Genomic DNA, 547,158 nt, shown 5'->3' on the forward strand with positions numbered 1-547,158 from the left:
ATATATATATATATATATAATATAAGAACAATGTAGCGCTAATCATCAGTAAAAAGTTCTCAGAAAGATTAAAAAGTCCATGTAAAGTCCCAATATGATCAGATGAAAAATGTAGCGAATCCGTGATACCACCACCAGACACCCAGTTCACACTGACCCTTACCACATAACGATGATCCCCATGACAGAGATCCCAAATGCCAAAAATAGACTCAGTAGGACTCAATATGTATCCTGGATAATATGCGTCCTTCTCTGGAAGTCTCAGGTCAGTAGTCACAGGTATGTAGGGAATGAAGCACAAGGCAGTATCATAGCGCAGACCATTTATTAACCAGATCAAAATAATAGATTAAAAACACTTACAAGGATCCAATCATAACGAGCATGTAAAGCAGTCCAAATTGTTTCCAAGCATGTTCCGCCACGGCATTCCACCAAAATGATGGCCGCCACGTCTCCTCACTGTGGGCGAGCGTGTCCACTGTGACCGCCCGACGTACGTTTCGTTACACTGAACGTCTTCAAGGGGCGCGGTCCGGCAGTCGTCACTGGGGAGAGAGCGGATATGGACGGTGACCCGGGTCACCGTCCATATCCGCTCTCTCCCCATTGGTATTTAGAGCTGTGACGACTGCCGGACCGCGCCCCTTGAAGACGTTCAGTGTAACGAAACGTACGTCGGGCGGTCACAGTGGACACGCTCGCCCACAGTGAGGAGACGTGGCGGCCATCATTTTGGTGGAATGCCGTGGCGGAACATGCTTGGAAACAATTTGGACTGCTTTACATGCTCGTTATGATTGGATCCTTGTAAGTGTTTTTAATCTATTATTTTGATCTGGTTAATAAATGGTCTGCGCTATGATACTGCCTTGTGCTTCATTCCCTACATACCTGTGACTACTGACCTGAGACTTCCAGAGAAGGACGCATATTATCCAGGATACATATTGAGTCCTACTGAGTCTATTTTTGGCATTTGGGATCTCTGTCATGGGGATCATCGTTATGTGGTAAGGGTCAGTGTGAACTGGGTGTCTGGTGGTGGTATCACGGATTCGCTACATTTTTCATCTGATCATATTGGGACTTTACATGGACTTTTTAATCTTTCTGAGAACTTTTTACTGATGATTAGCGCTACATTGTTCTTATATTGCTTTTAGATCTGTTTTTTATTCCAGATTCTGTGTAGCAGCTTTTCTATTTGGATTTTATTACCAACTTCTGAAGTTTGTATGTTTGAAGCTTTGAATTTCAGTTAGCGCAGCAATTTTCTTTATTATATATATATATATATATGACTCTATGGTTCTCCAATATATACCATAAAAATAAATGAATTCATAAATAAATAAACATGAAATAAAGATGTCTACAATATGTGAAAATCCAATAAATAGATATGATCATTATATAAATGAATACGTGAAAGTAACAGTGAAAGTTCAAAGTGACTGTAAATATTACAAATGGTGTTATATTGCAAAAGTGTCCATTACGAATACGATCTTCAGAGGGAACCTCAATGCCCTACTGATCCCAAGACTGGATTCTTCTGCAGGTAAGTCTTCTATTACACCCGCCTCTCTGACCATAATTTGCTAATTTTTCACAAAATTGTCCCTGGTAGATGTGTGGCGGGTATTACACCATTCTGAGAGGGATTACACATACTTCTCCCCGGCTCACACAACATATAGTCCAATCGACTACATGTTGGTCTCCAAATCCCATTAAGACTCCAACCCCCTTGCGTCCATTGGTATGCAACTTTGGTGGGGTCATGCCTCAGTACACCTAACCCTGGGCCACATTACATCCCTCGCCAAGGGATTCTCTTGGCAGCTGAATGATATTTTTTTGTTTGACTCAGTTTGCTCTCAAGCCATTTCACAAGCCATTCAAGACTTTATTAGTAACCATGCCCAAGATCAAACCAATCCCTAACCGAATGGGAAACCCTGAAATGTGTCCTTGGGGGGATGTGTTTTTTTTTTCGACATGGCTCCCGGCTTTAAAGAGAACGAGCGATTGATATTAAACATCTTTTGTACAAATTGCCACATTAGAGGCCACCAATAAAGGTCCCTTGATCCCCCAACATTGGTGGAATTGTCTAATGCTTGCCGAGATCTTTTGCGTTTGTTCGCAGATCGTTCCTTGATAGCTAGAGACAGAGGGCAATACATTCACCATACTCAAGCCAATATATGTGGAAAGCACCTTGCCCAAGTTCTTCACCATAGACAATCTTGTTCATCGATTCCTTATATCCTTTCTCCCTCAAACACCAAACAGTACGCTAATTCGGAAATACCTGGGGAATTCCGAACATATTATTCCTCTTTATGTAACTTATTAACCCCAATAGCCTCCCCTACCTCTTCCTCTGCCACTGCGAAAGCACATACCTACATTAACAAAACAGCACTACCCACTATCCCGATCACCGATGTGGAGGAACTGAATTCCCCTCTAATAGATGCTGGGTTCTTGCAGGTCATCAAAGGTCTTAAAAACGGTAAGATCCCTGGCCCTGATGGGTTCTCCTCATGTTTTTATAAGACCTTTGCACCCCTATTGGCCCCACTGCTATCCAAAGCATTCAAAACCATTGACTATTCTCAATTACCAGCTCTTCTTCTTTTACAGGCTCAGATAGCGGTTATCCTTAAACCGGGGAAAGATTCCTCTATTTGTAGTAATTATAGGCCAATCTTTCTGTTGAACATTGATTTAAAATTATTCTCCAAAATTATTGCGAACTGTGTCTCCGCCTTGCTGCCCTCTATTATTCATCGAGACCAAGTGAGCTTTGTCCCTGGTCGGGAGGCCAGAGACAACATAACCAAAACACTCCATCTCATAGCATATGCTCATCGTAACCATACTCCAACCTGCCTTCTTTCCTGTGACCTTTGACTGGTTCAGTTGGTCGTTTCTTCATCAGGCACTTATCCAAATATGCTTGGGCCCCAGAATGCTTTCACATGTCCCTATACTCGGTCTCTACTGCCAGAGTAATGGAAAGTGGCATTCGTTCAGAAAAATTCCCTATAACAAACAGTACTCGACAAAGTTGCCCTTTTGTCGCCCCTACTCTTCACCATTGTTATTGAACACCTAGCCCAAGCCTTTTAGGTCCAACCCCTCCATTAATGGTATACAAAGCCCATCAGCGCACTGCAAATTATCGATTTACATGGAAGATCTTCTTCATTATGTCACTCAACCACCAGTATCCCATCTATTCTAGCAGAAATACATAGGTTTAGTCTGTTTAGCAACTTTAAGCTCAACCTTACAAAAACAGAAGCCCTAAACATGTCTTTACCGCACAGTTCTCTCACCACTCTTCAATCAAACTTTCAATTTTGCTGGCAATCCAAAGCCATTACCTACTTGGGTACCTCCATCCCAGCAGGTTTACAAGACCTATATGCTCTCAACTATAGCCCACTTCTCACGGAAATTAGAAGGTCGTTCGAATCGTGGCAGGAAATTAGTGCTTCCTGTTTCGGCCAAATTAACGTACTAAAGATGGATATACTCCCCAAACTGCTTTACTTATTTCAGGCTATACCAATCTCACTTCCCTCATCCTTTTTCTGCTCTCTTCACTCCCTGGCGAATCAATTTACCTGGTTGCAATTGCCACCCCAGATAACAACATAAACTTCTCTGTTAACCTAAATCAGAGGGTGGGACAGGTCTACCAGATTTAGAAACAATAGCTGAGGCATGATATATATCTCGACTGCTGGAATGGTTCATTCATCCCATTCATCTACTTATAGTGGAGAAAGATATGTCCCTCATAGACCTTTGAGCATTGTCTTGGGGCCACAGTGCCTCATTTAAATCCTTGGCTACTCTCTTCCCTCTGACAGTGGCAGCGCTCCAATCTGATACCGTAGGAAACAGGGTTTTTCACTCTCCTCCGACCCGGGGCCCGCTGACTGAATTTTGGGTAATACGATAGATCCTTTTTTGGCCTAAAGCCTGTTCTTATGTGTATGCATCTCTTAGAACCTTTCTAGCCTACCCGGTTCCCTTTTCTTCTTCATTAAATTGGCTAACAAAACTTCATCTATCTGCCAATTGTAAGCGTTACATACCTCGGGTTCAATTTACAGATCTCTATCAGATTTCGAGAGCATGTGTATCCTTCCAGAGGTGCCCTGCCACACTATATCAGCGATCTACCAATCAATATTGGCTCACACCCACAGTAAATTGCCTACATTCACCAAATTGTGGTCCAGGGGGCCGGGACTGAAGTTCCTCCTGAAGATTGGTATACTGCATTTCTATTTACCCATAAATCATCTATCTTAGATTATGCTCAGGAGAAAAACTATAAACTCCTATCCAGGTGGTATCGTGATCCTGTCACTATCAACTGGATATTTCCAATGGCCATGGACAGATGTCACACAGAGAGAGGAACGTACCTGCATATCTGGTGGGAGTGTAAGCAAATTCACCCTTTTTGGTTACAGATCTTCCAAATTTATACAGTGATTTTTGATGAGCCCCTTACCCCTTCCCCATCCATAGCTCTGCTCTCTATATTTGAAGACACAGTTATATCCCAGAAATCTAGTCTGCTTAGATTCTTTCTCTCCGCAGTTAGACAGTTAATCTTTAGATACTGGAAGAATACAGTCCCCCCCCATCCTTATCTCTATGGGTGACCAAAATAAATGACATATTGCTTATGGAGGAGATGCGGGCTAAGGAGCTTGATGGATGGGGAAAAATGTATTAAATTCTGAAGCATTTGGATGCACTATTCCTCATCGGAGAAATTGAGCAAAAGATTAGGTCAGTAAACCTTTACTTTACCTTCTAAAAGTCAAGAATTCATCTCTACCCCCCTTTCTTTCTTTTTTTCCATCTTTTACCTCCTCATCTTTATCTATACTCTCTACTCTTCTCTTTTCCATTAATGTTATTGTGAATTGGTCTATTACAGGTCTCCTGACCCTGTACTAAATTCTTATGCTCTGGTCGGTGCCATAAAAGACACCTTTGTTCTTGGTTTTTGCAATCATTTTTAATAATCTCAAGGTTGTCTTTTGATGGCCCTTGACTGCGCATAAACAAACAAACTGTTCCTTGTTCAGGATATAGACCCCTTTTATTGTGCATTTTTCATTTCGCAATTTACCTAATGTTATACTGATAATTTCCATGTGTATTTGTGCTCATTCTGTTTGAGCGCTTGTTTGTGTATTCATCTGCAATTTTGTTAATAAAACTATATTCAACCTTAAAATGCAAATTAATTTATAACTTTTTTGAAATTTGTTTTTCTGGATTTTTTTGTTGTTGTTCTGTCTCTCACTGTTAAAATAAACCTAACATTACAATTATAGACTGATTATTTTTTTGTCAGTGGTTAAACATACAAAATCAGCAGGCGATCAAATACCTTTTTCCCTCACTGTATTACGAAATTATTAATTTATAGCGGAAGCATGTATGAGTAAATTGGATTTAACTGTTAATAAAATCAATTAAAATCTACAATGAAAAATAGACAAATAGAAGAAGAAAATAAAAGAAAAAGAACAAAGAATGAAAACAGAAATAAAATAAAACAAATAAAACAAAATTCTTTATATTACAATAATGTGTAAGTTCAAAAAGGTGAACTAACATCATACAACCTCCCCACCCTCTCCATTCCCACTGCACTTACTTTTATAGATAATTAGCTTTCACTGCCTTGTAGCTAGTGCAAGTGCAGGGGTCCAGGGTTTCTAGAACCACATTCTTCTTCTAGGATAGATCAGAGTGATTCTGTTCAGTTACATTCTGGCACGTGACCAGAATTGTTCTGATCTGTTCCCATCCTAAAGAAAAAAGGAAAAGATGGCTATGGCTTTCAAATCCCTGGACTGCTGCACCAGCTGCATGGGCAGAGAAAGCTAATTATCCACAGAGGAAAGTGCATCTGGGATTGTGGGGAGGGTGAACAATGTTAGTTCACCTTTTTATTTTTTGTGAAAAAGGTGAACTTGCACATTTAATAGACAACAATTAAAAGCTGACAGGGGTTTTAGAAGTAGCCTGTTTCCCTGTTGAAGATTTTCCCTGAATTCCTGTCCGGCAAAACCTTGTACTAGAACAAAAAGTGAGGTTAAATTTCAGTAAAAACTGACAGGGGTTGCAACCCTTCTCAAAGACTTACAAAAAAAAGCATGACTAGAGATACTGTACATACATTGTAAGCAAGTTTACTTTCCAAGTAAACTATTTATTTAGATTCCTTTGTCACCTCTCTGTGCCTAGTCTTGCACTGGACTCTGAATCAGAAGCATCAGTTCCTCTTAGTTTCTTAATTTTTTTTTACTTCACAGTTATTTTCTCATCAAAGAGAGAGACCAAGTCAAGCACAGCCTAAACATACTAAATAGTGCTGACCTTATCTCTAGTTCTAACCACCTCTCTTATTACAGAAATATGCCCCCTGCCTTGTGATGGAAATTGGCTCAGGAAGAACAGAAGTGTCAGTGTTGATAGCCTGACTGCAGCTTCTATGTTGTGTAATATGGCGGTGCCCAATGAGGAAATAACTAGATCTCAAAGAACAGACTTAAGCATTTTTTTCCACAGATTATGCACTGAGGAGTAGTTTATAAGCTGAATAATTCAAATTTGTTGGTGGTTTTTATAACCTTTGGCAAAGGAAATGGTTACTTTAAAGTGGCTGTAAACCCCAGACACACCTCAGTGGATTTGTTTCATCTCTGTGTATCACCTAATGCTCACTGTGGCTGAGCTCCAGAGATGCAGTCAGGAGATGGGAGAAAGTTGTAGAAAGTCAACCATCACTGCAGCCCTCCACCAGTCGGGGCTTTATGGCAGAGTGGCCCGACGGAAGCCTCTCCTCAGTGTAAGACACATGAAAGCCCGCATGGAGTTTGCTAAAAAAAACCTGAAGGACTCCAAGATGGTGAGAAATAAGATTCTCTGGTCTGATGAGACCAAAATAGAACTTTTTGGCCTTAATTTTAAGCGGTATATGTGGAGAAAACCAGGCACTGCTCATCACCTGTCCAATACAGTCCCAACAGTGAAGCATGGTGGTGGCAGCATCATGCTGTGGGGGTGTTTTTCAGCTGCAGGGACAGGACGACTGGTTGCAATTGAGGGAAAGATGAATGCGGCCAAGTATTATTATTATTATTATTATACAGGATTTATATAGCGCCAACAGTTTGCGCAGCGCTTAACAAAATGAGGGCAGACATTACAGTTACACTACAATTTGGAACAAAAGGAATCAGAGGGCCCTGCTCGTTAGAGCTTACAATCTAAAAGGGAGGGTCAATTGATACAAAAGGCAATAGCTGTGGGGGATGCGCTGATGGAGCAAGAGAAACAGCGTTATTAGTTAGTAGCCGGGTAGGCTTCTTTAAAGAGAAGGGTTTTCAGGGATCGTCTAAAGATGGATAGATTAGGGGACAGTCGGACAGATTGGGGTAGAGAGTTCCAAAGAATGGGAGAAGCTCTGGAGAAATCCTGGAGGCGAGCATGGGAAGAGGTGACAAGGGAGCTAGAGAGCAGGAGGTCTTGGGAGGACCGAAGAGAGCGGCTAGGTTGATATTTTGAGATCAGGTTAGTGATGTAGCTGGGGGCAGAGTTGTGGATGGCTTTGTAAACTGTTGTTAGCACTTTGAATTTTATTCGTTGGGTGAGTGGAAGCCAATGAAGGGATTGGCAGAGAGGGTTGGAGGACACTGAACGGTTGGTAAGGTGGATAAGTCTTGCAGCTGCATTCATTATGGATTGAAGGGGGGATAATCTATGTAAGGGTAATCCAATGAGGAGGGAGTTGCAATAGTCGAGGCGAGAGATAACCAGGGCGTGAATTAAGAGCTTGGTGGTGTCATTGGTTAAAAAGGGCCGTATTCTAGCGATGTTGCGGAGGTTAAGGCGGCATGATTTGGACAGGGATTGGATGTGAGCCTGAAAGGACAGTGCAGAGTCCAGGGTTACCCCTAGCACCCTGGCATGTGTGGAAGGACTAATAGTTATTCCATTGATCTTGACAGAGAATTCTGGGGAAGGGGCACGTAGAGGAGGAAATATTATGAGCTCGGTTTTAGATAGATTCAGTTTGAGGAAGTGGTGAGACATCCAGGCTGATATGTCTGTTAGTAGATCAGTGATGCGGGAGGAGACTGATGGGGTGAGCTGAGGGGTAGAGAGGTAGATTTGGGTGTCATCAGCATAGAAATGGTAGTGGAAGCCATGGGAGGCTATTAGCTGACCCATAGATTGAGAATAGTAGTGGTCCAAGGACAGAACCTTGGGAGACCCCAACAGTAAGAGGAGTTGCAGAGGAGTAAGTGGAATTGTAAGTGACACTGAAGGTGCGGTGAGATAGGTAAGATTCGAACCAGTGGAGAGCACAGTCACGGAGACCGAGCAAACTGAGTTTTTTGAGAAGGAGGGGGTGGTCAACAGTATCAAAGGCAGCCGAGAGGTCTAAGAGTAAGAGTATCGAGTAGTGACCATTGGTTTTTGCTGTTAGTAAGTCATTTGTAAGTTTTAGGAGAGAAGTTTCTGTGGAGTGTTGCCGGCGAAATCCAGACTGAAGGGGATCAAGGAGGTTATTCTCAATGAGGTGCTTGCTCAGGCGGTTGTAGACTAAACGTTCAAGGAGCTTGGAAGCAAAAGGGAGTAAGGAGATGGGTCTTAAGTTATTAAGATTGGAGGGGTCTAGCAAGGCTTTCTTTGGTATGGGAGTTACTAGCGCATGTTTTAGAGAGCTGGGGAAGATCCCAGTGGAGAGGGAGAGGTTGAAGATATGAGTTAAAGAGTGTAGGATAGAGTCAGAGGGTGACCGTAGTATTTGAGAAGGAACAGGGTCCAGGGGGCAGGAAGTTAGGTGGGCATTAGAAAAATTTTTAGTAACTTCCTCTACAGTAGTTGGGTTAAACAAGGGAAGTATTGATTGTGCAGGAGGACAAGGTGTGTAAGGTGAGGGAGATATCTTTAGTGTAAAAATCTCTTCACGAATTGTATCGATCTTATTTTTGAAGTGATTGGCAATCTCTTGGGCAGTGAGTAAGTTAGTGGGTGGAGGCAATGGAGGACGAAGTAGAGCGTTGAAGGTAGAAAAGAGTTGACGGGGACTGTGTGAGAGGGTGTTAATGAGAGTGATAAAGTAGGTCTGTTTGGCAGTGTGGAGGCAGGAACTGTATTTTTGGAGGGCAGATTTATATTGACTGAAATCTTGCTGTGACTTAGTCTTACGCCACAGACGCTCAAGAGCACGACTACGTTTTTTGAGGCTTCTGGTATTGTCTGTCTGCCAGGGTTGAAGCGGTCGGGGCCTGATTCTGTGTGTAGTGAGGGAGGCCAAAGCATCCAGGGTAGATGACAGTGAACTGTTGTAGACAGAAGTGGCCATGTTGGGGCAGGAGAGGGATGAGATTGTGTTGAAGAGACCATCTGTAGCAGAAAAAAGAAGTGAAGGGTTCAGATGGCGAAGGTTTCTACGGGTAATTGTTCAGTAGTTGGAAGGTAAGGAGGAGGACAAGGAGAGACTGAAACTAATGAGGTGGTGATCAGAGAGAGGGAATGGAATGTTGGAGAGGTTGTGAGGGGTGCATAGGTAGGAGAACATGAGGTCAAGGCTGTTGCCATTAGAGTGAGTAGAAGCATGTGTCCATTGTTTTAGGTCAAAAGAGGAGGTTAAGCTCAAAAGTTTAGAAGTAGCAGGAGTGTTAAGATTAACAGGGATGTTGAAGTCTCCAAGAATGGTTGTGGGAATTTCAGAAGAGAGAAAGTAGGGTAGCCAGGCAGAGAAGTCATCAAGGAAGCCTGATACCGGTCCAGGAGGCCGATAGATCACAGCAATTCTCAACGAAACTGGAGAAAATAGACGAATACAGTGAGCTTCAAATGAGGAGAGAGACAGAGAAGGCGGTGGATGAAGAACCTGAAAAGTGCTTTGAGGGGAAAGCAGAATTCCAACCCCACCTCCTCTCCGTCCACTAGGCCTGGGAGAGTGAGTCCACAGGAGGCCACCATGGGAGAGGGCAGCAGGAGAAGGAGAGTCAGAGTCTTGAAGCCAGGTCTCAGTAATTGCAAGCAGGTTGAAGGAGTTTGTGATAAATAGGTCATGGACAGAGGTGAGTTTGTTGCAAACAGAGCGGGCATTCCAGAGGGCGCAGGAGAAGGGGAGGTTGGCTTGAGGCAGAAGAGGAATAGAAACCAGATTGTGTGGATTTCGGCTGGTGTCAGAGGATAGGGGGTGATGGGTATGTCTGCCAAAGGTAAATGATGGGGGTCCAGGATTTGGGGAAATATCTCCAGAGGTTAGGAGAAGCAAAAGGTGAAGATAGGAGTGAGGGTGATATATACAAGCTGTGGGGCGGAGATGAGGGGTGAAGGAGAGAAAGTTTTAGGAGAGAGGATGCAATCATGAGAAGGAGAATTAGGGATTGCATAATACAGGGTGGTGAGATTGAGATGTAAACTGAATGTGAGATGGAAAAGCAGTATAGAGTCTCAGATCACCTGTAGTCTGTCTGTTGGCTTGCAGTTGTATGCTTTGTGCATTCGCTGAAGTGCTGAGCAGAAGTGTAATACTTAATCCAATATTAATACTTTATCCAAGATAATAGTTGCCAATGCAATCCCAGCCTGTGCAACCCCCTGCCTGTGCATCCCCTAGAAAGGGCTTACATTTATACTGAGTTGGGTGGAGGTATTGCCAATTAATCAATTAGGATTGCATAGGAGGGACACATGGCTGACAGAATAAACTTCTCACACCAAAAACAGACTACAAGGAACAGCAAGAGGGCAGAATGGCAGAGTAATAAAGAAAAGGACAGCTCATAATTTGGGTAGAGACAAGAGAAAGCAAAACAAACATCAGTGTTCAATGGACAGAGGTAAAAGATTTTGAAAGCAGCATAAGAAAGCAGCATATGTTTACCATTAAGCAAATTACAGAAATGATTCTGTTTCAGTTAAAGGTGGATTTTGAAAGCAGCATAAGAAAGCAGCATATGTTTACCATTAAGCAAATTACAGAAATGATTCTGTTTCAGTTAAAGGTGGATTTTGAAAGCAACATAAGAAAGCAGCATATGTTTACCTGTGGAGGGATAGAGAAGAGCTTTTTAGAAAGTGCTGAGCAGAAGTGTAATACTTAATCCAATATTAATACTTTATCCAAGATAATAGTTGCCAATGCAATCCCAGCCTGTGCAACCCCCTGCCAACCTTCTCCAGAGTGCTCTGGACCTCAGACTGGGCCGAAGGTTTACCTTCCAACAAGACAATGACCCTAAGCACACAGCTAAAATAATGAAGGAGTGGCTTCACAAAAACTCTGTGACTGTTCTTGAATGGCCCAGCCAGAGCCCTGACTTAAACCCAATTGAGCATCTCTGGAGAGACCTAAAAATGGCTGTCCACCAACGTTTACCATCCAACCTGACAGAACTGGAGAGGATTTGCAAGGAGGAATGGCAGAGGATCCCCAAATCCAGGTGTGAAAGACTTGTTGCATCTTTCCCAAAAAGACTCCTGGCTGTATTAGATCAAAAGGGGGCTTCTACTAAATACTGAGCAAAGGGTCTGAATACTTAGGACCATGTGATATTTCAGTTTCTCTTTTTTAATAAATCTGCAACAATGTCAACAATTCTGTGTTTTTCTGTCAGTAAGGGGTGCTATGTGTACATTCATGAGGAAGAAGAATGAACCTAAATGATTTTAGCAAATGGCTGCAATATAACAAAGAGTGAAAAATTTAAGGGGGTCTGAATACTTTCCATACCCACTGTACAATGTCAGCAAGTAAACACAGACAAGTACCGTATTGTCAGATTTGTGATGTTATTCATTGTATTTTATATATTCATAGCCAAGTTCAGTATTCCATAGAACAAACCATGGTAGGTATGAAAATGCATCCTGGTAGCCTGAAGCATTTCATGAACAATCATTCACTTCCTCAGGGGTTGATGTGATACATACCTTAAATCTGTTAAAAAAGAAATCACTCCCCCAATACCAAAGAAACTTTGGGAATTTCTAATCGCAAAGACCCGCTCTAATATTAAAGGTATCACCATGTGCTATAAATTTTACAATTATCAACCTCCACTTCGCAAGTCCCCCACTATCCTTAAGTGGGAGGACGAGCTAGGCCAGTCCTTCCCTGTTGCTCAGTGGAGGAGAGCATTCCAGATCAGTCGCTCATCCTCGGCGTGTGTGGACCACTGGGACAACTCCCAGAAACTGTTTCATAGATATTACATGACACCTGCCAGGCTCCATGCTATGGATAAGAAATGCTCTCCCCTCTGCTGGAGGGAGTGCCAAGAGACAGGAAACATTTTACATGTGTTCTGGAGCTGCCCGATGGTCCAACCACTTTGGAAGGAAGTTTTTGCTTGGGCTTCTCAATTGCTGGGATCGCCTTGCGAACCCTCCCTGGCTTTAGCCTTGCTGGGGCTGGGTCTGGATTCCCTTTCCCCTGCCCCCCGGAAGGTGATGGCTCATATACTGTTTGCCACGAGAATCGCGATTGCTGCTAAGTGGAGAACTACTGATCCTCCGCTCTTAATAGCTATCAAACACAGAGTAGCCAACCAATATGAAATGGAAAGAATGCTCGCTTTCAAACTTAGGGCTGCTACATTCCAAAAACAGTGGCAATCCTGGATTGCTCAATCCCCTGACCTGATGTAAACTTAAACTTACTCTTCTTGCAATATCCCCATCTGCATGCTATATTGCTCTGGTGGCAAACCAAACCCCCCCCCCCTCCCCTCCCCTCCCTTTTATCCTTTCCCTCCTTTACCCCAATCCATATTTCTGGTCTGTTATTCTTTCCTTATCACTGCTCCTAATTAGCACCCTGTATGACTCAAATTAGGGAGCCATGCATAGGTAGTGGTGACACCTGTGTTATAAGGATTTCCTTAGGTGGTGGCGGCACCATCACAGTTTGCACCTAATTGGGGTGAGGGTCCGGATACCACATAATTTGCACTAATCCCTTCTTTGAGCCAAGTCTTGGGCGCGTGCACGACATATGTTTTATACTTTTATAATGGTTTGTGCAAGAATATCTTATTTGATAGTCTGTATGGTTTTCGGCCTGTTCTATGATGGACATGTAAGTGCACAGTTAATTTTCATATGCCTTTTGTTATTGTTCATATATTCTATTTCTTCAATAAAAATTTATTTTCCAAAAAAATAAATAAATAAATAAATCACATGTTCATGTTCTATTGGCTGCTGCTGGTAATATATATCCCAGGAGGTGTGGGCCTGGGATCCACGAGAGCCTAGCAGGACAAACAGGGCCATACGCAAGCACAAACAAACATAGTGTGGCTTCCACGGTGATGGCATAGTGTTTGCATTGTAAAGCAATACTCTGGCAAGGGGTTGCATGTATCATCATCACCGATCATCGTGGAGCCAAACAAATGTTATAGCATCTACAAACTTTATTTATTAATTTATTATTTTACTAGTAATGGAGGCGATCAGTGACTTATAGTGGGACTGCAATATTGTAGCGAACAAATCGGACACCTAACTGACACCTTTGACACTTTTTTGGGAACCATTGATACTAATACAGTGATCAGTGCTAAAAATATGCACTGTCACTGTACGAATGACATTGTTTGGTGACAGGGTCTCCTAAAAAGATACCTTGTGAGAATGGTCCTTTAAATACTGATGCAACCAAGTAACCACCCTGCATGAGTTGTAAGCCACCCCTAGTTTTAAAGATTAAAGGCAAAAAGTTATGCATGGGGCAAATGTAGCAATTCTATTTGTAGCCCTGTTTCAAAAATTGATAAAGCAACGATTCTGATGTAACATAGGTAACATAACATTGTTAACTCAAACAACATGTGCAAAAAGAAAAGATATATTTATGTGACAATTAGCTCTGAAATGAAGTCATCTCTAACTGACTACACATTAATGAAAAAATCATGAAGCCCCAAACAGGGTTGATTACCAGGCCTGTGTATCAATGTAATAGCCATCAGCATGGGTTTGCTTTCTATTTTAAGCAAACAATACAAAACTGAGGATTGCTAGCCAATGAAGAAAACCTAAATGAACCCTCTTTGTAACACGTAAATTAAATAACAATTTTCTTAATTTGCTAATATACATGGAATCCTCGCCACCAGTAAAGCATTGCATGCCATGCTATTTTAATTTATAAGATCGCAGCACCAGGGGATATGTAGCTATTATATGGCTTTTTACTGTGTATACCCAAAAAATATAAAAGATATTATTTAGTCTCTGATCTATACCAAATTGTTTGTAGAGACATCAAATAAATGTATTTGTTGCTTTATGCGCTTCAAAATTACTGAAAATCTCTGGACTAATTTCAGCCTTCTACAAAGCTTTAGTATAGTCACATATTAGCTTATACCTTAAACTTTTCTTGGGAACTTTGGATGTCTTCCTTTAATACTTCTTTTTCAGTCATAAGCATGTGGTGTCCAAAGGTGTTATTTAAATGATGATGTTGTTACACATTCCTTTGTAATGGCAAAGTCATATGAAGCTGGTTGCAGTGATTAAATTGAGCGAACACTCACACGTCTCCACACCGCCTAATCACAGAGTGCTGCAAGAGTGTATTTGCTTGCTTTCTTCTAACCAACACACACTGATCCATCAGTATTTTGCAGGTGTATATGTAATTAAACTCCCTGGCAGTACAAATAATCCAGGCTCATATTATTAATATACCTCTCCTGCACAGCTATGTGCTTTCGTAAACCTTCTAGCTATTAAAAGACTAAGTAGATTTTTTGATTGTAAAAAGAAAATATTACCACTGATGATATTATAAAATGATGATATTATAAAAGGCGAGTAATGATTTAGACTTGGAATTTGATCAGAATAAAAAGAAGGAACTTAAGATATAGGTATTTTACTGTTAATAGGAATATGGTTTAAGATGGCACACATGTGTGCAGCAGTACTGTATCACTAATAGGTTTTGAAACAGTATTTTTGCACCTACCTGTACCACCAGAGGGTAAAATGTAAAATATCTAAGTGTTTTGCTGGGACAGATTAAAGCAATAGGGCCCATAACATTCTTCCTCTTCTCCATGATTTAGCACCACAGAGCATGAAAGCTTGAATCTTGTACATGTAGACTCTGATTTCCTGTGCTGTTTCATTTAAATGTGCTCACAATTTATCAAATTAAACCCTTTTTTTCTAGCAGACATAGGGGTTGATTTAGTAAAGGCAAATCCACTGTGCACTGCAAGTGCACTTGGAAGTGCAGTCGCTGTAGATCTGAGGGGGACATGCAAGGAATATAAAAACAGTATTTTTGCTTGCACATGATTGGATGATAGAAATCAGCAGAGCTTCCCCTCATTTCAGATCTTGCCCTCAGATCTACAGCGACTGCACTTCCAAGTGCACTTGCAGTGCACATGTAGTGCAACGTGGATTTGCCTTTAGTATGTAAACCCCTATGTTAGATGTAAGATCTCATTTAGTACAATAATGTTAGATCTATGTTAGATGTAAGATCTCATTTAGTACTCTTATGTTAGATCTATGTTAGATGTAAGATCTCATTTCAGTTATCTTATGTTAGATCTATGTTGGATGTAAGATCTCATTTCAGTTATCTTATGTTAGATCTATGTTAGATGTAAGATCTCATTTCAGTTATCTTATGTTAGATTTATGTTAGATGTAAGATCTCATTTAGTACTCTTATGTTTGATCTATGTTAGATGTAAGATCTCATTAGGATCTATGTTACTTGGAAAAAACAGTGACAAATAAGTTACCAATGGACTAATATTTGCATGTTGTGTAATATCTGTTCTAATAATTAAGTTCATTTCATGAGAAGTGATATACTGACAATACACACACTTGCACCCATTTGTATTAAAAACTACTGTGGCTATTGATAACAGAGGACACACTAAAGCTGTAATAATAAATAATATAAAGATAATAAAGTTAACATTTTGAAGTAAAAAAACAATATAACAATATATGTGTAGTGGAAAAAACATTATCAGTGTTTGCAGCCGAGGGTATATAGATATACCATTTGGGTTTGTGTGTGTTTCTTTAAATATGTTTTTTACTTAGAGCACTTTTCATAAGGGATTTACGCTGATTGTTCATCTGATATATCAGTAATATGAAATGCTGGGGTAACAAACACTTTAAAGCAACAAATGAGCACTTGGACCTTCTTGAATGAATCACTTATCATATCTGCACTCATCCTATCTACTCACCAATGATTATAAAACATAAGATGGTCTTACATTTGCAGCATTCTGTTTAGGAAAAAGACTATCGGCCACATTAAAATATTATGGTCAATAGCCCATTGTTTCCCTAAAATATTGATGCTCCCAATTAACTTAACCAAACATGCTTGCACAATGTAATTTTTGGGGCAGGAAAATATTTAGGGGTCAGATACTTACCTAATATGAACCTCTGCTAAATGTCTATGGTCTGTACCACAAGTGTTTTTGTGCACTGCAATACATTTTGTTCTGTGCTGCATTCAGCATTCAGAAGGCAAGCTTGGGAGGATCTGATAAAACCTGTGACAATCACACTCTTCCATAGAAGAAATATGGAAGCAGCCTAGGGAGGACTGGGCTGGGGTAGGACAATATAACTAAGATTTGTTTATTTATTTAATACTAAAGATATATAACTAAGATTTGTTTATTTAGTTAATACGAAATAAACAAATAAATAAATTCATTATATAAAAGTGCCCTGTGTCTGTGAATCAGTACATATATAACAAATGTAGTATATGAAAAGTGCTCTGTGCCTGTAAGCAAATCAATTCCAACACTAAGACCCCGTTCACACTGGGGCGACCTGTCAGGCGACCTGGTCGCCTGACAGGTCGCCTGACAGGTCGCCGTAGATCGCCTGCCATAGAGAAGCTGTGGACCCGTTCTAATAGGAGTGACACAAGTCGCTCCGACTTAGAAAAAGGGTCCGGAGCTTCTTTGGGGCGACCTGGAGCGACCTGCATTGACTTCAATGTTATGAAGTCCGTCCCGGCCTCTCCTGTGAGGTCGCCCCGGCAAGTCGGATTGCCCCAGTGTGAACGGGGTCTCATAGCTCATAAGTGCAATATAATAAGGCCCATAAAGATAAAAGTCTGTTGTGCTTTAAATGCTTCAGATTTCATGACATTTAGTGAGCTGGGTGAAAACACTTCATGTTCCCCTCCTTTGTCTCCAAACTCACCAGATCATGATGACACAAGCACTTTGTGTAATACAGCCCTCCTTTGCTGTCCCTGCTGCTCTCATTTAGAGTAGATAGATATTCCTTGGTAATACTCTGTCATGCGCGCATGTAAGGTGAGATAAAAATCCAGGCAGCCTTCCATAGCATGATACCATTTTATTTGGATTTGGACAATGCTGATGCTCGCATTACACAAGCTACAAATGCATGAAATGGTATTTTCAGCAAATTATATTGATCTGCGTTCCATTAACTGGAAGTAGGTAAGCGGAGGTGACACAAGCAAGCCCCACCCATCACGTTTCGTCACACTGACATCAATCATATTGCTAAATGAGGAGAGCCACAAAGGACATTGGTCCTGGAAGAGTTCCCTGCATGCATGTTTTAGGTCAGTTATTCTCTAGGTAGTAAAGACAAGATTAGGATGACATCAACATTTCCTACCACTTTAAAAACAAGACAGGAAGGACAACTTCCATAACTGTATCATTAAATGTTTATTTTAAGAACGGTGAAATGCCACCTTTAAAGATTTTCTTTTTAAAGAGGTTAATAGAATCCACCTTTTCTCCAAACTGCTCTGCTGTTGCTGCACATAACAAAGATATTAATTTACACCTTTAAGTGATTGAAAAGGTTTTTTTTTTTTTGTTTTTTTCTTAAAAATAACAAACATGTTATACTTACCTGCTGTGTGCAAGGATTTTTCACAGAGCAGCCCCGATCCTCCTTTTATTGGGTGCCCCGGCGGCACTCCTGGTGGTTCCTCTTCATTGGGTGCCCCCACGGAAAGCCGCTTTCCAACATGGGGGCACCCATGCGGGCACGCTCAGGAGTCCCGCTGCCGCATCCATCGACACAGACAGCACCACTTGGCCTCGCCCCTGCTCCCGTGTCACTGGATTTGATTGACAGCAGTGGGAGCCAATGGCTCCCGCTGCTATCAATCTATCCAATCAGGATCCGAGACAGTGGCTGGAGCTGGGCGCGTGCTCATCGCTGGAACAAATGGGTTCAGGTAAGCAAAAGGGGGGCTGAAGCACAGAATACATAGAATGCATTTAGGTGAAAAACCATGAGACTTTACAACTCCATTCTATGCATTAAGATAAAACACCTTCTGTGTATGGCAGCTTCCCCAGGACCCCCTAATACTTGACCTGAATCCCTCTCTGTCCAGCGATGTCCTCGAGTTTCTCAGCCGTCTGGGGCCATGGTGCCATTGGCTTCCATCAATCAAAGTCAGTTAGCCAATAAGGAGAGAGGGGGATGAGGCCTAACTACAGCTTCGTGTCTGAATGGAGCTGCAACTCGGCTTGGGTGCCCCCATAGCAAATTGCTTGCTGGCAGTCGACAGGAGGGAGGGGCCAGGAGCAGCGAAAAGGGACCTGAGAAAGGGAGGATTGGGGCTGCCCTGTGCAAAACCAACTGCACAGAGATTGTAAGTATAACAAGTTTGTTATTTTTTTTTATTATTATAAAGAGAGACTTTACAGTTATTTTAGGTTGCAGTGATCAACAAGGTAAACATCTCATAACGTGAGAAAATATACACAACATGTATCTTTTACATTATACCTTTATATTAAATTTACATTTAAAATTACATTTTACTTTTAGATATAAAGATAAAAATTACAGTAACAAAGGACTTTTGCGTGATCCAGATGTATTAAAAACCACAATTCATTTAAAATAAGCACATATTGAACACTGCCCAGGTTCCATACACACAATGCAATTAAAATCATTATTGATTAGGTCATAGAATGGCCAATCACAGAGAAAACAAAACAAAGCCTTTTTTCCCCAGTGGGTCTCCTTTAATCAGCTATAGTGGTTTGTACTGGACTGTTTTAATGGTTGTATTGTTATGTAAGATCATTTGATCTCTATAAAGGACAGATACATGTTTTTTCGGTGTCCAATCAGCACTTTTCATTCTTGGCTGCCTTTGTCATAGCCTGAACCTCTGGAAATAGAATACAAGCTGAAAATCTCTTACAGGTTAGATTTTTCTTTAACAACACACATCAAGAGACTGGAGTTTTCATAAGCTCAGTCAGCAGCAATCCGATCTACACAGAGAACTCTTTTATAGTCTTTGAAAGGTGTCACACTCTATGACACACTGTAAAGCTGTATAGGCTTATTGGTGATTTTATAATATGGAATAAATAAGCTGCTACTCTGAAGCAGTTAAAAGGAAAAGAAAACTAGTCCCAGTAGGTCTTTGTTCATTCATTCTTTTCTATCTGAGTATGTCTGTATAGTGATTAATTCTCTGCTTCATTGGTTATCTTTTTGGCTTTTCTTGCTGAGCATATATATTCAACTCTAGCTAAAGTACCAGCATTGAGCATTTACTCTGGAAGCTTCATGGAAAGTTTGACAGGCTATTCAGACTATTTATCATTAGAAAGAGATTCTGATTTGTAGTTAAATTGCTATTATTTAACACCTTTCCTCACCTGCCCTGTAGGAGCATAAAAGGGGACTTCATGGCTTGTTCCAGGCTCTGTTTAAAGCACATGAAGCTGAGCTGTCAGAATCTATTTATATGTTTCACTGAACCATATCGACAATTTGTAAGGTACTGCTTAACCTATCCACTTCCACAACGTAAAACTGCAGGTACACTTCTTGTAGAGCTTGCTGAACCCTGGGAATGTGGCTTAACTCAATTAAATACTGTACGTTTGCAATGGGCGACTACCATTCTAAATCTAACTGCTAGGAGGAATAGGAGGGTCCACCAGCTAGGACCACTTGTTTTCTTCCAGTATTGTAATAATGAACAAATGGTGTCTTTAGCCCTCCTTTAGGCTTCATGCACACTGGGCATTTTTCCTGCTACTTTTAAGACCGTCAGGCATTTTAAATGCCTCTCCATGTTATTCTATGTGTCAATGCACACATAGGCTTTTAGGAGCTGTAAGTGGCATAGGCATTTTCAATCTGCAAAAAAAAAACCCAGGGCCAACGCGTTTTAGAGCAGCAGCAATACAGCTGTACAAATGCCTGATGCGGGTAAATGCGGCTAAACGCGTGTTAACTGTGTATTCTGCGTTAAGCCGCGTCAATCGTTTTTAAGCTGTAGTAATTTGATTTGTTAGTGAAAAATAGAAGAGAGCAGAGAAACGCTGCTAAACACTAATGCGGCTAAACGCGCATCAACACCAATTCAAAAACGCTTCTAAAAGAGCGTGTTTACAGCCGCTTTTTTCTGGTGTCAGCACTTGCTTTGCAGCTTGTATTTTTTAATGTCCTGTGTGCAGGAGGCCTTATATGTAAAGTAAAAATATAACTGAATATAAAAGGCCTTGCTGCAGTATATCTAAAGACAGAGCAGCCTCCTGGAAAAACGAATAATCTAATAACATGTTCAGATTTCTAGTTCAACACCTCCAAAAATATTTTGCCATTCAATAAAGTTCATTTTTTTAACCAATTTTAGAGAATCTTAGCTGTCTGTATACTGAAATTAAAGAATAATTGAAATATAAATAAATTACAATGTGGCATGAGTAGCAATTCTACAGTACATGTCATATCATTTATATAAACTTTTGTTTTAAGGGTCCAGGGTGGCAAGACTATTAGGTTTGGCCTGCTAAAAATTGCATGTGAAAAACCTGCTCAAATTGAAATCTAATTGCAGAATTACTGCCAACTTCTTCCCGTTATGCTTGTGCTTAAAACTGAGCTGCATACAGCATGTCCCTTTTTTACCTACTGGCAAAGCAGTATGTTCCATTTGGTTTGCTTTAGGATTGACTGCTAATTTTTAGCACAACAGAAGATGGGCAGCAACTGTGCATACCATTGAATTTTCCTATTTGGTAGACAATTACAACTTCATTCTGTAAAACAAAGCAACCGTTGTAAAACTTAAAGGAAGTAGCTCAATAGATGAAGTGTATCGACCATTAAAAACACAAAGAATAACAATAATAAAATATCAACCTGGAGTGTATTGAGCCTACATAGAACTAGCTCTGTTGTTAAGCTAAATAAATTACAGACATGCAAAATTTGAGTGATTGTTATTTAGGAAGTTAGATGGAAAGGCATAATTATAATATGTGCTTGTAACTATACCACTTTTTTAGTAGCCATTCAAATAATAAATTTATGGCAAGATTTGTCAGAAAATTGGGAGAAAATGAGCATATTGTCAATGGGGTTACAACTATAAACAAAAGGACATGCATTTTAAGAGTAAGTGGTAAAATGTTCATTCTGTTATTCATAAGTGCTCACACATCTACAGAAGTAGGGAAAGGAAGATTAAAAAAAATCTTTAATGCACAGAAATAAATAAAAATAAAAAAAATAAAAAAATAAGCAAAGAATGAGTAAAAGGTGATTTTATGAACTGCTGGGAAAAGTGCATAACAACTTATCAAAGTATGATTTTTAAATACTAATAGGTGAGCTGAAGGCTAAAATTGAAAACAAGAAAGTATAGACAACTGCAGTAGGAACCTTTAGTCCCAGATGTTAAAAACACTAATGGAGCAAGACTTTGCAGAAAGAAAACGTTCTATGCCCCAGTCAGTTTCCCTGTCACCCCCACACTCCTTTTCCCATACTCTACTGTCTAGCATTACATTGCTACTTTACTCTGGGCACTCAAACCATCTCTCTCCTACCCACTCTGCCCCCCTCTACCCAGACACTCCTACTTTGGCATCCTCTCCTCTTTCTCTCACTTTTCTACTCTTCCCTAATACCCCCTCCCCCCAACACACACACACAACCTCACCAACACCAAGCTTACTTTTGCCTATTTGAACAGCTGCTTACATTGCTTTAGAATTCTCTAAGAAAAATTCACCCTTACCTGTATTGCTGGGAATTTTTCTATGTGTTGTTTTCTTACCCACTTACTTTTCCTCCCCAGGTGAACCCAACTGCCATAACTGTCTTTGATAATCTACAAGTCTTGTGATGGTTTTCTCTCTACACTTTATTATTGCGTAAACTGTTACATTACTTTAAACATTTGTAAAACTCAATAAAATGTATGAAAAAGAAAAGCAGTACATTTATTGAGCATAAAAGTATACATAAAGCAAAATGGATATCAACTGATACTAAAACCCAATACCAAGTAGATCACTGTGTAATTGTAGAAAGCATAACAGATGTAATGGATATTGAAAACAGTGTTTCTCAATCTTTTTTCAGATGTCCTTTAAAAGTATTTTTAGTCTTGAGGCACTCCCGTCTAAGGGCTCATTCACACATGAGGCTGGGGGAAGGTAAAACCACATGACTGAGCTGGGTTTTTACCCCCCACCAATTGCTCTACCTTTAGCCGCAGAGGCAACAGCTGGGGTCATGCTGCAGCCATGGCAGGAATTATACAGTACCTCCTATCATGTTTTCTGAGCACTACCGTCCACTGAAAATGACCCATTCCGGTGAATGAGGCCAGGCTGCATTTAGAGGTTAAAACAGACAGTGAGTTTTTGACATATTGGTGATATATTGCCTCCTTACCACTTGCAATCTGCAATTCTCCTCCCTTGTGCTGAAAAGAATCACCTGTGTCAGTCTCAGCAACATCGCTGAAATGTGTCACTTGAATTTTAAAAAAAAATCAGTATGCAGTGTGTAAAGCTCAGATGGGGGGACAATTTGTATAAAATACTTTGCAATTCTATAACACCCCCAGACTCAGTGGTAGAGCAGTTTAAAGGTTTGAGTAAAGCCATCAGCTGAATGACATTGTTTGAAATAGGCATCTGTTTTTTGACCACTTCTGGACCGGAAGGTTTTACCCCCTTAATGATCACGCCATTTTTTGCGATACGGTGCTGTGTTATTTTAACTGACAATCGAGCAGTCGTGCGGCACTTTACCCAAGTAAAATTGATGTCCTTTTTCCCACAAATAGAGCTTTCTTTTGGTGGTATTTGATCACCTCTGCGATTTTTATTTTTTTGCGCTATAAAAAAAAGCACGACAATTCTGAAAAAAAAAACAATATTTTTTACTTTCTGCTACAAAATATTCCCAGAAAAATTTAGAAATCTATTTTTTTCATAATTTTGGGTCAATATGTTTTTTTCTACATATTTTTGGTAAAACAAAATCCCAATAAGTGTATATTGATTGGTTTGCGCAAAAGTTATCGCGTCTACAAACTAGGGGAAAAATCTATGTCATTTTTATTTCTTTTATTTTTTTTACTAGTAATGACGACGATTAGCGATTTTTAGACTGACATTTTTGACACTATTGGGGGGACCAGTGACATTACTACAGTGCTAAACATATGCACTGTTACTGTACCAATGACACTGTCAGGGAAGGGGTTAACAGCAGGGGCAATCAAAGGGTTAAATGTGTCCCTAGGGGGTGCTTTCTAACTGTGTGGGGGATGGGCTTGCTGGATGAACACAGAGACCTGTGTTCCTAAATATGAGGAACACAGGATCCCTGTGTTCATTACTGACAGAACAGCGGTCTGCCGTGTTTACATCCGCAGACCGCCGTTCTGTCTCAAGGGTGACTGGTGGACATCGCAGCCCCTGGACCCACTGATTGGCTCCCCCTGTGGCAAATCAGTGCGTGCGTGCGCACTCCTCCAGCAGCACGCGCCCCCCCCCTCCCCCACCAGCTGTCCCGTGAAACAAGGTACAGGTACGTGGTTTTGCGGGACAGAGCGGACCTGCCACAGTATAAGTACACCGGCTGGTCAGCAAGTTGTTAATCACATGTCATCACTTGCACCATGAACTGGTGAACAACTGACAAATCATTTACTCTAGAAAGATGTACTCTTGTTTAGTAGCCAATGACATTCTGTCTGATGATTTGAGGTTTGCACTATTACTTTTGGTCAGTGCATCAGTGTAGCCAATGACATTCTGTCTGATAATTTGAGGTTTGAACTATTACTTTTGGTCAGTGCATCAGTGAAACCAACAGGTTCAGCCTGATAAAATAGCCCTTTAAGCTGTTGGCAGCATGTCATGAAACATCCAGGTAAACTAGGGGAATTGCTTTGAAGCCTTTCATTAAACTGGGTGAAATCTGGCAGAACTGCTTGAAGAAATAGGAAGTTTTACTGATATTTTCATTTTGATTTTAATGATAGGATCCTGTAGTTTGACCATGTTCACAGTTCTGCATCATCGCTTGATTTAAACTTACCTAACCGGCAGTGTTAATTTTGGCAGCAAATTTCGATTTAGTTTTAGTCATAGTCTTTTGACTAAAATGCCATTTTAGTTTTAGTCGTATTTTAGTCTTTTGACTAAAACGCTATTTTAGTTTTAGTCTTATTTTAGTCATCTGAATTGTTTTAGTTTTAGTCATATTTTAGTCGACTAAAATCTCCAGTACATTTTTGTTGTCTAAAATCTCCAGTACATTTTAGTCAACTATAAATCAAATGGGTTTAGGTATATTATAATGCATTATTTAAACATGTCTCTAGAATTTCCAAACGAATTATACAAATGTACCCCTGGAGTAAAAAATTTATTACTATGTTATTATTGATGGTATTAAGGTTTAAACATGCACTACAGACACAGGTTTAGCCATTGTGATATATAATGTCTTTATAAATAAAGCCGAGTTTCATAAACAAACAAAAATATTGCCTTTTGACAAACAGAAGTTCAACTTTAAAATACAAAAAAAAACCTAACAAACTGTAAACTCTATTGGCTGTAATCCCATTGCACATAACACCTGAACACAGTACCAACATTAATATTAAGGAAAAATATAAGCAAAGGCTTTTTCCAATTTTTTTTCTCTTTCAGCAGCTTAGTAGATTCCCCTTACTTATGCTTATGTGGTAGTGCAATACATTTTTAAACTTTAATGTGCAATTATTACAGTCTCTGGATGGAATTGTGTTGCCGATTTAGCAATGACCAGCAGAGTAGTGTTAATTATTGTCAATTTTCAATTTAGTTTTAGTCATAGTGTTTTGACTAAAATGTAATTTTAGTTTTAGTCATATTTTAGTCTTATGACTAAAATGCCATTTTAGTTTTAGTCGTATTTTAGTCATCTCAATTATTTTAGTTTTAGTCGTATTTTAGTCGACTAAAATAGTGTTAATTTAGTCAACGAAAATATTTTAGTCGACAAAAATAACAAGGCTAACAGGGCATCATATTGGTTCAGAATGTGTTTGACATAGCCAAGCATAGAAAGCTACCTGACAGAACAAAGCTGTAGAATCCTCAGACAATCTGCAACTATGAATACCTGAAATTCACAACTGTAAACATGCATAGTGGTTATGTATGTCTCTCCAAAACTGCTCAAGAGCTTTAGGCATAGTTATACAGGACAGCAATATGACAGGTACAGTGGATGTAAAAAAAAGAAAGACTGCTCTGATTTAAAGTAGGATAGCACTGAGTTTCTTCAACCATCCGGTACACTTATACCATCTGTACCAAGAGCCATAACATCTTTTAGTGGGATACTGTCTTCTAGAAAACATTGTTTATTCTAGTAAAAATAGTATCAGCAGTAGCCTCAATGAGATTAATGAAGCAGTCAAACTGGTACTGGGTTTTACCAGCATCTTCATCAAGGTAAATGATAACTATGGTTAATTTGTGCTTGTTGATGTGTCTATAGTTTCATAACCAAGTAATGAAAATTGGCACAACATCTCTTTTTTCACACTTGGCAATGTTGTTTTTTATTAGCATGGGCCCTTTGGTGGGCTTAAAGGTTAAGTATTTTACTATTTTTTAGTCTGGAAACCAGTCAGAGATGTTAATGGTAATATCAACTAACAAAACAAACATAGTGGCAAATGTTTTGTGTGCAAGAAAACAAACTATTATAACTCTGTTTTAGAGGCTTATGTGTGCCTTAACAGTGCTGGACCTGGTAGTTTTTTTTTTTTTTTTTAGCAAAGTTAATAAATTATCTTGTCTAGCTTTAGTAATGGAATTGTTACTTGGAACTTGGGACATGACTACAGACATTGTGAACACCACCTTGTGCTATGCTGATCAATGTTTTGCACCACATTCACTTGTTGCTGTGAGTCAGTATCTGCTGTTAACCTGTATTTGAACTGTATATAAGTTAGCCATGAGCCTGAAAAAGGAGCCTAAGTTTGCAATTTTCTTTTTTATTTATTTATTTTTTTTGCAGGAGGTGGTGCCACTTCTATTTCTAAAGAGGAACTCCAGACAATGCAATCTATGGCTAACACAAGCCCTAAATGTGTTCTGTAAAGTCTACTTAATCTATATCTCATTACCACCAGTCCTTTAAAATGTTTTCCACTTCAGTAGGAAATCTATGGCCAACATTAGGCCCTTTACATTTGACCCACTTCTGGGTGTAATCCACAGCCAACACCAGCTCCTTTAAAATGTATCTACGTCTTGGTGTAACCTACAGCTAACAATAGCCTCTTTTGGAGTCTCCTAATTACAGGTTCAACATACAATGTGTAAGTGTCTCCTACTTACTGCTGGAGTGTACCTTATGACTAGTATGCTTTGGGTTAAAGCTATGACTATCCTCACCCTGGGTGGGTCCAGAAAATACCCTGAAATGTCTTAAAGCTGAACTCCAGAATACCTGCAAAATTTCACCTTTGCAGCTGTTCAGTGTGCATATGAGAAAGCTTCTTGTTGCTAAAGGAAAAAGAACCCAGTAAGGTAGAAATTTACCTTTAAACAAGCTGTGATGCCATTGCTCCTGCATCTTTTAAACAGTGATACCTGGGGCATAAAGGAGGAATCGGAGAGACAGGTATGTCACCTCCACTTTCAGAACAGTAGAGCAAAGAACAATTGCCATCAATGCATGGGAATAGCTTCTGTGAATGGGTAGGTTTACAGTGTAAGGTCATGGTGGGTGTGACAAACCAGAACTCTCCTCACCTGTCTCTAAATAGCGTAAAGAGAGTAGGCAGGTCAGACTGGGAGTTTGATGTCAAGGTCCCACGCACTAGCTCAAGCAGCAGTGTGATGACATCCTGCTTGCTCTTACACAGGACTACTGCGGGGAAGCTAGGACCGGTGGCCAGAGGAATAGAAGGGATCTTTGCCACCAGTCTTGTAAAAAAGGAAATCAGGATGACAGAGCAGGATTGAGCACTGATTCAAAGGAGGATTTAGAAGAGGCAGAACACTTGTATGAAAAGAGCTAAAGATTTGAGATATTGTAAGGATGTAAGGTAAGAAAAGGCCTTTTATATTACTTATATTACTTAAAAATGTCCTGCCTGGAGTTCAGCTTTAACAATATTCAAGTTATGGTTTGTTTAATATGATCCAAAGCAACAGAGTTAGACTTTTATGACAAATAAACCCCCCAAAATTTTTCATAAATGTGAAGAAGGCAGATTTCATTCAGTTGGACATCCCATCCCCCTTCTGTCTCCACTGTCCGGCACTGTCCCTGCAGACATGTCTGGCTTGCTTCCCTACTCCAAGGTTCCAGCCATCTCCAGCAGTCCCTGGGGCAGTCCCTTCTTTCCACAGGACAAAGTGACTGATTGTCCCCATGGACAGAGTGATTGCCCCACTGGCAGAGTGAGTGACTCTCCCCATGGCCAGAGAGAATGACTGCCACCATGGACAAATTGACTGACTGCCCTCAAGTCAAGCAGCCCCCCTCATAAATGACTCCTGAACTGGTCTTATGCCTTGCTCCGAGGCTCAGAGACAGCCCCCCTCACCACATATTCAGCCAGCAGCCTGCCTATGTGGCTGAGCAGCTTGTTCTCTGGTCCTGAGCAGCAGAGGCAGCACTACAGCAGGAATGGCTGAGGCACTGTTTTTTTGTAGCATGGTTGGAAGGCTAGAAAAGTTCTAGTATCTACCAGGGGAGAGGGCAGGTGACCACAGAGGCCATGCAATGTGGTCTGGATTACCATGGAGTGCAGGGTGCAGCACAGGAGGATGGTGAATTTTCCTTCCTCTTTCAGAGTGGAATGGCAGCTCATTGAAATAGGTAGGTATTTATTATTTAAAGGTATGGTATTTATTCAAACGCTCAACATGCACCATGAAGTCACTGCACACCTACCCTGCCACCCAAGCTCAGCTGATTGGTAATCAGGCCAGCTCTGGAACTGCACCTTTGGAATACAGCGTTGGCAAGAACCCAAACGTTTTTACTGACCCTGTTTCTTGTCCACTGACAATTACTGACAGTAGAAACTGTCCATAATTTCATATGCAGTTGGTAACCCTGCCTTTCCCTCCATTTCAGTACTGCAGCCTCCGTCAGTTTTATCAGCATTCATCAGTTTAAGCAATGTTGGATACCCGCGTCCCTCACTGCGCACCACATTTTCTTTCTTCGACCTCTACATCACTGCTGTGTCTACTAGGGACATAAAAGCCTAGTGAAACCACAAACAGAAAATGTGGAGGATGAATAAGAAATTGAGGGAAGGTGAAAAAATTAAAAAGCAAAGTAATAAATTCTAGATGAAAAAATTATTGGATATCAAACAGTATGAAGAAAGGAAGGTATCTTTGATATTGGATGTAAAAAGGCAAAAGAAAAAATAATAAGGCCAGGTCACAAGTGTTAGAAAAATAGGGACAATTATAGATGAATTTACTGAAAAGAGATGAACGGTCAACAGAATTTGCAGGAGGAAGAAAATTGAAACATACAGAGAATTACTCCAGAGAACAGACACGCTGTATGAAAAAAAGAGAAGGTGAAATTTGTTCAAAGAGATTAGTATAGTAAAAATGGTTCAACCCAAAAATGATGATGTGTAGAGACTAAAATGAAAAACTTACTGGAGATGAAGAAGCAATATTAGAATGCTAGTATAAATCCTTTTAAAATCTATTAAACAAACATAGGCGTCTAAGAGGCAAAAAAATTAGAATTTTTTTTTTGTGGTCCAGAAACAGATTTGGAAGTTCCATTGTATTAAAAAGCTAAACTTGCCATCACATAGCTGAAAAGGAAAAGGAATACAGTTCTATTCAAATGCTATAGGTTTAATATTGATAAAACCCAGAGGAGCTGACAAACAATGGAGATGTTAATGGATATGTATTATATACAGTACATGAGCAATTAACCCAGATACTGTACTGCAGAAGAAACAATTACTAAAATAAAAAAATTGAGAATAATGTGCCCTAACCTGAAGACATTTAATAATTCTATGTAAGAATATTCCTTGTAAGTGTCATAAAAAGTATAAGGCATCATGCACACAGGACATTTTGCAAACTCTCCTAGAAGACTTTCCATCTGGCAGCAGCATTTGCATTGGCCAGAATAATATTTTATTATTCGAAGAACATTACAAACATTTAAAAGCATATTGTCGTCCATGGCTTTCAACAATAGAAATACATAGAAAAACAACGCTGGGACAATAGGAACTAAAATCCTTTCATATAATATCATAGGTATTTTTTTACCCTCTGTGCAATGGTTTTACACAGTGAGGCCTTGAACCTCTTCTTCTGCAGGTCCTTTAACGAACCTTTGGCTCCTTCGCTTCTCTAAGGGCCCCGATAGCAAGCCACTCGTGCGGACTCAATCCAGAGCCAGGATGTGTGTGGCTGTAGATACACAAAGCCTGGCTCAGCCCCGCTCCCTCTTCATATGATTTAACTAACAGCAGCAGGAGCTAATAAATCCAGCTGCAGCCTATGAGAAAGGGAAAAAGAGCTGCTGCAGATGGGACAGCCCAAAATTAAGTGAAGACTCAGGTACAGTAAGTGTTTAAGAAGGGGACTGGGGGGTGGGCTTCTATTGAAAGGTTTTTTTTACCTTAAGTTTGAGAATGCATTAAAGTTGTTGTAACTTTAAAGAAAAGAAAAAAAAAAAGATCCTGTCCCTTTAAAGCGCAATATACGGCCTAGTGCTTGTGCAGTGTCATTTGTCCCATTCTATGTTGTAAAATACCTGGTTAATCTTGCCTGTTCTTGTGACTCCCTAATCCATGAAACCGTGGTCAGTTTAAGTACCTCCGTCATCTCGTAGTCTCCCCCTCCATCCCTGCCTGTAAGCTAGTGAGGCAGTGTTGTGAGAGCCGATCTGCTCTCTGCCCCTCTCCTCCTGCTGTTATTCTATATAAAGTCAATGTGCATAATTACCAGAGTCCCCTTTGTTATAGCCAGCTATATTGCACAGGCCGCTCCAGATGACGTCAAAGTGACGAAACGTGAAGGGCCGAGTCTAGCGGCCTTGCGTAACTTCCGGTTCCTGTCTGTGGAATGCACCACGAACCTGGACTTCCTACATTGCCTGTATCTGTGACTGAATGTCTTTTCTGATTATGTAACATAATTTGCTGTTTGCACGAAATGTATTTGCACTCAGGTAATTTGGTACACAATCACTTTTATTTTTTTAATTGCACTTGCACTTGCCATTTTAAAGCATGGATAACACTAATATTGGATGTATACTGGCTATATTTATGAACACACTGCATAGGTACTGTAATATAAGCACTGTTTTGCATATGCACCGTTTCACAATTTCCATACATTTTCTTAATCTTTTTACATTATTTTTTTAATTGAATTCTATAACACGCATAGGGTCACATTTTTAAATAGGGAACCATATACTATTTATATAAGGTGATATTTTGCACATATTTAATATATTTAATTAGACTGAAAAGCAGCACCAACACCCACTTTCATTCAGCCCACTCCTTCCAGATGCCACCTAGGTGGTTAGTTGTAGTGGGGGCAGCAGTAATACATTTACACTAACCACAGATCCATACCGCGGAATTAAATATATATATTTATTTTTTATAATACACAGTGTATGCGTTTTTTTTAAATAATGCAGCTCAATACTTTATTTCACAGTACCACAGTGCGGTCACGTGACCTCCTGCCACTCTCCTACTCTCCTCCCGGCTGTCTTCAGAGGGAAATCTCAGCCCCTCCCGTGGCAGTGCTCAGGTCAGGGAAGGAGAGCTGTGAGAGGTTGCGGGACCGGGCAGCGGCACTGTGAAACAGGTTATTTAGCAGCATCAATAAAAAAACACAGTACACTGTCCAATATAACTGGCTATAACAGAGGGGATTCTGGTAAATACTACCTTTAGAACCACTTTAAATATAACAAGGCAGGGCTTGGGCAAAACAAGGATGAGGCTTGTATTTTTGTTTTAGGCTAAAATTACAACTTAAAGAGATTGTAAAGGCAGATGTTTTTTTTTTTTTATCTTAATGCATTCTATGCATTAAGATAAAAAAACCTTTTGTGTGCGGCAGCCCCCCTAATACTTACCTGAGCCCATCTTTATCCAGCGATGTTGCAGGAGTGTCTAAGCTGCCTGGGACTCCCTGCCTCTTTGGCTGAGACAGCAGCCAGGCGTGATTGGTTCATGTTGCTGTCAATAAAAATCATTTAGCCATTTAGGAGAGAGAGGGGGCAGGGCTGGGTCCGGGCTCTGTGTCTAAATGGACACAGGCAGCTGTGGCTCGGCTCAGGTGCCCCCATAGCAAGCTGCTTGCTTTGGGGGCACTCAACAGGAGGGAGGGGACAGGAGAGCTGAAGAGGAACCCAAGAAGAGGAGGATTTGGGCTGCTCTGTGCAAAACCAACTGCACAGAGGAGGTAAGTATAACATGTTTGTTATTTAAAAAAAAAAAAATAGACTTTATGATTTTAAGATCATCTCTCTGGCAATTCTCCCATTGTAGACATTTAAAAGGCAGTCCTCTTAGCTAACATCTCTAGAGGCACAAGCTAGGCACTTTTAGGTGTATACATCATTTGATCTAACTCTCTCAATAATTAGAAGGTATTAGCTCTCTCAATTTCAGGGTGCAGTCCATGCACACACTAAGCATTACTATTATGTGTAATAAATACCTTTTTATGCTGAAGTACCCTAGGCTCATTTAATACTAATATACACTCTTTTGGCCTGCCGAGCTAAGGCAGTGGGCAGTATGAAAGCACAACAACTGCTTATCAATGCCAGTGTAGGCTTCAGGATTTAAAGTCAAAAGGCTCCTTTGTGACATATTTTTATACCTCAATATCACACCCTCTAGTCTAATTTCAGGGGATGACTATGGCTAATTAAAGTCATGCTGTGTGTAGGCATGGTGTTCTATAGTTCCAAAGCAGGAGCATGTATAGAAGGATGACAATACTATTACAGCTCTGGCAGCCTTTGCTTCGCATTGTCACCTCATTACAGGAAGCGCACATGAACATAAGAAACCAGCTGATTGATGAGTATTTTCTAAAGCCTTACTGGCAGAAATTTAAAGTGGAAGTAAACTCTCCCTGAGCAATTTCCCCCCATTTAAATATTGAAAACATGCTCTACAAATCGCTGTCTCTAGATCTCTTCTAACCTGGTTAGTTTACTTGCTATCCATCTCTGTCCACTTCTTTGACATCACCCACACATGCGCATAATGTCCTCTGTTCACTATTCAGTATTATGCCTTGGTATTGCACCCCGTGTCACTTACAACGTTACAGGAGGTGTAAACATTGTGCCAAGCATGGGACAGGTTGCTGGACAGGGTTGCCATAGTAACACGGATCGAAAAAGGAGGCTTGGCTAAAAGAAAATCACTGGGTGTGTGCGAGAATATGGCAGGAAGACACAGAAAAGACGGAAGCCGACACCGCTGCTGTATAAGAAGACAGTACCCAACATGGCCCTCGCTTCAACCGGGAAGCAAGAAAATAAGAAACACACAGAATAACAGTAAGAAGCATGCACAGGGATCAATAATTGAGCAAAATGTAATGGAAAGCTTTATCATACTGGCTGCACTGAGAAGGAGCACACAAGGGGTAGAGTTTACTTCCTCTTTAAAAAAAATATTCTATTACCATATTTAACTGTCTCAGAGGAAGATAGTTATATAAACTTAGTATTGCAGTTTACCTACACTTTAATTATACAGTGACATGTTGGGTAAAACTATGATTGGAATTTTTGTTCTGTTTTGGCATTTTGTTGAATTAACCTGTGATGCCTTATCATAGTGGAAAAGCTTTAACATCAGCCCAGGTTAAATCTTAGTTGTGCTGTCTGTCCCACTGCACCAGGAACAGTTTGGTGCCACAGTGAGCAGAATACTGAAAATCCCTTGTACGTCAGATGTTATCCTAACACTTTCTATCTAACTCCTGTACAGTTACTATAGAAACATTTTATTTAAATATATAGCCATTGTTATTAGATTTCAGTATGATAGTGGTCTTGATTCCACAAAGTTTTTTTCATGTAAACATGTTTCAGATATTATATTTTTTTCTATATGCAGAAATATAACCTATTGCACTAGCTATCTGAAATGTCATACAGTATACTTACAAAGTTCATGTTAATATATGTTAATATGTTATGTCAAATGTCTAAACCTTCTTAAAATGTAGTTAGCCATGCATTTTAACATCCTAAGCATACAGTGCCTTGCGAAAGTATTCGGCCCCCTTGAACTTTTCGACCTTTTGCCACATTTCAGGCTTCAAACATAAAGATATAAAACTGTAATTTTTTTGTGAAGAATCAACAACAAGTGGGACAGAATCATGAAGTGGAACAAAATGTATTGGATATTTCAAACTTTGTTAACAAATAAAAAGCTGAAAAATTGGGCGTGCAAAATTATTTAGCCCCTTTACTTTCAGTGCAGCAAACTCTCTCCAGAAGTTCAGTGAGGATCTCTGAATGATCCAATGTTGACCCAAATGACTAATGATGATAAATAGAGTCCACCTGTGTGTAATCAAGTCTCCGTATGAATGCACCTGCACTGTGATAGTCTCAGAGGACCATTTAAAGCGCAGAGAGCATCATGAAGAACAAGGATCACACCAGGCAGGTCAGAGATGCTGTTGTGGAAAAGTTTAAAGCTGGATTTGGATACAAAAAGATTTCCCAAGTTTTAAACATGCCAAGGAGCACTGTGCAAGCGATAATATTAAAATGGAAGGAGTATCAGACCACACAGACCATCACACCATCCCCACTGTCAAACACGGTGGTGGCAGCATCATGGTTTGGGCCTGCTTTTCTTCAGCGGGGACAGAAAAGATGGTTAAAATTGATGGGAAGATGGATGGAGCCAAATACAGGACCATTCTGGAAGAAAACCTCATGGAGTCTGCAAAAGACCTGAGACTGGGACGGAGATTTGTCTTCCAACAATGGACAATGATCCAAAACATAAAGCAAAATCTACAATGGAATGGTTCACAAATAAACATATCCAGGTGTTAGAATGGCCAAGTCAAAGTCCAGACCTGAATCCAATCGAGAATCTGTGGAAAGAACTGAAAACTGCTGTTCACAAACGCTCTCCATCAAACCTCACTGAACTCAAGCTGTTTTGCAAGGAGGAATGGGCAAAAATTTCAGTCTCTCGATGTGCAAAACTGATAGAGACATACCCCAAGCAACTTACAGCTGTAATCGCAGCAAAAGGTGGCGCTAAAAAGTATTAACTTAAAGGGCTGAATAATTTTGCACGCCCATTTATTTAGTTTTTTATTTTTTTAAAAAGTTTGAAATATCCAATAAATTTCGTTCCACTTCATGATTGTGTCCCACTTGTTGTTGATTCTTCACAAAAAAATTACAGTTTTATATCTTTGTTTGATGCCTGAAATGTGGCAAAAGGTTGAAAAGTTCAAGGGGGCCAAATACATTCGCAAGGCACTGTATATATCTGAATGTGTGTGTGTATATATATATATATATATATATATATATATATATATATATATATATATATATTTATATATATACACACTTTATTACTAAAAGTATTGGGCCGCCTGCCTTTACACGCACATGAACTTTAATGACATCCGAGTCTTAGTCCGTAGGGTTCAATATTGAGTTGGCCCACCCTCTATAACAGCTTCAACTCTTCTGGGAAGGCTGTCCACAAGGTTCAGGAGTGTGTCTATGGTAATGTTTGACCATTCTTCCAGAAACACATTTGTGAGGTAAGGCACTACTATGGCTCGCAGTCTACACTCTAATTGGGTTCTTGTGATCCAGCCTCTTTCTCGAAGGGACGTATGTCCAATCTTGCACACATGGGGATACCCTGATTGGGTTCCACCACTACGCAATTTTTCTTCTGCAATTCACTATTATGTGCAAGGTGGTTGTTTCAATATTGTGAGTATGATAGTATTGTACTATATTTTGTATAGACTATGCTACTATTGATACATTATTACACATTTGTTATTGATATATTAGTGTATGTTTACTCATAGTAAATATTTATGTTCCAGAAAGTAATTAGTACCCTTTGAAAACTATCTCTGAGGAAGGACTCGACAAATTTTAGTCCGAAACATGTTAGATGATTCAAGATATCTACTAAATACAGCCCGTCAATGCTATTCTCCAGGTGGCGGTACAATTTGGCATACATTTGTGTATGATGTCTAATGGGTACTCCTTGTAGGTTTATCATTGTATTTGTGCTTGTGTTTTTCATTTATATCTTTAAATGTCCGTTCAATAAAATTATGTTGTTTTATACTTGTACCATAATGGTCTTTTGCCTATAGTTCATGAGGGGTATCAGCACAATTTTCTGTGCTCAAATTTTGCATGTACACAGTGAGATCCTTCTGATCTCACTGAAAAAATCTCTTTTGATTGACAATTGCATCAGTCAGTCAGAGCAATAAACCTACAGACATTTTGCAGAAGGATTGTATGAAAATATGAACAAAAGCATATTCCTCTATAGTGTGTACTCAATCCAGGACACATTTCTGTCTGCTGCTTTGTTCCTCTGTTATCAGCATGAATCATTTCTTTTTTCCTGACACCAAGAGAAAAAAGTTGATAAGGAAGGGGGCTCTAACTGATTGACAGGATCTGTTCCCATGTGCTGTGTGAAGAGGGAGTGTGTCCATTAATCTCACAGAGGTCTCTTCACTGAGCTTTAAAGAGTGTTGTTTCAGCTCTCCATCCCCTTTTTCTGATTGCTCAGACAAGCTTTATAAATTCTGCACTTTGAAAGAATGAGAAGACTCCAGGAAAACAGGTACAACTGTTGTAGGAGGATTTATTTTATCTCTGTATCACCTGGGGCCACTCACTTTACTTGGTATATGGTAAGATTTACAACCACTTTTGGTGATCATTGTTAAATGGGGCAGCAGTATAGTTATATCTTTCCACCTTGTTGTCTCTCACTGGAAACTCATTTGGTATCACTGAGAAAAAATATGTATTTATGTTATCATATTTTGAGATGTAGTGTAATATTTAAAAAAACTATTTTTTAGTTTCATTTTTCTAATATGATTGCTTTATTTCTCTTTTTAATAACATTCCTTGTATTTCATTGACTTCAATTTTTATAAGCTTTTTTGATTTTTAATAGACTGGAATGTTTTTCTTTTACAACGTATGTAAAACGTTATTATTCAGTCACATCAGTTTCCTTTTACTTCTACTAAGGGAATGTACAGTAATGCCAACAGAATGTATAAAACTACTTGTTTTCGTATTACACTTTTTCTATCTAAAAGACTTGTGCTATTCATAGTTGTTTATATTTTGCTTTTCTACAAAACCTAGCTTTTATATTCTCTTGTTTAAAGGTTTCTTGAATACCAATTTAAATTGTATTACATTAGTTATGGTTAACCAAATAGTCCCAAACTTTCACATTTATATAAATTGTCCATAACTGGACAGTTCGCCTAGGCGATATCATTGACCAAATGTAGTAAATGCTTGGTTAGTTAACTGAGGGGTAATTGGCAGCATCACATCCCTTCGCTTATAAACCAAAGAGTATTGATAAATTATTTTATAGGGGACTTATGGGGTGCAACTTTCAGCTAGCAACACTGTATATTTAGATTATATAAAAATCAAATTAATTGACTAATATTCATTAAAATCATTCATTATTATATATTACAGACTTTTGTATTCCTGCATCTGAATTAATGCACATTAAAGACAAAAGTAAAGCATCTTGTGATTAGCCCTTCTACTTTAAGTTTCTTAATAAAGAACATACACTATAATGTCAAAAATATTGGGACACCTTCCTTTACACACACATGGACTTTAATGGCATTCCAGTCTTAGTCCATAGGGTTCAATATTGAGTTGGCCCACCCTTTGCAGCTATAACAGCTTCAACTCTTCTGGGAAGGCTGTCCACGAAGTTTAGAAGTGTCTCTATGGGAATGTTTGATCATTCTTCCAGAAGCGCATTTGTGAGGTCAGGCATTGATGTTGGACAAGAAGCTCGCAGTCACCGCTCTAATTTATCCCAAAGGTGTTCTGTTGGGTTGAGGTCAGGACTTCAGGCCAATCAAGTTCATCCACCCCAAACTCACTCATCCATGTCTTTATGGACCTTGCTTTGTGAACTGGTGAGCAGGCATTTTGGAACAGGAAGAGGTCATCCCCAATCTGTTTCCACAAAGTTGGGAGCATGAAATTGTCCAAATTGTCTTGGTATGCTGATGCTTAAGAGTTCACTTCACTGTAACTAAGGGGCCAAGCCCAACCCCTGAAAAACAACCCCACACCATAATTCACTCCCTCCACCAATTGATTTGGACAAATGTTCCTGTCTGCATCTGGAAGATCAGTGTAAGCTGCACTCAATGTGGAAGCTGAGCAGGAGAGCCGTCTTGGGCATGTCCCCCTGGCGGCTGTGTAAAGAAGGCAGTCTACTGCACAGATTATTTTTATTACAAAGATCAAGAAATTACAATTTCTGTTTATTACATGTCATTGAAAATGACAAATTGTTTGTGAAATGATTCCAAGACTTCACAAATTGAATTAACAATTGAGTAGTACCTGACCAGAAAATCAAAATGTCATTGACGTAATCAAAGCCAACCCTGCATGTGGCAAGATACGCTAATGCTTCCTCAAAAACAAGTAGTCAATACTGTGAACTGAACCCATGACCTCTGCTGCTTTTGGGAGTAGATTTTCTTGCTCAATCATTTGAGATAATGGACAGCTCCTTGCCTAGAATCATTGGGAAATTATACTTTCTATCTTATACCATATTCAGTGTAGCTCAATCAATATAAGTTGAATTTGAAAAAAACATAAAATGAACAATGATAAACAAAGTCCCAATATGTACAATCCACCACTGTGTAATTCAAGTGACAGTTCAAATTAGAAAATATAAAAATAATGTGATCCAGTGAATTCGGTGAACACCACCTCTGACTAAATTGCCTGCTCACCTCCAAATGAAGACCCCACTACAGAGTCACATTGACCATAAGGATTGTCCCACAGGATGCCACCAGGGTACTCCTCCTCTAGGTGTCTGCAAGCTTTGCTCACCTCCTCCTAGGGTCTCAATCAATGATATGCAGCCATAAAGGTTATAAAAGAAAACCATAGTGCTCTCTGCTTCGAATATTTATTGTAAAAACGTAACATAGGGATTAAAAATGCTCACAAAAGTGTATACGAACCATGTATGTTATCAGCACATGTTGCTGATACAAACAAAGGAGATCCAAAAGTAACGGCTCATCCGTCATTCACCTAACACCAGAATTTTCAGGGTGTTCACTGGGTGTTTACCCCGACAAAGAGCGCAGTATAAGCTGGTTGTTAAGGAGCAGGGCCAGTAAGCCGCTCACTGCGTCCTTACCAACTGATGAGTCATTTGCTGTCAATGGGTTTCCCCACTAACAGCTAAAAAAAGCAACAAAAAAAAAAAGCAATGGTTTAAAAAAAATAAAAAATCCCCTTAACCACTTCTGAGGATTTACCCCCTTAACCACTTTACCGCTGAGTACCGGAGTACTACTGCGGCAAAGTGGCACGATCCCGTCTGGTCACGTAGACCTACGTCGGCGCGTTCTCGGCTCCCAGAGCGCGCTCCCACGCGCTGCGGGTGCCGATTCTGATCGGATTCGGTAGGGAACCGATCAATCACCAGATACTGACCAATGATTTTTGGTCAGTGTCTGGCGATTGGTCCCAACCAATGGCAATCTGTCCCCTGTCTGTGTAATGTAAACACAGGCAGGGGAAGTGATGTCACTGTCCCTTCTGGAGCCATTTCGGTTCCAGGAGAAGACAGAGACACAGCAAAGACGTGAGTTTCCACCAACACTACACTGACACACCTCACATAGGCACATTTAACCCCTTCATCACCTCTGATCACCCCCTGATCACCCCCAAAACCCCTCACAGTGAACACTATATACAGTGGTATACAGATATTTTACTGATCACTGTATAAGTGTCACTTGTGAGCGTAGTTTGCGCCTGCGTTAGGCCCAAATAGGGTTAGGGTACCCGCCACCTATCCCCTAATAAAGTTTTAACCCCTTATTAATTTTCTTGTAAAAAAAAAAATATTTTTTCATGTAAACAAAAAGTCACAGAAAAGGCTTGGTTTTCAAGTGGTTAGAAGAGTGGGTGATGTGTTGCTAAAATTGAGCATAAAATATCAGGACTGTTCAAACACCCCCCAAATGACCCCTTTTTGGAAAGTAGACACCCAAAGCTATTTGCTGAGAGGCATATTGAGTCCATGGAGTATTTTACATTTTGCCCTAAGTTTCAGGAAAATGACCATTTGTTTTTTTTTTGCTTTTTTTTTTTACACAAAGTTGTCAGTAAATGATATAATGCTCACACATGCCATGGGTATATGTGAAATGACACCCCAAAATACATTCTGCTGCTTCTCCTGAGTACAGGGATACCCCATGTGTGAGACTTTTTGGCAGTCTAGCCGCGTACAGGACCCGGAAAACAAATCCGCACCTTCTGGCTTTCTAAGGGCGTAAATTGTTGATCTCACTCCTTACTACCTATCACACTTTTGAAGGCCGTGAAATGCCAAGATAGCACAACCCCCCCCCCCAAATGACCCAATTTTGCAAAGTAGACACTCCAAGCTATTAGCTGAGAGGCATGATGAGTCCATGGCATAGTTTATATTTTGCCACAAAATTCGGGAAAATTATAATTTTTTTTTTTTTTTGTTTTTTTACACAAAGTTGTCGGTAAATGATATAATGCTCACACATGCCATGGGTATATGTGAAATGACACCCCAAAATACATTCTGCTGCTTCTCCTGAGTACAGGGATACCCCATGTGTGAGACTTTTTGGCAGTCTAGCCGCGTACAGGACCCGGAAAACCACTCCCCACCTTCAGGCTTTCTAAGGGCGTAAATTGTTGATCTCACTCCTTACTACCTATCACACTTTTGAAGGCCATGAAATGCCAAGATGGCATATTTTAGTCGAAAAATATCGAAAAATATCCAGTACATTTTAGTGGACTGAAATCCCATACATTTTAGTCAGCTACAAATCGAATAGGTTTAGGTAAATTGTAATGCATTATTTAAACATTTCTCTAGAATTTGCAAACTAATTATATACCCCTGGAGTAAAAAAATCTAATAATATGTTATGGTTTATGGTATTAACATTTGTACATGCACTACAGACACAGATTTAAGCCCCGTTCACACTAAGGCGACCTGTGAGGCGACCTGGTCGCCTCACAGGTCCCCGCAGGTCGCCTTCCATAGGGAAGCTGCGGACCCGTTCTAATAGGAGCGACACAAGTCGCTCTGACTTAGAAAAAGGGTACGGAGCTTCTTTGGGGCGACCAGGAGGCGACCGCCATAGACTTCAATGTTATGAAGTCCGTGGCGGCCGCTCCGAGGAGGTCGCCCCTGGAAGTAGCGTCGCCTGCATGTGAACGGGGACTTAGCCATTGTGATATATAATGTCTTTACAAATAAAAACAAGTTCATAAACAAACAAAATATTGTTTTTTGACAAACAGAAGTGCAACTTTAACCACTTAAGCCCCGGAGGATTTGGCTGCTAAAGGACCAGGGGTTTTTTTGCGATTTTTTACTGCGTGATTTTAATGGAAAATTGCGCGGTCGTGCGACGCTGTACCTATACGAATTTGACGTCCTTTTTTTCCCACAAACAGAGCTTTCTTTTGGTGGTATTTGATCACCTGTGCGATTTTTTGATCACGCGCTATAAACAAAAAAAGAGCGTAAATTTTGCAAAAATAACAATATTTTTCACATTTTTTTATATGAAATTCCCCAAAAAAAAAATGTAAAAATCAAAATTTTTTAACATTTTTCAGCCAATTTGTTTTATGCTACCTATGTTTGGTAAAAAAAATCGCAAAAAGCGTATTTTGATTGGTTTGCGCAAAAGTTATCGTGTTTACTAACAAAGGGAAAGATTTTTGTCATTTTTGGTGTTTTTTTTTTAACGCGTAATGGCGGCGATCTGCGATTTTTTTTCGGTACTGCGACATTGCGGCAGACAGATCGGACCCTTGACTGACATTTTTGACACTTTTGGGGGTACCAGTGACATTACTGCAGTAATCAGTGCTATACATATGCACTGTTACTGCAAAAATGACACTGGCAGGGAAGGGGTTAACTTTATTGGACAGGGAGGTGTGTCCTAGGGGCATGATTCTAACTGTGCAGGGACATTCCTATTGGTGTAAAAGCAAAGATCAACCGTTCTACATAGTAGAACGGACAGATCTTCACTTTTACACAGGGAGAACTGACAGGCAGCTTGTTTACACAAGCCGCTCTGTCTTTCTCCCTTCACAGGAGCGATCGCAGTGTGACTGGCGGACATCGAGTCCGCCGGTCACACGCACTGACTTGTCTGTGAACGAGCCGCGGCGGGCGCGCGCCTCGGCGGGCGCGCGCCCGCCCGCAATAGGCTCGCAAGTCAGTGACAGGCGAGTGACGTACCGATACGTCACTCTGCCTGGCCGGGGCTGACCGCCGCAGTATATAGTCGTGCGGCGGTCGGCAACCGGTTAAAATAAAAAAAATAAAAACCTCCTGTAAACTCTATTGGCTGTAATGTCATTGCCCATATTACCTGAATATAATACAAACATTAATTATTAAGTAAAAAGTAAAAGAAAATCCTTTATCCTATTTTTTTATTTTTCAGCAGTTTAGTAGATGCCCCTTACTTATGCCTATGCGGTAGTGCAATACATGTTTAAACTTTAATGTGCTATTATTACAGGCTCTGGATGGAATTGTGTTGCCGATTTAGAAATGGCCAGCAGAGCACTGTTAATTTTTATGTCATTTTCAATTTAGTTTTAGCCATAGTCTTTTGACTAAAATGTAATATTAGTTTTAGTCGTATTTTAGTCTTATGACTTTAATGCCATTTTAGTTTTAGTCATATTTTAGTCATCTGAATTGTTTTAGTTTTAGTCGGATTTTAGTAGACTAAAATAGAGTTAATTTAGTCAACGAAAATATTTTAGTCAACAAAATTAACACTGCTGACAATTGTGCGGTCGTGCAATGCTGTACCCTAATAAAATTGATGTCCTTTTTTTCTCACAAATAGAGCTTTCTTTTGGTGGTATTTGATCACCTCTGCAATTTTTATTTTTTGCTCTATAAACAAAAAAATGGCGACAATTCTGAAAAATATATATATATTTTTTCTACTTTCTGCTATATAACATTCCCAATAAAAAACATTAAAAATCAAATTTTTTCATAATTTTAGGCCAATATGTATTCTGCCACATATTTTTGGTAAAATAAAATCCCAAAGGGTGTATATTGATTGGTTTGCACAAAAGTTATCACCCCTACAAACTAGGGGAAAGATGTAATTTGTATTTGTTTTTATTTTTTTACTAGTAATGGCGTTGATCAGTGATTTTTAGCGGGACTGCGACATTGCGGCGGACAGATTGGACACCTAACTGACATTTTTTACATTTTTGGGGGGACCAGTGACATTACTACAGTAATCAGTGCTAAAAACATGCACTTTTACTGTAAAGTCACTGTCAGGGAAGGGGTTAACACCAGGGGTCGATCAAAGGGTTAAATGTTTCCCTAGGGGGTGCTTTCTAACTGTGTGGGGGAGGGCTGCATGAACACAGATACCTGTGTACCTAAATAAGAGGAACACAGGATTCCTGTGTTCATAACTGACAGAACAGCGGTCTGCCATGTTTACAACAGCAGAGCGCCGTTCTGTCTCCACAGGGAGCGATTACGGGTGCCGGTGGCAATCGTCTCCACCGATCAGCTTCCCCTGTGGTGAATGGGCTAGCGGTCCCATGAAGCAACGTGTAGGTATGGCGGCTGACTGGTCAAGCAGTTAAATATAGTGCCCCCATAATGTTCCTGTAAAGTGGCGCATCTATAGCATGCATTAACCACTTAAGCCCCGGAGGATTTGGCTGCTAAACGACCAGGGGGTATTTTGCGATTCGGCACTGCGTGACTTTAGCGGACAATTGCGCGGTCGTGCGACGCTGTACCTAAACGAATTTGGCGTCCTTTTTTTCCCACAAACAGAGCTTTCTTTTGGCTGTATTTGATCACCTGTGCGATTTTTTGATCACGCGCTATAAACAAAAAAAGAGCGTCAATTTTGCAAAAATAGCAATATTTTTCCCTTTTTTTTATATGAAATTCCCCCCCAAAAAAATGTAAAAAAAAAAAGATTTTTTTTGCGGTACTGCGACATTGGGGCGGACAGATCGGACCCTTGACTGACATTTTTGACACTTTTGGGGTTACCAGTGACATTTCTACAGTAATCAGTGCTATATATATGCACTGTTACTGTAAAAATACACTGGTAGTGAAGGGGTTAACTTTATTTGAGAGGGAGGGGCTGTGTGTGTCCCTAGGGGCGTGATTCTTACTGTGATTGGCTGTGGCTTCAGCTGTATGCAGAGTGATCAACGGATCTACATAGTAGATCCATATGATCAGCTCTCATACAGAGGGGAGAATGACAGGCAGCTTGTTTACACAAGCTGCCTGACTTTCTCCCTCTCCCCCGCCGATCGCAGAGTGGCCGGCGGACATCGGGTCCGCCGGTCACACGCGCAGGGAGGTCCGTGACCACGCGGGAGCGGGAGCGCGCCTCCCGCGGCGCGCGCTCGCTCCCTAGACCCTCACAAACTAGTGACGTAGCCCTACGTCACTTTGCCTGTGAGGGGCTGACCGCCGACGTAGATCGGCGTGCGGCGGTCGGCAAGTGGTTAAACATGCTACAGCAAAAATGAAATTTCTAAAGAAAAAAAATGAGTCAAATCACATTTAAAATGACTCGGGGTTACAATTGCCGGCTATTACAAATTTAAAGAAAAAAATGGCGCATGGTTCCTCTCCGAGGCCATACTAGGCCCTTCGGGTCTGGTATTGGTTTTAAGTGGAACCCCATGCCAAAGTTTAAAAAAAATAGCGTGGGGTCCCCCCATGTTGATGGGGACAAGGGCCTCTTGTCTTTTACCAAAAAAAAACACGAGAGTTTTTAACAAGTCCTTTATTTAAAAAAAAATTTAAAATAGAGTCCCCAATGTAAATCCATCATCAATCATGCCACCTGCCACACCTGCTGACCCAGAAAAAGCAAAAAAAAAAAAAGCTCCACTCTCATTGACGCTTCCCGCACTCTGCCTATTTGCAGTTTAACATTTCTTATATAGGGAATGGGTAGGGCCACACTTGTGATGTCACCAGGTGATCCCACCCCTTGTGATTGTACAGACTAGTGCATGCTGGGTCAGTGACATCACAATGGGCGGGTCCATCAGGTGACATCACCGGTGTGGCCCCGCTCATTCCCTGTGCAAGAACTGTCTAACCGCAAATAGGCAGACTGCAGGAAGTATTCAACGAGAGCAGAGCTTTTTTTTTTTCGGGTCGGTGGATGGCATGATTGATGATGGATTTACATCAGCAGACACTATTTTTTTATTTTTGAATAAAGTACTTGTCAAAAACTATCTCATGTGATTATTTTTTTTGTACACTTTTGTGGTGACTGGGTTCACATAGAGGGTGGTGGGATCTGACCTACCAGGCTGTGTGCCCGGATAAGGGCCTAGTATCTTTATTTTTTAATAGCCGGGAATCTGCAATTGTAATAGTAAAGTCATAGTAAATGTGATTTGACTCGCTTTTTTTTCTTTAGAAATGTCATTTTTGCTGCAAGATTTATACATTCTACAGATGCGCCACTTTACAGGCACAGTAAGGGGATCCCCCAGGGAACTATATTTAAAGGAATTTCTTATTTTTATTGTTGCACTTTAGGCATCATTAAAATCACTGCTCCTTAAAAAACAGTTGTTTTTACAATTTTTTTTAATTGATTCATGTACCCCCAGAGCAGTACCCAGACCCCCATACCACTTTTATGGGTAAGTACTTGCATATAAGCCTTAAAAAAAATAGATTTTTCCTTTTTGGCTCCCATAGACTTCAATGGGGTTCGCCGTTCGGTTCAGCTCATCCCTATTGGCAATTAAGGAAGCTTTTTCCGAATAGAGACATCTGCTGGAGGGGGCTAATCATCATGTAACTGTTCTCACCAATCAAAAAAATTCTATAGCATTCTTTATGCCAATAAATTGTCTTCTAGGCAAGTATGTTTTTTTTCCAGGTTCCGTTTTATTATTTTATAATTTTGATAACAACCTGGGTCAAGGAATGGTAAGGCTGATTCCTTATCACGGATGTTGTCTGGACCTTCCCGAAAAAAGCAAATCCGAATGCCTGATACTGCCTCAAAAGAACTTACTAGGGGCCACAAGTTCTAAAACTCTTCCCAAAGAGGGGTATAATAATTAACCAGATTCTCAATCATCCTCCTAAGGACATTAACCTTGCCTATAAGAATGGCTTTTGGATTCAAGGGTATTGTCCTGTATGTATGCACCCAAATCTGCTCGGATTGAAGCCCTCAGGTTGGTTCATGACTCCAAACTTGTTGGACATTTTGGGGTTTGTAAGACAAAAGAGCTTTTATCATGTTCCTTTTGGTGGCCTGGTTATAATAAATTTGTCAAGAGCTATGTGGCCCTGTGTTTGACCTGTGCTTGCAATAACACACCCCAATCTTCTCCTTTAGGGTTTCTCCAGCCACTCCCTATTCCATCAATATCATGGAGGTAATTTTCTTTGGACTTTGTGGTCGATTTACCTCTCTCAAAAGAAATGGCCACCATCTTGGTAGTTGTAGACTGTCTTACTAAGATGGCACATTTAAAACCAGTTAAGGGGGTACCCACTGCTGAACAAACTGTGAAACTAATGGTTCAGGAAGTCTTCAAATAAATGGATTCCTTGATGAGTGTAGTTTGCTGAGCAAAAGCTTTCCAGAATTTTAAAACAGAGACAATTTCTCTTAGATGTTACAATTAGTCTGTGCTCTGCTTTTCATCCCCGGTCTAATGGTCAGACCAAGAGAACCAATTAAACTCTGGAGCAGTACTTTCGATATTTTGTCAGTTATCCTCAGGATGACTGGGTGGATCATCTTCCTAGGGCAGAATTCGCTTATAACAGAAATGGTTGTTTTTATGCTATTAAGGGTATATGGTGTATGTCCTATATGTTCATGCAGAATTTATATTTGTGGAAATAAAAATATATATTTATACACAAGATGTACATTTTTATCTCATGTTGGTCAGAAAAACAAAGGTTCCCTTTATTGTTTGTAGGAAATTTTGGGCTGGTTCCTCCAGGGTTTTTTTTTTTTAGCAGCAAGTAAGTTATACAACCAAATAAACTGTCAAAAATGTTGTTTTATTAAACAACTGTTAGAAAAGTGTTTTTCACACAGGATTTAAAAATATAAGCTCTGGTTACAAAATGTAAAATACAATCCAGCCAACATAACAATGATATAAGGTTAGGCAAGTGTACACAATCAATACAATAGTCCTGCCAAACTTGTACTCTGGTGCGTTTTGACCCAATACAGTCGTGGTCTTCTTCAGGGAGATTGTAATATCTATAAAAGACATCAAGATTTTAGTGTTGCAACATATCACCATGTGTAACTTGTCCATATGGACACAGCAGGTATATTTACCGCTAGTGGATGAAAGAAAATCTTGTGACCAGAGGTTTTGGATCTACTGTATATTATTCCCCGAGCTGTCTCTGTAGCCCCCAAGGCAGAGTCCAAGGAAGGGCTGACTTACAAGAAGCCACACTCTGGGCATCCTAAGAGTAGGAAAGAGGGGCACCTGTAGTGTAATTCCCCAAAAGGAAAACATGGATTAATGCAAAGGTAGGTTTTTTGTCAAAGTGGCATGAAGAATGCAAAGAGGGCAGCCAAAACCTATCATGATGAGTAGAAAACTGCTGATATTGGAAAAAAAGTAACTATTAGGTTTTTTTTGTTTTGTTTTTTTCTTCAAGTCATTGTTATGTTGAATGGATTATGTTTTAAATCCTATAACCAGAGCCCATATTTTTAAATCCTGTATGAATAAAAACGAATAAAACAACATTTTGTACAATTTATTTGGTTACATAACTTACTTGCGGCTAAAAAATAACCCTTGGGGAACCAGCCCAAACTTTCTGCTATTCATTTGGGGTGTGCAGCCCCTCCTTTTCAATGTGTTTTTCTATATTTCCTTTTTTTGTTTGTACTTGTAGCACCCTACAGGTAGGTGCTAGGTAAATGTATAGTGGCCTTGTCTGCCTAACAGCAGGGCCATAATTTCTGTAGTAAGGTGTCATGAGTTCCAGATGTGTTGAGCTGAAGGGGAAGTCTCCCCACTGGCTTCTGTGAGAGGCTTCTCATAGGGCAGTGGAGGAAGCCCAATCAGGAGACACATACAGGCTTGTAGCTACCCCAGAAGGCAGATTATGCTGCAAGGAATTCTGGGAGTGGGTATACGTTTGGGGGAGCATGTGACGCAGGTGTCTTTGGTGGGAGCAGAGTCCTAGGAGGAAGAGAATGGCTGTCTCCCCTCCTGTCTGAGGAAGCGGATGTCTCGGGGTGTCGCCTGAGAATCCAGAGAGTGCTGAGTGAGCTGAGGAGGATCCGGTGTGCCGAGAACCAGAAGAAAGCGAGAGGGGTTCAGTCCTAGGAAAGCCTACACAGGTCGTGAGTACTGAGGATTGCCCCTTGGGGTCTGCCTGAAGTGTTAGAGGAGAGAACTCCGGAGAGGGTTCTGGGATCCAGTGCCAGCTAGCGGTAAAGGGGGTGCCTAGGTTGAGGACCCTGAAGTTACAGAGGGGGTACATAGTTAGTGGACCCTGAAGAGTAACAAGTGTAAAGGGGGCACCTGTGGTAGGGCCCTGAATTGTACAAAGTGTTGGTTGAGAATTGCATTCATACAGGAACCTTTAGCAGTTTACTACAAGCCAGTGCAAGGCTGGGGAGTAAAGTCAGGGACTCTGCAAGTCAAACAGTGTCAGAAGCTCTATATCCTGCAGTCCTGGGTCTTCTGGACTTAAAGTCGGGGATCTGGCACGTCAGCTGGTGTCAGGACAGCGTTGGCAGACATTTTCTGGAGAAAGTCCCAAGTGTACACAGTTGAAGCCTACAAGGAGTTTCCCACTCATTCCCTTCCCCCATCCCCTTTTCTACAATAAAACTACAAAACAAAGATGCCGGAGTTGTCTATGTCTCAGTGCTCACACCCAGGGCCTCAGCCCACATGGGCTGGAGAGGTAAATGGTACCGATGGCAGACCCACATCAGGTAACAGGCCTGGAAAACCTGCTACATACTGCTACAAACATTTCCTTCTTTCCTCATGCCTATTATATAGGTAGTGTTTTTTTTAGCCATCCCAGATAGCTTGGGAAGCCAAAACATTGTTTGAGATTTCATTGCACAGGCAGGAAGTTGCAAGGACACTGGAATTCTAGAAATACTAACAGGCATTTTTCTGTATTTGCAGAAATAATACTTAGCCAGAAAAAAGAAAACAAATGCAGCCACCACTACAAGGGATTAGTATGTTGCAATATATGAAATATTTGTTCTTGGGTTTAGAACAAACATTTAGTATAAATTGTATACAAACATTTTAAAATAAACACATTTCTTGTCCAGAGTTGGGAAGTGGTATAATAAATAAGACAATTCTGAGGCCATTTGATAATTAGTGTTGGCCAAACTCAGGTAACTTTTTCTAAGTGCAATTTTCCAAATACATTATAAATTAAATCCTTAGAGTAATATATGTCTATTTATTTTATTTAATGCACTTTTTACTGCAGATCTCCGATTGTACCATTACACTAAATGGCCAAGAACAGTTCTGCCTGTTTTGACAATTACAGCTTTGCTTAATAATTTGGCAATGCACAGAATTTATATGTTCCCCAAACTAAAATAGAAAAGGCTATCAATCCAAAGAGTACATCAATATTTATTGTAAGCTTTTAACATTGCTCCATATAATTTTATTCACTTTCACCGTAAAAGCACTCAGAGCTTCTGATTACTTCATAATCTACATAAACAAATGTTTTTCTCTTGTAAAGCCAACCAAGAATTGACTTCTGTTTGATGGCCCTTGTAAGGATGTTATATAGCCTTCCTGTAATTAAATTAAATTCATGAAACTGTTGCCTTGTAAATGGTATGCAGTTATGGCAAGTTCATTGCACAAACTTGCCCAAAGGAAAAATAATGTATATTCATGAAGGACAACATATGTTAAACTTAGTAGTTATGAACATGTTAACCACAGCTACACAATAAAGACGTTCACATAGCCATATTTATAAGCATTCTTTGAGCAATATTCTCCAGGCAAAGAAAATAATTGAAAAGCTGCATTCACAACCTTATTACATACAATAGCACTATGCTGAATAAGCGTAACCAGTAAAATGAACAATACATGCATTACTTGGTCAATATTAGGTCTGTGTGTAACACTTATAGTTAGCTTTATTTAATGGAACGAACCATTATTGGTTAAGAAGAGTGGAGCTTAGGAAATAAGAAGGGTAGGATAATACATCATGCTCCTCTGAAGTGGGCTAGTAATATAAATACGTCAATATTTTATGTCATGTGCCAAACAAGATCCAAAAAGCAAAAACAAGCAAAAAGTGGGGGAAAAAATTAACCAGCTAATAAGAGGGTGATGGCTGGATGAAGTCACTAAGGATTTAGATAAAATAGGAATCATCATGAGATGTGGCCAATGAGAAAAAATACAGGAAGCATAATTTACAATAACTCACTCCTTCAATGATGAAATACATAGGATGATCCTCAGCCAACCCTAAAGATGTACACAGAATAAAAAATGATAATACATAAGAGTGATTGAAGACCTCAGTACAAAACCTTCAATCGTGGGAGAAAAAGTCTTGGATTTTCCTTGTTGATAGACTAAAGTCTAGACTAGTAATGACTTCAAGAATACTGTATGTAACAGAAGTCACAGATATTCATGCCCATGCAAAACTCGTGCCTAAGTACCAGCCTACAAAATTAGGTTAGTTGGATAATGCATTCAAACCAGTATGCTATCTGATGTGCATGCTTCTATTAATATTAAGCCATTAATCTCACCTAGCAAATGTATATATTTGCAATCACTGAATTTTTGGTTTTAGCAAAGTAATTGGCTAAAAATATACCAGCCTGCTGCAGCACTCTACAGGATACTACACACGAGATGCAGAGATCAACAGGAATGTCAATATACTCAATTCCTTTGTAATTCCTGTGAATACTATTGACAGCAAAAGCCTGGTCACAGTAAATCTGGGATTTACAATGCTGTATAACCACAGTGCTGTGCACAATTCTGTGCATTTTTCTTGAAGCGGACACCTCTGTTAGCATTCTACCAAAGCAAGTGGTTTTTAAAAGGCAACAGTGTTTAAAAAACAAGAAAGCCCCACCCTTTTTTTTAAATCCTCCACATAATCATCAGATGCTGGGGTGGGGGCTTATTGTTTCTTTTTACAGGTGAACCTAACCTTTACAGTATGGAAGGTCCGTATAGGAAGTAGTAACTCTACCTTTGTTACTTTTTGGTGTTTTCTTATAAATGTTGTATAGTATATAACTTGTGTTAAAGCATACAATGCTTAAGCTCCAAAGTCTGAATCATTTTTAGCCCCCCTGACTAATTTAAACAAACAAAAAATAAACACACATTGGGTAAAAATAATACTTACCCTGGCTTCTGGTCCTTTCACCGGGAGAGGGTGCCCTAAGTTGGTCTGCTCATGGGATGCTAAGGATCCCAATTCTTATTAGAACACTCTCCTGCACTGTTCAAGAGTACATTCTCACGGAGTTTGGGACTCTCAACTTTCTAGGACATTATTGGTAGGTCCAGTGATGTTGCCCTCTTCTAGAAAAGCCTGTTGTTTTTTTTTTTTTTTTATATTCTTAGATTAAAATGAACACCTTTTTATTTATTGGGATGGAGGGTTAGAAAATAGGCAGATCTTGCCAGATCCAATTTTAAAGCGGAATCCTTTTTCTGTTGAGAAAAAAAACATTCCCTTCTGGGTAATCTATGTACATTACAAGGATTTTAACAAACTTTGCTGCAGATCCCTACCTTTTGTTATTCTAAAGAAATCTCTCTGTGCTTGTCTGTGTCGGTGTGGGAGTGGCTTCTTAATTATTAACCAGCTGTGCACCCGCAGGGCTCTAATGAGGAAAGCTGCTGGGCCTGAATCCCTTTAGACATGATTTCCTTTTGGAAGTATCTCACCAAAAATGACAGTTGCAGGGAATTCCTGAAATCTGACTTGTATCTTAGGGCAGACTTCTGGGAAAATTGGTAAGCCAATCATAGAAGCAGGAAATGATGTTTCTGGGGGGCGTTCTGTACACATTCTGTGTACATAACACCTCCAGGTAGCCATATTATATTGCATTTTCAGAAAATGCTGCAGATTGAAAAGGAAAGGTCATTTTTAATAACATTCAATTACTTGTGTCACAATTGTATACGCCATATTATTTTTTTATTTATTTGCTATTTTTTTCCCCACGAAAGTGGAGCTATCCTTTAAGTATTGATGTGAGTATCTTCTTACAATTTAATTTGTACACAGAAAATGCAAACACTTGGTAGAGATTGCCAAAGACTAGTGATCTACTGATATAGTTTTTTTTAATGCCGATACTGATACCGATATTTTGGTCATCGGATATCGGTATCGGCCAATATCGGCCGATATTTTCGGACATGTAAAAAAAAATGTATTTTTATTTTTCTAAAGGTACTCCTTGTGGAGGGATCTGGGGGTCTAAAAGACCCCAAACCCCTCCTCGGCACTGAAAAGCATTCAAAACGCCAGGATTGGCTGTTTTGAATGTTGTCAGTTTTTTTAATTTGGCGCCAAGTACCCGGAAGTGATGTCATGACATCACTTCCGGGTTTTTTACATAGAGATCCGGGTCTTCTCTTTGGCGGCGACGGCGGTGGAGGTAGGATGCCCTCCCACTCCTTGTAACGACAGCCGAGCGGCTTCTCAGCCGCATCGGTTGTCATTACCAGTCAGCCGGCAGTCGGGTATGGACTCCGGTACCGGGGTGATGCCTCTAGCTGCAGGCATCACCCCAGTACATGCACTTTCCCTAAATATTGGCAATATCGGTAACCTCAGGGGCCGATTCCGCTATATCGGGGAAAGTGCATAGCGGCCCCCGATATATCGGTGTTACTGATAATCGGTCGATCTCTACCAAAGACAGCTCTTGATTATTAAATACCGGCTCCAGGTTGGCATAAAACAACATTTAGTCTATATGTTGTATAAATTAATTAAAGTCATTCTAAATACAACTAGTATCAGAACTCAGTACTCTCTTGATTTTGATCGTTCAGTCTGATAGGTGTGGGTGGATCCTTGATGAAATCATATTGCTTGACTGCAGTTGATATCAGTAAAGTCATTAGCCAGGCTGAGCTTTCTTTCAGGGGTACCTGGTTTAAAGGGATTGCAGAAACAAAATGACAGCTTTATCTTGGAGATAGGCTCTAAACTGATCACTGTACAGAATCATTTATTAAACGACATAATAAAAAAAATGAAAGACTTAAAAAGAAAAAATTAGCATAACTGTTAACATTGGGTTTGAACTCCATCTAGAATGATGTGACCCAATTCACTGTGTCATTGAGAAGGGCTCGAGTGCCCCTGCGGTGTAGTTCCTTAACACTTTCCAAGCACAAGGGAAAGGCTTCTCAGCAAAAGATAATAGTCATATACCTTTTCACAACCAGTATATAAAGAAAAAAACATCCACAGTGCATAATATATAATACTCTCAAAAATTAATTGTTAATCCTATAATACAGTAATCAAAATTAATGAATATAGTCATACAAAAGAGTCCAAATATCAGTCAAAAATCCATATAACAAAACCAAATAATTCTGAATGTGCAAAGAAACTGTCCAAAGTGTAAGTGCTCGCCTCCACCAGTGTGCTCTGGCTGCTCACTTCATATTTTGACCCCTGTTTCACGAATGGGTCAAAATGAACGGTTCCCCTCTGGGGATAATCAAGAGATCTGCCTGGCATGCTGCTGGTGCACTGCTTCTCTGTATCTCCCACTCTTCCCTGTTAACTCATTGAGCCTCGGATCAAACTCGGGGGTGTCGGGTATAAGATGGAACAAACTTGCAAGATCTAGTGCTCTCCATTTAAAATGTTGTTGCTCCAAATAAAACAAAGGATAAAAGACTCACAAACAAAGCACTTAAGCAGTGCGAGCTTTCCAGATATCAAACAATTCTCATATAACGAGATAGCCACTGGATGATGTTGACAGATAGACTCCTCACTTATATGCATTATGTCAATAGGAGTGACTTCTTCAGTAGGGGTGTAGTTATGATGTCTCACCGCTCTATATATAGGCTCTTCTGCTGGTTACTTAGCAACCACTATGCCTCCTTCCCAGATTCGTTTTATTTTGGAAGCCTAGTTAGCAATTAAAAGTGAGTGTCCCCGTGTTTTTCTTTGGGTGACCGCCCTTATCCTTCTGGAGTTGGCCTGGGGGCAAGAGGCTGATGAGTCCTCTGTTGGCATTCTTTCGGGAAGGAGGCATAAGGGTTGTTAAATAACCAGCATGAGAGCCAATATAAAGAGCGGTAAGATGTCATAGCTCCACCCCTAATGAAGAAGTCACGCCTATTGAAGTAGGGGTGGAGCTATGATGTCTTACCTCTCTTTATATAGGCTCTCCTGCTGATTACTTAGTACTTAGCAACCCTATGCCTTCTTCCCAAAAAAATGCCAACAGACGGCTCATCAGCCTCTCACCCCCCCCCCCCCCCCCCACGGCCAACGGCCAACTCCGGAAGGATAAGGGTGGTCACCCAAAGAAAAACACGAGGACACTCGCCTTTTAATTGCTAACTAGGCTTCCAAAATAGTACTAACCCTAGAAGGAGGCATAGGGGTTGCTAAGTACCCAGCGGGAGAGCCTATATAAAGAGTTGTGAGACGTCATAGCTCCACCCCTACTGAAAAAGTCACTCCTATTGACGTAACATGTATAGGGGCGGAGCCTATCTGTCAACGTCATCCCACTGCCATCTCATTATATGAGAAATGTTTGATATCTGGAAAGCTCTGTTTGTGAGTAGTTTATCCTTTGTTCTATTTGGAGCAATACAATTTTAAACAGAGGGCACTAGATCTTGCAATTTTGTTCCTCCTTATACCCGACACACCTGATTGTGATCCGAGGCTCAGTGAGCTAACAGGGAGGAGTGGGAGATACAGAGGAGCAGTGCCCCAGCAACATGCCAGGCAGATCTCTTGATTATCCCCAGCGGGGAAACTGCTGATTTTGACCTACTCGTGAGCACTACACTTTGGAAAGTTTATTTGCATGTTTTGGTGGAGCAGTACGTTCAGAATTATTTTGTTTTAATATATGGATTTTTGACTGATATTTGGATACTTTTGTATGATATATTCGATCATTTTGCTCACTGTATTATAGGATTAACAATTCATTTTTGAGAGCATTATACATTATGCACTGTGAATGTTTTTTCCTTATACTGTTTACTGGTAGCACAGCACTGATTTTGATTTGTTAATTATATTACATGAAGTGAAAACACTTTTTCAGTGTCAGCATATCTATAATTTATATTTGTAACACATTTTCACTATGTTCAGATTTTTTTTATTGGATTGTGCTGATTGTGGATTGGTTATAGATATACCTTTGCACACTCAATGCTCAGTCTTTAGGCTCTTGTTGAGATCAGTCTGAGATGCTTCTGAGGTAATTTACAGTTTATTAAAAGAGAAGTATGTGTTTCTTTTTCAGGTTCATTCTATTGCTAGTAAGCTGCTAGTACATAAAAATCGTTCCAGCCCTCTGAGAAGTGCAACTTTTCTGTTAAAATACAGGTAATTACCTGTGGGAGGTGCTACAGTCTGCCTTTGCTTCACACCCCAACAATCTTGTCAGGATAGCCTTCTTTTGTTTGAATCATGTCAGCTCCAGGCTGTCTGAGTGCTCCTGAGGCTTCACACAGTAGCTGCTGCACCCTTCTCCTCCCACAGCCCACAGCTCTGACCAGGTTCTCTTATAGACAGCCTATATCTGAACACTGTGTAGCAGGATGCTATGCTGCACAGCTGTTCTTATATAGGAGCTTCACAGGTGCTGCAAAGACGTTCTAGTCTGGGAACTTCACAGGTTAGAATTGCAGCTTAGCAGGCAGCTACACAGTGTGAAGATAGAGGCTGATTGTTAGATAATTTGACCCCAGGGGCGCATGCGCTGAGCCGGCAGAGACAAACATGTCCCACTGAAGCTCCATATCTTCTGGGGCTATACGGACAAACAAGGCACCCACACGGCACCATAACTTGCCCCAGCTGCATTACTTACCTTCCCTGAATCACTCTAAGCACATGATGGTGTAGAATGCTGAAGAATAAAATAAAAAACACTAAGGACGGTATGGCAAGGGCTAAACCTAAAATGTGCCTCCTTCTCCTCACACAGGCTCTTCTTGTGCTTCCAAGCAGGCACAGATACTCCATGTAGATGGTGAATCCTACTCAGATTACATGCTACTACACAAGTTGAACAGGCTGACTCTTTACATCCCAATATTCCAGGCAATTTGAAAAGATGCTGCAGAAAGCCTTGAGGCAGACATATGACCATGTTACTGGAAGCCTAACTAGAGAGAACCATGAGCTTGGCCAGCGCACTACTGACCTAGAAAACAGAATAAATTACAAGAAATAAACATACAATCTTATGTTTGCAAATTGGAGAATCTCAATGAAAAGAACCTCACCCTACAAGCATATTTAGAGGACTCACTCTAATCTCTGTATTACAAGACAATTGTTTACCTTCAGTCTACTATGACTGCTTTATTCTCAGAATTGCAGCCATCAATCCCTGTTGAATGTCTAGAGTTTGATAGGATTCACAGAGCTTTAACACCACACAAGCTAGAAGGACCGAATCACGATATTATCACAAAATGTAATTTGTTTTTCGCACTAAAGAGCAACTTTTAGCTGCTGCACTGGGAAAGGAGTCTCCCACTTTTTAAGGTCATTCCTACCATATTTTTGCTGATCTCCCCCCAATTACAGTTGCTAAATGACGTACACTAAACTAAACTATTTCAAGTTCTTCAGGACATCAGATACCTTATCAATAGGAATTCGGGTTTTCTGTATGTTTTATCTATCAAAGTACCAAATACACCTGCCGATTATCAGATGATTTGCAAAGCACTCTACAGGACTTACACCTCATGGAATAGCCATTGGCTTTCTATGGTCCGCATTGTTGCACTGTATCCAGTTCTTTGTGAGAATCCCCCACCACCAAGGGTGACTGAGGCTCACAAGGTTACTCTAAGCGAGGTTGCTTTACTTCTCCTGATAAGGATCCTGCAGATACTATGGACTGATTTTTTTATACTTTTTTGTCTGAAGTATTTACTCCATGAACGTTCTGACTTTCTTTGACCACTCAGTAACTACTGGTATCACTACCCCGTTTGTCCTTAATTAGACTGATGCATATGTTATTAGGGCTTGATATTAGCATGTACCTCACTTAACTCAGGCTTCTTATATTTTGTAAGAAACACAACAAATGGATGGGAATGTAAGCGCTCCCCATGAAAAATGCAAGTGCGCACAGGAGTCACAAATAAAATGTCACAATGATAAAATGTCTTGTTTAATATAAAACTTGACATAAATGCTGGTTAACAGGATATGTCCAATGGATAGGCAGTACCTGTGGTGGAAGTCAGGGAGACAGGTGGAACATTCTCTTCTGTCCTAGGGCCTTAGTTTCTCACCCAATGTAAGGGCAAACAAATTTCACATTTTCAAAGATCTCAATCGGTTTATCCGTAATTTGACAGCCAACCGCATTACATCCAGCCCAATACAGTCGTCACCCCACCTACAGGTCCTCCTGACAGCATCCCCTCCCCCAACATAGGTCCTCTCAGCGATACCCTTGATCCTGCATGTTTACAGGATCTTTGGGACCTCTGGGAAGAGGGCCACATAGACAGTCAGCCCCTTGAGGCGTGCTTTGATCTCCCGGTCGCACATACTTCCTTTCGTCCACGGTCCACTTTTTACCCCTCTCAGTCAAGAGGCCCTTTCTTGGAAGCTTATTATCACGTCGTCTACAAAGAACTCATTGACATGTGTGATACCACCACCACACAGAGGTCCAATTTGTCACCTTCTGAGCAGAGTGCTCTTACAGCACTCAAACAGAATGGTGACATCGTAAATAAGCAGGCCGATAAGGGCGGCAGTATTGTGGTTCAAGACCGGGTGTCTTACATTAATGAGTCCTTACAATTACTGTCTGACACTGACACTTACATTGTTCTTTCTCATGACCCCCTTCCTGAGTTTCAGTGGGCCCTTAGGGAGCTGGTACAGGCGGCGGTCAGGGCTGAGGTGCTCACCAAGAGAGAGGGCCAATTTCTCCTACCTCCGGAATGCAGCACTCCTTATTTCTACCATCTCCCCAAGGTCCATAAATCCATGGTAGACCCCCCAGGGACACCCATTGTGGCTGGCACTGATATTTTTATCAGTGGCCTCTCCGAGTACATCGATTGTTTTTTACAACCTATCGTACAACAGCTTCCTTCTTATATTTGGGACTCGGGCCATGTGTTGGATATACTCCAACAATACCCTTGGGACAACCGGTACCAGTGGGCCTCCTTGGATGTGTGCTCGCTATACACATCAATTCCACATGATGTGGACATTCGTGCTCTCAACCATTTTCTTACCAGGGATGGACAATTGAACTCTCGTCAGGCATCCTTCCTGGCGGAAGGTACGAAATTCTGCCTAGAACACAATTATTTTTCCTTCCTCGACAAGATCTATCTGCAAACCAGAGGTACTGCTATGGGAGCGAGTTTCGCACCTTGCTATGCCAACCTCACCATGGTTTTTTGGGAGGAATTTAACATCTGGCACAACAACCCCTTTTTCAAGCACATAGTCTATTATGGGAGATATGTAGATGACGTGATTGTCATTTGGGATAGCGACATAGAAACTTTTCAGGCTTTTGTTGCCCATTGCAATACCAATGACTTGGGCTTGACCTTCACACACGTCATTGACCCTGTACGTCTGTTTTTTCTGATCTAGAGCTCACTCATGCCGATGGTGCCATTGTGACTTTAAATCATTCCAAGCCGGTGGCTGGCAACTCCTACTTACACACTGGGAGCTGCCACCGCCCTTCTTGGAAGAAGAACATCCCTAAGGGCCAGTTCCTGAGGCTCCGCAGGAACTGTACCCGAAAGGATGATTAGGTTGCCCAAGGTCAACTCATTAGGGCCAAGTTTTTGGAAAAAGGCTACCCTGAGGATCTTGTACAATCAGCTTTCCTTTCCTGTATGGACTTACCTCCCACTAGTGGCTCTGAGACTAGCTCTCCAAGGGATTCGGTTACCCATCAAGCCAGATTCTTCACTGGTTTCAACAACAATTTCAAACAAATTACTCACATCATCAAAAAACATTGGCCGATTGGGTCCCCATCTTCCTAAAGCCCCTCAGGTCGTGTATTGGAGGGCTCGCACCCTCAAGAACAACATTGCTCCCAGCAAATTAAATAGGCCCACAGATGAGAGAACCATGGACATCAGGTCTTATTTCAATGATAGAGTAGGCATATTCCAATGCAATAAGAGGAGCTGCTTAACTTGCCAGTTCATTTCTCATGGCCGCAGTTCCTTTTGTGACACACTAGGTAATTGTTTCTCCATCAGACAGTTCATCACATGTTCCATACAGTTTGTGGTATACGTACGCGGGTAGGTGAACATCGCAGGGCCATCATTCAAGGGTTGGCAACCAAAAATGGAAAGCTTCCCCACAGTGTCCCCCCCTCATTTCGCCACCCATCATAATGGAAATGTGCGAGATTTGAAGGTTTGGGCCATTGAATCCATTCCTAAAGGCACCCTAACCAACAACTAGCGTTTCTTCTTGCTTTGCAAGAGAGAGAGACATTCTGGATTTATAAACTCAATACGCTCTCTCCTCACAGGTTGAATGAGGAATTGGATTTATATTCTGTGATATAAAGGTGCCATGCCCCTTTTCCCTCTTTTCCCTTCCCCCCCCCCAACCCCCCTTGGGTCTTGTACCATCCTCTACATCAATTCCAATTTAATTTAATTTATTCATTTTTCATTCATTTATTTATTTATTTATTTTCATCCATTTATTATCATTTTTTTCATTCATCTGTTCATTTATTCATTTTTTACTTTATTTTTAATTTTTTTTTTCATATATTTTTCTCATTGTTTTTTCTTTTTACACATATTTTTCATCATTATTTCATTTTATTTCACTTGTTCATTGTCCCGTTATTTATTATTTATAATTTTTTATCGCATTTCTGTTTTTTTTGTATATATATATGTATATTTTTCATATATATATTCATTATTTACCATGCATTTATGTACATTTTGTTGGTATATTTGTGGATATGTTTGTGTTTATGTCGGCGGCAGCTGTTTGAAGGGAGACCCGGGGGGGGGGGTGGCAACATCTCTCCTCTCCCTCCTCCTTCCTCCTCCATTTAAATCCCCTTGCATAATGCCACTGGAGATCTGATGAAGGGCTTGTCCCGAAATATGTAATCTCCATTTCCACTCCCTCCCCCCCTTGTGGCGTTCAATTTTAATCCCACAATCATCCCCTCACTTCTTGGATATGTCCGTTGTTGGTGTGTGCACACTAAGCACTGTGGAGCTGCCTTTACCATCCTTCTGACAGCTTGGAACGGACTCCTGTGAGCCGATTGTTGCCAGTTGATGACATCATCCGCCAGGGCTGCTCGAGACCGCTGAGGCGAGGAGACGCCGGCTTGTTGCGGTCCTGCGGCCGGCTCTTTCCACAGGGAGATGTGCCTCTTCCCACCACCCTCAGGCTACGGATCTCCCTCTCCTCCACTTCTCATGTGTGGTTGCTCCCTGGGCTGTCTCCACAATCTGTGAGATCTGAGAGATGTTTCCACCTGTCTCCCTGACTTCCACCACAGTTACTGCCTATCCATTGAACATATCCTGTTAACCAGCATTTATGCCAAGTTTTATATTAAACGAGACATTTTATCATTGTGACATTTTATTTGTGACTCCTGTGCCCACTTGCATTTGTCATGGGGAGCGCTTACATTCCCATCCATTTGTTGTGTTTCTGTAATTTTCTCAGCTGGATCTGAGCATGGGACATCTGCACCCCTGACATGGACTAACTGGCACCTTACACATGGCCGTCCATCCCATTCAGCTTGATACCACTGGTGTTTGGGTTTTCTGATTATCCAGTTTACAGCGCCAGGGTCTTCTTGTGTGTTTTTTCTTATATTTTGTGCCATTTTTTTTTTTCATGTGTTTCTTAACATATCTATATCAGCTATATGCTATTTTTAGTTTTTACTTTTTTTTGGCACTCACCACGAGTGGCTAATACATTTTTAACAAATTTATTTAAACCATGAGGCTTTACTTCTTCCTGGATTTAGATGTGGAGGCTCTCAGTGATGAAAGGACTCTTAGGAATCTGCTTCTGGCACTTCTCCTTTGCTTCCTTTGTTCTCTTAGCAAGCAGCTTGGCATACTCTGATGCTTCCTCCTTATTCTTCTGAGTGTGCTGCTCCTTCAGGGCAATACGTCTGAGCTTGTGTTGAAGAACCATACATGTTACAAGATGCTGGATTGTGGGTGCTTTAGTCCTGGTCGTCGTCCCTTCCTTAACAAGAGGCTTTCTAACCACATATTGGGACAGATCATCATCTTTGGACATGTTGAAGAGCTTGTGAATTCTGCTTGCCCTTTTAGGACCCAAACAAAGTGGAACAGTGTTGTCTGTGAGGCCAGGGATGTCCTTCTCACCTTTCCTGACAATCACCAAGTTCAAGTTGGCATCTACAAAACAGCCACGCACAGACTTGCATTTGCGTTTGCCAGTCATCCTGGGGCAGTAACAGGGGTGACCCTTGCTCAACAGCAGAGGAACACGCCCATGGGTGAGAACACCCTGTTTCATGGAGAAACCTTGCTTATCACTACCACCACTGATGCGATCAACATACCCCTTTCATTCTTCACCCAAAGGATCAGCTGAAAGTTCTGTGGCCATGCGTTTCTTATAAAAAGTACACAGCTTAAATTCATTATCAACTTCAATCAGCTTCTGGCAGCCAGTGGCTGGGAAAGAGATATTAAGCTTCATGTCTGCCTATTTCAGGTCCCCTGCTGGAAAGAGCATGGCTGGTACAAGCTGCATGTATTTTAAGTAGGGATGATCGAACGGTTCGGGTCCACCATCGGTTCGGCCCGAACATTGGGTGTTCGAGGTTCGGCCGAATTTAGAACTTTTTGCCCAAAAAGTTCGGAATTCGGCAACCAGAACCGCCCAAAATGCAATGCTTCAGGAAATGGGCTTTAAAAGCCCGTGATTGGACCAGAACCATTAGCAAAAGCCAATTGAGGGGGCAGGAGAATGCTAGGAATGTGATTGGAGTGACTAGGGGGTCCCTAGACCAATCATTAGTGAATACGCCCCCCAGTATATAAGATCGCCCCCGCCATATTCTCAGCATTGTTATACTGTACATGGAAGAGAGTGGAAGCAGTTCTGTTAATTTTACTTTAAAAGTGTCATTTAGCTATTTTTAGTGTGAGGAAAGGGATATCTAGTGTAGTTAGAGTGCTCCTTTACACTTAAGTTAGCTTCAAAAATTTAGTTTCTGTAGGGAAAGTGTTAAGTGTCAGGGGACCGTAGTGTAGTGTAGGGTTAACTGACAGTGACTGCTATGGCAGGGTGACAAAACCCTTCCATAGCAGGGTGACCGTTATAGAGAAATGATCATTTCTCTGCTTCGGGACAGGCATGTGGCTTCTCACCAGCAAGCATTTTTTAATGCTGCAGGGGCTGCCACTGCCAGTGCTTTTTTGAGGACATGTTTGATGTCAGACATGACATCTGAATATGTGTATAGGGGGAATATATAGACATATATGTCTGAATATATACCCCTAGACATATATAGGTGTGATAGTAGCAGAAATAAATGCTTGCGCTAATGAAATCATTTACAGTAATATATTTCTGCTACTATCACACCTATATATGTCTAGGGGTATATATTCAGACATATATGCCTATATATACCCCCTATACACATGTTCAGATGTTTTGCCTGCCTCAAAAGAACCCCAAAAAATGCCAAAAAAAACGCTAGCGTCAAAAAAAAAAAATGCCCAGGTGTGTTTTTGCTGGCATTTTTTGGGGGGTTTTGGAGGCAGGCAAAACATCAGAACTTGTGCACAGTACCACTATACACAAGTTCAGATGTTTTTCCTGACTGCAAAGAACCCAAAAAAATGCCTGCTATTAAACCGGCAAGGTGTTACAGCAGAGAAGCCATATTCCTGTGCTTAAAGTTTTCTAATACAAACAATCTTTTTTTTTTATGGTTCTGGACATGCTACAGAGCTGAAACTTCACAGATACACCTTTTAGACCCCCCAGACACAAAATCACACAAAAAAAAGTTCTTAAAAATTGTCATTTTTGATAAAAAAGCCAATTATTGAAAAATTTAAAAAAAAAAAAAAAAAAGAGATTTTTTGATTTTTACTTTGGATTTAGTATCTGGGGGGTCTAAAAAGTGTACATGTGAAGTTTCAGCTCTGTAGCATGTCCAGAACCCCCCAAAAATTAGCATTTTCTTATAATTTTTATTAGAACAGGAATACGGCTTCTCTACGGCGCTTTTTCTTGCATTTATCGGGCATTTTTGGAGGCAGGCATGACTTTTTTTTGGATTTAGTGTCTGGGGGGTCTAAAAAGTGTACCTGTGAAGTTTCAGCTCTGTAGCATGTCCAGAACCAGAAAAAAGATAATTTTTCAGTAGAGCAGGGATGGTGGGACCCCTCTTTTACACTTATATGATCTTTTTTTGGGGTTCTGGACATGCTACAGAGCTGAAACTTCACAGGTACACCTTTTAGACCCCCCAGACACAAAATCACACAAAAAAAGTTCTTAAAAATTGTCATTTTTGAGAAAAAAGCCAATTATTGAAAAATTTAAAAAAAAAAAAAAAAAAAAAAGAGATTTTTTTGATTCTTACTTTGGATTTAGTATCTGGGGGGTCTAAAAAGTGTACATGTGAAGTTTCAGCTCTGTAGCATGTCCAGAACCATAAAAAAAAGATCGTTTGTATTAGAAAACTTTAAGCACAGGAATATGGCTTCTCTGCTGTAACACCTTGCCGGTTTAATAGCAGGCATTTTTTTGGGTTCTTTGCAGTCAGGAAAAACATCTGAACTTGTGTATAGTAGTACTGTGCACAAGTTCTGATGTTTTGCCTGCCTCCAAAATTCCCCAAAAAATGCCAGCAAAAACACACCTGGGCATTTTTTTTTTTGACGCTAGCGTTTTTTTTGGCATTTTTTGGGGTTCTTTTGAGGCAGGCAAAACATCTGAACTTGTGTATAGTGGTACTGTGCACAAGTTCTGATGTTTTGCCTGCCTCCAAAACCCCCCAAAAAATGCCAGCAAAAACACACCTGGGCATTTTTTTTTTTGACGCTAGCGTTTTTTTGGCATTTTTTGGGGTTCTTTTGAGGCAGGCAAAACATCTGAACATGTGTATAGGGTGTATATATAGGCATATATGTCTGAATATATACCCCTAGACATATATAGGTGTGATAGTAGCAGAAATATATTACTGTAAATGATTTCATTAGCGCAAGCATTTATTTCTGCTACTATCACACCTATATATGTCTAGGGGTATATATTCAGACATATATGTCTATATATCCCCCCTATACACATGTTCAGATGTTTTGCCTGCCTCAAAAGAACCCCAAAAAATGCCAAAAAAACGCTAGCGTCAAAAAAAAAAATGCCCAGGTGTGTTTTTGCTGGCATTTTTTGGAGGGTTTTGGAGGCAGGCAAAACATCAGAACTTGTGCACAGTACCACTATACACAAGTTCAGATGTTTTTCCTGACTGCAAAGAACCCAAAAAAATGCCTGCTATTAAACCGGCAAGGTGTTACAGCAGAGAAGCCATATTCCTGTGCTTAGAGTTTTCTAATACAAACGATCTTTTTTTTTTCTGGTTCTGGACATGCTACAGACCTGAAACTTCACATGTACACATTTTAGACCCCCCAGATACTAAATCCAAAGTAAAAATCAAAAAAATCTCTTTTTTTTTTTTTTTTAATTTTTCAATAATTGGCTTTTTTATCAAAAATGACAATTTTTAAGAACTTTTTTTTGTGTGATTTTGTGTCTGGGGGGTCTAAAAGGTGTACCTGTGAAGTTTCAGCTCTGTAGCATGTCCAGAACCAGAAAAAAAGATCATATAGGTGTTAAAGTTAAAGGAGGGTCCCGACCCACATCCCTGTTCTACTGAAAAATTATCTTTTTTTTTTCATGGTTCTGGACATGCTACAGAGCTGAAACTTCACATGCACACATTTTAGACCCCCCAGATACTAAATTCAAAGTAAAAATCAAAAAAATCTCTTTTTTTTTTTTTTTTTTTTTAATTTTTCAATAATTGGCTTTTTTTATCAAAAATGACAATTTTTAAGAACTTTTTTTTGTGTGATTAATAGTTAATGGGGCATGACCCAGAACCCTAGGCACTTTTTAGGGGCATTTATTGGGTTTTAGGGCTTAAAAATGGTGTTTTTTGATTACAGAAGTTCGGGTCCCATTGATTTCAATGGGGTTCTGAAATCCGGGCCGAACTTTCGTGAAGTTCGGGTGTTCTGGTCGAACCGAACTTTTCAAAAGTTCGATCATCCCTAATTTTAAGCCCATGGCCTTGCACTTCTCTGTTCATGTCACCCTTCTTTAATGCTACTATCGGGAGTTTACATTCATTCCACAATATAGATACACAAGATTCTTTAACTAGTTCTGTACATTTTCGTAGTTATTTTAAGAAATTATTTTCAGTGTAGAATTACCAATTGTTTCCAGTTACTCTACCTGTTAACTACTAGGACTACTCATCTGGTTCACGAATGCAGAACCCATGTTAAAATATATTATACCCCTACTTATGGTGCCCCCCCTCTCTTTTTCCCCCCTTATTCATTGCATCCTTTAGCCGATCTTGGGTACCTAAGTACTCTTCTTTTTATATATATCATGTTTGGCCATTGTAGCCTTGGGAGCTTTTTACTGCTCCCCCCACCTTTCTATCCTCGGATATTCCTCCTTTTTTCGTTTAATTGGAGGGCCTCCACGAGTAGTTACTTGGTCTCTGGGTCTGTGTTTTACATGTTGATGTTTAATGTTGATTACTTTCATGACTCTTGCTTCTGCCCTTTCCTTCACAACTCTCTCTTTACTCCTATTGGTCCCTGCCCTTCCCCGGGGTATGTGTGGCTCCACACATCTCTTGAATGCAATTTGTGATCATATCTCTTTTCTGACCTATCTGATCTTATGGCCCCCTTAAATGTACTCACTTTAAATGTACAAGGTCTTAATATACCGCAAACATTTACCAAAGCTTTTCGCTCCTTGGCATCTACAAAGGTGCACGTTGCGTGTCTCCAAGAGACTAATTTTACTAGAATGATGACTCCTAAATATTTACGGCTTCAGCGAAGACCAAACAACAAGGAGTACTGGTAGCATTTAATCACACAACACCTTTTTCCCTCCTGACAGAGATCAAAGACCCTCAAGGTTGATACCTCATACTTACAGGATTTTTACTAGATTCTCCAGTTGCAGTTGAATCCTACTATGCCTCAAACAAAATTTCAACCTCTTTTCTTTCCCACATATCACAGATGGTCGAAACTCATAAAATGGGCACACTTTTAATCTGTGGAGATTCAATTCAAGTCCTTTACCTATTTCTGGACAAATCCTCAGTTCCCATTGCCTCTAGTCCCCGGAATCGTACATTCCAACAGTTACTCCAGCAATAATCCTTATTAGGGTCTTGGCGAGAAACTAACCCTGCAAAACATTAATTCAGCTTTTACTCTCATCCTCATAAATTATTCTTTTAAAATAGATCATAATCTTTTCACAACAGTCATGACCCCATAACTTCTATTTTCATCTATTATTCCTTTTACATGGACTGACCATTGTGCGGCACCACTTTCACTTCTTTAACCACTTCCCGACCGCGGTATAGTAAAATGACAGCGGATCAGTGCGGCTCTGGTTCTGGGACGACATCATATGAGGTTGCCCAGTTTACCCCCAATCGCGTGTTCCTGGGACACTGCGTGACCCGACCTCTGCAAAGAGCCATGGCCATGGCTCTTTACCCATGTGATCGGCTGTGTCCAATCGCAGCCGGTCACATGTAAACAAGGAAGGGCTGTTTATTGGCTTCCCTCGCCTCACATCGACAGAGTGTGAGGGGAGAAGAGCCGATCAGCGGCATCTCTTTACAGGGAAGCCATTTGAAGGTAATCAGGGCACTGATCATCAGTGTCCTGATTACAATGCAGCCCCAGCAGTGCACATCAGTAACACCAGTCTGTGGCCATCAGTGATACCAGTCTGTGCCCATCAGGGAGGCCAATCTGTGCCCATCAGTTATGTCAATCATTGCTGCCTTTCAGTGCCCATCACTGCCTGCCCATCAGTGCTGTCCATTAGTGGCGCCTATCACTGCCCATTAGTGCCGCCTATTAGTGCCCATCAGTGCAGCTATCAGTGTCTTCAGTGCCCCATATCAGTGCTGCCTATCAGTGTTTATCAGTGCTGCATATCAGTGCCACCTTTTAATGTCCATCAGTTGCATATTAGTGCCTCCTCATCAGTGCAACCCCAGCAGTGCCGCCTCATCTGTGCCACCTCATCAGTACCCATTAGTGCAGCCTCATCAGTGAAGGCGAAAAATTACTTATTTACAACATTTTCTGACAGACTCTGTTGATAAAATGCTATGTAAATGTAGACACACATGCTACCTTAAAACTGATAAACCTGACACACTTCTAGCCAGCACCCCCAAAAAAATTAGATCCTTCACACCTTCCAAAAGCACCTTGCTTCCCTACGTAAAATATGTCCGATACAAATCGAACCTGTTTGATATCTGCAGAGGCACGCTGTCCCCACTCCAATTTGCCCTACTTATCATACATCTTGCCCAATCAATCAGCTCTGTCCCTTCAATTAAATGAATTGAACTAGATCAACATAAACTATGTATATTTTCTGATGACATTTTATTCTTTATGTCCTCCCCCAATATAACCTAACCGTCTTAAGAAGCTTAATCACTTTGCCCACGATTCTGGTCTTACCATCAACCCCCATGGCATTAAATATATCTCTACCACCCTCTGCTGTGCAGCAAGCACAGGCATCCCTTCCTTTCTCGTGTTCCTCTACCCGCCTTCCCTACCTAGGTATCACTGTTGTGCCTAACCTTTACGCTGCCAATTTTCCCTCTATCTTATGTCAAATAATTAATTTATTAACTCAGTGGTCTTCTCTTCCCTTATCCTGGATAGGTAAAATTACCGTTATTAAGTTTGCTATATTTCCTAAAATCATTTAACTTTTTTGGGTCCTGCCCATTTCTGTTCCAGCATACTTTTTAAGAATATTGCAACGTAAGGTGACAGCTTTTGTTTGGGGCTCTTTAAAAACCCTGTTTACCTAAACATACCCTTTTCCATCCTAGGCTCAAAGGTGGCCTCGGATTTCTAATTTTTTCCACCTATTACCACGTGGCTCATCTTGCACAAATGCCAAAATATCATGCAAACCATGAAGTTCTACTCTGGGTGTCACTGGAATCTATAGATCACGACCCATTATCCATAACTAATCTCCTACGGTTGCATTCCTTGGATTGTAAAAGATGCACAAATCCAGTTACTATCCTGCCTGGACCTCCCCTATATCTTTTAGAGCATGGTCCACCTCCAACTTGACTCAACTAAATTACTTGACATCAACTTCTTCCTTTAAAGTGTTTCCTGAATTATGTAAATGTCATGGACTTCCTAATTCAGAACTATTCCAGTATCGCCAGATAAAAAACTTTTTTACACCTTTTATCCAAGGTGGAGTTGGATTTGACAGATTGTCACGCTTTGAAGATTTATGCAAATAAGATCCTGATGCAAAAGGACTTGTTTCGATTCTCTATGCCCAACTCATTACTAAACCTAACACTGGTCCACCCTCGTACGTAGCTAAATGGAAACAGCTGACTGGAACGAGATTTGGCATACAACAAAATCATCTTTGCAAAATTTGGTTGCTTTAGAGACAAACTATAAAGTGCTCACCCGCTGATACTTGGTTTCTGCCAGGATTTCGAAATTTGCCCCCAATTACTCCTCATCCTGCTTTCGAGGTTGTACTGATCTTGGATTACCTCTTCATACTTGGTGGGAATGTCTGGTATTTAAAAACTTTTGGAAGGATATATTTCTCATGACTTGGACACTGTTTGAAGTGTTTATCTCTCCTAAATCTTTGATTGCACTTTTAAACTTGAAACCTGCTAATCTTTCCTGTTGCCAATTTAAACTCTCATTACAGGTCACTACAGCCGCAAAACAAACAATCGTCAAAGCCTGCAAATCCCCAACTCTGCTATTAGCTGAAACCAAACAGAGAATCAATCAAGCTATGATTCATGGCAAAATAGAGGCCATCACTAACGATAAAACATGCAACTTTGAGAAAATATGGCACCCTTGGGTGACACACTAGTTGCCTTCTGATTTTGATGAATCTTTATTAATTCCTTAATAACCTTTCTTTACACACTCACACTTTATTTCCATATCCTGCGATTGGAGCCTCACATTGCCCAGGGGTTCCTCTTCTTTTTCCTCTCCCCTTTCTCCCTTTTTTCCCCCTATTCTTTACTTTCTTTCTATTTCCCTTTCTGTTATCCATCCCCTGTGTTCTCTTCCTCTTTTCCTTCTCTCTTTTCTTTTGGTTTAGGTAGCATAACTTATATTTATACCCTTTGGCTTTACAACATTACTATCATAAGCTCCAATATGTTATGCTTATAGATAATACTGTAATACTTTCTTTAGGTTTATATTCCTGATATTCTCTGCTAATTGACAATTTGAGGCTTGGTTTATTTTTTTCATGTCCACACCAGGTATTAACCACTTAACGACCGGCGCACGACGATCTACGTCGGCACTCAGCCCCGGCCAGGCAAACTGACGTAGGCCTACGTCAGCACTTTTTGCCGGCCCTGTGCGCGCTCCCGCGCCCCGCCGCCTCCGCCGATGACTCGATTGGGTTCAGAACCGATCAGTCATCAGGTCCAGGCCAATCATTTTTGGTCTGGACCTGTTGATCGGTCCTGCCCAATCAGATCATCCTCTAAGCCTGTGAAATGTAAACACAGGCTTAGAGGAGATGTGCCCTCCCCCCACAACGGTCTTTTTGGATCCAGCGTGAGAGGAGAGCACATCTTACTGTGAGTATTGCACCAAGCACACCCACACACAGTTAGATAGGCACATTTCACCCCCGATCGCCCCCCCAATTAACCCCTACAGCACCTGACACAACACACACTATATACAGCATATAGCATATACCTATATACCTGTATAAGTGTGATTTGTGAACAGGTGTAGCCCTTGCGACCCCCCCTTTTCCACTCAAATTACCCCCCACCCCCCCCTAATAAAGATTTAACCCACTGATCCCCCCTGAACCCCCCCTGATCACCGCCATTAACCCCTACACCCTCTGTCACATCAGCACTAATACAAACGCAATATACGGTGTTATTGTATTTTTGTATTAGTGTCATTGTGATCAGAATTAGCGCAGGCGACTAAGTTTCTGTCCCAAGAAGGTTTAGGGTCCCCGCCACCCGACCAATAAAGATTTAAGCCCCTGACCCCCCCCTGATCACCCCTACACCCCCTGCCATAACACACACCGTATACAGTATATAGCCTTTTGCTATATACCCGTATAAGTGTGATTTGTGGTCAGGTCTAGCGCTTGCGACCCCCCCTTTTCCACTTGAATTACCCGCCACCCCCCCCTAATAAAGATTTGAGCCCCTGATCCCCCCTGATCCCCTCCTGATCACCGCTAGTTAACCCCTACACCCTCTGTCACATCAGCACTAATACAAACGTAATATACTGTGTTTTTGTATTTTTGTATTAGTGTGATTGTGATCAGAATTAGCGCAGGCGACTAAGTTTGTGTCCCAAGCAGGTTTAGGGTCCCCCCCACCCGCCCAATAAAGATTTAATCCCCTGATCCCCCCCTGATCACCCCTACACCCCCTGCCACAACGCACACTGTATACAGTATATAGCATTTTCTATATACCCGTATAAGTGTGACTTGTGACCAGGTTTAGCGCTTGCCACCGTTCCTTTTATCCTTAGGATACCCGCCAGCCCCTTCCAATAAAGATTTAAACCCCTGATCCCCCCCTGATCACATCCCGTTAACCCCTACACCCTCTGTCACATTAGCACTAATACACACATAATATACTGTTTTTACTGTATTTTGTATTGGTGTCATTGTGACTTGAGGTTGTGCTAGCTAGCTAGTTTCTTTCCCAAAGGAGGTTTAGGGTCCCCGCCACCCCCCCCAGATCCCCAGCGCATAGTTTAGAAATAACCCCTTGATTGCCACACACACACGCACGCACGCACGCACATACACTTCCATTTCTAGTATAGTGTTTGAACAGATCAATATCTGATCTGATCAGAACTATACTAGCGCCCCCATAGTTTAGGGTTCCCAAAACGCAGTGTTTGCACGATCAGCACTGATTCCTGCCAGCACCTGCGTTTAACCCTTTCACCCAGGTAAGTGTAGTAATCAACAGATTACTGTCACTTACAAAAAAACACAAGACACAAAACCGCTGTGTTAGCAGAGTCAGGCCTGATCCCTGCTAGCATTAGCAGTTTTTTTGGTAGCGCTTGAAATAATCTTCGACAACCAGGTGCTTTTATTACCTGTGAGTCGCATCACTGTACGGGTAAATTTAGTTACCAAAATGTCTAAACGTTCGTACAGTGATGAAGCTATTTACAGTATAATGACCATGTCAGGTGAGAGCGATGGGGAAGCCTCACCGGCAGAATCAGGGTCAGTATACGAACCAAATGACAGCAGCGGCTCCCTGACAGATAGCTCCGACGACAGATGGGTCCCTGTTAGACCCAGGCGTACCCGACCCCATTCTGGTGTTGTTGAGATGCAGGAATCGCAGGGTGCTCGTATGGAGCAGAGTGTGGGTACTAGTGCCGCTCATCCTTCTGGCGACCTGGCAAGCGCCAGCGGCCTAGTACACCCTGGACCTAGTACAACCAGCACTGCAGTAAGACCTGGTGACGTGGCGAGTCCCCTAAGTGCAGTTGAAGCTGGTGCGGTGGCTAGCACAAGTAGTGGCCCGCAGCCACCGCGTATTCGAAGACAGGCCCGTAGAGCCCATAGTGCCCTCCCTGATGCGCTGGCATTTCCTAATTGCCAACCCACTGATACTACAGCGCCAGTACTTCCCCCATTCACCGCCCAACCTGGAATCCACGTGGAGACAGCTGGTTTTACGCCCCTGAACTTTTTTGAGCTGTTCTTCACGGAAGATCTTTTCAGATCTATTGTGGATCAATCAAATTTATATGCTCAACAATTTATCGCCGCCAACCCAAATTCGCCCCTTGCCAGACAATTCGGCTGGAAACCTTTAACGGTTTCCGAATTTAAGATCTTTCTGGGCCTTTCCCTCCACATGGGCATAACTAAACAGAGTGAATTGCGGCTATATTGGTCCACTAGCCCACTTCACCATATGCGCATGTACTCTGCCTCCATGTCCAGGGCGAGATATGAGCAAATTCTGCGATTTATGCATTTCAGCGACAATGAAATCTGTCGTCCTCGGGGAGACCCTGCATACGATCGGCTCCACAAAATTCGGCCCCTCATAGACCACTTCAATCAGCGGTTTGCAGCCTTGTTTACCCCCGAACAAGTTGTCTGCGTTGACGAGTCCCTGATTAAATTTACTGGCCGCCTTGCTATGAAACAGTACCTCCCCAGCAAGCGTGCCAGATACGGGGTCAAACTGTATAAATTGTGTGACAGGGCCACAGGCTATACAGTTAGTTTCCGGGTCTATGAGGGAAAAGATAGCTGTGTGGAGCCCCCCAACTGCCCAGACTACATAGGGAGCAGCGGTAAGATCGTTTGGGACTTGGTGTCACCCTTATCCGGAAAGGGGTACCATTTGTACGTGGACAACTTTTATACAAGCGTGCCACTATTTAGTCACCTGCTCGAATTACAAATTGGCGCATGTGGCACCGTGCGACCTAATCGCCGGGGCTTCCCCCAACGGCTTGTAGATTCCCGTCTTAGTCGGGGGGCGAGAGCCTGCTTGAAAACGGACAAATTGCTTGCGGTGAAGTGGAAGGATACACGGGATGTTTATGTTCTGTCCTCCCTTCACGCAGACACGACAATCCAAATCACTACGGCAACTGGCGTTGTGGAGAAACCCCTCTGTGTCCACGAATATAACCTTAACATGGGAGGGGTGGACCTTAACGACCAGATTTTGGCGCCGTATTTAGTTGCCCGTAAAGCCAGACGCTGGTACAAAAAAGTGTCTGTTTATTTATTCCAATTGGCGATGCTGAACGCCTTTGTCCTATACAAGGCGTCAGGACGAACTGGATCTTTCCGGGAATTCCAGGAAGAGATCATCCTTGCCTACCTGTACCCAGGAGGCATGCCTGCCCAACTTCCCCTTCCAGATGCAGTGAGCCGGCTGCATGAGAGGCATTTTCCTTATGCCCTCCCGAGTACCCCTACCCAAAGATGGCCCCAAAGAAGATGTCGTGTCTGTCGCAGGCGCGGATTTAGGCGTGACACCCGTTATTATTGTCCCAAATGTCCTGACCAACCTGGTCTCTGCATCGGGGAATGTTTTGAGCGCTACCATACACTAGTGGAGTATTAGTGTAGGGTACAGCACGACACAGTGTAGGGCACACAAACACAGGGTCTCGAAGGATGTTGGATGTCCATCGACATTTTGAGAGACCCAAGCTGGAAGAGAAGATCGCAGAAGATCGCAGTCCCAAATCAAGACATGAAGAAACAGTTAGAAAGAAAAATAAAAGGATCCAAAAACTGTTGTTGTGTCAGTCATTTTATATGTCCTTCTACTCTTCTTACTGTACATTTAAATGTCCTTTGTTTGTTTTTTCATTCTTTTGTGACCTGTTTCTCCTGCAGGTAATTGTCGGCTACCACGCATTGATTTTATATATTCTGACACAAACAGCGTTTGCGCTCAGCATATATGGATACCTTTGCTGATAGCAGCTGTGGTGATTTTCTGATTTCAGCACTGCAGTTAAAATCCTATTTTGGTATACGTGGATAGCGCCGTGTATACCCATCATTAAATTCAGTGGGTGGTTGTTTGGGCGGTTAATGATGAGAATCCAAAAACTTTTGTTGTTGTCAGTCATTTTATATGTCCTACTCTTCCTAATGTACTTTTTTTTAATGTACTTTGTTTTTTCATTCTTTTGTGACCTGTTTCTCTTGCAGGTACTTGTCGGCTACCACGCATTGATTTTATATATTCTGACACAAACAGTGTTTGCGCTCAGCATATATGGATACCTTTGCTGATAGCAGCTGTGGTGATTTTCTGATTTCAGCACTGCAGTTAAAATCCTATTTTGGTATACGTGGATAGTGCCGTGTATACCCATCATTAAATTCAGTGGGTGGTTGTTTGGGCGGTTAATGATGAGTAATACTACGCATTATTCCTGTGCTGATTTCTGATAGGTTCTCTTTTTTTCCGTTCAGCCCACAGGCTGCATGAAAAAAAAAAAACCTATATGCCAAACAAGGACTAGCAATGTACTGGTACGTTGCTGGACTTTGAGTGGTTATACCAGGATGATGCCTGCAGATTTAGGCATCATCTTGGTATCGTTTTTTACAGCCAGCGGTCGGCTTACATGTAAAAGCAATCCTAGCAGGTAATTGGCCGCTAGACTGCTTTTACATGCAGTGGGAGGGGCCTCCCCCCCCCCACCGCCGCCTTCCGCAGCCTTCCGTGGTTTTTCTCGGGCTCTCCTGTCCCACCGGTTAACCCGAGAGTGCAGCCGGTGGTTCAGTTATCTAACCATAGAGCTAATTGAAGATTAGAATGGCTCCAATCATCTCTATGGCCTAAGATGCCGGAGGCTACGAGCATTTCATGACTTCTTTTTCGCCAGAAATAAACAGGGCCATTGGGAAATTGGGAAAGTATTTTATCACACCAATTTTGGCGTGGTCAGAAGCATTAAGGTCAGAGGAGAGATCTAGAGTATAAAAGACCCCAATTTTTAAAAAAAAGAGTACCTGTCACTACCGATTGCTATCATAGGGGATATCTAAATTCACTGTGATAGCAATAAAAATGATTTAAAAAAAAAAAATTAAAGGAAAGGTGTCAAAATAACATAAAAGAGCAAAAAAAAAAAAAAAAATCGAGCTCCGCCCCCTTTCCCCCGTGCTTGCGCGCAATGGCACACGCAAGCGTTGGTCTAGTGTCATATGTAAACCGCAATTTCAGCATGCATGTGAGGTATCGCCGCGATCGCCAGATCGAGTGCAGTAATTCTTGCAGTAGACCTCCTCTGTAAGTCTAAAGTGGTAACCTGTAGAGACTTTTAAAGGTTTTTAAAAATGTACGTACATTTTTGCCGCTGCGCAGGTGTGCGCAATTTTTAAAGCATGTCATGTCAGGTGTCTATGAACTCGGCATAAGATCATCTTTTAAATTTTACCAAACAAATTGGAATTATATAGTGTATTTGTGCAATAAATTTAAAAAAAATGTATTTTTTTCGCAAAAATTGCGTTTGGAAAATCTGTGCGCAAATACCGTGTGACAAAAAAAATTGCAACATCCACCATTTTATTCTATAGGGCCTCTGCTTTAAAGAAATATATAATGTTTGGGGGTTCAAAGTAATTTTCTAGTAAAAAAAAAATATTTTTTCATGTAAACAAAAAGGCACAGAAAAGGCTTGGTTTTCAAGTGGTTAGAAGAGTGGGTGATGTGTGGCTAAGATTGAGCGTAAAATGCCGGGACTGTTCAAACACCCCCCAAATGACCCCTTTTTGAAAAGTAGACACCCAAAGCTATTTGCTGAGAGGCATGGTGAGTCCATGGAATATTTTATATTTTGCTACAAGTGTCGGGAAAATTATTATTTCTTTTTTTTTTGTTGTTTTTTTACAGAAAGTTGTCACTAAATGATATATTGCTCACACATGCCATGTGTATATGTGAAATGACACCCCAAAATACATTCTGCTGCTTATCCTGAGTACAGGGATACCCCATGTGTGAAACTTTTTTTGCAGTCTAGCCGAGTACAGGTCCCCGAAAACCAGTCCCCACTTTCAGGCTTTCCAAAGGCGTAAATTGTTGATTTCACTCCTGACTACCTATCACAGTTTCGGAGGCCCTAAAATTCCAAGATAGCACAAAACCCCCCCAAATGACCCCATTTTGGAAAGTAGACACCCCAAGCTGTTTGCTGAGAGGCATGGTGAGTCCATGGAATATTTTATATTTTGCCACAAGTTCCGGGAAATATATATATATATATATATATTTTTTTTTTTACACAAAGCTGTCAGTAAATGATATATTGCTCACACATGCCATGGGTATATGTGAAATGACACCCCAAAATACATTCTGCTGCTTCTCCTGAGTACAGGGATACCCCATGTGTGAGACTTTTTTGCAGTCTAGCCGAGTACAGGACCCCGAAATCCAACCTCCACTTTCAGGCTTTCCAAGGGCGTAAATTGTTGATTTCACTCCTGACTACCTATCACAGTTTCGGAGGCCCTAAAATTCTAAGATAGCACAAAACCCCCCCAAATGACCCCATTTTGGAAAGTAGACACCCCAAGCTGTTTGCTGAGAGGCATGGTGAGTCCATGGAATATTTTATATTTTACCACAAGTTCCGGGAAATATATATATATATATATATATATTTTTTTTTTTTACACAAAGCTGTCAGTAAATGATATATTGCTCACACATGCCACGGGTATATGTGAAATGACACCCCAAAATACATTCTGCTGCTTCTCCTGAGTACAGGGATACCCCATGTGTGAGACTTTTTTGCAGTCTAGCCGAGTACAGGACCCCGAAATCCAACCTCCACTTTCAGGCTTTCCAAGGGCGTAAATTGTTGATTTCACTCCTGACTACCTATCACAGTTTCGGAGGCCCTAAAATTCTAAGATAGCACAAAACCCCCCCAAATGACCCCATTTTGGAAAGTAGACACCCCAAGCTGTTTGCTGAGAGGCATGGTGAGTCCATGGAATATTTTATATTTTACCACAAGTTCCGGGAAATATATATATATATATATATATATATATTTTTTACACAAAGCTGTCAGTAAATGATATATTGCTCACACATGCCACGGGTATATGTGAAATGACACCCCAAAATACATTCTGCTGCTTCTCCTGAGTACAGGGATACCCCATGTGTGAGACTTTTTTGCAGTCTAGCCGAGTACAGGACCCCGAAAACCAACCTCCACTTTCAGGCTTTCCAAGGGCGTAAATTGTTGATTTCACTCCTGACTACCTATCACAGTTTCGGAGGCCCTAAAATTCCAAGATAGCACAAAACCCCCCCAAATGACCCCATTTTGGAAAGTAGACACCCTGAGCTATTTGCAGAGAGGCATGTTGAGTGTTTTGCAGATCTCACTTTTTGTCACAAAGTTTTGGAAATTGAAAAAAGAGGAAAAAAAATGCATTTTCCTGTTTTTTCTTCATTTTCCCAAAAAAATGAGAGCTGCAAAATACTCACCATGCCTCTCAGCAAATAGATTGGAGTGTCTACTTTGCAAAATGGGGTCATTTGGGGGGGTTTTGTGCCATCTTGGCCTTTTATGGACTTCAAAAGTGTGATAGGTAGTAAGGAGTGAGATCAACAATTTACGCCCTTAGAAAGCCAGAAGGTGCAGATTGGTTTTCCGGGTCCTGTACGCGGCTAGACTGCAAAAAAGTCTCACACATGGGGTATCCTTGTACTCAGGAGAAGCAGCAGAATGTATTTTGGGGTGTCATTTCACATATACCCATGGCATGTGTGAGCAATATATCATTTACTGACAACTTTGTGTAAAAAAAAAAAAAAAATATATATATATATATATTTCCCGGAACTTGTGGCAAAATATAAAATATTCCATGGACTCACCATGCCTCTCAGCAAATAGCTTGGGGTGTCTACTTTGCAAAATGGGGTCATTTGGGGGGGTTTTGTGCTATTTTGGAATTTTAGGGCCTCCGAAACTGCGACAGGTAGTGCAGAGGTGACATGAACAATTTACGCCATTAGAAAACCTGAGAGTGTTGATTGGTTTTCGCGGTCCTGTACACAGCTAGGCTCCCAAAAAGTCTCACACATGGGGCATCCCCATACTCAGGAGAAGTGGCAGAATGTATTTTGGGGTGTCATTCCACATATACCCATGTCATGTGTGAGAAATTTATCTTTTAGTGACAACGTTGTGTAAAAAAAAAAAATTAAAAAAAAAATTGTAATTTTCCCGAAACTTGTGGCAAAATATAAAATATTCCATGGACTCACCATGCCTCTCAGCAAACAGCTTGGGGTGTCTACTTTCCAAAATGGGGTCATTTGGGGGGGTTTTGTGGTATCTTGACATTTCAGGGCCTCCAAAACCGTTATAGGTAGTGAGAAAATGCAATGAAAAATGTACGCCCTTTGAAATTCTGATGGTGGTGATTTGTTTTCCGGCTCCCGTACACAGCTACGCTCCCAAAAAGTCTCACATATGTGGTATCCCTGTACTCAGGAGAAGCAGCAGAATATATTTTGGGGTGTAATTACACATATACCCATGGCATGTGTGAGCAATATATCATTTCAATGACAACTTTGTGTAAAAAAAAAAAAAAAAATTATTTTTGTCATTTTTCAAACACCTGTGACAAAAAAATAAAATATTCAATGAGCTCAACATGCCCCTCAGAACATTCCTTAGGATGTCTACTTTCCAAAAAGTGGTAGTTTGGGGGGGGTTTTGTACTGCCCCGCCATTTTAGCACTTCATGAAATGAGATAGGCAGTCAGAAATTAAAGCTTCGTAAATTTCAGTATTTACACCATAGTTTGTAGACGCTATAACTTTTGCGCGAACCAATAAAAATACGCTCATTGATTTTTTTTTTGTCAAAGACATGTAGCTAAATATATTTTGGCCAAAAAAAATGACATAAATTGAGTATATTGGATATTTTTTAAAAGACAAAGTTGAAAATGTCATTTTTTTGCAAAATTTTCGCTCTTTTTTTATTAATATCGCAAAAAATAAAAAGCGCAGAGGTGATCAAATACCACCAAAAGAAAGCTCTGTTTGTGGGAAAAAAAGGACGTAAATTTCGTTTAGGTACTGCATTGCATGACCGCGCAATTATCAGTTAAAGTCACGAAGTGCCAAGTTGAAAAAAGGGGTCTGGACCTTTAGCAGCCAAATCCTCCGGGGCTTAAGTGGTTAAGAATATTATTCGGAATTATATTTTGAGTTACTAGACCTGGGATCAGGTCATATACAGTATCTCACATTTTTGTAAATATTTTACAAAATATCGACAGATTGCAGGAAAGAAATTTGCTTGATTTCCCATCAACACAGACAGTGTGCACGGGAGAATTCATCCTGCCACAGCCATTTTCTTCTCTCAGCAGGGAAGCTGTATATGCCGGGAGAAGGCAGTGAATATTGCTAGCAGCTATACCAGTTGCTACCGATAATCGCAAGTAAAACCTGACAGGATGGTTGTACCCAAGCTAAACTAATGGAGATTCAACTGTCTATGGCTTTCATAACTCAAGCCAATATAAAAATATAAAGAAAAAAACCTCAATTTAATCTGACATTCAAAAAGTAAATTTATTCTGATACATTTAACCTAATATTCTAGTTATACTCATGTGCCATGCTATCTTAAAGGATGAAGAGGTACATTGGTAAGATTAAAAGAGTAGGAGGCCTCAATAGAGGTGTCCTCAGTATGCTGAAATTCACTAGTGGCCGATAGGTGGATCAATATATTTGTACCCAATGTCCTGGAATTCTCCAGAAGCAAAAAGAAGGCTCAGTACAGCTGTCCTCGAGATTCAGCACTCATAAAACTGTGGCTTAGTATCAGTGTCCCCAGTATTCTGAAATTTACCAGTAGTAGACACATGACTTAGTATAGGTGTCCCTAGCATGCTGACATTTACCATGTGCAGAAAGGTGGTTCAGTATAGATGCTAAAGTTCACTTCTCATAGCAATTATCTAGTAGCAAAAAGATAATGGGCTATGCTATGAAGTCTGCAGGGCTAAAACCCACAAAAAGTTTTGTGCTGAAATATATCTCAGAAAGAGTGTGTGAATCACAAGAGTAACTGTACTACTTTAGATAACTTTGTTATGTAGATCAATCTCTAAGTTGTTATGTAAATTTTCAATCTCTCACGACTCTTGCATTTCTGCAAGAGACATGAGAGGTAGTTGCCATATAAATGGCCACTTCAGAGTAAAGTATTTTTAGTTTTTTTTTTTTTTACATAAGCAGTACAGTAAAAGAGGTCAGCATGATCTAAATAAGTGTGTTTCAAAGTATTAAAAACCTTGATTTCATACAGTCCATATCTGTACATTACACAGGCTTCCTATTTTGCAGTATTTCACACTGATTGTGATTCACAGCTCTTTCCCACTATGCAAGTCTATGAGCCTGTCAATAAAAGTAATGCACTCCGTATGTGGCTGATATCTAATCTGAACAGTTGGAAAATAGGGAGGTTGCACTAAGAAACGAGCTTCCTCTTATGGCTAATCAAAAAATATCTCTTTTTAAAGCTGAATGCAGAGGCAACATGCAGAAGTTATGTCAAATTATATTAAAGCACAGGTCTGAAAGAAACACACAAAGGACAAAACAATTCAATAACAATGTACAAAGCTTAAACATATAGTTAAAATGTTTAGAACTCTTTAGCATGTATTGTGTCAGAGCAATATGGATAAAAAATATTTCTTTAACTTTTAAATTTGTCACAATTCTTAGGTCCTCTTTAAGTGAATACAAACATGAGTTTTTTTTTTCTGCCCCCGTCTCATTAGTGGGATATCCCTTTTCCCTGGGACACAATAAAACGTTTCTGGAAATCTCTTACCCAAATCTCAGAGTAAATTGCCACCACTGTCATTCAAACAGGTGTCCCCCTTCAGATGATCACCCCCTTTAACTTTAATTTAACAACTGTTTAAATTTGGATTTCTCATAGCTGAAAATGGTTACTGGGACAAACAGAGAGTGCAGGGACACAGACATCAGTAAAATAATTCAAAATAATAAACAGTTAAACCTGTTAAACAGTTAAATGTTGGACAGTAGAAGAAAATACGTTGAAACAAAACAAGAGCTCACTAAGGATTAATGGAACTTCCATAGCAAGGAAAGTCACTAGGGCATCTTTATGTTCCCATATTACTTTACTAGCTGTACTAAACATTCTGCAAGAGATACTGTAATGTCTTGCTGAACATTCAGCCACTATTAATGTGTTGCCAGGCTCGTTACCATAAAGAGCAGAGAGGCCCAGGTGACTTGTCTCTTTCAAAAAGAGAAATTAAGCCAGAGTCTAGTGCAATGCTGTTTATGCTGGAACATTTAGCACAGCTAACTCTGGTGTTAGGTAAATTATTGAATTAGACCTAAACTAGCTGTACTGTACATGGCTTAATTTTCTCTTGTTCAGCTGATGATAGAAAATCAATTGATTCTCCCGTCTATGTTAGACAGCATGGATGGAGGAATCTCCACTGCCACCTGTTGTAATCAGCAGCCCAGCATTCATGGCTGCCTGATAACAGCCTGAATAGCTGCAATCACTGTTCGTCCAATCATTTTCCACCCAGCTCAGTAAATTTTTAAATTAAAGTGGAGTTCCACCCACATCGTGCACTCTTCATCATGCAGCACTACTATGCATCCTTATAATGAATTGACATTTTTTTTCAGTTCACTTACCATATTTAGGCATTTATCTAATTAAACGTCCTCCTTTAGTGGCCGCGGTGCTGTACGTCATTTCTGGATTTGCATTGGCTCCTGGGAGATGTGTGCCATCAATCCCAGGAGGCAATGGGCATCGCCGGCTAGTAGGATCGTGTTATTTCCAAACCGGAAATGATGCCATGCAAGGAGGCTCTCACCGCCATTTTTAAAAAGGGTAAATAGGCTGTTGTTGCCATTGTAGCATAGCGTCTTTTGCAGAGCGCTCGGCGGTGTCAGAGGTGGCTGGAGCAGAGCAGAGCAGCATTATATTTTACAATTTGCTGGCGGTAAGCAATGCATCTCAGTTTTGTTTACAGAGCATGGGGGACAGCACATCATGCACTAATGATTTTCCTGTGCATTCAACTCCTATTCTTGGCACTGCGTTTTTGGCACTGTGATGGGCACAATGTGATGGGGGCACTGTGATGGGCGCAATGTGATGGGGATACTGTGATGGGGCACTGTGATGGGCGCAATGTGATAGGTGCACTGTGATGGGCATAATGTGATTGGGGCATTGTGATGGACACAATGTGATGGGCACAATGTGATGGGCGCAATGTGATGGGGGGACTGTGATGGGCGCACTGTGATGGGGGCACTGTGATGGGCACACTGTCATAGGGGCACTGGGTTGGGCGCACTGTGATGGGGCACTGAGATGGAAGGACTGTGATTGGCACAATGTGATGGGGGCACAATGTGATGGGGCAATGTGATGGAGGCACTGTGATGGACGCACTGTGATGGGTGCCCTGTGATGGGGGCACTGTGATGGGTGCAATGTGTTGGGAACACTGTGATGGGTGCACTGTGATGAAGGAACTGTGATGAAGGAGCTGTGATGGGGGCACTGTGATGGGAGCACTGTGATTGTCACAGTGTGATGGGGGAAATGTGATGGGCACAATGTGATGGGGCACAGTGATTGGCACAATACACACACACACATATACATATATATGTGTGCGTTTTTATATATATGTGATGGGAGCACTGTTATTGGCACAATGTGATGGGGCACTGTGATGGGGGCAAAATGTAATGTGGGCAATATCATGGGGGCACTGTGGTGGGCACACTGTGATAGGGGCACTGTGATTGGCGCAGTGTGGTGGGCGCACTGTGATGGGGCAGTGTGATAGGCACAGTGTGATGGGCGCACTGTGATGGGGGCACTGTGATGGGTGCAATGCATTGGGGGCACTGTGATGGGAGCACTTTGATTGGCACAAAAAAAAAAAAATATATATATATATATATATATATATATATATATATATATATATATATATATATATATACTGTATATGTACTGAACAAAATTTAAAAATGCAACACTTGTTTTTGTCCCCATTTTTTATGAGCTGAACTCAAAGAGCTAAGACTTTTTCTGTGTACACAAAAGGTCTATTTCTCTCAAATATTGTTTACAAATCTGTCTAAATCTGTGTTAGAGAGCACTTCTCCTTTGCCAAGGTAATCCATCCACCTCACAGGTTTGCCATATCAAGATGCTGATTAGACAGCATGATTATTTCACAGGTGTGCCTTATGCTGGCCACAATAAAGGCCACTCTAAAATGTGCAGTTTTACTGTATTGGGGAAGCTCGGGGGAGTCCAAAAACAGTCAGTATTTGGTGTGACCACCATTTGCCTCACACAGTGCAACACATCTCCTTCACATAGAGTTGATCAGGTTGTTCATTGTGGCCTGTGGAATGTTGGTCCACTCCTCTTCAATGCTTGTGTGAAGTTGCTGGTTATTGGCAGGACCTGGGACACGCTGTTGTATACGCCGATCCAGAGCATCCCAAACATGCTAAATGGGTGACATGTCCGGTGAGTATGCTGTCCATGCAAGAACTGGGATGTTTTCAGCTTCCAGGAATTGTGTACAGATCCTTGCAACATGGGGCTGTGCATTATCATGCTGCAACGTGAGGTGATGGTCGTGGATGAATGGCACAACAATGGGCCCCAGGATCTCGTCACGGTATCTCTGTGCATTCAAAATGCCATCAATAAAATGCACCGGTGTTCTTTGTCCATAACATACGCCTGCCCATACCATACCCCACCGGCACAATGGACCACTCAAACCACAATGTTGACATACGCAAATCGCTCCCCCACATGACGCCATACACACTGTCTGCCATCTGCTCTGTACAGTGAAAACGGGGATTCATCCGTAAAGGGAAAAAAGCTCTCCAAAATTTCAGACGCCATTGAATGTGAGCATTTGCCCGCTCAAATTGGTTACGATGACAAACTGCAGTCAGGTCGGGACCTCGATGAGGACGACGAGCATGCAGATGAGATTCCCTGAGACGGTTTCTGACAGTTTGTGCAGAAATTCTTTGGTTATGCAAACTGATTGTTGTAGCAGCTGTCAGGGTGGCTGGTCTCGGACGATCTTGGAGGTGAAGATGATGGATGTGGAGGTCTTGGACTGGTGTGGTTACACGTGGTCTGCGGTTGTGTGGCTGGTTGGATTTTCTGCCAAATTCTCTGAAACGCCTTTGGATACGGCTTATGGTAGAGAAATGAAAATTCAATTCACAGGCAACAGCTCTAGTGGACATTCCTGCAGGCAGCATGCCAATTGCACGCTCCCTCAAAACTTGCGACATTTGTGGCATTGTGCTGTGGGATAAAACTGCACATTTTATAGTGGCCTTTTATTGTGGCCAGTCTAAGGCACACCTGTGCATTAATCATGATGTCTAATCAGCATCTTGATATGCCACACCTGTGAGTTGGATGGATTATCTCGGCAAAGAAGAAGTGCTCACCAACACAGATTTAGACAGATTTGTGAACAATCAATATTTGAGAGAAATAGGCCTTTTGTGTACATAGAAAAAGTCTTAGATCTTTGAGTTCAGCTCATGAAAAATGGGGGCAAAAACAAAAGTATATATATATATATATATATATATATATATATATATATATATATATATACAGAAGCAAGGGATAATAATTAAAATTATAAATAAAGTTTTAAAAAAACAAATTAAAAATCACATTATGTGATTTCCTGTGTTTTGCATTATTTTAGAAAAGCTCTTACCTAAATCAGTGGCGTTTTGCATGTGTTGGTTTCCACTAGTAGGCAACTGCTCTTTTACTTCCTGGTTCCTGGAGGGGGAGAAGAGGTTTCCATGGCAAAAGGACAGCAACTTCCTCCGACGCTGCCATCGCTATGGAAACCTGACTGACAAGCTATTGTGCCGTTCGCAATGAACCGCGCATTACCCCACCGGATAGCCAGCATGCACGGAATACAGGAAGAGGGACACAGCGGCATCAGATGCCCACACTGGAGATGGCCACTGTGTGCAAGAGCTACACAAAGTAAGAAAAGGATGCTGCAAAAATACAATACTGGGGATAGTTTACAGCATAACCTTATTACACTGCATGAGGCATGACTATTCTAGGGGTATTTTTATTGTAAAATATACATTTCGGCCGGAACGCCGCTTTAACTTATGTCTTGCAATGCCACATGCAGTTTGAATTTTGGCAGATTCAACAGGAACTGGCTGAAATTTGAGCCAGATTTCTTTTCAGTTGGAGAACAGGTAACAACAAAGTAAGAACAATATTCTGAATGTGCAGCCTTCTTTTCTAAGAAAAATAAAAGTACATGGTGTGGGCCTTTAGAGTTATAGGACTAACTTGCAGCCTGCATTCCCAAGAGTGCTGGATTTAATCTATACACTGGCCTGAGAACCATTTGCCAACCCCTATATATACTGCTACAGGGTGGCCGCTGGGTGCAGGATCATGTATATATACATGATCATAGGTGTGCACAGCCTATTGCATTAGTGTGTGCATCCCAAAGCTCAAACACACGTCCCTTTCTCGGCAGCCTTAGCTATACAGGACAGGGAATGAATCGGGAGTGTTCTGTGCTGAGCAGCTTTCTGTTCATTCACAAACTGAAACATACTAAACACAGATTACTATGCTTCAGTTATGAATGAACACAGTGAGTGAGTTCATTTAGAAAAGTAAGATGTTGATAAATGACATATTTACTAGACCCTTCCCCCCACTGTCTATCTATAAGCAACACAGTGCCATGTCACAAAAAAATGGCCTTGTCATGAAGGGGGGTAAATCTTCTGGAGCTGAAATAGATAACCTCAAGACAGGGGTGCATCATTGCGCAGACTGTCCAGCTTGTTAGTAAATGTATGTGCAGGTGGTGTCTGATGCTTCACTCATATATGGTGAAGAGGAAAGTATGAAATAACTGTATGCCATCCTAGACCTAGCATTCCAACTGCTTGGTCATTTAACTCCAAAGCCCTTTTTTGGTGTGCGCCCTGTCCCCTTAACTTCCTTAAAAGTAAAGGCAACTAATCCCATAGACAGTTATGAAGATACCCCACTGGCAGATTTCTCCTCACTTCTTGTGGTGACAACAGCAATAGTTTGGATTGTACATTACTTTCTGTCACAATGACAGTAGCTCCCGAACAAACAGGGAATGCTGAATCTCCCCAGCTGGGACATATCAATCACTAAAATCCTGACTTGGTTCTCACCATTCCCCACTTTATCCAATACTAAACATTTAACTAAACAACTAAATCCTTATTTTTTTTGACTGCCAGCTTCCATAATAGATAAATGTATATAATAATAATGGGGACCTTTCACCACTCTCTGAACCTTACTGCTGTAGGCCCATGTCTACGTGGGCCTTCCACAAACCTTGTTCTGCTCTCCATTATAGCATATTGATCATCACTACGTTTAAGCTAATAAAAACTGTGGTTTAATGATCTTCATTTGTTTTTTTTTTTCCAAGGACACTGAGAAGGGAATCATACATATGCCTTTAAAGTGCAAACCTAAGGTACATAGTATTATATTTTGACCATTAAGCCAAAAAACACTATATTCTGTTTTGTTTAGTTCCTTAACATCAAATAGATACACAGTGCCTCTTATTGACTAGAAAACCAATTATTAGAAAAAGGAGAGACTAGTATGTCCTCGAGATCTAAAGGGAAATGCAAGTCCCAACACTGCATAATATATTGTGTTTTCCTTCACACACCTCAGTGAAAAGACAGGTTTTAATTACTATAAATTGCTGTTCTGGGTTTGCTCTTGTTTGTTACCAGTTACAAGCTATGCAGTCATATGTTACGTTGTGTAAAATGCAAGCTCTGCTCCTCTGGTTTCATTAGACTTTACTTCTTTCCAGGACATGAATGACTGAGCACTGTATCCTTCAATTTCTCCACATTTGAGCTGTGGATCCCCAAGCAACACCTCAGCCACTCAAATTCACCATCCACTTTTGTGCTTCAATATTCAAAAGGAAAATCAAATTTCTTTTTAGCACAAAATAGAAGGAGTAAGTTACAGCTTTTGAGAGCTAGTGCAGTATACGTTTCTATTTTCTCACTGAGCTCAAGGCATCTTGGGATTTTTCACAGCATTCAAAATTGTTCAAGTGGAAAAGAAAAAAAAATTCAAACCAGTCACCAGATCCAAAATTAGCATTTTATTCAGAACGTGGGGGTCAGAGGTGCATCATTTATATTCTGGTACACAATACAGAGGCAAAGTCGTTGTCAAAGTCCCTCCAGTTTAAAAGCTGCCTGTCCCCTCAAACATGTATTAGTAGTGCCACCAATGCCAGTTTGCCCCTATCGGTTTTGTTTTTGGTACAAATTATGTAAAACATTTGTGCTAAGAACTCTTGTTTTCTCCCTCCCAAACCAATAAGTAACTGGAAAAAAATAAACTGGTGTACTGAATCTACAGTTTTCTTTAATGTAATTGTGTTTGTCACCTGTTTTTTGTAAATACTTTATCCATAAAGAAAAAAAAAAGATATAAACATGCAAAAACCTGAATCCATAGTCCAAATAATACATACACATGTTTCGAAGCTTGAAAACTTCTTTATAGACTATGTTGAAAAAACATTATGTACACATATCATTTTTACAGTGAAGTGAAAAAATACCCAAAACAAAAAAGTGTACATTGATTAAGACCAAAATGTGCCTATCTTGTGAAAAGAAAAAAAATCAATTCTGCTACAAAAGAAAAAAAAAAAAGAATTCTCATTTTTGCTAGAAATTGGTGATATGACAACTCCCTTTTCCTGAAACCGACTGCAAAAAAATCCAAGACTCTTAATGGGAAAAGAAGCCTAAGAGCTAAAATAATGCACTATACATGTCAATCACATGGTTTTCTCTGCAGCTAATAGAGTTATTCTAATGAAATTTGTTCTCTATTTCAGATTTTTATATAAGCAATGCAATGTATCAAAAGAAAAAAAAAAAGAAGGAAAACAAAGGCGTGATGAAGGAAATCCTTGTTTACTTATGCCAGCCCACCCACAACATACCTTGTCTTTTCACCCTTTCAGAAATCAGTACCATTAAAGCGTTGAACATAAAACTAAATCCGATCTGAAAAAGGTACAAAAAGGCACATAAAATCCCAGTGCTTCTGTACTGTAAAATTCAAGTGTAACTGAGCTCAATCAATTTTTTTTTCCAAACAGTATTGGATGACTGATATTCCCACTGAGCCCAAATTGGTTTGCAGCCTATGCCAAAGCCTTCAAACAAGCACTTGTGCTAGTAGACTACAAAGTTAAAGCCAAGCTTCTTTACACTTTTTGGGAATATCAGTTCAAATGTTTGTTCTTGTCCACAAAAATGAAAGTTCAATCCAAAGTTCAGTCATCTCCGCCGCCATACATATCGGCTAGTTTCTTGAAGCGAGGGCCCCAGTCGTTTAGGTAATCATAATCTTGTTCACCGCCACTACTTGATGAGTTCAGGGAGCTTAGAGATCCAGCAGTGGAGCCGCTACCTTCGTAATCAAAAACTAAGAGGGAGTCATAAGGTGGAGCAGTGGGATCATTGTCTGCAGCTTTCAGGCCCTGTAAAAATACAAAATGCACCTTTTAGGAAAGTGATAATTTTTCTGTCCTAAGAAGTAATTTTCAATCATCGTCATATGAATTTATTGAAAAAAAAATTTAATATACAAAAATGAATATCACATGTGTATAGCAAACTCACAATATATGAATAGGAATAATGTGTGTCTGGGGGAAAATTAAAATGTAGCATTTACATGTTTCAATTATTTAAACAAAATGCTGGAAATGGGTACCATTTGAGATGACCAAACAACCTCTAATGAAATTAACAAGGGACAGCAAGCTAGCCAGTTGGGATCACAGAGCTGTCTTTACACCACTCTACCGGGTAACAATGCATAAAATATATGTATCTTCACAATATAGCTATTAAAGCTCAACTCCAGGCAGATATAAAAAGCAACCGAATTTAGTTTTGTATTCAATAATACAAAGTTACAAATTTACTTTAAATGCAATTGATGTAAGTACCCAAATTTGACCTGGCTTTAGCCCCCTGAAATTCTTTACACAACAGACTAACAGAATTTAGACTAAGGAGCAGCACAAGGACCCAATCAGTTATGCTTATGAGGTAAGACGGGAATTGCTGGCAGAAGGAGAGAGCAGAGTGACAGAGAGATGAGTTAAACAGATTGCTGCCTCCATTTCCACTTTCCAGTCAAAGGCTGGAGGAGGGATTAGACCTGTAAGTGCTGCTTAACTGCAGCAGAGAAAAAAAACTGATGTCCTGCCCTACCAGGCAGGACTGTGTTGTATGACAGAACTGTGAATAACTCAAAACTAGATTCATAGAAATAGAAATCATTTGACATGTAAAACATCTCCTACATACAGTTAGAAATGGTATGGGGTATGGGACTTTCGAGGTGCTTGAACACGTAATAACAAATTATTTTAATACAAATATAAACATTTATTTATCAAAAAATATATGTATAAAAACATTTTGTACATCCATGTATTAACCGATTCTCAATATATGGAAGTGATTTTTCCAACCAGTTTCCCCATTTTGGCTTCTTCAGGGAACCGCATGAAGATTTTTACTACTGGATAAACAAAGATACAATGAAAATCAAATATAATGCTCTCAAGCACTTTTTCACAAGTCATAGTAGTCATAGTATATATATTGGTGCAGTGTATAGGCATTTCAAATACAAAAAACGACACCAATCGGTCATGCAAAGGTTCCTATAGTAGCTCCATACCTGTTGATTATACAGGGTACTGAGGCTAAAAAAAATCAGAGTAATGGTAGAAGTGAGTCTGTCACCCAGGGTCACGCACTTCAGTGTATATACTATGAATTGTGAAAAAGTGCTTGAGAGCATTATATTTGATTTTCATTGTATCTTTGTTTATCCAGTAGTAAAAATCTTCACACATTTCACTGAAGAAGCCGAAACGGCGAAACTGGTTAGAAACAAAAGCACAGTGAATGATATCACTTCCATATATTGAGAATTGGTTAATACATGGATGTACAAAATGTTGTTATACATATTTTTTTTTAATACATAAATGTTTATATTTTCATTAAAATAATACCTTGAAAAGTCCCATACCCAATACCATTTTAAACTACAGACTACCTGGGATGTTGGTGCTAGTTATGTTTGCTTGATTTGGTCCTGTCCACAAAACCCACAATCTCCTACATACAGTATGCATTTTATCTATGTATTTTGCTGTTTGCATGGAGTTCAGCCTTATACAACTGTTTATAAAAATTGTTTTTAGGCATGGCAAAAGAACGCCTCAAGCTGAAAAAAAAAAAAAAATCTTTGGGAATTTTCTTAAAATTATACATTCCAATACATTGGTGCTCTCTGAAGGTGAAGACTACTACTTATCAGATGATTCCAAAGGAGAGATAAAATATTAAATATTTATTACATAAATATTTAATTATGGAACATATGACTTAATGATCACAGTATTTGCAATGAAAGAATATTATTCCCAATTTCAGGGAAATTGGAGCCAATGTTAAGTTTAGAGACAGTGAAAAGGAACAAATTTAGAAGGATGAATCTTTAAATAAAGAGTTTTGCATGCACCAGAATAGCACAGCTGTCAACCAAGATATAATTTATAAGTGGATTACAATGTTGGTAGAATTTAGTGAGAAAGGGATGCATTTTAGAGATATTTTACAGTGGAACGGGTGTGAACTTTGTAAGCCACTGAATCTAATGACTTAAAGGAAAAGCAGAATTCAACATGATTTTCCCTGGAGGATGATGTGTTGACACTAATAGGGAAAGACATGGACAGCATACAGATTGGATGATATGTGCTAATTAGGTATTTGTAAAATAACTAACATTTTGAAGTATCAGTGAATTATTTTAAAATTGATCGATGAAAAAGTCACTGAAACCTCTAAGCTAACAAAGGTGGGCTTCACTAGTATGGCTGTGCAAAAGGAAATGATGATAATCAAATTAAAATAATACATTTTCAGCTTTTCTTAGCGTATTACATTATATTTCTTTACATACATTTTTATTGGATGCTAAGGGTGCTTGCCCTTCTTTGCAACTTTATTTTGAGCAGCTTTGTAGAGCCTTAAAGAATAAAACCTTTTAAGTCAACTTGTAAGAAATGTTAACAAGTGGAGGTCCAGTCAAACATGTTTAATTTTAGACATTGTGGGGCAGATTTGCCTTTATATCTGTCTGTGTCCCAATTAGGGATATTACTTAGTTAAGTGATCAGTGGGACAGGAAATGTGGTAAAATATCTCTGAGCTGAGGAAAAAATCCCTTATCTTGGAATAAAGATAGTAATAAAATAATGGAAAAGGGTTAGAACCTCTCTTGCTTATTAGCAATATCATGCAATGAACCTGTAGTGCCACTCAAAGTATTCTAATAATAAACAGGTCCAGTGTCTCACAGTATTGACTGGGTTCAGGCTGTCTAATGCTCAATCCAGGAAGCAATGGAGCATGTAGGAACAGAAAGATGCCACACATCACTAGCTCATAAGGTGTAGAGAAATGTTAAAGGCCTCAGCCTGTGACTCCTCCTAAGCCTACACTCTCTTGGGTATTAATTATTTTCTGTGTGCCAAATGGAGAGAATCAGATAGTTGTAGCTACTAGGACACCAATCATAAATCATGACGTGGTGCTTGCAACTTTCTGCCTCTTTTATATACAGGTCCTTCTAAAAAAATTAGCATATTGTGATAAAGTTCATTATTTTCTGTAATGTACTGATAAACATTAGACTTTCATATATTTTAGATTCATTACACACAACTGAAGTAGTGCAAGCCTTTTATTGTTTTAATATTGATGATTTTGGCATACAGCTCATGAAAAACCAAAATTCCTATCTCAAAAAATTAGCATATCATGAAAAGGTTCTCTAAACGAGCTATTAACCTAATTATCTGAATCAACTAATTAACTCTAAACACCTGCAAAAGATTCCTGAGGCTTTTAAAAACTCCCAGCCTGGTTCATTACTCAAAACCGCAATCATGGGTAAGACTGCTGTCCAGAAGGCCATCATTGACACCCTCAAGCAAGAGGGTAAGACACAAAGAAATTTCTGAACGAATAGGCTGTTCCCAGAGTGCTGTATCAAGGCACCTCAGTGGGAAGTCTGTGGGAAGGAAAAAGTGTGGCAGAAAACGCTGCACGAGAAGAGGTGACCGGACCCTGAGGAAGATTGTGGAGAAGGACCGATTCCAGACCTTGGGGGACCTGCGGAAGCAGTGGACTGAGTCTGGAGTAAAAACATCTAGAGCCACCGTGTACAGGCGTCTGCAGGAAATGGGCTACAGGTGCCGCATTCCCCAGGTCAAGCCACTTTTGAACCAGAAACAGCGGCAGAAGCGCCTGACCTGGGCTACAGAGAAGCAGCACTGGACTGTTGCTCAGTGGTCTAAAGTACTTTTTTCGGATGAAAGCAAATTTTGCATGTCATTCGGAAATCAAGGTGCCAGAGTCTGGAGGAAGACTGGGGAGAGGGAAATGCCAAAATGCCTGAAGTCCAGTGTCAAGTACCCACAGTCAGTGATGGTCTGGGGTGCCATGTCAGCTGCTGGTGTTGGTCCACTGTGTTTTATCAAGGGCTGGGTCAATGCAGCTAGCTATCAGGAGATTTTGGAGCACTTCATGCTTCCATCTGCTGAAAAGCTTTATGGAGATGAAGATTTCATTTTTCAGCACGACCTGGCACCTGCTCACAGTGCCAAAACCACTGGTAAATGGTTTACTGACCATGGTATTACTGTGCTCAATTGGCCTGCCAACTCTCCTGACCTGAACCCCATTGAGAATCTGTGGGATGTTGTGAAGAGAAAGTTGAGAGACGCAAACCCAACACTCTGGATGAGCTCAAGGCCGCTATCGAAGCATCCTGGGCCTCCATAACACCTCAGCAGTGCCACAGGCTGATTGCCTCCATGCCACGCCGCATTGAAGCAGTCATTTCTGAAAAAGGATTACCAACCAAGTATTGAGTGCATAACTGAACATAATTATTTGAAGGTTGACTTTTTTTGTATTAAAAACACTTTTTTTTTATTGGTCGGATGAAATATGCTAATTTTTTGAGATAGGAATTTTGGTTTTTCATGAGCTGTATGCAAAAATCATCAATATTAAAACAATAAAAGGCTTGCACTACTTCAGTTGTGTGTAATGAATCTAAAATATATAAAAGTCTAATGTTTATCAGTACATTACAGAAAATAATGAACTTTATCACAATATGCTAATTTTTTGAGAAGGACCTGTACATTGGTGCCATCTACTGTATTGTTTGATCACTACAGCACCCACACTTTATGACCCATAGGTGTTTGGAGTTCACCTGGCTACAAACAAGGGCCAGATGGGGAGTACAGACAGCAATAAAATCCTGAAAGAGGTTCTAACTTTCCACCTTTGTCTAAAGATATGAAAATATATAAATTTCACGTAATGCACCTCTAGGGCCATCATACAGATTGACCCAAAAAGTGAAAGGTCAAGTCATGAATTTGTGGACCTGTGACTAAAGCTAAATTAAAACAACAGTACCTGTAAATTTAAAGATAACAATATGGAAGAAAATTCATGCTTAAAAAATACTCTTTTGTTAATCACCACACTATTGAATGCCTAGATCAATTTCATTAGAAGGCGAGATCATGTCATACATATGAGGCCTAACTCTGCTGTGTGAAGGATCTCTACTTGAACACATACCATGATCATGACATAATACAGCTGTGGAAATATGATTGAGTTTTTCTGAAAATATAATATTTGTATAGGAAAGTTTATTTATCCCTGACTATTTAAAGGAAAACAATACACACATACGTCTGGGAAGACATGCATGCACATATACAACTTATATGCCTTGTGTGATTGCTAAATAAATCTAGAATATAAACATTTGTGGAGTCTTTGAAACAATATGTTTTGGTGCAGTTACTGCTATGATGCTTATTGTGCAGCTCTATATGCCCTTTCAATGTTTTTTTTTTCATGATCATGGTATGTGTTCAAGTAGACATCCTTCACACGGCAGAGTTAGGCCTCATAAGTATGACATGATCTCGCCTTCTAATGAAATTGATCTAGGCATTCAATAGTGTGGTGATTAACAAAATAGTATTTTTTTAAGCATGAATTTTCTTCCATATTGTTGTTATCTTTACATTTACAGGTATTGTTGTTTTAATTTAGCTTTAGTCACAGGTCCACAAATTCATGACTTGACCTTTCCCTTTTTGGGTCAATCTGTATGATGGCCCTAGAGGTACATTAAGTGAAATGTATATATTTTCATATCTTTAGACAAAGGTGGAAAGTTAGAACCTCTTTCAGGATTTTATTGCTGTCTGTACTCCCGTTGAGGTGATTTCCTGTATGTTCCAATGGAGATAAAGGGAATTCTCCCCCATCTGGCCCTTATTTGTAGCCAGGTGAACTCCAAACACCGATGGGTCATAAAGGGTGGGTGCTGTAGTGATCAAACAATACAGTAGATGGCACCAACGTATATAAAAGAGGCAGAAAGTTGCAAGCACCACGTCATGATTTATGATTGGTGTCCTAGTAGCTACAACTGTCTGATTCTCTCCATTTGGGACACAGAAAATAATTAATACCCAAGAGAGTGTAGGCTTAGGAGGAGTCACAGGCTGAGGCCTTTAACATTTCTCTTCACCTTATGAGCTAGTGATGTGTGGCATCTTTCTGTTCCTACATGCTCCATTGCTTCCTGGATTGAGCATTAGACAGCCCGAACACAGTCAATACTGTGAGACACTGGACCTGTTTATTATTAGAATACATTGAGTGGCACTACAGGTTCATTGCATGATATTGCTAATACGCAAGAGAGGTTCTAACCCTTTTCAATTATTTTATTACTATCTTTATTCCACAATCACACAAGGCATATAAATTGTATGTGTGCATGCATGTCTTCCCAGACGTATGTGTGTATTGTTTTCCTTTAAATAGTCAGGGATAAATAAACTTTCCTATACAAATATCATATTTTCAGAAAAACTCATATTTCCACAGCTGTATTATGTCATGATCATGGTATGTGTTCAAGTAGAGATCCTTCACACAGCAGAGTTAGGCCTCATATGTATGACATGATCTCGCCTTCTAATGAAATTGATCTAGGCATTCAATAGTGTGGTGATTAACAAAAGAGTAATTGTGAATGTTGCTTTTGCGGCACAATGTCACAATCATTCCTGCATTCTGTATTTGCAGCATTGTGCTCTTCAGTTAATTTCACACTAGGGAAGCATAAACTGATATCAAATCCAAATTCTGTTGGTTACAATAGGTGCCTTATATTTTCCCAATTTATTAGAAATGCCCAGTAGTAAAAATATTTAAATATTTCATCCCAACCAAATTGGTTATGGGTGAAATCATTCACTGGCTTCTTTGTTCACTTGAGTGTACATTGCAATGGCATAGAAATCTTCCTACCATATTTTCCAGCTCTGTTGCTGCCCATGATGGAGTTTTGTATGTCACCACCAACCTTGGGCTGTTACCATTTCTCCTTAAGCATTCTGTACAGCATAAATAATAGGCAATTCTAACAGGGATAGTGGAACAACTTCGATAGCAGGTTTGGAGAACTGGGTACTCATCCCTGGAGTCCCAGAGATTTAAGAAGCTCGTTAGTGGTTTAAGGGATGTTGTTAAAGTGGTTGTAAAGTCAGAAGTTTTTTTTTTATCTTAACGACTTGCCGACCGCCGCACTACTATTTACTGCGGCAGTCAGCCCCTACTGGGGAAAACGGTGTAGGGCTACGTCGCTCGCCCACGAGCCTCTAGGGGGTGAGCGTGCGCCGCCGGAGCCGCACCCCCTTCATTCACTAACATCCCCGTGCGAGTGACCGGCATTTTTACAGTAACAGTGCATATGTATAGCACTGATTACTGTAGTAATGTCACTGGTACCCCCAAAAGTGTCATAAATGTCAGTCAAGGGTCCGATCTGTACGCCGCAATGTCGCAGTCCCGCAAAAATAAATGCAGATCGCCGCCATTACTAGTAAAAAAAAAAAAACAATAAAAATGACATAAATCTTTCCAGTAGTTAGTTAACGCAATAACTTTTGTGCAAACCAATCAAAATACGCTTATTGTTTTTAACAAACATATGTAGCAGAAAACAAATTGGCCTAAAATGTTAAAAAAAAATCATTTTTACATTTTTTTGGGGGGAATTTCATATAAAAAAAAGTGAAAAATATTGTTATTTTTTCAAAATTGTCGATTTTTTTGTTTATAGCGCAAAAAGTAAAAATCGCACAGGTGATCAAATACCACCAAAAGAAAGCTCTGTTTGTGGGAAAAAAAGGACGTCAATTTAATTTGGGTACAGCGTCACACAACCACGTAATTGTCTATTAAACTCACGCAGTGCCGAATCGCAAAATAGGCCCTGGTCTTTGAGCAGCCAAATCCTCCGGGGCTTAAGTGGTTAATGCATTCTATGCATTAGGATAAAAAGCCTTCTGTGTGGAGCAGCCCCCCTCAGCCCCCCTAATAATTACCTGAGGTCCCTCTCTGTCCAGCGTTGTCCACAAGTGTCTCAGCCATCCGAGTTTCTCCCTCCTGATTGGCTGAGATACTGCAGCGATGTCAATTAAAGTAAGCTAGCGAATCAGGAGAGAGAGCGGGGGCATGGCCGGGTGGGGGCTCTGTGTCTGAATGGACTCAGGGAGCTGTGACTGGGCTCAGGTACCCCCATAGCAAGCTGCTTGCTGTATGGGCACTGAACAGGAGGGAGGGGCCAGGATCACAGAAGAGTGATACAAGAATAGGAGGATCCAGGCTGCTCTGTGCAAATCCACTACAACAGAGCAGGTAAGGATAACATGTTTATTATTTTTATAGGCAAAAAAATTAGACTTTACAATCACTTTAAGCTGCCTTTGTTTGTGTCAGAACTGTTATATGGGAAGGCAAAAGCAGCTTAGAGCATAGTCAAAGGCAGGTGGGAAGGAGGTTAAATGCAGATCAAATGCTCCTATAAGTGAATTTTTTAAAGTTCTCAGAATTGTCTCAAACTGATGCCAAAAGGAAGGTGCATTTGCTCATTGACAAAAGCCAAAACCTTTAAGTGACTTCAGATTGTTCGAAACTATGGGGTAAAAATATGGGGCAGACTAACCTTTTACTACAAATGACTGACAATAAATTATTCATTTTAAAAATCATTGTTGCAAGTGTTTGAGATTGAAAGGGTTTTATCAACGGAATACTGCAATATTGCAGTGAACGAAACATTAAAAAATAAAGCAAGGAAGACATGTTTTTCACTATTATCATGTGCTCTGTCTACTTTGGAATAACTTGAAAGCCAACTCACTGACTGTTAAAAAGCTTCACAAGACAAGTGTATAAAGCACTTACATAATTGATTTAATTTGGCTGCTCTATACACTAATCCTATTTGAAACAACTCTTGGTAATTATGAAGGTATTGAATTTCAACCATTCTCACCAACTGAAAGGGGGATACGTGAGGGAAATAAAAATTAACTATTATTAAATTTGGTTTATAAATAAATTTAACAGACAATGCAGAGCTGGTAGACTATTATTTGCAAGCCAAAATGAATTCCTCAAGTGGATAGTGTAGCCAGTTTGTCTGAGAGAAACAAATGTATAGTACATTTACAATAATTATAGATTTAATGCTCCTTATAAAGACTGTGCTATACTTTGTAAAACTCTTGTCAGCAGAGCAAGGTTGGAAACATGCCCCCCACCCTCCCATTTAATTCCGGAAGGGTAAAATATTAACAGAAAAGCAGCATGAGTTCCTACGTCTGGATCTATGGTGCCTTTAAACTCAAGAGTCTCAGGCACTTTGACAGTTAAATGGTTTACACTGGTAGCAAAACGTACACAGGTATCTGAAATGTACCTTTCTCAATTTACCTCTACAGGTAGTTTATTACCTAAAGATAATGCAACAGACATGGTTACTTCTTAAAGTCTTACTCCAGACCATTTTATTATTATTATTATTTTTTTTACAGTGGGGAAGGGTTTAAATATCCTCTGTCAGGTTTTTATTTTGTTAATGTCTGTGCCACTAATGTAGAAATATCCACTTATTCTCTGTACCAGTGATAGGGCATCACAGGAATCATAGTTAGGAACAAGGCAAGTTATTTTTAGTAGGGAAAGGATTAGAAAGAACCTCTGCCTTTATTTTTTTCCATCAATGCTTGCCTGTCCTTGTGATGCCCATTTCCTGCATTTCATGTTTTGGTGTCAAAATCGCAGAACGTTAGGGCAGATCTCCCTAGTGGGCTCACAGATAGCAATACAAGGTTGACAGAGGTTCTAACTCTAACCAAAACTCAAGACACAAGTCCATCTGGTTCAACTAATGAAAAACAAAAAACAGTAAAGAAAACATAACCATACAATCCCATATACACAATCCTATACCCACAGTTGATCCAGAGGAAGGTAAAAAAACCCCAGCAAAGCATGATCCAATTTGCTACAGCAGGGGAAAAAAATTCCTTCCTGATCCCCTGAGATGCAATCGGATATTCCCTGGATCAACTTTTCCTATAAATATTAGTACCCAGTAATATTATGTACACAATGGATCAACTTTTCCTATAAATATTAGTACCCAGTAATATTATGTACACCCTGGATCAACTTGTCCTATAAATATTAGTACCCAGTAATATTATGTCCACCCAGGAAAGAATCCAGGCTTTTTTTAAAGCAATCTAGTGAGCTAGCCAGAACCATCTCTGGAGGGAGACTATTCCACATTTTCACAGCTCTTACTGTGAAGAAACCTTTCCGTATTCAGAGACAAATTCTCTTTTCCTCTAGACGTAAAGAGTGTCCCCTTGTCCTCTGTGATGACATTAAATTGAATAACTCAATATGCTGACTTTTGTATAGCAATGCAGTACTGCTCAAATGCATGACAACATTTGATCTACTCTGCCTGCAAAGCAAGCAAATCTAAATAGAGTCCAGCTGTGTCAAAAGCACAGGTCAGAACTGCCATCTACACTGTACCATTGAAAAAAAAAGGGAATCTGATAACTAGCATTGGGGTGTGTTTCAAACAGAGGAAAACACAAGTCCTTATTGTTGCATTAAACCCAAAGCAAACATTTATTATGTTGCAGGTTATCAATTCTCAGATGTGATAGGCTCCATGCACACTGGCTTAACAATCGCTGCTAGTACAGGAGTTTTGTGTTCTGCCTGTAGAAGCAGCTCAATGTTATCCTATGTTTCCATGCACATATCATAAACAGCATTGAGGACGGGATCAGTAGTTCGTTATCAGTTTTTGCAGATGACACAAAATTGGCCATGGCAATAACTGCACAGCATGAAGCAGATATCCTACAGAATGACCTGGACAAAATTACGGAGTGGGCAACGACATGGCAAATGAGGTTTAACGTGGAGAAGTGTAAGGTTTTGCACTTGGGGACTAAAAACATAAAAACACAATACACGTTAGGAGGGGAACCCTTGGGGGAATCAAAAATGGAGAAAGATCTGGGAGTCTTGGTTGATGATAGATTAGGCAACAGCATGCAATGTCAAGCGGCAGCTGCCAAAGCCAGCAGATTATTAGCATGCATAGAGAAAGGGATGTATTCCAGAGATAAGACTATAATCCTTCCACTTTATAAAACTCTGGTCCGACCGGATCTGGAGTATTCTGTACAGTTCTGGTCGCCAGTCCTCAGGAGGGATGTGTTGGAGCTGGAGAGAGTCCAGAGAAGGGCAACTAAACTGATTAGGGGGTTGGAGGACCTTAACTATGAAGAGCGGCTGCAATCGCTCAATTTATTCTCCCTGGAGAAGAGACGTCTGAGGGGGGACATGATAGCAATTTATAAATATCTTAATGGGGATCTCAGCTTAGAAAAAAAGCTGTTCATTCGAAGGAATTGCATGAGGACTCGAGGACATACAATGCGATTAGAGGAGAAGCGTTTTAACCTCAGGCAACGATGAGGGTTCTTTACTGTTAGGGCTACAAGATTGTGGAATTGTCTACCACAAGAGGTGGTTTCTGCGGGTAGTATGGTGGCTTTCAAAAGACTCTTAGACTTACATCTCAAGGATCAGGACATTAAGGGCTATGTTAGATGATTACAGCCACACACACCTACACAGATTGAACTGGATGGACTATTGTCTTTATTCAACCTCACCTACTATGTAACCATGTAACATTAGGACGATTACAAGCATATTTTAAGCTCAACGAGGCAGGGAAAAAAACCTTATGCTTTGCGTTTCTGATTGGAGTTTTCTGGCAGGAAAAATGCAAAACTCTCCTAAACTCCTCTAAACTCTGTACAAAAAAAGGCTCTATAGAGGAGAACTGTAGTTTTTTTGTAAGCCCAGTGTATTGGAGCCTTAGGCTTTCTTTCTTATTTTTCTTATTTTTTTCCTGGTGATCTATCCAGTAAGTCTGTTGTTTTTCAACAGAACAAGCTGTTCTGCAGATGTAACAGTTACAGCCCTGGGGCCCAACCTGCTGTCCTTTGATATATGTTGCACAGCCACTGGACCGTAGCAGTTTCTAGTGAAAACATTAGTCAGGGTAATAACATTGATCTCATTAGCCTCATGTAACATGTTCCCAGTTTCATATTGTCTTCTGCAGTATGTCCCCAGCCAAAAATGTAGCATGCCCACACACTCTGACCCTTATTTCCTCTATTAGGTCTGAAGTTTCTGACAATACATATATTAAACATTAACTGTAGTCCTTTGGTGATGTCAGGGGCCACATTTGAGGCCTCCTTTAGTTGACAACCATAAGTAGGAGGGCTGGGACAAACCATTTACCACTGACAGGGGTGCTTACAATGGTCATCTTCTATTTGTTTATGTAAAATATTTATCCTAAAAGAAAACAACTGTTGCTGCAACTGCTTAAAAAGTGTTAGATAGAGTTCAGCTTCAATTGGTTAATGTATATAAATCTACTACTACATCTAACACTCCCCTCCCCCAGACTGACAATGTTGCTGTCCAAAGATGTCTCTCTTGCTCTTTTATCCAGAGTGGGGAGTCTAATACAGGAGATGTGTTACTGGCTAGATCCCCAGGTGAAAACAAAGGGAAAAAGCAGCCACCACATCTAATGATTGGTAAGCAGGGATGAGCTGGGGCATGTTTGAGTTTGTACGTGCCTGATCCTGCCAGGAAGCCGACACTGCACTCCGCTAATCACAGGCACTGAGACATTTCCGATCCGCAGCTGCACAGATCGGGAAATGTCTCACTGCCTGTGATTAGTGGTGGGATTGGGCACGTAGCAACTCAAACACGCCTGAGCTTATCTCTATTGGTAAGCTAGAATACATTGCATTTTGGTTTGGGGTTTATTGCTGCTTTAAGAGGAAGTTTCATACAGGTATCATGTCATATCCTAACTGGCAGCCTAGCAAATATCTGGCAGCCATTTGCTAGAACACCTGAAAAGCCTGAGCAGTTAACTGGGCTGGAGACATTTATATCTGTTTGGCAGTTTTGGTTTTGTATATTGATAAAGTAAAAAAAAATGACCCATAAACAATTAAAAATATAAAGTGGAACTTTATTCAAAAATTACGCCTTGCTAGATTACTTCAGGATGGCCCCTTTCGCAGGTATTGCTATGTAAAGCTTTAAAAACCAAAGGTCTATACTGTTTAAAATCAAGTAATACACTTTCTCCCCCTGCTCTGCACATGCTCAGTTTCTCTCCATTTTTAGGCACTTTTAGGCACTGCTGAATTTGTAGAGGTTGATCTGCTGCCTTGAAGCAGAATTAACCCTTTCGCTGCCAGGTCCTTACGTCGTACGGACCTGACAGCGGGGGGTGTTACACACAAGCTGGTGGCTGCAGCCACCAGGATTGTGTGTGAAACTTACAGGCAGACTCGTGAAAGCATCCGGGCAGCAGCGCTGCGCCAAACTGTTCTCATACACCCCAGGTATCAGTGCCCCCCTGTGCGTGCGCCCCGCCATGCTTACCGGGCTCAGCTTGCCCATCTGCGGGCCCTGGACTGACCAGGCGGGTGATGGAAGCTGCGGTGGAAGGAGAAGAGCAAACACACATCTGCTCTCCTCCCCTTCTTGCTGTGACCCGGAAAGCGACACCTGTGACGTCACTTCCGGGTCAGCATCTAGGTGTCCCCGGCTAGGTCAGCAGGGAAGTTAATGTTTGGCGATCTCATTGCCAAACATTAAGTTGAGTCCAAAGGAGGAATGCAGGGTCTTTTAAAGATCAATAAAGAAACATTTTTTCCCCCTGTGCGATAAAAAAAAAAGTTGAGTAAAAAAAATGTTTTTTTGCAAAAAAGTTAAGTTACACCCATACACACAAAATCCCCCAAAAAAATTCTAAAGGCCCCTAATCTCCACATATACCCACGTGCAGACGTAAACACATTTGCGTTGGGGGTGCCTACACATGAAAACGATTGTGATACACATGTTACATATGCCGCGCACGCCGGAGTGAGAGAAATAATTCTAGCACAAGACCTCTTTCGTGACTCTAAACTGATACCTATAGGGGGCTTTTGAAGCATGGCCTATAGAAAATATAGGGTACCTCTTCTTTTATGTTTTACCAAGAATGAGGGTAATTTATTGCATTTTGCATCTTTTAGACCTCTGAGGTAATATTGTGTGACATAACAAATAGGAACTACCACTATTTGATACTCTAGGGTGTCTGTTTTCAGAAAATATATAACCTTTGGGGGTTTTACCTCATCTTCAGGGCTAAATTGATTTTTTTAAACATGTGTGCAAAAAATGCAAACAAGGCTCTGGCAGCAAAAAGGTTAAACCGCCTATTCTTTACAGCCAAGGAAGCTGCTTCTGTTTGATCTGCAACTGCCATGGTCCTGCACATGTGATCAGTTATGATACCAGCCATTTGCTGGTTTGACAGTTTGGTTGAGGACTCAGCAAATGTGACAGTTAGCAATAATGGCATTCCAGGGATGTAACTGCTTTTTAAACTGTTAAATCAATGGATTTAGTTCTGCTTTATTATTTACTGCTGTTCAGGGGCTCTGGGCCTCAGCAAAATAGCAGCCTGCAGAAAGAAGAAACAGGAGCAATGCTGGAGGCAATTTACAGCACACACTAATTTTGGTAGCATAATTGTCAATGTGGAATGTATTTTCCTTGCTAAAGAACGTTATTTTTTACTACTGAGCTTATTCTTTTGAAACAAATGTGAAACCTATACCAAGAATTTTGAACAAGCTCCACATAAGCAATGAACTAAACATTCTCCTTTGAAAAAAGAACACCTGGTAATAGCCAAAACCTTTTATTTATTTGTATTGTAGTACTGTACTGATATCGTTGGCACTAATTTTTCTATCATATAAATATGATAATATAATCTTGGGTGAAAATATGAAAAAAAAATAAAAATAAAATAATGAAGAATTGCAAGTGTGTAAAAATAGGCAGTCCTATGTTCAAACAGACTTGCAACAAAGCCGCCTGCTCTGAATGGGGATTTTGATCAGGTCTTGAACTATCTTCAACTATGCTATAAAAACTTGCCAAGCTGGTGAACTGTGACAGATGTGATTTGAAATTGCCTGACAGTATATTAGTTGAGGTTGAGCTGGATGGTAAAGGGAGGTCAGGTAGGTGTTGCAGCAATATTCAGGGCACAGAAACATCAGAACTGAGAGGTTAACAAACAACAAAGAATCTAAAGGATAAGCTAGAGATGAAGTTAGACAAGCCTAGGTCAGTAAGTTCACACAGATTATTAGTCAGGACCTAGATGAAAGTCAAATGTCAAACCCAGAGAAAATGAATATAAGCAAACAGAGATAGAATGAGAGAAACAAAAGGATAAAGGAAAAATCTTAAATAGAACTCTTAACATTACTTGCATTCTGGAAATTTAGTCTAGTTACATTATTTTAAAATAAACTTTGCACTATCTACTCATTTTTGTTATACTCTGGTGTAAAAAAGTTGGCCACACCTAATTTAGGTTTACATCCTGCAAACTTTTCACTATTCTTACTTGTGTTGAACTATATAGCCTCATGCACACTACTGCTTCAAAATGTTCAAACTCTTGATAGATTCCTGGGAGGATAGAAGAATAGTGTATGCCCAGGCATTGTCACGTATGTGGATATGCTCTAGGGTTTCTAATCAGGGATTATATGATAAAGATACATTTTTTTTTATCCATTTGTTTTTCCACATTAAGCCCACTTTAAATCAAACATCACCAGGATGCCATAACCTATGACAGCATAATAGATATTGGGATTGATCTACTAAAGGCAAATAGACTGTTCACTTTGCAAGGGAAGTTACACGGTGTATGGAAAACATAGTGTATGTCAGGGGTGTCCAAACTATGACCCTCCAGCTGTTCAGGAACTACAATTCCCATGAGGTATTTTAAATCTCTGACATTCACAAACAAAACTAGGCATGATGGGAATTGTAGTTCCTGAACAGCTGAAAGGCCATAGTTTGGACATAGCTGGTGTATGTGGTGAAATATCACTTTGAAAAGAATGATCAATCAAATGCAAAGAAGATAAAAAAAACTATAATTTTTGCTTGCACATGATTGGATGATGGAATTTAGCAGAGCTTTGCCGTATATACTAAGCTCTGGGGAAAATTATCTTGTAAAGTGCAACAGCCTTTTTGCCTTTAGTAAATCAACCCTGTTGCAAGCTGTGCAAACCCCAAAGTCAAACTTCAGACTTAGGATAGCACAGCAACGAATAAAAAAAATGACCCTAGTAAATATCAAACCAATAATAACACATTCTTTAGCAAATATGTTAAAAAGCATAATCAGAACCAAAAGGCAAAATTCCTAAAGTGCAAACTAATTATGTGTAAAGTCCAATAATGTAAGCGATTGGTACAAAGTCTATTAATATGAGGGTAAATATATAAAATTCAAACAGTCCTAGCTCCCCTACCTCCCAACACGTTGTGTTTTTCCCATGAGTACCCAGTTGGTGGTAAACTCCTTCAACCACTTACAGTAAACTAATAAGATGTACAGACAAATCTCTGGTAAATATACCTTGATATACACACTTATGTTAATGTACATTTCCCTGATTAATATGGACTACATTAATTTTTGACATTATGGTTCTGACTGTACACATCAGTGATCATCAGTATATTTGATATATTATGTTATTATAAATTTTATGTTTACAAGTATCATTTTTTAAATTATTGTTGTCAATTTTTTCATATTTGTTTATAGGTCCAGTGGGGATTAGAACTGTCTTTAAAATTTTTACATATTATAAATGAGTTTGATATTTGCACAACAGCTAAGGTAGGATTAAAATTTGTGATAGCACAGAACTAACAACAGCTCAAGACCTTAATGTAAAGATTTCAGCACTTCAAAAATGGCAGCTTTATGCCCCTTCCTGTCCAGACCATTTTATTCATGTTTCAAATGCATATGTTAGGATGACTTCTTGTCAAATATTACTAAAAGAAATTCCTTCATGACTACTACATATACTCTACTTCCACTCATATCATTTTGCATTTTTAGTCTTTTTATTTGCTTTTTTTTTTTTTTTGCAACAGAGCTTTAATTTATTTAACCACTTGCCGACCGCCGCACGACTATCTACGGCGGCGGTCAGCCCCTCACAGGCAAAGTGACGTAGGTCTACGTCGCTCGCCTGTGAGGGTTTAGGGAGCGAGCGCGCGCCGCCGGAGGCGCGCTCCCGCTCCCGCGTGGTCACGGACCCCCCCGCGCGTGTGACCGGCGGACCCGATCGCCGCCGGCCACTCTGCGATTGGCGGGGGAGAGGGAGAAAGTCAGGCAGCTTGTGTAAACAAGCTGCCTGTCATTCTCCTCTCTGTATGAGAGATGATCACATGGATCTACTATGTAGATCCATTGATCACTCTGCATACAGTTGAAGCCACAGCCAATCACAGTTAGAATCACGCCCCTAGGGACACACACAGCCCCTCCCTCTCAAATAAAGTTAACCCCTTCACTACCAGTGTATTTTTACAGTAACAGTGCATATGTATAGCACTGATTACTGTAGAAATGTCACTGGTAACCCCAAAAGTGTCAAAAATGTCAGTCAAGGGTCCGATCTGTCCGCCGCAATGTCGCAGTACCGCAAAAAAAATCGCAGATCGCCGCCATTACGCGTTAAAAAAAAAAACAACAAAAATGACAAAAATCTTTCCCTTTGTTAGTAAACGCAATAACTTTTGCGCAAACCAATCAAAATACGCTTTTTGCGATTTTTTTTACCAAACATAGGTAGCATAAAACAAATTGGCCGAAAATATTAAAAAATTTTGATTTTTACATTTTTTTTGGGGGGAATTTCATATAAAAAAAAGGGAAAAATATTGCTATTTTTGCAAAATTGACGCTCTTTTTTTGTTTATAGCGCGTGATCAAAAAATCGCACAGGTGATCAAATACCGCCAAAAGAAAGCTCTGTTTGTGGGAAAAAAAGGACGCCAAATTCGTTTAGGTACAGCGTCGCACGACCGCGCAATTGTCCGTTAAAGTCACGCAGTGCCGAATCGCAAAATAGCCTCTGGTCGTTTAGCAGCCAAATCCTCCGGGGCTTAAGTTAAAGATTCATATAAAAACACATTGTTTTTTTTTTTTTTTGGGGTGTCATTTAAGAAGTAATAGGGAAAAGTAAAAAAAATATTCCCTGTCGTGAGATACTTTTACAAAAATGAGACACCTCATATATAAAGATTCCCTTTTCAGCTTAGAAGAACTTGGTATGAACCAGATATTTATTTTTCACCTGCTGGTGGCGCTGTGCCCCACTGACCAACAGCATGTGTTTCTAGAAGCCAGCATGTGACTCCCCACAGCTTTTACATATCTCTCATTAGTCCCCACCTGCTATTGACTGTTAAAATGACACTAAACTCTAGATAAAAAAAACAAAATCTATTGAAGTATGTATTCTTAACTTAGAAAAGTACCTTTTATTGAATCTCTCAGTATACTTCTATATTCCAAAGTCCTTCTTTTTTTTTTTTTTTTTTTTGCTGCTGTGATCCAATTTCTTATGCATGCAGAAACACAGCCACCCTCTCTTACATACTCCAGAGATGGGCTAGGGACTTTAGGCTATGGGATTTGCAGGGTGCATAGAGCAGTGCATAAGACTGCAACTAACATGCACTGCTTTTCCAAACAAATGGAAGTGAGGGGAAAAAAAAAGGAGAGTTGCTCATGATGGATGTTAAAAGAGACAGAAAAACAAAGTAAGAAGTACTTTCATGAAACATGGTTACATGCCATTAGGTAGTGAATGCGTATAAATTATTTTTGGAGATATGATTGTTGTTTAGAATCATGTTAAAGGCTTCATATTACCCACTCTTTAGCATTCAATTTCCTTAGCATTAGGTCTGTTGACTTGGCTATTTAGTATTGAGGTCTAAGTGGCTCATGCCCAAACCTTCCCATTCCTGATAGTTCTTAGCTCTGTATTTTGTCCTGCTAGTTGTTCTCTGTTTCTTGTGCTGCCTTGCTAATACCTTTTATATATAGTAGTATATAGTTTGATTTTGCATTTGGTATTGTTTTTTTTATTTGCTCCAGTTTGTCTACATGTGTGTTATTGTTATGTTTCTCATTCTATTATATGAGTAATCTTGCTCTCTATTAGTTTATGCATTGTTTGCTACAGTTCCCTTTTTGCAAAATGTTGCTGAACTTTCTGATGTGTATGTGGTTGATTTACTAAAACTGAAGAGTGCAAAATCTGGTTAAACTGTGCATGGTAGTCAATCAGATTCTAACTTTAGCTTGTTCAATTAAGCTTTGACAAAAAAAAAACAAAACTGGAAGCTGATTGGTTTCTTTGCAGAGCTGCACCCGATTTTGCACTCTCCAGTTTCAGTAAATCGACCCCTATGTTCCTAATTTTCATGTTACTGCATGCAGACTGGTTTAGCTCAATTTAAAATGCTTACGTGGGTTATTAATTAAATTCCAACTTTGTCACTTAAAAAAAAAAAAACCTTTCATCACTCATCAGTAGATTACCTACTAGGACTGCATTTTGTGACTTGAAACTCATGTTTTAATACTATTAACTATGTTTGGTACTCAGTAATGCACACGCTTATTATCATGTTGATTGTGCATCTTATGTGTTTTATTTGTGTATGATCACTTTTTCTTTTTTAATAATTATATATTAAACAAAATAAATAAATAAAGGTACAAACAGGTAGAAAGTTCTGACATATGGTGGCGTTAGGCCATTCTGAATGGGCAAAGATGTGGCCTATCACTATGATGGGCTGCCTCACTGGCCAATAGGAATGCAAAGGAGAAGAAGGGATCAAGGGTGCAAGTTCTGCCACAGCAAGATTGTGTCAGAACTTTGCTGGCTCAAAATAACTCTGCAGTCAGGTACACAGCAATAGATGTATGTTGCTGTAGTTATGTGCAGGCATTTTTTTTATGTATGCTTTTTATACCTAGTTAAAGTTTTATTTTTTCAAGTGACAGAATCTTTTTAAATATATACTGTATGTGAATACTACTTGTAGTTTATTTATACAGGCCTAGATTTGCTGTAGACTGGCTAAAAAGTGTTCATTAAATTCAAATATATCAGATTCTGTCAAAACATGTAAAATTTAGTAGGAGGAACTCAAAGCTGAACTCACCTCATTAATGAAGTCTCCAATATCACCAGGATGTGGAGCAGCAGACCGAACCGGGTACTGAGGCTCTGCGTGAATGGGTCTTTCATCCATGCGCCGTATTCCCACAGGTTTTATTGCGTCTGGTTCTAATGTGTCAGGCTGTTGCAGCTGGCTTAAATCATAATCCTTCAAAATAAAAAAGGGTTGTATTAATATGACAAGTGTGAAATAACAAAACAAAATACCAATGCCCATGCTCTGCTTGAATTACAGAAAACATAAATACTTTTCTAATGAAGCAATTATACACAATTATATCAGGCTTTTATGGAAATTTTACAATATGCTATAATCAGGCTTTTAGTGGATGTTCTGCGATTTTGTTATGAACAACTCACAAATTTGGTATAATGGAATTACTGAAATGCAGTGTTCACGAAGGGTGTCATTTTAGGCGATAAAACACCTTGGAAGTTTCTGCAGCAATCAACACCTCAAGAGAAAGAAAGTTAACTAATTTAGTATGTGTTAAATGAAAAGCCGTATTCATAGTTTTCTTATAAGCTATAGCATTTACTTTTAAACTTGAAAGTGGGCATCTACAGTGAACTAGAGCATGCTTAAGCTGTCATCAGCTTTACTTTAATTAAAATTGGTTTTGATTTAAATGTTACCTCATCCTATTTGTATGAAAATTGCAAGACATATTGCCCATATCTAAAAGGTGCTTTTGTGTAACAACACAAAGCTGTTTATTTGTGCAGTAACTGGTTGTAACAGTTGCTTTCAACAGAGACACTGGAGGAGACTTACTAAAACTGGTGCACACAGAATCTGGTGCTGCCGTGCATAGTAACCAATCAGCTTCTAGGTTTCAACCCTCATTCACACTAAGCACGGCTTTGAAATCGTGCGAGTTCATCTAAACTCACATGATTTCAAAGCCATATTTCGGGCCCAATTTGGGGGGGGGGGGGGGGCATGAAAGACACCTGTGCGAGTTTTTGCATAGATGTCTATTGAAATTGTCCTTAAAGTTGGCAAAAGTAATGAAGGAACTACTTTTGGAAATCAGTGCGGCGTCGCAAAGTCGGCATCACACCGATTGGGACGCTCCTATTGCCAACAATAGACTCCGACTTGACCTGTCAAATGGCATGTCAAATCCCACCGATTTTTAAAATAACAAATATGTTATACTTACCTCCCCTATGCAGTTGGTTTTGCACAGAGCAGCCTGGATCCTCCTCTTCTCAGTCCCCTCTTTGGCCCTCCTGGCCCCTCCCTCCCGTTGAGTTCCCTCAAAGCAAGCAGCTTGCTATGGGGGCACCCGAGCCGAGTCACAGCTCCCTGTGTCCATTCAGACACAGAGCCGTGCCCCACCCCCTCTCTCTCCTGATTGGCTGAATGATTTTGAAAGACAACAGCAGTAGCCAATCGCACCGCGCTACTGTCTCAGCCAATGAGGAGGGGAGTCCCAGGCAGCTTAGACACTCTTGCAACATCACCAGATAAAGATGGGCTCAGGTAAGTATTAGGGGGGGTGAAGGGGGCTGCTGCACACAGATTTTTTTATCTTAATGCATAAAAATGCATTAATGTAAAAAAAAAAAACCTTCTGCCTTTACAATCCCTTTAATTGAACAACCCAAAGTCAGAAGCTGATCAGTTACTATGCAAACTTACAAAACCAAAGATAATATTTGTGCGCTTGCAAAAAATAAACTATAAACCTTAGTTACAAAAAATGAAGTAAAACAAAAACAATAAAAATTCAATTAGATCGAAAAGACAGCAGCATCTAAATCACCAATCCAAGCAGGATGTGTAACAAGCTCCAACCAAACAATAAACAGTGTGCTATCCCTGTGCTAGGTATGTTAATAAAACACATAAGAGACACAATAAAAGTGCATCAAACATATGATGAACTCATCCTAAATTGACATATCTGTGCAATTAAAGTCCATAAAAATGTACAAACACTGCAAAAATAAAAATAAAATCTTATAACAAATATACTGAATATTTAATATTTAAGGTGCAAAAGGGTGCTCAGATTTTCTAAATTTCAATAGTCCCAATTTCTATGCCTTGAAGGAATGGTGATAATGTGCACCACTGAAGAAAGAGTGCTCCCAAAAGGAATCACCACAAGCGATTAAATGAGTTCCTTACCAGCTGCTTTGATCCCACAAGAAGACCATCAGACGCTTTGCTGCACAGCAGCCATATATACCATGATTTTCTAAGCCAAGATAGACTCCATCGAGGCTCCATGAGGCTCATATCCCCAGATGACACTGGTTACGGAGAGATGCGCACATTGGGAAGGGCCTCACACGTGATGTTATTCCCCAAGTTGCCCTGACTGGTTGGACCTGCTGGTTGTTTGTAACCAATGCTATGTAATTCCTTCAAAGATGTAAATGTGAGTTTATCGTTTTATTAAAATGTTGGTAAAAAAAATATACTATGTGGATTTTCCTCTGTACTTTAACTTCCTCTGTGGGATATATCTTTGCTCAGGACATCGTGGAAGCTTTGGATGCAAGATCCTGGTATATATGGCTGCTATGCAGCAAGACATCTGATGGTCTTCTTGTGGGATCAGAGCAGCTGGTAAGAAGCTCATTTAATCGCTTGTGGTCATTCCTTTTGGGAGCACTCTTTCTTCGGTGGTGCACATTGATATTATTACTTCACAGAAAATAAAGAGGGAAGTTTAGAATATCTGAGCACCTTTTTGCACCATATATATATATATATATATAGATATATATATATATATATATATATATATATATATATATATATCTATATATATATATATATATACACAGTCAGATGTGCTTTAACTGCAGACTTTCAGCTTTAATTTGAGGGTATTAACATCCAAATCAGGTGAACAGTGTAGGAATTACAATGGGTTGTATATGTGCCTCCCACTTTTTAAGGGACCAAAAGTAATGGGACAGATTAACAATCATAAATCAAACTTTCACTTTTTAATACTTGGTTACAAATCCTTTGCAGTCAATTACAGCCTGAAGTCTGGAATGCATAGACATCACCAGATGCTGGGTTTCATCCCTGGTGATGCTCTGCCAGGCCTCTACTGCAACTGTCTTCAGTTCCTGCTTGTTCTTGGGGCATTTTCCCTTCAGTTTTGTCTTCAGCAAGTGAAATGCATGCTCAATCGGATTCAGGTCAGGTGATTGACTTGCCCATTGCATAAAATTTCACTTCTTTCCCTTAAAAAACTCTTTGGTTGCTTTCACAGTATGCTTTGGGTCATTGTCCATCTAAACTGTGAAGCGCCGTCCAATGAGTTCTGAAGCATTTGGCTGAATATGAGCAGATAATATTGCCCGAAACACATCAGAATTCATCCTGCTGCTTTTGTCAGCAGTCACATCATCAATAAATGCAAGAGAACCAGTTCCATTGGCAGCCATACATGCCCACGCCATGACACTACCACCATCATGCTTCACTGATAAGGTGATATGCTTTGGATCATGAGCAGTTTCTTTCCTTTTCCATACTCTTCTCTGTGAAGACTTTTTTAGATGTTGTTTGGCAAACTCTAATCTGGCCTTCCTGTTTTTGAGGCTCACCAATGGTTTACATCTTGTGGTGAACCCTCTGTATTCACTGGTGAAGTCTTCTCTTGATTGTTGACTTTGACACACATACACCTACCTCCTGGAGAGTGTTGATCTGGCCAACTGTTGTGAAGGGTGTTTTCTTAACCAGGGAAAGAATTCTTCAGTCATCCACCACAGTTAATATCCGTGGTCTTCCGGGTCTTTTGGTGTTGCTGAGCTCACCGGTGCATTCTTTCTTTTTAAGGATGTTCCGAACAGTTGATTTGGCCACACCTAATGTTTTTGCTATCTCTCTGATGGGTTTGTTTTGTTTTTTCAGCCTAATGATGGCTTGCTTCACTGATAGTGACAGCTCTTTGGATCTCATATTGAGAGTTGACAGCAACAGATTCTAAATGAAAATAGCACACTTGAAATGAGCTCCAGACCTTTTATCTGCTCCTTGTAAATGGGAAAATGAAGGAATAACACACACCTGGCCATGGAACAACTGAGCAGCCAATTGTCCCATTACTTTTGGTCCCTTAAAAAGTGGGAGGCACATATACAAACTGTTGTAATTCCTACACCGTTCCCCTGATTTGGATGTAAATACCATCAAATTAAAGCTGGAAGTCTGCAGTTAAAGCACATCTTGTTTGTTTCATTTCAAATCCATTGTGGTGGTGTATAGAGCCAAAAAGATTAGAATTGTGTCGATGTCCCAATATTTATGGACCTGACTGTATATATATATATATATTTGTTATAATTTATTTTTCCCACAGCATTTGCATATTTTATATGGACTTTAATTGCACAGAAACAGTATCTCACAAAAGTGCGTATACCCCTCACACTTTTGTAAATATTTTATTATATCTTTTCATGTGGCAACTCTGAAAAAATGATAATTTGTTACAATGTAAAGTAGTTGGTGAAAAGCTTGCAAAATTGCTGTCCCCTCAAAATAACTAAACTCATAACCATGAACGTCTAAACTGCTGGCAACAAAAGTGAGTACACCCCTAAGTGAAAATGTGAACATTGGGCCCAAAGTGTCAATATTTTGTGTGGCCACCATTATTTTCCAGCACTGCTCTAACCCTCTTGGGCATGGAGTTCACCAGAGCTTCACAGGTTGCCACTGGAGTCCTCTTCCACTCCTCCATGACGACATCACGGAGCTGGTGGATGTTAGAGACCTTGCCCTCCTCCATCTTCCGTTTGAGGATGCCCCGCAGATACTCAATAGGGCTAGGTCTGGAGACATGCTTGGCTGGTTCATCACCTTTACCCTCATCTTCTTTCACAAGGCAGTGGTCATCTTGGAGGTGTATTTGGGGTCGTTATCATTTTGGAATACTGCCCTACGGCTAAGGTGCAGTCTCTGAAGGGAGGGGATCATGCTCTACTTCAGTTTTACCTTTAATTACACTTTAAGCATTAAAAAAAGGCAAATTGCATTTCTTTACCTGATCTTCCTCTCCTCCACCTTCTTCATCATACTTTAATATGTTATCTCTGACATCATCCTCTGGGTCAATAAGGAGCTGTTTGACTTGCCTCTCCTTGTCTCGGCGTTTCATCCATACCACAAACATTAATACTAGCACTGAAAAATGAAAAATAAAAAAATTATAACGAGTGAAATACAAAATTGCCTGTACATAAAATAACTGCTGATTGCAGTATGTGACTAAGGCACCAGCAGATTCATTAGATTTTCAAGAAGACTAATAGTAATAAGATATTTGGCTTGCACCCATAATGGAATTTTCACCCAATTGTCTCCAAATCTTGCGCTAAACATATCTGATTTCTCTTGCAGACAAATTAAGTCAGGCAATTAGTTTAACTAAGGCCTTTAAATATTAATATGCTTCAACTAGAACAAGTAAATCAATTTGCTTTCAACATCGGTTGTACCAACTGTAAAACAAATCTGTAGAACACAAACAAAAGTCAAGAGACTGTATATCAACTGTGCTGTGGATGTTTTACACAACTAAATGTAACATGATTGTGTGGAGTTAAAGGTGTTTTTCCAATACACTCATATCCCTCACCTGTGGCAAATAAGTACATATCAAACTGGAAGTACAATTGCTGTCTTTTACAGAGTGCTCCCATAAAATTATTTCTACATTAAAAATAGGCCAGTGTCAAAATGCTACCATCAGTGGGGTTGATTTACTAAAGGCAAACAGGCTGTTCAATTGCAAGGGAAGTTGCACTTTGCTAGATAATTTCCCCCAGTTCTTAGTAAATGTGGTGACATTTCACTTTGCAAACAACACCCAATCTTGTGCAAGAAAAATAAAAAAGCAGCATTTTTGCTTGCTCATGATTGGATAATGAAAGTCAGCAGGGCTTCACCTCATTCACTAAGGTCCGGAGGAAACCCTTTGCAAAATGAACAGCCTATTTGTCTTAAGTAAATCAATTGCAATGTCTCTTGTTAGTGCATCCTTATCTGGTCTGTACAGGGTATGTAATACACTGTTTTGTAAAAGTCTGCAATGATTTCATTTAAGAAAACCTTAATTGGCAAATGGTTGCTTTTTTGTTTCTGCTCCTGAGATAGAGCTTAACAATTCATCAGATATACATGGAATTAGCCTTAGCAGTAAAGGGGAACCCATACTGCTACTGTTGTGTAATGACTTGCTACTGTTTTCTAAACATATGTCATTATTTTATAAGGCCTTTAGAATAGCTGTTAGAATACATACAGAACAATAGTATAAATTTATATACAAATACCAATTTAAGATGATATCCTTTTGCAAGAAAAATAAGTTATTTCCAAAATTAAACCTATTGGTAATGTGTAAGGCCCCTTTCACACATGTAGACCAGTTGTCTATTTTTCATCTATCGATGGCTGGAAAAAAGATCAATGCATATCTATGGAAAAACGAATGTAAATGGATAACTATCTCTTTACTTCCATTTCTGTAAACAACCCATGTTTGGAACAGATCAAGGCCTTATTTTATTTCCATTAAAAAAAAATATTGGATGAAAATCGGATCTAAATGGACAAACAGTCAGTTTTTGCATGAAAATTGGCTCTGGGACTCAAGTGGTTAAGGATTCTAGCTGGTAGATGTAAAAAACTGATTCGCATTTTACTGAATTTTTTCACACCCAATATCTCACACCTGGATAACATGGAATGATATTGGATCCTAAGGAATCAAATGTTCTATATATTGTTTATTAATCTTACTGCGTGCCAAATCAATATTATATTTTAAAAAATTAAATTTTGTCATTGGTAGATCGATTGATGTGCAAAAGATAAACTAACAAGTGCATGAAAACACCACAGAGATCTGCAACAAAATTGCAATCTACTGTATGTTCTGAAAATTACAGCATGCATTTTATTTAATTTAATTATGAAATATTTATTGTCCATGAATCCCTACTCTCTTCCTAGTTCCCCTACTTTGCTGGAGAAATCTCTAGCTAACCTTGTATGCAAACAGCATGCAAAAGAAGGTTTAATGTAAATAGAAAATGTATTCTCAGAATAAAATATTAAACAAAGCTCACTTGGTTTGTTGAGTCACAGAACTAAAACAATGCTTTTCCCATAACACATGACAAGCATTAAGAAGATGCCGGATCCATCACCACCTACACAGTAATCTATGGGGTACTAGGGTAAAATGTAGCATTTTATAATTACTTATGTGGTTTGCAGATGGTTGCTTAATCTTCAAGCTTTGCTATGTTTGTCTGTGTGGGAGCTGTAGCAGCAATGTTCATTTCTTTTTTGAGGTGTATGGTAAACGTCATTATAGTGTTGGAAATATGCAACTGAACATTACTCTGACAAAATTTTAGACAGGGCTTGTTCAGACCAGATGTGGTGGGGCTAAGTACAGCCCCAATGCATAGACAAGACAAAATGCCTTGTTTCATTTGCTGTTGGCTCACACCACAGAAACAAGTGTAGTATTCTTTTTTAGCACAGCGATTAGTGATGTGAACCGCCACGTCACAGCCCTGCTGCAGTCAATAGAATTGCATTAAAATTGCAATTTCATAAAGTTCTGTGAAAAAAAAGGAAACATAATGAAAGACTGGGATTGGTGTATTGGCACTGTGTCTCACAGCGCACACCAGCAGGTGTGTGTCCAGTGCAGCTCGCTGTTGTGAACAAGGTCTAACAGTAAGCACAAATCAGAGTTTTTCAAGCAGGCCTCTAGAATACCTAAATTAATTCCAAAATACCATTATTTATTAATCTTGAGAGGATGAGTTTGACTACATCAACATTACTATTTTGAGGCTGAGAAAACTTTTTAAGGGAAAAAAATGAGAGAAGCTTAAATCATTTTCAAAATAATAAATGATCCAGCCCAGCACTACCAGTAGTAGAACTCTACTAATTACTGAAAAGAAGAGAAAGTATATTTCTGAACTTAGGGCATGAACATATTATTGTATGTATGTGAGTATTGAGAAAGCACTCCCTTATCTTCTCTTCTGGGTTCCAACGCTGCCCACTCCTCCTCTTCTCTGAGTGCCCCCTCAGCAAGCTGTGTGCTGGGGGGGGCACCAGTGTGGGTGTGCTCCCGAGCCAGGCCATGTGCATCCATAGACACACGCAGTGCAGCTTGGCCACGCCTCTGATCCCTCCTCACAGGATCTGACTGACAGCAGTAGGAGCCAATGGCAGAAGAGGTAGAGAGAGCAGCACTGCTGCAGACAGGCACAGCATTGAATTGAGAGAGAACCCAGGAGGTAGGTGTTGGGGGAGGACAAATAGTGGGACATTTTTTACCTTAATGCAGGGAATGCATAAAAAATGTTTTGACCTAAAGTGATTGTAAAGGCAGAAGGTTTTTTTTATCTTAATGCATTCTTTGCATTGACCGGCTCTAGCTGCAGGCAATATCGGTAACCTCAGGGGCCGTTTCCGATATATCGGAAAAAGTGCATATCGGCCCCCGATATATCGGCATTGCCGATAATCGGTCGATCCCTAGTTATAATAACCCCTGTAACTTTTTTTTTTTTGCCATCTATGTCCCATTGGGGGGATTTACCTTCACCTCTTGCCCCATAGCCAAAACAGAAAGTGAGAGTAAATCCCTGCAGATTAAGGGAATCCCGTGGGCTCTCCCACTTAATGAGAATTAGTATTCCCATTGGAAGATTTCCCCTCTATTACTGTTTTTGGGGACAATCCAAAATTTGGGATTTCCTTTTACTTTCACTTTAAGTGATAATGGTAAACAGAAAAAATAGAGAGAGCAAATCTCCCTAATGGGGCAGAGGTAGCAATAGTAAGCTAATAGGTGTAGGAGGCTCAGGGCTGTTACAAGAAGGCTGTTGACAGATATCACTGGTCACATCCTACATTTCATGTGGGTGACAACGTTTGGTCGTCTACAAAAAATTTGAAGGTTCATGTTTCACCTGCTAAACTGGGCCAAAAATTTGTAGGAACTTTTCGGATTTCTGCTCAAATTAATCTGGCCACCATTTCAATCTTTTTAGTTAGTAATTTAGTTATACCTAATGATTCATTAAGGAATGCATTTATTTAGGCCCTTTGTATGTATCTGGAGTTTAGCTTTAACCTGTGAAAAACCTAGGTGTCAAAGGTTCAGCATCTCAGAAAACTTACATGTTCACTATTTTATAATGCATTTTTTTTCTTTTAAATGCTAGGATTTTAACTTTAGTAACTATAGTAAAAAAGGAGGATAAGTGCTTGAATTTTTAAAAATAGTTAGGTAATCAGTGTTCTTAATATAAAATGCAGTATGCTTTCTCTTTTACAATGTATTATAAAGAAATCTTACGAACAAACCAAAAAGAAAGAATAGAAAAAGGCCCGGTCTAGCCTCAACTTACATGACACCAAATTAATATTTATGATTTATACTACACTGCTCACCACATGAGGCCAGGCATTGTCGTGTACCAGGAGGAACCCAGGACCCACTGCACCAGTGTATGGTCTGACAATGGGTCCAAATATTTCATCCCAATACCACAGTGTTCCATTGTCAGGGTCATTGTCTAGCCTGTAGAGGTCTGTGCGTCCCTCCATGGATATGCCTCCCCAGACCATCACTGATCCACCACCAAATGGGTCATGCTGAACAATGTTACAGGCAGCATAACTTTCTCCATGGCTTCTTCAGACCTCCCATGTGCTCAGGGTGAACCTGCACTCATCTGTGAAAAGCATAGAGCACCAGTAGTGGACCTGCCAATTCTAGTGTTCAATGGCAAATGACAGTCGAGCTCCACAGTGCCAGGCAGTGAGCACAAGGCCCACTAGAGGACATTGGGCCATCAGGCCACTCTCATGAAGTCTGTTTTTGATTGTTTTGTCAGAGACATTCACACCAGTGGCCTGCTGGAGGTGATTTTGTAGGGCTCTGGCAGTGCTCATCCTGTTCCTCCTTGCATAAAGGAGCAGATACTGGTCCTGCTGATGAGCTAAGGACCTTCTTTGGCCCTGTTCAGCTCTCCTAGCTGCCTGTCTCCTAGAATCTCCTCTATGCACTTAAGACTGTGGTGGGAGACGCAGCAAATCTTCTGGCAATGGCATGTATTGATGTGCCATCCTGGAGGAGTTGGAATTCCTGTGCAACCTCTATAGGGTCCAGGTATCGCCTCATACTACCAGTAGTGACACTATCCCTATCCAAATGTAAAACTAGTGAAAAACAGTCAGAAAAGATGAGTAGGGAAAAAAATTCAGAGGCCTCCACCTGTAAAATCATTCTGTTTTGGAGGTTGTCTCGTTGTTGCCCATCTAGTGCTCTGTTGTTAATTTAATTAACACCAAAGCAGATGAAACTGATTAACAACCTCCTCTGCTACTTAACTGACCAGATCAATATCCCAGGAGTTTAATTGACTTGATGCTATACTCTGAATAAGAAGTGTCCCCTTAGGTTTTTTAAGCAGTGTATCTGACTTGTTGGAGGAAAACTTTATTAAGAAAATACTTAAGCAGATAAGACCTTATGACCCCAGATATTTCTAATTTGTACTGTAATGCATGTGCAATGTGTTTAAAGCCTCTAGCACCACTGATCCTATGTCAGACAGGGTCTGCAAACTGAAGCTTGGGTCAGCTTAAGGCTAGCCATCATTCTCTATGAGCTAGCCTGAGGCAGACCTACCTGACACTCATTACAGGATCAGCAGTGCTAGAGGCTGTAAACGCTCTGCACTTATCTTTCAAAACAACTGAGGAATTGTTGTGGTTGGAAGGTACCTTTTTATATGTTTACAGGGCAGACACAGAAAGCCTGGCACTGCCTAGTTTTTTTCTTAAACACACATGTGGGGGGTTATTTACTAAAACTGCATCATGCAAAAACTAGTGCAGCTCTGCATAAAAACCAATCAGTAACCCAGGTTTTATTGTCAAAGCTGAATTGAACAGGCTGAAGTTAGAAGCTGATTGGCTACTATGCACAGCTGCACCAGTTTCAAGTTTTGGGAGATCCCTTGCACAGTCATAATTTAAGGAACCCAGAAGAGTTCTCACATTGCACTGTGCTCGCTTTTACCTATCAGACAGTTAATTTTTTATGTTCAATTTAGTAACTACTTTTCTAATTGAATGTCGGTTTAAATAGTATCAGATTACAACTTACTATTCTGTAACTTCCATGTTTTTATATTATATTTATCCCACTGTATTTGACATTTTATCAAGCACCAGTAAGTATATTGTATTTGTTAACTACCGCTGAGACATTGCTTTAAAATGTACTGCAGTTCTCTATCCCAACTCTATTTTAAAATTGCACCTGGTTACAGTGAGTGCATTAAATCTCTGCAAGTTTAGGGCTGAAACTGCGGCCTGCGGTCCACTGCTAACCCTTGGAGCTCCTAGGTTTCTACATTGTGGTTACAAGTTGAGTCCCATCATATGTAACATCATAGGGGTTCCAATTGTGATCTCCTGTGGCCTCCTGCCTAGCACCACTAGGGTCGTAAGTTTGAATCCCAACCACCGTACTACCTGCCTGGAATTTGCATGTTCTCCCTGTGCCTGTGTGGGTTTCCTCCGGGTACTCCAGTTTCCTCCCACACTCCAAAGACATGCTGGTAAGTTAATTAGCTTCTGTCTAAATTGGCCCCAGTATGTGTATGTATAAATGTGAGTTAGGGACCTTAGATTGTAAACTCCTTGAGGGCAGAAACTGATGTCAATGTACAGTATAGTGTATATATGTGTGTGTACATGTGTAAAGTGTGGCGTAAATTGAAAGCGCTATATAAGTACCTGTAATAAAATAAATAAAAAATAAAAACACACACAAATACTCTCTCCCAATTAAACTTCAGATCTCAATGAAGACACTGGTCACCTTAAGCATAAGGCCTCATGCATACAGGACATTTTACCAACTTTCCTAGAAGCCTTTCCTCCTGGCAGCAGTGTTTTCACAGAAAAATACGCTTGATGCTTGTAAAAGCGTGTAACACCTTTAAACATGTTTGCAGCAATCAAGCACTTGGGCTTTAATTCATTTTATTGACCAGAATAATCATTTATTTTGGTCTTTAAAATGAATTAACGCTCAAGTGCTAAACACATATTTAGACACAATAAGACTCGTTTAGAAGCGCCAAGTAATTTCTCTGCTGCTCCTGGATGCACTGGCCATGAGGTTTTTTTTTCCTGCCTCTAAATGCCCCTGCCTCTAACTCCTTTAAAATCCTATAAGTGCATTGGAAACATAGGCTAACATGCAGAGCATTTGGAGGCAGGGAAACAACACACAAGATGCCCCTAGGAGCAGTTGAAAATAATGTACAGAGTGTATAAGGCCTTAGGGTGATTGGCAAGGCCTGAAAGATATTCTTCATTATTTTTGTGATTGCATATCCAATAGCCAATTTCCTTTTTTTGTCTTAGTGCTACACTGACAAACTATGCAAAATATGTTTACCTGTGTGTCATAAGGAAACATTGAAGGCTCATTCCCACCACTGCTACTTTCTCAATGCGAGCCCAATGCAGTAAAACGCCCAAATGCATTGTGTTCAATAGACTCAGTTCATACCAATGTTAAAGAGCTAATGTATTATCAATGCAATCAATGCATTAAAAAATGAACCTCAATGTAAAGGAATATTCAAAAAACATGTCATTGCACATGAACTCAAGTGTATTTAATGTGTCAACGCATGCTAAATGCAAGGGAAGTGGCGTGAATCCAAAAAAAAAAAAAAAAAGTTATAATAAAATCACACTTTTATGATGAAGATCTGGGGCTTATCTAATTCTCACTGTTTCTTGTTAATTAAAACTTAGTATTTAAAAAATAAATAATAATATGTTGCAAAGAGTAGATATTCCATATGTATTTGGTGTAAAGTACACACAAACACACTCCACACACACAGACTGTATTATTATTCTCCCAGTGAGCTTTCACATAGCCTTCAATACTCCATTTAGTAGCTAGTTTATTTTTTTTCTGTAGATTTTAAATGTTGCTGGATTATAACTAATCTCTTTCAAATAGTGCCCCTCAGAAATCTTTTGCTGCTATCCAATAGGAAGTGTACTTACTGAGCAAAATGATGATACACAGTAGAATTGCAATGATTGCTCCTGTTCCAAGGCCAGGTCCAATAATCGGGGCAACTCCACTACAATACCCATTCATGTCACAAGCACAGACTTTCACACGCAAGTACGAAGTGTTTGACATGGAAGGATTTCCTGAATCTGTGATCTGTATGGGGATGTTATAGATGCCATCGTCAAGAGATCCAATTTTCAGACTGAGCTGTGCATGGTCACCTGGTCGTAAAAAAAAAAATGTTGATATTAACTGCTAATACATTCGATTAAATAAAAATACCCTTTCACCTATATCAAAGACCAGCTAGTGGAGTTGATCAACTATTTAGATATACCAAGGAGCAAGTATCTGTTCACCTAAAGCTTAACCTGTGGCAAGCTGAGAACATTCATGTTCTCTATCTGCTGTAACTTAAAGCTGGCCATGCATGGATTGAAATTCAGTCATTAGGAATATCAATCCATGTATGGGCAAGGTGGTTGTACTGAAGTCGATCTACTGATCGACTTCTGTACAACCGCCCTGTCAGATTTTCTAAAGGCTGCAACGATGATCGGTGTATTTTGACGGTGGGGAAGTCTATCCACTGTCAGAACAAAAAGCTCAGAGGGAGGATGGGGGGAAACGGGTCATTTTATTTCATTCAACATACTGGTTGAACAACAACAATGAAAAACTGACTAATGCATGGACTGCTTAAAGCCGTGTGGGGTTTTAATTTAAACCAAATGTACAAAGTTGTGTAGATCAAAGTTTGCTTTGCATTGCTGTGACCCACATTTTTATAAATGTAGCCTGTCTTACTTGGTCCTATTCCATCTGCTCATTTTATTTTGCTGGTGTCAATGGGTACCCATCACAAGTGTAGAGCATGCATTCAATGCATTCAATAGGTTTTTAAGGTGTTTCTACCACAATGATCTTGTGGAAAGTGATGTGCCTTTATAAGTAACACCCAAAGGTCAAAGGCATCAAGCTAAAATGCATCAAATGTGCAACAAATATATATATCTTATATAAAACTTGTGCTTTGCCCCCTCCCCCCTCCATCCACCAGCAGCACATACTTACCTTTCCTTCACTCCCCCACTGCTCTATTCAGCTGCTAGAGGCAAAGAAAGTTCTTCTGGTTATATTTAATTTGCTCCATTGAGTGCAATGGGCCAATCACCAAACAGCCGTGCTGTCAAAGGGGTTTCATGCACAGCCTAGCTTACATAGGATAACTTTTCCTGCACCAGATAGCTGATTGAGGCAGTGGGAGGGACAAATGTATGTGCTGCAGGGGAAGGTTGTATTAAAGGAAACCTGTTATTTTACCCTGCATGAGTAAAGCACAAGTTACCTTACAACACAATCCAAGGTTGGCTTTAAAAAGAAACAGGTTACTTCTTTATATGAATTCCCTTCATCATTGCTCTTAGAAAACAGATGCAAAGAAACTATCCTCCCACTTCTGTAAATAGCATGAACAATAGCAAATACTGAAAATGTTATATTAGAAAGCTAAAGCACATAAAAGATATTGTGTAACTGTTCTTTTGTAAATAAATATATAAAACAAAACTTTTATACTAGCTATAATATTCCCCTGTAAAAAGCAGGAGTACATTTTTATATAAACCTAAGCAAATATTTTGTGGATAACAAAACCAACTAAAAAAAGCATTGCAAATAATATCTATTGCCAAAATGCTTACAATAGCAAGGTATTTTTTTTCCAGCATTGCTTACAGTTTTTACATAAAAAAATAACAATGACAGGTAACAATGCAATCAACAATATTATAGTTTGCAGCATTAAACAATCTGTGAGAAGAAGTGCAATTGTAGCAGCAGGCTTTATTTGTCTAAATTAATAAAACGAGTCTAATAGACAAAGCTTGAGCACAAAGCGCTTTCCTGATTAGTAGCATTTACCTACGATTTGACGTAGGAAGAATCGTACAACAGTTTTTTTTTTATTCATACTACTGCAGGGGACCTTCACTTATTAAAGTTAGCAGGTGTATGCTTTTTTTTTTTTTTTTTTTTTTTTTGCAACGTTATGGTACTAAAGTATTCTCAGAAATCATATTGTACCTACTGAAAGTTATTGTGTCCCTAAAATATTGCAAATGAGTGGATACAAAGTGACAAAAAAATATTAACAGTAGGAAATGAGAAAATAAAATGATTCACTTGTCCTGATTCATTTGACCTGTTAATCGAGCATTTCTCCACCAGTCAAGTAGAATTTGATTTACCACTAACACCAGTCTTGTTATTATGAGACGTAATAGTTGAACATATTATTATATGCTGATGGCTTTGTTTTTAATGTGTTTTTTCTTTGGTGTCCTGTATAATCCTTTGTCCATGTAGGAGTGGTCATTTTTTTTGGGCCACTCTCTACCTAATTGTATTATGTAATTAATAAAGGTTGTATTTTTCTTTTATATTTTGAGTCATGCATCTCATTATGTGCCTTTGAAAGTCCTTTTCCTCCCTCCAGGGTATGTTTGGTTGTATTTCAACCTACATTTTCCCTTTTTTCTTCTGATTCACTTGTATAGTGCCAGTAACTTGTAGAAGCAGTGAAAGTTACTCAGAAAAACCCCATTTGCTCACCAATGTACCCATAACCATTGGATGCTTTAACGCAACATTTGGCAATAGAAACAAGAAGAAAAATTTCTGCAGCATCTTCTAATAAAACAAATGTGCATTGTTGAGAGTTAAAGGTGTGAAGCCAACTTTAATAGAGCCAGCTTCAGTTTGAGCCTTGGCAGAATACACTGAAGGCAATAACCCAGTTGCTTACATCTGGGACATAAAATTGCAATGTAATAGGGAATACTGACATACTGGAAGATTCCTCTGAATTTGCTACTTATTTTAGCTTGAGTACAACCTACTGTTTAAAGTGCATCTGCAGCCAAAATTTATTTTTACTATGACGCAATTATAAAAGCCAATTAAGGTATATAGTAGATGATTCCTTCTTCATTTATGATAACATGAAACAATAATAACCTTTGTTTTTTTAACATGTCAAAGTACACAATGTCAGATGACCCTATGTCTTCAAAGGTACATGCTATATTTTTAATAAATTATTAAAGAAGAATATTCGAATACAGTTAAAACACTCAATGTTAAATGAATGCAACCTTTTATAAAATTAATTTATTTGAAGGGGTGGATTGGGAAAGGATTTATATCTTTGACCATAAGTCAGGCTGGCCGATAACAGACACAACCTGTAGGTGTCAGATCTGAAAAAGAAGCTGTAAGAAGAAACAATGATTAAGGCGAGTTGAACCATGCTTACCATTAAGTCGAGTTATTGTCCAGTTTTTTTTAATGTCCATTGGGCTATATGGGAGCTCAAAGATGAAAGGTCCTGCGTTGGGATTGATGTCAGCATCTATTGCTGTAATATTAATGGCATTTGGATCTGGTCGTTGACAAATTTCCACCTCTTTTGGGAAAACATGTGGGGCATTGTCGTTTATGTCCAGCAAATAGATTTGTAGAGTGCCCGTGCCACTCATTGGGGGAACGCCTATTTAAAATATAATCCACACAGTTATAAATATACACACTACACTACAGCATTTTTATTGTCAATATTTCTATGGAGCTCAGTCCATTTTTCGCAAGACATCTTGAGTGCTTTAAATTTGTTGATCCTTAAAAATATACAACATTAATGTAGGGTCTGTAGTGTTGATTACATTTCTGTACTGTTCAGAATACCTAAAATCTCTTGAAGGAGTGTTGCCCCACTAACACTGACATGAAGTATAAGGTCAACCACTCAAGAAATGACATGCAAAAGTTCACAACTATACCAAGACTGACGTGGGATTCTAAAAACAAACTTGCTCTGTCATTTTCTAAAATTAATTTTGCACCAAGCCCTACCAGTCTTTCCTCAAAACAGTTATGTGCTCTAGGGTCCTTGCATCTATTATGCTGGGTATGAGTTATCTTCAAATTTTTACACTAACAGAAGACTTACATATTTTTAGAGAACATCAGTTTCTAATTAGTGACTAAATTATGTATAGGCCTAAATGCAATGTTCAACAATAATGCAATCTCATGGCACTTCATAAAACTTTTCCCATGATCTTGATGGCTAATGAACTTATGGTAGTAAAAACAGCAAAGTGATTGCATGGTATCCTTTTGGGAAATATACTATACATAGAATAAAACAGAAGTAACATATTATGAAATGAATTTGTTGTCTGCAATAAGCCATTCCGATTTAATTACTCTAAGAAAACAAGAGCAAGCATCTGATTGGCAGGTAAACAGAAACACCTTCACTTATCGTGAGCTTTTATAACTGAGGTCCCAAATGTAAAATATATAGATTTGTTTTAGACTCAAGCATGTGTTTATGCAATCTACATCCACTTAACCAAACTTGTAATAACAATTTTACATTATGAAACAAAAAATACAATATATTTATATATTTTGATAATGAATACAAAGAATATAGTTTATTCTGTAGTATATAAATCATTATGAAATACAGAGGAAAAAATAAGAGAAATATTTCAAAACCAAAGATCTCATTAGAGAGATAACCTGGAGAATTTTTTTCAAAACTGGAGCAGAATCTGGACCAGTTGTATATGGCAACCAATCCAATTCTATCTTTAATTTTCAAAGTTTAACTAAGCAAGATGAAGATAGAACATGATTGGTTGTAATACATGGCTGTTTCAGCTTTGATAAATTCCCCCAATCATACCTTAATAGAAATTGTTTATAATATACATATAAGTATGTTTACATGTCATACTTTAATTTTCATAAAAGGAAGCAAACAGCTAAAATGCCATTTTGATTAGTACTTATTGCAAACACAAAATCAGATTTATTGTGTTTCACAAATATGGAATGTAGGCAACATTTACAGTTTTAAACATATTCAACCTAAATATATTCTAATATGGTGTACACAAAAAAAGTGTTTCGGTTGACTTACCGCTATCAGTTGCAAGAAAAGTTGCATTGTACATATTGTTTTTTACATACATGGATTCCCTATCCAAAACAGCAATTGTTGTTATCTGTCCATTCATAGGGTCAATTTTAAGCCAGTTTCCAGGGTCTGATAGTTTTGCATATCTAAGAATAAAAATATTGGCTATGATTAGTAGACATTACTTCTAATACTTTTTAATAGATTCTTATTCCTGCTGATGCAAAGCAAAATGCAATGAAGAAAATTGTTTGTATTAGGCAGAAAACTAGAATTGTATTTGAAGTAACCCAATGGCATTATTTTATGCAATAAACTCTTGTAGCTGACATTAAATATCACCAGCGCTATTCTTTAAAATTCACAGCAGCCAATTGTTTCAAAGTAGCTTTACAATGTTAATGTAGGATTGCACTGTGGTCTAAACAAATTATCAGAACATTTCACAACAGTCTAACATACTGTATAAAGAACATGGTCAAGAATATTTTTTGTTTTTACTTTTTAAATTCATGTGCATTTACTGTATGTTAAAGGCACTGTATACTGCTTTCCTGTAAACAAAAGGGGAAACTATTGGCCAAATGGTAAAGGCAACTGATTTTTGTGAAATTCCACTAAAATCCCAAATATTAGACAACAGGCATCTAATGTCTATATATATATAAAAAAAAAATCATGACTGAAAGGTAATCTCAGAAAAGCTTCAAAAAACATTCACATTTCTTGAAGAGAAGTAAAAAAATGCAAGGAGGTAATTTGTACAAAAAAAAAAAACAAAAACATAAAAACTCCCAATCAATCTTTTTTTCTATATGCACTACTTGCACCACATGCAAAGAGGTATGCTCTTGGTCCATTTTGACATGTGCACGGTGCTGAGAGTGCTGGCTGGGGCCAGGATAATATAACCTCAGTACACAAGCAAGACAGGTACAGCATTAGTAGCAGCCCAATGGTGGAAGAGAGAAGATAGTGGAACAGAAGAATAATCCAAAAAGAGGGTAGCAACAGTGACCAAGTGACAGGGGAGGAGGATGGCCTGTCATAGCTAGAGAAGGTTACATTAAGATGTAAGTTTGCCATAATGTAAGACTTCTCATGCATATTTGCACATTGTGGCAAGTTCTCCTGGGTCCCCAAACAACTTTAGTTCAATTTTAGCATCTCTACAATGCTGCTATGCCTACAGAGTCATCACAGCTCTCAACAGAATCATTATGTGTGACATAATGAAGGAGCTGGTACCCAGAATACCCCCCAAATATGAGATAAAATACCCTAACAGGTGATTTAGGTACCTACAAAAGAGGAAAAGGAAGAGGAGTTCCACTATTTCAGGCATATGTGCAATACATATAGTTGTGTCCTATTAAAACATGGACTCCTCTGCTGTGGCCCTCTCTGATCAGTTTTAGCTTTTATTTTTACTGGATCTAGTGTTTTCCTGATTTCATAGTTTAGCGCTGCTACTGTCCTTTTAGACTACTTAAATGACCAGTAAAAGCACACACTCTGGATAAGGGAGTTGCAGCTGATGAAGCTCAGTTATGAAGTCAGGGAAAGTAAGAGCTCAATAACAAAATTAAAAGATAAGTAAGGCAAGAGCTTTTTGCTTTGCTCTGTGCACTTGTGCTCTCCTGTGACCCAGAATCACTTGACAGTGGGCTAACATCTTCTGACTGCTGACTTCGCAGAGCCACTACAGGCTCTGGAAGAAACCAAACCACATTGTTGGGATCCACTCAGTTGTCTAATTGCCAGCTTGCCTTGGCTTTCAGGAAATGTATGAGAACTGAAGCCAACTGTGCCTTCCCCCTCTCCGTGCCAGGGCTCCAGTGAGAATTAGAGGGGCAGAGCAGTAAGTGGTGACTGACAGTCACTGCTCTCTGCTCCAGGAAGACTGAGATATGAGTGATCAACAGTCATATGGTCACCCAGTTCTCAGTCTTAGAGCTGGCAGGAGACAGCTTCAGCATTGAACTGATGCTGCAGCATGGAGGTTTATATGTATGCTTGTTTTTTTTTTATTTTCACATCCCCACACTTCTCCTTTAAACTAATTTAGAGAGTGGCACACAATATACTTTTCTGCATAATACAAGTAACAAAAAGTATCCTCGCTGTTAATTCCTAAATACAATGTTTACTTTTGAAAGTTTAAAATGTAGTACATGCTCTGATAGGAGCTCACCATCCAGAAATACTGGAGAAAAACAGAACTAGGTGCAATTAAGTAGGACAATATAATTATCTGTGCATTGATGTGTGTGAATCCCACTTTATCAATGACTTTAATTTGAGTAAAAAGACAAAACAAACAAACTAAAACAAAATGACAAAATATCAATATTAAGTCAATGCATATTGGCTTGAGAAAATGTGTGGAGCCAACGATGACCTTCTGAAGTGGAAACCAAATTATCTAATACCAGAAGTTTTAAGAGAAAAGAAACTTGGAGTTTACCTAATTGTCTGCTGTAAGTAACGGTCTGGATCTTGAGCGTTAAAAGTTACAAGAACATTTCCTGGAAGCAGACCTTCTTCCTGACGCACAAGCTTAGGGTTTGCGGTAAAGTAGGGACTCTCATTGACATCAATGATAGTAATGGAGACAGTGGCTGTTGACTGAGGAGGGTGATGAATGCCCTTAATTAAAGGCACTTGGTTTTCTGCAGCTACTGTCAAAACAAACATCCTGTTGGTTTCAAAGTCAATTGGCTAAATTAAAAAAATGAGAAAAGAAATGTAGGTTAGAAAGTATAACTGATTTATAAGAACAGTATATAACTATCTATACAATTTTCAGCTTAAAGTAAATGTAAACCCTGCCTTTTCATTTAAAAATGATGCATGCTTCACATTTATGTGACCTTTCTGGGCTTTTTTTTTATTTTAGCAGCTGAGGCTGTTGTAAAGAGAAAGTGCAGTGCATCCTCACTGCCAGTGACATCGTTAAACATAGAAGGATTTCCCATGCTTGTGTTAATTTCTACTGGAGGTGAAAGGGGCGGCTGACTTGTGTTTTTTACTACAGGGAGACTAAATGCATGCTGTTCGTCAGGCCCGTGCCCTGTAGCCCCACAAAAAAAAGACATAGATGCTAGAATAAAAACTTTACTACTGTATTGAAAGCCAGTGGCTCAGCATTGTCACCCTGAAACAGGAAGCCCACAGGACTTCACTAATAGGATCTTCTGTACACTACACATCATTACCATTCTAAGCCAAACTGTCCATCTATTATGTTCGGTGGGAAAAGGTATAAATATTGAACATATGTCTAGTCAAACAAAGCTCTGGCAAATAGTTTAAAATTACCAATTCTTAAAAAATATGTTAAGTCTATTAGAGTAACTGTGAACTGAACTGCTTACATCAAACATTCATGTAAAGAGGAAATATAACAAAAATACAGTTTCTACTAAAAATGACTGGATTTAAAGAAGCAAGTACAGAATAATTATTATATACTTTTCTGAACTGCTTTATAGCTTATTACAACCTTTGGGTCTGCAGTAATTACAAAACCAGGTAAAACTTGTATTCACACAATAGGTGGACAATTAAGAGCAATGTAAAAAGTATGCATGAATATTTTTTATCATTTCATAATTCACAGTATCTTTGAAGTTTGATCATTTTCCATTTGGTTAACACAAATATCACCAGAGCTTCTTTTACATATAAACCTTGCCTGCCTTAGTGGCAGGTAATTATTACCAAGCACTCTCTCTATTTTTTTTATTTTTATTTAAATATTCCATGAATAAACCTAAATACTAGAATGTTTTTTAAATTCCAACTTACTTTGACAACAGTCACCAAACCATCATTACTGTTTGGATCTGTCCTAATGGTAAAACGTCCTGTGGCATCACCACTGACAATTTTGTATACTGTGTTCCAAGCAGTGGTGTGTGGCTGGTCCTTGTCCGTTACTGTAAGGTTTGCTACTACAACATCAATTCGGTTTTCAGGCACTTCTCCATAAAACTGAAAAAGGAAGAAAAAAAACGTACTTTACAGAAAATGCTGAACAGCTTCTGCAATATTTACATATTCATGTAATCAAAACATAAACTAAAAAAATGGCTTGTGATTATCATTAGAAGAGGTATTAATTGACTGTCATTGCATGGCATTGTCATGGGCTCTTATCTTCTTGGAACAGTGCACTGTCTCAGAACTAATGCCTTACTTATCTCATTCAGCAGGGCCTTGACTTGCAGGTAATGCTTGGTGGTGAGAAGATTATTATGTGTAATAATATGAAGTGAACAGACAGACTTAGCATCACAAATGTTTAAATAAGTCATGAAATGAGCCACCATTCCAAAGCATTTAATGCTTTTCATAGAACACAAATATCTAAGGCAGCAGGAGATGAAAGGGACAGCAGTGCATTGCAATGCATTGAAAACAAAATGAAGGCCATTACAGCTCATTCCTTTATAAACTAATGTAATTACATGCAAGGAAACATTATCTTGTCATCCTATGCAGTTCAGATCTCCAAGCTACAAAGAATTGAGGTCTAACAATATTTACATTCATAGCAGAGGTATGAAAGAATAGAAAAGACAAATCACTGGCTTTTCAAACAATAATGTAAAAAGTTTAGAACAATGAAAGATGATGTTCTTTTGACATTGTCTAGAGTAGAATAGCCAACCTCAACCATTTCTGTTTGTGCTGGCTTAGATTTCAGCTGTGCTGTTAAGCACTGACATACCAGCTGGCAGAACAACATGGATAGCTGCCCATACCTGCTGTATTCTATAATATAGAAATGGCAAATGAGATGGGAAGGATATTGTTTATGCACTGTTTAGCAGTGACAAACAGAGACAAATATCACACTTGCAACCACTGTTGCACTCCCAGCTTCAAATCACTGGGGTAAATCATTTTTTAGTAAACCAAAAAATAAGTTGCACGAAAAGTGTCACCAAATATTAACAAAGAATAATTTTTCAGTGACAGCTGCACTCACAAAATGTCCACATAAACATTATACATATTAATAATAATGAAAAACATGATGTGCTATCAAAATAAAGTGCATAAATTCAATCAAAAATTCATATATATCAAAAACTGTAAGTGCCGGTTCACACTTGTGCGATGCGGGAACGCTGCGAATATGCAGCGTGATCCCGTATCGCATCCGCACATCTGGCAGTTCACACTGCCATATGCGATACGCAGGGGGTCAATTAAATGTTAACGACACCAGTTTGATCGCATATCGCTGTGCGATCTGACAGTTCGCACAGAATCGGATCGCACAAGTGTGAACCACTGTGCGATACGATTCTGAGGCGGCTCAAAAAATGCCTCCTGTGCGAGTTTGCTGCGGATGCGCTGCGAATTCAGTCATACAAAGTGTGTGGCTGAATTTGCATCCGCACAGGAGATCGCATGTAATGCACAAATGTGAACCGGCTCTAAATAAGAATGCGTTAGAAAACATTCATAAATAATCCAGTGCACACCACGGCAATATGGTTTTTTTCAGCCTTTGACGGTGGCCAGCAGTACATACTCCAGGCCAGGCTCCAATAGTATGGGCACAGTTTATTCCTTTATGGGAAATAGTGTTGAGCCTCTAGTGCAGGGATTCCCAAACTACAGTTCTGCAGTTGTTCAGGAACTACAATTCACATCATGCATGTGAAAGTCAGAGTTTTACAATGCCTCATGGGATGTGTAGTTCTGCAACAGCTGCAGGGCTGTAGTTTGGGAATCCCTGCTCTAGTGTATACCACAGCAACGTGGCCACCGTCTTTTTTTTTCATTTTATTTCATTTTGAATGGTGGCGTGCAATATACACTCTCTAGAGATAAAAGTCAGTAGAAGCTACAGCGGTGACTTTATTGCACCTGCTGGGGTGTCTGCATGTGATTACTCCTCCCTTCTTGTAAGTAGTTTTAACCTTCATTTAAAAGCCTGATTTTCAATTACCACACTATGAGTTCCACCTTTGTCTCTCCTTTTTGTTGAGCCCACTGTTGAACATCCTGTTCATATGGAAACCCATCCTGGAATCTTGGCTCCTGATATCCATCCATCCCATGGGGATACTGGGATAAAGTGCAACCAGACCCCATCTTGGGGTCAGAGTAGCTGGCAAGTTGAACTTAGCCTTCAAATTTCCCTCACACATGATTTAGCATTTAAGTTGAACACAGGTTTAGTGTATTTCCTTTTGCAAAGTAAAAATTCACTCTGTTAGAGGAAGTAAACCCTCCTCTACAACTTGTACCTATAGGTAAGCCTATATTAAGGCTTACCTATAGGTACTGTAAATATCTCCTAAACATGCACCGTTTAGGAGATATTTACTTTGCATGCAGCCAGTGACATCACTGGCACATGTGCTCTGAAGGAACGGCCGCTCGTGCCATTCCTTCAGAGCCCCATGCCGTTACTGTCTGCTCCCGCGCGCATGCGCGGGAATGACGTCATCGCGGCTCCAGCCAATTAGATGGCCGGATGCCGCAAACCCGGAAGAAGGGCAACAGAACATGTCGCCCATGGACAGGTAAGCGGTCGGCACTGCAGGGGCTTCGTTCTTAGGTAAGTATTTCACAATGAGCTAGTATGCGATGCATACTAGCTCATTATGTGTTTTTCTTTCAGGCGTTTAAAAAAAAAAAAAATCGGAGGTTTACAACCTCTTTAAGTAAGCAGCCTCTACTCATTTAGTAAATCAACCCAATGTCTCTGAAATATAATGATGCCAGATCCCCAATGAGGCAAAGCAAGAGTGCTAGCCACATTGTACAATAAGGTCTACAATTTACAACCCTAACAATCAACATGTTCTGCAGAAACAAGGAGATATCACAAAGGAGAAACACAGTAAGCACCTTAAATTTAATAAATCACTGAACTCTGTTGTGTTTAATATATCAATAAACTAAATTAGACCTTTCAATAAAACAACACCTTTACATATTATGTAGCTTTAATGGCCACATTTTTCAAACAAATGTTGATGAGAATTAGTTTGCAATGACTGATATATTGCTGAAAAGACACCAAAGGGCTGTGTCTGATGGGTAGCTTTTAAGTAGATGCTCAGACACTATTGTTGAGCAATTATTGATGAGGCTGCATGAGACAGCAGTTGGAATGTCACTGTATGCCCATCCCCCCAGCCCCATCTCTGCGTGCAATTTTTATTAATTTTTTTACAGTATTCAAAATGGCCTTTTCAGTAACTTGACAAGTCTGCACAAACAAATTCCTGACAAGTTGTCAGATGCAGTAATAGGATTATTTTATCTACCAACCCTGTACCTTTTAGGCTACATGTACATGGATGTATTGAGACACAGAAATATGCATAAATTAAAATCTTGTCATTTTTCTGTGCTTAGGGAGCTGAGAATAGAAGTAAATGGCTGTGCTGTATTCGGGTAAACATGCACAACAGAAACTACCCAAAATGACCCTGATCAAAAGTTTACATACCCCAGTTCTTAATACAGTGTATTGCCTCCTTTAACATCAATGACAGCTTGAATTCATTTGTGGTATTTGTGGATGAGGCTCTTTATCTTCTCAGATAGTAAAGCTGCCTATTCTTCCTGGCAAAAAGCCTCCAGTTCCTGTAAATTATTGGGCTGTCTTGCATGAACTGCACGTTTGAGATCTCCCCAGAGTGGCTCAATGATATTGAGGTCAGGAGACTGAGATGACCACTCCAGAACCTTCACTTTATTCTGCTGTAGCCAATGACAGGTCCACTTGGCCTTGTGTTTAGGATCATTGTCATGTTGGAATGTCCAAGTACGTCCCATGCACAGCTTCCGGGCTGATGAATCCAAATTTTCCTCCAGTATTTTTTGATACCATACTGCATTCATCTTGCCATCAATTCTGACCAAATTTCATGTGCCTTTGTAGCTCACACATCCTCAAAACATCAGCAATCCACCTCCGTGTTTCACAGTAGGAATGGTGTACCTTTCATCATAGGCCTTGTTGACTCCTCTCCAAATGTAGCATTTATGGTTGTGGCCAAAAAGCTAAATTTTGGTCTCATCACTCCAAATAACTTTGTGCCAGAAGGTTTGAGGTTTGTCTCTGTGCTGTTTGGCGTATTGTAAGCCGGATACTTTGTGGCATTTGTGTAGTAATGGCTTTCTTCTGGCGACTCGACCATGCAGCCCATCTTATTGTGCATCTTGAAACAGCCACACTACATGTTTTCAGAGAGTCCTGTATTTCACCTGAGGTTATTTGTGGGTTTTTCTTTGCATCCCGAACAATTTTCCTGGCAGTTGCGGCTGAAATTGTAGTTGGTCTAACTGACCGTGGTTTAGTTTCAAGGGAACCATTCATTTTCCACTTCTTGATTAGAGTTTGAACACTGCTGATTGACATTCTCAATTTCTTGGATATCTTTTTATATCCCTTTCCTGTTTTATACAGTTCCACTACCTTTTCCCGCAGATCCTTTGACAATTTGTTTGCTTTCCCCATGACTCAGAATCCAGAAATGTCAGTGCAGCACTGGATGAAAGATGCAAGGGTCTGTCAGGAGTCCAGAAACTCATTGACCTTTTATACACACACAGTAATTACAAGCAAACAGATCACAGGTGAGGATGGTTACCTTTAATAGCCATTCAAACCCCTTTATGTCAACTTGTGTGCATGTTATCAGGCCAAAATCACTAGGGTATGTAAACTTTTGATCAGGGCCATTTTGTAGTTTCTGTTGTCATTATGATTTAAAAGAGTAAACACAGTTGATTGATAATAAATGGCTTCAGCCAACCATGAGTTAAAGACATTTTTTTTGTTATGATTCATATTCTCGGAAAAATGGCCAAGAAATCATAAATTCTGCCAGGGTATGTAAACTTATTAGCACAACTGTATAGTATATGTGTGTGTGTGTGAGCTATTTGGATTTGAACACACACATCTACCCACTTCTAGTGGCTATGTCTTAGCTTTTCCGCTAGTGAACAAGGTGAAGCTCTGCTGGCTTATCATCCAATCATGTTCAGACAAAACTGGGTTTTTTTTTGTTTTTTATTTCTTTGCGTGTGATTGGCTATACTTATAGAAACTTAGTTTGTGTTACATTCACTAAGCTAAGCAAAAATTAATTTGCAAAGTAAACAGCTTATTTGCCTTTAGTTTATCAACCCCAGTCTTTCAAGATCTGCCTAAAGTCATCACCAGTCTGCTGCAGAGAAGAGTCCTCAGTCTTCTCCATCTCCATGATCATTTTGCTCATTGTAGTGTTCTGGCAAGTCACAGTCTAAAGCTGGTCATACATGGATTGAAATTTGGCTGGCTGAATTTCGATCCATGTATGGCCGTTTCAGTTCACGAGATATCAATCTGTCGCAGTTTTTTTTTTTTTTTTTCTCTCAGCTGGGTGGCTGAATTAAACTGGCCAGTATCCTCATCCAAAAAGAAGGTGATATCTGAACAAAGATGGTAACAATCTTCTGGAGAAAAATAAAATAAAAGCATTTTTGAGGAAGGGAGTACTGTAATCTCTTTCAGAGCAATCAGTACCTGTAAGACTTACATATTGTGTGGAATGGATGAAAATTTAATGAAGACGATTTGATGCTAGGTCTGCTTTAAAAACAATGGCATAATTATGTGTTTAAAAAGAGAGAGTTTTGCCAAGTCTAGCACATTCCTGAAATATATTTTAGCAAATTTGACTGGTTCACTCTGCCAATATGAATAATAACTTTTTTTATGTACGATTTAACATATGCATGCAAATTGTTAACTGTATCCATAAACAGAGATGTGATTTTATTTATTTATCTTTCTTTATTCAGGGTCCATTCACACCAGGTGCAGTGGGACTGTGTTAAGTGGCTATTCCAGCGCAGTCCCACCGCACCCACACAAAAAGACAAAGCAAAATGCCTTATCTCTGGTTTCAAAGTTCACACCATTTTGTTGTGGTAGTGTGTGGCTGGTGTGTGCTGAAAGTACTGTGTACCGCATTGTCGCTGTGCAGGACCAGCCGGATTACACCGCACACCAGTTGCTGCATTTCAATGCAGTGGCTGGTGTGAATGAGACCTTAGTGTTTAGCCACCATATTTAAATGAAAGCCAATTTGAAGCAATATATATAAAAAAAAAATCTGATGAAAGCCACAATTCTGGTTCATTGGGTGACTCATTAAAAGTCCAATGAAGAAAACTGACATCAGTAAATGTTTATTGCAAACATCTCTTCATATACAGGGATTTTAATGGTACCACAGAAGCATCAAGATGTGTAATCTCCCCTGGGCAGGCATGGAGGCAGCCAACAAAGATCTCCCAACAGAATGCTAATTTAAGATCTGCAAGGTTACATGGTAATCGAAAGGGGAGAGGGGGAAAAAGTTAGGTTAAAAATTAGAAAAGCAAAAAATGTCTATAGGCTGCACCTACCATCCGATGAGGCAGGCATGCCGAAGACTAAAAACATAGCTCATCAAGAAAGCAAAGAACAATGACATAGAAGGCAGGAAAATAACATAAAATAAGCAACACACCATTTTGAAGAGAAATACTATGAGATCAGCATTAGCCAATCCAGTTTAGTATTGCTCTTTATCATAATAATCAGCCATACACATTAAATGTTCTTTATTCAGTTGTTCTTTTCCTCAATGCCTTCATGGCCTGACACCCTTAGCTTATTCTAGCATATTGGGATGATTCATGAAAATTGGAATCCTTGTCCATAGTGACCACTGAGAAGTCTTATTTATTTTTTATAAAATTAAAGGTGAAACCTTAATAGTTTTCACTTTTTGCCACATTGCCACAGTGTACCATTAAATCAATACGCAGATAATGAGTCTTTAGAATAACTCCCTCAACTAAACCAATGGCCATCCTTACATCCTTACCACCCAGGAACCATACATTTACATAGTCCTCATCGTTTAATATATAATTTATTATAAAACAAGACAAAAACATGAATTCTGTTTCTTTTTTATTTATGCCATTCAGACACAAATTTTCTAGTTTAATACAATTCATATGCCTTGAGAATGAGCAATTTCCTTTAATAGCTCTGTACTTTGTCACAAAGAAAATATTCTGTTTATTCTTAAAGTACTGCATTGAATAAGGAAAAGGGATGAAACTTTCAAGCTGAAAGGAAAAGATGCTGGTATGTGTCAAAAACCAGACAGATCTACAGGTTTAAAATTCTAAACACATGCAAGTGAGGTAAATAGAGAAGAGGATGATTATTGTGTATAGCAGTGGTGCAGTGCAAGAAAGAGCTTCCAAGGGGAAAGAAGAAACACGTTTGTCATGTAATGAATAAATCATTACAAATGTTCGAATCTGAAACAAAGGCATAATAAGGCTTGACCGAGAATAAGCACAGGCTTAAATGCCTATAGTTATTTAATGATTATATATATATATATATATATATATATATATAGAAACCTCAGCTGCCTTTAATGAGCTGGCTTCTTTAACAAGTTATAAAATTACTGTAAGCGATTTTGAGCACTTCCGATGATTCGAAGTGCATTCACCTCTTAATAAACCTGTAAAAGTAATGCCTACTAGTGAAAAGGTTAAAGGATGAGATGTTATAGATGCAAAATACTTAGTATGCAAACTACTGTTAAAATTGCATAAATTCTGATTACAAATTTGATTTAAAAATCACATTTGAAATTTTACACCTATAAAATCTCATCCTTTACATTTTCACTAGTAGTCTTTGATCAAAAGGGATGATGGTGCCAATTAGATATTTCCATGTTCCACAATACCTAACTACATTACTCTAAAAGTAATGTTTATTGTTCTCAATGAGTACCCTAAGTATGATTCCTACTTAGGGCCAGTTATCTGCTTTGCAAAATAAAGTTATATTTCAATTTTTTACCCATTTTCAGAACAAAAATGCTTGTTTAGTTGCATGACATGTAATTTTATAGATAGCCTTGGGGAGATAAGTTGCTGCCAATCCCGTGAGCATGTGATTGTTACTGTCATTTCCAACTAGAGGTAGCCTTGTCTATGGGCACCCATACAAAAGAGTGGAACAATAGACAAAACAATTGTATTATTACAATGCATAGCTGAATATTTTTACAATACTCATTTCATGATAAAAATTATTTAGATAAGAGATTTTTTTCTAATGGAATGCAACATTATACACTAAAATTACAGCTAGTGGCCATTTGTAGAACTGAAGCATTTTTAAGAAACAAGATAACACAGGTATTACATTTGAAGCCTATCTGCATGCTGTACTGAGGCCATTCAAATCTTTTTGCATCTGTTAAAGTTAATGCAATGTCACAAGTCTGTGTCTAAGATATGACAGCTTTATAAGGATAATATTAATCCTCCTGGTACTCAATAAGTTGAAACTTAAAAGCAGATTTTGTTGCAAACTCTGAAATCAGCAGCTTAGAGGTTTAAACAGGGTGACCCTTAAAAAGACCAGCTGTGGATGGATTTGACTGGGAGAGTAAAGCAAGAGTGAAAAAAAAAATAATAATGTCAGAAAGAGCAGGCAGAATCAAGCCCATCTCCTTCTGTTTAGCTGTCTCGGAGATCAGACAGATTAGATGTGGTTTATTGATTGAGGGCTTCTTATTTTATTAAAGACGAAAAGCAAGCCTCAATGTCTGTTATAGTGTGTACAACATTAGTTATGACTGCACTTATTATAGTCAAAATAGGAGAGTGCTAACAAATGGGGAGACATTCAGATACTATCTCCTAATTCAATTCACTCAGATGGAGGAGACACCTTCCAAAAAGGATTTCATAGATTTCTATTGTAAATGACATTCACATGTGTAAGGGGCTATCTCTTCAAAAGTATATTTCATTTGGTAATCAATACACTCCAAAGAATTTCTTCAGACAAATTATCCTAAAGTGCAAAATCAGATGAAAAATAACACGCATATTCAAAGCACCCTTTCGCTGCCAGAGCCACTTTGGCGTTTTTTGCACACATGTTTAAAAATCATTTTAGGCCTGAAGATTATATAAGACCCCCAAAACATTATAGATTTTTTTTAAAGCACAATGGAGAATAAAATAGTGCTACTTCCAATATTTTATGTCACACAATATTAACACAACAGTTTAGGAAATGTAAAATTTCTATAAAAAATACACTAAAGTTATTTTAGGGCACACAAATGCAATAAATTACACAACTTCTTGTTAAAATAAAAATTAAAAATATGATGTTGTGCTGAGTAAAAAGATATCCAACATGTCAAAACCTAAAATTGTGTGCGGCTGTGAAGTGTTGACAAATTTAAGCACCCTATATTTTACATTGGCACATTTTTAAAGCCCCTATAGGTCATCAGTTTGAAGTTCACCGTATATAATGTGCCTGGAATTATTGATCTCACTCCGGCATTCAGCGGAAATATGTAACACGTGTAGTGCAATCAGAGTTTTAGCTGTCTTTGTTCCACTTAAAGTAGATCTAACCCCAACGTCGAAATTTCAGCTTTAAATTATTAATATCATTCCAAAATGTTTTACAATATTTTTTTAAATATTAAGCTTTCATTAGGCCAGCTGCACATAGATGAAATTATTTACTGATGTTTATATTCAGGATCTTGTTGACAGAAAGATCCAGAATAAAATATTCCCCATAAAGACCTGGCTTAATGTGCACAAAGGTGTATAAATGTTCATATAAAGGTTGGGGAAATCTACCCAATAGTGGCATTGATGTTTATGATAAATTTTCTAACTCTTTTCCAGTCTTTCCAAAACTAGAAAATAGAGTTGGCTAAAGTCGGGCTTTAACTTAATATAGTTAACATTTAATCCAGAAACTCATACCAGTATCTAGATATTGTTGATGCACTTGGAGTCTAAAGCCAGCCATAGATGGGGAGATTTTCTTTCCTGCAACCCATGGAATGAAAATAATTTCCTGCAACTCGATTCCCCCCTCAACACAGTCACTGTTGATGGGGGAATGATACCCATAGAACGATTGTGTTCTCCCAAGAGTGGGGTGCCAGGAGCCATGCCTGATTGGAGAACAGCAGTTATAGCTACTGGCAATAATAACAGGAAAATCCGACAAGCTGATTGTACCCAAGCTGATCGATCAATAATAAAACTGGGTACAATCATCCCACCCATAAATGGTTTGAATCTCGGTTGGTCCCTGAGATTTAAAATCTATGGATGGGTTTACAGTTAAAATCCTTAAATCCCAAAGACTGTAAACCTACACCCTTATTACTATATGTATAGTCTCACCATAGATATTTAAACCATAAGTAAATAACATTTAGTTTGCTCTGTACATCATAAACAGTTGTGTTAAAAAAATACTTATGTTCACATTTTGATGGCTGTATGTCATTTCTTAGGGAGCATTTCCTGGTGGTTACTGCAGTAGATCATGCCTGTATAAAACAGACACTTGCAGTCACCATCAGAAGCCTGTATGACAGGAAGCATGCCTGGAAGTGCCTGAGAAAGAACCTTAAAGAACCTTAAAGGCATGATCACCCAGTATTACTTTATTTGAAGGTAATACTGTGAAAACAACTTTTGAAATGACAAATGAATGCTTGTATGAGATATTAGTGATTGGATTTAGATCTATTTTAAGTCAAACCTGAAGCCTCTGATTAATTGTGTGACTTGGGAATTCAATTATTATCTGAATTGAGGGGATGGTAACAAAATATATTAATATATTAAAAACTCTGGTCTTTTTCTTAAGACTAATGTGATGTCCCTATTGCGATCTTCAAAGAGTTAGTGTAAGCAGTCTTTGAAAGTTGTTTGGATGGTTCCCAGATATGCTTATTAGGCATAAAATGGATTTCCTGTGCAATTACTTCCTATACGTTTACTTATTTTTTTCACTTTTATTGTGCTTTGGGAAACAAAGCAATGGTCAGATACATAGGACATCAAAGACAGTTTTAGAGATCATTCATACTACAATGCCTGTGACAAACTGTACTAAGGCTGAATAAAGCCCCATGGTGCCGTCTTTAGGGAGAACTATTAGTGCTACAGTTGCTGGGAAACACAGCATGCTTCGACTTCCTAATGGCTGCTAATAATGGGCAAAGCATAGGAGGCAATAACTCTTCTGTTACTTATGACGCCCACAGCTCTCAAAGTTTTAGAAATAATGCCTTAGCCATCCTTGATTTTTTTTATCTCTTCAGGATTCCCTTCTGTACAAATCTTCAGAGATAACACTGACACCATTAGGAGAGCTATGTCCTTTTTTACTTACAGGTGTAAACAAGCTGACCCTGAAATGTTTTATGGTTCAAAAAGACCAGTGACAGAATCATATCGACCATAAGCAAGAGCTTAATAATTTCTTGAAACCAGTTTAGTATTGGGTCTATAATTCTTTTTTAGGCTTTAAAAAGACAGCAGGATTCAAAATGAGCCAAACAATTTTCAACGTGGTGAGTCTGGCTTGTTAATGTCATACACTCTGGTACATGTATTCCTCCTATTACTATGTTTTTTTTTTTCTTTGCTGTCACTTAGGGGTCCATGAAAAACCATGAATCCCTCATGATTTTACTCCTAAAAATATCAACCAGTTGGGTCTAGTGGTTTCCAGAAGCTGTCAAACTAATTAAATGCAGAACAACAAACAGCAGCAGATCAGAATGTATAATATTAACTAGACTGGATTTTTTTCAGTCTGTACTGTTCTGTAAAAGAAGCAGCCAAGGATATCATGGCTGCATACATAAAGAGTAGTTATGAGCCGAATGCGCAAGGGTTTGGATTCGGATTAAGTTCACAAACCTAACAAAAGTTTGGGTTGCAAATCTGAATTATACTGAAGGCAATAGGAGCGAAATGTTAAAAGGCAGTAATGGTCATTTTCTAGCCATTTTCTAGCCTAATAAGCAAAGGATTGTCAAACCAGTGTAATGGGAGGCTGGGCACAGAACATGTACAAAAGCAAAAAACGTTGTTAAAACATCCTTTTGGCAGAGAGCAGCAATTTTAATAATGCTTAAAGGGCAAAATTAAAAGTGGTAAATTCCTTTAAATAACATACCTGGAGGATGCCTTTAACATGCCTGTGAAGTGGTACATCTGTATGCAGGTACACGATTTGCTACAGCAAAATTGTAGTTGTGCTGTAGCTTACAAACAATAAAAATACTATTTAATCTGACTGTAAACGATAGTTCCCATCAGCTTTGTTCTGTTTGCAAACCAAGCAGTGGCGATCCCTTCATCTATACCAGACCCTTTTCCTTGATGTGGGTCTGGAATGGATGCCCAGGGGCACTCCCCCACAAGAATGCATCCTAGTAAGCCAGGAAATGGGGAAAGGACTAATATGTCCCCACCCTGAGCTATACCAGGCCATATGTCCTCAGCACTGGAAGGGTACCTTGTCGGTGGGGGGGGCGTCTCCCTGTGGAGAGGACAAGGGTTGCTTCTACACAACCATACAACCCTGACCCAGTGGTTGTGAGAGTCTGTGGGCAGGGGGCTTATCAGATTCTGTAATCCCTATTTCAAAATAAAGGGGCACCCAAATACCACTCCCTTCCCACACCAATGAGTAAGGGGTAAATAGCACATTCACAGAAAAAAAAATGAAAAGAGTAAATTAAGACAAACACTTTTTTGATAAGTCTATTTCATTTTTTACAAAATGTAAAAATCCCACAAAATCTTCAACAATGTAAATCCACTCTCAATCATGCCATCAGGTGATGCAGATCCACATTAATCATAATAAATTATGCCCAGCAAACCACCAGGAGAGAAACCCCTTTGGCCACCAATTTGATCCACTTCCTACAATTGAATGTTAAGCTAAATGTGAACAAAGGAGCAAGGCAAGCCTGTGACATCATTAACTAAACATACACACATCACTGGATTACAATTAAAAATATGTGTGAATTCTGGGTGAAGGGTATTTATATCTTGAGTGAGAATAATTATGGATTGACCCCTCACAGTCATGCTTAGCAAATAAATATTCAAAATGTTTAATTCTGTGAAAAAAAACCCAAGATAAATTGAAAGGTAACTCATGTTTACAATAGTAATGCAATAAACGAGTACAGCCTTGACTAGAGAGCCAATTCAAAAGTATCAGAAAACCTGCAGAAATCCCATGTGCAAATGGGTGTCCACATAAATGACAAACAAGTATTAGGAATGTTAGTCTAGCATAAGACTTCAAGTGCACCATATCATATATCTGCTGCTAACTCCAAGTGCATTATAGGCCTTGGCCAGGTAACAGAAAACGAAGGCACTTATACTTCATACTTCATCCTACACTCTCCGTATTTCTCTCAGTATATTTTTAAGGACAGTGATTTCATTCTCCTTGTGTTTGTCAAATTAATAGAGTTGTTTAGCATGTCTGCTGGATATACATTAAGGCAGCAAAGATGTGCTGACTCTGTTATGGCGAAGATCAACTCTGCAGTGCATCAGATGAGCCTTCTAAGTACAGCTTGAGAGTAGCTGAATGCACTGACACAAATCCAACAAGAGTCTCTCTTCTTCTGCTTCTCATTTTCCTAACAGAGCTGAGACAAGAATCAAGAAGGACAGCAAGCTCACGGCATAGCACCAGGCATATCAGTTTAATCATTTAACAAGATAAGAGTGCAACTAGCATAGATGGAAAAATATCTTTTAAAAACTGCCCTGTTTAGTCTGCAGTAGCTATGTTTTTGAAATCATGTGGCAGCCTTCTCATCTATTATTCAAAGTACGAAAATAAAGCTGAACATGTAAAAAAAAAAAACTTGAAGAGGATGCTCTTAAAATGGATTTGTAACAAAATGGCTGTTTTGTTTTATTTACAAGTGATCCTCCTCTGCCATGTGGCTTGTATTTGATTGTCACTACTTATAAATGCAGTATATGAATTATACAAGCTGACTGAATAGTCTTTATGTAAACTTTAAAGTCAAGTAAGCATGCTTCTGCCGTATTGGCCTCATATCTGTATTTCTCGGATACTTATAATCCATACTTACAGTCATTGACGTGAACTCGGGAGGGTTGTCATTGACATCTGTCACAGTAATGACAGCAGTTGCTGTGTTTGAGAGACCATATGTTGGGTTTCCTTCCATGTCTGTGGCTTGAATTATTAATGTATATCGCTGCACTTTCTAGAAGACATAAAACTGCATCAGTATTTGTTTAAAGACCTTGACGGCATTTCAAATGAGCAGTACAATATTATATGAATTGTATATTATTTACATGCTGAGCTGTAGCACTAACCACCAGAACTATCAACCTTTTCTTTATGTTTAATGAATGCATCATTGTAACATGTAGTAGGCATTATTTTTTTTCAGGAGATCACTGCTAGAATAGAGCTTTATTAGCCTGTATTTAAAGGGTCAGTACACCTAAAATCAATATTTTGTTTTTGTCACGTTGGAGAGTTAAACCACCTGATATTTTCTTAGAACTCTACTGTTGAGATCACTTTGCTTAAGTTCCTTAACCTGCATACCTCACGTGGTTATTGTAAGGGGGTTCCCATCTTCATGTAGGTTTTTGTGAGTTACTGAATGGGCAACAGGAGCTGCTGAAACACAAAGTTGTGTGGGAAACTCCCCATGTGAACAGGGACCGTATCAGGTAAATTTTACTGCTATAGTATCCAAAACATGTAAGAATCCAAGGCTCCACTTATAACTAAAGCGATACTTTTGTGGCCTCGCCCCCTTTATTGAAATAATAACAACAATAATAATGATAATAATTTATTTTGTAGTGATATGTACACCACTATAACATAATTAATGTGACATTACGTAAATATTGCTTTTTACATCAGCTTTAGCATAAGGCTTGCCAAACCAAAAGAACTAGAAGTGAACCAGTATAACTGTATGGATGGCTGCTTCATCTACCCTCAAACTAAATGCTTGCAGTTTAAGTGTATACTACTTTTATGTTAAATCATCTTTTTTTAATAAAACAAATTATCTAATCCCTTGCTAAAGTTCTAAGATGAATGTAAAACTTGTGAATGGATGTGGTATTCCAGACAAGGACAACTTGTATTGTAGTGCATTATCTCTTTACCTGAAAACATTATTAAGCTAAAGCAAAATAGTTCATACCATTTTCTAGAAAAACATTATGCATATCCTTTTTACGTAAAAAAAAAACAAATACACTTTAGTAAACAATAAGCTACAGATTGGCGAGTCTGTTCTAGACCAATGAAACTTGATTTTGGACTGGTTACTTTTGATGTATGCATATACTCTTTATACTATGATAAAAAGTGAAAAGCTATATGATACTTCATATTTTGTAACTATCCTTAGAATGAATATGTTAACACTGTTGCAATTAATCATTCCTAACCTTTACAATACAAACAGAATACAGGACATATACCTAATTTAAATTTTATTACTTAAATATTCATACACGAGAAAAACACACACCGTTCAAAATGTCAACATTTGACTTTAAAATCATTTTGCTCTTCTAACACTAATTACCCAGTTTCTTGTAATTATATAGTATTCCTTAATTTGCTTTTCACATGAACTATTAAGCTATACATAAACATAAACTGACGGTCTCGGTTGCAGCCCATTCCAGTAGCACAGAACAATTATCCTTAAATCTAGGGGTAAAGAAACACTGCACCAGACACCCGACCAACCTTTGGGAACTAGAGAATGGATACATATTTTTAGCTGATTGTTCCCCAATGATAAGGAATCACTGGAGGTGTCTGCTTATGCAATAGAATCTGAAAGTGCATTTGTGAGTCACAGGCAGGCACACAAAAAAATATGGAAGCTCTTCTGGTACTTGGTTTACAACAACTTGTCCAACTGCTAATATCTATAGACAGCTTAGATAATTTGTTTTGATAAATGCCAATAATAATGTTTAAGTTGATTATGCGCCATGGCATTACACCCTATCCTAGTGTATCAATCTTACTAGCAGGTCATTGAAATAAAAATCCGCAGCAAAATGAGAGTTTGCAATATAGGCAAAGCCTAAAGCAACAAGTAATGATAAGAAACAATATGAGGATTCTGCTACCCACAAATAAGTGTCAAACTTTGTTTGTGTTAAAAAGTAAACTGCGGAAAAAACCTATACAATGAATAGGCTTAAATGAGAAACAAGTGTTCTCCTTTGGGCTGACAACATAATTTAATGATACAATTTCTCCCAAAAAACCTTGGTTGAAAAATATACTATAGCTTGTCCAAAAAAATACTAAATAAATACAAAAATGTAAAAGCATTTTAACATGTAGTGTTCGCATTTGGATCATGTTGTTGTGCAAGCAACAGAAAGGCCATCAACCTGCTGTTGTTCATATACCTTTGGGAAAAAACAGTCATTGTTTCTAGCTGAGGAGCTGGAAAGCTCATAGCTGCCTGGAGGAAGTGATGTAACAGTTTTCACCAGCAGGTGGCACTGGTGAAATCTGATTTAGGGATTTAGGCTATATGGGAAAGGAAGTAGGCTCCTGATCTAGTTCTAAATTCTGATTCGAAATCTGAACAAAAAAAAAAAAAAAAAAGGAGAGACAACGAAAGTACCTTTAAAAAATGTATCATTTTGCATATAAATACATACTTTAAATTTAGTAAAAATATTGATTTTCTGTCACATGAAAATGTAATTCAAATATTTAATTTCAGTTTAGCAGATAAACCTGTATTTTCACTTCCCTTCCCTATAATCCCTTTTAAAGGTCAGTATGAATAAATGCCTTGGGCTTTATTCTATAGCTTTTTAGGTTCATCTACAGTATATCACTGTTGTCCAACTAGGCAACCTACAAGAAAAAGGTTGTTAGTCTACAAGGTTGTTTTATTTTACTTTTTGTGAGATTATTCTCTGAATGTCTTTCTTAAAGGAAAGACATTGAGGGAATTCGGTAATGTGAAACATGTAATTTTTAAAAAGTTTTTTAAATAAACCAAAAGCAAGTTAAAGGAGTTGTAAAGTCAGAGTTTTTTTTATCTTAATGCATTCTGTTTGCAGCAACCACCCCCCCCCCCAGCACCCCCTAATACTTGCCCCATTTCTGTCCACAATTCCCTCGGCCATCCAGGACTCTCTCTCCAGCCACTGGCTCCTGTGGCTGTCATTCAAAGTCATTTAGCCAATCAAGAGAGAGAGGGGGCGGGGCAGAACTGCAGTTCCGTGTCTGAACGGACACACAGAGCTGCAGCTCGGCTCAGGTGCCCCCATAGCAAGCTGCTTGCTGCTGGAGCACTCGACAGGAGGGAGGAGCTTGGGGCAGTGAAGAGGGACCCAAGAAGAGGAGGGTCCAGGTTGCCCTGTACACAGAGGAGGTAAGTATAACATGTTTGTTATTAAAAAAAAAAATGAGACTTTACAATCACTTTAAGCTGTATCTCACTGCACGCAATCGTTCGTTAGTCTTTTTTTTCATGTCTGCACTAAAACAACAGGGAAACTTTATTCTTGTTACTGAAGAAAAACAAAACCAGTTTGATCCCTTTCAGTTCTTCTAATGTAACCTCCTTGTATATTGCTACAAAGTTAGAATACCTTAAATGGAATTTCAGTAAGGTTAAAAATCCCCTGTAAAATTGCACAATACCAGGTTATTGCTTATTCTCTTCCTGTATTTACACATAGTCCCTGCACATTATGCAGCACTTTGCAAAGAGCATCAGCAGACCCACTTGCATATAAAGAACTGTTTCATATCATCTAGTTTTGGAAGCCTTGCCTGTTGGCTTTTTCTATGCCTGAATTGAAGGCCTGGCTTTGACTGAAATACATTTTGCCTGCTTTTCAAACTAGTTCTTATGCTAGATATTTAAATGCATTTTCTATCAGTGAGCAAAACAGTTCAAAGTATACCTATGCCATGTAAAACAACAGGTTTACTTTTTGCCCATGTCGGCAGCACATAGATACCATGCCTTTGCTCTCCCCCAACTCTGTTTAGCCACTGGGAAGAAAGCCCTGAGTAAGCTTGAATTCATGACTAGGAGGAGCTTTACCAGGGCTGAGGAATCTCTCCCCATCCTCATTTAACAGAGCTAGTCCAAGCATCAGTCACCAATTCTGTCATATGGGAAATAGGTGAGTAAAGCCTCGTACACACGCGTCAAAATTCGTCCGGGAATTTTCATCCGACGACTTATCAGCCGATTTTCGGCTTGTTAGTATGATGCTTTCGACAACCGACTCCGACTTTTCGGCCGAAAAAAATCTGGTGTGCAGGCTATAAAATGTTTGTCCTCCGTCAAAACACGTCCGATGTTCGTGCAGTCAGTACAGATTTCGACAGGGAAAAATCTTATGAGCAAGACTGGGCATGCTCAGAGAAGAAAGAACACAAAGAAAGCAAACCAACACATGACATCACTTCTGAAGTAGAATTTTGTCATGCGGGAAAATTCGTGTGCAGTCTAGGCACATTCCAACCAACAAAACACCACTCTGGACAAAAGATGGACGACCGGTCGGCGGAAATTTGTTGCGTGTGTACTAGGCTTTAGTCTTATCCTCCCCAGGACCTGGAAATGGGGAAAAAGTAAGTTAAAGGGCAGCAACTCTCAGACTACAGGCGGTCCTTGGATTACAAACATCCGACTTACAAATGACTCCTACTTACAAACCGAGGGGTACAACAGGAAGTGAGAGGAAATCTACCCATAGGAAGTGAAATTTACTCTTGTAAGTTATCATCGGAAAAAGGTGTCTCCACTGAAGCTTTATCACCAATCCTTGTTTCCTTAACAATCCAAAATTTTCAAAATCCAATTGTCATAGGGACAGAAAGTGAGGTGAAATCTTTTGAACAGGGGCACAGACAGCAAAACAAACATTACAGGGGTGTTAACATTTCCCTATGCTATCTAAAACATAAAAATTATTTTTTTGGCAGGAGCTACAAAAACATTTTACCTGTTCTGACTTACAAACAAATTCAACTTAAGAACAAACCTACAGACCCTATCTTGTTTGTAACCCGGGGACCGCCTGTATAGTGGACTTCTCAGCTCTGTGCACAGCTTCAAGATGTGTTCGGTCATTTCAGGTCTGTGCTCAGACAAGTAAGGAAGCAAATTTTAGTCTTTCAGCAGAAAGTCTGTTGCTGGGAGTCTTCTCCCACTCTAAAGCTTACTATTCACTGTCCGCATCTTATCCAGTTCCTGATGAACTGGCTGAAATTTGCCTAATCTCTCTTGCTCTGTCTGCCCCCTCCCACTAAACATTTTTGAATGAAAAAATCAAAAGAGCCGGACAGAAAATTGTCAGCTAAACAGTGGCTGCATCCAATTAGATGCAGCCGCTGGTTGGACACTCTGACACCTAATGCTGGCGGCTGTCAGGATACAATAGGCGAGAAGGGAGATTTGCCACAGAGGCTAAATGAAAAAAAAAAAAACAGTGTATAGCTAGCTTTACAATACATAAATTAAACAAATGACTTACCTCTCTATCAAGTCCTGCTGCCAACGTGATAATATCTCCAGTTTCATTGTTGATTGTAAACATGTTAGATGAAGGAGTATCTGGAGTCTGAGATAAGATTTTATATCTCAGCATACCGTTTGGTTGTTTTTCGTCATCACCATCAATGGCTGTAAGAGTCATTACATAGGAACCTAGAACATAATAAAAACACAAATAATTTGAATTACAAAGCAATCTATGTAATCAAATTAGTTAAGTTCAAAGTCAAACTACTAATTATTTGGCAATTTTTCAAAACATTTACTTTCTTTTAAAATAATTTTACAATCTGTTAAGAAATTGTTGATAAAGGATTGACTGTGGGGTCATTTTGCAGTCTCACCTACTTTCCTACTTTTGTTAGTGAAATTCCTTGTTGGAGGAAAATTATGAGTCCCTTGACAGAAGTTCTTTCACTAAGAACATTGTGGATTGTGGACCATCACAACTTGTCTGAGCTTGCTGTACTCCTGTTATGATTATTCCCTTTTGCTAAGTAATAGGAGTAATTGTTTCCTTTGCTAAGTAATCGGGGCTCCATTGCGTACTGAGTTAGTTCCAGCCAGTGGTCCAGCACAAACACCTAAAATGTTTTGTTTTTTTTTGGGGGGGGGGGTCCTTGGTTTGAGGGCTTTCTGCATTCTCTCTGGACCCTAAATAAACATATATCATATGGTTTAGGCAGTGCCTGCCACTAGGCAGGTCTGGCCGATGTGTTTCAAAGAATTACTTAAAAGCATTTCTGAGGCAGCCACCGCTTCTCCACCTTTCCGTAACCTGGGAACCTGAGGCACATTGGCAATAAATGGGGATCCTGCCACTCCCTGGAAAGGTGGCAAAAATGAGTTTCTGCTCTGGGTTGGCAGCATGGGATCTGACACTTTCCTCTTGTATCAGGGATCAAAAAGAGTATCTAGTCACTGTAATGGCCCCTCTCTGCTAATGCTCGAATCCTGGGGTCTTTGCCCATGCACTGCAGCAAGAATGAGCCCAATTTCAACAAACTGCTTGCAGCAGAGGATCCCAAGTCCAAAGTGTCTTGGAGGACAAAGGTGTCCTCAATTACCTCTCCTGCTTACAACTCCTGGGGATTGGGAGAGGTGAAATGTACCCCTGGAAGCCTGCCCATATCCTCCTCCTCACTCTGGACCCAAACCCTTCTCTGCCTGTTGCTGCCTCACAGGGATAGAGTCAGTTGTGAGAGGATCTCACATGACCTGAGACAAATGAATTTTCTTTATCCATCCTGCTGTTGTACCTTCAGTGTCTGGTTCATTACATCACACAGCGTGTGCTGCAGCAGTAACACCAGAAGGGGCATCTCGCTAATCCCCACCTTCAAGGTTCAAGGCTCACCATTCTGGTTACCTCTTCCAATGGGGTGACAAGATAATACATGCATACCGAATCTGGAGTCACCAACATTGAGTTTCTATTGTGTGTATGCAGCACATATCAGGCAGTTGAATGATACCTTGTGTAAATTTCAGCCATTGGGGAACACTCCCTGGCTATGACTGCCTACAGTGGCTAAACAATCTTTAACTGGTAGCTAAGAACCTCTGCACTGCCAAGTTGAGTACTTGTGCACAGGTGTCAACTTTCCCTACCACAGGGTAGACAGCAGGTTGGTGCTGTTGTCACACATGACATTTGTTGCACAAGTTGGGGTTAGCCATCTCCCAGCTTGCCTCTGAAGAGCTGACAGAATATGTGGCCTAGTGTGGCTCGTGTACCCCAGGCATTCTAGCTGCAAAACTGAATTTCAGAATTTTGCCGGGGACATTGCATAGACTTATGGGCGCTTGGGAGGAACTGGTGGCTCTGACGAGTCACCAGAAGAGGCCATTGAGGTGGACTGGGTAGGGGTCACTAAACTGCTACCATCGCCAAGGTGTAGCATTTTGTTACATCCTGCATCCATTCCAGCTGCCAGCAAACTTACTCAGTGCAGCATACAAGAGATGTAATGTTCCTATCCATGCTTGCTGGACCACGTGTCTGTAGTCACATGTTCACATGTTGATTGGGGGGGGGGGTAGGGATAGCCTTCTAGGAAACAAATGGGAATTCAGGTATCTGACATTGTGGTGCAAAACAGGCCACAAAGTCACAGAAGGGGGAAGACTCCACCAGCTGCAATGAGAGCAGTTGTAAAGCCAGCAATTTTCGTCAAGTTTACATTAAGGTAGTTGGGCCACAGTATTTTCTTCTGCTTTCACAGTTAGGAAAAAGAGGCTTGTCTAGTCAGGAATGATTCTAGAAATGGTGGGGTGGTGTTTGTTTGGAGACTTATATTCAAGCTTCTACTTGGTAAGGTTTAAGCTTACACTTTGCTCTACTCTTTGTGGTTCTAAGCTAAACCTCTTTCCCCTTGATATGCCATAGGGTAAGCCTCTTAAACTCCTTGTCAGACTTCCATCCCCATTGCTTGAGTCTGCAGATGTTACAGCAGATGTAGATGGAGATTTTTTTTGGGGGGGGGGGGGGGGATATGGAAAAGGAGGATTGAGAAGGAGTGCGGGCCTTTTGCTGCTAACCGGCATAATGTATGTGTTGTTCCAACTGACCTTTGTGGTGAAGAATCAGATGTCTCCTTGTGCATGTGATACCCAAATGACTGGTACATTTACCATGAATGATATGCTGCAAGCAAAGAAGCACAGGCTGCAAACCACTATGGTGCAGTTGGCAGCAGATGTTTTAAAAAAGACTGCTGAACTTTGTGGAGTGGCCTAAGGAATAGCAGTGACCTGGATTGGTGGTGCAGTGCCAGCTGGTGGAATAGGGCAGCTGCTCATTCTACTTTAATCCAATCTGCCCCTGGATGGAATCCTGTCTTGGTGTTGTTGCGCCTCTCTCTACTTTCCTCCTCTAAAATCTCTGGTACCAAGGTATGGTCTGTCAACATTCCCACCTCATTGTTAATGCCAACTTTACTGTAAGCTGTAAGAACATCAATGTCAATTGCTGCTCCCTGCCTGTGGTCACCTCTCTCTTTGCTACTAGTGCTTTTTTCTTCAACAATCTGATAAAACCTTCCCCTGCATCAAGGGACTATGCTATGCCTAAAAAATTAAATCCTCAATGCCAGTTTGCAGAGCAATGGCAGGATTGGCTGTAGAGGAGGAGGAAGGAGAGGGGATGAAGAAGAGCATGAGGAAGGCATTGTTATCTGTTATCATATCATTCCTAATGCCAGAAAGAAAAGACAGATGTAACCTGCTTTTTAAAGATGCAATGACCACTTTGCCATACAGTGATCTGCTGACCCTGCAAAAAAATGAAAAGACCCTAGCGAAATTATATTTAAATATATGTAATAGGCCTCACTAAAAAAATCAAAACACTAAACTACAATCCTACACCCCAAACCTCAACCCTAAAACACTAAACCTTTAAACTATCCTCTGTGAACAGAGATGAGTAGGGAATATAATGTGTGTGCCTGAGGTACAGAGCCTAAGGAGTGCCTGGTCTTTGCCAAAACACCCTGCAAGGGGTTTCGCTACAGGACAGCTACCAGGTGACAACCCTAAAGCAAACACTTGCAAGCTACATCTGACCACTTGCAGAGAAGCACTGGGTTGTAGAATCTAGGAAAGCACAGGAATGCTTGACAAATGAAGTGGCTGGAGTACAAGGGTATCTACAAGCACTGAGGTGTTTCAACTACATGGAAGAAGGAGTGCAGAAGTCTCTTGCAGCTCGGGGGTGTTGGAGTCACAGGAAGCAAAAGTTCAAAGGTCTCTAGGAAGGCTGGGCTACTGGAACGCAGTGGAGTACAAGGATGAGAGAGCCTCCTTGAACACGGGGATGCTGTACTCACTGTAACACAGACAGGATTAAATGATTAAAGAGCATGCGGGTGCACAGGGGTTCCAGTGGATGTTAGGAGACTACACACTAGAAACACACAGGAATCATAAAGGATGTACGTTTGCTGGTGGTGACTGGACTGGACAGTAACACACTGGAGTAAGAATGCTAGATAGGGTTGAAGTGCACAGGGAAAACATTGAAACAAGTATAGTGGATGCCGCTGGAGTGCACAGAGAACACAACAGAGCAGAAATGCAGGCTAAAGTGCTCTGGAGGTACAGGGATATAGGGTTCACTGGAGTCAGTGGGGATACAGGACAGCAAAGGATAAATAGAGTTTATGGGGGTTTATGAATGCAGGGATATCTATAGCTTGGATTAACTAGGAAGCACAGGGACACACAGAGGCTTAGGATCACTTGGAGACTCAGAATCACTTGGTAACTTGAAAACATATGGAAACTCATGGACGCTTAGGGTCACGAGGAAACTCAGGTTCACCAGAACAGGAGCCTGTGGCTAAGAACTCAACCTATTGCTCAGGCAACCACTCTGTCAAAATATCTACCCTATGGGGCACCAGTCAGTGCCCCTAATCAACGCCACCAACTCACAGTGTCCCTTATCACTGCCACCCACTCACAGTGTCCCTAATTAATGCAGGTACCTTGCCAGTCATATTGTCCCTGATCACCATCACACCAGTGCAGTGTTACCTCTACATGCTGCCTGTACTAACCCTGGCCTGTTTATTGACCGTATTCCTGCCTTTCAATTCAACTTATCATTGGTAGTAAAACACGGGGCCTGGAACATAAGAAGACAGCAATAGAGAATTGAGCTGAAATGTTTCAACAGCGTTGGTCAATGCATGATGCTCACAGGTGACATTTTTGAAAGTGATAGTACTAGCTGATAACATGAATGTGCATACATACAGTGGAAGGGGTGCAACAAAACGAGCCTATCTAAATTGTAATGGATATTTTAAATAAGTGAAGCATCTAGGATTTCTGTTGTTCGTCACAATATAAATAAAGCTATACTTTGAGATTCTACTGACAGTTGCTGCTTTATATTGCTGGGCAATGTCCTGATGAATCTAAATCACTGTCCTTGATAAATAGAACTGGGTATGCATTTAAAATTATGCAAGTACCGGCTAGGCTTAAATATGGCAGTTTTTATTTTCCATATTTCTGTACTATATCCACCATATAAGCCTAGGGAATCCTGGCTTCAGGATAGCAGAGACATGTCATTTCATTCATTCCATTCAACTAGTTTAACTGGTTGATCTGTGCCAGATGCCTATGTGTCAACTACAAATATGAAGGCTCTACAGAGTGAGCATGAGCATATTTAACTATGTTGCCTACGGCTACTGATATTACAGCACAGCCCTTGTTATAAGCATCAGGACAGGAATATATATTGTGTATATACAGAAAAATCCACACACTTATTTTCTAGATGCTGTCATTAATAGGATACCTTAAAAAAGTTTCAGTGCTTTGGGATTACATTTATTTCAAATATTACCCTAGGGAATCAATGGAAGCTTCTAATTTTTAGCTTTAATTTATTTTTTAGAGAAAGTGCAAAAGCTACAATAGCAGACTATAATAGCTCAGAGATTTACAATAAAAAACAAAAATATTCACAGTTAAAATTCAACACACACTGTATGTTAAATGGGAGATAAATACACATAACATCATTTAGAAATAAAAATGTAGCAAATTAAATTTCTTTAAAGCTGAATTCCAGAAATTCAGCCACATTGTAAAAAGTGCAGGCACACTATGTTGGTCCAAGGAGGTGCATGACATTGTCTGAACGTATCTCTATTATTTATATCTGACAGAATTATAGCTCTGCTGGAGCATACACGGACACAAGGTGCTGTGAGAGAGAGGCACACAGAGCAGCTATGCCCCTTCTAACCCTCTGCTGCCCATTAAGAGAATCATTTGTATTTTTGAATGAGTTCACATAATACCAAGGCTTCTGTGATTGGGCAGGAGGTGGGGAGGGGCAGGTATTGCAGCTGCACTGACTCTAATGTTGAAGCTGCTTAGATCTAAAGCATCAGCGTCGGGCTTCTGGAAATACAGCAATAGCAGTCTTCAAAGAGTGAAATAACATTTTCAGATGTAATTAATAGGTATAAGCCCTGGAGATGGCATGCACCTCATTAGACTTAGCTCATAGTGTACCTTCACTTTTTTTATAAAGGAGCTGAATTCCTGGAATTCAGTTTTAATGCACTTTACGAGACATGAATGGTTGCATCTATACTTTGAGTCCCATTTATAAATAACTTTTATGGCCCAGCCATGGCTACACTATTGTTATGAAAAAAAAATCCTTCAGCACCTTTATGAAGTGCAGCAGTGTGCTTAACAAATATGCTTTTCACATCACTTGTTTCAGGATTCTTACAAAAGCAAAGCACCATTCATTCTAGTGAATAAAGTGCTGGAAGAAACTTGTCACATGATATTGACATGTCATTTCATAGGGCTCCACTCATATCCCAGAACTTTTTTGTTTTTATGTAGAAAATGCACTTCAAAAACACCAAAGACTATGAACTAACCAAACCAAACCCAAAAAGTGGGTACAGTGTGGAGTATTTACTGCAATGGCCTGTAGAGAGTTATAGTATGTTATGTGGAAGCTATCAATAGCAATCTGTTAATTTTTATTATATACAATATTTAATAATTGTTTTAGTATGTAAGATGTGCAGAAAAGCAATGTGGAATGTATGATATGGGGAGGTATGTGAAGAAAAGGATTGCAGAGGGTACGATGGTGACTAGTACGTGCAAGAGAGGAGTAAGAAGTGTATAATGGTAGGGAGTATGTGCAGGGGCGGACTGACCATTAGGGCACTCGGGCACTGCCCGAGGGCCCGGGGCTAGTAGGGGGCCCCATGAAAGGCTCCTGGCACCTACCTTCCAAAGCATCTGTGATGATCCCGGAGCCCAGTGCCAGAACAAGTTCCAGCACTGAGCTCCGGTAACTGGCCTGACAGAGACACACTAGCGTGGGCACTCAGGGCACATTCCCTGCATCTCTTTGAGGGTGCCTGGGCTCCCTCACGCAGCGATCGTCCCTCTGCAGCAGCTGACACTTACATCTGTCCCCCGCCCCAACTGATGCCTGCACAGTACACACAGAGCTCACCAAGGATCCTCCTCCACGGCTCTGAAGTACACAGACAGGAGGAGGAGGAGTAGCCGGGGAGGAGGGACATTAACTTCAAGAGCTGCACTGATTATCTGAGGTATGTACTGTACATAGTTTATGGATACGGAAGGGGGATAGATAACAAGGATGCACATATGGAGAAGTGATGGGGGCAGGGGCATATGCTAGGGGGATGCTTTTGGAGGGGGGAATGACTTGTGCTAGAAGGTGAGGAGGTGGTGTGAGGGGATTTCAACTCTGACCTCTCCCCTCCAAATGCACCCACCAGCACATGTTCTCTTACCGCCCCTTCTCCCCAAATCAAAGAGGTGCAGATTGCCACTCATCCCAGGACCCCCTCTCTCCTCATCCCAGGACCCCCTATCTCCTCATCCCAGGACCCCCTCTCTCCTCATCCCAGGACCCCCTCTCTCCTCATCCCAGGACCCCCTCTCTCCTCATCCCAGGACCCCCTCTCTCCTCATCCCAGGACCCCTCTCTCCTCATCCCAGGACCCCCTCTCTCCTCATCCCAGGACCCCTCTCTCCTCATCCCAGGACCCCCTCTCTCCTCATCCCAGGACCCCCTCTCTCCTCATCCCAGGACCCCCTCTCTCCTCATCCCAGGACCCCCTCTCTCCTCATCCCAGGACCCCTCTCTCCTCATCCCAGGACCCCCTCTCTCCTCATCCCAGGACCCCCTCTCTCCTCATCCCAGGACCCCTCTCTCCTCATCCCAGGACCCCTCTCTCCTCATCCCATGACCCCCTATCTCCTCATCCCAGGACCCCTCTCTCCTCATCCCAGGACCCCCCCTCTCCTCATCCCAGGACCCCCTCTCTCCTCATCCCAGGACCCCCTCTCTCCTCATCCCAGGACCCCTCTCTCCTCATCCCAGGACCCCCTCTCTCCTCATCCCAGGACCCCTCTCTCCTCATCCCAGGACCCCCTCTCTCCTCATCCCAGGACCCCTCTCTCCTCATCCCAGGACCCCCCCTCTCCTCATCCCAGGACCCCCTCTCTCCTCATCCCAGGACCCCCTCTCTCCTCATCCCAGGACCCCCCCTCTCCTCATCCCAGGACCCCCTCTCTCCTCATCCCAGGACCCCCTCTCTCCTCATCCCAGGACCCCTCTCTCCTCATCCCAGGACCCCTCTCTCCTCATCCCAGGACCCCCTATCTCCTCATCCCAGGACCCCTCTCTCCTCATCCCAGGACCCCCCCTCTCCTCATCCCAGGACCCCCTCTCTCCTCATCCCAGGACCCCCTCTCTCCTCATCCCAGGACCCCTCTCTCCTCATCCCAGGACCCCCTCTCTCCTCATCCCAGGACCCCTCTCTCCTCATCCCAGGACCCCCCCTCTCCTCATCCCAGGACCCCCTCTCTCCTCATCCCAGGACCCCTCTCTCCTCATCCCAGGACCCCCCCTCTCCTCATCCCAGGACCCCCTCTCTCCTCATCCCAGGACCCCTCTCTCCTCATCCCAGGACCCCCCCTCTCCTCATCCCAGGACCCCTCTCTCCTCATCCCAGGACCCCTCTCTCCTCATCCCAGGACCCCCTCTCTCCTCATCCCAGGGCCCCCTCTCTCCTCATCCCAGGACCCCCTCTCTCCTCATCCCAGGACCCGTATCTCCTCATCCCAGGACCCCTATCTCCTCATCCCAGGACCCCTCTCTCCTCATCCCAGGACCCCCTCTCTCCTCATCCCAGGACCCCCTCTATCCTCATCCCAGGACCCCTCTCTCCTCATCCCAGGACCCCCACTCTCCTCATCCCAGGACCCCTCTCTGCTGTCATCCTAGGACCCCCTCTTTCCTCATCCCAGGACCCCCTCTCTCCTCATCCCAGGGCCCCCTCTCTGCTCTCATTCCATGGCCCCCTCTCTGCTCTCATGCCATGGCCCCCTCTCTGCTCACATCCCAGGACCCCCTCTCCGCTCTCATCCCAGGACCCCCTCTCTGCTCTCATCCCAGGACCCCCCTCTCTGCTCTCATCCCAGGACCCCCCCTCTCTGCTCTCATCCCAGGACCCCCTCTCTGCTCTCACCCCATGGCCCCCTCTCTGCTCTCATCCCAGGACCCCCTCTCTGCTCTCATCCCAGGACCCCCTCTCTGCTCTCATCCCAGGACCCCCTCTCTGCTCTCATCCCAGGACCCCCTCTCTGCTCTCATCCCAGGGGTCTCTCTCTGTTCTCATCCCAGGGGTCTCTCTCAGCTCTCATCCCAGGGCCCCCTCGATGCTCTCATCCCAGGACCCCCTCTCTGCTCTCATCCCAGGGGTCTCTCTCAGCTCTCATCCCAAGGCCCCCTCTCTGCTCTCATCCCAGGGGTCTCTCTCAGCTCTCATTCCAGTGTCCCCTCTCTGCTCTCATCTCAGGACCCCCCCTCTGTTCTCATCTCAGGACCCCCTCTCTGTTCTCATCTCAGGACCCCCTCTCTGTTCTCATCTCAGGACCCCCTCTCTGCTCTCATCTCAGGACCCCCTCTCTGCTCTCATCTCAGGACCCCCTCTCTGCTCTCATCCCAGGGGTCTCTCTCTGCTCTCATCCCAGGACCCCCTCTCTGCTCTCATCCCATGGCCCCCTCTCTGCTCTCATCCCAGGACCCCCTCTCTGCTCTCATCCCAGGACCCCCCCTCTCTGCTCTCATCCCTGCACCCCCCTCTCTGCTCTCATCCCAGGACCCCCTCTCTGCTCTCATCCCAGGGGTCTCTCTCTGCTCTCATCCCAGGGGGTCTCTCTCTGCTCTCATCCCAGGACCCCCTCTCTGCTCTCATCCCAGGGGTCTCTCTCAGCTCTCATCCCAAGGCCCCTCTCTGCTCGCTCTCATCCCAGGGGTCTCTCTCAGCTCTCATTCCAGTGTCCCCTCTCTGCTCTCATCTCAGGACCCCCTCTCTGCTCTCATCTCAGGAACCCCTCTCTGCTCTCATCCCTGGACCCCCTCTCTGCTCTCATCGCAGGGGTCTCTCTCAGCTCTCATTCCAGTGCCCCTCTCTGCTCTCATCTCAGGACCCCCTCTCTGTTCTCATCTCAGGACCCCCTCTCTGTTCTCATCTCAGGACCCCCTCTCTGCTCTCCTCTCAGGACCCCCTCTCTGCTCTCATCTCAGGACCCCCTCTCTGCTCTCATCCCTGGACCCCCTCTCTGCTCTCCTCTCAGGACCCCCTCTCTGCTCTCATCTCAGGACCCCCTCTCTGCTCTCATCCCTGGACCCCCTCTCTGCTCTCATATTAGGACCCTCTCTCTGTTCTCATTCCAGGACCCTCTCTGCTCTCATCCCTGGGGCCCCTCTCTGTCCTTATCCCAGGGGTCCCTCTCTGTTCTTATCCCAGGGGCTACTCTCTGTCATTATTCCAAGGGTCACTCTCTGTCTTTATCTCAGGGGTCCCTCTCTGTCCTCTTTCAAGGGGTCCCCTAAACACCAACTGGGATAGGTTGTTCAGGACAGCAAGGGCCTGTTTAAATTTGCAGTTTGGGGGCAGGAAAACCTCAGAATTGAGCCCTGTATTTACTCACCCCCACCACACCCCCTTTAACTGCAAGGGCCAGGGGTGTACACATGTTGCATCCGCATCAGGAATTATATGTCCTGTCACGCTTGGCAGATGTAGCACCTGCCAAGCATAACTCATTCAAGTGAATGGGGCTGCATTGCAAAGGCTGTGCAACCTTGTGCAGTACAGCAAAAAAAAAAAGGGTTAAAGTAGGCAATGAGAAGGCGTTGTATTGCCTCCTCATCACCTGCTTCAACTCCTTGAATCACACACTAGCATGCTGAAACTATGTGCATTGCACATGGTTGCAGGGTGTTTGCTGAGTGGGCCTCATTCACTTGAATGGGTCACGATAACCCACCAAAAGCAACAGGGGGTTTAACTCCTGCTGCAACATGTGTACTCATGGACATGGACACAGGGGGGCCCCATGATCTCATATTGCCCGGGGGCCCCATAGGTTATCAGTCCGCCCCTGAGTATGTGTAAGTGATGAACTGCAGAGGTGTGTCGGTGGACAGTAGAGTGGAGTGGACTGCTGAAGGGCCAGACAAGCAATGTGTTAGCAGTGCAGAGTATAAGTCAGGATGCAGTATGTAAAGGAGAAGAGTGTGGAGGGTATGACAGTGGCAGTATGCACAGGAATGCAGAGGGTATGATGGTAGGCAATATGTACAGGAGATAAGTGTGGAGGGTATGATAGCAAATAGTTTTGAATGCTGAGGATATCACAGTAGTCAGTATGTGTAGGAGGAGATTGATGAAGGGCATGAGAGCAGACAGTATGTGCAGGAAAGGAGCAGACGGTATTAGCAAGAGAAGTGTATGCTGGAGAGGCATATAGAGCATTTTACAGCCAGTGTTATATAAAGAAGAGTAGTGCATGGGGTTAAGTTGTAGGGTAATGTGTGCAAGAGAGGAGCAAGGACCATATACCATCAGCAAATATACACAGGAAAGGATGTGAGTGATACAGTGTAGGCCAGAGTGTGATATGTTGTTAGCTGGGGTTTTTGTTAGGGGTGGTTGGTTAGGTGACTGGGAAATCAGACATAATGAGACAGTTGGTATGGCAGCTGGGGAGGGATTCCAATCAGCATGGATTAATGAATAAAATTATGCACTCACATTAGTAAGCATATATTCATGCCCATAAAGCAAGGTTCCAGTGTGGAGAAGTGTACATCATCCGGTCATGGACATCCGTCCTACTGGAGCCGAAAACCTATTCACCTTGGCCGGCTTGTATGGCAAGGTTAGAACCAGGAAGTAGGCTCGGTGTATTTGCTTGACAGCGAGGCTTGGTGGATAGTCACACCTGGATGATGTCATCTGCATGCGATGCGTTTTCGAGCGTGCTTGCTGCCTGGGGGAGGGCAGCCGCGCTCCTCCTTCACGGCAAATATAATAGCAAGTGACACGGTGTACATTTAAATAATGAAATGGGAGGAGAGATGCAAATGAACCAACGAAGGGGAATATATCTAATCAGTAGTCTATACAAATGGGCTAATAATGAAATGGGAGGAGAGATGCAAATGAAGGGGAATATATCTAATCAGTAATCTATACAAATGGGCAAATAATCATTATGTCAATTATATCAAAAGTCACAATATAATATTGTTAGATTAAAATTCAACTTTAAAAGAGTAATTCACCAATATTTATATATATAAAATATGTTTGGTAGTATTAAATAATAAAAAAATGTAAAAATGGGTGTATCACAATAACTATATTAAGATATACCAACTGGCTGTGTGTGGCTGACCACCACTATCAACCGGTGGGTATTGTTTATAAAATTACTAAATAATAATAAAAATAAAAAAAATAAAAAAATATATATAAAAAAACAAAAAATAAATATAAGTAAATATGAAAATAAGAAATAGAAAAAATATGAGAAAAAAATATATAAAAATATATATTTTTTTATATAAAAATACAAAAATATATAAAAAATTAGAAGATATATGTATATAGAAGAAACATATACATATATGTGTATGTATTTTAAATGAGAGATATTGCTAATGGATGTCGGAGATTGATAAATATATTCATAAATAAAGATAATAATGGTAAACAAAAATTAATAGATTCATTATAAATAGGATTAAAATAATGTGGCAATCCACTCCTGTATATCAATATGCATCCATATAGGCATGTGAATCTATATACAGTCACGTATGTCTGAAACAAATATAGCCTGTAGGTATTCATAATATGGTGGCAATCCCGATACCCTCATTGAGGCCACCAGGCGAAAGAGAATCCAGAGAGTAAATCCAATATATCTCCCTGGCACATAGTTTCTTATAACGTTCAGCTGCTGTAAGGGTTTTTGTTATCTGTTCAATAACCCATACAGTTAGACCTATAGTAGATCCCTGGTGAGCCTCAGCAAAGTGTCGAGGAACACTCCGTCTTTGCCAAGTTCTATAGAACGTCTATGTTCTCCAAAACATTGGCGAATTGGACGAATGGTGCGGCCCACATAGACCAGCCCACACAGACAGGACAGGCCATATATAACAAAATCTGATGAGCAGTTAAAAAATTCACCCAGAGGAAAACTTTTACCTTTTGTTTGAAAGGAGATTTGGCCGTGTTTGACAAACAAACACATTTTGCATAAAGGCTTACAACATTGGAACATTCCTTTAAGGGGAATGAGAATCGGTACAGAAGTAGTCAGAGTGATAGATTTGATTTTACTAGGGGCCACTCTATTTTTCAAATTTAAGGCCTTTCGATAACTCACCCTGGGTCTTTCCTGTATTATGGTTTTAAGATTAGGGTCTTCCCGTAAGATGTTCCAGTGTCTGGCCAGAATTTTTTACATTTTTTTACCAAACATATTTTATATATATATAAATATTGGTGAATTACTCTTTTAAAGTTGAATTTTAATCTAGCAATATTATACTGTGACTTTTGATATAATTGACATAATGATTATTAGCCCATTTGTATAGATTACTGATTAGACATATTCCCCTTCATTTGCATCTCTCCTCCCATTTCATTATTAGCCCATTTGTATAGACTACTGATTAGATATATTCCCCTTCGTTGGTTCATTTGCATCTCTCCTCCCATTTCATTATTTAAATGTACACCGTGTCACTTGCTATTATACTTGCCGTGAAGAAGGAGCCCGGCTGCCCTCCCATAAGCAGCAAGCACGCTCGGAAACGCGTCGCATGCAGATGACATTATCCAGGTTCGACTATCCACCAAGCCTCGCTGTCAAGCAAATACACCGAGCCTACTTCCTGGATCTAACCTTGCCGTCCACGGCAAAAAGGTTTTCGGCTCCAGTAGGATGGATGTCCATGGCCGGATGATGTACACTTCTCCACACTGGAACCTTGTTTTATGGGCATGAATATATGCTTACTAATGTGAGTGCCTAATTTTATTCATTAAACCTGTTGCATAAAGTCTACACTTAGAGGCGCCTCTGTTTGTCTTTGCATTGTGAAGTAGTTGGGTAAGAATATTTACTCTGTGAGTAGGGAATTCATGTGCATTGTGAGCAAGATGTGAGCATGCATGCTGTGCATGGAGGCGAGGTCGGATGTGAGGTGCCAAGAAGGAATGTGTGTGTTATGAGTTTTGGTAACGACACAGTGTGTTCATGCATATGGAAAGTGTAGGATAAAGAGGAGCTGTATGTAGGGGATACACAGAGACATGTGGGAAGGGATATTAGGATGGGAATGTGCTGTGAGCATTGTTTAGAGTGGGAGGGGATTAGGAGGACCATTAGGATATGTGCAATACATCTGCAATAAGGGGAAGAGTTGAGGGGAAGAGAGATGTGTCAAGGATATACTGTGAGGGGGAGGGTGATTGCTAACAGGGAGAGTTGTATCATTGATTCTCTGATCGCCTTGTGGAGGGTACCGATGGGGACGAAGGTGTGTTGCTAATCTGCCTTGGCAAAGGGGAGAGATGTGAGCTGAGAGGGTACCGCTGTTCAGTCTCATGGCTCCACTATCCTAAAACCTCAGCCTTTCCTGCTCACACAATGCTGGGAGGTGGGTGCAGGATTTCCAAGAGCCAGTCAGAGTACAGAAGGGAGTAAAGGAGCTCAGCAAGCTTTATTCCCAGTGCTGAAGCTTCCAAGATACAGTTTACACAGCAAAACCAATTCCAGGCTCCCCTGCATTCCCATCCCAGTGCTGCTCCTCCCAGACTCCTTCAGAGCCAGATACTTGTCTGGGAGCTACATAATTGAGTTGGAAGTGTAAGAAAGCCTAGAGTCAGGTTTTCTTTGTATATGTCAGGAGTGGTGGCACCAGGAGTCAGGGTTGGTGTGTGTGTGTGTGAAGGATCAGCTTTTTGACACGGTAAGACATTGGGCCTCACTGCTGCTCGAAAGTGATGAGTTAGTAGATGATTGAGGAGGAGGGGTAAAGTTCTGCTTTAAATAATATATTATTAGGATATTAGTTGGATATTGGTTGTCTTAAAAGTAATGCATATTATTTTTTGCATATACATTTTTATCTATTTCTTATGTTCAGAACAAAAGAAAAAGGTTTCATTTTTATTTCTATACATTATTACATATAATAAATATATTTGCCATTTCCAGCCAGCAGGCTGTGCACATGAGTTAACTAATCACCAAAGGGTTTTACTGCTATTTTGTGACTAGCTTGAGTTATAATCCTATAGCAGTATATCAGATTACACATACATTTAAGTGATTCCAAGGAGGGATACGCTGCCCACCTCAATCTTAGTAAAATACAGTCACACTTCTCTGACCCTCTTTTCTCTAGTAGTGTAAGGTTTGTCTTTTAACTCCCACTTCACAGTTACTGTATGAATGCACTCTAATAGTTAGTGTGGGATTTGATCATTTCTAACAAGTCAGCATGAGGCACACTATAATAATAATAATAAAAAAGAGGATCTTTGCAAATGAATGATAACTGAATAGAGAGAAGTAGTGATCTGCACATTTTAGATTCCCCAGATCTGTAAAGAAACACAAAATCCAGAGTACAGACAATCTTTACTTTTATGGCTCTTTGCAGATGCAGATCATACATACCTGCATTAAAATGTTTTACACAATGTAAAACAAAATCTGCATTTTGCTGATCAAACATAAAATAGACTTTTTTTTTTTAACATAGCAATTTCTGCGATAAAATAGAAAGATCTCTTAAGGGAACTGTGCTTTGTACTTGCAGGGCAAATCAACAGATTCATTTAACAAATGCTTTTTAATTTTCTTTCTCTTTCCTGCGGCTCTGTTGGGTTCCGGGAGTGAAATTATGTACCCAGTACTTCAGAGAATTGGAGAGCATCCTCACTACCTTTTCTAACTTGATGCAACACTAAGCGAACAATCAGGACCTACATTGTGAGGGTGATAAGAAGGTAATTTGCCCAGTGTAAGCTCTGACTAGATTGACTTTGAGCTGAACAAGACTTCTTCTTGATGAACATATGCGAAAACACAGTAGCAGGTAAGTGAAAGGAAGGTATGCATATGAAGCTGGGGATAAGGGTTGGCAGTGAAATTAACAGGTTGCTTTAAACCCCCACAAACGAGAGAGGAGAGGTGGCGTTAACCACCCTTCTCCCTCAAGACAAAACACCCTTCCACTAACAGGGAAAACTCCCGTGTACACTATGTGACTAAGGTCACCCCTCAATGTACTGGCCTAAGTGGGGAGGTAATCCAGGACATAGACAGCAACGAGAGAGGGAAGAAAAATTTAAAAAATGAAAGAAAAACAAGAAAAGACCCCAAAAAAAACCAAAAAAAACACCGCCCTCCCGAGCCCCCTCCCACCTCACCGGCAAAGATCAAAAACTTAACAATCCTCAATCAAAGACAAAAAAAAAACACAAACCTAGACTCTAGCCCTCAGTCCCCCAATCCTCGTTAAACCAAGTATCCCCCCACCCTTCAATGAACAGGAGGGATAAGTCCCTCTCTCCATGGTTGCCTATCGATCCTCAAAAAGCGATGCCTATTACCACCCACTCACATATTCCCTCTCGTCAAACCTAAAATCTCTCTCCTGCAGTCAAAACCCACTTCCCCCCCTCACCCACCTATCAACCAGGCCCTATACACTACACCTACCGAACCCTAATCAGGGGCCTATAACCACAAAATGGGTGAGGAGCCTTAGCGGCTAGACAAAAACATGAGAAGAAAGGAAAAAAAAAAAAGAAAACACAAGGAGTTACTACCTCCGAGGCTCTGAAGAAGAGGCGCTGCCTCGAAATGCGTAAGCCTGTACAGCATCGGGGGACGATCGAATCCCGATTTCGATGCTGAGGATTTTATACTTTGTTTGATGTGCCTTTTATCAAGAACTCGTTTGTGAGTATTTTTAATTTAGTATTTTAACCACTTAAGCCCCAGCCCTATTTCGGACACTTTTTGTTCACAAGTTAAAACCAGTATTTTTTCCTAGAAACCCCCAAACATTATATATATATTTTTTAGCAAAGACTCTGGAGAATAAAATGTCGGTCATTGCAATATTTTTTGTCACGCTGTATTTGCGCAGCGGTCTTTAAAAACGCAATTTTTTTGGAAAAATTTTGAAAAATCACATTTCACTGCATTTAAAAAATACTAAACAGTAAAGTTAGCCCATTTTTTTTGTATATTGTGAAAGATGATGTCACGCCGAGTAAATAGATACCCAACATGTTATGGTTTAAAATTGCGCCCCCTGTGGGATGGCGACAAACTATGGTCAATAGAGATCTCAATCGGCGACGCTTTAAATTTATTGCACACGCTCTGGCGATCGCGGCGATACCTCACAAGTGTGGTTTGAACAGCGATTTCATTCGCGGCTCGACTTCCGTATACATTTTTTTTTGTGCGCGAGCTAACAGTGACAGCGGCGGCTACGTTTTTTTTTTCCTATTTATTTTATTTTTTTTTAACTTTATTACAGGTTTTTAAAAAAAAAAAAATCTGATCACTTTTATTGCTGTCACAAGCAATGTAAACATCCCTTGTGACACCAATATGTAGTGACAGGTACTCTTTATGGCGGGATCGAGGGTCTAAAAGACCCTAGACCCCTCCATTACACTTCCATGTATGCAAAACGCCGAAAACGGCATTTTTGAATACAGATGTTTTTTAAATTTGCCGCTTTTTGCAGCACAGTAACCCGGAAGTGATGTCATGGATGCCGCCTCCGTGTTACGTCATCGGAGACCCGATCGAAGCCGTTTCCGGCATTGATCGGGACTCCATCCAAAGTCACGGAAGGTGGCGGGAGGGGGGGGGAACGTCCCCTCCCGCTCACCCGGGTAACGATCGAGCGGCTCCCGAGCCGCATCAGTCGTTACGGACGGAAAGCCGACCGTTGACACTAAACCACTGTACCGGGATGATGCCTCTAGCTAGAGGCATCATCCCGGTATAACCCCTGCAAAGTTTACCGACGTACCTACGTCGATATGCGGTAAGTGGTTAATAAACCTGTTTTGAGGATAATGCACTAGGCCGGTGCGCCCTTGTGTTTGTTTGTCGTTTCGTCCTTTATCTTTGTCATGTTTACTGTGATCATCGAAAGTAAAAGAAAATCTAAAATGTTGGGTTGACAGGAGAACTGTAATAAACAAGAAATCTTCCAATGGGGAAATTAGTTCTGGTGTCCCTGGTGACAACCAGGGAATTACTCACTTCTTGTTTTGGCTATAGAACAGGAAGTGAAGGGAAATGTCCTCAATGGACACAGATAGCAAAAACAACAACAAAAACAGGGATATGACCTTCCCTTACTGCATCCAAAATAAGAAGAAATATTTGGCTTGTTCTACTTGAATGGTAAACTGTGGTAGGCTGTGTCACCCAGTGGTTTCTTTGTAAAATAGGGTGAGATTTCACTGGCATGTGGGCCCCTCTTTGTAATGTTTGCACTATCTCAAATGCCTTCATAAAATAAATACATAAAATTCCAATGGGGAGAGAGATACCTCTTTTTATAGGTTGCAACAGTTTTGGTAAACTGGAGACTCAATTGCATATATACTTGAACACCCTAAGACTTTCTTTATATCTCAGAGACTCAGATGGTAAACACTCCAGCATATTCCACTGGAGACTAATTCAGACATGTGCATTGTGGTAGCGTGCTGTAAAATGTACAACTGCAGAAGTGGGCAAAATAAATGGGCAGCTATACTGCAGCACACCCTAATTTATGATGATACGCAGCTTTACTGCATGTGTGATAACAAAACACATAGTTTGATTGGGCCTTGAGAGATAAGACTTCACTAATTAGGAAATAGGAAAACTTGTTTTTTTTCTGTGAATTCTGTGGGTTGAAATGCAACATAAGCAATAAACAATTTTCAATTACTTGTAAAATAGGACAGAGAAAAGGTTTTACCTGGTTTTGATCCCTCAGAAATGCTCCCATTCCAGATCTGGTGCAGAAATTCTGGTCGGTTGTCATTCATATCTATTACATTGATGACAATGTCTATGGGATTTTCCACCTGGTTTCCATTTACATCCACTGCGTGTGCCCTCAGCTGCGAAAATAATTTTATATGGCAGTGTTCAGTAGAAGTATGAGAGAGAAGATTAGGTTTCGCGCACAGCTCAGTCCCTGTGATACACTGCTATAGCTTGTCCCAGATGACTTATTTGGAAATATCAGTGAATCTGCTGTCAATTCAAGCAGAGTAACTACAGAACTGGATAATAGATGCTCTGAGCAACTCTACCCTTTTATGCAGAGATTCAGCTTCATTGTCTTCTTGTGATGTCTGATATAGCTATAGTTATTTTTAAAATGAAGAAAGCAAGATATTTGGGGAAATCTTAAATCTCTTGGCTATAGACAATCCAGCTTCATGTTCTTCACAATAAATTGCCTGTTCAGGAAAACTGGATAGGTAAAACTCGTCACAACACTTGAAAGTGACAGAAATTGGTTCTGATTCTTGCAGGCAGTCCCCAAAAATTAAAGAGCCAATCCTTTTGTTACAAAGACATTCTTTAGTCAATCAAGTAATAGCTAAGCCTGTCTCACAAAGGCAATGACCAGAACCACTCAAACAAACTGCATTCACTACAAGGTACAGGGGGACATACTGGCCAGCCTGGCCAGAAGAAGGAATCCATTAGCAGGGTAAAAAAAAAATGTGCTTGGTGCTCTGGATGGAGGATGGTTTTCTTTCTATTTCAGATCATTTGAGCCTTGCTGATTAGGGATTAGATCTCAGTTAGGATGCCTAAAGTATACCTGTCAGTTGCTAATTAGAATGGCTAATCTGGCTACACCTACAGCTACCTGCACATATATTCATACATCTATAGGAGAGCCCTAAGAGCATCAAGTCCCGTGGCCCTTTATGGTGAAGTTGAAAGCTGACTCCTACCTACTTCTGCCTTTCCTTTTGATTTCAAAGGTCCTAAGGCATTTGTGTAGAAGTTAGAAACTATTAGAACACCTCCAACAGCCTATATTTTATTCATGCAACTAATTTAGGAGAACCAAAAGGTGTACTTGAATTGTGAAAGGCTTGCGCCCTGAGGTTTAGTCAACAATGGTAACATCAGCAGAATTAATGCCAGCAATGTTGATGATGCCAGTGAGGAACAGCTGGAGTAAATGAAGTAGTGAATGGTTAGATATGGCAGGAAGCACTGGCATAGGCACTGCATTAACAAATTAATTTCCATTGAAGCAATAAAAGATATGTTTTTGGTTTGCAATGGGAAAAAGGCAACATGCACAGTATTTGTGTGTATTTATTTTACATATGTGTGCTTTCTGACCTAAGATGTATTAGCACAGTCTCATCCAATCGTCAAACCAGGGGGCTGCCGCCGAGTAAGTAAGGAACAGCTAAATGACTCTTTTCAACCGATGTTGGCTATTGGACACTACAATAATTTCCTAATAAAACACATTTATCTGCTGGGCCAATTTTGTTCTTTAACAGCATCCAGACTGCCCCACGCACATATACTGTGGCAGGGCGGTCCTTCAGCGTAAAATCACGTACCTCTACATCTTTTTTTTCTGGGTCTGGGGCGCACATGTGTCCCGTGGGTGACCCGTTCCCGCTGTGATTGGACACAGCCGGAGCCAATCAGCCGGTCCTGCAGACCCAATGTTCCTAGTATCTGGGGAACGTTCCTGGGAGAGACGGAATGGCGGTCTGCCTATGTAAACAAGGCGGACCTCCATTCTGTCAGAGGGGAAGTTGGAGATCCTGTGTTTCTGCTAAGCAGGAACACGGATCTCTGTTTTGCCCCAGTCAAAGCTTCCCCCACACAGTTAGCAAGCACTCCCAGGGAACACATTTAACCCTTTGATCACCCCTGATGTTAACCTCTTCCCTGCCAGTGTCATTAATACAGTGACAGTGTCACTTAATATCACAGTTCAGGTAAAAATCTATGATCGCTGCCATTACTAGTAGAAAAAAAAAATTCCATAAATCTATCCTATAGTTTGTAAACTCTATAACTTTTGCGCAAACCAATCAATATAAACTTATTGGTATTTTTTTTAACAAAAACATGTAGCAGAATGCAAATTGGCCTAAATTGATAAAGAAATTAGATTTTTAAATTTTTTTTATTGGGTATGTTTTATACAGAAAGTAAAAAACATTGTTTTCTTTTTTTTCAAAATTGTCGGTCTTTTTTGTTTATAGCGCAAAAAATAAAAACGCAGAGGTAAAAAAATACCACCAAAAAAAAAGCTCCATTTGTGGAAAAAGGAAATCATTTTTTTTTGGGTACAGTATTGCACGACCGCACAATTGTCAGTTAAAGTAACGCAGTGCTGTATCGCAAAAAATAGCCTGGTCATGAAGGGGGGTAAACTTTCCGGAGCTGAAGTGGTTAATATAACAAAAAAGGGTAGCAATTTTTGGGGCAGACATACAGGGGTGACAAGTTGTACTTCCTGAAGAAGCTATACACTTTTAAATTTTTCCTTGGGCAGTTTTTTTTTTTGTCAAAACTGATTTTTAAGTGTATTTTTTATTCAGTTTGTGTCTGTAGTTAACTTCAATATATAAGAGCTGTTTTTCTGGGCATTACAGTTTTTTTCTAGTTTATGCCTGCCAATTTTTATTATTTGTACTAGCAGTTTGTTGGGCACATCAGGACAGTTTTGTAATCTGTGGTTGGGGTCAGCACTGAACACATGTCTGCATCCCCCTCCACCACCTATTAAGCTTGCTCATCCATGATCCTGGAAATTCCTGTAAGCGTGAGCACTACAAAAACCACAAAGAGATGCAAATACTACATTTATGTGCTTTTTCTTTAGGGTTGACAACAGCGTAAAGTAACTAAGAAGCAATAGAGCAGGGTGATAACTATGTCAAATGTGATCCCTAGAGGATGCCTCCTAAGAAATATTCTCTTCTGCATGCATTCTTATGCGTTTACAAACCACCAAGCATTGCTGAAGTTGTGAGGTTTTAACACTGATTTACAAAAGCAAGCATCCGATGGTCTCGGTTCAAAGCTAAATCTTGTCTTATGTACATATTAATTTTAATGGCAAGCTATGCAAATAAACCATAACAGATACTGGTAGTTCCTTTCCTTACATGAAAAATGGCAATCTGTTCCCGATCCAAAGGCTTTGTTACAGACAGCTGACCAGATATAGGACTGATAATGAACACGCCAATGGGAGGTTGATCAGCTCCTGGACCTGTCACGCTATATCTTAGAGAAAGGCTCTTATCCCGGTCAGATCTGATCTGTATGTTAAAAGTAAAAGAGATTTACAATCAGTAAAAAATAAAGCAGAATAAATTCCTCAAATGCAAAAGCATGCAAACAGCACAGTGAAAAATACTTGATCAATTTCACATATCAGAGATGGTTTTCCTATAAAATAGTTAGGATATTTGCCCTATGGCAAGCAGTTATATTTTGATAGCCTCAAACCCAACTCATGACCCAAGTGAAATACTATTTCTATATTTGCTTATCAATGCAGAAAAAGGGAAACATGCTGCCGTTACTGATTATTCTGCATTTGACTGTTGGTATTATTGTACTATCGTTAGTATTGATTAACTGAAAATCATTAGGGACCATCTTTGAGGCACAGTGAACTTTTTACAAGATAATGCTGAACCCGCAAGCATAGAAGATCTTTTTTGATAAGAGGCTTGCAAGCTCCCGACAAGTACAATTCAGACAATACAGTACTTTGGCAGGTTCTAATTTATTTCTCATGCATATTATCTTCTTCATATAAATCTGTGAGTAAAAACGTTAAAATATGTTTTGACTTTTTCAAATAATGGTCACAAAGACTAAAGGCAAAATGTATTATTATTATTTTTTATTTTTTTGGATAAGGGAAGATCAAAACCCCAGTTTTTTTCCTATTTTCTATCCCATTGGGGAGATTTCCCAGCCACAACAAGAAATGAGGGGAAATCCCAGGTAGTCATTGATTCCATAGGAAGATTTCCCTTCTATTTCTATTCTGGGGACCGAATTTGGGATTTTCTTTGCCTTCCACTTTTGGTGATAACAGTCACCAGGACAAATAGAGAGGATGACCCTCCCAGCAGGGACTCAGACTGCAATAAGACCCTGGCGTGTTCTAATCCTTCTCCACTCGATCTAAAACTAAGAAAAAATGTTTTGCCTTCAGTTAGTCTTTAATTTAAGAAAAGTCCCAAAATGAATAATACATGCTGTTTTGTGAGGTTTCAGAGTGCTGTGGAAATTCCTAAAAATATAAATAATTTTAATACTTACTCGTACTAATTCCTGTGGAAAGGTCCCCCTTGAGTTCTCTGGCACATTAATTGGTGGGATGACCCAATCCCTCTTCTGTCTTTGTAGAAAGCCATTGTGCTTACGTTGTGGAGGAAACCGAATTTCTGTGACGTTGTAAAAACCCTTCAAAATACAAAATGAAAATTAAAAACAGGCCCACGTTTTAGATACTTTACATATCTATCTGCCTCACTGAGTTACTTTCAAAACAAAACTGCAATAAACAATTACCCTATTTCAAGAAGGGCACACACTGTGCAGCACAATATTTAAGAATTAATTAATTACTCATTTTTATCTGATAAAAATAACTGTGAGAAAAGCAATTAAAATACATGTAACTATTTTGCAAAAACTTGTCTGTAGAATATTTTAAATGAATCATCACTAAGAAATCATAGTAGATGCCTATGAGAAAAGAAGAAATAAAAACAATAGAATAAATCAGCTAGAATATGACACTGATACAATATAATACAAACACAGGCTTTGTGTTCCACAGTTGGCCAGGACAACAGATTGCAATTCAAACTGTTCCTCCTTTTTTTTTTTGTCACTTTTATTTTCCTCAGTGGAAACTAATACAGAAGCTAGACTTTCCATTTTCTCAAATCATAATCTACATAACATGCATTTTCTTGAAAAGCGTATCTACTGATCACCTTCCTTCCAGTTCTGCCTAAAGTAGTTCTAAAGCCTAAACATTTTTTTTATCTTAATACATTCATTGCATTAAGGTAAAAAAATGTTAAGGCATTAGCATCACCACTAAACTCCCCTTATACTTACCTGAACCTTCATTCGATCCAGCGATGTGCATGTCTGCAGCTCTTCTCTCCCCTCACGTCCAGGTCTCGCTTTCTATGCTGGGGCTCCCAGCGCTGTCAATCCAAGCCAGAGAAGAGGGAGCGGGGCCGAGTCCTGCTGTCTGTGTCAATGGATGCAGCAGCAGGGCTTGGGTGTGAGCATGCACAAGTGCCCCCATGGGAAGCGGCTTCCCATGGGGGCACTAGACAGAGAGAAGGGGCCAGGAATGCTGGCAGGGACCTAAGAAGAGGAGGTTTGAGGCCACTCAAAAGAGCATAGACACATTTGTTATTATTATTTTTTTTTTCCAGACTGACTTTAATTGCATGGCAACCTGCTTAGCCCCTTTAGCCCCGTACACACGTACCGATTGTCGGCCGAACGATCGGCCGTCTTTTGTCCGGTGCTGTTTTGTTGGTTGAAAAGTGCTCATGACTGCACACAAATTTTGTCGGGCAACAACAACCAACTGCAGAGGTGATGTCATGTTCTGGTCTACTTTTCGTGTGTTTTTTCTTCACTGAGCATGCCCAGTCTTGATCATCACATTTTTGTCGGCTGAAATCTGTACTGACTGACGAACAATCGGCCGTTCTTTGTTGGTCAACAAAAATTTTAAAGCTTGCACACCAGATTTTGTTCAGCCGAAAAGTTGCAGTCGGTTGTCAGAAGCATCATACTAACAAGCCGACAATCGGCCGATCGGACATTGGCCGAATATTTACAGCCGACAATCGGTACGTGTGTACGGGCCTTTACACTAGCTATGATCTGCCTACATTGCACAGAGAAGCACAGAGACCCAGAGATGATACCACTGGATCTAAAATAAGGTATGTAATAAAAATAGAACGTTTTTATAAAAATAAAAAATAAATATTAGCAGATGAATGATGGGGCAAAGCAACAACTAAAGAAGGCAAAGATAGTGGGTAAACCCTCCCCTCCCCTCCCCCCCTTTAAAATAATGAAATTGTGTTGTTTTTTAGCCTAATAAACATTTCAATAATAAGTCTAATCAGCATCTTGATATGCCACACCTGTGAGGTTGATGGATTATCTCGGCAAAGGAGAAGTGCTCACTAACACAGATTTAGACAGATTTGCAAACAATATTTGAGAGAATTAGGTCTTTTGTGTACAAAAAAGTCTTAGATCTTTGAGTTCAGCTCATGAAAAATGGAGGCAAAAACAAAAGTGTTGTGTTTATCATTTTGATCAGTGTATAATAATACATAAGTTATATGAATAATATGCAGTGTTGAAAAACTATGAGTGCATAATCCTTATATGCTCAGCTGCATTGTCTATACATCTCTTTGAAAAACACATTGGAGACTTAAGAGTGAAAAAAAACTAAGATTTTGATAAGCGTGTCAGAGGTGGGGGTGAGGAAGGGCAAGTGAGACCGAAGTGTAGAGGGCAATGCAGAGGGATCAATACACTGACTGTCCAGGGAATATCATGATAACTGTGGGTGGATAGGGAGGAACGAGGCTGTGAGCACAGAATAAAATATAGAGTAATATAATGGGAAAATTGTACACAGTGTACAGCATTGAGGAATATCTGTATATTCGTGCACTCACTTTAAATTACTATATATTGAGTTAAAAAAAAAAAAAACTTGCTAATATATGTAAGCATAGTATAAATAATGCAGCGCTAATTCTAAATAAATGTACCAAAATTAATTGGACAAAGCAGTCCTTTAGTGTCCACTTCAAACTGAAGAAAATGTGGGAAACCGCAGACCCAGAGAACCGCCACCAAGCACTCTGATTACACTGCCTCTTACCAGATAAGAGTGACCTCGATTACAGAGATTCAATACAGCCAGATGTACAGGGATATATAGCGATCCTCCTTCCAAAGATCCAGGGATCACAGATTTAACCGATAGAAAAATATGAAAATAGAAAGCGGGGACACTCTCATAGCGCAGACTGTATAAGCTTTTATTGGCACACAAGGTTAAGAACACTTACAATTGAGTAGAGTAAAACGAGCATCTAGGCTGGTAGTAAGCGTTCCTCTCCGAGTACCATACTGTGTTCCAAGAGTAACCAAAAAGATGGCCGCCACGTCTCCTCCCCGTAACGGCGTGCGTCACCATGAGCGCCACCCGAAGAGTTTCGTCATCGGAAGACGTTGTCTAGGGGTGTGGTCTCAAGGTACGTTACGCTCTCCGCTCCTCCGGACAGCGCAGCTTCATCGATGCGTAAAGTACCTTGAGACTACACCCCCTAGACGACGTCTTTTGATGATGAAACGCGCCAGGTGGCGCTCATGGTGACGCACACCATTACGGGGAGGAGACGTGGCGGCCATCTTTTTGGTCATTCTCGGAACACAGCATGGTACTCGGAGAGGAACGCTTACTACCAGCCTAGATGCTCGTTTTACTCTACTCAATTGTAAGTGTTCTTAACCTTGTGTGCCAATAAAAAACTTATACTGTCTGCGCTACGAGAGTGTCCCCGCTTTCTATTTTCATATTTTTCTATCGGTTGAATCTGTGAGCCCTGGATCTTTGGAAGGAGGATCGCTATATATCCCTGTACCCTGTACATCTGGCTGTATTGGATCTCTGTAATGGAGGTCACTCTTATCTGGTAAGAGGCGGTGTAATCAGAGTGCTTGGTGGCGGTTCTCCGGGTCTGCGGTTTCCCACATTTTCTTCAGTTTGAAGTGCACACTAAAGGACTGCTTTGTCCAATTTATTTTGGGACATTTATTTAGAATTAGCGCCGCATTATTTACAGTACACTATTCTTTTTTGGTTCTGCTACTATTCCGGATTTGTGTGGCTGCTTTTTCACTTTTAGATTTGTATGTCATTTTATTCTGAGTGTTTTTAGCGCAGCAATACTGTGATTTAATATATGTAAGCAGTTATGGTTTTAGCTGAATGATTTCAGATCATAATCACTAATGTAATGCAAAGTAAAACAAATATACTATAATAAAAAAGATAGTTACACACGATACCTCAAAACCAAATTCTTCTTTTCTTAGGCTTTTTCCCTCCCTGTTTTCACCTGGTGATATGGCCAGTAACACACCTCCTTTATTACAGTGCCACCACGGATGAAGGTGCACATGGGGCAGTTTTGGAGAGAGGCACTGTGGGTGGGGGGAGGGGAGTGTTTAGGTGATCCCTGAAAACTCATCTCTTTAGGGAAGCCTATTCCACCTCCAACTAACAACTGAACTTTTGACATTTCTTTCAGCCCATCCCTCACAGTTATTACTTTTTGTACCATTAGCCCCACCCTATTAGATTGTAAGCTCTTTTGAACAGAGTCCTCCTAACCCTCTTATATTTTATTGTAACTGTAACTGTATTGTCCCCCTTTATATTTTAAAGCCCTGCGTAAACTGTTGACACTATATAAACCCTGAATAATTATAATATGTGCTAGCAGATTTAGATACACTAACAAATTGAAGCCAAACTCCAGCTTATACTTTAAAGCAGTTACAGCAAACTATTTTTTTTCTTTTCAGATAAAGGTTTTATAAAAATAAATAAAAACTGATCATTGTAAGCATCCCTGCTAGTGTTAGAGCCGGTTCACACTACCACGACCAGAAAGTCGCCCCGTGACTTGAAGAGACTTGTTTAGAGACTTGGAAGAGACTTGTGCACTACTTTGAAGAGACAGGCGACTTTGTCTGTGGGGAATGCCTGGCTAATCTCTTTCTTCTTCCTGGAAAGTCTGATAACAAGTCGTGTCAATTAAGATAAGGAGGCGACTCCCATTGAAGTATATGGGACAGTCGGATCACAGGTCGCCTCAAAGTAGTACAGGACCCTTTTCTTAAGTCGGAGCGACTTCAGTAGTGCCAATTAAGATGGCACTGATTGATTAACATTGCTTTTGTTATGTCAAGCGACCTGGGGCTACACAAGTCGTGCTAGTGTGAATGGGCTCTTAAATGGTTTGTCTCGTCTTCGTAACTGATACATTCTGCAGGAGAACTGGGTCTTTTAAAAAACAACAGACTTACTGGCTGAATTACCAGGTAAAAACATAAGAAAGAAAGCCTAAAAAAGATAATAAATGCAGCAATTACATCTAAGAAATGATAGGCTACAATAAAATAAATGTTTGCTTTTGGGTTTATTACCACTTTAAGGCTGGCCATGCATGTTCAATTCTCTTGTACAATTTTCCTTTAGATTTACCTTAAGCTATATAGTGCAAGGGCCTGCCTAATCAGATACAATTGAAAGTTGTTTAGTTTTGACCTCATATTATAAGGTTTTTGGTAAATCTAAAGGAAAATTGTACAAGAAAACTGTTTGGATAAGGGCTGAACAAATCCTAGAAACCAGGTATCCCATCAGTGATTTAAATAAAACGATGTACAGCTTAATTTCTCATGTATCTGTCTTAGCATTTATGCTCTGGTAAAGGGCAGAAACAGTCAAAAGGAGATTTGTTACCCATCTTGTTGCTTTTGGGTTCTTAAAAGTTCAATTCACACTTCTGTGTTGACGTACAATGCAGGTGTTCTAATCCCTCTCCACTCCAATCAAAAATTGTTAAATTAGCAGGTATTTTGAGATTTTAGGGTGAATGGATGTTTTCCCAATTATTTGTTCTTTAAACAGTTGTAAACATTTTTTAGCTTGTAGGCCTCATGCACACTGGACGTGTTTCCAGCGGCTGTTTTTGGCATCAGATGTTCTTTCTGCAGCCAGTAAACTCCCCAGTATGTTATCCTATGTGTCCATGCACACATAGGCTGTTTTTAGGAGTTTTTGGCAGGGAGTTTTCTGGCTGGAAAAAAAGACCCCCAGAACTAGTAGGTTTTAAGAGGCGTTTTTCAGCTGTAAAAACGCTCTAACTCTGATAAAAGCTGAAAATCGCCAAAAAATGCTGAAAAATGCGGCTATCTGGCATTTATCAACGTTTTTGAACCATAAGCTTTTGTGGGAGTATAGTTTTGCTATAAAAAGCTGAAAAACGCTACAGCTGAAAAAAGCTAAAAACAGCTGAAAAACTCCTTCTACAGCTCCAGCTTTCTACTGACGCTTTGATAACGCATGAGGCTGTAATTGTGCAGTACTTTAAATGCTTATTTTATTGATAACACGTCTTGAAAATTACTGCCAGGAAATAAGGATTTACCCACAGCCAATATCTGACACTTATTCCTGTCTGATCACATTTGTACACAGAATTGGACCATATATTCTGCAGAATTTTCATCAAATCATTTGAGAAATCAGCCCATGCATGTCAGCCCCAGCATATTCAGAGAAAACACACTACTTTGCACAAGCCTCCCCTGTCTGATTGTTGAATAAATGAACACTTCTGTAGGATTTATATTACTACTTATTATCATATCTGCCACTATCCAGGCAGATAGTTTTTACTCAGACTTGGGCATGCTGAAATGTCATGCAAGTTCCAAAGACACATTTAATATGTACTGGTAAAGAATGTCTCAAATATTTATGACCCTATTAAATCCCACAGTATTAATTCTGTAATTATTTTAAACCTATGTCAGGCAAGATGGATGCTTTGGATGACCCACTTTGCACACTTGCCATTAATCTTCTCTAGGTGTCGAAACTCCTTTTTGGTTCTACTCCCTAATTCTGCGTCACACACTGCTTTTTTTATTTCAGACGTGTGTCTCCTACAAAAATTTCCATTCAAGGATGGAATGCGTAAAAGGGAGAGCCATCTAGGTTTTACTCCTGTAAATGACTAAGGCTAGCCATACATGTTCAATTTTCTTGTACAATTTTCTGTTAGATTTACCACAAACCATATAATATGAGGTCAAAGCTAAACAACACATTCACTTGTATCCAGTTAGGCAGGCCTTTGTACTAACCGTTAAAGGTAAATTTCAAGAAAACTTTACAGAAAATTGTAAGAAAATTGTATAATGTATGGCCAGCCTAAGCAGCAAAAGGGATTTCCCATATTTCCTTTGTAAAAAGATTTTCTTTAATACTGAAGACAAATTCAGGTGTGGAAGTATGTATGTAAATGGGACAGTGATTTAGGACATCATTAAGGATATTTTTTTTAAAGGGAGCTCCATTTATAACAAACTCAAAATGCTGATCAGTTCTATGTGAGCTTTTTTAATCTGTTGTTTAACCACTTGCACACCGTAGGCCGTCATATGATGTCTTGGAGTTTAAGTAGAGATATCTGAATGATGCAGGCAGCTGAAGGCATCATTCAGGTATCTTTTTTTTTCAGCCAGCGATTTCCTGCAATGTAAAAGGCAATCATAGCAGCTGTTTAGCCAATTGATTGCTTTTACAGGTGGGGGGAGGGGGGTGCCCTCCAGAGCTCCTCTGGTCTCTCCTGTGCAATCCAGTACCCGGAGAATGAAAGCGCCAGAGGCGGTGGTTTACCATAGAGCTGGCTATGAACCAGATTTTCCCTGGCCATCTCTATGACCCTTGGAGGCCTAAAGCGATGTCATGACGTCACTTCTGGCACCGACAGATGCAAACATTGCTGTTTTTTTGCTGGAATACCGGAGATGTTTTTCTTTTTATCTCTCTTCTTTGATCTCTGACATGTTAGCCATCGATTTTAACATCATAACATCATCTTTCACAATATACAAAAAATTGGGATAAATATTGTGTTTCGTTTAATTCATGAAAGCGTTTGAAAAACGACTGCACAAATACCATGTGGCATACAAAAATGGCAATGACTGCCATTTTATTCCGTAGGGTCTCTGCTAAAAAATAATCTAAATGCTCCTTTTTGATAGTCTAAACTGGTCTCAGATCCAGTTACTATGTGATAAAAGAGCCTCGTGAATTTAAAAATAATATTTTACCTTCTCTGAGTCAGCCAAATCAGTGGGCAGGGCTAGACACGATCAGCTGCTAATTGACAATCTATGGGCTTAAACAAATCTGAAAAGACAATGCTGATAGCCATACCCCCTGTAACATTTTCCCTGCTTACATAATGCAAGCGGAACCCAGACTTTAGACGAAACAGCGCTACTTTTATACCCCTTTTATACCCTATCACAGGAAGCTTATCACAGTTTGCGGTGGACTTCACTGGCATGATCTACAGGTATCTGTAAGACTTTGCGGTGGGACTAAGGGAAAAAGGTAAGTGCAAATGCACTAACAATTGAATGCTGCAGCACATTTTTTTTTTTTTTTTACATGAGAGACCATAGTTCTACTTTAATTTTAATTCACACTAATATTGCTGAAAATAACTATTATTGTGGAAAATAATGATCTTTATAGCTTAGTAAATAAAACCTTATGTCTAAAAAATATTAAGGTTAACCAGCTCTACTCTAGTCCAGACCAATTCTGACATTCCTCTACTACATGTAAAAAAAAATAAAAAAATAAAAAAAAAAAAATATATATATATATATATATATATATATATATATATGTATATGTATATAGATATATTCTAGAGACTAAAATAGAGTTCATGCATAGTCTATAGATGCAATGATAAGAGTGAGTCCAAACGTGATAGGTGGTAGACAAAGTTGAATTAATGGCTTGATACTGGATAAAGACCCGTCAGTGCCTTCACCACACCTCATGTGCTCCTCTCCCCTTTGAATAAGAGCTCTTACTTGCGCTAGGTAGGACAGGGAGTACTGGTCTCCAGGTCTATGGATGGAGAGGATCAGCTCCAGTTTATAGAAGGTTTTATATTCTCCTTTTATATATGACGCTGGATGTTTTCCATACAATATTGTATTAAGGCATAGCTTTGTCCATAACCTGGTGAGTTCTCTATTCAAAGGGGAGATGAGCACATGAGGTGTGGTGAAGGCACTGACGGGTTTTTATCTAGTATCAAGCCATTGATTCAACTTTGTCTACCACCTATCACGTTTGGACACTTATCATTTCATCCATGGACTATGCATGAACTCTATTTTATTATTATTCATTTTTCTTTTGAGTTGCTCCTCAGCGCTGCCTGAGCTGTTTTGGTGATTACATTAACCCAGCATTGTGTTTTATATGTTTATAAATGGTAGCAGCTAGACATCTATGGTTTTAACTATTGTTGTTAATACTCTGATTATTTAGTTATTTTCATTTGATTATTTAATTCTTCTGATATTGTTCTAAACCTTGGCGCTGGGCTGGTTTTACTTTTTGTGTTGCCTTTATTTTATATATATAAACAATATATATATATATATATATATATATATATATATATATATATATATATATATACTGTATACAGGTATATAATTTTTTTTTTGTTGAGCAAAGTCCCTAGAGAATAAAACGGTGGGTTGTGCATATTTTTATGTCTCACAATATTTGCATAGCAGTTTTTCAAATATACATTTTTTGAAAAAACACACTTTACTGAATTTCATTGCACAAAAAGTAATAATAATATTCCAACCCTTTGGTAAAATATAAAAGAAGGATGATGTTAGTAAATAGATACCAAACATGGCCTCCAATTAGATGAAACTGAGATCGCTTTGACCTAATGTTTTCACAAGGATGTATTGGCTTGTTTACATAAAGCTGAAACCGGTACAGACCTTGTCAATTCCAATTTCTGACATAACAAAGTTGAAGGAACAACATCAGTTCCTCTCACTGTGTGCCCAGAACCAGATCCTGATGGTCGCATTCTTACAGGGCTTCCCGTTTGGACAGGGGGGCCTGGTAAAGTTGGCGGCAGAAGGGACTCTCTGTAAAAGTAATTCAGTGGCTGTATAGCCGCTCTGATTACTTTTCCTAGAAAGAGAATTGCCGTCTCTAAAAAAATGATACAGAGATCATGACTGTAGCTGCAGTCATGATCCCCATAAGACAACTTCAACCTTAGACTGTTTAGAAATGGCCCAAGGATGGGAAGTGGTTAAAGTGGTTGTAAAGCCTTAAGGTTGTTCACCCTAATGCATTCTACGCATAAAGGTGAGAAACCTTTTGTCCTGCAGCTCCCCCCCCAGACCCCCCCCCCTTTTTTTCACCTGAGCCCGATCTGATCCAGTGATGTGCATGAGCGCAGCTGCTTCAGCTGCTGTCGTTCTCATTGGAAGGATTTATAGATGTCAATGGACACAACAGTGGGACTCAGGAGTGAGCCCGCATGGGTGCCCCCATGGAAAGCGGCTTTCCGTTGGGGCCCCCGATGAAGAGGAGACCTGGAGCGACAGTGGGGGACCCCAGAAGAAAAGGGTACAGGCTGTTCTGTGCAAAAACACTTTAAAAAATGTTATGTTTGATATTTAAAAAAAAAAAAATGTATGACATATAAGGGTTGAGTTACTAAAACTGGAGCGTGCAAAATTTGGTGCAGCTGTGCATGGTAGACAATCAGCTTCTAACTTCAGCTTGTTCAAAAAACCTGGAAGTTGATTGGTTTCTATGAAGAGCTGCAACTGATTTTGCACTCTCCAGTTTTAGTAAATTAACTCCCTAGTTTTCTGAAGTATTTTTACTATAAACAATTTTCCTTTTTTTCACTGTTTTACTTTTGGTCTATTCAGTTTTGCACCTCAGTACAGCTAATCTATAGCAAAAGCTTTATTTGGATTCGTTTTTTACTACTCCATTAGGGAGATTTCCCCTCCCTTATTGCCTGATGACAAGAGCTTTACCAAACAGAAAATAAGGTAAACTCGCAACACAGCAAGGAATAAAAAGATGACATATGTTCTAGCCCTGCCCGGCTGTACAAAGAAAATCATTTTATTTTTATCTGTATTGCTGTTGGAGATTTCTTCTCACTTCCTTTCTGTTGAAAAAAAAAAAAAAAAAAGAAAACCCCAAAATTAACATGACAGGGGTTCTAATCTTTGCTCAATCTATCCAAAAGAAAAAAAAAAGTTTGGGCTGGATATACATTTTACTTGATCTTATTACCCCTCCATTCTTCTTTTCCAAACATGATGTTGCTTATCTGAATATCACTATTTACTTTAGACATCAAACCAATATGTGACTTTTTTTCTTAACCTGACTGCTTATTTAAAATCTAACTCCACTTTTTAAAGGAACAAAGAATTTATATATTTTATGTGCTGTAATTTAGTACTAATAAAAAAAAGAACATTCTAGTTCAATTTTCTACTAGATACAATTTTCTAAAATTGTCAAAAGAAAAAAAAAGAATAAGAAAACCTGGTTTCCTTGTATGGGGCCGTCTGTGCACTCATGTTGAATGCCTGCAGAAATGTTATTTTCTGCTCATGTGATCAGCTCACTGCTGTTCCCCAGCAGGTTTTCTTCTATTACAACACAGGGCCAGCAAGTACGGCCAAGTGTTTCTCACAGTATCAGTTTGTCATTGATTTGTACAGGCTTTCTGTCTGCAACTAAATGAAAACATCTGCCCGTACCTGCCAGGTGAATGGCATGATCACCTCCCCTCCAATCACAGAACGTTCAGACATTTTGTGAATGGATGAAGTTGGGCACACGCTTTCACTGTATGCAGTGTACTAGAGTGGGGAGTCTCATTTTCAAAGTTGCAAGGTCGGCACTTACAGCGGTGTCAGAATGAAGTTAGAGTTTTTCCTTAAAATAGTTGTAAACCCTTACATATACCCAGTGAAGTGACCGGCCTCAGGTGATACACAGAGACGGAACAAATCCTCCAACATAAGTTGTACCTGTTTATTTGCGGTCTTCTCTTCTCTACATCTGTTCAAAGTGCAAAAGTTATAAAGCTTTGTCTGAGCTGTCAGAAAAAAGGGGGGGGGGGGCGGAGATCTAAAATTACACTTTGCAAAGCTCTGTAAGGTGAACTCTGAGAGCTGATTGGAAGGAAGGGAAACACCCCCTTTTTACAGCACACAGGAACAGAACTAAGACTGTCAATCACAGGCTGTGCCCTGTCTATCACTATTTTTCTCTAGGTGTCAGGAAACTTGTCAGAAGTGATTCATGCTGGTAGCAGAGGAACAAAACAGCAGACAGAATTTACGCTTTGTGCTCTGGTTTGAGACAAAGACACACTATAGATGGATATGCTTTATTTATATTTCATATCTGAGGTTTACAACCACTTTAATGCAGCAGCATCCACTAATGGGACACACTTTACTAGTGGTAATGTGTTTTTACATAGTAAATGTGCAAATATTGTTTTCTCCTGGAGTTCAGCTTTAAGCTTGCTTTCAACTAAAAGATGACAGTAATCAGAGAAATTCCATTTTTATCCAATTAAAATACAGTAAATTCATGTTTAACTTCTCATATTCACAGAGCTGTGGGGCTGCTTAAAATGGAATCAATAAACAGCTTCTATATTGATTAATAGACAAATGCAATTTACATTTAAAATTAGCATTTACCACATTCTACAGATATACATTAATAATTTATTTTCAAGAGAGAAAAAAGACAAATATGTTTGTAAATGAAGATTTATACTGTATTCACGAGTATAAAAGGATCTACTTGGATGAGATAAAATTGCATTAGAAACAACAATGCTCTAACATTATCTAGCTAATTTACCTAATGTATTACATTAACAAGCATCTCAACAGAAAATATACAGTTCAGTAAAATACTCTGTGATTACTACTCATCAGTAAAGCTGGCCATAGATGGAGTGAAATTTGGCTTGTTCAGCAGGGACCGGCGAAATTTTAATCCATCTGTGGCTGTCTCCATTAGTAAGAAGTTGATCAAAGTAGAACCTTTGCAAATAAAAATATATGTATTTTTATTTTTCTTGCACATAATTAGGCATTTAATCTTGCACTTTATTCATTAGGATATATGAATATTCAATTAATTAAGAAAATATTTTCCACTCCTTTAATAAATCAACCACAGCATGTTGTGGTTATAATAATAACCCTCTCTGCCCCATATTTAATAAATGGTTACTGATGTGAAAGGTGGATGCCATACTGTAGCCTACCTGTTGTGGGTCTTGTGCATGTTGAGGTCTCAGGGTGATATTCACAGCAGCGTGCCAAAACTGTCTGGTTTCCTCATCATGGCCATACACTATGAACTCTCTCTGATCTGGTGAAATGTCAAAAGTTCTTGCAGCAAATATTACCCCATCGTCATCGATCCGAAAATCTGTAGGGTTACTGGTCTCATAATGTATCTGTCTTTGTTCACCACAATCTGTAAACCTCACTGGAGAAACAAAAACAAGAAAAAAAAAATAAGTACTGAAGGCACTAAAACTAGAAAAACGAAAATACCTAATAAATGGTGGGGTAAAGGTAATATACTCTGCTGAAATATAAAAGTTACAATCTGCTCAAAGATGATCGGCTTAAAGATGACATGTTTGTAAAAAGAATCATTGCCTTGGAAAACACATTTAGAACAACAAATGGATTTAAAGATTGTCAACTAAGTATGTAAACCATTATACATTGGGGACCAAGAGCCACATGCACGCCTCTGTGCTGAAAGTTTGAAGCTTTGACTCTTTGGGGTTTATTTACTAAAGCTAGAGAGTGCAAAATCAAGCTCACTTCTGCATAGAAACCAATCAGCTTCCTGGTTTTACTGCCAAAGCTTAATTGAACAAGCTGAGGTTAGACGCTGATTGGTTTCTAGAAGTGAGCCTGATTCTGCACTATCCAGCTCTAGTAAATAAACCCCTTTTCTCTTTGGGTTAAAGGGGGGGAAGTACCGTGCTTCAAGATAGTGTGTAATACAAAAGTGACTCAGTACGTTAAAATAAATAAATAAATAAATAGTTGATAATATTAATTCATAATGTGTTGATTAAGTATAATAATAAAGTATTACCTATATGAACTTAAATGTGCTAATAGTCTGTCTGTGTGCAATCATATAAAATCATATGTCTATATCTTCATATAAATATCTTCTATAGATTATAAAGCATACATCAAATATTCACAAAAAATTGCTTATAGTGATTGAATATATAAAAAAATGACAAAGGTGCTTAAGGTGCATCAATATATAAATAAATAAAGTGATATAACGTGCTAATAAAGTGCTCAGGGTGTAATTGGTGGTCTCTATTACACTGAATTGCTCGCTATATTGCAATGGTTACAAAAATTGCCCAAATGCATATCATTTGCGATTTAGATGTAAAAAAGTGCTCAAATGTCCCAAAATAAATTAATAATAGCGTGAGTCTTCCTCCTCTGTATATTACAGTGACTTCTTCCACTTATATACTGTGCATACGGGTGCTCTTCGGTGTTGGTCACCTCTAGGTGTGCTAAATGCTCACCTCCATGCCCCAGATCATACGCCTTAAAGGTCTACCAGGGGGTCCTCTCCCTTCTCCTCTCCTCCTCTGGATCACTCTACTGGATACTGGGGGTAGTGGTATAATCCTCCTTAATATTCCTCCTTACAGGGATCCACATATATACTCTCTGGTAGTGTCACGGATCTCCAAATAAGGGGGCCGATATAGTATAGTATTGCCTGTGACGGGACTCACCGTCACTGGAATTTAAAGACGGATAAGTCATGGGGCTAATGGAGTCTTGCCTCTAGCCTAGAAGCTAAACCTTTATTCCTGTAAACTGTAAGGTACAGGAAGTCCACTCCTTATATGGGCATCCAGGAACTGGTAGAGACAGCATGGCTGCTAATCATTGAAGTGCTTTTGTCTAAAATAGGGTCTGAGACACCTTTTCCATTCACCTATTGTAAACTGTGCTAATGAGCCCACCTGTCTGTCTGCTTTAAGAGAAAGTTATAGGAATGTTGATTAGATGCTAAGGGGGAGGGGGGATTGTCTCACATTGTATATTTTGTAGACTGTATGAGAGTGTAAAACTCTGTTACTATTGGATGGTGAATATTATGTTCAGTCTTCAACAAGGTCCATCTGGGTGGTAACTTTGTGGGTGAAAACTGTATATAAGTCTTGTTCAATTAACCGGTTGCCGACCGCCGCACGACTATATACTGCGGCGGTCAGCCCCGGCCAGGCAGAGTGACGTATCGGTACGTCACTCGCCTGTCACTGACTAGCGAGCCTATCGCGGGCGGGCGCGCGCCCGCCGAGGCGCGCGCCCGCCGCGGCTCGTTCACAGGCAAGTCAGTGCGTGTGACCGGCGGACTCGATGTCCGCCAGTCACACTGCGATCGCTCCTGTGAAGGGAGAAAGACAGAGCAGCTTGTGTAAACAAGCTGCCTGTCAGTTCTCCCTGTGTAAAAGTGAAGATCTGACCGTTCTACTATGTAGAACGGTTGATCTTTGCTTTTACACCAATAGGAATGTCCCTACACAGTAGAAAGCACGCCCCTAGGACACACTTAACCCCTCCCTGTCCAATAAAGTTAACCCCTTCCCTGCCAGTGTCATTTTTGCAGTAACAGTGCATATGTATAGCACTGATTACTGCAGTAATGTCACTGGTAACCCCAAAAGTGTCAAAAATGTCAGTCAAGGGTCCGATCTGTCCGCCGCAATGTCGCAGTACTGAAAAAAAAATCGCAGATCGCCGCCATTACGCGTTAAAAAAAAAAACACCAAAAATGACAAAAATCTTTCTCTTTGTTAGTAAACGCGATAACTTTTGCGCAAACCAATCAAAATACGCTTTTTGCGATTTTTTTTACCAAACATAGGTAGCATAAAACAAATTGGCCGAAAAATGTTAAAAAATTTTGATTTTTACTTTTTTTTTGGGGAATTTCATATAAAAAAATGTGAAAAATATTGTTATTTTTGCAAAATTTACGCTCTTTTTTTGTTTATAGCGCGTGATCAAAAAATCGCACAGGTGATCAAATACCACCAAAAGAAAGCTCTGTTTGTGGGAAAAAAAGGACGTCAAATTCGTTTAGGTACAGCGTCGCACGACCGCGCAATTGTCCGTTAAAGTCACGCAGTAAAAAATCGCAAAAAAACCCCTGGTCCTTTAGCAGCCAAATCCTCCGGGGCTTAAGTGGTTAAAGTTGTGCTGAGTTCATTCAACCTCAATCTAGAGTTCTGTCTCTTATTGGGGGATATGCTGCAAGGGATTGCTATGGACCTCCATACTCCCTTAGAGAATCACTGAGCTCTTTTAAGAGCTTGTGTAGAGCTTGTTCTGCTGCACTCTCTGGGGAAAGAGAGGTTCACCCACAGGAACCTGGAGCCTTGTCGTAGGTCCAGGGTGGGTAGGAGATTGCGAGACCCTAACCAAGCTGCGGCGGTTTGTGGAATCTGAAGTGGTTACAGTGTCTGGTGGAGTGCTTGGAGTCCTCGGAAAGCACTAGGAGCATCTTTCAACGGAGGCACCCGGTCCGGGGTGCCCTGTTCCGTTACATTGCCAAACAATTTATTGCAACAAAAAAAACAAAATGTATCCACTCACATTTAAATCAAGCTATAACCGCATATGTGCGCCGCGGGACTAGTCCTTCCCGTCCTCCACTACATCACTTTCGGTGTGCTGCCCTATGCGTTACGTCACAAGCTCACGTTATCCCCTGAAGAAGACACTATCTTGAAGCGCGGTACTTCCCCCCCCCCCCTTTAAACCACATCAGACACTGTGTAGTTAACAGCAATAGTACCAGCAGCATCAAGGTTACATATATTTATTCACCCAGAGGACAGCGCGAGAATCACACCCCCTATATACCCTTTTCTCTTTGACTAAAGCCTAGTAAACACGGGCCGATTGTCGTATATGGCAGCCGGTTCGACAGAAGCTGTCAAATTCTGTCGAATGCTCATGCCTAAAAAAGGCCTGCTGACCAGCTACCTAAGAGTGCTCTCAGTCAATGGCTGAGAGCGCTGACTGGAGTGTTCTGGTCCCCCTGTCAGAACCCAATAGCTCAGCAGAAGAGATCGCTGTACTAACAACAAATTGTTAGTACAGCAACTCCGATCAGAGCTGTCAGTGGTGTGTACTAGGCTTTAGCAGAATCTGCCATTAAAAAAAAATGCATGATCAATTGTATTTAAATGATTACCACAGGCATTGAAATATAAATATATAGTTATTTTGCAATTGGCAAATAAAACAATACAAAACATTTAAATTAGCTGGCTGCCACAGAGCATTTATATACAATTTATTGGTATATAATAATCTAAAAAAATGCCATCATGTCCCGTGGCACTGTACTAATATATTACAAATGTTCTGCAGATTATAAAACAATATATATATATATATATATATATATATATATATATATATATGTAGATTTATTATGAAAAAAAAAAAAACAACTGCAAAGTTCACAATCTGATCTTTTCTATTTACCTGAACAATGGAGATCTCGAGTAGGAGTCTAGGGTAAAGGAACCATTGGAGGCAACCCTAACTGGACCGTCACAAAACTGAACTCAGATCAGATTCTGACCAGTGGCATAACTATAGCCCATGAGGCTGCTATGTGGCCTGGGAGTGGGCCCCACTACAAAAATTGTTAGGACATATTAAACATATAACCAGATTAAAATCTAAACATATAAAATATTCGTGTGTATAACACAGATCCAGTACTGTATCATTAGGGGATTCAAAGGTTTCAGCAGGTGAGAACCATCATGCCCCCTGAAATTTCGAGAGCTGACATCAGATGCACAGAAGAAATCTGTGGGATCATGATGTCGATAGTCACATCTTTCACTTGCTTTTCCCTTCTACTCATTTATAAATAGAATTATTGTCTTTAGAGCTTATTTTCATCCCTGCCAGCACTTTCAAATTACCTCTGTATACCCAAAACAGTCTTTCTAATGCTGTATAAAATAGCAATCTCCTTAGCTAAAAACTGATAAAACAGCTGAAGTTTGTAGTTCTGCAAAAAACCCACCTAGGTAGGCCATAGATGGTGCAAATCTCTTTCCTGCAACCACCAATTCCTCCATCAGCACAGACAGTGCTAACAGGTCAATCCCTCCTCCCAAGCAATTGTCTTCTCCCGTCAGGGGCGGGCGGGCGGGCAGGGGAATCTGCCCCTGCCGTGAAAAGGCTTATTATCGCTAACGCCTATAGATTCTGGCAGGGCATGCTGGTTATACCCAAGTTGATCGATCAAACTTGGTAGATTCAGCCTGCCCATTAATGGTTCGAATCTCAGTCAGTTCAGCTGGAATCGGCTGAGATTCGAACCTTGTATGGTTGGTCTTAGTGGGTACAGTTTGTACTAAGGTAGGAGAGTAATTGTTCACAGGAGCGCTAACATTTCTATAATCAGAAGAGATTAATAAGTACACAACATAATTAATTTTGTCTGAACTGGTCTAAACATGAAAGTATAGTCATATATTAATATAAACTATTCCAGGTACTTACAAATAATAACTCCTTATTGTACATCATTTTAAACCCCCCCCCCCTACTGTGATATACTATTTTGGACTGTCATTAAAGCCCTGTACACATGGGTCCGGCAGCATCAGCTGGTTTCTATTGGACTGGCTGATGCCACCCCACATTCGGCCCATGTGTACGCTCCTTAAATGACATTCGATCCATGTGTACTGCAGAAGGGGCATGACCGAAAAAGGTCTGCTGACTGTCTCCCGGTCAACGCTCTCAGCCAATTGAAGTGTGTACTAGGCTTAAATGTATACTAATAATAGCAGGTAGAGGGGAAGCCTTCCCAGCACTCAGTACCCTGGTGCAATTACTTTTCTATACAATAATTTTATTGGTTTTCAAGTGACGTACAATAAACAGTTATCATTTTAAGTGTTTGAAAAATGTTACATTGATACATGGCTGAACTGTCTTGTTAAGACCTGTTTATTTACTGATGTGCCTTATGTAAAGTTCCAAAATGAATTGTGTTGAGTTGAATAGGGATGGCAGTGCACCAGGTTTGTGTATTAGATCAAAACCCAATTTTTTTTACATTATTAAAGTAAAATAGATTCCTACATTGAACCCTAATATAAATTTTATGGAATATGGCATGTCAGCATGCCATGCAAAGATCTAGCCTTGCTTTGAGCAGAGTGCCTTGGTCATTTCTAGCACCTGGCCATCACTTTAGGTTGCTTCTAATGACATGCCATACATGCAGGGATTGCTTTGGCAATAACTGTAGCTACGAGAGAAAGGTACATGAAGCTATTGCAATACATAGTAATGCACAATGTTATTAGTTGGCTGTGCACATACTGAAAATAGATTTAACCTAAACTGTTCCCTATAAAATATTCAAAACGTTTTCCAATTGTTGTCTCAAATATATCATACCCTGGAAGGTAAAATACACTCTGATGAGTATTTAAGAGATTCTAAAACTTTAATATATAAATGTGTCCTTTAGAAATGCTGAAGTTTGCAGTATTAAAGAATTTCAGCTGATCTCTCATAGGAAATAGACGTTTTAATGGAATTAGGAACAGTTGTGGAGAGAGCAATAGTATTATCAACACACAAAATGACTTCAATATAAACAACTCTGGCTTGTTTATGACCAAAGGGACACTTACCCGAATGGCCTCCTTCAAAATATTACCACTACTTATCATTTAGTACATAACGCACAAGCTATTGTGTATTTCGGGCAATCCCTTGCAGAAAATAATTGAGAAAAGAACCATTTCAGAGAAACAAGTGTTCCACTCATATAAGGAGCCTTAGTGACTGTCTTTATTTTATGCGGCAGAGGAAAAAAAATCTGTATCCAGTACAATGTACGATACATCCTCATAAGGAAACATTAAAATAGAAGAGACAGTTTAAAGTGTCACACTGCAGTTAGTGACTTCCATTCCATTAACAATGTGACCTTACATGATGACCCCATTTGTCAAGGGCATGTTTTGAAATTCAGCAGCTGGGTAAGGAAACATATGGAATACTATGAATTAACCTTTAATGCCTAAAGCCAGAAGGGATATGCAAGTCTCTTTCAAATGTTACATGCTGCACAAGATGAAATACTGAAACAGATAAACTTCCTGGCCCATAGTCATTAAAAACAGATCCTGAAATCCCTTGCTGCAAGGGAAGTATTTCAAAATATTTTATAAGTGTTTGCTGACTATTATGATTCCAGACCATGCATCTTTATCAGTACAAACCCACTAGTTTATATATTTAAACATTAGCAAAATACTGAAACAATCGTCTTTTTTCTATTGGTTGCCAGGGAAGCCGAGCTTCAGGCCAGAAATGAGCAGCTTGTGGCAAAAAAATAAATACAATACGTAATACAAAAGATTACTTCTACAGTGAATGTTTTAATGTAATATATTATGATACAGCGGATACTGGAAATTGGGAAAGTCAAATTTGGAAATGGAACCTTTTTCAAAGGCTGCAGCTGTGCATACTGAATGTTCTCTTAATACTGGCCATACACATAAGGATAAGAAGATGGCCTGGCATTTTCATGTTATTATACAGTACCTTAAAGGATAAGTCCACCCTAACACTAAAATCCCTATATCTATAGACCTCCAGGATCTAACACTAATCTATCTAGCTCCCTAAAGAATAAATCACTATATATACCTTTTTTTAAGCTGATCCAACCCGATCCCACGCTGAGCTGTGGAGGGGGGTGCAGAGGACACATCCGACAATGGAAGCCCCATAATAAGTCTTTGGGTGATGTCACTTTCCATTCATTTCATAGCCGTTGTTGGCTGTGTCCTCTGCAGAGCTTCCCCCGCTGGAGATCGGGTCGGATCAGCTTCAAAAAAGGTGTGTATACAGATTTCTTCTTGATAGGGATAGATAGGTTAGAGTTAGATCGAGAAGGTCTATAGATGCAGGGATTTTAGTTTTAGGGTGGACTCATCCTTTAAGCTTCCAAGTTAAACATTTGTAAGAGCCGGTTCACATTAGCGCGACACGACTCCTTACTACTTCGGGGGCGACTTGTGCATTACATTGCACAGGGACTTCACATAATGGAAGTCTATGCAAGTCGCTCCGAGGTCGCCCCGAAATAGTACAGGACCCTTTTTCTAAGTCGGAGCGACTTATGTCGCTCCTATTAGAACGGGTCCTGTAGCGGTCAATGGACCGCGAGGGAGCGCGACTTGTCAGGCTGACAAGTCGCCTGACAAGTCACGCTAATGTGAACCGGCTCTAAGACAAGAGTGACTTGCTAGGCCTGGGCAGACTAGACAGTGTAACTGTATATCAGGTCTAATTCTTATTGCTAGTTGTAGTAAGGAAAGCCTGGAGATAGAAGCTGAGAGGTCGTTCGGGGCAAAGTAGCAATGTTGTTTTAATGCCTGGTCCTGAATATACTAACCTTTCCTTTGTTTTCCTGCAACAACTTACAGGCTATTCTTGGTGTTATGAAGCATGTGACTTCCCTTCTTCTCATGTGACACCACTGATACATGGCCTGGCTCTGTTACAAAACATGTGAGGGTACACACTTCTTAACCCTCTTTTGAGTCCCAAATCCCTTTAAGAATATAATGAAAGCTATGGACCCCCCTTCCCAGAAATATTCACATTAGCACAAATTTGCATGCAATGAATATATGTACTATATTTTATAGAAATTTGATTGCCTCATACATATATGACATACACAAAGTTTAAATGAAGTAAACAGCCTTAACAAAAAATTTGCTCCTTTTCATGCAAAAAGTAATTGCCACTAATTATAAAAATGAAATACAATCATCTTGTGCAAATGAAATAAACCGATTTTAATCCTGCTCAAATTTGCTACTATTACTACTGCTAGAAAATGAGAACAAGCATTTGCTAATATGGAGTGGCACAAGATGGCAGTTGTGCAGAGAACTATGATACAAATTTAAATTGTAAAAATGGGCCAACAACAAGTCAGGAGACACTTAGTGGTTGGCACTATAGGCAGTGGTAGGGTGCGATTCCTTTAATTTCTTTTATTGGGACAACATTGGCTGGGACAATGGGGAAAGCTGTATAATGAATGTAAATGGTATTTTTTTAAATCTTTACTCCCCTAACCCCCTGAAATTCATCCGTGGACCACTTAGGGGGCTATAGACCCCAGGTTAACTCACAGCTAACACAATTCTTGATTTCCTTGTTCCTGATACCACTCAAACTGTGTGCCCACACTAAGGAAACACTGCTGTACAATATCTCCAATATCCCTAAAACATGCAAGCACTAATTATTATAGGATAGTAGAGGTGAACTCCAAAAAATTATTTTGGTAAACAAGGGGCAAGTGATTAGGCAGTAGCCCTGAATACATAAATTTGTATAAACTCCTTTTAAAATATATTTCAAGTTCACCAACCCCATGCTTGAAGCACACACAATTATTCCTTGTTCTAGGACTAATAAAAATTAAAAGTGCAACAGCAAAACTGAATGGTTTTTAACAATAAAGACTATTATGACAGAGTGCCACTTCTTCTATCAATGTAATATTTTCCTTTATACAATAACCTTCATATAGAGATGTTTGATGGCCTTGCTTATTTTGCTGCCATACTAGCTAAATTACTGCCTGTATTGTCTTCCGTTATTAAATGTTCTATGTGTCATCTAAAGAAAAAGTTCAACATTATAGATTAAAATAATAGAAATGGATAATGAAAAACAGCTCACTCAGTCGGGGCTGCATTTATCTGAAGATTGCTGTCAGAACAAAGGAAATATAGTGTAAAGAAATATGGTAGAATTCTGTGCATTGTCCAAAGTTAAAGGTAGGTGGCAAATTGCTGTGTGTGAGGTTTAGTTACTGCCCTCAAATAGTTTATTTCACAACTAGGTTAAAAAGTAGCTTCAAGTAACAGTGATAAGATATCAAGAAACAGTTCAGAATATGTAATTTTGTAACAGAGAGCTAAACAAATTTTTATTATTCCTTAGGCCCCTTTCACACGGGGCAGGTCAGTTTTCAAGGACTTTGCTTGCTCAGTGTGGATGGCTCTGTTAATCCCCGCTGAGCAGGCGGATGACAGGTCCGTTTCCGCTCACTGTGCAGTGACAAAACTGTCAGAGTCCCACTCTCCTTTATGGGGAGATCAGATGAAAACAGACAGCTTGCCTATTTTCATCCATTCTCATCCGATCCGACCCGCTGGACAGATGGTGAACATATTGCCATCCATCTATTTTCAGCGGATCGTGTTGGATCAGATGCCAGGCAGGTGTCAGCGGACACATGTCTGCTGACATCCGCCTCCCCAATAGTAGAATGGGTGGCCCAATAAGGTCTGCCTGTCGGTTTTCAGGTGGACCTGATCAGGCCACCCATTCTACCCTATGGGGAGGCGGATGTCAGCAGTCAGCAGACCCACAGGTCTGTTTGAAAAACCAACAGGGGGACCTAATCTTATCATGTGAATAGGACCTAAAACTTTTTGGTGTCCATTGGTCAGTCATATTTTAATTGTGAGCTGAAATGGCAAAGTTATAATATATAACAAGTTGGAAATGTTTATGAAATAATAGTTAGAAGTAACCAGCGGAAGGTGCACATGCCCCAATCCTTGCCTGACTATCACAAATCAACCTTTTTGAAAGTGGGAGCATTGCTTATATGGATTAAACACTGCTACTCAAATTGCCCCTTAAGAAAAAAACAAAATGAAATCCTAAAGTAAAACTTTAGGCAATTTTTTTTTCATTTTGGATAGACCAATGGAGGGTTAAAAACCCCTGTCAGATTTTTTTTTGCCATCTGTGTCATATTGTGGTGATCGCCCTTCACTTCCTGTCCCATAGCCAAACAGGAAGTGAGAGGAAATCCCTGGAAATTAAGGGAATCCCTTGGGGACCTTGAATTCACCAGAACTAGTGTTCCCATTGAACGTTTTCCCATCTATTACTTTTCTGGGGGCAACCCAAAATTTGGGATTTTCTTCAACTTTCACTTTCAATGATAATGGTAAACAGGACAAATGGAGAGGGTGACTCTCCCTAACGGGGGCAAAGACAGCAATAAAAACTGGCCGGTGTTCTAATCCCTCTAAAGCTAAAAAAAAAAAAAGTTTTGCCTTTAGTTATACTTTAAATAAAGAGGATTATTGTGAAAGAAATACACATAATACGCAAAATCTATTTCCCCACATTAGCAGCTATTTTTGAATAATAGAAACATTATAAATGATAGATATATACGGCTTTTTAAGCTCACGCATGCACACACACACACACCTTTAAGGCATACTTTTAAAATTATTTGTGAATCGAATTGCTCTTTCATATAAATTGTATTCCATGTTTACTGGATATTCTCGGATGCAAGGTTCTATAATTTAAAAAATGCTACTACTAATATAAACTCTCAAAGGTTTCTGAGAGTACATCAGTCTTTCAGCACCTATGAAAACCTGTACAAAAATCTTTGCACCTTAGTAACCCTACAGAAAGAGAAAAAAAAAAAAAAAACCCACAAAGCCTTGTCTTCTTTTCTTTTTTTTTTTAATAATCCTATTTCCCTTTCTGTAGGTTAAGTAGTGCTGATCACAAGAGATCACATGACCTCTTCCATTCAGCACTATCATATATATCATATACAGTACTGTATTCTCTTTAACTTACATGATGCTTTAAGTGCTTTAAGTGCAAAGGGAATTTTTTGCAAATTATCAGAAACCTCTTAATGGCCACTAATGCTCCAAAACGTTTCCAGATAAAGTCTCAAATTACTAATTAAAATAATTGTGTTGATATGTAATTTGGACTTCATTTTAAAGTTTTGATTTCCACAATTTCTGTGTGTCTAAATGTGTCATGCATTTTACTATTATTTGTCATATGGCAAACTCAAGAATGGACCTCAAATAGTATTATACAATGTCTTTTTCAGTTTGTCAGCAATATATTTTTTGATGAACTACTGCCCTACATGTATAAAGCATTTTTTTTCCGCAGTTTTTCACAAACAACCCACATGGGGTAATCAAGTTTCAGGACTAACTAAACATGTACCCCAGATGTTTTCATATTTACCCTTGTATTGCAACGACCGCCATTTTATTCTCCAGAGTCTTTGCTAAAAATATATATATATATATATATGTATATATATATATATATATATATATATATATATATACACACACATATGATGTTTGGGGGTTCTAAGTAATTTTCTAGTATAAAATACTGATTTTAACTTGTAAACAACATGTGTCAGAAATAGGCTTGGTCCTTAACCACTTGCCGACTGCCTAACGCCGATCTACGTCGGCAGTCAGCCCCTCACAGGCAAAGTGACGTAGGGCTACGTCACTAGCTTGTGAGGGTCTAGGGAGCGAGCGTGCGCCCCCGGAGGCGCGCTCCCGCTCCCGCGTGGTCACGGACCCCCCCGCGCGTGTGACCGGCGGACCCGATGTCCGCCGGTCACTCGGCGATCGGCGGGGGAGAGGGAGAATGTCAGGCAGCTTGTGTAAACAAGCCACCTGTCATTCTCCTTGCTGTTAGGATACTGATCACTCGGATCTAGTATGTAGATCCGTTGATCAGTGTCCATACAGCTCAAGCCCCAGCCAATCACAGTAGAAAGCACGCCCCTAGGGATACACACAGCCCCTCCCTCCCAAATAAAGTTAACCCCTTCACTACCAGTGTATTTTTACAGTAACAGTGCATATATATATAGCACTGATTACTGTAGAAATGTCACTGGTAACCCCAAAAGTGTCAAAAATGTCAGTCAAGGGTCCGATCTGTCCGCCCCAATGTCGCAGTACCGCAAAAAAAATCGCAGATCGCCGCCATTACACGTTAAAAAAAAAAACAACAAAAATGACAGAAATCTTTCCCTTTGTTAGTAAACGCAATATGGGTAATCAGTACAGTTTTAAAAAAAAATTGTTTTTGAAAATACGTCTGTGAGAACGCCTAGTGGAAGGTGAAACGCGTCAACGCAATTTCCGGCTACAAGCCCTTTGCAACGTCACTTCCGGTAGCGGTGGAACGCACGCCAGAGCCAAGCCAGCCCTGCTGCGCACCGTCATCCCAGGGATCTACCGAACCTTTTCGTACAGTGCCTGTTTTTATCGCATAAAATGTGAGTTTTTTTACTTTGAGATCAATAAATTTACTGTAGAAATATTACGCTATTGGGATTCCTTCTTTCCTTTCCATATGGTGATCATCCGTTGAGAATACATAGGGGATCCTGTATTGGCCACCATCCCAATTCATAGCACCATTACCCAGACTATATGCCGGACTCTGCCTGTGAGACCCTTATGCTATATGGTCTGAGGGTCCACGTTGTCCGGTAAGTGGAATTACCTAGGGGAGAGGAGTGAATCACTATATCATCGCACCATTGCAGCATGCATTTGATTTCCAGCACTTGAGCACCTTTCTGGGTTGTTTCTTCATTAAACAACTTTCACTGGCTACTTGCTGAATATTGCATTTTGGGACTATCTTTTTTGGACTATTTATTATATATTGTTTATTCTTTCTATTTATGAATTTCACAATATTAGGTGTTGAATTGCACTATTAGATTATGTATATGTTTTGAGAATTTATTTATTTATATGTATATTTGATTAATTTTATATACATATACACATATCAAATTAATATTATTTTTGCATCATCGGCACACTGAGCACTTTAGAAGTATATTACACCAAATCTGCGCTGTTTTCCTTTTGCACTATCATAATACAATACATTACATCATTTCCGAATTTCCATTCTGTCGTACGAGAATTTTTGAAACTTCAATAACCTCTTAATTTTCAATATAAAAACTAGCATGCAAAAAGACAGACAATCATTCATCTGATAATCTCATTGGGTGTACCAGGCTTTACCCTCACGTATGTCCTGATTTGCACCAGAAAATGTCACTAGAACAGGAGGTGGTGGAAATTTCACAATGAGAACACAGGGCTTGATTTACTAAAATTGGAGAGTGCAAAATCTGGTGCGGCTCTGCATGGTAGCCAATCAGCTTCTAACTTCAGCTGTTCAATTAAAGGATAAGTTCACCTTTTTAAAAAAAAAAAATGCACATCTTTTTTTGCAGGTAAAAAAAATCAGCATTTATTATCTTTTTAATTGGGATCCTGGAAAGCATTGCACCTACGATCAGCAGATTGTGGGTGCTATGCAGGGCTCTTGCAGGCTGTGTGTTAGCTGTTTAACTGTACATCGTACGGCCAAGCAGTTACACATTATCGGGAAGCATCAATGAAATACCACAGTGCTCAACAGCGCTGTGGAAGTTCATTGAAAACTACAAGCTGACATCCGCAAAGGCTGCCAGATCTTGTCGTTTTCAATTCACAGAACTCTGGGAATGAGTGATGCCCGGCTGTGGTCTCTGCAGATTTTGATAGAGAAGATCCCCCACCACCTGTGACATTGGGAAGCCAGGGAGGTGCTAGGAAGTAGGTCGGGGTTGGGGTACCGCTAGGAAGATCGCTGGATCCTGGTAGATGTTTTACTTACCTTTTCCCCCGGGATCCAGCGAAGAATGCGGGCGGTATGCGGCGGCGGAGCTTCCTCCCGATCGTCTGCGAGCCCCGGCTTCCGTCTCCGGCGACGTGACGTTCGCCGGGGGGTGGAACCGGTGGCAAATTCAAATGTAAAACACACCAAACACACTGATACCATTCAAAATAAAAAAAAAAATCATATTACATTGCCCCCCAGTGCCCTTTCCTGCAGTTTTACTGTACTTTTTATGTAAATATATATATATATATATATATATATATACGTAATTCTTGTGAATGAGCAGCCCAAACCAACTGTATGCATTATATATATATATATATATATATATATATATATATATATATATATACGTATATATATATATATATATATATATATATATATATGTATACATAATATATGTATACATACATATATATATATATATATATATAATGTATACAGTTTGTTTGGGCTGCTCATTCACAAGAATTACATGCAAAATAATGGTACCGCTTTCAGCACCTAAAATCCAAAAGAATCATACCGCGAGGGAGGTTAAGCTTTGACAAAAAAAAAAAAACTGGAAACTGATTGGTTTCTATTCAGAGCTGCACCAGATTTTGCACTCTCCAGTTTTAGTAAAACTTTTAGTAAATCAACCCCACTCTGCTCTGAAAGGTAAATGTTACCTTCATTTAGGAGAAGTATGCTCATCATTCCTGTCATGTCTCCAACACAGAAATCTAGATTAAATCTCCTGAACAGAAGCAACAAAATGATGACATGGATGTGCTAGTCATTCTCCTCTCTATTAAGAAAAGGTTTTGGCTGGCATTCTATCATAAATAATAATTTATGAGTACAGTTGAAGAGGATTTGAGATGAGTTTTCACTTGCTGTAATGCATTGTTTTTTTTTTTTACCGAATTATGTAACTATGTCCTAGTTACCATTAGGTGTATACAAGAACTGGCATTCTAAAACCACTTCATACTTTATAAAAGACTCTCCACAATTTTAATTGAGAACTGGATCTGCCCCATTTATTGAACTACATTTTGCTCTTTATATCATGTTCCATTGTGCATAATCATTGCCATATTCTACCAGGATATTTTATCAGAGCTAGAAAGTACACTTAAGCTATTATGGTACCTTACTACTCTTTCCATAGTTACATTTAGTTAAATCATGTAACTGCTATATGTGTAAAAAAAACTTTAAGAAACAATAACAAAACACATAAAAAAGGACCAAATAATTACAAAAGCTGAAAACTAAAGATAAAATGCAAAGTGGAAACTATTAGCAAAAAATACAACACGCTACAATATTTTACAAAGAGTGTGCTTTTTATTTGCTTCCTGGAATGTTTCCCTTCAGAATCCTTAGACAACAGTTCATTAAGCTTGGAATACATAAAGCCCGTTAGGCATAATGTAGAACTAAAGAAGCAGCTTAGACCAGAAATGCCAGCAGCTAATGAAGTGGAGAAATGCGACAATGAAACTGTTCAGCTTTAAAGCAAAGATGTGAGGAACATACACGGAACCTATTTTAAAAAAGTCAATTTAGTAAAACAAAGTAATAAAGTGTCAAACCATTTTTATCAGCAATTCAAAAAAATCTGCATGTCATGATTTCAAACGTCCAGTTTCATAGCAGACTTTCCTGAAAAAAACTGAAGGCTTTTTGCCATTCGGCCTTGCATGCATTCTAATAAGTCCAAAAAACGAGGGCTGCTCACTGCTTCATTGGTATTCTCCCTCTAGGCTAAAGCACAATATGAAATTCAATGAAAACTCTCTTTCATTTGACAGCACCCGGCTAAAAATGCATCAAATTGCCGGTGCCCTGGCAAAATTATGCTCTTTGTGCAGGGAATGGCCATTAACAAATTACACAGAAGTCTAACTATCCATAATTAAATTACTCTGACAGAGTACAGGTTGTGCAGCAACCACAGCTTGCCCATTCTCCCAAAGCATGTTGGAGATTGATGTTTTAACCCCTTGCGTGCCAGTGAATGACATTATGATCCTTTTGAGGAAACACGAGGACATGTATTTATTATGGCATGGTATCAGTGTATAGGATAATAATACGAATTTAAGAATGCAAAGCGTTAAAAGATTTATTAAACTTGGCTACTGGGGTTTTTTTGTTATTTGGAGTGGATGCTATTGCTCAATAGAGTGTAAATAATACAGAATCTGCAAATCTTCATATTAGGTTTTGAAATGTAAATTATACAGTTTTCTGAATATGACTGGTCCTCTAACTCAGTGCATGTTGATGTATTTGCACATAGAGAACACAATATCGTAGCTTGCTACCGAATCATACATAGATGGTTAATGTGTATGGTTACATTTTTTTGGTAGAGCATGTTAGACATTCAAATAATGCTGCTATTGTGTCTTCAGTTGTCATAAGGTGTACAGAGGAACATTCGTACCTGTCAACATTTAAATGACAGTAAAAAAGAAGAAGGAAACTGTGCCCAGCTTGCTAAACAATAAATGCACACGTTCCAAGCAAAGTGGAATTTCAATAAAACTCATATACCATGTTGTAGGTGCAAAAAAGGCAACATAAGTTTGTATTTATGAAGTGGAAACCTGTTCAAAAGAAGCAGCACTTAAAATCATGTACACATGCTGACCATGGCCCCAGTGGGCTTGGCACCTCATGCGTACTGTGACACTCCAAGAAAAGTATACTGTGGCTTTTTTTCTGGTGTTTTACACATTACACATTTTATGTGGTTTTGTTCCTACATGATGCATGCATAAAAAATCCCCAAAAGGGATCAGATATACCCAAAAAAATCAAGAAAATTACATTTTTATGTTTGGTATGCCTCATTCTAACTTAAGTACTTTCAGACACTGGAGCGTACATGTACTTAGTAAACCACACTTGTGTAACCTAACCCAAGTAAAAACCAAGTTGGGCTTATGTTAAAAGTCATTAAAGAGGGAATACTATTTATAGGCTTGATATGAAGATGATCACAAAAAGGAGCATTTAAAAGTCTCTAAAATTATTAAAATAAAAGCAACCTGACACATAAATGCTTGCTACTGGTTAGTGACACATTGGGGTTGATTTACCAAAGGCAAAAAGACTGTGCACTTTTGAAAGTGCAGTTGCACTCAGCAAGTGTAGTTGCTCCAGAGCTTAGTACATTAGGTAAAGCTTCACTTTAGAAAGAATACCCAATTGCATGCAAGGAAGATAAAAGAAAACAGCACATGATTGGATGATGGAAGCCAGCAGAGCTCTCCCTCATTTACTAAGCTCTGGAGCAACTGCTCTTTCAGAAGTGCACATTAAATTTGATTTTAGTAATTCAACCCCTATAACTAGGGAAGAAAGGATAAGGATAGAGCTGGAGCATGCACATTTAATTCAAAAACCTACAACTTTTATCCTGATATGTTCTTATTAAAACACTGTGCACCCCAGTGCTGTGTATGAGTCTTTTTAAAATAGGCATTGAGATTCTAATTGTTGCCGCATGTGACCCTAAATATTACAACAGAAACATTATAGAAACACTATGCAAGTAATAAAATGAATAATATAACTTTGTTAGGAAATAAATTATGCATTATAGATAAGAATATATATATATATATATTACTGGATTACTGTAGATATCCTGCCTATAGTACCAATCCAAAAAGAAATAGCCAGAATTACAGTGTAATATTTCTGCACACATATAAAACAGAGAAAATATGCACTGAGAAGTCATAAAGAATTCTGGCATGTGCATTGGTTTGTGTTTATGATTTCATTTATTTTGGAATGATAAATGCGCATAGCCAAGAAGTGCCTATACATCTGCTCTTATTTACCACCTGCTCAAAGCAAGTTCAAATTCTACATGTTTTTCTCACATAAAAAGACTAGATGCACAAAAACTATATAAAAGGTAACTATAATAATAGGAACGTGAGTATATTTGTATAATATTAATGGCTGATATTATGGTTAGTGGACTTCAAATTATGTTATTGACTTTGGGAATTAGTGCGGTTGTTTTGTGCATATGAAAAAAGTGAGCATGACCAATTAAGGATTCTTTGGGATTCAAAAAATGGTGAGCTGGACATGCATTTTCAACACCCTGAAGGACCACCATAGTTGCCAAATCTGAAAGAGTGGAATGAGTTGTAATAAAACATTTCATGCATGCTGGGCTTTTTGATACCTAGCACTGATCCAAATGGTGCTGCAATATTACAGCCTGCAAAATAAGAGACCTGGATGCTCTTTGTCATTCAGAATTCATGTGAACTTACAAAAATGTTTTTCACACTAAACAAAACAATCTAGAATATGGAAGCCATGAAAATAATAGTATATAGTTACTACTCTGGTCCAAACTGATCCAAACAGTTCTTACATGGTCCTACTTGTTTTGGACTCCCATGGCTAATAAGTGGCGTAGGTATGGATCCTTGACTATCCTCCCCATTAATTTTTCAATACAGGTGGCATTGAAAATGTGTTCATTCATGGCAGCTACTGCATGATTGTTTGCCTTTGTCTTCTACAACTGTTACACCTGTGTTTTAAATGCTGCGGGTGTCAATACCTGCCCAAGCAGTCCACATCTCAAGGAATTGACTAACAGCATGGATGACCAAAACTGTTCCCATCTCTTGACTAAATTAATTTCCTATTTTGTATGGATTGTCCTGAGTACTAGGAGCACTGACTTTACTGAGTGGATCATAATGGATGCAGAATGCAGCTCTTAGCTAGTGTGGCACATGCTGATCAGTTGTTACTTCCAGTGAGATATTCCTCTGTGAATAGACTTTGTATGATGATTTTGTGGTGCATACAGGAGAGTCACCCAAATAAAAGAGACTAAGGTTAAACCAGTGACAGATAAACTGATACCTAAGATAAGACTGGTAACCGGAAAGAGTAAAAATAGGGAAGAAAAGGAGGAGAGAACTCTACTTAGCCTGAATGGTGCACTCTAAATTTATGTTCAGTGCCCCTTAAATGAACAATGAAAAGAATGAGTATTCTGATGACTGGTCCTTGAGATACCCTGAAGCTTTAATAGGGTCTGGCCTCTGAAATGTCCTGTGAATCAGCCCACTGGTAGCCAAGAATATGTCTTGGGAAACCTGTGTACATAGTTTTAGGATTCATCAACAACAAAGCAATGAAAGAATGCAATGACTTAAGCTCTTCTGTGCCAACTTAACAAAGTGCTGATTAATTAGACGTTACAAAAGGTAATTGGATTACAGTCTTAGGTAGATAATGTGGTAGTGTTCTGTTCACACTGCCTGATGCCACTTTCCACAATACAATAATACTTTTGTGTGGAGACTAGGGAAATCCCAACACAAAGGTGATTATTTACCAGCACACCTGAAAACTAAAGGGCATATTCATACAGTTGCAAATGATCATTTTATCGAATATTCCTAGTATATTTGCATACTTTAAGCCTTCATGCTTTGTCTTCTATCATATGCGGTTGTTGTTTTGTACTAAATTTGTAAAGCACAATCACCTCATGAACATCCACTGCACCAAGGCCCATATGCTAGTACATCTGGACTTGCCATTCCTCACTGAAAAACCCAAGTCATTATAATACTGCAAATGTTACACTCTATGTTTGTCACTCATTTTGACAAATGATGGCAGATAGCTGATTTTATGAAAAATTTGCATGTTGTATCCTATGATTCACCCATTGAATCCTTCTATCCTAAGGAGAACTTTCTGTGCTTGCTCATTTCTCCGTGCTTCCAATCACACGTTTATCGCACTTTGGCTGCACTGCACATTATAATATTAAGACTAAAATGCTTATTTGCATTTGCCCTCTGTTCCTTGCAATGCATGTTTATAATTTCCCCAGATGTATGGGGTGAACCGTATCAGATACTGCTATGTGATTTTCTAGTTAATAACACAAGGTTAATAAACACGATTTATATACATAAATACTTGTACATACTGTATGGAAGCAAACAGAAGAAGCTGCATGTTAGCTCCAGGATGCTTTGAACCCCTAAACAGAGCTGAGGACTAAACCCCAAATGACAGCACTGGGTACCCAAGTGGTCAATCGCTTAACACTAGAGATGTCACATGGGTGGATGAAAAGGAGGATGAGAACTGAGCCACATTTTATCTCACACCCAAACGTGCTGGGTAGGTCGCTTAAAGTGATTGTAAATGATTACCTTGTAAAACAACCAATTCAGTTTAAAATAGAAAGGAAAGGCAAAACATTTATGTATAAATACAGACATAAAGGTATAAAAATTGTTTCCCTTATTTATAAGTGATCACATTCCCTCTGTTCTCAGCTGCATAAGAGCTGGGGGGAGGAGAACCAAAAGTTTTCCAGTGAATGGCTGTGCAGGGAGGGGGAGTCAGGATAAGTCTGAACATTGGAGAAGATAAGGCTGAGTTCCCAGCATAGCTAGAGAACTGACCATGGTGTATTCTCCTGCTAAGTGTGGTCGGTTTTTAATAGGAAAGCAAAGGGACTGACAGGAACACCAGGGATTCCACACAAAGGAAGCAATAGAAGGAGAACCGGATACTTTCTCATGCAAGTACGTGGTACAGCAGGCTCATATCAGGAATATGAAATGTTGGGTTTTCATAATCTTTAACTTTCCCTGCTAATGGAACCCTGCTTACCAACTTAAAGATACCCTGTCACCAACCTAAAAAGTAGGTAAAAGCACAAACATCAAGTATTTTAAATGCTTACATGCAGTGTTTTTTTTTTTTTTTATCTTATAAAGATGTGTTACTTACTTGCAATGTGCTTTTGAATTTGCTAGAAAAATTGGCTAGCAATTCTCAAGTACAGGCCCTACCTCTTTGCATGTCATAGCCCTATCCTCTTCAGAGAGTGTCTAATCAATCTCAGTGCTGACCCAGCTCCTGCACCCCTCCATCACCTCTCTACAAAACCTTTTTATGGAGCTACTGGGGGGGGGGGCGGCATAGGAGAATACTATAGAGCAGTGATGGTGAACCTCGGCACCCCAGATGTTTTGAAACTGCATTTCCCATGATGCTCATGCACTCTGCAGTGTAGTTGAGCATCATGGGTAATGTAGTTCCATAACATCTGGGGTGCCAAGGTTCACCATCACTGCTATAGAGGGTCATTCAAGTGACAGCTCTGAGTCTGTTGAGGCTGTTGACATTGCATCCAAAATGGGGGCTCCATGCAGCAGTCTCAAAGCTTTTCAATGTCTATGCAAGGGAGGTCTTTACAGCTACATAATATGGATAAATGCACATGTAATATTAGGGGAAGATTTTCATTGAAATACTTGATTTGGCTACAGGGTCCCTTTTACTAGCCATACTATCAAATCTCTACTAATCCACTTATTATCCCCTGCTTTCAAAACTGCAGGGGAATGAAGGTCAAAGCACTGGTTCACTAGAAATATACTTTTTCCTACTACTATAATATGAAATTATACTGTAAACTGCATATTAAGTTATATCCAACAAAATCTATTTATCTATCTGTCTGTCTGTCTGTCTGTCTGTCTGTCTGTCTGTCTGTCTGTCTATCTATCTATCTATCTATCTATCTATCTATCTATCTATCTATCTATCTATCTATCTATCTATCTATCTATCTATCTATCTATCTATCTATCTATCTATCCATCCATCTATCTATCTATCTATCTATCTATCTATCTATCTATCTATCTATCTATCTGACTGTCTACCTGTAAAAAGAAAAAGTATAAATTGTAACAAGGCGCAGAGAAAAAACTGTCACTTGCTAAACTGTATAATAAATGTGCCTATTTGTGAACTAGCGAGGCAGTGTGCAGCAGTTGTTGAATTTTGATAAATTGCTTCGTATTTTTTTTCAATGACTTTTTCTATATTTTATTGAGTGGAATCATGTAACTGACCTTGGCAATTTAGAAAAATAGTTTATAAGCCAAAAAACTAAAAGCAACATTTCTAGAGTGATGTGTGGCTGTAATCACCCCCTCAACGCATAGAGTTTTATAGAATGTGTATATATATATTTTATACCAATTTGATTATATATTGTTTAAAGCATCAGAAAAGTCAATGCCTGGCTGTGTGTCTACAGAAGAGGCTGGTAAGGAAGAAGCCAGTGAGGAATAGAAATGATGATATGTCTTATTCAGTAAATTATGTAGAAACTATATAGCTGGCAATTACTATGTTTAAATCATATCTGTTGTACTTCTCCTTTCTTTACTATATACACAGACCTAATGCATATCATTTCCAATGTCTACATGTGCTGCTTTTAAATGAATACTTTACTATACTTGTAGCATGCATAATGTACATGTAATATGGGTTCTAGTTTGCTGAAGTCAAGCTAATGTTTCAGTGAGAGTGCCTTACTGGTGAAATGCTAACCACTTTCTTGAGCTTTTCTGTGCATACGCTATATTACCAAAAGTATTGGGACACCTGCCTTTACATGCACGTGAACTTTATTGGCATCCCAGTCTTAGCCCGTAGGGTTCAATATTAAGTTGGCCCACCCTTTGCAGCTATAACAGCTGCAACTCTTCTGGGATGGCTGTCCACAAGGTTTAGGAGAGTGTCTATGGGAATGTTTGACCATTCTACCAAAAGCATATTTGTGAGGTCAGGTACTCATATGGACGAGAAGGCCTAGCTTGCAGTCTCCGCTCTAATTTATCCCAAAGCTATTCTATCGGGTTGAGGTCAGGACTCTGTGCAGGGCAGTCAAGTTCCTCCACCCCAAACTCGTTCATCCATGTCTTTATGGACCTTGCTTGTTTGAACAGGATGGGGCCATCCCCAAACTGTTCCCACAAATTTGGGTGCATGAAATTGTCCAAAATGTCACTGGAGTCCTGACCTCAACCCCATAGAACACCTTTGTGATGAGTTAGAGCACAGACTGAGAGCCAGACCTTCTTGTCCACATCAGTGCCTGACCTCACAAATGTGCTTCTGGAAGAATGGTCAAACATTCCCATAGACACACCCCTAAACCTTGTGGACAGACTTCCCAGAAGAGTTGAAGCTGTTATAGCTGCAAAGGGTGGGCCGACTCAATATCAAACCCTATGAACTAAGACTGGGATACCATTAAAGTTCATGTGTTTGTAAAGGCGGGCGTCCCAATACTTTTGACAATATAGTGTAAGTGTTAATGCTGGTATCGGAAAACGTGGATAAGCTTAGTATAGGATGACATTTTCTTCTTAAAGTGCCCCTTCCTCCCTTTTAATAAATATAAACAATAATGAAATGAATATAGAAAACATCATTCCTATTGCTACTTGACTGATTATTGTTTATGTTCCCAAATTCAAGTGCTCTATCCACCTCACACCAAATGGCCCATGTCACAATTTTAAAGTCAACATCATCTGTGGTCGGCTCCTTCTTCCTAGCTCCCTGGGCTGACCCATCGATGATTTTCTGCATCATCTGTTTTGCAAAACCTTGGGAAATAGCGCATTTTTTTTTTTTTTCTATTTCTCAAGATCTCACTGATTAACTACAAGAACTCCCTGGAAGACAGTGGTGAGCTAACCTTCTCAGCAAGCCCCTGCGAGGCACTGGCTATATCAACAGTGCTCTAGGAGAAGCAGAGGTGTGGATAATGAAACCTTTCATATATTATGCATTCTCCAATAGGTATTTAATGTGTTTGCTGTTAAGAATGTAGAGCTGCATGCAAATGTGCTTTTAATGTTTTTGGGGGGTGGTCTGCTTTAAGGAGAACAATTTATCATGTGAAAGACTGCTTTTTCTGAATAATATTGTTTATTGAAAAAAATATAACAATTGTAAAAAATCATACCCTGTGAAAAAAAAAACAAAATAAATGCTTCTTTCTTTAATATATACAAATCCCAGCTCCAGCCAAAATGTGTTTTTTAGTTTTTGATAAAGTACATAATTACATAGTTTGTGAGGTTGAAAAAAGACATCAGTCCATCCAGTTCAACCTATGATGTGTGTGTGTTTGCTGTTAACCGTACATTGTATACCCCTGTATGTTGTGGTCTTTAAGGTGCCCATCTTATAGTTTTTTTTAAACTATCGATGCTCCCTGCTGATACCACTGCTTGTGGAAGAGAATTCCACATCCTTACTGCTCTGAAAGTGAAGAACCCCTTACGTATTTTAAGGTTAAACCGTTTTTCCTCTAGTTTTAGTGAGTGGCCGCGTGTCTTGTATTCCCTTTCTCTGAAAAGTTTGTTCCTAGGGTCGCCAGTACAGTATTTGTACATTGATATCATATCCCCTCTCAAGCGTCTCTTCTCCAAAGAATAAGTTCGTAGTGATGAGTAGGGTTAGGATCTAAGTTAATTTTACCCCCCCCCGCGTGCCCCGTGTCTCGGCCTAGCCTACTCTCAAGCTTCACTAGGACACTTTTATGCATCTTCGTTTTTTTATTACTGGATATTAGAGTAAGGTAGGCCTGCTACACCAGAGACATGAGACTGACATCCATATAAGCTAGCTTACGAACTTAATAAATCAGGTCCTGGATATTTGTACTACTAAACAGGTCTATAATGCTACACTAGCCGCTGCCATCAAGGAGTTAAATGTATGTTGAGTTACGTGTGCACACTGCCACATTGGTAGCAAATATAGGGAAATGGACTACATCTGGATTACAACATATCTTGTTTTCGCTAAATGGAATAATGCCAAAATGTTATCCATGCTACCCATCTTTTGAATACCTAAAATCACACCTAATATATTAAATGATAAATAAATACAATGTTTCTTGAAAGTAGTTTTAAGAAACAGTGTTGGGATGCTGCTATCTGATTCTGTATTTCCTGCTATTATGGGGGGTTTGGATATATTTTTAAGTCTCAAAATAATCAAATGGTTTGGCGACTAGTTTTGATGTCCATTAAAAACTGTCACTAGTGAGAGGTCACCAGGTATATAGACCTATAGCTTGCCAGCTGGTATAGTGGTACAAGTAGGAATTTTCTTAACAGTAGAAATCCAGCAGGTAAAGTTTTTTTTTTCATTTGAATTGCAATTCAAATAAAATTGCAATTTGAATTGCAATTCATTTTTCCTTTCCAAAAACAAAGCAAAATACTTGGACATCGGCTTTGGCTACAGTTGTATGTGTACAGGAAAAGATAAAATGTCAAGAAATTTTAAATATTAAATATATACTTAAATATTTTTGCAGTAAAAAAAAAATTATTTCAGCAACTAAAGTTAGCAATGAAGCCAAATTGTATACATCATTTGAAAAAGCTTTTAAAAAATGCCTTTGCTGCCATTCCCACCCTTCTTGGACCTGGCTGTTATTATTTAGTACAATCACTGACCTAACTCCAGGGCACAATACTGGTTCAAGTAAACTTACTAAAGGAGTAAAGAATGTTCACTAAGCTTAGTAAATATGGTAAAGTTGTAAAAAAAAAAAAAAGATCTTTGTTGGCACATGAACCTTATACACTAAGCTGTTCACATCAACTTTGCAAAGGTACAATTCTTGACTCCCTTGGTAAATCAGCTCTACTAAGCACTGAAGCTGGATGATCACTATAAAAGGTAACTCACATTTTCAGATGGAAGTTAGGAATGGAATTCCTTTTATAATGAGTTCCCTTTAAAACAACAGCTGGTATAGTCAAATCTTGTCATTACACAAGTATTAAAAACCAGTTCTGCTGCCCAACAAATAAAAAATATTATCATTATTTTGTTCAATCTCATTTAGAAACCACTGACTGTTAGCTGTTCAAGTTAAAAAAAAAAAAAAAAAATATCATAATTTGCCTGTGGGTAAAGAAACAAGAGATGTTAAGCACAATGTTCTGTATCGAAATGGAGGTCATTAAAATGTTGCTTGAAACTATAATTAGCTGAGGCCAAAACAACTCATAATGGTAACATAACTTAAAATGAGCATGTTTCTAGAGATAGAACAGCACGCATACCATACGCAGGATTCTACACTAAAATCTATGATCCCAAAAACCTGCACAGAATGTCATGTCATGGTGCAGTGTTTAATTAAACCATTTCACTTAGTCATGCAGAAACTCCTAGTAATAATAAAAGGAAATAAAGTTAATCTTGTACCTTTTTATTTGTTTCATTATTTAAAATTATTGTTTTTATTTTATTTTTATTATTCCCACTCACCTATTAGGGAACTTCCATTTTATGCGGAAACCAATAATAAGACTAATGGACAATTTTACTTGAAATGCAATTTGTTACCTAATAACCCCCACACCACACAACTCTAGAACGTGGAATAATTGGACCCCATTGCCTATTCTCCATGAGCAACAATATAAAATGGATGTGTTATCTGGTGTTCAGAAAAATAGCCATTTGGCTTCAATGTCATGAGTGAGCGTGAGTGTTGTTAGAGTCTAGCACCTGCCCCATGTCTTCTGCTTACTTAAGTTACTTTTGGTAATGTGGTAACTTTGTGGAAATGCTAGGGAATCAATTCCCTAAAAATGCAAAAGTCCTTTTCCTCCTCCATCGGGTGGACATAATCAAAGAAAATCAGAAGGATCTCTTTGTAAAATGCTTTTCTTAATAAACATGCATGTTAAGGTCTATAGAGACAGAAAGGCTACCTTTGGAGACCCCCACTGCCAGGATTCCAAGATAACAAAGCCAGTGCTAAGCACTACCTACACTAGGTTTAATTGGAAAATACTCAGCTTACCATATCTGGATGGTGGCTCCCTTATTTTTTTACGCTTGCTAGATTTATTTTTCTTAGGACTTTATATCCTAATAATAACTAAGGAATAATGCTTCTGTTATATATTTTTGCATTTTGCTATTTTCAGCTTTTTGTCTGTCATATGACCTGAAGAAATAGCTTTACAGATCTGAAAGCTTGCATTTTTCTATATATTTTTAGTTAGTCATTAAAAGGAATTACTTGGATAATACTACTTTGCTCCTCTGTCTTTTCTTAACATCACTGTTTGTATGCTGGCATACGGAAGAAAGAGAAGCACAATGCAGACACTTCCAGCACTGACTAAGGATGCCATACATGGAGCAAATTTCTTTCCTGCAACCGAAAGATATCCGTATGATTCTGCATCAACACAGACAGTGCTGACAGGGAAATCCCTCCTACCGGGCCACTGTCTTCTCCAGGCTAGGGACGGGGACGCTGTCCCCGCTGGGAGAAGACAGTGATAATCGCAAGCAAATCTGGCAGCCTGGTTGTACCCAAGTTGATTGATCGACCAACTTGGTACATTCAGCCTGCCCGTTAATGGTTAGAATCTTTGCCGGTTCCTACTGAACCGGCCGAGATCCGAACCGTGTATGGCCAGCCTTAACAAGGCAGAAACAATGTTTATACAATGTTTCCCACCCTGTCTGGTTACCTCTCCCTCCAAGCAACCCAAGCTGTTATGCGACTGATATCAAATCATCTCCCAATCCGGCAAGTTAGTATGATTGTCTTCTAATGGCAATAGGCAACCTAGATGTCTGTAATAAATTTAACTGTCTGGTCACTAGCAATGATTATATTCAAATAATCACAGAACATACGATACAGACAATGATGTAATCAATTCAGTTGGTGGATACAGGGCAGTGCAAACAGTTCTCATAAAGAGCGCCCTATACTGTACCTTTAAAAACTAAAAATGTCATTGGCAACTGTAGATAAAGTTAGCCATTTACAAACGTACAGTATCCCCCACTAGCACAAAGGATACTTCACTATAAAATAAATAAGACTACGGGGATAATTTACAAATGAAATAGATTGTTCACCTAACAAAATTAGTTTTCATTTACGAAAATGAATGCTTACTTTCAAAAATGAACACTCACTTAGCCTAGTGAATAAGGTGTGCAGTCCAATTATGCAATTACGTGCCAGATACATTTCTTGTTTTTTTTATTTTCTTTCCACATCACTGGGCATTCAGCATGAGGTTTTAGCTTATTTACTAGACTAAGTGAGCATTCACTTTGCTAAGTGAATAGTCACAATTTCTTACGCAAATCTTCTCTAACTTATGACATTAATTATTTAAAGCTGAACTTCAGACAGATATAAAGACACACATTAAGGCTGGCCATAGACAGAGCAATTTTCTTTCCTGCAACTATGGAAAGTTGCTTGATTCTCCTATTGGGGGAAGAATCCCTCCCTCTGAGCCATCCTGTTGTGTTATTGTTAGGGCCTAAAACGCAAGCTGGTTGTACCCAAGTTGATTGTTCGATCAACTTGGGGACAGTTAGCCTGCCCATTTATGGTTCAAATCTTAGCCGGCTCCTGTTGAACTGACAGAGATTCTATGGCCGGCTTAATACAGCTCTGTATTTAACAATTCATTTTTCCTTTTTTTTTTTTATATCAGCCAGTCAAACACCACCTTGCTGGAGGAAAACCAATAAAATAAGCCAATCAGTTGTGGGCATGTGGAGAAGCGTGCTAACAAGAGGAGAGGGCAAAGAGATGAGCTAATCAGTGGGTCCTTTAGCGAGTATGACTTTGCCATGTCTATATGGCTCTTTGGCACGGTTTGGGAATTTTTTCAGGGTCTATTTTTTCATTTTAATTTTTCTACTTATGGCTTCTTTTCAGCAACCTTTTAATAGTTTATACATTTGCGTTTTTAGCGCATATACATGATTCTGCTATGCTTCTATTTTGCTTCTAGTATATTACTGTTTTTTTGTATATTTCTAGATCACATTCCTCATGAATACAACTCCTGAAGAAGCGGGCACCCCACGAAACATGTAGATTGTGAGATTGGAACTATATTGACTGAGGCCTTCCTTGTAAGGGAGGAAACCTCATCTATCATCCAATCTGTATTAGAGGAAGTTAGGTTTAGTTAGAACCATGTTATGCCTTTTTGGACTATTAATGTATTTGGTTTTTTCCTTAAATTTTTGTTTTCTCCCCATTTTTATGGGTGAGTTTTTAATCTGTACTGTTGCAATAAATATTTATAATTTTAAACAAAAGTACTGTGTAGTTCATACTGTACCATGAAATTCCTAACTGCCTCAATCCAATGTTCTGTCTTGTATTTAACTATTTTAAATGTATTTCATATGTGCATATAGCTGTTTGCCTAGAATTTAAAGCGTAACTCCACTTTTGTTGAGAAAAAAACATTCCCCTCTGGGTGATCTATGTACATTACAAGGATTGTAAAAAACTTTTTTCCAGATTCCTACCTTTTGTTATTCTTTATCTGTCAGCTGTGGCAGCTGCAGGGATCAAATGAGGAAATTTGCTGGGCCTGCATCGCTTTAGACGCATTCCTATTGTGAGTATCTCACCAAAAATGACATTTTTGTTGCAGGGGATGCCAGAAATCTGACTTGTAACTTAGGCAGACTTCTGGGAAAATTGGTGAGCCAATCACACAAGCAGGAAATGATGTTTCTGGGGTGTGGTCAGTACACATTCTGTGTACAGAACAGCTCCGGGTAACCATATTGCACGGCATTTCAAGAAAATTACAACAGCTGCAGATTGAAAAGGAAAGGTCATTTTTAATAACATTCAATCACAATATGATTTGTGTCCCAATTGTATACACTTTATTGTTTTTTCTTTATTTACTATTTTTTTGCCCCACGAAAGTGGAGTTACTCTTTAAGTCTAACTGCTCCACTTTACAATATCAAGTTTGTAGAAATATGTGTACTTACATACTGCACATTTCTGTTAGTTAGGGAAAGGGGCATGATGGAGAAAAATAAAATGTAACATACAGTCGCTTTGTAAATGGCTAAGAGTCACAGCTAACACAGTCGTGTCAAAAGTGGCATTTATACTGCTGTTGCACAATGTTTTTCTGGCCTTCCTGCACCCATATCTATCAGCATTTATCTTTACTGTATTTTTAACTTACAGCCCCAAATCCATGGCAGCATGCATCATTAAAAGCTTTAAAAAGAAAAATTCAGAGAAGCAAGCAGGCAGATGTGCCCTTGGGAATAGAGACTGGCACATTTAAAATAATTTATTAGGCTGGAAACAGCATTGTTTTGAGGAGTAGCTGCCTTTTTTGCTGTGCTATTCCTACAATAACCCCTTGCTTTTGAGCAAAGTCACAAAGGCATGGCAGGATGGAAATGGAGATGCTGTTTTTGTTGCTCCTGTTTAATGGAAGTGCCTATGCAGCTTTTTATATAGAAATAGTGCCCGTCAGCAAAACATAGATTTTGGTGACTCAAACAAAGCCTACATTACATTTGATTCACTGATCCTTTTCAAATCCTGTCCTGCCACTCACTAGCAGCATACAATCTTCTTCAATACAGACATACCATCTTTATATGTATAAAACAACCTCTACATTTACTTAGCTGCTGATAGAATTGAAAGATATTCTTTTTGCAAAATAGAACAGGTTAGAAATAAGGAAATTAATATTAAAATCTAGTAGAGGGCAAATGGATCTGTATTCCTAATTCCAAGGGTTAATGTACACAACGCTTTGATAAAATAGGTCAGAGCCAAATTACTATTGTATCAAGAATCCTGTACTCATAACAACCTCATTATATGGTTCTAACTAGCATATTAAATCAGAGATAACAAAGCAGTGCCAGGCTCAAGGCAGACAGCTGTCTGTGCTTCATGTCTACCTGCAGCAGAAAAAAAAAAAATTCTGTGCAATTAAGAGTTTGCGCTTCCATATGATCATTATCACATGGGTGCATCGGGGTACATTGCATGGCATCTGTCCCTGACAGTCAGCAACCCTGGTTTAACCTCTTGCCAACCAACTGCCATCGTTTTATAGTGGCAGGTCGGCTCTTTCCCGCGAAACAACGTACCTGTACATCGCTTTGCGGGACCGCTAGCGGGGGCGTGCGCCTGCCAATTCGCCATCGGTGAGGCTAATCAGTGGGTCAGGCAGCCACGATGTCCGCCAGGCACCCGTGATCGCTCCCTATGGAGACAGAACAGCGGTCTACCATTGTAAACACAGCAGACCGCTGTTCTGTCAGTTATGAACACAGAGATCCTGTGTTCCTCTTATATAAGAACACAGGTCTCTGTGTTCATTCAGCAAGCCCATCCCCCTCACAGTTATAAAGAACCCCCTAGGCACACATTTAACCCTTTGATCGATCCTTGGGTTAACCCCTTCCCTGCCAGTGTCATTAGTACAGTAACAGTGCATATTTTTAGCACTGATTACTGTAGTAATGTCATTGGTCCCCCAAAAGTGTAAAAAATGTCAGTTAGATGTCCGATCTGTCGCAATGTCGCAGTCCCACTAGTAAAAAAATTAAATAAATAAAAATTACATAAATCTTTCCTCTAGTTTGTAGACACGATAACTTTTGCACAAATCAATCAATATACAATTGTTGGGATTTTTCTTTACTAAAAATTGTGAAAACATTTATTTTTTTATTGGGAATGTTATATAGCATAAAATAAAAAATATTGTTTTTTTTTTTCTTTTTCAGAATTGTTGCTCTTTCTTTGTTTATAGCGCAAAAAATATAAATTGCATAGGTGATCCTATACCACCTAAGAAAGCTCTATTTGTGGGAAAAAAAGGATATCAATTTTATTTGGGTACAGCATCGCACGACTGCACAATTGTCAGTTAACCTCCCTGGCGGTATGATTCTTTCGGATTTTAGGTGCTGAAAGCGGTACCATTATTTTGCTTGCAATTCTTTAGAATGAGCAGCCCAAACCAACTATTTACATATGATTTCTTTTTACCGTGCGTTCTTCTTTATAACATCCCAAATATGATAAAGTTTGAAACACAAAATCCTAAATTATAATATAATAAATAACTATAAAATAATAATATAATAATAACACTTTTTTTTCCAAAAAATAACACTTTTTATTCAATAAATTATAGTAAATCATGTAATCAAAAACACTGACATTTTTTTTTTGTCAAACAAGGATGCAATATATATTTTTTTTTTCCCAAAAAGGATGCAATATTAGTGGTCATACTGCTTCAATAAACGTCCCGGGTGTGGAAAATTTTGAAACAGGGTACAGCGCAAAGTCCAACATCACAGTCTGGACAGTAGTACCGCGTTTCCTTTCTTATTTTCCGCCCGGTGTCGTCGTGCTTGGAACAGCAAACCACACACATCCTTGTGGGTGCAGTCTTCTTCTCCGTCGGCGGAATTTGGTCCATAAAATGACGACAGGTCAGTCGTTCGGGGTTCACAACACCAGCAGCACGGCGTCCGGATCGACTTATTGTTGGTGTTTGGTGCCTGAGAAAAATGAGCTCAGCAATTTTCCACGCAAAGTCCGCATGGATCACAGGCCTGTCACTTTTCATTTTTAGGAGAATGAAGTTGGTAAATATCCCAGATCTTTTTGAGCTTCGGAGCCGGATGAGAAGTCTCATCAAAATCCTCATTATTGGCAAAGTGCAAATACCTCATAATAAGGGAGAATTTGTACTCCGACATAACGGTACCAAAAAAAGGTGTGGCCAATAATTTGTTTGTGGTCCAATACCACTTCTGCAGGGGTTTCCCCACCACTCCTTGCAGAATAATTAGGCCCAGGAATTTCCAGATATCCGCACTGGTAACAGGTTTCCACATCCTGCTCCTTGAAAACCGCCGATGTGCTGCGGCTTGTTGCTCCTGGTACCGGTTGGTCTCCACAACAATTTTTTCGATAACCTCATCGGTCAAAAAAAGTTGCATATACGCCAAGGGGTTATCCTCCTCAACATCGACTTTGAGGCCAGGTGCTCCGGTAAACGGGAACCTTGGGGGTGCTACGTGCTCCGTAACGCAGTCGATCACGCACCAAGTACGCACATCGCTCGGCACAGTCACAGCATCATCACTGATCTCACTTTCAGCGTCAGATGACGAGCTTCCCCATGAATCGCTGTCACTCCACTCTGCATGCGATTCAGGATCGCTGTCACTCTCGCCCAGCAGGTCATACATACGCTTTTGATGTTGCGGCGCGCTTGTTTGAGGCCATGGTCGCTCTGCAATGATCCAGATACAGTGTATAGGAATAATGCAGGAAGTGCAATGGAGAAAGCACTGGGGGGCAATAAAGGGCAATTTATTTTATTTAGGGAATGTAATCCAATAGGATTACAGTGTATCAGTGTGTTTGTGTGTCATACTTTTTGAATTTGCCGCCGGTTCCACCCCCCGGCGGACGTCACATCGTCGGAGACGGAAGCCGGGGCTCGCAGACGATCGGGAGGAAGCTCCGCCGCCGCATACCGCCCGCATACATCGCTGGATCCCAGAGAAAAGGTAAGTAAAACCTCTACCAGGATCCAGCGATCTTCCTAGCGGTACCCCGAGTGTGGCTCGGGGTTATCGCTTTTGGCTCTAGAATGTAACCCCGAGTCACGCTCGGGAATACCGCTTGGAAGGTTAAAGTAGCGGTAAAACCTTTTGGTTAAGAAGTGATTAACCTTCTCCAAAGCAGAATGAATGGTGGAATCAGCATGGACACATACCGTACTTCACAATAAGGCCTCATGCACACTAGACGTTATCAAAATGCCAGTAGAAAGCTGTAGCTGTAGAAGGAGTTTTTCAGCTTTTTTAGCATTGTTCAGCTGTAGAGTTTTTTAGCTTTTTTTTTAGCAAAACTATACTCCCACAAAAGCTTATGGCTCAAAAATGCAGGTAAATGCCAAATAGCTGCATTTTTTGCGTTTTTTAGCGTTTTTCAAAATTTTTAAGCTTTTTGTTTAGAGTTAAAGCATTTTTACAGTTGTAAAACTCATCTCAAAACCCACTCGTTCAGGCTTTTTTTTCCAGCCAGAAAACGTCCCTGACAAAAACTGCTGATAACAGCCTATGTGTGCATGGGCAGATAGGATAACAAGCTGGGGAGTTTACTGGCTGCAGAAAAAACGTTTCATGCCAAAACTGATTGCTTTCTTTACAGAGCTGCACCCAAATTTTGCACTCTCCAGTTTAAGAAAATCAACCCCCAGTGTTACATGCACTTGTCACCCTGGAAAAATGTAACTTTAGCCCTTATTTGTACTGATCCGCCATTTCCAGTAGGGAGTCAGCAGAAGCTCACATCATCAACCAAGGTGAACTGTACATCACACTTCATTCCACTGTAAAGTATTGAGTTTTTAGGGCCATGGTAGACTGTACACTACTATTAAAGGCATAGCTTAGGAATAGATATCTACAGATAACCAGACAACCACCGCATTCTTACCCAACATTAAAGGGGTGATTTACTAAAGACAAAACGTTGGTTTACTTTGCAAGGAAGTTGCACTGTGCAAGGGAATTTGCCCCAGAGCTTAGTGAATGAGGCAAGGCTCTGCTGACTTCCGTCATCCAATTATGTGCAAGCAAAATGCTGTTTTTTATTTTCCTTGCACATGATTGAGTATTCTTTGAAAAGTGAAGCCACCTCATTCACTAAGCTCTCTTGCGCATTTCCTTGTAAAGCTCTACTTCTCTTGCAAAGTGAACAGCCAATTTATCTTTAGTAATAAAGCCCTAAAGAAGCACCATATATGAGTATGGGTGCAAACAATTATATCAGAAGTGACAGGTCTGTATGTAAATCCTGGAATATGAAAACTGCCCTGGTTGCCCTATTCAATCTTTCTATCCCTCTCAACAATACTAAATGATCTGGCTGTGTGCTGTGTAATGGAGAATCTCCCAATATGTACTGAATGTGGATGTTCATGTCAGATGAAGACATAACAGTTTAGGAATGATCAGTCACATGGCTTGTTGGACTACATGAAGCATATGGTTCTTTCCTGAATATGTAATTGCTCATTGGGTCATTAGCCTTGGTTATAAAGAACATTTTCCACCCACATGTTCACCAGACAAGTAATGATCATCGATATCCACTGCATACTTAGATTAATAATTCTTCACTCAGAAATCCAGGTCTCAGAAAAAATGATATAAGGGAAATGATACTATTCTACAGTGACGCATGAAAGACCAGCTTTTAACATATTAAAGGATAAGTACATTTTTTAACAAATTCACATCCTTCCTGCAAAGCCTCTGTGAACTGGTTGTGTGTAGGATGTAGCTTCACATAATCTTATATGGGACCATCAGTGGAGTGTACAGTGCTACAGCACCATAGCACCAAAATCTATAGAAAACTACTGGACAGGTGCGGCCGTTGTATAGAAACTTTGTCAAAAGGATGTAAACAAATGTTGGAGGCCACGGCCAATATTAGAAGTTAAGTATGCATCAGGGAAGGGGAACGTTTAAAAGAGAAGTATGGCCAAAGCTTTTTTGTCCATACATCTCTTGTGGGTCAGAGGAGGGCTTTTACTTTTGCTCTTCTCTGTCCCAGGGTCAGCTTATAGTGGGCTACTGCTTGCTGTCAGCTGATCTCACAGAGCTGCTCCATGCTTTGGAAGAATCCTGACAATGTTTTTGGGATCCCCCATCTGCCTGATTGACACCTGGCCCCACCTCTCAGCATGCAGATGAGGGCCAGAGTCAACTGCACTCCCCCAACCTGGCAGTCCAGTGAGTGCTGGAGCAGAACAGGGAGCACTGACTGACAGTCCCTGCAATTCACTCCAAGCAGACCTAGAACTAAGTGATAAGTCTTAGAGCCAATATAAGACAGCTGCAGCATTACAGAGATGCTGCAACATTATAGTGAGTATGAATGTTTATTTTTGTATAAACCCAATAATTCTCCTTTAACTTAGCAGGGGAGAGATAAATTGACTTTGAAAGTACACTCATCCTTTAAAGCAGGGATATGCAAACTGTGGTCCTCCAGCTGTTGCAAAACTACTCTGCCTCTTGGTGTCATGCTTGTGGATGTCAAAGTCTTGCTATGCCTCATGGGACTTGTAGTTCTACGACAGCTGGAGGGCCACAGTTTGCATATCCCTGCTTTAAATTATACCTAAAGATCATTTTTTTTTTCATTTTGGATAGAGTAGGGCAGGGTTACAACTATTGCTTTTTTTTATCTGTGTCTCATAAAGGAAATTTCCCTTCACTTTCTGTATCAGAGACTCAACAGGAAGTGAGAGGATATATTTTCAAGGTAAAGGAAATCCCTACTTAGTTGTCATGACAACAGGTGTCCCCATTGAAAGATTCCCTGTCTATTCTATTCCCGTTATGGTGGCAAATCAAAATTTTGGATTTACCTTCACTTTCCTTTCCAGTGACATTGGTGATCAGGACAAATAGAGAGTGAATCTCCTTAACAGGCAAAGAGCAATAAACACTTAACGGTGGTTCTAACCCCTCAGTACTGTATTCCAATGTAAAAAAAACAAGAGTTTACCTTTAGTTATACGTTAAGGGAGAAGACTTTTGGTCTTGGTCGGTTGCTATGCTGCATTTACACACTGCATTTAGTTTTTAGTGCCGGTTCACACTAGTGCGGCTGCGGCGATCGCATGTAATGTCGGAGCGCACTGCTCCTTCTATACATGCGATCGGCTGTGCGGTGCGAGTTTAGTGAACCGGCACTTAGGCAAGCAAAAAATCTACTCAAGATGGGCAATGTAGAAATAAGGAATTATTGCGTGTCCCATTGATGTTCCAGTAACTCAGAAGAAAGCCTGCACTGAAATCTGGATCACCCTCGATGACCTCTCCTCCCAAAAACACCTGTTTCCTAGCTGTCATGCTGATCCCATGGCTTCAATGCAGTCACAAACATGCATACATGGCTGGTTTTACTGAGAATGCATTCAGTTTAGTAAATAGTGCTTAGCAGAGTTAGGGTCCATGTACACGGGACGCTGGAAATGGCCGTTTAGGAGCAGTTGGGCATTTTTTTCAGAAGCCCCTGAACCCATCTACATTTTATCTTATCTGTCCATGTACACCAGGTAGTTTACAGTCATTTGCAGGCAGTTGCGTTCAGGGACTTTTTTTAGAACGCAATTATTTGCGTTCGAACATGTGTTTCCCGGCGTTTCAAACGCACAAACGCGTCCGAACACGTCTGAACGCGATGACCCGCGTTTAGCGTTCGCGTTTTTCCATTTTAAAGGGGAATCATTTTTTTGACCTCTAGGAACGCTTCTAAACGCAAACGCCCGCAAACGCCGCTAAACGCCCGCTAAACCCGGGTACAAACGCGACCGAACGGACGTTTCAAACGTCCTAAAAATTCCAGCATTCAAAGGGACTTTTAACAACGTCCCGTGTACATGGAGCCTTAATGTTTACCTCTCAACAAAAAAACATTTCTTTAGAGTCCTCCTTTAATAGTATTACAACAAAGGATCATATTAGTAAACCACATAAAGTTGCCACATACAGTCATTCACAATTAGATTTGCCAAGTCTTATGTAGAAGAAGATAATTATTAAATGAATGATGAAAACATTAAAGAGTAGTAGATAACCCAGCATGCGAGATGACATATACATACACACAGTGCATTTACTGAACACATTAGCCTGTCATTACAGCTTCCTCACTGTTTTCCTTGCCTCCATCAGTGTGTTAGTCATCTAGTCTGTCTTCTGTACCGTACTCTGTTTTTGACATTATAAAATTTGTCGGCTGGCAAAACTGGATTTGACAGGTTCTTGGCAATGCAACTGTTGTACTTTCTTTATTTTTATTTTCTTGCCACTCAGCAAACATTCATTTAAGAGTTTAATCTAGTTACTGCAGTCTCTATTTAAAGACAACTTTTTATAGCGTTTCGGTGGGTTATATAAAAAAGACAACGCAGCTAAAGGAATAGCAGCTTCTATAAAACTGGGGGGGTTATTTTTAATTCCACAGTAGCTGCCATAGCAGATGGAATTTTGTGTTGTTCAGGTAACACAATACAATAAGTTTGGGCACCAAGCACAGATTTATATGTATCTGTGTGCTCTCCCGTGTACCGTTCTGTGATGTGTATGTGACAGCACTGGACAGAAGGACTGACAGAAGTGAAAGTTGGCTCAGATCAATCTACCATAAAGTGAATACAGTATATTGAAATATAATAAACATAGTCCTTACTCTGGTCCTAGGCTGCTATCTCTCTGACTGTGACAAAGGAATGGCTAACCAGATGGTAAATTCTAGAATGTGTACTGAGGAGCATCTGCTACAAAAGTTTACCCCACATTTATTGGTTATTAACACTAAATACAGCCAACGCACCTACTTGATATACACCTACGATGCCAGAAGGGCAATAGATATATACATAGTAAAGTCTGAAACCTGAGGACAGGCTGGTGCCACCTTTATTTTACTGAAGGTTTGATAACATCAGATAACTTACCACTGCCTCTTAGAAATTGTTATACATGTTAGACTTTTATTTCCTGGAGCGGATGACTTCTTCGTTCCCCCGATCCCGTTATCCTTGCCTCTCTGCCCTTTCCCTTGTTTTCCCTGGCCCTGACCCTTTTCCTATTTATAAACAATTTTGTGCCTATTTGGCTATGCCTGTCACATGATTGGTGGACCTTCGTAAAGTGTCTTTCAACATATTGTCTATTGTTTTCTGGACTACATTTTGCTGCTCTGGAACCGTTGTGTTTGTTTCAATTGTAAGCTTGGGGACTATATTAACATCATTTCTTGTAAAACCTTGGAAATCTCAAGAAAATTTATTGAAAGCAAAGCAAATACAGCCATCGCGTTTCAGAAGAAAAAAAAAAAACCCTCCCCCTTGTTTAGGGCTTGAGCAGTTGACGTTATTAAAATCACAACAGAATGCACTGGGGGGCCCGGTTTATGGCTTGGTGAAGACTAACATCTCCTGATATCACTAAAGGCAGAAGGTACTGCCTGCCAAATGTGACAGAGAGATAATTCATGTGTCCAGCTCTGTCCAATGCTTTTTCAGCTTAAGAAGGAGCAGCTGGTGGGGATGGTGGTGGTGGTGATGATTGTGGTGGTTATAATGGTGGTGGTGGTGATGGGGGGGGTGTAAAATGCAGCTCAACCGCATGTTTTTTCCAACCCCCTGCCACAAGTGTAAATATAGCCCAACAGCTCTGAAAAAGACAAGACATTCAAAAAGCATTGCATTCTGAATCAGCAACTAGTAATAAGCCAAAAGTAATGAAGTTAGTACTGGCCAGGCAACCAGCAGTTTCAGTAATGGCAGCCCCCACATTTTTATCAAGCACCCATTATGTTCAGTCATAGAATCATGCAAGTCGCTTGTCCTTGGCTACCAGCTTCTGATCGACATTGAATGAATGAAAGCGTTCCAAACATGTTATGACTTAGAAAAGAACATTTTAACAACTCAATGGATTGTATGTACACATACTATATATGTAAATGTATTCAGCATGACAATTTTAAACCTTAATGGTAAATATGAATAGCATTTAATGTAGCATGGGTAGTATGGGTATATAAATAATAAAATATGCGGAGTAACGCTCTAACTTACAATTCCCTTGAGACATTAAACCTTAATAATTCTGGCTACTCAACTGATCAGGCAACATGGCTCAGGTTTCTCTCCGCAGTCATTCTTATATTCCCCAGGACTAAAATTGGAAGTGAAAGTGTGGTTGTTCATTTTTTAGCCACTAGGCAGTGTGCCAGAATCAATGGAATATTTCACTTCTTCAACACTGGACTTCTAACACTAACAATGCAAATGTTCTAATATCAATCTTTCCTCATATATCAATCACTGATATACTTGCTCATCCAATTTACTGCAAACCCAAAGAATGTTTAATATACCTGACAAGAACATAGCAAACAGGTTCTTTCTTTATTATTTCAAGACACAGGGCCAGTCTAGCCAAGTGCCTATTTAAACATGGGCTGATTTACAAAAGAACATATTAAACTAGCATTTTTTTTTTATAAATAGATATATTGAAATAGACAGAAGTTTGTTGGAGTGCTTTAAAAGACCTTAAAGTATACCTAACGCCAATTTTTTTTGCTGAACGCCAGGATAAACAAATATTGTCCAGATACATAAGACATATGTATTATTACTTGAATGTCGGTGAGCTTTGTGTAGTTTCTTTGATCTGTGCAATAATCCACAGTGCCAAAAATAAAAACATCCTATTTTACATAGTAATTACTACAAAAAGTGTCCCCATTGGAAGCTTTCCTCTCTACTCCTCTTTCATGACAATATGGATTTCCCCTCACTTTATTTTCTGGTGACAACGATCACAGGACAAAGAGAAGGTGAAACTCCCCATTGTGGCCATAGACCGCAATAAAAACCTATACAAAAATTAAAGTAAAGTTTGGACTTTAGACAAATTTTAAGAATATCAAAACCCAAATAAATTACACACTTACACACATTTATAACATAATGTGTTTAATAACATTTTTCTTTTCTTTTCCTTGCATGTGATTGGGTATTCTCTATAAAGCGAAGCTTCACCTAAGGTACTAAGCTCTGAAGCAACTGTCTATTTGAAACTTGAATTAAATTCAAGTAACTATAACTTACAAAGCCATCCATAACTTGGAGCCAAGCTACATCACTAATCTGGTCTCAAAATACCGACCAACTCGTTCTCTTTGTTCCTCCCAGGACCTCCTGCTCTCTAGCTCCCTTGTAACCACTTCCAAAGCTCGCCTCCAGGACTGCTCCTGAGCCTCTCCCATCCTCTGGAATACTCTACCCCATCTGTCTGACTATCTCCCACTTTGTCTACTTTCAGACGATCCCTGAAAACACATCTCTTCAGAGAAATCTGGCATCCACCTAACAACTGTACTTTTATTTTCTCCATCAGCCCACCCCCCCACAGTTGTTACCTCTTGTATCTCCTGACCCTCCGTCTTAGATTGTAAGCTCTAATGAGCAGGGCCCTATGATTCCTATTGTATTAAAGTGTATGGTATTTGTACTGTCTACCCTCAAGTTGGAAAGCGCAGCGTAAACTGTCGGCGCTATATAAATCCTATATAATAATAATAATAATAATATTTGCCTGTTAGTAAATCAACCCCATAGACTTCAAGGTCTTCAGGTTATCTAGAAAACAATGCAAAGTATAAAAGGAACATTTTGCTCTTTTCTACGTTTTTCTTTTCCTCGGTATACTATAACTCAGTGAATTAGGGCGGAGCAAGCAAATTTCTCTAAAAGCCCCATTACATATAATTTTAACCTGACATAAAACAGGCCCATAAAGAATTTTCTATAGGGTTCCTCCACACATGTTAAAAGCGTTTTATGAACATTACTGGCTTTTCCACTGGGGTCAAATTCTGAATATCACTTATGCCACCAACAGAGCAGTAATGCAGGGAATATGTCAAATTTCCTGCACTTCTACGTACAAGCACTTAAGTATAGTTCATTTTGACTTGACTACCTTAACACATCAGTATTTTCATTCTTTTGTAGCATCTTAAAATGTCATTGCTTGTCATAATGGTAATCGTTTAACATAGAAACATAGGTACCTACTAAAATATAAGAGGAAATGGTTTATTCTGTGACCATATAGCTAAATAAACAAACACAATACATACAGTGTTCAGTATAAATAAGTACACCCCAACAGATTTGTCAGAAAAACTTTAATTTCAGAATCAACATTTTCTATGGGACACTATACTACAAAATACTCCCACAAATGCAGGCCATTGGTTGCAACCAATACTTGTTTTTTGCACACACAAAAAAAGTATTTTTCCTAACAAATTCATTCAAAACCATGTTGTAATGCATACACCCCAATGAAAGTTTTTGGAGCAAAGCTAAATTTTAGACAACCAAATCCTAATTAAGAAGAATTCAACTACAAATGAGTCCAATTATTCATTAAACAGGTGTCCAGCAGACAGTTGATTATAAAAGGGCATAACTTAACAAAGAAAACCCCTTCCCTTTACATGCTATCAGCAATGGCACCACATGGAAGAGAAATGTCGCAAGGCCTGAGAAGTAAAATAATTTCTTACACAAAAAAGGTGAAAGCTACAAGAAGATCAGCAAAGCTTTACTTATCAGTCAGAATAATGTAGCAAAAGTGATGAAAAATGTAACAAAGATGGAACTGCAACCATCTAACAGAGATGTTCAGGCCATTCATGGAAGTTAACACCTTGACAGGAGTGTCTTCTGATGAGAAATAAGAAAACTTGGATTCTGTACTCTGGAACTGATGGCTTTAAAACTGTATGGCGCCACAAAGGTGAGGAGTACAAAGAAAAATGCATGGTGCCTACAGTGAAACATGGTGGTGGCAGTGTCCTTCTGTGGGGCTGCATGAGTGCTGCTGGTGTCAGGGAGCTGCATTTCAATAATGGTATCATGAATTCACAGATGTACTGCTCTATATGAAAAGAGAAGATTCTACCATCACTCTGTGCCCTTGGTCGTCGTGCACTTTTCCAACATGGCAATGATCCAAAACACACATCTAAGGCCACTGTTGCATTTCTGAAGAAGAACAGGGTGAAAGTGATTCAGTTGCCAAGTACCGTATGTTTCCTGATCTGAACCCAATCATACACTTATGGGGAGTTCTGAAGAAACAAGTTGAGCATCTCTCTCAATCCAGCATCCAGGCTCTAAAAGAGAACGTTTTTGAAAAATGGAAAAAGATAGATGTTGCAATATGCCGCCAACTTGTTCATTCCATGCCTAGAAGACTTGGTGCTGTCCTTACAAATCATGGAGGTCATACAGAATACTACATGTAGTAGTTTTTGTTTTGGAGTATTCATTTTTGCATCAACTAATTTGAGTAAAACTGAAGATTTTGTAATCTAAGTTGTATTATTAACTTTACTTTCATGTAATGAGCTAAACAAATATTCTAGAAAACTCAGTTTTGTCAAAAATTTTAAACCGTTATTGTGTTCATTGAAATATTGATTAAAATCTTACCTTTCAAAAGGGGTGTACTCATTTATGTTGTATATGGGAGCTATTTTACTTGGCAAAGGTCTTCTGTTTTTGTTCAGCCAGTCCTAAAATCTACATGGTTCTGCCACACAGCATAGCATCATGAAAGGAGAAGAGGCACGCTAATGAGGTAATCTCTCTAGCACTCTGCTCTGCCCTCCTTTTAGCATGTTTCGTGTTAGCACACGAGCACTACAGCACAACTGACTTGCTCTCTGTCTCTCCCAATCTGTGCTCAACGCACAGCAAGAAACTTCTGCCAAGCCCAAGTACTTACACTGCTTTCATTTAAAAAATAAATGTAGGCATATATATTAATAAATACCGAGCTATGCTAATTTGTGTATTTTATATCTGCTTGGAGTTCAGCTTAAAATCAAACATGTTAGCTCTGAAAATGCTTTACATTAATAACAATATTTTATGTATCTTCAGAAAAAAGGCTTAATTAATTCATACTGTAATAATCACTGCTAAATGGGGTCTGATAAATTATGGGGGTAATATCTTATAACAATAAACTTTCTTGGTAATCCAATGAATTATGACTCTGATTAGCTGCCAAAGCTACTTTACTTTGCAACACCCCCAGTGTTGATCAATAACAGAATAATGTTCATAATCAGATACTAAATAGCCATTACTGTAGATGTGTACCATGGCTACAATAGTTTACATTACTATGGTCAAATATGACAAAGATGTGATTGCTGACTGAACCAAGTTGAAAATAGCATGCGTTATAGGGCACAAAACTCGCTCCTTTATGTCTTCATGCACCTTGCTTTGTGCACTGGTCCAAATCATTTGGTGGAGGGGGGGTTATGGGGTGGGGTTGTTTTTCAGGGGTCTGGCTTGGCCCCTTAGTTCCAGTGAAGGGAAGTCCTAATGCATCAGCATACCAAGACATTTTGGGCGGTTTCATGCTCCCAACTTTATGGGAACATGACTGCGCACCATTGCACAAAGCAAGGTCCATAAAGACATGGATCAACCCGAAAGAACGCCTTTGGGATAATTTAGAGCGGAGACTGCGAGCCAGGCCTTCTCGTCCATATCAGTGCCTGACCTCACAAATGCACTTCGGGAAGAATTTTTCCCATAGACACACACCCAAACCTTGTGGACAGCCTTCCCAGAAGAGTTGAAGCTGTTATAGCTGCAAAGGGTGTGCCAACTCAATATTGAACCCTATGGGCTAAGACCAGAGATGTATAGTAACGAAGTAGAACTACTTAAGTACTGTACTTAAGTACCGAAATGCGGTATCTGTACTTTCCTAGAGTAGAATTTTTTTCTCCTACTTCTACTTTTACTTCACTACATTTTTTCGATGATTTCGATACTTCTACTCAAGTATTTTTTTTTTGTGCTGCATAGTTACTCGTTACTTTAAAAAAAATTACCACTGCCAGAACAGTAGATGGCAGGTTTCATAAAGCTCAAAAAAATGTGCATAATGTCATTTGTAAATCAGCGCATACGAAAATAAAGGCTGTGTATAATAAAAGCTGCTATACCAAATCTTTCCAATAAAAAGAAAATATGAAACAAACAAATAAATGGTGCTACAGCGCTTAAAGTGCATCAAGAAACTACTAACAAACACAGGTTAATCATTTGAATAAATCATTTGAAATAATAAAAACAATATGATGTTCAAACTTTTGACTTCTTTCTTTAATAACTACATAACACAGTACTTGTACTTCTACTTTCAGTACTTGAGTAGAAATTTTTTTTCAAAACTACTGGTACTTTTTACTTTTAGTACTTAAGTAGCAAATTTTTTGAAAAAACTACTTGCAATACTTAAGTAAAAAAAATGTTGAATACTTTAGTACTTCTACTTAAGTAACTTTTTCTGCGAGCACTTCCACTTCTACTCAAGTAATTTTTTGATCGAGCACTTGTACTTTTACTCAAGTAGAAATTTCGAGTACTTTATACAAGTCTGGCTAAGACTGGGATGCCATTAAAGTTCATGTGCGTGTAAAGGCAGGCGTCCAAATACTTTTGGTAATTTAGCGTAGTTAAAATGCAGCACTGCTGCATTTTGGGGTTTTTTTAGTAAAGGTTATAGAAAATCTTAACTTTGCGGAATGTGTGACTGAATGTTTACATAGCCTAATGAATAAAGTAAAGTTATCTTTATTTTAGCTGTTGTTAAATTGCTAAAAAAGATAATGTTTAAATCTGTCTTCACTTCTATATTACAGTCAAATGCAAGGTTAAAAACTTTGCCTTTTTAATTTTCCTTTGCACGCAACTAGGTATTCAAAGTGAACATAAATTCATTCACTTTGCTATGTGAACATTACTTACTTATTTTACTATATAAATCCTATTGACTTCTTCCTTCCTAATCCTATGCTAAGAAAGCATACAACATTTTTGAGGACTGTGCTGGTTCCTAGGCGGTCAATGGGGCAACACTTTAGATCAGCCTTTCTCAACCTTTTCAACACAGAGGAACCCCTGAAATGAATTTCTGGTCTCGGGGAACCCCTGCTAAATATTAAAAATCGACAACTCATGACACATTAGTGTGACAGTCAGTGGGAGAAATGCTCCTTACTCTTGTCATGATTGGGAAGAATTACCACCTTTAAGATAGCTAAAAGGAACAATGGTGCCATTGGGAACTTTTCAGAGAGGCAGAAATTGCCCATTGCTCAAGGAACCCCTAGCAACCTCAGGAGGAACCCTAGGGTTCTATGGAACCCTGGTTGAGAAACAAACCCTGCTTTAGATGCTCTATTGGTTTCATGTAATTACAACATGGTTTCTGTGTAAAATCCTTTTTAATTCTCATTGGTTTCTGAAATACCTTCTCATTGGTTTCTGAAATACCTTATCATTGGTTTCTGAAGTGCCATACCTTCTAGAGTTTTTAAACTTTCAAAATTGCTTAAAACATCTTTAATGCTAAAAGACTTCTCCAACTTCGATAGATAACACCAGACATGCATTATGTGGTTTATGGGATAAGAAGGACCAAATAATCAAGTTTATACTGATATTCTCTATTTTATCCAAGAATATGTCATATATATTTTTCCCGTTTTTCCACATTACCTGCTAATAATATTGATTCAGCACTTACAGCCAATTTACTTCCAAAAAGGCTTGCAATGCACTTTTTAAAGAAAAAAAAACACATACACACTATTCTTTATAAAGAAATTGCTTTCAGACAGCGTAGTCAACAAGCTAAACCAATAAAGCAGTTCTCAGTGCATCGAATGAGCAGATTTGTTTTTATTTAATGGCACAGAAATAGATATAATTTAGAGTCTTCACCTGCTCATCCAAGTGCATGTCAGAAAACAAGCTTTGCGTGCCCCAGCAAAATAATTGCCCAAGAGGAAGGTCCTGTCTAAATAGCAACAAATTATTTTTCTTTTAAAGAAATTTATATATGGAGAACAATAAACAAGATCGCCGAGGGGCAGCACATAATTTTTCAACCAAAGAATGAACAAGTCTTCATTAATAACTTTGTGTTAGCAAGCTGCCAACAAGAATGTATTTTTTCGACACTTTGGGACACACACAGGGCAGGGGGGCAGGGGAATGACAAAGATTATAGGAAATAATCAGAGAAAGAATGGTGCGGGTAGCACAGGATGAGTTACTCTGCTGGGATACGATCACTAAATCTAGGGCACTTTTTTTTTTCATCAGCAATAAGGAGCTGTTAACACGGGATTCTAGCTGGCAGCTCAGGAAATCTACATTTAGCTGCATCAGGCCTACAAAACTACTGGTAGCTGACATCCAATTTAACATCCAAATAAAGAACGAAAATCACAGTCCTCCATTCACTAAAATAATTTCTCTCAATAAGAAGGCAATTGCTTCAGTTTAAGCAAAAGAAACAAAACACATAAATTAAGAAAATGAATTTTAGAACAATGAGAGCACATAAAATCTCTAGTTTAGCTGAAATTTATATCTTGGGCTGTTTTATGTTCCTTTTACAAGTAGATTAGGAGAAAATGTTTTTCCCTGCATATCGAGCTTCACAAGACCTTATAGTTACCTCCTGTTGAGTTACAATAGCTGTACAATGGAAGGCCAGTGTAAGACATAGCTTAAGCTCTTTATGAATGGCTGACTGCCAGCTGTCTATTCTGGATTGGATGGCTTGAGTCTTACACAATGCCAGAACTGTTAAGTGTCACACATTCACACATAAAATGTGAGCCTGTCACGCAAAGTAAAGGCTGTTCTCAGTTCTAAGTATTTTCAAATCCTACCTTGCGTATGACCAGGGCATGTCCAAAAAGGTTCTAATAATGTCTACCGCAAATAGATAGAGCTATTAAAATGCTGGATTCAGAAACCGACATGATACACACTATTTGGAAAAGATATGTTCCTTACATAATAACAGTGGTGTGTTACAACCCATAACATCCAATCACATATTATATTGTCTGACCGTGCTTGCATGGCAGAAAAGTGTTATCATATTGGTTTCTATGAATTAGAGGGTAGCATCACTCATTGCACTGTGTTAAGAAGATCCTATTATTAAGGAAAGGCAGAATTCTCACAGTTTTAAAGGGAAACTCCACTTTAGTGGGGAAAAAAATAGCAAATAAAGAAAAAACAATATAGCGTATACAATTGCGACACAAATCATATTGTAATTGAATGTTATTAAGAATTACCATTCCTTTTCAATCTGCAGCTGTTGTATTTTCTGAAACTGCAATGCAATATGGCTACCTGGAGCTGTTCTGTACACGGAATGTGTACTGACCACACCCCAGAAACATCATTTCCTGCTTGTGTGATTGGCTCACCAATTTTCCCAGAAGTCTGCCTAAGATACAAGTTAGATTTCTAGCATCCCCTGCAACAAAAATTTAATTTTTGGTGAGATACTCTCAATAGGAAGATGTCTAAAGGGGTGCAGGCCCAAAAGATTTTCTCATTAGAGCCCTGCAGCTGCCACAGCTGATAGATAATCATGAAACCACCCCCATTAGACCCACTCAGCACAGAGGGAAAGAGGAACAAACAATGATTTCTTCAGAATAACAAAAGGTAGGAATCTACTACAAAGTTTAAAATCCTTGCAATGTACAAAGATCACCCAGAGGGGAATTTTTATTTCTCAACAAAAGTGTATTACGCTTTAAGTGAGCATGTAGTCAGACTGTGGATATTGACGTATTTACACATTCTTAACAAGCAGTAATTAAGCTTTATATCAAGCCCTCACTGACCTCCATCTTTGTACCTGCAGGAACTTTGGAGAAAATATCTTCAAAATTCACCAAAGAAGCACTGACGCATGCGCCTGCTCTTGGTTTACAATAAAAGCAAAACTCAACTGCATGTGTCCTGCACCACTACCTTTGTTCTCCTTAGCTGGCTGACTCTTCTAGGTACCTGGCAACCCAGCTCCTGATTATGCAATCCTATCTCTGTTCTCAGGTCAGAGAAGAGTTGTTGTTATTCACTGAATTTTAAAAACTTACCTACAGGGGGGAGAACAACTCTTCTATTGGCTGGAGCATGTGACCCTTTGCTTGGTGGTGCCATCATTTCAAGTATGCATTAGGGATTCCCAGAGTTGGGATGCAGGACCTGAACTTGAGGAGGCTCTTGTTACAGCTGCCTTCAATGTTTACATATGACAGACCCTATGTCCCTATGGGGATTGCCTAGTGGTGAAACATGTCATTGACATGCTTTTGTTTGTCCCACAGCCCTACCTGATCAAGTCTGGGCTTTTTACACATTTATTCCCCTCCTTTTTCATGTTCTAATTGCCGGTTTATGCTATATCGGTCTATTATTTATAAAGATCATCAAAATAATTGTTTTGTTCCACCTCGTTTCTCTTAGTTTCAATATTAATAAAAGAAAAGTTGCAATATATGTTAAAACTGTATAAGGTGGAAGTAAAGCTTTTTCTAAACAAATGGCTGACAGGCAAGGTAATAATGACAGTTCCGGCCCTGATCTGTGTTGTGGCGATGTGACTCCCGTGCGCATGTGTGGGGGTGACGTGATCACAGCCTGGCCTATCAAATGGACGAAGGCAAAGGACCCGGAAGATAGACCGGGAGAAGCTGGAAGCACCGGGGGCCCAGAAGATAGACCGGGAGAAGATGGAAGCGCCAGGGGCCCGGTGGATCAATCCCACCACAGTGCTGGAGGACACCATATGACAGGTAAGTCTGCCATGATGTACTAATGTGCTGTGCATACTAGCACATTATGGTATAACCCAGATTGGGGGCCATCAAATATATATATAGTGGACTTTACTTCCACTTTCAATAGCAGATACAAAAAATAACAAAATAGGAGATAAAATAGGAAAATAACATACTTATGCTGATAAAAAGACTTATAAAAAAAAATGCCATCTTATTTGTCTCAAGCCTTGTGGGTCTCCACTATAGGCTACGCATCTCTCTCAGCTCAGCTGTCCAATTTACATGTTTATCATTAGATTGAATACCTTCATATTATATATACTTACTCTGCATTCAGCTTGCTGGGACTTTGCTCAATATCACCACATGCATGTTTTGAATTTCCTTCAAAAGGGATTTCATGCTATAAACAGTTCAGGAACTGGAGGTTTGACAGTGATCTACACAGAATACTGTTGCATCTGTGATTGTATCAAGCAAACATAAACTTGTGGACAAGCTGTCCTGTCAGCAACTTAGTTGGTCACATCGCCCAAACTACCACCAACTATTGTTGCTATATATGTGACTTTTCAGTGCAATTGCATATTTGGATACACGATATACTGTTAAACACTTGTGCACTACATCGGTATAGTTTTTTTTACATAAATAGTGGATATTCATATAGCATTAAATTGTACTGTGCTATTTTACATGTTATATTTGATATGATTACATGGCCAGGGAATTCATATAAATTGCAATATGATGACCTATCCACATCAGAGCTTTTGTAAAATATAACTGAGATCCAATATAACAGCAGGGGTTTTTAAACCAATTGTGACCACATGCATCAATTTGTTGGCTGTGGTTTGCAGAATCTAAGACAAGCATTTATCGGCCATCAGTTCTTGAAAATTACACTCATTTATGAGCTATAAACTCACTGACTTTAGATATAATCTATCGATGGATCGCAATCAAACTGGACCCAGACACAAGTAACTTGTGGATTACTGCTACTAGTATAATATTTCTGCTCTTTTGACCATTTGGCTGCAATATCATTATACATCAGCTAATTTATTTATTTATTTTTTTTTTTTTTTGCAGTTTCCATATATTATTGTATTTTCTTTACAAAGACAAACTCTTCTGTCAAGTGGATTATAAAAACATAAAATGCATATATACTTAGTGAGAACCGAACCTAGAAGAAGGTCTAGTAGTCAATGAAAACTATAAAATAGCATATTTCTTCCTGGTCAGTGAGTGACAACCTAATAAAGCAAGGACTAGGATAAAAACCCTGAAGCCTACACCTTTAAATAAGTCAATACTTACTTATTTTCTATCCTCACAAGTTCCCTTTATCATTTACATGTTGAGGTGGGAGGACAGAGAAAGACCTTTCCCAAGATGACATAAGTGTTTTCATTTCTTATTTTCCTATTTTTTTCTGACCACTTTTTAAACAATTTTAACATAAATTGCAACTTCCCTTTTATTAATGCTGAAACCAAGAGAAACGAGGTGGAACAAAACAATTATTTTGATGATCTCTATAAATAATAGGCCCATATAGCGTAAACAGACAATTAGAACATGAAAGCAGAGGGGAAGAAATGTGAAAAAAAGCCCAGACTTGATCAGGCAAGCCTGGGAGCTTTCTAAAATGCTGACCTCTTCTCACATGCAGTCCTTTCTGCAGCAGGCAACTAATGTTAGACGCTAATTGGACGTGCTGTATGCCAACGCAATGTGAAACGGCTTCACTTTCTGCAGTTCAAACAATAATTTAAAAAAAAAAGGACTGGCAAGGCACAATATGTTAATTAGTTACTGCAAACCAAAAGTATGTCAGGATTATAGAGCTAAGAATCAAATAAAAGCTGTGCTAGATGAATGCAGTTATAAAACCTTATTATCTAAACAAAACAAAAACAGAACCTTCGCTGGTTAACCAATAATTCAGAATGACATTTACTTTTTGCGCGTGTATAAAAACAGCGCTCGAGGATAATGTCTCCGTACATATTTTCTGAATTGGTATACGGACACAAAGATATTTAAGGGGTCATTTATTAAAGAAGTAACGTGCCCACTTAGTGAACTATTGTTCGCTTTATACAACGACCCTCTAATATGTAACTTCAAGTAGCTCAGATACTATGCAGCTTGTTTAGTAAAGGAGGTGTACTTAGCAAAATAAAGCTGTCATCGCTTTAAATATCCAATTATGTATAGGGCAAGTAAAAAAAAAAGATTTGACCTTGCATATGATTGAATGATTTAAGGTAACACATTTTATACACAAGGGTGCAAGAGTAGATGGGCATTGTGAATACAAGGAAAGTGGGGGAGGTTAATCATAGCAAAACAATAAATAGGATTCCCTCTGTGTAAACTGTGAGCGCAGTACTATTTCCTATACTAACCACTTGCCGACCGCCCCACGCAGATTTACTGCGGCAGGGCGGCTTGGCTGTGCATTATCACGTACATCTACGTGATTATGTGCACGCGGTATTGCCCCCGGAGCCGCTCTCCCGCTGTGGTTGGACACAGCAGGAGCCAGACCGCGGGAAGAGGGGGCGAGATCGCCGCCGGCCTCCAGATAACTTCAGAGAAACTGACAGGAGAGCTGCCTGCCTATGTAAACAAGGCAGGTGGCTCTCCTGTCAGTCAGGCACAATGAGATTGTGTGTCTCAGCTAAGCTTAAACACCAATCTCTGTGTGCCTGTCACAGAGCCCCCCCCCCCCACAGTTAGTAAGCACAATTTAGGCTCACACTTAACCCCTTGATCACCCCCAGTATTAACCCCTTCCCTGCCAATGTCATTTATACTGTAACAGTGCATATTATTTAGCACTGATCACTGTATTGGTGTCACTGGTCCCCAAAAAGTGTCACTTAGTGTCAGATTTTCCGCCACAATGTCGCAGTCCCGCTAAAAATCATTCTCCATCCATCCAGCGGATCTGATCAGGTGGCCGTTGGGTGTATACTAACATGTGGTCCGTTTACATCCGACCACCTACAGAGGACAGTGGGCTGTGTCTGCTCTGCATAAGCGGAGCAGACACGGAAAAGCCATCTGCCTGTTCAGTGGGGTTCAATGGACAGATTCCACACTTAGCAGGGGGACTCCTGGTGGGGTCTGCCCCACGTGAAAGGGGCCATACTGACATTGAACATTTTTGCAGGAGGAGAAAGCAGTCTGCTGAGTCTGTTGCTTCTCTGCTGACCAAACACAGGCTGGGGACCAGACAGACGGGCTGTCTACCTGAGCTAAACAAACATACTGAATGGTCAGAAACACGCATTTTTTGATAGGTAAAACACCTCTCATATATGAATTTAATCTGTGAATTCAGCTGTATTCCTGCATTCAGCTTTACTAAACAACTACTGTATTACAGATATGGACATCTCTGCGCAGGGTGGCACATTCCTGCTGTTTTTACCTCTTGCTGTTGGCAAGTTTTAATATTCAAAGCAATGCCTTATATTTCTAACATCCTAGCTTACAACTGATAAAATACACATAGAATATGCTTGATCATATACCGCATAATCTCAAGTTTTCTTCTTACATGACTCGCATAATCATTATTCAGTCCCTAAGTCTTCTGGATGACGTTTGGAAGTTTTCATGTAGTCCTGAAATTGTGTTATTTTTAGCTACGATTCAGTAATGAATTCCCAACTGAATTTGGAAGAAACAGAGGACTCAGCAACTGCGTGTTTATACCGGGCCAAAAACTTTACAAATTTTTCTAACAAATAGTGAAATTCGTTAATAAATGTAAAAGCAACTAATGGAAAATGCATTGCACTGAGATTTGCATAATTTTACTGAATCCAGAAAAGGATTTAAAGAATATGTTAGCCAACATTTTGTATCTCTGACATGTGTCTGTATGTGTATGAAAAATGTCGTTTTGGCGAAATACCTGGTCCCCCTACTTTTCTAATTCAAACTGACTACACTAGGTATGGAAGTTCATCCATCCGAGCAGGGTCAGTTTTCTGGGAGAAAAGCCTTCCTGTCCTCCATATGATTAGACTTGTGCTGACATTCCCCCCTGCATAGTCATTCACAGGGAAGATCAGTGTGCTGCAGTTTCTCCATCCCACTTCTCTAAGCCCCTGGTCGTGATCAATGGTGTCCTCAATGCTGAGAAATACAGTCAGATAATAATCCACTATCCCATACCATTAAGGAGGTTTCTGATTGGCCCCAAATGTATTCTGCAACAGGACAACAACCCCAAACATACAGCCAATGTCATTAGGAACTATCTTAAATGTAAAGAATAACAAGGATTTCTGGAAGTTTTGGTTTGGCCCCCACAGAGCCCTGATCTCAACATAATTGGGTCTATCTGGGATTACATGAAGGGACAGAAGGATTTGAGGCAGCCTACATCCTCAGAAGATCTGTGGTTAGTTCTACAAGATGTTTGGAACCACCTACCTGCTGAGTTCCTTCCAAAACTGTGTGCAAGTGTACTTAGAAGTATTGATGCTGTTTTTAGGACAAAGGGTGGTCACACCAAATATTGATTCAATTTGGATTTCTCTTCTGTTCATTGACTTTCCATTTTAATAACTGATCAAAATAAACTAATAACACTTGATATTGCTGAAAGTATTCTTAATTTACAGCATTTGTTCGAACCTGCCTACAACGTTTACACAGTACTGTGCGCACACACAAATGTTTTGCCTTGCATTTCTATTTTAAAGTGAATGGGTAGTTTTACAAGGTGAGGGTACACGTATACTTTACGTGTATTTACGTTGGTAATTTGACTTTAAATACCAGGGTATGGCAGCAGATAGCTGCCATAACCCGATATTTTTCTTAAACGGCGGGCGGTCTGCTTTAACATAAGGGTGGTCCCGGTGGCAGATTCACGGCGGGATCACCTTTATGTGCGGTTGGAGAGGTGCCCCCCCCCCTCCCGCCGCTTCCCGGTCGTTTTCCCGGCTTACCGGTCTGCTCTCCTCTCAGGCAGGAAGTCGAGTGAGGGCAAGATGGCCCTCAATCGACTCTATGGCCTTGGAGGACCAGAGCGACGTCATAACGATAACGTCGCTTCCTAGCAACGGCTTTAAAGAGCCCATTTTTTTTCACCGTGGAAAAAAATGACTTTTTTTTCTTTTTTAGTGTAGATGTGAGATCTGAGGTATTTTTGACCCCAGCTCTCACATTAAAGAGGCCCTGTGATGCTTATTTATATTACAAGGGATGTTTACATTCCTTGTAATAGGAATAAAAGTGATATTTTTTTTTTAAAAGGACAGTGTAAAAATAAAAAAAATCAAAGATAAAATAAACAGGAAAAAAAAATCTAAGTGCCCCCTCCCTGTTAGCTCATGCGCAGAAGCGAACGCATACGCAAGTCGCGCGCACATATGTAAACGCTGTTCAAACCACACATGTGAGGTATCACCGCAATCGTTAGAGCGAGAGCAATAATTTGAGCCCTAGACCTCCTCTGCAATCCTAAACCTGTAGATATTTTTAAAATTTCGCCTATGGAAATGTTTAAGTACCAATGTTTGTCGCCATTTCACGAGTGTAAGTAATTTTGAAGCATGGCATGTTGGGTATCTATTTATTCAGCGTAACATTATCTTTCACATTATGAAAAAAAATTGGTTTAACTTTATTGTTTTTATTGTATTGTTTTCTTATTTTTCAATTCAAAAAAGTGTATTTTTCCCAAAAAAATTGTGTTTGTAAGACCGCTGCGCAAATACGGTGTGATAAAAAAATATTGCAACTATCTCCATTTTATTCTCTAGGGTCTCTGCAAAAAAAAATATATATAATGCCTGGGAGTTTTAAGTAATTTTCTAGCAAAAAAAAAACCTGATTTTAACTTGTAAACAACAAGTGTCAGAAAAAGGCCCGATCCAGAAGTGGTTAAATCTCTTTTGTATGAACACATGAGCACTATAATAGCATAATCATCCACTGCAGTATCCATATTCTAACATTTATCATGAAGTAGCCTTTAACACACAAATACAAATAATGGTGCAGAAACAAAATCCATGTTGACAGCCTTTGCAAACCCACAACCTCAGCTAATAAATCTATTTGAAAATGAATACTCTAAATTCAAGTAACATATTCGGGCAAACATTTTAGAAATTAGAAGCGTTGGAACAAAGTGACACAACCTCAGTAACTAAGTCTTAATAAGCTTCTCATAATTCAGGACATACATCGGAACAATTACAGACATTTTCACACTTTCACTTCAGGAAATGTCACAAACATTAAACATAATCGTGTAATGTTAACTTCTAAAAACAAACTCCTCCGCTATCATCTATCATGTAGGTTTCTTTGGAACCTTTCCTTTCATATATAAATATTAATGTTTTCTCAACAGCTCCAACAAACTGCTTTCAAGAAGGCAGATATGTGTGCGATCAGTATGAAATGTATTATTTTTAAAAGCGCGCACAGTTTCTACTAGCAATAAGATAAACAGAATCTTCAATTTTAGCACAATATTGTGATAAGGAATAAATGAGATACACATGCAACAATATTCGGTAAAACAAAGAGATGTTTCAAGCCAACAGAATACTGTGGGTCATTAATGTTTAGAAAAAGAGACGGATGTGTGCAGCACAATGTTTAATCCAAATGGGTGTTTCTACAAAGTGTATAGATATAGATGTTCTGATTTCACTGGCCTGTTTTGCTGGATTCATTATACAATGCCATTACTTTAATGGGCTCCATAATGAAGGTTAGCTTTCTTAAACATGTTTACTGCAGATTCTTTTCTGTCTCCTCAATATATAAAACCTGATTTAACCACTTGCCTACTGGGCACTATTACCCCCTTCCTGCCAGGCCAATTTTCAGCTTTCAGTGCTCTTGAGCTTTGAATGACAATTGTACGGTCATTCAACGGTGTACCTAAACTAAATTTCTATAATTTTTTTGAGACAGATAGAGCTTTCTTTTGGTAGTATTTAATCACCACTTTGCTTTTTATTTTTTTAAACAAATAAAAAAAAAGCTGAATAAAAAAAAAAAAGTCTTTCTTAGTTTTTGTTATAACATTTTGTAATTGAGTCATTTTTCTCCATCACTGATATGCGCTGATGAGGCTGCACTGACAGGCACTGATGGCAGCACTGATAAGGCTGCACTGATGAGGAGGCACTAATATACACCACTGATGGGGACTGATTTGCAGCACTGCTGGGCATGGATAGGCAGCACTGACTTCAAGGCACTGAAAGGTAGTACTGACAGGCATCACTAATGGGCACTGATGGGGCTGCATTGATCATCAAAGCACTAATGATCAGTGCCCTGATTATCTGTGCAGATCTCTACTATGAGAAAATACCACTGATCACATCTCCTCTCCTCACATGCTGTCAGCGTGAGGAGAGGAATGCTGATAACTGGAATTTCCCTGTTTACATGTGATCAGCTGTGATTGGACACAGCTGATCTCATGGGTAAAGAGGCTCGTCATTGGCTCATTACCAGGATCACTGTTGCACTGTTTCCCAGGGACAGAGCACACCAACGATCGCCATGGGTGCGCAAGAGCGGCGAGAGTGGGAAGATATCATATGATGTAGTTCCAAAATGGCAGTGCTCCTGTTTGCCTGTCATTTGACAATACAGTGGGAGGGAAGCAGGTAAAGAAAATGTCAATACTAAGGCAGGCCATAGATGATGCAATTGTATTTCCTGCAACCACAGGTTGTATTAAAGAAATTGTTGGATTGCTCTTTTCAAAATAGAGAGCACTATGTTTTTGCCCTTCTGTTCCATATGATTTATGCTTGATGATACATGGGTACATTTGAAACCGGAGAGTGTATCCATCCAGAGTCTGAGGAGAGCTTTGGAGGGTCTGCCGGGTTTGGGATTATTGCCATCTGGATAATACAGATAAACCTGTTTTGAGTTTGCTTGAGGTGAACAGGTTTTTTACTTGGTTGGTGGAGGTGTACAGGTCACTTGAAGTTCACAACATATTGATTTCACAACATACTACATCTATGACACAATATTTGTATATCATCGTATAATTACACTATTAAAGCAGATAGATATATAAAGTATATAGTATATACACAATGTGAATGAATAGTCAAAACATAAACATATATATATACACACATATAATGAATTAAATAGAATGTGTCTGATATCGAGAAATAAATGAGTCAGTAAATGCCCCTCTGGATTGAAAGGAAGAGGAGAAGAACAAAGGAAATAATCTTTATTATACGATTATGTGAGATCTAACAACTGTTTTATATTATATAATATCCTGGTACCCATATATCGGCAGCCCTGAAGAATCACAAAATCCATTGTTCTAAACATGTTGGATGTCTCTCTATACTCCCTTCCATGGTCAAGGACAATTGTGATCAGTAATGTGTTGTTCATGCATGCAATTTACAGCTCCCAGTGTTTCATTACTTGCTTTTATCCTTTTGTAATAAAAGATATATACTTTTATATTTTGAGTTCCTACTGTCTGATATGCCTATAATAGCCTCAGTGATTCTTCTGGAGGGTATTCTTTCATTGATGTCACTTGGGATGTAGCAGTTGCAAAGACACAGCCTCTGCTCCCTATCTGACATCTGTGTGGGTGCGGGTGTGTGGCCCCAAGTGCATATGGTGTTCATTCGGGACCACATATGGTGTAGGTGCTGCGTCCCAATTGACATGAATGGGACTGCATGGAACACATGCATGGGGATTCACAGAACACCTGTGTATCCCTGTGTGGGTCAACATGGCCCTTGCCCTGGCGTAGTTTGCCCATGTGAATGAAAGCTGTGTGGTCAGCACTGCTACTTCTAGTTGAATTCTACAAATATTGAGATTTATATGTATTATCAGATTAACCACTTGTTGAAGATAGGTAAATCTAATAATCTAATGTAAGATTGCTATCATCCCACCACCCACAAAAACTTTCTTAACAAATTTAGCAGCAATCTGTTCCATGACTGTTGTTCTGTGATTGTGCACGGCATTAGAGAAGCAATTACTGTCTCAAGGTCTTGATAATTAAAGAATGGTATGCTCACAACATGGGCTGATTAAGCGAAGCAGTACATGCACACTGAACAAATGATTTATTGTGAATTTGAGCTGGTAATGTGTGACATGCACATTATTAATGTTAAATTATGCATATTCATACAAAGCATGGTTTATATTTCAAAATAGCCATCAGAAGCTTTTAAAAACACTGACAGCATTAAAGAAGTAGAATTAGTAGGCTGTAACAAATCAGAAAAAGGGCAAATTTTATACTTGTAACAATGGCATTTTAAAAGCTGTGGATTCTGTTAAGGCTAACAGTTTATACTTATCACCCAACAACTCGCTCAGGCTTTTGACACTTGCTTCTTCCCTTCTTCCCATTGCTGTCCTTTTTTCTAAATTGTTTTCTGCTGCTTGGCACAATGCTTCTACAGCTAGGTACCCATTGAGGGCTAGTTCAACTACTTAACAAAAGTCTAACATGTTTTTCTAGCATTTGGAAAGCAGTCAAAGTGTGTCTGATGACCCAAATAAGAAAAAAAGTTTGTAAACACTTGAAAAGCACAAAACAGGACAGTTCAACTGACCCCAGGTGGTTATGAGGAGCCGAGGGTGATGACAGGCTGCAAGAGGCATCTAAGTGACTACCTGAAAGCCACCTGCATGTATATTGTCCCACTTGTCTGTAGTTCAGACAAGCACAGTGAGCAGTTGTCAAGATGCTGAATCATGCGGTCACCACATGCCAACATCTTCCATGAGTACCTAACCTAAACCATTTCTCAACTTTCATTACAAAATTGGAAACCTTAAAGAAATTCAGCCTCATGGAACAGCAAAATCTTACTGTTGGAATATCAAAATATAACCAATTTAATTATTTTTTCTCCTCTTTACGTACAGTGAGAGAGCACCTAGCATGAAGGCTAATATCACACACTCTGAGAACCGTACTGAAGAAGATTTCATTACACCATGGGAGCTGAGCTATACTCTTGATTCATAGTTGTTCATTTATTTATGCCTAGCTAAATCTTAAACAAATAGGTCTTCTGTAAGTAAATACTCAATGAAAATTGCCAAAAAAGAGGCTAAATATGCATAAAATTGTCAGAAATATCAAGCATAAAAAACGATTATTCACAACCAGTAACACACAAGGCCTATTTTAGATGAGTGTTATAGCTTTGTACCATTTCCAATTCATGAACTTAAAAGGGAGTAAACAAAATGAGATAACACAGTAATGAAGAGTATAGTAGAGCAGAAAACACATACTTCACAAAACACGCAGTAAATACACCATGAACATCAAAAATGTACTTGTTTAAGGAATTGTCGTAAGTACCGTACATTGTTTTATTTTGTTTTATTAAATAAGGTACTCTGGATTTTTACAGCACCAATAGATTTAGGAACAGTTTACAATGGAGAGAGAAGAGAAGATGGCAGGGAAAAAGCGGAGATGAAGGGTAACGAGGAGAGGGGTGAGCAGGTGAAGAGGAGAGGAAAGGAGAAGAGATGATTAGAAGGATAGGAAAGGAGAAGGAATAGATGAGACAGAAGTGGAGGGGAACTTAATGGATCAAAATTTGGCCAGTTTAGCAGGCATGCAAGGACTGGACAAATTCCGATCAGTGAGTAGCCGTCCTTGTTCCAATAGCCAACTTCTCTTTAATGAACAAGTTGGAAAACTTTTCTCAATCAACAGTTGCAGTCACTGATCAGTGTAATCTGACAGTGCCTGGTACAGCTGTCAGAGTACAATGTCCCATCAGAAGGGTTCCCCTACCCACCTAGTTTGTGAATCTGTTTTTTTTTTTTAGTTCAGGTCACTGGCTGCAATAAATGAGAAAAAAAAAACAGCAACTCACCTATGGCCAGCTAAAGCAACCAGGATTGCATAGATTCTATAACATTGGTTAGCAGTGACATTTTGTAAGAGCCAGAAGGCACAGTAACTGCTGAACTATTGCTAACTCATCCTGGTTACTAGCTGATGTACCATAAATTATTGTCAATTAAAATAACAGATTGCCTCTAATCATTAAGGTACTACGCATAAATTATTCCTGAACAGACATTTACCAACACAAACCTAATTAATATTTGCAAACTGATAAACATCGCAGAGGAAAAAAAAATATCTAATTGTAAACTAATGAAAGCTGTGATTGTACAGGAAGTATTTGCACAGCATGTGGCCTAACTGCAAGAATATTTAGGGATGCCAAAATGACCATGAGATATTGATTTTGAGGACAGGCCATAACAGCATGTAACTCCCCCCACCCTAAAAACACTAATCATTGATACATTTGGAAGTTTATACATTTACAATGGTAGCTGCTACTTAGTCAATGTCATTTTTTTAATGGAATGTAAAATGTCTTTTATGACCATATTATGAAAAATGTTGAAAAGAAAAGAAAATAGTCAGATTCTCCCTGTACTTAGGTGAGAAAGATTTTGGTTTCTATGGGCGACACAACCAGTTTTTTCAACCATGAAGTCCTTTGTCACATATCATATTTTTATTAGCACAAAAGCTGTCATTAAAATTAGGATATCATCCAAGAAGCTCCATCATTAACTGCATTATTAACATCTTTCACAAGTGTATTTGATCCATTGCTTCTACAGTAAACAGCAAAGAAGACATTTGCAATATTGAAATATCAGTTTCTTGTAAACCAACCTTTAAAGCGTTTTTCATTTTTATTCAAAGACTTTTTTTTTATTCTGTCTTGAATCTCTAATTTGTTAAAAGATATATGTGCTCTTGCACAGGACAAAATAATTAAGCAATTTTTAACCTGGAGATCCAGCCACAAATGGTGCTTTCCATTGCAGGCTGAAAACACTAAGCCATAGCCTCACAATCAGCAACAGAGCTATTAGTCTGCTGTGTGTGATGGTTCATTTGACCACTGGGTTCCTCATGGGTCCTGTGCCAAATTGCTGTCCTGCTACATTGTGAACACAGGGGGTTGGCTGCACTGATGCCATTCAAAGAATGCTTAGCATTCTTAGCAAGTGGAGATCACTTATGTAGTGGTGCCTACTGCAGTGATTTTCATTTCTAGAGGGATCCCACAGGCATGGTATATGCATAAATATGTAACGAGAGGCCACAGGCTAGCAATGCAGACACGAATTTGCCCTGACCATATGAAAGTGCTACATCACAATATTAGCTAAATACTTACAAACTAAAATTTAGTTTTGGACTACAGTCCATGGACTTTATGGGCACCACACACTGGGAGTGTTGTGGTGCCCATAAAGTCCATAGACTACGGTCCAAAATGATTTTATTTTTGTGATTATGGTATATGCATCATTACATTGCGCTAAGCTGGACTAATGTAAAAAATGCCATACCTGGAATTCCTCTTTAAAGACGAGGCAGTGGCTCAGACCGATACAGGAAGTGGTTTTACTGGTAAGATCCAGAAGTAAGAAACTTTGCAACAAATTATAAAAAAAAAAGATGCTAAAGAAAGTTGCATACATCATGGCATGATGTGATGTCAAACAAAACTAAGGTTAAAATGCTTGTAAACTCTAGGGGATGAAGTGAGGAATAAGGTGTAATACTTACTCCTAACTCTGGCAGACTTCCTCAACTTGTGGGACCAATTGCCTAAAGCCAATAGCCCTGAACTTTACATGAGGATGGAAGGGGCCTGCCAACAACTTGGAATGGTAGAGAGCATGAGGGGGAGGGGGAGGCCTGGAAATACTTTTTTTTTTCTTTAGTTCCTGTTAACGTTTTATCAAAAACAGTGTTGGTATTTGTATATTAGATGAAAATATGGTTTAAGCAACAATTCACTAGAAAAAATAGTCTGACCATCCAAAATAACATTTCAGAAGAACATGTATCATAGGTGTTTGTTGCTGATGGATGCTTCTGGGTTAAATATTCTCGGGTGCAATTGAAATTCCAGGTCCAAATCTACAAATGTTGTTACAAGAGATCTCCATATTGGGTGACATTATGGCAGTGGATTCCACAAAGAAAAATGGAATTTGAGGGTCCCTTGATCTATCAGAGTCTATCCGTACCTAGAAAATCAGTTTTGAATAATCTGATAACTGAATGTATGCATATGTAAAATGTATAATTTAAAAACAAGATCATTTTAGATACTAAATTGTACTTAAAAAAATAGGGCTAGCTACATTTAATCTTAGGTATTAGTTAATTAGTAATTGGCAAAGCATTGCTAGAGAACCTTTGCTGAGAAATAAATGAGTTCCTTGTTAAGGTAGAGATATAATTTATCAGGAAGTATACATAAACATGCTGGCTTCCAAATGAAAGTCCATTTTTTATGTTTGCTACATCTGTTCATTTAGCAGAGCTTGAAATTGACTACATGAAGTCATCAATCATGCATCAAATATATATTTGACGCACCAGATCTCTTCTGAACGTGCAAGCCAAAAAACATTAAAAGATGGTGTGCCAGCAAGTGTATGCTTACTGCACCTTGTTGCTATGGATATACTTAGCCTCATCATACTTACCCAGAATTTGGGGAACGAAAAAGAATATTAAACATTTGCACTGAGACATTACACATAACTCTTTCCATGCAAAATGAAAACTCACTTTAGCAATATTTTCAATTTATGCTGACAAAGAACAAATCTAATGACGTACTACTTTAATGACAGGAAGAAAAAAAAAAGCTTATGTTTTAGATCTTTCCAACAATTTATAATCGCATGAAATATTTTAAGGAGGATTAGCAGTCCTAAATTGTTGCTATAGAAACGTCTCAAACTGCTCAAACTCAATTGCTCTGGTATTAGGGAAGAAAGGAGTTTAAAGGTCAGTACAAGATTAAAGGGTGGCCTCAGCTACACATACATGCCTTTTTGTGAATTCACGTTAATAAAATTGGCTTTCAGTTCAATCTGCTGCCAGTTATGTTTTTTTTTTTTTTTTTTAGAATTACTTTCCTTGCATTGGGGCATTCTAGAACTACCCCAGATATATCATTTTTCTGCCCATGTGATTGGCTGTCTGCTGTTCCCAATAGTTTTCATAGTGATCATGACCGCTTTTCTTTACAGTACACATACAGAGTCCAGTTATTACAAAAGATGACGGTACTCTAGATCTGTAATTATTGTTCCATTCACAGGCCAGAAACAGCTCATGTCTGGCCAATAACAGATTGGAATTTCTACAATCAAACCTGTAAATCAACTCGGTAAGCACAATTTCCTCCCCTCATTTCCTCCTGTGATTTATGTGTGGATATTAACTGGAACTTGTCAAGATGGCTGTTATCTGTCAAAACCCCAGTACCCATTCACCACCGAAGGCTGCCATGTTCCAATTTTATTAAAACAATGCTAGTTTTGTTAGTTTATAACGACTTGCATGAACTGAATTCCAGTAGCATGCTCAACCTGAATAACAAAAATATCCACTATAGCCAACTACAAATTTGCCCCACAATGAAACTAAAGCTGACCATATAAGGCTCAATTGGCTGAATGAGAAAACAAAGCAAGTTTCCCATCCACACATTCAAGGTAGATAGGGAAATCACCCCCGCTGTGTCATTGTATTATGAGAGTGGGACCTTGCAGTCAGAATACACTGATCAGCGCTGCAGCCAGTTGGCTGCAAGTGCTGATCTAAGCAAATTTTTCCAGCAGGACCATTCATGAAAAGTCGATTAATGGGTCGACTTCTCATTAATGGGAATGGCCATACATGAATCGAAAATTCATCTGGTTCTTGCTAAACCTGCAGAACATTGAATGATGTATGGCCGCCTTTAGTCCATATTGGAAAACACAGACAGTAGAGAACAGCTGGACATTAGCCATGTTTAAACCCATATAAAAAGGCGGGGTAGGTGCTTTGTAAAAACCTCCCTGGTTTGGTTTATCAAGTGCAAAACAATAGAAATTGGACAAGGTTTTCTAACCATCCGACTACTTTTCCCCACAAAATATTTGGCTTAGAGCTGTCTGAAAATTAAATCGTCACCCAATGCAATCCTGTTTTTCCATTTATTATCTATGGGTACCTTCAGGCTGGGTTCACACTAGTGCGAATTGGATGCAGGTTTCCTCGCATCCAATTTGCATGACAGGAGAGTGTGCCGGTCTCTCAATGGAGCCGGTTCACACATCTCTGGGGCAGCTGTGGAATGGATTGCACAGGGGTCCTATGTGTCTTTGGCTCAGTTTCAGGCCCGAATTCAGGCAAAAATCCGGGCTTGATTTGTCCCTGAAACGGAGAACAGGGACGCACTGGATCCCTGTGCTGAGCCATAGATTTGAATCTTTATTGAATATGTGGGATAGTTGGTCTTGTAGGCCTTGCTGCTTTTCATACCCATTCTAGCCCTCATGAGGGTTTTAAAGTTAGTATCTTTACTTTTTTTTTTTTTGCTGCTCTATTATTATTAGTTTTCTTTTTCAGTTTTCCATTTTTTAACAAAGAACACATAAACAGATACAAAGAAGACAAACACAACCAATCTCACAAAACCATAGCAAAGCAAAGACAACCATTAAATACACAAAAAAAAAACATATTTTAACACTCAGCAAACATCCAACATTGCCTAGGGGGCCTACTTTTAATGAAGTAAACCACACGGCTATTACTAACACCACCTATAGCCTAACTCAATACTGAACTCATGTGGGCTAACCACGGTGACCAAATTTGGTTTGAGTTAAGAAAAAATATATGTCTGTCATTGGAAATGCACTTAATAAAGTGGAAGTAAACCCTCCTATCGTTTTCAGCCAAGGAAAGTGCAATCTTGGCCTCTGTTTAATCCACAACTGCCATGATGCTGCACATGTGATCAGTTATGACACCAGCCATTGGATGGTTTGACAGTTTGGTTGAGGACACAACCAATGGGAGTGTTACATTTCTGGCACATGCTGGAAACGTAACTATTTTTTGCAAATGTTATGGGTTTATTTCTGCTTTAAAGGACCTGTGAAGGCAGAAGGTTTTTATCTTAACGCATTCTATGCATTAAGATAAAAAGCCTTTTATGTGCAGCAGCCTCCCCAGCACCCCCTAATACTTACCTGAGCCCCATCTCTGTCCAGCAATGTCCATGAGTCCCTCCGCCATTCGGGACTCTCCCTCCTGATTGGCTGAGACACAGCCGCGGCACCATTGGCTCCCATGCCTGTCATTCAAAGTCAGTGAGCTAATCAGGAGAGAGAGGGCCTGAATGGACACACAGAGCTGCAGCTCGGCTCGGGTGCCCCCATAGCAAACTGCTTGCTGTGGGGGCACTCGACAGGAAGAAGGGGCTAGGAGCAGCGAAGTGGGACCCAGGAAAAGGAGGATCCAGGTTGCCTTGTGCAAAACCAACTGCACAGGTTATTTAAAAAAAAAAGACTTTACAATCACTTTAACATTAAAAATCTAGTCGGATATGGTCAGAGGATGTGGGGATGTCCACTTTAGTCCATCTTTACTTTTCATTAAATGGATGGATAGAAGAATTGTTAAATAGAGTAAAACTCCCTTCTAGATTGTAAGCTCTAACAAGCAGGGCCCTCAAATTCCTCCTGTAATTAAATGTATTGTAACTGTATTGCCTTCACTCACATTGTAAAGCGCTGCGCAAACTGTTGGCGCTATATAAATCCTGTATAAAAATAATAATAATAATAAAAAAGTACACTTTACCAGTGATACAAAAAAATGTTAACTGCTTATTAAATGTGGTTACATATCTGTAATGTCCATGCAACATTCTATAACACTGACTGCCCTCCCATTTTAAGCTGTGTTTACACTATTGCGGCTACAAAGTCACGCGGCTACAAAGTTGCGCGACTTCAAGCGCGACTTTGTAGTGCGACTTGTTTGCGGCTACTTCTGGGGACTTCAGTGTGACTACCTTCTATGAGGGACAAGTTGCACTGAAGTCGCCCAAAAGTAGTGCAAAAACCTTTTTAGTCCTAATTGTAAATAGTGGGTTTGTGCTCAGCAAATCATTGCTATTCAATGTTCACCTGCTCCTGGAACATAGTGCACTGTATGGCAGAACTGATTAAGTACACTGTTCTGTTTATTTTTGCATCAGTTTTCAAAATAAACAAAGCTATGCGTCAATTTTTTTTTTTTCCAACCGGAGAGATTATGTATTAATATAAGACTGGATCTTATTACACACTGTGAGAGCAGACAATTTACACTGCCTAACAGTATCTCATTATATTGACACTTGTTCTATGTTGAATGGTTTTCCCTTTTGTAATAATGCAAACTTGCTGTCCTTTCTAGCAGAGCTTTGGAGAAATCTGTCAAGCTGTAAAATCAATGTACCACTGTCGTGCTGAGTCTGCAACATGACAGATCCAAAACAATGGCACCCATTCTGACACACACACCACCTTTTTATCTTTGTGTACTGCTACCTTTTACAGCCAGTTGAGGCCACCTAAATGCTAGCACAATTAGAATGCTGTCAGAAACACAAAGCATTTGATTCAAGTCAATAGTGTGTAATTAAAGAAAGACAGCTTGGTTTTATGTAGATCTTTAGCCAGGAGGTATGGGTTGATCATTGCACAACAAAGGTTGTCAGAATTTTCCCAGCTGCAAATGGAGACCACAGATAATAAATCTGAAAATGATGATAGCATTTGAGGAGATTCACTCATTATTATTTACTTTCTTTCTATTTCTGCATTCTAAAAACAGTCATTTCATATGGTTGAACCAATCTACATTGAACCCTAATTAATAGGATAGTGCTGCAGAGCTCAGCAATTACCATGTTTGCATGTCTGCTTTTCTTCTTAGGGCTGGCTCACACCACAAAAACACACTCCCCATCTGTTCTGGATGCGTTTCTGCATGTGCATTTTTAATGTGTTTTTGATGCGTTTCTGGATGCATTCCAGATGCTTTTTTCTTTTTCTCCGTTTTTTTTTTGTTTTTCTTTTCACTGTACTGGGGTCCAGGGCTTTCTTGATGCCTTTATGATGTGTTCCAGTGCATTCTGGTGCATTTTCCTATGTGTTTCACCGCATTCCAGTACAGTGCAGTGCGGTGAAAAAAGTAGCATGTTCTACTTTTTTTCTGGAACTGCAACGCCCTGGAACTGACCGCACTGGATTTTTTACTTACCGTAAAATCCTTTTCTCTGAAGTCCATTGACTTGACAAACTAATGGTCAAGAAGATATGGAGCTGCATCTGTCAATGGACTTCAGAGAAAATGATTTTACGGTAAGTAAAAAATACAGTTTTCTCTATCGTTCATTGAAAGACGCAGCACCATATCTTCTTGAGCATTGGGTTATACTGCCCATAAACAAACAAACTAATGGTCAAGAAGATATGAAGCTGCGTCTGTCAAAGAACTGTGTCTGGAGCTGCGTCTGTCAATGAACGATAGAGAAAACTGTATTTTTTACTTACCGTAAAAGCCTTTTCTCTGAAGTCCATTGACGGATGCAGCTCCATATCTTCTTGACCATTAGTTTGTTTGTTTAGGGGGCAGTATAACTCAATGGTCAAGAAGATATGTTGCTGCCTCTGTCAATGAACGACAGAGAAAACTGTATTTTTACTTACTGTAAAATCCTTTTCTCCGAAGTTCTTTGACGGACGCAGCTCCATATCTTCTTGACCATTAGTCTGTTTGTTTAGGGGGCAGTATAACCCAATGGTCAAGAAGATATGGAGCTGCGTCTGAACTTCAGAGAAAAGGATTTTACGGTAAGTAAAAAATCCATTTTTCTCTATCGTTCATTGACAGACGCAGCTCCATATCTTCTTGACTATTAGTCTGTTTGTTTAGGGGGCAGTATAACCTAATGGTCAAGAAGATATGGTGCTGCGTCTGTCAATGAACGATAGAGAAAACTGTATTTTTTACTTACTGTAAAACCCTTTTCTCTGAAGTTCAGACGCAGCTCCACATCTTCTTAACAATTGGGTTAAACAAACAAACTAATAGTCAAGAAGATATGGAGCTGTGTCTGTCAATGAACGATAGAGAAAATGCACTGGACTGCATGTGGTGTGGACTGGCCCTAAAAGTGAGACTAAAGGCAAAACTTTTTCTTTTTTTTAGTAGAGAAAAGGAGGACTAAAACTATAAAAAACACAATTAGTGCTGTGGTAAAGACATGGAAACTAGTCAGATTGATCTAACATATATAGTACCACATGTAAACATTTCAAACATAAAGTGTGATAGTGTAAAACCAACTAAAGTGCATAGTGCAAAGCTGTGCAACATAACAAAGTGTAACTTAGTGTATTTTTCCATATGACTCAAAATGTTTAAATTAAATATGCAATAGTGTTATAACCTGCAAATTGTGAATATATAATGTCCAAATCAAAAGTGAAATCCATATCCAAAAGAGAAAGTATTCCGTGTTCCAAAATGAAAGAAGGTCACCACCAGTGCATCAGTCACCATAAGGGGAAATCGGGAGCGCTTACCAGAAATAGTGGACACTATTGTCAGTGGCAAAGAGTCATACGAGTAGTAGGCTTTAAGCCTTAATAACACGGCCCTTGATTATCTGTGGCACTTAGATACCTGGAGATCTCTCAGGTGATCAGAAAAACATAAAATCTCCACATAGTGTAATACCATCAATAAAACAGCTTTATTTAAAAAGTAGAGAACTTACATTTTCCATTGAAATAATAGGCATTCAAAGTGTGATCACAAACAGTCTCCAGTGGGCGCAATATCATAGAATAAGCTCAATCCAACCCTTGTCAGCTATTTTTTTTGCCACCTGTGTCCTATTGGGTAAAGTTCCCTTCACTTCCTGTCACATAGCCAAAACAGGAAGTGAAAGGAAATCCCTCCAAAGTGAGGTAATCCCTGGGTGTCACCAGGGTCACCTGAACTAGTTTAAATAAAAATAAATATAAATACTGTATAACCAAGTCGCGCTAAGTGATAAAGGAAAATTGATAATACTGTCCCAAGTATTGAGTAAGATGGTCAAAAGACCAAAACGAAGTGTGAATAACATCTGCTTACCAGAAACCAGTAAGTAAAGCGCCTGTAAACTGGTCAAACTAACCCAAAGGACCAGGGTGTCTTCATAACGATGGACACTTTGACATAAGACGACCACTTATTTGCTTGCAGTGATTTGCAGGCAGTTGAGGTGAGTACACAATAACCACGCATCACCAGTTCATGGAATGAAAGATATAAACGCCATAGCATAAAACCAACTGACAAATAATAAAAAGTGTTGAGTTAAAGGATACACTCACAGATGATAGGAGTGTGACACCTTAACCCGCACAGGTATGAAAATTCACCACTGTGCGTATGACACACACGTGCAGGTCACCAGAACTAGTGTCCCCATTGGAAGATTTCCCCTCTATTAGTGATCTGATGTTAACCCAAACTTTGTCATTTTCTTTTACTTTTGATGATAATGGTAAACAGGACAAATAAAGAAGGTGAATATCCCTAATGCACAGATAATAATAACAATAATAATAATACAAACTGACAGGTGTTCTAATCCCTCTCCACTCTATCCAAATCTAAAAAAATGTTTTGCCTTTAGTTACATTTTAGGCCTGCAATTGCTTCTCTCACAATATCCCTTCATTAGTTCTCACCTTCAGGTGAAGACAAAACCTTACAGGGACCCATGGTGCTGCCATTGCATGTGCGACCCCTGGCTGGCAAAACAGAGGGGGTCTTCTAAAGTGGAACTTCACTCTCTCAATCAACATTGACTATTTTTAATCCTTATACTAATACCAGAAGGAAATATATAGGAAGGTATATTATATTTGCTTGTTTTAAACTTTTTTTTTACATTTCTTTATTTACTTTCTGGTTTTCGGGCATAGGCAAATTAGGTCATACATCCCAGGAGTCTTCAGGCAGTAGACTCCTGGGATGTAGGAGGAGGGTTTTTCTCAGCTGGGCACACCCTCCTGCCTGCATGCCTGAGCTAAGGGCAGATGGATTCCAGGAAGTAAATGCTACATGAATCATCTACCCTTAGTGCCGGTTCACATTTCTGCGATGCAGGAATGCTGCGAATATACAGCGTGTTCAAGCATCGCATCCGCACCCCTGGCAGTTCACACTGCCATATGTGATATGCTGGGGGTGTCAATTAAAAGTTAACACCACCCCCGGATCAGATCGCATATCGCAGTGCGATCTGAAAGTTTGCACAGAATCGGATCGCACTAGTGTGAACCACCATGCGATCCGATTCTGCTGCGGACCAAAAAAAGGGTCATGTGCGTGTTTGGTGCGATTGCGGTGAGAATTCAGCCATACAAACTGTATGGCTGAATTTTCACCGCACAGAGATCGCATGTAATTTTAGGAGCAGTGTGCTGTCATCGCAGAAATGTGAACCCGCACTTACTCAAGATAGCCACAGCCAGAAATGCTAGGGGGTTGATTTTCAAAGTGATTTCTCAACAAAATAAATAATGGAGACATGGATGGATTTACTCTGAATATTAAAGTGAATTATATATTTGATTTGTGGTGCTCAGATGCAGTGTCATTCCACTCTAACATCCACAGGAACAGTCCCAGCAGCAAGCCTCTCCCATGCTCCCCTTCCTGTTCCAAGCCAGTGATAAACAGCAGCTGGACCTTGCACTGTAACTAGTGCTCTGTGCATGTGAAGGGCACAGGGAGGGAGATCAATCTCAGGCAGTTCAGGAAAGTGGCGCTTAGATACCTGGATTTGGCAACACTGGTGTGACTGGGCATATCACAAGCCAAAATCTACTGGGTTATGTTGCACTGCCTAAATGTAATGCATTAAGGTAAAAACACGTAGTGGGTTTATTACTTGGATATATACAGTTTATATATACATATACCATGTATCTGTACATACATAATCTAGCCTTTATTGTAACATAAGGGTTCAAGCAGTAGTGAAGTAGCTAATTTGTTTTTACTATCCCCTTGGTAAATAAGAATTCTATTATATATAATGAAACTCCAGGCCCTAATTCTGACCATAGCCCAGGCCCACCATATGTGCTGGCCCTAATGTTAGTCTGGCAGAACAGTAATAATGCAACCCTCTATGCTAACAACCAGTGTACTCTGACATCCAATAATATGGCATCTGAGTAAACAAATTGATTTCTTCTGTTTTCATTGAAAAATGTTCAATTTTTTTTTTTGCTTTAACTGAAAAACTAGAAAGCCTCTTCAGCTGAAAAATGTAAGTCCCTTAACCACTTCTGGACCGCCTGCCGCAGGCACCCGGCTGCGCAAAATCATGTACATGTATGTAATTTTGTGCATGAGATTTTGGGAGTGCGCGCATGCCGCTGGAGCACCGCTCCTAATGTGATTGGACACAGTGGGAGTCAATCGGCCGCTGGGACCCACAGATCATTCAGCGGAAAAACAGAACGGCGGACTGCCTATGTAAACAAGGCAGACCACTGTTCTGTCAGGGAGGAAAAGAGAGATCTTGTGTTTTAGTTAAGCTGAAACACAGATCTCGCATTTCCTCTAGTGCAGCTAGTCCCCCCACAGTTAGAAAGCACTCCCTCGGAGCACGCGTAACCCCTTGATTGCCCCCGGTGTTATCATTTATACAGTAACAGTGCTTTTTTTACAGCACTCATCACTGTATTGGTGCCACTGGTCCCCAAAAAGTGTCACTTAGTGTCAGATTTGTCCGCCGCAATCCCACTAAAAATCGCTGATCGCCGCCATTACTAGTAAAAAACAATAAAAAAATAAAAAGTTCATAAAAATATCCCAGAGTTTGTAGACGCTATAGCTTTTGCACAAACCAATAAATATACACTTATTAGGATTTTTTTTTACCAAAGATATGTAGCAGAATACACATTGGCCTAAATTGTTGAAAAAAATTGATTTTTTACATTTTTTTACTAGGTATGTTTTATAGCAGAAAAATATTGTTTTTTTTTTTTTTTTTTCAAAATTGTGGTTCTTTTTTTGTTTATAGCACAAAAAATAAAAACTGCAGAGGTGATCAAATACCACCAAAAGAAAGCTCTATTTGTAAGAAAAAAATACATCAATTTTATTTGGGTATGACCATGCAATTGTCAGTTAAAGCAACCCAGTGCCGTATTGCAAAAAATGGCCTGGTCATGAAGGGGTAAAACCTTCCGGGGCTGAAGTGGTTAAATGTGGGGGGTCCCTCAACTGGTTAAAGCAACTTTGCTAATTGACCCAAAAACATTTTGCTGCCTCTTCAGATGAGGGGAAAGCCAACACAGTGATTGTCTTGAAAACATATTGTCAGTTTCCATCCTGTAACAACCCTAATAAAGGCGAAAAAGTATAACTTCCTTTTAGGATCAGTTAAACATTAACCCCTAAAACTCTAAAACATGACCCTAATCCTAACCCCCAACCCTAAAATTAACCCCTAACCTAACAAAATAAAAACAATAAGTAAAAAATAATAAATAAAACGCATTAACCCTTACCATAACCTTTAACCCCTACAAAAAAGTTAAAATAATAATAAATATAAGTGGATGAAAAGCTGAAAAAAATAACAACAAATGGTGAAACGCATGTTATTTTTTGCTATTGGCTAATTTAAAAACTCCAAAGCTCAAAAATAAGGTTGATGATTAAGGTTAGGGGTTGAGGTTAGGTTTACTTTAGTTATTTATTTTTCTCATTATTTTTATTTATTTATGATCTTTATTATTTATTTATTTTATGTAATATTTATTTAATATTATTATTATTATTTATTATTATTATTTATTTTTATTTAAATATTGCATTTCAGCAGAGAAAAAGCTCAGAAACATGTGACAAAACACGGCAATTAAGCGATTTCATGCATTCCTATGGAACATAAAATGCTTAAAAAACGCACCAATCTGTCCGATGCGAGCTAAAAAAATATCCCTACAGAACATTTTTGAGCTTCAGGCATTTGGCTTCAGGCCACTTGTAGTGGAGATGTGAACCAACTCCATAGAGACTAATGGATTTTTTTCTCCTCCAGCATTTTTAAGCTTTGAGCTGTGAATGGGGCCTCAACCTCAGAAAAATATTAAACAACTGTAATAATAAATGCTCTTTAATTGCAGTTAAGTACTATCCTTGCTATAAATGCTGTCATGGCAGTAATAATAATGACAAAATAATACTAGAACATCAAATATTTTACACACCAAAACAAATCTATGGAAAAATACATCAATTTTGAAAACGTTGGTGACAGCATACAAAGCAGCTTATTATAAGGGTGCTAGAAGAATATAAGCCTTTTGCTTTGTAGAGAATTTGGCGGTATTACCTTTGGCCAACAGACTTATGTTAGAGCCAAATGTGTTGGTATCATGTTCACTTTAAAAAGAAAAATACAGAAATGCTTTATTTAATCAATCCCATTGCTACAAAGTGATATCAACCGCATAGTATTCTCCACAAATCATTCCAGGGGTTTTCATCATCAATATTCCAACACCACTGCAATATTCATTAAGAAAATCAATGTCACAGAACCTGACCATTTGACTGAGGGCAACATTTACTATATCTGCTCAAATCCACCAGGATTAAAGGCTGTATGATCAGAGATATTCATTATAATAAATCACTACTAGGCCTAGGGAAGTGTTAGATTAAACCATAAATGACACACAACTGTATGTTTGTATTAATAAATATTCATTTCCTTATCAAGTGCCAATATTTTTGTGCTATATTTTAAAAAGTGTGATCACCAGGCAATCAAGAAATGGCATGTTTTCTGCAGCATTAAGTCTCCAGAGAATCACTCCCTTGACTAAATTACATTAGAGCAAGGCTGCACACCCAATTACTATTAATCTATTTGTTTTGTTGTATATGCGTACACTTTTTCATTTTTGCTTTGCATCGATGGATTTACTGTATTAGGTAATCTTGCCACTTCCTACACCCCATTTTTCATTTCTTTAAACAGAAGTTAACAGATATATCTAAAGACTACTTCTTCACTAGTAAAGTTCTTTCTAAAGGTACTGACCATCAGCAGTGTGCCAGTGGCTCCAGTGCAAATCTTCAAAGATCCAAAGCAGCCCACACGCACTCGTACGCCTTTATCTTCACATGGAAGCATAACATTTTTACCTTAAGTGGAGACTGAGCTGAATGAGACAAAACCTGTCCCTAATGCATTTTTGTATAGCTGTATAAATATGAGAATAGATAAAAAAGGACAATTTTTCCCACCACACATCCTTACCTTTGCTCCCTGACTCTAAATCCTAGGTATTAACGCTTAGGCATAATATATATGCATAGATACATGCCCATTATACATACTCTTGTGTATTAATACCCTCACCTGCTTCTAGGACAGTGATGGAGAATCTTGGCACCCCAGATGTTTTGGAACTAAATTTCCCATGATACTCAACAACACTGCAGAGTGCATGAGCATCATGGGAAAGAAAATTCCAAAACATCTGGGGTGCCAAGGTTCGCCATCACTGCTCTAGGACATGCATTCGACTCACAATTCTAAGACTCTAAGAGTCTACGCCTTCCTGTGTCCACGAAGCAGATGATGGGTAGTTACCAAAGTACCTACCGTTACACGGTTGCGCCTCGTTCTTATCCACTTTAAGATACTTGCCTTTGCTCGCATTGACTAGATGGGAAAGTTCTCCTCCTGGTATTTCTGTCTCTTAATAATTTACATAATGCATGAGATATTGTTCTGTCTTGTTATTTTATGAAACCCGAATAATACTTTTTTTGGAAAAGGACAATCGTTTTCCTGCATTATAGTATTTCAACCCTGTTTCCAAACTCTTCATCTATAATACAGAGGGGTCCTTGTCTCAACTACTATATATGCATAAACTGCTGAAATAAAGATTCATTTTACAATGCCACGCTAGTAATACCAAGCATCATCATAGATAGAACACAACTATGATGACACTTTAAGTATAATTTACTTGATGTATGTGCCCAACTTCACTCTGTATGGTTCTTTTTTTTAAACTTTTGGACAGAGTGGGAAAATAATTTCTCTTCACCTTCCATGTAAATATAACAGGAAATTAGAAATCTCCCCAAAGTGAGGGGATTGCCCAACAGAAACCGATATCCCTATTGGAAGAACTACCCTCACCTTTTGCTTTCGTCACAGCTCTAAAATTTTGGATCCTTCTTAAATTTCTGTTGGACAGTAATCATCAGGACATGTATAGCAGTGCATCTTCTCAGAGGGCACTCAGGCAGCAATAAACGATTGCCCAACCCTTCCTCACTCTATTCAAAACTGTATAAAAAAAGTTTTGGCATTATAAATACTTTAAATAAAACAAAAATCTATTTTGGGACCCCAATTTTAGTTCCTGAGAGGGTGTGAGAGCGAAAAAACTGTCTGTGTACAGGCACAGATGATACAGATGATTCATATTATACTTAGAATGTAAAATAAAATTAAAAGTATTAAAATGGGGTTGGAAATTTCCAAATAAATATCTCCCTTATATAAGATGTGTGATTCCAAGAACACAATCAACTGTGTGATCAATGATGAGGCTGATTTATGAGACGTTACAAACCACTAATCAAATACAATAACCATCATTTTTTTCCCCTCAACTTAGCACTTTAAGCTGAACTCTAGGTATGATCTTTATTACATATCTATATCACACCTCCCAACTATTGGAGATGGGAATGAGGGACACCTATTAGCAAAAGTATGTAAGAATAGGACACACCCCCTGTCAAGCCCCATTAAAAGAGAATCATACATTTACAAAATAAGTTAAACATGCAAGTGCTTTTTTTTAACCACTACTATTTCTTTATACTAGCTTTTGAAATGCAGCAATTTAGAAATTTGATGAAAGGTTTACCACTGTGAAAAACGTTTTAAAAGATAAATAGCGCATTTTAGTTACAATTATAATCAGACCAAAATGAGCGACAAATGAGGAGGAAAGAGGGATAGACGGACTTTGTTCCAAATCAGGGACACTCCCTCGAAATTAGGGACAGTTGGGAGCTATGTTATATTGATCCAGCTTGGCTCAATGCAAGTATACATATCCCATACCTGAGGGGCTGCTGGGGAAGTTGACAATCATTCTAGTAATTGGTATTACTATAGTGATAGTTGCAATCTTCCATGTTCTGCTCAGATTCTGTGCAAGCAGGTTCCCCTGTGCATGCTGGCCACAGCAGGCCACTTACTTGGCACCATTTTTTATTTATTTTAAAGTATACAAGGAATTCTCTTATTGGATGATATGGGGGAGGGATCTTTACCTCAGATCAGAGATCTAATCACTGAAAAACATAAAAAGTATCCTATGAATGGGGTCAGAGCCAAACAAGTGACCCCTGTGGTCAGTGTGCAGAGGAGAAACTGCTTGCATGGAACCCGAGCAGGACCTTGAAGATCACGGCAATCAGTGTAATAGATCCGACAACCTTAGTGATTAGGGCCACCTCAGGTATGAGATACTCTATGCATACTTATATGAGCTTAAGCTGGATTAATGTAAGTATAAAATTAGGATCATACCTGGAGTTCAGCTTTAATGCCAAATAAATACTAAAACTGAGCAAATATGAATACACCTTTATTTACACCACACAAGTCTAATGAAATAAACTAATCTAACCTCAGTCTAACAATGTAAAGAAATGAGACTGCCCCCATAAAACTGGGGCATATGAGAAACCTAAATGTTATCTTATCACATTCCGACCATTACGTACAACCATACCCACAAAAATTAAGCCACACACACGAGTCTACATGAAAAAATATTTTAAATATTTTTAGCCCCAGCTGTCATTTTAAAATTGTACAGGGGCAACAGCTATTTGTCTCAGGGCACAGAACTTAGAGCTGGAATGACTGGGTGTTATCTGGACCCAGTGTTTAGCCCAGGAGTTGGAATGACCAGATCTTAATTTTCCAATCCTTCTAGAGAACACTCCTATTGCGCTTTCATCGTGAATGTTGTGAAGGAATGAGTGATGTCACTGCACTGCAATATAGAGACAGTATATATTCAGTTTATAATACAAAATAAATAAAAAAGATATTCCCTCCCCAGAATAAATCCCAGGTTGCAGCAATGATGACAGATGATCTGGATGACATTTGTGCTCACTAACCAACCATCAAATGATCACACATTTAGTGATTGTAAACCTGGGAAAAAGTCGCTGCTGTGCTGATTTGTGCCCTCATCGACCCAACTCAATCTTGCGCAAATTGCACAAACCATTTTATTTCACTGTGTGTGTGTTGCAATGTATTGTACATATTTATATACAGTGGGTATAGAAAAGAATCACCCCCTTTATAATAATTGCATTTTTTTGCTTTGCAGCCTGAGATGAAGACAGATATACTATGTTTGTTTTATACAGCTGTATTTACTAGGCAACTTATAGCATCCAAGTGAAAAATATAACACCAACATATCAGGAAAAAAAATTAAAAGTAATTCAAGAACAAAATCACTGAGTTGGAAAAAGGATCACCCCTTGTGTTAATTGAACCACCTTTTGCTTTAATTACAGCCTTTAGATATGTCTTTACTAACTTTGCACATCTAGACTTTGCAATATTTGCCCAATCTTCTTACAGAACTGCTCAAGTTCAGTAAAATGTAATAGTGACTGGTTGTGGACTGCAGTCTTCCAGTTATTCTACATATTTTCAATGGGGTTGAAGTCTAGGCTCTAACTAGGTCATGCAAGGACATTCACCTTTTTCTCCTTCAACCACTGTGTGGTCATTTTTGCTGTATGCTTTGGGTCATTGTCATGTTGAAAAGTAAACCTTCCCGTTGACAACTTTCTGGCAGAGGGCAGCAGATATTTCGCAAGAATCTGATGCTATTTTGCCCTATCCATTTTTCCTTCTATCCTGACAAGTGCTCCAGTCCCTGCTGCAGAGAAATTCTCCCATAACAGGATATTACCACCTTCATGTTTTACTGTAGGAATTGTGTTATTTGGATGGTGAGCTGTATTGGATTTCCGCCACACATATAGTTTTGTGTTGAGGCCAAATAATTAAATTTTAGTCTCATCTGACCATAACACGGTTTTCTATATGGCTTTAAAATCTTCAAGGTGTGTTTTGGCAAAGCTCAATCGTGACTGCATGTGGTCTTTCTTGAGGAGTGGCTTTTTCTTGCAACCCTTTCATACAAGCCACATTTTTGGAGAATTTGTGATATTGTTGTCACATGCACACAATGACTGATCTTTCTGATAAATTCCTGCGACTGTTTCAGAGTTGGTGTAGGCCTCTTGGAAGCCTCTCTGACCAGTTTCCCCCTGGCTCTTTCATCCAGTTTGGCGCGACGTCCTGATCCAGGGAAGGTCTGTGTTATACCAAATACCTTCCACTTCTTAATAATATACTTCACTGTGCTTCTAAAGCCTTTGAAATGTTTTTGTATCTATCCTCTGACTTGTGTCTGTACACAACTTTATCCTGGAGATCTTTTGCCACCCATAGTTGATTGTTTGCTTCTGTTGCACTACCAGGGACTGAAATTCTTCAGGAAAGCTCTTTTTCATGCTGAGCTAATCAAAAGGACCACACCTGATCACAGCTGAAAGTCAAATGGCTTTGTGTGCCATTGAGAAGATGATTAGCTACACCTGATTGAGTTTACAAGTCATTTTTCGGAAGGGGGGTATTCCTTTTTTCATCGCAATGATTCTGTTTTTTTAGTTTTTCTGACATGTTGGTGTTATATCTTTCACCTGTATGTTATAAGTTGCACTAGTAAATACAGCTGGATAAAAGAAAAACTGTGTATGTCTTCATTTCAGGCTTCAAAGCAGTAAAATGTGATTATTTTTTATACCCATACTTGTGTGTGTATATATATATATATATATATATATATATATATATATATATATATATATATATATATATATATATATATATATATATATATATATATATATATATATATATATATATATATATATATATATATATATATATATATATATATATATATATATATATATATATTTAATTTCAGTCCTGAATATATATATCTGTTCTGAAAAAAAAAAAAAACACGTATAATACGCTAGGATAGACTACCAACGCTAAAAGGTACAAAATGAGGAACCAAGACATCACCAAAATGACAAAAAAAATGCTCTGGGTTTTAAGGGGAGTCAAGGGGAAAAAGACTCAGGGACTCAAATGGTTAAGACTAGAAGAGCAAAGCATAAGGCTATTAAAGTTATATATGGAATCTAATATATACAGCAAGTATCTGGAAAATAACTATTGACTTCATTAAAAACCAAACACAACATGAACTTTCAAAGTTCAAGACCCATTCTTACTTCTCTATTCTAAGATCACATAGAAAAGTTCATGTTTATGTTAAGACACCCAGGGGCTGCCTAAAGCCGGTAAACCACTCTTAATAATTTACTGTGCAAGTAAAAATAATACAGATATCCACCTGACATTCCAGCAAAATGAGCTAACCCAGAGCTGTATGCTGTGTGTTTTCCAAAAACAAATTTGGAAGTTAACATGAATAGTTGAAATGATAATAAATGAGCAGTTTCTTTAGGAAAATAAGGAGGTTTTCCACTTCATTATTTAACCAAAACTACCCCAATTGACATTTGGCACTGAAAGCAAATGAAAAAAAAAAGAAGAAACTGAACTTCTTTTACAGAAAGCAGAAACCTCTTTAAAATGTACTTGTCATGTTCTATTCTATAAAAAATAGAGAAGGCACTCCTGCAGTGGGCTACAATGAATTCTCATGGAGTTGCAAAAGCGAACCTGGGTGGTAGCAGTGAGGCGCAGTGATATCCATGTTTCCCATAAACATTGGAAGCCAGGGGCAAATCATTTCCTGTTTCTTCTTTTTAGAAGTACTTCTTTTTTCATTTTTTTCCCCCCCATGCTATTTCTGTTTGGTCAGTGAAGGACTGACTGCAAAGCGAACCTTCAATTCTTCTTGAAGAGTCCTATTTAATAACATTTATTGATTGTGTATAGATTAGCCTTCCTCAACCTTTTAACCTTTTTACCTCCAAGGAACCCCTGAGAAAAATATTTACACCTACAGCACACAATACATGTAGGAAATTGAACAAAGTTTTATAAAAAATAATAAAAAATGTGGCAGATTTTTTAACAACCCCCTTTCTCATACAACAAAGTAATTTTTCAGAAATAAACATATAATTGAATAAATAATACCAACGGAAAAAAACACATATAGTAAAAATTGTTGTATATTTAGCAGCGGTCAGTGTAATCCCTTAACCCTGGTAGTCAGCTGAAAATTGCCATCTTGCTTTAGTGGTCAGTTTAGGTGGGATGTCAATTCTCCATTGCTCATTGCATCCTGCCATAATGGGCCTTGTTCAGGCACTTTCTGTTGTAGGGTAAAAATACTACTTCCCTGTATGCTAACTGTGTTTCTGTATTGTCACCATCTCATATGCACCTCTGCTACAGACTACAAGTGACAGGGCTGACACACACAAGCCTGGCCTACCTTTATCACCATCAGGATAATTATGTGCAGGTGTATCTGGAGTGAGCACACCGAAGACAGAATGTGACCAAAAGAGAATGAAGGAGATCAGCAGCACTGAGATACAAAAAGTGCGGGGAACAAAAAAAATTGTTTATAATGCAAAGTGCTTTGGGAAAAAAATTGTCTTAGTCTTATGTAGATCTTTAATGAAGAAACTAAGCTAAGATCACTTATCTAATGATGTGCATGAAAAAAAAAGAAAGCAAAATTATTGCTCCAGGATTTTATGATTTGAAGACTGAAGTCAACACAGCTTTACCAATTTTCTAGCTTTCGTAAATCACTGCAATTTTTACAAAATAGTTACTTAAAGAGTAACTCCACTTTTGTTGATAAAACAACTTTCCCCTCTTGGTGATCTATGTACATTACAAGCATTTTACCAAACTTTGTTGCAGATTCCTACCTTTTGTTATTCTGAAGAAATCGCTGTGTGTTTGTCTGTGTTTCATGTGGGAAAGTGAATCTAATGGGAGTGGTTTCATAAATATCAATCAGCTCCTTCACCTGCAAGGCACTAACGAGGAAAGCTGCTGGGCCTATTCTATCCTATTGGAAGTATCTCACTAAGGCCCCTTTCACACATGCTGTCCTTTTGTCCGTTTTTCATCCATCCGTTGACGGATGAAAAATGGACATCAATGCAGTCCTACTGAAAAACGGATGTAAATGGATGATTATTCATTTACATCCATTTTCATCCGCTTCCATCAACATCCATTTTTTAAATGGATGAAAGCCCTATTTTTCATCCATTAAAAAAAAAAAAAACAGATCGGATGAAAAACGGATGCAAAACGGATGAAAAACGAATGACAATGGATGAAAAACGGATGACAACAGATGAAAAACGGATGACAACGGATGAAAAACGGATGACAACGGATGAAAAACTGATGACAACGGATGAAAAAGCGATGACAAAGGATGAAAAACTGATGGCAAAGGGTGAATAACTGATGTTTGCTGAAAAAAACTGATGACAAGAAAACGTGACTGAACTAATGAAATGAACGCGTGTGAAAGGTGCCTAAAAATTACATTTTTGTTGCAGGGAATGCCTGAATTCTGATTTGTATCTTAGTGCAGACTTCTGGGAAAATCAGTAAGCCAATCACACAAGCACGAAATTAGGTTTCTGGGGGGCATTCTGTGTCAAGAACTGTCACGTTTCTCAACGTGCCATACAGACGGCCAGGTGTGGCCACCGTTAAGTACCTTACAGGGGATTTGAACCTGGGTACTTTGATGTTCTGGGTCTGTTATCCTGCCTCTGAGCCACACTTCAGCTCATATGGATCCAGTCTTGTTTATCTGGCATTGCCTGCAGCACTAGGGGTCTGGTCTTTACCTGAGAATGCTCCTGTCTCTCATTGTCCACCTGAAGCTAATTGCTCGTTTAAGCAAGGTATAAAACACTGTCTCTCCTTGAGAGCAGTGTCAGTTTTTGTTCCTGGTTGACAGATTTAGGTCTTGTTTTCTTGTCTCCTGAGCTTGTTTTCCAGACTGACTCTGGCTTCCGGCCATGCCTCCGCTCCGCGTTCATCCTGAATTTTGGCATCCATTGACTATGGTTATTCCTGGACTATCCTTCCGTTTGTATTCCTGCTGGTAATGCTAATTGGAGCACATTTCCCGCCAAGCCCCCATGCACAGATTCACAGCCCAGGTTGCTTCCTTACCTGGTCACTTTGGACTGTGGATATTTGCAAGGGTGAGCATACATTTCTGCGCTACAGACTCCAACCAAGGTAAGCCCTGACAAAAACAACTCCAGGAAGTCAAATTGCATTACATTTTACAGAAAATGACAGGGCTGCAGATCGAAAAGGAAAGGTAAAAACATTCAATTATAATATGACTTGTGTCACAATTGTATACGCTATATACATTTTTTTCTATTTGCTTTTTTTTCTTCATGAAAGTGGGGTTACCCTTTAAGCATATGAGTAGCTGAAGAAAGATGTGCAAGAAATGATTTGAGACACTAGCATCTTTATATCTATTTGTTTGTAATGCTCCAATTCCTTGATGACTGACATCAAAAGTTCAAGGTGCTGGATAGCTGATGACTAATATTACCACACAAAAACATGGTAGCAGAAGGGTTTGAGAGGATAAATAATTGCTCATTCCTCATTACAACTCTGTGGTGTTAGATTTCCTTTAATGGTTAGGACTGAGGAAAAAAAAGACGTTACAGTCTAATGAACGATGCACTTAGCAACTGCTGCATCTGCTGCAATGCTGGACTTGCCATATGGAAATTTAATTATTCATTAGAAAAGAATGATGGTCTGTGTGCCTGCACAAAGTACCACATACCAGATTATCAGCATAAATACTTGACTGCTAAGGACAAGAGGGACTAAGAAAAAACAAAAGGGAAAACACAAGCCGGCCTCTACCCCATGATTAAGGTGTGACTTCACAGCAAGAGAGGCAAATAAAAATACAAAGCAAGCCCTCAACACAGCAAGAAGAATTTCACACAAAATAAATATAGTAATTACAACTGCCATTAAATTAAAAGGTTACACAAATTAAACATTTTCACTACCTAAAGTTGCTTATTTCCAGATACAATGTACACATAATTTACATTCAACCATGTGTTTTTTTTACCATTCATCATTCATTTTTAAACAGAAAAGTAGATCCCCAACCTAAACTTTTTTAGTTTCAGATAGAGTTGAAATGCGTTAGTTCTCATATTTTTTTTGTTGTTTGCGTTCTTATTTGAGTTATTTCCCCTAATTTTCTGTCCTGGTGCTGGTCCAGCAATGAAAACCTCATAGAAGCTTTAACATTTCCCTGCATTATAGAAAATGTACACATAAAGAGATACAGATAACATTACCAAACAAAAAAACAAACTTTCAGAGCTTCTAATCCATGCCTATTCAATCCAAAACTACAAAAGCATTGGCTTGCATTCTACGTTAGATATTTTTCGGGGATATGTACACATAGCCCTCTGATTATGTAAGGTCACAATATATAGGTAGGCTAGTTTAGCTATTTTAAACATAGTTTTGCAATAATGGCCTCATGTATAGGATGAAAATAACTCAAAAGACATCTATTCACCACAGAATTCTGCACATTTCTTGCACCCTATACTCCACTGCTGTACATACTGCTTCAGACAGGCAAGCCTTTCTGTAACGCATAGAGTTTCTAAAAGTGATTGCGAAGCAGGTGGCTCTTCTTGATGCACCACTTTCCACTGATGAAATAGCTACAGTTACAGTATATCACATTTCCCCAACACCAAGACTCTAGATGCTAATGGGCTGCCCCTTGAATTTTATGCGTATTGTAGTGAAACACTGAACCTCAGATGATCAGATCTATTCAACAGTAGATTTGCTCTTCAATACCCCCTGACTCCATGAGAGAGGAATATATAATATTAACCCCCAAACCAGGTATAATTCCGCTGTTTCCAGAGTCTTATGGGCTGATTTTACTGCTTCAAGTGGACATCAAAATTTTAGCAAAGGTACTTGCCATGCGCCTCAATTTAGGTAATCCACCTAGATCAGATGGGTTTTATACCCGGTAAAAATACTGCAGATAACACAAGATATTTGTTTATGAAACTTCAAGCCTGCCATGACCATTTCGGCACAAGAGAGGTAATGGCCCAAATGCAGCCAAGGTCAACTCAGTGGAATGGTTCTATCTTTGGGAATGCTTAAATGCTTTGGACTAATGGTTGCAGCAGTTATATCATGTCCCGATAGCCAGGGTATCAATGAATGGTTGGGTTTTTTGAACCTTTGAATCTTTTCCCTTTTTAGGTGCCCACTTTCTCGCCTCCTATATGCCCTGGCTGTGGAACAATAGGCAATCTCTATTAGGTCTTACCCTGATTTTTGGGGTCTAGGCATGTAACAACTAGCCAAGAACATAGGATTGTATGCTGATGACATGCTCCTCTATCTGGAATATTGTGGCCCCTCACTGCTTGCTGCACTTCACACCACTGAGCAATTCAGGGAACACTTGTTTAAAAAATAATTGGCATCCTCCCTCTAGACTACTTTCCTTCTTCTGAGGACCAAGTTTCCCTCCCTGAGTTAATTCATTGCTATGCAATCAAAAAATGTGCTGCGCTACAAAAGAAATCTCCCAAATAAATGGAAAAGTGCTGATCTATCAAATGCTTAATATATGATACAATCTAGAATGAAAAGCAAAAATGTGCACACAAATTATGAATTATCAGTGTGAAGAAAAAAGGGTGTTTTAAGTCCCAATAAAGTCCGTAGCTTTAGAACGTGAAAATGGTGTTCAGAAGAAACCAACCAAAAAAAGGTCCCAGAGGCTGAATCCAGATGACACTTTTTAAGAAGATAGGGGAGACACTGACGTGCAGATCACCAGATACAAAAAACAAGATGGCTGCTTACCAGAGCTATATGGTCTCTCAACCTAATGAGCTGACCAAAACGAGCTTATGTGTAAAACCAGGGATAGTCACAGGATATTTCCTTATGGATCCAGATACAGCATCTATCCTCTATATCCAGGCAATGGAATTTGTTGGTAATACCGCAATAAGCCACAAGGTGTCTCTCTATGCACTCACACACGATATCCACATCATAGAGTCAAAAGATAAAAATATATGCAGGGACATAGCGTAACTCCAATTTAAAAATGTTTATTCCAAGTAAAAGCAAACAGTGCACTCACGTTTTTAGTAGAGCATCAAGGCATGTGAAAAACCGGCTATTGAGGGCGTGGTAGGGTCACGATTGGTTTCACCCGACCGGTTTCGTCAAAGGTATGACAGGGGTATCGCCCCTGATGATGTCATACCTTTGACGAAACCGGTCGGGTGAAACCAATCGTGACCCTACCACGCCCCCAATAGCCGGCTACCAAGGATCTCCATACTGCAAGAGATGTTTGCTCGCTCTTAGCTGTTTTTCACATGCCTTGATGCTCTACTAAAAACGTGAGTGCACTGTTTGCTTTTACTTGGAATAAAAATTTTTAAAATGGAGTTACGCTATGTCCCTGCATATATTTTTATCTTTTGACTTTATGATGTGGATATCGTGTGTGAGTGCATAGAGAGACACCTTGTGGCTTATTGCAGTATTACCAACAAATTCCATTGCCTGGATATAGAGGATAGATGCTGTATCTGGATCCATAAGGAAATATCCTGTGACTATCCCTGGTTTTACACATAAGCTCGTTTTGGTCAGCTCATTAGGTTGAGAGACCATATAGCTCTGGTAAGCAGCCATCTTGTTTTTTGTATCTGGTGATCTGCACGTCGGTGTCTCCCCTATCTTCTTAAAAAGTGTCATCTGGATTCAGCCTCTGGGACCTTTTTTTGGTTGGTTTCTTCTGAACACCATTTTCACGTTCTAAAGCTACGGACTTTATTGGGACTTAAAACACCCTTTTTTCTTCACACTGATAATTCATAATTTGTGTGCACATTTTTGCTTTTCATTCTAGATTGTATCATATATTAAGTATTTGATAGATCAGCACTTTTCCATTTATTTGGGAGATTTCTTTTGTAGCGCAGCACATTTTTTGATTGCATATTTTGTCGGTACTTCTATGTTTCCTTTGTGCAGCAGCTCACTATAATAAATGCCATCACATTTTCTTGATTAGCGCAGAAAATCCCACCACTTCACAATTCATTGCTATACCTGTGCGTGTCATCAGATCACCAGATCAGATAACAACTTTTGACTATGTGTCCCTAAACATAAAACCTCTGTATGCTCCGTTTTGGGGTGATAGGTAGAATTAACTTAATTAAAATGGTTCTATTACCCAAAATTCTGTAAATTCTTTGACATTGCCCCATCTACCTATCACTAAAGTTTCTTAAGACCATGGCTTCAATCCTCAAAACCTATGTTTGGGGCAAAAGCTGGCACAGATTATGCTAGAGTACCCTAAAAATGACCCTAGGCGGGACTGCCTTGCCTGATTTTGATACCTACTACCTCGCAACCCAAATTTACCAATTTTACGTTATTGATTTCTATTATTAGAAATCAACATTACTCTTCCATACAAAAAGTTAATTAAGGCCCCTTTAACATGGACACAACACCCGACGGAGTACGTTGTAATCAGCGGGGGATTGATCCGCCGATCCCTGCTGAGCAGGCAGATGACAGCTCCGTCTCCGCTCTGTGTTCAGAGACGGAGCTGTCAGATCCCTGCTGTCCTCTATGGGGAGATCAGATAAGAACGGACCGCCTGTCCATTCTCATTTAATCCATCCGATCCTCCAGATGGATGGAAAATAGGATTTCCATCCATCCGGATTTCACAGACAGGATAGGTTCGGATAGCAGCGGGTGTCAGCGGAGATGTCTCCGCTGACACCCGCTGCCCCATAGGGATGCATGGAGCATCCGATCAGGTCCGCCTGAAAAACTGACAGGCGGATCGGATCGGATCGCCCGTGAGAAGGGGGCCTTACATTCATAGGAGTTGTCCTCTAAATAGAACAAAATTTGGCATAGTTTGACCACTTTCTTAATTCTGTGGGATTCAATGAAAGTCTCTTAATACTGCTTTTTTATGCTATCACCCAGTGGTAACTTGCCAAATCCTTTGTATTCCATTTGATATGTACATGTTATTGTTTATTATCTACCATGAACACTCGATACCTTGCTATTTACTACTGGTTTAGTCTGTAAAAAAAACAAAAAAAAACTGTCTGTTTTGTATATGGACTCCAGTCCTCTTGGACCATCTTCTTATGTAACAATTTTGTTGTTTTTTTTTTGTACTGATCTTTTATTCTCATGGACAACATTGCTAAATAAACTACTTGCTTGTTATCAATGTAAAAAAAAAAAAAAAACTCATAAGGTCAAACATTTTCTGATCTAAAACCCAGTATAGAGACAGCTTAATGTAATGTCTTTTCACAGCTGTGTTTTGTCCCCTTCAAGATTCAAAAAGTTTGCCTTAGGTGCTGAACATCTTTACTTGGCCATAAATGAATATGGTGGAGCATGTTAAACATTAATGCTTACAGCTGTATAAAGTGGCTGGGTCTGCTTTATTTGCATTTTATGAATCTAAACTTACACAAAAAGCACTACCGTATACCAGTTATGTGCCAGAAACCTGCATTTGTGGTTTCTAGCTACCTCACTGATGGACTACACTACACCATTGCTGTTGGAGCAGAAATTGAGCAGGCTTTTCTTAAAAGGTATACAAAGATATATATTGAAGTAGAAAGTGCTATGACCCAAGGCAAAGAAATCACAATTACGCTTTTCATAGTTAAAAAAGTAAAAAAAAATATTTTATTACTGATTGATTGCTGTAGGTTACATCTCATTAGTGAATGAGAGTGAATACACGTCTTAGTGAATACACCTGTTAGTCTTTGTAATTGTTATAACTGTATGTAACTTTACATAGATGACTTAAACTTCACAAACAGCAACCACTTGGTCATATTTAGCAAAATCTCCAACTTTTAACGACTGCAAACGATCCAAATTTCTCCATGAACGACAGATACAATAGATACTATTAAACCATGTTTACGTAAACAAAAGATCTTCTAGAAAGTCTTCAAAAGGTGGAGGCAAAACATTAACAAAAGCCAGTCCTGATTCAAGTCAAAACCATTGTACATTAAGCATTATTAATTAAAAAAAAAAAAAAAACCTAGTATCTTTTTGATCAACGGAAATTAAAAAAATACCCAGCAATAAACCTTACCAATTGTATTTATGTTTATTTCATCTGAGGTATACATTTTACAATGGACCCCAAGCTTAAAGCATACAGCTTAATAGTCACGGAGAATATTTTTCTGTTTGACGGACAACAGTTTACCTTCCTTTGTCTATTTGCAGCATTCTAAGAGCCATAGCAAAATGACCTGGAGAGACTGTAATAAGCTGGACCACCATGGGAGGTCGTGCAGTAAAAAGAATGTTTCTCCAGCAGAGCCTCTTGGGAAGCAAAGCTACAAATCGCTGTTCTACTTCATTAACTCACACCCCATAATTTGGATTGTCAGCTGGAAGCCAAGTGGTAAGTGACAGCCAGCCTCCAAAGAGATTCCTGCAAAAGCTGAGGTTCTACTCGCTATGCCGAGCAAATGAAACAGATGAATTCCTTTATTGTATACAAGCAAATGTGGAGAGAAAATTACTTACTGGATTCAGATGACACCAAACACAACTGTGCAATGTGAATCAACTATTACTTGCATACAAAGTATTGTTTAAAACAAGAAAGCCATTCCACGAGATTAATTCCTATATGATGTTTTAATATTACATTACAACAATCAGAAATATAACAAATGCGTTTGCAATAAAACAAGTTTATTATTGGAATTTTTGCATTGAACATGCAGAGCTAAGCCTACCACTAGGTTATATGCCTATAGGGAGCTGTTTACTACTGTACTTCACATAAATATAAGATTGGATCTAATATAGCTAATATCAAAACATATAATCTATGATATGTACATAATTACATACAGTTGTTAATACAAAGTACTATTGTGCCGTAAATCAATCAGAAATCCTTCAGTTTGGAGTAAGCATACTAAAGAAAGATCATTTCTAATTGATTAATATGGGTTAATTTGCCTCATACATTGTTCTTTGTCACATTAAAACAAGCCTTAAGGTCATTTTTTTTAATAACTAAGCATGAAGAGTAGCAAACTGCTCAGTAGGGTTGGCCATATTCCCATAAGTCTCCATAGTTATTTAGGTATTGACATAATCGACCAGTGTTATTCCCCATTTAGTTACCAGTGTGTGCATTATATATATTTTTTTCACCTATGTACGAAGCAGTTCAAAAGATTTTGGAAAGGAACCTATGGATTTAGATCCAAATCTTTTGGAACATCATTCAGCTGTATTTTTTGCTGCACGTGTTGTGTTTTGGTAAATGCAGCATCTCCAACTCGGTAGTGTCTGAACTGCATTTAACCCTCATAAAAGTCAAAGTGAATGCAAAAAAAAAAGTCAGTACTCAAAAGCAATTAAAAAACGATCTCAAAACAATTTCAAACTGATCTCAACCCAAAGTCATTATTACCTGAAGCATGGTGTGTTGCTTCTAATTCTGATACCCATATTCAAAAACCAAACGTATTTCAGGGCTTCACAGGTAACACAGAAGCAGCTCTGCCTTTGCAAGGGCATAGGATGATATATATCTGCTAGTAAATAGCAATAAAATAACCAGCTGCTTTTTGTACATAAGCAAGGATGAAAATGATTATGCATTGCCAAATGCAGATCTGCCTTTGTATTAACAGCTTTAAGATGGTGCCTCCTGATTTTACAATACAGTGAGATTAAACCTGCACTGCAGTGGCTAAATCTCCCTCAGTATTAATGATGCAGCTTTGACCATGATAAAAGAAGCTCCTGTCTCATCACTGCAGTGAAAGCATTTCTGCGGGTCCCACTGAGAGGAGGATACTAGCAAAGGGTGCCAATCCCTGCCCTGCATGTTGTGGAGGTGCTGCCTATCTTGCACCTTGTCTCTATCAGGAGAGTACATAGTAAGAGCCCTGCATTGCAGGGGGTTAGGACAATAAGGTAAAGGGTCTAGGCAGAGCTTTTCTCCTGTGCTTGGGTAAAAGGTGTGAAGACTGGTACCTGGACTGGTATGAAAGGGGTGAAAGGGCATGTTGGGAGGGAGGGGCAGACAATAAAGCAATTAAGGTGCTAAAAACTGGTGGGAAGATATTTTTCTCCTGTATAACAACAGCATTTTTGGGTGGTCTGCACTGTGCCTATGGGAAAGGTAGCCCATCCCGAAGATTACTGAAGGGCTATATTTTGCTGTAATGGTATCGCAGTTTGCATGGAGATAAACAATGTAGATGGTGGAAGGATGGAAGCCAATGAATAAAATAACAGGGGTTAGACTGTGTATAGTGTGATTCTGTGACAGGCAAGTGCTTATGGTGCTGGAATTCAAGAGACATTATCATAACCCCCACCACAACTTCAAACCTACATTCCCAGAACTCTGGGATGCAGGATCCCTGACCCTCTGTCTGGACAGTGCTGATTGGTCCTGTGCTGATCACATGCACTCTCCCAAGAAAAAAAAAAAACTCTCTACCAATAAACGTAGCATGTGCAGCCTGACTCCAGTAACTTTGTTTTATCCAGACATAAGATGGGGGTGATGCAAGAAGAGAAGGATCTGTGAAAACAGGATCGAACAGCCTTTTTACACAATGCAAAGGATTAACCCCTTAGGTTTCACAGTGTATAACAAGCATGCTTTACTGCATATACAGACTGATTTTACTGTTGTGGGTTTGGTAAAACTTTATATGCCAATATAATGTGTATGTATGAATGTGAGTTAGGGACCTTAGATTGTAAGCTTCTTGAGGGCAGGGACAGACGTACATATACAATATATGTGTAAAGCACTGCTTAAATGGACAGTGCTATATAAGTGCCTATAATAAATAAATAAATAATAAATAAACTGGCAAAAAGTTCTCTTTAATGTGCCCCATAGCCACTTTTATGTTACACTTCTCTGGAAGCACACATTATTTTGAAGCATACAGTTCTGGGCACATCAAATAAGAAGATTAAGTGTATTTCCTAAGTTTTGAAAAGTTAATTGCCTAATATTTTTTATCATGTCTTCATTCAAGGTGATGAATAAGGGGCATCATGCACCCCTTGAAATCCCAAAGCCCTAACCCATGCTGCTTTACCAGAAAAATGGCTTTTCTGTCTGCAAAGAAAGTACAGATTTAAAAGCCTGATAATTCCCAAGGATTATTGTAAAACAAGGGAACCAAGTTTGATATCCTCTAGTTTTAGAGAATAAAGCGCCGACTGCCTCATAGCACGCAGCTGACAAACGCGCTTGTTCTTCTAAAAAGCCCAGTTGCACATTTGTCACACACTTGGCGACAGCTAATACCCTTGTGATCGCAATTAAACCAAAATATAAAGTATAATACTAAAAGAAAAATGAACAAACAGTTCTGCTCTACAGAACTGGTATAAAAAAAGGCAGCAAACTTTTTTTTTTTTTTTTTTTTAAAGACAAAAAAAGAAATAGTATACTGCTTATGAAAAAAGTGCCAGCTCTGGCATTTGGCAGTTCTAGCAGTATTTAGTTTCAGTTCCTCAGCGCATGTTCTCATCACATCAGAATTCTTAATTTCAGTGGCCTTGCAGAGGTCCAGTTACTATCTTTTGTGTTTATCCACTAAGGATGGTAATTTAGGTCTAATTAACGGAACTGACTCACAAAGAGCTTTTCTCTCCCAGACTCCATTTAAATGTCTGAAACAACCAGTGAGATTGGGCTTTTGCTCTTGTTCAAGGCAGACATTGGCAGCACAATGCTGTTATTGAGGCCTCCTGCTTTGCATACAGTCAGAGGTCTCGAGGTTATCCACAATGTGAAATTCTTTAGATGGGGTGAACAATAGGATTTAACAGCATGTAGTCAGCTTTAATATTTTAGCTAAGCATCCATGTTTGAGTCAGCGAGACAACTTTCTCATCCTTCAGAGTTTTCTCTCCAGTCCACACTGCACCTTTGAAATGTTATCCTTTTGCCAGTTGCTGAATTTGATATCATGCTTTATAAGGGATCAATTTCCATGCAGCAGAGACAAAGACCAGGATAAAAGCAGAGTGGAAGGCAGTGTGTACAAAGGAGCTGTGACTCCATTGAAGGGAAAGCATGATAAAGCAGTTCTGCTGCTGATGTGATGTGGAGAATGAGCATGTAATGATGAAACATGCAGTATCTGATAGATGTGAAAAGACTTCGATACATATGCTAAAATCAAAATGATTGTCTCTAACCCGATGTGTGCAGAGAATATTTAAACCAACACATTTTCATCAAATATTGCGAGTGGGTTAAAGGAAAGTATAATATACAGCACATAGTTATTCATTCAGAATTTACCTAATTATTATTATATAGGATTTATATAGCACCGACAGTTTAGCGCTTTACAACTTGAGGGTAGACAGTACAAATACCATACACTTTAATACAGTAGGAATCAGAGGACCCTGCTCATTAGAGCTTAGAATCTTAAGATCTTGTTTAGACTAGTGGTTGGGAGGGGGGGCATTAAAAATGTGTGGTTGAGCCTCCTTTTTAGGGCCTTCTTTAAGCTGCAATGCAGCAAAAGAGGTGTTAATTGGGCGCAGTTGCCAAACTTGCCTGTGGCAAAAATCATCTAGCATATTGTGTTTCAAGCGAATGCATTTAATGCAGGTGGTTGTGGCCCCATTTATTCACCAAAATTGGTGTTAAAAAAGACGCAGAGGAGGTGTCACATCGTCTCCTCACCGCCTGTCATTTGCCTCTGCAAACTGTCGCATGGCAGGTTTAGATGACAGGTTTTTAGAGGCATGGCAGGTTTAGATGCATGTCAAAACCTAGCCTAACACCTCCATGACTGGGGGTATTTCACACTTTCATGGCCACTGCATTTTGCAATGTGTAAATTCAGCATTAAAGTAAAACTAAAGGCTCCTGTATGACAATCTAAATTATTTCCAGATCTATGTGAAGCACACACACATACCTCCAAACTTTCTGAGATGGGAATGAGGGACACCTATTAGCAAAAGTATGTAGGTATAGGACACACACCCTTGTCACATCCCCTTAAAGGAGAATTTAAAAAACGATTGGTTAAATAATTTGTTACCCTAAAAAAAAAAAAAAAATAAATAAATAAATGATCCTGTCCCTTTAAAGCATTAATAACAGCACATTGCTTGTGCTGTGTAATTTGGCCCTTTGTATTACCTGAATTACCTGGCTGATCTTCCCAGTCTCTGCCCTCCCCCCTGTAAACTGACCACAGTTTATCATGGCGGCTGAGTCCTGACACCATGGTCAGTTTACGTGCCTTCATCATCCACACTCTCCTCTGTTCTCCTCTTCCCTTCCCCTCCCTACCTGTCTTCTCATGTCAGGTGCCCGCCCCTCCTCTCCTGCTGCTGAAAAATCTTTAGCATTTTCAGGCAATTCCCTGTGTTAGATAATGCTATGTCTCCAGTGTATATGCTTTATTAAAAAAGTGCCTCTGTATACCTTATTTCCAAGCGCTGCTCGGCGCTCACGTGACCAGCCGTCTCTCTCCTCCTCCCGACTGATGTCAGTGGGGGATTCCCAGCCCCTCCTGCTATAGCTGTCAAATTAGCAGAGGGAACGACGGCTGGTCTTGAGAGCACAGAGGCATTTTTTAAATAAAGCGTATACATTGGAGACACTGTAATATCTAACCCACAAGTGCTTATTTTTCCACTACTATTCCTTTATATTGGCTTTTAGAATTTACAAATGCAGCAATTTAGAAATTGGATGAAATGTTTAGCACTGGAAAATACTTTTTTATAGATAGGCAGTACATTTTATATACAACTATTTAGATCAGACCAAAATGAGGGACAAATGAGGAGGAAAGAAGGACAGAGGGACTTTGTTCCAAATCAGGGACAGTCCCTCAAAATCAGGGACTGTTGGAAGCTATGCACACTTCATGAATTAAACAAAAAACTTTCTTTACCTTTTTAACAAAGCCAAATCCTTTTATTTGTGTCTCACATGCTCCTCCTTCCAGACACTGCAGCTCACAAATATGTCACCTATTGACTGCCTAGAAAGGCTGAAGCACTGTGCCATAACTGCATGCATTGCCCAGGGCTCCAAGGCAGTTGCCTTATTACCTATAATAGGTCAAATTTAGTGGCAGTACTGTCTGTGGGTTTTTACCACTCCCTTGCTGCATGTCTAAATGCCTTAAGGAAGCCTATTCATTGTAATGGGCATCCCAAAACACCCAAAAAGGCGCTTGACTATTTTTTTTAGCAAACTTTAATGTGTTGTGGTGCACTGCATTACTATATAAATGAGTCCAGATACCATTTTTGGTGCATGTTTGTACATTTTGGGAGCCCATTTAAATAAATAGGTTGCCTTACCACAACACATGTTAACATGCATCATAATGTGCGTAAACGCACCTGCAAAGAAGTAAATGGGCCTTTATTCTAATGGGCGACTATACTGCAGTGGTATTTTCCTTTGTCTTGGCTCTTTGTATTCAGATAGCTAATTTAAAGCTTTAATTTCAGCTGCAGTGTATCAAAAGCAACCAACGGGTTGAACAAAAAATAAACAAACAGATCTCCACACACACACCCAGGAATCGCCCACACAGCCTTATATTCTGACAGCAGAGACTCCCCCATCAAAACACACAGATCAGCACTACAGCCATTGGCTGCAAGCACTGATGGAATGCTGGTTTTCCAGCAGGAATTTTTAACAGACAGCTGTCTAGTGACTGGCTTCTGTTGAATAGAGAGGGGTACACACTTACCGAAATGTATCCGGTTCCATCTTAATTATACAAATTTCGTTACATATATACACAGCTTTAAACTATATCATGTAGTACTAATTTACTGCACACAATTAAAGAATCATACAGTTATTTGCTACTACATACTGCTGTGTAGGGTACATCATTGGAAACCAATGACTAAATCTTGTAGTGATTTGTATTCTACACTGCTGTGTTGCAGGTTGTTTTAGTAGAAACTGAGCTACTAAAAACTCATATCTAAAAGCTCATTATAAAATAGCTGTATACAAAGTGACTTATTACTTAATAGTAATATTAGTATTCTTAGAGAAGAAGTTCACTTTAGTGGACCTCCTTGTTTATGTCTGAAGGACTTTTGCTATTATGCTATTTTCACACAACGGGTACCAAGCAGCTAGGTCTATGTGCACTAGAATGAATACCAAAATGTGTTATACAGTAGCTCAGAAGAAATGTAAATACAAGTGTCTCTGGATATATTATATAGCAATACAAGGCAATGGCTAAACAGGAAGCCCAGATATGAATATTCCAAGTCATCACAAAAATTAAATGAAAATACGCACTGACATTTCCCAGTTCCATGGGTAACAATATATTATGGTATTCTAAGTGGATACTCTCACTGAAAGTCATTCTGGAAAATGCAGTCATGTTTAGCCTGTTATACATAATGTGACCACTCTGGTCATTCACATTACTCCATTAGGCCTAGAACATACTACTAGTTTTTTTGTTCAACCTAGAGGTTGAACGGAAAAAAAAAAACTGACAGCTCAGGTCGGATCCGCTGTACTAACTACAGATTCTGGTACAGCAAACTCTCCTGTTGTGCTATTGTATTCTTACAGGGGGACAGCCCCCCACCAGAAGACTCCGGTCAACACTCTGAGCCATTGGTCGGCAGACGGCTGGCTTCTGTCGGACCGGCTGCTATACATACGGGCTGAATGTTGGCCACTTTCTGTTGAACCGGCTGATGCTGCCCGACATTCAGCCCCTGTGTACTAGGCATTAGAACAGCCACAAACATGTAAAAAAAGTATTCATTATGACTGAAAGAAAGAAGAGTCAGTTGGCAGCAAGCCAGGCTGCTCTGAAATATTACAAAACAATTGTGGGTTTATTGTATGCCAGCTAAATGAGAATGATATACAGTATAAGATGAGAATGAGCTGAGATATGATGGAATCTACCCTATTTGCTATTTGGTTTTTAAAGGTTCTTTCATTTCAAACTGTAGATCATAATGGAAATCCATGAACAACCAGTCCACCACAGTTCAGGATAACACCCTAAATCACGCATTTTAAAACTGGCAAAATATTCTCTAAATACAAGAAGCTTTTGTTTTTTTTTTATTTCCGTCTTGGTTTGCTTTATTTCTTTCAGATCTATGCAGTAGTCCAGTGTGAAAGTTTTTCTTCGTGAAATAGCTTCTTGTATTAAAATGATATTAAAGGCAAGGTTTAAAAAACAAAACAAAAAGCAAACATGTTATATTTACCTGCTTTGTGCAGTTGGTTTTGCACAGAGCAGCCCCGATCCTCCTCTTCTCGGGTCTCCCACCTACGCTCCTAGCCCCTCCCTCCTACCAAGTGCCCCCAGAGCTTGCTATGGGGGCACCCGAGCCAGCTCGCTGCTAAGCCACTGCTCTGCATGTCCATTCACACACACAGAGCCACCACCTGGCCCGCCTCCTCTCTCTTCTCATTGGCTCACTGACGGAGAACCGAGGCTCTTCTGCACATCACTGGGTCGCGATGGGGCTCAGATAAGAATACAAATGCATTAACGTAAATAACCTTGACCCTTTGGAACCACTTTAAGTAACACTTATAGATCTTGTTGCACCTCCATCATGTGACTGAACAGTGAAAGTAGAAGCAGCAGACTGATGTGCTCACCTCTCTGTCATTCTTCTGCTATCAGTATGGCCTTTGTTAGCACATAAGTACTGCAGAACACCTGACTGTCTCCTTATGTTGCTTCTTCATCTCACAGTTTAAGCTCTGCTGTGACTGCAAGAGGCTAATATCAAATCAAATTTAGATACTTGCACTGCTTGAAGACAAAAAAAAGATGTATTGAATACAGAACTGCATTAACTTGCATCTTTTATGCCTGAAATTCAGCTTTACATCAAGCCAGTTTACCTCTTTCTGAAGTGGTCCATATGCAGTAGGATGTGATCACTTGGAAATAAATTAACACGCCCTTGAAAAATCCTTCCTTTACTATAGTGCGTGTCAGGGATTCTCTCCATTACTGCCAATGAAGCAGTAAGGAGGAGTGCCCAGTAATCTCTATAGATTTCTGCTTTATCAGAAGAGATCAATAGAATGTTGTACAATAGAAACCCCTCCAGCCTTCCGTCTCCCTTCTGCCACTGATGCCAGTCCCCAGATGTTCTCTGATGCTATAGTTTGGGATTCATATGTGCAGAGATCATCACAATATAAAACCACACAGCAATCTTGACCTATTCAATCATGACCTATGTTAATATTACAAACTGTTTTATTAGCACCAGTGTCATTTATTTATTTTAACCATGCTGTCCCATACACCGAGGAATCATTTACAGCTCAGTCCTGCATAAACAGAATTTTTCCAGGACAGAAATATAGAGTGCTTGATACATGCTAGTTTCCTGGTTACTATGCTGACACTTGCGTGTCAACATTGTCACTAAACCAGAAAGAGTATACTGTACAGGTAAAGGCTTCTGATTGTTCAAATTGACATACTTGTTCCAGGTTGGTGACTCAGAAACTACCAAAGCCAGTCAACCAGCATCACAGTTAGGCTTACCTGTTTAAGGTTAGTGAGTCAGAAGTTATTAAAGCAGAACTTCACCCTAAAGGGGGCATTCTGTTTTTGCCTTCCTCCCCCCTCCTCTTCTATTTTTGGCACTTATAGTTTTTTTGTTTATTTTTTTTTATTGGAGGGGTGGGTACTTAGTTTTGACAGGTACCTGCTCCCACTTCCGGTTAGATCACCTTGAGGATTCTACCAGAAGTTCTTCTCCAACCCCATCTGAAACCTTCAGGGACACATCACACGTCTCAGAAGGTTGTGGGGCCCTTCACGAAATGCAGCGCAACTTGCACATGTGCAGTGGGCAGCTGGCTGTAAAGCAACAAGGAATCACAGCCGGCTGCCCACAGTAAACATGCCAGCGTTGGGGACCCAAAGACCGGCAAAGAATTGGTTTTGGTGTGGACAGTGCTGGAACCGCTGGACATGAAAGTTTCCTTTTAGTAAATGTGAACAGCTACAGTATTTGTAGCTGCTGACGTTAAATTTTTTTTCAAACATGGCAAAGAACCACTTTAAAGCTATTGGGTCAGCCTCATAGCCAGACACACTTGCTCTAGGCCAGTAACTCAGAATGTATTAACGTATTACAGCCAGGCAATTAACATTTTCACAAGGAGGTCACAAAGTGTATTTCAAACTAAAAACATTTCTAATTTTAGAAAAAGTGGGAAGGTGTAGAATCCCTGTTGGGGTTTCACTGCTATCCAGACTGTGCTACAGAGATTTCCCATAACTTTCTTTTCTGTTGAAAATCTTATAAGACAGGAAGTGAAGAAAAATATGTAACAGGAACAAAGACAGAAAAACAAGTCAATAAAAAGGCTCTCGCCTTCCACTGGTCTACTAAGAAAAAACATGTTTTATTCTATTCGTGTTCCTATATTGAGTAAACATCAGAGTTAATTTACTAAAACTGGAGAGTACAAAATCTGGTGCAACTGTGCACAGAAACTAATCAGTTTCCAGGTTTTTCTGCCAAAGCTTAACTGACCAAGCTGAAGTTAGAAGCAGATTGTCTGCCATGCACAACTGAACCAGATTGTGCACACTCCAGTATTAGTAAATCAACCCCATCGTCAGCAGGATAGGAAGTGAAGGCAAATCTCTCTAAAGGAGGCATAGAAAGCTGTAAAAAACTGACAGATGTTATAAACCCTTCCCTTCCCCACTCAACCTAAAACTATGATATTTGACTGGACATACACGTAAATATAAGGTTAATGTTAATTTTTTTATTAGGAGGCAAAGCACTGTCTAGCAAACACATTGCTTAATTTAAACTTTGAGTGCTCAAAGGCTCTATCGCCAAAAAAATGTCAGCTGGAGATTTTCATACAGAAAGACAGAGACTGAAAACCTGAAAACCAACTTGCCCTAAAACCAACAACTTGATGTAAAGCCAATACATGCAGGTTCACTCTGTGCACCACAGTCACATACAGCATTTCTATTTCAATTTTACTGAAGGTTTTTTTAAAAGGCTCTTGCTGGAAAGCTGTAAGATCAAACCGTTTTTAATAAGCAGAGCAGAGCTCAGATGTGGTCAAACAAACAATATATCAAGCTTTGCTTTATCTTTAATATCTAGCAAACAAGTCATTTCATGATGGATATCAGTTAATTTCAGTATTACAGGGAATTGTCAAACTAAATGATTGCATGTGTGCAGCAGTGGCTGCCTACTGATTTTATCCCTCACTAAATCATTCCTGTATCTGAGAGGTTTGCAACACGCAAATGAAATTTGCTAAGGCTAGCTAGAGAAGGCAATTGGACATTTCAACCTCGAAGTGACTATCTGTTCAAGTGATCACCCCAATACCATTTACCTTTAATATACCATGTGTACATGTAAATGACTAAAAAGGAGAAGAATATCAAGACAATCCAAGCAATATCCTGAAACAAGTCAATAGTCATAAGGCAAGAAAGAAATGTTATATATATATATATATATATATATATATATATATATATATATATATATATATATATATATATATATATATATATATATATCCTGGTTCATTTATTGATCCCCCAAGAAAGCTCAAGGACCATTTTCCATGACTGGGACACAACAGCTTTGCTTTCTGAAGCTTATGAAAGCTTATGAGAATACAAGTTGTATATCTAGTTACAACAAACATGGGTGTATGTGGACACATGTAGACCATCAAGCATGTCAATTACATACTTTACCAACAGTCATGAAATATGATGTAGCCTGAAGCAGTATGAAGATATTGAACTAGGCATGTTTTGTACATAATCTGGCAAACGAAAGATGGATTAAAGTATTAAAAAACACATCTTACATTTCCAGATTATGTACAAAACATGCCTAGTTCCATATCTTCATAGGGAGATAAGTAATAATACGTAGACATTTGCCAATTCATAAGAAAATATATAAGATGGATTATAAGACAAAGCGTGCATCTTATCTAATACTGTAAATATCTCCTTGGCAACCCATAAGCAGATCAGCCGACCATCACATTTTCATGGTTTCTGGGCCGCCCAACGTTCAATTGTTTTTGCCATTAAAATCAAAGCCAATTTAAAGTGGAGTTCCAGCCTCAAAATGAAAATTTGACATCTGCCTGCTCTAAGTAACCTGAAAAAAAATCGGATAATCAAGATTTTTTTTTTGCTTTACTTACCTTGTTTTGGAAGAAAATATACTTACCTTCCTCCCTCTTCGGCCGCAGCCCGCTCTGTGACTTACTGCTTGCATTGACTCCTGGGAGCCGAACGTTAATGCTCCCAGGAGTCAATGTGCCTGCACCGGCTCTGCTCCTCACTTCCGGTGCAGGTGCGTCATTCCCTGCTAAACAGCTTCTGGGCATGACGCGCCTGCACCGGAAGGGACGAGCAGGGCCAGGGCAGGGCATTCTGGGACTCCGACGTCACAGAGGAGGACACCGAAGAGGACGCTCTGGCTTCAGCTGCCCACACCTGAGATGGCAGCGCTGGACAAGACCTTTTCAAGGTAAGTATTTCTTCTAAAAGGTAAGTGAACCCGGGGACAGTTCAGAGGCTATCATTGCTGAAATGCACTAGCTCTGACTGTCCCGGGGGTATTTTTATTGAAATAAAATTTTTGAGGCCGGAACTCCACTTTAAAGAACGGGTTTGGGGTTGTTAAAAAATAAATAAATATATATGCATCTCCATCTAATCTGCAGCTGTCCCTTGCTGCCTTTAGACCCAAGAACTAAGGTATCACTTGACCACTCAGCAAACAGTTATTGGCCAGCTGTGAACAGAAAACAGTGATTTTCAGTCACCGCTCTCTACACTGCCTTTCCAGCGCTCACCGGAGTGCCAGGCTGGGGAGTGGGCAGGAATAACTGCTTTCAGCTGTGAGTTCAGAGGCTGAGTCAGCTGTCAATCAGGCATCTTGGTGGATTCCAACAATAGGGTAGGGATCCTTCCAGTGCTTGGAGTCAGAGGAGAACACAAGTGCATTACTGTAATCCACAAGAAAAGTATGGCCAAAAAGGTCTTAACCACACTTCTCTTTCAATAAGAATTTACTAAAGGTCATAGGCTTTTACAACCGATAACGAGCCTCACTTTAAATATGGCATGATGTTTACAGAAATTACAATTTATTACTATTCATCAGTGTCACATGAGAGATTCTGAAAGTTATGATCTTAAAGTGGACCAGTGTCCCAGCTTTGCACACAAAATTATTTACATATTCTGAGCAAGCAGAAGCATTTTAAAACATGATCCCATTAACCTCTGTAGCTATGGGCATTGTGCAGAAATTAATTTATAAATTTCACAAACACAGAAATCTTAGCGTGGTTGTATGAAAGCAGACTTTGGCTGTGTGAATGAGCCCTTAGTACTTACTTAAAGCTCTTTTACTGCTTGTTAAGAATTTGTAAATAGTTTAAATGTCCATAGTCTGGGATACAGCTTTCAATAAAATAATACCCGATGAACCTGCCTTGAAGGGGCTTGTTGAAGAACTTCCTGTTATGTATGCTAATATTTTGTCCATGTCTACAGATTTCTCTGCTGCACTGTCCCCTGTCACACATGCTTTCTGCGTGGAAAATAAAAACCTATACCGAAACTCAAGGTGCTGCTATCACCATCTGAAAGCTTACCTTAAGCAATGATGTGTGGCCAATGCTGGAGTGAATGGATGTTGACAAAAAGGTGGCTGCAAAGAGGCTGGTAGAGATAAGTAGCACAAAGATTTAGCAAAAGGATAAACATGGTGACTGTTCATGATACAAAGGCTTAGGTTTACTAAAACTGGAAAGTTCAAAATCTGGTGAGGCTGTGCATGGGAGCCAATCAGCTTCTAAGTTCAGCTTGTATAATTAAGCTTTGACAAAAAACCTGGAAGCTGATTGGTTTCTGTTTTTTTTTTTCCAAGAGCTGATTGGTTTTTATGCACAGCTACCAGACTTTGTACTCTACAGTTTTAGTAAATCAACCCCAAAGTGTTTTAGCAATATACACATTAATCCAATTGTGTTTTGTATTTACTTTAATAGAATGGTCTCTACTACCAAGGACAGCCATGGCAGGAGGTCTAGTGACAAAGAGCACTCCTAAACAAAGGATTTTGATTTGGATAGTTCTTCCCTCTAGGTCATGTGAAAAGGGAAAGTGACTCACTTTAAAACGGCGTCAGATGTTTGAGTGTAGCGCAGAAATATGCTTTTCTACTTTCATCAAGGCAATTGTGGCATTTTAACACACGTTACCTTGCCTTCAACCTGGCTACAGCTAGAACTGATAGCTTGAATTACACAAGTTTTACCACTTCTTACAAATTTGATGTTTCTGTCAACTTATGTTAGAACAAGCTCTAAAAGTATTTGTTGTGCCTAGCTGAAAATGTTCCAGTTTTATTTTTGTCATGTGGGAATTGAAGAAACAGAAAGCTGTCACTAGGTGAACAGTCCGTAGCCAGCTGTAAAAAAATAAATAAATAAAAATAATCAGACCCGGATGACAAAAGAGAAAAAATGAACAGAAAAATGAAAACATAATAGTGATAATAGTGATAGTGAAACAAACCAAGCCTGAGCCCCAGGCAGACATACATGATACAAAAGAATGCAACAATTTATTAATAAATCATTCTTATATATATTTTTTTCAACTTGTGCAATCGGTATAAGTACCTGAATCTGACTTGAGATCTGGTGCAAGCAGCACTCAGACAGGAATGGGGATGGGCAGCACAGGGAACCAATCAGGTATGCTGCATGCAAATGTACTGACAAGGTAATGATGGGAGAAGAGCACAAAGAGATAACCTCAAAAGTTTGCTAATGTTCCTTCATGGTCCTTTCAGTAGGCTGGAGGTGAAGAGATGACACCACTGTATTCTTTATTTGTAACAGACAAAGTGGTGTCATCCATGTCCCTGTGCTTCCTCCTGCTAAGACAGGAAATAATAGCCATGGAGGGACCAGAAAATGAACCATTGAGCAAAGCAGGGGATCATAAATTCAAAACACTTCTGGAATGAAGTGAAGATTCTTTTGGAGGGTTTAGCACTTGAAGACATTGGAGTTCCACCTTGCCACCTCCCGGAGAGGAAAATATTCAGTCTTCAACTAAGTATTATTATTATTATACAGGATTTATATAGCCCCAACAGTTTGCTTTACAATATGAGGGAAGACAATACAGTTACAATACAATTCAATACAGGAGGAATTAGAGGGCCCTGCTCATTACAGCTTACAATCTAGAAGGAAGGGTCAAGTGAAACAAAAGCCAATAACTGTGGGGGATGAGCTGATGGAGAAAATAGAAGTATGGTTGTTAGGTGTGGGTAGGATAGGCTTCTCTGAAGAGGAGGATATTCAGGGATCCTCTAAAAGCTAATAGAGTAGGAGATAATTGGACAGATTGGGGTAAGGAGTTCCATAGGATTGGAGAGACTCTGGAAAAGTCCTGGAGGCGAGCACGGGAGGAGATGATAAGGGAGCTAGAGAGCAGGAGGTTTTTAGAGGAACGACGAGAGAGATTACTAAGTAAATTTTTTTTTTTTTTTTGGGAAGCGACAGAGTCACTTTAAGTTTATCCTTTAGTTAATAACATGCTAATGAGTGCTGGAGTTGAATACTAATATAAAGTATCCCATGAGTAATTATGGAAGTCACTGCTTCTAAAATAATGATCGAAATAGGACATGTGTATGCACGAACTAGGAACAGCTCACTGCAGAATCTGTTGCCACCAAACTTGTTTTTCAATTAGGTGCAAATGAGTATCTTGGGACTGGACAGTTGACTTGCAATACATTTATTAAAATATGTCTGACAGTCAATTTACATAGCAAGGTTTTAAATACATTTTTCCCATTTAAAAATATTTCAATTTTAAAACTAGGTCCCTTTGCTGAACGTGTTTATTGGCACATTGAGTTGTTAGCTGAACCATTTGAAGAAAAAGCTTACATAGCTGTCTGTGTAAAGTCGTCAGAGGACAGAGTGACAGCTCTGAAGGTGCGAGACAAAGGAACACAAAGAGCTAGAAGCATTTGCATGCCTCTTGGAAAAGACTGACTGGGTAGATTGCACACAATGGAAACTAAGAGGCAAGATGCTTGGGATCTGTCAAAACGCAAAGTAAACCTGACATATAATTAAGAAAATTGGTTACTAGTGCAAAAACATGAAGGATGACAGTAGCAAGTCAGATATCATTACTTTTAAATCTGCCAAGGATTTACAGTATAAACATTACTGGTTTTAGGTGATGAACAAACAGTAGGCAAACATATTTCTTTTTGCATACCACTAAACATATTTATTTTTATATACAGCTAATACTCTTCTTTGAAATCTGTAAACTCAGGCGCTCATACTGTTAGATTGTTTTGGTTAACAATACACCACCTATGCATATGAATTTTATAATAGAACTTGTTTTTATTATTCGATAAATGTACAATCTCACTTTAGTGTCCTAAGCTACTATGCCAAACTTTGTATGGAAAGGGTAACTCCACTTTTGTGGGGAAAATAAAATAGCAAATAAAGAAAAAACAATATAGCGTATACAATTGCGATACATCATATTGTAATTGAATGTTATTAAAAATTACCTTTCCTTTTCAATCTGCAGCTGCTGTAATGTTCTGAAAATGCAATGCAATATGGCTCCCTGGAGCTTTTCTGTACACAGAATGTATAATGACCACACCCCAGAAACATAATTTCCTGCTTGTGTGATTGGCTCACCAATTTTCCCAGAAGTCTGCACTAAGATACAAGTCAGATTTCTGACATCCCCTGCTACAAAAATGTCATTTTTGGTGAGATACTCCCAATAGGAGCACGTCTAAAGGGATGCAGGCCCAGCAGCTTTCCTCATTAGAGCCCTGCAGCTGCCACAGCGGATAGATAATTAGACCCACTCAGCACAGAGGTACAGAGAAACAAACAATGATTTCTTCAGAATAATAAAAGGTAAGAATCTGCAACAAAGTTTGTTAAAATCCTTGTAATGTACAGAGATCACCCAGAGGGTTTTTTTTTCTCAACAAAAGTGGAGTTACACTTTAAAGAAACATTTTGACAAAAAAAAAATGTTGGGGTATTGTATTGTAAGAACTGATCTTGCACTTATCTGGCTGCATTGAATTAAAATGTGATTGGTCCAAATTCATAGGTTTGCATAAGATGTATACAAATGCAGTCTTAATAATATGGCGAAACAAAATTTAGCTTTTGAAAGCCTACTGGCATATAAACATGGAAACAAACGACTCTTTGATAGTCACTGGGATTTATGGGTTCTATTGACAAAAGCCCGTTAATACATTACCTATTAAAAAATTGTTAAAACTGTTTAAAAAAATGTTAATACTGAAAGGCTGGATATCCCCTCGCTCTTTGTCTAGTGTACCTGGTCAAACCACCTAGCTACCGACATACTATTTCCACTGCTTTGATAGTCTACTTATAGTTTTAGTTTGCACTATCTGTTTCCTTCACATGGCACCCTGCCTGGGTTTCTGGTTTGGTTTGTTTGTTTATATGATCTGTGCAACATTTACCACATGCCTCCGGAAACGCGTCAGTGGTCCTAGCACAGGGACATGTCCTTTTCCACATGGGGTGGATTTGTTTTAAGTGATTTTACTCTTCATGTTTGTGAGTATGTTTTTGGCATTCAATACATTTTTAGAAGGTGTCCAAGGGTAATGCACTAGGTTCTTGTGCCTCCTTTCTTTTGTATTTTCAACATTTACCACATGCCTGGACTTAACGGGACCATCTCTTGGTTCCATGACATTTCATACTGTGATTAACCCTTTCGGGTTCTACACACTCAATTACTTGTTGTATCATGTATTGTTATACTTATATTTCAATAAAAACTAATGAAACAAAGGCAGTCTTAACAGATGTGGGCCATGCAGCTTTTCTCTGTGTAGTCACTGCTAATGAACTGGATGACACGTGTACACAAGCCCTGGGACTCAATAAAAGTCTATGTCCTGCCAAAACAACTTTTGGATAGAGTAAGGCCCCTTTCACACCGGCTTTCCGATCCAATCCACCTGTTAGTTTTTCAGGCAGACCTGATCGGATGCTCCATGCAGCCCTATGGAGCGGCGGATGTCAGTGGAGACATCTCCGCTGACACCCGCTGCTATCCGATCCTGTCCATGAAATCTGGACGGATGGAAACCCTATTTTCCATCTGTCTGGAGGATCAGATAGGATCAGATGAGAATGGACAGGCGGTCCATTCTTAGCCAATCTCCCCATAGAGGAGAGTGGGAATCTGACAGCTCCGTCTCTGCACACAGAGAAGAGACGGAGCTGTCATCCACCTGCTGAGCAGGGATCGGCGGATCGATTCCCCGCTAAGCATAACTGACTTTCTTTGGGCGCACCGCCTGTGTGAAAGGAGCCTAAGGAAGAGTTATAAGCCTCATCAAGTTTTTACTACTAATTAGGATTCTGTTAGAGGGATTTCCCTCACTTCTTTTTCTGCTGAATTTTTATCAGATGCTCCAAAATCAATATAGACGGAAAGACAAACTGTTTTTCTTAGTTTTAGATAGAGTGAGGAAGGATTAGAAGCCCCATCAGGCTTTTACTACTACAGTGCATTCGGAAAGTATTCACAGCACTTCACTTTTTCCACATTTTGTTATGCTACAGCCTTGGTCCAAAATGGATTAAATTCATTATTCTTCTCAAAATTCTACAAACAATACCCCATAATGACAACGTGAAAGAAGTTTGTTTGAAATCTTTGCAAATTTATTAAAAATTAAAAAAAGACTAAAATTTCATAAGTATTCACAGCCTTTGCCATGACACTCAAAATTGAGCTCAGGTGCATCCTGTTTCCCCTGATAATCCTTGAGATGTTTCTACAACTTGATTGGAGTCCACCTGTGGTAAATTCAGTGGATTGGACATGATTTGGAAAGGCACAAACCTGTCTATATAAGGTCCCACAGTTAACAGTGCATGTCAGAGCCCAAACCAAGCCATGGAGTCCAAGGAATAGTCTGTAAACCTCCAGACAGGATTGTATTAGGGGAAAAGATCTGGGGAAGGGTACAAAAAAATTTCTACAGCATTGAAGGTCCCAATGAATAAATTGAAGAAGTTTGGAACCACCAGGACTCTTCCTAGAGCGGGCCATGCAGCCAAACTGAACGATTGGGGAAGAAGGGCTATAGTCAGGGAGGTGATCAAGAACACAATGGTCACTCTTACAGAGCTTCAGCATTTCTTTGTGGAGAGAGGAGAACCTTCCGGAAGAACAACAATCTCTGCAGCACTCCATGAATCAGGAATCAGGCCTGTATGGTAGAGTGGCCAGACGGAAGCCACTCCTCAGTAAAAGGCACACGACAGCCCGCCTGGAGTTTGCCAAAAGGCACCTGAAGGACTCTGACCATGAGAAACAAAATTATCTGGTCTGATGAAACAAAGATTGGCCGGAATGGCAAGCGTCATGTCTGGGGGAAATCAGGCACCGCCTATCACCTGGCCAATACCATCCCTACGTGAAGCATGGTGGTGGGAGCATCATGCTGTGGGGATGCTTTTTTAGTGACAGGAACTGGGAGACTAGTAAGGATTGAGGGAAAGATGAATAGCAATATACAGAGATATACTTGATGAAAACCTGCTCCAGAGCGCTCTGGACCTCAAACTGGGGCGAAGGTTCATCTTCCAAAAGGACAACAACCCTAAGCACACAGCCAAGATAACAAAGGAGTGGCTACGGGACAACTCTGTGAAGGTTTTTGAGTGGCCCAGCCACAGCCCAGACTTGAACCCAATTGAACATCTCTGGAGAGATCTGAAAATGTCTGTGAACCGATGCTCCCCATCCAACCTGATGGAGCTTGAGAAGTCCTGCAAAGAAGAATGGGAGAAACTGCCTAAAAATAGGTGTGTCAAGCTTGTAGCATCATCTTATTTAAAAAGACTTGAGACTGTAAGAGCCGGTTCACATTAGAGCGATCCGACTTGCCGGGGCAACCTCACAAGTCGCGGTGCGCTGCTCGCACCGCGACCTCGGAGCGGCCAGCACGGACTTCATAACATTGAAGTCTAAGCAGGTCGCTCCGGGTCGCCCAAAGAAGCTCCGATCCCTTTTTCTAAGTCGGAGCGACTTGTGTCGCTCCTATTAGAACGGGTCCACAGCTTCTCTATGGCAGGCGACCAGGTCGCCTGACAGGTCGCCCCAGTGTGAACCGGCTCTTATTGGTGCCAAAGGTGCTTTAACAAAGTATTGAGCAAAGGCTGTAAATACTTATGTACTTGTGATTTTTTTTTTTTCGTTTTTTTTATTTTTAATAAATTTGCAAAGATTTTAAAGCTTTTATGTTGTCAATATGGGGTATTGTTTGTAGAATTTTGAGGAAAATAATGAATTTAATCAATTTTGGAATAAGGCTGTAACATAACAACATGTGAAAAAAGCTGTGAATACTTTACGGATGCACTGAATGTGGGGCTCTATTTTTCTCCACTTCCTGTCCTGCTGATATTTTACCAGTCAGGGAGTGAGAGGAAGGCTCCAAAAGCAACACAGAAATAAAAATGCTTTTCTTTAGTAGAGTAAAAGAAGGCTAAAACTCATATCAGATTTGTATTTTATTCTGTATCCCGGTTGCAGATTTTTCCATACTTCCTGTCTAGTTAAACCATTATCAGTAGAGCAGGAAGTGAGGGGAAAGTGGAAATCAGAAACTTGAAAAGCAGTAAAGGAGTTATCTTCTTTTCTCTATTCTGAACTTGGACCTAACATACACTTTGCATTACACAATTATTTACATCAAATTACTATTAAGTGAATTTTGCAATTCCTTAACCCGGATGTGATGGTGCACTGTATTTATTTTTTTTTACGAAGCGCAACCTTTTTTTTCTTTTTTTTTCCTTCATTGTCCCCTCTTCATAACATACATTACATATGCAGACTCTTCCTGCTTAATAGTGCTGCACAGTGTGATGTCTTGGTGTTAATGTTATATCACTTTAAGTCCAGCAGTCCGGTTCTGTCTAACTGAAAACCAGAGACCCAATGCAAAGCTCCTGATAGAGACCGTGTGATCCAACCTTCCTAAGTTATAGGTCTCACGAGGGATATTGAGAGCTGCAGTTTTATAACTATATGGAAAAGGTACTATTTTGCTCAAAAAAGTTTATTTCTTAATACCGGCATGTACTCTTCTGATTTATGTAAAGTATACATTTCAATGAAACAATAGGTCCTAATAATTAAAAACATTAATCTATATTTAAAGATCCTTTTCTTTTTGCATAGTATAGGGCAGTGATGGCAAACCTTGGCACTCCAGATGTTTTGGAACTACATTTCCCATGATGCTCAACTACACTGCAGAGTACATGAGCATCATGGGAAATATAGTTGCAAAACATCTGGGGTGCCAAGGTTCACCATCACTGGTATAGGGAATAATTTAAATCAGTGTTTTTTTTTTTTTTTTTGTCATCTGCGCCACTTTTAATAGATTTTTTTCTTCACTTCCTGCCCTACAAACACACCAAGAAGTGTTATGTATTTCACTTCTGATGGCAACTCAGACTTGTGGATCTTTTCTCAACTTCAATCACAGTAATAGCAATCAATAGGACAAATATAGAGGATGAACCTCCCTAAAGCCGGGTACAATGCTCTACAATTTTTTTTTTTCATGCAATCCAGCAGGTTGTACGAAAAAAAAAAACTGTCAGCTCCAGTCGAAGACACTGTACTAACCATGCGAGGCTAGTCCAGCAATCTCCCTGCTGAGTTGTTGTGTTCTCTGACAGGGGGACCCCCCCACCACCACCAGAACACTCTGATCAGCACTCTCTGCCATCTAACCCTTCCCTACTCTACCTAAAACAGGAGCAAAAAAAAAATGCCTTAGGATATACAGTACTTTAGGCCACAAAATAGTTTGTGTAGCAATTATGCTCATTATATCAAATTGTTGGATAAGTTGAGTTCTCCTTTTCAAAACCACAGAGCATAAATACACTGCACCTGTTAACCTGGCCAAGTGATGTTTAGCATTGCTCTTTTTACAAATCCTTTCAGTAAAATGAATCCAAGCATCCTTCCCAAAGTAGCTGAAGTAGCAGCATTTTATGGAAGCAAATTGCTTCCAGATAATTCCTACTTGGAGAAATAGAAATCTGCAAGCAATGCTCCAAGAGTTATTGTAGTAGCAAACCATTAAGTAAATTGAAGAAACACAAACTACTAACTACATAAATCGTTCAAGCTTGTTTTATTTTTGTTCATGCTCTTGTTTTCTTTGTTTAAATCTCTGTTTCGTGATGTCTGCAAGTGCCTAACAAAATCTTGAACCAAAACGAAATGGGCTGCTAATACGTTACAATATTATAAAGTTTGGAAAAAAAAGTAGCAGAAGCAATGCAATTGTTAAATCTTACTATTTGTTCTGTTGCCTCAGGCCTGTAGACAGTGTAACAATGACTAGTATTGGTGTATTGGGTATCAAGTGTTTCATCAATTACACCTATTGTGAGTAAATTAGTTTATTCATTTTTCTCAATGTCTCCTCCACCCAGATCCATCTGCCTGAGCCAAATTTCTCTTAGAACCCTGCTCTGTGTATGACCTATGCAGGCACAGTCTCGCTTAAATTAGGGGAAAGAGATTTTTTTTTTTTTTTTTTAATTCAAGAGCCTTCAATGGAGGCATTTTAATATTTCTGATCCCACAAGAAGACAGGATTCTGTCTCAAATAATCCAGCATGTGTGATGGTCTCAAAGCATCTCCTGCTGTCTTTGTGATAACCCACAGGTAGTCAGCCCAGGAATGGATGTGATTAGTAGACTAACTATACAATTCTAGTTAGATTTCAATTGCTTTTTGTGTAAGAGTTTTCACTTTTTTAAGAAAACATGTGCTAAGAGAACTGCAGGTGCTGCCATTACTGACCTCCTTTTGAAAATAAGACTATTTGGATGGAGGTCATGCTGATTTCTTACCATTATTACTCTCTTTGGGCTTTACTTATGGCATTAATGTTTGTGCAGTTTAGCTGAAGGTAAAAAATGATTCATTGACATAAGGAAAGGTTACATCTTGCCTTATCCATCAGATTTTAGCTGTACTAGAGCATTCTTAAGCTAAAAACTAACAGGCCAGGTAGGATATTTCCAGCCAATTCCTAGTTTTCAGCAAGACACCACAGTCAACTGTGGATTTAACTTCGCTGCCTGAACATGTAGAACAGAATGGCACACATGCATGCTGTGACCAAACTGTATCATGCCTGACCTTCATCTAACATATTGTATGTTAAAGGAGTTGTAAAGACAGAAAGCTTTTTATCTTAATGCATTCTATGCATTAAGATAAAAAACCTTATTTGTGTAGCAGCCTACCCAGCACTTATACTTATCTGAACCCCTTCTCTATCCAGCGATATCCACAAGTCCCTCGGCCGTTAGGGACTCTCGCTCCTGATTGCCTTAGACACAGCCACGGCGCCATTGGCTCCCACGTCTGTCAATAAAAGTCAGTTAGCCATTCAGGAGAGAGAGGAGGCTGGGCCAAACAGCAGCTCCGTGTGTAAATGGACACACAGAGCTGCAGCTCAGCTTGGGTGCCCCCATAGCAAGCTGCTTGCTGTGGGGGCACTCGATGGGAGGGCGGGGCCAGGAGCAGAAACAAGGGACCCGAATAGAGAAGGATCCAGACTGCTCTGTGCAAAACGAATTGCACAGAGGAGGTAAGTATAATGTTTGTTATTTAAAAAAAAAAGACTTTACAATCTCTTTAACCACTTGCCGACCACCGCAAGTACATATACTGCGGCGGTCAGCCCCTCGCAGGCAAAGTGACGTATGGGTACGTCACTAGCCTGTGAGGCTCTGGGGAGCGAGCGCACGTCGCCGGAGGCGCGCTCCCGCTCCCACTCGGCCACGGACCCCCCTGCGCGTGTGCCCGACGGACCCGATGTCCGCCAGGCACTCTCGATCGTCCGTGACAGCGGGAGAAAGGCAGGCGGCTGATGTAAACAAGCCGCCTGTCATTCTGCCCTGTGTAAGAACAGTAATCATATGGTTCTACTATGTAGGACCGTTGATCACTGTTCCTACACCTCAAGCCACAGCTAATCACAGTTAGAATCACGCCCCTAGGGACACACACCACCCCTCCGTCTCAAAAAAAGTTAACCCCTTCACTACCAGTGTCATTTTACAGTGACAGTGCATATGTATAGCACTGATTACTGTAGTAATGTCACTGGTAACCCCAAAAGTGTCAAAAATGTCAGTCAAGGGTCCGATCTGTCCGCCAAAATGTTGCGGTCCCGCAAAAAAAATCGCAGATCGCCGCCATTATGCGTTAAAAAAAAATAACAACAAAAATGACAAAAATCTTTCCCTTAGTTAGTAAACGCAATAACTTTTGCGCAAACCAATCAAAATACGCTTTTTGCGATTTTTTTTACCAAAAATATGTAGCAGAAAACAAATTGGCCTAAAATGTTAAAAAATTTTGATTTTTACATTTTTTTGGGGGAATTTAATTTAAAAAAATGTGAAAAATATTGTTATTTTTGCAAAATTGACGCTCTCTTTTTGTTTATAGCGCATGATCAAAAAATCGCACAGGTGATCAAATACCACCAAAAGAAAGCTCTGTTTGTGGGAAAAAAAGGACGTCAAATTCGTTTAGGTACAGCGTCGCACGACCGCGCAATTGTCCGTTAAAGTCACGCAGTGCCGAATCGCAAAATACCCCTTGGTCAGGAAGGGAGTAAAATCTTCCGGGCTTAAGTGGTTAAGTAAAAGGCTATATCGGTAGTATGAAAAAATATAGTGTAAAGCTATCAGCGCAATAATATGAAAAATATAAATATAAATATTTGTGACACACTGTAAGAGGCAGCTGACAATATCCAGCTGCAAACACTAATTGTGCTCCCACTACACAAAACAATATTACAAAACCAAAAACGTGCTGCGCTAGACCATAAATAAGTGCCAAGTAAATTCACAAATCAAAATCTGAGAGTAAAAAACTCAAATAGTCCCATAAACATGAAAGTGCTGAAAAAAAGTCCATGTGAAAAAGTGATGCTGAAATCCCAAAACTTCAATCACCTCCGTGAGCATGCTCCGATCCACCACCACTAAATTAAAGCCTCTCATCTTAATTTCTGACCCAGGAGTCACTAAGGGTCAGATATAGCAGACCCCCACAGGGATTTAATGGATGGTCGGCAGGGTCTCACAAGGGGATATTCGGGATCCAATGGCACATACACCCACACACAATGACCAGGCAGGGAGAGAAGGAAGAAAGATCTAATGCTCTCTGCTAGGTTTATATTCATCAATTTATTAAACAAATCCACTTACAAGAAAGAGCACTCAATAGTGCAGATAAAGCTGCGGTTTCCGTGGATCAGGAAAGGATGTGACGTCGGCAGCTAGGCTCCGCCCCTTTGAGTTTTTTTACTCTCAGATTTTGATTTGTGAATTTACTTGGCACTTATCTATGGTCTAGCGCAGCACATTTTTGGTTTTGTTATATTGGTGACACATTATCAAGTCACCTCAATTTGAGTAAAAGTTGCACTGTGCCCCATACCAAAGATATGCACAGGTCAGAAACCATTGCAACAAAACAGTTTTCAGTTAAAATCCTATAAATTGAAGATTGTCTTTATCTATGGGTAGCTCCATATTTCTCTCTGACATATATATATATATATATATATATATATATATATATATATATATATATACACAATATCTCACAAAAAAGAGTACACCCCTCACATTTTTGTAAATATTTTATTATATCTTTTCATGTGACAACACTGAAGAAATTACACTTTACTACAATGTAAAGTAGTGAGTGTACAGCTTGTATAACAGTGTAAATTTGCTGTCCCCTTAAATAACTCAACACACAGCCATTAATGTCTAAACCGCTGGCAACAAAAGTGAGCACACCCCTAAGTGAAAATGTCCACATTGGGCCCAATTAGCCATTTTCCCTCCCCGGTGTCAAAGAAGTTGAGTGAATGTTCAGCGTCATATCCAGAGGTTGTCTTTGGGAAATAGACATATGAGTGCTGCCAGCATTGCTGCAGAGGTTGAAGGGGTGGGGGGTCAGCCTGTCAGTGCTCAGACCATACGCTGCACATTGCATCAAATTGGTCTGCATAGCTCTCGTCCCAGAAGGAAGCCTATTCTAAAGATAATGCACAAGAAAACCTGCAAACAGTTTGCTGAAGACAAGCAGATTAAGGACATGGATTACTGGAACCATGTCCTGTGGTCTGATGAGACCAAGATACATTTTTTTTGGTTCAGATGGTGTCACGCGTATGTGGCAGCAACCAGGTGAGGAGTACAAAGACAAGTGTGTCATGCCTGCATTCAAGGATAGTGGTGGGAGTGTCATGGTCTGGGGCTGCATGAGCGCTGCTGGCACTGGGGAGCTACAGTTCATTGAGGGAACCATGAATGACAACATGTACTGTGACATACTGAAGCAGAGTATGATCCTCTCCCTTCGGAGACTGGGCCGCAGGGCAGTATTCCAACATGATAATGACCTCAAACACACCTCCAAGATGACCACTGCCTTGCTAAAGAAGCTGAGGGTAAGCGTGATGGTCTGGCCAAGCCTGTCTCCAGACCTAAACCCTAGTGAGCATCTGTGGGGCATCCTAAAAAGGAAGGTGGATGAGTGCAAGGTCTCTAACATCCACCAGCTCTGTGATGTCACCATGGAGGAGTAGAAGAGGACTCCAGTGGCAACCTGTGAAGCTCTGGTGAACTCCATGCCCAAGAGGGTTAGGGCAGTACTGAAAAATAATAATGGCCACACAAAATATTGACACTTTGGGTCTATTTGGACATTTTCACTTAGGGGTATACTCACTTCTGTTGCCAGCAGTTTAGATTAATGGCTGTGTGTTGAGTTATTTTGAGGGGACAGCAAATTTACACTGTTATACAAGCTGTACACTCACTACTTTACATTGTAGCAAAGTGTAATTTCTTCAGTGTTGTCACATGAAAAGCTATAATAAAATATTTACAAAAATGTGAGGGGTGTACTCACTTTTGTGTGATACTGTGTATATATATATATATATATATATATATATATACTTTTTTTATTTATTTTTTTAATAAAGCACCAAATATACTATAACAGTGTCCTGCTCTTAATGTGAGTCCTCGTCTGTATATTTAAGGGCTGCCTGGGAAGCAACTCACTTATCACCTCTCGCATGACCTCATATTTTGACATTGACTTTTTAAAAATTCTAGATTGATCTGTTTCTTCACATCATATTCATAACTCATCAGTATGATAATATGTGCTAACAGGAAAATAAACTCCTACAAGACGTGTTGGCATTTTGCATTTATGCGTTGCGATGACTGCCAAGACAGGTCTCCATTTTACAAATGAAATGAATGTGTAATAACTCTCGCACATAAACAAAGGCATTCATTTACAAATCATTAATAGCGCACAGTAAAAGCATATTGTCATTGGGTTAATACTGGCATAAAAATAAAACAATCCTTACAGCGGCTAAATCAACAACAATAATCGCCTCCGCATTCTGCAAACTCCAACACCAAAATAGGATCTTGTTACAGGACGCGCTTTCTTTTTACATTCTCCAGGAAAGAAAATGCTGTAAGACAATCTTGTCCAATAAAGTACACTTAAAGTGAGATACAGCAGCATGACATCCCAGGAGTTTTAACAAAGCTGTGCCCATCCCCCGTACTTTAATCATTAAACTGTGTCAAATCGATCAACGCTAGCCAGCTTGCATAATTTGAGCTTAGTTGCACCAGCGGGCAGAAAGGAACCTTTCTCAAAAAAAAAAAAAAAAAAAAAAGGATGAAAAGCACATCCAAATTCCAAGCATCTCTTGAATCCCTTAGAAAAAAAAATTGAAATCAGCAAACGACAAAAGCACAAGACTTGCAATGTGCTGATAAAAACATTTTGTTAAGTTAATCACATTGGACTAGGCGTTGATGAGGAGGTATTTCTCACCATTCCAGAACATGGCACTTACAAGTCAGTAGTCAGAAAGGTGAAACTACATATTACGCAAATTAGCAGGTTGCTTGCAATGTGCCTCTCATTGTAGGAGAGATTGCCTCACACTGCTTTGTGCAAGAGGCCTTAGAAGTGGGCAGACTTTCACATTCGGCAGGGTACAATTTCTTTATATCAAAGTAGACATTTTTTTTTTTTAGTGAGGTACAGCAGAACTAAATTACAGACTTTAAAAAAAAGTATTCTGTTTAATCATAAGCCATTTTTTAAATAATGAAATGCCATGTTATCTGCTGTATCCACAATAGAGCCGACAGCTTCCTTACTTCCTAGACAAAACTTGGGGACAGAACACATCTTATACAATAATTCACTTAAAAATACTTTTAATAAAACAAAAGAATAATAGGTTGCTAAGCTTAGCATATGCAATTAAAATTTGTGTTTTAATTTCCTTATTTCTATATTTTATTTTATTTTACTTTACAGAATAAGAGGGCTTTCAGACAGCTTTGTGAGTCTGAATTATTGAGTCATTTAGATCCAAAGGCTAAGGCTGGACATAGATACGGGTTCTCCAAACTTGTTAAACAAAGGGTCATTCAAACTTCAGGGGGGCCGGACTGTGCCCAGTGGGAGTAAACAATGCCCCATCTTTGGTGTTAGGGGGAGGAATAGTGTCTGAATGTTGGTGTCAGTGGAAAGAATTATGTCCCATTGTTGGTTCAGAGGGCGGAATAGTGCCCTACTGTTGGTGTCAGTAGCAGAAATGTCCCCCTATTGTTGGTCTCCATGGCAGGAATAATGCGTCAAGGCCCGCATGAAGGCAAGCAAAAGGCATCAGTTAGGAGACCATTGCCATAGATGGTTAATTTTTTTTTTTTCGATAAGCCAGTAGGCTGATTGAAAAAAAAAAAAAAAGAACAGCTCAGAAACCGCGACTAGCCATGGCGTTGCTGCAGCGGTCCAAACAAAATGGGGGTTTGAGTTTCCTCAACTGGAAGTTTCACGCTTCCTCTAGACTTTGGGTATCAACTGAAAAAGTAATTGCAGGTCCTTAACCTTGGCTCCCCTAATCGCACCCTTGGCTCCAGTGTGTAGCTTTCCCTGGTTTGCTCCTGGTGAGCGACTATCCTCTCTTGAAACCTGGGTGAGCTACGGAACATTTAGTTTGGCAGGTTTTGTGCAAAGTCATACCATGATCCTACTCACTACCCTTGGGGAGCACTACGGTAGCTACCCATTTGATTTTTGGAGACATAGCCAGCTTGCTGACTTTGTCGCTTCCCAGCATCATGAGTAACAGATAAGGACTACTCTTACAGAGTTTGAACATTTGGGGAGCAGTTCAAGACCCTCTGCCTCACATGATCTCTGCCCTTTACAAATTGTTAGACACAGCTAAGCCTAGTTCCAAACCGTTCTTCATTGGAGAACGGGAACCTGCAGAGTGAATTCACCACTGAACAACTGCACCATTTATATAGCCTGACACACTGTAGTCCAGTGGAGTCCAAGACACAAGTGAACAATTATAAGCTGCTGTCAAGGTGGTACCATGTGCCTATGACCCTAGCTAACCTCTGATCTATGTGATCTATGCTGGGGGGGGGGTGGACAGAGAGGAATGTTCCTTCATATATATTGGGACCACCATTTTGGTCCATGGTTAGTAAACATGTTTCGGAAGGTCTCCGCGCAGCAGATCTTCCTGATTCACCAAAACACTTCCTGCTCCACCCCTCCCCCCCATGCCTATATCTCGCTATAAACAAAGTGCTCTCCCTCACCTCCTTACTGCTGCTAAGTGCCTTATACCAGTCCACTGAAGAAGCTCATGCATTCCAAGCGAAAGGGGATGGTTCGAAAAGGTGAGGGAGATCACGGAGGCAGAGGAATGTCTTTCCACTTGCAGGGGAACTCGAGAAAAATTTGACTGGGCACTCTGGAGAGACCACGTCTCAGGAACATCTCCGGTTTCTTCCAGCTTAGACATTGCCTTTGCTGGCCCTGGCTGATCCTACATTTAAACAACTGGTCCTAGCAAACCAAAATCCTGTCGGTGACAAATTTTCAATCACAGTATCTAATCAGGTAATGAACCCGGTATGAACATCAAGTTCAAGTTGTGTGAACAACAGTTCAACTTTATAATAGTTTATAGTCATCAGTCATAGTCATAGATTATTCCAGGAGTCTTATATCTATTAAAGATGGTGCACAATGTTAAAAAGAACCTCCTACCCTCTTCCAATGGGGAGAGTGGTTATGTCCACAGGGACCGACTGTTTGGGACATAGGTGAACCACCATTTGTTTAATAATGCGGATATAACTCATCGTCTTCAATTGTTTTATCTGAATGACAAATTACTCCTTTTTCTCTTTTTTGTTTTATTAATTTTACTTACAATTTGTACTGTCTAAAATGTTAAAGATTATATTAAAAAAAAAAAAAAAAAAATAAAAAGAACAGATTCCCCCATCTACCCATTTGAAGTGGATGGAGGAATACCCCCCCCCCCCCGCTATGGGACAGTTGTTTTTCCATACACAAGAATCACTGCAATCCCACATAGAAAACAATTATGTATACAGTATTATCTGTGTCACACCAGGCCACTGGTGCGATGTGTTGTGCACTGGAGTGCAGTCCAGAAAAATGCATCTTTCCAGCAGCATACTGGATGGCACTGGATGTCACCGCACTGCAACTCAATATATTACAATCTTGTGGGGAAACATAAATAATGTGTCACTTAGTGCACTTCAAATAAAGTTAAAAAGAAAAACGTAAACAATGCATCGCACTGCACTCTCACTGTAGCTCAAATTGACAGCTGCCCACTTTTTTTTCACATTTTGCATATGTGTCATGTGAAAATGGCCCAAAATATAACTGCATATTTTTCTGCAGCAAAATCAGTTCACGTGCAGGTTCTCACTATATAACACAACTTAGGTTCCTTAACTGCATATCTTCTACTTGGCATCTACCCCCTACACTGCAGCTGGGACATGGGCAGAAGGGCTCTGCGCTCACCTGGCTTGCAGTGACCTAACCTCCCCAAATGCCAAATTAGATACTAGTAGTGGTACCAAGTACTTATACAGGATTATACTTATACTTATACAATGGCAGCATGACTAGACAGGCTGTAACGCCGCCGAGTGCTCCGGGTGCCGTGGCTTCCCAGGAGCACTCGAGGCGTCCCGCGGGCTGTTCCCCCGCATCTACACAACTTACCCGCCGGGTCCTGTCATCCCGGCCGCTCGGTACACGCCAGGTGCCTTCCTCCTCCCGGCGCGCGCGGCCCCGCCCCCTAGGGCGCGCGCGCCGCTGCTTTGAAATTTAAAGGGCCAGTGCACCATTAATTGGTGCCTGGTCCAATCAGTACCAAAACATATAAAAACCCACTTCCCCTTCCTGTCCTTGCCGGATCTTGTTGCCTTTGGTGCCTTGAGAAAGCTTTTGGTGTATCGTTCCCTGCCTGTGTATCTGACCTTCTGCTGTTGCCCCTGACTACGAACCTTGCCGCCTGCCTTGACCTTTTGCTCCGTCTGACCTTGCCTTTGCCTTGTTCTTCTGTACCGTGCCTGAATCAGCTGTCTTTGAGGTTGAGCCGTTACCGGAGGATACGACCTGGTTGCTACCGCCGCAGCAAGTCCATCCCGCCTTGCGGCGGGCTCTGGTGAAAACCGGTAGTAACTTAGAACCGGTCCCCTGGTACGGTCCACGCCAATCTCTCATTGACACAGAGGATCCACCTCCAGTGCAGTCACCTGCCGCTAGTCCGGACCCTGACACAGGCCATTTAATAAAAAACTGACTTTTCTGCTAAACAGAGTACTATGAACTATGACTACAAACAATAAGGGTTGTACATATTCTGAACAGGCAATTAAGAACTTTAACACATGCCCTCATTCATATTTAAAGCTATAGACTGATAATTTTAATAATTTCATTTTAATAAAGTTAATGCGCCTACAAACTAGGGAAAAGATTTATGTCATTTTTATTTAATTAATTTTTTACCAGTGAATCAGCTTCCCTGCTGACGAATAGGGGGCGCACGCGCCGCCCCCAGGATCGCCCCCGCGAACCGCCGTAAGGGTATAGCGATCAGAGGTAACCTGCCGTCGTATATATACGACGGCTGATCGGCAAGTAGTTAAGGGCTCGTTCTCACTATACTGTAAGTGCATGAAAACTAATGGGAAAATCACGCAGATTTCACTTGCAGAGACAAGTTTCACATCGGTTTACATTTGTTTCATGCATGTTGACATAAGTTTTCATGCGTGTCAGTTATGTGCCCTATTCCCACTAATGTTGATGTCATGCCAGTTTGTTGATGTCATGCCAGTTGATGTCATGCCAGTAGTCCTTATCTGTGACTCATGATGCTGGTAAGCGACAAAGTCAGCAAGCTGGCTAAATCAAATGGGTAGCTACCGTAGTGCTCCCCAAGGGTAGTGAGTGGGATCATGGTATGACTTTGCACAAAACCTGCCAAACTAAATGTTCCGTAGCTCACCCAGGTTTTAAGAGAGGATAGTCGCTCACCAGGAGCAAAGCAGGGGAAGCCACACACTGGAGCCAAGGGTGCGATTGGGGGAGCCAAGGTTAAGGACCTGCAATTACTTTTTCAGTTGATACCCAAAGTCTAGAAGAAGCGTGAAACTTCCAGTTGAGGACTCATTGCAAAGCAATGGCCGGGTAATATATTGGCAAATATTGGGTAAATCCAACCCCCCATTTTGTTTGGACCGCTGCAGCAACGCCATGGCTAGTCTTGGTTTCTTACCTGCTCTTTTTTTTTTCAATCAGTCTACTGGCTTATCGAAAAAAAAAAAAAAAAATGAACCATCTATGGCAATGGTCTCCTAACTGATGCCTTTTGCTTGCCTTCATGCGGCCCTTGATGCATTATTCCTGCCATGGAGACCAACAATAGGGGGGCATTTCTGCTACTGACACCAACAGTAGGGCACTATTCCGCTCTCTGACACCAACAATGGGACATAATTCTTTCCACTGACACCAACATTCAGACACTATTCCTCCCCCTAACACCAAAGATGGGGCATTGTTTACTCCTATTGGGCAAAGTCCGGCCCCCCTGAAGTTTGAATGACAGTAAACTGGCCCTTTGTTTAACAAGTTTGGAGAACCCGTATCTATGTCCAGCCTTAGCCTTTGGATCTAAATGACTCAATAATTCAGACACACAAAGCTGTCTGAAAGCCCTCTTATTCTGTAAAGTAAAATAAAATAAAATATAGAAATAAGGAAATTAAAAACACAAATTTTAATTGCATATGCTAAGCTTAGCAACCTATTATTCTTTTGTTTTATTAAAAGTATTTTTAAGTGAATTATGGTATAAGATGTGTTCTGTCCCCAAGTTTTGTCTAGGAAGTAAGGAAGCTGTCGGCTCTATTGTGGATACAGCAGATAACATGGCATTTCATTATTTAAAAAATGGCTTATGATTAAACAGAATACTTTTTTTAAAGTCTGTAATTTAGTTCTGCTGTACCTCACTAAAAAAAAAATATCTACTTTGATATAAAGAAATTGTACCCTGCCGAATGTGAAAGTCTGCCCACTTCTAAGGCCTCTTGCACAAAGCAGTGTGAGGTAAACTCTCCTACAATGAGAGGCACATTGCAAGCAACCTGCTAAAATAGCCAACGCGTTTCGGGGAACAGACTCCCCCTTCTTTGGGGCTGTTACTGCATTCTATTTGGTGGGAATGATTCTCATGAGTGGTTATGTTGGATCAAGGTTCTTTAGACAGTGACCTATATTCTCATATAGGTCGGAATGTGCTAATGAAAACACTCCTAATGTGGTTCTCCACTCCTGTGAATCCACTGCCAGTCTTCATTCTTTCTCCTTAGCCCTTGCTAAGGGCTCTGACACTTTCTAAGAAAACATATGATGTATGTGAATAAATGATGGCAAATAACACTTTAGTATCACCTTAAGTCATTGTAACTGGGCAATAAACCTTTGAAAAATACTTGTGAAGTGTGTATCTTTACTGACATTTTGACTTTTAGATTCTTGCATAACTATAGCTGTTAATTTTAAAAAATGACATAAAGCCTTTCTAGAACAAACTTTTTATTTTTACACATTTAATTTCTTTTACTATTGATTTGTTTGGTAACCATATTTATGCATTTGTTACCTTTTCTAACATGTCTTGCCTCCCCAAGCTTCTGATATTTGAAAATTGAAGCCATTAACCACTTACTGACCGCCCACCGCGTATTTACGTTGGTACTTTGATGTTAAATACCAGGGTATGGCAGCAGATAGCTGTCATAACCCCAGCATTTTTTTAAATGGTGGGCGGTCCGCTTTAATATAAGGGTGGTCCCAGGGGCAGATTCGCCACAGGATCACCCTTATGGGCGGCGGGAGAGGTGCCCCCTCTTCCTAGTCGTTTTACCCGCTTACCGGACCCACCGGCAGCAAGGAAAACGATCCAGTCTGTTCTCCTCTCTGGCAGGAAGTCGAGTGAGGGCAAGATGGCCCTCACTCGACTCTATGGCCTTGGAGAACTGGAGCTATGTCATACGTTGCTCCCTAGCAACGGATTTAAAGAGCCCATTTTTTTTCATCTTAAAAAAATTACTTTTTTTTTTCTTTTTTTTAGTGTAGCTGTGAGATCCGAGGTCTTTTTGACCCCAGATCTCACATTAAAGAGGTCCTGTCATGCTTATTTCTATTACAAGGGATGTTTACATTCCTAGTTGTAATAGGAATAAAACTGATAACAATTAAAAAAAAAAAAAAAACTGTGTAACATAAAAAAATAAAAGATAAAATAAATAGTAAAAAAAAAGCGCCCCGTACCTGTTAGCTCACACGCAGAAGCGAATGCATACGCAATTCGCGCCCATATAGGTAAGCGGTGTTCAAACCACACATGTGAGATATTGCCACGATCATCAAAGCGAGAGCAATAATTTGAGCCCTAGACCTCCTCTATAACTCTAAACTGATAACCTGTAGAAGTTTTTAATGTGTCGCCTATGGGGATTTTTAGGTACCAATGTCTGTTGCCATTCCATGAGCATGCGCAATTTTGAAGCATGATATGTTGGGTATCTATTTACTTGGTGCAACATTATATTTCACATTATAAACAAAATTGGGATACATTTACCGTTTTCTTATTTTTTAATTCATAAAAGTGAATTTAATTGCGTTTGTGTGATAAAAAATATTGCAACAATCTCCATTTTATTCTCTAGGGTCTCTGCTAAAAAAAAAAAAAATATATATAATGTTTGGGGGTTCTAAGTAATTTTCTAGCAAAAAAAAAATGATTTTAACTGGATCAGAAAAAGGCCTGGTCCAGAAGGGGTTAAAAGTGTAACCATGGCCCAAAACAATCAGATATAGTAAACAGTTTACAGAGCTGAAGAATATTTAAAGGTTTGATTGCAATACCATATACTCATATAATATCCTTTTAAATAATATTTTTTACACAGTGATACTCTGCTAGATCAGTATCACTCAGGTGGTAGAATGTGACATTACTGTTGTCCCAGAGGAAGAAAACATAGAAATGAGTTCCTGTGAAATATACACAGCAGTCTTTCACATTTCTGAGCTCTCTACTAATTGAATGTGTTTTATCTCCCGAACAAATCAAAATGTAAACTGCCCCTTCCATCCTTCTTAGGAGAGATAACTGTGTTTTATTTTCATTTACATTATTTCCAAAGCCAACGAAACAGATGCATTGTCCTATGAATCACTTTCTCTGTCTCTCTGGAAAAATAAAACAATAAATTATTGCATGGAAATGCAGAAAAAAAATCTCTCTCGTTGCTTAGTGGCTATTTTGAACGGTTGCCAGTACAAATCTGCAGCCTGGACCTAATAAACACGACACACTGGTCAACATGACTGCTGCCGCTGACAAGTTCATTATTATTCTTGCATTAGAGATTACAGGGTAGGAGGCAGCCGCTGAATTCCAAAACAAGGGGAGATTATTTGGCCGTATATGGTAGTTTCTTATTCCATTCATGTGGCGAAATTAATTCCAAGCCTTTGTTTGTATGTCTGATTAGAGAAATATGTGTCCTTCTTATGGCTGTGCCCTTGTTTTGATTTCTAGACTCTTTCTTGGATTAGTCGCCCTTGAACGTTATGATACCAAAGTTGCATTTTACAGTGTTCAAGTTCAAAGTAAGAACCAAGCTGTAGCTGCACTGATGGGGAAAAGCTAGACTCGGCTTTCACATTTTGTCTCAAATCAAATTAACCATATATAATGTAGTTATGAAAATGACTACTGCAACAACCAACTATTACCCTGCCGAGTAATCGACTGAACACAACTGTCTAATTCATTTAGGCTGTGCTGTGTGGCAATGCTATAAATTGCTCGCCTTTGAATATTATTTATGGTGAAATAGCAGGTTGATTTTTTTTCCTGAGGTACAATTCCATATTCCAAATCTGTTTCCTTTTGCTCTGTCGACTCAAGTAACACAATAAAGCATATTATTTGCGTACGTACTTACATACATGCATTCATTTAGGCATCTTGTGTTGCCTGCCCTTAGGCAAGACTTTTACTGTTAAAAGTTTAAAAGGGCTGACAATCACTTGCCGACCGCCTAACTGGGAATGTACGTCATGAATTTGACGCTAAATACCAGGGTTATGGCAGCAGCTAGCTGCCATAACCCTGGTATAGTTTTTCCCTTAGGGGGCCAACTTCAGATAAAAGTGATCCAAGCGGCGTATTCACCATGGGATCACTTTTATAGGTAGAGGGAGAGGTGACCCCCCCTGCTGCTTCCCAGGCGTTTAGGAGCCTGCCAAAGTGGTTGGTAAGCCCGAAACCAATCCAACGTGTCCAATGGCTCAGCAGGAAGCTAAGTTAGGGCAAGATAGCCCCCACTTGGCTCTATGCCCTTGGATGACCAAAGCGACCTCGGACGTCATTTCTAGTTCTTGGGTTTAAAGATATGTTTTTTTTTTTTTTTAAAGTCAAAGTGTTGTTTTTTCTTTGCTTTTGAGGATAAATGAGAGATTTGGTGTCTTTTTGACAGATCTCTCAATAAAGACGACCTGTCATGCTTATTTCTATAACAAGGGATGTTTAAATTCCTTGCAATAGGAATGAAAGTGATTGAAAAAAACTTAAATAAAAAATAAAAGAACAGTGTAAAAATAAAAAATAAAAGTAAAAAGTAAAAGTCAAATAAATAAGAAAAAAAAAATGAAAGTGCCCCATTCCTCCGTGCTCGCGCGCAGAAGCAAAAGCATACGCAAGTCAAGCCTGCATATGTAAACGGTGTTTAAACTACATATGTGAGATATTGCAGGGATCGTTAGAGCAAGAGCAATAATGCTAATGCAGGACCTTCTCTGTAACTCTAAACTGGTAGCCTGTAAAACTGTATAAAGTGTCACCTATGGAGATTTTTATATACCGTAGTTTGTCACCATTCCATGAGCATGCACAATTCTAAAGCATGACATGTTAGGTATTTATTTACTCAGTGTAACCTCATCTTTAACAATCTACAAAAAAATGGGCTAACTTCACTTTTTTTTTTTAATTCAATTTTTACTTGTAATAAAATGTCAGAAAAAGGCCTGGTCTTTAAGTGGTTAAATGTATTAATAAAAATACACAACCACCCACTCATAGAGGCTGAGAAGCAAGCAATCTTTAGAGGACCTTTACTAGTCCTCTCTCCTGTCTGCCAACCCTGTCTTTGGTGCATAAGCTGCCAAGAGTCTATGCAAGTACTGACTATATCCCATGGACAGGACTCACACTCTGCTTGTCATATCTGCCCATAGAACAGTGCTTAAGTCTGTCAACTGGGCACTCAGATCTTAAAACTGCATTGTTTGGAGGGAAAGCCTTGTTTAAATCGGCAGACCGCCGTTCTGTCTCCATGGGAAGCGATCGCGGGTGCCGGCTGATTGGCTCCCCCTGTGGCCAATTGGTGCGTGCGCGTGCATCCATTAGCTGTCTCACGAAGCAACGTACAGGTACGTAGTTTTGCGGGACAGAGTCGACCTGCTGCAGTAAAAGTACAGCTTGTGGTCGGCAAGTGGTTAAACAGCAATTCCAGGCAACAAGTGCAACCAGTCAGTGAGTTAAGAACCCTAATGGGCAAACACAGCAACTGCACTTAAAGTGGAAGTAAACCCACCTATTGTTTTCAGCCAAGGAAGCTGCCATCTTGGTCTCTGTTTAATCTTCAACTGCCATGATGCTGCACATGTGATCAGTTATGACACTAGCCATTGGATGGTTTGAAAGTTTGGTTGACAGCACAAGCAAATGTGACAGTTAGCATTCGGCATGTCAGAAATGTTACTGTTTTCTGAAACCATTAAATCAATAGGTTTACTTCCACTTTAATTCAGAAAAATCACTGTTTGCCCTAATGTGAGTTTTGTGTTATCCTTTCTATCTAAAATCTAATGAGTATCACAGTTGCAGTATATCTACTAAAACTTTCCCCTAATTGCTGTCTGCTTCCTGGTTTCCCAATCACATTCAAATTTTCAAGGCAATCTTCTGATTGCTGGCTTTGCAAAATGTTTTACTTCTGATATTTATTATACATCAGCCTCTCTGTATAAGGGACGACAAAAACTATACAGTGGGACTGTCTGGGAATAGCTTATCAATATCAAAGGCTGGGGTTCTCACATCACTAGATTACTGACAAGAGGGACTAGAACAGACTGACAGACAGCTGCACCATTCCAATTCCCAAAGAAAGGACCAAAGTAATGTGAGTGTAGCTTAAAGACTAAACTCACCTTAAATATTAATAAATGCACACGTTTTTGCAGGTAAAAAAAAATGTGCATGTATTTTATTTCTCAGGAGCCCACCGAGCATTGCACCTGTGATCAACAGATCGCGGGCACAATGTCAGGTTCCTACAGACACTGCCTACAGCTTTCTGCCTGCACCGCTGTCAATGAACTACAAGATTGTTCACCAGTGCCTTCACAGTTCGTTGAGAATTACAAGTCATCTGTTGCAGTGGAAGACAGGAATTGTAGTTCACTCATTCACAGATTCTGGCCACACAGCTGCACTGTTTTAAATTGTGTCAGCAAGTGTGGGGAGAAGAACCCCTGTCCACTGTCATGAGTGGGGGAAGTGGGCGGTACGGAGACTGGTGCACAGTAACATGTTACATGCCTTAAACTAAATACAGATGCAACATGTTTCTAAAGGTAGCCTTTAAGAGATTGCTTATTTTCATATTAACACCTATCCAAGCTTCAGAAATTGTTAAAAGCTTATATTTACAAACCAAAGCAGCTTTCTATTGAAAAAAAACTTTTCTTTAGATCATAGTTTTATTTCATGGAATTGAAGGCTTCCTAAATATTTGCCATGTGTCAAAAACTTACCAAATTAATAACGTTACAAAGTAGGGATAGACCGATATGTTTTTTTCAGGCCTGATACCGATATTTTGGTCACAACGTATTGGCATCGGCTGATATGGGCCGATATCTTGTACATTTAAAGTTTTGAAAAATAAAGACAATTTTTGACACAAATCTGGTACTGAACATGTTAATTTTTGTTTAATGCTTAATGGCTGGCTTGCTGGCACCCTGTGGTGGGTGGGTGGCTGGCACCCTGTGTTGGGTGGGTGGGTGACTGGCTGGCTGGCTGGCACCCTGTGGTGGTTGGGTGGCACCCTGTGGTAGGTGGGTGGCTGGCACAGGGGCTGTGGGTGGCTGGCTGGTACAGGGCCTGTGGGCAGCTGGCTGGTACAGTGCCTGTGGCTGGCTGGTACAGGGCCTGTGGGTGGCTGGCTGTCTGACACCCTGTCTGTGGGTGGCTGGCTGTCTGGCACCCTGTGGTGGGTGGCTGACTGGCACCCTGTGGTGGGTGGGTGTGGTTATGGCACAGGGGCTGTCGGTGGCTGGTTGGTACAGGGCCTGGGAGTGGCTGGCTGGTACAGTGTCTGTGGCTGGTACAGGGCCTGTGGGTGGCTGGCTGGTACAGGGCCTGTGGGTGGCTGGCTGGCTCACTGTTACAGTGGCTGTGGCTGGCTGGCTGGTACAGGGCCTGTGGATGTGGATGGCTGGCTGGCACCGGGCTGCTGTGGGTGGGTGTATGGCTGTGATACACTCCCCCGAGACTAATCCCGACTCCAGACGAGGCTGTCCAAGGCAAGGGAAGTGGCCTAAGAAGGCAGAATGATGTCACAAAAATATTGGCAATATCGGCCAGTTCCGGGGCTGATACCGATATTTCAGGGAAAGTGCATATCGGCCCCTGATATATCGACCTTGCCGATAATCGGTCTATCCCTATTACAAAGTGTACAAAGTTACCTTGAGTAGCAATAACAAGCCTTGGAGTATTGCTAAAGTAGCACAATTGACTGGCAACAACTGCTTAATATGAAATCAAATTCTTGTAGGAGAAAGTCCCAAAAATGCTTCAGAGACTTCCTTTGTGATATACAAGACAGGCTATACTTTATTTTAACTGAGCCGTGTGTTTTACTTTCATAGCTCATATTTGAAAATTTCAATTTGTAGGTCAGTAGACCTTTAACTTGTATTATACTGAATGGATGAATAGAACGGGTGCCTAGGGACATAGCTATGTATAAACTCATTTTTTTAAGGACTATGTCTGTTGCAGTTAGGTGAATACAATGGATGGGCATACTAGCTCATTATGTGTTGCCAAGCAGAGTATTCCATATAACGACCCCAGTTTGAACTGATGAAAAAAAAAAAAATACACATACTCCTTGCTGGCATTTCAAAGGGTTCATGAATTATTACTTTTCCATTGGGAGTATAGACTATATTCAACAGAGGGATCATTTAACTCTCTTTTTTTCATCAGTTTAAGCAAAGCAATATACCAAGGACAGATCTTATATCTTTATTAGGGGCATGCACAGTAAAGTTCATTTATATCAGTGTATTTATTCAAAACTTGTATCACCCAAATCAAACAATTAAACATTAAAAATAGTAAACAGTATGTTATACCAACAACCTTAATCTGTAACAAAGTAGAAATAATTTTCAAATAGATATTAAGTGCCCTATTGCCTTTATAATCATTTTAGGAAACCTGCACTCAAAAAGTGAAGGTTTGTTATGTTACTGGGAGAATCTAGAAATATTATTTGTTCCTACATAATACACTGAATAAGCCCCCGTTCACATAGGGGCGACGCTACTTCGGAGCGGCCGCCACGGACTTCATAACATTGAAGTCTATGGCGGTCGCCTCCGGGTCGCCCCAAAGAAGCTCCGGACCCTTTTTCTAGGTCGGCGCGACTTGTGTCGCTCCTATTAGAACGGGTCCGCAGCTTCCCTATGGGAGGCGACCTGCGGCGACCTGTGAGGCGACCAGGTCGCCTCACAGGTCGCCCTAGTGTGAACCGGCACTAAAGCTACCTTTTATCATCAATTCCTCATGAACAATAACAGTGCATGCAGCATTTCTGTGCTTACATAATTTCATATCTGCTGTGCAAGGTCTAAGGAAGCCCATAATTGAGTCAGTTTTTTCCATTCAACCAGCGATTCCCCCATTCACACTTTGAAGGTGGATGAAGGAATCCTTGTATTCTGACAGCGGGGAGACTCCCCCCTATCTGTCAGAATACACTGATCAGCATTGCAGGCTATAGCCCCATATGCGTTCTTATTGTGTATATTGTAAAGCCTGTCAATATAATTATGTACCTGACAAAACTACTTTTGTCAAACTAATAAATAGGTAACCCATATTTGCATTTTTAAGAGTAAGCACAGGGCCTACAAGTTGTGTCTATCTTATTACAGTAAGTATACTTGTTTATTCATTCCAATAATACTAGTCTGATAGTTTTCCTGATTTAAGAATGTATTCATCCTAGTCTTTATTCATTTACCTTGTTTTTTGTATGTTTTACCTATATCATTAAGATGTAAAAAAATAATGCATTAAAGATACAGTCCTTCATATGTAAAAAAGCCCATAAATATAATGTTGTCAATTTCACCTCTACTGGGGCTACATCAGATGAGCACCATCAATGGGCACCATCTATCTTATGCAAATACACATTTGATGATCTATTTAAAAAGACACCATTTGGGTTGGATGTTCTAAGTAGGGTGCTATTATTCCATGGAAATTATGCTGAAAAGTGTCCACACCCATAGACCTGTGCAGACATTTCTTGACCAGCATATCCTGAAACTAGTTTATTTTCTAGTTTCTCATTGTTGTTCTTCTGTGAACACCTGGGAGTAGGTGAACATAACATAAAGATGCAGGCACAGCCAGTACAATTATTTATGTTGATATATTGATTGTCCTACAGAATGCTCACTGGGTAATGGGGTTTTCCTATCACTATGGCACCCTTTAGAGCAGTAATACCCAATATAAGCTCCAAACAGCTTTACTATATATGAAAATGTTAGCCCATAAAGAAGCATATGCCTTAACAAAAGGGGAAGATGAACAATTCTTGCTTAGACACACACGCACACTCTGCAAAGAAAATATGCTATAAGAGAAGTTGGAAAATAAAGGCATAAAGGTAACAACTGATTCCAACTTCCACAGATTTACTAGAAGTTAGAAGTATGTGCTATGGCCTCCATCTACTTCCCAATGTGGCCCAAGAGTTGCCTGATTGTCAAGAGGGATGATAAAATCAGCTATGTTCTTTACAGTTTTTGGGTTTGTTAAGCAACTGTATGCCTTAAACTGACCATAAATCAAAATAAAATCTTCTCTCAAAATTCTGCTTTCATTAAACAATTCATCAATATGCTATCTAACTACAGTACAGCAACCAAACATTGCTTAATTTGTAAAGTTTACATTTGATTTCAGCTTGAGATGGTAAATATAGTTCAGTGCTTGCTACAGGTTTGACCAATTCCTTATTATCACCATTTCAAAATACAAACACTGCTAACATGCATTCATGTTTGAACAGATTTAGTAGGTCAAAAAAGGGAAAACAATTATTTCCTTTGGCACAAAGGATACAAGATTACAGAGTTGACATTGTAAAGAAAAGTTGGCTAGCTCACGTATGTACATTAACCAGATCACGTCCCAAGACCCCACACTGTTTTTAATGTGCACATTGTATAACGGGGTCTATTTGAAGCAATAACTCTAAAATAACTGTGCTTTTGTAACCTTGTCGTTTTTTGAAACACAACATACCAGCCAATTCTTTTTGTGTTCTAATTTTCAAAATTGGTTTCAACATTAAGCTGAAATCATTAGTATAAACATTGCTAATGTGTTTATCTTTTTTTATTTACTTGTGAAGGTCAAATGATTACTTGCTGGGTTAAATCAACAATAATTATCCATTCAAACTCCAATCAGTCTAACATTCTTCTGCCTCACAAAGCCATCTTTAGAGAGTTTTCAGATAAAACCTGATACAAAGGCTCATAAAACCTGTGCTGTGCATATATATATATATATATATATATATATATATATATATACTACACTATACTATAATATATTGTAAGCTATTGTTTAATCATTCATTTGAGATTATGGATTAGAATCCATGGTATCACTAGTTTCTAATAAATAGGTATACAGTACTGTATATTCCCTAAAATATGAAGATAAAGGTTTCTCTTTGAAAAAGACAGATGTAAAAGCATGCATAAATAGGTGAAAAGTATAGGAAATAGGCAAACATGCCACCCCGCAGATGGGTTTTAATAAGCCTTAAAAATAACAAATTGTATATATTTTTTTCTTTTCCCAATAAAGCCCCCTTTTGGAACCCACACTTGCATAACTGCTTTATTATAAGTCCAATTCATAAAGGAAAGCTCATGTGGTCATGAAATAAGTCACCTGACACAATGATTATATGACAGTTTTCATATTAATGACCAACTGAAACTTTATTTGGAGTAACAAGCACTTCTGCATGACATATATATTAAGATATAGAATTTACGGATGGCTAATGAATGTATCAGCAGACTGGATATTTTAACAATCATGGAAACAGGGAATCCCATCTCAAATATTTGATTATTGATGATATTTCTAAGCCCAAACGAGGGGACAATCGGGTTTGGTAGATTTAAACTTGTATCTTTTCCTTTAATTGTTGGTTATGCTGTTGCTTTATTATTTTGTATAATGCTGTTGAAACCTACAGCCTAGAAACTAAAAAAGTCGCAAAATGCTAAAAATCATGTTTATAAATCCATGACAACCTTGTTATGTCCAAGTCGCTTCTTCTGTGGACCGCCAATAAAACACTTTAATCATGTGCAATATGCAGAAAGCATACAACATACCATTCTGATTTTCGTTACTGATCTAAATTTAATTAGGCAACATAGATTTTCACTAGACAATAAACAACTGAGCTAACTTGCTAGGTCTTTTTTCTCTTCACTTCCAAGCATCATAACATATTGGGTCTGTGACCTCCATCTTTTCAAGTAGTCTTGTATCTTCAAAGCATTTGTACAATTTTAGATTCATGTATACATGTAAAACTAGATGGTTATAACACGGATATGGATAACATGACCTTTGCTTGGAGATACTATATTAAATATTGCTACTTCTTTTGTAACATAACAGTTGTTAACATTTCCAGCAGAAAAAATAACATTCTCCAAATTCACAGTAACTCCAGCTACAAGCCTTAAAGGTCATTCCATCTTCAGTGGTGCAGTGATACAAAGAGGACACTTTTTCATGTCTGCATAAATACAGTTTCATTTTCAACTTGAAAACTCCACGGGATTTATCACAGAGATGGGAAAAGGAGTGAGTCCAGCTAGGACCCCAAGAGCTAATCTGTGACATGTTCACTTTCCACATCCTTTCCCAGCAAAAATGTTTACATTCCCATTTCCCGATCCTTAAGATTGCAAGCTCACATGATTCAAATAAAATCCTGCTTTTCTCAGTATATGTATTATTGCAAATCTTAAAAAACTTTTGTGCAGGATACATTTTAAAAAAATGTAATTCATTATATTTACTGATACAGAAGTGCCAAATGGAAGTGCCTCTGTTACTGAAAAAGGAAATAGTTGTGTTACATGTCAGCACTAAGATTTGATAATATTGTAACAATAATATGCTGAGATATTCTAAAAGCACTGCAGGTTATTTTTCTGACTCATAGATTATTTTCTTTCACGCTGACTTCTGCTTTTGGGATGTTTAACAATTCCATGTGACACAGAAAGGAGAATTGTAAGTTAACAGTTCACATTTAGCAATACACGATGTCAACAATGTTGCAAAGTATTTAACTCTTCAGAAACAACTTAGAAACATTTGTGACATCACTACAAACTTTAAGTGCAGGTTCACACTACCGCGGCATGACTTCGGGGGCGACCTGTGAAGTCGCGTGCACCGTGACTTCAGCGCGACTTGCACGGACTTCATATAATGAATGTCAATGCAAGTCGCTCTGATGTCGCCCCGAAGTAGTACAAGAACTATTTTCTACTTGAGTCGCTCCTATTAGAACGGTTCCCATAGCACTGCATGGACCGCGACTGGTCAGGTTGACCAGTCGCCTGACAAGTCGCTGTAGTGTGAATGGGCACTAAGGCTCCATTCACACCTGAGCGTATCGTTTTCAGGCATATTTTCTGGCATTTTTCAGGCGTTTTTCAGATGATTTTTGCAGGTGTTTGGAGGCAGGCATTAACATCGAACAAAAACGCTTATAATCTGCCAAAAAAGAAGTTCATGTACTTTTTTTGAGCTTCAGGTGTTTTGCTTCAGGCGACAAAACACTCATATGTGAACAAGGGCCATTGAAATGAATAGGATTTTGCTTGTTGGGCATTTCGGAACTTCAGAGATGAGCGTTTTATGAGCTGAAATATGCTCAGGTGTGAATAGGGCCTAATAGAGTTACAGGGAATACAAAAAAAAAAAAAAATGTTCCTGTTCTAACAAATGCAAAGTCAAAAATGAATCAATAGAAATGTTGTATTAGGTTTTTATAATGATGTAATTGTAATCAGGAATGTACATAAAACTTCCCATAAATCCCCGGGTGAAGTTTCTTCAAGTTTTGACCCCAATCAGCTATCATGGGACAATACCATCTGACAGTAAATTTGTTAAACATACAGTCAGGACAGGTTACAGATTTCCTATTGCTCCAACCATATCTCTGGAAGACTTTACAGTATAAAAAAGTGCTTGTGTGAACACTACTGACATTGGTTTCTGAGAGTGCTTTAACCACTTGACCTCTGGAAGGTTACAGGTACGCTTCTCAGCCTTTTGGCTAAGATCAAGTGTAGTATCTGTTCTTATCAGTGTTGGTATGGAACCGGAAGGTTAGTATCGGTGGTGGCCGAAGTTAACCGGGGAGCTCTGGGCGTAACTGGAGGACCGGAGTAGGCCAAACCAGAGAAAGCCGGATGGTTCCATTGCCTTCCTGATTTGAATGGGTCCGCCCCTACCAGTTTGAAGGGAGCGAGAAAACTGGATCTGTGGCCAGTTAGTACTGCTCCTGGATGTGATTGGTAAGGAACGGCGGATGGCGGTGGGAGGGCCTTTCCTCCTGGGTTGAATCTGGCCTTGCAAAAGGCTTGTCCCCAGTTGAAGGCAGGCTCACCCTAAGCTGTCTAAAGTTCTGATGCCTCCTGGTAGGTTAGGGCTACACTCGGTCTGGCCTTAGGGCCGGGGTAGAAAAAGCCCGTAGTGTATGTGCCCCTGGGGTGGCAGCCCAGGGGTGCCTTAATTCTCACTGGTGAGGGGCAGCTCGCCTTGAGTTTTTCGGCACCATGGTCACTGCACCTACACACTTTTTTAAGCACCTGCCTCTTGGGCAAGGCCTTTTGGCTTCGACCAGAGGAATTGTTATTCCGGCCGGAAGGCCTGCCTTTGTTTTTCACTTATGCACTAATTCACTCCTCCACTCCTCCACTCCCCCTTCCCCACCTTTTTGTTTGTGTGTATTTTTCTTTGTGGTGTGTCACTTCACTTTCACTCTTCTCTTCCTGCACGACGAGTACGGTGTGGGTCTCTGGGCCTACCTTGAAAGTCTTGGGAGGGGGTGGACATGGCCTTTTGGCTTAGTTCGCCCTCTCTCATGGGGGTCTCCCTTCGGGGGAGCCCCACCCAGTACTTGGAGTGGGCTGTTTCGGCAGTCCCCCTGGAGAACGGGGTTTGCCAGGTCTCGGCCAGGCAAACCATAGGAAGTACCTCAGTCCCTGTCAGGAGGCTTGCGCCCCGGGGGATCAAGGTATAGGTCCAACCTCTTCGGAGGCCAGACCATTTCGCACACCCTGTGCAGTTTTTGTGTGTTCACGTTTGCGTGTGTGCACTTTTTTATGCACCGGGTGCTAAGTCTTTTTTGAGTGTGATTCACACGCTTCGGGCTTTAAAAAAAAAAAATACATGATCCTGCCCAGGAAAGCCACCTTGCCACCGTATATATACAGTACAGGGTCGGCAAATGGTTAACAATACCCAGATTTGGGCAGCAAGACAATAATGAGCTGCAGAAATCTTTATCTAAGGTTTGTGTTTATATTTAAATATGCCTGATTCTAGACAAAGTATTTTTTAGCTACAAATAGAGTGGATAAAGCATAAAACCTCCTCCAGGTTGTTTTTGCTGTCTGTATCTTCACTGAAGAGATTTCCCACATCACTATAACAAAAGAAAATAGTGATATGGTAGAGAGTGACTAGGTGTCCCAAGAGCCACACATCAAGTTAAGACCTGCTGTATGATAGCGAATGGTTCTCAGACTGAACCGCTGCCAGGCCACACCCCCAATGCATTTCTCCCTCCGTGGAGCTTACTTATGGGGAAGATGTTACTAAAAAAGTCACAAAGGTTATAGATATGTTAAAAAAGTGATGCTGTTGCAGTAATTTTCTGTTTCAATTGTTTATATTAGAAGTTTTAAAGCAAAGGCACACGGATAAGGCACTGAGGCTACAAGTGTGTACAGGTCACATTATGGAATGAAGTAACAAATGAAAATATCAAAATGGAGCTTTTACAGTAATTTTCCCATTGATAAGCTTACAACTATCACTTCCTGTCCATCTGCCCTCCTTTCACTAAGACAAGAAGCGAGGGATAATTTCCTTAATGGGGACACAGACAGTAATAAAATCCTCACCGAGGTTCCAACCTCTCCTATTGAAAAAAAAAAACTATTTGAATGAAGTATTCACTTGGATAGTAGTTTTAGCTGGATAGTGTATGTCAAGATTTAGTAGGTCTGGATCATATTTTCACTTATTTTTTTAGACATTTTAAATCTGCATGATTTTACCAATACAGTGTCCTGAGTTATTTCCGAATATGCTTGTAACAATACAGTGTCAAGGAGAGGCCAAATGTTTGATTAATGTTTGATTAATGTGCCTGCACAGCAGGGGCTTGTTTAGATCCTATATGTTCCTCATTGGACACTAGCCAATGTGTCTTTATTTCAAAATTAACACAGTTTAGAGGCAAATGTTATCACCTGTAATAACCTGTAACCCCAATATTATACTGTGCACAAATATAAAACCTTCTGAAAAAGTCTGGTTGTGTAGACAGAAGGTGTTAGACATCAAATGTGCCATCGTTTTGCTAAAATATGGAAGGGGGTGATCTGCAATCAAATCTGGGTCACATTTGAGGGGTTCTATCTATCTAGATGGGGGGGGAGGGGGGTATGGGCAGTTGTTTTTAGTCAACCCCAGGAATAATTCATTTTCTTTAAGCTTTATCCATTTTAATATCATTTTTGCATACGTACAGTATGTCTCTGCAAGGTTTCTCATAAGCTTTAAATTTATGGGTGGTGGCAGCATGGATAGTGCGTGTGCGTGTGCGTGTGCGTGTGCGTGTGTGTGTGTGTGTGTGTGTGTGTGTGTGTGTGTGTGTGTGTGTGTGTTGATTACGGCCTCTACCTGTGTCCAGATTGGGGAACTTTGGGTTCTTGCGGCAATAGAGGTGAAACCAGTTTGCTATTTGATCACTGAAGTTGCACAACAGATGACCATATAGTTGGCATTGGTCATCTTAACCATCCCTGTACCCTCTAAAGACAAATATGTGACAGTGCAATTATTCTTTATTGTTTGTAAGAAAATCTAGAAAGATTTTTGAGTAGGGTCACTGACAGATGGTGTACATCAACATGGTCGTTACCGTAGGTTTGCAAAGGAAAAAATGTTCTAAATGCACTGAATCCACATTCTGACAGCAAGTTCTCCATTAAACACATTATATGTTTGTATTTATTATGCAATTCAATTTTCTGCCTGTAACGCCAAACACAAAACTATCTGTTCTGTATTCCAGAAAGTACAGTGCCATTATCAATCTTAATACATTAGAAGACAATCTGTGCCAGCATGTAAAATTTAATCTCAATGCATAAGAGGTATTTATTGTGGGAGTATTATTGCTTCTGATATGTGTTACAGATGTTGGCTTTTTTCTCAGCAGAAGAGACTGCTTCCAGTGGTGTTATACTGAATTCAAACTCTATCATATACTATTGCATATATGCATATACTATTGTAGACATTTTGTGAACTGAACAAACATTTAATATAATAGTTTACTAGACTACTTGCCAACCACTGATTCTGCCTGACTTATCTGCTCTTTATATATACTTATGGATGATCATGTAATATTTACTTAAATTGTTTGTAAAGGATTTTCGTTTTAAATAACAAACATGTCATATTTTCTTCCTCTGTGCAATGGTTGTGCAGGGAGCAGCCTCGATCCTCCTCTTCTCGGGTCCCCCACGGGTGCTATTGGCCCCTCCCCCTTGCCAAGTGCCCCTATAGCAAGCCATTTGCTATGGGGGCACTCGTGCATGCTCTCTGCTGAGCTGTCTCTCTGTATCCAAAAGAAACACAGAATGTGGCTCAGCCCCGTCTCCCCTCCTCACTGGCTGTGATTGAGAGCAATGGGAGCCTATGGCTCTTGCTGCAACATCTCAACCAATGAACAGAGAAAGACCTCCCTGAGAGTCGCTGCTGTCATGCACATCATTGGATCATCACTGGACTAGGTAAGTATAGGGAGGGGGGAGCTGCACACTAAAGATTGTTTTTACCTTTATGCATAGAATGCATGAAAGTAAATCATTTTAGCCTTTAAAACCACTTTAAAAAAGACTGCACACCTTCAAAAAAAATCTCATGCACTCCATCCCATTCAGGCACATTTAAGGCACAATATTCCATTTTTATTTCAAGTAAATTTGCTTCCTTTATTCTTCCAAAAAAATACATCATCATAGATCATAGTAGATAGGTGGTGAAAATAACAACCCTCCTTAAATCATATTGGTTAGGTTTCAGACCACATACGCCTTTTTACAAGTTATGGATGACAAAACGTACACCAGTACAGGCATATACACTATGGCAGCAATGTTGGAAAGTGCTTGGTTCTCCGCATGGAAAATCTTTCCCAAAAGATCAATCAGAGTTTGAAGAAGCCAAAAATTGTTAGAACCTTTTAGTGTGGATGGACTCGCTTTAGTTGGACTAGAATGGTAACTTGAAATGTTTTTCTAAGTTCTTAGATAAGACTGGTTATATAATTTACCTCCATCTTAGATGAATAAAAGTATTTTACTAAGTTCTCTATATGCTCTCTATAGACATGAGATGGCAGTTAGAAAATCTGACCAATACACAAACTTTCTTCAGAACACTTGTGGCATAAACATACTGTTTGAGCATGCTGAATAGGTACTGGCGCTGGTCTTATTAGTGAAATGATTAACGTGTTCTTCCCAGAAGTCACCAGGGTATGTATACAGAGGTCACACACTGCCCACAGGCGCATTTCCTGATTGTGCTTTAATGGGCATTATCATATATCTGTTAGCAGCACAAGCTTTACTGTATACAAAATGGAGTGCAATGCACATAAAAGTTTATGTGTAATCAAGGATACTATTTCATCTCCATCCTGTCTATCAGAAAACCTTTTGACTGGTGAATCATTACTTGCAATGAATGAATAGAATTGGGTGCTTGCTGATGAGTAAGGGAAATCTTTGATGAATAAAATCTAACCTTTTGCCATGAAAAGAGGCTCTTGCGCTTTCACTACATTTACTGGTGGTTATCTGCAATTCAAAAGGCTTAGCCTCTTTTAAATTGCCAATACTATTAAATCCAACAATGAGTTTGCAATGAGTAATAAAAAGGAAGTGGGGGTGGGGGTGGGGGGGAGGTTATAGGGTGGTTGGGGATTTCTTAAAATTTGATTATGCCTAAAATTGAAACTTTTGATATGTAAACACCAACAGGAGAAAATTCATTAACATTGACAGTTTTATAAAATATATAAAAAAATGTAACTCAAATTTCAATGAGAATGAAATAAAAAAAAATAAAAGTGGAAGAGTTGTCCAAAAATGTATTTGCTTGAATGGTCTATGCTGTTAAAACAATAGCACAGACTGTAGTCTTATTAGTGGCTCCTTCTGTGTCTCTCAGAAGAAACATATGATATATATTGAATATATCCTTGCCCGGAAACATAGTCTTAAACAGAATAGTATATAAGCACAATCTGCTGTGCAGCTCAAGAGTTTTGTGAAATAAAACACTATTTAAAAGGTATCACGCAGATCAAATGTTTCCAAAGAGCAGCCAGTACAACGATGTCATGTAGCTGCAATCAGTATTCTGTTTTATGTCCATTGTATTTAAATTGATTCCAGACCTTCCAAAAACATTCTAATCCCCAATCAATTTTATAAGTATCCTACTTTTTTAAATATTTTTTTGAGGCACCAGCTGTGGTCTTTATTTTACCTATAACAGTTTTGTTGCAGAAAAAAAAAATATATAATTCTGTTAGCTGAGGAAGCAGGAGATGGTTGGCAATTAACACCTTCACTAGAGAGTGGCTCTTCCGCTAAAAAAGAAGATGATTTCTTCCCCCCAGGGAAATAAAAATAGCACCTTTCATTCACTTCCCAGTGTATTCCATATAAAATTTGTCTTCAAAGAAACTTTCTTTCCCAGTAGAACATCTGCCCAGAAATTGACAATTAGTAGAAAAACAGCATGAACTAGCGCAGCTTGATGTACTAACCATTGTAGTTATTTTTGCCACCTGGAAGGCCATTTATGAGAGAACTTTATTTTCAGTGAAAGCATAAAGTGGATATCTTACTGACAGCCTAACATCTAGGTGACTTTCCTTGGCAATGGAGTCTTCTGACAAGAGAACATGCCTACATTCTCACCGATAAAAACAGACAGAGTAAACAGAGACTCATCACGTCTGTAAATATTAACTCCATTCTGGATGTTTATTTGTTCTCAGCATATGTCCTCATTAACTGTATCCACTAATTGCAATATAAGCCACTGGAAATTTTCAGCCTCTGCTGAAGGACAAACTGTGCAAGTGCCCAACTTAACAGGTCCAGCTGTCGAGGCAAGGAACAGATGAAATGCAATTACACACTCTTGGTGCTTTGCCAACCTTGACGCATCCTAGATAGACTGGTGGTTTATTTATTTATTTGAGAGCACAGCTGCTTTGGGACATGCCCAAAGCTCATTAATTGGAGCAGTATGGCCAGACATGGGTTATCAAAATTAAACTTGCCCTGTGCATTGTAATGGATCCAGCTGCAAAGCAAATTACAACTTGTAGCTTGACCTCTAAGACAGTTTAAGCTGTGGTCATTACCACCATGTAAAGCCACAGTCAATCTATTTACAATAAAAGTGTAGCTTTAACAAGCAAAAAAAGTCATGAGGTTTGTCTTATTCCAGGAAAATAGCTTTATTTTCACTGTGAAGCAAAAATCCCCTCAGTGTCTCCTTCTGTTAAAAACATTTCACACGAACAACTAATACAACATATAACACTAGATCACAAAAGAAGATGCAAATTAATTCATTTTGTAATATTCCTTTCATTTGTACTCATAGACAAGATGATCTGCCAGGGCAATCATTCTCAATGACATCAACATCCCTGTTATGCTAAAACCCCTGATACTTCTAAACTACTTAGTCTAACCTCCTCTTTTGACCTGAAGCAATGGATCTAGGCTCCTACTCAATCAGATAGCAACACCCTTGACCTTGTATTTTCCTATCTATGCACTCTATGCAACCTCTCCAATAATCCTCTCCCCACTCTCTGATTACCACCTTATTAGTTTCAGTCTCTCCCTGTCTTCCACCTCCTCTCCCTCCAACCGCCCAACAGTTACCTGTAGAAACCTTTGCCACCTCAACCCTTCTCTTCTCTACTCTGCTACTGACTCCCTCTATGGCAAAATCTCACCCCTATCTTCCCCCAATCCAGCCACTTCTGTCTACAACAGCTCTCTGTCACCCTCCCTGTCACCTCTCATCTCCCTCACTACACACAATTAGGTCTTGACCCCTACAACCTTGGCAAACAGATGACACTAGAAGTCTAAAGAAAATGTAGCCGTGCTCTTGAGCACCTGTGGCTTAAGACAAAGTCTCAGAAAGACATCAACCAACATAAATATGCCCTCCAAAAATAATAGTCCCGCCTCCTCATTAACACCTTCTCATCCAGTCCCCATCAACTCTTCTCTACCTTCAACTCTCTACTTCATCCTTCACTACCTCCACCCACTATTTTAATCATTGCCCAGGAGATAGCCAATCACCTAAAAAATACCATGGATACAATTTTTGAGAAGATCTTCAATGTGCAGATACCTCCCCCACTTAACATCCCATACCTATACGTACAATTATTACTTCCCTCGTTCAACCCTGCTACTAAAGGTGAGATTGGTAAACCTTTTTAAAGCACCTGGACCTCTTTGCTGCCTTTGAGATGGTGGACCACCCCCTCCTCCTCAAAAATATCCATCCTTTGGTCTGCATGACTGTATTCTTCACTGGTTCTTATCTACTTCCTCCTCTGGACCTCTTCTATCCCCAATCTACACCTCCTCCCTGGGTCAGTTGATTGCTTCCCATTGTTTTCAATACCATTTCTATGCTGAAAACACCCAAATCTATTTCTCTACTCTTCAGCTCACTCCATCAGTCTCCTCATGCATCACTGATTTACTGACTGACATATCAGCCTGGATGTCACACTACTTCCTCAAACTCAATCTATCCAAAACCAAGCTCATAATATTTACTCCCCCATGTGCCCCTTCCCCTGAATTCTCTGTCAAAATCAATGCTCAATTATAAACCCGTCCCCGCATGCCAAGGTTCTAGATGTAATGCTGAAATCTAAACTATTATTTTAGCCCCACATCCAAAGCTTGCTGCCTTATCCTCCGCAACTTCTCCAAGCAATGCCCCTTCCTAACCAATGACACCACAAAGCTTCTAATTCCTTCCCTGGTCATCTCTCACCTCAACTACAGCAACTCTCTCCTCATTGGCCTACCTTCACATAGGCTATCCAACCTTCAGTTCATCATGAATGCTGCTGCCAAACCTATCCACCTTTTCAACCACTCCACCAGCCATCCACAACTCTGCCCCCAGCTACATCAATAACCTTGTCTCAAAATACCAACCAAATCATTCTCTTCATTCTTCTCAAAACCTTTTGTTCTCAAGCTCCCTTGTCACCTCCTCCCATGCCCCCCTCCAGGACTTCTCCAGAGCCCCTCTAATTCTCTAGAACTCTCTAGAAGCTGTCCGACTATGTCCTACTCTGTCCACTTTTAGACAATCCCTGAAAACTCATCTATTCAGAGACGCCCATCCTGCTCCCACCTAACAACTGCACATGTATTTTCTCCATAAACCTATCCCCTATAGTTATTAGCTTTTCTATCTCTTGCACCCCCCTCTTAGGTTGTAAGCTCTAATGAGCAGGGCCCTCTGATTCCATCTGAATTAAACTGTATTGTCTACCCTAATGTTGTAAAGTGCTGCATAAACTGTTGACGCTATATAATCCTGTATAGTAATAATAATAATAATTAACTGGGTGGATTAGGCAAACAACCAACCAGGCAGGTTACACAACCTCTTCTAACTGCAGTTGTTCTGCTTCGTCACAGCGACAGCCTCCTCCCTACTACCCCCTCCCCCTTTCCACTTTTCCATATTACACAAATAAACAAGAACACTAAGCAGTTTAGGAGACCCTCTGTAGCTCTCTACACAAACTTGAGTGCGAGTGATGTTTAGATGTCCAATTGACCACAAAAGTCCATAGGCACCCTAACAGTCAAACAGCGTGCTATGTAGCCTCACAGCAGCCTTTCAGTTGGTCGGCAATATAACCTTCTGCAATAAACCTTCTCTTAAGCATGAAACACGTTTTTGCATAATTTAACATTTTATATATGTCTTTAATGGAAGGATATATTGTATAGTGCTGTTATCAAATTTGACACAATTGGAGGGGGCGTGGCTACTGTCCAGAAGGATGAACGCCTGAGAAGATTGCTCCTCACACCCGCCTGGTAAAATCAATGATGACCACGCTGCCTGTGCTTCCCCATCACCTTCTCTGCTCTCCACTATCTCCTACACCTCCAGCCATGACTCAGCAAAAGGGATCATCAACCACCCCAGAAACTCACCAAACTCAGTGACAACAAAATGGCGGTGGTTTCCCTAGTCACTTGGTCCACCGCCGGACCTCTAGTGGCGGCTTCTCAATGCACCACAGATGTAATCACAGGGAGAAATGCTGATCTCCCTGCATCTGGAATGAATACTCCCACATTCCAGAGTTTATCTGAATCAAAACCACGCAGACAGACCTCAGAGGAAGCTGACAATGATATGCTTGCTGAGGTAAGCACAGAATCTATCTGCACAAATATTGCCTCATTACCAGACCCTTTTGTCTCCTTCCCTACCAGTGGACAGCCTGTCTCTGACACCATGAGGAAAGATATGCTGCTCTCTTTGGGAGAACCCTTACAAAAGGATATGATGTCTTGTATACAACAAACCAGATTTGAGTTACAGGATCTGGGCGACAGGGTAGATCATGTTGGACCTGTCACTAATGGTAACTTCTTCGCCCGCGAAACCCTTAAGTAATTCTACGTATTGGTTACAGAGACAACAGGTTCAGTCTTATATCTGATCTATTTTAACGCCTCTAGATATCCTTACTAAACCATCTGCCTTTGAATCTCTGCTTATACATAAGGAAACACCTGCACATATGGTTTCCTTACTGTACTCTATTCTAATGACACTAGCATACCCAGACTTTTAACAGACCCTCTCCCCTTCAGACTGGCAAAACTGAATTTTTGTAAAATCTTACCTGTAAAATTCCTTTCTCTGAGTCCTCCGACAGTCGCCGCCTCCTCTAAGTCATCACTATTGGGTATTGACTTCCGCTCCGCCTCCTCTAAGTCAATACCCAATAGTGATGACTTAGAGGCGGCGGCGACTGTCGGAGGACGTAAGAGAAAACAGAATTTTTGTAAAATCTTACCTGTAAAATTCCTTTCTCTGAGTCCTCCGACAGTCGCCGCCGCCTCTAAGTCATCACTATTGGGTATTGACTTCCGTTCCTGCGGAGCGGAAGTCAATACCCAATAGTGATGACTTAGAGGAGGTGGCGACTGTCGGAGGACATAAGAGAAAAATGCTTTACCCTTAACCAAAAAATATCATTAGCCACAAAAACCCAGGAAAAAGGATATATATTAATACTTAGATGGTATAGATGCCTTACACCACCTTAACCACAATACACCAGATATGCTTTATGTTTTCGATGTCATACTGCCAAAAGAAGCATGGTTCATATTTGGTGGGATTGTCCCCCTGTTCACACATTTTGGAAACAAATCTTCGATTTATATTTTAAACTAACGGACATCTTTATCCATCCATCACTCAGGGTGGCTCTCCTATCCATGATCCCTGGATCTCTTCAGTCAGTAAAAAAGATGTGTTTAGACTCTTTCTCAATACAGCCAGAACAGTCATTCGACACTGGAAACTAACCTCCATACCCTCCCTTGGGGAATTGGAAACTTAACTATACTCCATTAGAAGTCTGGACTGGTGGCTGGCACAGGAAATGGGAAAAGAAGAAATCTTTTTCTACACTTGGAATGTCTGGGCCAGGTTTAAAGACTCATCTGAGTTCCTGACCTGGGCCTAAGGAAACCCTGTCACTATCCTTAACTAGCCATGATGGAGAGCTCAGGTAAATCCTATGCTTTCTAATTTTGGTTTTTACCTGTTTTCTCATTGGTACTCCCTATTCTCTTTTCTCTCTTCTAATATTTTATTTATTTCTCTCTTTTTCTCTTTCCCCTTCTTTCTAAACTCCTTTTACATATAGTGAGTGCAACACGAACAATAAGCATATAGATGTGATCCCCAAAACAAAGGCAGAATAAAAGATTAATTAAGATTTACCTATAGATTTTTGGACTTAATAAAAATGTAGGTTAGTTTTTATCACTGTATCCCAAACATTGGTAAAGGGGTATTCTTTTCTTTTTTTATACGCACTTGTTTTTTTTGGTTTTTTTTTACTATGTTTACTATGAATATGAATTTTGTCTTATATAATTGAACATTTAAATAAAATAAGATTTGACCAAAAAAAAAAATATAATTAGCGCAAACAAGAATGCATTATTGATCCCTAGGGCAGATGCATTATCTTGGTGTGTACACTCAATGACATCACCTTTACCTTGGTGAATGAATAAGCTCCGAACTTCCACCAGCTACGGTTTTTCAAAAAACTATAGAGTCAAGGGCATGGGTGGAGGTTACCGGAAGTGACATAAACACGGGAACGAGTGAGGTGCTCGTGGATTGTTGCCATATACATTTTTTTAATGTGGGTTTCAGCTGCTTATTTTAAATAAATGTTTCTAAACTTACTACACCATGCGAATATCTTTTATATAAACCCACCCTGAACCACATGGCGAGAGGACCCCTAGAAGTCTCCAAGAGTACCCATTACCATCATAGAGAATAGAGCATTGAGAACAGTACAGAGGACACCTACAGTAGAGGCGAGCTGGATACACAGCAATACCAATGGGGAGACATTACAACATGCTTATTTTAAGCACGATTCAGGTGAGAGGCTAGAGAGCACAGTGGTGTCACCTGGATGAAGGGAAGAATTATATATGGACACTCATTATTAAATGGTGAAGGGATACATCATGGATACACAATAAGGATGATTCTTATTTTACTTTAGTTATTGTATGTTTTAATTTGTGAATATTTGGAATGAATTACCATTCACCTCTTGAATCTACATTATTGCACAGTGCACTTTGGTGATTTTATATGTGATTTATATGCACTTGGATTTTATTGCAGCAGGATGCATGAATCTGTACAGGTGTTAGAGCATCCTATTAGAAATGTTTGTTGAATCACTGCACTTTGGTATATTGGATATTGTATCACTGGACTGGCAGCACAGTACTATTTTACCCATAACTTTATCTTGTTCAATAGCTGTGGATAAGCTATAGAGTGCTAGCAGCAGCCGAACCACCTTTTTACTGTGAGACACATATATTGGTAGCGCCAGAGTAACACACCATATACATATATCAGAGTCAAATCTGTGAAATCTGGCCACCTTCTCATATGTGGCGACCTCAATATAGTTGTCAATCTTAGCTTGGACTCCACCTCTTCCTCCAAACACCAGTGACTGGCTCTGGGAAGTTTTTTAATGCAGAGGAACTTTATGATGCCTGGAGATGTCTCCATGGGGAAGAAAGGGACTACACTTCTTTCTCTTCCAGGTTTCATTCATATTCTAGGATTGACTACTTTCCTATTGGTAAATGGTTATTACAGCAGGCCTCTTCCTCCTCCATACATGACATTACGTGGTCAGACCATGCATTGATTTCGTTAACCATAGAGGAGAAAGACGCTTGCTCCCCATTGTTTGTATGGCGCTGTAACAATTCAATTATTCAAAACCCTAATAACAAGTCAAGGCTTGCACATTTCGGCGAATATTTTCAAAAAAATGACACCCTCGACATAAGCATTTTTTTTCCTTATGGAATGTACATAAGGCTTACATTTGAGGGCTCCTTCTACAAATGAGCGCCAGATCAAAAAAGCAGCTTAACAGCAGATTGGCGGTCATATTGAAGTCCCTACATGAGCTTGAATCCCAAAACAAACAAATGCCATCTGAATCCACCTCTGCTACTCTTCTTTCATTACGTTATGAGCTGAGGTCTCTCTTATGCTCCCAACACGATTATTACTTATGGCATCTCAAATTGCATTATTACTCTAAAAATAACAAGGCAGGCAAACTCCTGGCTAAAAGATTGAAGTCATGGGCCTTCAAATCTAGATTATCATTTGTCCTTCACCCTTTAACAAACAAAAACTCAGTAATTCTCAGCAAATAGCTTATGCTTTTGCTGACTATTATAAAGATTTGTACAACCTAAAAGATGATTCTGCAACCCCCCCAACCTAAACTTAAGGATATTAACCACCTTTTGAACCCGATCAAAGTCCCATCTTTGTCTTCTGCCCAACTAGAGACTTTGAATGCCCCATTTACAGATAAGGAAATAGCTATTTCAATTAAAACCTTAATTGCAGGTAAATCTCCAGGACCTGATGGTCTTAAAATGAATATTACCAAAGTTTTGAATATATCCTATCCCCTTACATGACCAAAAAAATTTTGAGAAGCAGCTGCACAAATTTTTTTTCCCGTGGAGATGTTGTCAGTCAATATTGTTACTTTGCCTAAACCTGGCAAGGAACCTAAAACCTCTGCCAATTTTAGGATTATCTCATTACTGAACACCGACGTGAAAGTCTACGCCAAACTCTTAGCTAAACGTCTCATGGATGTCCTTCCCACCTTGATCAAGCCTGATCAAACTGGCTTCACCAAGGGGATACAAGCATCTAATGCAACCAGACACATTCTAAATATACTCAGCCATGCAGAATCAAGTAAATGTAATACCTTCTCTCCTTTTATCCATTGATGCAGAGAAGGTGTTTGACTGTGTTTTTTGGTTTTACATGAAAATGGTACTGCCTAAATTTGGATTCTCTGGACATATTTTATCTGCCATCTTGGCCCTATATTCCACCCCTTCCACATGGGTCTACTCCTCCAGCCTTTTATCTAAACTGTTCCCTATAACTAATGGAACCAGACAGGGTTGCACTTATCTCCATCAATCTTTAACCTCATGATTGAGCCCCTAACCGAGACTATACGCTCAGAAACATCCATTGCATTAAAAACCAATCTCATGTCATCAACCTTTTTTGCGGATGATGTAATCCTCTTCCTTGCTCGTCCCACAAATAGAGCTTTTTTTTGGGTGGTATTTGATCACCTGTATTTTTTGCGCTATAACAAAAAAAGAGCGTCTTTCTGCTATATATCATATAACATTCCCAATAAAAAATTGGGAATAAAAATGAAATGTATTCAACATTTTAGGCCAATTTGCATTCTGCTACATATTTTTTGGGAAAAAAAATCCCAATAAGTGTATATTGATTTGTCTGCGCATAGTTATCGAGTCTACAAACTAGGGGAAAGATTTATGTCATTTTTATTTATTTTTATTGTTTTACTATTAATGGCGACGATCAGCAATTTTTAGCGGGACTGCAATATTGCGGTGGACTGATCAGACACCTAACTGACATTTTTGACACTTTTGGGGGGACCAGTGACATTACTACAGTAATCAGTGCTAAAAATATGCACTGTTACTGTACTGACACTGTCAGGGAAGGGGTTAACACGAGGGGCTATCAAAGGGTTAAATGTGTCCCTAGGGAGTGATTTGTAACTGTGAGGGGGATGGCTTGCTGCATGAATACACAGACCTGTGTTCCTAAATAGGAGAAACACAGGGTCCCTGTGATCATAACTGACAGAACAGCGGTCTGCATAACGGCAGACCATCGGTCTGTATCCATGGGGAGCGACTAGGGGTGCCCAGAGCAAATCACAGCCCCCGGACCCGCTGATTGGCTCCCCCTGTGGCCAATGGGCGCACATGCCCCCACACGCGGTCCTGTGAAGCGACGTACAGGTACGTCATTTCACGGGACAGAGCCGACCTGCGGCAGTAAAACTAAGGCGGCTGGTCAGCAAGCGAATAAATATTTTACAAAATGTTGTTTCAGTTGCCAATGTTGAGGTTACTATTATTATTCAAATTAGCTAATATATACTTGGTTGCCAACTCACAACTTTAATCGCTAACATGTGGGAATTACAAAGGTTTCTAAATGTAGCTAAGAAAAGCACTGACTTATTTGATCTAACTACTGAACCTGTATAACAGATATCTCAGTAATTAAAGGGATGACACAGTTAGGTAGCAGAAATTAAAAGAGCAGACCAACATGGCAGTGTTAATGTGGAGCACATTTTTTCTTTTACAAAAGACACAACACAAGCTCAGTTATATAACCTTTTTGTCATTGAGTTAATCTTCTATATTCTTTGCTGTCTCATAACCTCTGCTTTAGGCATCATTCACACTGGTTTCTTGTAAACGCTGTTTATCCTGTAGAAAATCAGTGTTATAAACTCACCTACGCTGCTTTTTTCAAAAGAGTTTAGCCGAGTTTAACAGAGTTTTAACGGAGTTTATATATTTCACTGGACAGAATTTATTCTAGCCATGGAAATAAACGCTGAAGTGCTAAACGCACCTAGATTTTATGCGTGTTTTTGAACGTTTATGGGCGTTTATGAGCGTTTGTGTGAGTTTTTCAGCATTTATAGTTTTTTGTGGTCAGAAGAACTGCTCTTGAATGCAATTTTAGGGCGTTCAGACAACAGCCCATAAACTCCTCTGCTGATAAACTGCTAAAAAGGTCCATGTGTGCATAGACACATAGGATAATATAGAGTGGAGTTTAGAGGGTGTTAAACCCCCCTCTATAGGGTGTTAACTCCCCTCAGTTTTTGCTACCCAACGTATTAGTCATCACATGTTGCCAAATGACACGGTCTTTGAAGATTCACAGTCTTTTTTTTCTTATTTTGCAACAACCACTTTAAGCAAAGCTGTAGAAAAGATTATAGTGCTACAGCATTGATTAACTTGTTCTGGTTGTGGTCAGAGTCCAATTATGTGAATATTATTAACTGAGCATTTATTCCCCTCACATACAGCAGTAAATTAAGGGTAATGTAAAGTTGCTTTGCACATATTGTCTGTCCTTTTTTTGTGTACATTCTGTATTTATTATGATCAGGGCTAAAAAATAGGAAACTAATTCTACATTATTACATATATTGTAAATAAATCTTTAGGTAGCAACAGTCTGAGTTTCTATCGTATTTACTTGTCTATTCTTAGCCACTTTGCTAAAAAAAATCCTGTGCTTACATAGCTCAATAGCTCAAGCTCAAATGTACACAAAACTAGATAAGTGAAAAGAGTGAATTACTGCCCTTTCTTCTACATCCTGCCCGTTCATAGGGCTGAACAAGAAGTTTACATCAGAAAGAAACACTGAAGGCAAACAAGTTCTGTAATCCCTTTAGAAAACCCATAATCTTTTTAAAAATCCAGTGTCAAAAGCACACCGAGTATTAGGTGTTGATTCATAAAAATGAAAAAGTGCATACTAAAAAACAGATACAAATAATCAAATTAAAAAATGTCTCTTTTGGTTTGTTAAATGTACCCTTTAATCACTTTGGAGTAATCTGTACGATAATTGCAAAAAATACCTGTTTATCCTCTCAGATGCCTTGTGAGCTGATAACTTGCATGCTGCACTCTCATCAATTAGCATTATTTGATTGTAAATGTAGTTGTGCAAGGTTTTTCATATTAGGTATTTAACAAATAACTATTGATCCTGCCACTTTCTCCCTGAGGCCTTTTTTATTAGCATGCCTCTCCTTATGGGCTGTATGTTTTTTTTTTTTCATTACAGGTAGCTGTGCTTTCATGCAATCCACTGCATCCATTTTTTTTTTGTATGCTAGTTTCATCGAAAATGTCGAGGTTACTAAAGTGACGAAAAATATCTTACGCCATAATAAAAATTTAGAATGATGTAATGCATTGTATTAGTATTGTATTTTTTTGAATGACAACTGTACTGAATAAACGAAAATCATACGATCTGGTATGGTACGATAAAAATTTTTGTGCTTTTCTGATCGGATAATTTTGCATGAACTGTCGTTATTGGCTGTAGGGTATGAACGATCAGATTATTGTATGATCGAAAGCAGTATTTTTCGTCTGATTTTCTGATCATGTGTATGGGCCTTAAGACTGGGACTTCCTATACCTCCAAATTTTGCTGGAGAGCTTAGCTAAGTAACTAACAGATCTACTGGCCAGATCACCAATTATTGAAACTATATTACCGGGATGACTGAGTAAAACAAACAATGCTTTATGAATCCCTGCATTATGTATGCATTTTTTTATTTTGCCTTTTTATTTTGCATTACGTGACATTTTTGTGGCTTTGCCAATCACCAAGCAAAACAATTTATTCCATATATATATATATATAAAAATGTTATGTTTTTTGGAATAATGTAATTCAAGGCTATCAAGCCTGCTATAGTTCATTTTACTCTTTGTTATCCTTATTGCTTTAGGTTTAAAGTGTAACTCCTGGCAAGATGTTTACATTTTTGCTTATTTTGGCTACAGTTGGGAAGGTTAGAACATTGTTCAGGGTTTTAGTCTTTTGAGTATTCACATTCTTATTGGATGGTAAAGCATTTCTAGGCAAGATTTCTGCTACAAAATAAAATTAATCTTTGTAAACTCAACATGCACATACACTCTTTTGAAAAACATCTTGTAATTCAGTCTCTTTGATTTACATGTGAGAAAAGGTGAAACATTTATTTTTTAAGTGCAGACAGAAAAAAAACATCTTTAACCCACTTAGGTATTTATTTAAAAATACTTATTTGTACATTTGCTATTTTGTAACTAAAGGCAAATTTATAATTTTTTTTTCATTTTGTATAGATTAAAGGAGAAGTACAGCCACAGCTCATTTGGCTGTACTTCTCCAGTGGATCACAGGAGTGCAGTTCGTTTTGCACCCCTGTGGTCTGCTTTCAGCACACAGCGGGCTGAAGTCAGCTGTCTGCTGCCAGTCCAGGCTCGGGCAAAATCATGACCATGGAGTCAGGATCCCCCCACTTACCTGGACTGGAACCTGACTCAACCTCTCATCGAGCCGCTGAGAGCCTGAGCTGGCCGCTCCCACCCTAGGTAAGTATGAATCTTAAGAAAGAAAAAAAAAGCCCATACTTCTCTTTTAGAGAGGCTTATAACCAATGTTCCCTCTAATTTTTTACTGTGCTGAGCAAATAAAAAAATTTCTGAGCGCAAACCTTTAGATTGAGCAATGGGGGGGGGGGGGGACGTCAATGCAGAGTGACCAGCTTGCCCCAATCAACTGCAGAGTGCCACAGCAATGCCCCCAATAAACTGCAGAGTGCCACAGCAATGCCCCCAATAAACTGCAGAGTGCCACAGCAATGCCCCCAATAAATTGCAGAGTGTCACAGCAATGCCCCCAATAAACTGCAGAGTGCCACAGCAATGCCCCCAATACATTGCAGAGTGCCACAGCAATGCCCCCAATAAACTGCAGAGTGCCACAGCAATGCCCCCAATACATTGCAGAGTGCCACAGCAATGCCCCCAATAAACTGCAGAGTGCCACATCAATGCCCCCAATAAACTGCAGAGTGCCACAGCATTGCCCCCAATAAACTGCAGAGTGCCACAGCAATGCCCCCAATAAATTGCAGAGTGTCACAGCAATGCCCCCAATAAACTGCAGAGTGCCACAGCATTGCCCCCAATAAACTGCAGAGTGCCACAGCATTGCCCCCAATAAATTGCAGAGTGCCACAGCAATGCCCCCAATAAAATGCAGAGTGCCACAGCATTGCCCCCAATAAAATGCAGAGTGCCACAGCATTGCCCCCAATAAACTGCAGAGTGCCACAGCAATGCCCCCAATACATTGCAGAGTGCCACAGCAATGCCCCCAATAAACTGCAGAGTGCCACAGCAATGCCCCCAATAAACTGCAGAGTGCCACAGCAATGCCCCCAATAAACTGCAGAGTGCCACAGCAATGCCCCCAATAAAATGCAGAGTGCCACAGCAATGCCCCCAATAAAATGCAGAGTGCCACAGCAATGCCCCCAATACATTGCAGAGTGCCACAGCAATGCCCCCAATAAACTGCAGAGTGCCACAGCAATGCCCCCAATACATTGCAGAGTGCCACAGCAATGCCCCCAATAAAATGCAGAGTGCCACAGCAATGCCACCAATAAACTGCAGAGTGCCACAGCAATGCCCCCAATAAATTGCAGAGTGCCACAGCAATGCCCCCAATAAATTGCAGAGTGCCACAGCAATGCCCCCAATAAAATGCAGAGTGCCACAGCAATGCCACCAATAAAATGCAGAGTGCCACAGCAATGCCACCAATAAACTGCAGAGTGCCACAGCAATGCCCCCAATAAATTGCAGAGTGCCACAGCAATGCCCCCAATAAAATGCAGAGTGCCACAGCAATGCCCCCAATAAACTGCAGAGTGCCACAGCAATGCCCCCAATAAATTGCAGAGTGCCACAGCAATGCCCCCAATACATTGCAGAGTGCCACAGCAATGCCCCCCCGCGACCCCGTGCACTTACCTCACGGACGGTCACGGCACTCTGTCTTCAGTCCCCGGCTTCCAGCTTCCCGCGTCTCCATCCTCCCGAGTCCCGGCGCCTCCTCCTCGGCCAATGGCATGAAGTTGGCCTTTCGGCCAATCAGGAAGCGGGAGGACCCGCTCCCTGATTGGCCAGGAGGAGGACCCGTATGACAATAGCGAATTTTCATTCGCTATTGTCACACGATGGGCGTGCTCTCGGGGTGCACGCTCTGCTCCCTGGCCGCTCCGTCTGCGCCGTCTAACTAGGTGCTTGCGCGGGACGTAATTTCCACTGCGCGTCCGCGCACGCGCGCACCTTAAAGGGAACACTGCTTATAACCACTGTCAGTTTTTCTTTTTTGCCATCTGTGTCCCAGAGGGGAGATTCCCTTCACTTCCCGTCCCATAGCCAAACAAGGAAGTAGGAGGAAATGTCCCCAATGGAAGATTTCCACTTTGTTACTGTTCTGGTGTCAACCCAAAATTTGGGATTTTCCTTTACTGTCAATGATAATGGTAAACAGGACAAATTGAGAAAGTAAACCTCCCTAACGGGGGGGGGGGGGGGGAGCACAGAAAGCAAAAAAAAAAAAAAATCTGACAGGCATTCTAATCCCTCTCCACTCTATCCAAAACTAAAAAAGTGTTGCTTTTAGTTACACTTTAAGTAATAATCTTAATTTGTTTTGAAATCCCTGACGTGAGGAAGAGCTAATTGTTAACCAATAAGGCTTAAAAGCACTGCAATCCGACACATGGAGCTTTCTGACTGGAGGAGAGAGTGCAAAGATAACTTCATGGCTGAGCTGTTGCTTCTTCATCAGCCAATCACAAACTTGGCCAAGCTTTATTTCTGTGCTTTTAGGGGAGGATAGTAAAAAATTAGGACTTTCTGTCTGGATTAAAAAACTGAACAAAAGTATATATTTTTGTCAGAAAGCATTTACAGATATATACTGTATATTTAGATGTCTGCATTTAATTGCATACATGAAGGTAAATATTTAGTTCTACCTGGGAATTTACTAATACAGACGTTTAAAAAGTGATAAAAATCAATGTCCCATACTGTTTCTAACAAAAGGAGGGACATTTCTCTCTCTCCCAAAGCCTTAGAATCTCAGATTTTTCAAGTACATAATAACCATGTCCAGGCTGGTCAAATGGGAACAGCTGATTAACCACTTCAGCTCTGGAAGGTTTTTACCCCCTTAATGACCAGGCCATTTTTTTGTGATACAGCACTGCGTTCCTTTAACTGACAATTGTGCGGTCGTGCAACGCTGTACCCAAATACAATTGAAGTCTTTTTTTCCCCACAAATAGAGCTTTCTTTTGGTGCTATTTGATCACCTGTGCGGTTTACTATTTTTTGCGCTATAAACAAAAAAATACCCCCCCAAAAAAAAGACAATATTTTTTACTTTCTGCTATAAAACATTCCCAATAAAAAAATTAAAAAATCTAATTTTTTTCATCAATTTAGGCCAATATGTGTTCTGCTACAAATTTTGGTAAAAATCTAACAAGTGTATATTCATTGGTTTGCGCAAAAATTATAGTGTCTACAAACTATGGGATGCATTTATGGATTTTTAATTTTTTTATTGTTTTTACTAGTAATGGCGGCGATCAGCGATTTTTAGTGGGATTGCGACATTGCGACACCAATACAGTGATCAGTGCAAAAAAAAAAGCACTGTTACAGTGTAAATGACACTGGCAGAGAAGTGGTTAACACTAGGGGTGATCAAGGGGTTAAGTGTACTCCTAGGGAGTGCTTTCTAACTGTACTGGGACTAGATGTATTAGAGGAAAAGAGAGATCTGTGTTTCAGCTTAGCTGAAACACAAGATCTCTCTCTGCCTCTGTGACAGAACAGAGGTCTGCCTTGTTTACATACACAGACCGCAGTTCTGTCATTCCACGAAACGATTGGCAGGTCCTGGTGGCCATCGCGGCCACCGGACGCACTGATTGGCTCCTGCTGTGTCCAATCACAGCAGGTGCGATGATCTGGCGGCACGCGGGTTCCCAAAAACCCGTGCACAAAATCACATGCATGTGATTTTGCACAGCCAGGCCGACCTGCTGCAGTATATTTGCAGTGGGCGGTCTGAAAGTGGTTAAGAGGAGATTTGCTCACTCTGCATATGTTTATAAATGCATAGGGATGTATTTTTTTATTTAAAATAAAAAAATTGTATAGCTGTTTGTCGATCAAAATTGCATATGATTTTTTTCTGTGCAAATGAGACAAAATGTTCTCAGGCTATATCCTTTGCAGATTTATTTGTTAGTCACTGGAAAAAAAAATATGAATGGGAAAAATACTGCAGTATGGTCACTAGATAGTGCTGTGTATCACAGGGAATAGGTAGGCTCCTACGCTCCATCTAGTGACCATAATGTGGTATTTTCCCCATTCACATTGTAAATCATTGATTTAAAAATGGAAAATGCTGCATTTAGCCACTCGATAAAGCTAAGTTCCATAAGGATTTTCTATAATATTTAGCTCCATCTAGTGGCCAACTGTGGTGTATCCATTTTAAATCAATAATTTACTATCGAACATCACAGGATATAGCCTATTTTTATTTGCATTTTGCTCCATTTGCACAGAATGAATGTACAGTTGTGCTCATAAGTTTACATACTCTGGCAGAATTTATGATTTCTTGGCCATTTTTCCGAGAATATGAATAATAATGTGCGTAGTAATGGCTCTCTTCTGGCAATTCGCGGATGCAGCCCATCTTACTTGAAGTGCCTCCTTATTGTGCATATTGAAACAGCCACACCAAATGTTTTCAGAGAGTCCTGTATTTCACCTGAAGTTATTTGTGGGTTTTTCTGTGCATCCCAAACAATTTTCCTGGCAGTTGCGGCTGAAATTTTAGTTGGTCTACCTGACCGTGGTTTGGTTTCAACAGAACCCCTCATTTTGCACTTCTTGATTAGAGTTTGAACACTGCTGATTGCCATTCTCAATTCCTTGGATATCTTTTTATATCCCTTTCCTGTTTTATACAGTTCCACTACCTTTTCCCGCAGATACTTTGACAACTCTTTTGCTTTCCTCATGACTCAGAATCCAGAAACGTGAGTGCAGCACTGGATGAAAGATGCACGGGTCTGTCAGGAGTCCAGAATCTCATTGACCTTTTATACACACACTCATTACAAGCGAACAGATCACAGGTGAGGATGGTTACCTTTCATAGCCATTCAAACCCTTTTGTGTCAACTTGTGTGCATGTTATCAGGCCAAAATCACCAGGGCATGTAAAATTTTGATCATGGTCATTTGGGTAGTTTCTGTTGTCATTATGATTTAAAAAGAGTAAACACAGTTGATTGATAATAAATGGCTTCAGCCAAACACTAACCATGAGTGAAAGAAACGTTTTTGTGTTATTCATATTCTCGGAAAAATGGCCAAGAAATCATAAATTACGCCAGGGTATGTAAACTTACGAGCACCACTGCACATGCACTTATAGTGGGAAAATAGCTAAGCAAATTCTTTATTATTTAACTCCTGTGCACAATGCAACCATCCTGGCTGAGTTTAATAAGCAACAAACAGTTGAAAAAACAGTTTTTAAACTGACAAACTAATAACCCACTCCAGTGCTTGCTGTTTTTAGCTAATGCATTTAGCATTTAGTGCTTGTACACGTGTACATTTCCTGCAGCCTTTGAAAAAATGATTATAACGTCTGTGGTATTTGGGTTTGGAAGGGTAAGGGAGTATGAATTAATGGTGTAAAGAATGACTGCTTCTAATAACATTTCACGTGCGTTCAGTAAAGCTGCCGTTTATTTTCTGTTTAAGAATGGCAGACTCTTATCAGCGGCATACTCTTGTGTTACAATCCTTCTCTTGTGTGAGACTCAATGTCACCCATAAACGGGACATACCAAAGAAAAGAAATAAAGGACCAGACTGCATACATATTCAACATTATCAAAGTGCTAACTATGTTGATAAAATACATGCATTAACATTTCCTCTCGTGGAGCATTCTGCACCTTATTTCAAAAGAATTAGGATCACAGACAGAATAACCTTTATATTGGATTAAGGAAACACAAAATCATGCAATGTGTTGCCATGGAGACTAACAAGACATCAACATTATAGAAAAATATATTTTTCATAAACATAATTCGAATTGGTTCCTCCACTAAACACATTATCACACATTTTCAGCTAGTCACTGGCATTCTGTTGGTTTGTATTCTGACCAGACCATATTGATGCACCTTCTACGCTGGATTCTGAGCTGCTAATTACACCGACGTAATGATGTATAACAGGCACGTCTAACTTTTCATCTCTGACTGGGAAGTGTTTGACTTTGTTAATATTGTGATATACTATCAGGGCAGTCATCTATGCACATTTTGATCCGAGGGATTTATTTGACAGGAAAGGAATTAGGACATTCGCCTTCCTGCAACAATGAAAGCTGACGGTATCTCCCGGTATTGCTGGAACTTAAAGTAGAAGTGCACCTTAATTCCACACAACATGTACACGTATATCATAGCCGATTCATCTGAACTAACATCCCGCTCTGTCTTTCTCAATTTGCCCAGCAGTGGCATTCAGCACAAGAAAAACAGGCACTATTTTGTTCCTTTTGTCTCTGCATTGCTGCACTCTTCAGCCCCGGGGATGGCCATGTCACATCAATCAGTATCAGTTTAATAGGCAGTCAGCTAAGTGAGTCACATGTTGCCATGAAGCCCTACTGCTGAACAAGCAAGAATCTACGGGGTGGGAGATCTCCGAGCCAGGTTCTGTTCATCAAACGCTGCATAGAAATGTTAAGTACTTTAGGGCAAATAAGGATATGCTAGCTGCTAATTACAAATCTACAGTGCTAAATTATACTAGGTAAAATTGCTGTGCAATTTCTAAAGGTTTTATTTAGGACATTATTGGGCTTATTCAGCAAAGCGGTAACAGCGGCATTCACACTGTGTGTTTACTGAAATCAGATTCATTCATGATAAATTCTCCATGGTTTCTATGTGTTACTGCTCTTGGTCATTTGCCACCCCACTCAATAAGCCTTCAAAGAAAACATTTTTTGATTTACATGATACATATTGTTCTCCATGTCCTCATTTATTCCATTAGTGATGTTAAAGCGTAACTCTACTTTTGTTAGGAAAAAAAAAAACATTCCCCTCTGGGTGATCTTTGTACATTACAAGAATTTTAACAAACTTTGTTGGAGATTCCTACCTTTTATTAATCGGAAGAAATCATTGTTTGTTCCTCTGTGCCTCTGTGCAAAGTGTGTCAAATGGAAGTGGTTTCATAATTATCTATCAGCTGTGACAGCTGTAGGGCTCTAATGAGGGAACCTGCTGGGCCTGCATCCCTTTAGACGTGTTCCTATTGGGAGTATCTCACCAAAAATTAAATTTTTGTAGCAGGGGATGCCAGAAATCTGACTTGTATCTTAGGCAGACTTCTGGGAAAATTGGTGAGCCAATCACACAAGCAGAAAATGATGTTTCTGGGGTGTGGTCAGTACACATTCTGTGTACAGAAAAACTCCAGGTAGCCATATTGCATTGCATTTTTAGAAAATTACAACAGCTGCAGATTGATTGATTGATTGATTGATTGATTGATATGATTTGTGTCACAATTATATACGCTATATCGTTTTTTCTTTATTTGCTGATTTTGTTTCCCACGAAAGTGGAGTTACCCTTTAAGTTTTCTACAACATCCACTGAAAAGCATGTCTTTTACACTTTCAGATAGGCATCTGTTAAAGCTGAAATCTGACCATAAACTATAACTTGACACTGTGACTTGACACTGGGTCACGAAGTGTTTACATCACAGCGTTTTGTATCCCGGAAGGACGGGCGTGTTTGGATAGCCGACCAGCTTTTTGTTCTATATGCGATTTACCTTTACTGCTGTGCAATATTTTATCCCTTATATTAAATCGTTACAATTTTACACTATGGCATTTTTATTGTTTTCTTGTGGGGAATGACATTCTTATAACTATGGAGGTGGACGCGTGGATCTTGCTCTTATGATCACCCATTCGAGTTTCCTCTGTGTCTTAGAGGCCCTGGCGGGATTATGCCAAAGGTGATTTTGACCTTAGGTCCCTTTATTTTGGTAAGAAGCCAATTGATCTTGGTGGAGGAATTTCACTTCTGGTGCTAATTGGTCGCACTTTGTGGGAAGCAATACATGGAGATCTTTGCTTCACTGGTGTTGGATTTTGCTGAATTTATAGACAATTCATATCACTTATAATTCATATTTATATTTTCATTTGTATTTTTAGCGCAACTTTTTACTCTGTAAACATACATGCACACTAATGAAGTGTGTCCCATGTGTCTATGCTGTGCAACCCATATAGTGCAGTCAGCATCAAAAGTCTGGCGCTGACGGTTACAGTCACGCCTGGAGTATTCAAATCTCACTCCAGCTCCTCACTCAGTAACCATCTTGCGTTCTTTTCAATTAATGTAAGGGGCAATGTGATTTGAGGAGTGGTGGATGAACATCACAGTCTCCCCTCTTCCATTCACAGATTGCCATGCACTCATTAAAACAAATTTAAGTGATTTACTGAATGGTGGAGCTGGAGTGCGAGTGACCCAAAAGGATGATCGGCTGTACAGTATGAGGGTGAGTAGAAGTCAGAGAAAACCCTGCAGCCTGGTCACAGGGGACAGACTTCATTAGCCTGGATTTATTTTTACTGTGTACCTGTCAAAGACTGTTTTTGCCCAGAGATCAGCTATATTAACCTGTGCAAGAAAACCTCACAGCATTTTCTTATCTAGAAGGCTGTGAAAATATCTGAAAAATATGGAATGTTTAGGGGCTATTTTATAGGAAAAACAAATGTGTAAAATGAAATCATCATTGAACAGCAGGCACTCTGCAAGATTTGCAAGTTCATTTGAATACATTCTAAAATACCCCGAGACCCTGGAAAGCCTTGAGAATAATGAGGCCATCCAGCAATCTTTTGGACTCATTAATGCACTCAAGGCTGCTCCAATATTTCAGGAATTTTTCCAGTGATGCATCAGTCACACAACATGTAAAAATTTAAACATCTTTGAAGCATGTCATTTAAATGTGCTTTGGGTGACCAGGCTGTTTGTTAACAGCCAAGGCTACCTGTCATTACTTTTTCCATGTCTGGAAGTACATAATAGGCCGCATTATGTAATATCTGAAAATACGATTTCTGATAACCCTTAAGCACCCAATCAGCTTCAACCTTTTAAGTTCTAAACTGACCTAGAAAAAGTAAATGGAGACATGTGGGCAGGGACACATTGTGCAAAATGTCTGATTCATTCCTTTATATCGTTTAAAGCCAGTCTGCTGAAGAGAAAAGTATTGCACCAAAAGCTTTTCTTTTTTTTTAACTTATTTTTCATTTTTTAAGATACTTTAATTCTTTCCATTTTCTCAAACTGTTAAAGTATAACTTCACTTTTGTTGAGAAAAAAACATTCCCCTCTGGGAACAATGTATATTGCAAGGATTTTACCAACCTTTGTTGCAGATTCCTACCTTTTGTTATTCTGAAGAAATCATTGTTTGTTCCTCTGTGCTTCTGTGCTGAGTAGGTCTAATTGGAGTGTTTTCCATAATTATCTATCAGCTGTCGCAGCTGCAGGGCTCTAATGAGAAAAGCTGCTGGGTCTGCATCCCTTTAGATGTGTTCCTATTGGGAGTATCTCAACAAAAATAACTTTTTGTAGCAGGGGATGTCAGAAATCTGACTTGTATCTTAAGCAGACTTCTGGGAAATTTGGTGAGCCAATCACACAAGCAGGAAATGATGTTTCTGGGGTGTGGTCAGTACACATTCTATGTATAGAACAGCTCCAGGGAGCCATATTGCATTTTCAGAAAATTGCAACAGCTGCAGATTGAAAAGGAAAGGTCATTTTTAATAACATTCAGTTACAATATGATTTGTGTCACTATGGCTGTAGTTATGGTTTTTACATGTAGGTTATCTCTTAACTCTAATAAAGAAACACTTTGAATAAATGAATGTCACAACTGTATACGCTATATTGTTTTTTTCTTTATTTGCTGATTTTTTTTCCCCATGAAAGTGGAGTTACCCTTTAACTGTATAGCATCCTAAGCATATAATAAAGAAAATCATTTTAATATACATTCATTTACATCAGCCTTGACCTCTAGATGTGACCACATAACTATGAACAAATGCTGTGCCCTGGGATAAATATAGAATGATATCAGTATGAACTATTATCTATACATTTAAGTATTTGTAAAAAATCCCTTCACACCGATAATACTGTCAGCCACTCCATTTGTACAACCTGTTACTCTTCACTGGAGTTGATGATTTCAACCCTCAGCTATGAGATTTCTGGTAAATCTCAGAAAGCCAAGATTAACATTGCCCACTCACTGTCTGCCTGCATTGTCTAGGGGGCTGGTGCTTGAGATATGCACACAAGGAATTTCACATGTAGATAGTAGAAAGCACGGAGGAGTGCCAGGAGACATTGACCTCATGCATAGAAGCAGAATGGCCACTGTAAGAAGGAGCAAATAAACATTCTACAACATCTGAGACACCTCAGTGACAAATCTCTCTTCACAATACCGAATGCCTGAGGTATTACACTTGCAAAACTCCCATCCCCATATCGTCTTCATCCAACTCTGCTCAGTGTCTAGCCGTATTAAGGGATTTAAGTTTTTTATTCTCTTTAGCCGTCTAAGCTTTTTCTTTCTTAATGTAAACATCATTTTTGCAAGTTTACTTTGACATAAAACAGGATTTAAACCCAAACTTTTGGCAAACAGCTAAAAAACACAGAAATTATACATATATGACAGCTATTTAACCTTCAAAAATGTGTCTCCCCATCCAGTCCTGAGATTTACACTGCTCTGCTACACTACATAGTCCTACTTAGCAGAGGAAAGGACCTAATCTTTCTCTGCAACAATCTCACTTTCAATTAAAGGTCTCATTCCTATACCCACCTAATGACTAGACAGTGAAAAGAGAAGAGTTCATCCTTGGCACTCTGATCTCTACCCCTATCAGCATATTTGCACTGCAGTATCCCTGACTGACTCCCTGCACAACGTTTCCCTCTTCCTCTCTGAGCTCCACTATGCAGTAAACAGAAAGAGACTAATATCAAATGTAATTCAAGTACTTATACTGCTTGAGTTAACTTAACTACAATTATTGGTATATTGATAAATTCAGAGCAACAGTTTGTTATTTGTGCCTTTTACATATGCCTGGAGTTCAGCTATAGGCTGGGTTCACATATATGCGAATTGGATGTGGGTTTCCTACCATCCAGTTGACCAGCTCTCAATGGAGCCGTTTTACACAGGTCTTGGGTGGCCATGGTCTGCATTCCAAAAGGGTCCTGTGCATGTTTGGGTCTGGTTCAGGTGCAAATTCAGGAAAAAATTTGGACCGGATTCGCACCTGAACCAGTGAACAGGAACGCACCGGACTCAATGTTTGGAACTGCGGCCGCACATATTTAAATCCGGCCTTAAAAAGGCACATATGATATATGGCATCCGTAACATCTCCAAGATATGCCCCTTCCTAACCAATGACACTACAAAGCTTTCTAATCCACTCCCTGGTCATCTCTCGCCTCGACTACTGCAACTTCTTCCTCATTGGCTTACCTTTAAATAGGCTTAGACCTTCAGTCTGTCATGAATGCCGCTGCCAGGCTAATCCAAATTAAAAACTGTTTGGCATCTGCTACCCCTCTCTACAAATTCACCATTGGCTGCTACTCAACCAACTAATTAAATTCAAGATACTAACAATAACTTACAAAGTCATCCACAACTTTGCCCCCAGCTAAATCACTAACCTGGTCTTAAAAATACCAACCAAATCGTTCTCTTTGTTCCTCCCAAGACCTCCTGCTCTATAGCTACCTTGCCACCTCATCCCATGCTCACCTGCAGGACTTCTCCCATGCCTCTCCCATCCTCTGGAATGCTCTACTCCAAATCTGTCCAACTATCTCCTACTTTGTCCACTTTCGGACGATCCCTGAAAACTCATCTCTTCAGAGAAGTGTAAATGGGCCCCCACCTAACAACTGTACATTTATTTTCTCCATCAGCACATTCCCCACAGTTATTAACTCTTGTATCTCTTGACCCTCCCTCTTAGATTGTAAGCTCTAATGAGCAGGGCTCTCTGATTCCTACTGTATTAAAGTGTATTGTAGTTATACTGTCTACCCTCAAGTTGTAAAGTGCTTCGTAAACTGTTGGCGCTATATAAATCCTGTATTATAATAAATCCTGTATAATAATAATAATAATAATAATAATAATATATGTTATGTGTGAGCTACATTGTAAAGTGAACCTGTCATGAACACAAAATAAAAGGTTGTTTTTTAAAGGGCATGTATTAAATCCCCAAGTAACAGCATAAAATTAGGAAATGTTTTTATTTTTAAGCTGTTTAGAAAATACAGCAAATTTAGGGGCTCAGAGATTCAATCTCGTTAGGGCTCAACAAGAGTGGGCTAGACAATAAAGCCTAAAAAATATGAGAATTAGATTTAGTACAGATGATGATGAAAAAAATCTACTCCAGCTGCTGCTTTGATAAAGATATATTAAAACCAGTAGGATATGAAGTGGGGTTTATGGACTGGCACATTTCAAAATTCTTCTAGAGAAAAAAGGGGCAGGACTGGTCATATATAGACCAACTGCGGGAGGATTTACAAATATTTTTGAACATCCTTGGAATATTCAATGAACACAAATGACATTGCGGCATTCGAGAGTAAAAAGAGGATAATTGATGACACATAAATGGAAGATAGCCATCAAAAGGATCTTCCAGCTTATTGCAAAATCACAGTTTAATTAGTACAAATAACAGTTTGAGACAGCGCAATCACAGTCTAAAAGATATTTGCTAATGTTTAAAGAACAACCAATTAATCACACAAGTCAAATAAAACTATTGTAAAACCCATTCCAGTCATTGGTTTACTTACAATCCTTTTGATTAAAGAATATTCATTGAATCTTTGATTCATCCCAAAAACCATGCAATCAATGGAAAGTCTTATTCTGAGTTTTTTCTCTACTTACTGACATGTTTACGTTGCACAGGTTTCTTTGGTTAACTAAATTCAGTCATATCTGGATTTTACCAATAATAGAAACTGTGTTATCAATATGTAGTGGTAATAACAGGGATGAGTTTGCAACCCCAAATTCAGTGTAATATGTAGCCTGCAGCAAAATTTCCTGCATGATAGATGAATTGGCTCTAACCTGGCCTAATATATGTATGTATGAATGTGAGTTAGGGACCTTAGATTATAAGCTCCTTGAGGGCAGGGACTGATGTGAATGTACAATATATATGTAAAGAGCTGCATAAATTGATGGCACTATAGAAGTATCTGTAATAAATAAATAATATTAACATAGAAACAACACTTATATGGACCATTCCAACAGTCCAAAATTTAGAAGGCTAACATCTTTCCCCTCCCTGCATGCAATGTACTCAAATATATTAACCATGTCTATATTTCAGCACGGCCTTCCTTTTCTACCTTATTTGAATCCCTGCCAGTATTAGACCTCTAAACAAGCACCTAAACAGCTTCAGACAAACTACAAAGTTTAGAAACCTTCTAAAGTGGTAGTAAAGCCTTGTTTCTGAAAAATTGCTGACAGACAGGACATTTATGACAGAAGAGACCTTGTCGGTCTCTTCTGTCATAAAAGCTTCCTCCTGCCTGTCAGCCATCATGTACACTGAGCCGCGCGCCCGCAGCTCAGTGTACACTTACGGCCCGGATCTGTGCCACAGCAAGGTGACTCCATGGGCATGTAACATCATCATGGCCCAGCCATTCAATCGGCTGAAGACAGGGTTTCTTTGACAGGTAAGTCTGCAATAATGTGGTAATATGTGGTGCATACTAGCACATATTGACATTTACCTGCAGGGGGCCCTTAAAAGAAAAAGAAATATTGGACCTTACTACTGCTTTATCAACCTTTCTGTCTATATCACTATAATAATTACCTATAAGGTCCTAAAAGAAACCCCAATTCCTATACTTCAACAATGTTTAGGTGACAGATCCAGGCTACTGTTCAACAACACCCAGGACAGTCCAGGAGTTATAACTTCTGAATAGCATGAATGGAAACCAACGAAATAACAGAATTTTTAAAACAACAAATAAAAACACACACAAGTATGAAAAACACATTTCTCTAAGCTTCCTTTCAGACCAGCAGCTGGGCTAGGATGCAGCCACCGGTGCTGCTGTCGAATAACCGCAGTGCCATACTGATGCGTCAATCCCGACTTATTACATGGACCACCTCTACAGGGTGGTATGAACTGGCCTGATAGGAGACAAGGCATTTTTCTTCGTATTGTGGTGGGACTGCACTGGGCAAGGATGCCCAGGGCAGATTCACCGCACCTGGTGTGAACGAGCCCTTAAAGTTTTATAAGAGCTGTTTAAATAAACTAATAACTTGGTAAATATCAAAGACAGATAACATCAAACATTCAATACATCTTACACATTCCAGAAACTGACAATGGCAGGAGTTAAAAATAAAAGATCAAAACAGCCATTACACCACCTAATATGTACTTCTACGACTCTACATGTGACATTTCAATAGCTTCTGCTGCAGAAGATTAAAGTCACAAGCAGGGAAAATTCAACTCCAGCAACCAGTATATTCATAAAAAATCATGTTCCATTCAAATATGCTCACTAATACATATTTATGAAAGGAAAAGCAGGTTCTCATAAAAGACAAATCCAGAGTATAAAATGTAAAATATTAGCAATGGCTTTCATAAGCCTGGAGCAAAACGTATGCGGTTTGCATTTTCACAATACAAAAGTAGCAACAGTGCAAAAGGCACCATTAACCTGATGGGGGGAAAATATGCAACTGCATTTTTAACAGCTAACTCTACAAAATACTATAGATATGCTAATTATTTGAAACTGTCCATATTATTTGCTTTTTGGTTGAATTTTTTTAACTCTATTTTTTTGTGTTTTTTTTCTGGAAGGCTGGTGTGCAACTACAACTACAGCTGTCTATACATGCCCTAGCAGGGAAAATCATTTCTGTGGTCCACTATCTATATATCAACCCAGTTGTAACAAATGCTGGGTAAAATGTAGTTACTTTAAAGTGCTAGGTATCCTCAAAAACAATTAGGGAAAGGGTGCAAGTTTTTGATTTTTTAAATGCAGGGAATTTATTAACAATACCTCTTCATTGTCATAGTTTAATTTCAACCAGCAGGAATTTGCCCAGTCCTAAAGTTCCTTTAGGCAAGGTTGGTGGGTAATGCTGGATCTTAAAAGCCTTGCCTAAAAACAGTTATGTTCTGCATTGTATTGGTTGTTAATTTCCCTAGTTTCCATGCACTTGACCTATTTTGGCAACTAATTGTATGCAAATTGTAAACAGTAATGGTAAGAGTGCTGAACCTTGAGAGACAATATAGAAAAGCCAGTGGCTTTACCAGTGGGAATTCACCCAGTCCTAAAGTTCCTTTAGGCATGGTTGGTTGGTAATACTGGATATTACAAGCCTTGCCTAAATACAGTTATGTATTATCTGCATTGAATTGGTTGCTAATTTGCTTAGTTTCCATGCACTTGACCTATTTTGGCAACTAGTTGTATGCAAATTGTAAACAGTAATGGTAAGAGTGCTGAACCTTGAGAGACACCATAGAAAAGTGGTACTGGGCTGCAATAGTGGTTTCCTAAGCATACTCATACTATAAATGATTTCTATATACACACATACACACAAAGTCCCAAGAATTTTCAGTTCCATTATGTTACCAATGCTTTTAAAGACGGTAGTGCTCCAATCACACAACTGGATTGGTAGACCAGGCCAGATCCCCCTTCTGCTCAAACAGGTATTGGGGCTTTAGTGTCATGACTAGCACTGATTGTTTTTCCTGATCTCTCTGTAACAAATTACTATTGCTCTGAAGAGAGAATATTTTAAGTAATGTTAGGACAAAGGTATAGGTCTGTTTCCATCGGTATTCTACTAAAAACAACTCAATAGGCATGCAATACATGTACTATTTTCTAAGGTTTTGTTTCTGTTATTTATCTGGTTTCCTGAGTCAAATAATCAACATAAAAAAAATCAAATACTTTGAAACCAGAGAAATCAAATAAAAGTGACAGCTTTTTTTTCACAGCTCGTATAAAAAGCACAAATATTGAACTTCTCTATAAAACTTGCATTTACTCAGGTTTCTTGAAACAATGATTTTCCAGTAAATTTTGTATATACCCAGACCTTAAAAAGAATGGGAGGAATGTCACTTAGCTGCAAAAGACAAGGTTGAAGATTTTATGACTGCCTATTTGAAGCTCAGACTGGAAAATGAGCTCAGCTGGAACTGTGAACAGGGGAGGGCTTCAGTCTACTGTACCTGAGTGAACTCCTGAAACTCATAGCTAGGTAATAAACAAAGCCTTAGGATGTGTTTGGCTGTTCATCCCTGAACAAGGATTCCTGCACTTTTCTTTGATACTGAAAAGATAAAATAGGTCAACAAAAAAACAACACAGTTACTAGTAATTAAAATGGACACTGGCACCCAGACAATGACCATCCAAAGGTAATACACCATGGAGTTGATTTACTAAAAGAACAGAGGCTTATTACCTAACAATTTGAAATTTCATTTTTAAAAGTGTGTATTCCTTTTAAATGAGCTAAATACAAAACAAAAGGCATTCAAGGTCTAACAGTTTATTTTCTTCAGCCGAAATAGAAAGCTTGTCCACTACCAGCATGCTGCAGAGACTGAGAAAGACCCTTGCTCTCTGAGTTGAAGCAGTGCGTTCCCTGAAGATGTTCGACATGGGATGAGCACTTCAACCCCCCCTTCCCCAAAGAGTCATATAGCTCTTCAATTAGCAAAGTCCATGCTACCTGCTGATTGGAGAGCATTGGCGCTGACTCAGCAATGGGCATGTCAGACATCTGCAGAGACACCGCTGCTTCCACAGAGACAACAAACTCCTTCTCTAAAAAATAACGTCAGGGAATATGTTTTTCTACTGCGGCTTTCCAAAGAATCTTTGCATATATTTGCTCACCTTTTATTTTTATGCACCTGGAATATATTTAGCTGATTAAAAGAGAAATTTGGCTGGGCTTCAAGAAAAGCTGAATTTTTGCTAACACATAATTGAGTATTCAAAGTAATTACAGCTTCACCTTATTCATGAAAATTCACTTTCCAAAGTAAGCATTCCCTTTGCTAAGTCAAATGATTCTTGTAGTAAATCATTCTAATAGTGTCCAACAAAAAATTGCTTTATTTTCTCATTTACAACAAAAAAAAAAGCATTGCTAACATGAAAAAAATACTGTGAATAGTACAAAACCAGCGTTCTAAATAAGCCCCATTTATGGTCACAGGAACGGACATTTCTAAAGCCTGCTGGTAACCAAAATTACTAGAAAAGGCAGCATACAGACACATAGATGTACCATCTGCAAACACCACACACACCTAACACAAAGTTCAACTTTTAATGCTGGTATTTAAAATATACTCATCTTATTCTGCGGTAATACCAATACATGTGTCACTCCACTGTCTGCCAAAAAAAACGGGCAGCAAAATAAATGGTAAAAATAAAGACATTAAGCACCTTACAGTGCCCACTACATGAAGAAAGGTTGACATTTTAGTAAAGGGCAAAAACCTGACTTAATTTCAGGCAGAAAATTTGGCAATGTTTCTGGCAGTGACCACTCAGATACTTTCTTTCAGTTTTATTGTACACTAAAAGTGACAAAAATTTGATTGGCTGCTGGGAGTATCCATTTTTTTTATAATAAAGGGACTTGGACAAAATTTATTTTCAACTTGTGCAATTCACTTATATTTAAATGATATTCAGCCAAGACACTAGAATATTTAAAAATGCATGCCAGGTTCTCTTGCAATGAAAATTTTCCTTAGCTGCGGCTGTATGCGTCCAGTACACATAAAAGAGAAGATATTTATGGTGATTAAGGGGAAACAAGTGTTAAGTCGTTACTGTTCATTTACATAGTGCTAACCTGAATTCCCAACTATGCTGGCAATCATCTATCCTGCACACTTCTGCAAAAAAGACAGCTCTTCAATATGCCAGGAAGAACTTTCATATTAAGGCAGTAGTTAGTGGTTTATAGTTTGCTCAGCCTTGCCATCGGATATTTAAACATGTGTGCAATGTAATAAAATGACATTAGGGCTAAAGCCCTGCAGATCTCATCCAATTTATCTCCATGCCCTCGGCCACAAATCTAAAATGTGATTTGTTAAATAACAGAATAAAACCACATTATGGGTCTCAAATCTTTTTTTCGCCAGATCAATTGATTACAGTTCAGTGACCTTCCCTTCTACATAGCTCACTAACATAAGTACAAACTAGAGCATTTCTTTTCAGCAGAAGTGCCACTTAGCAACCCACAAAACAATCATCATTAAGGGTGCTACTTAACAACATGCTAAACCTGAAACAAAGTGAAAGCCCTTCATTATACAACAACCTCTTCACCAGGTCTAACATTTGTTTTAGAAGTCCTGATGGATCTAACACTTATTTTAATTTCAGTTTGTCACTTTCTGGTGTAAGATTGTTGTAAAAAAACAAAGCTAGAAATGAAACAAGAAAATAAAACTGTTTTATTTTTTAATATGGTGCAAAAAGCTACCGTGACCTGAAACGTGGAGTCATCCAGATCAAAAAGATAGATGAGCTGACAGCAAGCAGACAAGAGAGAAATGATTTGTGATTGGCTCCTGCAGCTTGCACACACTTAATGGTGATCATTCTATAAAAGGAGTTGTAGTATGCACCATCACTATTGGAGGAAATCTTGCACTGCTAGTTTTCTACATCAAAATTTGTTACAGCAAATAGAAATCAAGGGACTGAATTAATAGATATATATTGGAAAGCACTACAATATTCTGCTGGAATTAAACAAAAGAAAAGAAACCTACTGGGAATGATTTACTCAACACAGAGCTAAAGTATTTTTAATGCAAAAAGTTTAAAATAGTGCATGCATCCTTAGGGTGTTTTGTGGCTTTTCCATAAGGTTTTTCCAGCTGCTGTGCAGAGAGTGCAAGACATTGGATTCCTCCTAGCTTCAGCTCTGCCGGCAGAGATACTCGGGTCACAGGCTTTCCACACCTCCCTCTCAGTACGTCATTATACTCCTACATTTGCATAAAAGGCAGAGACTATCACTGCACACAATATGTGTTTTTCCTTTACATTTGATGGACAGAAGCATCTAAAAAAACAAGTAATAAGTGGCTGATAAAATAGTGGCGAGAGGGATGATTGGGAAGGTTAAGCCTACTATACTCTATTAGAGAATCAGATGAATGGTTTTTCACATTTTTTCATGTCTATTGACATCCTCACGTGATCGCTCTTCCTGTGCGCCCCCTATGGGATGCTTCGGTAGTGATCTGTGATCGCTATTTCCTTCAGACACAGCTGATCACAGATCAGGGTAAAGAGCCAATCATAGTATCTCTTTACCACGTGGTAATCTGTGTCCAATCACAGCTGATCACAGTGTAAACAGGATTTGCAGGTTATTAGCAATCTTTTTCCTCATGCTAAAAGTGCAGAGAGAGCCAATAAGCAGCAATCCACACAGGGGACATTTACACTGATAATCTGAGCACTGATCATTAGTGTCCTGATGATCAGTGCAGCATCAACAGTGGCCATCAGTGCTGTCTGTCAGTGTCCATCAGTGCTGACTGTCAGTGTCCATTAGTGATGCCTATCAGTGCCGCCTATCAGTGTCCATCATTGCCGCCTATCAGTGCCCATAAGTGCTGACTATCAATGCCCATCAGTGCAGCATAATAGTGCAGCCTCATCAGTGACCATCAGTGTACCTTTATCAGTGCACAGCCGTGAAGGAGAAAAATTACTTATTTACAAAATGTTGTAATGGAAACTAAGAAAACATTTTTTTTTCCAAAATATTTGTTTGTTTTCATTTGTTTAGCAAAATAATAAAAAGCCAAACCAAAAGAAAGGTCTATCTGTCTCAAAAAATGATAAAAAATTTAGTTTGTATGCAGTGTTGTATGACTGCACAATTGTCATTCAAAGTGCAACAGCACTGAAAGCTGAAAATTGACCTGGGCAGGAAGGGGGTGAAAGTGCCCAGCAGGAAAGTGGTTAAATTTGAATAGGATAAATACTGTACTAATGAAACAAAATCAGACCTTATGATAACTAACGAGAGAAAAATGTCAGCATGTCCCTTCAGAATTTTTCATCTGAACAGGTCATATTGGCTCTTGAAAGCAGTGTACTAATGAACATAAAACTGAATGATAATTTCCATTGGATATTTTCATCCAGTTTTCTAATACTGGCAAAGAATTACAAAGAACTTCCAATAAAAGAATAATTACATCACTCTCCCCAGACAATAGTAACACCCTCATCTCCTCCCACTAATGCTCAGAATCAGACTCTACTCTATCAATGTAGAAATATATATTTCATAACAACTTACAAATACATATTGTACTCATTTCACTTTTTTTGTTAGTTTTAGGTTAAATCTGTTTCCTTTGCTTTTTTTTTGTTAAAAACATAATGTTTAAAAAGAAGGAGCCCTAAAGCCAAAGAAGATAGTAAAACTGGGTTTCCATATTCTGCAAAATTTAGGGAACAGCACGTTCACTATAACCTCCCACTTCCCCAACTGGACTGGCATGACTAGTATGGAGAAGATCAAACCCATTGTATAAAAACTGTTTTGGTTGTTAGTTTTGGCACAACCAAAGCCAACCAAGAGCAGAACAAGGACAAGCACTGATCTTTAGTCTGTAACCAGCTTTGCACTATTTTTTGTTTTAAATAGTATTTCTTTAGGAGCTTAATAAAACAGTTCATATATCAAATATATATATAAAACATGTAAGAACACAAAACAATGTTATCGTTTAACTGTATTTAAAAAGCCCCTGGATGTCACCTAGAAAAAAAATATCTTTAAATGCTCCAGAATCCTGCATTGCAAATGTGACAATTTGTAATGTAGGACTCGCTAATCTATCATCCTATGTTACTATGGAAACAGCCATTGTTTACTGAAGCTAGCTTCTTCCCACTCCCTCTTAGAAGCAAGCATTGCTCGACCTTCAAGTTTTCTAATTTGAAGTGCTTCCTTGTAAAGACTGGCAGCAAGTAAATCATTTTTTTAATAAAGACGGTTGTTCCCATTTGAGTTCCCATCAATGTAGAAACAGTATATGTACAGTATATATATCTTGTCAGAATATAATATAAAATACAGGGCTTTTTGTGTCATTGAATAGGTACAGATTGTCTCCCCCCCCCCCCCCCGGCACCTCCCTTTCCTTTTAGAAAATACAGAATCCGGTATGATTTTGTAATGATAAATAATTCATTTTTATGGCATTTTTAAAATAATAAACATAAATGTACAAAACATGAGAAATATACAGGGCATTCCAAAGTAATCTCAGAGGCACTTCTAAAATATTTCTACTTTGTTGTTGTATGTATTTTCCAGCTTCTCTACCTAATATTTACATCAGTATTAATAACCCCCCCCGTATTTGGTGTTGGTGACAACTTGAGTAAGAACCCCTAGCATTGGTGTCAGTTTCTGTAATAATAACTACTAGCATGTCAGTTGCCACAATAATAGCGTTCAGCATCAGTGCCGGTGTCTGCAATAATAACCCCCATATTGATTGTCAGTGGCAGTGTTATTTAACCCTCCCAAATCAGTGGTCAGTGGCGGTGTTAATTAACCATCTACCCCCTGCATTGGTGGTTAGGGACAGTTCTGTTTACCATTAAACACATATTATACATTAATGGTCAGTGTTAAATGGCCCCTTCCCTGTAGTGGTGGTTAGGGACAGTTCTGTTTACCCCCAAACACATGCGCATTCATGGTCAGTGGCAGTGTTAAATAGCTTCCTCCTGCATTGGTGGATAATGGCAGTTTTCTTTACCCCCGCCCCCAAAAACACATACACATTATTGGTCAGTGGAATAGTTCTCCCCTGCTTTGCTGTTAAACTCCCCTTTACAGTAGTAAAAGCTTCATTCTAGTGTCAGTTGTGGAAATGCAGAGTGTGTCCCAACATTCAGCACTGGGGTTAATGTGTTACTAAACCCAGGACCCTGCATTCACGATATCTGGTCTCTCGCATTACACAGAACATGGAAGGCTCTGTTCTATCAGAAGATGGTTTGGGGACCGTGGAAAAAGCGAGGATCAGGGAAGACAGAATCAAACAGCCTTTTTACACAATGCAGAGGATTAACACCTTAGGCTCCACAATGAGTATAACAAACTTGCTTTACTGCATGTACATAACGATTTTACTGTTGTGAGATTAGTAACACTTTAATTATTTAAAGAAGACCACCATCCAAAGTTTGTTTTAAGAAGAGAGTAGCTAAGACAAATTTGCTACCATGTGACCAAACTCACGCCTATGGATGCTTGTTGTTTTTGAAATGCTGCACAACAGAATAAGCAACATCCCACCCCAGTCTCCCACAGGCAAAAATGTTTCTCCACCTTGAAACTTTAAAACTTAAACTAGAGCTTTGTCAGAAAACGGTGAACCTACCTACACATTGTGCCATGAGCTGTATACCTACTGGAAACTTTGGTGGTCAATGCTGGGATACAGCAGCTAAAAATGGTGAGTTTAAGTTGAATCAACTGAACTAAATTTGATCTTTGCATAATAGAGCACCGATAAGAGTTGGCAGTTTTCTGCAAATGGGAGTTAAGCTAATTTTGTATTTACTTTATTTGCATATTTATTTATTTCACCATAGTAATCATGTTTAATTCCATAACAGTTTGGCTTGAAAATGACTGTGTAATAATTCTTTGAGACGTCTGTATGAAAAAAAACCCCAAACAGAAATAGTGATTGCAACACACTTTTCCATCAGTGATGACAACCCAAGCGAGTTTAACTCTCTTTATTTTCTTGGATATTCTTTAGGTTATTTAAAGCAGCTGAAAAAGTATTAAAAAAAAAAGACAAAAGGATTAATATGTTAAAAGACATGATAAAAAAAGCATAGTATATTGGTTAAGCAAGCAACATGGTATCTTCTATACCATGGCTGTTTAATGGTGGCCCAGAGGCAGCCTCTGGTTCTTTAGCAGAAGCCTTGCAGCCTGTGGTGTCACAGGGAATACTGTACGTTCCCTTTGACAGAAAATAAAAAGAGCATTCAGCTTGTATTTAAACCTTCTAAGTTCCATTCTAGTTCTGAGGAATGTCTGTAGAGATGTTGGAGTCCCTGAACTTTGTGTATATATTACGTAGAGTTACCCTTTAGAAACAATTTTTAAAGGCTGATAGGCTAATGTACACAATATTATTTATTTTTCAGCTAGAATTACAATTATTATATCCTAGTATTTAGAGAAACATTGAAAGAAAGCTAGGTTGGACAGCTGCATCCATAGACATTGACGAGATTAGATGTTAGGAAATGACGGAACTGCCAGAAATTGCTTGCCCAATACTTGCCAAATCATACTTGTAGAGTATGAGTGTGCATGGGTTACTTACTGGTTTGGCTATCATAATTCCAACAAAGCCTTGCTTTGACCAAGGTAGCCAACCAATGTACTGACAAGGATACATACTCTTAGACTTCAGCAAATGTACACATTTCCTAAGGATGACTATGAATGGATATCTGTGTCAGCTTTTTGTTATTGGTATACCATGCATCTCCCATCTATCCACAATGCCTAGAAAACAAATGTGGCTCTAGATCTGTGCCTGAAACCATCTTTCTAATTTACAAAAGAGACAAAGGAGACCCTTGTTTACTGTCTAGGTTGCCACAAATAGTGTTCCCATCTTTAAGTTTTTCTATTCAAAGACACACAACTGTCAGGATAGATTAGCTTAATCATAAAGATTATTTTAAATGCAGTCCTTCTTTAACTTCTTCAAGCCGACTGTATGCAAATATATATAATATATATATATATATATATATATATATATATATATATATATACCCCTTCTGTGCCGGTGGGCCTTGACGCTGAGTGGCTGCATATTTGCATACCAGATTGTGAACATAGCTGTCCCAAAAGCATGCACCCTGTGTGGTCCTGCCACAGTTGCCGGCGACTAACAGATAGCCGATCATAGCGATCACATAATCATAAAACCCCACCCCTGCCTCCCAGCATCTGAAACCCCTAATGGGATGGGAGGTGCCGGCAACAAAGGGTTAAACATTTACCCACAATGAAATGTCAATGTGTGTGTAAACACTATAGGGGCTCATTTACACTTCGACTTCAACACATACTACCGCTTCAACAAGCTCTTTTGATGTGTTTTGATGCTCCTGCGAGGCTCTTGTGATGCTTCGGTGGTGCAATTTTGAAGCTTCAATGATGCTTGCCAGATGCCCTATGTGTGTGTGTTGCTATCTCATACCTGCAACTTCTCCAAAATAAAGCAAATCTAAAGCTAAATAAAAGACTCTCAAAAGCTTTAGGTGCTTTGTCAAAGACTTCTATGGAGGCTTTGAAGAAGTATTGAAGCACCACTAAAGCACTATAGGGTATAATTTTTGAAGTGAAGAAAAGCAAACACAACGTGTGAACAGGACTGTAAGCTAACCATTTTATTTAGTGACAGGTGCCAAGATTGGCGTTCAGAGTGCTTTAAACACCAATTAGGGGTTGATTTACTAAAGGCAAATAGACTGTACACTTTGCAAAATGCATTTGCACTCTGCTGACTTCCATCATCCAAACATGTGCAAGCAAAAATGCAGTTTTTTTTTAATTTTCCTTGCATGTCATTGGGTATTCTTGCAAAGTAAAAGGGGCTGTAAAGTCAGAGGGTTCTTTTTTATCTTAATGCATTCTATTTGTCTTTAGCATTTTAACCCCTTAATGTCTTATTTGCTCTCTTTTGGCCAGATAAATATTCTCCAGAAAGTGTTTTGTTTTTAATGTCTAATACATGACAATAAATGACCGATCTTCCAAAAATCTAGTGGGCTAATAATAATAATGGAGTAGAGGCAGTATAATGAGTAACTTAATGGCAGGAAAGAAAGCTTATGAAGCCACCACATCTAAGTACTTGTATGCTGCAATATATTAAAGTTTATCTAAATTTGAAAACAAAAATGTTATATATTGCAGATTACCAGTCCTTACACAAGGTGGCCATATTAGTTTTCTTCTTTTGAGATTTTTTTCCTTTATTTTTATCTGGTAATTCTTTGAATAACACTTTTCCTTCAATATGGTAGCTACGCTTACTTTGCCACTATATTTATGGAGGAAGTGCCATGGTTGCCATCCAGGCAGGACTTTAAACATGGCTGTCTTTGTTCATCTGCATTGCATGGGGGATAGGGAGAATAGTAGTTTATAGAAGAAAGGTATGATTGTTTTATGCTCCCAGTTCTGTTTACAGGAAGTGACAAGGTCACTGCATTTTTGGCATGATCGATGGGTATCTTTTGTAGTTTCTAAAATGTTCTTAACTTGAAAAAAAAAAAAAAAAACAGAAGCCACTATATCTAAGGACTAGTGGAGCTACAATATATTAAACATTTGTTCAAGTGTTTACTTACCCTTCAAACTTGTGTTCCATGGTTTACAGTAAATCAGTATTGATCACAAAAGCAAATGTTTATTAAAGTGTTTGTAAAGTGTCCCTTTAAAAAAAAAAACATGTTATACTTACCTCGTATGTTCAGTAATTTTGCACAGAGCAGCCCGGATCTTCCTGTTCTCGGATCCCTCTTCGGCACTCCTGGCCCCTCCCTCCTATCGAGTGCCCCCACATTAAGCAACTTCCTATGGGGGCACCTGAGCCGAGCTGCAGTTCCGTGTGTCCATTTAGACATGGAGCTGTTGTTTAGCCCCACCCCCTCTCGCTCTCCTGATTGGCTCACTGACTTTAAATGACAGCTGCTGCCAATCAGCAAATCCATCAAAATTCAATAATTACACAATAGCACGATCGTCTGCTCTCACGGCCGAGTGTTCATTTTTTGATAATGAGTTTAAACGATTTTTCATATAGTGTGTGGCCAGCATTAGGTGTGCAGATTCTCCGCAAGCGAAGAACAAAATTAACATTGCTGCAAAAACAACTCATTATGCAACGCCTGACCAGATTTAGTGAAAGGCAAAGAAGAGATAGCATAATTGCTTGCAGTTTATATTATCATCACATAGGAGTTGTTTTCAGTAGCTGTATGAATTGAGTGATATGTGATTAGGGGCAGACAACTTTGGCTGTCATCTTTAATTATAAAGCTTTAATGATGCGACTTTTGTGACTTGTGGTAGAACTGTTTTTACCATGCGGGGATATTTGCAGACTTTTTTCTTTGCTGTCTGAATCGCACATCTCAGCTTCACCACTGCAATGCACCTCCCTTTGTAAGAATGCAATTCTCAACTTTGATAATATGTTTTTGTGCTGACTTCAGGTTGGCTAAAATAATGATCTACTGCCAATTTCTGCTGTGTCTACGATTTGAAGGCTGGGAACCAAAACAGTGTACCTAATGAAATCTGGATTCCATATAATCTCATGGTTGCTGATGTACTGTGTTATTATGTATCAAAATGTTGCACCCATTTTATTTGACCATTGTTTCCAAGGATTTATAAAGCTCTTTTAATGAAAATTAAACAAAAAAAAACAAAAAAAAACTCTTGAGACTATAATGATTCCACCTGTCTTTAATAAAATGTGATCACCAAAGGATTCTGTTTCCCAAGTAATGTATTGTGACTTCTAAACAAAAATCACAATTTTTAAAGGCAGTAAGCATTATTTTGTTGTTGATCTGATGAGAAATAATTAATCCTGCGGAAAGTGTGTCCTATGCCCACTGGTTCCTTAGAGGCTTGTATTAAGTTTTCAGTGTTGGAAAAGTAAAAGGTTAGCTCTACTGAGATTTATTTCCATCAGCACAAGTTTAAAAAGACAAAATAACTCCAAAAATTGTCACATTTTACTATGACTACCTCTCCATGCAGAAATAAAAACTGTAAATTTAGTGCATGCTACAAAGACTGTGCGGGAGTTGTGTCACCTTCTTCAATCCAGCACCTGTGTATACAAGTCTCATTACTGCAAAACACTTCCCATCATAAATATGTGTGGTTTCAGTTTTTCTGCAGCCCTATGACATAAAAAACTACATACAGAATAATACAATTTTCTGAAGTGTTTAAAGGGGATTTTTTTTTTTTTGATCACATGACCACTGATCGCTCAGTTTTCAGTTTGCTCAGAGTTTAGAGCAGTGACTGTCAGTCACCGCTCCCCACTCTGCTCCTCCAGTGCTCACCAGCGCACCAAGCAGGGAGAGGCTGGTACAGGTGGCTCTGGTTTTCAGCCGTGTGCTGAGAGGCGGATATAGTTGGCAATCAGGCAGCTGGGTGAATCCCGATAACATTGTCATGATCCTTCTAGAGCCTGATGTGGCTCTACCATGTCTGCTGATAGTGGGCAACAGCCTTCTTTTGGCTGATTGTGGGTTACAGGGAAGCAAATGTAAGTGCACTACTGTGACTCACCTATTGTCTAACAGACACCTAATAGACGAAAGTGTCTGCATCCCAGAGTAAAGCAGATGTCTCTTTTCCCTATTTGTACTCTGATGCATGAATGACTAGCTACAATATCCCACTAATAATCAGCTTAAAGCAGACCTCCAGGCATACAGCTAAATACATAGTTTTGAAAATGTTATGCTGAACAGGCAAACTTATGTCCTGGTTGCGCAATTCACCTTCATATGTCACCTTTACAGCTTTACCCTTTTTACTGGACAATAAATCAGCATGATCACCTCAGTCTGGCTAGCAGAAAGTGATCCAGATAGCGCTACAGCTAATCCAGGTGGTTGAAAAGTGATGTACCTGCCTGCACAGTGTGGCAGAAGTGTGTAAATCAAAAGAACATGATAATAAACTGATGTCAACGCCCAACATAAGTGTTAGCAGTGTGCAATAAGTGTCAATATACCAACACCAATATACATATAAAGAAATATAGATTGCAGCGCTATACTCAAAGTATTAGCACTCAAGAATTCAATGTGAAAAACAGACATAAAAAATGCACATAAAAGTGCAAATTAATTAAAAGCCCCAAACCATCAAGTGCTCGACCATGAAGGATAAAATGGTTCCGGGTCTCCAGAAATAAATCAATACAACAGTTCTTATGAATTGTCCATGGAAAACAAAGTGTCCAATCAAAGCGGAAACCATAAACGTTGTGATATGTGGAGAATAATTTGTGTGCAATAGGCCTACACCAAGTGGCTACAATGCAAACTCACCAGAGATAGTAGCTGTCTATATTATAGGACAGCAATTATGGCTTCAGATCGTATAATCTTTCATCCCCGGATATGTCAAATCTCTCAAACATCCAGTAGGACAAATTGCAGCATATCAGCCAGTCACGTCAGAGGAAGAAACCAGAGTAAAAAAGGTTTCATAGTGTAGTATTTATTTAAAAACTTAGTATCAAATTGCCGAACACAGCAAATTGACAGTTATACAAAATAGAACAATGGTACTAAAAAGCAGGTCCAATAACGTGCAATGAAAATATTATTGAATCAACTTCCATCCGATGCCACCACCCCAAACATAAAGTGGCGGCTGGACCTCAGGCGTATCACTAGGCGTATAATTGAGCTTGGTGATACACCTGAGGTCCAGCCGCCACTTTAGGTTTTTGGGGTGGTGGCATCGGATGGAAGTTGATGTAATAATATTTTCACTGCACGTTATTGGACCTGCTTTTAAGTACCATTGTTCTATTTTTTTTATAACTGTCAATTTGCTGTGTTCGGCAATTTGATACTACGTTTTTAAATAAATACTACACTATGAAACTTTTTTTACTCTGGTTTCTTCATCTGACGTGACTGGCTGATATGCTGCGGTTTGTCCTACTGGATGTTTGAGAGATTCGACATATCCGGGCATGAAAGATTATACGATCTGAAGCCATAACTGCTGTCCTATAATATAGACAGCTACTATCTCTGGTGAGTTTGCATTGTAGCCACTTGGTGGAGGCCTATTGCACACAGATTATTCTCCACATATCACAACGTTTATAGTTTCCGCTTTGATTGGACACTTTGTTTTCCATGGACACTTCATAAAAACTGTTGTATTGAACTATTTCTGGAGACCCAGCACCATTTTATCCTTCATGGTGGAGCACTTGATGGTTTGGGACTTTTAATTGATTTGCACTTTTATGTGCATTACCTTTGTCTGTTTTTCACGTTGAAATTTTGAGTGTAGCGCTGCAATCTATATTTCTTTAAAAAACAAAAGAACAGATGAACAAAATTACATATCTTTAGGCCAACCTTTCTCAAAGTCTCCAATATGGGGGGGGGGGGGTGGGTTAGGGGGGCTGAAAATACCTTTTGATCTCAAGAAAACTCTGCTACTACACTACATTGGCATGATGGTCACTTGGAAAAATGCTCCTTACATTTGTAGTTGTTAGATACCCCTCTAACCCCCCCCCCCCCCCGCCCCTTTGCAGATAGCTAAAAATATCATTGGTGTCAGTGGTTACCTATCTGAGAGTAAGAAACTCAGGATATCCAAGCAACCCTGGTTGAGAAAGGACAGTAAATATATATGAACTTCAAGTTTTTTTTACCTTTGTGCTTTAAGTTCTAATTTAAACTCTGTATTTACCGAGAAAATGGTACTACTGACAATAGGAGTAAATTTAAAAAGTAACATTTAGAATTCAGTAATGATTTACAAAATCATTATTGTATGCCAATACTTACAAAACTGAAGCCTGACTCTGGTTTACACCATTTTATTACATTTCTGTAAAAGTGAGTTATGAAAATAATTTACAAATGATACAGTTCATAGCCTGGAACATGAGAATAAGTGCTGCACGGAGCAAACCAGTGAAATCTAGCAGTGACATGAGGACGGGCGAAAACTGGATGGCTTATGCTGCTTGATTCATAGACAACTGGGTGCAGTGACTTCAGTCTTTAAAGGTTACGAGCAATGGCAAAAATGTCTATTTAACAGCTCCTAATTACTTTTAACACATGGTTAATACAGTTATTTAATACGCTACAATAACCTGAAAACCAGTTATTATGGTGTTTCCAGAACTTTTTGTTTCCACGACAACGATCTTTTAGGTCAGAGCTCAGAAACTCTTTAACATTTGCCTTAAAATACAATTTGTTAGCTGTTTGACCAAAGATACATTTGGAAAGCTAAATTAAACATGGCAAATGAAAGTACTCACTCGTACTGTCACTCTCGCATAGCTTGAACCGAGTCATTTACCATGTGAAAGCCAGAGAAGAATGCTTTCAGCTGTTAATTCAAGCTCTAGTAGCCAAGGCATTGATAAGAAAATCCAGCATTTGGAATATCTTTTAGACATTCCTGAACACTTGCTGAGTTAACAGAAAAGCAGCTAGTTGCAAAAAAAAAAAAATTAAAATGACCCTGCACAGAAGGTTTGCTAACTGTTCATGTATGTACTGCATTTAAAGTGGTCCTGTCATTATGCATTTACATTTCATGGTTCATTATAGCATATAAAAAGCTAAATTGCCTAGTATTTTTGACCACAAAAAGTTTGCTTTTAAATATTTTGCCTTTTCCACCCAATAACTAAACAAATAGCAGAAACCAGGTAGGTGATTTGTATTTCCATTTAAAAAAAAAAAAAAAATTTTAGTGTTATTAAACCCAGAACCCTGCATTCACTATATCTGGCCTCCCACAGTACACATAACATGAAAATGCAATTATTATAGTAAATATAAAATGATAAATCTCTTTTCTCATCATCAGTATACTTGTGACTTCTATTAATGCCTGATTAAAGCTTGTAAGAGGAGTTTTCCTTCTCCTCTGACTGTCCTATGAGGCTGAAGGACCCCAAACCCTCTGTCTGGACAGTGCTGATTGGCCCTGTGCTGATCACATGCACCCTCCCAAGAAAAAAAAAACTCTGTAGCAATACACACCAAACTGAGCATGTGCAAAGTGACTCCAAAGGCTCTGTCTTATCAGGAGATGGATTAGGGACTGTGGAAAAAGTGGAGGATCAGAGAAGACAGGATCAAAAATCATTTTTACACAATGTGCAGGATTACCCCCAAAGGTTCCACGGTGAGTATAACAAGCATGCTTTACTGCATATACAGACTGATTTTATTGTTGTGGGTTTAGTAGCACTTTAAGGTTAATTTATTTGCGCATTTTCTTGTCATCAAAATCAATATTGTGAGACTTCAATTTGCTCTTCTACAATAGGACCCATATGTTTTAAGCATTTCTAGCAGATAAATTGATGTCTTGTACGTTTTTTCTGCATCTAGGCCAGCCATATACAGAGCGAATTTCTTTCCTGCAACCACAAGTTACAGGAACAAAATTTGCTCAATTCCCCCATCAACACATACAGTGTTGATGCGGGAATCCCTCCTGCCGAGCAATTGTCTTCTCTCAGCGAGGGAAGCCGCCCCTGTGAAGGAGAAGACACTGACAGTGATAATTGCAGGTAAGACCCAGCAAGTTGGTTGTACCCAAGTTAATAAACTTGGTACATTTAGCCTGCCCATACACAATTCCAATCTTGGCCGGATCAGAAGGATTCTAACTGTGTATGGCCTGCCTTAGAGTGAAAAAGAGTTCACATTTTTTGGGGTTTCCTGTCAAAGAGGATTAAAAAAATTGTTAGAAGTTCCAACCCTTCCCCAGTCTACCGATACAGTGTAATTTCGGCTGTGTCTCCATTAGAGAGAATTCCCATCACTTCCTGCCCTGAATGTGTAGGAATACATATGATGTTGGTTGCCTAAAAAATAGTGAAGTAGCTTATTTTAAAAAGATATTTCTAAAATTTATTTAATTGTTAATTAGTATTAAATAGTTACTATTAATAATAATTTGTGATAATTGGAATTAGTCGCTCTAAGTGCTGAAGCCACTTTATCTGCAGAACAGCCAGGCAAGTAGGATGAAAAGAACATACCGTGCCCACTTTTGGCAAATATATGTAATAAAAGAATATTACTGCTATATACCTGGTTTTATCTAGTGTAAAAAAAAAATAGTACAGCAAAGGTTTTCCCTCTGTTCTTGGCTATTCTCACAACCTAATGTTTTATCGTTTTTAGTAATTACATTCATTGGCAACAGTAAGCTTTATAACAGCCCCTGTGGCTATGAGAGTGAGTGTATTCTTTTAGAATCAGGAAATACCCTCTGGCACTATGAAATTATTTACCTAATCAACAAAATACAATTATGGAGCTAGAAGATGCTCTAGTGGATAGCTGTAGTTGATAAATACTTTAGATCATTCCTTTCCAAACATGTCCTTAGAGAAGTAGTAAAAAGTTGTATCTTATAAGCACTGGAGCTAAAAGAAATCAGCCAAGCATCGGGCTGTTTGTAAGATCCTGCAGATTCCAATTTCTGCTGGTTGAAGGGGACAGATGAAGACGGGTCAACACAGGTTAAGCAGTGTAGCAAAGTTTGTTGAACAATAAACTAGAAAAATTTAGAGAGTAAAAAAGTTAATATCCATAAGCAAAGCAACACATTTAGGTAAGACTGTCAGTAATTGGTTATTGATGAGTATGTAGCTTTGGATGTAGAATTCTTTATATCGTTTAAGCAAGAACACATACAGTAAATATCAAATGGTTGCCAACAGAAACATAACACACAAATCCTCATGGTGCTAGGTATCTACATGAATAAAAGCTAATTATTGTATCCTATGCCTTGACAGAAGACGTGTAACTTCATCAATTACATATTTGAGTCCGCTGTCAGGTTGAATGGCATGCTAGCTTTTTATGTGTCTACAGTACTCCAGTAGTAAGAAATGGCCACCAAATCATCCAGTACCACCCACGATGTAAGATAACTGAATATTGGTGTTCTCTCCTGTTATAATGGATTTTCTTTGATGTAGAAAACACCAAGAACTGATGAACGCAACAACAATATAATAACAATGTTATTCTGGACTTGGAAAGGGGAAGACAAACAAATTAGTCTACGTATTAGTTACCGCATGTATCGGCGTATAACACGCAATTTTTCCTCCTAAAAATGGAGGAAAAAGTAGCTGTGCGTGTTATACGCCGATATAAAAAAAAATGTCCAGAAAGCAGCGCCGAGAGGTAGAAGGGGGCGGGCGGCGCCGAGAGGTAGAAGGGGGCGGGCGGACCTGAGGAGAAGGAAGGACGCGCTGTCATCGGAAGTCCCGCCTCCTATGCCAACGTCAATCGCCCCCTTCTACCTCTCGGCGCTGCCCTCTGGATTTTTTTAAAAGTGATGTGTATAGTGGCGCTGGCGAGGCTGCAATTATGGGCGCTGGCGAGGCTGCAATTATGGGCACTGGCGAAGGCTGCATGTATGGGCACTGGCGAAGGCTGCATGTATGGGCACTGGCAAAGGCTGCATGCATGGGCACTGGCGAAGGCTGCATGTATGGGCACTGGCGAAGGCTGCATGTATGGGCACTGGCGAAGGCTGCATGTATGGGCACTGGCAAAGGCTGCATGTATGGGCACTGGCGAAGGCTGCATGTATGGGCACTGGCGATGGCGATGCTGCAATTATGGGCACTGGCGAGGCTGCAATTATGGGCACTGGCAAGGCTGCAATTATGGGCACTGGCGAAGGCTGCATGTATGGGCACTGGCGATGGCGAGGCTGCAATTATGGGCGCTGGTGAGGCTGCATGTATGGGCACTGCACTGGGGAGGCTGCATTTAAGGACACTGCGCTGATGAGGCTGCATTTGTGGGCACTGGTAAGACTACATTTAATTTTAAAAAAATGTTCTGAGTTTAAAGCTGTTTATTTTAAATTTCAGCTTTTTTCCTGAAATTTCTGCCCTAAAATTTAGGTGTGTGTTATACGCCGGCGCGTGTTATAAAGGAAACTTTATTTTTGCTATTTGCCCCCATCCCCCTGAGCTGAAATAGCCCACCCACCCTCTCCTCCTAAAATTACATACTTATTCTCACCGCCATGCTCAACCATAATGTCTATCCTTTGGGCAGCTTCTTCATCCCAATGTTTGCTCAGGCACAGTAGAACCCTAACAACCTACATGGGGCCATTAAATAGATCAGAGCCTAAAAATAGGGTTCCTAAAACAGCTATTAGCAATGTCATTTTTAAGGTGAGGTGGCTTGGTGCACCGCAGCTTTGAAGTGGTATTAAGCCCAACAGCAAATATTTACTATGTTGCAACTTACCAATTTTTAGATGTGGTGGCTGCATTTGTTTGCTTTTTAAGCTTTCTTTCTTTCTTTTTTTTTAAATCTGGTGATCCAACCAGTAAGTCTGTTGTTTTTCAAAAGAACAAGGTCTCCAGCGGAAAGTGTCAGTTACAAAAATGGTGCATGTAATATTCTTTTAATTCATATAATTTTATTTATTTATGTAAAAGTTTTATCCCAAAAGAAAAAAAATGTTGTTTGCAATCACTGCTTATAAAGCATTAGCTGGAGTTTGGCTTCAACTGGTTAGTGCATTTAAATCTTCTAGTACAGGAGTTCCCAAACTGTGGGTCGGGACCCACTGGTGGGTCGCGAGCTGCGTTTGAGTGGGTCGCGCTGAGCCGGAAATCACTGAGATTGGGCCCACTTAAATTATGCTGTGCGAGCCCGGGTAAAATAACAGAGAGCCAGAGCAGTCAAATTGCAATGGATTCAGGACCTCGCCCATGCAGTTTACGGAGACTGGTCTGCATTTCCCGCGAGGAGGATACTTGCATCAGTAGGTACGTTATGTGGGCTGTTATGTAGGATATGTTCATGGGGTGCAGAGCCAGCTCCTCGGTCCTGCTGGCAGCAGCGGTGGTGGCTAGACTGGCGGCGGGATTCTCTCAGCTATAGCGGGCAGAGATAGCAGCCTCGGTGCCATAGGACCAGGTGGCCCGGCGGTGTCAGGAGTTCATGGCAGCATCTGTGACCCCAGTAGAGGATCTGAAGGAGAAGACCAGGACACCAAAACCAGCATAGAGCTCCTTATCATGGAGACTCTGGGTGAGGTGTGCTGGGCCCTGGAGAGGGCAAACTGGGGCTTCACCGCTGGGAGAGGAAGGAGGGTGAGTGCCATATAGCCTGCTGATCACTGTCCTGGGGTGGTTGATTTCTGTCCTCTACCTGCCTTATACTGTGGTGCTGTTTACTTACAACTCCGCTTATATGCCACACATGCCACAGGTTTCTGAGCCCTCGCTTAGAACATCTGGCAAGTGTATTCAATAAATTTTGAAAAGTAGTAAAATTGATATTTTTAATTTAACATCCCCCTCCTTCTAAAATATGCATTATTATTATTATTTGCATTTATATAGTGCCAACAAATTCTGTTACTATATTCAATTACAAGCAAGTGGGTCCCGAAAAATAACTGTATTCAGAAGTGGGTCTCAGCCCAAAAAAGTTTGGGAACCCCTGTTCTAGTACATCTAAACACTTCCCTCCCCCCAGACTGACAATTCTGCCTTCCAAAGGTGTCCCCTGTATTCATTCATCCACAGTAGGGGCATTGCAATACAGGAGGTGTGTTACCGGCCAGATCACCAGGTAAAAAACCAGGGAAAAAAACCTATGAAATGAAAATGGATGCAGCCACCACATATAATAATTGGGAGGCTACAATATATTACATTTTTGGTTTTGGGTTTAAAAAGGCTTAAAAAAATAAGCCCCGGGCAGATTGCTTGTCTATATACATAATATCTTTTTTTTTTTACTTAGTTCACTTCACCCCCCCCCCCCCCAAGTGCTGCCCACGTGGTCTTATACTTACCTTTATATTCGATCCAGGGATCATTACTGTGTAATCATTCTCCAAGCCGCATAGCCTTTCTCACCAAAAATGGGTGCGCTATTCATAGTACGCCTGCGTACCGCACCTCATTTATTCCTATGTAAAAATCATACTCATGGCAACATCAAGCAGTTGCTCAGAGACAGGCTTTCCCATAGGAAATAAGGTGGCTGTGGTGTGCAAACACATAACAAAAGTGGACATTTTTGTAGGAAAGGCTTGGCGCTTCAGAATATGACTACACAGTGAAAATCACCTAAAGTTAAAGGTAAGTATTAGTTGAAGTGGGGAGCACCCAATGGGGTGGAAGGAATTAAGTACGTTGTGCATGTGTCCTTTAATATTTGGCTTTGTCTGGAATGTACCTTTAAAAACATATCTTACAATGTTTGATGTCACTGTAACCTAAATTGCAGTTTGTTACACAGCAGCCATTTCAGCCATATGCTCCCTAAAAAAACGGTCCTTGACTTTTTAGAGCTTTTTGTACTCTTATCAACAAAAGCACACATTCTCTGCTTCTTTGAAATTGTTGGATGGCTCCTGGGTTAAACTGAAAAGCTACGGTACTAAATTCTAAATCATCTTGAATACCCATTTTAGGAGACTGAGCAGTTCCTACAAGTCAAGAAAATAATGCTTAGTAACCGCAAACCAAACCTATTTATGAAAAATTCAGTGACCCTATTAGCATTTTCAATGACTGCAATAGGCAATTAGCATTGACCTTCAGTAGATCACACCGGATTGGAATGATCAATGAAACAGAATGTTATCTCTAGTAAAGTTCAAACGCACATATTCTAAAGCTATCCGCCTTCATAAGCGATCAGTGTTTGTTTTCTGTCAATATCATTGAACATGATGGAAAGCAATTTGTTCATTTCTTCTCAAGCTTTTTGTACTGCCCAGGTCTGTTTAAAATGCTTTATTGATTGCATAGATAGGGTTTAGCTACAAGTACTTTTAAAATGCTATTAGTTACATTTCGGTTCTCCCATGAAAGTTAATAAATATAATTTTATTGCTGTGGTTTAGAAAGGTACTGTCGACAATGGAAGTCGTGTGCTGCTTTTATCAGTAATTTGTTACATTTTACATTTTTGTAGGTAATTAAGGGTGCTTTTATTTCCAGAACATCTTGTAGAAAAGAATATTCACTTTTACTGTTTTACAAGAAAGGCTTACGGCAGTACAAGCATTTTTAAATCAAGCAAAATGACCACATTTGAGAATTTAGAGAATGGTCAATTTCACCTAGACATCCACCCATAATAAATCATTTTGTTTAGGAGAAAGGGTAAAAATGGAATAGTCATTCGATTGTAATATTTACCACTAGCTATGCATCTGTAATATAAGAATTCCTCCTACCTTCCCAATTTCTAGTCTGTTACCTCTGCTAACGCCATTAATTCTGACATGCAGGCAGCTCAAGAAGAAATAAGGTAGAAGAATGGCAACATTTAGTGAAGTGAATCTTCTAAAATCAAGCCATTCCTCAACTTATGAAACCTGATATCCATTAAGAAAACTTATCAGTCATTTAAAAAAAAGTCCTGCTTAAAGTAGAACTGAACTCAAGAAATAGACTTGTTAATTGTTCCAATACAGTACACTGAAAAATCTACCCTTTGTCTTATATACCTCCAGAAAAACAGTAGTCCACTTCATGTGCTTAAGTACTTCTATGACTTAAAGAGGAAGTAAACCCTCCTCTGCAACTTGTACCTATAGGTAAGCCTATGATAAGGCTTACCTATAGGTACTGTAAATACAGTGGGGATGGAAAGTTTGGGCACCCCAGGTAAAAATTTGTATTAATGTGCATAAAGAAGCCAAGGAAAGATGGAAAAATCTCCAAAAGGCATCAAATTACAGATTAGACATTCTTATAATATGTCAACAAAAGTTAGATTTTATTTCCATCATTGACACTTTCAAAATGACAGAAAACAGAAAAATGGTGTCTGCAAAGGTTTGGGCACCCTGTAGAATTTTTGGCATGCACTGCCCCCTTTGCAAGGCTGAGACCTGCCAGTGTCATGGATTGTTCTCAATCATCGTCTGGGAAGACCAGGTGATGTCAATCTCAAAGGTTTTAAATTCCCAGACTCATCTGACCTTGCCCCAACAATCAGCACCATAGGATATTCTAAGCAGTTGTCTAGAAAACTGAAAATAGTTGACGCTCACAAAGCTGGAGAAGGCTATAAGAAGATAGCAAAGCGTTTTCAGATGTCAATATCCTCTGTTCGGAATGTAATTAAGAAATTACAGTCATCAGGAATAGTGGAAGTTAAAGCAAGCTCTGGAAGACCAAGAAAAATATCAGACAGAACAGCTCGCAGAATTGTGAGAAAAACAATTCAAAACCCACGTTTGACTGCACGATCCCTCAAGAAAGATCTGACAGACACTGAAGTTGTGGTACACTATTCCACTATAAAGAGATACTTGTACAAATATGGTCTTCATGGAAGAGTCATCAGAAGAAAACCTCTTCTACGTCCTTTGCAAATGAACATATAGACAAGCGCTACAAATTCCATTTATATGTTATTTCTTGATTATTTCAGAATTTGTATGTGTAGCGGCTTTTAACTAAGGTCTTATTTATTATTCAATATATTCTCATTGCGGTGCATAGCGCAGCTTTTTTCTACATTCCAAATGAACATATAGACAAGCCTGATGCATTTTGGAAACAAGTTCTGTTCTGGACCGATGAGGTTAAAATTCAGCTTTTTGGCCGGAATGAGCAAAGGTACGTTTGGAGAAGAAGGGGCACAGAATTTAATGAAAAGAACCTCTGTCCAACTGTTAAGCATGGGGGTGGATCAATCATGCTTTGGGGTTGTATTGCAGCCAGTGGCACAGGGAACATCTCACAAGTAGAAGGAAAAATGGATTCAATAAAATTTCAGCACATTTTGGATGGTAACTTGATGCCATCTGTGAAAAAGCTGAAGTTTAAAGAGAGGATGACTTCTACAAATGGATAATGATCCTAAACACACCTCGAAATACATGGGGGATTACATCAAGAGGCGTAAACTGAAGGTTTTGCCATGGCCTTCACAATCTTCTGACCTCAACATAATTGAAAATCTATGAATAGACCTTAAAAGAGCAGTGCATGACAAACAGCCCAGAAATCTCAAAGAACTGGAAGACTTTTATAAGGAAGAATGGGCAAAGATACCTTAAACAAGAATTGAAAGACTCTTGGCTGGCTACAAAAAGCATTTACAAGCTGTGATACTTGCCAAAGGGGGCAGTATTAACTCTGCAGGTTGCTCAAACTTTTGCAGACGCCATTTTTTTGTTTTTTGTTATTATGAAAGAGTAAATGATGGAAATAAAATCTAACTTTTGTTGACATATTATAAGAATGTCTAATCTGTTTTTGATGCCTTTTGGAGATTTTTCCATCTTTCCTTGGCTTCTTTATGCACATTAATATATATACCAAGGGAAAAGGGAAGAAAAAACTGAACCTCAGGAAATCACTCAGAGCCGTTTCGGCGTATGAGGGTGTGACATATAGTGTATATAGTCTATTTCCTCAAAACCAGCAGCATATAGCCTGTGTGCCAAGCAACTATTTAGAATATGAAAAAACAAATAAAAAGAAAAGCAGTTGCAAAATATGGCTCCAACAAAGGTGAGGTATTTTAAACAGCAAAAAACTTTATTAGAGAAAAATAATTGGATAAAAATTCAAGCAACAACATCAACACTATATGAAATAGTATTTACAATTAACCCACTGACATGGAGATAAAATCATGTATTGGGTCCTGTCTTGTGAAATGCCGCTGCTAGCTATGATCAGACTCCACCCACCACCCAGATGGCACATGTGGAAATCAACCTAATGATTAGGTCAAGAGATTATCATGAAATTAACCACCCTTTAGTTTGTAAATATATGTATGTATATCCAGGGGCCACTTCCAGATATGTGTAGTTACCCAGCTGGGAATAATGATCAACTTGGTGGTGTAAAGGACTCAGTCCATAGTAATGCAGGGATTTCCAATAATGACCGCTGGATGCAGGGTCCTCACACCTATTTCGGTGTAAAAGGCAGTTGCTCTACCACAAGCTCACTCTGGCAAATGGATATGTAATTATCTGGCTTCACTTTCCAAAGTCTTCCAACATCATATAGACAGAGACACAGCAGCAGACACCATATAAAGCAGCACGGACATGGCTTAAAGCAGACAGACAAACAAGCGAAGCAAGCAAACAGGCAGCTTGAGGCGGTGATTCAGCATATACGATCTGATATTGAGTCAGTATCTGTGTCTGAGCAATCAGAGCACCTATAGAGTGGAATGTCCTCTGGTCTGTGGGTATAACAGTCCGGGATAGGTGACTGTGCTCACTGATAGACACATGTGGTATATCTCAGATAATGCGATCAGCCTTTCGTGCAGTATTGCAGTATGGTCTGTTATATAAGTACCGCCAGGGCTGACAGGTACACAGACATAAAGCGACAGGAACAAAGCCGGTTACTGACCGTATGAGTCGTGTAAGTCCATATGGTTTGCGCTGCGCACAGTCTGTCAATTGCTAAAGGATCAATCCATGGGCAGGTCCGGCCGTGGTGGATCCGTTGAGGGAGCAAGCCGTGATGTCTGCCAGAGGGTGTGGGAGCTTACCATCTACCAAGTAGGGTTTGGGCGCCAAGCAGCCAGTCCGTGTAAGCGGTCGGTGTCCCAAGCAGGGTGGAGGGTGGAGTCCGTGAGCGTAGCAGCGTTTTTACCTGGGGTGCCCACACTTTCGATCCCCACTGTATCTCCTAAACATGTACCATTTAGGAGATATTTACTTTGCATGCAGCCAGTGACATCACTGGTGCATGAGCTCTGAAGGAACGGCCGCTTATGCCATTCCTTCAGAGCCCCGCGCTGCAACCGTCGGCTCCCGCGCGCATGATCCAGCCAATCAGATGGCCGGATGCCACAAACCCGGAAGATATGCGACCAAACATGTCACCCGTGAGACAGGTGAGCGGTCGGCACTGCGAGGCTTCATTTTAAGGTAAGTATTTCATAATTAGCTAGTATGCAATGCATACTAACTCATTATGTGTTTGTCTTTCAGGTGTTCGTTTTTAAAAAAAGGTTTACAACCTCTTTTAGACAGGCCATAGATGATGTGACTGAAAAAGATAAGAAACCAAAACAGTTTCTTCTGGGTGTCCCCAGCCTGTTATGAATGGCAGCACAGCCGCTGTGAGAGTCCGATCAGTAGATCCTATACTATCCCTGGTCGCACCTTTCTCTCAAGCCCAGGAGATTTGTTTTTTCTTTCTTTACATATATGATGTGATCATTGTTGGAGGAAAGAAAATTGATAGATTCTCCCATCAACACTGTCCATGTAACTATTGTGTTCTCCCGGTGGGGGACTAGAGAAACCTTCCCTGCCAAGAGAACATAGAGATTATTGATAGTGGCTATGGCCGCTGCCAATAATCGCATGTAAAATGCTAGTTGTACCCAAGTTGATCGATGGAACGACTTGGGTAAAATCAACCTGCCCATAGATAGTTCGAATCTTGGCTGCTGAACTGGCCAAGATTCAAACCATTTATGGCCGGCTTAAGCCTCATAGATCTGCAATGCGAGATCATCAAAATCACTGTGCTTCTGAATGCTAGTCTCATGAGATTTAGTGATGTCACTACTGTCCTACTCACTGCTCTCCTTGCTAGAGAAGAAGCTATTCCTAACAGACAAAAAGACTATGTGCAGTATGGACTTCACATAATACCACAAAGTCCTGTGACCCAAAATGAGTCATTATTTTTCATTAATTAGAACTTAGGAACTGTAACCTGTACAATCAAGTTAAAAAATCCTAAATAATCAGTGCATGTTTATATCCCTCTCCTGTTGACTAACACTAATATTCAAATGCTGATATACCACAAAAATCAGATATTTACACAGTACATATTCATTTATATAAATATTGGTCAGTCTAAAATTCCCGGGTGGATCATCCCACTCTGTCCATAGATGTTACAATGTCAGGGATATGTCAGGTAAAGAGAAGGAAGGATTCCATAGTATAATTCAGTAGAATTCAAAAAATGTATTAAAACACATTACAATGCCCTCACATTTTTATGTGTCAAACTGTCACTGGGGTGATGCACAAATCTCTCTTTCACTCCGGCTCTGGCTCAGAGAACGAAGTGCAATGCAAAGCTGTGTTGCGGTGTTGGTCAGCATCCTGGCCCTGCCCTACTTGTTTCGTCACACGACGTCCTCACTGAGCGGTTTACACAGCGTATTTTGCACTTTTTTCTATGAATAACCTCATTATGATATTTATATGTACTGAGATGCCTGATTTTACTGGTATATCATCATTTGAATATTAGTGTTAGTCAACAGGAGAGGGCTATAAACGTGCACTGATTATTTAGGATTTTTTTTTAACTTGATTTAGTGCATCTGCAGTGAATCGGCAGCAGTTTGTTTTGATTACTCTGTCCCTGTTTGACAATTTAATCATTGATTGCCTGGGTGCTTGATCATTATTTTGTTTTTTTGAACCTGTACAATCAACCTTCCCATAGATGGTTTAAATCTCAGCCAGTCCCTGCTGAACCGGCTGAGAACAAAGGCCGACTTAAGCCTCATAGCTGTTGATTTGCAATGTGAGATCATCAAAATCGCTGTTCTTCTGATTGCTAGTCTCATGAGATTTAGTGATGTCACTACTGTTCATGTCACTGCTCTCCTTGCTAGAGAAGAAGCTGTCCCTAACAGACAAAAAGACTATAAAGACTATGTCCAGTATGGGCTTGACATAATGCAGCGAAGTCCTGTAACCCAGAGCAAGCCATCATTTTTCAGTGCTCAGAATTTAAGAACTGGAACCTGAAATAGGACATGCATTAACACACGCTTTGTAAACAACTATATTTTGGGCAAACTACAAAATACACACTTGAAATTAGTATATTTGAACAGTTTTACAATTCAAAATATTCATGATTCTGTGTTGCTGGTTTTGTATTTCACACATCTCTTCAACAATGCATAAGAAAATTATATCACCTTCTGTATTACACATAGAGCATATACTGGCATTAATTTCCCTGCCCCAGCCTTCTTATGGGGACTGCATGAAATTGATGAGGTCAATTCAGGACTCTTCTATCCCTATGATCCCTATGTTAGACTAAATGTACTGCAAAAAGCAGATGGAGCCGATTGACTGACACAGCTGGACCACTTTTTCTCAGGCTGACATAGGGAAAATTGCAGAAGGCTAATACAAGGGCAATTTCAGATACGTATACTTTCTGCATATAAAAATACACATTTTAATGATAATACAGTGTAGTTACAATATTTTTTTCTTTATAGATGTAAAGAGCTCAACTATAATTCAAAGGCTTTTTTGTGTATATTCAGTACAACATAAAAAATGCAAAATGCTAAAATGTGGCAGGAAAGGATAAGACTAGAAACAGTTTTGGTTTCAAACACTCATTTTTCACCAAATGTGCTGTTGCGCATTGTGCCTGGAGAAAACAAATTGTATCCAGTAGGACATTAGAAATGTGTTAGAGAAAATTCCTATATCTTGCATTTTGGGTGCCTTGGCCTGCAATAAATTAAATTGTGCCCTTCAATAATACAAAACATCTCAAATGCATGACAACGCAACTTTACGCAACACGTGGTAATGCCTGTTTTTTCAAGGGCATCTGGTTGGAACAGCCACTTGGAGGGATTTTTCTCTAAGAAACAAAATATTTGGAATTCTGCACCGGATAAAAGGTAGAACAAAGCCTTCACTAAACTGGTTATGTATTCACATTTTTTTTCTGCCAATTACTTTGGACATTCAGCAAAACATCAGATCCACTGAACACAAAGTTCCATGACGTCACTAATGCCAAAACAACATAGCAGAATTCACTCAGATTTGTCATTCTTTTTATTTTTCACATGACCTGGTTTCCACAAAGGGCCGAGGCAAATCAGAGCATTCCAGGCATAATGCTAAAAAGCAGGCCCAGACCATTCATCAGGAGATTTAGAAACAATAGCTGACTCGTAACGGATCATCTCTGAGCGGAGCAGACAAGCCAGGAAAGCTCTAGCGCATTTTGTTTCACAGTGAAATTACAGTGAGAGCAGACAAGAGACCTATACATTCCCAGCACCTCCACATTATTCCAAGAAACATACTGCTCAGCCTTTAACATATTCAGCCTACCAATTGGCTCCTAGTAACGCTTCTAACAACAAAATGATTTAGCAAAATCAGAAGAGCTTGTTTTCTATTGAAAGTAGGTTGAAGTCTGCCCTTCCTGAAAGCATCTGCCTGTGTAACTCAAGAAGCATGGCATTCACATAAAGGGGATATAAAGATGTCATTTATCACACATACTGCCCAAAAAAAGTCATGTTCACTTAATCCATCCCATCATATCAATGCAAAATTATCTGTTTTAGAATTTACCTAAAGCTGATCTTTTTTAAATTACTAAGAAAAATACAACTTTAATAAGTCAACTGTATAATGTGAGATGCCATTAAGACACTAGATGTTATACTCATTGACGCTGCTCATACACTTGTGCTAAAGTGTAACCAAGAGCTCTGATAAATATAAAGTATTCAGTATTTTAAATGAAAAGGTTTACCAATAAAATTGAACCTAAGCCCCGGTCAAATATATGCGGGTATGTGTAAATCGCACACATCACCGAACCCACTGGCACACGCTTTTTTAGCAGAGGAACGGGGTGCCATTAATTCCTAATAGCCCCCCACACATCAGACATCAAGCATGCTTTTCTGTGCAGCTGCCTTGCAGGTTCAGTTTGGGTAAAGGGCCGGGGACTTTTTTTCCTGCAGGTGCAGCAGTCCATTCCAATGAATGGGTTTCTGTGCCCCGCAGTCACATCTACACAAAAATTGCAGAAATATAAACCTAGCCTAAAGCGGCACTAAAGAACCATAAAGGAGCATTGTGTGCCCTATATTTGAGACTTTCAGCAGTTCAACAGACAATTGTCCCCCAGTTTAGAGCCAGGATGTCAGATAAAGCTGACAGGACAAGCCATGGCAGTTGTGCCTATGGCACTTCTATAATCCACTTTTATTTGATTTATTTGAACCCCCTTAAGTCTGGTTTGAAACTGAACAGAAAAAGTAGTTTTCACAAAGATCACCGACATATACCTGGCATCCCAAATATGGTATTCTTTGTTTTTTTACATGCTCAGTAGTGCTTGTATAAATTAGCTGTAATGCTAGGACATGTTCCTGAATGGGAAATATTTGGTGTGTTGTACTGAGCCAAATGATTTACTACAGATGGACACTCTGCACACTACCCCCTTTGCACAGCTTTAGAAACAATGCACGCTTCAGACCATGCTGCTGTTGCCTTTATTCTTCTCCCTAGGAGGCCCCTTGGCCTAGATAGCTTATGGATGCTAATCAATATATATATATTTTTTTTTTCATGGGGGGAAGGGGTCATAATTTGCAACCGATCATTACACAGGCTTAAACTAACCCTACCACTACAGGGTCAAAAGAACAAACAGCAATACCTGCAGAAGGTAAAGGCAGCATCTTTACCTTTCCTGTGGATTGAACTTTGAAACGCTGCCATAATGCAGCTCCCCACCAGCCGTATGTATCGAACACTTCCCAGTGTGTGGATTTCTGCTATCTGCACCACATTCAATGGTTCCTGCTGCTGGCTTGTGTATCACTACAGGACGTATGAGCCAGCGGGAGAAACTGCTGCAAGCAGTGAGGGAAACAGGTAATTGACTCATCTGGCGGGTCAGATACTTAAAGCAGAGACTGCTACCAGGTTATCTCAGGCTATCTAACTTTTATCTAACATTAGCACAAAGCAAATACTTTGTACCATTTCTATAGTGTAAACCAAATCTAATCCCCAACCATCCACAGGTGTACAACCTGGGCGGTAACTTTATTTATCAAACCTTTCCCATACCTACTATATATTGCAGAAAACCAGGTGAAAGACTTTACCGTTCTTTATGTAAGAAGAAGATATGTTTTTGTAGTCACTGTGTTTAAATATGAAAAAGCAATAAAATCAATTCAACGTTTATTTTTTACCATCTTTAGCCACCTCAAGCCTTTTTTCTATTTTCTCTTTTCTCATCCTTTTTTTGACCCTTTTAACACCAAGGAACCCATAAAGTGACTTTAAGGTCTCATGGAACCCCTACAAATAATTACTATATCTACAACTCACAGTACATTAGTGTGGAAAGTAACGGAGGCCATACATGGTGCAAATTTCCTGCAACCACGGTGGGGGAGAGGGGACAGGCGGGGGGACAGGCAGGGGACAGGCGGAGAGAGGCAGGGGACAGGCGAAGAGAAGCAGGGGACAGGCAAGGGAACAGGCGGGAGAAGCCATCCTCCTGACAGCGAGTCAAACCATGTTTCGCTGGCCTAAGGTAATATTTAGGAATAAATAATAGAAGAATGAGGAATCTGGTTTATATAACAAAATTATTTTCAGTATAATAAGGAGATTAAACAAATGATAAACATGGCCAGAAGAGAAGTGCAGACAGTCAAAATTGTAGTGTTTCTCTACATGGGTGTTTAATTCAAGACGTGCCTCCTCATATTGGTGGTTAGTGGAAAGAGTTCCCCTTCACTGGTAAAGATCCTAACACTGGTGGTCAAAGCGAAAAATTCTCTTTACAAGGGGAAAATACTCTCCTCACAGATGGCCAAAGTGATTTTTGGTGTTAGTGGTTACTTGTCTGAGAGGTAGAATGTTTTAAATGCTCAGGGAACCCCTAGCATCCTCTAGAGTAGCCCTCAGGTTCCATGGTTCCATGGTTGCTGGCTGGTTGGTAAGTAGTGACTGGAAATCCCTTTGTTTTTGATCCATGGAACTCTAGCTGAGAAGGGCTGTTCTACAGTGTTTTAGATGTAAAAAAAAATTAGCAATGTTTAAAAAAACGGGTCACAGCTAATAGATTATTTTAAAAGAAAAGGCATAAAAATGTAGTAAAAACATCTTTACATATTAGTCTCTCTTGTAAACTGTTATGCCTCTAGATCACACATCAGCATCTTCCTCATCCCTCTGTGCCTGTTTATTTTTGGTTATAAGACTTGCAAATTTAGAAACCGTATGGCACTGTGTGAATTGTGGGAACCTTAACATACTGGTCAATAAACACAACTGTGACACAGGTAGGCCTTTTTGGGACCCGCTGCAAAACACAATGGCAGTTTAGCTGTCACACGTTTCAGCTTGCTACACAAGATATGTAGGTTAGATGAGCCCCAGTGTGATGGTCTTTCTCCCTGTGGCTTAAGTTTCTCTGCCTTCTTATACATGTAAATGTAAATCTTATTTCTCAGCCTCTGAAGTAAAAGATGCAATACACCCACACCAAGAATTTATTTGCTACACACCTGGCATATATTTATACAATACACTTACAGGTTTTTACTCTCTTTAATGCCAATCTGTTGAATTTATCTAATTAGCATGATTAGGTAGAACAGTATGTCACACAATAACCGCAGCTACTACTGCTGCTGTAGAACTTCTGTCAGAGTAGCAGAAAGTAACATATTTACAAGTGATTACATTATTCTCATCTCAGCGCACTTCTATAGAAGCTAATTAAACTAAGCACTTGGTAAATGTAAAATAGTCATATAATATACCCAAATGCAATTCCAGCCAAAAAAGCAAACAATAATGCTATCTGAAAATATACTCCCCTGCCCTTTTTCTAACATTTATATTTTAACCCCCGTGTGACGCTTTTCCTAATGAAATTATAGCTAAGTAGGTCTGAACCTGTTAAAAAAAAAAAAAAAAAAAAATTAAGCGCCATGATACAATACAAGTTTTCCAGACATTAACCACTTGCCCTCTGGAAGATTTACCACCCTTCATGACAAGTCCATTTTTTGCTATTCGTCACTGCGCTAATTTAACTGACACTTGTGCGGTAAAGCAGCACTGTGCTCAAATGAAATTTATATATAGCGTCAAAAACTATGGGATATATACTGGATATATATTTTTATTGATTTATTTTTTTTATACTAGTAATGGCGGTGATCAACGACTTAGACAAGGACTACAATAGTGTTGCGAACAATCTGACACTAAGTGACACTTTGTGGGAACTAACTAACTGCCACTGACATCGCCAGTGCCCTTTTTACAGTGATCAGTGATTCCACCGTCACTGTACTAATGACACTGGGCAGGAAGAAGTTAACATCTAGGCCAATTTACAGGGGTTAAATATGTGCCTAAAAAGTGTTTGTATGTGTACCGCGTGCTGCTTTTTCTAGGTATCTAGTTGTTTTCATTCCTTGCTTAGCAGGGGAGGAAAAAACAGCTGGATCTCCTGTCACTGAACACAGCTCTGTGCTGTTTACACTCACAGAGCTATGTTCTGTGAGACTCAGAGCTGATCGCCGGGTGCCGGCGGTCAATCACTAGACAGGATTCCGTGATCAATATGTGCTGTTTCCGAATCACAGCACAGCCGGGTGGGCGGGGCACGGGCGCCTCCTACCTGCAAATGCAGAATCAGGTATATATACGTAATTTTGCGCAGATCGCATACCCTGTAGCAGTAAAGCTACATAGGCTGGTCAAGAAGTGGTTAAAGTGGTTCTAAAGGCAGAAGGTTTTTAAACCTAATGCATTCCATGCATTAAAGTGGAAGTAAACTTCCATCACTAACTTTTACTTGTAGGTGAGCCTATAATAAGGCTTACCTATATATAGTGTAAATATTTTCTATAAGATTAGACTGTACATCATCACTGGCGCATGCGGTCTGAAGGAACGGCCACCTGTGCCGTTCCTTCAGAGCCCTGTGCTGTAAACGGCGGCTCCTTGGAGTGAGTCCACGAACAGGGAAGCAAGACAGGTGAAAATGGGAGCGCCTGCAGCGCCAACATCTCGGCACTGAAAGAGCTTCATTTTAAGGTAAGTTTACCATAATGTGCTAGTATGCAATGCATCCTGGAACATTATGACATTACCTTGCAGGGTAAGAAAAAAAAAAAAGTCAAGCAGTTTCCAACTGCTTTAAGGCTAAAAAAACCTTCTGCATATAGCAACCCTTCCTAAATACTTACCCGAGCCCAATCTCCATCCAGTGATGTGCACAAGAGCAGCGTCTCTCTCTCTCCCTTTAGTGAACAGACAGGCAGCAGCAGGAGCCATTGGCTCTTGCTACTGTCAATCACAGCCAGTGAGGAGAGAGTGGGGGCGGGACCCAGCCACGCTCTGTGTGTCAATGAACACATAGAGCCGCCTCAGGAGAAAGCACATGCAAGTGCCCCAAAGCAAGCAGCCTGCTATGGAGACACTCAGTAGAGGAGAGGGGCCAGGAGCAACAATGGGGTCACCAGAAGAGGAGAATAGGGGCTGCACTATGCAAAATAATTGCACAGAGCAGATAAGCATAACGTGTTTGTTATTTTTTTAAGTAAAAATGTTGCCGTTCAAATCACTTTAAAGCCTCATGTACACTGCTACTTGTAAACGGGCGTTTAGGAGCAGTTGGGCGTTTTTTTTCAGAAGCCCCTGAACCCTCCTCTATGTTATCTTATCTGTCCATGTACACTGAGTCGTTTACAGTCATTTAGAGGCAGTTGAGTTCAGTGTCGTTTTTTGGAAAGCAATTATTTGGGTTCAGGATGTTCAGAACGTGTGTTTACCGGCGTTTCAAATGCGACCGAATGCGACCAAATGCGATCACCCGCGTTTACTGCTTGCGTTTTTCCTGTTTAAAGGGGAATGATTTTTTGACCTCTAAAAACGGATCTGAGCGCAAACGCCCACTAAATGCCGCTAAACGCGGCTGCAAACGCGACACAACGGACATTTTAAATGTCCTTTACATATCTGTTAAATTCCAGCGTTCAAAGGACTTTTTAAAAAATCCCGTGTACATGTAGCCTAACAATTTTTGAACAATGCTATCAGCATGATTTGACAAACATCAACACAGTTAAATCGTATTAGACACTGACTGCATAAATACATTAGTTAGTCAAATTCAATGATCGCAGCTGTTCCTACTTTAATAACAATAAAGTGGTTTATGAACAGAAATAAACTCTTTATACATATAAACACTGCGTGCCATGGTGGTGGAAGAGTTACTATTCACCATATGAGCTGACAACTGTTAGATGAAATAAAGAGTAAGGTGAGATATTGTAAATGTCCATTTGTTATATGATCTGAGAGACAGAGGATACACTTCTGTCTCTTACAGAGAACTGTGCTAGAGAAATAGAACGCGTACTTCATTACACAGTATTGATCTCACAAACAAAGGGCTCCCATTTTATTGATTGCTTCACACAAATGCCCTTTTTGCCAACTCAGGCATAATTCTCTGTGAGTGTTGATGCACCATAGATAAATGTCAGATGGTAACATACTGGGCTATATGTCATTACAGGTATGACTACTAGCATTTGGAGTAAAGGACAGAAAAGCCAAATGTTGATCTAAAATCAATATCAGATACTAAACAATGCTGACTCTCTTAGTATTATTTGTGACCTTAGAAAGGGAGGATTTACTAAAGAACATCCAATTGTGCCAGACCAATAAACTGGTTTTCATTTCAAAGACCAAATTGGGTTGAGATAATATTAAAAATGCAGATTTGTCCTAACCTTTGTATGTTCAATGAAGGCAGCACAGGTTCAGAGTGAAAATGTGTAAATCACACCAATAGTATCAGCTATAGCTGCTGACTGTGTATGATTAATATATAATATATCTTTCAACAATGGCTATCAATCATCTACTTAGGGAATGATCAACCGAGTTCTCAGAGGATGCTTGGTCTTTTTTTCTTTGAATATGATTTGTCTTTAGTGATCTAAGCCAGTGTTTCTCAACCTTTTTTCAGTCAAGGCACCCTTTAAAATTATGGACAATCTCGATACAACCTCCAAAATTATGGACAGTCTGGAGGTGCCCCAAAAATGTTGTTCTGATAGTTTTACATAATGCAGCAACATCAATACAAGTAGGACACCCAACAGTAAGTGCCCATTCACACTACCGCGACATGTCAGGCGACTGGTCAGCCTGACAAGTCGCGGTCCATGCAGTGCTACGGGAACCGTTCTAATAGGAGCGACTCAAGCTACGACTTAGAAAGTAGTTCCTGTACTACTTCGGGGCGACATCGGAGCGACTTGCATTGTCATTCATTATGTGAAGTCCGTGCAAGTCGTGCCGAAGTCACGGTGCACGCGACTTCACAGGTCGCCCCCGAAGTCGTGCCGCGGTAGTGTGAACCGGCGCTAAAGGTGATTTATTCTTCCAAAGCAAATACACTTTTGCAAACTGGTACTGACTAGTATACCGGTGTTTCTCTTCTCCCTCACTTAGCTAATGAGACCCCAAAACTGATGGACAGAGGCAAAGGAGGGTCAAACAAGGATGATATGCTGGTAACTGACCTACTCCTTATCAAATGCTGATGTCATTAGCCGTTAGGAGGTCGGCAACTGGAAGGTTGTAATGGTGCACAATGAAAACCTGTGGCTTTATGTAAAAAGGCAGGCTTCATTCACCCATCAGCTTGTATACAATTTTAGGGCATTTTTCCAAGGCACCTCCGAGGAAACCTCAAGGCACCCTGGTTGAAAAAAGGTTGATCTAAGCAATAGTTTACAGATTGCAGTAAAATACTTGCCATGCTTCCTTGAATAAAACAATAGAGACTGCTTTTGCTGAGTTCCCACTTTGAAAATGGTAGTCACCGGTCTGTCTTGATGACCCTCCTACTTCAATACTTGACCTGGAACAAGTATGCGGATGAGAACTTTGCAATCTTCCAGGTCAGTACTCAGAAAGTATTGCATCTATTGGGTCATATTCTCTCAGTAAAGGTTACTTTAAAGCTGTATTTTGGGCAATGAGCTATATACTGTATACAGATGATTAAATACATATGACATATGGGAGCTGTTTAACTCCCAAAGGATTCATTTTTTATGCCCATCCAGTTCTGAGATTTTCACAGCTCTGCCAACTAGGACAGCCATGTCCAGCAGGGAAGAATACCTTATTTATCTCTCCTGCGGTTAAAGTGGAACTTTACTTTCTCAGTCAACACTGACATATATAAATGCTTATGCTGCTAGCATTAGTAAAAAATAAATAAATAGGAAATTTGTCATATTTACTTGTTTTAACCTTTTTTACATTCCTTCTGGTTTGCAGGCCTAGGCAAATGATGTCATACACCCCAGGAGTCTTCTGGAGGGTGGGAGGGGTTTTCTCAGCTAAGCACGCCCTCCTTCCTGCATGCCTGAGCTAAGGAAAGTTGGATTCCAGGAAGTAAATGCTACATGAATCATCTGCCCTTACTCAAGATGACCACAGCCAGGAATGCTAGGGGGTTTAAAGCAATTTCCCAGCATGGAGACATGGATTGGGAATTTTCTTTGAATATTACAAATGAATCAAATACAGTTTGGTTTGTGGTGCTCAGATGCAGTGTAGTTCCACTTCAAGTAGCACATGTCTTTGCCCCAGCCAGTGACTAGACAGAGGTGAAACAGCAGACTGATAAATGTATCTCTCTGTCACTCTGTTCGGTTTTTCTCTCAGCATGCCCCTTATTAGCTTATTATTTTCTACTTGCACTGCTTTTCCTGCTTCAAGTCTGAGCTCCAGTGTACAGGGACTGCAAGAGGCTGATTCCAGGTCAGATTCAAGAACTTGCACTGCTTGCATTTAAAACTACATTTAAAAAGGTATCCAAGAGTACAGAGCTGTAATCATTTGTGTCTTTTATGTCTTTCTGAAGTTCAGCTTTAAAAGGAATGACAAGTGCTAATTGCTGCTGCGACTTTCACTTCTAAGGTGAGATGTTAGGTAAGTATTTGTTGTGAAAGTCTGGTTTTGATTTTTTTTCTCTAGGGAAAGGCTGAGAACAGAAGACTTATCACACAAAGCTTCTGGAAAAGAATCCACCAGAACTGATGAACAAAACAAATTCACATATCACTGTGAGTAAGGCAAGCCATAGATGAATCCATTCTCTTTCCTGAATCAATTTTAGCCAGTACCAGCCTTACTTGTGCAGTAACTCCAAAAATGTGACTGGGTATGTACCCCGGCACAATGTATTCGCTTAGGGGGCTAGGCATGGTGGGCTAATACGTTTTATTGGATATTAAAGATGAACTATAGGCAGTTATAAAAGACACAAATTAATGTTACTCTGTAATATTTAATGCATAATTAAAGGGATTGCAAAGGCAGAACATTTTTTTTATTATCTTAATGCATTCTATGTATTAAGATAAAAAAACCTTCTGTGTGCAGCAGCCCCCCTCAGCCCCCCCACCCCTCCACAACAATTACCTGAGCCCCTGTTTATCCAGCGATGTTGCAAGAGTTTCTCAGCTGCCCGGGACTCCCCTCCTCATTGGCTGGGGCAGGAGCATGGTGCGATTGGCTCCAGCTGCTGTCGATCAAAGTCAGTCAGCCAATAAGGAGAGAAAGGGGGTTGGGCTGGGTCGCAGCTCCGTGCCTGATTGGGCACAGGGACCTGTGACTCGGCTCTGGTGCCCCCATAGCAAGCTGCTTGCTGTGGGGGCACTCAACAGGAGGAAGGGGCCAGGAGCACCGAAAAGGGACCCGAGAAGAGGAGGATCTGGGCTACTCTATGCAAAACCTACTGCACAGAGGAGGTAAGTATAACATATTTGTTATTTTCTTTTTTTGTTTTGTTTAAATGAGACATTACAATCACTTTAAATTTATTTTTAAATGCAAATGTGTACCTAAATGAAATCTGTTATAAACCTCCTTCATTTTCCTTGTATAGCAGAGCTGAAGGAAGAAGCAGCACAATAATCCAATCAGTTGAAGTGATGACAGGATACATTCTGATAGTAAGAGAAAGTAAAGTGAGAGATGGGATCATTACTGTGCTGTTTTCTTTTACTGTGCAGTCACAGGTTGAGGTGGGTCCAGGACAACCTGGGCTCAGAGGAAGAGGGTTGAATGATGATGGCCATTAGACATCCAGTGGCTGAAAAAAGTACTGCAGTGAAAATCTCCGGATTGAGGGTGAATACTGCATTGAAAACTGACTTATTTTTAATTGGGCTATTCATTTTTTTTTTCTTATTTTTGGTTGGAATCCTGCTTTAGATTTAAACTTGTTTGTTAAGGTTACTCTTGTTTTATTAGGGACATGTAGGGCAAAAAACAAAAATATGTATTTTTATTTGATAGAAAACATGGTATATATATATATATATACATGTTTTATGTGAACGTGAAATATTGTTACACACCCTTAATGTTTTGCCTTTGATACTTAGTACTATAAATGATCTTGTTTTCTAACACACACTGGTATCACGGAATAAGGGTGTTCTAACTCACCCAATTAACACCTCAATTCCAGTTTTAAGTTAAGATTTAGAGGTTAAGATATGCTGATAAGTGTTACAAGTGATAACACTTTTTTCTCCTCAGATTTTGAAGTTTTGACATATATGTCATTAGTAATCAGCAATATCAGCGACACGTTAGAATATACTTCATTAACCACGACAACAGCCCTGCAAATAGTGCATCTGGAATTAAAGCAAAAAAACACGTTATTTTTTTTAAAAAAAACTGAATGTGGCTTAAGTGATGAAGACAATTTAATGAATTGATTATTTAAGGTCCTTTCAGATGAGCGGCAGTTACTCTGATCTTTTGTGACAGCAATGTTCAAGTTTTTCCTGCATCTTGTAATGAACCCATGTTAGGTCTATGGGCAGGCAGACAGGCGGCTGGAAACATATGTGCATTTATTTACATCCTTTTACCTCCGATCCATCCTTTTTTTTTACCTTCATGGACTCTAAAGTAGTCAAGTGTAAACAAATGTACATTCATTTACATCCGCCTGCCCAGAGCTTCCGTTCAGATCCACCAGAACACTCATTTGAAGAGACCCTTAGGGCTCTTTCACACAGCCGCTCTGACTCTTTATTCCGCTGCGGCACTTTTTTTTTTTCTTTTTCACGGACACGGATGACACTTGTGTCAACCGCTCCGTATGTGCGCATATCATCCCATCTGTTTGCGGATGATATACAGACATAATGTATGTCTATGGGGATTGCGGATGTCAGCGTATGACACCGCTGACATCCGATTTTGCATCCATTCCGTTTTTTAAACGGAAGAAAAATAGGGTTCTGTTCCGTTCCAAAAAACGGAACAAAACTGAAAGGACGCAAATCGGATGTCAGCGGATGGTCATCCACTGACATCCGCAATCCCATTGACATGCATTATGTCCGTTTTTCATCCGCAAAAAAATAAAAAATGGGATGAAATACGGACATACGGAGCGCCCGTGTAAAAGAGCCCTTAGGGCATTCTACCTTATGTTTTTTTTTTATGTCCATACTGGTATTTGCAATCATTAGTATAACCAACAGCCTGGTGAACATAAAATATCTTACTGATTAACACAAGTTTAACTGGATATGCTATATTACATGTGTGCAATGGATCTACACATTAAAGGAATAGATACGGTTTGCTTAAAGTGTAACCCTGCATTTGATGAGAAAAAAACATTCCCCTCTGGGTGATCTCTGTACGTTGCAAGGATTTTAACAAACTTTGTTGCAGATTCCTACCTTTTGTTATTCTGAAGAAATCATTGTTTGTTCCTCTGTGCTGAGTGGGTCAAACGGGAGTGGTTCCATAATTATCTATCAGCTGTAGCAGCTGCAGAGCTCTAATGAGGAAATCTGCTGGGCCTGCATCCCTTTAGACATGTTCCTATTGGAAGTATCTCACCAAAAATTACATTTTTGTAGCAGGGGATGCCAGAAATCTGACTTGTAGCTTATGCAGACTTCTGGGAAAATTGGTGAGCCAATCACACAAGCAGGAAATGATGTTTCTGGGGTGTGGTCAGTACACATTCTGTGTACAGAAAAGCTCCAGGGAGCCATATTGCATTTTCAGAAAATTACAACAGCTGCAGATTGAAAAGGAAAGGTAATTTTTAATAACATTCAATTACAATATGATTTGTGTCGCAATCGTATACGCTATATTGTTTTTTCTTTATTTGCTATTTTTTTCCCCCACGAAAGTGGAGCTACCCTTTACCTTATTGAATAAAGCGAAGCTGTATTCACTTCAATCATATCAGTTACGTGCAAGCAAAAACCCTTTCCCTTATACATGACTGGGTTTGAACACAGTTTTACCCTATTTACTAAGCTAAACAAATATTCTCTTTTACTCTATTTCTCTAGTAAATCAGCCCCAATGTACAAAGCAAGTTCCAATAAAAAACATTTTTAACTAATTTTCGAATTAAAAGGATATACTAAGTTATGCAGGGCATTCTGCTCAGATGTCTGTTCATTTTTATTTAATACAGCTACTTATATGTTAATATGAATATGAACTGAGTTACGTGGAGGGAAAAGGGGCACTAAAGCAAAGATGTGCCCTCTGTCAGGGTCTTGATTTGAAAGCAGAATCTTCTTGTAGGTTCCTCTCCTTGCCTGCATATTTAGTTAATTTTGTTATATCTGTTCAATAAATGCAAAATAGTGATCTTGCCAGAATCTAGTAAAATTATAACTTCCTGCATACTGTACATATGCTGTGTGCACTGCCTGGGCTGACAGTTATCAATAGATGTTTGCCCTAGCTCTGTAAACTATAAAACACCTCCCCTCATGTTACGTCCTAACACATTTCCTGTCCTAGGGTAAAAATGCAGCTCCTCCGCAGAAAAAGTACAGTGAGTTATCCTTGCTTGGACTTCAATGGTATTATGGGGCTCAATGAAGATAAAGAAAATAAAGGGAAAAAAAAAACTGTAAGTTGCAAAATGTAACTTTTTTTCTCGAATTTTGGATAAATACACTTTAAGGTCCCCTTTTTAGCTCCAATCACCAGAGCAGATATTCAAGAATTTGAACAGCCCAGCCCAGCACAGCACAGAACATGCCCTCTTTTGACAGTTTTTGCTGGCACCACAATGCTTCACAGATTCCTTATTCTGAATGGTCATATGCAGTTCACTGTGACAACTTTTGACATGGAATGTGATGTTTAAAAAAAAAGGACCAACATTTTGTAGCTGACATTTCACACAAAAGGCAGACGCTACAGGAAAAGAGCTATGAAGTTCAGCTTTTAATCTGGCTGTAGTAATAATGGAACATTTTGAACTTCAGAACTTTCCTTTCTGTTAAAAACAAGAGAATAAGAAATATTTGTAAGCTATTTATTTACATAATGCCCATGCTAAAAATAAATAAATATTATATATTGTACATATATATATATATATATATATATATATACAGGGATAGATAGATAGATAGATAGATAGATAGATAGATAGATAGATAGATAGATAGATAGATAGATAGATAGATAGATAGATAGATAGATAGATAGATAGATAGATAGATAGATAGATTTTTTTCATTGCAGTTCCAAAAATTCATACAAGTATGTTTCTCTATTTTAAAGTTTTTTTTTATTTTAAAAAATAAATATATATATAACCTTAAAATAGAAAAGCATACTAGCATGTTGTTTCAAAATAGCCCTAAAGTATTTTGGAAGCCTTTCTGAAAAATAAACTCCATTCCAATGCTAGTGTACACACTGTGACCAAACCACATTTCCACATCCTGTGACTAGATAGATATCCTGCTTAGATGGAGTGGGAATAGGGAGGCTGAGAAATAATATAAAGGCAACACAGAGTGAAACAATATTAAGGCAACAGACCTTGTAATCATGACAACTATGGTAAACCCTTATCATAATACCTAGATTACAGCACTTAGCTTGGACATCTCTCGGTCTCTTCAATAATTATCTTTGTGTTCATAGGCAATGCCTGTGTCCCCTGAACGTTTGCCAGTGGGAAATCAAAGTATGGTAATGCTGTATAAACACACTGTGCTGCTAATATTTCCTATCCCCATTTTAGATAGATAATTAGGTATTTACATAAAATTTACAAATATCATTATTGCAGCACACAAACATTTAATACAAAATCAGCAGTCATCTGGAGTGTAATTATGAACTGTAACCTAAATTAGAGGAATGAAGATACACTGGTTTGGTTTCTTCAGCATAAAACAGATGAATTAACTTAAGAAAAGGAAAATGGGGATTTTGCCTATGGCAGCCAATAGGATTCTAGCCAATAAGAAAATAAGAGCATACACACACACACACACACAGCTTACGTGCCAAGGACTTTTGTTCTTCATCCATCAAAGTTTTATTTAGCCGCACCTCACTGGCAAAACAGTCCTATTGGTGGCAAAGTAAAGCTATGGGTGCCCCAGTAACTGGGCCATCCTAATGTCCTGGCCAGATATGTTCATCTCTGCCCCTTGCAGACTCCTATTCCTTCACACAACCTTGAAAAACCTCTGTTATGGCAGGCCCTATGCCCACAATCTGACTTGTATTTTTCTCCATGCCCAACTTCTCCACTGTCAGTCAAGGCTGTAGATCACTCATTCCCATTCACACAAGGACTGGCTATTCAAGCTTGTCTTCCAATAAATCTTGCAAAATCATGGAAACAGTATAGGGCATAGTCCTAGAGGTTAGAGTCCCAGTGGAAGCTCTTTGGAACCCTAAGGACTATAGCTGTAAACTAAGGGGCAATAAGGTTTATCGGGCATTAACACTAAATGTTCTCCTTTATTCCTTATTGTAAACTGTATCATTTTTTTATGTATTCTAAGGTTTGTTTTCTCTATAATGTAATTAATATCCCTTAACAGATTCTCTCCAGAATGGCAGCCAGAGTGCATGCCCTATGTCACATGTTGCTGACCCAGGCAAGCTGTGTGAAAACTATGTTCCCATGATCCCCTGCATGTGGCCACGATGTGAAATAAACTTTTTTGATATCCTTGTTTTTATTTTGATATCAAATTCCCATATTGAACTGAGATGACTTGAAAATACTTAAGAATGTTATATTTCTGTTTACTTTACGTGATACCATTATTTGTCATGTTAATGTACCAATTCTCTTTGTACCACCATTTTCTGTTTCCTTTCAATAAAAGTTTGTATACAAAAAAATAGACTATTTTGGGTTGATATATGGGCAGCGTTTTGCGCAAAGACATTGTGGATTTGTTGAACTACACAGAAGAGGGTTGGTGGCTTCCAATCTAGTGAATACAAAAGTAGTAGCAGCAGTGACAGGCCACCAGTTCCAGAAATGGAAGACAACCTGTAGTTTTCATAATCAGAAAGTTACTATTTTACCTGCTTGCAAAACCATTACATACATCAATCTAGATATGGTTAGAGACCTTTTGGAATAGCTTTGTATTTGTGGATCCAAATTTCAGCTTTAAACCTGTCAAACTGACTGTCAGCTTTGTTCAATAAGTTAACCCCATTCCAAAATACTTGAACACACAGCTACAAACTATCAAGTTTAGAATTCACCCAGCTGAAGTCAGATAGAGACAAGAGGAAGATGTGTGACGTAAGTGACAGATATGTGCTACACCTCTGCAGATACAGAAAGATGCTATTAATAAGGCTTACATAATTACCTGTGAGTAACCTGGGGGTATACAAATTTTCAGGCACAGAACATGCTCATTGCTCTTAGGACATTTGGAAACAGCAAGCATCAAAGACTCATATTTGACTTGAAAAAATCATATGATGTTGAATGTATTAGCACTTAGTTTACAGGAACATAGGACTAAAAAAATGAATTAGCTAATATAGCTTCAAAACCTTTCCCTGCATGTTATTTCCAAAAGAGACCTAAGACTATGTAAATCCAAAGCACAAAGAAAATACAAAACATAGGAGAGGGACATTTAACAAAAAGGAGAGTTGTTGCTCAAAGCAACCAGACACTCTTAAAATAAAGGAACTGAACTGTAGAAGCTGTGCTCAAAAAGGGTAAACAGGGGCAAAGATCACGTCTCTCCTTGAAAGCAGCCACCTTGGTAGAGGCAGGGATTTGTTACCTTATGCCAGGGCCTTCAGCAATGAGTGCAGTGAGCAGCCCATTAGTGGCATCACCAAATCTCATGGGACTAGCAGTCAATGGCAGCAGTGCCCTAGATCTCACACTTCAAATATATAGCAATGTGTCTGTGGGCTCAAGAATGCCACCCTCACATATTGGAAAGTGCACTGCTATTTTTCAGGATTTCTACAAAAATGGTACATTCATTTAGGGCACTGCTTAGGCATAATTAAGCTACCACTTTTAGATGTTCACTTTTTGACTTCAGGTCCACTTTAAAAATGAAGTCTAATTGTCTGCTATAGGCAAGATACACTTTTGCCCCCATGTTTTAATATCATTTGTCTTCATAAATAAGCACATAGGTCAGAAAAACATTACATTTCTGTATACGTGAGGAATAACATTCCAGTGAGGGACAAACAATTCCCAAGGGAGAATGTGTTGGTGTAAAATTATGTAGCAATTGCAGATTTCACTCAGCAAGGATTTGGTAGAAAAACAGTTTTTTTTTCACAGATCTACATGAACATTGTGACCCTGTGAATGAAAAAGCGAGTAGGCTGAAGATTTCAAGCCAGAATGAGGCAAAAATCAAGTACAAGCATAGCACTGATCTCTACAATTTCCCCAAGGCCAGGTCAATGAGCTCCAATTTTGTGAAAAGTTATGTCAGTGACTCAGATGACTGCCTGGAAAATTAGCTCTGCTATCATACTAAATTGTGCAATGTAGGTAATGACCTGCAAAGAAACATATGTGCTGATAACATATGCATTAAAGAAACCAGTCATGTATATGTGGGTTTCTGCTTAGCTTCATCTGTCGAGAAGCAACAAACACTCATAAGCAAACACTGCACTGTCAGGAAAAGCTCATTTTTTTTTGTGTATTAGCACTTTTACAAGCAGCATCCAATAAAAGAAAAGTACAAATTATGTAAAAACGGAAGGACAGCAGTGCATGTGGTGTATATATGTATATATACTGTATAGACGTATATATATTTTTTCCCCCTGTGTAACAGTAATAAATGAATACCTCTGCCAACACCCCTGGCCAAACGCCAAGCATTGTCTATAGCAAGTCTTAGGGCTCTCTCACACAGATCCGCCGATTCCCCACTGAGCAGGCCAATGACCGCTGTTTCTCCGCGCTGTGTGCGGAGACACAGCCGTCAGGTCCCTATTCATCTCTATGGGGAAATCGGATGGGAACGGACCACCAGACGGATGGAAAATAGGGTTTCCATCTGTCCGGTTTTGACGGATCGGATCGGATATCAGCGGACATTTCTCCGCTGACATCCAATGCCCCATAGGGATGCTTTGGGCGTCCGTTCAGATCCACCAAAAAAACTGACAGGCGGATCTGAACGGACTCCATGTGTGAAAGGGGCCTTAGCCCTAATAGAGCCCACGAGTTAGGGTGGTTCTGCTAAAACTGACTGTTTTTTTTTTTTTTTTTTTGCTTACTATACGTAAAAAAACTATATTTATGACCAATGGCATATCATTTGAACAACAACAACAACAACGCAGAAAATAAAAGTATTCCAGGGGCTTTATAACATAACAGTTTTCTATGTATTACACATTTGTAACTGGAATAATATTACAAGACACGCAAGTGGGATTCTTGACACTACGCATTGCAAGTGAAGGCTTTTTAAGCTGCAGTGAGAACATATCACAAGACACATTGCCCGAGAGGTGTTTTCACATATAACATTTCCTTACTTGCTGTGAAAATAGCTGGTAATCAGGTGGTGTGCTGGAATGTTTGCCAGCTCAAGGCTTAGACACACAAACATTACTTTACTGTCATAAACCTCCACTTTCAAAATTTCTAGAAGTGCTGAAAACAATACAGCCAGGCTTTTGTTGTTGCCAGTCTCTATAAAAAATACATGTTCAGTCTCCCTGGAACTGAATTAGGAAAACAGCAATCACACTAATTTCAATGGGGTTGATGAACTAGAAGAGTAGAGACTGTTCACTTAGCAAAGTGTATGTAGTAAATAAGGTGAAGCTGTGTTCACTTTGAATACCCAATCATGTGCAAAGGAATAAAAACATTTCTTGCATGCAAATGATTGATTTTAGCATCATCTTATTCCCTAAGCTAAGTGAACATTCACTTTGCTAAACAAACAGTCAGTATTCCATTAGTGAATTAGCACCACTTGGTTCTTTATTCAAACAGTGGAGAAAAAGCCCAGTGACACATCCATTCATTTATGCAGGCTCTAATGCTCGGTTCAAATATATGCGAACTGGATGCATTTGAACTGCATCCAATTCACATGACATGTGAAATAACATTGATTTCCATTGAAGCTGTTCCCATATATGCAGTGCGGATTTAAAAAGAGTCCTGTGCATTTTCTGAGCACTGCGGTGCGGTTCAGGTGCAAATTCCAGGCTCATTGAGTTGTATGAGAACGCTTCTGAATTTTACATGTGTTCAGGATTCAGTTCAGGATTCAGTTCAGGATTCAGTTCAGATTTCTCTCCTACTACAGGAGTTAATATCCTTTATCTACTATGTATTGGCCAGCATTGAAAATGCAACTGTGACAAAATACCTGAGCTTTGCGAATTCACATAACAACTGCATCAAAAACGCACCTAAACCGCTGAACAAATGTTTTTTTTTTAATTGCAGTAAAAACTGACATACAAATTGTACCGAATGTGTAAACCCCACCTTAAAAGTATTTACCGTGTCTAATAAGACATGTTTGATTCATGTCATGAACGGAATGTAGGTACAATTTTCTTTGCATATCCAGACATTGTGTATATCAATTTATAGAACACTGATTCCCAAGCTGTAGAATGACCATCATGGGGTACACATCTTGGGGAAATCAGGATTTTTGTCCAGAATGACTTTGTGGGAGCTTATAAAATAGTGTCTAGTGTCACCTATCAGTGGCATTGACTGGGAGGAGTATGTTTTTTCTGGATGTGTCTGTGCCAGTTCCCTGGTTGGAATCAGGATATCCAGTTATATTTACCAGTAAAGGTTAGTGATGATGGTATGCAATTGACTGAGATGGAAAAACGTTGCTCTAGACAAAGTTGTTTTACAAACTTCCACAGCAACAAGAACAATTTGCGGAATGTATGCTAGCTACAAGGATGCTTTAAAGAGGAAGTAAACCCTCCTCTGCAAGTTGTACCTATAGGTAAGCCTATGATAAGGCTTACCTATAGGTACTGTTAATACCGACGAAGAGAAGACCCGATCAAAGCCTCATTCGGCTCTGATCGGGTCTCCATGTAAAAACCCGGACATCAATTCTGGGTACTCGGCCCGATGACCAAAATATTGGTATCGGTATCGGCAATAGAAAAACGATATTGGTCGATCACTAGTTCTAACCCTTACCTATTCTATTTAAAACAAAATAAAATATTATAGGAGAAACAATAGTGCTGGTTGCTTGGCTGTCTCGCTAACATTCTACCCTCAAACTTTGAGTCACTGCAACAAGCATTCAGAAAAGAACATGTCCAGCTTTCCTGATCTCCATATCTGTTTTAGGCTGGTAACTCAGATTGTACTGAATCCAACAGGTCAGCATTCCAGCCAGGCAACTAGCATTTTCAAAAAGAGGCCAGCAAATCCATTGCCTAAATTTCTCTCATTACAGACCTCCATTAAAGACTTCCTTTGCATGTGCACAAAGCGGATTTTGTTAAAATCGTTCAGTTTTTCATGCTCCTGACAACCTTAACGCTGTCAGAGAAGATTAAAGTGTGACAGAGCACCTATCTGGAAATAAAATTTCATTAAACAAAAGCAGGAGGAAGAGAATTGTGCATGTGAATATCCCGATGAACAAGCAGATTACTATTTGTTTAAACAGAAATAATCTTGCGTGTCCTGGCATGAGGTAAACGAGAATATCTCAACCTGCAGTGATGTATATGGCGGTGACATTGTAATCTTGGTTTTCATGTAAACTAGCTGACTACAATTACTTTCTGCAAGCACCAAGAACCCCCCTATGGCTTCCTCTCTCCTCCCCATTTCTGATCTATCCCCTTTTCAAGCTATTGTTTTGAAAGGCTGAAGACACTCATTTCCTAGTCAGCAGGTGTCTGTTCATAATAGCAGTAAAGTAGCCTTTATTATGTTATTGGAGTGAGAGCTTCATAATGATTCTGCAATGCATTCAAGGTAGTCTTATTCATACAAGGACATTTTTTACAGGTTTAATTTTGTAATTTAATGAGAAATAAGCTATTCACTTAAAAAAAGGCAAAAAAACAGACTGACGACACACAAGCGGAAAACACAGCAGGAGATTTCTAAGCCAACAAGTGTAAAGACACAAAATACAAACCATTCCATTACAAAACGGTGTAGTTAAAACATAGAAATTAAGTCAAACTGAGAGAGACGATCAGGAAATTTTATGAAGAAAAGGTGAAATAAGCCATTGAAAATGTTTCATTTAAAAAAGCGGACCAGCTACAGCAGGAAGTTTAAATTATGTTGGTTTAAAGTGAATCTGTGTTTTGCTAATGCACGCCAAAAGAAAAAATTTAGCTTTAACACTGGTACCGTACCGCCATACCCTTTACCCTCCATTACCTCACCCCTGTGTTCACCCAATGGATTCATGGAAAAGAAGCCCTGTGTAATCTCCACATTGTGATTTACTGCCGGTTCACATATGCGATGCGGGAACTCAGCAAAACCACTGCGGGTCCCCGCATCGCATTCAAATCACAGGCAATTCACACTGCCATATCCAAATCGCTGGGGGTGTCAATACAAAGTTAACGACACCCCCCAGATCAGTTCCCATATCGCAGTATGAACTGTCAGTTCGGACATTAATCGGATCCCATAGGAGTGAACACCCATGCAATCCGATTCTGTTGCGGACCCAAAAAAAGGCCCTGTGCGTGTTGTGTCCAAATCCGATGCAAATTCATCCATTCAATCTGTATGGCTGAATTTGCATCGCACAGACATCGCATGTGATTTTTAGAGCAGTGCGCTCGGAATCACATGCGATGTCTGTCATCGCTAAAGTGTGAACCGGGACTTAGAGCTTTCACAGGGTTGAGATCCTTCTCCCACCCCCACCTGACAACCAACCAGTAAGCAACAACACTGCCACTTTCAAGGAAGGCAAGTGTGCCACATGCTTCCCCAAACATAGACGCATCGCCTACATCACTTTGCTTCCCTAAGTGAACAAAATGAAGGGATGTAAAAGGATTTAGATATAAACAGCTGCAGAGACAAGTACTGAAATGGACCTGTTGCTTTGCCCGTTATGGCTTTCGCTCAGTATCTGTCCTAAAGACAACGATCACTTGGTCCAAAGCTGGGTGTGGTTGTCCCCAGCATGGCTGACCTTCACCCAAAAATACAATTGACCATCATTTTCTCAATCCCCACCCTTGGCTGTTTTTTTGGAACGCAATTTTTTATTTTTTTAGTGATACCTCCTCTTTTTTTATTTCTCAAATAGGCTAGAATGAGATTGCTTCGACCCCACCATCCTTACCTGGATCCTGGAATAGAATCACACATCCCAGGAGAATACAGGACCCGTCTCCCTGCACTCTGAGTCTCAAGCATGTGTAGTAGGTGGGTGGCCATGAGTGATCCAGAAGTAACAGCCGCCTACCAAAACCAAATGGTGGCAAAGAATCAGAAGCCCAGCAAAAAAACTGGGTTCCTGGCCTGGTAAGTATATGTGTTTCAAAAGTCAGAGGCACAATACTTGTAGCTGCTGATTTTGAATTTTTCCACAGCTGAGTGAAGTTTCTCTTTAAAGTGTTTGTTATCCCAACACTCCATATTCCTGATATGTGGCTGCTGTACCATGTACTTGTAAGAGAGAATATCCTGTTCTCTTTGTATTGTTTCCTTTATGTGAAATTTCTTGGGGCTCCTGCCAGTCCCTCTGCTTTCCTAATAAAAAACTAACCATACTAAGCAGGAGAACACACCATAGGCAGTCCTCTAGCTATGCTGAGAACTCAGGCTATTTCCTCCAAAAATCAGACTTGTCCTGACAGCCCGCCGCTGCACAGCCATTCACTGGGAAGCTCGGTGTGCTGCTGCTCCCCCCCCCCCCCAGCTCTTATGCAGCTGAGAATAAAGGGAATGTGATCACTTATAAAAAAGGGAAAAAAGCTATTTATAATGTTTTTTTCCTTTATATCTATAATGTTTTCCCTTTCATTTCTATTTTAAATGGAATGGGTTGTTTTAGTCCCCGTTCACATTGGGGCGACCTGTGAGGCGACCTGGTCGCCTCACAGGTCGCCGTAGGTCGCTTTCCATAGGGAAGCTGCGGACCCGTTCTAATAGGAGCGACACAAGTTGCTCCGACTTAGAAAAAGGGTCCGGAGCTTCTTTGGGGCGACTCGGAGCGACCGTCATAGACTTCAATGTTATGAAGTCCGTGCCGGCCGCTCCGAGGTCGTGGCGCGCTGCTCGCACCGCGACCTCGGAGGTCGCCCTGGGAAGTCGGATCGCCCCAGTGTGAACGGGCCTTGCAAGGTGAGGATTTACAATCATTTTAAGTAAAAATGTTGGTTGCAGCATAAAAAAGTACTTGGAACCTATCTAATGACCGAACTGCCTAAAAACCTGATATACTGTAGATGTCTCCTATTACTGCCTGTGTAAGACACATTAAGCACCAGTGAAGGAAACAGTTATGTGGGTGGTTTGCTTCACTGGCAGGCTATGTCAAGTCCTTATCCTCACCGAACAATCTTCAGTTTATATCCTTATGCCACCTGGGTTTGCATCATTCGCACAGCATAGGCTGAATTCTGATAAAAAGGTTGCCTAAAGCTTTGCAATACATGTGTAGGACCTGAAAAGGGATTTGTTTTAAAGCAAAACTGCAAGTGTATACATTGAGCAGATAAATATGCATGACAAAGGCATTTATGATAAAAGAAGAGACATATTTTGATCCATCTGAAGCCCTTTTCTCAGTATTAAAACTAAATGTGAGACTTGTTCCTCTCCTGACCTGTTTACCTTGTAAATAGCTTTTATAGCAGAGTCAGCTGCAGAGAAACAAAATAAAACCGTTGAAATAACACTTTCTGCTGCTATAAAATGCAAACTTCAACAGGATTTTAAACCAAAGAGGGCTTTGTTCATATACACAACACAGCAGTTCTGGGCCTAATAACTACCTAAATGGAAGCTATGATTTGGCTTATAGAGCAGCTAAACATACACAGACACCTAAGTGTGCCTTCGGAGGCAAATGAGCATAAAAATGGATCTAACCTTTCTAAAAGCAGAGACATACAGCAGCTGCCTATATTTCAAAATCTCGTGCCTGTCTTGTGCTGGGAAGTACGCTACAATACTAAGCGGTATTGTACTGTTCCCCTACATTGCACAAAGGCCTAAATTACCCAAAAGGATGAAAATAAAAGAGAATAGAAACCTAGCCTTACACCCTGCAACCCAGCCATTTTTCAGCAACCGATCATTACATTGTCCATATGCTAAGATTAAACAAAAAAATTAGATTGGGCAACATCAAAATATATTACTGGATTCTTACACAATTAGTTTTACTAAAGTGGAACTCCAGCCAAATATTTTTCATTCTGTTTACAAAGAATTCCTTCATGTCCTTTTCTAGAAAAAAAAAAAAATTTTTTTTTTTTTCAGAGTTCCACTTTAAATACAGATTACATGGTTGTTGATTAAACTAGTTGAACTAACCAGTAACATTTTAGCTCAGAAGTTCGAAGTATACAGATCAGCAGCCTGAGTTATCTTTAACTGTATATGGTGTGATTATTAGGAAATCTAAATATAGCAAACAGAGGCGTTTGACATCTATGTGTAAGTTTGTGATGCATTTATCACAAGCTTGTGATGCATTCACATTGCCTTGTATAGAGGAATAAAAACAAAACTGTTATTACCACTTGCCCTCTAGGATTTACCACCCCTTCATGACCAGGCCATTTTTTTGCTTTTTGGCACTGCTTTACTTTAACTGACAATTGCACGGTCATGCAATGCTGTACACAAATTCAATTTATAGTTTTTTTCCCCACAAATAGAGCTTTCTTTTAGTGGAATCTGATCACCACTTTTTTTTCGATTTTTGCGCTTTGAATGAAAAAATGTAGAAAAAAAAAAAAACAATATTTTTTACACTCTGCTATAAAACACACTCAATAACAAAAAAAGTAAAAAAATCCAATTTCCTCATACATTTAGGCCAATATGTATTTAGCTACATATTTTTGGTAAAAAAAAAAACTCCCAATAAGCATAAATTGATACATTTATGCGAACATTATTGCGTTTACATACTATGGTATATATATATATATATATATATATATATATATAGATAAATATATATAAATATAGTGGAATTTTTATTTATTTATTTTTTTATACTAGTAATGACGGCGATCAGCAACTTATAGCGGGACTGTGATAGTAAGGCGGGCAGTTGACACTAACTTTGTGGGAGGCAGTGACACTAATTCAGTGATCATAGCTAAAAATAAGCACTAGCCATTGGCTCCTCCTGCTGTCAATCAAATCCTGTGAGGAGGGAGAGGGGCCAGGCTGCAATTTGTGTGTCTATAGATGCACAAAGCCCAAATTGTGATCCAACCTGCACGCCTGCCCCTAGCAAGCAGTTTTTGCCCCATAGCAAGCAATTTTTGGCCAAAACCATTGCACAGAGCAGATAATAAGGACATGTTTTTTATTTAAAAAAATAACCTTTACAATCACTTTACACATACAGTACGTACACCAGTCCTGTTTGATCCTGAACATCTTAACAGTGAATACGTTTAACAGTCCACACTAACCATAGTAAAGCAAATGAGCTGGGTTCACTCTTTCAAAGAATGAGTTTAAAATATATGCAGGGCTGATTTACTAAAGTAGTAGAAGCTGTTCACCTAGCAAATGAAAGGTTAGTGAATACCAAATCAAATGTAAGTAAAAAAAAAATAGGATCTTTGGTAGCATATGATTGGATATTGGAAGTGCCATCAGAAAGCCAGTGCTCTTCGCTGATCAGCTCCAAAATGTGGGTGTGCCCTCAACGTCTGTGGAATACAGGACTGATGGTCTTGCATTTTAATTAATGACGTTAGCTAAGGAGCCGCCATAGGAAAAAGATCCAAGATCCAAGAGGAATTGTCATCCATTCTAGATACAGTGGGGCAGAAGATAATTATTCCTCTGCTTTATACCCACTTACACTTTTGAAAGGCTGACTGGAGTTACTCTGGGCAGTTCAAACAGAGCATATGGTGAAATAAATGTATAATGATGTTACTTTTACTGAAAACTGAAGGTCAAAATATTCATTCGATCCTGATATAAAGGCAGTCACAATTACTTGAATCTAAACTTTTCCTGTCCTCTCTTCCATTATAAGCCTTCCTATTAGATTGTGAGACTGCTCTTTACTTTAAAGGACCAATAAGGATGCTCTGGGGCCAGGATTTGGTAAGGCCAAACTGGAGTTTTTCCAAAAATAGCCCAAATTTGTAGTTAAATTCAGCTGCATATATTTTTAGATTTGTTGATCAGTTTGATGGTTTTTTTTTAACTGAAGGTAACCTCTGTTTATGGATGTAATTATCATATGCTCAGTTTAGATTAGATAGTCTGCAAAAGGGTTAGAAAACCCAATGTTGATTATAGTATAAGCTATGTTTCACCAGAGGTTTTGTGAAAGCTGTCAATGTGCACCGATAGTCTGATTACTATAGGGACACCTTGAGCCCCATCTTACCAGCTGTTCGAGGCTTACACTGAGTACAGCAGCAGCAGAGAATATGACTTATACATCTCTTTATAACTTTGCTGCATACAGACCCGGGAGAATTTCCATTTACAAATTAACTTTCATCACACATATTACACATAGCACAGTTCCATATACTTAGATGAATTTGACAGCTACAACACAGTTAACGATGGGTTTGCAGGACTGATGTCTATACACAAACTACTGATCATTTTCAAACAGAAATGTCCCTTGTACTCCCATTTATTTATTTTTGTTTGTATTTCTTCCTTACATATGTCTAAAGGCAGAATGTGTATTTTATTTTAATGAATGCATTCGAAACAATCAATGAACAGGTAGCTCTTGCCACTGAGACTAGACAAACAGTACACTATAATGACTTCTATTTTTAGCTCTAGTAGTTTAGTTTTTGTTTGTGTCTTTTTCGTAACATTTTTTGACATGAGGTTTGCAGCGTCTATTGATTATACATGCAAACAAAATTCACCTGACAGCCTGTATGCAAATATCACACTGACAGATTGTTGAATAAATGAGAACACTAGAAATAAGCAGGAGTGCTCTAAGCGTCAGGAAAGACCTGGCTAAAATTACCATTTCAATGATACAGAATTTTCAGTACTCTGTGCAGATATACAATTTCTGGAAGTAAAAATAAGCATCTGAGATCTGACTTTACAAAAGTTCAGAAGTTTATTCAAAACAAACTTTATAAACTTTGCAGTTCCCTCATAATTACAGTTTGTAAAGACATGGAAGCTGTTTCACAAAAATAAGGTCAGATTTGAACATAGCATACAAAATGCATAAATGCACGAATTAAAGCTGAACTCCAAGCAAAAGCTAAATATGCAGTGAAAACATGTTTGTTAACTGTTTTTCCAGCCAAAGGATTTGCAATTTTTTCAGTCTTTTATTCAAGCAATCCTGCCAGACAGAACAGTCAGGTTCTCGACCTTTCTTCTGTCTTCACAATAGGCAGCACAACCTGGCCCAAGACCTACACCAGCCTGGGACAGGGAAAAGAAGAAGCAGAAACACATTGATGAGGTCATCCCTCCGCTCTCTCCATCTGTAACCTGTAATGTGGCAAAGCTTAAGCCCCGTGTTCCACATGGTGTGGGCCAGCACGATGACAGGGAGTCCATCTCAGTAGGACTTCAGACATTGATGTGCCTGTTTACTCTGTAACCATATCTGTGATATACATCTAAGGAGCATCATTAAGGTTTGGATACCATCTGTGATTATCATGAACCTTTGAGAGGGTACCCTCTTTTGTTTGCCAATATGAGAATATTTGGAATATACATCTGGTGAGTGGACAACTGAAAGGGAGTGGTGAAATGTTTTCACAAAGATCTCCTATATGGACTTTTTTGACATGGACTTGTTTGAATTTTAATCACATTATGCACGGGTAATTATGTTTAGCGCCACTATCTACTTCATGATTTGTTTTCTATTTGTATTGGGTGAATACGTTTTTTAATGCTTTTTCTGTTTAAGTGGCAGCTGATTTATTAATATTTTTTGTGCTTGTAACACAACTTTTTTTGTTAGGGCGCAGTGGTAGGACCATTGTAGTTAGTGTGCCCTCTAGGTGGATCCTGTTATTTTTCATAAGCCCCTTCCTGCCCGCCCTGGCATTCTCTTTAAAATGTTCTTAACGCCCAAAGGTGCGGGAAGAATCGGTGATCGTGTGAACACTATGATTGGCTGCCTCAGTGGAGACATGATCAGAATCCAGTCGTGTCGGCTATCGATATCTTTTCAGGGCTAAGAGATGTTTTTGGCAGCTGGGTCTTTTTTACTGGGAGTGTGCAGGGCTTCAAGTACATAAACCCGGCCCTCCCAGTAAAGCATATGTGTGGGGTGTTGAGATTGAAGCCCAGCCTTTTGCTGCCACACATATGTGTTGCTGCAGCATAACAGTTAGATCCGGTTCACATAGGCGCGACCCGACTTTGCCGGGCGACCTGTGAAGTCGCGGTGCGCAGCTCACACCGCAACCTCGGAGCGGCATGCACGGACTTCATATAATTTAAGTCAATGCAGGTCGCTCCAGGTCGCCCCAAAGTAGTACAGGACCCTTTTTCTAAGTCGGAGCGACTTGTGTCGCTCCTATTCGAACGGGTCCTGTGCTAATCTATGGCAGGTGACCCACGGCGACTTGTCAGGCGACCTGGTCGCCTGACAAGTCGCCCCAGTGTGAACCGGCTCTTAAAGTTGAGATTGGCTTAGAATGCCTTTCATTCTTCTCTTGTTTTTTTTTTAATACATAAATTAAATGACTATAAAAACAAGGGGTTTTTATATCTGTCTAAATTTCAGATTTTATTGCCCAAAAAGACAGAAGAATGAAAAGTAGTGGTGCATATAATATGATTATTTTCTACAGGCAATATCTCATACTTTCTCAGATTCATTGGTGGCAGGATGAATGATTCAAAACACTGTGAATACATAGTATGTTTAAATGTGTAAATGTGAACAACCATATGGTAAATTTAGATCAAACGTGACTCAACGGCCTAAGAACAGTATAAGAATTATATTATTTTAATTACAGTCTAAGGCTGTTTAGGCTACTGGCCAAGAAAAGTTGTTTTAGAATTAATTTGACAATAGCTGGCCTATATATGGAACAGCACGTTTCTGTTATGTTAGATTAGTTCTAGACAGGGAGCTGTCTCACCAAAAATGAAGGGTAGAGAGATCTGTTCACTACAGCACTGGAACCCACACACTGTGTGAGACCCTCCTGATGGGCAAAAGCAGCAGATGCTCGGTTAACACCTTCCTTTACTTTGGTGAGAATTGCTGCAAAACTTTGCGTCACAAACCTCCCTGGGGCCCTCTATACATGCACGAACCCAACTTTCCTCCTGTATTGAATTGTACTGTAACTGTATTGTCTGCCCTCATGTTGTAAAACTGTTGGCAATATATAAATCCTGTATAATAATATTAACTCCTTTGGCTTTAATTATAAGACTTTCAGCAGGACATTTTCACCCTTTACTAAAGTTCACATCAGCATATAACTCTGCATACTGATATGAAATCATCTTACATTAATTATTTTAACATATTTTGCTTTTACTTATAATTATTGTAATTACTGTTTTTTCCGCTTCCTGGTTGAGTGAGGCTTCACAGATGGATCCTGGGAAGATCATGTCACATGTTCCTGGAGTCAGACCCAGAGTTCCAGGCACAGTTTGATGACGTAAAGGGAGATAGATTTATCTGCCCCTAGTAAAAAATGGGCATCATATGAAGAATGGGGAGGAAAAAGAAAAATAAGTTATGCAAAGTTGTAATAAACCCAAAAACAAAAATGTGTTATATGGTAGCTTACCAATTTTCAAATGTAGTAGCTGCATTTGTTTTTTTTGTTTTTGTTTTTTATTCTTTTTTCTTTTATTTTCATCTGGTGATCCTAGCGAGTATGTTTGTTATTTGTCAACTTACTTTAACAGAACAAGCTGTTCTAGCAAAGTAGCAGCCAGAGGATTGAGACAAACCATTTAACACTGGCATGGGTGCTTACAATGGTCAGCTTTTATTCAGTTATGTAAAATATTTATGCCAAAAAAAATATGGTTCCCTCTAACTGCCTATAAAGTGTTACCTGGAGTTTGGTTTCAATTTGTCCATATAAATCTGCAAGTCTAACACAACCCTCTCCTGAAACTGTCAATGCTGCTGTTCAGATGTCCGCTTCTTTACTTTATCCAGAATGCAGACTCCACTAGGACAGAAAATGTGTTAATGGCAGGATCACTAGGTGAAATAAGCCTACGAAAATTAATGCAGCCACTAAATCTAAGGTTTGGTAAGCTCCAATATATTACATGTTTGTTTTTGAGTTTAATATCACCTACAAGTCCTGCAATTATCTATAAGTATCTGATTGTAGGTTGCCAATAATAAACCTTTCTAAAAGTGCCCTGATTGTATTTTTTGTGATAAGGTTGAAGTTCCTCTTTAAAGACTGCAAATGGGCTTACCATTAAAATCTAAAGAGTACTGGCGGCACTCACATGGGTAAGGTGATGCAGGACTAAGAAGCTTGTTGCAAGTCATGTGGAGCCAGGCAGGCTGTGAAACAAGGACCTCCATGCAGATAAAAATATGGCATATATATAACTTTGTTAAAAATGCTCAAAACAGGTGAAGTGCTGAATGCATTTAAGTGATTGCGAAGTCTCATTTAAAAAAACAAAATAAAACAAACATGTTATACTTAGCTGCTCTGTGCAGTTGGTTTTGCACAGAGGAGCCCAGATCCTCCCCTTCTCGGGTCCCTTTTCTGTGTTCCTGGCCCCTCCCTCCCGTTGAGTGCCCCCATAGCAAGCAGCTTGCTGCGAAGGTACCAGAGCCGAGTCACAGCTCCCTGAGTCCATTCAGACATAGAGCTGCGACCTGCCCCCCTCTTTCTCCGCATTGGCTGACTGATCCTGATTGACAGCAGCGGGAGCCAATCGTGCTGCACTGCTGTCTCAGCCAATGAGGGGAGCTGAGAAAGATGGGCTCAGGTAAGTATTAAGGGGGCTGAGGGGGGCTGCTGCACACAGAAGAGATTGTAAAGGCAGAAGGTTTTTTTTTTCATCTTACTGCATACAATGCATTAGGATAAAAAACCTTCTGCTTTACAATCTCTTAACAATGATTTAAGATAGCAAATGGATGAGAAATAACATTTCAACTTCACAATACCAACTTTAGCCAGTGTGTGCAGTTATTAAGCAGTTTTTATTTAATAGCATTTAGAAGACACATCGGCCCACTTTAGTAGGCTGTACCATCTTGAAACGTAAAAGAACCTGTGTAAAAATAATACACATCAGCTGAATAAACAGATTTTGGTGGCTTACACAACAAAACTTACAAGGAAGTACTAGAAAAGTGCATAGATCACAACAGTTAATAATCTCCCTTGGTCGCACAAATGAGCCAACAAGCATAAAAAAGTATTTAATTTTAGAACATCCAATTCCGTACTTTTAACGTGCTTTGCAAAATTGCATCTGTTTTAATAGTCATGAAATATTACAGCCACGGGACACAGATACAGGAAATGACTAACTGACTAACAGTGCCCCATGGGACAATCTTCTGTCCTTTCAAAGGTTTTCACAAGAACTCTGATTAACCCCTTCAGGGGAAGGGTGTAACTGATGGTGGTATGTACACAGGAAAATCTTTTGTCTGATATTAGTAAAGAAATAATATTTTCCTTCCACCTTTGCTTTTTTTTCTTCTAATCAGAAAAATAAAATTTTAATTGTATCTGCTTTGTCTTACTTTTGATGACAAGATGAGTCTGAAAGCAAATTTCATAACATATAACATTTTTTTCTTCTGTGACCTTATTCTAGAACCACACGTCTCACTTTTCCCCCAAAAAAAAAAGAAAAGCGGACACCACGCATATGCTGACCATACCTGGATAGACCCACAGAGTTTTTATAAAGCTTTCCCCTTTGAGAGGCATGCTGGAACATCTCCAATCATCCAAGATGCTGAAATATTTCATGATCGAATGCTTCGGATTTTTGTTGCTGCAGAAAATTGACCTACAGTATGTACAATCAGAATCATTTAAAATCCAGGCAATTTCTGGAAGAATTGCATAAAACACAATTTGCCAGTCAACAGATGCCCGCATCTAGTCAGGTGGCATATTTCAACTTATAACAAAGGCGTGTGCCATGACACTAACACTGAGATAATTCAGGAAGGAGGTTTGAAGAAGACTAAACAAGATAATACAGCCAGTACTAAATAATGTTTCTTTTAATTGAAGAACGCATTTCATGTTTTTGTGTAATGTAACCTTGTAAAATGCAGCAACAAAAAGCTGGGCTAAAATGAAAAAAAAAAAACAAATGAATAAAAAGTAAATGAATATTATCCGTTCAAAACGTGAAGCTCTGCACCTTGAACAAATGCATTGAAAAAATATTTCAGGCTTAGAAAATTAAAGTCTCACTTGAAAGGAAGATAGTAGGATAGCTACAAACATATTTATAATGGGTATAATATATATGCAGAAATATACGTCCTAAATATTTCATATATATATATACACACATACATACACAGTATATATATATATATATTATTGTGTAAAAGTTTTAGGAAGGTGTGAAAAAATGCTGTGAATTAGGAATGCTTTCAGAAATAAATAGAAGTGTTATTAGTATATTTTTATCAAATAACATTTTAAAAAACTAAACGAACAAACAAGAAATCCAAATCAAATAAATTGTTTGGTGTGACCACCTTTTGTCTTCAAAACATCATTCTTCGAGGTGCACTTGTGCACAGTTTTTGATGGAACTTGGCAGGTAGGTTGTCCAAACATCTTGAAGAACTAACCACAGATCTTCTGTGGATGTAGGCTGCCTCAAATCCTTCTGTCTCTTCATGTAATCCCAGGCAGACTCGATGATGTTGAGATTGGGGCTCTGTGGGGGCCAAATCATCACTTTCAGGACTCCATGTTCCTCTTCATACTGAAGATAGTTCCTAATGGCATTGGCTGTATGTTTGGGATCATTGCCCTGCACGCCTCCCTATTGGTATAGCAAGATGGATAAGTATCTGCCTGTATTCCTCAGAATTGAGGACATCATTGTTCCTGACCAAATTTCCAACCCCATTTTCGGAAATGCAGCCCCAAACTTTCAAGGAACCTCCACCATGCTTCACTGTTGCTTCACTGTTGCATGCAGACATTTATTATTGTACTGCTCTCCAGCCCTTCGGAGAACAAACTGCATCCTGCTACAGCAATATATTTCATATTTTGACTCATCAGTGCACCTGCTGCCATTTTTCTGCACCCCAGTTCCTATGTTTTTGTGCATAGTTGAGTCACTTAGCCTTTTTTCCACATCAGAGGTATGGATTTTTGGCCACAATTTTTCCACGAAGACCACTTCAGGCCAGACTTCTCTAATCAGTAGATGGATGTACCTGGGTCCCACTGGTTTATGACAGTTCTGTGCTGATGGCACTGCTGGACATCTTCTGATGTCAAAGGGACAGTTAATTTATTATTGCTGTGCTCAGTCTTGCCATGGTGTATGACCTGTGTGTTTTTTTCCTTTTTTTATTAAACTGACAATAAATAATATAGAAACCTTTTAAAATTTTGATTATGTTTTTGCCCCTTTAAAATCCCATCAGAGTGTATCCTGCCTATGATTTATAGATACTAGGAATGTGGGCATTCCTTTACATCTCCACGTAACAACCAAACCAATTTACCATGGTGTATGACCTGTGACATGAAACTGTCTTCCACAACCTCACCTTAATAGCAGAGTTTGAATGTTCTTCATCTAGATTTAAGCCTCCACACGCCTGTTTCTGTTTCAGTTCATGACTGTGTTTTAACCTACATATGAAATTGATGATCATTAGGACCTGCTTGGTATAATTGGTTAATCATACACCTGATTCTAATCCTACAAAATCACTGACTTTGTGCAAGTGTATGAATTGATGCTGGTTTGAAGTCAAAGGGTAGCCACATGAAATATTGATTTGATTTAGATTTTCCCTCATTTTGCATTTTGTAAACTGATAAAAATAAGCAATTAAAATATATATTTTTGAAAGCATTCTCCCTTTAGAGCATTTTTTCACACCTGCCTAAAACATTTGCACAGTACTGTGCATATATGTATATATATATATATATATATATATATATATATATATATATATATATATATATATATATATATATATATATATATACCCTGCCCAAAAAAATTAAAGGAACACTTTGAAATCACATCAGATTTCAATGGGGAAAAATAGAATGCTGGATATCTATATTGATATGGACTGGGTAATGTGTTAGGAAGGAAAGGATGCCACATCATTTGAGGGAAATTAAAGTGATCAAACTACAGAGGGCTGAATTCAAAGATACCCCAAAAATCAAAGTGAAAAAAAAATGATGCAGGAGGCTAGTCCATTTTGCTGAAATTTTATTGCAACAACTAAAAATGGTACTCAGTAATTTGTAGCACCCACGAGCTTCTACGCATGCCCTGAGACTACAGATGGTGTTCTGGGGTATTTCCTCCCAGATCTGGACCAGGGCATCACTGAGCTCCTGAAGACTGAAGTGCAACCTGGCAGCATCAGATGGTCCGAAACATAATGTCCCAGAGGTGTTCTATTGGATTCAGGTCAGGTGAGTGTGAGGACCATTCAATGGCATCAATTCCTTCTTCCTTCAGGAACTGGCTGAATACGCTCGCCACATGAGGCCGGGCATTGTCATGCACCAGGAGGAACCCAGGACCCACTGCACCAGCGCAGGGTCTGACAATGGGTCCAAGGATTTCATCCTGATACCTAAAGGCAGTCAGGGTGCCATTTTCTAGCCTGTAGAAGTCTGTGCGTCCCTCCATGGATATGTCTTCCCAGACCATCACTGACCCACCACCAAACAGATCATGCTGAACAATGTTACAGGCAGCATAACATTATCTGTGGCTTCTCCAGATCCTTTTGCGTATGTCACATGTGCTCAGGGTGAACCTGCTTTCATCTTTTAAAATGGCACCAGTGACGGACCTGCCAATTTTGGTGTTCAATAGTAAATGCCAGTCAAGCTCCACGGTGCCAGGCAGTGAGCACAGGGCCCACTAGAGGATGTCAAACCCTCAGGCCATCCACCAATCTGTTTCTCATTGTTTGGTCAGAGACATTCACATCAGTGGCCTGCTCGAGGTAATTTTGTAGGACTCTGGCAGTGCTCATCCTATTCCTCCTTGCACAAAGGAGCAGATACCATCCTGTTGTTGAGTTAAGGACCTTATACGGCCCAGTCCAGCTCTTCTAGAGTAACTGCCTGTCTCCTGGAATCTCCTCCATGCTCTTGAGACTGTGCTGGGAGACACAGCAATCCTTCTGGCAATGGCACATAATGACATGCCATCCCGGAGAAGTTGAAATTCCTGTGCAACCTCTATAGGGTCCGGGTATTGCCTATTAGTAGAGAAAATGAACCTAGCCAAAATCAAAACTAGTGAAAAACAGTCAGAAAAGATAAGTAGGGGAAAAAATGTCAGTGGCCTCTATCTGTAAAACCATTTCTGTTTTGGAGGTTGTGTCATTGATGCCCATCTAGTGCACCTGTTGTTAACTTCAATGCTATATTCTGATTAAAAAATGTTTTAAATCTTTCCAGCAAAACTTGCAGCCGCTAAGGCTGCATTCACATGTCAGCGTATAATCGCGGGCAGAACCGCCGCGGTTCCGCCCGCGATTCGGAGATTTATTGCAAATCGCGGGACGCCTAGCGTTGCCCCTTGATTTGCAATAGCCCCCCAAACGCCGAGCGATGTTGCCACGATTTATGCCCGCCGAATCGCGGCAACATCGCGCAAACAAAATCGCGGGACGCAATACGCTCCAAAGAAGCTCTTGTACTTTTTTGGAGCGTATTGCGTCCCGCGATTTTGTTTGCGCGATGTTGCCGCGATTTGGAGGTCGTAAATCGCGGCAACATCGCTCGGCGTTTGGGGGGCTATTGCAAAGCAACGGGCAACGCTAGGCGTCCCGCGATTTGCAATAAATCTCCGAATCGCGGGCGGAATCGCGGCGGTTCTGCCCGCGATTATACGCTGACATGTGAATGCAGTCTAAAAGAACAAGAGAAGAGAGTACATATACAGTATATTTAAAAGAGATTTCTTCTTTCCTGATTGGAATTTTAGGCTAAGCCTTTTAGGTAGCAACAGAACATGAAATTTGCCCATCATACGAAAAATGAATTTGTTACTGTTCTGTCCCTATAGTGGAGGGAATGCAAATTATGATTGAATAAAGCTTTCTGTAAGGAAAGGCTACTAACCAATTAGCCCAGCAGCAGTGGGAAACAGAACTTGCTCTCACAAGAATCTGCACACACAGAAACCATACATCTCCTCTTGCAGCAGGAAGTTCAAGGGAATACTTTGCCCTTCATTTTTTTCATGACGGCAAAGGAAGTGCCAAGAAACTGCGACTGTCTTGTGCCATTTGTATTCAGATGAATAAGCAGAAAATATTTTTTGGCAACGATAGTCTTCTATAATGATGGGATAATTAAATGTACTGCATGTGAAAAAATGTTCAGTGATGGATAGTACATTAGCATGTACTGCAGCTAATCACTTGCTTTGTAACTTCTTTTTTTTTTGCATATTCTTTAACTAGTTTTAGAACTATGACTCTCTTAAAAAATCTTAGAGCCAATCAGGCATTAACCACATTAGATTCAAAGTAACAGAAAGCACTTTGCGAGGACACAAATGTGCTCTATGCACCCCTGTGCATGGACTGTCAAATGCAGAGTGCACTTATCCTTAAATCAATTATTTTGCCTCAAAAATATTTCTAAGGGTACCTGCAAATGTAGACTGTTCTTACCACCATGAAGAGTGCTGACTTGGATTGCCACTTTGCTGAAACACCTCAGCATCCAACACTTTTCAGGTGTATCGGGGGACTGGTCCCCCGTTGTTCACTGTGGTTTCTCCCACCAGCTGCTATGTACATTAAGCATGATGAAGGCCTCCAAAGTTTCTGACATAAGGATTCTCCTGGAGGCCATAACTCTTTAGCTATGGAACAAGTTTAGTTAGTACACACTGGAGAGGTAAGTATGAACAGTTGATCTTTATCTTCTTTGTTATACTGCTGAGGACATATTATTTATTTTCAAGCTTGACCCCCAATGCTTACATATTTGGGTATCAGTAGGAAATGTTCATATTTTATCACAAGTAAATCAAAAACAAAACCACTTTGAAATTCGGCATCTATGCTCTGAAAGCAATTCCAAAGAAGCATCTACAGTCCCACTAGGACGATAAGCAAAATGTAATTATTTCCTTCTGGGCAAAATGGTCACTTGAAAAGCCTGTTATAGCATAACAAAGGAGATGATAAATATGATTTATAAAGTTGGTTACTTTCTCAGCACTTCCCTGCAAAACAAAAAAGGTGAACCTTTGGTGGTGATCATAAAACAATGGTTAAAGTAATTGATTTTCAAGCCAAGAATTTTCTCTGTTGAGATAACACAAAATATTCAGTAATACAGTTATGACACAAATCATTTGATTTTAGACAAAATATTTAGCCCCTTAAAGTCTATAAAAGGCCAGAACAGCTTTTTCTCATTTTGGATAGAAAAGGGGAGGGTTGAAACTGCTATCATTTTTTTTTTGTGTGCCTGTCTCATCTGCATCTCATTAGAGAGATGTCCCTTTACGTCCTGTCTTGTAGACTCAAAAGGAAGTGGGAGGTATCTTTGCAATACTTTAAGGAAAATGTTTATATACAGTAATTTCATAATGGGTAATTTCATGCAATATCAGTAGGCTCTCAATGACTACATGCTATTCTTGAGTACCCTGGGAGACTTAAAAATCAGAGGCTTAAAGGAGAAGTAGGACCAAAGGAGCTTCTCCTGTGGGTTACACTCATGTGACCCAGTTTTAGCCAACAGCTAGCTAAAGTCTGCTGTCAGCTGACGCCAGAGATCCCCACTTTAATGTTGGAATCCACCCAGATGCCTGTGTGGCAGCTGGCTCAGCCTCTAAGCATGCCACTTAAAGCCTGAGCCAGCTGCTCCAACCCCCTCCCGCAGCTCGGTGCTCCAGTGAGCACTGGAAGGGCAGAGCAGAGAGCCAATGACTGACAGTCACAGACTTCTGATCACTTAAGATTGAGAACTAAGCAGTTCTTGGTCTTAGAGGTGGCGGTAGACCAATGCTGCATCAACCTAGGTGAGTATGAATGTTTGTTATTTTGAAACCCCACGCTTCTCTTTTAAACATGGAAATCCCAAATTAATCTAGGAAGATGGTGTTTGTTCTCTCCTTCCCCCATTAATGCAACAATTTGACAGGAAGCCTCACTAGCCCAGTGTTTCTCAACCTTTTTTCAGTCAAGGCACCCATTAAATTGTGCACATCAAGGCATCCAATCCTAAAATGTAAAGACTAAACTAACAATTTTACATATCATAGAAGCATCAACACATGTAGGACAACCAACATTAGAGGTAATTTATTCTTAGAAAGCAAATATACTTTTGCACACCGATGGTGAGTAGTATTTCAGCATTTCTCTTATTCCCTCAGTTTCTCTTGCTCACTAAATTAACATGACCACAGCACTGACGGAGAGGGGCAGGGAAGGGGCAAACAAGGATGCTGTGCAGGTGCCCAATGTTCCACTTATCAACTGGTGATGTCATTGGTGTCACATTACTCTGGTTGAAAAAACTTTACTAGCCAATAGAGAGAGTTGAAATATTGGAATGGAGTCAAATAACAACTTCCTCGACTGACAAATATTAACCAAATGTAGCACCTTGGGATTTGGGTATTTTAGGGTATGCTGGAAGAAAAATACAGTTGCATGAGACACCTGTTATTATGCATGAATAACAGATTACTGGTTTGTGATAGTACAGGTACGCTGTAAGATTTACTGCAATTTCCATGAAAATTGTTTGCAGAGACTTTTCCCTAAAGCCAATGTTACTTTGCAAAGAAATACTGTATAATGCCTCTATTAAGTATGTTTTGCCTCAACGAAACTTGAACTGCTCTGTCTTTATTTAAATTCAGTTGCTGGTGGAAATTCTATTTTAAAATGATTTAATTAGTTGGTTATCTTCTGCTCAACTCTGCTTCCAAGTAACAATGAAGATTACTGACAATTCAGCAAGCTGGAATTAGAACTGACTTGTAGCTGCTGCAAATTAACTGCGTGTTTGCACTAGTAGGCTTCTTTTTTTTACAGTAAAGGCAGGTCTCAGGAGAGAACTGGTTTTGCACTTTGGCAAAGTACTTTTTTTTTATGAGGAAAGAATGGGTTCAAATGAATATGCTGCATTTTTCTCCTAGATTGCAAGACTGAAAAACTAACCATGCAGAAAAAATAATGGAATGATTTTTATAAAAATATGAATTTTATTATGATGATTATAAATGTCACTATAATAAAAATAAATATCAACACCACCAATAAAGTAATTACCCAACACTGTCAACAGTTCCTGTATTGTTGACTGCTCTGTGACCAAGCACCAAAAGTCCTTCTGACAAGAAACTTTGGGGCTCTTTTTAATTTTCATTCTATTATCTTGTCTATCCCCTTTTTGCTCATGCAGCATAGCCCTAGAGGGGCAAGACAGGAGTGCCACTTTTAGGCCCCATGCACACTGAGCTTTAAAAGAAAATGCCAGGGGTGCACACCTAGCCCTAGTTTGGAAGTATGACCTGGTGGCATTGTAGCCATTAATTGTCCCCGAGATATAGCCAAGCACTAGTGGCAAAGAAATTCTTTACCACCTACCTATGGATTTTTTTACAATATTTTCCCAAAACTCACACTCCTCCTGCCTTCATTTCTCCTCTAACCTGTGAGAGATTACTGTCCTTTCCAAAAAATGGAAATCCCCAGCAACAGGAACTTACTGCATTAAATCCTGGACCTTGCCAACCCCCCTTTACTGTAAGTATAAATACCATTAGTAGTAGTAAATGAAGACATCAGGATGTACTGATTTAAAGTAAACTGGTCAGACATATCAAGTATTTTAAAGCTGTGTTTCCACAAGGTATCTGCTACTACAGTTACCATATTTATTGGCGTAAAACACGCACTTTTTCCTCCTAAAAATGGAGTGCAAAAAATGCGTGCGTGTTATACGCCGATATTAAAAAAAAAAAGCCAATTGGGGGAGGACGCCAGGCAGGGCCAGTCCTGGGCAGGTGCAAAGAGTGGCAGAGGGGGGACGGGCCAGACCGAGGGGAAGGGAGGGCAGGCGTCGCCGGATTGCTCCCACTTAGACGGTGGTTGCTGTCTTACAAAGTTCCGCCTCCTATGATGGACGGCACACTGGCCCAATGCCGGGATGTGTGATGTCCATCATAGGCGCCAGTCCAGGAGGCGGGACTTCAGATGACAGAGACCGTGGGGTAAGCGGGAGATCCCCGTTCTGTGTAATCTCCCCTGTGTAATGGGTACTGGCAAGGCTGCATTGATGGACACTGCACTGGCGAGGCTGCTTTGAAAGACACTGCACTGGCGAGGCTGCAGTGATGGAAACTGCACTGGTGAAGCTGCATTCAAAGGCACAGTTTTTCAAATTGATATTTTACATACATTACAATTGTAATAACATCATTTCAGGTAAAATGTCTGTCTCCAAATCTCGAATGGCATTGTAGGGAAGGAAGGGGAAGAGAGGGAGGAGTCACTCATTGCATTTTGAACTTGTGAGCTCTGTAAACAGGCATTTTACAATGACCGGAAACAATACATGTGAATGGGAACCAAAAGATTCACCTGCCGACTGAAAAGAAAAATAAATTATATTTATTCAATTACCTGACTTAAAACTGAAATGTCAGTGCTGTTTATAATAAATACATATGTGCAAGACTCATTATACATTCACTTCCACCCACTCTTACTGGGCAGAGTGAAAGCAGGTAGGTGAAGCCTAATCTAGAAGTCATGTTACTAATGTTGAACTGGAGTTAAACCATAGAGGAGGGATTTTTTGCTAATAAAAAAAATAGTAGACACACCAATGTGCTTGATTTTTAGTTGGGTTTTTCTTTTAAATGCTAACAAATGACTGACAGCGCAACTTTTAAGTGAATCTTGAAAATCATCATCAATCACTGATTCAGCAGTTTATTCTTCTTCCTTCCATGCCAATGTCATAGCACTGGGGTTTGGTGATAGGTCACTGAGAATGCTCTAGCATGCCTTCCTTCTCCTATACCCTGTGTTTTTCAGGACTGAAACAATGCATTAAAGGGGATTATGGTAACACTGCAGATACTATACAACAATTACTATGAGCTATCTTCATTTATTGCAAGTAAAGGGTTACTTTAAGACTAATTATAGTTTCAGTAAAGAAGGCCTTAAACATGTAATTGTGAATCAAATATCCTGCTAAACCATTAACAGTCCTTATTACAAAGAAGTGCACTTGCATACTGTTGACTAATTAAAAAGAATTGGTAATTGACAAAAAAAGAAATGTGCTCTGTCTACTAATGTGGACGAAGTGCAATCTAAATTAGGACAGACTATTGCATTAGGCTGGAATTAGCTATCTTTAATTCCCTAAAAACCTGACAGATCAGGCCTTATTTTGCATTCAGTTCTTTTCCTAAACACATCACCTTTTATAAATTTATGCATTAAGCGATTAAAGCAGTAGAGGAACAGAGTACCTTAATTCAGAAAACATCTCCGTTCATCATTTCCTCCTGCATTTAAGTTTCAATTACAGTTGAAAAATGCAAAATGCTATGTGAAAATATCATTACTGTGAGCTATAGCTATACACAGTCAAGGTAAATCAAGTCTATAGCTTTTTGTTTCAAGAATCCATTCCTCTGGCACCTTCTCAATCCATCTAGCAAGATTTATATGCAAGATAGGAAACGCAAGGAAGAGAGATTGGTCCTTATAATCTACTTCAAAGCACTGGAAACTGAACCTTTTTATCAGCTTGACTACATCTAAATTAACTAAGCAGCAACAATCTCACACACAAAATAAGTGTAAGATGTGTTTGCATAATGCAAAGCATAAGTAAACCTTCACAGCACAAAAAACTCCTGTTAGTTACAAATGAACTAATCAAACATGGCATTAATTGGCATTCTAAGTGGTGCAATGTTTGCTTGTGCTGTCTAAAAAAGAAACACTTTAAAAAGAGTATTGTCCAACGTCAAACCAAATCTAAGTTGTCATCAGAGCCAAATAACTGCTGCCCCTTGCTTTTCCTGCGAGATAGCAGGCAACTTTCAAAGGACTACTGTAATAAAAGTACAGGTATCTTATAGACATAAGTACAAAATGCATTATTAACTACTGTACATTACATTATTGTTGATGGGGGAATCGAGCACTTTTCTTTCCCTCCACCCGTGGTGGAAAGAAATAAAGAAAATTGCATACTCTATGGCTTGTCGTATTCTCATGATGTTCTCTACATGTTTCAATGCGGACTGCAGCCAGGCTGTATATAAACAATGCAATGTCACAGTGGATTGGGTCTTTGATGACGCCCATTAATGGGAAAGAAAAGGCAGATGACAGGCTGAATTTGCCAAGTTGCTTATTATCGCTGAATATAGTAAAACAACTAAGATATTGTTAATGTTAAAGTAATGAGTCAAGGCATGATGTGCAACATTCAGTAACCAAAACCAATCACCTTTCATTAACATGGAACTTTAGCTAAAAAAAAAAAGAGGGGAAAAAAGGGTGAACAGTCAGGATTTTTAATGCAGAAGAGACATGGTTTGTGCATTAAAGATATTTACCTGCCTGTCCGCCCCTGTACAGTGTGCATGTACAGCTCACTGTAGAGATTCAGCAATGCTGAAGCTGACTGCACTCCTGTGCAAGCACGGCAGTGAGGTCACCCCTGCCTAGCCAATGAAAGTGGCCAGAGATAGAGACCCAGAAGCTGGCTGCCCGAAGGTGTCAGAAGTGGGGAGCTCCGGTTGCTGCATTGCTGGATCCAAGATGAGTATGGTTCACCTTTAATCTGACCACATGGAAGTGATTTCTGTTTCATGATATAAACTAAAGGCAAGAAATTTAGAAAAGAAAAGCAGTAGGTTGGAATGGCTAAGCGCAATATTAAACAGTTAAACCTTCTTAAAATTAGAATGCATATGCACTTCTTGCATATTTCTTGCTTATTTTATTTTACTGTGCTTTGTTCATTAGAGTGTGTAAAAAGCTCATTATGAAAATAAGGCTGTATATTTTCACATCCGACCAAATGTTGTTTTCCTGAGTGAAATGAAAAGACAAAATTACTGAAGGAAATCTGAAGTGCGCGGCTATTGAAGACTTGCAAATATGTACATCTTAATGTTAAGTTAATAACGTAAACTGAAAATCTTTTCTATTCTTTTTATTTATTTTACATTGAACTCATGTAGCAGCCGCCAATATGAAATGATCCTGTTCCCAAAACCTGCCTTAATCTAAAAGAGAGAGGATAATTGGCTGCAACTTTACTACAGGAGGTGTGCTATCCTTATATACCAACATGGCTATAATTATTCAGTAATGATCAGAAACACTACTCTGTCACATTTTTAGCATTGTACAGTATTCTGCACAAACATTTTCTTAAAAAAAAAAACACAAAACATATACGCAGATGGGCAAACCAATCTGAGGGATACAAATCTGAGGGATAAAAATTCAGTATCACATTGTCCTACTTGACAATGTTATCATGCATTTGTGTTTACTAAAAAGGCCTGCCTTAAAGTGTAAGTTCCCATTTTCAGAAAAATGAAAAAAAGAAACAAGTGTACTTACCTCAGCGGGTGATGAGCCGTCAGTGCCCTTGCTGCACCAGCTGTATAGGCAATGATAGCTCATCACCCATGGAGGTAAGTAAAGTGAGGGCAAGAGGGGGAAGGTGGGGAGGGTATAGGGTGTTAGTTCACCTTTTCCTCCTTTTCTGAAAAAGTTAACTAACCCCTTAAAATGAGTACTGCATAATAAAAAGGACCTCCAATAGATCCTGCCTAGTGACTACAAAGGAAGATAAGATACAAATGCACATTATTTTGCTGTGAAAAACCTTTTTAAATTACCATGGTTACTCTACTATAGAAAAAAAATCGAATTGCAAATGCTCTAAAGAGAGATTTTAAACTCTAGGTAATCCAAACTACCCCTTTAATGGGACTCCTCACCACACTATAAGCATTAAATGCTGTTTTTTTCTAGGGTACCATCTAAAAGCAGTTTTATTTCATTTATCCCTTACTTTACTTGCAGCCAGAGCTTTCCTCTTCCTTCCAACGTTTCGGGTTGCGGACGGGCCCACAGCATCCTCCATGGCAATTTTCTCCAGAGTTAGGGTTTAACAGCCTGCATCGATAAGCTTTTGTTTGCTTCAAGCCAGTTTTGCATTCCCACAGAAGTTTTTGGAATGCAAAATTTGTTTGAAGGAGGCTAATTGAACCTATAAATTAATTCTGAATGATCTCAAAAGCATCTCAAACGGATGCCATTGACACAGGCCTTTACGTGGCTTCCAACCTGAGATTTTTGCACATGGGCACCTTTTTGATACCCTACAGAATAACTATGTGAGAGGATAAAGTCAGTTTACATTTTCTTTCATAAGTCAATAGGCTCAAGAAAAGGTCTATAACAAATAAACTTTACTGGGGGCACAGAGGCTCCATGCATACATCCTGATTTATACTTCATTCTTTCTGGGCTATAGTTGCATCCATTCTGGTTTTTCCATTTGTTCTTGGGCACAAAAAAGGCCTTAAAAAAACAATCTGTAATTCATTGCGTTTATCTGTCTCTGTAAAATTTAAAAATTTTGTACACAATTATATCATCTTCTCATTCGTTTACAAGACATTTATTTTATTATTTCATCACTACCACAGTATCTACATCTTAGAATTGTCATTTTAACCATACATATTTTGGTTTCATAGTATAGCTATGCAAATATAAAGTGTCCAAATCTTTGTAGAAGCTGAGGAACTATACATGAGGACTCCAAAACCTCATGTGTCCTCACCACAGGTTTATCGCTTTAGATGACCTGATGACAGGTTCCTTTAAGAACATTCCAGAAAGCATAACTATATTCAAATCAGGTCCAGAATGTAGCAACAACAATTATACATTATCTGGAGGGCAATCAATTTCAAAAGAAGTGTACAGAATTGTTATCCATAGTTAAAACACTGCCCAGAGCAAACTGCAGGATAAATCCACTGTTACTAATTACAAATAAAATGCATTATAAAAGAGCTGAAGAGTTTCATCAAAGAATAGAACAAATATATAAGGTTCATGTATTTGCAAATACACAGATACATCAATGAGCCTATACGTAAAATGTACATGGTTATGCAGTTAACCTTACCATTTAGTAGAGGCTGCCCTTCACGTACGCTTCTGGGTACGCTAGCGTGATAAACATCCTCAAGAAATCCTGTCTTGCATAATCTGGATCCCCCTAGTGCTTCAGCTGGTCCCTGAAATGTAACAGAATATGTCTATTATACACAAAAGCAAGATTTCCAGCAGACATTTCACTTGCCATAAAACCTTTATATCCACAACCCTGTAAAAATAACTATTTTCTCTGGTACTAAAAGGTTTACAATTAGAAATATGGGGGCAAAGGGTTAAACTTTTTGATAACTGGAATGGAAGAAACAAATCCCACTTGTCTGGTAAGATCTAAACGCTAAACAATCTCGCTTCTTTTAACAATTGAACTTAGCAGTCGTTGAGCCTTAAGTGGAATCATAAGGGAGAACAAAAACATTCTTCCACGGGAGATATAGTTAGCAAGAGCCATTTCACCATATCTAAGTTACTTCCAGACAAGGCTTCTCAAAATGTCAAGTCTCAACCAAGGATTCTGAACATGCATTCTGCCTTCTCAAAAAGGTATCAAACAACAGAACAGAAGCAAACTTGTCAATCACTAAAATACTGACCTCTGGTCAGGGTAGAAATGACAAGAAAACGTATTGTATCGGGTTATGCTAACTTAGTATTATTATAAAAAGCAAAAGTATCTGCACTAAAAGCTAATGCTAAACACTAGACAAACAGCTAAAATGACAATGGAAATATATATAAGGAAGCTTTTACTTAGTAAAGGATGCTCATTTCTCTCCATCTAGTGCTGACATTTACATAGCTCTAATAGACAGCATAGCCAGGCTGATAATCTGACTTTCTATACTGCAGTCAGGACTATAAAGGAGCAGAGGCACAGCAATGAGCTTATGCATCTGCTCCTGTCTCCTTTCAGAAGGCTCCTTGTTAACGCATGCTTATGTAGTACATCTGTTTAGCCCCTATTGCTGAAGAAAGTGGAAAAATTGCGAACTGTAAGGCTATCTTATTGGTATTGCGATCTTAAAGTATTTGGCACTATATAAATCCGGTATAATAATAATAATAAAAATATATATATTTTTTTTATATATCTTTTTCCTTTTTTACATACAAAATCCAAAGAACAAGATAGAAAAAGTATAAAACAACAGTATTAATACAGCTGAATACCTGCGGCAAACACTCCAAGGCCATGTATAGTAGTTTAGAAAGAGGAAGAACAAAACAACAAAAACACAATTAAAAAAAATTATTCAAAATTCAGCCTTAGCCTATTTGGGTTGCAGCCCTCATGTTGCCGAGAGAACCGGCCATGTCCCAGAAGAATACCATAAAATATTGATGTTGATGTAAATTTGGTTCCTAGGAAAGGGGCTTCTACACTCAAGAGTATCTCCACAGTCTCATTGGCTTGTAGTGTAATGCAACAAAAATGAAAATTGAAGTGCCACATAACTACTAAGAGGTCCAAATACAATTTTATTCCAATAATTGGCATCCAAACCAGCTGCGGACAAGGCCTGTGCTTGTAATAACACTGGAAAGAATAACATTAAAGTTCCAGCTCACGTTTCGTTTATTTACTGTACAGTGTGTTCAACCAAGCCCTGATTAAGGGGGTGTTTTTGTACGCCTGAAACACTTTGGCTACTCTTTGGACTGTTATCTCTGACATTTATTGCAATTGAATTGTATTGGACCTTTTGGCAGAGGTGTAGCACTTCAATTTCCAATTTTTCTACATGGCTTCTATTGCTGTCTTCTCTCCCCGCAGCCTGAGTTTCTGCGGCATGGAGGATTGGAAAAAAGCTGATATCAAGTCAAATACAGGTATTTTCAATAGCTGTAATTAAAATATGTCTATACATTTTTAAGAAATACATAACTGTTTTTGAGTGGTTTTCAGTATCTGCCTGAAATTATACTTTAAAGCAACGCTGTCATTTTTCCCAAGAGAATTGCTCCATTACCTCTCCAGCAAGCGGTGGCTCTGAACCTCCCTGTCTTTAAGCACTTAAGGCTTTGGCAAAGTAATCAGCATTCTAAACTTTCAGAAATGTCGAATGCCTGTGTTCTGTTGCCACATACACCACTGTGAACCACTGTATACTGTGGTTCCTCCCACCGGAGCCCTAAAGGAAAGTAGGAGCTGCCTGGAGGAAACAATGACAACAGCAGAGGGTGCAGCATTTGGCCCTTCTAGAAGTGTCAAATGATGCAGTCTTTGTCAATAGCTTCAGAGCCTAAATACATTCGAGATTGGACTCACTGTCTGCCAGAGAAGTAAGTATTGTTCTCTTACATAGAGCCAGGGCTTGTTTTCAGGGGAAACGAGGGGGAACACAGTTCTGGCACCTCCAGCACTGGATGTATATAATGCCAGGTGGTGCTGAGGATCTATTGTTGCTGGGGGGATCTGCTGTTGCTGGGGAGGTCTATTGCTGCCAGTGAGGGGAATCCATTGTTGCTCCGGGTGATTTTATGTTGCTGGGGGGGAGCAGATTTCTGATAGCAGAGATCTACTGTTGAGGGAAGGGTCTAATAATGCTGGCTTCTTGTAGATCTATAGTTGCTGTTGGGGTCTCTTGTTGCTGGGGTGGATCTACAGTATTGGTGCTGGGGGTATTTTGTTGTGGGGGCTCTATTGTTGCTGGGGGTCTGTTGTTGCTGGAAGGATCGATTGTTTCTGAGAATATCTATTGTTGCTGGGATGTCTATTACTGCTGGAGATCTATTGTTGCTGGTGGGAATCTATTATTGCTGGGCAGATCTATTGCTGCTTGGCGTCTATTGGTTGTGGGATTTGTCTGCTGTTGCAGGGGGATCTATTGTTGCTGGAGGGTGTCTTTTGTTGCTGGCTAGAGGGGACCTATTTTACTGCCTTTCATTGGCAAATTCGATACAAACTACTTATTACCAAAAATACTTGGTTCTGTATTCTTTAAAAGGGTCGGTACTGAGAGGTGGGTAGGGGGTGGAACAAAGGGATGTTCTTAGGAAGTGGGCAGGGGTGGAGAAAAGGGGTGACCCGGAAGGGGGGAGTACCTGCACCTATTCTCTGAGAAAAAAAGCCTTGCATAGAGCAATTCTTTTGATTTTCTGTGTAAGTGACTTTTCTAGAAAAGTCATTTTAAAAACGAGTCAACAAGTCTATAGAAAATATATTGTTCAAATCTCCGAATTAACCTACCAGCATGGCTTTGGAGTGTGGGAGGAACCTGAAGTACCCAGAGGAAATCCAGGCACAGGGAGAACATACAAACTCCTGGCAGGTAGTGCTGTGGTTGGGACTCAAACCGACGACCCTAGGGTTGCGTGGAGGAAGTGCTAACCACCTTAACAGGCCATAGATGAGATAAAAACCAAACGCATTTTTTTGTGTGTCAAGTGTGTTAAAACAGGAACAACTACCATAAAATATATGTTGATCTTGTCAGAAGTCTTGTGCTGATGACTCCCTGTGCTTTCTGCCTGTGCTGACTATTATCAGTTATATTGTTCTTAGTCAGCTGTGAGGTTTACAGAACCACTCTCCTCTAAATTATGAACAATAAGAGAACGTTGGAGTGATGAGGTCCTGTCCTGTTTCTGTTGTCCTGATACAGAAGCGTGATCATTCTAGGACTAGAAGTGCAGCAATTGAAAATAAAGAAAAAAAAGCTTGTAAAAAAAAACAGCAAAGACATCCAAGGACTGCCAAGCTGCTATATACTGTATTCATTTTTGTTTTTTGGGCTTAGATACACTTTAAGCTTAAATAACATTTAACTAATCTCAGGGCATCTTATGCCATGTTCTTTGGAAATATGGAAAAAATAAACTTAGGTGCCTTTGTGTTACTAAAATTCAGAAATCTCTGCTGTTGTCACACCTTTCTAAAGCACAAATGCACAAGAAATCGACTGAAAGAAGATTGGCCTTGGAATAGGGGTTGTAAAAACAGCAAAGAAAAGGAAAAGCATTTAATGGTTATTTTGTCATTGGATAAACAAGAAAGAACAAAGAGGGTTGTGTGTGTCGTGCAAAGAGCTTAAAATCCATAGAAACACAGCTAAAGGCATTGTCAATAAAAATGTAATTCGGGATATGACACTCATACAACAAAAAGCTGGCAATTTACTTTAGAAATTATTTCATATTTGAAAAAAATCAGAATGGCCTTGACTACTGAAGAACAAAATGTTGAATATTTAAAGAATTCCAAGTTATTTGTTAGAAAAACACGATGTAAAAGTGACAGCACTGCTTTTGCCTCCCCAGCAAATGGCTGTGCCTGGTCTTTGTCATGGGATGAATGCAGGTAATACAGTTGAGAATTTCCAGTGAAGCAGACAGGAAGCTCAGATGGACAGCAGTGTTTTGACAATGACTGTTATCACCCAATACTGTCAGTTCATTTCAAAACAAAAGCCTGGATGTGGACTAAAAATAACTTGAGGAAAACTTCCTATGAGCTTCCTCTACTGACTTTCAATTTTTTTTTGTTTTAATGTCCTTTGGAAATAATGTAATAAGCCAAAGACTGGTCCAATATTTGGACTGCTACCAAATTGGCCTCCCAGAACATTGTAGCTCTGGAAGCGAATTATAAAGTCTTAATGCGTTGGAACCTTGTCCCTGCCTGCTTCACTAAATTCCTCCCATCCTACCTGCTTTTGCGGCCGCCCTGATGATGGCACCCACTTCCACATTTGGTGAAGTTGCCCACTGGCCTTATCAATTTGGGATGAAATATTTTGCATCCTTTCCACCCATACGGACTGCACTTTAGTTCCTGACCCAGCCATGGCCTTACTCAATAGGAAACCCCCGGATGTGACCCGATTACAATTTAGGCTTTTCCTGCAGTTTACCAGGGCCGTGAAGCAAACAATTGCAAAGGCTTGGAAAACCCCCAATCTTAATATCACAGAAACCAAAAATAGAGTAACTAGTATAAGCTGTCCTTCTTGACAGAGTCAAAAATTACAAACATGTGGAAACCTTGGGTGGATCATCACCTCCCTGCTGACTTTGATAATTCCTTACTCCCCTCTTAAATGACTTCCACCCCCCTCTAAAGTGCGCTAACTTAACAGCCGATAGCTTATGGATAACGGCTCCCCAAACTCCCGTCAACCCCCCCCCCCCCCCCGTGTCTACCTCTACTTTCTTCTTTAGCCCCTGTCCTTTCCTCCTCCCCCCTCTATCCTTCTTAAAGCTAACCTTTGTGGGTCCTCCCAAATAACATTGTCACGCCTGATTGTCTAGTACCGATATGGCACCAACCACACAATGTTTGTCTCATTATCCTGGAGACCCAACAGGATCCTTCCCCTTCTTCCTCCTACTCCCGAGTCTTCTACATTCTCATCTCCTGCACTGTTCCAGAATGGCCCCACCTGGGGTACCCTACAATTAGAGAGCATCTATCGGCACTAACCTCAAATCACCCTTAAAGTGGAGTTCCACCCATTTTTGGAACTTTAGATCTTTGTAATCCCCTTTAAAATGTCTTTTACCAATGGAAACTTTTTTTTTTTTTTTTTGCTAGTAAATACCTTAATTTTGGCTTTATTCCTCCTCTCCTCACTTCCTGGTCCGATCGGCGATGACGTCATTCGGCGATCCGCAGTGTCTGCTGGGATGTATTCTACTTGCAGTAGCTGTATCTGTACTGAGCCGTGCCTGCCCAGCCTCCGCCCCGCCTCCTCTCATTGAATTGCATTGTATGAATGTATTAAGGCTGTTCTCTGCCCAGCCTCCGCCCCGCCTCCTCTCATTGAATTGCATTGTATGAATGTATTAAGGCTGTTCTCTGCCCAGCCTCCGCCCCGCCTCCTCTCATTGAGTTGTATTGAGAGGAGGCGGGGCGGAGGCTGGGCAGAGAACAGCCTTAATACATTCATACAATGCAATTCAATGAGAGGAGGCGGGGCGGAGGCTGGGCAGAGAACGGCCTTAATACATTCATACAATGCAATTCAATGAGAGGAGGCGGGGCGGAGGCGGGGCAGGCACGGCTCAGTACAGATACAGCTACTGCAAGTAGAATACATCCCAGCAGACACTGCGGATCGCCGAATGACGTCATCGCCGATCGGACCAGGAAGTGAGGAGAGGAGGAATAAAGCCAAAATTAAGGTATTTACTAGCAAAAAAAAAAAAAAAAAGTTTCCATTGGTAAAAGCCATTTTAAAGGGGATTACAAAGATCTATGTATTCCAACCTATTAAAAATGGGTGGAACTCCGCTTTAAGCAACACCATATCATTGTAGACTTGTGCACACTGCGCACCCTCTGATCCTAACTTATTAACCTATTACATTTATACTGTACTCTGTCAATATGGGCTGCGCCCCTATCACTGTAACATATTGCTGCATATTTTGTCCTTCCCCCGTCCCTTGGGGATGACTCACATTTTTCTCTGTAAAATGTAAACTTTGTTCCTTTCCTCAATAAAATCTTTGAACTAGAAATAATGTAATAAACAAGTTTCTTCCACATCCTCTACACTATACTACCTGTCTAATATAAACTTATAGTCAATCTCTCCCTCGTTTGTTTTGATGAGCATGGGACACCATGCAACCACAAGTCCTATGTGATAAGGTTTGGGTGAGGAGCGGTGAGCTGGTGACTCCCCAGCTTTCTATTTATGTATATTTTGTGAAAAGGTTTTTATATGGGGCTCATAGCCCATTTGTTTATTTGTTTTATTTATTTAATGTTCCAATGTTCCATGGCATATGGTCACTCATGTGTGGTCGCTCATGAAAGCCTATATCTATATACTTTGTTTAAATTTTGATTTTTTTAAGTGGCAACAGTTTTTAAATTATTATTATCAGGTGTAGGCTAAAGATTTCCACCTATAGTTGCAAAATACCATGGGGCTGTTTGTTCGTGGTAATGCCTCTAGTGTCATGATATCTCTTTATATACAATTTTATTATAAATGATTGACTCTCTTTTATATTGTTCTCTTTCGTATTTCAATAAAAATTGATTGAAAGGGAATGTAATAGTCAGTCAGCATAATGCATATGATAAAATATGATTAAATCTTCCCATGTTACCTATTTGACAAAAATGACTTTTTTTAACTGCTATCTATATAAAAAAACGTATTCTACAGAGTTCATATTTTGACTTCTAAAGGCTTTATTCACTAAACTAAAACCATTATTCATTGAAACAACTGTTATTTGCAGGAATATGAGCCAACATGTGCTCAAAATTACAATTGCATAACAGAAGCTAACAATCAGTACGGCAAAAACACATGAAAAGTAGATTTAGCCTTCAAAGCTCAGCCCCAGGAACAGGGTAAGACATATATGTCAGGATGTAATTGCTTCCTATATCTTCTAGGGGGATTTCCCCTTACGTTCTGTTCTGCCTAACACTAGTCTGCTAGGTAAAGCGGTATTAAATCCGAAAACCAAAAATGTATTATATGGCAGCTTACCAATCATTAGATGTGGTGACTGCATGCATTTTAATTCCTTGTTTTTCCCCTCTGTTTTCACCTGGTGATCCGGTCAGTAACACACCTCCTACATTAGTGAGATACAGCTCTGGAGAAATGAGCATAGGAGGCACAGCAGACAGCAGAGTTTTCGGTCAGGGTAGTGTTAAATATATTAGCAGATTAAGAACCACTAACAAATTGAAGCTAAGTTCCAGCTCACACTTTATAATCAGTTAAAGCAAACAGTTTTACATGAATAAATAAAAGCTGATCATTTTATTTAGCCTTGTCCATGTTAAAGTGTTTATTAACCCCCAGAAAAAAAGATCCTGTTCCTTTAACCGCTTGGCGACCGCCGCAAGTACATATACTGTGGCGGTCAGCCCCGTGCAGGCAAAGTGACGTATGGGTACGTCACTCGTCTGCGAGCCAATAGGGGGCGAGCGTACGCCGCCGGAGGCGCGCTCCTGCCCCCGCTCGCTCACTATGATCCCCCCGATGTCCGCCGGTCACTCGCGATCGTCCGTTACAGAGGGAGAAAGGCAGGCGGCTAATGTAAACAAAGCCGCCTGTCATTCTCCCTTGTGTAAGAGCAGAGATCATACAGTCTTGCTATGCAGGATGGTATATCTCTGTAGTTACACAAACAGCCACATCCCATAACAGTTAGAAGCATGCTCCTAGGGACACACTTAACCCCTCCTTCTCCAATAAAGTTAACCCCTTCCCTGCCAGTGTCATTTTTACAGTAACAGTGCATATGTATAGCATATTGTAGTAATGTCCCTGGTACCCCCAAAAGTGTCAAAAATGTTAGTCAAGGGTCCGATCTGTCCGCCGCAATGTCGTAGTTCCGCAAAAAAAAATCGCAAATCGCCGCCATTACTTGTTAAAAAAAAACAATAAAAATGACAAAAATCTTTCCCTTAGTTAGTAAACGCAATAACTTTTGCGCAAACCAATCAAAATAGGCTTATTGCGATTTTTTTTACCAAACATATGTAGCAGAAAACAAATTAGCCTAAAATGTTAAAAAATTTGGATTTTTAAATTTTTTTGGGGAATTTTATATAAAAAAATGAGAAAAAATTTAGGCTCTTTTTTAGTTTATAGCGCATGATCAAAAAATCGCACAGGTGATCAAATATCACCAAAAGAAAGCTCTGTTTGTGGGAAAAAAAGGATGTCAATTTCATTTGGGTACAGTGTCGCACGACCGCGTAATTGTCCGTTAAAGTCACGCAGTGCCGAATCGCAAAATACCCCCTGGTCAGGAAGAGGGTAAAATCTTCCGGGGCTTAAGTGGTTAAAGCATGTTACACAGCACAGTGCTTGTACTGTATAATTTGGCCCCCTGTTTCACCTAAAAAACCTGGTTGATCCAGCCTAGCTATGTCCTCCCCTCTGTAAAATGACCACAGTTTATCATGGCTGCCGAGCCCTGACACCGTGGTCAGTTTAGGTGCCTCTGTCATCCACAGCTCTCCTGTCTCTCCCCTGTGCTCTCCTCTGTCCTCTCCCTCCTCTCCTTCCTGTCTATCTGCTTCTGTGTCAGTGCCCATCCCCTCCCCTCCTACTACTAAAATTACTTTTATTGTCTTATATAATCCTCCTTGTTTCCTAATGAAAGGTGCTCCAGTCTCTGTGTTTTATTAAAAAAATGCCTTTTTTACTGTATTCCAGAGCGTCTCCCAGCGATCACGTGACCGGCCAGTTCTCTCTCTCTCTCCTCTCCTCCTCTCATCCCAACTGTCAGTGGGGGAATCATGCCCTCCCCCTCTTCAGCTGTCAGACGGGGAGAAGAGAGAGCCAGTAAGTCACATGGGTGCCGGAGATGTTCTGAAATCCGGTAAAGAAGGCCTTTTTTTTTTTTTTTTATAAAACACAGAGACCGGAGCACCTGTCATTAGAAAACAAGGGGGATTATATTAAGTTGTCAAAGTGGGTTAACAACCACTTTAAGTGGTTTGCCTCATCCATGTAAACTGATACACTCTGCTGGAGAGCTTGTGAAAAAAAAACTGACTTGTTGGCTAGATCACCAGATGAAAATATAGTAGAAGAAAGCAAGACTTATAAAGGAAACTAATGCAGCCATCAAATCTAATAATTGGTACACAGCAACATAATAAAATTTGCTTTTGAAACTTCCAAATGGGGACATTTATGGCAATAAAAGCATTCTCAACCTTCCCATTTTAAAATTATGTAGCCTGAACCTAAAGCGCGTGCAGTAGTATACAGAGAATTACAACATTTTAAAATACAGTACTAAGTTTATTCATTTTAGTCACAGTGCAAAGACTGCAAAAACACTTTGCTAAATAGTTTTTTTGTGTACAAAATGAGCTAAAGCAGACCTACTTTTACATGATTACTTAATATGGTCTTCCCTGGTAAATACAAACGGTATGCAATAATGTATTCACTTGTCAGCATTCTGTAAAAAAAACCCTATATACAATATTTTCTTCTTTGCATTACAGCTTCAACCCATTCTAACAAATAGGAGGCCTATTCTTTAAATTGATGCCTTAAGGTCACTAGAGGCCATTATCGCAGCAAGGTTCTCTACGAAAGATTCTAAAAGACTGTGTATTATGTTCCAGTGCACTATGCAATATAATACAGAACTATCAGGTGCCTCGAGCATACTATTCTTTTAAGCACAACACAAATCACTTTACCATCATTGTTCTAAGTCCAAAGTTCTATAATAAGGTTTCAAGGCACTTTCTTACTGTCTGGGTATTAGCTGTGAATCTGACCAACTGTACAGTGAGGAAACACAGAAATAATATTAATCATTTTGCAATCTTTTTCCACCATTAAAGGAAAGATTGTGTTGGTATTACATTACTAGAGTCTAGGCTAAGGAACAAAGAAAAAAACAGGCTTCTTTACTGAACATGCCAAAAAAACACAATTTTGTCTGTGCTCCCATCTAACAGGTTAAAGCACAAAAAAGGCAAAGAATTAGTTAGAGGGAACAAGCTGAGCTTGATGCAGGCTTGCCTCCTCACTGCCAAAGTGGATTTGAGAAGCTCTAGTGGTTGGCTTCCCTACTGGGAATGCATCAAAGGATTGGGATCATGGCGATTAAATTCCACCTGGGAGGAATTTGAGGCCCCACTACACAGAGCAAATGCTAACAATAAGACAAAAGACAGCAATATTTCTAAATCGAAGAAGAAGCTTGCTATAGCAGGGATAATATTGGATTAATGTAAAAGCAATTTACATGTACAATAATAAAAAGACTGGAAAAGCCATATCCCCAAGCTTAAAATTAAACAGCAAACGTTCTATTGTCAAGGCCATCGAAGATAATACAATGCAGTGAGCTATTGGTCTACCGGTGAGCAAAGTACAGCATATTGATATATATCTAATTTTATCTGTGCATCAAACTGCTCCATGAAGCATCCAGCCCGTACACACAATTAGAAAATCGTATGAAAAATACCACTTTGGCTGCAATTGTACGATAATCTGATCATTAGTACACAGCTTTCAAGAGCCAATCAGAACAGGTTGTGTGAAAATATCTGATGGAACAAGCACAAAAAAAAATCTCGTACGATACCAGATCATACAATTTCCGTTTAATCAGTACAGTTTTCGCCTGAAAACACAATACAATATATTACATCACTTCCAAATTTGAGAATTTTTGTAACTTCAGTAACCACTTTATTTTTGATTTGGAGGCTAGAATATATAAAAAAAAAAAAAAAAAACGACGATCATTTATTTGAAAATCTCTTTGTGTGTACCAGGCTTAAAATAAGACTATAGTAACTGTTGTTAAATATCTTCCATTTGTCTATATGGTGCTTGTGACGGTATTCACCATCACTGGAAGTGGAAAACAGATACTTAATGGTTTGAATTGCTTCAAGTGGGACAGTAATATTTGTCAACCATATCTTCCTATAGAAATATGAAGATTTAATAACACCTTGCACAGTGTATTCCATGTGCTTGTCTGTGAGAGACACACATACTGTCATTGGCAGACTTCCCTTTTGTTTGTGCATTGGGAGGGAATGTGGCTTCTGCCGGTCTCATTGTTAAATGTTAATGACCTCACATTGTTCTGTCTGCCTTAGGATAAGCTTATTATAGGATGTATATGTGTATGTGGATTGGCTGCTAAGGGGGAGGGGGGATTTTCCCACAGTGTATATCTTTGTGTACACTGCTTGGGAGTGTAAAACTCTGTTTTCATTGGATTGTGAATGTCAGGGCCTGTTTTCAACAAAGCCCACCTGGGCGGTGACTTTGTGAGGGAAAACTGTATAAAAGTCTGTTTCTTGTTCAATAAAGTTGAGTTATACTTTACCCTCAATCTAGAGTCCTGTCTCTCATTTGGGGAATATGCTACAAGGGATTGCTATGTCCTTCATACTCCCTTGGATAATCACTAAACTCTTGTAAGAGCTTGTGTAAGAGCTTGTTCCTGCTGCCCTCTCTGGGGAAAGAGAGGTTCACCCACTGGAACCTGGAGCCTTGTCGTAGGTCCAGGGTGGGTAGGAGACGGCGAGACCCCAACCAAGCTGTGGCGGTTTGTGGGGTCTCAAGGGGTTACGGTGTCTGGTGGAGTGCTTAGAGCCCTCGGGAAGCACTAGGAGCATCTGTCAACGGAGGTACCAGGTCGGGGTGCCTGTTGATCCGTTACATTGGTGGCAAGCGGTGGGATGGCGTCCTAGTGCGAGGAGAAGCATCTCGGAGACAGCGGTAATGTTATTGTGTGAGCTGACACCCGTTCAGCATTGCCATGGAAGAGGAATTCGTAAGGAGGTTGCGAGAGGTGCAGATACAGCACAGGGGACCAGTGTCATACCAGGCCCTGCTAAGATGGCATGATTCTGTGGATCTCTGGAAGGAAACGCTAGCCTGTGAGCAGCGCCATCAGGGAAAAATCCTCCCCTTCATCCAGAAAAGATACTGGTCACAGTATAGATTGTGGGAGCTGTTTTTGGGAGATACACCACACAAGGAGCAGATAGCTGAGTTAAGCAGGCTGGTCGATGCAGATATGTGGTTGGAAGAGAGCTATAGAGCCCTCTGGTGGCATATATTCCAAACATGCCCTTGGATAGCGGATGACTTTGACTACAGTGGCCGGGGACTGTTATGCAAGAAGCTGTCAGGGGACCCTAACTTTGGGAGCAATTTGGAGTGGCGGTTAGAGGAAATTATGGATTACAGAGAAAGGATTCTGAACATCTCGGAAGTGCTCTGGGCACTAGAAGATGTGGAGTTTCTGGTCGTTCTGGAATGGACTGTGCTCAGCGCCAGGGCTGGGCTCCCCTTGCCTGGGAATATCCAGAAGAACCAGCTGACAGTCCAGAAATCCTGAATCGACAATATGGCACAGTACTAGTGTGCTTTGCTCACCTGCACCCACGGTCTTGGATGCGGATGTCTTATGGCGGATGCAGCAAGTGCTGGCTCACCTGGACTAACCTGTTTCTGCACGGGACGAGCTTGGATGGAGGAATGCATCTGTCCAGCCACTGGATAAAGGTATGGGAGAAGAGGAAGCTATCTTCATTCCCCAACCACAGGGAGATAGCAGCCCTGACCCCAATGGTGCAGATGGGACCGGGGTCTCTGCACCAGACCTACAGGGATGCTGGATGGCCGGTCCAGATCCCCAACCTACCCCACAAGAATACCAGGAGGAGGAGGTAGGCGATCCCTAAATCTGCAAAGGATTTTTGATTTTTTTTTTTTTTTGCTTTCTGTGCCCCCCGTTAGGGAGGTTTACTTTCTCAATTTGTCCTGTTTACCATTATCATTTACAGTAAAAGAAAATCCCAAATTTTGGGTTGACACCAGAACAGTAACAAAGTGGAAATCTTCCATTGGGGACACCCCAGGATTCCTTCACTTTGGAGGGAATTTCCTCCTACTTCCTTGTTTGGCTATGGGACGGGAAGTGAAGGGAATCTCCCCTCTGGGACACAGATGGCAAAAAAGCAGACCCCTAATTAGGTCCTAGGGGTAGTATTTACGAACCCCAACCCAGCAGAAGAGCTGGCAACAGGGCAGAGTGCTACCAACATCTGCCCAGCACCCGCAAAAGCTACAGAGTTTCAGGAAGCTGGGGAAATCGGCCCCTTGTTCCAGCAACAAGCTGATGAAGTGAAGCTTCTACACCCAGCTGAAGCACTGGGATCCAGACAGAGAGTCCTGGTACGGAGGTACCAGGTAGGGGTGCCGGTTGATCCGTTAAATTGCTTAATAGTATTAATCAACATTAGAATTTTTGCTGAAACAGAAAGCAAAGCTCAAATAAAATTTAGGACCATGTTCAATATTGGTCTCTATTTTTTTTTCTCTATAGTTTTTTGGCCAAATATTTCACAAAAAAAAGCAAAAGAAAAAATAGTTGTTAATATTTGCATCATGCTGAAGAAAGGCAGGGAAGAAAAAAAATAGTATGAAAAATAGTTTGATCTATAAGCAAAAATAAAAGGCTACACAAAGAGAACAATATACAGTATCTCATAAAAGTGAGTACACCTCTCACATTTTTTGTAAATATTTTATATCTTTTCATGTGACGACACTGAAGAAATGACACTTTGCTACAATGAGTAGTGAGTGTACAGCTTGTATAACATTGTAAATTTGCTGTCCCCCTCAAAATAATTCAATACACAGCCATTAATGTCTAAACCACTGGCAACAAGAGTGAGTACACCCCTAAATGAAAATGTTCAAATTGGGCCCAAAGTGTCAATATGTTGCGTGGCCACCATTATTTTTCAGCACTGCCTTAACCCTCTTGGGCATTGAGTTCACCAGAGCTTCACAGGTTGCCACTAGAGTCCTCTTTCACTCGTCCATGAGGACATCATGGAGCTGGTGAATGTTAGAGACCTTGCGCTCTTCCACCTTCTGTTTGAGGATGCCCCACAGATGCTCAATAGGGTTTAGGTCTGTAGACATGCTTGGCCAGTCCATCACCTGTACCCTTAGCTTCTTAAGCAAGGCAGTGGTCGTCTTGGAGGTGTGTTTGGGGTCATTATCATTTTGGAATACTGCCCTGTGGCCCAGTCTCCGAAAGGGAGGGGATCATGCTCTGCCTCAGTATGTCACAGTGCATGTTGGCATTCATGGTTCCTTCAATGAACTGTAGCTCCCCAGTGACGGCAGGACTCATACAGCCCCAAACCATGACACTCCCACCACCATGCTTGACTGTAGGCAAGACACACTTGTCTTTATACTCCTCACCTGGTTGCCGCCACACAAGCTTGACACCATCTGAACCAAATAAGTTTATCTTGGTCTCATCAAACCACAGGACATGGTTCCAGTAATCCATGTCCTTAGTCAACTTTTCTTCAGGAAACTGTTTGCGGGCATTCTTGTGCATCATCTTTAAAAGAGGCTTCCTTCTGGGACAACAGCCATGCAGAGCAATTTGATGCAGTTTGCGGCGTATGCTCTAAGCACTGACAGGCTGACCCCCCAACCCTTTTAACCTCTGCAGCAATGCTGGCAGCACGTTTATTTCCCAAAGCCAATCTCTGGATATGATGCTTGTAACGGATCTTTGTACCCCAGCTGGGCACATCCGCCGAAACTGTGTCTCCTGTCCTCCAAACGCACCCACAGCCTGCGGAGAAGCCATACCCAGCCCGTAACCCCTCAATCACGAGACAATCCACACAGGTGTTGAGGGTTACCATGCAGAGCTTAAACTGTTTATTACATTCCAAGACAACAGTTTTACATACAGTTAGGGAAACTCCCCTTAGCCTTTCCACAGAAGGGGGGGAAGGGAACCAACCAATGAGAACTGAACATTTGTACATTTGAAACATGCAGTCTTAATACACACCCCCTGCGGAGAGATGTCTCCAACTCAGACCATTGTCTGCCATGAATCCACACACTTAGACACAGAAACAGGAGGGGGGGGGGATGGGTTGTAACATTACATTACATTAACTCAATGCCATGCGTCAGTTGTTCAGAGGATGAATAAAGGGAAAATAAAATGCAATGTCCCAAACTCATAAGAAAATGACACAAAGGGGTTTACAATCCAGGGACAGGGTGATCCGTCACCCATAGTGATGGCTAGTACCGTCACAATGCTGAGCATGTGCACTCAACTTCTTTGGTGGACCATGGTGAGACCTGTTCTGAGTGGAACCTGTCCTGTTAAACCACTGTATGGTCTTGACCACCGTACTGCAGCTCAGTTTCAGGGTCTTGGCAATCTTCTTATAGTTTAGGCCATCTTTATCTGGAGCAACAATTCTTTTTTTCAGACCTTCAGAGAGTTCTTTGCCATGAGGGGCCACGTTGAACTTCCAGTGACCAGTATGAGAGCGAGAGTGATAACACCAAAGTTAACACGCCTGCTCCCCATTCACACCTGAGACCTTGTAACAATAACAAGTCACATGACACCGGGCAGGGAAAATGGCTAATTGGGCCCAATTTGCACATTTTCACTTAGGGGTGTACTCACTTTTGTTGCCAGCGGTTTAGACATTAATGGCTGTGTGTTGAGTTATTTTGAGGGGACAGCCAATTTACACTGTCATTTATACAAGCTGTACACTCACTACTTTACATTGTAGCAAAGTGTCATTACTTCAGTGTTGTCACATGAAAAGATATAATAAAATATTTACAAAAATGTGAGGGGTGTACTCACTTCTGTGAGATACTGTAAAAATCTGAGTGCCAAGGAGAGGCGCTCAGTGCACAGTGCTTGACTTTTACCAATGTTTTCACTAAAGAGAGTAAGAGCCGGTTCACATAGGTGCGACCCGACTTGCGACGACCTGTGAAGTCGCGGTGCGCAGCTCACACCGCGACCTCGGAGCGGCATGCACGGACTACATATCATTGAAGTCAATGCAGGTCGCTCCAGGTTGCCCCAAAGTAGCTCAGGACCCTTTTTCTAAGTCGGAGCGACTTGTGTCGCTCCTATTAGAACGGGTCCTGTGCTAATCTATGGCGACCAGGTCGCCTGACAAGTCGCCCCAGTGTGAACCGGCTCTAAAGAAACAGGGACAACTAATCAATGTATGTGTTTCACTAGAGAATTCAAAAACAAAGAAACAAACTATGCAAAAAATCAAAACAAATGGGATACAAGTTAAATACCAAAGAATGATGAGAGGATACTAAGCCTAGATTCACACTGAGGCGGGTTTGAAATCGTGCAAGTTCAGCTGAACTCGCACAATTTCAAACCAGCATTTTCAGTCTGACTTCAGGGGCTATTTCACAGACATCTGTGTGGATTCCTGCACAGATGTCTATTGAAATCGCCCCCTGAAGTCGCCAAAAGTAGTGCAGAAACAACTTTTGGGAATTGAGGTGGGACCGCAAAGACGGTGGCGCACCAATTCGGGTGATGCCATTGCCGTCAATAGGTTCCGATTTGACATGTCAAATCGCTTGTAAAATCAGCTCAATGGGAACATGGGCTAAAAGTGTGCTGCTGTCAACCACGGAGGAGGGTATCCACCCGTGTGAAGACAAACAAAAGGGGAAGGGACAGACAGCACCACTGCTCTGGTGCAGTATGTCAATGTAAGCCTTTATTAAAACAATGTAAAAAAGACCCTACTCACAAAGGTAGATGCATCGGGAGCAATTAAGGGCAAAACTGTTCGCTACTGTCAAGTGCATTGTCCTGAGCAGCACAGGGGATCAGTCTATAACTCAGCTGAAGAAAAGAAAGATTTCTTTCAAATGTGTCCTGTTGTGACCTGGAACCTCTGGTGGTGTCATCGGTGTGGTGGACCTTTTCGGCACTGGGACATTAGATGGCAGCTCAGTGCCTAGCAAGATCTAGCACACTCTCAGCAATCCGAATGCTGGGTTATGGACTGATCCCTCGTGCGGCTTGGGACATTGCACTGACAGCGGCACAAAGTTTTGCTATTAATTGCTCCCAATGCATCTATCTTTGTGAGTAAGATCTTTTTACATTGTTTTAATAAGGGCTTACATTGACATACTACCTCAGAGCAGTGAGAATGTCTGTCCCTTCCCCATCTTTTATAAAAGGATACACAGGAGATGGTCCCCATCATCAACAGGGAAGCAGTAAAGACTATCAATAATAAATATTCTATAAACACCTTGTTATGTTCCCTAATTTGGTGGCCCAATGCAATGCTACATTGGGAATCATGCCATCTGGGACCCCTAAGCGTCAAAAGGAAACATCAAAAGGCCTCATTATCACAAGTGGAGATTTTTTTGGCTATTTGGAGGATGCAATGCGGCAGAACTATCCCCTCTTCTCTATAAGAAGAGGGAAGGAAGGTGCTACTCTTGTCTGAGTGGCTTCTTTCCAACTAAAGCTGTTGACTTAAGCCCCGTACACACGTACCGATCGTCGTCATACAAACGTTCGTCTTTTCTCCCCGGGATGTCGATGTCTGTTGAAAAGTGCAAAGACAGCACAAGAATTTTGTCCGCCGACTTCAGCTGACTGCAGAAGTGATGTCATGTAATGGTTAACTTTCCCTGTGTTTTTTCTTTTCTGAGCATGCCCAGTCTTGCAAATCTGCGGTCTGTCGGCTGATTTCTGTACTGACTGGCGAACAATCGTCCGTTCTGGTGTCGGCATACAAAAATTTTTATGTTTGCAAGAAAGACTCTTGTCCGCAGAATGTGCACAGACAGCTGTCGGAGGCACCATACTAACAAGCGTACAATCGGCAGATCTTTCGTCCGCCGACGTTTGTATGACGACGATCGGTACGTGTGTACGGGCCTTTAAGAATTATCACAAAGAACAGACATTGTTTTTCAGTGGAAAAACCATACAAGCCACCAGACCTTTGCATCATATGCTTTTACAGCAAAACATTTACAGTATATTGTATAGCCATTTTTTGCCTCTTTACAAAAATTATTTGCAACCAACTAAACACAGTCATTGTGAATTCAGTCAAAGGCCGCAAAAACAATTGCTCTTGGGCATTAATAAAAATCCCGCTCCACACTGGCTTTGCTTCAAGTTTTCTAAAAACAAAAGACAGCGCTCTGTCCTCAAACAATCCCTCGTTAAGACTCGGTGGACGGATAATAAAAGAAAAAAATGAAAAGATGAAACAGATTTCTGCAAGAATTTCCCATTTCCTGGCTGAGAGTCTTACCAACTGAAAGGAAATGAAGGTAAACAAGTGCTATAAGACTGTCTGTATTTGAAGGCTGCGAAACAGCATAGCAAATTTAATAAACACAAATAAAGGGAAGATAGATTTGACGTTTACCCCTTCAGTCAAAGGGAAATTGACAACAACCAGGGCTGCTAAAGACAAATCAACAAAACAAGCTCTGCTTATTCATTCCGATGGAGAAAAAAGGGAATTAGGTCCTATTTACACTTGTCCATTTTGATGCAGCAAAACTCTTGCTATTTTCTGCACGAAAATACATGTTAAATAGAAATCCCAATATAGCCTACGTGACTAATTCACCTGCCCTGCAGTTTAGTGTGAAAGGAAAAGGAAACATTATATGCCCATTCACACTGTCATATGTGCCTTATCATGTGTGCTGCAAGCATACATGTTAACACACGCAGTGTAAATTCAGCAGTTTTATTAAAGTAAACTTCCATAAGAAACATGTGGGCTGCCATTGGTGATCTCCTTCTGAATATGCTGCTGTCTGTCTCTAGCATCAATACCTACAGGGTCACTGAATTAAAGCTGAACTCCAGGAAACTATTTTAGATCCTGTACTAGCTAAATATAATAGCACCAATAGTTTGTACATTGTGTATGGATTCATACCTTGCTGCAAGCCAACTCCTGCTCAGAGCCATGGATTTGTGGGTGCTGCAGGAATGAGAGATTAAACTATAGCGGTGAAGAACTACAGTCGCACACCCCCGCCCCCCTCCACCTCTCTCCTTGGGCAAGGAAAGAGGTAAGGTGGATGTCACTGGAGCCCTTCACTGCCGTAGCTGCATCTCTCATCCCTGCAGCACCAGTAACTCCAGCGCTGTGTGCAGGAACCAGCTTGGAGCTAAGCATGATTTTTTGAAACCACTTAAGGACCGCCCGCAAATTTATTGCGGCAGGCTGGCCATCCTGCGTGAACCGACGTAGCTCTATGTAAGCTGCGCGCCTGCAGCTAGGGGCCGAGCGCACGCTGCCGGCGGCGCACTCCCACCCCAACTCAGCAGCGGGGACTCCGATGCATGGGGCCGGCAGCTCCGATTGCTGCTAGGCACCTGCAATCGTTCCCCGCTGAGAGAAAAGGACGGTCAACTGTTGTTAACCCCTTCCCTGCCAGTGTCATTATTACAGTAACAGTGCATATTTTTAGCATTGATTACTGTAGTAATCTCACTGGTCCCCCCAAAAGTGTCAAAAATGCCAGTTAGGGGTCCGATCTGTCCGCCGCAATGTCGCAGTCCCGCTAAAAATTACAAATCGCCGCCATTACTAGTAAAAAAAAAACAATAAAAATGACATAAATCTTTCCCGTAGTTTGTAGACGCGATAACTTTTGTGCAAACCAATCAAAATACGCCTTTTGCAATTTTTTTTTTTACCAAAAATGTGTAGCAGAAAACAAATTGGCCTAAAATGTTAAAAAATTGTGATTATTATTTTTTTTTTTTTGGGGGGGGGGGGGGGGGGAATGTTATATAGCAGTGATATGTGAAAAATATTATTTTGTTTTTTTTTTCAGAATGGTCGCTCTTTTTTTGTTTCTAGCGCAAAAAATAAAAATTGCAGAGGTGATCAAAAAGAAAGCTCTATCTGTGGGAAAAAAAGGACATTAATTTTATTTCAGTACAGCTTCGCACGACTGCGAAATTGTCCGTTAAAATAACGCAGTGCCGAATTGCAAAAAATGGCCTGGTCATTAAGGGGGCAAATCCTTCCGGTCCAGAAGTGGTTAAACTGTAAAGCAGCCATTAACACACATTATACAGTGAGGGAAAAAAGTATTTGATCCTCTGCTGATTTTGTTTGTTTGCCCTGACAAAGAAATGATCAGTCTATAATTTTAATGGTAGGTTTATTTTAACAGTGAGAGACAGAATAACAACAAAAATATCCAGAAAAAACGCATTTCAAAAGAGTTATAAATTGATTTGCATTTTAATGAGTGAAATAAGTATTTGACCCCTTCGAAAAACATGACTTAGCACTTGGTGGCGAAACCCTTGTTGGCAATCACAGAGGTCAGACATTTCTTTTAGTTGGCCTCCATGTCTGCACACATCTCAGGAGGGATACGTGGCACTGGTGGACACTGATTCGTGGCACTGATACGTGCCACTGATATGTGGCACTGGTGGACACTGATTCGTGGCACTGCTACGTGGCACTGGTGGACACTGATTCGTGGCACTGATACGTGGCACTGATATGTGGCAGTGGTGGACACTGATTCGTGGCACTGATAAATGGAACTGGTGGACACTGATTCGTGGCACTGATATGTGGCACTGGTGGACACTGATACGTGGCACTGGTGGACACTGATTCGTGGCACTGATACGTGGCACTGGTGGGCAGTGGCACTGGTGGACACTGATACGTGGCACTGATACGTGGCACTGGTGGACACTTAGTGTGAGGAAAGGGATATGCAGTGTAGTTAGGGTACTATATACCACTATAGTTAGATTCAATAATCTAGTTTCTGTAGGGAAAGTGTTAAGTGTCAGGGTGACCGTAGTGTAGTTTAGGGTGAACTGACTCTGACTGCTATGCCAGGGTGACAGAACTCATCCATGTCAGGGTGACCGCCATAAGAAAAAGATCATTTTTCTTAGAATTATTAGTAGAGCAGGGATGGGGCTCCGCTCCTTTTATGCCAGGGTGACAGAACTCATCCATGTTAGGGTGACCGCCATAAGAAAAAGATCATTTTTCTTAGAATTATTAGTAGAGCAGGGATGGGGCTCCGCTCCTTTTATGCCAGGGTGACAGAACTCATCCATGTTAGGGTGACCGCCATAAGAAAAAGATCATTTTTCTTAGAATTATTAGTAGAGCAGGGATGGGGCTCCGCTCCTTTTACACCTGGGCGTTTTTGTTTCAGGCATTTATTGGGTTTTTTTGTGGACGTCTTTGGAGGCAGGCATGACATCTGAACTTCTGTGTAGGGGTATATATACACACACACATATATGTATATATACACATACACACATATAGGTGTGAAAGGAGCGGAACCCTATCCCTGCGCTACTGAAATTATTTGCAGGGACGGTGTTACCCTCCTTTCACACCTATATGTGTGTATGTGTATATATATATATATATATGTGTGTGTGTGTGTGTGTGTATATATACCCCTATACAGAAGTTCAGATGTCATGCCTGCCTCCAAAGACTCCCAAAAAATGCCCAATAAACGCCTGAAACAAAAATGCCCAGGTGTGTTGTTTCAGGCGTTTATTGGGCATTTTTTGGGCGTCTTTGGAGGCAGGCATGACATCTGAACTTCTGTATAGGGGTATATATACACACACACACACACATATATATATATACACATACACACATATAGGTGTGAAAGGAGGGTAACACCATCCCTGCAAATAATTTCAGTAGCGCAGGGATAGGGTTACGCTCCTTTCACACCTATATGTGTGTATGTGTATATATATATATATATATATATATATATATATATATATATATATGTGTGTGTGTGTATATATATACCCCTATACAGAAGTTCAGATGTGTCATGCCTGCCTCCAAAGACGCCTGAAACAAAAACGCCCAGGTGTGACAGGAGCGGATCCCCATCCCTGCGCTAATTAAAATTCTAAGAAAATGATCTTTTTTTTCTGGTTCTGGACATGCTACAGAGCTGAAACTTCACAGGTGCACTCTTTAGACCCCCCAGACACTAAATCCAAAGAAATCTAATTTTTTTTTTTTTTTTATAATTTTTTCAATAATTGTCTCTCTATCAAAAACGACAATTTTTAAGAATTTTTTTTTGGTGGGCAATGTGGAAATGAGTAAAAAAAAAAAAAACAGAAAAGGGGAATTAGGTAACAACACATCATATTCTGATTGGCCAAATACAAAGTCGTACAAAGTCGTCTATCATACAAGTTGCTTAAAATAATTCACAAGTCGCACTGAAGTCGCGCTAACAAGTCGCCCCTTATGAGGCGACTTTCTGGTCGTGGTAGTGTGACCCGGCTCTAAAAGAAACACCCTTTAGTTAATTTATATATTTAATGCAAATATTTAAATGTATTTTATATATGCAGTAGATTGTATAAGTATCAGAATATGTCCTTTTTTAGCTCTTTGAAATCCCCTGTAGAGCAGCACTCTGAATGGGACAGGGAAGCAGGGAAGCCAGCCAGGAAAGTTTGATTTGCACAACATTGGCAGAATAACACTGTGAAGAAGCTTTAGGATGCTTTCACAAAGCAGCACTTCTAAAACACACTATGCATTTTTAAAAAACACATAGCATGTTTTAAATGCATTGCATTAAAGCAAATATGCATAAATAACTGGTAGCTAAGGACACGTCAGGTACCTACTCCTTAACAACCAGCTATTCATTGGTTGTTAATTACACCAGTGGGTGGTTGTTAAGGAGTCAGAACCCGCCAGTGTCCTTAACAATCAGTGATAATGCCTCCCCCAGTACCTATGTGGTGGTCAGCATGCTCCAGCTTCTCTTGTGCAGGAGCGGTGCTACCACTAATTATTACAGAGCTGCTTTACTTTGTGTCTTTGATATCTCTCTGGAGATTAGCTTTAAAGGAAGAAGATATAATCGGTGTGCTGCTCCTCTTTAGTTGTCCATTCAGTAGGTTAGGACTGGGTCCTTGAAAAATGTGGCGTTCTTAAGTGCACTAAAGGTTGGGGAACTGGATATGCTGTCAGGAATACAAAACTAGCTAAGCGTATTAATAAATCTTTGAGCAGTTAAAACTGTTCACATACAGTATATGCGTTGTGCATACAGTGCATATATGTAGTTTCAAGTTTTAAGGTAAGAAGAAATGCTTAAAAAATTAACCTGTCTTTAAAAGACAGCTATTTTTCCTAAAGATGATTTCTTTTGAGGCAGTGACCTTAACCACAGGTCCACAACCTTAGCTTACGATAGTGTAGATGAGGGAGACAGATGTTGTGTGTTTTATGACATTCATCACATAATTAGTAGCACACCATAGATTAAAATGCATACTCACAGGAAATAAGTGTGAATGTATATTTGTTATTCTGACAAAGCAAATATTATTTTGTTGGTACATCAGTTAATAAGAGCATATTGCTGTTTGATGTGTATGGCCAATTTACAGTAGATTTAAACTCAAGCAAACATATCCATCAAACTGTGCGACAAGACTCAAATGTAAATGATATTGTCTTTACAGTAGGCTTTCTGTAGTTGATCTTTTTCCCAGGAGTTAAGGCTGAGTTCAAGAAAAAAAATTAGAAGAAAAAACTAAAATTGACCCTGGCTTTGCCAGCGTGTTGTAGGTAAGGTCCCCAAATGTCTGAGGGCTGAGAACCCCAAAGGTTGCAGGAAGTCTTATCAGCACAGTACAAAAGTAACTTCTCAAGAGACCTGGGATCCCCCAAATTCCCAGGATCACATGAAAAGGCCAAGTGATGTCTCCATAGCCTATGCAAATGCACTAAGGTTAGCATTTTTACTTTGTTTTCCAATGTTTTTTTTATTTTCTCCTTTAACTTAGAATTTCTAATTTTGGGGGAGTGGTGGTTGAGGGGCTACAAAAAAGGCCAACCATACATTTTTATTATAAAGAATGGAGCCACGGATGCAAAACTGTAAAAAAAACTGCAAAAAGCATATGCTAAAGGTATGCTTTTTTTACTGATTGCACTGCCATAATAAACTAAACTGATGAATCCCTGTTAGACGGCCAAACTTTACATTTTAAAATATAAGTCTTCTTAAAAGAAATTAGATAAAATAATGAATAAGGGCCAAGCTGCTATTCTTTAAAGATTGCTACTTCAAACCTGGGACCTTTCGGCCTCTGCACAAATTCAGCCATAAGTTTGCCTTTTGGTGTTTTAATCATGTCTACTGAAGATACAGTAATTCTGAAACAATTAGCTTAGAGGTGCATGTAACATAAAAGACAAAACCCGTGATCATTTAAGTTCACTCCACTGACATCAAGTAAGAATATGACAGCTTCCAATGGCTCCTAGCAACAAGAAAATGAGTACCGCTATTATATACGACCAGATCAATACTAGAGAAGGTAGAAGGTCATTACAGTGACTGATTACAGACAAAAAAATACTGAAATTACAGAACTGTGTAAGTAAAATGTAGCAGCTACCAAGTGATGACACACTTTTTGAAATATTCCTAATTATTTATTTTTCTCTCTTGTCAAGTTGTTGAGTTCACTTAGTACTTGAACAGTCAATCTTGTCCATTTATTTACTGTTAAGGATAAGCATAAAGCCACAGGGACTTAAAGCAATGTCAGTTCATGGTTTCCAAATGGAAAATAAAACATGCCTGGAATCTCCTTTCTGACAGGCACCTGGTCATTGCTTGTAGACTCCCTGAGTGATTATTTGATTACAAAGTTGAGTCTTTCCGTTACTTTCTCACTATTTCTAGAAACTTCTGGCCATTCCCCTCCTCCCAGTGCACAAATAATAACCCTTTTGCACACATTCTTTACCTTTTATTAAAGACTACTCAAACAGCACAATGATATAGTATAGCTGAAACTACAATATTAGCTGTTTGGTTCAGTCTGGATTTTGCCGCAATAAATACTTATAACCGTCATGTGTTTTAATGTTCCGTGCCAGTAACAGGTGATAGAATCCACAGCCAAATATCTATAAGTATTTATTGTATGTTTCCTTATTTTGTGCATGACAAATTAAAGAGGTTTGAAATATGATGAAATACCCTATGTCAGCTAAAGTAAGCTTACCAGTGCCAACGCCAAGTATGGAAGTACATTGTAGTCAGCAAGGGAAGTATGACAAGCTATGCATCTCTTGCTATTAACTTTTTTCGGAAGTGGAAAAATAGACTTTGCAATCTAATAATTACCAACTCTTTGCTTCTGCTTTTGTATATTAACTGTTAGATAGATGAGGTCTACGATGATGATATGCATTACCAAAGAAAAAGGTCTGCCAGGACTGGTATCTCTGTGTCATAATAAGAAAAAGGGTGCCCGTAGTAGGAATAGCCTCCATCTCATAACATAAGGATATTGTGACTATCAGCAGAATTAGGGATGCACCAAAATGAAATTCTTGGCCGAAGCCGAATAATAATGAAATGTTTGGCCGAAGGCCGAAGGGCGAATACTGAACGCGGTGTTTCGCATTTTTTCCATTTATTTTGCCAATTTTTTGTCCTCTCTCTTGTCCTCATGTCTCTCTCTCTCTCTCTCTCTCTCTTGTCCTCTCATGTCTCTCTCCCTAAATGTTACTGTAGGGAATGGGATTCAGTGCACACTGCAGCCTTGTACCATAGGGTTAATGTTAGTGACACTGTAGGGATTGGGAAGGATGCTGGGAATGGAAATCAGGAAGCATGCAGGCAGCCTTGTAAATTTTAATTGCAGATACAGGGCACTGGGCAGGTCAGGGTTAATGTGGTAACATCAATTACTCAGTGACAGTCAGTCAGTGTCAGTGTGGACTCGATCAGATTATACAGTCTCTCATAGTGGTGGTAGTAGGAGGCTGGAGGTGGACTAGTAGGAGCCTGGAAAGGAGCACAGCCGCATACATACATTACTCACTCGTGCACTGCAGCCCGCCCCACACATTCAGTGAGTCTTACTCTCCTCCCTAGTTTTTTCAATGGCACATTCAGGAAGCCAATCACGCCGTGAGTAGCGGCACAGCGGAACCAATCAGGTGTGCAGGCACGAGTGAGTAATGTATGTATGCTCACCGCTGAAGTGTCCCGGCTTCCCCTGCCTAACACAGAAGTCTGTGAGTCCTCCTGTCCTCCTCCGAGTCCCTTCCCCCTGTAAATATCGTGACCTCGGCGATATGAATATCGCCTACGGCCACAGAACGATAGTCGATATCATATCGACTATCGTTCAGCCCTATTGTTCGGCACAAAATTATTCGGCCTTTTGACTTATTCGGCCGAACACCGAAAGTGCTATTTTTTCTATTTTCGGCCGAATAATGTTCGGCCGCCGAATATTCGGTGCATCCCTAAGCAGAATTAAAAGTGGAATGTTGGGGAGTATGTCACATACTGCACAGTGAACAGACAAGGCACACCACAATTCACTCAATACACTTAAAGCGGAGTTCCACCCGAAATTTATACTTACCTCCATCTTCTCGCTCCCGGTCACCTGAAAAACAAATGGATAATCGCAATTTTTTTTTTTTTTTCACTTACCTTTTAGAGAAAATATACTCACCTTACTTCCTTCTTCCTCCCCTCGGCGGCCACGGCGATTCGTCACTTCCTGGCTTTTGCAATGATTCCTGGGAGCTGAACGTCATAGCTCCCAGGAATCATTGCGCCTGCACCGGCCCCGACGTCAGTTCCGGGGCGCGCGCGTCATCCCCTTCTAAACAGCTTCTGGGCATGCCCAGAAGCTGTGGAGGGATGACGCGCGCGACCCGGAAGTGACGTCGGGGCCGGTGCAGTGCATCGTGGGACCGAAGAAGGAGGAAGAGGACCGAAGAGGACGCGGAAGAGGATCGTGCTGGCTTCAAGCTGCCCACACCTGAGATGGCAGCGCTGGAGAAGACAATTTCAAGGTAAGTATATCTCCTGAAAGGTAAGTGCAACCCGGGACAGATCAGAGGCTAGCCATTGTGGAATGTGCTAGCCCTGACTGTCCCGGGGGTATTTTTGTAAAGAAATGTATAACCAGGGTGGAACTCCGCTTTAATAACCACCATTCGTCTCAATACACTTAAAGGATAAGTTCACCTTTTAAAAAGATAATAAATTAATATTTTTTTTTGCAGGTAAAAACAGGTGCATTTATTTTTTCTCTAAGGAGCCTTCAGAGCATCGCACCTGTAGATAGCTGTCTGGCCATACCTCTCATACAGGCAGGTAGATACTTGAGAGCAGGAATGAACGACGAGAGCGCTCACCAGCGCCAGATGCTGGAACATGTTCCACCCTAAAAAACAGTCGGAACATGTAGTATGTTCTAAAAGTGAACTTAGCCTTTAACACCAAGGCGCTCTCTTCGGTCCTCCCAAGACCTCCGATTCTCTAGCTCCCTTGTCACCTCTTCCCATGCTCACCTCCAGGATTTCTCCAGAGCTTCTCCCATTCTTTGGAACTCTCTACCCCAATCTGTCCGACTCTCCCCTAATCTATCCATCTTTAGACAATCCCTGAAAACCCTTCTCTTTAAAGAAGCCTATCCAGCTACTAACTAATAACACTGTTTCAATTTCTCCATCAGCTCATCCCCCACAGCTATTACCTTTTGTATCAATTCACCCTCCCTTTTAGACTGTAAGCTCTAAGGAGCAGGGCCTTCTGATTTCTTTTGTACCAAATTGTATTGTAACTGTAATGTCTGCCTTCATTTTGTTAAGCGCTGCGCAAACGGTTGGCGCTATATAAATCCTGTATAATAATAATAATAACACACACTACTATTCATCCCAATACACTTAACGCAAAGCACCATTAACTGCAGTACACTCAGCACATGCCATTATTTACTACAATACCCTGAGCATACTCCACCATGCAACCCTATATAATCAGTACTGTACATACAGTCATCACATGTCATATTTGATTTACTATAATTATCGGATATAGCATGTTCACAAAAATGGGCTTTTGTTAACTATAAATAAAATACCACTACTATACCACTACCACCACCAACCATAACAATGTAGACAAGCCTAGCAAGGATCAACAAACAGTTTTCCAAAAAAAATGGCTTCTGGAGGTCATCTATTTCCAGATATCTCCTTTTTAATACCATTAAGAGGTGTCCATCACTGGATTCAAGTTGCCAAGCTAAATGTTCGCTACAAAGAAGTCATCATTGCTCCTGCTGCCTGTGTCAGAGAATGCAGCCATACCCCTCTGCCTCAGTGCTTCCACCAGCTGACCCCTACATCACAGCAAGGCGCAGCAATACTGTAGAGATCATCATGAGGAACTACTGAGGACAGTGGGGGACCAGGAATGTTACACTCTTAGACCCGTTGGTTTCTGAAGTGTTTCAAGTGTCAATTTCTCTTTATTAGAGCTGTGTTCAATGGCATGGACAGCAAATAGCACCGTCAGTGGAAAATATAAATATTTACTTTCTATTTGTGGGGAACACTTTTATTGATAAATTCATTTTAGTGACAGGGCCCTTTTACTACAAAATAAAAGTGGGTTAAATTCACATTATTGCGTGTAGAATGTGGCCATATAATGTGGGTTCCTATTGTCTCCATTCTTGCCCAAATTGCCCATATTTTATCACAGACAGCATGCAATAAATAAGAGGCCCATATGATAAACACATGATTCTAGAGCTGGCTAACCAGGTAAACCGACCAGCAGAAGCCTTGGTCTCATAGAGAGCAGACAAACAACTGCAAGATTACTACCAAGCAACACAGAAAATATTTTGGTCTAGATAGAAAATATCCTGAATAGGCTACTCCAGAACTGACCAGCTGCAACTGTACGAAAGAAGATAAATGAAAACAGAAAGCTTATTTTACGCTTGTAAACCTTTTACAGTACATTGGGTAATTACACATGCTCTGATCTACCCAATTTTCAACTCTCCAATACCTCTACTAAAGTACATATCATTTTCTGTCACTAAACCATTTATTTTACAGAACTACACAAGACAAAATAATGCATCTGTAAGTTTAATGTTTGACAATGTCTCAAATATTCCTTTTAGGCACTTACAGCTCCACACTTAGACCTGAAAGGTCAACTTAACCCTCCTCTTGTGTTAGGGTCAAAACTGACCCGTTTTCAGGTTTGAATGTCTATAAGTATCACATAAATTTGTTTATTGCATCAAGATTTTTTTACTTTGTCAGAAACCTCTATTTAAACAATGTAATAGAAAAATAATCCTTTTCACTAAATTATAAAATACTGTGGTGAAAATTAAGACGTTCATGGTGTTAGGGTCAATTCTGACCCAGTTATAATATAGGATTTTAGGACACTAATAAGTGCCAAAACTGAAATCATAAACACTCTCTCTGCTTAGTAACAGTGACAGCCAATCCCCTCTCAACCCTGTGAGCTGTAGTTAGGGAGGGGCCTATCTCTTTTCCTGCTTGTCTGCTTCTCTAAATAAAGTGAAGAAACATAGGACAAATTAATTTCAGAGTTGCTGACTTTATTTTACCATTTTTTCAATTTGACAATGAGAGGTATGCTATCAAAAGAAAGGTCTAGGGGTCACACCAAAAATATGAAAACCAATCTTTTCAAGGATAAAGAAGCCTAACAAGGTAACCAAGAGGTAAGAAACAAATTTGATGATAAATAATTATTCAGAGGGTATTTTATGGCTGATTTAAAACACGGGTCAAAACTGACCCTAACATCATGGATAGTAACGGAATTCTAACATAAGAGGAGGGTTAAACTGGCATTTTATAAAGCAGTGAATGTGGCTTTCACCAAATATTCACTGGTGGTGAATTAAACCCTGCCTGTTAGAACACATGCACTTGAGAGATACACCTGCAGTGAATGTCCAGTGAATATCAGAATCACTGCTTTATTAATATGCCCATAAAGTGTTTCTGGGACTAAAACCAAATATTTAATTTTTAAACTTCAGCTTACCAGTCCTTAGATGTGGTGACTGCATAAGTGTGTTCTTAGGAAGTTTTCCCTTTATTTTCATCTGGTGATCCTGCCAATAACACACTTTCATGTGTCTGGGAATCAATGCTCGCTCTCTGTACTGCATCTATGGAGGAACAGCATTGTCACCCTAAAGTGCCCTTTTGGTTAGGACTACAAACACTTCTCCATAACAGGGAGGTAGTACTTCAAAGTATTTACTAAGTAACTATAGATTTGTTAGTTTACCTTCTATAGTTGGGAAGATACTGGAGAGTTTGAAACAAAAGACCACATAGATGAGTTCTTGCTGTAAAAAAATGGTGTTATCAGCATTTTGCCGATAAGAGAAAAAGGTGCCAATAATGACGCCGAAAACGCACACGATTTTGCCACAAATTCTTTTCTTGTGATTTTACTGTGCTTATGTTTTGTTTTTCATAGGTCATCTGACTCAAAAAAAGTATCAAAAACATAACATGGTTACGTTATTGATGCTTTCTTGCTGCGTTTTTGGAGGAGGAGCTGCGTATTTGGTGCATTTTTTTTTTCTGACCAAAAAAGGCAGCAAGATTTTTAACACCACAATGGAAGCGCAACAGACCAGAGTGAGGAAATACTGTACCAGTGTGAGGAAATACTGTACATAGAATTCAAAGGGATAGATTTTTCTTGAGCTTTTCTTATCTAATGGCTGACAACAAATTGATATTCATTTCAATTCATGATATTAATTAAAAAGTCAAATATAATACAATTATATATAAAAAATAAATCTTTTTTAAAAACTGTCATTTTTTGGTTTCAGCTTCAGTTTTCAGCCAAGTGCATCCTGCATTTTCAATTTCGGTTTCGGCACCAACATTTTTATTTGGTGAACCTTTTTATATAGGTATATATATATTAGAGCAGAATTTGGTACAAAGGAGGAGAAAAGAAGGACAGAAGGACTTTGTTCCAAAAAAATGACAGTCCCTCCAAATCAGGGACATTTGAGAGCTATGCTATCAGGATCAACAGATATTTCTATGAAATGCAGAAAATGTAGAAAAAATAAAATCAATGCTTCCACCACATCGAAGGATTGGTAAACTGCAATGTATTACAATTTTTTGCTCTTGGGTTTAGTCATACCTTAAATTCATCCCAAACAATTGTAAATATGAAATACTGCCTTAGATATCTTTGTGACCAGTAGGTATCAATTCTGTGAACATTTTACTTAGCGAGTGCCTTTTGAATGATATTTTCGCCCTTGGATATGTGTCTAGTGATGACAAGAATACTTTCCTATAGTCCTTCAACAATGGCACTGTATTTTGATGTACTGATCCACTGATATATCTTACCTAGGATGACTAGCAGAGCTTTTTTACCTCCTGACTTACAAGCATTCTCTGCAGCCATATTTTAAGTTAGCATCAAAGACCAAGATGAGTCAAAAAGAGGTCCATGCTTCAGCTTTGACGCAGGAATGAGTGACCAATCTGGACGCTTTTTATGTCATTCTTCTGTGTATGCTTTTCAGGTTTCCTAAATGAGTTGCAAGCACTGGAACTGCAATAGGATTCAATGCATATATGGTACTATTCACATGAAAAGCCAAAAGCACACCAGGATTTAATAAAATTACACACAATAAATGCTGAACATCTATTGTGCTGTGCTTTCTTTATCTCAGCAAGTAAAAAGAAAACAGATTAAAAATATATCTAAAGGGCCTTGAATTAGAGTAGCAAATGTGCCTTATCTTTCATAAAGCGCATTCTATTAGAACTAAAATATCTGCACAGGTTTCATGTTCTATTGAGCCAGCAGCAAAACTTACTGAGCCTTCCAAATAAAGGTATGAGAAAAAAAATGTGTCTGTGTGGCCCATACTAAGCTGGAAAATACCAGGAAAATGGCAGCTAATTATTTCTATAAGAAACGTAGTCCATATCCTATCAGACCTATTTTTATGTGTGTTTTATCCTGACTAGCTAGAGGGCATGCTGAATACTTTTTTGTATTGTTCTGTGTATTGCAATTCCCATGTGTACCTCTGGTTTTTGCTTTAGGCCCCTTTCTCACAGTCATTCTGTCAGTCCATTTTTGATCCACAATTAGATAGAACAAAAAAACAGATAGCAAGGTTACCCTATGGGCAGCCAGAAGTAAGTGAATGTTCATTTATTGACATCTGGGTGCATTCGGGTTTGTCAGACCGAACACAAAAAGATTGCATACAGGTCTGCTTTTGTGGACCTGATCAGATGTGAACGCATACATATGCATACGTACGTCTGTTTATATCCAGCCCCCATGGGGATTACATGGGCTTGTTTTAACGCCATCACAAGATAAAGGGAAAAAAACGAACAGGCACGAATGTCACGTATGTGTAAAAATCATGTACTTACCAGAGTCTTGAGTCCAGGCTGTTTTCCCTCAACCAGTTCTATGTACTCCTGCAGAGCCCCAGCAATGCTACCTTAGATTTGCTTGCTGTATGTATGTATGTGATGGATGTGGGTGGGGGGAAGGAGAATGAGACATGTCTAAGAGCCTCTCATTCTCACCTAGAGGAGAACTGAGGAAGTGGGTGCCTGTCAAAATCTTAGCCAGTTCAGCAGGGAGGTTGTAGTTAAGGGCATTTACTAGTGATCTTCTGCAGGCACTAAGGCAGGCCATAGATAATACGAATGGTTGCAGGAAAGAAAAATGCTTGATTCCCCCATGAACACTGACTGTGTGGATCCCTTCCTTCCATGGAGCTATTGTGTTCATCACGGACTGGTCGAGATTCTAACCATCTATGGGCAGGCTGAATGTACCCAAGCAGATCCATCGATTGACTTGGATACAACCAGCATGCCAGATTCTTACATGCAATTACTGCCAGCGGCTATAGCCGCTAGCAATAATCACTGTGTGACGCACAGTGATACAATACAGCATGCTGCTTGTACCCAAGTCGATCAATGGATGGTTCAAGTCCGCTGAACACAATAGCTCCACGGGAGGAATTCAACAGTCAGTGTTGATGGGGGTATCAATCACTTTTCTTTCTTGCAACCAATCGCATTACCTTTGGCTTGCCCTAATGACTTCAGGAGCTCACTACTACCCCCCCCCCCTCCTCCCCCAGCTACAACCTCTCATCTCCTTAAAAATGACAACTTCCAGTAGTGAGGTTGGCCATGCACCATGGAACATTTGTAACGTTCAGCATCATCTGCAATTACTACATAGGATAAGTAGCATGACCTTTCTGGAGCCTAGGATCAAAACGATCAACAAGTGTTCTGGATATGGTTTTGGCTAACTTTGGAAAAGGAGCAGTTCTATCACAGAGTACTCCACAAACACATAGCAATGGAACACAGTAATACCTTTTCTCCTGATAAACCCAGTCAGAAATGGCAAGTGTAGATCTCGGCATGCACTGCTTTATAATATGAGAAACCACATAGCATTTCTAATAGCTGTGAAAACATATTTATTCTAGTCTATTTCTGTCTGTGATGTTTCACTTTAAGTAGATGAAAGATTCGTAACACAGCGAAGGCATTCTGAAGAGAGCTCTCCAATGGGCTCTTCTTCATGGAGCCTCTTTATAACACTGACTGCTAAATCACTTGAAAAAAAGTATCTTCTTCACCTGTTCAAAAAATGTTTCACTACTGATAGCAGATTAGTTCCCACAGATGTAAAAGGTATTAAAATGCACAGAAATGGCTTAAATACGTGGAATGTCAAAATGAGTAAAACCTGTCATTACAAGACAAAATATGCAGCTAACGTTTGTTTTAACTCAAAACGATGATAAAAATTAGAAAACTCTGCATAATAATTTATCAACTCTGTATTGTTAAACTGGCTGTAAATGCAAATTTATCTAAGTCACCCATATCAAACAGAATGAATCCCAAGCAACTGTGCTAAGTTTTAAATGTGATTTAAATGTGCTTTCACATGTTTCCTTTGTAAGCCCCATATTCTTCCACATGTTAACATAAAGTGGTGATGATTCTTGAAACACTGTAACATTATAAAGTAGAACTACAGGCAAAACATTTTTTTCATTTTGGATAGAGGACCCATGTCAGTTTCTTTGGCCATCTGTGTCCCATTGGGGAGATTTACCATCGCGTCCTGTCCCATAGTCAAACAGGAAGTGATAGGAAATCCCTGCAAATTAAGGGAATCCCTTGTCAATTGCTCCTGTTGTATTACCTTTAAATAGTAATATTCAATTATATTTTGTACATTTAGGTATCCAGTACTTTGTTCAAACAATCTACTGTCCATGCCCATGTTTTCCCTGCACAGTAGTTTACCTTTTCCCTCCACTTTCTCTATCCCCTTTTTGTTATCAATGGTTTTGTCATTATTTTATTATTTTGGTGTGTTTGTATAGACTTACTGCATGTGTAGAGTTTTCCTGTGCGTATTTTTTTTTCCATTACTTTTTTTTTAACATTTTTTTTTTTTATATGCATGTTTGTTATTTCATGTAGTATATGTAGTATACACTATATGTTTTATATGTTTGGATATAACATTTTGCTTCGGTTTTAGATGATATAATATTGTGATCATCACGTTCGATCCTCTAATGTCCATAGCCCTGAGGAAGAGATGTTGTCAATGTAACGCGTACACCTGCCCTTTTAGAAGCTATAACACACTGTATGGGCTTTACTGTGCTATGCAGTGATTAGAGTTGAGGGCTTTTAGTCCCTTCTAACCATAACCTATATGGTCATAATGTCTGGTGAAGTCCCAAGTTCCACTCCATAGAAGCTGTGATTTTCATACACTACAGTTATGATGATGACCAAAAAGCCTGAAACAGTTGTATGCAGTAATATTAGGCTTTATTTGCACTGTATCCCAGAAGTTCTGGGTGTGCAATTTGGCTATTTAAGGCAGTGTTTCTCAACCTTTTTCCAGTCGAGGCACACCCCAGAAATTATGGACAGTTTTGAGGCACCCTTTAAAATTATGGACAGTTTTGAGACACCCTTTAAAATTATGGACAGTCTTGAGGCACCCCATCCTAAAATGTAATAATGATTCTAATTGTTTTACATAATGCAGCAACATACACACACGTAGGACACCCAACGTTAGAGGTACAAGTTGGTACTGACTAGTATGCCAATGTTTCTCTTTTTCCTCAGTTTTCTCCATCACTCATCTAATAGGACCCCAAAACTTATGGGGAGAAGCAGGGGAGAGTCAAACAAGGATGCTACGCAGGAGACTGACATTGTCCTTATCAACTGATGATGTCATAGGTTGTTAGCAGGTTGGCAGCTAGAGGGTTGTAACGGTGCACAATGAAAACCTGTGCCTTTGTGTAACGTAAAAGGCAGGCTTCGTCCACCCGCTGCCTTGTATACAACTTTTGGTACATTTTTGGGGCATTTTGCTAAGGCACACCAGGGTGCCTGGGCACCCTAGTTGAATAAGGCTGATTTAAGGTATAAAGGAATGATCTGTATGGCTCTGCCCATTGTCACAAAATGAGGAATAATGCTCTAATTTTTGAGACATGTGATAGAATAAGACGTGCATACCTTGTTTTAGGAAGGCTTTACTGTGCTACGCACTGAAAATGATCAACAAATGAGAAATGCACGCTAATATTTTTTAATGGAAATTGCCAATAATTTTAAAATGGCAATCCTAAATTGTCAGAACACACATGTAACCAACTTTTTTTATGAAGCAGTGCAGTATAAATTGGTTTTGTATGTCCAAGTAAAGAGAATGGTATGACAAATAATATTAGCACTGTCCTATGTTATTTCCAGTCTAGTTACACAACGCACCACAATTAAGTTGGATAGTGGAATGACTACCGGCTACAGTTTTGTCAATATAAGTACAGTCAGAATCACTTTTTTGATTTACGAAGGCCACTGTAAAAACTATCTCAGAAATCAATAGTCCTATTTGCTCTTCCATTGCAGTGATATGACATGGTTAACACAATACAAAGATGAATCCATGTGGGAAGGTTACCGCAAACAATTCATCCACCAAAATGCAATAAACAGCACCTACTGTGTCATCTTATGTTTCACAGTGGGTGCACAGTACGTTGCATTATTAAATTTGTGGGTGGACAATATAAATGATACAACAACTGAATTTTATTCATACAGGTGATAAATGCATAAACTGTATATAAAAAAGGGTAGACAAATCCCAGAGACCAGGTAGACCAAAAACTCTTTCTGCATTATTTTTGTTAATGCACATAATTAAGTGTGAACTGCAAACAATAAATGTAATGCATGTTAGTGTCAGTATACATTTCCAAAAATGTAAATGTTCAATATTATTTACAGATGTCTCATGTTACATTTTTGCTGAACAGAGGCCAATATGGCCAAATTATTGATTGTGTAATTCTGCTTTGGCACTAAGCCAATGTATTGTCTGAGCCTCTAGGCTACAATTTTTAAGGCAATTATCTAAAAAATATGTGGTTGCCAAACCCAATAGACACCATTAGTGTGTACTCTGATGCAATTATATTGGTTTCCTAGGAAATTGGTCTAGTTAAATCACTTTCTGCATCATATCTATCATCACTACCCTGTGGTCTATTACTCAGAAAGATCTCTGAGGAATAAAGGTACACTTGGAAAAGCCATTAGGTTTAAGACTGCCTATTTTTGTACCTGGTATGTTGCTTCAAAGTGTATCATTACTCAAATTAAACAGATCATTTAATATATAAGAGAAAATTACATACATTTGCTGAAGACCATTTTTACTTTTATTATACACTAGACAATCTAACTCCTGGTTAAGTCTGTTTATATTCTCTTATTTGGGTGTATTTATGTGCACATTTTTTATGTACTATGTTGGTTGAGCAGGTTTAATGCCCTAAAGGCTTAGTTTAGATTCCCATCATGAAGACTGCCAATATGGAGTTTGTAGATTCAGCTAATGTTTATGTGGTTCTACTACGAGAACTCCAATCTGCACCTAAAAACTTACCAGTTAGTTAACGTTGAAGATCAATCTGCTTAGATTTTTACCTTCCCTTCTTCATCAACATGCTTATGAAAATGAAATAAAAAAAAATCAGTTTTTATGATATACCTAAGTTTAGATCCAGTGATGTCACCACTGGGTGTCTGTGTTTTTGCATGCGAATCAGATGCAGATGGGAGAGGCCTGGCCGGGTGCTTGATTCAAGCTGTAGTAATACCCATGTGCTGAACCTCCACAAGTGAAAGAACTGAAATCCAATAAATGAAAGAGGCGAGCCAGTAACAGTCAGGCTAGAGATGGAAGCGCTACATGATGCTGTAGGTCTATCAGCCAGGAAATAAAGTGGGCTCTATCTTCAGCTTCTACTGCACACAGTGAGAAGCTCACAGCATGTAATGAAATCAGACTAGGTAATTTCAGTACAGGAGGGAAGTCTGTAAAACTTTGTAAGACTGAAGGTAAGGCTTGAGTTCAGCTTCAACTGATTTCTGACAAAAATGGTCATAGTGTGCTTTGTGTGATAACGGCTTAAAGCACTTTTGGGGAAGGTGCTAACAATGGCAGTGCTACAGAATAATTTGGTGCAATATAAACAAGTAAAAAAATAATGACTTTAATCTCCTGCTTCTCAGTTGAGGGATGATCTCCGCCCCCCCTCCCCCAATGTCTGCTGGAAAATTGACACTTCCCAGAGTGTCGATTTCCTGTGCTCCCCTCAGTGCTTACTAGTTCCTCCAACTGAACTCCACATGACTATAGGAGACAATAATAACAAGGCATTTAGAGGAACGTATCATTGAGCCCTGCAAGAGATTTACCAAACAGACTTGGGGGGATGGCTCCTATTCAACAGAGAAGCTTTCAGTAGCACAAGCAGCTAGAGGGGTATTTACATTCTTATATTCAGTTAACAGCTTTATTTGGAATTCTAGATTGGCTACAAGTTAGCTATAAGTTATCTATTAAGGATCACTGAAAACTGTTTGCATACATTTGTCTAAGATAAAGGTTTCTGACAACATTAATGAAGAAATGTGTATTTATTGCAAGAGAGTATGAGAAGATATTTCAAATTCATTTGGTATAGTGGAAATAAATATTTTTGATACAATAAAATTTACATCTGTTAGTTTGACACCATCTTTTGCCTAAGGTGACAAATCAACAGGCTGTACAGCAAAGCATATGAATTGTAAACGTTAGAAGCAGCTCTTTCCCATCATGTACCCATTTCATTTTACATTTAATTGTCTTTAAAGGGTACAGCTAGGTTCACATCTATGGGATTCTTATTGGGGCCTAACTTCTGAACGTTAATAGTTAAACCATCTATAAGCTGATCCCTACAACAGAGAAGATATTATCAACTTCCCCATTCAAGCTTCCACCACAGCAGTAACATTAAATTATAACTAAAGTAAAAAAAAATGTTTTTTTTTAAATTTGGATAGAGTAGAGAGGGATTAGTGCACATGTTTGTATTGCTATCTCTGCCCCCGTTAGGGCTATTCATTCTCTCTATTCGTTATGTTTAATATTAACATTCAAAGTGAAAATAAAAGAAAGTCTTAAACTTTGGGTTGTCCCAGAAAGGTAATAGTGGGCAAATCTTCCAATGGGGACACTAATTCTGGTGGCCTAGGGGACGGCCTCAAGGGATTCTCTCACTTCCTGTTTGGGCTATGGGACAGGAAGTAAGGGTAAATCTCTCCAATGGCTGACAGGGGTTATGACCATCCCTTACTCTACAATATGAATAAAAAAATAGAAAATATTTGTGCCTATACTTCTACTTATCTCAACTCTCCATTAACAAAGCAGTACTCTTGGATCCTCCCTATGATGGAGCAGACCCGCAGCCTAACTCCCCAATATAGAAGTACCATCAACCTAACTCTCCATCAGTAAAGCTGTACCAAGAGCTCCTTTCCCTGATGTAGCAGAACCATCAGCCAAAACCCCAGCAGTGGTACAATGAATCTAACTCTTCACCAGAACGGCAGTGCCATGAATTTTGTCTCTAACAAAGCAGCACCATCAGTCTAACATCTAAACACAGCAACATTAACAACTTTAGCAGCCCATTGATAAGTCATTTTTTTGTGCAAGCAGCAAGTTGATGAATTTCAACTTTTTATGCAACCAGTGAACCAGATGAATTTCGATCCATGTATGGCCACTTTTAGTTCTCCATCAACAAAGCAGTTGCATCATCTCAATTCTCCAGTAAACCACTGCCTCAGCCTACCTCTGCAACAAAGCATTACCATCAGCTTAAATGTGCTTCAAAGCATTGCTAACAGCTTGCCTTACCAAGAAATTCCCTTTCTAGAACAGTACAATCAGCTCAATTCTCTAGCAGTACAATGAGTGCAAAATACCATACTCAAAATAAAAAACATAAATGTGTATATATATATATATATATATATATATATATATTCATATATATATATATATATATATATATATTCATAATTTAGATACCATAGATACCATTACAATTGAGAGAACATTTTGCATTTTCTCAATGAATGGCAATCATTCTCTAAATCGACAAAGTAAAGAGCTGAGGTGGTAATTTCACAATCTCCACCCTCTTTCAATCAAAAAATGCTTTACATTCATTGAAAAAATGTGTTCCATGAATGATGTCAGTGCCAAGCAATGCAACTGTGTCCACAATGCAACAGGGCAGCTCCTTGGCACTGAACCCAGAAGCAAGCGGTGATCACTGCGGAAGTGGTGCCTACTACAGTGATTTCAAGCTTCCATGGGGATTGGTTAAGTATGGCACACAGAGCTGGGACCAATGTAACTAGGATGAATATCTATGCCTAAACATCAGCCTTAAAATGAAAACCCTGGCCATTATTGTCTCCTATTTGCTGCTTTCCGGTCTGCTAAACATACCATTGAAAGCATTTTGGTAGATCTGTTCAATAAGTGCAAAACAAAATCAGAAATATTATGAGGTGGTAACTTTCTGTGCACAAGATGGGGATATGAAGAGGGAGGTGGGGGGGGGGGGTGTTGATGAGGCGAGGTCTGCATCATTTTATAATCCGTTCAAAATTAGGTCATTTGGGTTGACACCACACGCTTAGGATTTCACCGTTTAGAAGACTTTGTGTTGTCAGCTCAAAACAGGTATTTTTCTGTCTTTTCTAGAGTGAAAACATGGGGAATGTTCTTCTGCTGCTGTCAGTCAAACTGTGAGGAGTATGTGGGGAGCATGGCTTACTAACACTGTGTATGCCTTTGGACGTACACAGCCCAGCTTGGGAGTATACACGCATGGGTGACCCCCCATAGCACACATATTGCTATGGAGGCATCTGCAGGAATGAGTGGATGGCACCAGCAGGGGACATTTAAAGAAGAGGTAAGGGACCACTGTGTGCAATTATAGTAATAATTAATTAATTCATGTATAAATTAATTTAAAAAAAATAGCCTTTAGAATCACTTTAACATACACTTTAATGGCATTTACACAGCTGGATGATCATATCAACATATGAAATATGGAATATTTAAGAACCACTGCCAATCAGACCCCGGATGGCATTGTAAGGAGATGACATCCCACTTCATATGCCTACTGTATGACTCTACTCTTTTTTTATATACTTATGTCTGACAAGTATTACTCTCTTTCAGCATAGCTTCAAGATAGATGTAATAAGGGGATAAAGGATATAATAAGTTCTACAAACGACATCCTTTGTTAGGAAGTAGAACAATATAGTTTATAAAAGTGAACACTGGGAGGTATTGCTGACTAGCAATTGTAATCAAGAACAATGGATCCCATTCATGAAATGTTTGAAAAGACTTTGCTACCCACTGGTATAATCTCCATAATCGGCAGGTTAGAAAGAAAATAGGAAAGGTAAGTTGCTTTGTACCAGACACATGGTATTCACAACTTAAACCCTGCAAAATTCTTCTCTGCATGTTTTCCCACTGTAAAATCTTAGGCTGGCCATGGAGGCTGAAACAGATTCCTTCATCCATAATAAACAACATAGATGAATGTATCCCCCTGCTGGGCTATTGTATTCTGATGACTGCCCATTCTATCAGATGCAGCTGCTGTTCAGCTGAAAATTTTCTAGCAGGCTATTTCGTCAAAAGTTGGTCATGTGGTCAGCTTTTTTAAAATGGAACGGAACCAACATAGTCACCCAATGAGCGAATTTCAACTAGTTTCTGATGAACACTCAGTATATAGCCCTCTTAAGATTACTAAAATAATTTTAGAATAGAAAGGTAAAGTTTATAGTTACGTGACCATAAAAAAGCACCTTACGTTGTGTTTCTGAAAATTTCTCAGGCATTTTAAACTGAAACAGAAAAAAGTGACTATTTATTGAGAACAACCCTATATGGAGGTCACTTGACTTAGATATACACAGGGTCATGCAAATCCTAACTGCAAAATTGCTACAGCACATAAAGGATTGTGCTTGTAATTTAGAAAGGCTTCCTTTTTTCATGGGGTCCGCTATTCTGTCTGATGACCAGCTGGACAACTCCTGCTATAGTACTTAGAACCCACGGTCTATAACAGTGATGGGGAACCTTAGCACCCCAGATGTTTTGAAACTACTGCAGTGTAGTTGAGCATCATGGGAAATGTAGTTCCAAAACATCTGGGGTGCCAAGGTTCGCCATCACTGGTCTATAATAATGTTTGCTATCAGCCAGCTAAACTACACTACAGTGGGGATCAAAAGTTTGGGCACCCCAGGTAAAAATTTGTATTAATGTAAAGAAGCTAAGGAAAGATGGAAAAATCTCCAAAAGGCATCAAATTACAGATTAGAAATTCTTATAATATGTCAACAAAAGTTAGATTTTATTTCCATCATTTACACTTTCAAAATAACAGAAAACAAAAAAATGGCATCTGCAAAAGTTTGGGCACCCTGCAGAGTTAATATCTTGTACTGCCCCCTTTGGCAAGTATCACAGCTTGTAAACGCTTTTTGTAGCCAGCCAAGAGTCTTTCAATTCTTGTTTGAGGTATCTTTGCCCATTCTTCCTTACAAAAGTCTTCCAGTTCTTTGAGATTTCTGGGCTGTCTGTCACGCACTTCCCTTTTAAGGTCTATCCATAGATTTTCAATTATGTTGAGGTCAGGAGATTGTGAAGGCCATGGCAAAACCTTCAGTTTACGCCTCTTGATGTAACCCCCCGTGGATTTTGAGGTGTTTAGGATCATTATCCATTTGTAGAAGCCATCCTCTATTTAACTTCAGCTTTTTCACAGATGGCATCAAGTTACCATCCAAAATTTGCTGAAATTTTATTGAATCCATTTTTCCTTCTACTCGTGAGATGTTCCCTGTGCCACTGGCTGCAATACAACCCCAAAGCATGATTGATCACCCCCATGCTTAACAGTTGGACAGAGGTTCTTTCCATTCAATTCTGTGCCCCTTCTCCAAATGTACCTTTGCTCATTCCGGCCAAAAAGTTCAATTTTAACCTCATCGGTCCACAGAACTTGTTTCCAAAATGCATCAGGCTTGTCTATATGTTCATTTGCAAAGTTCAAACGCTGATTTTTGTGGTAGTATCTCTTTATAGTGGAATAGTGTACCACAACTCCAGTGTCTGCCAGATCTTTCTGGAGGGATCATGCAGTCAAACGTGGGTTTTGAATTGTTTCTCTCACAATCCTGCGAGCTGTTCTGTCTGATATTTTTCTTGGTCTTCCAGATCTTGTTTTAACTTCCACTGTTCCTGATGACTGCCATTTCTTAATTACATTCCGAACAGAGGATATTGACATCTGAAAATGCTTTGCTATCTTCTTATAGCCTTCTCCAGCTTTGGGAGCGTCAACTAGTTTCAGTTTCAGTTTTCTAGACAACTGCTTAGAAGATCCCATGGTGCTGATTGTTGGGGCAAGGTCAGATGAGTCTGGGCATTTAAAACCTTTGAGATTGACATCACCTGGTCTTCCCAGACGATGATTGAGAACAATCCATGACACTGGCAGGTCTCAGCCTTGCAAAGGGGGCAGTGCATGTTATAAATTCTGCAGGGTGCCCAAATTTTTGCAGACGCCATTTTTTTGTTTTCTGTTATTTTCAAAGTGTCAGTGATGGAAATAAAATCTAACTTTTGTTGACATATTATAAGAATGTCTAATCTGTAATTTGATGCCTTTTGGGGATTTTTCCATCTTTCCTTGGCTTCTTTATGCACATTAATACAAATTTTTACCTGGGGTGTCCAAACTTTCGATCCCCACTGTATATGGCCAAATGTACGTCATATTAATGCCTATGGTTTTGGAATAGGATGTTCAACAAGCTCATATTGGTTAAATGGTCAAGTGTTCACAAATGTCTTTGCATGTAAAAGGAGCTTTGAGTAGTTTGCTTAGCCTGTGATATCACGTAAGGAATTATTGAGAAGCACTACAACCTTAAAGCCTTGCTGCATTAAGCAAGTGAAATTGGAATAAAGGCAGGTCCCTTTCCTGGGAAGTAGGATTACCATTTAAAGCGTAATTTCACCTCGAAGGGGAAGTTCTGCTTATTTGACACCTCCCACCTCTTTTTTAAAAATTGGCACATTTTCTGGGAGGAGGGGGAGCGGGTACCTGGTTTTGACAACATGACCATCCAAGTGGAAGTTCACACTTCACCTGCAGCTTTCTGGGACAAATCACAGGTCCCAGAAGACTGCAGGACCATTCACAAAGTGCAATGTGGCTTCCTCATGCGCAGTACGAAGCCTTAAGGCTACACAACCATTTTCCCATAGTTAAAGCGGAGTTCCACCCAAAAGTGGAACTTCTACTCATTTGCTCCCCCCCCCCCCTTCGCTGCCACATTTGGCATCTTTCAGGGGGGAGGGGGGAACCTGTTTTTGACAGGTACCCTTCCCCACTTCCGGGAAACGGCGCGGCGATGTCCCTCGGAAGTTTGGCCCCCACCGCCGAGCCAATCCAAATGTGCAGCGTGCTTCATGCATGCGCAGTAGGGACCCGCCCGTGAAGTCGCAAGGCTTCACTGCCAGGTTCCCTTACCGGCAATGGCGGCGGCAGCACCCGACAGCTGATGGAAATATCGGCTGCTGTGCCAACATCACTGCACTCCAGGACAGGTAAGTGTCCTAATACAGTATGCGTAGCTGTTGACTTCTAATTTTTGGAGGGTGAGGCTGGAACACCACTTTAAAATGCCAGAGCCTGGACCCAAAGCCCATTTAAGAATTGGGATGGGTGAGGACAAAGCTGGATCCCTGGACAGGTAAGTGTTAGTATATTAAAAGTCAGCAGCTACAGTATATGTAGCTTCCAACTTTAATTTTTTTAGGGGGAGACTGGAGCGCCTCTTCAAATACTGATTTCCTCGATCAGTTAAAGTGGTATGAAACCCCAAACTAAAAATGTAACATATTGCAGCTTACCAATCATTAAATGTGGTGAACATATCAGTTTTCTTTTCTTTGGCTTCTGTTTTCACCTGGTGCTCCAGCCAGTAACACACCTCCTGTATTAGAGTGCCCCCACTCTGGATGAAGGAGCACAGGGGGTTCCTTTGGACAACAACTTTGTCAGTCTAGGGGGAGGTGGTGTTAGATGTACTAGTAGATTTAAATACACCAACAAATTGAAGCTGATTTTCAGCTAGTAGTTTATAATCAGTTACAGGGAACCATTTTTTTTTTTTTCATTTTGGGATAAGGATTTTACATAAATAGATAAAAACTGACCATTGTAAGCAACCTTGCAAGTGTTATATGGTTTGTCTCATCTCAATAAATGATACATTCTGCTGGAGTGCTTGTTCTTTTGAAAAAAACAACGACCTACTGTCTGGATCACCAGGTGAAAATAGATGAAAGAAAGCCTATAAAAGAAAATGAATGCAGTCATCACATCTTTGACGTGGTAAGCTGCTATATACTAAATGCTTGCTTTTGGGTTTAATACCACTTTAAATTATGTGGATGTATCCCTTGACCGAGTACCACAATGCAATAACAATTTTATCAGGGGAACTTATTTAAATAGGTTGTGGGGCACACAAACAAAGTCGCCAACCCCAAAAATATCGCCTGACATAGTTATCTAAAAATGATTATATCCATATACAGTATGCAGCATGATTAGGAAGATAAAATTTAAACACAACCAGTAAATAAACATCAATGTGGATTTTGAAATGTGCATATGAAACATGATCATATTGCACAACAAAGTCCTGTACCATTTTGTGTAGGAAGACTGGGCCTAACCTCTTGTTAAACAAACACAAAGATTATGGTAAATGGCACAATAAAACTAATACAGATGAGCTTGTGGAATGCATTGTTCTCCATAGTACAGAAGGTGAAGAGCTGCAGCTCTCCTCCCCTGCTACCATCACCATGGAAATCGCCAGACCAAGACTTTAATCCAGAAAGCAGGCAACCTTACAATGCCCTTTCACTTACATTTTAGCATACTTTCTCCCAAGTATTTAGTATGACAAAAGAAAGCTTGCATTTAACACTAATTGGTTTTTCTTTCTTATCTTGAAAAATGCATCGGTTAATGCTTTCCATGTACAAATTTTTGAAATATGGAATGTAGTTGAAGGCATTCATTTTATTGTTGCATAAACTGACAAAATATTTCACAATGATGCAGAAAAGGAAACACCCTCCTGAAAAGAACCTTTAAAAACGATTATAAATTATGCTGAAAAATGCTTGCAGAGTGTACGCTGATTCTCCATCCTTGGAAATTAAATGAAGTCATAGCAGCAAGCTCTATAGATCCCTGGTTCTAATTCACATTTGTGGCCAGGCATAACTGTCTGCTAATACATGAACCTTGTCAATGTGGGGCTGACCATAACTGGTCCAATGATGATCCTATACCATGTCTAATGTCATAGTCAAGCAAGACACCGGCCCCTTTGGAGGTGTTAATGAGCACTTCTGACATCAAAAGGCCTTGTTATTTCTCGCTAAGATTTTATTCATCTTAAAGACCTCTCTTAAATTTAACAAATGGCAATTTTCACTCACACAAAAACTCAAAAGTATCTTCTACTTCATATTTCCAAAAACGAGAGGGAAGGAACAAGCTTTACGTAATCAAAATGTTTTTTTGAGACAAAATTCACTTACTTATGGCTCCACATCCCTACAAAACATGACACTGTTAGAGGACCTTTTTTAGAGAGAGGCGAGTCACATTAGGGACCAATACTCAATAACAGGTTAGTACTTATTACAATGAGAATTTGGGAATTGGAGCATTAAACGACCCTATTGGCTCCAATTCACAGGATTTGATTAGATTTCATTTATTTAGTGGGGAGTCACTAGACGGACCATCTTTTATATATAGGAGAGATTTCGATCCACGGATTCACACACTATCCTCTTTTTACAAGTGAGTGTCCTTATGTACCTCTTATATCTATACTTATTACATATAATGATTAGAATAGCTCCCTGTTATTCCCTTTGGATATCTGTCTTGGCTTAATGTATTTTGAATATGCTGTACCTACCTGCATCGAAACATTGGAGAAATCCTTTGTTTTCTTTTGTTATGAAGATGCCCCTCTTGTTCCCAATGCACTTATATATGTGTTTGCATGCGTGTACATGATGTGGACGCATGGACACACACACATCTAGGGAAGTAGATATGTCTTTCATAGATATACCACACCTTTTCAAATATATACCAGACTCTGATCACTCTGCTGTATGTAATAGGTGGTACTGGCTTCTAACTGACAACCCAGATTTTGGAGACCCAAAGTTGAGATCCGTAGTGTGTGAGCTCCTCGCCTTCCCTATTGCTGGGACAGGTGCGCCGGGGTGCCCGTGTTCCCATTTTTCCATCTCACAGCTTTAGGCCCCGTTCACATAGGGGCGATCCGACTTCCAGGGGCGACCTCCGAAGTCGCGGTGCGAGCAGCGCGCCGCGACCTCGGAGCGGCCGGCACGGACTTCATAACATTGAAGTCTATAACGGTCGCTCCGGGTCACCCCAAAGAAGCTCCGGACCCTTTTTCTAAGTCGGAGCGACTTGTGTCACTCCTATTAGAACGGGTCCGCAGCTTCCCTATGGAAGGCGACCTACGGCGACCTGTGAGGCGACCAGGTCGCCTCACAGGTCGCCCCAGTGTGAACGGGGACTTAGATGTTCCATCTCTATCTCCTTCCGTTTGGAAGTTGGGTATGTACCCTGTCAATACTTATTTATATACAGGTCTCTTGTTTTATTTTTGTTTTTTTTACTAAAGTGTTTTGAAATAATTCTGCAAATGTTATGTATTAAAATTTGTGACAATAAGAGCCCATTCAGACTAGCGCCACTTGTCAGGCGACATGTCAGCCTGACAAGTCGCGGTTGGTCACGGTCCATTGAGTAGTACAGGTCCCGTTCTAATAGGAGCGACACAAGTAAAACAAGTACAAAATAGACTCTAAAGAGTTCATACAGGTTACTGCACTTAAAGTAGAACTATAGGCATTTTTCTTTCTTTTTTGGATTTAGGTTACCAGAACTAACATCCCCATTGGAGGATTCTTTCTCTATTACATTTCTGGAGACAACACAAAATTTTAGATTTTCTTTTACTTTACTTTTTCAATGACAATGGTAAACAGGACAAATAGAGAGGGTGAATCTCCCTAACAGGTGCACAGATAGCAATAAAAACCTATTAGGTGTTCTAATTCCTCTCCAATCTATCTAAAACAAAAAAAAGTTGTGCCTTTAGTTATACCAAACTTTTCCCATCTCTTCCTCTGTGGTCACTAAGAAAAGAAGTGAGACAAAGCAACAAAAATAAAAACCTGACAAATGTTCATACTCTTTCTATCTATTCAGACTAAAACAAAGTGGAATACACATGAGAAAGGATTAAAAAAACAAGACATTTGGACACGTGATTGGATGACTGAAGTGAACACAGCCTCAACTTATTCACTAAGCTACATGAACATTCACTTTACGAAGTAAACACATTCTATTTTTTTTCAGTTAGAGCCGGTTCACACTGAGGCGATCCGACTTGCCGGGGCGACCTGTGAAGTCGCGGTGCACAGCGCGCACCGCGACCTCGGAGCGACATGCACGACTTCATATCATTGAAGTCAATGCAGGTCGCTCCAGGTTGCCCCAAAGTAGTACAGGACCCTTTTTCTAAGTCGGAGCGACTTGTGTCGCTCCTATTAGAACGGGTCCTGTGCTAATCTATGGCAGGCGACTTGTCAGGCGACCAAGTCGCCTGACAAGTCGCCCCAGTGTGAACCGGCTCTAAAACAACTCTAATAAATCTGTGTTGACGGTAATACGGAGGCAAAAACAAAACGTGAAACATGACACATTATGGCACCCCAGGAACAACTTTCAGAATATTAGACACAAAAAAGTGTAACATTTTTTGTCACTCTAGATCGGTGGTAACCAATCTGTGGCCGTGGGTGAGATTCAGCCCTTTGCTTGTATTTATTCGGCCTTTGGGGCACTGTTTCTCCTACTGACATAATGATGAGGCATCATTCTTTCCACTGACACCAACAATAGGGCAGAATTCCTCCCACTGACACCCCAAGACGGAACATTATTCTTCCCACTGATCTTAGTGATGGAACATTATTCCTCTCACTGACACCAACGATAGGGCACCATACCCTCTCTGACACCAACATCAGGGAACGATTCCTTTCACTGACACTAGTGATTGGGTACAAGTAATACATTTTTTTACTCCCACTAATTATCAAGCCAGAGGTATTGTTTACTCCCACTAATGCTGGAGCATTTTCTAGTCTCACTGGCTTCAGTTAGTCTGGTTCCCCTATAGTCTTCCCCTATAGTCTGAAGGATGGTAAACTGGTCCTTTGTTTAGAAAGTTTGGAGACCCCTGATCTAGATAAATAAAACTGCATTCAAAACCAAATCAGACACAAAGGAATCACCACATTTTTAATTCTCCTTTAGATGACTGGTTATTTGAAGTGAACACAAATTCACTGGTCCAGTTATCATTACTACTTTAGTAAATAACCTCCACAATTTCAACTTCACGGTTGGATGCAATTGCTTCTCAAATCCAGGCAAATAATACTGCATTGATTTTCTTCAGATAATGATGTATTACTGTCATTAGGAAAGTCAATTAGAAGGCATGTACTATATTAATATGATTCTGGAGTTGTGGTTGTTGAAATGTTGCAGAAATCCTATACACAACTGCAAAGGCTTTTTTCATAAAAACTTGCTCACTTACTACAAAGATGTCTTAAATTTAGAATTGTCTAGTTCAGTCTTTTTTTTTATTCTATTTCTTCCTCTCCCTTTTACAAAAATTGTTAAAAAAATGTATTCTTTTACTTTTCAGATCTTTTCTGTGCTGCAAGGCCTAAGCTGGGCACCACCGCCTCCTGGTATTGCTACGTCACAGCTATCCCAGGAGACAGTGATTTACTAAGCTGCAACTCTGTGGCGCATTTACACAAGTGCATCAGATTTCTTCACGTGTGCAGAAACATCACAAGGCGGTATAGTGGCATTCTACCAGAAACCTAACACATGTGCACATATGTGCAGCCTTTCTCTGCCAGGTCTTAGATACCTGGAAGACACCAGCAGCACATATGCAAAGTGTTGGAGTTTGTAAAATGGCAGCACAGAAGGGAGCCAGGGGGAGGCCATTCATTTAGCAGTTTAGATCTGCTTTAAAGTGACACTAAACCCAAGTAGAAAAAAAAAAAAAATATATATATATATACAAACCTTTTGACATTAGCCCTATAGGGGGTTTCACTTTTATAATGGTACTCATGATCTTTGTATGTTTGGCTTAATATTCCTTTATTCAATAAAGTTTTTGTGGGGAAAAAATATATTATTTATTTAGATTCTATGCCTTTATTATTATCTCATATCTGTGCCCCTGAGAATGGAAGCTTCAGACAGAACATCCCTAACCTCTTGCCGCCCATGTAACGCATATGTGCCACAGCAAAGCATCTGGTCTTTAACATCCACACACCTCACATAGGCTTCCATGGACAGCCAAGGTTTTCTATACTGACAGTGCAATCTCTGCACCTTCCTAGCACAGTGACCAAGCTGCCACTGACAGCTCTCAATCTCTTTTCATATTTAGGAGCTGCTGGGATCAGCTCCCAATCATGTGAGTGATCATGTGACCACTGTGACAGTCAACCATAGTAGTCAAGTGATTGGGGATGTCCTGCCATCCGGGTGTAAAAACTCACTTTCCTTTATGAAGGTGGCTACTTTCCCCCTATGATCACACTGTATGTGAAAATGTAGTCACTCTTCTCTGCTCGATGTTGATTTGGCTACAGCACTACGCGCCTATGCATTTAGGGCTAGCATTTTAAAAAAATCACAGACTTCAGCCTGATAAGGGCAACAGGATGAGATCAAACATATTACTGCACAGCACTGTCACCTGCGCTCTACACCTCTCTATCCATGTCTATGTTTACATCACCAGGTTAGTATGAAAAAAAAAGTATTTCTATTTCATTTATAACATTAGAATCTGTGGTTTTAATAATATTAATGCCTGGAGCAATGTACTGGGGCAATCACTTGTTGGCGGAACCAGCAAAAAAAAAAGGGGGCACATGTGCACAGTTTATTGAGCTGGTGCAAAGGCATTTTGAAATAGAAGTTTGATCATAGCGGTACAAAATAAATAAATAAAACGCTCTTACTCCATGGTCACTGCAGTATTGATGACCTCTGGTGCAGACTGGGAATGGTTCTACTGAGAATAATAGTCATTGTAACCGGTCTCCATCTTCAGCTCTGTGCATGCTCCAGGCACAGAATTTTTATGGCCTGTCCTAGCTCTGCCATGAAAAGTAGCTGGGAAACCAACGATACTAAAAACTATCAGAAGCAGTGAAATGGCTGCTTTTTATCGTTATTATTTAGTAATCTATTTTAAAAAATTAAACAACAGAGAATATTACTGTATTTACTATTTAACTTTGGTCTGTGCGTTCTGTTTTTTTTTTTTTTTTTTTAAGTTCACATATCCTTTAAAGTGCATGAGAACAGAGAAGGCCTCAATTATTTATTGTCTACCAGTCTTTCAATATAGAAGAATGAAACAGGAATCTGAGACACGAGACAGTTCCTCACACCAATAAATAAGGCAAAGCAAAAAAATATATAAAAAATAGGAGAATGACTCCTTTCAACCTACAATGGAAAAGTGAAAATAGGAATTAGACTGTTTGCTATAGGCATCACTATTTTCCTCTCATGCCACAAAACCTCTCCGAGTGTACTTTTTTTTTTTTTTTTAGGGCCTATTCACACCAGAATCCCAGCGCACAGACACAGCACTTTGCCTTGAGTTAAACAGGTTCAGTTATCCCCACTCTGTTGGAGAAAATGTGGCCAAGTGGCAACTCATGCACATATATGGTGGCTGTGTCCTTTTATAGAACCATATTGGGAAACTATTTTGACCTTTATTTCGAGGATTATGGGTTCTCCCATACCGAGGGACCCATGGACGGTCCTTTTTCATAGTACAGTACAGCCCCTAAAATTATATAAGCACTCTATCCTACCCCATCTACTTAATGCAGCTGAGGCTTTGATTCCAGCTAGATGGGGTAACCCAGAACCACCTACGCTCCGTCAGTGGTGTGGTAAGGTCGATTCGGTGGCATTGATGGAAGATCTTACCTATATCTCAAGGGGACAGGTAGATAGGGGCCATAAAATCTGGGGTAAATGGAGAGAATTTAAAGCTACTTTATATCTAGAGTAATTGTTTATTCTCCAGTTCAGGGTAGTATATTTGTATAAGATTGTATGTTTCTGTCTCCCCGTCGCCAAGGACTGGGTCGTATATAGGTAATGGTTTAGATATGCTTGAAATGCTCAAAATAGCTAAAGAGATATACACTGGAATTCCTTCCCCCTCCTTTTTTTTTTTTTTTTTTGTCGTTGTATTTTGTTTTGTTTGTTTGTATATTTGTATAACTGTATATTGTTTGAAAATCAATAAAAAAACGTATTAAAAAAAAAAAAACAGGTTCAGTTTATACCACTGCGCCACCAATGGTTTGCGCTTAAAGAAAAAACAAAAAAAAACAAAAAAAACAGCACATCCTTTACTTTTTATAGTGCAATATGTTGAGGAGCATTACACTACTTTCCAGCTTGCTGCCGTGCATAAAGTAGAATAAAATGGAATTTTGTGACTTTTCAATAAAGTTAAAAAAAAAAAGTAAACAGTGTGATGTGTGATGTGTCGTTTACAATGCATCGGCACCGCTCTCTTCACATCACACGCCTGCGTCCACGGTATAACTAGTCTGCAGGCTTGAATGAGCCCTTTAACAAAATAAACAACTGAGGCTGCATTTCATTTTTATCTTTCCTTGTGCTCCATCTCTTAACACATAATATTTACAAAAAGAATCAAGAATGTCATAGCGTATAAATCAATTATACACCTGTAATGCAAAACAAAATGTTAAATGACACATGCCAGCGTGCATAGGAAAACACAGAGGGGAAATGAAATTCCACAGCTGTAACACTACAGATGCCCCCGATACCGATGAAACACAAGCCCATTTCCTGCTTCCCTGCCTTCAAATGTTAAACTTACCCAGCACAAGAGCTTATCGAAAATCTCCCAACAAGCTGTCACCTTCTCACAGTAAATCCACACAAATAAAATGTCACATACTCTACAGCACATTACTTTATTCAAAACAGATTGATTGCATTCCTTATCATATTCAAACTAATGTATCCCAATGTCTTCATTTTCTATGCAATGCCGCAAACCGTTAAGCAATATCTTCTGGACAAGTCTCTCCAAAGTGTGAAGGCATTGCTCGTTAAAAAACTGCAAATCTCTTGCATATACACAATCGGGGTTTTCTATAAAAGAGGAGAGTATGCTAAATGGAGGAGGAGGTGGAGGAGGAGGAGGAGGAGGAGGAGGAGGAGGGAAGGGGGGGGGTATTACCCAAAACGTCCAATCAGATTCCACAGCTGTTTTTAAATAGCTCTGAAAGTGAAAGAATCTTATTTGGTGACACGGGGAAACAACTCCCATTTAAATTCCTTTACATCTATGGACTAGACTAACATGGGCAAAGAGTTGAAATTTACTAACGGCGGATATGGGAAATAAGAAGGGCCTAACAACCTAAGACTGGCCCTTCTCTCTGCATGATGCAAATGCAATATGTTCATAGACAAACCTTTATATTTACTGTAGCAGCTAAAAAAGAAGAGCATTACAGTAATACATATTATAGACCGGTCCTTCTCTCTCCAGGATGCAAATGCAATACTTTATAGACAAACCTTTACATAATCTCTAAAGAGCAGGGCCCTCTGATTCCTACTTTATTAAACTGGATTCAAATTGCAGTCTGCCCTCATGTTGTAAAGTGCTGAGTAAACTGTTGACACTAAATAAATCCTGTATAATAACAATAATTTATTGTAGCAGCTAAAAAAAGAAGGGAATGACAGTAATAAGTATTATAGACTGGTCCTTCTCTTTCTATGATGCAAGTGCAACACTTTAATAGACAAACCTTTATATTTACTGTAGCAGCTAAAAAAGAAGAGAATAACACTAAGGCAGCTTACACACAATACTCCTGTTAGAGCATCTACGTTTTCTGGCGTAATTGTAATGTGCTCATTTTTGCGCATTTGCGCGCATTTTCGCGCTTATGCTCACGTTTATGCGCGTAAATGCGCGTAATTCCGCGTACATTTATTCTAGCGTTTTTGATTTTCAATTGGCATTTTTGCTCATTTGCGAGTATTCGCGCGCATCAGGCGTAAATTACTGACCAAAAATGCAGATTTTTCTATTTTGCTCTTACTGAAGAATATGCGGCGCTCATTTACGCGGATGTTTGCATAGGCACATTAAGAATGAATGGGCTCTATTTTAGCTAAGAAAAAAAAAAAAAAAAGCTGTACTGAGCATTTTTAAGCTGCAGTGTGCAAGAGGCCTAATAAATATATTAGACCAGCCCTTCTCTCTATATGATGCAAATGCAACACTTTAATAGATAAACCTTTATATTTACTGTATGTAGCAGCTAAAAAAGAAGAGTATAACACTAATAAATATATTAGACCAGCCCTTCTCTCTATGTGATGCAAATGCAACACTTTAATAGATAAACCTTTTAATTTACTCTAGCAGCTAAACAATAAGGGTATGCCACTAATAAATATAATAGACCAGTCCTTCTCTCTCTCTGTGTGATGCAAATGCAACACTTTAGATCTTTAGATTTTCTGTAGCACCCCCAAACAAAAATGGGTGTTACAGTAATAACTACTATAGACCAGACCTTCTCTCCATGATTCTAATGAAACACTTTATTAGACAAAGCTTTCTATTTTCTGTAGCAATTAAAAAGGAAGGGTGTAACAGTAGTAACTATTATAGACTGGTCCATCTCTCTCCAGGATGCAAATGCAATTCTTTAATACATATACCTATGTATTTACTGTAGCAACAAAAAAAAAAGAAGAGAATAAGAGTAATAACTCAATTGTGACGATAGGAACATCATCGAAAGAAGAAGAAAATAAAAAGCAATGCATGTAAAGCCCCGTGCAGCACAGCGCACTGCACACATTCATCACATAGGGAACTGCAGTCTAGAGTACAGAAGTTTATTCGCTCGTCATTGGGGAAATAGCTGGGGTTAGTGGGTTAGCTTAGTGACTTCTTGTTGAGGAATATGTGGTTACAGTGGCTTGTTTAAATCACTTCTCATACGGGGAATGTCTAGGGCTAGCGTACACCTCAAATAAGAAGTGAAAGGCTAGTTGGGTGAATTCTGGTCTTCTCCATAGAGAGCTACAAGATGACTTTTGTGACTTTTTCTATCATTCTCATTTTTCAGAAACACAATGTAGAGAGAGAGAGAAAGCGAGAGACCATAAAAGCAGGAAGCCAGTCAGCACATTAAGGCTTACAGACTGTAAAACCTGGAGGCAGACTGTAAGTAATCCCTACGGCTCGGCTGGCTCCAGTTTAAACACCATGGACAGTACTCAGCAGAGATGCAAGAACTGAACTGAAATGAGTATTGAAAGAAAAAAGGAAAATGAGGCTTGGGGAAAGAGTGACAGAAACAGAAGGTAAAACCAAGGGAGGACAGATGCACAGAGGAAAATACAAAGAAAAAAAAAAAAAACATTGTCTAAAAAGCAACGCATTAGAAAATGTGCGGAAAGGCAATGGAAGGGAAAAAAAAAAAAAGATGGTAATAAATAATACGCCAACTGATGAGGATAAGTATCTCTCTAGACACCACTCCCACCTCCCTATTGTCACCATGTAAAATCACACAAAGAATTTCTTCACCGCTAAACATGCCCGCCGCACACACAAAGAGGTAGTCAGTTAGCCTTTGGACCTCCGCCCCATAGAAATGCGAAAGGCCATCCTAATCATGGGAACGGCCGTGGTCTCCACCATTAAGGCATGCTGAATTTCTTACAAAGCTTTATTAAAAGCCACAATGCCTACTGGGATTTTCCTCTAATATAAAGCTATAAAAAAAACGAAGAGTTACATAGGATTTGATAAGGTTTGATAGGACTTAGATAAGGTTTGATAGGACTTAGATAGGGCTTGAATATCTCCTACTCCCAGCAAATAGTATTAAGCAATGGTGAGCTTTGCCATCTGTGCTGCAGTTGATCACAGTTATAATTTAGCCCGGTTTTTCATGTGTCCTCACGTTAAAGGAAGCAATATTGTTTATTGTTATTTTGATGGTTTTAATCCAGTCGGCCTTTTCTTTTCTTTGGGAAATGTAGCACTCCAAAGGTGACGATGGAAGATGCTTATAAATGCACTGCAGGCATATCTATCCCTGGGGGAAGCTAAACCAGATTGTGTTGTAATCCCTTCAATTGCCATGGTGACACAAAGGCACTTCTGGTGTTTGGTTACCCCACGGGTTTATGAGGTGGCACTCCAACGAAATGAGTCGCAGCCTTTAAAAGTATTACGTGGCCGACAAGCATGCAAAATACGAGCCGACAAGCTGCAATTTACATGACAACCGATATGCAGGAAATCATGTAAATGTTGAGCGGATTAAAAAAAAAAAAAGAACAAGGTGTATGTCAGCAGGATATATAATATCAGGTATCATGTTCACTCCTTCCCATGTGAGCCTGATCTGCTCTATAGCATGCCCTCCTCTAATCACCGATGCATGCAATCTACACACTCCTATTCCTACTGAACCAGAAGTGACACCCCAAACAGGAGATGACCTATGGGTGACATTTAAGGCCTGGCATGTTATAGCAGCGCTGTAGACAGAGGGACAAGCATGACACAAACTCCAGACATAAACAGCAAGTGTCCTGCTCTGCCTATGTCTGCCTTTTCCAAATGTCTGCAAGATCTAATAGTGGCCCTAGCGGAAATAAATTATAAATCAGCCAACCCCACTGACAGTTAAGGCTAATAGCAGGTGTGTGGGAGGCGTAAGTCAATACCCTGGGGACGAATTCTGCTCATTACAAGTTACTGACCCCCAGAGGCCTACAGGACCTGGCAGGAGAGGAAGGGTTACATGGACGTAGGAAAAGGGTTCAATGCAGCACATTGTGGGGGCTTCACATACAAACATCATGGCACACTGATACTGGGACATCACTGAGGGGGGCACTGATACTGGGACATCACCGAGGGGGGGGCACACTGATACTGGGACATCACTGAGGGGGGCACTGATACTGGGACATCACCGAGGGGGGCACACTGATACTGGGACATCACCGAGGGGGGGAGGGGGCACACGGATACTGGGACATCACCAATGGGGGGGCATGATACTGGGACATCACCGACAGGGGGGCATATTGATACTGGGACATCACCGACGGGGCACACTGATACTGGGAAACCACAGACAGGGGCGCACACTGATACTGGGACATCACCGACGGGGGCACACTAATACTGGGACATCACCGACAGGGGGGGGCATACTGATACTGGGACATCACCAACAGGGGGGGCATACTGATACTGGGACATCACCAACAGGAGGGCACTTTGAAACTGGGGCATCACTATCAGGGAGGCACACTGATACTGAAACACCAAGGACAGGAGGGGTACATGGATACTGGGACACCACTGATAGGGGGGCACATGGATACTAGAACACCACCAATAGCATGGTATACTGATATTGGAAAATCAGGGATATAGGGGTACACCAGGGACAGGAAGGGTACAGAGATACTGGAACACCAGAGATAGGGGGTGCACTGACACCCGAAACACCACGGGTAAGGGGGTGCACTGACACCCGAAACACTAGGGGTAAGTGGGGTACACCGGCATCTAAAACCACCAGGGGTAGGGGGTACACTGACACCTGAAAAACCAGAGGTAGGGGGTGAACTGACACCTGAAAAACCAGAGGTAGGGGGTGAACTGACACCCAAAACAGCAGAGGAAGGGGGGTACATGGAACCTGGAACACCACTGATAAAGGGGTACTCTAACAATGGAAAACCAGTGATTGGCGGTACGTATATTGGAACATAAGGAGGGGGGGTTGTTGATACTGAAACACCATGTACGGGGGAGGGTCGAATGATACTGGATCACTGACATTAGAACACCAGAGATGGTAGGGGGGTACACTGATACTTGAACACCACTGCTAAGAGGGTACACTGATACTAGAACACAATGGAGGGAGGGGGGGGGGGGTTACACTGGAAACTGAAACACCAGGAGTGGGGGGTAGAATAGCACTAGAAGCCCACTGACAGGGGGGGGGGGGGTACCCTGACACACCAGGGATGGGGGTGGATGGGGTTAGATTGGGGGGGGGGAGGTTTAGCCCAGGCTGCACCATGGATGATCACACAATGAGGACACAATGACGGTCCAGGCACAAAGCCCCGATGTAGTGATCAGACAGATGACAGGAGGGAGGAAGGATCTGGGATGTAGCGGTCCAGGCTGGTGGATGGTGGATGGTGATGAGGATGGTGGATGGTGATGAGGATGGTGAATGGTGATGAGGATGGTGATGATGATGGTGAATGGTGTGTGTACGTACCTGGTGCAGGATGAGGGCCGCCTGGATGCAGACGATGGGCAGCACGAAGCGGACTCCGGACTGTCTCCGGCACATGGTGATGAGAGAGGAGGGTCGGGTCTCCGATGGATGGAGGAATAGAAGGCGGCAGAGTCCCGGCGGTATGAAGCTGTTTCTTTCTCCTCACACAGAGAGAAGACGAGCGGGGGGACCGGAGGAGATAATGCCAGCTCCCTGTACATAGGGGGTGATTTCCTCCCGCAGTTCCCACCCACCCACCCCCCAGGAGGAGTCCCCGGGCTGCGTGCTGGATGTAATGGTGATAGTCCGTCTATATCCAGAGACTGCGGCTCCTCTCCTTCTATGTGTGGTGCTCCAGGAGAAGGGCGATGGAGGAGGAGAATATGTCCCCGGCTCAGTGCTGGCTCTCACCTCCCCGTCTGCTGAGTCCTCATACACACACAGCGCTCCCTCTATAGCAGCATCACAGCGAGCTCTCCTCTCTCCTCCTCCTACTCCTCACACTGATAACAATACAAGGCGCTGGCTGGATGAATCCCTGTGCGAGGGGACCAAACATCCCTCGCATCCCTCTAGATGTGAGCCCTCCCGGGGAGGCAGGTGCTACTCACAAGACCAGGGCCAGGGGTCTACATAGGAAGGCTACATAGGAAAGGACAACACCTCACAGAGAGAGAGAGGCTACACAGGACAGGCCATTCACCTCAGAGAATGAGAGGCTACACAGGACAGTCCATTCACCTCAGAGAGAGAGAGGCTACACAGGATAGACCATTCACCTCAGAGAGAGAGAGGCTACACAGGACAGGCCATTCACCTCAGAGAATGAGAGGCTACACAGGACAGTCCATTCACCTCAGAGAGAGAGAGGCTACACAGGACAGTCCATTCACCTCAGAGAGAGAGGCTACACAGGACTATCCATTCACCTCAGAGAGAGAGAGAGGCTACACAGGACAGGCCATTCACCTCAGAGAGAGAGAGGCTACACAGGACAGTCCATTCACCACAGAGAGAGAGAGAGGCTACACAGGACAGTCCATTCACCACAGAGAGAGAGGCTACACAGGACAGGCCATTCACCTCAGAGAGAGAGAGGCTACACAGGACAGTCCATTCACCTCAGAGAGAGAGGCTACACAGGACAGTCCATTCACCTCAGAGAGAGAGAGAGGCTACACAGGACTATCCATTCACCTCAGAGAGAGAGAGAGGCTACACAGGACAGTCCATTCACCTCAGAGAGAGAGAGAGGCTACACAGGACAGGCCATTCACCTCAGAGAGAGATAGGCTACACAGGACAGTCCATTCACCTCAGAGAGAGAGGCTACACAGGACAGTCCATTCACCTCAGAGAGAAAGAGAGGCTACACAGGACAGTCCATTCACCTCAGAGAGAGGCTACACAGGACTATCCATTCACCTCAGAGAGAAAGAGAGGCTACACAGGACAGTCCATTCACCTCAGAGAGAGAGAGGCTACACAGGACAGTCCATTCACCTCAGAGAGAGAGGCTACACAGGACTATCCATTCACCTCAGAGAGAGAGGCTACACAGGACAGTCCATTCACCTCAGAGAGAGAGGCTACACAGGACAGTCCATTCACCTCAGAGAGAGAGAGGCTACACAGGACAGTCCATTCACCTCAGAGAGAGAGGCTACACAGGACAGTCCATTCACCTCAGAGAGAGAGAGAGGCTACACAGGACTATCCATTCACCTCAGAGAGAGAGAGAGGCTACACAGGACAGTCCATTCACCTCAGAGAGAGAGAGAGAGGCTACACAGGACAGGCCATTCACCTCAGAGAGAGATAGGCTACACAGGACAGTCCATTCACCTCAGAGAGAGAGGCTACACAGGACAGTCCATTCACCTCAGAGAGAGAGAGAGGCTACACAGGACAGTCCATTCACCTCTGATAGGGAGGCTACACAGGACTATCCATTCACCTCAGAGAGAGAGAGGCTACACAGGACAGTCCATTCACCTCAGAGAGAGAGAGAGGCTACACAGGACTATCCATTCACCTCAGAGAGAGAGAGAGGCTACACAGGACAGTCCATTCACCTCAGAGAGAGAGAGAGGCTACACAGGACAGGCCATTCACCTCAGAGAGAGAGAGAGGCTACACAGGACAGGCCATTCACCTCAGAGAGAGAGAGGCTACACAGGACAGTCCATTCACCACAGAGAGAGAGAGAGGCTACACAGGACAGTCCATTCACCACAGAGAGAGAGGCTACACAGGACAGTCCATTCACCTCAGAGAGAGAGAGAGGCTACACAGGACAGTCCATTCACCTCTGATAGGGAGGCTACACAGGACTATCCATTCACCTCAGAGAGAGAGAGAGGCTACACAGGACAGTCCATTCACCTCAGAGAGAGAGAGAGGCTACACAGGACTATCCATTCACCTCAGAGAGAGAGAGAGGCTACACAGGACAGTCCATTCACCTCAGAGAGAGAGAGAGGCTACACAGGACAGGCCATTCACCTCAGAGAGAGATAGGCTACACAGGACAGTCCATTCACCTCAGAGAGAGAGGCTACACAGGACAGTCCATTCACCTCAGAGAGAGAGAGAGGCTACACAGGACAGTCCATTCACCTCTGATAGGGAGGCTACACAGGACTATCCATTCACCTCAGAGAGAGAGAGGCTACACAGGACAGTCCATTCACCTCAGAGAGATAGAGGCTACACAGGACAGTCCATTCACCTTAGAGATAGAGGCTACACAGGACAGTCCATTCACCTCAGAGAGAGAGGCTACACAGGACAGTCCATTCACCTCAGAGAGAAAGAGAGGCTACACAGGACAGTCCATTCACCTCAGAGAGAGGCTACACAGGACTATCCATTCACCTCAGAGAGAAAGAGAGGCTACACAGGACAGTCCATTCACCTTAGAGAGAGAGAGAGGCTACACAGGACAGTCCATTCACCTCAGAGAGAGAGGCTACACAGGACTATCCATTCACCTCAGAGAGAGAGGCTACACAGGACAGTCCATTCACCTCAGAGAGAGAGGCTACACAGGACAGTCCATTCACCTCAGAGAGAGAGGCTACACAGGACAGTCCATTCACCTCAGATATAAAGACTACACAGGACAGTCCACATCACCTTACCTTTTTGGACAGAATTGGACAATTAGATGAAGTAGATGGACTTGTGTCATTTTTCCGCCTGACTATGTAGCAATGTGACAACCATTTACAAGACAGGATGTGAGGGAAATCTTCAAGAGGGAAGAGAGAGCAATACAAAGATGTCAGAGGTTACAGAGCTTCTCTGCAGAACTGAACTGTATCTGAGCACTACTAACTGAAAGTGCTATTTCATTTATTTTAACCACTTGCTGACCAGGCCTTCTCTGGAACTTTTTGAGTAATAGTTTAACCACTTAAGGACCACCCGCCGTAGTTATTCTGCGGCCGGCAGCCCCTCCTGCGCAAACCGATGTAGGTATACGTCGGTCGCGCGCCTGCAGCTAGGGGGTGAGCGCACGCCTCCGGCGGCGCGCTCCCGCCACCACTTGGCAGCGGGGACTCAGATGCACGGGGCAGATGGTTCCGATTGCCGCCTGACACTCGCGATCGCTCCCCGGTGAGAGAGAAGAACGGTCAGCTGTTGTAAAACACAGCCGACCGTTCTTCTCTCTGGAATGATCACAGAGCTCCTGTGATTCTTCTATATAGGATCACATGTCTCTATGATCATTTCACAAGCCCCTGCCCCCATACAGTTAGAAACACTCCCCTAGGCTCACATTTAACCCCTTGATCACCCACTGTATTAACCCCTTCCCTGCCAGTGTCATTATTACAGTAACAGTGCATATTTCTAGCACTGATTACTGTAGTAAAGTCACTGGTCTCCCTAAAAGTGTCAAAAATAGGGGACCGATCTGTCTGCCGCAATGTCCCAGTCCCGCTTAAAATTGCAGGTCGCCGCCATTACTATTGTCCGTTAAAGTAACGCAGTGCCGTATCGCAAAAAATGGCCTGGTCATTAAAGAGGCAAACCCTTCCGGTACAGAAGTGGTTAAATTGGTATTTTTTGCTAGAAAATTACTTAGAACCCCCAAACATAATATATATATTTTTTAGCAGAGACGCTAGAGAAAAAACTTGCAATTGTTGCAATATTTATTGTCACACCGTATTTGAACAGCGGTCTTTCAAACGCAATTTTTGGGAAAAATTACACTTTAATGAATTAAATAAAATCACACTATACTTACCCCAATTTTTTGGTATATTGTGAAAGATAATGTTACACCGAGTAAAGATATACCCAACATTTCATGCTTTAAAATTTTGCATGCTCGTAGAATGGCAACAAACTACGGTACTTAAAAATCTCTTGTATTGCACTATGTATGCCCTTTTTATTTTTCTAAATAAAGTTTAATATTGTGAAAAAAAAAAAAATCTCCACAGGCGACGCTTTAAACATTTTTACAGGTTACTTATTTAGAGTTTCAGAGGAGGTCCTGCACTACCACATGTGTGGTTTGAATACCGTTTATATATGCCTGCACGTCTTACGTATGAGTTTACTTCTGCGCACGGACACGGAGGGATGGGGTGCTTTAAAATTTTATTTTTTATTTTTTTTCTTATTTATTTTACCCTTTATTTTTTATTTTTAGCCCCGGTTCACACTTGTGCGAGTGCGGGGTTCGCATGTAATGTCGGAGCGCACTGCTCCTTCATTACATGCGATCGGCTGTGCGGTGCGAGTTTAGCCATACACTTTGTATGGCTAAATTCGCACCGCAGCCGCAGCAAACACGCACAGGGACCCTTTTTGGAAGCGCATCAGGATCGGATCGCACAGCGGTTCACACTTGTGCGATCCGATCCTGTGCGAACTGCACGATGGCACTGCGATATGCGATCAAACTGGGGGTGTCGTTAAGATTACATTGACACCCCCAGCGTATCGCATATGGCAGTGTGAACTGCCAGGGGTGCGTGTGCGATGCGGGAACAGGCTGCGGATTCGCAGCCTTCCCGCACTCGCATAAGTGTGAACCGGGGCTTACACTGTCCCTTTATTTGTTTTGTTTTGTTTTTGTTTTTCATTTTATTCCTATTACAAGGAATGTAAACATCCCTTGCAATAGAAATAAGGATGACTGGTCCTCTTTATTGAGAGACCTGGGGTCAAAAAGACCCAAAATCATTAATTTACCTTTAAAAGCAAAATAAAAAAATGTTTTTTTTTTAACTTTTGCTTTAAAAAAAAAAAAATTGTTTATTTTGCCCCAAGAACCGGAAGTGACATCAGACGTTCCTCCGATCCTCCAAGGGCATAGAAATGAGTGGCAGCCATCTTGGGCTCACTTTTCTCCATGTCAAGCTAACGGTGAATCCACCCACGGGACCACTTTTTGCTAGGGCCAAAATTAAAGCACTAGATCTCCTCTAAAACCCGTTTAAGGGCGTTTAAAGCTTTGTCTATGGAGATTTTGAAGTACTGTGCCCGCTGAGGAAAGCCGATCAACGGCACTTCCTATTTACTATGTGACCAGCTGTGATTGGACACAGCTGTTCACATGGCAAAGAGCCTATGTCAGTAGGCTCTTTACCGAGATCGGATATGTGGTGACCCACGGCAGCACCAATCGCCTTTCTGCGCGCTCCCCGGGGTGCCGTCATTTGCCTATAGGGCAGGCGGGTAGTGGTTAAAGGGTCCCATGAAGCCCCTCTTGTGTGCATGCTTCCTGCGTGTGTACATTGACAGCTATTTTTAAAGCCTAGAGCAGCAAGCCACCCCCCTCCTGTTTCCCACTCCAGGCTCCCCTACCCTCACTGTTTTCAATGCGTCCTCAGTGTGCACTTCCCCACCTGCACTGTGTGCTCAGTGTGTGCTCCCCAATACACACTGTGTTAGTGCACACATTTTACTATTCTCAATGTGTCCTCAGTACACACTCTCCTACCCTCACTGTGTGCTCAGTGTGTGCTCCCCAATACACACTGTGTTAGTGCACACATTTTACTATTCTCAATGTGTCCTCAGTACACACTCTCCTACCCTCACTGTGTGCTCAGTGTGTGCTCCCCAATACACACTGTGTTAGTGCACACATTTTACTATTCTCAATGTGTCCTCAGTACACACTCTCCTACCCTCACTGTGTGCTCAGTGTGTGCTCCCCAATACACACTGTGTTAGTGCACACATTTTACTATTCTCAATGTGTCCTCAGTACACACTCTCCTACCCTCACTGTGTGCTCAGTGTGTGCTCCCCAATACACACTGTGTTAGTGCACACATTTTACTATTCTCAATGTGTCCTCAGTACACACTCTCCTACCCTCACTGTGCGCTCAGTGTGCGTTCCCCAATACACACTGTGTTAGTGCACACATTTTACTATTCTCAATGTGTCCTCAGTACACACTCTCCTACCCTCATTGTGTGCTCAGTGTGCGCTCCCCAATACACACTGTGTTAGTGCACACATTTTACTATTCTCAATGTGTCCTCAGTACACACTCTCCTACCCTCACTGTGTGCTCAGTGTGTGCTCCCCAATACTCACTGTGTTAGTGCACACATTTTACTATTCTCAATGTGTCCTCAGTACACACTCTCCTACCCTCACTGTGTGCTCAGTGTGCGCTCCCCAATACACACTGTGTTAGTGCACACATTTTACTATTCTCAATGTGTCCTCAGTACACACTCTCCTACCCTCACTGTGTGCTCAGTGTGCGCTCCCCAATACACACTGTGTTAGTGCACACATTTTACTATTCTCAATGTGTCCTCAGTACACACTCTCCTACCCTCATTGTGTGCTCAGTGTGCGCTCCCCAATACACACTGTGTTAGTGCACACATTTTACTATTCTCAATGTGTCCTCAGTACACACTCTCCTACCCTCACTGTGTGCTCAGTGTGCGCTCCCCAATACACACTGTGTTAGTGCACACATTTTACTATTCTCTATGTGTCCTTAGCGTGCACTCCCCCACCTGCACTGTGTGCACAGTGTGCGCTCCCCAATACACACTGTGTTAGTGCACACATTTTACTATTCTCAATGTGTCCTCAGTACACACTCTCCTACCCTCATTGCGTGCTCAGTGTGCACTCCCCAATACTCACTGTGTTAGTGCACACATTTTACTATTCTCAATGTGTCCTCAGTACACACTCTCCTACCCTCACTGTGTGCTCAGTGTGCGCTCCCCAATACACACTGTGTTAGTGCACACATTTTACTATTCTCAATGTGTCCTCAGCGTGCACTCCCCCACCTGCACTGTGTGCACAATGTGTGCTCCCCAATACTCACTGTGTTAGTGCACACATTTTACTATTCTCAATGTGTCCTCAGTACACACTCTCCTACCCTCATTGTGTGCTCAGTGTGCGTTCCCCAATACACACTGTGTTAGTGCACACATTTTACTATTCTCAATGTGTCCTCAGTACACACTCTCCTACCCTCATTGTGTGCTCAGTGTGCGCTCCCCAATACACACTGTGTTAGTGCACACATTTTACTATTCTCAATGTGTCCTCAGCGTGCACTCCCCCACCTGCACTGTGTGCTCAGTGTGCGCTCCCCAATACACACTGTGTTAGTGCACACATTTTACTATTCTCAATGTGTCCTCAGTACACACTCTCCTACCCTCATTGTGTGCTCAGTGTGTGCTCCCCAATACTCACTGTGTTAGTGCACACATTTTACTATTCTCAATGTGTCCTCAGTACACACTCTCCTACCCTCATTGTGTGCTCAGTGTGCGCTCCCCAATACACACTGTGTTAATGCACACATTTTACTATTCTCAATGTGTCCTCAGTACACACTCTCCTACCCTCACTGTGTGCTCAGTGTGCGCTCCCCAATACACACTGTGTTAGTGCACACATTTTACTATTCTCAATGTGTCCTCAGCGTGCACTCTCCTACCCTCACTGTGTGCTCAGTGTGTTCATTCCCTTACTTCCACTGTGTTTTCAGTGTACATGCTCCCCTACCCTCACAGTGTCTTCAGTGCATATGCTCCTTTACCATCAAGCTGTGTCCTCATTGTACACACTACCCTTCCCTTACTGTGTCCATAGCATGTGCTCCCCCTACCCTTACTGTGTACTAAGTGTGCACACCCCACTATCCTCACTGTGTCTTCAATTTGCATGTTCCTTTATCCTCACTGTGTCCTCATTGTGCACACTACCCTACCCTTACAGTGTTCTCACTTTGTGCAGTCCCCTTCCTTCACTGTTTCCTCAGTGTGCATGCTTCCTTAGCCTTACTGTGTGCTCTGCTAATGCTATGAGTAAGGCTACGGCCAAAACGCGTTAGAATTTTACCATGTTGTTCACTGCTGTCACGTTGGAATAAATTGCATCAAAAGGAAGCATTTGTGTGCCTTTTGTCTTATTACTTGCACACTCCCCTAACCTTACTGCCTCCTTAATGTGCATGCTGCTCTACCCTCACTGTATCTTTAGTGACCATTCTCCTTTACCTTCCCCCTGTGTCCTCAGTGTGCATATTCCCCTACCCTCATCCTGTCTTGAGCGTGCAAGTTAAACATCTAAATCAGGGGTCTCCATACCTTCAAAACAAAGAGCCAGTTTACCTCCCTTCAAACTTTAGAAGGGCCAGACTGTTGCCAGTGGGAGTAGAAAATGCCCTGGCACTGGTGGGAGTAAACAATGCCAAGGCTTGGTGGTCATTCCGAGTAAAAAAATCATATCTTTAGTGTCAGTAGGAGGAATCATACCACATCATTGTCATTGGAAGAATTTGTTCCCCATCTCTGGTGTCAGTGGGAGGAATTGTACCCCACCGTTGGTGTCAGTGGGAGGAAGAGAGTCCCATCATTGAAGTCTGTGGAAAGAATAGTGTCCCATCTCATCCGATCCAGCTATGTGCATGAGCGCAGATCCTTCCGTCGATGTCTCTCTCCTCATTGGACAGATTGAAAGCAGCGGGAGCGATTGGCTCCCACTGCTGTCAATCAAATCCGTTGACACGGGAGCGGGGCTCTGGGTTGAGTCCCGCTGTTTGTGTCAATGGACGCAGCAGCGGGACTAGGGAGCGAGTACAACACTTTCCCAGGTGCACTTAATGAAGAGGAGGGGCCTGAAGCGCTGACTGGGGACCCCAGAAGATGAGGATCGGGCGGCTCTGTGCAAAACTGTTGCACAGAGCAGGTAGGTATAGGCATGTTTGTTATTTTTATGAATAAACTAAGCTTTAAAACAATTTTAAATCAACAATGTAGCATTCCAATCTCCTGCTATTCAACCATGAAGTGACGAGTGTTTGTCAACAATCAAACCAAAATGTTGGACGTCCCATGATGAAACGCATAGGGCGGGGCTAAGACACAACATTGCTCTCATGTCTGGGAGTACAAGCCAGAGACAATTGGGCTATATGATATTACAATTCTTACTGTCAAGGTAGATATGCATGTTCAGGCGTGGCCCTACAGGTGCCTGTCCCGCTGGGCACAGTCACGTGAATATGCGCATGCGTACACATTTTTGCATGCAGATGGGAAGGCCTATGTTTATGCGCGTTAGCCATTGACGCTGACACCAAATGGCCTACATAAGGGCAGCAGCTGCAGCTTTACCTGTGTTCCTGAGCCCTGTCTATAGATTCCTGTGTTTGACCCGACTTATCCTGACCACACATTTGCATTCCACCTGTCCTGACCTCAGCTTGCCTTAAGACTTTATTTATATCTTCTCATCTGCCTGTTATCCTGTTGCCAACCTCTGCCTGCATCTTGACCATTCTCTGCTAGCCGTTTATGCTTATATCTGATCATCTGTTGCTGACCTGGCTTGACTGACCCTGCATCCATTTATCCATCTGTCCTGCTCTGCATAGTGCCTGGGGACACTGGTCCTCCGTTTTGCTGTAGGCCTGCATCTGCTGTTCCTGCTGCCATCTGCTGCTTCAACTATCCAGTCCAACTTTGGTGACTCACCTGCCCCACATCTCTACTACCAATGGAAGATCTTGCAGGCACTTTTCACCGCGCTCTTTCGGCCACTGTCACAACACCAGTGCCCTTGAGCCGGGGCTGTACAAGAGGTCTCCCTCTACATGTTAGGCTTTTACACATTCTAGTGTCGGTGGAGACACCTGCGAATGTGAGTGCTTTTAAATGTTTAAAATGAAAGCTTTCTAGAAGTTTTTACACTACGGGAGCTTCCTTTCTTTCATCTTTCTCCTGCATACGATTGTGGAGGGTGTATGAGGATACCAGATCATTATCTTAGGAGTGGAATTGGCAGCCGTTAAGTTGTTTTTCCCTGATGACAGATGGTACAATAGCTAGTTTATAACTTGACCAGTATATAATTCTGGAGAGTTTATTTCGTACTCGCGGTGGAGGATTGCACTGGGTGGTGGACACAAGCTATGAAGTATTGAGTCACTTTAAAGATTGCACATCAACACCCTGTTTTTCTTTATGATGCATAAAAAATAATAATTCTGAAGTGGAGAAAAATCATTAGTTCTGGACCTATATGAAAAATATATGGACTTGGGAATTTTTGGCACAATTTTTCGTATATGAGTTTGTGACACATTGTATGTTTATGTTGGAATATAGATATATTGCATGTAGCACCTTAATTTATATGCACTGTATATGAGATTTATATTTTTAGTTTTTTTATGCTACCTTTTTGCAATTTGCACTTAGGATCATAGAGTGTGACAAATATATCAGGGTAAAGAGTGGGGAGGGGTGTTTTAGTTATTTAGGAGTAGCGCTGTCTTGGATATAAACATTCTCATTTAATAACATATCAACATTTAGATAGCAGCTCTCCTGTACACAATTGCACTTTATATACGGTATTTATAATTAGGTTTGCGGTGAAGTTTTTTTATATACACTTTGAACAGGGTTACTATCTTACACATGCTGTACCTTTGCAGGCACAGACGACTGATCTTCGATAAACTGTCTTTAGGAGTGGCACATAGAGCCCTTGCCCTCTCCACCTGTCCAGCCTATTACAGCTACTTCACTTCCAGTAACGGTATGGGTTCCCACTGTGCACTTAGCGCAGACTCTATGCATGCACTTCACCTAAAGTGGAGCTTCACCCAAAAGGGGAAGCTCTGCTTATCTGCCTCCTCCTCCCCTCTGGTGCCACATTTTTTACCTTGCGGGGATGAGGGGGGGGGGGGGCGGGTACCAGTTTTTGACCAGTTCGGCCCCCCTTCTCCTTCCCTCGCGGCCAGGCCATTCACAAACCCAGCGTGCTTCACGCATGTGCAGTAGGGAACTTACAGTGAAGTTGCAAGACGATGGTTTCATGCTGACTGCCAGCACCCAAGAGTCGATGGAAAAATCGGCTGAGGTGAAAACACGGCCGGATCCCTGGACAGGTGAGTGTCCTAATATTAAAAGTCAGCAGTTATAGGATTTGTAGCAGCTGACTTCTAATTTTTTTCTGAAGGAGCCTGGAGTTTTCTTTTTAACTCTTCCTCTTCTATACTTGTGCACAGGCTGAGGGCCTTTGTGGTGCAGACCTGCTCCCATTTCTATAGGGGACAGATCGCTGCTGAAGGAGTCCCGACAACATCTCCCTCACTGCAAGGGGCTATCTTGCCTGCCACATGTACACATTTATGGCAGGCTGTTAGAGAGGCCTTCATTATCCTTGGTAACCACTGTATCTTCACACTGCATAAACTCTTGTACCATTATCTTCATACTACAATGTGTTTAGTGACCCAAGCTGGAACCTTATGTGCCAGTTACTTGCATTATGCCCCTTGAGTAAACTCAGACCAGGCAAAGGCAAAGCTTCAAACGCTTTGCCTAAATAAATTAACATGATGACATACACAGACAAGAGGCCGTAATAAGATGCAGTCTTTCCCTAACATCCCTAGTCCCTAACTCAGGCTTGTGGCTGCCCCAGCATACCTGCACAGGAAAGAGTCCATCCTTGGCAGAGACAATGCTTGGTTTCTTCAGGGAGGACTGCAAGTCCCAGCAATCCCCATTGCAGCGGAACTCCAACCCTGGCATGGCACTGGGAATTCAGACTCCGGCAATAGAGGTGAATGGGTCTGCGAAAGTCAGCAAGGGCCAGTCTCTCTTCTTAGTAAACCCCCCCAGGGTCTTTGACCCCGCCCAGCTCCATACACCCCCCCCCATATCCACCCCCCTAGCACCATACACCCCCATCTCCACCTCCCTAGCACCATACACCCCCATCTCCACCCCCCTAACACCATACACCCCCCATCTCCATACACCCCCCATCTCCATACACCCCCCACCTCCATACACTCCCCCCCCGCAAGTTAGTATTAGTTATAAAAATCACAGACCTCAGATCAGTGCGCCGCTGTTGCAGAGAGTGGTGAGCTGCTCCCCGCCTCCTCCTCTGTGCACAGGAAACACCGGAAGGGGGAGGGGCAGGTTCATTACTCTCCGCTTTCTGCACTGACACAGGCAGCTGGGGAGAGAGACTGGCTGCCGTGTGTGTGTAACTCGCGGTGTGCAGGAACCAAGCTGCCCCCGACCGCCGTGAGCATTCCGGGCCTCAGTCCTGATTCACCGGGGACGATCCCGGCGATTTAGGGACGCTTGGGAGCGGGAGGTATGGCTGCGCCCTAGGTGGCAGTGCACCCTAGGCGGCTGCCTTGTTCGCCTAGCGGGAGCGCCGGCCCTGGGGATGAGCTGACTGACAGAAAGATATGTGTAATACTGTGCTGCATTTCTTTTCACTGCTCTGTCACAGGCTCAAAGAAAGTGGGCTGAAGGATGCCAGTCTTAACCACTTCCATACAGAGCAGTTACACTCCCTTCCTGCCAGCTTTCAGCGCTCTCACGCTCTCTTGCAACACTGTACCCAATCAAATTTTTTATCATTGTGTTCACACAAATAGAGCTTTCTTTTGGTAGTATTTAATCACCACTGGGTTTTTTTTTTTTTTTTTTTGCGATATAAGTGATAAAAGAGCAAAAATTTTGAAAAAAAAAAACATTTTGTTTTAGTTTCTATTATAAAATTTAGCAAATAAGTAATTTTTTTTTCATAAATTTGGGCCAAAATTTATACTACTACATATCTTTGGTAAAAATAATGCAAATTAGTGGTTATTATTTAGTCTTTGTGAAAGTTTTAGAGTCTACAAGCTATGGTGCCAATCATTGAAAATTGATCACACCTAATCACACCTGATGTACCGACGGCCTATCTCATTTATTGAGGCCCTGAGGAGGCCAGGACAGTACAAATACCCCCCAAATGACCCCTATTTGGAAAGTAGACATTGCAGGGTATTTAGTAAGAGGCATGGTAAGTTTTTTGAAGTTGTAATTTTTTCCCACAATTCTTGGGAAAATGAAGAAATCATTTTATTTTTCACACAAAATTGTCATAATAACAAGTTATTTCTCACACACAGTATATGCATACTTGCAATTACACCCCAAAATACATTCTGCTACTCCTGAGTATGGCAATAACACATGTGTGAGACTTTTACACAGCCTGGCCACATACAGAGGCCCAACATGCAAGGAGCACCGTCAGGTGTTCTAGGAGCATAAATTACACATATAATTTCACATATTACACATATAATTTCCTAATGACCTATCACACTTTTGAAGGAACACCAGGACAAAGGAATTACCCACAAAATGACCCAATTTTGGAAAGCAAACACCCCAATGTATATTATATGAGGCATAATGAGTCTTTTGAACATGTCATTTTTTTCCAGAAGTTTTTGGAAAATGTGGAAAGAAAATGAAAACATTTTTTTTTTCACAAAGTTGTCAATTTATAAGATATTTCTAACACATAGCATGTATATAGAAAAAATGACACCCCAAAATACTATCTGCTACTCCTCCTGAGTATGGTGATACCACATATGTAGGACTTTGTCACAGCATAGCCAAATACAGAGGCCCAACATGCAAGGAGAACCGTCAGGTGTTCTAGGAGCATAAATTACACATATAATTTCATTACAACCTTTCACACTTTTGAAAGCCCTGGAACACCCAGACAAGGGAATTGCCCACAAAATGACCCTATTTTGAAAAGCAAACACCCAACGTATATTCTATGAGGCATAATGAGTCTTTTGAACATGTCATTTTTTTCCAGAAGTTTTTGGAAAATGTGGAAAGAAAATGAAAACATTTTTTTTTTTTTCACAAAGTTGTCAATTTATAAGATATTTCTAACACATAGCATGTACAAAGCAAAAATGACACCCCAAAATACATTCTGCTACTCCTCCTGAGTATGGCGATACCACATATGTGGGACTTTGTCGCAGCATAGCCACATACAGAGGCCCAACATGCAAGGAGCACCGTCAGGTGTTCTAGGTGCATAAATTACACATATAATTTCATTACAACCTATCACACTTTTGAAGGCCCTGGAACACCAGGGCAATGGAAACCCCCACAAAATTAGCCCATTTTGGAAAGCAAACACCCCAACACATAATTTAGGAGGCATGGGCTGCAGATAGGTACTCAGGTACTCTGATGGGCTGCAGACAGGTACTCAGGTACACTGATCGGCTTCAGAAAGGTACTCGGGTACTCTGATAGGCTAGAGACAAGTTCTGGGGTAATCTGATGAGCTACAGATAGGTACTCGGGCACTCTGGGCTGGAGACAGGTACTCAGGTACTCTTGGCTGGAGACAGATACTCGGGTACTCTGGGCTGGAGACAGGTACTAGGGTACTTTGGGCTGGAGACAGATACTCGGGTACTCTGATGGGCTACAGAGAGGTACTCGGGTGCTATGATGGGCTGCAGAGAGGTAGTTGGGTACTCTGATGGGCTGGAGACAGGTACTCGGATACTTTGATGGGCAGAAGACAGGTACTCAGGTACTCTATTGGGCTGCAGATAGGTACTCAGATACCCTGATGGGCTGGAGACAGGTACTCAGGTATTCCGATGGGCTGCAGATAGGTACTCTGAAGGGCTGGAGACAGGTACTCGGGTATTCTGATGGCAGGTACCCGGGTACTCTGATGGGCTGGTGACAGGTACTCAGGTACTCTGATAACAGGTACTTGGGTACTCTGATGGGCTGGTGACAGGTACTTGGGTATGCTGATGACATGTTCTTGGGTACTCTGATGGGCTGCATAGAGGTACGTGGGTACGCTGATTGGCTGCAGAGAGGTACTCGGGGTACTCTGGGATGGAGACAGGTACTTGGGTACTCTGATGGGATACAGAGAGGTACTCGGGTACTCTGGTGACAGGTACTTGGGTACTCTGGTGACAGGTACTCGGGTACTCTGATGACTGGTACTCAAAGAACACGAGCACAAATCAGAAAAGTGGGTAGTATCTCCTGATCAGGTTGCTGAAAAATTTGCTTTCAGTAAGGCATGGATGACCGACACACCATACTGGTTGTGCCCTCCCCTTCAAACTCCAGAACATAAATCAAGGCTAGACAAAAAACAGGAAAGAACCCCAACAAAGAAGTTCTATATGCGGAGTAAGGGGAGCTGGCTCAATGCAGTATATCCAAACAACTTTATTATAACAAAAAAGTGAAAAGCACACATTGAAGCTACAACAGACTACGTACGTATATAGGGTAAAAATGACAACGTTGCCTTTTAAAACGCACCTGAATCCAAGCAAATATGCACCATCAAAATACAGTAAATTAGGTTAGACAGAAAAAAATGCACATGTAAAGGTCTGGCTCCGGCAGGTAGCAGGTAACCTGAGTGATGTCAGCTGCTCATTAGCTGTACAGACACTTCATGTACTTCTGCTCCTGTCATATTGCCCAAGAATAAATACAATTTAAATGCAAAAAACTGTCATGTGAAGAATCCCTAAATCAACCATACAGAGTGTCAGATGGTGTGAGAGTTATATGTAATGGCCCTTGAGAAGGAATATTTTTGGCTGCAGGTGGATGGATGGATGAATGGTATGGCCGGCACATACACAGAGCCGCAGTAGTGAGTCTATTAGAAATAGCAATAAGTCAATGGGTACTCACGCGACCTGGATGTTTTGTGTATTGCAAAAGCCAAAGGATGTTCCGTGAGTCCAAGTGACCAGGCAATCAAGGGAAGCAAGATAGCCTGGATCAGAGCCGCAGGGTCCCTTCGCTCAGCAGAGTTTCACAGCCTGTGCCATCACTCCTTGCAGCATCTCTCATCTGGTAATCACACACATGCTGAGAGTGCTGGGAGCCTCAAACATATCAAAAGGGTAGCCTCGGTTCCAACATGCACTGTGAGGGGATTCCATACATGCGGTTCCTGCTGATATAGGCTCCACTGTAATGTATTCACAGAATCCTGTTGAGCGAAGAGACCCAGCGGGACTGATCCAGGCTATCTTCCTTCACTTGACTGCCTGGTGTCCAATCACAGCCGGTCACATGGTAAAGAGCCATTTTTTTAATGGCTCTTTACACCGATCGGGGATGGGCTGTGTCCCGACAGACACGCCGCATCCCCGATCGCTGCGCTGCGCCCCCCCCCCCGGGGGATGCTGGAGAGCAGCGGATCTGGGCAGACGTCATATGACGCCCGCCCGGATCGAGGGAGTCTTCCTGCTGGCGTCATTTGTCTATGGCCCGGTAAGGAAGTGGTTAAAGTGGTTGTAAGTGCAGAAAGTTTTGTCTTATTGCATTCTATGCATTAAGATAAAAAGCCTTCTGTGTGCAACCCCCCTAATACTTATCTGAGGTCCTTCTAGATCCAGCAATGTTTCAGGAATGTCTCAGCTGTCCTGGAATCCCCCCTCATTGGATAAGAGCGCAGCGCCATTGGCTCCCTCTGCTTTCAATGAAACTCAGCCAGCCAATGAGGAGAGAAAGGGGATGGGGCCGTGCCGTGCCACGGCTCCATGTCTGAATGGACACGGGGAGCTGTGGCTCGGCTCGGGTGCCCCCATAGCTAGGTGCTTGATGTGGGGGCACTCAACAGGAGGGCCTAAGAGGGACCCGAGAAGAGGAGAATCTGGGCTGCTCTGTGCAAAACCAACTGCACAGAGGAGGTAAGTATAACATGTTTGTTATTTTTACCTAAAAAAAAACTAGACTTTACAATCATTTTAAGACTGAGGACATCTAATAGCAGAAAAAAAGGACTTTGGGGGAAATCTCTGGATTGGAGGTGAATGGTACAGCAAAAGCAATTTTCTTTCTTTTCTGTTTTTTATTTAAATATTTAAGGCTAGTTCACACTAGGCCACAGCGTTTTACCATGCAAGGCTAGTGCTAGTGTCCACTTTTTTTTCAAACTTTATTTGCCATCTAATGCGCTGCAGAGAAATGCAGACATGCTGCTTTTTTCTGAACTGCGCCACACCACACATTACACCTTCACAGTGGTGTGAATGGGGCAAGTAGAAAACGTTATTTTCAAAGTCCCCCAGCGGTGAACATTACATGCTATATAACTGAGTGCTTATACTCACAAAGCCACTAAAGTATTTGTTTTGTGTAGAGGGAAATATACCTGATCCTGCCTTCAGCTGTCCCTCAAATCTTCTTTCTGTACCCACTGCAGCCTAAGATTGTGCAGACCAGATGGTGTCCTACACTGAGCATGCTCATATTTCAGTTCCCTTCTAAGTTCTTTATTTGCTCCTCTTTCTTTTCTGTGCAGCCTATATGACTATAGAGTCACACAGTGGTAAATGACACTTCCCTCCTCTTCCATGTCCTCCTACTACTAAACACTATGGGGGTGGGATACAGTATGCTGATTGTATACATTCACTAAAGAACTCACAATAAGCTTCGTTTTACTAAAAAATCAGTATTAATTGTATCTAATGTAATTTCTAATACCTGTAAAGTAAAAAAAAAAAAAAAAAAAAATGAGTGAGCCTTAGATGTAGATGCCGTCTGATAAAAATGAAAGCTAGTGTCAGTCATCTCTGACTCCTCCTACACCATATCAATGTACAAAAACACACATCTGATGTTCAATTAAGATGTATAGGGATCTATAAAACAGTTTTATTAATAATAATTTGATTTGAATTGCTCTTCTTAAACAGTTTTTTTTAGTCATGTGACTATAACAGCACCTATCAGGGCTGGCCATACACAGAATCACACTATAGAGAGCATACAGTACACCAGCAGAAAAATTGAAGCCCCTGCCAAGGGTCTTTCTCTGCAGATAGACAAAGAACAGGGAAAGATCATGTGACCATACAGCAGCACTGCAGGAATAAGATTAAAAGAAAAAAAATCCAGTGGCATGATATATATGTCGTATAGTATCCCACAAATTTGAGTGCACCCCTCACATTTTTGTAAATATTTTATTATAATATTTCATGTGACAACACTGAAGAAATTACACTTTGCTACAATGTAAAGTAGTGAGAGTACAGCTTGTAAATTTGCTGTCCCCTCAAAATAACTCAAAAAATGAAAATGTCCAAATTGGGCCCAAGGTGTCAATATTTTGTGCTGCCACCATTAATTTCCAGCACTGCTTTAACCCTCTCGGTCATGTAGTTCACTGGAGCTTCACAGGTTGCCACTGGAGTGCTCTTCCACTCCTCCATGATGACATCACGGAGCTGGTGGATGGGAGAGACCTTGCGCTCCTCCACCTTCCATTTGAGAATGCCCCACAGATGCTTAATAGGGTTTAGGTCTGGAGACATGCTTGGCCAGTCCATCACCTTACCCTCAACTTCTTTAGCAAGGCCGTGGTAGTCTTGGAGGTGTGTTTGGGATCGTTATCATGTTGGAATACTGCCCTGCGGCCCAGTCTCTGAAGGGAGGGGATCATGTTCTGCTTCAGTATGTCACAGTATATGTTGGCATTCATGGTTCCCTCAATGAGCTGTAGCTCCCCAGTGCTGGTAGCACTCATGCAGCCCCATACCATGACACTCCCACCACCATGCTTGACTGTAGGCAAGACATACTTGTCTTTGTACTCCTCACCTGTTTGCCGCCACACACGCTTAAAACCATCTGAACCAAATACGTTTATCTTGGTCTCATCAGACCGCAGGACATGGTTCCAGTAATCCATGTCCTTAATCTGCTTGTCTTCAGCAAACTGTTTGCGGGCTTCCTTGTGCATAATCTTCAGAAGAGGCTTTCTTCTGGGACGACAGCCATGCAGACCAATTTGATGCAGTGTGTGGCGTATATCTTAGCACTGACAGGCTACCCCCCCCCCCCCATCCCTTCAACCTCTGCAGCAATGCTCGCAAGCACACATGCATCTATTTCCCAAAGACAACCTCTGGATATGACGCTAAGCACGTGCACTCAATTTCTTTGGGTCGACCATGGCGAAGCCTGTTCTGAGTGGAACCTGTCCTGTTAACCGCTGTATGGTCTTGGCCACCGTACTGCAGATCAGTTTTAGTGTCTCGGCAATCTTCTTATAGCCTAGGCGCAAGAGCAACAATTCTTTTTTTCAGATCCTCAGAGAGTTCTTTGCCATGAGGTGCCATGTTGAACTTCCAGTGACCAGTATGAGAGAGTGAGAGCAATATCACCAAATTTAACACACCTGCTCCCCATTCACACCTGAGACCTTGTAACACTAATGAGTAACATGACCCCAGAGAGGGAAAATGTCTAATTGGGCCCAACTTGGACATTTTCACTTTTGTTGCCAGAGGTTTAGACATTAATGGCTGTGTGTTATATTGAGGGGACAGCAAATTTACACTGTTAAACAAGCTGTACACTCACTACTTTACATTGTAGCAAAGTGCCATTTCTTAGTGTTGTCACATGAATAGATATAATAAAATATTTACAAAAATGTGAGGGGTGTACTCACTTTTGTGAGATACTGTATGTGAATGAATTATGGCAATTAACATTTCTCTTAGTATCAGATTAATAACGCAGGTATATCTGGAAGTTGTGGAATGAACACTGATATATGAGCACATTATATATAGATTGGAACCTTCTGTGCTACCTCAGGAAATGTTTTTGTCTACTAGGGTAACTAATCACTACTAAGCTCCACTATATTGTGGGAGGAAACTTCAATGAATTACATCAAGTAGAATAGTGCATTTTTTAAATTGGAACCTTGTGCTTTGGGTTGGCGACCAGAAATGGAAAGGATGGCATTCTGGATGCAGGTGCCCTACTCTGAATGCACCTGCCTAAGGCTTGTAGTGGTAATAACACCTTTACAATTAACCGCTTTACCACCGCCCACAGTAATATTACTGCGGCAGAGTGGCTCGTTATCGTCTGACGACGTAGTACTACGTCGTCAGACACTCCCCCTTCTGGGCGGCGCTTGCGCGCCGCCGGAGGCTCGCTCCCGCTGTTTTCATTCACAGCGGGAGTCGGGCCAGGGGAGGAGCAGCGGCGATCGCCGCTGCTCTGCCCCGATCACCGGGGATCTAGTGTGGAGATCCGCCCGCCTGTGTAAACACAAGCGGGTGGATCTCCATAGTGACAGGGAGTGACAGATCGGAGTGTTCAGCATAGCTGGACATCCGATCTGTCCATGACTCACTCAGTCACCTCCCCCCCTACACGTCAGTAAGCACCAGGCATACATTAACCCCTCCCTCTCCAATAAAATTAACCCCTTCCCTGCCAGTGTCATTTTTACAGTAACAGTGCATATATATAGCACTGATTACTGCAGTAATGTCACTGGTACCCCCAAAAGTGTCAAAAATGTCAGTCAAGGGTCCGATCTGTCCGCCGCAATGTCGCAGTCCCGCAAAAAAAATCGCAGATCGCCGCCATTACGCTTTAAAAAAAAAACACCAAAAATGACAGAAATCTTTCCCTTTGTTAGTAAACGCAATAACTTTTGCGCAAACCAATCAAAATACGCTTATTGCGATTTTTTTTACCAAACATAGGTAGCAGAAAACAAATTGGCCAAAATTTTTTAAAAAAATTGGTTTTTACATCTTTTTTGGGGGGAATTTCATATAAAAAAATGTTAAAAATATTGTTATTTTTTCAAAATAAACGCTCTTTTTTTGTTTATAGCGCAAAAAGTAAAAATCGCACAGGTGATCAAATACCACCAAAAGAAAGCTCTGTTTGTGGGAAAAAAAGGACGTAAATTTCGTTTGGGTACGGCGTCGTACGACCGCGCAATTGTCAGTTGAAGTCGCACAGCGCCGAATCGCAAAAAGTGGCCTGGACGGAAGACAGCAAAATCCTCCGGTGGTAAAGTGGTTAAAAGTCTTGTGTATTGTAAGATCAATAGTGAAAATATATCCTAAAGTGGACCTAGCATCAGACATATTTTTCAGGTTAAAATGGAGGTGAAGTCTGGACGTTGTGCGCAAAAAAGACAGGCAGAGGTCAAAAAGCTAGTCTCCAGTATTGGAGATCCTACAGCTGAACTTTGCCCATTACTGGTTTACCATGCCTTGTTCTGCACTATGTCTCTTTATGAAGATGGCCATCGTGGAAGAAATAGGACTCCTCAAATCAGGGCCTGTGGATCTTTCTGCTAATCCATTGAGACTACCAATAAGAGGCAGCTGTGCCTTAGATCTCACACTGCACATATACAGCTATTTTGATGTAGACATGTGAGGGCCTGGGCACACTTACATTCCAGAAAGTGCTTTGCTAATTTTTATGAGAACATTTTTTTTTTTTTTTTAAAAGGCAAATTGTTTAGAACACTGCTTAGGTTCAGTGAATGCATAGCAACTACAGGTATTCATTACCTTTTACACAAATCACAGCAACACCCCTGACAACGTCTTCATCTGCTTTTCTCTCTCCAGAAGGATGAAGCCATCTTTGTTTAGGCATCATCCAGGGTCAGCATGTTCTTCCTTGACTATGGTAAAGACATGTAAATCTTAGTACCTGTGCAATGGTTGGCTGTATTTACAAATGTCTGACACAGATCAACCCCGGCTGCTCCCTGTTGCTTGCAGCAGAATAATGACTTCAGCTCAGCTAAGGTAAAGTCAGTGGATTGGAGAAAAAGGACTGCTTTTTAATGGTTAATGGCTGAGCTTTTTCAAAAATTATATTGCTGATATTGTTGCTGCATGAATTTATTCATGAAGACTGGTAAAGTTCCTAATGGTCCACTTTAATAATTTCTATAGACATGAATCTACAGATGAATAAGTAAACATTTGACAGGGTTTCATTATATGAAATATTTGAAATGAAAATGTTATGGTAGGCTATACCTGTCATTTTTTTACAAGCCCCAGCTGAGCAGTTGCATGCTTGTATACAGTCCATGAGTGTTATGGTGCATCTGTCATTTTGTAATAAACTCAGGGCTGTAAATGAAGGGGGTAGGTGAACACTGTCCTTGGATCTCTCAAGAAAATTAAAGATTAGATGTATTTTGTCTGGGGGGAACACTAGTTTATGTCTTGGCATTTTTACCAATATTAAAAGGTCAAAACTACCATTGTAAAACGTATATGTTGTTTTGCTCAGGATCTCTCTCACTTTTAAAACTCAGACCCTTTTAAGAAAGTCAAAGATGCTCTGGCATCAGTCAAAATGTCTTAGATATGCTGGTCCATGGAATTGGTGCCTGGAAATGCCCTTGGATTGGTGGTCAGTAAGAGTAAAAAAATGACATAGCCCTTTTGGTCAGGGAAAAGGATTGGAATAAGGAATTATGCCCCATCATTGGTATCATTGTAAGGAATTATGCCCCATTGTTTGTGTCAGTGGGAGGAATCATGGGTGCCAATTGGAAAAATAGAGCCCAATCGTTGTTCTCAGTGGAAGGTATAGCACCCTTTTTTGGAGTCAGTGGATGGAATAGTGCCCAAAAATTGGTGTCAATGGGAAGGATAAAGGCCTCATTGTTGATGTCAGTGGGGGGGACAATGTCCTATCGTTGTTGTCAGTGGAAGTTATAGTGCCCTGTTGGAGTCAGCGGGAGGAATAGTGATCTATTTTTGTTGTCAGCGGAAGGAATAGCGCCCTATATTTGGTGTCAATGGGAAGAATAATGTCCCATTGTTGATCTCAGTAGAAGGTATTAGTGTCCTATCGTTGTTGTCAGTGGAAAGTATGGTACCCTGTCATTGGTGTCAGTGGGAAGAATAGTGTGCCATTGTTGTCAGTGGGAGGAAATATGCCCCATAGTTTATCTTAATGAGAGAAATAAAGACCCATTGTTGGCATCAGTGGGAGAAATAGTGCCCCAAGGTTATTGTCAGTGGGAGAAATAATATCCCATTGTTGGTGTGAGTGGGAGGAATTGTGCCCCATCATTGATGTCAACGGGAGGAATAGTGTCCCATCATTTGTGTCAGTGGGAGGAATGGGGCTCCATCGCGTCAGTTTGAGGAATGGGGCTCCATTGTGTCAATGGGAGGAATGGTTTCCCATCATTTGTGTCAGTGGGAGGAATGGGGCTCCATCGCATCAGTTTGAGGAATGGAGCTTCATTGTGTCAGTGGGAGGAATGGGGCTCCATTGCATCAATTTGAGGAATGGAGCTTCATCGTGTCAGTGGGAGGAATGGGGCTCCATCGCGTCAGTTTGAGGAATGGGGCTCCATCGCGTCAGTTTGAGGAATGGGGCTCCATCGTGTCAATGGGAGGAATGGTGTCCTCTTCATTTGTGTGTGTGTGTGTGTGTGTGTGTGTGGGGGGGGGGGGCAGTGTCCTATCATTGTTGTCAGTGAAAGTTATAGTGGCCTGTTGTTGGAGTCAGTGGGAAGAATATTGCCCCATTGTTGATGTCAGTACAAGGTATTAGTGTCCTATCGTTGTTGCCAGTGGAAAGTATGGTACCCTGTCATTGGTGTCAGTGGGAAGAATAGTGTGCCATTGTCAGTGGGAGGAAATAAGCCCCATAGTTTATCTGAATGAGAGAAATAAAGTCCCACCGTTGGCATCAGTGGGAGAAATAATATTACATTGTTGGTGTAAGTAGGAGGAATTGTGCCCCATCATTGATGTCAATGGGAGGAATAGTGTCCTATCCTTTGTGTCAGTGGGAGGAATGGGGCTCCATCGCATCAGTTTGAGGAATGGGGCTCCATTGTGTCAATGGGAGGAATGGTGTCCTATCATTTGTGTCAGTGGGAGGAATGGGGCTCCATCGTGTCAGTTTGAGGAATGGGGCTCCATCGTGTCAATGGGAGGAATGGTGTCCCATCATTTGTGTCAGTGGGAGGAATGGGGCTCCATCACATCAGTTTGAGGAATGGAGCTTCATTGTGTCAGTGGGAGGAATGGGGCTCCATCGCGTCAGTTTGAGGAATGGGGCTCCATCGTGTCAATGGGAGGAATGGTGTCCCATCATTTGTGTCAGGGGGAGGAATGGGGCTCCATCGCGTCAGTTTGAGGAATGGGGCTTCATTGTGTCAGTGGGAGGAATGGTGCCTAAAGGGCTGGATTGAGGTAAGGAAAGGCTGCATCTACAGGTTTCATTTTGAGGACAACTGATTTAATGGATTCAAAATACTAAAATCTGTTCATGTACTATGTATTATTCACTTTAACTTCAAACTGATGAGACAAATCTGCGAATAGAAGCATAAGTACCAACTAAACCCAATAGATATACCTCCCTGGCTGCACATACCACTGACTGAGATATCCTTTGATTTAGCAAATTAATTGTAGGGAGATAAAAAGCAAAAACACGGCGGGGTCCTGTTTATATTGTTATCAGACTTTTTTTTTAACTCAGCCTCAAAATTTCTTGCAATTAACAGAAAATATTTAAAGGTTCAGTTTAATCTGCTTATGGTTTGCCTTCCCTGGTTCCTAAATAAAGCTTTTCTGTTTTTATTATATACTTTATTTTAGACAACCTTTGTGTATTATTACAATAATTTGAAATCTTATGTGTTAGGTGCTTTTGAAAATTGACTCTGCTTGGCTCTTTGTTGATATCATGTAACTGAGCAATTGATTAGCAGAGTTAAGCAGAGGTCTGTACCATGCAGCAGCCAACAGAGACAAGAAGCATGCATATCTAGCAGGATGCCGGGGATGCCTTATTTCACAAAACACTGGGTGGCTGGCAGCTCCTCCCCCCTCCTCCTGTCACAATCCCCTTACACGCATCTCTACTGTGAGGTGCATCAGGCAACATCAGTCACATGTTAGCAAAAAAGAAAGCTAAGGAGCCGCAGTCATTGTTCATATTGTGTATGAACTTTTCTAATTGGTTATATCTTTTCCCATAGGCTCAGATTATATTCGGTCGGTTTGCTATCTACATATGCTCACCAAAAATCTTGAAAGTGATTTTTTTATAAGCCTATTCCGTAAAGCCCTGCCAGGACACAATAGTAATGTACTACTTTAAATAATTCAGAGCAGCCAATCAAAACATCTGACCAGAGTATACTAAAATTAGATTTTTTCCATTGGGTTGCTGTATTTTATATACATATTATTCTTATTTTTATTGTATTTTTAATATCAAATGATATTTGCTTTGATTTTAATACCAGCAGCGTCTGGCATTTAGAATCCTGTCACTTCTGACATCATTCAGAGTTCATTGACAACCATATTTAGCCTGCCTTTAGTTTGCATTTCACCTGCAGCAGACAGTGTTTGCATTTCCATAGATTTTTATTGAAAACTGATGTGTATTTTGAGGCTAGGTTCACATTTGTGCGCTGCTGGAATGCGTGTAATATCACGAGTGTTCTTGCAATGCTCCAAAAAAAGTACCCATTTTAAGATGTATGGCGGTGCCATTCATTTTTAATGACCCCCACCTTGCTAACACTTTTTCGATTGGACAGGGTGGAGAGGATGGGTAGTAACATCACCAAATATTTTTTTTTCCAATGGTGAGAATAATCAAGTGCAGCTAAAAGATGCAAGGCGTCTAACACCTGATTTGGAACAAAGTCCCTCTGTCCTTCTTTCCTCCTCATTTGTCTCTCATTTTGGTCTGATCTATATAGTTGTAAATAAAAATGCACTTTTTATGTTCCATAAAATGTTTCCCAGTGCTAAACCTTTCTTCCAATTTCTAAATTGCTGCATTTGTATATTTAAAAAGGCAGTATAAAGGAATAGTAGTGGTAAAAAAAACAATTATTTTGGTATAATTCTCTTGCAAGGGCAGGGGGTGTGTCCTATGCCTACATACTTTTGGTAATAGGTGAACCACGTTCTAATCTCAAAAAGCTGGGAGGCATGTCTAACGTGTATCTTATAGATAATGGTGCCTAAAGTTAAAGGGTAACTCCACTTTCGTGGGGGAAAAAATCAGCAAATAAAGAAAAAACAATATAGCGTATACAATTGTGACACAAATCATATTGTAATTGAATGTTATTAACCACTTTAACTCTGCTCACATTGCTGCTACTGCAGCAATGTGGCTCGTTATCGTCCAGCGACGTAGACCTACGTTGCTGGACTCCACCCCTTGTGGGTGGCGCGCGCGCGCCGCCGGAGGCTCGCTCCCGCTGTGTTCAGTCACCGCCGCTCTTCCCCGATCGTCGGGGAATCTAGTTTGGAGATCCGCCCGCCTGTGTAAACAGAGCGGGCAGATCTCCTAAGTGACAGGCAGCATAGCTGAACATGTGATCTGTCCCTGACTCACTCAGTCACCTCCCCCCCACACGTTAGAAAGCACCAGGCATACATTAACCCCTCCCTCTCCAATAAAATTCACCCCTTCTGCCACTGTCATTTTTACAGTAACAGTGCATATATATAGCACTGATTACTGCAGTAATGTCACTGGTACCCCCAAAAGTGTCAAAAATGTCAGTCAAGGGTCCGATCTGTCTGCCGCAATGTTGCAGTCCCGCAAAACAAAACGCAGATCGCCGCCATTACGCGTTAAAAAAAACACACCAAAAATGACAGAAATGTTTCCCTTAGTAAACGCAATAACTTTTGCGCAAACCTATCAAAATACGCTTATTGTGATTTTTTTTTACCAAACATAGGTAGCAGAAAACAAATTGGCCAAAAATTTAAAAAAATTTTGATTTTTACATTTTTTTGGGGGGGGGAATTTCATATAAAAAAATTTTAAAAATATTGTTATTTTTTCAAAATAAACGCTCTTTTTTTGTTTATAGCGCAAAAAGTAAAAATCTCACAGGTGATCAAATACCACCAAAAGAAAGCTCTGTTTGTGGGAAAAAAAGTACGTAAATTTCGTTTGGGTACGGCGTTGCATGACCACGCAATTGTCAGTTAAAGTCGCACAGCGCCGAATCGCAAAAAGTTGTCTGGACGTAAGACAGCAAAATCCTCCGGTGGTAAAGTGGTTAAAAAATTACCTTTCCTTTTCAATCTGCAGCTATTGTAATTTTCTGAAAATGCAATGCAATATGGCTCCCTGGAGCTGTTCTGTACACAGAATGTGTACTGACCACACCCCAGAAACATAATTTCCTGCTTGTGTGATTGGCTCACCAATTTTCTCAGAAGTCTGTTTAAGATACAAGTCAGATGTATGGCATCCCATGCAACAAAAATGTCATTTTTGGTGAGATACTCCCAATAGGAACACGTCTAAAGGGACACAGGCCCAGCAGCTTTTCTCATTAGAGCCCTGCGGCTGATAGATAATTATGAAACCCCTCCCATTTTACCCACTCAGCACAGAGGAACAAAAGGTAGGAATCTGCAACAAAGTTTGTTAAAATCCTTGCAATGTACATAGATCACCCAGAGGGGAGTGTTTTTTTCTCAACAAAAGTGGAGTTACACTATAAAGCTAAACTCCAAGCACAAAAACATTGATTTAATTATTTTCCTCAGTAGCCCAAAAAGATATATATACATTTTCGTGTGCATCAAATAATTTTTTAAACCCAGATATTACCTTGTAAAATTAGTGGTGACGTGATCACTGGGCTGCATATAGCCTGTACGGAGAGCAGAGCTGTGGGTGGGACCCAGCAGGCTCCACTCACTACAGGCTGCCTTTATAAAACTATAGGAAGGGATGGATACAAGACCAGGAAACTCTTGCATAGAGGCAAAGTACAGAAGTTGTTTAATAGTGAATTAATGCAGAGATCTTAATAAATACCAAGGGGCCAAGACAGGATTTAAGCAGGAATAAACTTGGTTCTTGAACTTACATCAAAATTTGGCTTAGCGGTATTCCAGAGTGTGCCTCAGGGTGGAATTTCAGTGCCATTAGCGGTAACCCCGAGCCACACTCGGGGTATATATATATATATATATACTGTATATAATATATATATACATATACAGTATGTATATATATATATATATATATATATATATATTTATACTTTAACTTACTTATAGTTATTTATTATATTATAATTTATGATTTTGTGTTTCAAACTTTATCATACCCAAGATGTTATAAAGAAGAACGCATCATATGTAAATAGTTGGTTTGGGCTGCTCGTCCTTAAGAATTACATGCAAAATAATGGTACCAATTTCAGCACCTAAAATCGGAAACAATCATACCGCCAGGGAGGTTAAGTCCCCGTTCACACTGGGGCGACCTGTGAGGTGACCTGGTCGCCTCACAGGTCGCCGTAGGTCGCCTTCCATAGGGAAGCTGTGGACCCGTTCTAATAAGAGCGACACAAGTCGCTCCGACTTAGAAAAAGGGTCCGGAGCTTCTTTGGGGCGACCCGGAGCGACCGTCATAGACTTCAATGTTATAAAGTCCGTGCCGGCCACTCCGAGGTCGCGGGGCGAGCAGCGCGCCGCGACCTCGGAGGTCGCCCCGGGAAGTAGCGTCGCTGCTATGTGAATGGGGCCTAAAGGATCATTTTCACTAGTGTCCATGCTGGATCGCTTGCCAGAGGGCATTTTAAAGTCAACAAGGTTGCCTCCCCACCACATGTTTTCAAACTCTAAAAGCCAACACAACAGTGCTGCAACCATTTATAGTCTAATCTGGTTCATTTGAATGGGTTCGCTTTGGTGAGTGGTACTGCCTGCCAAACACAAAGAGAATTTTTTTTTTTCTGCACTGCGATGCAAAGTATTACAGCCTCAGCATGTGTGCACCCTCTGCCATTGCAACTTATGGAAGAGGGGTTTGGGGGGCAGTAAGAACAAAGCTCAACCAAGTGTTTAGCACCCCCAACTGCAAGTGTAAACTAGTCCTAAAGCTGAACTTCAGACACGAAATATTTATTTATATACTGTATATTCCTCAATAGACAAAATGTATATAAATCCACTTTGTGTGCACCAAATGCCTTTGAAAACCCAGAAATGACCTTGTAAAAGTGACATCATCACTCATCACTGGCCTGAAAAATGTCTGTGCAGAGAGCAGAGCTTTAGGAGGGACCCAATAGGCTCTGACCACAATAAGCTGCCTGCAGATAACTATAGAAGGGGTGGAGAAAAGACCAGTCATCCAGCACAAGAAGAGAGAGCAGCCGTCACTGGTATTTATTACAGGAGCTACCGCACAGAGGCAAATTTTCATACTGGACTTCTATAAATCTGTAAGGAATACACAAAGGACACTAAGATTCAAAACTACATATGCTACTTGTATTTAAACAATGATTGCTTATCCTACATTTTGGCTATAAGCTCACTTGTACAGAGAGCTAGCAGTGTTCTCTCCCTACTGCCTGCTTGGCACGTTGACACACTGGCATTTGTCTGTCACCTGAGTGGACTTGGAACTTTCACTGAACAATCTCTGGGATATAGCTAAGCTCAGAATAGCTGACCCGTTAACAGATAATGTAGCAATAGTTAAAGTGACACTAATATCTGGTTCTATTCTTAAAGTGGTTTTAAAGCATAAACATTTTTTTACCTTTAGGTAGAACTATAGGCAAAAATGTTCTTGATACCTCCATAGCAGTATACATGTGATAGTAGCCCGCCTACTTCTGTCACCAGGACCAGTGCATACCAATAAAGATTTAATAACCAAACAACAGCCCATTCCCTTTTCTGTTCTCATGGAACTCTCAGCCAGTGTGAAGAGAAGAAACCCTTACCTGACACCTTTGGTGGTTTTTCCACGCAGGTTCAGTCTCTCTTGTAGCGCAGTCCTTGACCTTGGGATGCTAAATGCTCTGATAAGGCAGGGAGCTCCTTTCTGTGGATATTTTGGGGTGACAAATCGGATGCTAACTAGCCCCACATACAGCAGTGCAGCCAGAGCTATGTTCTTCAGCAGAGCTGTCAGTGTCTGATATGGAGCCTGTCTCCCAGAAGTGAGTGGGTCCATGCAACGGTGACACCGCATTTCTAAGATAAGTATGTTTTCTAATTGTTTTAAATGTATCTGTGAATAACCTCATAAGCTGTTTGTTACATCTCCTCTCAGGTGAGATGCAGTTGTGCCATGTTCCAGTATGCATTCTAGTGGCAAATTTGGAAAAGAAAGCTAAGTGTCTACATTCAAGGTAATGATGCATTATGTGAACATGTGAAGTGGAGAGAGCTCACTAGGGGCCATCTTTGGAGTTGGCAAGACTGCCTGGAAGCATTCTAGGAAATGGGCAAGGTGAAAAGATTGCTAGGAGTGGGAGGCAGGCAGAAGAGTTGAGGTTTCTGGGTTTAAAGACCCATCAGCTTACAGATAGAGTGTTCATGCGCTCTGAAGGAACGGCCACCCGTGCCATTCCTTCAGAGCCCTATGCCGTGAATGGCGGCTCCCGCGCGCATGGCCGGAGGACGCGAACGAGGAAGCAGGACGGCCGGACATGTCGGCCACCCTGTCGCTGAGCCGGCGGCACTGCGGGGGCTTCGTTTTAAGGTAAGTAATTCATAATGAGCTAGTATGCGATGCATACTAGCTCATTATGCCTTTGTCTTTACAGGTTTTTTTTTTTTCTAATTTTTTTTATGAGGGTTTACTTCCTCTTTAAAGTCTCCAGTATCTTCCCGACTATAGAAGTTAAACTAACAGGTATATAGTTACTTGGCAAAGACTTTGACCCCTTTTTAAATATATTTATTCATATTCATATTCATAAATATATATATACATTTTTTATTGAATATACTATTCCAGTCCTTAACGAGTCCCTAAAATTAGAAACAAAGGGTTTGAAATGACAGAGCTCAATTCTTTTAGGATGTGTGGGTAGATGCCATCTGGTCCAGGCACTTTATCCACCTTTATTCTGTCTAATTATTTCTGGACCATATCACATTTGAGCCATTGTGGATCATTTTGGGCTGTGTCAATACCATCCTCATTATTTTCATGAGCTCCCCCATGCTTCTTTGTATACACAGAGCTGAAGAAAGTATTTAATATGTTTGCCTTCTCTTTGTCCCCAGTCACCTACTCAAGATTATTTTGTAAAGGGCCTACATGCTCAGTTCTGACCTTTTTACTATTAATATATTTGAAGAATTTTTCGGGGTTTGGCCTACTATCTTTTGCAATCTGTTGTTCTTTTTGAATTTTCGCATCCTTGATTACCTTTTTACATATTCTGTTATATTATTTGTAACAATTGAACAATGATAGTGTTCCTTCATTTTTATATTTTTTAAAAGCTCTTTTCTTTTTATTTATAGTTTTTTTAACTTTGCCCATGAGCCATATAGGTTTTATTGCCCATGGGAACATACTTTGCAGTGAGTTTGCATACAGTCTTTTTGAAGAATTCCCATTTCTGTTCTGTGTTCATCAATGCCAATATTCCCTCAGTCTAAGTCTTGGAGAGCAGCTCTCATCCTTGGAAAATTTGCTCTCTTAAAGTTAATTTGTGTTTTTATATTTCCTGTATGCATTTGTTGCTTACAACTAACATTAATTGAAATAATATTATGGTCACTGCTACCCAGATGTTCTTTTATATGAACATTAGGAATAAACTCTGCATGGTTTAAGATTACTAGGTCCAACAGAGCATCATTTCTAGTCGGCCTCAATAAACTCTACCATGAAATTGTCTTGTAATAGGTTTATACATTTTGGCACTTTAACTGTTCCAGGAGTGCAATTACTCCAGTCAATGTCTGGTTAGTTAAAATCCTCCATTATTATCACTGTCCCAGCCCTTGCTGCCCTTTCTATCTGTGCAAGGAGCTGAGTCTCCACTTCTTCATTAAAACTGTGAGGTCTATAACAAACTCCAATGATAATATTTGTATTACGCACACCCATGTACATTTACGATCATACTGCTTAAGGCTCATTACACTCTCCATCAACTAGGTCCTCTTTCACACTCACTTTGAGATCACTTCTCACATAGAGACAGACACCACCACCCCTCCATTTTACCCTGTCTTTCCAAAAGAGAGCATAGCCAGGAATATTAATAGCCCAGTCATGTGAAGAATGAAGCCAAGATTCAGCAATACCAATTAAATCATAGTTCTCATTGTGCACCAGAGCTTCCAACTCACCTATTTTGCTTGGCAGTATTCTGGCATTGGTGAACAAACACTTTAATTCATTGTTACATTTTGCACTTATTTTGCATTTTCTTTTTCTTTGGTACACATAGTACCATTTCCAATGGCTGTTTGTAACATGGGAAGCTTCTTATCCTCTGCCATAGCTCCTCTGCCATAGCTCTTTCCCATTTCACTCACCAATAGGGGCTGACCCCTGTCTGACCTGTCTGCCCCATTATAAACTAATTCACCCTCCCCCCTCAATCCTAGTTTAAATACTCCTCCAGCTTTCTCATAAACCTCTCTCCCAGCACAACAGACCCCCTTTCATTTAGGTGCAAACCATCTTTAGCATTTAGGTTGTACCCCACCGAAAAGTGAGCCCAGTGCTCTAAAAACCCAAATCCCTCCTTCTTACACCAGGTCTTTGGCCATGCATTCAGCTCCCTAATCTCCCCCTGTCTTTCCTGTGTTGCGCATGGCACAGGCAATATTTCAGAGAATATCACCTTGGAGGTCCTTCCCTTCAACTTGCAGCCTAGTTCATTTAATTGGTTCTGAAGGAGCCTCCACTTTCCATATATTCTGTCATTGGTTCCAATGTGGACCAGGACAGCTGGGTCATGCCCAGCCACTCTCAGTAATTTATCAACCCAGTCCACCACATGCGGAACCCTGGTACCAGGGAGCCAGCAAACCATTCGGTTGAGGCGATCCTGGTGACAAATTATTCAGTCAGTCCTTCTAATTATAGAATCCCCTAATACCACCAACTGTCTAGGCCTACCTGCACTACCCTCACCACCCCTACTAGATGGGCTTCTCTCCCGGCTTTTTGGGATAGCAGTGACATTTAGGGCTGCCACCTTTGAGCTTGCCACCCCCACATCTTCACCCAACGTGGCAAATCTGTTAGGGTGCTCAAACCCAGGGCTGGCCTTCCTTTTCTGTGAGCTTCTACCACTCTCTCTGACTCTATTAACCCATATTCCTACCTGATAATCCTGACTCAACCCTCCCCATTACTTCCACTAGTCCTCTGCTCAGCGAGCAGAGGACACATTTCAAGGTTGTCAGCTCTGCCCAGTGTTGCAATTTGCTCCTCCAAATCTCTAATGTGAGCTTCCAGAAGGGAAACCCGCTCACATCTGTCGCAGCGGTATCCATCCTGGAGCGGTTGCTCCGCTATTGTATCAATGCGACACACTGTGCACTGCACAAAACCTTCAATCTTGCTAGCACACATTTTCCCGGTTACAATAATAATACAACTAATAGAAAATTTCAGATGTGACTTACTGGTCTGAAGACTCCTGTTATAAACTCTGGTTTTAACCCACCACTTAGTCAAGGTTCACTTGGTCAGAGATCCAGCAAGGAAAAAGTTGGCAAGCTCAAGAAAGAGCAAGCAAGGAAGGAAAGAAAGAAAAAAAAGACTATTTAAACAGTGACAGAAAAGGTGTAAAAAAACTGCAAGGAAAGACCCCCTAAAAACATTTAGGCTCCATGTACACGGGACCTTAGAAAAAATGTGCTGCAAAGCTAGTTCTGACACCGGGAAAAAGCAGCTGTTAAACGTGCTTTCAGTAGCTTTTTCCATTGCCGTTATTGCACGTTTGGCCACGTTGCTTCTAGCAGCGTTTTTTCTGCCTCCATTCAAAATCAATGGTTCCCTATTGGAGTCTATTGATTTGAATGGAAGTCGCACCGCAAGTCGGATCAGGATGATCCGACTTGCAGCGCGACTTGCACTGTGAGAATCTTGAGGGGGAACTCTACGCCAAAAATGGAAAAAAAACTGCGTGGGGGTTCCCCCCAGGTTCCAAACCAGGCCCTTCAGGTCTGGTATGGAATTTGAGGGTAGCCCCACGCCGAGAAAATGGCGTGGGGTCCCCCCCAAAATCCATACCAGACCCTTATCCGAGCATGCAGCCCGGTAGGACAAGAAGGGGGAAGGGGACGAGCGAGCGCCCCCCCCCGGACCATACCAGGCCCCATGCCCTCAACATGGGGGGGGAGTGTTGGTGCTTTGGGGCAGGGGGAGCTCTGCACCCCCCACCCCAAAGCACCCACCTTGCCCCCATGTTGATGAGGACAAGGGCCTCATCCCCACAACCCTGGCCGGTAGTTGTGGGGGTCTGCGGGCAGGGGTTCATCGGAATCTGGAAGCCCCCTTATTAAAGATCCCGGACCCCCTCCCTATGTGAATGGGTATGGGGTACACTGTACCCCTACCCATTCACCCCATAAAAAGCAGTGTATGTAAATAACGACAGGAGACGTTTTGGAAAGTTTATTAAAAATCTTCATCCGGACTTCTCCGCTCTGGTCTTCTCCCTCTCCGCTCTTCTTGTCTTCTGCTCTTTTGCTGTCCGCTCTTCTGCTGTCCAATCTTCTGCTCTTTTGCCCTCGGCTCTTCTTCTTTTTCTTCCTCCTGTTCTCCTCCGACGCTGTCTCCGGTGATTATGCCGGTCTCCGGTCTCTGCAGCTTGTTATATAGCCATTAGGGCCGTGGCCTCCGATGACGTCATCGGGAGGCCCTGCCCCCTTATGTCACAGATTACCTCATCTGTGACATGAGGGGGCGGGGCCTCCCAATGATGTCATCTGGGGCCACGCCCACAATGGCTTTATAACAAGCTGCAGAGACCGGAGACCAGCATAATCACCGGAGACATCGTCGGAGGAGGACCGGAGGAAGAAGAAGAGAAGAGCCGAGGGCAAAAGAGCAGAAGAGCGGACAGCAAAAGAGCAGAAGAGCGGACAGCAAAGGAGCAGAAGACCAGGAGAGGGAGAAGACCAGAGCAGAGAAGATGAGGATTTTTAATAAACTTTCCAAAACGTCTCCTGTCATTATTTACATACACTGCCTTTTATGGGCTGAATTTGTAGGGGTACAGTGTACCCAATACCCGTTAACATAGGGAGGGGGTCCGGGATCTGGGGGGCCCCCTTGTTAAAGGGGGATTCCAGATTATGATGAGCCCCCTGCCCGCAGACCCCCACAACCACCGGCCAGGGTTGTGGGGATGAGGCCCTTGTCCTCATCAACATGGGGGCAAGGTGGGTGCTTTGGGGTGGGGGGTGCAGAGCTCCCCCTGCCCCAAAGCACCAACACTCCCCCCCCCGCTCGCTCGTCCCCTCCCCCTTCTTGCCCTTCTTGGCTGTATGCTCGGATAAGGGTCTGGTATGGATTTTGGGGGGTACCCCACGCCGTTTTTTCGGCGTGGGGCTACCCTCAAATTCCATACCAGACCCGAAGGGCCTGGTTTGGAACCTGGGGGGAACCCCCCACGCAGTTTTTTTTCCATTTTTGGCGTGGAGTTCCCCCTCAAGATTCTCACAGTGCAAGTCGCGCTGCAAGTCGGATCATCCTGATCCGACTTGCGGTGCGACTTCCATTCAAATAAATAGGCTCTCATAGGGAGCCATTGATTTTTAATGGAAGAAAAAAACTTATAACGTGGCTGAACATAGGTTCATCACGTTCGGTCACGTTTGGTCACGTTCGGCCGCGTTTCTGCATTCTGAACTCAACTGCCTGCAAATGACTGTAAACGACCCTGTGTACATGGACAGATAAGATAAAATGTAGATGGGTTCAGGAGCTTCTGAAAAAAACGCCCAACTGCTCCTAAACGGCCATTTACAATGTCCCGTGTACATGGAGCCTTACAAATGCAAACACAACAATCACCAGCAGTCTAAAGCAAAATTGTTTTTCACTCCCCACTCAAATGTTCCATTCTTCTGCCTCCAAACAGAAAATCTGGCAAGCTCAGAAATTAGTCCTATAGAAAGTCATATAGGGCCTGAAGCACTTGTGACTAATTACCACTCCCTTTAATTAGTAAGCTGAAGGAAGGAAAGAAAGAAAAAAAAAAAAAGGTTATTTCAAAAGTGACAGAAAAGGTGTAAAAAAACTGCAAGGAAAGACCCCCCTTAAAAAAAAAAAAAAAAAAAACACAGTAAAAATGTAAACACAACAATCACCAGCAGTCTAAAGCAAAACTGATTATCACCCTCCACTCAAATTTCCCACTCATCAGCCTCCAAATAGCAATTCTAGCAAGTTGTCCCTGAAGAGTTTTGTTCGAAGTCAAGTGGGCATCCCATAATACTCCTACTCCCCATCCAAGTTTTTTCCCTTTAATAAAACACAAGAACAAAGCGCTGGACTGTTTTCTGACTCATCGTGCCTGTGGAAATTTGGATCCTAGTTCACCAGTGGTTACTACGTGGGGTGTGCTACATGACTTTGTGGGATCTTAAGTAGCTCACACGTAGCCTTCACTTGGGGAGGTGACTGTTCAAGACTGGTGGCCTTGTCTGGCATGGAACCTTTCACTGGTTTAACATAAGACAAGGTTGTTAGAACCCAGTTCTCCATCTTGTTTGGGGTAGTTTCTAGCTGTCTCCTTAGGACATCTTTATTTACTTCTTTGGTCAGCATCCAGTTCACCCAAAGGAAGCTTCCGTCTGTTGGTTGGATGTGGTCAGGATGGAATATTTATCTCTCAGCCTTATACTTTCCTCTTGTTTTTCAAGATGGACCCTGTACTGATGCTCCAATTTCTAGCTCCATCATGTCAAGTCGACTAAGTAGACCATCAACCAACTCCATGGTCTAGTGTACAGGTTCCATCCTGTCCTGACAAGATGCACTCAACTAAATATATGAGTGCGTCCTGAGCTTTTGGCTGCAGACTAAGGTTTTCTTAGATTGGCAAGGCTGCCCCCTAGAGGCTTCTTTCCTTACTTTCCCTGTGTTCTACTAGGGGCTCAAGGTGCTTGTAGTCAGATTAGTGTACTTGCTACAGGAGCATTTGGGTGCTGTCCGTTGTCCTTTTTCCGTCTGCGCTAGCATTTTTGGGGCAGACTTATGAGGCATGTCCCTTTCAGTGGGGGCTTGTCCTGGGGATTTAAATGTTGGTGCAGATGGGGAGGGTATCACAGATGGTGCTCAATTTGTTTAAGTGGACATTCGGCCTTACCTGAAGCCAGCTTCTGGTATAAGAATTCTTGAGGAAGCTCTTCCAGCTGCGAGCAGTTCACAGTTTTGCTGTTTTCATGACATCGAAAGCCTGTGGGCGTTTGTTTGCCTATCCCTTAGTGGGATTGCTTTGTCTGACTTAGGTGAAGTACTCATTAAATACATCCAGATCAATGATGGCACACTTGCAAACAGTCACTAGCTAGCCATAACAGCTATACCTAGTTCCTTAGAAACCAAAAAGGGTACAAGGCTCCAGCGCACAACCACCTTGCGATTCCTGAAGTTAATTCTAGGGTGCCGCTACAGTATATGGCTGGACTGCAGTCATGGTAAGTAATTGCTGTATGTTCCTCCAGCAACATCTGGACATTGTGGGCTCCTTATGCAGAGATGTCAGCTAACACGACAGGCAGGAGAGCCAATCAGGTTCTATTATGGTGCATTTTTTTAAACACTACTGATGGGTTTAGTAGTCCTCACTACAGCTGTCTTTGGCATAGGTCCAGAAGCTTACTCACTTTCTTTTGATAGGGTTTGCTGAAGCTTCCCACCCTGGTAGCTATTAATCAATCACATGTATGCTATCATGGAGGCACCAGGAAAACAGAAAATTGTATCATACTTACCATAATTTGCTTTTCCTGGTGCCTACTCCATGGCAGCATACTGAACCCACCAAGTTTGTTCCTAACAATGTACAACAGCCCAACAATGTAATGGGCTGTTGTGTGGGCCTTAACTTTTATAGCTGTGCACTTGTCTTGTCTGCGGAAGTAGGCGGGGCTACTATTATTTGTATGCTGCCACTGATAGGCACTTGGAAAATTACGATAAGTATGATATAAAATACAATTTTCTGGGTTTTTTTTGGGGGGGGGGGGGGCATTTTGGATAAAGCAAAGGAGGGTTAGGACCCTGGTTAGATCTTTTTCGCCATCTTTATCCCATTGCGATCAAACATGAAGTGAAAGAAAATCCCTGGAAGTGAAGGGAATTCTTGGGGCCCCTCATGTTACTCTCCCTATTGGAAAATTCTCCCTCTATTACTTTTTTGGGGACAACCCAAAACATAGGATTTCCTTTTACTTTCACTTTTAACGATAATGGTAAACAGAACAAATAGAGAGGATGGATCTCCTTATCAGTGGCACAGACAGCAATAAAACTGACAGATGTTTTAATTCCTTTACATCCAAAACAAAAAAATTTTTTGTCTTTACTTTTACTTTAATGCAATCCCTGCGTTAAGGTAAAAAATGTTTTGATAAAAGTACCACCTCCTCTTTCCTCACTCGATTCAACACTATGCCCGTCTGCAGTGGCTATCCTCACTCACTTCCCGGTCCCACAGGCGTGTGATCTTTTTCTAAAAAAAATGTATAGGAAAAGTTAAAGTGGAACAAAACTCTCTCAATCGTCAACTATTTTTAATCCTTATACTGCTAGCCTTATGAAATGAACGGGAAAATATATTATATTTTACTTGTTTTACACTTTTTTTTACATTCCTTCAGTTATTTCCTGATTTCTGGCCTAGGCCACAATGATCTCATACATGCCTTCATAGGCATTTATTTTTTCCTTTCCTCTGGGGAGAGGAGGAGGGGTTTTCTCAGCTAAGCATATCCTCCTGCCTGCATGCCTGAACTAAGAGCAGATGGATTCCAGGAAGTAAATGCTACATAAATCACCTGCCCTTACTCAAGATCGCCACAGCTAGAAATGCTAAAAGAAGTTTTTAACCACCTCCCGCCGGTTGTATAGTGAAATGACGATGGGCGGGATCCCCTTTCGTTCTGGGATGACGTCATATTATGGTGATCCAGTGTCACCGCTCTTGCACGCCCAATGACACGTCTCTTTATCCATGTGATCGGCTGTGTCCAATCGCCTCTCCTCGCCTCACAGACCTCACACTGACAGAGTGTGAGGAGAGGAGAGCCGATCAGCAGCATCTTCACGCAGAGGAGACATATACATGTAATCGGGGCACTAATTATCAGTGCAGACCCTGCAGTGCCCATCAGTGACACCAATCAGTGCCCATCAATGAGACCAACCAGTGCCCATCAGTGATGCCAGTCAGTGCTGCCTTTCAGTGCCTGCTCATCAGTGCTGCCCATTAATGCCCATCAATGCTGCCCATCCATGCTGCTTGTCTTTGCTGCCTATCATTGCCCATAAGTGCCGCCTATCAGTGTCCATCAGTGCCTCCTAGCAGTGCCCATTAGTGCCTCCTATCAGTGCTCATCAGTGCTGCATATCAGTGCCACCTATCAGTGCCCATCAGTGTGACACATTAGTGCCTCCTAATGAGTGCCGCCTCATCAGTGCCCATAAGTGCTGCCCCATCAGTGCAGCCTATCAGTGCACATCATTGAAGGAGAAAAACTACTTATTTACAACATTTTCTGACAAAAACTTTTCTTTTGTGCAAAATTTTTAAAAACAGTGTTTATTAAATATTACCAAAAGAAAGCTCTATTTGTGTGAAAAAAAATGATACAAATTTAATTTGTGTACAGTGTTGCATGACTGCGCAATTCTCATTCAAAGTGTGACAGCTCTGAAAGCTGATAATTGGCCTAGGCAGGAAGGGGGGTAAAATTGCCCAGTATTGAAGCGGCTAGTGCTTTCTTGCAAAATAAGGCATGGTGACGTGGATAGACAGGTGGGTTTGCTGTGAACAGTAATTGGCCTAGGCAGGAAGGGGGGTAAAATTGCCCAGTATTGAAGCGGCTAGTGCTTTCTTGCAAAATAAGGCATGGTGACGTGGATAGACAGGTGGGTTTGCTGTGAACAGTAAAAATGACCTAAATAGCGTTTTCAGTTTGTAGTGTTCAGATACAGTTGAGTTTTGCTTTAAAGCGATATTAACCCCTTTAGATAGCAGTGTTGTCACCCTGGGGGTGGGGGAGTGTTAGATGTACTAGTAGATTTAAATACACTAGCAAATTAAAGTTGAACTCCAGCTCACACTTTATAAACATTTTTTTCCATTCGGGATAAAGATTTTACATAAATAGATAAAAGCTAAACATTGTAAGCCCCCCTGCCAGTGTTAAAGGGTTGTCTCATCCCTTTAACTGCTATATCTGCAAGAGTGTTTGTTCTTTTGAAAACAATAGACTTACTGGCAGGATAACCAGGTAAAACAAAGAAAAAAAAGCTGCAATGTAATAAATATTTTCTTTTGAGTTAAATACCACATTTAGCTGACCATACACTATACAATCTGATTGTACAATCTCCATTAGGTTTACCAAAGCATTGTGATATGAGAACAAACCTAATTTTATCTAATCTGGCAAACCCTTGCATTACTGTAGATAGTTAATGGTAGATTGTACCATCAAATTTCATAGTGTACGGCCAGCCTTAAGCCCCGTACACACAGGTCAAATATCAGGCGGTTCAATCTAAACTGGCTGAACGTCCAGCTTCTGTCGAAGTGGCACGACCAAAAATGGTCTGCCGATCTGCATCCAATCAGCGATTTCAGCCAATGGCTAAGAGCGCTGACCTGTGTGTTCTGGTGGAGGGTGGGGCACTGTCCCCCTGTCAGAACACAATAGCTCAGCAGGGGAGATCGCTATACTAACATTGGATAGTTGGTACAGCGGCTCCTCCTGAGCTTTTCAGGTTTTTTTTCATTTAGCCCGCTGGGTTTGAACGAAAAAAGAACTGCTAGAGGGTACCAGGCTTTAGGCCCCTTTCATGCAATGTGGCCCGCCTGTCTGTTTTGTAAGCAGGTTAATCCAACCCTTCATTCTCAACTATAAGAAGTTAGATGTAAATGGACATATGTCCGTTTACAACTGGCTAACTCTGGTTTGATCCAGCAAAAACAAATGGAAGGGGTTCTGTTCCCAACTGTCTGGTCGAATCAGATCTGAGGTTGAGTGCACACAGACAGCCGGTCCATTTATGTCCGACTGCCCATACAGCAGAACAGGCTGTGTCCCTGTCCATTCTGCATAAGCATCATCCGGGTGCATTGTTCAGCTTAGCAGGGGATCAGCGGACGAATCCCCTTCTCAGCAAACTGAAGTTAAAGTGGTTCTAAAGGCTGAAGGTTTTTTACCTTCATGCATTCTATGCATGAAGATAAAAAACATTCTGTGGGCAGCAGCCCCCCCCCCCCCAGCCTCCCCAATACTCACCTGAGCTCCATCCAGCGATCCAGCAATGTGTACAAGTGTCTCGGCTCTCCAGAAACTCTCCCTACTCATTGGCTGAAACATTCTGTCAATGAGGAGGGAGAAAGAGGGGACGGGGCTGAGCAGCTACTCCATGTCTGAATGGACACACAAAGCAGTGGCTCGGGAGCTCACCTGCTTAGGTGCCCCCCATTGCAAGTTGCTTGCTCTGGGGGCACTTGACAAGAGGGAGGGGCCAGAAGCGCAAGTGGGGAACCTAAAAGAGGAGGAACTGGGCTGTTTTATGCAAAACTGCTGCACAGAGCTGGTAAGTATTTTTGGAAAAAAATGTTTTGCCTGTAATATCACTTTAACCACTTTACCGCTGCTCACTAGAGCTCTACTGCGGCAAAGTGGCTCTTGTAGGTCTGACGACGTAGACCTACGTCGGCAGACACTCCCCCTTCTCGGAGGCTCGCTCCCGCTGTATTCAGTCACAGCGGGAGTCGCGGCCAGGGGAGGAGCGGCGGTAATAGAGTCTGGAGATCCGCCCGCTTGTGTAAACAAAGCGGGCGGATCTCCTAAGTGACAGGCAGGGTCAGATTGCAGGGTTCAGCTTAGCTGAACCTGCGATCTGTCCTTGTGTCACTCAGTCACCTCCTCCCACACACGTCAGTAAGCACCAGGCATACATTAACCCCTCCCTCTCCAATAAAATTAACCCCTTCCCTGCCAGTGTCATTTTTACAGTAACAGTGCATATTTATAGCACTGATTACTGTAGTAATGTCACTGGTAACCCCAAAAGTATCAAAAATGTCAGTCAAGGGTCCGCCGGAATGTCGCAGTCCCGCAAAAAAAATTGCAGATCGCCGCCATTACTCGTTAAAAAAAACCCACCAAAAACAACAGAAATCTTTCCCTTAGTTAGTAAACGCAATAACTTTTGCGCAAACCAATCAAAATACGCTTATTGCGATTTTTTTTACCAAAAATATGTAGCAGAAAACAAATTGGCCTAAAATGATAAAAAATTTAGATTTTTACATTTTTTTGGGGGGAATTTCATATAAAAATATGTGAAAAATATTGTTATTTTTTCAAAATTGTCGCTCTTTTTTTGTTTATAGCGCAAAAAGTAAAAATCGCACAGGTGATCAAATACCACCAAAAGAAAGCTCTGTTTGTGGGAAAAAAAGGATGTCAATTTCGTTTGGGTACGGCATTGCATGACCGCGCAATTGTCAGTTAAAGTTGCACAGTGCCGAATCGCAAAAAGTGGCCCAGACGTAAGACAGCAAAATCCTCCGGTGGTAAAGTGGTTAAGCAGAGTCCGGCCTGTGTGAAAGGGGTCTTAGAATATTTGGCTGTTTTCAATTTATCTGTACTGAAAGGGTAGATTTTTAAAATCCCATGACTTAGACTCATATTCATTTCCATACCCGTATGTGAATGGCCTCAGTAATTTTTTTGCTTAAGCTTTTAGCTAAGTGAATTATAGTAATTTATAGTTCACGTTTTAGTTTACAGTCTTTAATAAAGAATATTTTTGTAGTACCTATAAATAAGCAATGATGCCTTACTTTGCCTTATGTTGTCTTTGTTTAGTTTTACTATTTGCTTATACAGTGCCATATATTTGTTTGTCACTGGGTTTTCCCTGGCAAGAGATGATCAGTCATTACCTAAGTCACATGGTGGGTGCATGTTTACAAATTTCCATGCTAGATCCTCTTTATGTATTTTCACTTCAGGTTTTAATATGCAGTTATACATGATCGTTATTATTACCAAAATAATAAAATGACAGCATAGACCACTACAGCCAGAATGTCTGGTTTGCCTCTAGCTTTTTTTTAGGAAAAGAGATTCAGTCTTGAATGCATACCAACCATTAATGCATTATGATACAAGCAGGCATTTGTAGCTTATCTACCAAGCTGTTTGCAAAATATGAAATATTTTATGACATGCAGCACTTTAAAATGAAGATCCCACATGCCATTTAAAATTATCTGGGTTTACAGACCTTTATCACCAATGGGCATTTGTAATAATCTGAATCTTTACTCCTCAGTTATTATAATAGTGTACCTTGACTTGTTTTTCATTATTGAGTTGCATTCACTCCCCGTCAGAGCAGAAATGTCAGGCTATAAGCTAATCCAGTTTCCTGGCAAATGCCAGTGTAGATAACAGACATTCCATAAATGTCCAGAAAGCAAAAGTTGTTTCGGGATGACATGAATATTACATGATTGCATGAAAAATGAAAGGCTTTGTTAGTTAAAAGCCCCTCATTCCTCCATACGTCCATAGAGTGTTTTAGTTACTAGCCCTAAACTGAGAAAGGATTACAGCCTCTTTGGCAGGTCTTTCAACCAAACACTAGGCAGATATTTCTGCTCTGACAGGGGGAGCATACAAGTAAGTAACAGCACACATACACCTGTCATTGACAGGTAAGGCGGTCTAGTTATATCAGCTTAAAATAAACATTTAGGTTCTTACCAATGACTATGTTTGATGCCTACCCCAAACTAATATTTTGATTACATGATAGGATTATTGATTTTAATCCCATGGTGGCTTCTTAGGAACCATACATAGAGAAGACAAGCAAGACCCACTGTGCAGACCTATCATGTGCCCCAAGTTGCCAGGTCAAAATAGTATATTGAACCAAATGGCTAAAAAACAAAAGTAGTCAGTGAAACAATGCCATGCAATACCTTTAGGTGCTGTTCTAGGTGTTCTAGTAACACGCAAGTCTGATGTCTCAGTATTAAATAGGTGCAGGATGTCAAGTGCCTAATCCAGGGAGCATTGTAGAATATAGAGACACAAAGATTCTGTACTCCACCAGCTCATTTGGTGAAGAGAAATGTGAATGGCTTGTATCTTCTGTATCAGTCTGTATCTTCTCTTAAGCCACCGATCTGACATGTTTCGCCTTGCCCACCGTAGCTTAATTGTAGAGGTCCAAGCTCATTTGGTAAAAAAAGATTTGATTGGCCTCAGTCTGAACTCCTCTGAAGCCACGTTACTCTCCGCCCAGCAAGGCTTATTGGTAAAAATGGTTGTTTCCCTTTGAAGTATATCATGGTAATGCTTGCAGCATTTAAATTGCATTTTACTTCAAAGACCCTTTCATGTCCATCAATATCCCTGATGAACTGTCCTGATGGGGAAAAGTAGGATACCTGACTCGGTGCTTCTGTATCTAAATAATCTGTGTACAAGCCCTATGTAGAGAACAAATCTTCCCGATTGGTGTATGTGACTTTGCAACTACCACGTGGGGTTCACTACTTTGGCATTTTCATTAAAGCTGAACTTCAAGTAGATATAACATTCACAAATATATACAGGCCCTGCATCCATTAGTGGGAGTGGATGGGCAGCACTGGGAGCCAATCAGATAGACAACATGAAAATATGCTGACAAGGAGCAAGCTGATAGGAGTAGAGTAACCGGGCACATTATCATTAAAAAGACTCTAACATGAATCTGTATAATAAAAGTTTTTGGCCAAATGTTTTTTTTCCATGTTTGATCTCACACATAAATGTATGCTGGGGGTTATGTTTTCCAGGGTTGTTTTATTTTTCATTTGTCTTGCGCTTCACCTATTGTACACTTGGTCATATATAGTGGTGGGGAAAATGTAACTGAAATGCCTAAGCAAAGTAAACACTTTGGCTCACAGTACCTACGTTTGATGATCTGCCACGTGGGAAAGAAAAATTCCAGGTTGATTTGCAAGCAGTGTTTTAAAGTGGTTGTAAATCCCTACACATGCCCAGTGAAGTGACTGGCCTCAAATGATACCCAGGGATGAAACAAATCCTCCTACATAAGTTGTACCTGTCTATCTGCAGTCTTCTCTTCTATACATCTGTTCAAAGTCCAGAATTTATACAGCTTGTCTGAGCTGTCAGAAAAGGGGTGTGGAGAGCTGTAACTGCACTCTAGATAGCATAGTTAGGAGAGCTCTGACAGTTGATTGGAGGGAAGAGACACAACCCCTAAAAACAGCACACAGGAACAGAACTGTGACTGTCAATCCACTGGAGCTCCCTCCCCTGTCACCTTTTCTTCTCTTGGTGTCAGGAAAACTTGTCATAAGTGATTCATGCTGATAGCATAAGAAGGAAGCAGCAGAGAGAAAATGACACATAGTGTTCTTAATTGGGACAAGTACTCACTATAGAGGGATATGCTTTATTCGTATTCCATGTCTGTGGTCTGTCTCTCTATACCCAGAAAAGTTTTTTCAGAATTAGATAATTATACTTACTGTATACTTTAATTTCCTGTACATTATAATATCAATTGCATAATTTTATTTTTTATTCCTATTTCCGTTCAATACAAAATGTTATGTACAATTTGATGTACCAATTCAGTTACATGATACTGTATCTTTCTCATGTACCACCTGTATACCTTCAATAAAAAAACATTTGTATAACAAAAAAAATAAAATAAAACCCCTTTAAAATATATTTATTGACTTTATTATAGTGATTGTAAAGTCTCATGGTTTTTTTTTTTTATTTTTTAAATAAACATATTATACTTACCTCCTATGTGCAGTTGGTTTTGCACAGGGCAGCCTGGATCTTCCTCTTCTCGGGTCCCTCTTTTTTCTGCTCCTGGCACCTCCCTATTGTCGAGTTCACCCACAGCACGTAGCTTGCTATGGGGTCACCTGAGCTGCAGCTCTGTGTGTCTATTTTGACACTGAGCTGCTGTTTGGCCCCACCCCTCTCTTTCTTGATTGGCTAACTGACTTTGATTGACAGCAGTGGGAGCCAATGGCGCCACTGCTGTGTCTCTGCCAATTAGGAGGGTGAGTCCCTGGCAGCCGAGGGACTTGTGGACATCGCTGGATAGAGATGAGGCTCAGGTAAGTAAATTAGGGGCTACAAGAAAACAACAAGAGAAGGGCGCATGGACCTTGTGCATTACCACTTATAAGTTTATTAAAATCAAAGAAGGGTAGCGTACAATATACTCACAAACGTAGCATATGAACAAGCATATAGGAAATGGGCACCGCTCGCTTCCAGGACACTTCTCTACTGCTGGATAGCGTGATGGCGTCCTCAAAACCTGATGTGGCTTACGCGTTTCGAGGGAGGACCCTCTTTCTCAGAGCCAAAATCGCCACTGACCCACCATGCACTCCTAGGAAGTTATATAGCCAGTGGGCACCGCCCACACCACCCCGCCCCCGCCCTGGGAGGAGCAAAAGGTCAGGGACAGGTGTAAGAGAAAAAAAACTGGGGTGTATGTCCCAATGGTCAGGTGCATGCAATAGATGATGTTCATAATATGGCAGTAGCACTGAGTGCTAACAACCAAGGATAGCATGATGGTGGTAATGGCCCAAAAAGTCTTGTATGGATGCTTGTGATACAGGAGAAAGAAATATATGTATACATAAATAATAAACAAATACATAGATGATGACATATGATAGTTAATGCTGAAGCATTATACTCAAAAGTATCATTGGGAAACAATGATCAGTGGAGGTTAATAGATCAGAATATGATCATATGAATACCATGATTGGTAACAGACAATTCTGCTAAAAACCGACATTTAAAACAAGGGTAAAACACATGCATGATCAGACATCAGTAATCAGTAGATGGTGTTACAAACTAATTCCCCCAGAAAGCTAAACAGCAGAAGAATAGTGATGATGAACCTGCGCTGAGCTTTGCAGTATGAATGCTGCATGCTCACATCCAAATGTGTGCACGGTGCATCAGTGCACCACAGAAGCCCATAGGAAAAGGTACTCACAAGGGAGCCTTGGATGCTGCTGGGTGAGGATTTCCCTGACACCGGTGGGTACTTGGGAATCAAGGAGCGGATTCAGGAGGGTCCAGTGTTGTTACCAGCATTCCAAGCCGTATATTGTGGGCATGGAACACACACACTTCTGGGTGGGCGGGGCCTGCGTTCCATGGCCTCAAAGGTTACTTCCGGGTGTACATAGATATCACTTCCGGTTCCACCCCCAGGCTCCTGTGCTGGAAAGGGAGTCACCCACGGCCGCAGACCACTCCTCCCTGCTTATGCTGGCTCACGCCCACTCCCACTGCCAAGACTGGGCAGAGTCCTGGAAGCGAGCGGTGCCCATTTCCTATATGCTTGTTCATATTCTACGTTTGTGAGTATATTGTACGCTACCCTTCTTTGATTTTAATAAACTTTTAAGTGGTAATGCACGAGGTTGGTGCGCCCTTCTCTTGTGGTTTTCTTGTAGTGCCTTTTGGATACCCTTGGTCCTGAGGGGGGCAGCAAGACCACTTCATTTGTGTCATAAAACCGCCTAGAAGATTAATCTTCCCGCATACCACTCGAGCGCAGGAGAGATATTGTTGTTTTTTAAGTAAATTAAGGGTGCTGGGGGGGGGGGGGGGGGCTGCTACACACAGAATGCTTTTCATCTTAATGCATAGAATGCATTATGATTAAAAACCTTCTGCTTTTACAACTTATTTAAATACTTTACTAGACTAAAACATTTTATTTTATTTAGGTATTTTATTTAGGTATTTGGCTCCATCCATCTTCCCATCAATTTTAACCATCTTCCCTGTCCCTGCTGAAGAAAAGCAGGCCAAAACCATGATGCTGCCACCACCATGTTTGACAGTGGGGATGGTGTGTTCAGGGTGATGAGCTGTGTTGCTTTTACGCCAAACATAACGTTTTGCATTGTTGCCAAAAAGTTTGATTTTGGTTTCATCTGACCAGAGCCCCTTCTTCCACATGTTTGGTGTGTCTCCAGGTGGCTTGTGGCAAACTTTAAACAACACTTTTTTATGGATATCTTTAAGAAATGGCTTTCTTCTTGCCACTCTTCCATAAAGGCCAGATTTGTGTAGTATACGACTGATTGTTGTCCTATGGACAGAGTCTCCCACCTCAGCTGTACATCTCTGCAGTTCATCCAGAGTGATGCTGCTTCTCTGATCAGTCTTCTCTTTGTATGAGCTGAAAGTTTAGAGGGACGGCCAGGTCTTTGTAGATTTGCAGTGGTCTGATACTCCTTCCATTTCAATATTATTGCTTGCACAGTGCTCCTTGGGATGTTTAAAGCTTGGGAAATATTTTTGTATCCAAATCCGGCTTTAAACTTCTCCACAACAGTATCTCGGACCTGCCTGGTGTGTTCCTTGTTCTTCATGATGCTCTCTGCACTTTAAACGGACCTCTGAGACTATCACAGTGCAGGTGCATTTATACGAAGACTTGATTACACACAGGTGGATTCTATTTATCATCATTAGTCATTTAGGTCAACATTGGATCATTCAGAGATCCTCACTGATCTTCTGGAGAGAGTTTGCTGCACTGAAAGTAAAGGGGCTGAATAATTTTGCACGCCCAATTTTTCAGTTTTTTATTTGTTAACAAAATTTGAAATATCCAATAAATGTTTTTCCACTTCATGATTGTGTCCCACTTGTTGTTGATTCTTCACAAAAAATTACAGTTTTATATCTTTATGTTTGAAGCCTAAAATGTGGCAAAAGGTCACAAAGTTCAAGGGGGCCGAATACTTTTGCAAGGCACTGTAAATGCAGTGTCAGCAGTATTAATAAACAACGGACAATATATTAATAATGAAATCTAGAAAAAATACATATATAATACTCAGTGAAAGTGAGAAATATAAAGTGCATCACAGGTGAAATGAATGGGATAATAAAGCAACAAGTCCATCCAAGTGATCCAAATGTGCAAAAACAGCAATATAAGGTGCTTGTAGGATGCTTCCCCACTCGGTGCTCATGTGATCACCACCAACACTTATGGATAGCCTCTCACCTTGGCACTGGTTCAATATAAGCAGTATGCAATCCAAATGGCAACATACTTAAGGGGGATATCTGAGATGTAATACTCATGGAAGGGATATCCACATATAATCTTGAAGCCTTGCTTTTTTGTGAAAAGACGTTTTGGTATAGCAGCTTATTATTTCTATCATCGTTTTGCGCTGATTCTTATACCTTGCACAATGTACCCATAGACAGTCAAGAATTAGACTTGAAGTTTAGCAGTTTCCATGTTGCCACTAAAATATGAATTGAAAATTTTGTGATTATGATATATACAGATACAGCATGTGAGTCACATTTCAAAATAGATTGTGTCGTAACAACTCGCTTCCCCTATTGAACCTACAACTTCAGGACACATATTAGCATTTAACATTTCTGTGGTTAACCATACTTCCCTGACCAGTATCTTAGACTAATCAGCATTATTAAGCATCCAGTAATTACTGAAGTAAGCATTATTATCAACTATGGTTAAAGTGCACTTGTCATTATGATTAACTTTAACACAAATCATTGGAGGAAATGTTTCATTAGCCAATGAATGCATTGTTTTGAATAAAAAAAGTAACTTTAAAAAGTAGCTTTCATGCCATTAATAAGGATATGTAAACTATTGAAAGTAATGTTTTTAGTACACTTAAATACATCAACATCATTTTATAGATGCTTTGCTCTTTACACATGAATATAATATACAAATAAATATCTGGTCCTTAGCTAATACTCCCCAGGATTGACAGTGTGTCTGCCAATCTGCGCTCCTAATGTCCTCTAAAATTACTGAAATTAAACCCTAATTTTTATAAGCATTTTTATCAGCTGCTTTATCCACTAACAGAGCATGCATCTTCTTTATCTTATCATCCTTGCCTATATTCCTGATTAAGCTGGCGCCATTACTCCTGCCCCGGGTTTCCTGTTTCAGGGAGGTTACTTTCTTTCGTAGTGTCCTTTGGGGCCACCCTTGCATGCAGGGACTGGAGATGTGTCTCCCTGCATTATGTACATCAATAGAAATTACAGCCCCATAGCCTAGGATGACAAAGCACCCCTCTTCTCCTCTCTCATTCATTCTCCAAGCTAACAGACCTGATGGAGACTGTACTGTTCACTGTTAACACTTTCCTGCTGTAGCCCTGTTAAAGGGGGGGGGGGGGGGGTTATATGAAGTTGTCCTCTCCAAACGGGCTATGGTGCTAACCAGCAGGTAACCAAAGGAGCCAGAACTTTCGCTAAAGGAAGAGTGGACTATGACTATATGATTGGCAGTGCCTCCACCTAGAACAGGGCTCCAGTGTATGTAGAGGTGTTCCGTTTCTAGGACAATAAGTAGTAACTCACCCAAAATAACTGGCAGCCATAGTACTAATACACCCAGCATAGATTTCTACGAGTAAAGATATGCAGACATACCAGCATGTGACTAGTGTAACTTTATACAGTATATGATAAAGTGATGGCATTACATACAACCAAAGCAATAACAAGATGGATGTACATATGTGTGAAAAAGAACAGTGTATATATGTATCTATATATATCTGGATATATAACTAAAAACCTTTAACACCAATACCTCCAATTAGGCACTGTGGCACAGTTCAGTTGCAGGGGCCTCTGATGAGCTGACTTGTAAGGCGTAACACAAACCGGCTTGTGAGGACGATCGCTTATTCATCTGGCTTCCTGGGGACACCTGTACAGATGAATACACACCGATGGCGAAGAAGTCTGGAACGCACCACCTGCAAGGCAAATCAGGCCTATCTAGCCTATCTCTTGGTCCCTAACCTGACTATAGACTATCAATGCTACCGGGCCTCTACCTATCTAAATGGCCATTGTAAGCCAATCCTGTTACTACCCTGAGCTGTTTACTGTTCCCTAGGCTAATACTAGTAAGGAACCCCCAGACCAAAAAAGGTACACTGTAGCTTTAAATAATGAAGTGGTAGATATACACTTCAACACAAACCAGTCACTTGATAAGTTATAATCAAGTTGAGCTTTGATCTCATACACTTGAGAATAGTCCAAGTATATTGCAGTATGCAAACAGATAGTTTCAATGAATCAGAGAAGCCTCTAACAGATATGAGCTACACAGTGCAGTAACACGTGTTCCTTTTCAATTTGGATGAACACAATACAAAATCAGCACCTCTGTCCTGCACAGCATAAGGCTGACCACACTCTCCTCCCTACTTCCTATAAGACATCCTATATATATCCTTGGGTGGTTTCCTGACTTTTTAGCAGGGGCAGGACACACCCTCTTAACAGGAAGAATCTGTTTGTAACAAGAACTCTATAGTATTTACCAGGCATGAATGTAAACAACCTGCAGACAGTATACAAAAAGAACACTTCCCTACACTGCAAAGACTGGAAGTTCAGGAAAGCAGCACTTGGAGAGCATGAGCCAGAAGCATTGAATGTTGCAAACTGCAAGTGCCAGGGTAGGAATTTTAACAAATAGTTTACTGGGGAAGGTCTATTTTATTGTGCCTAATGTGTTAAACTAAAACCGCTTGGGATATACATTCAATGGGGCATAGCCATTCCTGTCTTTAGCTTAATGCATGAACCTAAGACGGCTACTTTATCATTCTGATGAGCTGTGTCTTCAGACAGTCCTTTCAAGAGGCTTCAGGAGAGTGTGGCGGCAAACTGGGCAATGAGAGCTAGGATTAGCTGATAAATAACCTCTATATGCAAATTTAATAGGTAGTGTTTTGTGAGTTTTTGGGGGATAGCTTTTTTCTTCAAGGGTTCACTTACCCTTTAACAGTAAAAGTCCAGTATTTAGGACTAAAACTGTCCCTATTTTAAAAAATAAAACAGTGAAGCTGGCCATACACTGATCAAAATTCGGACAGGGATCTTCTGAATTTCAATCATCATCAATTGATCGACTTCATGTGAAGGGACATGTTGGAAAACATTTCTCAATCAGTATCTTCTGAGAACTGCACCTACTGCAATCAGAAATAAAAATGTCCTAGAGGTGGAATTCCTCCATCCACCTTATTTGTGTGGATGGTAGAATCCATTTATTTTTTGTTGGGTGGGACAGGGTGGGCCAACTCAATATTGAACCCTATGGATTAAGACTAGGATGCCATTAAAGTTCATGTGCGTTTAAAGGCAGGCATTCCAATACTTTTGACAATATTGTGTACATTAGACTACCTTCCATTCATTGCATTTAGGTCCAAAAAAAGGAAAAGTTTCTGACTTTTTTATTTCATTTTCCTGACTTGGATGGACCTGAAGGTAATTGGATGTAAACTGATGCATATTTGTATCCTTCTGCTTGTGAACTTGCATGAAGATTCCAATCAAGTCCACCTGAAAAACTGACCATGTGGGGCCTTATACAGAAGCTTTTCTTTTTTCATTTTGTGACACTCAGAAATCTATGTATTTTTATTTCTGTTTCAATAATTCTCTAAAAAACCTGATAAGTATGTCTTTTTGTGCTAGTAAACATGCTGCTTACATACTCCTAAATGTATCTGTCTACTGAATGATAGTTCCATGTCCTTCCAAGAATGAGTCATACAGCTGTAACTCTAACTTCCAGCGTACCCAAGCATATTTGGTTATATTTCATGTGTTTTCTGACTTGTACGCCTGAACAATTGCCTGTTGTCTTCTGCTAAGACACATCTCTTCTATTCATTCCTTTCTCATGTATGATAGCATTAAAGTACTAGTGCGTTTTCAACATCCTGCCTTGACTACTGTAATTCCCTTGTCTATGGTCTTCCACTAAACAGGCTAACCCCACTCTAGCCTCTTATTGATACTGCAGTTCGACTCAAACACTGCTTTTCTCTGTCCCTGGAGTGCTGGATGCAGTTCAAAATTCCACATCCAACCTATTAAACTATTAGCAATCTGAAACTATTTTTTCTCCTCCTCAGTCTCTGTGAGAATGCCCCACTATAACTTATTTTTCAAATAGAGTCCAGTAATTACCATATGAAAATTATATTAATTTAATAAGTTTTTTGTGCAACACATATCATGGAATACATAGGCATATTGGCAACTGAGGCCTTGGTGAATAATACATTGATATCCCAAACCAAATAAGGCAGACTGGCTCTGACCTAGAAGATAACTACAACTACTGAACGTATCTTTTTTGGAGCTTCTCTTTTTTTTTCGTGAGTATTGTACTGTATATTATTATTAAAGAGACTGCATAGCTTTACAATAATAATATTCATAATAATAATAACAATACTACTAATAATAATGACGTAGCAATGACCCAAAAGACCCAAACCCTCACTGACTCACCAACAGCATCCAAAGATAGACATCCACTCTGACTATCTCTTTTATTGCTTTTTTTTTTTTTGGCTCATTGTCCAGAGGAGAGAGAGTTAGGGATACCTGAAAGAAGAAATAGAAATTCCTTTTGCTCAGTAGTACCTTATAGCAAACATATATTCAGCCCCTCTCACAAGCTAATACCAACAGCCAAGACTGGCAATTTGTAGTTGTGAACCTTTATGCGGAGTCCAACAAAGGACTGAGCAGAACTCTTTGGAATGTGTTTCCCCGTAGTAGTCACCTTCTCGTATTCCTAGGCCCTAACACAGGTTAACTTCAAATTCTTGGGCCTTAGACCTGAAACTGTGTCCTACCCAAGTAGCAGGCCTAAAAGGCAGAAAGCCTTTCCTTGCAGGAGCCCAGTAGGCAAAGGCCAGGATCCCTCACATAGATATTCTGTCCAGGCAAAGCCTAGAAGGTTAGGACCCTTCTAGCAGATAAATATTCATAACCTACAATATTGTATCGTCTCACTCTATCCACTGGAGAACACTCCACAGTAGCATGCAAAAGCAAAAAAATTCCTGGACTGGGTGAAAACTCAAAAAAACCCACATAATAATAATCAACACACTCATGTTACCTATAGCTAAGCTTCAAGCACTGCATTTAGTGTAGTCTAGACTAGACCAGGCATTTCAGCTTATGGCTGTGTTTTCCTTACCTAGGTGCTTAATTGGGAAAAATACTCTTTAGACTGAGGTACTGAGTTTCAGTAGTTTGGTTGGCTTGGTTTATTTATTTTACACTATCCTACTATTTGCTGTGCTATCCGACCCTTTTCTTTTCATGCTCATCTTTTGCTGTGAGAAAAGTCATATTAGTCTCCTGAAGCTTCTGTAGCATTACATTCACTGAATATTATGTATGGCAATTTGGCAATGTCAAGGTGTACATTTGAGGCCCCATAAATCAGGAAGGTTGACCACCACAGCTGCAGATAATAGGTCCATTTTATTTAAAATGAATGTCAATCACAAAGAAAAGCTGCTATACAAGTATTTATAACACTGTATGCAAGTGCTTATATTTTATTTCAATTTTTGTTACTACATTTGTTACATTAACTTTCCTTTAAGAGTAGGTACAAGAACACGGAGCTTGACCTAACTAGTCTGCTGCTACTGAACATTAAAATGAGGTTGCTTTTCATCTACTATCTAAACATTTGCTTAAGTTCAGGGAATGCTGTAAGGAACAAATTAGTTTATTCGTTTATTCATTATTTTATCTCTGATAAAAATACCACTAATTCAGACAGTGGTGGCAAGAAAAAGATATGTTATTCTAAATGGTCTACCCTTTAACACAAAACTACATGAGAAATGCAAGATAACAAGCAAAACAAAGGAAAATAAAATTCCTTTAAACCTAACACAGTGCCCGACTTCCTTTGTCATTAGCTGTCTTCCGTGAGTAATAAAGGTAATGATATTCCCAGATAATTAACCTCAATAATGTACAAACTGACATAGGCAAGCTTCTCATATTGTAAAGAATTTAATTGGTATGTCAGTACTAGTAACCTCTGCACGGCATTTGCTATGTAGTTTATTTTTCTCATGTGTTCCCTGTGTGGATCAGAGGATGAGAAGTAAAATGTTAACCAGAGCCAACCATTCAGCTGAAAAGAAATAAAGAAACACTTTTTGAATTTGCTATTTTGCACCCAGCCACCTGCTGGGGAAGAGAAATTGGCAGCGGCTGTGCACGCATTGAGAGGTTGTGGCTCTTAGCCCCTGTCCTGATTTTCACATGGCCTTGTGAAGACAGTTCACTTGAACTGAAAGCACTGCATTTTAGAGGTATCATTCTATCATGAGGACCTGCTAATTTGCAGAAAATAGCATTAAGAAACATCTGAAACGCCCTTTCGGTGTATGTCATTACAGAGAAGTAATTAGCAGGCTTGCAGATGAAGGAGATGCTGTCGGTATCTAAACCAGCAATCTTTTGTCTTGAATCCAGCGGTAAATTATTTCTCTTAGGTTTAGTCTCAATTTCTCAGCTTTAAATTCCACTTTAAAGGAATTAAAATGGCTTTGTTTAACATAGGTGAACATGATCAGGTTAATATTATTTTTTAAGTCTATAATATAAAAGAACATTCATTTGCATTGCTGAAATATGAGGTCAACAAAGAAATATTTTATTTTCACAGATAATTACAGTGGAAGGATTGGGAAACAAGGATTTCGGGCACAATGTTTTTTTTTTTTAAAAAAGAATTATTTTATTCAAAACATATTTATTTAAAATCATAGGAAATTACAGGCAAGTAGTTGTGTATTGAGGACCAGATAATTACAGTATGTGCTAGAAATGAAGCTTCACTCTGATAGGAAACCTTGTGCAGGGGTTGGTCATGCTACTGTCATCAGAATTCTTTCATTGACGTGTGTGTGTCATAAGAAAGCTTTAGATGTAGGAAATTTGGTATTTAAAATTCTGTTTGACATTAACACAAATTGTTGACTTTAGAAGAATTGTGTTGTGTGTCACAGACCATTAATTTTAACAGAAATCTTCCTAAAATATTTTATGTGTATTTAATGAACTTTAGGCATGTTATTTACCTGTAAAAGCCTCCCTTGTGTAGACATCCAAAGCACTGAGGCTACTGATGTGCACCGCCATCTTGGATTTGCATATGTTAGTCTGGGTTCACACCATTGCGAATTGGATGCAGGTTTTCCCCTCAAAGAGGAGACATAAACTTACATGACTTCCTAAGCAGTAGTCCCTCAAGTAAAGAACACTCAATATAATCATTGAACTGCTGCAGCCATCCTCCCAGATGTTATTGGCCTCTTATCACAAATGTTCTGCACGCAGGTGGTACCTTCCCCTCACACAAATGGGTGCGCCCTAAAGCCACCCTAAACCAAGCCACATGACCTAAAAGACAAGGGGGTGTGAAAGGTTAATTTTTCTGTTCCACAATGTGACCTCACTGTCCTCCCTGGTAGTTCAACCCTGCAGAAGGTTCTCTCGCTCTCATTCTCCTCCCTCCCTCCCTCTTCCTCTCTCTCTCCCTCTCTTTCTCTCTCTTTCTCTCTCTCTCTCTTCCCTCTCTCTCTCTCTCTCTCTCTCTCTCTCTCTCTTGATTTCTCCCTCTCTCTCCTTCTGCAGAGCTCTATATCTTGCAGAACAGGAGAGTCCTACTCCCAAACCACAACTACTATGGACCCCAGTTGGTATATAAAGGGGCACTAACTCCACTCACTACATCACCACAGAAGAGGCTATATATAAAGGGACATTAACACCTGCCAACACATGTGTTATGGCAAACACATTGAACAATTAGTGTGAGGATGTGCCATGAGTCAATAACAGAAGGAAATCTCCAGTAAAGTCAAGTCAGCTGGGACGTGGGTTACATTCAACCTCTGCCTTTCTGTACCGCATATGCGTGTTGGTTTATCAGTGTGGTCCAAGGTGTGGGGATAATTGCACACACTGCAGCAGCTCTATAGAAACCCAACTAGTGATAGAAGCTTCCATAGAATAGGAGGTTGGGCTATGCATCAAAACAAAAGCATCCTTGGTTGTATGGAGGAGACAGTCCACATAAAAGCACACACTTGATATAAAAAGTGTATCTATTTAATAACAATTTGATTAAATTGGGTTTAATAACGCTTAACATTTGTAATACTTTCATCGATTTTACATTTTAAATATATGTTTATTTAAAAAATATTTCCTATATAGCCTGCAGGTGGTGAATGTGAGTCTAGTACTCCCATTAACCCCTTGTATGAAAAAATGACAAACTGCAAGGTTTCAAATAAATTAGCACATACTGTTGATATTGCTTACATCCAGCTTACTCTGCTTTCGCCTGCTGCAGTGTTCTGAGTCAGTGACTTTGTTTAAGTGTCAGAGACAGCCAGACAAGTAATAGTTTCAGAAGCAATGGCTACACACATATTTTTCCCAGTACAAGCTTCCTTTAGGTCCTTTTTACACTGTTAACACAGCAATGCACCTGCTCTATGTACATTGTGTTGGAGTGCTATTTTTGTGAATGGAAACCCAATGCACTGGGGTTGATTTACTAAAAACTGGAGAGTGCAACATCCGTCCTAGCTGTGCATGGTAGCCAATCAGCTTCTAACTTCAGCTTGTTCAATTAGGCTTTAACCACTTGCCGACTGCCGCACGACTATTTACGTCGGCAGTCAGCCCCTCACAGGCAGAGCGACGTAGTACTACGTCGCTAGCCTGCGAGGGTCTAGGGAGCGAGCGCGCGCCCCCGGAGGTGCGCTCCTGCACGGTCACGGACCCCCCAGTGCGTGTGACTGGCAGACCCGATGTCCACCAGTCACTCGGCGATCGTCGGTGCAGAGGGAGAAAGGCAGGCGGCTGATGTAAACTAGCCGCCTGTCATCCTGTGTAGGAATAGTGATCATACGGTTCTACTATGTAGGACCGTTGATCACTGTTCCTACACCTCAAGCCACAGCCAATCACAGTTAGAATCACGCCCCTAGGGACACACATAACCCCTCCCTCTCAAAAAAGTTAACCCCTTCACTGCCAGTGTAATTTTACAGTAACAGTGCATATGTATAGCACTGATTACTGTAGAAATGTCACTGGTAACCCCAAAAGTGTCAAAAATGTCAGTCAAGAGTCCAATCTGTCCGCCGCAATGTCGCAGTACCGCAAAAAAAATCGCAGATCGCCGCCATTACGTGTTAAAAAAAACAACAAAAATTACAAAAATCTTTCCCTTTGTTAGTAAACGCGATAACTTTTGCGCAAACCAATCAAAATACGCTTTTTGCAATTTTTTTTACCAAACATATGTAGCATGAAACAAATTGGCTGAAAATGTTAAAAAATTTTGATTTTTAAATTTTTTTTGGGGGGAATTTCATATAAAAAAATGTGAAAAATATTGTTATTTTTGCAAAATTGATGCTCGTTTTTTGTTTATAGCGCATGATCAAAAAATCGCACAGGTGATCAAATACCACCAAAAGAAAGCTCTGTTTGTGGGAAAAAAAGGACGTCAATTTCATTTGGGTACAGCTTCGCACGACCGCACAATTGTCCGTTAAAATCACGCAGTGCTGAATCGCAAAATAGGCCCTGGTCAGGAAGGGGGTAAAATCTTCCGGGGCTTAAGTGGTTAAAAAAAAAAAACTGGAACCTGATTAGTTTTCTAAGCAGAGCTGTACCAGATTTTGCACTCTTCAGATTTGTAAATCAACCACTTGGTATAGTAGAATGCAATGCACAATGCGCCACACCCCAATACACATGCTACTTTGCTTAAAAAAAGGGTAATGTGCAATTTTTTAAATACTGTCAATGCATTGGCAGCCCATTCATAATAAATAGGCTGCATTAGTGCAATGCATGTAAATGCAGCTGCATTAACGCACCATGACAGAATACAAAAGCGTGAATAGGCTCCTAATAAAAGTCTACAGATCACAGAGATTAAGGGCCTGATTCATAGTACGGCGAATTGGCGTTTCGGCGTGATTTTGCGAAGCGGCGATTATTTAAGTCTGAAATTGGCATTCAAAGAACGGCGGGCGGAAAATAGCGCCTAGTGTGAGATTCATTAAGATGCAATATGGTCAGAGCGCGACTTAAAACCACGCCAGCTAAAAGCTCGACTAAAGTTTAGCCAAATTTTCCCCTGTACCCCCAAAAATCCCAAATCACTGTGGAAGGTGTGGAAGTCAATTTGGAGATGACTTGCGTTTAAAAAATCTCAAAAACTGACTTAGAAAGAGAGATATCTGCGAAAGTGTGGAAAGGTTAAACAGCTCCTCCAGCCGCGAGCTGCGAACTCGCGAATGTGCGCATGCGCAACGTCAAATTGGCTCAAAAAATTTCGCCAGCGCGATTTTGGGTCAATTTTTTTTTGAATACCGCTTGCAAATCCGCTGTCTCGCCCATAGAAAATGGCAAAAACCGGCGGAATTGGAAAAACATGCACACTTCCAACAAGGGATCCTTTAGTAAACACCATCACATTCCATACACCTTTCCTGCTAACTCCGAAATCATAGCAGTCAAATCTACAGTGTTTATATAGAACCTCCACATTCTCTGAAAAAACCCACAAAATATTACATTGGGGAATTGGTCGTCAGATAGAAAAAAAATAGATGTAAAACATATTTCAAAGAAAGATTATTAGCATTTCACACATATCAAGGAAATGTCACAATTTTGACAATATTTTATGTGTTTCCAAAGAATGTTTTTAGAAATATATTGCAAATACTACCTTTTCTTCCATATGGGTATGGCCAAGTGTTACCATTTTACTACACATTTAACTGAAGGTATATATATATATATCCCTTATACTTGGCTAATTAGCAAAGTATGCCCAACAAACAAATAGAGCTTTAGCTCACAATATTGCTACATATTGACTTTATGGGGCATCTTTTGTATTTTGTTCATGTCTTTGGATTAAAAGTTTGCTGATACACATGCCTTTTTCAAACATGAACAAAATTAATGATGTCAACATTTGGAGGATTGGAGATATCCAAGTGTTGCCCATACAGAGGGCACCTTCCGGATTCGAACTTACAAACCTACAGCAGGAAGGCAGACTCCCTAATCATTGTGCTATTTCTCAGTGAGCGTTGGGTGTTTTCCTCATGCCGTCAAAATGCTCACATGGGAACAGGGGCCATTGAACTGAATAGGATTGGATTTTTTGCCTGTTTTGGGAGCTGATCCTTGAGCTGGACAAATCCCCCTCAAACGCCCCCAAACGGGCTACGTTCACATGTACGTGTTTGT

At 40.2% G+C, this 547,158-nt stretch overlaps 1 protein-coding gene and 1 pseudogene across 2 annotated transcripts; both read right to left on the reverse strand.

Annotated features, from left to right (window-relative positions):
- Positions 1 to 61,149: 61,149 nt before the first annotated feature.
- Positions 61,150 to 61,879, reverse strand: LOC309556536 (small ribosomal subunit protein eS6-like; annotated as a pseudogene). The gene has a single exon. The product of its transcript is annotated as a small ribosomal subunit protein eS6-like (transcript).
- Positions 61,880 to 87,369: 25,490 nt separating this feature from the next.
- Positions 87,370 to 487,238, reverse strand: CDH2 (cadherin 2). The gene is made up of 16 exons (XM_082259211.1): positions 486,702 to 487,238; positions 428,306 to 428,417; positions 186,700 to 186,926; positions 173,972 to 174,115; positions 172,798 to 172,953; positions 169,605 to 169,749; positions 150,660 to 150,832; positions 145,211 to 145,348; positions 130,986 to 131,171; positions 129,643 to 129,896; positions 127,179 to 127,321; positions 125,502 to 125,735; positions 122,173 to 122,406; positions 114,071 to 114,210; positions 109,027 to 109,191; positions 87,370 to 88,790 (listed from the first exon to the last, which is right to left on the reverse strand). The coding sequence occupies exons 1-16, from the start codon at positions 486,774 to 486,776 to the stop codon at positions 88,584 to 88,586; spliced, it is 2,733 nt and encodes a 910-aa protein (XP_082115337.1). The 5' UTR covers positions 486,777 to 487,238; the 3' UTR covers positions 87,370 to 88,583.
- Positions 487,239 to 547,158: the final 59,920 nt, after the last annotated feature.

The sequence above is a fragment of the Pelophylax lessonae genome (assembly GCF_965119305.1).
Source record: "Pelophylax lessonae genome assembly, chromosome: 5".
Taxonomy (NCBI): domain Eukaryota; kingdom Metazoa; phylum Chordata; class Amphibia; order Anura; family Ranidae; genus Pelophylax; species Pelophylax lessonae.

Excerpts from the sequence above, each read along its gene's own strand:
- CDH2 (XM_082259211.1), bottom strand. The coding sequence starts at position 486,776 with ATGTGCCGGAGACAGTCCGGAGTCCGCTTCGTGCTGCCCATCGTCTGC. Across the intron at positions 172,954-173,971 it reads TTCCACAGGAATTAGTACGA|ATCAGATCTGACCGGGATAA; the intron begins GTAAGTATTAAA and ends TTTAACATACAG. Across the intron at positions 122,407-125,501 it reads GACAATAACTCGACTTAATG|GTGACCATGCACAGCTCAGT; the intron begins GTAAGCATGGTT and ends TTTTACGACCAG.